The sequence below is a fragment of the Trachypithecus francoisi genome, unplaced genomic scaffold (genome assembly GCF_009764315.1).
Source record: "Trachypithecus francoisi isolate TF-2019V2 unplaced genomic scaffold, Tfra_2.0 Lachesis_group5, whole genome shotgun sequence".
NCBI lineage: Eukaryota > Metazoa > Chordata > Mammalia > Primates > Cercopithecidae > Trachypithecus > Trachypithecus francoisi.
Genome location: NW_022681470.1, coordinates 5,940,956 through 6,494,535, shown reverse-complemented (window position 1 = coordinate 6,494,535; position 553,580 = coordinate 5,940,956). Strand labels below are relative to the sequence as shown.

Genomic DNA, 553,580 nt, shown 5'->3' with positions numbered 1-553,580 from the left:
CCTAGCCTCAAGCAATCCTCCTGCCTCTGCCTCCCAAAGTGCTGGGATTACAGGCATGAGTCACCATGCCCAGCCTGCATCCTTCTCTTAATATCAAGTCACTTTTTCTTTGAGATGGAGTTTCGCTCTTGTCGCCCAGGCTGGAGTGCAATGGTGTGATCTTGGCTCACTGCAACCTCCACCCTACAGGGGTCAAGCAATTCTCCTGCCTCAGGCTCCCAAGTAGCTGGGATTACAGGTGTGCATCACCATGCCTGGCTAATTTTTGTATTTTTGGTAGAGATGAGTTTCACTATGTTGGCTAGGCTGGTCTCGAACTTCTGACCTCAAGTAATTGGCCCTCCTTGGCCTCTCAAAGTGCTGGGATAACAGGTGTGAGCCACTGGGCCCAGACTGAACTAGCTTCTTTTGTTTGTGAAAGAAAACAATAGACACTTAGAAATCTCCCATACAGGCAAGGTGTGGTGGGCTCACGCCTGTAATCTCAGCACTTTGGAAGGCAGAGTAGGAGGATTTCTTGAGGCCAGGAGTTCAAGACAAACCTGGGCAATATAGCAAGACCTTTTTTTCTTTTTTAATTCGCTGGGCATAGTTGCACACACTTGTAGTCCTAGCTATTCAGGAGGCTGAGGTGGGAGAATCACCTGAGCCCAGGAATCTGAGGTTGCAGTAAGCTATGATTGTGCCACTGCATTCCAGCCTGGATGACAAAGTGAGACCCTGTCTCTAAAAATAATAATAATAATAAACAAAAAATTTAAAAACTTGGCCAAGTGCAGTGGCTCATGCCTGTAATCCTAGCACTTTGGGAGCCTGAGGTGGGTGGATTGCCTGAGCTCAGGAGTTTAAGACTAGCCTGGCCAATATGGCGAAACCCTGTCTCCACTGAAAATACAAAAAATTAGCTGAGTGTGGTGGTGCGTGCCTGTAATCCCAGCTACTCAGAAGGCTGAGGCATGAGAATCACTTGAATCCAGGAAGCGGAGGTTGCAGCGGATGTTGCAGTGAGCTGAGATTGTGCCACTGCACTCCAACCTGGGCGACAGAGTGAAACTCTGGCTCTAAAAAAATTTTTTAATACAAAAAATAAAAAATAAAAACCCTCTCGCCAGGTGCAGTGGCTTATGCCTGTAATCCTGGCACTTTGGGAGGCCAAGGTGGGAGAAGCACTTGAGTCCAGGAGTTCAAGACCAGCCTGGGCACATGGCAAAACCTTGTCTCTACAAAAAAAAAAAAAGTTAGCTGGGCGTTGTGGCATGTACCTATGCACCTGCAGTCCCAGCAGAGAGCTGTGATGCCACCACTGTACTGCAGCCTGGGCGACAGTGTGAGTGAGACCCTGTCTCAAAAAAGAAAAAAAAAAAAGATTAAATACAATATAGCCAACATAACTGGCACATCAACTTATAAAAAACACCTACAGCCGGGTGCGGTGGCTCACGCCTGTAATCCGATAATCCCAGCACTTTAGGAGGCCGAGGCGGGTGGATCACGAGGTCCGGAGATCGAGACCATCCTGGCTAACACAGTGAAACCCCGTGTCTACTAAAAAATACAAAAAATTAGCTAGGTGTGGTGGCGGGCGCCTGTAGTCCCAGGTACTCAGGAGGCTGAGGCAGGAGAATGGCGTGAACCCAGGAGGCAGAGCTTGCAGTGAGCCAAGATCACACCACTGTACTCCAACCTGGGTGACAGAGTGAGACTCCATGTCAAACAAACAAACAAACAAAACACCTACATAAAATACCCTCCTGTATGTAGTTTAGCAGCAAAGGAAAGGTGAGGGGATATTGAAGATACTTGTGAGACTAAGAAGGCCTTCTGAGTTTTGAAGAACTCTGCCTGTATTAACTCCTCCAGGCAAGGGCTTGGCAGTACAGAAGTCAGCAGCAAGCCTAGTAGACTTGGCAGTGCCTTTCTTCTTATCTCATGAGGGACCAAAACAACAACAAAAAGACTCTTTCTTCCTTTCTTTCTTTCCTTCTTTTCTTTTCTTTTCTTTTCTCCTTTCCTTTCCTTTCTCTCTCTCTCTTTCTTTCTTTTTTTTTTTTGACAGAGTCTAGCTCTGTCGCCCAGGCTGGAGTGCAGTGGCACGATCTCAGCTCACTGTAGCCTCCACCTTCCAGGTTAAAGTGCTTCTACTGCCTCAGCTTCCAAGTAGCTGAGATTACAGGGATGTGCCACCATGCCCGGTTATTTTTTGTATTTTTAGTAGAGATGGGGTTTTGCCATGTTGGCCAGGCTAGTCTCGAACTCCTGACCTCAGGTGATCCACCTGCCTCGGCCTCCCAAAGTGCTGGGATTACAGGTATGAGCCACTGCTTCCAGCCCTAAAAGACCCTTTCTATTGTGATTTATTCCCCAGGATATCTTGATAGAACTATTACTGTAAACCTAGAACAGAGGTCAGCACACTTTTTCTGTAAAAGGTCAGGTAGTAAATATCTTAGGCTTTGCAGATTCTATGGTCTCTGTGGCAGCTACTCAACGCTGTCACTGTAGCACAAAAGCAGCCAGAGACAATAGTTACCCAGTGGGTCTGGCTACATTCCAGTAATACTTTACTTATAAAAATAGACCCCAAGGCAAATGGCCCATGGGCAGTAGTTTGCTGACCTCCAGTCTAGGCACTGAAGTGAATCTGGGGCCGGCTGTAGATCCCATGTTAGCAGTGACATAAGCAGCTCGTCCCCATTTATTTTAGGGGGTGGGGAGAGAGTGACTAATATATTGCAACAAGCCAACTGCCCGCAAAAAAAAAAATACTGGCTTCCCAGCTTGACCCAATGACTAAAAACAGCCACTCATACCACCAAAATTCAATATAAGTAGTTCTGTTTTTTCCCTCTGAAGTTGACACTGCAGGTGCTCTAATTTATCACAAAGTATTAATTAACTACGTAAGATGTACTTAGCATTTCTGGGAGCCATGAGGAATGAAAAAACATGTCACAGCCCATGTTCTTTAGCAGTTTCCTTGGTGTTACTATGGTGCTAAGACACAGACACACAATCACAGCACTTTCAAACACCCATGGAGAGATTATTCAGTAAATGTGCGTGAGAAATTGGTTAGGCATTTGGAAAAAGATGAAACCTGGTTGGGAGGCCGAGGCGGGTGGATCACGACATCAGGAGCTTCCAGCCTGGCCAACATGGCAAAACCCCGTCTCTACTAAAAATACAAAAATTAGCCAGGTGTGGTGGTGCATGCCTGTAATCCCAGCTACTCAGGAGACTGAGGCAGGAGAATTGCTTAAGCCCGGGAGGGAAAAGGCTGCAGTGAGCCGAAATGTGCCACTGCACTCCAGCCTGGGCGACAGAGCGAGACTCTGTCTCAAAAAAAAGTAAAATAAAATAAAAACAACTATGTGAGAAAATTTGTATAAACAAGATCAAAATAAATGGAGCAATTCTTTTTAATATATATGACACATAATGAGTTAATTACTCAACTACAACAATCAATAGAAAATTATGAAAAGCCTAAAGAAAAGTGATACTTCACAGAAGTACAAATCACTGATTAATTTTAAGTACCTGAGTAGATGCTTTAAAAAAAAAAAAAATCCAGACTAAAAACAATTGAAAAAATCAATCCCTTATGGACAGATGAGCATGTGTCTTGGTGTTTTGGGTCACGTGCTCTCTGGCCACTCCTTCCGAGCCTGCTCCCTCCTGGAACCCAGCCACCTGCAGAGTCACTCCAGTCTTCAATCCCAGCTGGCACCAGCCTTGAGTCATCCCAGCCCAGGGGCTGGACTTGCGAATGAAGAAGCCCTGGATGATGTCAGCTCCCAGCCATTTTGTTGTTGTTGTTGTTTGTTTGTTTGTTAGTTTTTGAGACGGAGTCTCGCTCTGTCGCCCAGGCTGGAGTGCAGTGGCCGAATCTCAGCTCACTGCAAGCTCCGCCTCCTGGGTTCACGCCATTCTCCTCCCTCAGCCTCCTGAGTAGCTGGGACTACAGGCGCCCGCCACCGCGCCCGGCTAATTTTTTTTATTTTTTTAGTAGAGACGGGGTTTCACTGTGTTAGCCAGGATGGTCTCGATCTCTTGACCTCGTGATCCGCCCCTCTCGGACTCCCAAAGTGCTGGGATTACAGGCGTGAGCCACCGCGCCCGGCCGCCATTTATTTATTTATTTATTGATTTTTTAAACATCTCGCTCTGTTGCCCAGGCTGGAGGTGATCTTGGCTTACCGCAACATCCACCTCCCGGGTTCAGGCAATTCTCCTGTCTCAGCCTCCCGAGTAGCTGAGAATACAGGCACATGCCACCACGCCAGGCTAATATTTTGTATTTTTAGTAGAGACGGGGTTTCACCGTGTTAGCCAGGATGGTCTTGATCTCCTGACCTCATGATCTGCCTGCCTTGGCCTCCCAAAGTGCTGGGATTACAGGCGTGAGCCACCACACCCAGCCTTTGCTACCAACTTCTAACCACAATAGTCACTCTGTGCTTGCCTAGTTCTGTGTATAAATGGAATGTTGTGGAGATGACCCCTCCCTGTGCCCCCTGGTTCCTCTCGCTTTTCCCCTGGTCACAGGCACTCATGGAAGCAGAACCAGTAATAAACCTACCATTTAAGTCCGGGCACGGTGGCTCACACCTGTAATCCCAGCACTTTGAGAGGCCGAGGCGGGCAGACCACAAGGTTAGGAGATCAAGACCATCCTGGCTATGGTGAAACCCCTTCTCTTTTAAAAAAAAAAAAAAATGCAAAAAATTAGCCAGGTGTGGTGGTAGGCGCCTATAGTCCCAGCTACTTGGGAGGCTGAAGCAGGAGAATGGCATGAACCCGGGAGGCAGAGCTTGCGATGAGTGGAGACTGTGCCGCTACACTCCAGCCTGGGTGACAGAGCAAGACTCTGTCTCAAAAAAAAAAAAAAAAAAAAAGCAAAAAAAGCAAAAAAAGCCGGCACAGTGGCTCATACCTGTAATCCCAGTACTTAGGGAGGCCGAGGTGGGCAGATCACCCGAGGTCAGGAGTTCGAGACCAGCCTGACCAACCTGGAGAAACTCTACTAAAAATACAAAATCTCTACTAAAAATACAAAATTAGCTGGGCATGGTGGTGCACACCTGTAATCCCAGCTACTCAGGAGGCTGAGGCAGAGGAATCTCTTGAACCCAGGAGGCAGAGGTTGCAGTGAGCTGAGATAGCACCACGGCACCCCAGCCTGGGTGACAGAGCAAGACTCTGTCTCAAAAAAAAAAAAAAAAAAAAAAAAAAAATAGAAAGGCTCATTAATAGTGAAAAACAATCCCCTCCTAGGAGAAGCTTATTCACAATTTTCTACACATGCGACCTATGTAGAAGCATGCCCGGCGACTGTGCCAGCACTCCGTGACTCTACCTCTGCACACAATGACTCAGCTAACCAGCACAATAAATGGCCTGCATTCACTTTTGTTCAGGGAGGCACTGCTTTGGGAACTATCCTCAGTGTCCTCCTTACTTGTTAGAATTAATAAAATCCCCTTTTAAATTCCTCCTTGGGAGTAGTCATTGGACCGTCACCCAGCAAGCTATCAAACCCACCCATTGTGTGGGTTAACTATAACAATAGTTAGCCATAGAGAGTTGTGATAAGAAGCCAAATAATAAAGCTCCTTTAAAATAAAGAATATTTATTTTAGAATACAGCTTGGCACATAGTAAACATGCACATGGTTTAAATGACTTTATATTGAGAAGTTACAGCTTTGTCATAAAAATGTATGGTATAGAAGGACAAAAAGAGAATGACAGAAAATAACCAAATAGAGTGAATGCTGGGGAAATCGAATAATTTCTCTAATGACACAGATAAGGGCACCTCCAGATGAGTTTACCATGGTTCACGCTGGCTTCACTGGGTTCCACAGAGACAGCCTACAGGCCAGAGGTTCTCTAGGACCAAGCCCTAGATGGGACACCTGCCTACAGGCAGGGAGTGAAACCTACTCCTCAATGGCCCTCCCACATATCCCACAGAAGACACTTAAAATATTATCTCCAGCTCATCACACAACACCATCACACAAGCCAACCATTTCTTATTTAGAATATGGTTATATAGCTGGATGCGGTGGCTCATGCCTGTAATCCCAGCACTTTGGGAGGCTGAGGTGGGTGGATCACCTGAGGTCAGGAGTTGGAGACCAGCCTGGCCAATATGGTAAAACCCCATCTCTGCTGAAAATACAAAAATTAGCCTGGTGTGGTGGTACACGCTTATAATACCAGCCACTTAGGGAGTGGAGGCAGAAGAATCACTTGAACCCGGGAGGCGGAGGTTGCAGTGAGCCAAGATCATGGCACTGCACTCCAGCCTGGGCAATAGAGCAAGACCCTGTCTCAAAAAAAAAAAAAAAAAAAGGTGATAATTACATAACTTTCAAGAGCAGCCCACATTTTTCTTAGAAGAACACAAGAGCATGGAGCACAAAAAGTAAACTAGGAAGAGCCACCACTCTGCTGACACTGGTTGGAGCTGATCACCCCAGGCATCCCTGCTTCTCAGACTCCTCCAGCGTACACACAGGAGAAAACCAATCCCTTCTGCCAGCGTCTGACGCGTCTGTCAGAGCACACATCCTTCCCGACGTGGGCTGGAGAGGACTGCAGGGTCTGTCCTCAAGGCTGCTCCCATCCCTGAGGGCTGCTGACTCCAGGCAGCCAAACGTTTCCTGGGAGGCGTAGGTCATGTACACGAAGCCATCCTCATCCTTGTAGTCTCTGTAGATCTCTGCCATGGTTACGCTCGTGCTGACCAGGCTCTTGTTGTTCACCAGTAAGTAAAAGGCTTCCGTGGCTCTCAGGACCATACGGCTCCTGGGATGTGCAGGAGGGTGGTGAGGGGCTGACCTGCGAGACAGCCCAGGGATCTGCAGCCTCGTGACACTCAAGAAGACTGAATTACTCCCTCCTTCTTCCCTGAGATTTAGGAATTACAAGGCTTCCCATTTGGGTCAAAAGGGTGAGGCCATTCCATGGATGAAATATGAGAACACACACAGGACAAGGAAACATGACAACACAAAAATGCTAAGCAAATAACTTCTGTTTGTTATGAAATTAAATCTATTGGGCTGGGTGCAGTGGCTCACGCCTATAATCCCAGCACTTTGGGAGGTCGAGGCGGGCAGATCACGAGGTCAAGAGATAGAGGCCATCCTGGCCAACATGATAAAATCCAGTCTGTACTAAAAATACAAAAATTAGGCGGGCATGGTGGTGTGCACCTGTAGTCTCAGCTACTAGGGAGGCTGAGGCAGGAGAACCAGGAGGCGGAGATTGCACTGAGCTGAGATTGCACCACTGCACTCCAGCCTGGTGACAGAACAAGGGTGCATCTCAAGAAAAAACAAAACAAAACAAAAAAGAATGAAAGAAATTAAAGCTATTTCCCTAGAGGTACAAAGGTGATGCACAGTCTCTCTGACATTTCGCTTTTTTTTTTTTTTTGATTCCCCTGCCTCAGCCTCCCAAGTAGCTGGGATTACAGGCACGCAACACCACACCTGGGTAATTTTTGTATTTTTAGTAGAGATGGGGTTTTGCCATGTTGGCCAGGCTGGTCTTGAACTCCTGACCTCAGGTAATCCACCTGCCTTGGCCTCCCAAATTGCTGGGATTACAGTGTGAGCCACTGTGCTCAGCCCTAATCCTAACTTTCATTCTCCCTTGGCCACCTTCCATTCACACTGAACTGACCTTAACATGTAAGCTTGCCTAGAGAGAGGAAATCAGAATGCTCTTAAACAACTCAACAAAATAAAAAGAGGCCTGGGCAACATGGTGAGACCCCCATCTCTACAAAACATATTTAAAATTAGCTGGGCACAGTGGTGCTTGCCTGTAGTCCCAGCTACTCAGGAGGCTGAGATGGGAGGATCACCTGAGCCCAGGAGGTCAAGGCTGCAGTAAACTAGGATCATGCCACTGCACTCCAGCCTGGGTGACAGAGCTAAATAAAGCAAAATAAAAAGACACTCATTCATCGTGTGTTCTCAAAGAAACAAGCTGCAACAGCAACGCAGTTTCCCAGCACTTTTCAACCCTGTTGAAAACTTACTCATCGGGTCTATTTACTTTACTCCCAAATCATTTTTTACTGAATCCATATGTCAAGTGACGTCCTTTAAGCTTCACGAATAGCTGCCTATTCTTTGCTGTACCTCTGGCTTAACCAAGGGAGGAGTGTGTTTGGGAGATGCTTTTCTGTGTTCTGAGCAGGGAACGTTTCTTTTGGGGAAAAGTCCCCACCCCCAGGCGCACATACACTTGGAAAAGGTACTGTTCTCTGCAAGGGACGCGCAGACTCTGTTTCAGACAGGATCTGAAACAAAGGATCTGCTGGACTAGCTTGAGAGCCAAGACTACTTTAGGAAATTCTTAGAAATGTTGGCAGCTCTTTTTTGTTGTTGTTGTCTGAGAGATTCTCCTTACCTATTTAAAATAGAGTAATTCTTTTTTTTTTTTTTTTTTGAGACAGAGTTTCACTCTTGTTGCCCAGGCCGGAGTGCAGTGGCAAGATCTCGGTTCACTGGAACCTCCGCCTCCCAGGTTCAAGCGATTCTCCTGCCTCAACCTCCCAAGTAGCTGGGATTACAGGCACCCGCCACCACCACGCCCGGCTAATTTTCGTATATTTAGTAGAGACGGGGGTTTCACCATGTTGCCCAGGCTGGTCTCGAACTCCTAACTTCAGGCAATCCACCTGTCTCAGCCTTCCTAAGTGCTGGGATTACAGGTGTGAGCCACTGCGCCCGGGTTTAAAATAGAGTAATTCTAAGAGCATCTTTTCAGGGTACTAGTGAATCTAAAAGATGACTTCAGAAAAATCCCTTTCCTCTGCACCCCCCTGACATACCCCTATCCCCAAAATAAAACCGTGAAAGGACGAAAGCCGAACAGCCCCGGCACACCCCGCGCACCTTCCTCCCCGGCATGCTCTGCGCCACCTACCGGATGATGCTGAGGAACTGGGTCATGGTCAGCTCCTGCGGGACCAGGAACTTAGTTTTGTCCAGCAGGGGCAGGAACGTCTCCCTGGGGTAGCGCTCCACTACCACCTGTCAAGAGTGTCAATCCTTAAGAATGTGACTCAGCGTGAGTCTTAGGAACTTGGAACAGAGAGAGGGAAGCTGTTGGCTGCTCTTGGTTTCTTCAAAGAACAGGCTGGGAACCCCACCCCCACGCCCCCCAGCGGAAGTCCAATGGTGTCTTACCGGGATCTTGTTGGGGAACTTTGCCCGGATTCCAGCAACTTCCTCTTGTCTGATTGCTGTGAATGTTTCAAGCACAAGGGAAGAAGCAAAGATCAAGAGAAGGCCAGCTCCTCTCCTCTCTTTCGAGTAACCCAGAAAACTACCCCAAGAAATTTACCCAAGCTCTTCCTCTGCTTGAAAGGTCTGACGCTTGGGATTTTCTGTGGAGGCGGCATTTCACTCAACAGCTGTGTCTGTTTTAAAAAGGAAAAAAAAAAAAAAATGTCCCACAACCAGGAACCTAACTCGTTCCTCCAGCTGCTTCCAAACTGCCTGCAGGAGCTTGAAGGAGGCCCTTATGTAGGGCTGAGTGACATCAGGCCTCTCCTTTCCCTCCCCTCTCCCCACTCCCCCTCCCTGGGCAGCAGGAGGTCAGTTCTGATGCAAATGGAATCGCCACCTGCTTGCTGGTCAGAGAAAGCCACTTTGTTCATGACCAGTTCAAGATGTTTCTTTGCAAAAGAAATTAGGGTTTGTAATAAAATCATTGGCTGGGCAGCGGACTGTAGAGAGGTAAAATTGCCTTGTGCTGGGACGTTTTTGTACTTCAGTAGCAAGGGGAGTCCAAGCTGGATCCACCTCAGCCTGAAGTGAGTTGTGTAATTCTCGCAATGGTCCATGCCCTTTTTCACAGAAGAAAACCTATACTAAGAAAGGTGAAGTGATTTGCCCAAGGGCACACAGCTAGAAGAGAGGGAGTGTGGATTAAAACCTAGAGTTGTATGCCGGGTGCAGTGGGCCACACCTGTAATCCCAGCACCTGGGAGGCTGAGGCAGGTGGATCACCTGGTCAACATGCTGAAATCCCATCTCTACTAAAAATACAAAAATTAGCCGGGTGTGGTGGCGGGCACCTGTAATCCCAGCTACTCAGGAGGCTGAGGCAGGAGAATCGCTTGAACCCAGGAGGCAGAGGTTGCAGTGAGCCAAAATCACACCATTGCACTCCAGCCTGGGCAACAAGAGCGAAACTTCATCTCAAACAAACCAACCAACCAACCCAGAGTTGTTACAAGGAGGTCCAAGTACTTCCAATGTACTCCGGTATACTCCAAGCCCAATATACCCCAGTATACTCCAAGTCCAATATACTCCAGTGTATTCTGTCACTTAGTTTTCTCTGGGATAAAAGAAGGAAGGAAGGACAATTGTCCCCAAGATCTCGCTTTTGGAGTTAAGAAACTGGGCCTCTGGTCATACATAGGGGAAACGAAACTCCATTTCTCCTATATTCTCACAACACAGATCACTTTTGACGCTAGATGTGTGTGGGGGGGGTTGGGGAGATTCCCTATACACCGAGTAACCAGTTCTGCAGTGGACACCAGCTGGGTGTCTTCCAATCCAGCTCTGACACTGGCTACCTGGAGACAGCGTCAGATCCCACGGACTGCGGGCTCTGTCCCACAAGACTGTCCCCCACTTGCAATGCCAGTTGCAAGCCCCAAGTTGTGTTTGTTGTTTGTTCGTTTTTTTGAAACAGTCTTGCTCTCTCTGCAATCTCTGCCTCCTGAGTTCAAGCGATTTTTCCCAAGTAGCTGGGATTACAGGCAAGTGACACCATGTGTGGCTAATTTTTGTATTTTTAGTAGAGAGGGGGTTTCACCATGTTGGCTAGGCTGGTCTCAAACTCCTGACCTTATGATCCTCCTGCCTTGGCCTCCCAAAGAGCTGGGATTACAGGCATGAGCCACCGTGCCCGGACCCTAGCTTGTTTTCCCTGTGCTTCTGTTCTATGGGATATAAGTCAGGCTTCCGATAGCCCCCGCCTTGGGTTTCATTAATTGGCTAGAATGACTCACAGAACTCAGGGAAACACATTTACCGGCTTCTTACAGAGGCTATCATGAAGGATACAGATGAAGAGATGCACAGGGCAAGGTGTGGGCGAAGGGCATGCCACCCTCCAGGAACCTCCACACGTTCAGCTACCAGAACCTAGGCCTTCTGGATTTTTATGAAGGCTTCATTATGTAGGCAAGATTGATTAAACCATTGGCCACTGGTAATCAATTTGACTTTCAACCCCTCTACCCTCCCCAGAGGCTGGAGGTGGGGCTAAAAATTCCGACCCTCTAATCTCACTTTCGTCTTTCTGGCGACCAGCCCACATCCAGAAGCCACCCAGGGGCTGCCAGCCATCAGTCCACTGATGAGCTAACAAGAGACACTTCCAGCACTTTGGGAGGCCGAGACGGGCGGATCACGAGGTCAGGAGATCGAGACCATCCTGGCTAACACGGTGAAACCCCCGTCTCTACTAAAAAATACAAAAATCTAGCCGGGGGAGGTGGCGGGCGCCTGTAGTCCCAGCTACTCCGGAGGCTGAGGCAGGAGAATGGCGTAAACCCGGGAGGCGGAGCTTGCAGTGAGCTGAGATCCGGCCACTGCACTCCAGCCTGGGCGACAGAGCGAGACTCCATCTCAAAAAAAAAAAAAAAAAAAAGAGACACTTACTGCTGGGAGCAGTGGCTCACGCCTGTAATCCCAGCACTTTGGGAGGCCAAGGTGGGTGGATCACTTGAGGTCAGGAGTTCGAGACCAGCTTGGCCAACATGGTGACCCTGTCTCTACTAAAATACAAGAAAATTAGCTGGGCATGGTGGTGGTTGCCTGTTATCCCAACTACTCAGGAGACTGAGGTAGGAGAATCACTTGCAGCCAGGAGGCGGAGCTTGCAGTGAGCTGAGATTGTGCCACTGCATTTCAGCCTGGGCAACGGAGCGAGACTCTGCCTCAGAAAAAAAATAGAAATTAAAAATTAAAAAAAGAGACACCTATCACTTTGAAAATTCCAAAGATTCCACCGGGCACAGTGGCTCACACCTGTAATCCCAGCACTTTAGGAGGCCGAGGTGGGCAGATCACCTGAGGTCAGGAGTTCGAGACCCACTTGGCCATCATAGTGAAACCCCTGTCTTCACTAAAAATACAAAAATTTGCCAGGCATGGTGGTGGGTGCCTGTAATCCCAGCTACTCAGGATCCTGAGGTAGGAGAATCACTTGAAGCCAGGAGGCAGAGGTTGAAGTGAGCCAAGATTATACCACTGCACTCCAACCTGGGCAACAGAGTGAGGCTTCGTCTCAGAAACAAAAAACAGAAACAAAAAAAGAAAATTCCAAGTGTTTTTAGAAATTGTATGCCAGGAAATTGAATGAAAACTAAACATGTATTTCTCAATATCACAGGGCCTGAGAAATTAATCCCTTGCCTGGGATCAAAGGGACTAGGAAGGGCAAGACACAGCTCTTCCAGTTCCCGGGGCCAGGGGTTGCTTTGCGATACTTACGCCCATTCAGGTAGCCTTTCAGACTCTGCACAGCCAGAAGGCTTGCGTTTCCTTTGTCAGCAGTGTATGCCAGGATTTTCTGTAGTCATTCAGCAGTGAAGAGTCTTAAAATGAACAAAATGTGACAAAGGAGAAGAAGATAGTACATTTGCTGGGTGAACTGAAGGGCCTGACTCTTGGGGCTTTAGGTCAATGATAAGAAATAGATGTCAAGAGATTAAATGATGGCATCATTGAAGAGATAAGTGGCCTCATCCTCTTTCTCTGTCTTAAAAAAGAAGGCATCCCATCAGGTGTGAATAGTAAGGAACAGGTGTGCAGTGCTCTGCGCTAAAGTACCTCTCAAATCTGCAATCTCAGGTAAACTTTCCCAGCTGCCTTGCAGGTGGGAGGGGCAGGCGGGATGCTCACACGGCTCAGGTCTAGATCATTCAGCCAGAATGCAAACAGAGCCGGGATCCAACCCAGACTGGCCAGTCTCCAGGGGCAGCCTAGACTCTAAGACCAGGCAAAGTTGGTTCCAAGCCAGGCCTTCTCACCTGTGCACCTTAATTTCTGATCTTGGATACATGGCCTCACTTTACTAAATATAGCTTTTAATGGTTATGGTCATCTGTAACTCAGAATAGTTATGTGAGGCTTAAATGAACTGGTTTCTGTAAAGCAGCTAGCATAGTGCCTGCCACTGCGCCTCAGTATATGCATCTTCCCGTCACTTCCCCAAGCCATGGTTCCCCCAAATCTTTATAATCCCAAGAAACTTTATGTGCATTCGGGTCTGAATGCTGAAGGCAGAGGTAGAAGGAAATAGTGCTCAGCTGGGGCCAGGAGAAGATAAATCCCAGCTGTGGTGTTTGGTCAACAATTATAAGGGCTTTGAGATGCTTCCTACCCTTGTGTTTGGCTTTCTGGGCTGAGGCCTGGGGATTGCTATCTAGTCCAAGCAGGCTTGCCTCTCAGATGGATGGGAGATGAAGGAGGTAATAGAATGAAGCACTGGGAAAAAACAAAATGCAGCAACACTTCCAGAATCCATCATCTTCCAGGCAGAGAAATGGGCTGGATCTTTTTTCTCTTTTATTTTTTTTTCTTTTTTTGGTGGGGGGAGGGGTGGTGGAGACGGAGTTTTGCTCTTGTTGCCCATGCTGGGGTGCAATGGCACGATCTCGGCTCACCGCAACCTCCGCCTTCCAGGTTCAAGTGATTCACCTGCCTAAGCCTCCCGAGTAGCTGGGATTACAGGCGTGCGCCACCACGCCCAGCTAATTTTGTATTTTTAGTAGAGATGGGGTTTCTCCATGTTGGTCAGGCTGGTCTCAAACTCCCGACCTAGGGTGATCCATCCGCCTTGGCCTCCCAAAGTGCTAGGATTACAGGTGTAAGCCGCGGTGCCTAGCCCGTTTTTGTCTTATTTTTTTGGGGGGGGAGAGTTGAAAGCCATATTTTGAGGAGAGCAGTGTCTGGTGTGTCGTCTGATGGCATCGTGCTCCTGGCTGGTGCTTCTCTGGCAGTGGAGTGAGACCTAGGTGGCTGGGAGGTAACCAAAGCCACATACTACGGATGCTACGTGGATCGTGAGGAAGGAAATAGGAACAGTCCTGTGGAGAACAGCTGAAGCAAGAGTGCCCTCGCTTGATTAGGAGGTCTGTCTATCAAGATTTTAATTTCATTTTTGTTTTGTTTTTTTGAGACAGGGTCTCACTCTGTTGCCCAGCCTGGAGTGCAGTGGGATGATCACAGGTCAGTGCAGCGTCAACCTTCTGGCTCAGGTGATCCTCTTGGCTCAGCCTCCCGAGTAGCTGAGACCATAGACTCACACCGCCATGCCTGGCTAATTTTTAAAAATTATTTGTAGAGATGGGGTCTCCCTATGTTGCCTCGGCTGGCCTCATACTCCTGGACTCAAACAGTCCTTCTGCCTCAGCCTCCCAAAGTGCTGGGATTACAGGCATGAGCCACCATGTCCAGTCTACTAATATTTTAGTAAACACAAACCTGTCCGGGTGCAGTGGCTCATGCCTGTAATCCCAGCATTTTGGGAGGGGGAACTGAGAAGATTGCTTCAAGACAGGAGTTTGAGACTGGTCTGGGCAACAAGAGCGAAATGTTGTCCAAAAAAAAAAAAAAAAAAAAGACTGGGAGTGATGGCTCACGCCTGTAATCCCAGCACACTTTGGGAGGCTGAGGCGGGTGGATCACGAGGTCAGGAGTTTGAGACCAGCCTGGCCAGCATGGTGAAACCCCTTCTCTACTGAAAATACAAAAAATTAGCTGGGCATGATGGCACCTGCCTGTAGTCCCAGCTACTTGGGAGGCTGAGGCAAGATAATCACTTGAACGCGGCAGGTGGAGGTTGCAGTGAGCCGAGATCCTGCCATTGCACTCCAGGCTGAGTGACAGAGCGAGACTCCGTCTCAATTAAAAAAAAAAAAAGTTCACAAAACTTGTCTGTATTCTTATCTGTAGTAGGCAATCTTGTGAATATGCAACAGACTTGTTATGCAAATGGAGATTTAAGATGAGGTTCTGAAAGGATCACCAGTCCTTGCCACCATCGCTGCAGCCAGCCCTTACTATGTAAAGATTTGAGAACCACGAGTGGCCTTTCCGACTCTTGATGTTGGCTTTGCCCTGGTTCCCCCACAATTCTCTCCTTGCTCTCTATGCTTTTCTGGGATGATTTTTAATCATTCCTGAGGAATTTCCTAAGGTGACTCAGCTTTTGCAATGTGATTAAAAATAAGATTGTCTCTTGGCAAGTGTGGATGTCTGGGGCTCAGGGAGTGACTGGGATAGATCAAGTTTGCTCCCTGTGGCTGCTGTCATTCATCCTTCTTGGCTACAAGCTCTGATATAGGGAGAAACAAGTTTGGGAACTCTAACAACATGGAAGTGAGATGTGTACACCTGAAATAAGAGGTTGGCTGGGCGTGGTGGCTCACGCCTATAGTCCCAGCACTTTGGGAAGCCAAGGCAGAAGGATTGCTTGAGCCCAGGAGTTCAAGACTAGCCTGGGCAACATAGCAAGACCCTGTGTCTACAAAAAAAATTTAAAATTAGCCAGGCGTGGGGGCTTGTGCCTGTGGTCCCAGCTACCTGGGAGGCTGAGGAGGGAGGATTGCTTGAGCCTGGTAGGTTAAGGTTGAAATGAGCCATGAACACACTGCTACACTCCAGCCTGGGTGACAGAGCAAGATCCTGTCTCAAAACTAAAATAATAAAAATAAAATAGACTGCTGCAGGTTAGAGAGATGTGTCCATTTTATAGAGGAGACAGATTATCAAACCTGCTTCAGAATGTTGCCTGACTCCTTGGTTAAACCTTCCCTGGGCTTTGTGGCTTCTCAAAGTAGGGGAGAGCTGAGATTCGGGACAGTGGGGGGATCCTACTGCTGCGGAGAGTTCCGAAACCTCCCAGTCTTGATCACATTCGCAGGATAGGAAGGCACTGCTCACAAGCTCCAGGTAGACAGCTGAAAATCAAACTTTATTTCATTCCATTTTATTTTTACTTTTATTGTCATGTGCCCCTTTAAGATGCTACTTACTGGCTGGGCTCAGTGGCTCACGCCTGTAATCCCAATACTTTGGGAGGCCAAGGCAGGTAGATTGCTTGAGGTCAGGAGTTCAAGACCAGTCTGACCAACATGGTGAAACCCCATCCCTATTAAAATATATATATACAAAAAGTAGCCAGGCGTGGTGGCGCACGCCTGTAATCCCAGCTACTCGGGAGGCTGAGGCAGGAGAATTGCTTGAAGCCAGGCAGTGGAGGTTAAAGTGAGCCGAGATCGCGCTATTGCACTCCAGCCTAGGTGACAGAGCAAGACTCTATCTTAGAAAACAAACCAACAAAGATGCTACTTACCCGTAATACTTATGTATCTGATCAACATGGGATAAAAACATTTTATTTAAGAGTCAGGCCATCCAGTGAAATAAATGATTCTGGTTCCCACTCACAAATGAGCCACAGAATCATGAAGTCACGTGAGCTCAAAATCTGCTTAGTTAACTTGTTAAATGGTTTTAGAACTGGCAATTTTGCTATCCTACCCCAAGGTGGGATTTTAAAAAGTCCATAATAGCTATTACATGACTGAAGACAAGCCTTCATCTGTGCATCCCCAGTAGCTAGCACAGAGCCTGGCACATTGTACATGCTTATAAAAGTTGAATAGATTTATCTGCATGCAAATTGCTAACAGGGAAAAGGGCCCAGCTACAGAGTGATGTTGCTTGTGAAGTCCAGCAAGCAGGAAAGGCAAACTCATATCCAGAATACATGTGGATTACATGCAAAATGAATTGCAACCCCTCATACTGGGTAGAATGAGGCCCAAGTTGTCTCCTTGCAACTGAGTTGTTTCCTCGAGGACTGTGCTATGTCATGGCCTCAGCACTGGTCTCTGTTGTTGAGTGATTGGACATTTGGCAACAGTGTAGCTACATCAGGCCCAGTGAATTGGGGTCCATACCGCTAAGCTCATGCATAACCTCTATCCCTGCCACCATGGATACTCCCTCTTTCATTTCTTGTTCCAGTCTTGGGAGAAGTAGGGGATGGTGGCCAAAGTCAACTGGTCAACTAGACAAACTGTAGTGCCTCCTCCATGTGGATGTTCTCCATGTGGGCATGAACGTGTGACACATAGATCTTTACGTTTCATGTCTACACCCACAGATCCATACTTATGCCCCTTCCCCAGACCTTTGTTTTTAAAATCTCTGATCTTCAAGTTTTTCTTCTTTAAGCCCCTGACCAACAATCAAGTCATCTGCCAGAGCCCATGAATCTGTATTTACCGAAGTAAAGCACTGGGTGTACTGTCCAAAGTTCTGCCCATCGGGAGGATTTCCCCTCAATGCTGTCTCTCAGGGCCACCCTTGGTGCAGGTGTAGCCCAGTTTTGGCTTGCACCACTAAGCTACTCATCTGTAAATTAAGTTTAGCCTTTTTCTTCCTCTGTCAGTTGATCACAAGTGACCGTCCCCTGCAATGGCCAGTAGTGAACAAAGGAAGGGATATGCGTGCAACAGTGGTAGATTTCCTGGGGCTCTGGGCCACCTGATCATGCAGTTTACTTATGCCCTTGGCTTTGCACATGTCTGATCCTACAAACACCACTTGCATTTTATGATGTGCTGCTGCCGCTAATGACTTCATGAGTCAGACAAAATATAGTTCATTATGGCCAGTTCTGGCCATGTTGTCTTTAAGTGGCTCATGGTCAAGTGATTTTTTTTTTTTTTTTTTTTTTTGAGGCGGAGTCTCGCTCTGTCACCCGGACTGGAGTGCAGTGGCCGGATTTCAGCTCACTGCAAGCTCCGCCTCCCGGGTTTACGCCATTCTCCTGCCTCAGCCTCCCGAGTAGCTGGGACTACAGGCGCCTGCCACCTCGCCCAGCTAGTTTTTGTATTTTTAGTAGAGACGGGGTTTCACCGTGTTAGCCAGGATGGTCTCGATCTCCTGACCTCGTGATCCGCCCGTCTCGGCCTCCCAAAGTGCTGGGATTACAGGCTTGAGCCACCGCGCCCGGCCGGTCAAGTGATTTTTGAAAGATAAATCATTCTCTGCTGCAAATGGCATAACTAGGTTTCTGAACCCTAGCGACTTACATTGCGAATCATAGATTGAAATTTACCATAGACCCACCCAGCGTCTTTTCCCACCATACCTACCTCTGTACCATACGGTCTGCCTGGTCATAGGGTACAAGTGGCAGGGGTGCTTTCAATAGAACTCTTCCTTACTCTGGCTCAACTTAAAGCTGGCAACTTTTGTGTCCTCTAGAATATGAGTTGAGGCAGAATTCTCAAATGTGGCTATCTTTAGAACCCAAAGAAGCCAATCAGGCATTGCCTTTTCTTCTTTGTGGTGAAAGATGTGGCTGGGCGCGGTGGTTCACACTTGTAATCCCAGCACTTTGGGAAGCCGAGGAGGGTGGATCACCTGAGGTCAGGAGTTTGAGACCATCCTGGCCAACATGGTAAAACCCCGTCTCTACTAAAAATACAAAAATTAGCCAGGCGTGATGGCATGTACCTGTAGTTTCAACTACTTGGGAGGCTGAGGCAAGGGAATTGCTTGAACCCGGGAGGTGGAGGTTGCAGTGAGCCGAGATTGTGACACTGCACTCCAGCCTGAGCAACAGAGCAAGATTCTCAAAAAAACAAATAAACAAACAAACAAACAAAAGAAAAAGAAAGAAAGAAAAGAGAAAGATGTGTAATGCAATAATTTTTTCATTACTTTGGAGAGGATATCCTGGCATGCACAGACCACTGAATCTCTGAAGCTTCACTGATTTTGCAGACCCCTGAGTCACGGAAAATTTATGTCCCACCTCTGGGGTGCATGTGTCTTATCAAGGCTTCCAATGTCCTTTTCACTCCTTGCTCATCTGATTAGATCAAATGATCATTGAAAGAGTGAACTAATGCCATGTTATTTGGGCTGTCCAGACAATCTATTTTTCTCTGGACTAAAATATGACAAAGGATGGGATAATTAACATGGTCTTGGAGCAAGTCCGTTAATTTATATAATTATCTGTCCTAAGTAAATGCAAACTGTTTTTAGTTGTTTTCGGTGGTGATGAAAAAGAATCCATTTGCAAGATAAAGAACCAGATGCCATGCATCTGAGCTCATGTTAATATTTGCCAGCAGATGTTCTACATCTGGCAGAAGCAGCTGCAATTGGTGCTGCTGCTTGGCTGAGATTCCAAGAACTACCCTCGCATAACAGCAGCATCTTCCAAATTCCTTGCCAGGATCTAAAGTCCATATAATGGGAAAACGCTTTTTTTTTTTTTCTTTTTCTTTTTTTGAGATGGAGTCTTGCTCTGTCACCCAGGCTGGAGTGCACTGGAGTGATCTTGGCTCACTGCAACCTCTGCCTCCCAGGTTCAAGCGATTCTCCTGTCTCAGCCTCCTGAGTAGCTGGGATTACAGGCACATGCTGCCATACCCGGCTATTTTTTTATATGTTTAGTAGAGATGGGGTTTCACCATGTTGCCCAGGCTCATCTCAAACTCCTGAGCTCAGGTGATCAACTCTCCTCGGCCTCCCAAATTGCTAGGAGCTTACAGGCGTGAGCTACCATGCTCAGCCAGGAAAATGCGCTTATATCAATAATTTCTCCCTTCACCTTACTTTATGTTCCATGCCTTCCCACCCCACTTTTGCCTCCCTTCCAGGGCATTCAGAATCCAGGTCCACATGTTCTCTTCTGGGTCCTGGGGGTACATAGTGGTTCCATCCAGCATCTCCTCTGAGAGGAAGACAGGCACCCCCTCTCCTGCTGGCCATTATGCTAATGACCAAATAGAGGTCACAGTTTATGCAGCCGAGTTATGTCATAACCTAAACCTAGTTATTAGCAAAATGGCCAGCAGAAGAGGTGAGGCTTATCCTCTGTTGTCTTGGAAGGCAAATGAGTCCACATAATCTTCAGGCAAGAGGGAAAATATCTTTTCCCGGCAAAAACAGGCCAGGTCTTTCAAGGGGTTCAAGATTTTCAAGTGCATTGACCCAGATTTATCCATCCCAAATTATAGGTTCCAATACTTCCCAACCAGTGCCCTGACCTTGGCATAGCAGACATGCCTAGACTGACAGTTCAGCCTTCTCTGGTGTTCTATTACTCCTGTAACTGTGCTTTGGCCCTAATCCTTTTTCTGTCCTGTAGATAATGGATACGAGTCTCAGCCAAGGAGGCCCTCAGGGTTTCATGTCCTACGTCCGGGGTGCATATGTCTTACCAAGGCTTCCAAAAGAAGTCTCACTCCTTGCTCACCTGATCAAATCAACATAATGTCATTGATTAGATCAATATGATGTCATCAATTAAAGAATTGATCAGGGCTGGGTGTGGTGGCTCACGCCTGTAATCCCAGCACTTTGGGAAGTCGAAGCAGGTGGATCACATGAGGCCAGGAGTTTGAGACCAGCCTGACCAACATGGTGAAACCTCGTCTCTACTAAAAATGCAAAAATTAGATGGGTGTGGTGGTGCATGTCTGTAATCTCACCTACTTGGGAGGCTGAGACAGGAGAATCACTTGAGCCCAGGAGGAGGAGGTTGCAGTGAGCCGATATCATGTCACTGCACTCCAGCCTGGATGACTGAGTGAGACTGTCTCAGAAAGAAGAATTGATGATTAATCATTTTCAGCCTTTCATTAACTTTCTGGAAAGCGTCAGTAGCCACCAGTAATAGCTATCTGACTCTATAGTCCTTATAATTACTTTTTCTTTAATTCTCAAGCCACCAATGACTTCCTTCCACCATTTACCACCCAGTTCACCAATACCCCCACAGCTGGGCAATCAGTGCTTCAGTTCCAGACAAGGGATCTGGGCACTCTAACTCTGCATCCACCACAGTCTTCACCATTGTTGTCATTATCTTCATTCGTTAAATTTTACCATGTACAGTCATTGTGCTAGGGGTGGAAACTAATCTTTATGGAGCACATACCCATGTTAAGCATTGAGATATGATTATTCTACCTTCTTATTTAATCTTTCTGGAAAAGAAAAAGACACCTGAAACTCAGTTGAGGTAATTTGCTCAAGATCACTCAGTTGGTGAGATTTGAGCCTACAACTTTATGCCGCTGAAACCCGTTACGACATAATGCTTTCCATTCTAGAATTTGTTTTTATTATTTATTTTATTTATTATTATTATTTCTTGAGATGTAGTCTTGCTTTATCATCCAGGGTGGAGTGCAGTGGTGCAATATTGGCTCACTGCAACTTCTGCTTCCTGGGTTCAAGCAATTCTCCTGCCTCAGCCTCCCGAGTAGCTGGGATTATAGGAGCCCACCACCACACCTGGCTAACTTTTGTATTTTTAGTAGAGACAGGGTTTCATCATGTTGGCCAGGCTGGTCCCGAACTACTGACCTCAGGCGATCCACCCGCCTTGGCCTCCCAAAGTGCTGGGATTACAGGCATGAGCCACTGCACCTGGCCTCTGTTCTAGAATTTTCAAAGTTGGCTTAAAATAGAACCATCACCATCATAAGGAAAGTGCTTCCTGAAACATTCCCCTAGCAGCTCCAGGGTTAGGGCCCTGCATGCACAAAACCTCTATCCTTTATGCTGGAGGGACCCCCAACATCTTATTAAAACAGACTCTACGCCTGAGATTCCCCCAAAGTACAAATAACCCAGCTCCCAACCCCTTTTCTCACAGGTACAACCATTGGAAATAAAGGCCAAGCGGCCCAGACTGTGGCCGGGCAGGCTGTTTCCAGATCCTTGCCTGCCAGAAGGAATGAGCTGTGGCCGTTTTCCCAGCTCCCGCCATCCACTGCCAGAAAGCCCAGCTTCTCCTGCTCTGTGACTCAGCCTTGCAGGTGTTTGCATCTCACCCCCACGCCACCACCCAGGATGAAGAATGATGCGCTCACATCAGGAGGCATTAATGGCTTAGTAATCCCTTAGACACAGGAAAGTAGCAAAGGGGGGAAAATCTAATGTGACGGGCAAGGGAGTCTGGAAGCTGGCTGGGGAAGGACTGCAGGCCTTCCTAGAGGTAGCCAGCTGTCAAATTCCTTTTTTCAAGAGCCAGAGGCATTTCTTGTTTTCAGCATCTGTTGTGCTCAGGATCTGCCTGGACCTGAAGGAAACTGGGCATTAGTCCTGTTGTCTACTAGGAAACCCACTTCTAGCACCTTTAGAGGTGGGAGGAGGTTGCAGCAGTGACCTCCCACCAGAGTCTGCTGCTCTGAAGTCCTGGGAATGTATCAGCTTTGACTCCAGCCTTAATGCAAGCTGAGTCAGACACGTCTCAGCACCCTGATTCTGGGAGTTTACTTCTTGCCAGTGAACTTCAGCTTTCTAACTGTAAAAATGAAGACAAGTTATTGTCCAGCCTGGGCAGCATAGCAAGATCTCATCTCTTAAAAAAATGGAGACAATTATTTTGGCTTCACAACAATATAATTTTTTTTTTTTTTTTTTTTTTTTTGAGACAGAGTCTTGCTCTGTCGTCCAGGCTGGATTGCAATGGCATGATCTCGGCTCACTGCAACCTCCACTGCCTGGGTTCAAGCGATTCTCCTGCTGCAGCCTCCCAAGTAGCTGGGATTACAGGTGTGTGCCACCACGTTCAGCTAATTTTTGTATTTTTAGTAGAGATGGGGCTTTGCCATGTTGGTCAGACTGGTCTCAAACTCCTGACCTCAGGTGATCCGCCTGCCTCGGCCTCCCAAGGATTACAGACTCGAGCCACCACGCCCGGCAACAATATTCATTCATTCTTAATTCCCCAAATATTTATAGTATCTAACACGTGATAAGTGTACTAGTATGTTATAGGGATACAACAGAAAAGTAAAAACTAGGCCAGGCCTGGTGGCTCATGCCTGTAATACCAGCACTTTGGGAGGCCGAGGCAGGTGGATCACCTGAGTTCGGGAGTTTGAGGCCAGCCTGGCCAACATGGTGAAACCCTCATCTCTACTAAAAAAATACAAAAATTAGCCGGGTATGGTGGCAGGCACCTGTAATTCTGACTACTCGGGAGGCAGAGGTGGGAGAATTGCTTGAACCCGGGAGGCAGAGGTTGCAGTGAGCCAAGATCACACCATTGCACTCCAGCCTGGGTGGCAAGAGCAAAACTCTGTTTAAAAAAAAATACCCACAGCATCTCTTGCGTCAAGCTACAGCTTAGTGGGGCAGCAGATGATGATCAAAGGAACTCAACTGTGCCACATGTGATGAAGAGGAGTCCATGGTGCAGGGAGAGAGTTTCTTAGGGGATCCGACTTGGTTGATGTAGAGGAAGGTCAAGGAAGTTTTCCTAAAGTGATATTTGAGCTCATGTGGTGTTAGCCAGGTAAAGCAAGGCAATGGAGTGAGGTGGGAAGAGGAGGTAGGGCAGTGTTTGAGGCAATGGTAATAGCTTTGGAAAGAGGGAATATGGTTTGTTTAAGAAAGTGCTAGAAGCCAGCATGCTGGCATGTGCCTACAGTCTCAACCACTGAGGAGGCCAAGGTAGGATGATTGCCTGAACCCAGGAGTTTAAAGCCAGCCTGGGCAACGTAGGCCCCATCTGTTAAAGAAAAAAAAAGAGAGAGAAGGGAAGAAAGTACTGGAGGCCACTGTGGCTGGGACCTCCAGGAGGAAAACCATGCGGAATGGGGCTGAGGTCTCAGGGGCCCTGCAGTGTGATTTTTATGATAAAGTCAACGCAGACCACTGAAACCATCTAAGTAGAGAATAATGGATTCAATTTTCAGTTTGAAAAAATTGTTCAGGGAGGACTGTGGGGAATAGACTGGAGGTGGGGCTACTGTCGTTGTTTAGTGGAGAAAAGTTGGAAGTTTGGCTTAAGAAGATCAATGGCACAGAATGAAATGTCTCTAAGTTTATGGCTTAAGCAACTGGAGTTCATGTTGGAGAGAGCTGAAGACATGGGTGTTGCTGAGCTGCCTGGGGAGAAAATATCTAGTAAGAAAAGAGGGGAGATAGGTCGGAGCCTATAGCAATTCTAATCATCAAAGACGGTAGAGAAGAGGCTGAGCCTGCCAATGAGACAGAAGTGAATTAATGAGATGAGGGTGAAACCAGAGGCTGTGTCTGATGGAAGCAAGGTGTATGTCTCAAAGGAGGGACTGTCCCTCAAATCTTGCTGAGGACTGAAAAAGAGGGAAAATGCTATTTTTTTCTGTCTTTCTTTCTTTCTTTCTTTCTTTTTTTTTTTCCAGACAGGGTCTTGCTCTGTTGCTCAGGCTGGACTGCAGTGGCATGATCACAGCTCACTGCAACTTCAACTTCCCAGGCTCCAGTGATCCTCCCGACTGAGACTCCTACGTAACTGGGACCACAGTTGCACACCATCATGCCTGGCCAACTTTTGTGTTTTTGGTAGAGACGGGGTTTTACCATGTTTCTCAGGCTGGTCTCGAATCCCTGAGCGCAAGCGATCCACCCACCTCGACCTCACAAAGTGTTAGGATTACAGCTGTAAGCCACTATGCCTGGCCACCCTTTTTTTTTTTTTTTTTTTTTTTTAACACATGCAGGTCATTTAAGTACTGAGAAGCAGTTGATGTGTTTGGGTGATATTTGCAGATTGAATGGAATAAGGCATGGTTTCTTAAACTTCAATCATTTGTATATCATGCTAAGGGCATCTATAATAGCCCTGTAATACTATTACTTAACAGTTTTTCCTGGCCGGGCGCAGTGGCTCACGCCTGTAATCCCAGCACTTTGGGAGGCCAAGGCGGGTGGATCACGAGATCAGGAGATCGAGACTATCCTGGCTAACACGGTAAAACCCCGTCTCTACTAAAAATACAAAAAAATTAGCTGGGCGAGGTGGCAGGCACCTGTAGTCCCAGCTACTCAGGAGGCTGAGGCAGGAGAATGGTGTGAACCCAGGAGGCGGAGCTTGCAGTGAGCTGAGGTCGGGCCAATGCGCTCCAGCCTGGGCAACACAGCGAGACTCTGTCTCAAAAAAAAAAAAAAAAAAAAAGTTTTGCCTTAAATTACTTAATTTCTTTTTAACATGGCACATTTATTTTGAAAGGAAAGTTTTGTTTTTTCTTTTTAGATGGAGTCTTGCTCTTTCTCCCAGGCTGGAGTGCAGTGGTGCGATCTCGGCTCACTGCAAGCTCCGCCTCCTGATTCCTGCCATTCTCCTGCCTCAGCCTCCCGAGTAGCTGGGACTACAGGTGCCCGCCACCACACCTGGCTAATTTTTTGTGTTTTTAGTAGAGACAGGGTTTCACAGTATTAGCCAGGATGGTCTCGATCTCCTGACCTCGTGATCCGCCCACCTCAGCCTCCCAAAGTGCTGGGATTACAGGCGTGAGCCACCGCGCCGGGCCAAATAAATGTTATTTTTAAATTAAAGCACCGCTGGTTACTTTAGATATCATATTGTCATCCCAGTTGACGAAGACCCCCATAATCTGGCCTCTGTCTAACTCTCTTCTGTTCCTGTGTACCCTTTTTAAAATAACAAGGAGGTTCTCAATCTGCAGACTATGATATGGGGAATGAAAGATAGCTTAGGAATGGAGAAAAAGGGGAAGGCAGGAGAGGTTGTGGAAAAGGTTTATTTATTTATTTTTTACATTTATTTTTGTAGAGACAGCATCTTGCTCTGTTGCCCAGGCTGGTCTTGAACTCCTAGGCTCAAGTGATTCTCTTAACTTGGCCTCCCATAGTGCTGGGATTATAGGTGTGAGCCACGGCACCTGAGTGGAAAAGGGCTTTTCTTCAGTCATTAACATCATCAGCATGTCCTGTTTGGCCTTGTCTTGTTCACTGGGAGCCTCCAAGTTTCTCTCTATGACAAGGAAAGGATTAGATGTAAAGAGGAGGGATTCAGAGATATATGTCCTATCTACTCAGACTGGGCCATCCCTATCTAAATCTTCCTGCTCATCACACATAGCCATCGACCCCTGGAACAGGAAATTGAGGGACGGAGAAATCTAAGGAAAAAACAGAACTCCTAAATATGCCTCCTCACACCTAAGGTCAAGTGCAAATCCCAGGCAGTACTCTTCATGGTCTGATCTCAAGCCCTCCAACCCTGTGTCTCATCCTGCACAGCACACCCTCCAGCCCAGCTCCTCCTTGCCCCACTAGCACCCATTCCAATTTCTTCCTCCAAGCCTTGAATTTTTATGCTTGCATCTTAGATGCTCTTGGTGTTTCCTTTCGATCTTGCACGGATCTTACTCCAGGGAATATCTTTTATCCTAAAATATCTCCTGTAGTTATGGCATTGACAGGTGCATTTATATTTAACTTTGAATGTGCTCATGGGCTCAGTGAATATGAATGGATTTGGCTTACTCTCATACAATAATTAGTGAGGATTGCGCGATAGGCAAAGATGTGCTTGATACAGCAGCTTTGCTCATTGGGGAGGTATGAGTGGATCATGTCTTTTCTGTTTATGTTCTCAATTGTGCATCGACTGGGTTATTTGTTTCCAGCCTCAGGAGCTCTGTTTAAGCCAAGAACACAGCTGGGAATGTTCCTCTCCTGGGTGGCAAGTGTTACAGAATGATTCAAATCATGGAAAAGCACGTACTTAAAACTATCCAAGGGCTGCCAGGCCACCTTTAAATCTCTCTCTTTAAAGTGTTAGCTTTTTGGTATATGGATTTTTGGTGTTTTGGTGAATAAAATTACTAACACAATCTACTTTGGAGATATACATACATATATATAAAATATATATTTAGACAGAGTCTTGCTCTGTTGCCCACTTGCTCTGTCTCCCAGGCTGGAGTGCAGTGGTGCAATCTTGATTCACTGCACCCTCCACCTCCCGGGTTCAAGCAATTCTCCTGTCTCAGCCTCCCAAGTAGCTGGGACTACAGGCATGTGCCACCACGCCTGGCTACTTTTTGTATTTTTAGTAGAGACAGGGTTTCACCATATTGGCCAGGCTGGTCTCGAACTCCTAACCTCAGGTGACTCACCCATCTGGGTCTCCCAAAGTGCTGGGATTATAAGCATGAGCCACTGTGCCCAGCCTGGACTGATATATTGGATTAAAAATTTGAATTATAGGCTGGTCATGGTGGCTCATGCCTGTAATCCCAGAACTTTGGGAGGCCAAGGCGGGCGGATCAGGATGAAGTCAGGAGATCGAGACCATCCTGGTTAACATAGTGAAACCCCATCTCTACTAAAAATACAAAAAATTAGCCAGATGTGGCATGCACCTATAGTCCCAGCTGCTTGGGAGGCTGAGGCAGGAGAATCACTTGAACCAAGGAGGCAGAGGTTGCAGTGAGCTGAGGTGGCACCACTGCACTCCAACTGGGTGACAGGGTGAGACTTTGTCTCATAAAGCAAACAAACAAGCAAAAAAACTGCCTAGCCGACAGAGTGAGACTTTATCTCAAAAACAAACAAACAAACAAAAACACTTAAAAAATAAAAATTTGAATTATCTTCAAATGTGATGGGGCTATGTGCTTACCAAAAATAAAATAAAATAATAAAATAAAATAAAATAAAATACTACCGAGGTACACGAAGACTAAACTGCCCCTTGGACATGTGCACAATGGGTAAAATGTGCCCCTCCCGCCCCTGCCCGGCTTCCTACCAAGGCCGTTGACTCTTTGTTGCCCTCTGCTGTTCCTCGTGTTGGCTACATCGAGTTACTGCAAATAGAAACAACTCTGCAAACTGACCTAGTGACAAATAATCACATTGAACAAATTTCCTGACTGGTTTTAACAGCATCGACATGAATGTTCCATTCTCAGTTACTGAAGATGAAATTCTAAACATTAACTAAAGTTAATACTTTCAAAAATTTCTCCCAAAATTGGTAAAAATTAGAATCAAAAATTCTGTTATGAAATAAAACACTTCTATTACATTTCTCAGCCTAAAATTTGGCATTTCATGTGATAGAATTAATTCTAGATAGTTCTTATTTCTTTTAAAATATTTGAAATATTATTTCTATTTTTTTCCAGAACACAAACTTTTTTTTTTTTTTTTTTTTGTCACCCATGCTGGAGTGCAGTGGCACAGTCTCAGCTCACTGCAACTTCCGCCTCCTGGGTTTAAGTGATTCTCCTGTCTCAGCCTCCCAAGTAGCTGAGATTACAGGCATGTGCCACCATGCCTGGCTAGTTTTTTTTTTTTTGTATTTTTAGTAGAAACAAGGTTTCACCATGTTGGCCAGGCTGGTCTCGAACTCCTGACCTCAGGTGATCTGCCCGACTAGGCCTCCCAAAGTGCTGAGATTACAGGCATGAGCCACTGCACCTGGCCTGAACTTACTATATATATATTTTGCTGCTCCACTCAACGAAAGGGACACTTTATTGAGGCTCCAGGGCCACGGGGCCTGGGCGGGAGGTTGCCCTTCAAGGAAAGAAGAGCCTTATTTGACCTTCTTCTTGGGGCGCAGGTTGTTGGTGTGGCCACACTTCTTCTTGCGGCAGTTAACAGCACGAGGGTGAAGGCGAGCATAGCACTTGCGGCAGATCATCTTGTTGCAGTTGTATTTCTGGGCAAGCTGGCGGAGGGAAGGCTCAATAATGCCACCTTGCAGGCACAACACCAGGTGCAGGGTGGACTCTTTCTGGATGTTGTAGTCTGAGAGAGTGCGGCCATTTTCCAGCTGTTTGCCGGCAAATATCAGATGCTACTGGTCAGGTGGGATACCCTCCTTGTGTTGAATTTTGGCTTTGTCATTCTCAATGGTGTCACTGGGCTCGACCTCAAGGGTGATGGTTTTGCCTGTGAGGGTCTTCACAAAGATCTGCATGTTTGCGTCTGCCGCACGACTGCCGCCGCCAACCAGCTCAGCCGCCTTGCTCCAAAATATATTAAAAATTCAAGAAATACTCAAAACTGACAAGAGTTTAAAAAGCCATTTTTGATATGCTGATACATTTGAATGAGATGATTTTCCTGTGTAGCCTCATTTTGGGTTATGATTTGATGTATTTAAGCATTTCCTTTTTGTGCAATAAGCCTCATGGCTGCTCACTTAATGCAGGCACTTAATGTGAGTTTAGTAGTTTATGGCTTAAAAATCTTTCTCCTTTTTTCTGAGTGCAGTGGTACAATCTTGGCTCACTGCAACCTACAATTCCAGGGTTCAAGTGATCCTCCCACCTCAGCCTCCTAATTAGCTGGGATTGCAGGCGTGTGTTACCACACCTGGCTAATTGTTTCGTGTTTTTAGTGGAGACAAGGTTTCGCCATATTGGTTAGGCTGGTCTTGAACTCCTGACTTCAAGTGATCTGCCCCCTTCAGCCTCCTAAATTGTTGGGATTACAGGCATGAGCCACCGTGCCTGGTCTCTTAAAAATGTTTTTGACACATTAGCTCAGTTTATCTGCACAGAATTTCTGAGAGATGGTGTTTTTGTTTTTCAACCAGTTAGGCAGGTACCTCTGAGAAGATGAGCAATTTCCCCAAAGGAACCCAATTCAGGCTATTAGAAACCCCCAAAATTTATATAATTCAGCTGTAATGCAATGTGTATTGGCTAGCATCAGTGATGTACCACTATTATTTTATCAAGTCCAGGCATTTCCATACAGTAGTACTTAGAACTCTCCCATGGGTCCTCCTCTTGCAATCACAGCATTTGACACTTTTGACTGGATGCTTTTTCATCATAGCAAATATTTATTGAGCAGCTGTTCTGTACCAGTCCCAGTGCTAAGCGTTCCTGTGTATCCTCCCCACTGAAGTCTCAACAGTAACCTGCTCACTAATGGATCTCAAATCTATGTCTCCAGCCCAGGGCTCCCTCATTCCCATTTGGTTGCCTAACACCTGCTAGAAGGTGGCGAAAGAGTCATAGCAAGTACTGCAATCATCTGCCCACTATTAGAATATCTAAATACAAGGCGGGGCGCAGTGGCTCACGCCTGTAATCCCAGCACTTTGAGAGGTGGAGGCAGGCGGATCATGAGGTCAGGAGATCAAGACCATCCTGGCTAACATGGTGAAACCCTGTCTCTACTAAAAATACAAAAAATTAGCTGGGCGTAGTGGCGGGCACCTGTAGTCCCAGTTACTCGGGAGGCTGAGGCAGGAGAATGGCGTGAACCCGGGAGGCGGAGCTTGCAGTGAGCTGAGATGGTGCCACTGCACTCCAGCTGGGCGACAGAGCAAGATTCCGTCTCAAAAAAAAAAAAAAAAAAAAAAAGAATATCTAAATACTTGTCTTTCTACCTTCTACTGAGCCTGCAAGCTCCAAGAGAATCAGAGGCAGCACATTTTTCATTTGGCTATCTCTACAGTCAATTTAACTTTTAACACAGTGGTTTCTCAATGTTTATTGGCCTCAAGGTACATTGTATCTAGTATGTTTAAATCAAACCAAGAAGGAAGAAATAAAATTGGTAACTTTGGCCACTAGATGTCACACCACACTTGATGGTCAACAGAAAATTCCTGGCCTATGTTATTCCAAATTTCACCTCAATTATAGTATGAAAGCGAATCTTGTGTTACTGTATTCATTAATCTCAACCATTTGGAACAAAGTGTCAATGAGACTTTTCTTGGTATTAGTGTCAACTTTTAATTACTCATTTTTATGGGAGGAGAGAATGTCTGGGGATAATGTGCAAATAATTTGTAGTTGACTTAGAAATTTATCATGTGACATTTTTCCAGTCTGTTTGCCTTTTTAATTGTCTATGGTTAATATTAATTTGCATTCTGAGTACTGTGTAAGATAAATTAGGTGTAGTGAGGTAGGGATTAATCTGAAATTAACAATTTTATTAAGCAAAATTTTGCTGATGCCATCCTTGAAATTGAGTCCTTCAGTGGATTCCCATTGCTTTTGTTTTTAAATTAAAATAATTTTTTTTTGAGATAAAGTCTTGCTATGTTGCCCAGACTGGTCTTGAATTCCTGGGCTCTCCTGCCTCACTCTCCTGAGTGACTGGGATTACAGGTGTGTGTCACCGTGCCCAGCTTCTGTTGCTTTTAGAAGGGCTGGCCAGGTGTGCTAGCTCATTCCTGTAATCACGGCACTTTGGGAGGCTGAGGCAGGAGGATCACTTGAGGCCAGGATTTCAAGATCAGTCTGGGCAACACAAGAAGACTCCATCTCTAGAAAAAAAAAAAAAAAAAGGAGGACCAATATACTGAATGTGGCCTACCTGGCCCTGCCTGCTTGGAAACCTACAGAGCTCCTCCACCTCTCTCCTAGGACATGCCTCCTCCAGCTGTGCCAACCTTACCTGCCGAATGCGTTGGACCCTTCCCTCCTATTCCATCAGATTTCAGTTCAAGAGCCACTGCCTGATGGAAGATTTCCACGACCTCCCACTGTGCTATTGTCCTATGTCTGCTATAACAAATCACCCCAAATTAGCAGCTGAAGACAACACACATTCTCTTATAGTTCTGGAGATCAGAAGTCTCAATGAACCCCACCAGGTTAAAATCAAGGTGTCAGCCTTTGGGAGGCTCTAGGGGAAAGTCTGTGTTCTTTTCTTTTTCTTTTTTTTCTTTTTTTTGAGATGGAGTCTCGCTCTGTAGCCCCCAGGCTGAAGTGCGGTGGCGCGATCTCAGCTCACTGCAAGCTCCGCCTCCCAGGTTCACGCCATTCTCCTGCCTCAGCCTCCCCAGTAGCTGGGACTACAGGCACCCATCACCATGCCCGGCTAATTTTTTGTATTTTCGGTAGAGACGGGGTTTCACTGTGTTAGCCAGGATGGTCTTGATCTCTTGACCTCATGATCCGCCCGCCTCCGCCTGCCGAAGTGCTGGGATTACAGGCATGAGCCACCGCGCCCAGCCCTTTTCTTTTTTTTGAGACAGAGTCTCTCTCTGTTGCCTAGGCTGGAGTGCAGTGGCACGATCTTGGCTCACTGCAACCTCTGCATCCCGGGTTCAAGCGATTCTCCTGCCTAAGCCTCCTGAGTAGCTGGGATTACAGGTGCGTACCAACACGCCCAGCTAATTTTTATATTTTTAGTATAGACGGGTTTTCACCATTTTGGTCAGGCTGGTCTCGAACTCCTGACCTCATGATCTGCCCACCTTGGCCTTCCAGAGTGCTGGGATTACAGGCGTGAGCCACCAGACCCAGCCATTTCTTTATCCATCTGCCATTGATGGACATTTACATTTGATTTGATGTCTTTGCTGTTGTGAACAGTGCTGCAGTGAACATTTGCATGCGTGTGTCTTTATGGTAGAATGACTTACATTGCTCTGCGTATATACCCAGTAATGGGATTGATGGGTTGATGGTAGTTCTGCTTTTAGCTCTTTGAGGAATAACACTTCATGAATTTGCGTGTCATCCTTGTGTGGGGCCATACTCATCTTCTCTGTATTGTTCCAATTTTAGTATATGTGCTGCCAAAGAAAGTATGTGATAACATTTTCTTTTCCTTTTTTTGAAACAGGATCTTGCCCTATTGCCCAGGCTGGAGTGCAGTGGTATAATCAGAGCTCACTGCAGCCTTAAACTTTTGGGCTCAAGCAATCTTCTGCCCCAGGTTCCTGAGTAGCGGGACTACAGACACTCACCACCACTGCTCAGCTAATTTTTCTTTTTTTGATACGGAGTTTCGCTCTTGTTGCCCAGTCTGCAGTGCAATGGCTCGATCTCAGCTCACCACAACCTCCGCCTCCCAGGTTCAAGCGATTCTCCTGCCTCAGCCTCCCAAGTAGCTGGGATTACAGGCATGCACCACCACCCCAGCTAATTTTGTATTTTTAGTAGAGACGGGGTTTCTCCATGTTGGTCAGGTTGGTCTTGAACTCCCGACCTCAGATGATCTGCCCACCTCGGCCTCCCCAAGTACTGGGATTACAGGCGTGAGTCACCACACCCAGCCACGCTCAGTTAATTTTTAAAAAGCTTTTCTTTTTAGGCTAGATGCAGTGGCTCACGCCTGTAATCCCAGCACTTTGGGAGACCTAGGCGGGCAGATCACAAGGTCAGGAGATCGAGACCATCCTGGCTAACACTGTGAAACCCTGTCTCTACTAAAAATACAAAAAATTAGCCGGGCGTGGTGGTGGGCACCTGTAGTCCCAGCTACTCAGGAGGCTGAGGCAGGAGAATGGCATGATCCCCTGGGAAGCGGAGCTTGCAGTGAGCCGAGATCACGCCACTGCACTCCAGACTGGGTGACAGAGTGAGACTCTGTCTCAAAAAAAATGAAAAACAATTTTTTTTCTTTTTGTAGAGATGGGGTCTCACTATGTTGACTGGCTGGTCTCGAACTCCTGGCCCCAAGTGATCCTCTCATCTTGGCCTCTCAAAGTGTTGGATTACAGGTGTGAGCCACTGCACCCGACTGTAATAAAAAATAAAATAGTAAATATATGTAGCTCATTTACTTTAACTCCCTTTCCCCTCATTTCTTAGTGTAGTGGACTCCCCAAAGCTCCTTCAAGTCTTGGGGAGCCCTGCCTTTGCAGTTCTCTGGCAGGCTGCCTTGCTGCCTCTCCCACGTCACACGCAGAAGTCAGATAAGCCTGACTATCAACATGACCTCCTCCACCTCTTACCTGCATAACCTTGAGTGGTAACTTCACCTTTGTCAGTCTCTATTTTTTTTTTTTTTTGAGACGGAGTCTTGCTCTGTCACCCAGGCTGGAGTGCAATGGCACAATCTTGGCTCACCACAACCTCTGCCTCCTGGGTTCAAGCGATTCTCCTGTCTCAGCCTCCCAAGTAGCTGGGATTACAGGTGTCCACCACCATGCCTGGCTAATTGTTTGTATTTTTAGTAGGACAAGGTTTCACCATGAGATGGGGTTTCTCCATGTTGGCCAGGCTGGTCTTGAACTCCTGACTTCAGGTCATCCTCCTGCCTTGGCCTCCCAAAGTGCTAGGATTACCACGCCCAGCCTATTATTCATCTTTTTATTCTCAGGCTCTAGAATGATAACTTATGGATAGGCTCTTGAAGGGCTGATTGGATTAAAGAAGTCTCCAAGATTAGCTTGGGGCATATCCAGGAATTTGAGAGTCAACTGTGAAAAGGAGAAGGAAGTTAACACCAGCTCCATGCATAAGGCTCTGGGACCCCAAAGAAATGGGTAACAGCATGTCACAAGGCACTGCGATGGGTTGGCTGCCCTGGGATGAGTGTGCATCACCTGTGTTGCCTCCGAAACACCCACACAATCTGTATTGATAGAGACCTTAAGTTTCTCTGCCTATGTCCATTTATTAAGGTTAGTGTTGTGGATGCTGTCAACTCCCGAAGTCTGGGCTTTCAGAGCCCATTAAGGGGAGATGCACAGGGTGCCTTTCATTTCAGACTACAGAAAGCACTTTTCCATTGTGGGGGCCAGGCAGGGTCACTACTGTGGTGGCTTTTGCCCGAAAGCACAGTCCCTTTCTGTCTGGCCCAGACATCCCCTAGGGAACACAGCATTTTCTACAGAGAACTAATAGATCAAAGCCCACACAATTCATTCTTCCACTCTGAAGCACAGGAACTCACCAGTATTTCATCAGACCTTCTGCCTAAGTGGTTTGAGTTCTTGCAGAACACCAAAGATTACTTTAATGGAGAAGACTAGACTAACGTCACATATCACTTAATGACTATTAAATAATTTTTCATTTCATTTTTGCAAAGACTTAAAAATAGATCCTGTGACTTTCTTCTTCACAAAAGCAATATACGTCTGTCATAAAAACCTTTCAGAAATAATATCCAGGTGGGTGCGGTGGCTCACGCCTGTAATCCCAGCACTTTGGGAGGCCGAGGCAGGCAGATCACAAGGTCAGGAGTTCTAGACCAGCCTGACCAACATGGTGAAACCCATCTCTACTAAAAATACAAAAATTAGCCAGGTGTGGTGGCAGGCGCCTGTAGCCCCAGCTACTTGGGAGGCTGAGGCAGGAGATTGCTTGAACCCAGGTGGAGGAGGTTGCACTGAGCTGAGATAGCATTACTGCACTCCTGCCTGGGCAACAGAGCAAGACCCCGTCTCAAAAAAAAAAAAAAAAAAAGAAGAAGTAATATCCAAATTACTGTTTAGAAGTAACCACCATTAGAGTTTTTTGTGTATAATCTTTTGTCTCTGCACAAAGATGTTTATTTTAATGTAACAAAACTAAGATGACAAGGCATATATTATATTTCATTTCCTTTTAGTTTCTGGTAAACAGTATGCTATGAATATTTTTCTTTTTTAAAATTCTATTTATTTTTTATTTTTATTTTTTTGAGACAAAGTCTTGCTCTGTCACCCTGGCTGGAGTGCAGAGGCAGGAGCAGAGATCACTGCAGCCTTGGCCTCCGGGGCTCAGGCAATCCTCTTGCCTCAGCCTCCCTGAGTAGTTGGGACTACTCGGCCATTGACACCATGCCTGGCTAACTTTTTGTAGAGACCACGTTTCAAACTCCTGGGCTCAAGCAATCCTCCTGCCTCAGCCTCCCGAAGTGTTGGGATTACAGGCTTGAGCCACCACGCCTGACTGATTTTTCTATGTTGATAATATTTTTTAAAACAATATCTGTTATACAGGTGGCTTAGAGATTCTACAGTTTATTTAATCACCACTCTATGATCAGAGTGGCTTTTCTATTCTCTTGATTAAAAACAACACTGTGATCAACATTTTGATGACTTTTTAGTAGCGATCCAAATAATTTCCATGAGCTAAATTCCTGGAACTGAATCATTAGGTCAAAATGTACTTGCACGTTAAACCCATTGATACAGCAGCTGCCAAGAAAGGTTCCCCCAACATGCACTTCCGCGATGTTTCTCCTGCAGCCTTACCCGTACTGATTTCAGTTGTATGTTGAAAGTTTCTGAGTTGGAAGGGATCATCTATTGTAAACCCTTCATGTTGGCGTGTACATCTGGCCCCAATGAGGGGAAGGGAATAGGAACTAACATTTTTTGAGCTTGATGCCTATCTATGTAGTCACTGTCATAAACATTATTTACCTTTATAGATACATGTTCTCGTTGTTTTTTTTGTCGACACGGGCTCTCACCATGTTGCCCATGCTGGTCTTGAACTCCTAGGCTCAAGTGATCATCCCACCTTGGCCTCCCAAAGTGCTGAGATTACAGACGTGAGCCACTTTGCCTCACCCATCATCTCATTTAATCTTCACATCACCACTCGGAGGAAAATTACGACTTCTGTCTTGTAAACAAATACACCAAAGCTCATAGAAATTAAGGGGCATGCACAAGTCTGCATGTCTCAATAGTGTGGAAGCCAGTATTAAATTTTGTTCACCTGAAAGGCCACTCAATATCATGTTATTAACCACAGTGGTTCTCTGTGTTTTAGGCTATTGCAGCAACAGAACACCAGGTCCTTTCAGATCTATAAAAATGACCCAGTGGCCTGTCTGAGGGTCTGAATAGGTAGGATTGGTAAAACATTTTTTACAAATAGGCAGATCTGCAAGATTGCCATAAATTACATTTCTTGACTGGGCATGGTGGCGCATTCCTATAATCCTAGTTACTCAGAGGCTGAGGGAGGAGAATCGCTTGAAACCGGGAGGCAGAGGTTGCAGTGAGCCAAAATAGAACCACTACATTCCAGCCTGGGTGACAGACCAAGACTATAATAATAATATAATAATAAATAAATAAATTGCATCTCTAGAGTAAGATTTTATTTTTAATTCTCCAAGCTTGAGAGTATCATCTCACTGTCAGCTTCAGAAATGGAAGTCTTATGGCCATTTATTTATTTATTTATTTATACTTTTAACATATAAAAATAGAGATGGGGTCTTGCTACATTGACCAGGCCGGTCTCGAACTCCTGGCCTCAAGTGATCTTCCCATCTCAGCCTCCCAATGTGCTAGGATTATAGGCATGAGCCACCATGCCTGGACTGTCTGTTTATTTACACTTGGCTATGTTTTCTAAAATATACTAACACAAAAACATATTACAGACAAATATAAAGCTTTTGGAGCAGTTAGCTTATGGATTACTGCCTATCAGGAGACCTCTGAGCTCACCATCCAGTATTAACATGATCCCTCCATATTTTCTGGTTTTTTTGTGTTGGTTTGTTTGATTGTTTGAGGCAGAGTTTTGCTCATCACCCAGCCTGGAGTGCAGTGGCACGATCTCAGCTCACTGTAACCTCCTCCCCGCAGGTTCAAGTGCTGGGATTGCAGGTGCCCACCACCATGTCCAGCTAACTTTTTGTATTTTTATTAGAGATGGGGTTTCACCATGTTGGCCAGGCTGTCTTGAACTCCTGACCTCAGGTGATCCACCCACCTCAGCCTCCCAAAGTGCTGAGAGTACAGGCTTGAGCCACTGGGCCCGGCTGAATAATTTCTTTTTCTAATTTAATAAATAGAGATGGGGTCTCACTTTGTTGCTCAGGCTAGTCTTGAACTCCTGGGCTTAAGCAATACTCCTGCCTCAGCCTCCCAAAGTGCTCCCAAAGTTCTGGTATTACAGGCGTGAACCATTGCGCTCAGCCAACATGAATAATTTCTAAGATCTTACGTAGAAGAAACAAAATAGAAAGCGGAGATAAACTACAAACTATGGAAAATTGCCACAAATATTAACAGCTTCACTATATAAAGATCCTGTACTGACTTAAAGAAAGATATTAAGACTCCATAAAACTGCCGAGCATATGAGAAGATAATTTACAGATGGAATAAAATGGTTAATAGGCAATAAAATATATGCAACTTCATTAATAATAAAACAAATGCAAGTTTTAAGACAATTTTTGCCAAACTAACAAAGATTTTTAAGAATTTTAGACATCAAGAAGTACTGAGTAAAGGCATTCAGGAGCTATAAGTGGACATCAAACATTTTCCCCAAACCATCCCATAATGTGGGTTGAATGGTGTAACCCCTAGAAGATATGTCCATCCCGAACTTCAGAATGTGATCTTATTTAGAATAAGGGTCTTTAATTTTTTATTTTATTTCTTTTTAAAAATTTTTTGTTTTTGAGAGAGTCTCACTCTCTTGCCCATGGTGGAGTGCAGTGGCACAATCATGGCAGCCTTGACCTCCCCAGGCTCAGATGATCCTCCCACCTCAGCCTCCATCAGCCTCCCGAGTAGCTGAGACTACACGTGTGTGCCACCATGCTCAGCTAATTTTTCTATTTTTTGTAGAGATGGGGTTTTGCCACGTCATCCAGGCTGGTCTTGAACTCCGGGGTTCAATCCTTCCACCCACCTTGGCCTCCCAAAGTGCTGGGATTATAGGCATGATTTACCACACCTGACCTTATTTTTAAAATGTTTTTTATTTTTTATATTTTTCCTAGGTTCAGTAACTTGTCTGGGAATAAAGATCTTCACAGATATCATAAGTAAGGATCCTGAGCTGAGGTCATCCTGGCTTAGGAAGGGCCGTAATTCAGTGGAGGGCATCCTTGTAAGAGAGTGGAGGCACAGAGAGATGGGGGAAAGCCAGTCTGAAGACAGAAGCAGAGAGGTAGGTGATGTGTCCACAAGCTGAGAAGACCAAGCATTGCCAATGCCCCAAAACTAGGAGAGGGACGTGGAGCTGAATCACCCTTTGAGGCTCTGGCAGGAACTTACCCTGCCAACACCTTGATTTTGAACTTCTGGCTTCCATAATTGTGAGAGAATCCATTTTTGTTGATTAAGCCACTCAATTTGTGGTACATGGTTACAGCAGCCACAGGACACCAAGACACTTAAAGTCTGTTTGCCTGACTGAGCAGGAAGGGATTGAATCAAGGGTGTCTCATGATCAGACCTGGTAGTGTTAGTCATAGGCCGACTGTGAACCTGGTAACGGAGATCCAAGAAGGAATAAGACACATTTGATGGGAAAAGAATGAAGTGGAGTAGGAAGAGACAGGAGAGGCTGCAGAAGCCAGATCTGGAATGGACCTGGAAGACATGTTAGGGTCTAATATTTATTCCTGGGCAGCTTAAGGGACCACTGAAGGTATTAAGTAAGGGAGTTGTTTTGAAAAGGTCATGATGGCTGTGGTATGGAGAATTAATTAATTTTTTTTTTTTTGAGACAGAGTCTTGCTCTGTCCCCCAGGCTGGAGTGCAGTGCCACAATCTCAGTTCACTGCAGGCTCTGCCCCCTGGGTTCACGCCATTCTCTTGCCTTAGCCTCCCAAGTAGCTGGGACTACAGGGGCCCGCCACCACGCCTGGCTAATTTTTTGTATTTTTAGTAGAGGCAGGGTTTCACCGTGTTCACCAGGATGGTCTTGATCTCCTGACCTTGTGATCTGCCCACCTCAACCTCCCAAAGTGCTGGGATTACAGATGTGAGCCACCGTGCCCAGCCCTGGAGAATTAATTTGAAGGTGTAAGGCCAGAGGCATGGGGCTAGTTAAGAAAGTATTGGAATAATCTGGGTGATGGATGATGGTGGAATTACACTATGGTTGTAGATGTAGTTAAGAAGAGAAGTGAGGAGATTGAGATAATTTGAGAAAGGAAGATCAATAGAACTTAATGATTGAAAGTTTGGGGGAGGAGGAGGAATGAGGGGTTGAGGAAGATATGCACATTTCTTTTCTCTCTCTCTCTCTCTCTCTCTTTTTTTTGTTTTCGTAGACAGAGTTTTGCTCTGTCGCCCAGGCTGGAGTGCAATGGTGAGATCTCGTCTCACTGCAAACTCCACCTCCAGGGCTCAAGCGATTCTCCTGCCTCAGCCTCCCAAATAGCTGGGATTACAGGCACCCACCACCACACCCGGCTGATTTTTGTATTTTTAGTAGAGATGAAGTTTCACCATGTTGGCCAGGCTGGTCGCGAACTCCTGACCTCAGGCGATCCGTCCGCCTTGGCCTCGCAAAGTGCTGGGATTACAGGCATGAGCCACCACACCCGGCTGATATGCACATTTCTAAGTCAACAATTAAGTAGGGATGGGGAAGGGAGCCAAGGAGAAGGAGCAGGATATGAGGGGTGGGGAGGGAAATTCACTTTTGGAGGTTTGAGGTGAATATGGAACATTCAAGTGGAAATGTTCAAAAGGAAGTGGAATATGAAGGTCTGGAAATATTGTTGAACCCAGGGGAGTGCAGTATGTCATATTGCCTAGAGAGAGTGGGCAAAGTGGTTAGGGAGTGGTGAGGGGAGGAGAGCGCCAAGAGGAGAACCCTGAGAAACATCAACATCTTGAGGAGAAAGGAAGTTCGGCTTGCAGGGAGCCTGAGACGAATTAACCACAGTGCCAGGAAGAAATCCAGGAACCTGTGTAGTGGATCGGGCGCAAGATAAATCAAGAGAACAGAGTGTTTCAAAGGAGACGGTAGTGGATTTTGTCAATGCCAACAATAATTTAAGTAAGATAAAGCCTTAAAAAGGGAGGTGTTTCGCGAAACCGGTGCCAGCAGTCTCAGTGGAGTGGCCAAGATTGGAAAGACACATTACAGTGGCTTGAGAAGCTAGGGGATGGTGAGGAAGTGTGTCTTTAGAAATTTGGCTGGAAAATGAAGAGACGCGCTAGGGTAATCAATAGACAGAAGATGGAGTTGAGAAATGAAGTGAATCTGTGTATGTTTAAATGCCAAAGGAGGAGTCAGTGGGGAGGAAGAGGATGAAGACAGAGGAGAGATGGGGCAAACATTTAAGATACACGAGGAGGATGGACAGAGTCCTGCACACTGATGGGTGTTGGCCTCGGTGTGAGTGAGATGAAGAGGTGGGCTTAGAATTTTAGGAGAACGGAAAAGGTTTGAAATGGTACCGTGGAGAACAGGTGCAGTCCAACTGCCAAGGATCATTAAGGATGCAGCACTGCTCCTAATCCAACCTTGTGAAGTATGTAGCGACTTTGTCCTAAACTCTTGTTTGGGGTTCACTGTTTTTCTGGGTCTATGTCTTAGTCAGTCTGGGCTGCTATAACAAAGATCTTAAACTGGGTGGTTTACACAATGGACATTGATTTCTCACAGTTCTAGAGGTTCGGGCCGGGCTCAGTGGCTCACACCTGTAATCCCAGCACTTTGGGAAGCCGAGGCAGGCAGATAACCTGAGGTCAGGAGTTCGAGACCAGCCTGGCCAACATGGTGAAATCTTGTCTCTACTAAAGATACAAAAATTAGCCAGGCATGGTAGTGGGTGCCTGTAATCCCAGCTACTCATGAGGCCGAGGCAAGAGAATTGCTTGAACCTGGGAGACGGCCGTTGCACTGAGCCAAGATCACACCACTGCACTCCAGCCTGGGTGACAGAGTGAAACTCCATCTCAAACAAAGAAAAAAGAAATGTACATATCCTCTGCAACTCCTCATTCCTCCTCCTCCTCCCCCAAGCAAAGCTTTCAATTAAAAAAAAAAATTAGAGGCTGGAAGACCAAGGTCAGGTTGCCAGCCTGGTTGGGTTCTGGCAAGAGTCCTCATTCTGGTTATGGCCCCCACATGGCCTTCCTTGGTGCATGCACACAGAGAAGGCATGCACTCTAATCTCTCCAAACCAAGGAGTGCTACTCTCATAACCTCATCTAACCCTAATTATCTTCCAAAGCCCCCACTTCCTAAAACCATCCATCAGGGTTAGGGTTTCAACATAGGAATTTGGGGGTACAAGAGCATGCAGTCCATAAAACACTTTGAATACATTTTCTTCATTTTGTTCAGTGCATTTCAAAGTCTCTCTATCATGACAGCAGGTTTTGACTTGAGCTGGAGAGAGGAGCCTGTGATAACTCAGGGGTCAGCTGGGGTCGCCTTATCTTGCCCAATTGCTGCAACCTCTTTCAAAGTACTCTCCAAGACTCCCTTCAATTCCCCAAGGGCTTATGTTCTCAAGGTCACCTCTGGCTTTAGGCTCTAGCTCACAGAATTGGATTGTCTCAGCACCTTCATTTATGAGTGTAGATGATTTACTGAAAACTGAAGGCTGCAGAGAGACTAATGTTACAGCAACAAAAACAACTGAAAATGCACTGTTAGCTATTTCTCTTTGGAAATCCTTCAGTCATTTCTGAAATCATGGCCCGTGCCAATTTCTGTGCGCTTCAGCCCTCGTCCCTCAGATCTCCTTCTCACTCACAAATTCCTGCTTATTTCCCACGTGTAGAAGTTTATTGCTCTCTTTTGTTGCCTCTACTTCTGCTGAACCATGTCATCAGGGTTCCACCTACCTCTGTGTTACTTATTAAGGTATTTTCCTGGCTGGGCACCATGGCTCACACCTGTAATCCCAGTGTTTTTGGAGGCTGAGGCCAGAGGATCCCTTGTGGCCAGGAGTTCAAGACCAGCCTGGGCAACATAGTGAGACTCTGTCTCTACGAAAATAAATAATTAATTTTTTTTAAAGGGGAAAAAAAGGTATTTTTCTAAACAAAAGTGGTTAGTTGCCCTGCAAGGGAAATTTCAGCTCCAACTGCTGATATAATACATTTGTCATTGGCCGGGTTCAGTGGCTCATGCCTGTAATCCCAGCATTTTGGGAGGCCAAGACGGGCAGATTACCTGAGGTCAGGAGTTCAAGACTAGCCTGGCCAAATGTGGTGAAAACGTGTCTCTACTGAAAATACAAAGAAATGAGCCGTGCATGATGGTGTGCACCTGTAATCCCAGCTACTTATGAGGCTGAGGCAGAAGAATCACTTGAACCTGGGAGGTGGAGGTTGCAGTGAGCCGAGATTGTGCCATTGCACTCCAGCCTAGGTGACAAGAGTGAAATTCCATCTCACAATAATAATAATAATAATAGGCCGGGCGCGGTGGCTCAAGCCTGTAATCCCAGCACTTTGGGAGGCCGAGACGGGCGGATCACGAGGTCAGGAGATCGAGACCATCCTGGCGAACACTGTGAAACCCCGTCTCTACTAAAAATACAAAAACTAGCGGGCGACGTGGCGGGCGCCTGTAGTCCCAGCTACTCGGGAGGCTGAGGCAGGAGAATGGCGTAAACCCGGGAGGCGGAGCTTGCAGTGAGCTGAGATCCGGCCACTGCACTCCAGCCTGGGCGACAGAGCGAGACTCCGCCTCAAAAAAAAAAAAAAAAAAAAATAATAATAATAATAATACATTTGTCATCTAGATGCACACTTTTGAGAAAGGCTAAATACTCTGGACTCTCCCGGCTGCTGACGCAGCATCAACATATACCTTAGCCCTAGTCACCTGAAGGCATGATCAAGGGCAAAATTCACATCCACCATCTGTACAGACAATGTGACTTTTCTACCCTCCTGGCCCTGTGCCTTTTTTCAGTTTATGATAAATAACATTTGTTTAGAATTTTCAAATGCATCGTCTCATTTGATTTTCACAAGATCTCAGTGCCGGGTAACCCAGGCTTTATTTCCGCCGTACAGTGAAGTAACTGGGGCTCATTGACTTGCCATTTGGCACTCAGCTGAAAACCAGCCAGGGGAGCTTCCAGCTGGAATGGTGATCCACGGTCCCTCCTCTTGCCACTGTGACAGAATGCCTGTTTCGTGTCAGAGTTCTGTTTCACAAACCCAAGTATTTTCAGTACTGATGCTTCATTTTTGATGATTTCATGGGATCCTTCCCTGTAGAACTACACTGTGATGCTTGCCTCCTTACCTGCAGTGGGGTAATGCTTCTTCTCATAAATGATTTGGGTTGACATTTTGGGTTTTCTAGATTTCCTGTCTGAAATTCACAAACACTGTGAAATAGCCACTGCTCTTTAGCTTGGGGAACATAGCGAGACCTTGTCTTTATATTTATTTATTTATCTTTTTATTTTATTTTATTTTTGAGATGGAGTCTCGCTCTGTTGCCCGAGCTGGAGTACAGTGACACCGTCTCAGCTCACTGCAACCTCAGCCTCCCAAGTTCAAGCAATTTTCATGCCTCAGTCTCCTGAGTAGCTGGGAGTACAGGCACCTGCCACCACAGCTGGTTAATTTTTGTACTTTCAGTAGAGATGCAGTTTCGCTATGTTGGCAGGGCTGGTCTCAAACTCCTGGCCTCAAGTGATCCACCCGCCTCAGCCTTTCAAAATGCTGGGATTTCAGGTGTGAACCACTATGCCTGTCTGATACCCTCTTTAAAAACAAAACAAAAACAAAATAACACGCCAAAACCAAACCATTACAAACAAACAACTACACAAATAAAGAAAATTCATAAATGCTCTTCAATCCTGCAGGTTCTACTTTCAGGTATTTTTTGGGGGTGGGGTGAAGTTGGGACAGCCTGGTAGGAGGGTCTTTCACTCACTTCCCATTTCTTAAATAATGGATTTTCAGAAACAGCACTGATCAACACTAGCAGAGTTCAGAATCTATTTTTCACCAAGCACAGGTTTCCTTTGCTGACTCACCCCCGGGATGTAGCACACAGATCCTAGTCTTCCCTACAGAGGGACGACTCCAAGTATAGAAGCCAAGTGCATTTCAACATTTGTCTGCCAGCCCTAACGTACTGGCCTTTGTGTCATCCATCTTTGTTAGTGATCAGGCAAGACATCATACATTATTTCTGTTCTAATATATTTTTTTCTTTAAATAACATAATGAATATTGATGTAGCCAAGAGTTCAGTGAGTAGGCAATGGATAGTTACTAGCGGTGAAAAAAAAAAATCAATGTAGTATAACCTCAAGATTCAATCTGAATTCCACTTTGGGAACCTGTTTTGTGGTTTGGAAAGAAATGAATTCAGTATCAGCTGTTTGTGACTTGACAAGATAAAGAGATCTGACAGTTCTGTTCAAAGGATGAAATTTCCGACATTGGAGGTGGAAAGAGTTCAGTCTCACTGAAACCTGGATGGGATGCAGCAGCATTTGGGACAGAGGTTTCCTCCTGCAATGCCAGATCCTTCTAGTGGTGAGAGGAGTCATGGTAGGAAGCTGTGTTTTAGGGGACAAAGCTTGGGCTTGGAAGTTAAAGCTGGATTTGAATCCAGCATTGCAAATTGTAACCATGGGTACTGCGTGGAACCATTCTGAACCTCACTTTTTTATCTCTAAAATGGGGAAAATGATGTCTGCTTTGCTGGTAAATATTAGCAATAATACGTATGCTGTCTGACATATGCATGTGCTTAGTTGAGAGTAGCAATTTGTTGCTGTTGTTGTTTATTAAGATGGGATCTTGCTATGTTGCTCAGGCTGGTCTCAAACTCCTGGCCTCAAGTGATCCACCCATCCTGGCCTCCCAAAGTGCTGGGATTATAGGCATGAGCCACCATGTCCAGCCAAGCAATTATTCTATACTTTATACCATGGGATTGTTTTGTAGTGAGACAAATTATAAGATCTTTTTTTATTGTTTCACACCTGAATATTTTTGAATATTATTTACTCAAGAGTGAATAGTGTTATAAAATTCCCACATTCTGCCTGTAATCCCAGCACTTTGGGAGGCTGAGGCAGGTGGATCGCTAGGTTAGGAGTTCGAGACCATCCTAGATAAGATGGTGAAACCCTGTCTCTACTTAAAGTACAAAAAATTAGCCAGGCATGGTGGCACGTGCCTGTAGTCCCAGCTGCTCGGGAGGCTGAGGCAGGAGAATCACTTGAACCAGGGAGGCGGAGGTTGCAGTGAGCCAAGATGGCACCACTGCACTCCAGCGTGGGTGACAGAGCGAGACTCTGTCTCAAAAAAAAAAAAAAAAAAATTCCACATTCTTCCTCTTAATTAACTTGGTCTTAATATGGAAAACAGTAAGGCTAATGCTAATAGTAATATCTGCCTGTAAATATACACTGTATATTGCTATGAGAACAAATGAGATGAACTATGTGAAAATACTTTGCAAGACATAAAATGTGTTGCAGCAGTATTTTTAGGCTTCTTTTCCCTAGTCTTGAATGTTAATATGCTTAGGAGACTCAACCTTCTGTAACACGTATAGCAAAGGAGATATGCCCTTTCTTACATGCATGCTGCATAGCAAACCCCAAACCAGTATAGGTGATGGACAGGAAAAGGCATTCCTTGTGGGAATTTGTCATATCTGACAATCAGGCTTTCTTTTCTCATTTGTCTTCTAGTCACTCTAAGTATACAGCTGTTGCACACCATTAAGCAGTGGAGATAAAAATCTTCCATGAGAATAGCTAATAATAATTTGGGTTGCTGATGATGGAGAATGTCATGCAAAAAGCCACAGGAGCAGAGTGGCCACTTCCTTCTCTTTAACCAGCATCGTACAGGTGTGGGGCTTTTATTTTTTAAGAAGTATGGAAGTGGTGGGGATGGATACCATATATACTTGTTATAATAAGCCAAATCATACAAAGGTGCATAGGAAAAATAAATATTCTTCCCTTCTCTGTCTTTTGTATTCCCAGCTTTCAGAGGTACACAATGTTGACAGTTTGATGTGGGTTCTTTCAAGTATGAATGCGTTTTTCAGCCATGAACGATATAGTGAAACCCATTAGTGGAACGACTTTGAAAGTCCATTTGAAAGTCCAATCAATATCTGTATCCTTGAGAGATAGAACCTCTTGCTATCAGGCTTTCCGGAGAATCATAAGCAGGTTATCTGGGAGATAAATAAATTCTTGGAAATTGTTTATTAAAATGCATTTTTTATGCTAATGGCAGAGTCCCACTGATACATGCAAATGGAAAATAATTTAGAATCTGATCTTGGAATGGCAGGAAAAATGAGTTGAAGATTCCCTACCCTTTCTTCTGATTTAATCCAAAACTCCTTTTCTAGTTTCTTTTCCATCCACACACAAAATCCTACGTTTGGGAATTTCAAAGAGCATTCTTTCACGGTGCTATTACTCCAACTGTAACATTTGTTACACCTGGGGATGTTTAAACATGGATTTTTTTTCTTTGTTTTGTTTTGTTTTTTGTTTTTGTTTTTTTTGGAGACACTGTCTCACTCTGTCGCCCAGGCTGGAGTGCAGTGGTGAGATCTCAGCTCACTGCAACCTCTGCCTCCCAGGTTCAAGTGATTATCCTGCCTCAGCCTCCTGAGTAGCTGGGACTACAGGTTCCTGCCAAGACACCCAGCTAATTTTTGTATTTTTAGTAGAGACGGGATTTCGACATGTTGGCCAGGCTGGTCTTGAACTCCTGACCTCAGGTGGTCTGTCCACCTCGGCCTCTCAAAGTTGAGCAGTTACTGTGTAAGTGCTGGGATTACAGGCGTGAGTCACCGCGCCCAGCCTAAATGCAGATTTCCGATTTAGTAGCCTGGGGTGAAGCCTGAGTTTCTTTATTTCTAACAAGTCCCCAGGTCTACACTCCACACACTGAATAACAAGGATCTCCTTCTAATGTTGTCTCTGTCAGTTCCCTGCCACATTTGTGTCCAGCCCATATCTGAAGATCTCTTAGCACAGTGCCTTTTACTTTGTAAAATATACTTTATTTTTTAGAACAAATTTAGAATCACAGCAATATTGAGCAGACGATACAGAGATTCCCTGTATATCTCCTGCCAACACATGCATTATCTCCCCCATTATCAAAGTGCCCCACCAGAGTAGTACATTTGCTACAACCCCTGAACCTACATGGACACATCGTCGTCATCTGAAGTCCATAGTTTACATTATGGTTCACTCTTGGTGGTATATGTTCCACGGATTTTAACAAATGTATAATGACATGTACCCATCACGATGGTATTATACAGAGTAGTTTCAATGCCCTAAAAATCCTCTGTGCTTGGCCTATTCATCCTTCTCTGCCCCCAATCCATGGCAACGACTGATTTTTTTTTTTTTTTTTTACTGTTTCCATAGTTTTGCTCTTTGCAGTACGTCTTATAGTTGGAATCATACAGTATACCGCATTGTCAGATTGGTTTATTTCACTTTGTAATGTAAGGTTAAGATTTCTCCGTGGAGGCTGGGTGTGGTGGCTCACGTTTGTAATCTCAGCACTTTGGGAGGCTGAGGGGGGTGAATCTTTTGAAGTCAGAAGTTTGAGACCAGCCTGGCCAACTTGGTGAAACCCCGTTTCTATTAAAAAAAAAAAAAAAAAAAAAAATTAGCTGGGTGTGGTGGCGGGCGCCTGTGATCCCAGCTACTCTGGAGGCTGAGGTGTAGGAATCACTTGAATCCAGGAGGTGGAGGTTGCAGTGAGCTGAAATGGTGCCAAGGCACTCCAGCCTGGGTGACACAGAGAGACTCCATCTCAAAAAAAAAAAAAAAAAGATTTCTCCACGGGTGAAAAGAGTGAAAGTGTATCTAAAAAAAAAAAGTCTTTCACGGTTGTATAACTCATTTATTTTTAGTACTGACTGTACCACTGCTTATTTTTTCATTCACTTACTGAAAAACATCTTTGTTGTTTCCAAGTTTTGGCAATTATAAACAAAGCTGCTCTAAACATCCGTGTGCTGGTTGTTGTGTGGACATAAGTTTTCAACTCCTTTGGGTAAACTCCAAAGGGTGCAATTGTTGGATCCTATGGTAAGAATATATTTAGTTTTCTAAGAAACAGTCAAACTGTCTTCCAAAGTAGCTGAACCATTTTGCATTCCCACTAACAATGAATGAGAGAGTTTTGCTGTTCCACATTCTGCTCAGTATTTGGTGTTGCCAGTGTTCCAGATTTTGGTCAATTTAACAGATGTGTAGTGGTAGTTCATTGCTGTTTTCAATTGCATTTCCCTGATGACACATGATATGGGGTATCTTTTCAGATGCTTTTTGCTCCCTGTATATCTTCTTTGGTGAGGTGTTCGTTAAGGTCTTCTGCATGTTTCTTTTTTCTGCAAAGTAACACCATTTCCGTTGGGTGGGCTGACTTCTTTTTTGAGACAGAGACAGTGTCACTCTGTTGCTCAGGCTGGTATGCAGTGGTGTGATCTAGGCTCACTGCAACCTCCACCTCCCGGGTTCAAGTAATTCTCGTGCTTCAGCCTCCTAAGTAGCTGGGATTTCAGGCACCTGCCACCACCTCTGGCTAATTTTTATATTTTTAGCAGAGACAGCGTTTCACCAATTTGACCAGGCTGGTCTCAAACTAGTGACCTTCAAGTGATCCACCTGCCTCAGCCTCTCAAAGTGGTGGGATTACAGGCATGAGCCATCATGTCCCGCCTGTCGGATTTCTTATTGTTGAGTTTTAAGAGTTTTTTGTATACTTTGAATGACATTCCTTTACCAGATGTATCTTTTGCAAATATTTTCTCTAGTCTATGACTTATCTTTTCATTCTCTTGACAGTGTCTGTCACAAAGCAAAAATTTTGATTTAATAAAGTATAGCTTATCAGTTCTCTCATGAATTGTGATTTTGGTATTTTGCCTAACAAGTCATTACCAAGGGCCAGGCATGATGGCTCACGCCTGTAATCGCAGGACTTTGGAAGTCCGAGGCAGACAGATCACAAAGTCAGGAGTTCGAGACCAGCCTGACCAACATGGCAAAACCTCGTCTCTACTAAAAATAGAAAAATTAGAGGGGCATGATGGCACGTGCCTGTAATCCCAGCTACTTGGGAAGCTGAGGCAGGAGAATCACTTGAACCCGGGAGGCAGAGGTTGCAGTGAACAGAGATCGCACCACTGCACTCCAGCCTGGGCAACAGAGCAAGACTCAATCTCAAAAAAAAAAAAAAAAAAGTCATTGCCAAACACCAAAACCATCTAGATTTTCTCCTATATTATCTTCTAGGATTTTTATGGTTTTACATTTTACAATTAGACCTATTATTCATTTTGAGTTAACTTTTATAAAGAATGTAGGTCTGTGTCTAGATATTTGCATGTGGGTATTCAGTTGTTCCAGCACCATTTGTTGAAAAGACAATCTGTTCTTCACTGCACTGCCTTTGCTTCTTTGTTAAAGATTAGTTAACTCTATTTATGTGGATCTATTTCTGAGCTCTCTATTCTGTTTCATTGATGTTTTTGTCTATTTCTTCACAAATACCACACTGTCTTGATTAAGGTGCCTTTTTTTAAAATTTAGGAAAAAGGGACTTTATTATTATTATTATTATTATTTTTGAGACGAAGTCTTGCTCTGTCTCCCAGGCTGGACTGCTGTGGCACCATATTGGTTCACTGCAACCTCTACCTCCTGGGTTCAAGCGATTCTCATGCCTCAACCTCCCGAGTAACTGGGATTACAGGCATGCCTCACCAAGCCCGGCTAATTTTGTATTTTTAGTGGAGATGAGGTTTCACCATGTTGGCCAGGCTGGTCTCAAACTTCTGACCTCATGATCCACCCACCTTGGTCTCCTAGAGTGTTGGGATTACAGACGTAAGCCACTGCACTCGGCTTTTTTTTTTTTTTCTTTTATCAATAGTAGGACATCTTGGTCGTGAATGTTCTCTTCTAGGATTGCTTGGCATCACTCAGCACCCTCTCTGAAGCAGCATGGATTCATTTATGATGGGTTTCAAAGCTTTAGACATGTTACCTTTGGCTTAGCTATTAGGCACGTAAGTTCGCACGCGGTGTAAGCAGGCCCACAGTTCAATGGAGAGGTCTGGTCAGAAGAGACATTGTAGGGAGTCAATAGCATATCGCCATAGAAGAGTGAACATAGAAAGGAAAAAGAAGAGAGCCAAGATCTGAGCTCTGGAGCTTTCTGAAATGAAGAGACTGGTGAAATGAGAAGGAACCAGTAAAGAAGTCTGAGAAGGAGAAAAACCAAATGATGGTAGTAACCCAAAAGCCCAAAGGTGACAGTGTTTTTAGAGGAGGGAGTAGTTGGCAGGGGGCACATGCTTCTGCAAGATCATGTGAGATGTGGCTGAGAATTGAACATGAACTCTAACAATGTGCAAGTCACTATGAGCTTCCAAAAGCTGTCTGGTTGGAGTGGTGAGGATAACAGACTGATTAGGGTCAGTTGAAGGGAGAATCGGAGGAGAAAAATTACAGATGAAATAGGAAAATATTTGGAAGAGTTTTGCAATCAAAGGAAACAGTGAAATGAGGGAGATGCCAGGCTGAGGGTGTGGGTGGGAGTGAGGGTCTTTCTGGTGTTATTCGTTTTCTTTTTTCCTATTCCTTTTACCTTTTTACAGTTTTTTTTCTTTGTCTAAACACTGCTGATAAAGTCTCTGTTTTCTTAAGAATGAATTATTACAGCATATATGTATATATATGTGTATATATATGTGTGTGTGTGTGTATATATATATATGTATGCTTTTTTCTCTTTTCTTTTCTTTTATTTTTTTGAGACAGAGTCTCACACTGTCACCTGGGCTGGAGTGTAACGGCGTGATCTCGGCTCACTGCAACCTCTGCCTCCTGGGTTCAAGTGATTCTCTTGCCTCAGCCTCCCGAGTAGCTGGGATTACAGGCACCTGCCACCACACCCAGCTAATTTTTTGTATCACACTGTCACCTGGGCTGGAGTGTAATGGCGTGATCTCGGCTCACTGCAACCTCTGCCTCCTGGGTTCAAGTGATTCTCTTGCCTCAGCCTCCCGAGTAGCTGGGATTACAGGCACCTGCCACCACGCCCAGCTAATTTTTTGTATTTTTAGTAGAGATGGGTTTCACATGTTAGCCAGGCTGGTCGCAAACTCCTGACCTTGTGATCCTCCTATCTCGACCTCCCAAAGTGCTAGGATTACAGGCGTGAGCCACTGTGCCTGGCCTATTACAGCATATTTTAATGCTAATGGGAGTGTTACAGTAAAGAGAGGGAAACTGATATGGAAAGTGGTGAGAACAAATCTTGGAGTGATGTTCTTGAGACAGAAGGAAGGAATTGGGATCTTGCTCACAAGTGGATATGTTTTTTTTTTTTATTAAAATAATTCTTTTTTGGCTGGGCATGGTGGCTCATGCCTGTAATCCCAGCACTTTGGGAGGCTGAAGCGGGTGGATCACCTGAAGTCAGGAGTTTGACACCAGCCTGGCCAACATGGTGAACCCTGTCTCTACTAAAAATACAAAAATTAGCCAGGTTGGTGGTGGGAGCCTGTAATCCCAGCTACTTGGGAGGCTGAGACAGGAAAATTGCTTGAACCCAGGATATGGAGGTTGCAGTGAGCCGAGATCATGCCATTGCACTACAGCCTAGGTGACAAGAGCAAAACTCCGCCTCAAAAAAAAAAAATTCTGTTTTTGAGATGGAGTTTCCTTGTGTTGCCCAGGCTTGTCTCAAATTCCTGGGCTCAATTGATTCTGCTGCCTCAGCCTCCCAAGTAGTTGGTTTTCAATAAGAACATAATTTACCCTTAGAAAAGGAGGGAATGCAGAACATATGAACACAATGCAAGTGGGTGCATGAGTCGATTTAGTGGTAAGAGTGTGTAAAATTTTTTTTGTTGTTTCTATTTTTCTCAGTGAAATAAAAAGCAGTTGTCTCGTAGTGAGCTGTTCCAACTGCAGTTCACAGAACAATAACACTAGCATCATGTGGGAGCTTGTTAAAAATGTAGAATCTTCAGAATGAATTGTCTTCCAGCAAAAAAAAATCGAATCTTAAAAAAAGAATAAAAAATGCAGAATCTCAGGCTAGACCTCTTCATCATATGCAGACACTATCACCTGATGTAAAGACTAAAATATCCTTTTCCAATCCCATATTGCCATGTTTGTTCAACAGACAGACCTCCTTTCTTTAAGGAATAGGAAAGACAGTTTGGTGAAGCGTGGAGGACGAGGGCAGAGAGCCTGGTGGGAGAGATGTGCAGGTCACGGGAGGAAATGCCTCAGGGCCTCATGCGCTGTGGCTGCTGTTGCCTGAGCAGAGCATTTCTTCCCAAATTTGTCATCAGTTTGAACAGTTCATCCTGTAAATTATAGTTAAATTTTAAATATCTTTCAATGAAAGAAATAGAGTCTACATTTCATAATTGGCAAACTAAATTTAAAATACCACACATTGTAACATGGTCCTATTGCCCATATCTGGGGCATAACTTGTACCACATGTGATTTACCTCTTGAGTTCTATGACATTCAGAGTGGTCTATGTTCTGTTCAGTAAGATGAGCTCTGTGAGCACATGCTCCAATATCACAGGAATATGGAATTTCCCTTCCTTCCTTCCTTCCTTCCTCCCTCCCTCCCTTCTTCTTTTCTTTTCTTTTTTCTTTTTCTTTCTTTCTTTCTTTTTCTTTCCTTCCTTCCTTCTTTCTTTCTTTTTCTTTCTTTTTCTTTCTTTCTTTTTCTTTCTTTCTTCTTCTTTTCTTTTCTTTCTTTCTTCTTTCTTCTTTCTTCCTTCCTTCCTTCCTTCCTTCCTTCCTTCCTTCCTTCCTTCCTTCCTTCCTTCCTTCCTTCTTCCTTCCTTCCTTCTCTCCTTCTCCTTCTCTCTCTTTCTCTCTCTCTCTCTCTCTCTTCTTTCTAATGGAGTCTTGCTCTGTCACCCAGGCTGGAATGCAGTGGCGTGATCTCAGCTGATTGCAACCTCCTCCTCTGGGGTTCAAGTGATTCTCCTGCCTCAGCCTCTCGAGTAGCTGGGATTATAGGTGCCTGCCACTACACCAGGCTAATTTTTGTGTTTTCAGTAGAGATGGAGTTTCAGTATGTTGGCTGAGCTGGTCTCAAACTCCTGACCTCAAGTAATCTGTCTGCCTCAGCCTCCCAAAGTGCTGGGATTACAGGTGTGAGTTTTGGAGCTCAGAAGACAGAAAAATGAGGTAAAGTTGAGATTTTCTTAGAGACTGGTTGAATAGCTGTGACCAAAATACTGATAGTGATCTGGAGAGTGAAGGCTGGGCTGAGGAGGTCTCAGATGAAAATTAGAAACTTATTGGGACTGAAGGTCATGCCTTTTATGTCTTATCAAAGTTGTTGGATGAATTGCTTTCATGCCCTAGGGATATATAAAAGTTTGAATTTGAAAGTGATGATTTAGGGTTTCTGATGGAAGAAATGTCTAAGCAGCAAAGCATTCGAGATGTGGCCTAACTGCTTCTAACAATCTATGCTCACATCTTGGAGCAAAAAAATAAGCTGTAACTTGTATTTACAAGGGAACCATAGTGTAAAAGCTTGAACACTTTGTAGCCTAGCCATGTGGCAGAAAAATAAAAAGCTTTTATAAGAGAAGAACTCAAACAGGCTGTGGAACAACCACTTGTTAGAGATATTTGCATAATTAAACAAAAGCAAGTGTTGATAGCCAAGACAATGGGAAAGAGGACTCTAAGGTATTTTAGAAATCTAGAGGGAGCCCCCCATCACAGGCCCTGAGGCCTAAAAGAAGAGAATAATTTCCAAGATCAGGGCCAGGACCCTACTGCATTGGGTAGCCTTGGGACATGGCTCCCTGCATCCCGGTCACTGCTCCAGCTCCAGATATAGGTCAAATTTGCCCAGTTACAACTCTAGTCACTGCTTCAGAGGGTGCAAGCCATAAGCCTTGATAGCTTCCATGTGGTGTTAGGCCTATGTGTGTACAAACTACAAGAGTTGAGACTTGGGAGCCTCCACCTTTATTCAAAGGATGTAGGCAAAAGCCTGGGTGTCCAGGCAGAAGCATGCTGCAGGGATGCTCTCATGGAGAACCTCTACTAAAACAATGCAGAGAAGAAATGTGGGGTTATAGCCCCCACACAGGCTTCCCAATGGGGCATGGCCTAGTAGATCTGTGAGGAGAGAATCATAGTCCTCTAGACCCCAGAATGGTAGATCTAGCTACAGCTTGCACCCTGCACCTAGAAAAACCAGAGGCACACAATACCAGCCCATGAGAGCAGCTGTGGGGGCTGAACCATGCACAGCCACAAGGTCAGACCTTCCCAAGGCATTAGTGTACCCTGGAAATGGGACATAGAGAAAAAAATAACTATTTTGGAGGCTTACAATTCAATAACTGCCCTTCTGGGTTTCAGACTTGCGTGGGTCCTGTGGCCTCTTTCTTTTGGCTGATTTCTTCCTTTTAGAATAGGAGTATTTACCCGATGTCTATACCCCCTTTATATCTTGGAAGCACCTAACTTGTTTTTCATTTTCCAGGCTTATAGGAGGAAGAAACTAGCTTTGTCTTAGATGAGACTTTCAACTTTTGAGTAAAGGCTGAAAGGAGTTAAGACTTTGGGGATTATTAGGAAGTCATGATTGTATTTTGAAAAATGAGAAGGATATGAGATTTGGAATGGCCAGGGGCAAAGTGATATAGTTTGGGTGTGTGTTCCCACCAAAATCTCATATTACAATGTAATCTTCAATGTTGGAGGTGGGTTACATGGGGAGGTGATTGAATCATGACGGCAGGATTTCCGCGAACTGTTTGGTATCATTTCCTTTGGTGACATCCTCACAATAGTAAGTTTTCATGAGAGCTGGTCATTTAAAAGTGTGTAGGACTCCCCACTTCTGGCCCTCTCACCATGTGATGTGCAAACACCAGATTTATCTTTCGCCTTGATTGTCAGCTGTCAGAGGTTTCCCCAGACGCAGAAGCCAGTGCTATGCTTTCTGTACAGTCTGTAGAACTATGAGCCAGCAAAACCTCTTTTCTTTATAAATTACCCAGTCTCAGATTATTTCTTTTTTTTTTTTTTTTGAGACGGAGTCTCGCTCTGTGGCCCGGGCTGGAGTGCTGTGGCCAGATCTCAGCTCACTGCAAGCTCCACCTCCCAGGTTTACTCCATTCTCCTGCCTCAGCCTCCGGAGTAGCTGGGACTACAGGTGCCCGCCACCTCGCCCGGCTAGTTTTTTGTATTTTTTAGTAGAGACGGGGTTTCACCGTGCTAGCCAGGATGGTCTCGATCTCCTGACCTCGTGATCTGCCCATCTCGGCCTCCCAAAGTGCTGGGATTACAGGCTTAAGCCACCGCGCCCGGCCTCAGATTATTTCTTTATAACAATGTGACGATGGCCTAATATATCTACCAAAAAACTGTTAGAACTAATAAATTGAGTAAACTTGCAGATTACAAAATCAACATATACAAATCAGTAGGATTTCTATTTGCCAACAGTCAACAAACTGAAAAAGAATTCAAAAAAGTAATCCTATTTGCAATAGCCACAAATAAAATGTGTGGGAATTAACCAAAGAAATGAAAGTTCTTGGCCGGGCGCGGTGGCTCAAGCCTGTAATCCCAGCACTTTGGGAGGCCGAGACGGGCGGATCACGAGGTCAGGAGATCGAGACCATCCTGGCTAATACGGTGAAACCCTGTCTCTACTTAAAAATACAAAAAACTAGCCGGGCGACGAGGCGGGCGCCTGTAGTCCCAGCTACTCGGGAGGCTGAGGCAGGAGAATGGCGGGAACCCGGGAGGCGGAGCTTGCAGTGAGCTGAGATCCCGCCACTGCACTCCAGCCCGGGTGGCAGAGCAAGACTCCGTCTCAAAAAAAAAAAAAAAAGAAATGAAAGTTCTCAACAATTAAAACTAAAAAACACTGATAAAGGAAATGAAAGAGGATACAAAAAATGAAAAGATATTTCCATGTTCACAGATTGGAAGAATCAGTATTTTAAAAATGTCCATACAATCCAAAGCAATCTATAGATTTCATGCCATCCCTATCAAAATAACAATGGCATTCCTCACAGAAATAGAAAAAAGAATTCTGAAATTTATAAGGAACCACAAAACATCATAATAGCCAAAGCTATGCTGAGTAAATAAAACAAAACTGGAGGAATCCCATTACCTGGCTTCAAATTATACTACTGAGCTATAGTAATTAAAATATCATGGCACTAGCATAAAAGCAGACATAAAGACAAATTCAATGGACTAGAGAACCCGGAAACAAACCCAAACACCTACAGTAAACTTTTCAACAAAAGTGCCAAGAACATACAATGAAAAATACGACAGTTTCTTCAATATAAATAGGGCTGGAAAAACTGGCAAGTCATAGGAAGAAGAATGAAACTAGAACCCTATTTTTTGCCACATTAAAAAAATGAAATTAAAATAGATTAAGGACTTAAACCTAACACCTCAAACTATCAAACTTTTACAAGAAAACATTGGGGAAACTCTCTAGGGCGCGGGTTTGGGCAAACATTTCTTAAATAATGGCCCATAAGCACAGACAACCAAAGCAAACATGGACAAATGGGATTACAGCAAGTCAGAAAACTTTTTTTTTTTTTTAACAGTGAAGCAAACAATCAACAAAGTGAAGAGAAAACCCACAAAATAGGAGAAAATATTTGTAAATTACCCATCTGAAAAGGGATTAATAGCTACACGATATGGTTAGGCTTTGTGTCCCCACTCAAATCTCATATTGACCCCTCTACCCCTCTGGCTGGCTGACCCCTTACTGGGGAGAGATTTATTGACTCAGGTGACCAAGCCATGGTGACCTTCACAGATCAAAAAGCAGAGTTCCTGACCCCTCAGGGGAAAAAAACAAGTTAAGAATGAGCTGTCACATTTACCACCTGAGGTGTTGTCTCAAGTAAATTCTGAGGTTTGGGCCACACCAGCTCTGGGAAATGCACTAACACCTCCCACATTCAAATCCAACTTCAGCCTAGTGCTCCTTGACATCAGAAGAGACAGTACACTTTAAGGCAAGAAGCATGAGGGGAAATTCAATCCGTTATTGCCAAATTCTTGCCATATGACTTATTAAGGCCATGAGAGTCTCCTTATAATACTCCCATGTTACCAGATTAAAAGCCTAATGGCAAGTACAGATTTGTCAGAAATCTTAGAGGATTAATAAATGCAGTTGTTGTCTCCATACACCTCATTGTCCCTAATCCTTACCCAAGTCCCAGGGAGGTGAAAACTGGTTTACATTCTTAGATCTGAAAGACGCATTTTTCTGCATCTCAATGCATCCAGATTCACAATATGTTTGCCTTTGAATGGACTGATCCAGATACTCATTCAGCCTCAAAACTCACCTGGACAGTCCTCTCTGAAGGGTTCTGGGATAGCCCCCACTTATTTGAAAATGCTGTAGCTAAGGACTTAGGAAATCTACACAGCAAAGGGGCACAATTATTCAGTATGTAGATGACTTGGTCATTGCCAGCCCAACTAAAGAAGACTTGGATAATAATCCTGTTAAACTGATCAATTTCCTGGGAACTAGCAGATATAAGGTATCGCATACAGGGCTCAGATTTTTACTCAAAGACTCAAATACTTGGAATCTGTCTTAACCTCTGGAACTGATCAACATCCCTAGAAGGAAAAAAAAACTCTTTTAGTCATCCAAGAGTCCCAGTCCAACAAATGACTGTGGACCTTTTTAGGGGATGACTGGGTACTGCTGCTTATGGGTGCCCAGATCGGGACATGTAGCCAAGCCTTTATATAATACACTAAAAGGGAAAGAGTTAGAGATTCTTGAATGTAATGAGAACTGCAAGCAAACCTTCAACACTCTCAAAGAGAAATTGGGCTCTGCTGCAGCCTTGGGAGTCCCCAAGTTGGATGAACCATTTTTTCTTTATGTGACCAAAAAGCAAGGCACAGGCCTTGGGTAATCTTGTCCCAAAACTGGGGAACATTCCAAGGCCAGCAGCCTCCTTTTCTAAGCAGATAGACCAGGTGGCCTCAGAGTGGCCCGGATGTCTTAGAGCTGTTGCTGCTACAACTTTCCTAGTAGGCAAAGCTAATAAACTAATATCAGGATAGCCCCTAAAGGTTTTTGACCCCACACCAAGGGAAGGTGGTCCTAGAAGCTAAAGGGCACCAGTGGATAATAGGGGAACATTTATTAAAGTGTCAGGCCTTATTGCTAGACACTCCAGACATAACCCTTAAAGTGTGCCAAACCATAAACCCAGCCACTTGTCTGCCAGAGTCCATAGGTGCTCCCAGCCTTTCTGGCACACAGGTTGTATTAGTCTGTTCTCATGCTGCTAATAAAGACATACCTGAGGCTGGGTAATTTATAAAGGAAAGAGGTTTAATTGACTCACAGTTTCACATGGCTGGGGAGGCCTCACAATCACAGCAGAAGGCAAATGGGGAACAAAGTCACATCTTTTAGATGGCAGCAGGCACAAGAGTTTGTGTAGGGAAACTCCCCTTACTGGGGCATATTATGAGGAGGAGGGAGTGGGGAGGGATTGCATTGGGAGTTATACCTGATGTAAATGACAAGTCGATGGGTGCTGACAAGTTGATGGGTGCAGCACACCAACATGGCACAAGTATATATGTGTAACAAACCTGTACGTTATGCACATGTACCCTAGAACTTAAAATATAATAATAAAAAAAAATAAAAAGGCAAAACTGCATTATCTCTACTTTAGAAATAAAAGTAAATTCTACAATAATAAAGAGACTTAAAGCAAAAATAAATAAATAAATAAATAAATAATAAATAAATAAATAAAATAAAATAAAATAAAACCATTAGCTGTAATCCCAGCACTCTGGGAGGCCGAGGAGGGTGGATCACCTGAAGTCAGGAGTCGAGACCAGCCTGGCCAACATGGTGAAACCCTGTCTCCACTAAAAATACAAAAATTAGCTAGGCATGGTGGTGGGCGCCTGTAATCCCAGCTACTTGGGGGGCTAAGACAGGAGAATTACTTGAACCCAGGAGACAGATTGCATTGAGCTGAGATGGCACCACTGCACTCCAGACTGGGCAACAGAGCAAGACTGTGTCTCAAAAAAGCAAAACAAACAAAACAAAACAAAAAAACCATCAGATGTCATGAGGCTTATTCACTGTCATGAGGCCAACATGGGAAAGACCCACCCCCTGATTCAATTACCTCCCACTGGGTCCCTCCCACAACACGTGGGGATAACGGGAGCTACAACTGAACATAAGATTTGACTGGGGACACGGCCAAACCATGTCACAGGTTATGAAACAAATTTATTCTAGCAGGCCAGACCGAAGAGAGATGAGCCCCTTGACCACCCCATCCCAAGGAAGAGTGGTTAACAGATGCAAGTTGTTTTATGCATCAGGGAAACAGGAGCGCTAGATATGCTATCATTAGTCAGCACAAGAGAATCAAGGCACAAACCTTGCTGGACTCTACATCAGCTCAAAAAGCTGAGTTAATTGAACTTACTAGAGTCCTGCAGTTGGAAAGGGATTTAGAAGTTAACATTTACACTGATTCCAAGTGTGATATTTTAGCGTTTCATGTGCTGCAACTGGAATGGGTAGGGACTCCTGACCACCGAGGGCTTTTCCAGACACTATCACTCAGGTTTTGAGTTTGTTAGAATGCTGTTTTGCTGTCCAAAAAAAAAAAGTGACTACAATTCACTGCAGATGACATCAAAAGAGAGACTGACCATGTAAAAGCAAATGCTCTTACAGATGCGACAGCCAAGGTCACTGCACTGAAAGGGGTAATGACGCTGATGGGCACGCTGGTCAGCACACGTAGAGCTGGGCCAGAATTCTCTGAAGAACTAAAATGGGCCAGGGATTGCAGTTGAGTCCAGGGCCCCTCTGGCTGGCTGATGGTAATAAATTACTAATGCCAAGTACCAATCATAGGAAAATAATTCACCACTTTCATGATTTTTTTCACCCTAGAAGGAGTCTTTGTTTCAGTGAATGTCTCATTCGTTTGTGGGGATACATCTTTTCAAGACACTGAAACAGATGACTCAGCCCTGTAAGGCCTGTGCCTGAAAAAACCCACGCAGCCAGCAATTTTCTACGCCTCCAGTGAAATCTGTCCACTACTGAGGAACTTATCCAGGTGAGGACTGGCAACTCCAATTTACTCACAACCCTTTCTGCAGGGGATTCAAATATTTGCTAATGCTCACTGATACCTTCGCTGGTTAGACCAAGGCATTCCCCACCCTATCTGAAAAGCGTTTACCGGAAGAAATAATTCCTCAGTTTGGGTCATCCAAAAGCCTGCAAAGTGACAGTGGCCCATCTTTCACAGCAGGCGTATCCCAACACCTATCCTCAGCTTGACGAATCCAGTATCACCTTCACTCTGCGTGGAGACCACAGCCCTCTGGACAGGTGAAAGGACTGGTCATACTGTAAAGAAGACTCTAGCTAAGACAGAGGCCTGACTATCCCTAACACCCATAGCTTACTGCGGGTTTGAACTGCTCCAAAGGAAAACTTATATAAGTCCTGTTGAGTCATACGGAAGGCCTTTCCTAACCACAGATCTCCTAATAGATGAAAGGATTCATCAATTACAAAATATGTCCTCAGTCTAGGACAGGTGCGAAGGCAATCTGTGAATAGGGAAACAAGAGGCTTCCCCTCCCACAGGGGAGGAAAATTCAGTTTCAGCTCAGCTAGGGATTTAGTCTTACTAAAGACGTGGGAGGAAGTTCTCCAGCTGACCAGCTTTCCCCAGCATGGAAAGGGCCACGGCAAGGTCACCTGAGCTCTCCAACAGACCTTAAACGCCAAGGGATTCACAGGTGTGTGGAAGTAAAGCTGTTGCTTATTCTGGGAGCTCAATCTGAGACTGGGGGAGGTGGGTGCGGGGCTCTTTCAGCGTTGGTGGAGCGCAGGCCCTGTCATTGCGCGTCTGTCTGCTCCTCCTCCTCGCGTTTCTCCTGCTACCCTAGTCCCGCCTTGGCCATGAGGGAGATGGTGCTCACGCAGGCCGGGCAGTGCGGGAAGCAAACGGGCGTCGAGGTTGGCGGGGGTGGGGGAGCCCTGAGGGCCCAGCGCGGGCCTGCTGGGTGGCCGGGGAAGATGCTGGCAGTGGTGGGGGCGGCGCCCCTGCATTGCCACCCCTGGGCTCCCTGCCCCGGGCCCGGTGGAGCTGGGAGGCTGGCCTGGCGGCCAGGGCGGATCCCCAGGGACCCGGTGTCCTGGGGAGGGGGTGGGAGAGGGACTGGGGAGCCTCAGCTCTCTGTCCTAACTCAGCCCTGGCCTGTCTGGCCCCTCGTGTCTCTTGCAGTTCTGGGAGGTGATCTCTGATGAACATGCCATGGACTCCCCTGGCACCTACCACGGGCACCTGCTGCTGTAGTGTACCAACGTGCGAGGCCAGCGGTGAGACCCCAGTCCTTCCCCCACTGCCCTCCTGGGCACAGTGGTCCTCCCCTCGCTGATGCCCTTCTGCCCCCTTCAGGTGGCAGGTAAGTGCCTGGCACGGTGCTAGTTGATCTGGAGCCCAGCACCCTGAACTCTCTGCGCTCCGGGCCTTTCAGGCGGATCTTCAGGCCGGACAACTTCATTTTCTGTGAGTTGTGGGTAGAGACTGGTGTGTGGCTCCTTAGCCAGGGCAGCTCAAAGTCAAGGAGTGCCCCAAGGTCATGGCTGTGGGAACTGTGGAGCCAGGGCCCCTCAACACCTTCCTATCCTCTGAGTCGCTCAATCTCCCTCTCCTCAACCGGCTTTGGGAGGCAGGCCCAGGTGTCTGCCGGAGGGGAGGAGCTGCTGATGTAATCTCCCTGCAGGGAGCTGAGTGGGGGCCTGGCTGCTGCTTTCCTTGGGAATGGGCAGGAGCCACCTGCAGCGAGGTCTGTTGTTAGGCTGTCTCAGGTTTGGCTCCTGACTTAATTTCTTTCCTCTGTTTTTTATTTTTTATTCAAGTTCTGGGATACATGTGCAGAATGTGCAGGTTTGTTACATTGGTATACATGTGCCATGGTGGTTTACTGTACTCATAAACCTGTCATCTACATTTGGTATTTCCCCTAATGCTGTCTCTTCCCCCTTCCCCTACTCCCTGACAGGCCCCTGTGCGTTATGTTCCCCTCCCTGTGTCCATGTGTTCTCATTGTTCAACTCCCACTTATGAGTGAGAAGATGCAGTGTTTGGTTTTCTGTTCTTGTGTTAGCTTGCTGAGCATGGTTTCCAGCTTCATGTCCCTGCAAAGGACATGAACTCATCGTTTTTTTATGGCTGCATAGTATTCCGTGGTGTCTATGTGCCACATTCTTTATCCAGTCTATCAATGATGGGCATTTGGGTTGGTTCTAAGTCTTTGCTATTGTGAACAGTGCCACAATAAACATACGTGTGCGTGTTTATATAGAATGGTTTATGATCTTTGGGTATATACCCAGTAATGGAATTGCTGGGTCAAATGGTATCTTCTGGTTCTAGATCCTTGAGAAATTGCCACACTGTCATTCACAATGGTTGAACTAATTTACACTCCCACCAACAGTGTAAGTGTTCCTATTTCTCCACATCCTCTCCAGCACCTGTTGTTTCCTGACTTTTTGATGATTGACATTCTAACCAGCGTGAGATGGTATCTCATTGTGGTTTTGATTTGCATCTCTCTGACCAGCGATGATCATTTTTTCATGTTTGTTGGCTGCATAAATGTCTTGAGAAGTATCTGTTCATATCCTTTACCCACTTTTTGATGGGTTTTTTTTTTTTTTTTTGTAAACTTAAGTTCTTTGTAGATTCTGGATATTAGCCCTTTGTCAGACAGATTGTAAAAAGGTTCTCCCATTCTGTAGGTTGTCTGCTCTGACAGTTTCTTCTGTGCAGCAGCTCTTTAGTTTAATCAGATCCCATTTGTCAGTTTTGGCTTTTGTTGCTCTTGCTTTTGGTGTTTTACTGGCTTAATTTCTAACAAGGGAGGCTGCTGTCCTGTAACTTTGGGGGAGGGGGTCCACCTGCTCCATGTGTAGGGTGAATGGTGCTTTCACCTCACACGTGACACTTGGTCTTTTTTGCATTGTGGCAGTGACCACTGATGACCGTATACCTGGCCATCGAGTGACTGGCTATACTGTCTTACAGGTCAGAGTGTGGCCGGGAACAATTGGGCCACGGGGTACTATCCAGAAAGTGAGCAGCTGATGGAGTCGGGGATGGACACCGAGGCGGGAAGCTGAGAGCTGTGACTGCCTGCAGGGTTTCCAGCTGGCCCACTCCCTGGGTGGGGGGATGGGTCTGGGATGGGTTCCTTTCTGCTCAGTAAGATGCAGGAAGAGTACCCAGATAGGATCATAAACACATTCAGCGTCCTGCCCTCGCCCAAGGTGTCGGACAGCGTGGTGGGGCCCTACAATGCCATCCTCTCAATCCACCAGCTCATAGAAAATGCACATGGAACCTTTTGTATTGATAACAAAGCACTGTACAATATTTGTTCCAGAACCCTACAACTACCCACACCCACTTATGGTGACTTGACTCACCTGGTATCTGCTACCATGAGTGGGGTCACCACATGCCTGTGCTTCCCAGGCCAGCTGAATGCTGACCTGCAGAAGCTGGCCAAGAACATGGTCCCATTTCCCCGGCTGCTCTTCTTCATGCCTAGCTTTGCTCCACTGACCAATTGGGGTAGCTGGCAGTACCAGGCCCTGACGGTGGTTGAACTTATCCAGCAGATGTTTGATGCTAAGAATGTGATGGCTGCCTGTGACCCCTGTCATGGCTGCTACCTAACGGTGGCTGCCATTTTCAGAGGTAGCATATCCATGAAGGAGGTAGATGAGCTGATGCTCAGCCTTCAAAAGAACAGCAGCCACTGTGCTCATCGGCTCCCTCACAATGTACAAACAGCCGCCTGTGACACCACACCCAAGGGGCTAGACATGTCAGCCACTGGTATCAGCAACAACACGGCCATCCGGAGCTGTTCAAGCGTATTATGGAGAAGTTCACAGTAATGTTTAGGTGTAAGGCCTTTCTCCACTAGTACACATACGAGGGCATGGATGAGACGGAATTGACCGAGACTGAGAACAATGTGAAAAATCTTATGGCAGAGTACCAGCAGTGCCAGGACTCCACGCCGAGGAGGAGTTCGAGGAGTCTGCTGAGGAGGTGGCCTTAGAAGCTTCTTTTCTGGATAAAGGGGGGAAGTGGTGTGGATTCTTTAGTGTGTTCTGATAGCCATGTGTCACTACGTGCTTTTTCTTTGTGGCTTTATATCTCCTCCTGTTGCACTTTAAAGCATTTTCATAGTATGTGATTTTACCTGATAAAGCATCCTTACAGCATCTGGTTTCACCTCCTACTTCTTTCTATTGGCCCTCTGGGTGCTGCTGCCAGATGGGCAGAGTGGTCCTGTAAGGCTGCAGCTCTCTTGGGCTTATCACATGCCTGGGAACAAGCATTCCAGTGGCTCCAGGAGGGGTCAGCATGGGCTGTGGACATGGCAGGAAGGCTTCACATGAACTTGAGGCTGCCCTGGGCTTTGGACAGCTATGTGGTAGGAAACCTGTTCCTGAAGGCATGCCTTGGCTTATTCCATGTACCCAACTTCCAGGGGACCAGTTGGCCCTCTGTTTCTGGAACTTTAAAAGTGGCCAGTGAGCCTAGTGGACAATGTCCTCAGTGTCCCACCTCAGGGTAGGAATGTGGCCAGACAGCTGGCCCTGAACCGGCAATGAAGGATGAGCAAATAGGGCCCCAGACACCCCTCACCATGATGGCCTGGGTGTGTCCGTGTGGCCTCATTCTCTTCATGAGGTGGGCATGGGGTATCTGGCAGGGACTAGAGGGCAGGAATCAAGCCCACTGTGTACTCACATGCGCTGAACCCCATGTAGAAGGGGATTAAGCCCTGGGGGCTGCAGATGCAGTTGCTGGGGCTCTGTGTTCGGGGCAGTCTCTCTCCAAAGGCACAGGTAGGGTTTCGGGCAGGACCTGAGGAGATGGGCAGGTGTTCACAAGTGCTGTTTCCCCCAAATGGCAACCAGTGAGGAGAAGAATGCCCAATGGAGGTCTGACCTGCCCCAGTCTGGAGGGCTGATGTTCTCTGGAAAGTTGGCTAATGCACACTGTCTCTTGTCTCCCTGTCCCCCGCTCCAAAATCTCAGGGCAAAAATAATCCAAGACTGTCAGGATGAGACTGGTGAGGGTGGCATCTTTGGGGATAGGCCCTTTAGCCCTGCAAAATCTCCTTCCCAAGCTTCTCAAGGAGCCTGGACTTCAAGGTCTGCTTTGGGGAAGCTGTCAAATAAGAGATGTGTGTGAGCTGGGTGCCGGGCACCATCAGGACAGTGCTCTTCTACCTGGCTCTTGTAGAACTCATCCATGGCCTGTGTGATGTTCTCTTGGTAATTCCCCCCACCCACATCACACAAAGATGAAGACAGCATAGCCTGTGGAGAACAGACATGGCTTCACTCTCCTTAAGTTTTACATAACGTTTGCTATTATTGGTCCTTCTCTGTGCTCTTTTTTTTTTCTTCTGTCCCTGATACCGCTTCTCTCTTCTTCCTCCTCTTAAATGGTACATATAATCCTGTTCTTTTATTTCTAAATTTTTAAATGCTTTTCAATGCCTGCAGGTCTTTACTGATACCTCTACAATCATTTAATTCCAATTCTATTTCAGTAGCTAAGCTGCCTATCTGGAATTTCCATTGGTTATTATACTTACCACAAAGTTGATAAATCTGAAATTCAGTGCTATAGATAATGTTCTTGTGGTAGTCTAAAAATATGTTCAAAATTATTCAAAACTTCAAAAAGCATGAGGGATCTTCAAAAAGTACATGGGAAATGCATATTTTTGCATAGATTTCAAAAATATTTTGCACTTGTACTAACTTGTTATAACATGTCTGAACAGGATCTAATTTGAGGAATTATAATAAAACTAAAACATCAATTTGAAAAGAGGTCCCATTAGAGGAAGATGAATTCTGCTAAAATTAAAGCTAGAATAAACATCAAATTTATGGCGATTTGGGGTGAAAGAATCGTAAAATCACTGATTCTTTGTGACAAATATATGAGGACAATGCCCCCAACATTTGCAAGTTTACAAATGAGTCACTCATTTGAAGAAGGGATAATAAGATATTGAAGATAAAGCCTGCAGTGGCAGACAATTCACATTAATTCACCAGAAAAAAAAATCCATCTTGTTCACGCCCTGCTTTAGGAATGACAACAGCATAAACAGCCAACACCATAGCCATCTCAATTGGTTAAATTTACACAATTTTGAAAAATTTTCCACCCAATAGATTTGAAAACTCTTGTTCCCAGATCAGTTGCAGACAAGAGCAGAGCTTTCAACTGAAATTTTACGTAAGTGGAATCAAGATACTGAAGCATCTCTGCAAATAATTGTAGAGGAGGTCAAACACAGCTGTTCCAGTGAAATCTTCAAGACAAAACACAGCCAGAGCGATGACTACCAAGAGGTGAAAGTGGTCTAGTCACAGCAAAAGGTGATGGGTTTAGAACAAAGCTCATAGCAACAGTGTCTTAGGATGCTCAAGGCATTTTGCTTGTTGACTTTCCAGAGGGCCCAAAACAAAAAACCCCAATAACAGGTGTTATTATGAGAGTATTTTGAGAAAGCCAAAGCTTTAGAAGAAAAAATTCTAGGAAACTTCACCAGAGAATTCTTCTCCACCACAACAATGTTCCTCCTCATTTCTCTCATTCAAAAACAAAGACAATTTTGCCAGGGTTTCAACGGGAAATTATTAGGCATCCACCTTTTAGCCCTGATTTGGCTGCCACTAACTTCTTTTTCTTTCCTGATTTTTAAAAAACTTGAAAGGACACCCATTTTTCTTCAGTTAATAATGTAAAAAAGGCTGTCTTGACATGGTGAAATTGCCAGGACCTTAGTTTTTGTAGGGTCGGTATTATTGCTTATTAAAGTGTCTTCAACTTGATGAAGCTTACGTTGAGAAATAAAGTCTCTATATTTTTGTGTTTTCATATTTCACAGACTTATTGAAGTCCTTTCATAGACCCTAATTCTCTTCTTGAAGGTATATCCAGCTTAATCATCCTTTCTGGTGAATAGAATATGTTGGAAATGACCATGTATGACTTCTGAGTCTCGATCATAAAAGATTTTGCCACTCACGCTTTGCTTTTTCCGAAGTCACTCATTCTGGAAGAAACCAGCAGCTATTTGGTGAGAACAGTCAACACAGGCATATTCATAGTGCACTACAACCTTCAAACCCTGGGCTCAAGTGACCCTCCAGCCTCAGCCTCCTGAGTAGCTGGGACGACAGGTGCATGCCACCATGTTTGGCTCTATGCTTCTTTTTTTTTTTTTTTTGAGGCGGAGTCTCGCTCTGTCGCCCAGACTGGAGTGCAGTGGCGCAATCTCGGCTCACTGCAAGCTCCGCCTCCCGGGTTCACGCCATTCTCCTGCCTCAGCCTCCCGAGTAGCTGGGACTACAGGCGCCCGCCACCTCGCCCGGCTAGTTTTTTGTGTTTTTAGTAGAGACGGGGTTTCACCATGCTAGCCAGGATGGTCTTGATCTCCTGACCTCGTGATCCGCCCGTCTCGGCCTCCCAAAGTGCTGGGATTACAGGCTTGAGCCACCGCGCCCGGCCGGCTCTATGCTTCTTAACTTAGACCCATCCTACCAGTGCTTCTAGTGTCCTAACATTTGCTGGATTCCACTTAAGTGGCCTATGAGGATTCGCATTCTTGGTTTTCCTGAGCCTTATTTGAGTTGGACAGAAGCGAGAGGGAAGGGGACAAAAGACAGCAAAAGGCCAGAGAGTCTCTTTCTCTCTGCACATGTCCCTAGTCCCCCTATACCCCACTTTCATAGGAAAGAAAAGGGAGCAGGGCATGAAAAGAGGAAAAAAAGACCAGGATGGGAAATAAGGCAGTGCTTATGGAGGCTGCTCTGTAGTGACCATCACCCTCCTGAGGGGAGGAGGACAGGAGCTCACATTTCAAGCACTTGGATCGTAGATTTCAGGTGACGGATGACACCAGGGATTCTGTCAGTGATATAGCACTGAAGGTTGGGAAAAGCCTGTCCACAGCCCTTGCTACAGGAGCTGAGGCTAACAATATGCCTTTATGTATGTTTGTGAAAATGATGTTCAAAACCCAATCTATCTCCCAGTGAAGATCATACTTTCAGTCAGTCAATTGGAGGCCAACGTGAAGTGAGGAGCAATTATTTGGAAATAAATTATCTGCTGGAAAAGAGTAGCAAAACTGATCACAGAATGTGTGACTATCCGTTTGTGGATGTCACCAAGACACTATGAATAATTGTAAAGGTCTTGGCAGGCGGAAGCAGGAAGATAACTTGAGGCCAGGAGTTTAGGACTGTGGTGAGCTGTGATTGCTTCACCACACTCCAGCCTAGGTGACAGAGTGAGACCCTATCTCAAAAAAAAAAAGTAAAGCATAATCATGAAGGGAATTTAAGACTATTGCCATGCCATCACGGTGACTCTAGTGTGTGGTCTCAGGGAGGCCTGGTTGCACCACACAAGTGACATTGTGTCCTAAGACCTTTCAGGTGCGTGACTGAAGATGGACAAAATTAAGCCTCTAATGAATCTCCTATGATGCCTTCGTTTCAGGTGAAGAAAGAGGTTCTGAGGGATTGACATACCCAAGGTCACACAGCTAATAAGAGGCAGAACTGATACTCAAATCTGTATTTCTCTAATACCATAGTTCTAGAATAGCTTTCACTATAATGGGCACACTTGTTTATTTATTTTCCAATATTTATTGAGCTTTGGGCAAGCAGGGATAAGACAGTGCTGCTTTCAAAGACCCCCCTCCCCCGCAGTCTGCTGGGGTCCTCAAGCACACCACTCATGTTGTAGTGAGCCAGGTGGTAAAGGCTAGGACTGGGGACTCCAGACCCAGCACGAAGAATGTGGAAGGAGGTCAAGGCAGAGGAGAGTATGCCTGGGACAAGTTCTAAAGACAAGTAGGCATCGGCCAGCAGCCACAGTGAAAGGGGGCTTCAGCTGAGGAAACAGCATGGAAATTTATGAAAGGGAGAAAGATTCAGGGAAGAACAAGTAGCTATGGAGGCCAGGGGTGTGTGCAGTATGGGAGGCCTCTGGAGAAGGCACAGGATGAGTGGGAGAGGAGCTGAGACTAGATCTGAACTCTTGATGTATCAGGCTAGGGAAATGAGAATTTATCCTGCCACAAATTGGGGCACCAGCAAAATCTATTTAGAGCGGTCAGTCTGTGGTCAAACAAGTATGTTGGGAAGAGCTCTCTTGAGTTGTCTTGGATGCAGGCAATATTGGAGGCAAGAAGATTGTTTCAGAAACCAGAAGAAAAGATGATAGGCATGAGAGGTGCTACACAAAAGCACTGGGGGCGTACAGGATGAATATATTTGGAAATAATTTAGAGAGAGCAGTAAAAATTGTTGCCTGTTGGGTGATGGGGAGACAATGGTAACTCACAGGTTTCTGGTGTGGGTGATTAGCGGGTTGGAAGGGTGGTCCCACCATTGTGAAAGTAGGTACAAGGCAGTGGATGGAAGAGGTAGTTAAGGGGGTTGAACTAATTTACACTCCCACCAACACTGCAAAAGCGTTCCTATTCTCCACATCCTCGCCAGCCTCTGTTGTCTCCTGTGTTTTATGATCGCCATTGTAACTGGAGTGAGATGGTATCCCACGGTGGTTTTGATTTGCATTTCTCTAATGACCCGGGATAGTCCTGGCACATTTTCAATCTTTTTTTTTTTCAATTTTTAAAAAGTTTTATTTTTAATTGACATATAGTGGTACACATTTACGGAGGTACAAAGGGATGTTTTGACACATATAGAGAGGGTTTTAAATTGTCAATACATGTTTGAGAAATATTTTCAGCTTGGGCCCAAAGGTAGAATATTTCCTGAGTCCTTACATATCTGATAATGATTATCTATTCATGAGTCGAACAAACAAGATTTCAGGGTAAAATTGAAAAATTCTTCGGTCATAACATTTCCACTCAAAACTCTATAGTCATTGATATGTCAATTTCATTTTTAATGTAATAATAAATATGAATCAGAGTTTTTAAATATCATTTTCTATTTTTCTGGTCAATATTTCTTTTTTATTATACTTTCAATTCTAGGGTACAGGTGCACAACGTGCAGGTTTGTTACATATGTATACGTATGCCATGTTGGTGTGCTGCACCCATTAACTCGTCGTTTACATTAGGTATATCTCCTAATGCTATCCCTCCCCCCTCCCCCCCACAATAGGCACTGGTGTGTGATGTTCCCCTTCCTGTGTCCAAGTGATCTCATTGTTCAATTCCCACCTATGAGTGAGAACATGCAGTGTTTGGTTTTCTGTTCTTGTGATAGTTTGCTGAGAATGATGGTTTCCAGCTGCATCCATGTCCCTACAAAGGACATGAACTCATCCTTTTCTATGGATGCATAGTATTCCGTGGTATATATATGCCACATTTTCTTAATCCAGTCTGTCACTGATGGACATTTGGGTTGATTCCAAGTCTTTGCTGTTGTGAATAGTGCCGCAATAAACATACGTGTGCATGTGTCTTTACAGCAGCATGATTTATAATCCTTTGGGTATATACCCAGTAATGGGATGGCTGGGTCAAATGGTATTTCTAGTTCTAGATCCTTGAGGGATCCCCACACTGTTTTCCACAATGGTTGAACTAGTTTACAGTCCCACCAACAGTGTAAAAGTGTTCCTATTTCTCCACATCCTCTCCAGCACCTGTTGTTTCCTGACTTTTTAATGATTGCCATTCTAACTAGTGTGACATGGTATCTCATTGTGGCTTTGATTTGCATTTCTCCGATGGTGAGTGATCATGTGTCTGTCGGCTGTATAAATGTCTTCTTTTGAGAAGTGTCTGTTCATATACTTTGCCCACTTTTTGATGGGGTTGTTTTTTTCTTGTAAATTTGTTTGAGTTCTTTGTAGGTTCTGGATATTAGCTCTTTGTCAGATGAGCAGATTGCAAAAATTTTCTCCCATTCTGTAGGTTGCCTGTTCACTCTGATGATAGTTTCTTTTGCTGTGCAGAAGCTCTTTAGTTTAATTAGATCCCATTTGTCAATTTTGGCTTTTGTTGCCATTGCTTTTGGTGTTTTAGACATGAAGTCCTTGCCCATGGCTATGTCCTGAATGGTATTACTTAGGTTTTCTTCTAGGGTTTTTATGGTTTTAGGTCTAACATTTAAGTCTCTAATCCATCTTGAATTAATTTTCGTATAAGGAGTAAGGAAAGGATCCAGTTTCAGCTTTCTACTTATGGCTAGCCAATTTTCCCAGCACCATTTATTAAACAGGGAATCCTTTCCCCATTTCTTGTTTCTCTCAGGTTTGTCAAAGATCAGATGGCTGTAGTTGTGTGGTATTATTTCTGAGGACTCTGTTCTATTCCATTGGTCTATAGCTCTGTTTTGGTACCAGTACCATGCTGTTTTGGTTACTGTAGCTTTGTAGTATAGTTTGAAGTCAGGTAGCGTGATGCCTCCAGCTTTGTCCTTTTGGCTTAGGATTGTCTTGGCAATGTGGGCTCTTTTTTGGTTCCATATGAACTTTAAGGCAGTTTTTTCCAATTCTGTGAAGAAAGTCATTGGTAGCTTAATGGGGATGACATTGAATCTATAAATAACCTTGGGCAGTATGGCCATTTTCACGATATCGATTCTTCCTATCCATGAGCATGGAATGTTCTTCCATTTGTTTGTGTCCTCTTTTATTTCGTTGAGCAGTGGTTTGTAGTTCTCCTTGAAGAGGTCCTTCACATCCCTTGTAAATTGGATTCCTAGGTATTTTATTCTCTTTGAAGCACTTGTGAATGGGAGTTCATTCATGATTTGTCTCTCTGTTTGTCTGTTATTGGTGTATAAGAATGCTTGTGATTTTTGCACATCGATTTTGTATCCTGAGACTTTGCTAAAGTTGCTTATCAGCTTAAGGAGATTTTGGGCTGAGATGATGGGGTTTTCTACATATACAATCATGTCATCTGCAAACAGGGACAATTTGACTTCTTCTTTTCCTAATCGAATACCCTTTATTTCTTTCTCTTGCCTGGTTGCTCTAGCCAGATCGTCCAACACTGTGTTGAATAGGAGGGTGAGAGAGGGCATCCCTGTCTTGTGCTAGTTTTCAAGGGGAATGCTTCCAGTTTTTGCCCATTCAGTATGATATTGGCTGTGGGTTTGTCATAAATAGCTCTTCTTATTTTGAGATACGTTCCATCAATACCAAATTTATTGAGAGTTTTTAGCATGAAGTGCTGCTGAATTTTGTCAAAGGCCTTTTCTGCATCTATTGAGATAATCATGTGGTTTTTGTCTTTGGTTCTGTTTATATGCTGGATTACGTTTATTGATTTGCATATGTTGATTTGCAACCCAGGGATGAAGCCCACTTGATCATGGTGGATAAGCTTTTTGATGTGCTGCTGGATTCAGTTTGCCAGTATTTTATTGAGGATTTTTGCATTGATGTTCATCAGAGATATTGGCCTAAAATTCTCTTTTTTTGTTGTGTCTCTGCCAGGCTTTGGTATCAGGATGATGTGGGCCTCATAAAATGAGTTAGGGAGGATTCCCTCTTTTTCTATTGATTGGAATAGTTTCAGAAGGAATGGTGCCAGTTCCTCCTTGTACCTCTGGTAGAATTTGGCTGTGAATCCATCTGGTCCTGGACTTTTTTTGGTGGGTAGGCTCTTAATTATTGCCTCAATTTCAGAGCCTGTTATTGGTCTATTCAGGGATTCAACTTCTTCCTGGTTTAGTCTTGGGAGAGTGTGTGTGTCCAGGAATTTATCCATATCTTCTAGGTTTTCTAGTTTATTTGCATAGAGGTGTTTATAGTATTCTCTGATGGTAGTTTGTATTTCTGTGGGGTCAGTGGTGATATCCCCTTTATCATTTTTTATTGTGTCTATTTGATTCTTCTCTCTTTTCTTCTTTATTAGTCTTGCTAGCTAGCGGTCTATCAATTTTGTTGATCTTTTCAAAAAACCAGCCCCGGGATTCATTGATTTTTTGGAGGGTTTTTTGTGTCTCTATCTCCTTCAGTTCTGCTCTGATCTTAGTTATTTCTTGCCTTCTGCTAGCTTTTGAATATGTTTGCTCTTGCTTCTCTAGTTCTTTTAATTGTGATGTTAGGGTGTCAATTTTAGATCTTTTCTGCTTTCTCTTATGGGCATTTAGTGCTGTAAATTTCCCTCTACACACTGCTTTAAATGTGTCCCAGAGATTCTGGTATGTTGTATCTTTGTTCTCATTGGTTTCAAAGAACATCTTTGTTTCTGCCTTCATTTTGTTATGTACCCAGTAGTCATTCAGGAGCAGGTTGTTCAGTTTCCATGTATTTCAATGGTTTTCATTGAGTTTCTTGGTCCTGAGTTCTAGTTTGATTGCACTGTGGTCTGAGAGACAGTTTGTTAAAATTTCTGTTCTTTTACATTTGCTGAGGAGTGCTTTACTTCCAACTATGTGGTCAATTTTGGAATAAGTACGATGTGGTGCTGAGAAGAATGTGTATTCTGTTGATTTGGGGTGGAGAGTTCTGTAGATGTCTATTAGGTCTGCTTGGTGCAGAGTTGAGTTCAATTCCTGGATATCCTTGTTAACTTTCTCTCTCACTGATCTGTCTAATGTTGACAGTGGAGTGTTAAAGTCTCCCATTATTATTGTATGGGAGTCTAAGTCTCTTTGTAGGTCTCTAAGGACTTGCTTTATGAATCTGGGTGCTCCTGTATTGGGTGCATATATATTTAGGATAGTTAGCTCTTCTTGTTGAATTGATCCCTTTATCATTATGTAATGGCCTTCTTTGTCTCTTTGATCTTAGTTGGTTTAAAGTCTGTTTTATCAGACACTAGGATTGCAACCCCACCCTTTTTTTGTTTTCCGTTTGCTTGGTAGATCTTCCTCCATCCCTTTATTTTGAGCCTATGTGTGTCTCTGCATGTGAGATGGGTCTCCTGAATACAGCAAACTTATGGGTCTTGACTCTTTATCCAATTTGCCAGTCTGTGTCTTTTAATTGGACCGTTTAGTCCATTTACATTTAAGGTTAATATTGTTATGTGTGAACTTGATCCTGTCATTATGATATTAGCTGGTTATTTTGCTCATTAGTTGATGCAGTTTCTTCCTAGCATCAATGGTCTTTACATTTTGGCATGTTTTTGCAATGGCTGCTACTGGTTGTTCCTTTCCACGTTTAGTGCTTCCTTCAGGATCTCTTGTAGGGCAGGCCTGGTGGTGACAAAATCTCTAAGCATTTGCTTGTCTGTAAAGGATTTTATTTTTCCTTCACTTATGAAACTTAGTTTGGCTGGATATGAAATTCTGGGTTGAAAAGTCTTTTCTTTAAGAATGTTGAATATTGGCCCCCACTCTCTTCCAGCTTGTAGAGTTTCTGCCAAGAGATCTGCTGTTAGTCTGATGGGCTTCCCTTTGTGGGTAATCCGACCTTTCTCTCTGGCTGCCCTTAACATTTTTTCCTTCATTTCAACTTTGGTGAATCTACAGTTATGTGTCTTGCAGTTGCTCTTTTCAAGGAGTATCTTTGTGGCGTTCTCTGTGTTTCCTGAATTTGAAAGTTGGCCTGCCTTACTAGGGGAAGTTCTCCTGGATAATATCCTGCAGAGTGTTTTCCAACTTGGTTCCATTCTCCCCATCACTTTCAGGCACACCTGAAAGATTTGGTCTTTTCACATAATCCCATATTTCTTGGAGGCTTTGTTCATTTCTTTTTACTCTTTTTTCTCTAAACTTCTCTTCTCGCTTCATTTCATTCATTTGATCTTCAATCACTGATACTCTTTCTTCTAGTTGATCGAGTTGGTTACTGAAGCTTGTGCATTTGTGTCATGGTTTTCATCTCTCTCAGTTCATTTATGGACTTCTCTGCATTGGTTATTCTAGTTATCCATTCTTCTATTCTTTTTTCAACGTTTTTAGTTTGTTTGCACTGGGTACATAGTTCCTCCTTTAACTCTGAGAAGTTTGATCGACTGAAGCCTCCTTCTCTCAACTCATCAAAGTCATTCTCCATCCAGCTTTGTTCCATTGCTGGTGATGAGCTGTGTTCCTTTGGAGGGGGAGATGTGCTCTGATTTTTTGAATTTCCAGCTTTTCTGCACTGCTTTTTCCCCATCTTTGTGGTTTTATCTGCCTTTGGTCTTTGATGATGGTGATGTACTGATGGGGTTTTATGTGAGTGTCCTTTCTGTTTGTTAGTTTTCCTTCTAACAGTCAGGACCCTTAGCTGCAGGTCTGTTGGAGTTTGCTTGAGGTCCACTCCAGACCCTGTTTGCCTGGGTATCAGCAGTGGAGGCTGCAGAAGACAGAATATTGCTGAACAGCAAGTATTGCTGTCTGATTCTTGCTCTGGAAGCTTTGTCTGAGAGGTGTACCCAGCCGTGTGAGGTGTGAGGTGTCAATCTGTACCTAGTGAGGGATGTCTCCCAGTTAGGCTACTCAGGGGTCAGGGACCCACTTTAGCAGGCAGTCTATCCATTCTCACATCTCAGCCTCCGTGCTGGGAGAACCACTGCTCTCTTCAAAGCTGTCAGACAGGGACATTTACCTCTGCCAAGGTTTCTGCTGCTTTTTGTTTAGCTATGTCCTGTCCCCAGAGGTGGAGTCTACAGAGGCAGGCAAGCCTCCTTGAGCTGCAGTGGGCTCCACCCAGTTCAGGCTTCCTGGCGGCTTTGTTTACCTACTTAAGCCTCAGCAATGGCGGGTGCCCCTCCCCCAGCCTCGCTTCTGCCTTGCAGTTAGATCTCATACTGCTGTGCTAGCAATGAGGGAGGCTGCATGAGAGTGGGACCCTCTGGGCCAGGCATGGGATATAATCTCCTGGTGTGCTGTTTGCTAAGACCCTTGGTAAAGAGCAGTGTTAGGGTGGGAGTTACCCAATTTTCCAGGTGTTGTGTGTCTCAGTTTCCCTTGGCTAGGAAAAGGAATTCCATTCCCCTTTGTGCTTCCCGGGTGAGGCTATGCCTCGCCCTGCTTCAGCTCTTGCTGGTTGGGCTGCACCCACTGACCAGCACTGACTGTCCAACATGCCCCAGTGAGATGAACCTGGTACCTCAGTTGAAAATGCAGAAGTCACCCGTCTTCTGTGTTGCTCATGCTGGGAGCTGGAGGTTGGAGCTGTTCCTATTCGGCCATCTTGCGTGCCCCCCCACCCTCCATTTTCAATCTTTATACTCAACCAAGACCTAGGGGTTTACACTACAGGATTTAGAGAGGGTATTATGGGAAAGAAGAAACAACATGTTCCATACTCACTTTTCAGAGGAGACCTTGCTTTAGGTCAACACTCTAAAGCAACATCCTTCTTTTATACTTTAGAAATGAAGTCTCACTATTGTTGCCTGGGCTGGAGGGCAGTGCCATCACAAGCATATTCACAGTGCACTACAACCTTCAGTTCCTGGGCTCAAGTGATCCTCCAGCCTCAGCCTCTTGAGTGGCTGGGATGACAGGTGCATGCCACCACATTTGCCTATATCCTTCTTAATTTAGGGATTACGATGAGGGGTGTGTGGAGGAGGAGGATTCTCTACACACCTTGATTTGAACTGCCTCAAGTTCAGAAAAATAGCCTTGCTCAACTCTGTAACCAAAGTCCTACCTGGAAAAAGGCAGTAGAAATAAAAGAGAAGCCCAATGAGTAAGACCTTGTAAGTATATTTATGCCACCATTCAAGAGTGGGAAACAGCTCCAGCCAGTCAGTAGGGTGCTTGGATTCCTTGGCAGGCAGGTTCCTATGTCCACATGACTCCCTTGACTTGGATTTCCAAACTTACCAAGCAAGCTTATGATTCTTCCAGACTTTCCAGGTAGCCTTCCCTATGAAGAGAGAATACGCACATCAGCTGATGTTGGAAGTCGAATTTCTCATTGTAAATGAGTTGGTAGTTTAGCTTATACATTAATCACTTGAGTATCGTTATTCTGGATGAATCTTCCTTAAGCCCAATCATTGCAAGGTGTCCCAAAAAATGGGATCCAAACCTTGGTGTCAACCCAGATATGGCAGCCAACTGGTCCTTCTAGTCCCTAAATTCAACTGATTTCAATGACATCCACTGAGGCCAAGCCATGAGAACCAAGAAACTCTGCAGGCATCACATGCTGGAGTAGAAACTGCCTGTGTCCCTTCAGGAGGTTTCCTCTGGAAGAGTGTGTGCAGTGGCACAGCTTTGTGGTTTCAAACCTCAGCTGATCAGGAATCTGTAAAATCCTGCAAGGATCAGTCCTAGTGCACATAAATGGGTTAGCCAAAACCACATCATGGTTGAAAGGGCAGCTTCATGTGTGGGCAATTCATATACAAAGGCATGTCCTTTCAATTTGCACATCAGAAAATGGCCGTGAGAGCAACACATTAGCAAAACCACCTCATTCATTCATTCATTCAACAACTGTTGATGATATACCTAGTATGAGCCTCCTATTGTGCTCAGTGCTGGGGACACAGCAATCTATGACTGTCTCTGTCTCTGTGGCACCTCTTGCCATGGTGAGTGAGGTCAGGGTTTCACCTGGCACCACCCCCTACTCAGGATGGAAGGGAGGACAAGGAGGGTGATGTTGTGAGATGGTTACTGATTCCTCTAAAGACTCTTAATCAGGATCTGTAGTTTTTTCCAGAAAGGGATTTTTCCACGTAAGTTATAGGAACCAAATGCTGACACTCAAGATTTACCTTCTGGAACCAAGAAACATCTCACTGCTCTGTATATTCGTTTTCAAAAATGTCAACTCAAGTTCATGTTTTCTAAGTGCAGTCATGTCCGTGTAAGTGCCACTGTGAAACTTCACAGCTCAGCTACTTTATCAGGCAGGAGAGGGGATACTTGCTGGGGTAAAAATAATATTCCAAACCTGCTGTCTAGATTGGAGGCTGATTTTTTGACTTAGGACTTTTTATCGTTGACTCTTACAAAAGAATAAAAAGAGTGGCCCAGGTATGGTCAGTGTTTTTATTTAAAAACAAGCATATTCCTATAGTCTATATAGCAAGAGAAGATAAATGAATAAATAAAAATAAGTATAGCTTGGTTGAAAGCTAGCTTATAACTAAATGAAGAACATGTGACCTGAGATTTGGCTCAGTCATCCCCACATCCATTTGTTTCACACCTTCTGCAGCTTGGATGGTCCTCACCCATTTTCTTTTCCAAAACACTCATATTTCATTTCTTGCGTCTTAGTCACCCATGTTTTCTTTACAATTTTGAGGTGTTAAAACTTTTTTTCAGGCCAAGCGCGGTGGCTCATGCCTATAATCCCAGCACTTTGGGAGGCCGAGGTTGGGGGGATCACTTGAGGTCAGGAGTTCAAAATCAACTTGGCCAACATGGTGAAACCCTGTCTCTACTTAAAATACAAAAATTAGCTGAGAGTGGTGGCGGGTATCTGTAATTCCAGCTACTCATCTATTGTTTCCTGACTTTTAATAATTGCTGTTCTGACTGGTGTGAGATGATATCTCATTGTGGTTTTGATTTGCATTTCTCTATGACCAGTGATGAGCATTTTTTCACATGCTTTTTGGCCACATGAATGTCTTCTTTTTTTTTTTATTTATTTTTTTTTTATTATACTTTAAGTTCTAGGGTACATGTGCATGACGTTTATATCATGTATAACTCCCCAATGCAATCCCTCCCTCCTCCTCCCTCCCCATGATAGGCCCCAGTGTGTGATGTTCCCCTTCCCGAGTCCAAGTGATCTCATTGTTCAGTTCCCACCTATGAGTGAGAACATGCGTGTTTGGTTTCTCTTCTTGTGATAGTTTGCTAAGAATGATGGTTTCCAGCTGCATCCATGTCCCTACAAAGGATGCAAACTCATCCTTTTTGATGGCTGCATAGTATTCCATGGTGTATATGTGCCACATTTTCTTTTTTTTTTTTTTTTTTTTTTTTTTTTTTTTTTTTTTTTTTTTTTGAGACGGAGTCTCGCTCTGTCACCCAGGCTGGAGTGCAGTGGCCGGATCTCAGCTCACTGCAAGCTCTGCCTCCCGGGTTCACGCCATTCTCCTGCCTCAGCCTCCCGAGTAGCTGGGACTACAGGCGCCCGCCACCTCGCCCGGCTAGTTTTTTGTATTTTTTAGTAGAGACGGGGTTTCACCGTGTTAGCCAGGATGGTCTCGATCTCCTGACCTCGTGATCCGCCCGTCTCGGCCTCCCAAAGTGCTGGGATTACAGGCTTGAGCCACCGCGCCCGGCCGCCACATTTTCTTAATCCAGTCTGTCACAGATGGACATTTGGGTTGATTCCAAGTCTTTGCTATTGTGAATAGTGCCGCAATAAACATACGTGTGCATGTGTCTTTGTAGTAGAGTAATTTATAATCCTTTGGGTATATACCCAGTAGTGGGATGGCTGGGTCATATGGTACATCTAGTTCTAGATCCTTGAGGAATCGCCATACTGTTTTCCATAATGGTTGAACTAGTTTACAATCCCACCAACAGTGTAAAAGTGTTCCTATTTCTCCACATCCTCTCCAACACCTGTTGTTTCCTGACTTCTTAATGATTGCCATTCTAACTGGTGTGAGATGGTATCTCATTGTGGTTTTGATTTGCATTTCTCTGATGGCCAGTGATGATGAGCATTTTTTCATGTGTCTGTTGGCTGTATGGATGTCTTCTTTTGAGAAATGTCTGTTCATATCCTTTGCCCACTTTTTGATGGGGTTGTTTGTTTTTTTCTTGTATATTTGTTTGAGTTCTTTGTAGATTCTGGATATTAGCCCTTTGTCAGATGAGTAGGTTGCAAAAATTTTTTCCCATTCTGTAGGTTGCCTGTTCACTCTGATGGTAGTTTCTTTAGCTGTGCAAAAGCTCTTTAGTTTAATTAGATCCCATGTGTCAATTTTTGCTTTTGCTGCCGTTGCTTTTGGTGTTTTAGACATGAAGTCCTTGCCCATGCCTATGTCCTGAATGGTACTACCTAGATTTTCTTCTAGGGTTTTTATGGTATTAGGTCTAACATTTAAGTCTCTAATCCATCTTGAATTAATTTTCGTATAAGAGGTAAGGAAAGGATCCAGTTTCAGCTTTCTACTTATGGCTAGCCAATTTTCCCAGCACCATTTATTAAATAGGGAATCCTTTCCCCATTTCTTGTTTCTCTCAGGTTTGTCAAAGATCAGATGGCTGTAGATGTGTGGTATTATTTCTGAGGACTCTGTTCTGTTCCATTGGTCTATATCTCTGTTGTGGTACCAGTACCATGCTGTTTTGGTTACTGTAGCCTTGTAGTATAGTTTGAAGTCAGGTAGCGTGACGCCTCCAGCTTTGTCCTTTTGACTTAGGATTGTCTTGGCAATGCGGCTCTTTTTTGGTTCCATATGAACTTTAAAGCCGTTTTTTCCAATTCTGTGAAGAAAGTCATTGGTAGCTTGATGGGGATGGCATTGAATCTATAAATCACCTTGGGCAGTATGGCCATTTTCACGATATTGATTCTTCCTATCCATGAGCATGGTATGTTCTTCCATTTGTTTGTGTCCTCTTTGATTTCACTGAGCAGTGGTTTGTAGTTCTCCTTGAAGAGGTCCTTGACATCCCTTGTAAGCTGGATTCCTAGGTATTTTATTCTCTTTGAAGCAATTGTGAATGGAAGTTCATTCCTGATTTGGCTCTCTGCTTCTCTGTTACTGGTGTATAAGAATGCTTGTGATTTTTGCACATTAATTTTGTATCCTGAGACTTTGCTGAAGTTGCTTATCAGCTTAAGGAGATTTTGGCTGAGATGATGGGGTTTTCTAAATATACAATCATGTCATCTGCAAACAGGGACAATTTGACTTCTTCTTTTCCTAACTGGATACCCTTGATTTCTTTCTCTTGCCTGATTGCCCTAGCCAGAACTTCCAACACTATGTTGAATAGGAGTGGTGAGAGAGGGCATCCCTGTCTTGTGCCAGTTTTCAAAGGGAATTTTTCCAGTTTTTGCCCATTCAGTATGATATTAGCTGTGGGTTTGTCATAAATAGCTCTTATTATTTTGAGGTACGTTCCATCAATACCAAATTTATTGAGCGTTTTTAGCATAAAGGGCTGTTGAATTTTGTCAAAAGCCTTTTCTGCATCTATTGAGATAATCATGTGGTTCTTGTCTTTGGTTCTGTTTATATGCTGGATTACGTTTATTGATTTGCGAATGTTGAACCAGCCTTGCATCCCAGGGATGAAGCCCACTTGATCATGGTGGATAAGCTTTTTGATGTGCTGCTGAATCCGGTTTGCCAGTATTTTATTGAGGATTTTTGCATCGATGTTCATCAGGGATATTGGTCTAAAATTCTCTTTTTTGTTGTGTCTCTGCCAGGCTTTGGTATCAGGATGATGTTGGCCTCATAAAATGAGTTAGGGAGGATTCCCTCTTTTTCTATTGATTGGAATAGTTTCAGAAGGAATGGTACCAGCTCCTCCTTGTACCTCTGGTAGAATTCAGCTGTGAATCCATCTGGTCCTGGACTTTTTTGGTGGGTAGGCTATTAATTGTTGCCTCAATTTCAGAGCCTGCTATTGGTCTATTCAGGGATTCAACTTCTTCCTGGTTTAGTCTTGGGAGAGTGTAAGTGTCCAGGAAATTATCCATTTCTTCTAGATTTTCTAGTTGATTTGCGTAGAGGCATTTATAGTATTCTCTGATGGTGTTTGTATTTCTGTGGGGTCGGTGGTGATATCCCCTTTATCATTTTTTATTGCGTCTATTTGATTCTTCTCTCTTTTCTTTTTATTAGTCTAGCTAGCGGTCTGTCAATTTTGTTGATCTTTTCAAAAAACCAACTCCTGGATTCATTGATTTTTTGGAGGGTTTTTTGTGTCTCTATCTCCTTCAGTTCTGCTCTGATCTTAGTTATTTCTTGCCTTCTGCTAGCTTTTGAATGTGTTTGCTCTTGCCTCTCTAGTTCTTTTAATTGTGATGTCAGAGTGTCAATTTTAGATCTCTCCTGCTTTCTCTTGTGGGCATTTAGTGCTATAAATTCCCTCTACACACTGCTTTAAATGTGTCCCAGAGATTCTGGTATGTTGTATCTTTGTTCTCATTGGTTTCAAAGAACATCTTTATTTCTGCTTTCATTTCGTTATGTACCCAGTAGTCATTCAGGAGCAGGTTGTTCAGTTTCCATGTAGTTGAGCGGTTTTGATTGAGTTTCTTAGTCCTGAGTTCTAGTTTGATTGCACTGTGGTCTGAGAGACAGTTTGTTATAATTTCAGTTCTTGTACATTTGCTGAGGAGTGCTTTACTTCCAATTATGTGGTCAATTTTGGAATAAGTGCGATGTGGTGCTGAGAAGAATGTATATTCTGTTGATTTGGGGTGGAGAGTTCTATAGATGTCTATTAGGTCCGCTTGGTGCAGAGATGAGTTCAATTCCTGGATATCCTTGTTAACTTTCTGTCTCGTTGATCTGTCTAATGTTGACAGTGGAGTGTTGAAGTCTCCCATTATTATTGTATGGGAGTCTAAGTCTCTTTGTAGGTCTCTAAGGACTTGCTTTATGAATCTGGGTGCTCCTGTATTGGGTGCATAGATATTTAGGAGAGTTAGCTCTTCCTGTTGAATTGATCCCTTTACCATGATGTAATGGCCTTCTTTGTCTCTTTTGATCTTTGATGGTTTAAAGTCTGTTTTATCAGAGACTAGGATTGCAACCCCTGCTTTTTTTGTTCTCCATTTGCTTGGTAGATCTTCCTCCATCCCTTTATTTTGAGCCTATGTATGTCTCTGCATGTGAGATGGGTCTCCTGAATACAGCAGACTGATGGGTCTTGACTCTTGATCCAGTTTGCCAGTCTGTGTCTTTTAATTGGAGCATTTAGTCCATTGCCATTTAAGGTTAATATTGTTATGTGTGAACTTGATCCTGTCATTATGATATTAACTGGTTATTTTGCTCGTTAGTTGATGCAGTTTCTTCCTAGCTTCGATGGTCTTTACATTTTGGCATGTTTTTGCAATGGCTGGTACCGGTTGTTCCTTTCCATGTTTAGGGCTTCCTTCAGGGTCTCTTGTAAGGCAGGCCTGGTGGTGACAAAATCTCTAAGCATTTGCTTATCTGTAAAGAATTTTATTTCTCCTTCACTGATGAAGCTTAGTTTGGCTGGATATGAAATTCTGGGTTGAAAATTCTTTTCTTTAAGAACGTTGAATATTGGCCCCCACTCTCTTCTGGCTTGTAGAGTTTCTGCCGAGAGGTCTGCTGTTATTCTGATGGGCTTCCCTTTGTGGGTAACCCGACCTTTCTCTCTGGCTGCCCTTAAGATTTTTTCTTTCATTTCAACTTTGGTGAATCTGGCAATTATGTGTCTTGGAGTTGCTCTTCTGGAGGAGTATCTTTGTGGCGTTCTCTGTATTTCCTGAATTTGAATGTTGGCCTGCCCTACTAGGTTGGGGAAGTTCTCCTGGATGATATCCTGAAGAGTGTTTTCCAACTTGGTTCCATTTTCCCCCTCACTTTCAGGCACCCCAATCAGACGTAGATTTGGTCTTTTTACATAATCCCATACTTCTTGCAGGCTTTGTTCATTTCTTTTTCTTCTTTTTTCTTTTGGTTTCTCTTCTCGCTTCATTTCATTCATTTGATCCTCAATCGCTGATACTCTTTCTTCCAGTTGATCGAGTCGGTTACTGAAGCTTGTGCATTTGTCACGTATTTCTCGTGTCATGGTTTTCATCTCTGTCATTTCGTTTATGATCTTCTCTGCATTAATTAGTCTAGCTGTCAATTCTTCCACTTTTTTTTCAAGATTTTTAGTTTCTTTGCGCTGGGTACGTAATTCCTCCTTTAGCTCTGAGAGGTTTGATGGACTGAAGCCTTCTTCTCTCATCTCGTCAAAGTCATTCTCTGACCAGCTTTGATCCGTTGCTGGCGATGGGCTGCGCTCCTTTGCAGGGGGAGATGTGCTCTTATTTTTTGAATTTCCAGCTTTTCTGCCCTGCTTCTTCCCCATCTTTGTGGTTTTATCTGTCTCTGGACTTTGATGATGGTGACGTACTGATGGGGTTTTGGTATAGGTGTCCTTCCTGTTTGATAGTTTTCCGTCTGACAGTCAGAAGGAGTGTCTGTTGGTCTGTTAGAGATTGCTTGAGGTCCACTCCAGACCCTGTTTGCCTGGGTATCAGCAGCAGAGGTTGCCGAAGATAGAATATTGCTGAACAGCGAGTGTACCTGTCTGATTCTTTCTTTGGAAGTTTCCTCTCAGGGGTGATGCCACCCTGTGAGGTGTGGGGTATCAGACTGCCCCTAGTGGGGGATGTCTCCCAGCTAGGCTACTCAGGGGTCAGGGACCCACCTGAGCAGGCAGTCTGTCCGTTCTCAGATCTCAACCTCCGCGTTTGGAGATCCACGGCTCTCCCCAAAGCTGTCAGACAGAGTCGTTCGGGTCTGCAGCGGCCCCGCTCTTTCCCCTAATGGACTGCAGCTGTGCGCTGTCCACAGAGGTAGAGTCTACAGAGACAGGCAGGCTTCCTTGAGCTGCCATGAATGTCTTCTTTTGAGAAGTGTTGGTTCATGTCCTTTGCCCACTTTTTAATGGTGGTGTTTTTTTTCTTGTAAATTTAAGTTCCTTAAAGATGCTAGATATTAGACCTTTGTTAGATGCATAGTTTGCAAAAATTTTCTTCCATTTTGTAGGTTGTATGTTCACTCTGATGATAGGTTCTTTTGCTGTGCAGATGTTCTTTAGCTTAATTAGATCCCATTTATCAATTTTGGCTTTTGTTGCAATTGTTTTTGGCATTTTTGTCATGAAATCCTTGCACATGCCTATGTCCTGAATGGTATTGCCTAGGTTTGTCTTCTAGGGTTTTTATAGTTGGGTTTTATAGTTTTATAGTTTTGGGTTTTATAGTTTTAGGTAAGTCTTCAATCCATCTTGAGTTAATTTTTGTATTAAATAGATTCTTTTCATTGAGTACCAAACAGTATATTCAAAAAATGTGGGGGATAATATGATCATTTGAATGTTATAGTCCCTCAGAAGATTTCTTTGCTTCTTGTAGATGGCTAAGCCCATGTCATCTTTTATTGTTTGTTTTGTCACCCAGGCTGGAGTGCAGTGGTGTGTTCATAGCTCACTGCAGCCTCAAAGTCTTGGGCTCAAGCGGCCCTCCTGCTCCAACCTCCCAAGTGCTCCAACCTCCCAAGTAGCTAGGACTACAGGTGTGTGCCACCACACCTACCCAGCCAATTTTTAAATTTTATTTTTGCAGAGATGGGGTCTCACTATGTTGACCAGGCTGGTCTCAAACTCCTGGCCTCAAGCAATCCTCCTGCCTTTGCCTCCCGAAGTGTGAGGATTACAAGCATGAGCTACTGCACCTACTGCACCTGGCCTTACCCCACATCATCTTAATTCAACAGGAGATACAGATGATTTGAAGCTTTCTGATAGGGCTTCTCTATTTCTTACTCATCTGTATTTCTCATATATTATCCATCAGAGTCCCAACCCAAAGCCTGGGGTCTTATAAGGACCCATCTCCCCTAGTAGTCTGATTTCCAGGATTGTATTTCCAACCCCTTGCATCTGTTGAAAGCTCTGCTTAGCATTTGTGCTTCTGAAATCAGTAGATAGCTCTGAGGAAAAGTGGCTGCATTTTTTTTTTTTTTTTCCTTGAGATGGAGTCTTGCTCTATCGCCCAGACTGGAGTGCAGTGGTATGATCTTAGCTCACTGCAACCTCTGCCTCCTGGGTTCAAGCAATTCTCCTGTCTCAGCCTCCCAAGTAGCTGGGATTACAGACATGTGCCACCATGCCTGGCTCAAATTTTTTGTATTTTTAGTAGAGACGGGGTTTCACCATGTTGGCCAGGCTCGTCTTGAACTCCTGACCCCGTGATCTGCCCACCTCAGCCTCCCAAAGTGTTGGGATTACAGGCGTGAGCCACCATGCCCGGCCCTTGGCTGCAAATTTTTGACTCACCTCTCAATGCGCATCTCTCTGATCTTGACCATGCAGTTTTCCTCCCTACCTCGGTGTATCTCTGATGCATTCAAACAAATGCAGGGTTAAAACGTTAATCCAGCTTTTCTAGCTGTTTTCAGCAAATGGGTTAATTGACATTACCTGCTTCATCATTGTAGGAAGGGAAATATTATTTAAATTTTTAACATAGCATCCCACTTTTTTGGTTTCCTTTTCCCCTAAACTCTGAGGTCCGTGAGAGGAGGCACTATCTTATTCATCTTGATGTGCCCAGGACTCAGCACAGAACTTGAAATACAATATATGATTATTAAATATTTGCTAAATCAGTGCATTCTTTTTCTTTTCTTTTCTTTTCTTTTTTTGAGGCAGACTCTCTCTGTCTCCCAGGCTAGAGTGCAATGGCATGATCTCGGCTCACTGCAACCTCCTCCTCCCCCTGGATTTAAGCAATTCTCTTGCCTCCGCCTCTCAGTAGCTGGGATTACAGGCACCCGCCACCATGCCTGGCTAATTTTTTTTTTTTTTGTATTTTTAATAGAGTCAGGGTTTTACCATGTTGGCCAGGCTGATCTCAAACTCCTGACCTCAGGTGATCCACCCTGCCTAGGCTTCCCAAAGTGTTGGGATTACAGGTATGAGCCAGTGCACCCAGGCTCTCCTTGGGATTTCTGGTAAATAATGTAATTTTTTTTTTACCCTTTCCAGAAACCGAAAACTATCACTTGTGCATCGTAGTATGCCAAGGGCAGGGCAATGAGAGCTGTCCTCTCTGGGTGTAGTCAATTGGTTAATACACACACCAACAAAAATTTTTTCCCTGAGGGATATTTTATCACTGACATTGTTTAGAATTGCTGGTATATGGTGATAGTAAGAAGTAGATGACTTTTAGTGATTTTACTGTTTTTAAAATTCTCACCATAAAATGTGCTCCTATTGCCTGCAGTCTAGGATGGACTGCTCCCACTCCCTAACCCTTGATATGCACAGCTCATGACAATGGAGGCAAGGTTTTGGGGGACAACCTAACTGGGTTCATAAAGAAGTGTGTGCCCCTGTAGTGAGCGGCCCAACTGGTTTTGACACATTGCATTATTCCTGACCATTCCATCCTCTCCTGGGTCTCTGGGGAAACATTTATCTGCACTAAATTGCTTTAAACCACACTTCTACTGATGAGATTGGTCAGGACACGGTGGCAGGCAAATGCTAGAATATTATTCACTCAAACTGCATAGTCATGTTCGGGTTTGCTTTTCATACTAGATGCCCCTTTCTCGTTCATTATTGTCTGTTCCAAAGCAACAACTCCAGGATTGCACAGAATTGGAGTTCAATCAATATTAGTCACATTGAATGGTTCTCCCCTGTATGTCATTTCACACATAAAACAAACACAATATTATTTGTTATGTGCTTGATTCTTTAAAACCAGCATGCATGAAAGATAAGTTTTTTGGAGAATATATGACATCTTGTTAAAAAGCCTTTCTGCTTCCAGGGATATAATTTTAAGATAAATTGGTAATGCACAAGTAAGAAACACATTATTTGTTAAAAGGGGGTGGGAAACACGGATTAAAGAAATAGGTTTGGCCGAGCGCGGTGGCTCACGCCTGTAACCCCAGCACTTTGGGAGGCCAAGGCAGGCAGATCACGAGGTCAGGAGATCGAGACCACCCTGGCTAACATGGTGAAACCCCGTCTCTACTAAAAATACAAAAAATTAGCCTGGTGTGGTGGCGGCGCCTGTAGTCCCAGCTACTTGGGAGGCTGAGGCAGGAGAATGGCATGAACCTGGGAGGTGGAGCTTGCAGTGAGCCGAGATCGTGCCACTGCACTTCAGCCTGGGCAACAGAGCAAGACTCTTTCTCAAAAAAAAAAAAAAGGAAAATTAAATAAATAAATAAAAAATAGGTTTTATATTATAAAGAAAATAAAGATTCATGACCAGGAAACCTACATAGTAAAGGGAAATACCATACATTAAAAGATGAGTTCATGAAAGTCAAAGGCAAACTGAGGTGCCTTGTGTAGAAAGACTTTCAATAAGCCTACAAAACTCAGTTGAGAATATTCCTCTTTGGTTATGCTCTTATTTATCTGTTATTTTAGAGGTTGATAGGCACTGAAGTTCACCTATCTAGATATCTGGAACCCAGGACCACCTTAAAGAAAGTTATCTGAACTTACATTCGTGACTATTTTTGTACTTGCTTAAGCATTAAGTCAACTGGTTGACATCTCAGTAAATTTTCAGAGCATGGCATTTATTTTTTTAATGCTACTAACAGCGAACGTTATGGAACTGTTACATTTATTCATTGCTCTTCAGTGAGTCGCTTTGATCTTAGAATTCTTTTGTTCCTAATCATTCTTAAACATGTCTTACTTTTTGTCCTCATGAATTTGTCTTTACTCTAAATGAGAAGCTCATTGATAAGTTTGTGTTTTTGAAATTAACTGTGTTAGTCATTAATACTATACACTAGTATAGTGTTGGTTTCTCCAACATTCCAGAAATGCTGGTGAGACTGTATTTCTTAACATTAGGCTAGGTAAAATGATGTGACTAGCTCTGGCCATTGTGTTGTAAACAGAAGTGACATGTGTTACTTCCTGGTCAGAGAATTTAATAGTTCATGTAAGACGCTCCAGCAATCTCTCTTCCCTCTGGCATGGTGACCAGCAACATTTGCTCTGTCAACCTGGATCTTTAAATGGCCAAGATGAGCTGAGCACCCCTGCTGACCCGTGATGAATATGTAGTGTGAACAACAACAACAACAAAAATCCTTTGTGGTTTTAAACCAGTAAGATTTTGGGATTATTTATTACTATTCGTATCAGAATTCTATCGTAGAAATAGAACCAGTATATACACATGCATACACAAACACACAGAAATTGATTTATTGAAAGGAATTTGCTTACATGATTGTGGGGGTTGCTAGGCAAGTCCAAAATCCATTGGCAGCTCACCAGGAAGGGTAAGCTGGAACTCAGGCAGAAGCTGATGCTGTAGTCTACAAGTATAATTTCTTCTTCAGAGAAGCCTCAGTTCTGCTCTTAAGACCTTTTAAGGCCCACTTAAGATTATCAAGGAAAATCTTTCTTAGTGAAGAAATCTGATTATAGACTTTAATGACATCCACAGAAAGCCTTCACAGCAACACCTGGCTTAGTTCATGTGTTATTGAGTAATGGGGGACAGTAGCCTAGTCAATTTGACACATGCAATTGACCATCACACTATGGCATAACATAAGTAGGCTCCCCAAATTGCATGATCATGGGAACAATTCAGCAATATATCACTGTCTGCAGACCTTAGACTCCTTAAATATTCTAGCTCTTGAATCCTTTTTATATAAATAACTACAAACTAACTGGCTGAGTGACAAACTCCAAAATACAGAATTTTGTTTTCAACCCATATGCTAAATGGTAGCTTATGACATTCTTTTTACTTTTGAATGAGTGTCCACCATAGGCTAAATGTGAAACAAAATATCTAACACACCACCACCAAAGTAAATAAATAATCTTAAAAATCGTCTAACTCTAGACCTTCTGATATTACTAATCTCTACTTCAATTGAGCTGGGAGCCATGCCAGATAAATGTGTCTTGATACTACCCCTACTTCCTCCATTTCCTCCTATGACACTTCAGTAGACCCACCTTCCTTCATCGGACCCCCAGGAGTGATTTTGCCTCTGTCTTCTACACATTTCTGTAAACTGCCTACTTACACCAAATATTCAGCATACTATTAGCAACTTTGGCATTTGTTAAGTCAATCATTAGACTGTATTTTAAAACATTATCTAAATGTATAACACATCTGTCTCTACTTAACTCTGTGTATTCTACGCCTCATTTTCCTCATATAGAAAAATAGTGGGTCTGGGCTTCTAGAGTTCTAATTCCGCTCTCCAGCTCTAACAATCTCTATGTCTATCATGTAGTCATTTCCTAACTTTTGCATTTCCATGCTCAACGTTTCAAACACACTTCGTGAGTCGAACACATTTGATTACTATTGATTTGATATTTAACCTTTATGGCATGGATCCACATGCTTCACCATGGAGATCTCTGACATGAGTCTCCGTCCGACCCAAAAGGTATACTACAGTGTTTCTTTTTCTTTCCTCTTTTCCTTCCAAGCTACTTAAAAACGAGGACGGCTTTCACTTTGTCGTGTTAGTTAGGCCCTTCCAGGTTTCAAAGAGCAGACACACAGTCAGGTTACTTCAGCTAATGTGAGTTTATTTATGTCAATACATAGGAAGAAAAAAAAGCAACCCAGGAACTACAAAGTCCAGACTCATTGTTCAGGAATCAAGTGTTTCTCCAGTAACCTAAGAGCAGAAATGGCGAATCAACAAGAACTCAAGTTGTCTTGACTGCAGAAGTAACTGCTGTCACTGCTCTCAGAGGCACCACTACGGTGACTGTGTCTATTTTGGCTGCGCTTCCTATTCATCATTTACTTTCTGGTATTCAAACTCCCCTAAAAGGGGGCTGTGACTGGTTGGGCCAGGTGCCATCACAAAAGAATACCACTGCTAGGTACACTTTCATTCCTTAGGCCACCCTCTGGCCTGTAAATGAGTCTCTTTGGGTCAGGTACCGAACCTTGGTACAATCAGCTATGGCCAGTGTAGAGAGCTCACATGGCAGAAAATATGGTTTTGCTCCTGCAGGAGCTGTGGAGGTAGAGTCTCTCCAAGACACCAGGAAAACTATCCATCCACCTATGAAATATGAATGACAGATAGCTTTCTCACTGGGGACAAACCTGCCTTTGTTTCTAAATGACATTTTCCTACAGAGGATTTTCAAAGTGCTTTATCAGTACTATGACTTTGCTGAAAATAAGGTGTTGCCTTCTTTTGACTACATTTTCTAGGATGTTGCCTTTAGTAACTCACCCCTTTTAAAGAAGCAGCTAGTCTTCGCTTTTAAGTAATAACAAGTGAAATTGTAGATTACGCTCTGATTTGAATGTTATTGGATATTTTCTGAGTTGTCTTTAAAGATCTTCATCCTCTGCTTACATTGGAAAGTAACATATAATTTCAATGTCTTTAATCCTGGGAATTGAGGTCATATTTCCAAGATTGGTTGTGCATTTGTGTGGGAGAACTCTAAATTAGAAACCATCTGTGTTTGTCTTGCAAGGGGCTCAGAATGTCTCATCTGTTTTTCAGAATTTTCTGCCCATGGGGAATAGGAAAGTCCATAAGGGAATTAATAATTTTTTAATGTCTGAGCCAAAAGGAATGGGTTTGAGAGCCAGATATCCACTTCATAAAAAGAGATATTTTCTCCTTACTAATTTGTCTCTCAAATAAAACTAAATCACAAATAATCTTCACCCTTACTATGATTTAATCGGACTCCTTGTACATGACTGTCATCAAACTGTTAGCCCAAGTAAAAAAAAAAAAAAAAACACAAAATTGTAGCATTCAGAAACTGCCGATAAAATCAGAATGCTATTGACTATTGCAGACTCCAAGTTCACTTCTAAGCCTTTGCTAACCTCTCAAATGATAGTTTTTTTTAAAAAAAATCTGCCTCTCATATTGATTCTCTTTATGAAAAGAGTACCCACCTTATTACATACTGTGCATATCCTTTCAGAGATGAGACTGCCTCAAATCCAAATTACTTTAGTAAATCAACACATTTTATCCTGTGTGGGTCTTGAGAAAGGAACCATATAAAGCACGTCAAGTTGTTTGGCTCAAGTAGATTGTCAGCTTCTCACCCTGAGTCTGGCGCCTCAGACCACTCGGCCATCCTGACACTCTAGGTTGTCAACTTCTAAGTGCCCAAATGGGAAGGGAATTTACACACTGGGGGAGCTGGCTGAGATGGCTGTTAAGGTGTGCACTACACCTGAGATTCAATGTGGGTTTGTTGAACAAACACTAGGTTCTCTAGTGCGGTCTCTATGATTGTTTCTTTTTTTTTTTCACTAAAAGATAATTTACTCAGAATGAACATGTATTGGATTTTTTTTTTTTTTTTAAGAGATAGGCATAGTGTTTCAAAGATGCCTCCTTGTGTGAACATACAAAACAGTGGGCCCATTGGACCAGTCGCATCTACCTTCTTCAGAATTCATCACAGTACAGTTTGGTTACTGATGAGAGACTGATTTGTTTCTGAGATCAGCTTGAGGAGAAAAAGAAATGCCTCATCTCCCAGTATGAAAAAGCCATCTAATATTTACTTCTGAAAAAACTGAGCATCTGGTTATACGAAAGGTTTGAGAATTTTAATGATTCCCCCAAATTCAACCCTTTATCGAACCAGTTTATTTAGGGATCTTAAGGTTAATAATATAGATATGTCCAGGTACAAGTTTATCCTATATACATAAACGAACATTAAAAAATTCGAGATACCTTTTGTAACAGAATTAGAAGTTTAGTAGTTGAACATAGCAAAAGAAAATGTGGAATAGTCTATTAAATATAACTTCTTTTTCCAAATTGCCAAAAGAGGCGTAAATGACCAGCAAAGTTCTAGAACTCTATAAGTACAAGACTGCTAATGGGTCAAAAATAAGAACATTTCATTTTTACGTCTTCGAGAAACTTCTGAGGAGTACCCACTGAGCCACTGTAAGAAGCGGCATCTTCATAATTCAGCCAACGATGGGAGTTCTCTCAAATGAGAAATAGAGGCTGCAAACTGGGGTTGACCTCAGGGCTATTCAAAAGCCTCCGTCGATTTAAGTCAATAAGGTGAAAATGGTAAGCAGCTATTTTGTTAACAACATAGAAAAGGAAAATGAAAGATGCTAATTCAAATCAAATTGGAAAATGTTGAAAATAGGTTAATTTATCTAATTTATTTACCTTGGAAATAAATGGAAGTGATATTAATTCCGCCTTTAAAAGGTGTAGAATAAAGCACACCAGATCATTGGGAATAAGTACAGAAAGATAAAAGAATGAAACATTTGTCCAGGATATGTGGGGCTGTTTGTAAGGACTAAGTTTGAATAAGCAATAAAAAAGTATCTTTCGTTATAGGAAGTGACTGTTCTATGCAAGTAATGGCAGCATTTTACATTCCTAAAGTTAAAAATAATGAAATGAATTTTGGGACACAAACACACACCAGTGGTCATTCGTATGGAGAGAAAAAAAAAAATGAATTGTAGGATAGAATTCCTGAGACAGATAGACCCTGGATCTGATCTTATCAAGAAATTCTTATGGTCTTTCCCCCCACCCCGCCCTGGAATTTAGTTCAATAAAAGTTCCTAAAAATCAACAGAATGAATCAGAGTCACTGAGTATAGCCACAGGCTGGTGGGAAGTGAGCTTCTATCAATCCCAGGTTCATCGAGGCACTTGTAACAAACCATTCACTGCATTTCAGAGAAAACCCCACATTTTTCAAAGGGTGAGATCAACCAAAAATGTGATCAGACCCCTCTCACTAAGAACTGCATCGGACATGAGACAAGCAGTCGCACAGAGAGAGCCCGAATGGGATAAGTGGTGCCCAGAGTTACACAGATGCAAAGTGTGTCCGCAGACCTTTGGTTTCTTTGTCTGCTTTGACTTGTTAAAGACACTAGTTTTCATTCTCTATGCCACAGGACCTAGGAAGTCTGAGCAGCATCTCTCGACAGGATTCTTTTAAGTCAGTGGGGACATTTTTGGCATTCCTTGTTTCTATCAGGTTCAGGTACCTAAAGCTTGTCGTTTACAGAGCATGGATGTCACCTCACTGTTCCACTTCCTCTCCGATAGTTGGATAAGCAGTGATTCAATCATTTGATAGGCTAGTGGCCAGTGGCAATGCAGTGGAGGCCCACAGTATTGATCTTTGATGGTGTGTGCGATGGTTTGATTTGGGGGGATACGGTGATGGGGCTTGGGAAGAGAACAGGCAGCATAAAAACTGTCAGTGCTCTAATGGAAGTTTTCAACTGGTAGGCCCATCGGAAGGTCATCTTGAACTCCACAGGAGAGAGAAGTGTTCTCATAGAATAAATGATTGTTTAAAATCAACACTTGAGGATACATAAGGCACTAAGTTAGTGTTAGTGGTACTGAAATCCAAAATATAGTCTCTAATTGTGTTTGTTTTCCTTTTTGCCTCTTGGGGAATAAATCCGGGAATGTTAACGGGGAGTAGTCACCCTGTTCCTAGTAATTTCTGGCATGGACATGGACATCCACCAGAAGGTGTCAAATTAACATGTTTTTTGTTTTGCATTCTTTTCCTCCTGAAAAGTAATTCTTGGGATATTTGGGGGGGTGGGAGGAATGGAGGTTGATAGTTTGTTTAGCACAGACACAAAGTCTAAAAGAAAGGAAAGCCATCTCTAGAGGGATGGATAAAGCATCCAAATGAAAGAGAAAGTTCTGCAGAATGAAATGTTCTCTTGGGAGACATGAACCCATTTCGGACACTATTGGTATGGGGGTCACTTTCCTGGCTGCCACAGTAGGACAGTGTGGCTCCATGGAGTCACCACCGCTGCCCAGACTCCCCTGATTAGGGGCTTGCTGCGTCTGGTAGGCATCTGCTGCTGCTGCTTGGCAGAAAAGCCTGGGATGCAGCTCCTGGTGGTGGCATTTTGCCAGGCCTCAAAAGGAAATGGCAATGCTGGTCATTCCATAAAGGATGACATTCTCTTCTCGTAGCACATACAGCAGATAAGTGACAGTGAAGAGGCCCCATGACACCAAGCCTATGAGTGTCCCATGGCTGCAGATGAATACTTCAGGGGACAACTTGAGAACTAACAAGTTTTGGTTCTTGTGGTTGTTTTCTTCTCCCTTTAGACATCCTTTTTAAAACCAACCCAGGTTGCTTTTGTTTGTCTGAGTGTGAACTTGGTAGGTCTGTCACCACTCCTACTCTGATTCCTTCTTTCCTTTATTTCTTTATTATTTTTTTTAGAGGCAGGGTCTTACTATGCTACCCAGGCTGGTCTCAAACTCCTGGCCTCAAGCAATCCTCCTGCCTTGGCCTCCCAAAGTGCTGGGATTACAGGCGTGAGCCACTGTACCCAGCCTGTTTTCTTTTGAAAATCATCACCAAAGCCACGTTTACTTTAGTGGGATAACTGGCAGAGTTATAACTCCCAACTCAAACATGGATTGTGTATATGGCAAATATTTAGAGTCTTATGGGCTGAATAATATTCCTATTATTGATGAGGAATTTCAGTGAGAATCTCCCAGTTAGTCATAAAAACATGCTACCCTTAAAAATACAGCTTCCTTCCAGTTCTCCTGATCAACTGGTTAAATATCTCGTGAAGCAATACTTGCAAATAACAAGAAGGGAAGTTATCATAGCCCTTCTATATTAAGTAAATCCATGGGGTAAGATTCATAGGCTCCTCGATCACTTTTTTGGCATTTAGAAATCAAGTCTCCAGAAATGAAAAAAGAATAATTGAGTGTTTCCTTGCTCTGAAAATATGTGTATATTACAGTCCTGCAGAACAAACTCTAGCACGATGTCTAGTTTTGTGTTGATGTTATTCCTGCCAAGGCGGCCCAACACCATGTTCCATTGAAATGTTGACAGTCCAGAGCTCTACCAGGGTTTCTGTGGTGCCGTGTTCTTTTCATCCACATTTGCAACTGCAAGCTGTGAATTTATTTTCCTTTGTGGATTCTTGGGGAGGACCTGGTGTTGATTCTATTAAGATATGACAAAGATTATTTCAAGAAAAAGATTATATATTGTAATGCTTAGCATTGATATAGGTTCTTTTGATTTCAAAACAAGTTATAAATATTTCCTACCATGACAACATCCTTGCGAGGTAGGTGAGTATTACCATCTACGTTACCAAGAGAAGCCCGAGGCCAAGCAGCGAGGAGCTCTGCTTTGAGTCACAGAGTCGGGAACAACATTGGAACTGGACATCCCGGCCACCTGCTGTGGGCTCTGAAGAGGCCATGCCTCTCCCTAATGTAGCAATGGTCTCCATTAATACAGGGGTACATATTGTATAGATATAAAACAACAACACACAATTACATTATAGAACAATAATTCAATATTTCTGTTTCTTAGTAAAATATGTTAAGCACAGTATTTAAATTGCATTTCTCTGAAAAGCATTTGGTATATTAAATAGCACAAGGTATATTAAATAGCTCTATAAATGTTTGCTGGCATACTCTTAACAGCATAATGATTCTAAAGAAATTAAAATCCACTGAAGCATAGAGATCTTTCCTTTATAATACCATAAACTGAACAAAAATGTGAAAAACTACTTTATTCCCAAAATGCAGACTTGATAGCTTGCTGGATATTAGCAGGTGGCCACATAATTTCATAATTTATCTGAGCTTGAGAGAAAGGACATATATTGCTGACTGTCTTTTTTTAAAATACCAATTTGGTAGGGGAAAAAAGGATTCAGTTGAAAGGTAAAAATGAAAGACTGCTATTTCCACTTAGTATCCACTCTGAGAAATTTGTAGGTTTTCAAAAGATGTTATAGTTAGAAGTAATGTTGAGGTTGAATACAGAAAATAATAGGAACATTTTGTGAGAAGAGAAAATGATACCAAATAAAACCTATGGTATAAGAAGAAAATGAGCAAGACAGAAAAGGATATTTTTCAAGGGTGTTGAAGGCTGGCATGAGATGTAAGCTGTTCACGCTTAGCTGACTGTGTAGGTCTTGGAGACGATTTACAAGGATAAACACTGGTTTTATCAGTCTCTTCTCCAAGGCAAAAATCCTCACCTTCCTCTCTAAATTAGCAGTTCTCAGAATGGTGTTGAAGAGCCCACCTCATGCTAAGCTTCCTAACAACTGACCGGGTAGGTCAGCAGAAAAAGTTCTAAAACTAGAAAGAAGCAGGAATGAAAGTCTTAAAAGTTGTATGCAAATGTAAAAACTAACTTCTACACCAGAATGACATTCTCTGTCAGAGGTAACAAATACAAAAGTCTTAATTTCAGTGTACACGACGCTAAGATATTGTTAGGTATTATGTGTTGTTCAGAGAATATTTTTTGTAAGTGTGCTTTTTCCCTAAAAAAAGAGACATATTAAAGTGTTTTTTTCTCTCCTCAAGTCCTTTATGTATAAATATGAAATACGGAACTGTCCTATCAGTTTGTTTATTCACGTTATACGTTCCAGGGATCCTTTCCGCCTGCATCGTCTGTGGCAGTTTTGTTGGAGGGCGGTTTGAGTTTGAACAGGCTTGAGCAGTTCGGCTGTTTGGTTGGCTGTAAGGTTTTGGCATACGGTGAATACCAGTCCCTTTCAAACACATCTTTAAGTTGCTTAATGATGCTTCTGTTGTTCCTCACATCTGCCTGGTTGATAACAAGGCCCGTTCCAGCATTCTGTGTGAAATCATTCCCTACCCAATCAAAATTTCCTGCAAACAAACAAAGAAATAATGCTGAGGAGTTAGATAGAGTCCACTGGGAACATACCCAATATAATGAAATTCAGAGTGGATTCTATTAAAAATCATCACCACCCAGAAATAACAACGGAGAGGCTGAATTGTGTTGACAGCTCCGAAAAAAAAAACCAAGAAGCCTTACATATGGCATATTAATATTTGCATATTATTTTGGCATTTTCTTCAGCTTTGCTCCGGTGGAAACTCAAAACAAGGAATCTGCTGTTCTTTCTTGTAAATGTTATTTCTTATTGACATTCACAAGCCACACTAAATACAGCAACATTTAAAATATATAGGGATTCATTTAAAAATCCTGTGAGTAATTACTACCTTCTCAAAGAGACAACATCTAATCCGTGTGAACAAATGAGGGATTCTAATTAAAAGTCCCTGAAGCTTTCACATCAAAGAAAACGCTCAAGCCAGAGAAGGAGACTCAGTTTCTAACAAACACCCGATTGGACTAGAAATCATTTCCCAGATCCAGGATCTGGCCTCTTGGCCCAGGAAGTGGGGCAGGTGCTATGAGAACAGCCTCTCAAATATGACTGCCTGTGTTACGTGGTGTATTCATGTTTCCAGGGCTGCCATAGCAAAGTTCCACAAATTGTGTGGATGAAACTATAGAAATGTATTGTCTCATGGTTCTGGAGACAAAATCCAGGTGTTGGGAGGGTTGATTCCTTCTGAGAACCATGAGCAGGGATCTGTTCCAGACCTTTTTCCGTGGCTTGTAGATGGGCATTTTCTATTTTCTTTCTATTTATTTATTTATTTTTTAAATTTTTAAATAGAGATGGGGTCTTGCTATGTTGCTCAGGCTGGTCTTGAACTCCTGGGTTCAAGTGATCATCCCACCTCAGCCTCCCAACATGTTGTCTGCCCTCTATGCATGTCTCTGTCCAAATTTCCCCTTTTGACAAGGACATCGTTCATATTAGATTAAGGCCACACTAATGATCTCATCTTAACTTGACAATTTCTCTAAAGATCTGTCTCTCAATAGAGTTACATTCTGAGGTACTGGGGGTTAGGACTTCAACATATGAATTTTGGAGGGACACGATTCAGCTCATACAAAGGAGTAAGTCTGGGATCTGCCCTAGAAGAGACTTATGTGTATGCCACTCCCATGTAGTCCATCTTCAAGGTGTGGAGGAAGCAGTAGCCCCAGAGAGCTAGAGTAATGGCATTTTCAGTTCAGCTCCATCTTGAGACTAACAAGGCATGTTCCTTGCCAGTCACAACCATGGTCATAGATGTTTACAGTTGAGAAAACAACCTAAAGATATCCCAAAGGATACAGTCCTACAGCAGTGGAAAGTCCAGATGTCCCAATACCCATAACAGTATGTGCTTTCAGGATAGCTATAGTTACGCTTTGATGTACTTATACACTAAATGTCATTACACATAAGAATGTTTTCTTTAAATCGGTAGAATAATAAATTTTGTCATGCTGTCAGCTTACTTACACATAGACGCAGCTTAGCTTAGCTTTTACACAGATAAGACTCCTATATAAGAAAAACACACCACATCCCTCCACTTGCTTTCTGTGGATGCCCTACTCTGTAGCTGAGTAGCTTTCTTCTTTTTCTTTTCTTTTCTTTCTTTTTTTTTTTTTTTGAGACAGTCTTGCTCTGTTGCCCAGGCTGGAGTGCAGTGGTACAATCTTGGCTCACTGCAACCTCTGGCTCACAGGTTCAGGCAATTCTCTGCCTCAACCTCCTGAGTAGCTGGGGTTACAGGAGCCCACCACAATGTCCCCATTAATTTTTTGTATTTTTATAGAGATAGGGTTTCACCATATTGGCCAGGCTGGTCTCGAACTCCTGACCTCAGGTGATCCATCCATCTTGGCCTCCTAAAGTGCTGGGATTACAGGCATGAGCCACTGTGCCGGGCCTGATTTTAGTTTTAGAGGCAGGATCTCTCTCTGTTGCCCAGGCTAGAGTGCAGGGGCCTGATCATAGTTCATGGTAGCCTTGAACTCTTGAGCTCAAGCAATCCTCCCACCTCAGCCTCCTAAGCAGCTGTGAGTACATGTGCAACCACCAGAACCAGCTGCTGCTTGGTATTTGTATATATTATTTGTATGGTTGGTGGGACTTACTTCCACTTTACAGCTGAGGAGTGGGGGGCTCAAAGGGGTGAATAAATTTGCCTAATCACATGGCTAATCAATGGTGCACCCAGGTCTGCCAGACTGTATGATAAACCAGGAATTATTCTCATTAAAAAATATCTAGCCATGTCAAGGTTGACAAAATTATCTTTGAAATTACCACCAGGCCAGGTCTGATCTAAGCTCCCAGTTTTGTTCTATTCTTTGGGTAAGAGCTGATTCCATAAAGGGAACTGACAGGTTTTAGGCGGAGATATTGGCCTTCTGTCCCCTCTGCAGCAACTCAGGTTCCGCTGCAGAAATCACTAAGATGCTGAGATCATCCGTCTCCCTGGGCACCCCTGGCCCAAGGGCCTGCAGTCATCTGTGGGAGAAGCTGCTGGAAGAAAGCACATCCATGGAGACAGCCAGTATCTCTTCCTTTGCAGCTTTTGTATTTTGGTCTCTGCTCTGCATTCTGGAGCCCTCAAACATACCAAGTCCCTTTTCCATTTGGTACCCCCAGGAACATCAGAAGGTGGTTTCTTGTCTCTCATTTTACTCCTAAAGTTTATTCCTCAGAGCCTACGAACACCAAGTCCCTAAACCAAATATCGGCAGAGAGAAGGACCTTCCCCCTTTTGCTTTATCCTTCTCCCCTCATCCCCACCCATCATCTGCCCCCTGGATCAACAGCACAATGGTACTATCAGTGGCTTCATGATAGACATAGCTTTGGATGAATTTTTTGATATAAATTAGTGAACTGTCCCCCAAGTGGTACAGAATACTGTGCTAGTGTCCCTGCACAGAGACCCCCGTGGCTAATGTGGCCTTCCTGGCCGTTCCTCTGAGACATGTGACTATGTGCAGAGGCCGCAGTTATGTGCAAATGCTCAGGGCCAGGTAAATTCAGGACTGGATCTCTAAACTGGGGATGAGTAGCTTCTGTGGCATGAGCATTGCTCAAGTGTCCCTTGCCAGGCAGTATCTTCTATTCATTCTGTAAGCAAAAGGCTCCTGTGGTCTTGCGTGTCCTTTAAGGACTCTTGGATATGAGACTAAAATCTCATCCCCACAGCCGTTGCCAGGCACTGTAACAAGGGCAGTGAATATATCATCTCATTACATTATTTCTTCAATTTTCACTGCTGTCCTCTGAGGTGGTAATACGAACTCCGTCATATTGATGAGGAAGTCAAGGCACGGAAAGGTTAAGTAATTTGTCCAAAGCGGGAAGAGAAAAATATCAGAGCTGAGGTTCAAAGCCAGGTCTGACTCCAGGGTCCACACTTTACTTGTACTCCATGTTGCCTCTGATCCTAAAGGCATCCTTTGTGCCAGAAATTGTGTGCTTCACCCTGGACTACGACGTCAACCTCCTGAGGTCAGGAGCACCACAGCCATGTTGAGAATTCTGCTCTGTGCATGTGCGGACGATACTCTCTGAAGGAAATATACATAGGAATATGCTTTAGGGGCAGCCTGGGGTAGGAGGAAAATGAGGGAGAGAGGTTACGAGATTTTGAAGGCTTATTCTATAAAATAAAGCTTTGTTTTCCTTTGAATTCAATGGATTGAGCCAAGATCCGGCATCTTTACTGATACTCAAAAGCTTTAATTAGGCTCACCTCAGGGATCATGGCTCTGGGAAGCTTTCACAGGCTGATAAAGGAATTCCTGTGCCCTTGTGATCGTGCTCTTCTACCTTTCACTTCCTGACAGTCTGGCTTGATTTCAAAATCACATATATGCTTCAGTATTTTTTTAATTGGGAGACAATTTCATCCAGCTTTTTTTGAGACTGCCACTGCAGCTTCCAAAAATGCATGCTGAGCCCCCAGTTGCCAGAACTGTAGTGTCACTCAGAGGGACATGATGATGCGGTTGCAAGAGAGCTCGCTGGGAAGGTTCCTGGGCCTTCGGGTGCCTTCCACCCACCCACCACCCCCTTGTCAGCCCTCCAATCCTTCAAACCATCTCCTAGACAAGTTTGCAGAGCTTAACTCAAATGTACCCCGGAGATTTCAGAATTAGAGAGATGACACTGGGTGGGGGTTCTTCTGTGAGTCTTGTGAAAACTTAATGGAGTGGTGATTCCGTGCGAGGTCCACTGTGGATTTTTCTCAACTCCGCGTTCTCAGCAAGTATCTCAGCGATGACTTAGGAGATCAGAACATGCTGATAATTATTTAAATTATTGATGGACTTTTTTCTCCTAAGGTTCTTTGAGTATTTTTATACTAGAACTATGCTTCAGTCTAGGGAATTAATGTTTTGATAAAATATTATGTGTAAAATTCACTCATTTAAAAATGTATTATAGAAGGAAGAAGAAAGGGAGAGCCAGGAATCCATATTTCCTAAAGATATGGACAGATCAGAGACAGTGTTAGGAGCTCTTCATGTACTATCTTGTTTAAGCCTCGAAGCACTACTGAAGGGCGGGTGCTATTATCCCCGCTTTACAGATGAGAAAATAGAGGCTTACAGAGATGACGTGACTTTCTACCATTTTTCAGCATGTAAGTGTCAATGCTGGAATTCAAATATAGGTTTGTCTCACTCTAAAATATTTATTATTTTTTAATATTTTATGGAGAAAGGAGTCTCGTTCTGTTGCCCAGGCTGGAGTGCAGTGGCACAATCTCGGGTCACAGCAACCTCCGCCTCCCAGGTTCTAGTGATCCTCCGGCCTCAGCCTCCTGAGTAGCTGGGACTACAGGTGCATGCCACCACACCTAGCTAATATTTTGTATTTTTAGTAGAGATGGGGTTTCACCGTGTTACCAGGATGGTCTCGATCTTCTGACCTTGTGATCCACCCACCTCAGCCTCCCAAAGTGCTGGAATTACAGGTGTGAGCCACTGTGTCCGGTCTATTTATTTATTTAGAGATGGAGTCTCACTCTGTCTTGCTCAGGCTGGGATGCAGTGGTGGGATCTCAGCTCACTGCAGCCTCTGTCTCCCGGGTTCAAGTGATTCTCCTGTCTCAGCCTCCCGAGTAGCTGGGAGGACAGGCATGTGCCACAATACCCTGCTAATTTTGTATTTTTAGTACAGACAAGGTCTCACCATGTTGGCCAGGCTGGTCTCCAACTCCTGACCTCAGGTGATCCACCTGCCTCAGTCTCTCAAAGTGCTGGGATTACAGGTGTGAGTCACTGTGCTCGGCCTAAAACACTTAATTCATCAAAAGTACATTTAAAAAAAATCCCTAGTTTCAGGTATTTATTTTTTTAATTTTAATTTTTAAGCCCTCCCCTCCTTTTAAAAAAAATTTCCCACAAAAGAACATTTAGATACACGTACAAGTCACTGCTGCATGGACATACAACATCTCACTTTGAGTAAATTCCACATGTAAAATATCCAGATTTGAGTCCCTCATCCTGTCGTGCCTAAAACCTGAACCATCCCTGGGTTCCCTGATGATTAAGCCGAAAGTTCCCATTTTTTATTAAATGAGTTTGAGGTTGTTTTTAATCACTTGCAGCTGATTTCGTATTACTCTCCATAAGTTGGTGCACATGAGAAAAATCAAAATAATCACATTTTAGGTCACTGAGAGTGACAACAGGAATGAAATAATATTCTCTTCTCTTTTTGTTTTTTTGAGACAGAGGAGTCTCGCTCTGTCGCCCAGGCTGGAGTGCAGTGTTGTGACCTCAGCTCACTGCAAGCTCCGCCTCCCGGGTTCACGCCATTCTCCTGCCTCAGCCTCCCAAGTAGCTGGGACTACAGATGTTCGCCACCACGCCGGGCTAATTTTTTGTATTTTTAGTAGAGATGGGGTTTCACCGTGTTAGCCAGGATGGTCTTGATCTCCTGACCTTGTGATCTGCCCACCTCGGTCTCCCAAAGTGCTGGGATTACAGGCGTGAGCCACCACACCTAGCCAATAGTCTCATATTCCAGCACCACCAAAAGGCCAGAAGGATCAATCTCTCTCTTTCTTTCTCTTTCTCTCTTGAGATGGAGTCTTGCCCTGCCACTCAGGCTGGAGTGCAATGGTGCAGTCTTGGCTCACTGCAACCTCTGCCTCCCGGGTTCAAGTGATTCTCCTGCCTCAGCCTCCCTAGTAGCTGGGATTACAGGCATGTGTCACCACACCCAGCTAATTTTTGTATTTTTAGTAGAGACGGGGTTTCACCATGTTGCCCAGGCTGGTCTTGAACTCCTGGCCTCAGGTGATTCACCTGCCTTGGCCTCCCAAAGTGGCTGGTATTACCGCGTGAGCCACCGCGCCCAGCCAGATATACGTCTTTAAACTATTCCAATACTCTCTTCTAATGTGATATTGAAAATGGAAAAAAAAAATATGTTCACACTGAGCCTGGGAGTTAGTGACTCCCCACATGGCCAGTGGCAGTGTCTGCCGTGGCCGGTGGCAGCAGGTGAGATGACTGGGGGCCCTGGATGCCAGACCCGGCTCCATCCCCCTAATATCTGTATTTCTGAGTCTTAGGGTCCAAGTTTCCTCATTTGTAAACTGAAGATGATAAAAGCTGCCCTCCCTATTGATGATGTTGCCAAGAGAAATGAATCAAGTGCTTTTACAAAGTTAAAAGGGTGTATTTTTTACTCACTGAATTTGAAAAAAAAATTGATACAGATTTTGTATTTCTATATTCCATGAATATGTTTTTTTCTGCTTTCAGACTGCCATTTCATCTGTACAATGCAATTACTGCACTGCTGTTTTTGGATTTATGTACCGTCTTATAGATCATTTTAACTGCCTGTGATGGTACTCGTTAAAAGGTTACCATGGACTCATATATATCATGGAAAATTAGAATAGATTTGATATATTAATAATTACACCATTATAGAATGATTTTAGCACCTGGGTCTCTTACCTTAATAATAATAGCTGGCATTAATTGCGTATTATTTATGTGCCAGGTACTTTGCTCATTTTATCTCTTCTACACTTCATCCAATGAAGTAGTTACTATTATTAGCCCCATCTTACAGATGAGAAAACTGAGGTTTGAAGAGCTCAAGTTAAATTGTACAGAGTGGGACATTTGGAAGATGGCAGGGATGGGATAATTGGCTGGGCATTGAGAGTTTCAGCACTGTCTGCCTCCGCATCACTCACGTCAGGCTGGCTTGTGGTGCTGTGGGCAAGGGGATGACATGGCTCGTTCCAGTACCAGGACACACCTTTGATGAGCCATTCTCATCCCTGCCTATACAATGAGGCAAAGGGACCAGAAAATTTCTGGAAAACATTTATGGAAAGGTGTCTTCTACGTCTTCTGGTATGTAAATCAGGCCATGAAAGAGGTGTTTGAGTGATGAGCTCCCTGTCTTCACCATCCTGTTTCCTGATCTCCATTTCCCCCCATTCACCAGCAGTGGTTCCCAAGGCCTTGCTTCCTCCCCAGGGCATACCGTGGAGCACAGCTGGACTACCACTGCCTGGGTGACCCCCACCCAAGGAACCTCACAGCCCTGACACCTACCAATATAAGCTGCTCCATCTGTCACCATGTACTTGTTGCGATTTAACCTAGGAAAGGTGTGATTCTTTTGTTCTTTTGTAGCACAAGCATTCTCTCTTTCCAGATCAAAAAATTTCTGTAAGACAAAAACAGGTAAATAAGAGGAATGTTTCTGGTCTTGTCCAAGAGCACAAAAGAATGTATTATCCAGATACTGACAATAGACCTCATGATGGGTTATTAAAGCCATAATCTTATTACCTCAGGTAGATGAAGCTATTTTTGTTCTCAAATCTAAATAGGCAACAAGAGAAAATTAGCATGCTCAACTAGGTATATAATTAACACTTTTAAGCTACTAAATGAACACAAAATTCCTTTTCTTTTTTCAGCAGGATAAGGGCCAGAAGGTTGTTTAATCCACATTGTCTTATTCATCAGGGTGTGCTGGCATTTGAAGCATGCCTCAGGGTGCTTTCTTTCAAGCATGGCAATGAACTGAATGAGTATTCTTACATGTTGCATATATTACGTCAATGACTAGCTGATTAAACTAGGGATTTGCAAAGGTCAAAAGAGACTTTGCCATAGGAACAAATACTTTTCCATCTGAACACCTAAGTCTAGGAGCTCTTTTGATAGGCAACTGAAAAAAAAAAAATCACAATTTCAAACCGTGAATTCTGAATTCTGAATTTCAACTTTTATTGACTCAAAAGGCAATGTTCCAGTTCACCCAAGACCAGGAATGGGGCAGCTAAAAGAAGGGGTATGACTGCGGGAACAACCAGGCTATGCCTTAGGGGTCTGCGGAATTTGCTAAATTCTCAGACAAGGCTTAAACTGTGGCTAAACTCATGGAACTCCATGACTCAGCTCACTGGAAGACACTAGTCAAAGGTGAAAATATCAGTTATCCCCTATATGGGAAAATGGTGAGTATTTTCAGAACTGCCCGGAACCTTTTGGAATGTCCACAGCTATAGAATCATGTGTATTTAAAGGAAAGAAGAGGCAGGGAGGAAAATGGCATGATACCTAGAAAAGGAGATGTCATTTGCAGTTTTAAAACCGTAAGTGTTCACATTTGGCTTGAGGAAATAATGAGAGTTGGATTCCCCTTCCCTAGCGTGGTAGAACGGTGACAAGCTCGATGATCACTAAGATCCCTTCTAGCCACAGAAGTTCTATTTTGATTTTTTGTAAAACCCTCGAGGCCCACGGTGCAGAGATCAGAATCTACCTAAAAACTATCTATTCCACAACACAGGTAAACATGTGATCTGTGTGGCTCTCAGGGCCATATCCCACGGTTATAGACAGTGATACCTGGTTCACCCAGTGTCCTCAGTTCCTGTCTTCTGCAAAATCTGCATTGGTCTCTGGACTCTTCAAAGTCACCTAATAACCTGTGAATGTTCTTAAGTCACAGTTTTATGTTCATGAGGTCACACGAATATTGAGAGCGTCACCACCAATAACAGCCAGAAGTTACCTCGCTCAGACATTCTATCACCACACGTGGCCACACGTGTGACTGTTTCCTTTTGGGAAAGATATTGTAGAATCAAGATGGATTTCAAAAAGAATAAAATATACATCTTGAGTTAAGTCAAGGATAGAGTCACAGCTTGAGGCTTCAGTAAAAATCCATTTGCTCTAGAAAGTCAAAGATGGCCCTTAAGAAGGGAAACAGTTTTCTCTGGAAGACTAAAATGACAGCAGAAATCAGGTTTTATTCACTGGTATTATTCGACACCTAATACCCTGTGGGTGACAGCAAAGACATTTCAAAATGGATTTATTCGTTTGTTAAAAAAACAAACTCTAAAAAAACAGCTGACTAGGGCAATTTCGTGCTTCACAGTCTTTTTCCATGAGCCCCTCATGGAGATCAATCCACGTCAGGGCTGGAGGCGGTTGGAGGTGGGGGTGCCCACTCCTTTAAGGACAGAGATTCCCTACCTAGTTCCCAGGCCATGTGCTTTATCAGCACTACCAGGCTTCTGAAGACACGCTCTATGCAAGATTCCAATCCTCACTTTTCTTGGAAGAGTTTATCACCCATCTGTGTTCTAGACATTAGGGCTATAAGCTTCTTGCCCATCTAGGCTTGTATTGATGCTTAGAAGTGTATGGACTCTGTTTTATAAAATGGCTATGTGTGAACTATTAATGTTTGGTTTATTCAAAAAGAGTGACCATCTGTGTTCAAAAACATCAAAAAGATGAAGCTGATTAAGTACTATAAAGGTTGCAATGATGGATTCTACTTTCCTTGTAATTTTTGGTAATTCTTAGAGCAGTTAACATTTCACACCCTGGAAGTTGCAACTGCAGGTGCCCTAGTGGCAGGTGTGCTGGGGGTGGGGGGGGGTCAAGAAACAGTGGGTGGGATGGACCCGTGACTTGGCCAGAGGAGAATTTGGAAAAGGAGATTGGAGCAAATGCACCATATGGTATACTGAAAGCTCCAGACTAGTCCTCTCTGCTCCTGCTAGACCTCGCAAATAACAGGGGCTCCTCTGAGTGCGGCTGTACTGACCTCCAGAGTACATGACTTCACTGGGCAGCCTCTTCACCCGTGGTCACCCTTCCCCAGCACACGCCTGCAGAAAATGGCTAACCACACCTTGGACTCAGGCACTGTCCTGGGTTCTGCCCTGTCCCCTCACTGTCTTGCAGAATCTTATCACTCTGCCTTTATTAGCTCCCTTCCTTTGACTTCATATGTCATGCATGCACTCAATCAACATGTATGTTTTGAAAACTCCACCAAGCGTCATGTGAGCCATTGGTGAACTAGACACCTGTTCTTTTTCTCACTTCCTTTTTCCTGGAGCTCCATATGCCACTGTAATTATCTGGAAAAAGCTGTTTCTGAGCTGAATCAATCCCAAGAGTTCTCTTGTCTGTGAAAAGGTATTGAATACAATTAGATTCCATTCTCCTGTGTCTCTGACTCCCTGGGACTGCACCTGCTTCTCCTCTGATCATGGGCACCTGATTTCAAACCCAGGTTGGTGCCCTGATCCAACTCCTGGTTATTTCATTTATTTGAAAATCTGGCCTGGAAAACAGATCTGTGGTAGTAATCACAGTCATGTTTTTATTTCTAATACTTATACTGATTTGTGACTACACAGATATGTGCATGATTTCCTCAGTTTACAAAACCCAGTTAAACAGAGATCAGAATTTCTATTATCCATCAAAGTTACCAGACTATTAGGGAGATTAAGATGCAAACACAGGTGAGAAGCATTATTTTTGGAAATTTACAGTAAATTCTACATTTTTATGAATTGAAGTTGTTAATAATTTCATGAAAAATAAAATTTATCTTACTGGCATGAATGAGTTACAAACATCTGACCTTTTCTTGATCCTTGGATATAATTTGGACGTGTAGCTTCTCATATCTTTGAGCAGATGCAGTATATGATGTTTTGTTTTTGCTTTGAGACAGTCTTGCTCTGTCCCCAGGCTGGAGTGCAGTGGCAATCATAGGTCACTGCAGCCTTGAACTCCTAAGCTAAAGTGATCCCTGGCCTCTACCTTCTGAGTCCTGAGTCCCTAGGACTACAGATGTGCACCATCACACCTGGCTAGTTTTTGCTTTTTTTTTTTTTTTTTTTTCCCTTTTTTTTTTGTAGAAATAGGGTGTTGCCATGTTGTCCAGGCTGGTCTTGAACTCTTGGCCTCAAGTGATCCACTTGTCTTGGCCTCCCAAAGTGTCGGGATTACAAGTCTGAGCCACTGCACCTTGGTGTATATGACGTTTCTGAATATAGATAAGAAAGATTAAAAAGGACTTTGTAACTGCAATGATCTCTTCTACATGCAGAGGCCGTGGAGACATGTTTAAGAGCTCAGGTTCTGGAGTTCAAAAGACTTAGATTTGAGTCTTGCCCCATTACTCACTAGTATCCTTCAGAGAGGTTAACTAATGTAAGATTCAGTTCCCATGTCTATAAAATAGGGAAAGTACCTGTTTCACAGGGTAATTGTAAATATTATTATCTCTTAAGTGTTTTTGTAGGGATGGGGGGGGGGTCTCCCTACGTTGCCCAGGCAGGTCTTGAACTTGTGGCCTCAGGTGAACCTCCTGCCTTGACTCCCAAAGCACTGGGATTACAGGCATAAGCCACATGTCTGCCTGTCTGGTTGTGGATATTACATAATCTATATAAGGCATTTAACTCAGTGCCTGGATAACTGTATATACTCATGAATATTCATGAATATAACACATTTATTCACTTATTTAAAAAGTATTAAGTACTTACTAAGTTCAGGCAATGTGAAGTGTGTGTTGCTATAACAGCAACACAACAAAAAATAAATGATGTAGCACTGGTTTACTCATTGGGCAGCGGGCAGCAAGTAAATTGGTATTGTAGGATGGAAAGATGAAATCTCATGTTATACAGTGACAAACTATTTGGTAAAAACATAACTGGCATTTATTTGGAAGGAATACAAAGTGCCACCAAACCTTTGGCTGTTAGGGCTTTGGCTGTAGGGACTGGGGAAATGAATTGTTTGTACTGTGTGTGGTTGTTATTTGTGCTTTTTTTTTTTTTTTTTTTTGAGACAGGATCTTGCTCTGTCACCCAGTCTGGAATGCAGTGGCGTAATCTCGGCTCACTGCAACCTCTGCCTCCCGGGTTCAGGTAATGCTTGTGCCTCAGCCTCCCAAGTAGCTGGGATTTCAGGCGTGCACCACCACGCCCAGCTAATTTTTGTATTTTTACTAGAGATGGGGTTTCACCATGTTGTCCAGGCTGGTCTTGAACTCCTGGCCTCAAGTGATCCACCTGCCTTGGCCTCCCAAAGCACTGGGATTACAGGTGTGAGCCACTGTGCCTGGCCTGTTAGTTGTGCTTTTAAAAAGCGTGTGAGAGGAGAGAAATAGGCTCAGGGAAGGAATGGCTAGTTTATAAGTGGAAATGATAGAGGGCAGATAGATCAGAAATTTGGTATTTCACAGGGTTAGAAAGCTGACTGTACCTAGAACTCAATAGAAAATATGTATGAAAAATCCTTTAAGTGGCCAGTTAAGAATGAGCCCTGTAGGAAAGATGAAATAATTGGTATAATTATAATAGGGGTAATCTTCCCACCTGTGTCTGATGGTCTTGAATGAACCCTATCATTAGAGAGAGAGAGAAGTCTATGAAGTAGAAAGCATAATTCATCAAGTTAGGGAATTATGTACAACAAGAAACTTTGGACATGGCTATGGATACATGGAAATAACTAGAAGCAAGTACATCAGAACGTACTACATTTCTGAGAAACTTGCATTGCCCAAGAAACCAACCAGCTCATGCTAGGACCCCAGACTCCTTTAACTGTTCATGCCTTAAAACAACCTTGGGTCCTCGGTCTGAACCAGCAGGAGTATGAGGACTTCACAATACCTTCCCAGAAGAGTTTTATAACTGCTGTGGACCAGGGACTGCCATGGGCCTCCGAACCTTCCCTTTCTAATGGCAGTTTTCCTTGTGCTTATCCTGTTTCTGTACTCAGGAAGGGAGATAGCCTTAACCTGATTTTGGGTATTTTTTGGTGAGTGGTGGGGAATTTTTTTTTTTTTTTTTTTTTTTTTTGAGACAGAGTCTTGCTCTGTCACCCAGGCTGGAGTGCAGTGGCCGGATCTCAGCTCACTGCGAGCTCCGCCTCCTGGGTTTACGCCATTCTCCTGCCTCAGCCTCCCGAGTAGCTGGGGCTACAGGCGCCCGCCACCTCGCCCAGCTAGTTTTTTGCATTTTTTAGTAGAGATGGGGTTTCACCATGATAGCCAGGATGGTCTCGATCTCCTGACCTCGTGATCTGCCCGTCTTGGCCTCCCAAAGTGCTGGGATTACAGGCTTGAGCCACCGCGCCCGGCCGAGTGGTGGGGAATTCTTACTGTTCTGTTTTAGTTTTTACATTGATAAACTATGATGTAGCGCTTTCAGGCTCGATATCACTGGAAGACTGTGCAGTGACTGTGTGGAACTTCGCGTTTTCTCCCTTGTGGGAGGTAGGAATGAGGGTTCTCTATGAGGGAAGATGAGTGCAATGGATCCTGTGTACCAGGAACTTCAGATCATGATAATTCACAAACCTGTTCCTTTGTCACCCTGGAAACACAGCTGACTTTCGGAACACGGTCATAAGCCTCTTTGGCTATTAGGCATGGCCATGTGAAAGCTATCCAGGCAGTGGAATGAAGGCTAAAGGGACGTTCCCTACCTCCAGGCCTAATCCAAAAGTGCCTCTCACACAGCCCTCCAGTTTTGCCCTTCTCCTGTCTGGCCTTGGGATATTCAGGGTCAGGGCGATCATGGAAGCCATGTGTCAAAGTTAATTGCAGAGCCCTTGATACCCTGGATCCCTAAATCAAGGGATACAGCTTGGTTACCTAGGAGAGAGCCTGCCACAGTCCAGATTCTCAGTGCATGTTTGTTGAGTGACTGCATGGGGGTTGAGGAAAACTGAGACCTAAAGGATTAGTGGTTATGAGGTGGGTCAACATGGAGAAGAAGAGTGTTGTAGGCAGAGGGAATAGCTCGCACCAAGTCTGGAGCGGAGGAAGAGGGCGATGAGGATTGGCGTAGAGTCAGACGAGCTAGAGAATTAACACATTTCAAATATATTCCCAATTCCCAATCTTACCTCCCTCAAGGTCTCCAGAGGTGGATTAGTTTGTGGCCCAAGGGACCTGCGGCAAGCATGGGGACCCAGACTTGGAGGCCTCTGGGCTGGGGGAGTCTGTGCTGGTGCATGGGCCAATGCTCTGTTGGTCACAGTCTTACAAATAAGAACAGTAGGTGAATGGGGTAGTTCAAGCAAAATAGAGAGGGCCAGGCGCGGTGGCTCATGTCGGTAGTCCCAGCACTTTGGAAGGCCAAGGTGGGCAGATTGCTTGAGCCCAGGAGTTCAAGACCAGCCTGGACAACATGTTGAAGCCCCATCTCTACAAAAAAATGCAAAATTAGCTAAGCCTGGGAGTTAAGGCTGCAGTGAGCCGGGATTGTGCTACTGCACTCCAGCCTGGGTGACGGAGCAAAACCCTGTCTCAAGAAAAAAAAAAAGAAAATGGAAAGGATGCAACAGAAAGTGAGAAGAGGGTTGGACAGAGAAGGTATCAGGAAACATGAACTCTACTCTCCTTTTTTTGTATGTGATTGTTTTGAAAAAATTAACGTGCTTTTTGAAGATTGTCATCCTGGTTCTCACTGGAAGTTTACACGTAGGTGTATGCTTGCAGCTTTCACATATATGCAGAGGGCCTTCACTTTTTATTTAATAACACAGTCAATATAATACTTACGACTTTCAAACTGCAGTTGGCTATTTCAGTGCAAATCGCTTTGAGAGATGAAATAAAGTTAAACGTAAGGGGATCAGTTTCCTTCCAGAAGCTTATAAGGAGTCGAACTCTAACGCTTCGTAAAACCAATGCTTCTCTTATTTTTGCATCCAAGTCTGGCCAGTAAGTCCTGCAGAAATCATATCCAAAGAGTAAAAGAAATTGTTAGTTTGGGGAAAGAAGTTTACTAGACAGCACAGAACATTGATATTACTCTGATCATTACTTTATCCTGTAATATATAAACAACCTCATTGAAGAGGTTGGAAAACATACAAGCCTCTTAGCTTAGGCACCAAGAAATGATGATTTGCTGGGACCTGCCCCTGCCTAAAAGGAGGTTTCCTACCACCAGGTCCTTGGGCTGTGTGGGCTGGGGTGAGGACAGGCTGACTGCCACCACAGGCCACCTTTACTACATCTCTCCTGCTACCTGGGCCTCAGTCCACTAAGAACCGATGATCCAATAGAATTCCAGTTAGGAACCCTGAGCACCCCCTCAGTCCCCAAATGCCACTAAAACCTCTCTTTGGTGACTGTCCCCGAAATGAACTTCTGCTCTGGTCATCTGAGCTTCCCCACACTTTCAGTTCCCGACTGTCCTTGCTGTGGTCTCTCCTGACCAAGACTCCCACTACTCCCCTGCCTTCCACGTTTTCTGTAGGGCTTTTGGAACCTTCCAACAGGCAAAGTTTCCCCAGCAGGCTCGGCCTTTTCTCTGAATCCTTAAGCCTTTGCCTTAACTCAGTCCTGATTCTTCCCCTGAGGCCGCAGCTCCTCCTGAAATCCTGCGTGCATCTTCTACCATGACCTGGCCGCTTGGTTTATGATGTTGGGCAGCCTCCTACTCTGCCTCTGCCGGCCCCCAACACACGCTGTCACTTCCAGAACTGTCATTTAATTCTTATGTTAAAACAAAAAGCTTTCCTGTCTTAAGGACCAAGCCTTAAATCACTCTCCCTTGCCTCGGCCCTGACATTTGTAGACCTTTTGTTTACTCATCAAACTCTTACCCTAATTCTGGGCCAATTCAGTATTTGAACTAATGATATATTATTTGAAACTGTAGCCTGCCAGTGTCGTGATCATTGCACCTCTAAAGGCCTCCTGTCCTGATTCCCCACTCTCTTAATCACTCTTTCCTCACATGCAGGCTGCAGATTCATGATGCCTTCAATCTGCCCGGTCCATCAGCCTCTCCTGTCTCCCTTGCCTGCCCAGCCTCATCTCAGTTCTGATCACTTGAATAATACTTGCCTCTCTACCTTCCTCTTGCTCTCGGCAAAAATCTAGATCCTGGATCCACACTACAGTTCTCTTTGTCTGGTTTTATACCCATGAGGCTGAGGACTACAGGAAAGACCATCTCAGCCTTGTGCTCGAACTTGGTTTCTCTGCCTCAGTCAGGTACTTCCTCGAACAACTCCACCACAGTGATCTAAAGGAGACCTAGTGAGGCTACTTCTTGAATTAAAACAGTGGGGCCAGTGCAGTGGCTCACACCTGTCATCCCAGCGCTTTGGGAGGCCAAGGTGCGTGGATCACTTGAGGTGAGTTTGAGACCAGCATGGCCAACATGGTGAAACTCCATCTCTAATAAAAATACAAAAATTAGCCCGACATGGTGGTGTGTGCCTGTAGTTCCAGACTCGGGAAGCTGAGGCAGGAGAATCACTTGAACCCAGGAGGTGGATGTTGCAGTGAGCTGAGATCGTGCCACTGCGCTCCAGCCTGGGTGACAGAGTAAGACTCCATCTCAAACAAAAACAAAACAAAACAAAACCCACCCCTCCACAAAAATCCATAAAGTGGAACCGCCACAAAGTCACAAGACTGCCTCAGTGGTTGGGATCTCTGGTTTCTGGCCCTTGCCCCCTCTACAATTAGATCTCTCACCACTTTACCTTAAGCTCTTTTTTTCTCCATCTGAAACTTGGCTCATGCTGTCCCTTCCACTGGGAAAATTTTTTCACCCTTTTCTGACAAATTCCTGATTTTTAAAAGTTTTTTTCAAGACATTTTTGCGGAGAAACTGAATGTTTTGAATTGTAAGTCCGTGAGCATCTCCTCCAATGGGCTGCTTCTAACCCTGAAGCTGTGCCGCGGGGGCTCTTTTACCTAGCGCCTGTAATATTCTCTATACACATTCACTGTACCAGTCACACCTCTGTTCTAATAGTCTCTTTCCTGTCCTGTTAGATGGAGGTTGAGATCATATGTTCTTCATGCTTTAATCACTAGTCATAGTGCTCAATCAATATTTGTTGAATGAGGCCGGGCGCGGTGGCTCACACCTGTAATCCTAGCATTTGGGAAGCCGAGGCTGGTGGATCACCTGAGGTCAGGAGATAGAGACCAGCCTGGCCAACATGGTGAAACCCCGTCTCTACTAAAAATACTAAAATTAGCCCAGTGTGGTGGCATGTGCCTGTAATCCCAGCTACTCGGGAGGCTGAGGCAGGAGAATCACCTGAACCTGGGAGGTTGGGAGGCAGAGGATGCAGTGAGCCGAGATCTTGCCATTGCACTCAGCCTGGGTGACAAGAGTAAAACTCTGTCTCACAAAGAAAAAAAAAAAAAAAAAAAAGAAATTGTTGAATGAATACATAAAAAGCATTAATACTTGAAAGACTAATCAGGCTACATTTTTATTGTTCCTTTACACACTTACTGATTTCCTTGTGAAAGATGTATTTTATGTGACTGAAGAAATAAATAATGAACAACTCCAAACTGAGACCTAAATAATTAAGTGACTCGCTTAAGAAAAAGAGCTTGATTGCTAAATCAGGAAGAAGTGAAATAGGGCTTCTGAATTTTTTTTTTTTTTTCTTTTTAAACGGAGTTTCACTCTTGTTGCCCAGACTGGAGTGCAGTGGCGTGATTTCGGCTCACTGCAACCTTGGCTTCCCAGGTAAGTGATTCTCCTGCCTCAGCCTCCCAAGTAGCTGGGATTACAGGTGCCTGCCACCATGCCCAGCTAATTTTTGTACTTTTAGTAAAGATGGGGTTTCACCATGTTGGTTGGGCTGGTCTGTAACTCCTGACCTCAGGTGATCCTCCCACCTCGGCCTCCCAGAGTGGTGGGATTATAGGCGTGAGCCACTGTGCCTGGCTGGCTTCTGAATTTTTACTGTAGGATTTATTTAGTCACAGAACATTGCTCCATTCCCTTCCTACTATCTTGAAAAGTAGAAGTTATTTCTAACACTCTGGCTAAATAACAGTGTGTGTTTTTTATACATGCTGTTAATCATTTCTGATTTGAGAGTGTATGATTTTTTTCTCTTTCATTTGGATGTTTGGCAATATACAGACTAAAAGTTAAGTCTGAAAGATTAATTCCATTAACATACTGACATTTGATAGTATTTACCTATTTATTAAAGTTGAATTCACTCCTGAAAAGCTTTTCCGGGACTAGATAAAGACGAGTAACCAGTCTGATTTGATACAAATAATTAATTTATCTGATTGAGAAGAATTTAATTATAATCTTGATGCTTGGACAACTACTTATGTCTCTTTGATGATCTTTCAATTTAGAAAGTTAAAAGCATTTACAGGTTTAAAAATTTAAAAATACAATAAAATAAGTTTCATTTAATAGCTGAAATGGGAGATTCATAACCAAAATGCAAAATTTCAAGTGAGCCTCTGATTCTTTAACATTCTTTTCATTTTCTCTGGATTTCTAAAATATTTTAGATCCTCCATGCTAATTATTTACCCCTTCACCATAAAGGATCTCAATTTTGTTCATAGAACTTCATGGAACAAAGGTTTTGTCAATCCTGAGAAATCATTATGCCATCCTAACATGTAACGCCCTGAACTTGACTTTATTCTTCTTCTCAATAACAGGAAAATCAGGTAAAACCCCTATTATGTTTTGAAATGTTCCCAAAGTGGAGGTAAAATCCAAAACTAAATCTAAAACCAAGTGAACAACAAAGGGAGGAAAAATAAAAAGGAGGGATAGAAAAGGTGTGGAAGTGGGTTGGGAAGAAAATCCATGAATGTCCAAAGGATGCTCTGTGTGTGTGTGTGTGTATATGTGTGTGTGTATATGTGTACTGAGATGGAGTCTCACTCTGTTGCCCAGGCTGGAGTACAGTGACGTGATCTTGGCTCACTGCAACCTCTACCTCCTGGGTTCAAGTGATTCTCCTGCCTCAGCCACCTGAGTAGCTGAGATTACAGGCATGCGCCACCACACCCAGCTAATTTTTGTAAAGATGCACAATATTTTAAAATGAAAGTGTTTAAATAAATGCATCTTGCAGCTAAAAGTGCTTTTCTACTAACTCTTATAAGAAACAATCATTTTCTTGGAGAAAGACTCTTTCTGTAATCTTATGGTTATTTGCACAAAGAAGCTACATATTATGCATTATGTAGGATTGGTGATGTAAAAATTATTCAAGCAATATAGGGCATACTTAATCATTTAGCCTCAGTAAATGGTTATTTTGAAACCGTAATATTCCAAATTAAAAAGGCCTTCGGTCACACTCCCAAAAATGTGCACGTTGAAAACATTTCCTGGATCAAACTAATTATTCAAGCACCTCTGCATTCCCAGCAAGAAAGCAAAAGTGGAAATACCTAAGCATGGCCATGCATTTATACATGCAATGATTTTTCAAAGTGTTTGTCATAAATTCTATCCCTGAATTTATTCCATGTTTGCATGCTCGAACAATGATGAATTATTGAAAAGCACTGCATTTTTAAACTGTTCTCTTTTCACAGAGAAGGATGGATTGACTGAGAACATATATAAGTTTCTCTTTTTTTTTTTTTGAGATGGAGTCTCTGTCTGTCGCCCAGGCTGGAGTGCAGTGGCGCAATCTCGACTCACTGCAAACTCCACCTCCCTGGTTCACGCCATTCTCCCACCTCAGCCTCCCAAGTAGCTGGTACTACAGGCACCCGCTACCATGCCCGGCTAATTTTGTTTTTGTATTTCTAGTAGAGACAGGGTTTCACCCTGTTAGCCAGGATGGTCTCGATTTCCTGACCTCGTGATCCGCCCGCCTCGGCCTCCCAAAGTGCTGTGATTACAGGCATGAGCCACTGCACCTGGCCTCTTTCTCCTTTACATTGAGAAGATATTATGAGAATTTGGCATTAAATGAAGACTGCTGTGAATATAAAACAACAATGCTTCCTTTAAGGAAAGTCTGGCAAGACTACTCAGTTTCAATACACCCTTTTCAGGTATATCCTTGTTAATAATTTTCAAATGATAATTTTTTTCATATAATATTTTATCTTTTATCCTTTCAAATAATTTTCAAGCTGAGAGCAACCTAATTGTCTTTCAAAAGTTACTCTCATTTCCATAATGTAAAGTACTGAGGTACTTCTGTAGGGTGAGACCCTAAGCCTTTAAAATGGACACACTTCAGGAAGAGGTCCATAATGAGTAAATTGCCAATGTACACTAAAGAGCACTGATGGTGTACTCTTCCTAAGGCAACCCAATGGCATCTCCATTTCCAGGCTGGCTTCTCCTGTGGTGCCCAGTTTAGTGCCTGGTCTTAGGGACTGGGTTCTAACCAGAGGCTGGGTATTCACTGACCTTTTGGTGCTTGTGCTGGAGATAGGCAGGTAGTCCATGACAGCGATGTACACATACTGCTTGGCATCATCTATCACACTGTAGATGGCATCTATGTCAAAACTTCTGTTTTTAGGGCAAAAGAGTTTTGGAGAATTCTGTGAAGACACAAAAGCCAAACTTTTAGTGTACTACTTTTTGGCAGCCGGGGATTTCTTCATTTCCTTTGTTCCCATGGACCTTGACTTGTAACTATATTTTTGCCAACCTAATTTCTGCTTCATCAAATTAGACAAAGATATTTTTAATCTTATCAAAGTTGAATAAAGATCAAAGTGTGATGGGATGGGTTTCAAGTCTGTTTTGGAGAGAATTCTTTCATTATCTGACACATTTTGATTTTCAATTTTTATGTATTAAAAAATTTAATGGATACATAATTGTATATATTTATGGGGTACATAGTGACATGATTCATATAATGTATAGTGATGAGATGGTAATTAGCATATCTGTCATCTCAAACTTTATCATTTATTTGTACTGGAAACATTCAATATCTTCTAACTATCTGAAACTAATATATCATTGTTAACTATAGTCATAGTTAACTACGGTCCTATAGAACAAGGGTCTCCATTCCCCAGGCCAGGGACCAGTGCTGGGCCGCAGAGCAGGTGAAAGACAGGCAAGCAAAGCTTTGTCTGTATTTACAGCCACTCCCTTGCTCGCATCACTGCCTGAGCTCCACCTCCTGTCAGACCAGTGGGGGCGTTAGATTCTCGTAGGAGCGTGAGCCCTACTGTGAACTGCACATGTGAGGGATCTAGGTTGTGCGATCTCCTCATGAGATGCTAATGCCTGATGATCTGTCACTGCCTGCCATCACCCCCAGAGAGGACCATCTAGTTGCACAAAAACGACTCAGGGCTCTCACTAATTCAACAATGTAGTGAGTTGTATAATTATTTCATTATATATTACACTGTAATAGTAATAGAAATAAAGTGCACAGCCAGGGGTGGTAGCTCAAACCTGTAATCCCAGCACTTTGGGAGCCCAAGGTAGCCGGATCACTTGAGGTCAGGAGTTCAAGACCAGCCTGGCCAACATGGTGAAACCCTGTCCCTACTAAAAATACAAAAAATTAGCTGGGCATGTTGGTGGACACCTGTAGTCCCAGCTACTCGGGAGGCTGAGGCAGGAGAATCGCTTGAACCCGGGAGGCAGAGGTTGCAGTGAGCCGAGATCGCACCACTGCACTCCAGCCTGGGCAACAGAGCAAGATGCTGTCTCAAAAAAAGAAAGAAAAAAAGGAAGTGCACAATAAATGTAATGCCCTTCGATCATCCCAAAAGCATCCCTGCTGACTCTGGTCCATGGAAAATCCGTCTTCCATGAAACCAGTCCATGGTGCCAAAAAGGTTGAGGACCACTGCGATAGAACGATGGAACTTATTCTTCCCATCTTGCTGTTATTTCTATATCCATTAACAAATCTTTCCCCATCCCCTCTTTTCCCAGTCTGTAGTATCCTCTGTTTTACTTTTTACTTAGGAGAGAATTCTTGCTTTCTGTGCACACACTTCTTTTTGGAGGAGCACTCCACCTCCAACCTTACACAATTCTGTCATAAATAGCTATAATTTTCTCAGGTGCTACTATACACGCATGCACACTGCACATAGCAAGCCATTTACCCCGGCATTTTCATTTCACCTGAAATGTGATGATGTGGGCATGACAATGTTTCAAACTCAAAATCTAAACAAAAACAAACTGAAACATCTTGGAGTTTTTTTCTTTTTTCCAAAATCTTTCAGTGAGTTAGGAGAAGTGTTGATAGTTGAGAAAAGGTCATCGATAACAGTGCAGGAAAATCTGAGGGAGCTACTAAGATGCCCAAATTCAGCAGGAGAGCCAGAGAAGAAGGATGTTCGGAGAGATTTAAGCAAAATGAAAAAAGAGGCAAATTCTGCTTGAGGCATTTCTCTCATGTTGCTTGAGGGGGTTTTCATTTTACAAAGAATACAGTGTTTGTAGATGCAGTTGCTGTAGAAAAGGAAAGATGTGCTTGGTTTTCTCATTTTTCCACTGGACAGGACTAAAAATAATGTTTCTCATAGTTCCTGTTTTCCTTTGACAAGCAATACACTGTGACAAGTATCACATAAATAATGCCAGGGGCATTATAATGGGGCACAAATAATGCCAGGATGTTTAATACCAAAAGGCTGAATAAACAGATTTTTGGAACTGCCTGGAATGAATGGTAGTATTGGGCGGTCAGAGTTCCTCCTCACCCATTACGTCTGGAACAACTCCCCACACTGCACAGTAGGAGTCCCCACCCCAGCTTAGAGGTTTGTGAGATGGAGCTGTTGGACTAGATGCCCACCTTAGGAGGGGCATGGGGTAAGGAAGGCGCATGCTGAGGATCACACACCTTCCAGGTTTCCTCACACAGAAAGCCCTCTTGGCAGGTGATCATGAGCAGGATGGGTTGGTTTTTTAAAAAACAATTTCAACTTTTAGTTTAGATTCAGGGGGTACAGGTGAAGGTTTGTTACATGGATATATACTGCATGATGCTGAGGTCTGAGGCACAACTGATCCCATCACCCAGGTAGTGAGAATAGTACTCAACAGTTTTTCATCCGTGTCCCCTTCATTCCCCCCGTGCTAGTGGTCCTCAGTGTTTAGTGCTGCCATCTCTTTGTCCATGAGTACCCAATGTTAACTCCCACTTATAAGTGAGAACATGGTGTTTGGTTTTCTGTTCCTGCATTGATTTGCTTAGAATAATGGCCCCTAGCTGCACCCATGTTGCTGCAAAAGACATGATTTTATTCTTGTTTATGGTTGCGTAGTATTCCATGGTGTATATGTACCATCTTTTCTTTACAGGTTGAGTTTTTGATCATTTATTTTTTTCTTTTGGAATGAGGATGAACTTCAATTCTGTTTTTTAAAGGTAGTCCTACACTCCTCTGTCATCAGCACACAGATACACAGATACTCCATCTGTCACCAAGACAGAAAGTGTGTGCCTCTGCAGGGTTTCCTGGGTCTGTCCCTCCTCTTACTCTTGATCACTCACTAAGTTTCCCTCACTCGGCCACTAGTGCTGCTTGCAGGGATGTTCTAACATCTTTCTAACTAACTGGCTTATCTCTGGGATGTTTAAAAACAAATATACATCACTCCCAGGATGAACTGACTCCTGGTTTCTCAGAATCCAGCTTCTACTCAGTGGGAGGGGTATATCCATGGTCCTGTGTCTCTGTCTCCTTCATTTGCCAACTCCCCTCCTGTCTGTGACCCCAAATGCAAGTAATTACCAGTCCACAGCTGTGCCCTCATCATGTCTGACTCCGGGCATCTCTGCTCATGCCGGCTTCTCTGGCTGATGTGTCTTTATTTTTGTCTATCAAAGTCCTACACTAATTCTGTTCTCTAAATTCCAGCTCAAATGTGATCTCCTCCATTAATTTTTTTTTTTTTAATGGAGTCTTGCTCTGTTGGAGCAAGGCTGGACTGCAGTGGCACGATCTCAGCTCACTGCAACCTCCACCTCCTGGGTTCAAGCAATTCTATTGCCTCAGCCTCCCTAGTAGCTGGGATTATAGGCGCCCGCCACTACACCTGGTTAATTTTCACATTTTAGTAGAGATGGGGTTTCACCATCTTGGCCATGCTGGTCTTGACTACCTGACCTCATGATCCACCTGCCTGAGCCTCCCACAAGTGCTGGGATTACAGGCATGAGCCACCACACCCAACAATGAAGTTGTTTTTAAATCTCCAAAGGTTGCTTTTCCTAACCCTGTACTCCCATATTATTTATTTCTTTTGCTTTTTCTTTTTTACCATTTTTAAGTGTACAGTTCAGTGGATTTTAGGGATTGTATGTTACACATTTTCCTGTGCCATTAAAAATATTCAAATTATTTAATTCCCTTAGCCTGTTGGCTCTGCTTTAAATGTTCTTTGGTTAATGTGGAGAAGCTGAAGGTCTTTGCTCCAGATGGGCGCTTAGGCTAACTCTGAAATGTGTCCAAACGCTCACATTTGTGTTTCAGTTAGGAACTCCCTGAATTTCACTGCTTATTCCAAAACCAGATTTTGGTTTTGGGGAGGAAGAAATGTAGGCAGAGTTGTTTGTGGTCTTTTTACACTTGCTATTATCTTACAAGTGTGGACACTGTGGCCATAATTTAGAGGAAAGAGCATGGGCTTTGGTGATACGGGCCAGACTCCAGCACTTAGAACCTGGGGCATCTTGGTGTGTCCCTTACACTTTTTGAGCCTCTGTTTCCTAATGGGGTTAATGACAATAACACACATTTCATACTGGTTTGCCTTGCAACTCAAATAGATGAATGGCCTGTTCGCTGGCTGGGTTCCATGCCTCTCTTCTGTGCGAGCTTTCATCCAATCAGCAAATATTCCCAGGCTCTGGTCTAGGAAAGGGACATATATCAGTGACCAAGATAAGATCCCTGCTTTGTGGAGCTTCATTCTAGTGCATGTGACATGGAATTGCATTCATCTGTCTATGTGTCTAGCCACTTGCTGTGAGCTGCCTGGTTGTGTATCTCTGGCATCTTGTGCCATGCACGTATTACATGCTCAATACATACTTGTGGAACAAATGTGAAAGTGCTTCATAAATGCATAAACGTTGGAGGTTTGTCTGTGGGAGTCTGTTGCTTCAATCTGGGTATTTCCAAACCTGCGTCAACAGATCTTTATAAGCACTTACCTGCCCTATGGCTTCCTGTGTTCCCACTGCCTGACACAATGGCAGGTGCTCCAGCTCCATGTGTTTGTGAAGGAAATGCATGATTATTTGTATCAGTCGCCATGCACCTGCGGGCTGTGTGGTACTCGGCTATGTGTTCTAGAGTCTTCTACCTTTAACAATAGTACCTGGATAGACTAGTGGCTTTAAAATGTTTGCCCAGAATAGAAATGAATAAACAATAACACAAAAGAATGAGCTGGCAGAGGAAGTTAACTAGTTCCAACTGTTTCATTAAAGAGAGGGCTAAGTTTCCCTCTCGTCACTCCTGAATTAATTTTCTGAGCCTTGTGCTGTGCACTTTTTTGTTCTATAGTAAAGTAGAAGGAGAGGGAAAATACAGATCCTCTTCAATATTCCAGCTCTGTGGCAATCTTTTACCAGTCAAGAGCTCTTGAGGGACCTGACTTCTAGTTTAATCTGGGTTTGTCTCTTAGATCAACAGGTGCCATATGAATATAACTTATTTTGCATACTCATTATATAATCACCTTGTACAGACCTTGGCAGGTTTTTAATTGTTTTATTAACAGCTTCATGGTTTTGAAAAAGTATATACTCTATTTGTAGAATATATATGTTCAAATATAATTAAATATGAAAAGACAACCCATGGAATGAAAGAAATAAAATATTGGCAAATCGTATATTTAAACCAGATACCTGAATCCAGGAATTTTAGGCCAACCCCAATAACATAGTGAGACCTTCTCTCTATAAAAAATCATATTTCTGCTTAAGGGACTTGTATACAGACTGTATAAAGAACTCTGATAACACAAATTTTTAAATAACCTAATTTAAATGGGCAAAATATTTCATATTTGATAGATATTTGTATCTCTTCTCCAAAGAAGAGATACAAATGGCCAATAAGCATGTTAAAAGATTTAAATCAAAACAAAAATAAGATTACATTTTATACCCTCTAGCAGAGCTAAAATAAGACAGAAAATAACAAGTGTTGCCAAGGATGTAGAGAAATCAAAACTCTCATATGTTGCTGGTGGGATTATAAAATGGTGCCACCAATTTGGCAAACAGTTTGGTAGTTTCTCAAAATGTTCAACACAGAGTTACCACATTATCCAGTAAATCCACTCCTATATACAAACTCGAATTACAAACAGCTATTCACATAAAAACCTGTACATGAATATTTATAGCAGCACTATTTACAAAAGCCAAGAAATAGTAGTAATGCAAATGCCCATCAGTTGATAGGTGGGTAAACAAAGTGTGGCACATCCATACAATAGAATTATTTAGCCATAAAAAGGAATAAAGGCAGTATTGGTCCATGCTACAATATGGATAAACCTTGAAAGCATTATGTTAGGTGAAAGAAGCAGTCACAAAAAAACTATACAGTGTATGATTCTATTTATATAAAACATCCAGAAGAATGGCAGATCCATAAAGAAAAAGTAGATTGGTGGGTGCCAGGGACTGACAGAAGGGAAAATAGTGACTGCTAATCAGTATGGGGTTTTTTCTTTGTGGTGAAAAAAAGTTCTAAAATTAGATTGTAGAAATGGTTGCAAAACTGTGACTATACTCAACTCCACTAAATTGTATACTTCATTTTTTAATTTTAATTATTTTTATTTTTAAATTTTTATTACTTTTATTTTTTTATTTTTTTGTATGTTTAGTAGAGATGGGGTTTCACCATGTTAGCAAGGTTGGTCTTGAGGTCAGCAGCTCAAGTGATCAGCCAGCCTTGGCCTCTCAAAGTGCAGGGATTACAGGTGTGAGCCACCATGCCCGGCCTGAATTGTATACTTTAAAAGGGTAAATTTTATGGTGTGTAAATTACATCTCTGTAATGCTGTTAAATCAATTAACAATATACACAGAAGGTTCTAAAGAGGAATGTGAGGTGGTATTTTTCCATAACAGCATCAAGTTCTATTTAATGCCAGCCCTCACTCACTAAATATATCTCAGTACACATGACTGATAGGTGAATTAACTGAACAGTAAACAAGAAGTGAAATCTGTCTAACATCTAGGTCAATAAAAACAGACGTGGAACAAATCTTTTATCTTGGAAAGCAATTGCTTAAGCTTAAAGACTCCAAAAAGAAGTCTACGAGACAGAAACAGCCAACTATTGTTCTCATCCTCCAATTTCAATGGGAAATGCAAGAAAATTAGAATTATCTGGCTCAAGTTACTAGAAATCACACAGTTAAATCTAAGTGCCTATTTGTGTTCTGGGAAAAAATTGGAAATAATCTATATTTACATCATAAGTTAAAATTTATATCTAATTATGCTAAGTTATCAATTATCTAAAATCTAACTTTGAGAATGGTTACAAAGGTCTTCAAATACTGTTTAAGTATGTGTTCAATTTAGTCTTGAGACAATCAGCTTATAAACATATACTATTTTAAGATACAACAAATATATTGAATTAAATTTGTCTTGGCATTTGTCTGGCATAGATTACTGAGAAAACTGTATGCATTCTGGAGCTTTCTATTAATATTACTACTAATAAAACCTACCCAACATTTATTGCTGCTTTTAGCCAGCACCAAGTGAAGTGCTGGGAATGCCAGTGATGAAGAGAATATATTAATAGGAGATGATCTTCAGAGTCTAATAAAATGGTGGGAAAGATGATTATAAATCAACAGTTCTAAGAATGTGATAAATGTTATAATAGAAGGGAGTTCCAGGAACTCTATCTGAATGATACCAATTCCAATTGCAGGGTTTTCTGACTGTTTTTATACCTGTAAGATCTTATACCTCTCCAGAAATGGTGTTCAGTCAATATCTGTTGAATTGAAACTCAAAGGCAGGCTTGATATTATTAAAAAATAGAAAATAAAACAGGAAATTAAAAATAGAAAGTAAACTAGAAATACCATTTGACCCAGCCATCCCATTACTGGGGATATACCCAAAGGGTTATAAATCATGCTGCTATAAAGACACATGCACACGTATGTTTATTGCGGCACTGTTCACAATAGCAAAGACTTGGAACCAACCCAAATGCCCATCAATGACAGACTGGATTAAGAAAATTGTGGCACATATACACCACGGAATACTATGCAGCCACGAAAAAGGAGGAGTTCATGTCCTTTGTAGGGACATGGATGAAGCTGGAAACTATCATTCTGAGCAAACTATCGCAAGGACAGAAAACCAAACACCGCATGTTCTCACTCATAGGTGGGAATTGAACAATGAGAACACTTGGACACAGGAAGGGGAACATCACTCACCCACACACCAGGGCCTGTCATGGGGTGGGGAGATGGGGGAGGGATAGCATTAGGAGATATACCTAATGTAAATGATGAGTTAATGGGTGCAGCGCACCAGCATGGCACATGTATACATATGTAACAAACCTGCATGTTGTGCACATGTACCCTAGAACTTAAAGTATAATAATAAAAAAAAGAAAAGCTATTATATAGTTTTAAAAACTACCCAAAGAAATGTCTCACAACTCATTTTGTGGTGAACTCTTTAAGAAAAAGCCACTTACGAATTAGCCCTAGAAAATAACAAAAGTATCGAATTGTAGTATATTTTACTAAAGGCCCGAAACCACTCTCTCTGGGAAATACGTTAACTTCAGAATCAACAAAAACTGACTCTCCTTGTTTAAGGGTTAGTCTGTAAATGTATGCAACAACCATATTCACTTATCTCCAAGGTTGAAACTGTAAATTCAAAATCCAGTGATTATTCAAAATTTGTTCATTAATTCATCTGTTTTTTGCCATTTCCAATTTGTTTTTCTGCTGGACCTGATCAAGTGATCCATGCTTGGCATGTAATGTCACTCTGCGACCCTCTGGATTAAAGGTTCCTTGACAAATTTTCTGTTGCACATTGGGAATTCTTCTTGGCCTCCTGGTATTATAGGGTCATCTTGAGATGAATTGAAAATGTCTATATAATTTATATTTTGTTAGTAAAATGCCCTATAATATGCTACTTGCCACTCCATTCTTGACCTCCTCCACACAAAAAAGTTATTTTAGCTCTAGCTGATCAACATCCTTCATAGTCTATTTTCTGCTCTTCACATTTATGCGAATTTGTTATTTAAGACAACTTGAACTTTGTCTTTTCTTTCTATTGTTACACTTCTAAATTTTCTGCTGGGGCTTTCATTTGAACAGGCAAAAAGGATAAAATTCACTTTAATTTATCTTCAATAAAATGCTGTTTAGTGACATACAAGTTGTTGGCCTAACAGCACTGATATCAACCAAGGTCGAAATAGCCATATTAAATTGGGAGCATTACTTAGAGAAGTTGATGTGAACATCAGGAGAATTTCAGAAGCTTGCTTCAAATAAAAATTCTAAGATCTCATCTCAGATCCCAGTGGATAAGATCCTGGGTGGGGACAAGGGACACTGTAAATCTGTACTGTAAACAGGCTTCCTAGACAATTTTTTTTTTTTTTTTGAGACGGAGTCTCCCTCTGTCGCCTAGGCTGGAGTGCAGCGGTGCGATCTCGGCTCACTGCAAGCTCTGCCTCTTGGGTTCATGCCATTCTCCTGCCTCAGCCTCCCAGGTAGCTGGGACTACAGGCGCCCACCACCACGCCCGGCTAATTCTTTTTTGTATTTTTAGTAGAGTCGGGGTTTCACCATGTTCGCCAGGATGGTCTCGATCTCCTGACCTTGTAATCCACCCACCTTGGCCTCCCAAAGTGCTGGGATTACAGGCGTGAGCCACCGTGCCCAGCCCCTAGCCAATTTTTAAGTACAGTAAGTCCTCAATTAATGACGTCAACAGGTTCTTGAATACTAAGACTTTAAGTGAATTGATGTATGATGAAAACAATTTGACCATAGGCTAATTGATATAAATGAGAGTTAAGTTGCTATGGCTGATTTCTGGTCACAAAAACAGCATCAAAATTCTAAAGACCAAAACACTTTGAATATTAAACATTGAAACAAATGTGAGCTATACATACATTTAAGAAAGACTAATAAAAACAAGTAAAATAATTATTTACCCTCTTACTCCAGTTCAGGGTCATGGGTGGCCAGAGCCCCTCGCAGCCGGGAGCCCCATGGACAGGATGACATCCCACCCCAGGGCACTCACACTCGCTCACACTGGGACCACACAGATCTGCCAGTTCGTTTCACTTGCACAGTTTGGAGATGTGGGAGGAAACAGGAGTACCCGGCAAAAACCAACACAGACAGGTGGAGAATGTGCAAACTCCACACACCCAGTGGCCCCAGCCAGAAATCAATTGTTTTTTTTTCCTTATCAACATGATAATGAATGGGCATTGAACAAAACAATATTATTGAAGGATCTACTGTACTACAGTTTGAGGACTAGGACTGTAGGCCCAGATATTTATGTTGCCCCTTTCCAGTAACATCTCTGGATAGCTGTGGCATGTGCCCAGCTGGGTGGTGGACTGGGAAGGTGAGGGTGGGTAGAGGGTGGGTAGAGGGTGTGGCTAATGGTTCTTAGCAGAGTCAGAGGCCCGAAGCTGTTCAGGGAGCACTGTCCTGTTGTGTGGGCCTCTTGCCCGCTTGCCCTAACCAGGTACAGCATCTCTGCTTTTGTCTGATCTATACACTGAGATTCCCTCAGATTTGTCTCATCAAAGGGTTCTGCTAAAAACAAGTCTGAAAAATCAATGTAGGGCATTGAAAATAGGCTAATAGGCTCTGGTATCGGAAGAGCTGGGTACTGGCACCTCTCTTGGCATGTCCCATCTGAGGGTTTTTTTGCTAGTAGGTACGGTCAATACCTTCATTTACAAAATGGTCACAACCCCATACCTAGCTTACAGGGCGATTGAAGGAATCAAATCAGATAACTCAAGGTATCTGACACAAGGAATGATTATCAAGATTTATTATGTTTGAGGGTACGATTGTGCATAAGGGTAGACACATTTTAACTCTTCACGTTATGGGACAGAACCACTGTAATTCATTTTTGCCCAATACAAGATCACACTTAAACATTCCAACTTAATAAAGAGCCTTCGGAGGAAGAAGGAGAAGGGGAAGAGAAAGGTAAAACAACTCACCGATACAAATGCTTGAGATTTGGTTTCATTCAACTGAAGTTGCAATTTCTTTTCATTGTCATAGACTCCATAGAGTCTTTTGGACCAGGTTTGAGGCACTCTGTTTTTGAATTTTAACGAACTATATAGAGCAAATATCCTTTGTAAGTCTAGGACCAGGCAGCTGCAGTTGTAGAAGATGACACCAAGTTCTTTCATCTGTGAAATTAAAATTGAAAGCATCAATGCCACATGTGTCTTACGCTGTTATTTTCAGAAAAAAATGAATGCATAAGAATGAGGTAGTTGTGACATCTCTTTTCTTGCATTTGGAGTAAGTAGATATAGTTACATTATGGTACATAGAGGTGATATGTTATAAAAATGCTAAATATTTAAGTAAAATTTTGCTGGTTTTTTTGTATTAGGTCTCTTGCAGATAATTTTCTTATATTCATCTATACTTTTCATATCAGCTCTTCAGATTTGTTTCCTTAACACTATTTTGTTTTGTATGAATCATTAAATCAGGTGGCAAGAAAAAGGTCAATTTTAATTGCAACATAACAGAATGGCTGGAATCATGGATTCTGGAGTCAGACTGCCTGGATTTAGGTTCTGTTAATAGCTCCACAACTTTCTAGCTGTGCGACTTTGAATAACATACTTAATTTCTGGGCCTCAGCTTCTTCTTCCATAAAATAGAGATAATAGTATTTATTTCATATGTTGTTATGAGAATTAAAGTGGTTAATACATATAAGAAGCTAAGAACAGTGTCTATCACATGGTAATCACTAGCAGTATGTTAGTAATTATTATTCTTATTAACATTCCAAAGCCTTAAGAGTAATAGACCAATAGAATCTTAAAAGACTACAGAGATCATTTTGTCCACCTCTCTCAAGGGATGGATGAGGAAAGTAAAGCTCACACAAATAAATAAAAATATTAGCCCCAAGTTAGAGATTTAGTCAGTGGTAAATTAAGAATTGAGTGGTAAGTTAAGAATTGAATGCAGGTTTTCTGACCCCTAATCAAATACACTCAGGAACACAGCTATACTGGCTTCAGTTGAGTCCAGTATCCCTTTGCAAAAATTACAGATGATTTTTAATTTAGTCAATGAAACTATACAATGTGAAATTTTGGTCATTAAAGAACAGCACACAAAAATACATGCTTTCTATGACTTGATCACCCAGTGAGGGGTTATTAGGGAAACCTTGGCTCTCTCAAGTCCTGGGGTCCACTGATAGTAAACTCCCTTTTTATCCCTTCCTTAAGCCCCTCGCCAAGACTCTTTACTCAGGATGATAGGAGAGGTCATCTACCATGTATGAACCTGTCTCTCTCTGCTCTGAGGACTCCCCAGTACAACATGCCCTGGAAATCTTTCCATGTTCCTCTGTACAGATCTGTCATCCTTTTCCAGCTCCCCGGTAACCACAGGATAGATGGACACAAGTTGTTTAACCCACTGATGGACTTAATTCCTATACTTTCCCTAATGCAAAAAATAAAACAATGAGCATCCTCATATACCTTTGTGCGCCTTTAATATAGACTCCTAGAATGAAATGTACAGACACATTAAGGACTATTCACGGTTAAGTGAAAGGAGGTAGAGCAGGTAGGACATATCAGGCATGTGCAAAGGCACCGAGGCTAACCAAGGAGGTGAAAGACCTCTACAAAACACTGCTGAAAGAATAGATGACACAAACAAATGGAAACACATCCCATGCTCATGGATGGATAGAATCAATATCGTGAAAATGACCATACTGCCAAAAGTAATCTACAGATTCAATGCAATTCCCATCAAAATACCACCATCCTTCTTCACAGAACTAGGAAAAACAATTATAAAATTCATATGGAACCAAAAACAGCCTGCATAGCCAAAGCAAGACTAAGCAAAAAGAACAAATCTGGAGGCATCACATTATCTGATTTCAAACTATACTATAAGGCCATAGTCACCAAAACAGCATGTTACTGGTATAAAAATAGGCACATAGACCAATGGAATAGAATAGAGAACCCAGAAATAAGCCCAAATATCTACAGCCAACTGATCTTTGACAAAGCAAACAAAAACATAAAGTGGGGAAAGGACACCCTATTCAACAAATGGTGCTGGGATAATTGGCAAGACTCTCTAGGAAAATGAAACTGGATCCTCATCTCTCACCTTGTACAAAAATCAACTGAAGGTGGATCAAGGACTTAAATCTAAGACCTGAAACCATAAAGATTCTAGAACATAACATTGGAAAACCCCTTCCAGACATTGACTTAGGCAAGGATTTCATGACCAAGAACCCAAAAGCAAATGCAATAAAAACAAAAATAAATAGCTGGGAGTTAATTAAACTAAAGAGCCTTTGCACGGCAAAAGGAACAGTCACAAGAATAAACAGACAACTCACAGAGTCGGGGAAAATCTTCACAATCTATACATCCGACAATGGACTAATATCAAGAATCTACAATGAACTCAAATTAGCAAGAAGAAAACAACCCCATAAAAAAGTAGGCTAAGAACATGGATAGACAATTCTCAAAAGAAGGTATGTATGCAAATGGCCAACAAACATATGAAGGAATGCTCAACATCACTAATGATCAGGGAAATGCAAACCAAAACCACAATGTGATACTACCTTACTCCTGCAAGAATGGCCATAATCAAAAAATCAAAAAATAATAGATGTTGGTGTGGATGTGGTGAACAGGGAACCCTTCTACACTGCTGGTGGGAATGTAAACTAGTACAACTACTACGGAAAACTGGAGATTCCTTAAAGAACTGAAGTAGAACTACCACTGGATTCAGCAATCCCTCTACTGGTATCTACCCAGAGGAAAAGAAATCATTATACGAAAAAGATTCTTGCACATGCATGTTTATAGCAACACTGTTTGCAACTGCAAAAATGTGGAGTCAACCCAAATGCCCATCAATCAATGAGTGGATAAAGAAACTGTGGTATATATGCATATGTTGGAATACTACTCAGCCATAAAAAGGAATGAACTAATGGCATTCGCAGCAACCTGGATGGGATTGGGGCCTATTATTCTAATGGAAGCAACTCAGAAGTGGAAAACCAAACATCATATGTTCTCACTCATAAGTGGGAGCCAAACTATGAGGATGCAAAGGCATAAGAATGATACAACAGATTTTGGGGACTAGCGAGAAATGGGGGAAGGGAAGGGGGTGAGGGACCAAAGGTTACAAATTGGGTTCAGTGTACACTGCGTGGGTGATGAGTGCACCAAAATCTCACAAATCACCACTAAAGAACTTGTGTAATCAAATACCACCAGTGTTGCTCAAAGACTTATGGAATATAAATAAATTAATTAAATAAATAAATAAATAATAAATATAACTAAATCAATGCTATTCAAGCCTAGTAGAGCCAGAGATAGGCCCCCATCAAAGTAGATATCAAGGGAATCATTTGACTTTTGAGTCCAAAAGGCAAATTCAGTGGCCATAATTCACTTTTACTATGTTCAGATCTCTTTGATTTCCTTTGGTGTCTCCACATCAGACCTGCGGTGTTTTCAGGTCATTTGCTTGCACATGGCAAACATTAATGCTTGGAAAACTGTTCAAAGCTTGGATGAGAATATGCTGTTTAAAGTCGGACATGGGAGGATTGTTTGTTCAAAAACAGTCTGGGCAACAGAGCGAGAGCCTATCTCTACAAAAAAAAAAAAAAAAAAAAAAGCTTGATGTGGAGGCACAAAACTGTAATCCCAGCTGCTTGGGAGACCGAGGTGGGAGGATCTCTTGAGCCCAGGAGTTCAAGGCTGCAGTGAACAGTGATTGCCCTACTGCACTCTAGCCTGGACAACAGAGCAAGAGCCTGTCAGAAAGGAAAGAAAGAAAGAAAGAGAAAGAAAGAGAAGCATGCTATTTCCCTATCCACCTTGTTTCTCAGGAGTATTTGTCTGCTAATCTTCATGTGGACGTTTGCCCTCTCTACTGAGGCTGAGGCAAATGAAAGCCAAAGGCAGTGGCTGTGGATCAAAGCAGCTGCCCCTGCCATGCTCCCTGCTGACTTTCTCCTGATGCGTAGAATGATATTAAATGAAGTAGTCACAGCACGTTCAGGCTGCTATTGAAGACGAAAATCAAGCAAACAAAAACAACTATTGCAGCCTCCACCGATCTGAAGAAAGACACCTGCTCTTCAATATGATAGGACATGATTATTCTGGATAACTTTTATTTTGAAAATTGACACCCAGAAGGGGGTACCAGGATGCCAGCTCTGATAGCTCCTTCCTGCCCAGGGGGCACAGGAACTAGAGAGAAACCAATATGGCCTAATGAGGACACAGTCTCCATCACCTATGCAGCAGGCTCTGGAGACAGACTAGCTCTACCACGGGCAAGGCACTTCAGCTCTTCACCTTCTCCATCCAAAGATTGGTGTATTTCATAAGATTGCAGTGAAGAATAAATGAAAAGGTGCAGGCAAATATTAGCTCAGTGCCTGGCTCAAACCACATTAGCTAATGGAAAATTGGGAAAAGTAACATAAAAATGCTCTGTAATGGCACCATAATTCTGAGTGCTGTTTGACCCTTTAGGTAGGATCAGATGGAGGGAAGAATATGAACATTCTCACCATGTGTCTACCCCAAGACTCTCCTTATAAACCATTGATCACTATCAAGATGCAAGTGGGCACCGTCTCCCTGGGCACTGTCTAGATTTTCTCTGGTTTTTAATAACTTTATTCTAAACAAAGATTTAGTGTTTCATTTCCCCTGTCGCATAAACTGAGCTGCTGACTTGCTGTGAGGTTTTATTTGCACCCCCTGACATCCTTCCATTCTGTGGCTACATTACAGCTTTAGGATCTGGAGGAAGGGAGGAAGCCAACCATTGCCCTCTAGAGATGTAAAGAGAATTACATTTCCTCTGAATATCTTCCTCTCTACCCTAGAATGACTCAAGCCCATTTCTAGTTTTACATATTAGTTCAGGCTGCTGTTGACGATGGAAAACAAACAAACAAAACAGAATAAAACTGCCTTTTGTTTTGCTGCTTTTTCACCCAGAGCAAGAAATTCAGGACAGATTTATGACAAATTTTAAAATGCTGGCAATGGGAAAAATAATATAGAGTTCTGGGCTTCTGATGAATTTCTATGTCTAGATTATCAAAGGGAAAAGAAGCTGAAGGTCTGATTGATTTGCTGACAAATTCTTAATTTTTAAAAATAAATGTAAGGGGTATGAGGCAGTTTCGTCATGTGGATATTTTGTTCGGTGGTGAAGTGGAGACTTATTGTATCCATCATCACCTGGATAGTATACATTGTGCTCATTAAGTAATTTCTCATCCTTCATTCCCGCTCCATGCTCTCACTCTTCTGAATCTCCAGTGTCGATTATTCCACTCTCTATGTCCATGTGTACACACTATTTAGCTTCCACTTATAAGCAATAACGTGTGGTGCTTGATTTTGCATTTCTAAGTTGTTTCACTTAAGATAATGGCCTCCCGTTCCATCCATGTTGCTACAAAAGACATGATTTCATTGTTTTTCGTGGCTAAAGAGTATTCCATTGTGTATATATACCACATTTTCTTTATTCAGTCATCTGTTGATGAACATCCTTTTTTGGTTTTTTTTTTTTTTTTTTTTTTTTTTTTTTTGAGATGGAGTCTCAACTTTGTCACCCAGGCTGAAGTGCAATGGAGTGATCTTGACCTGCTGCAAGATCTGCCTCCCAGGTTCAAGTGATTCTCCTGCCTCGGCCTCCTGAGTAGCTGTGACTACAGGCTCCCGCCACCACATGTAGCTGACCCTTGTATTTTCAGTAGAGAGACGAGGTTTCACCACGTTGGCCAGGCTGGTCTCAAACTCCTGACCTCAGGTGATCCACCCGCCTTGGCCTCCCAAAGTGCTGGGATTACAGGCATAAGCCACTGCACCAGGCCTGTTGATGAACACTTTGATTCCACATCCTTGCTACTGTGAATTGTGCTGTGAAAAACATACAAAGGCACCTGTCTTTTTGATATAACGACTTCTTTTGCTTTGCATAGATACACAGTAGTGGGATTGCTGCATCGAATGGTAATTCTATTTTTAGCTCTTTGAGAAATCTCCACACTGTTTTCATAGAGGTCGTATTAACTTAAATTCCCACCAACAGTGTATAAGGATTCCCTTTTCTCCATACCCTCACAAACATCTATTATTTTTTGAATTTTAAATAGTTATCTGAGGACTTGCCAGGGATCAGCCCTCTGCCTGGTGATAGGTTGCTCAGCCCTGTCCTGCCTCCGTGGCTGATCACACGCCACAGAGCATCCTGATGGGCTGCTCTGACTTCCTAGTTCAATCACACAGTTGATTTATGCAGTCAAAAATAAGTTAAATGATTGACTGAATAAACTGTTTGAATAAAATCATCCCGAAAAAGCTGGATATTTATAGCTAATTATTCTTTGGAAGAGATCGATTTCTTTTTTTACAAAGTGGGCATATTGTTAGTGATGAACCCATGGAGCAGAGACAGGCTTAATTAAGGTCTCAACAACTGTAGTCCACTGCCAAGAAGCTGTTATCAGTGTATTTTATTGAAAACTCAAGTTATGGCCGGGCGCGGTGGCTCACACCTGTAATCCCAGCACTTTGGGAGGCCAAGGTGGGCAGATCCCTAGATCAAGAGATGGAGACCATCCTGGCCAACATGGTGAAATCTCATCTCTACTAAAAATACAAAAAAATTAGCTGGGTATGGTGGCGCATGCCTGTATTCCCAGGTACTCAGGAGGCTGAGGCAGGAGAATCGCTTGAACCCAGGAGGCAGAAGTTGCAGTGAACTGAGATTGTGCCACTGCACTCCAGCCTGGCAACAGAGTGAGACTCCGCCTCAAAAACAATAACAACAAAAGAAACTCAAGTTATTTCAGTGGTTCCATTCTCTCTCTTGCACTATGACATTTTGAAGTACGGGGGACTTTGGTGGGAGTGTTTGGGTTTCATACAATCCAAAGAGATGTTATCAATCTACCGCATACGGAGAACTAACAAGAGAAGCAATGCTAATTAATTATAGTGCTTGATGTGTGCACCAGGTACTGTTCTCAAGGCTTCATATGTCTACATGCATTTAAACCTCACAAGAATCCATTTCACAATAAGAAAACCGAGGTACAAAGAGATGAAGGGTCTTCAAGAAAGCTGAAAGAATACTCAAAAACTAGTTTAATGTTTTATCTTCAGGAAGGATTATTTGCCAGGTGAAGCACTGGCAAGTCTAGGCACTCCCTGTGGGTGGGGGCCAGGTCCTACTTGCCATGTGGTTGTCCTCCTCTTTCTGCCCAGGTGTTTTGGGTTTCAAAATAAAAATAGGAATTAGGAGAAACATGTAATTACACCAGAAAAATATTCTTCTTTTTCCTTTCTTTTTTTGTTTTGAGATGAAGTCTTACTCTGTCACCCAGGCTGGAGTGCAGTGGCACAATCTCGACTCACTGCAACCTTTGCCTCCTGGGTTCAAGCAATTCTCCTGCCTCAGCCTCCCGAGTAGCTGGGATTACAGGAGCCCGCCACCACGCCTGGCTGATTTTTTATTTTTAGTAGAGATGGGGGTTCACCATCTTGGCCAGGATGGTCTCGAACTCCTGACCTCAGGTGATCTGCCCACCTCAGCCTCCCAAAGTGCTGTGATTACAGGCGTGAGCCACCACACCCAGACTTTTATTTCTTATCTTGTCAAAATTAGCGAAAGGTGGTCATCAAAGAGAATGCAGTAAGTGGGGGTAAAAGCAATCATTTTTAGCTAGGTCATGAGAGGCAGCACAAACGGAGACAGAGTTGGTTTGGTGGGTTTTACTGGTAATGCAGAAACCAGCGTGGGTGTCTGATGGATGCTGTTGTCATAAGAATGGAGAGAGGAGAGGTATTAGCACCGTTCTTTGCTGTAATTCAGAATGATTAATACAAGTTAGCTCAAGCACAGCTCCATTTATCATTTACAGATGCCCAGTTTGTTGTTTCCATGATTTTATAGAAATGTGAACAAGTATTTCTTTAATTTTCTCAACAAAGACCAAAAAATTTGCAACTGGGAGCAACTCACATGCATCCAGTTAGCTGCTGATTTATATTCTGAGTTACTGCAGGAAATTTAATTACTAGGAGCTCTAAATTGATTTTGTTTCTGCCCTTGAGGTGAAATTTTTGTTACGGGGGATAGAAAATCAAGAATCGAATCTTGGGAGCTGAAAGCAGCCTCCTGCTCAGAAATGTGCTTACTCTCCCGCCCCTTCATTCCCACAGTGGGTGGTTTATACCACTTAACTTCTTAATGTCTTATTTTCTATGTCTACCACATGGGAATTATAATGCCTGCCAGAAGGAACATGACTAATTGAAGAGACAGGGGAGGATGTTAGAATCTTAGAGAACAGTTAGTTCAACCTTATTTCAAAATTCGGGATACTGATGAGGCAGCAGAATAGGGTCAGGAGGAAGGGAACCTAAGGCTGATTTGAATCAAAAGGAAAACTCCACCTCTCCACACCCCAGTAACAAAAGGATCAGAGGCTATTCCCTTTGCAACTGCCTTTCCTTCCCACCCCCCTTTCTTCCCAAACCCCCTTCTTCCCAACCCCCCACACCTTTTCTCTGTATCACACAAGAGAAGTGGAAAGTACCTCTGACTGGCCCCCTCCCACAACCAATCACACTGGTCAGCAGCCTAGTCTTCATTTGAATAGGGGTCTAACTTTGTGACTTCAGCCTCTGATTGGTCACCTTCCCCAACTAATCAGACATTTGCGTAGGGTGTAACTTTGTAACTTCCCTTTAGCTGCTGATTGGTTGCGGGCCACTACTTCATTTATGTAGAGTGTAAACATATAACCAATGGGAAACCTCGAGAGGGTATTTGAACCCCAGAAAATTCTGTAACCAGCACTCTTGAGCTGCTTGCTTGAGCCCTCTCCCACTTTGTGGAGTATACTTTTGTTTCAATAAATCTGTGGTTTTCCTTTCATTGCTTTGTTTGTGCATTTTGTCCAATTCTTTGTTCAAAACACCAAGAACCTGGACACCCTCCACTGGTAACATTGAGACAACGAAAGGGGAAGCGACTAGCAAGATGACAGAATAATGTCCCTTCATTCTTCCTTTCCTTGTTTCTTTCTTCCTTCCTTCCCTCCTTTCCTTTCTTCCTCCCTTTCACTTTAATCAATGCTTCATCTTTTATAAGGATCTAAAAACTTTCTAAAGGACAATTATTCACTTGGCATCTTTGAATTCTAGCTAGAAGGCATTCACACAACAATTCTTGGCTTTATCTAGGCAAAGGAAAATCAATAGATAAAACCTTGAGTAGAGTAACTGGAGAAGATTAATGGGAGGCCTCTTAAAGGAATGGGGCCTGAGAGTGAAATGAGATGAAACAAATTGGAAACGCATATTGGTTATTTCTTGCAGTACTTTAATTTCATCATACTTTTTAAAGACAGTTGACAATTATGCCAAAATGCCATCAAGGCTCCTCCTGACCTTCCTGCCCTCTGTCTTCTGAGCTTCTTCATGAGCAGTGAGGAAGTTGAGGTCATTCCAGTTTCAGTGGGTTGCATTTGATTCCCTTTTCAAATCCCTCGAAGAATCCATTCTTTTGACAAAATACTGGGCAACCCTTTCAGGTTTGTAAAATAAACGCCCCATCCCACTTGTGCACAGGATATTAACAGAAATGTGCATATTACCCATTAAGCTTGTTTTTATTTAGGACAAGATGAAATAATGGGTAGAACAAATATTTCCTAATGGAAAATTTGCCTACAGCCGTACTATGCTGAACATGCCTGATCTCTGAAGCTAAGCAGGGTCGGGCCTGGTTAGCCCTTGGATGGGAAGCTGACTGGGGAAGTCTGGGTGATGCAGGCTTCATTTTTTTTGTTTTTTTTTTTTTAATAATTAGAAAAAGAAAATTTTAAAAAGTATAAATCTCAGGCTACTTTCCGTTACAGCCAAGTCATCAAATAATGGGAGGCATGGACAGGTGGATGGAATTTAGTGGGTTTCCATTTGTAGATTATAATTCATAAAACACATTTAGTCTTCAGAGTCGAGGAGAGACCTTGAAGTGGAGAAACGCTGTAAAAATATTCAGAAAAGAGGGATCTCCCTCTTGCCCCAGAGAAATGTTTTTACTTCTGTGTGTTGCTTCTGATTCATTCCTCTGTGATTCAGAGCATTGCTCACTGGACTTCTCCTCCTCGACAATGCCCTCCCCAGCAGCACTGCTTTTCCCACACTTACGCCACAGCAGTGGGAGCAACAAGGGCAGGTCTAGCCTTTTGAAAGGAAACCTGACATCTAGATTCCCAGCACCATTCGTTCTCATAGCTTCCCTGTCCGCGAAGTTTCAGAAACATTGCAGAATGATGAAAGAAGACAGTGCTTCTCCTCTGGTCGGGATGAGCACTGAGCTAGCCTGCAACCCTGAGTGCAATTGCTGTCCATCCAGAAAGTTTTATCTGTCTTAGTGGCTAGAGCAAGGACTCAGGATTGAATTCCAGATCTCCAGCCTTCTTGACTTTAGACAAGTCCCTTAATCTTTTCTGTTTGTAACTGACAAATTCCTTAGCATTTCTGTAAAGTGGGGTAGTAATAAAATTCATAGGGTTGTTGGGATGATTAAACAATTTATTGTGTGTGTGTGTATACAGACATATGTATATATACACATAGGTACATATATAGACGTTTATATCTGCACATAAATATATATGTATATATGTATAATCTGCTTAGGACAATATCTGCAAATGTAACAGCATTTGTAATTATTAACAGCAGCAATATTATTATAACCAACCAGACATCAGGAGTTACGCTGAGGCACAAGAGCTGGAGTGCACACTTTTGCCATACCTACTGCCGCACCTACACTCTCCAGGAAAAGAGTCATGGACATGCAGTAACCTGCTGCACCCTGCATATGAAAATTACAAATGCACTTGCCATTCTCTGCTGCTGCCTGACTCAAACAGATTTCCCTTCCTTCTCTTTCTTATTTCAAGCAGGAAACTTGCCCATCTACCTGTTTTCCATTTTTCAGCATTGGATGCTAGGAAAACAAATGCAGAGAGGCTTTATAGGATTATTGATGAAAAGATACCAGATGTGTAAAGTTATCTTCACTTGTAATGAAACTAGTTAATAAGGCTGTCCCAAATACAATCCAGGGTCATGACTGAGTCGCAATTCACATTGTAACTTGGTCTTCCTTGTCTCCATCATGACTTTGAGATCCACCCTCTCCCTCTCCCGGGGTTTCTACTTTGCCCAGGGCTTTGGCCCAAAGATTAAGTACTTCTACGGTGTTGGAAGCATTAAAAAGCATAACTTGCTCCTTCTTTCTACTTCTCACTGACTTACTCCTCCTGTGGCAGGAAGATTAGAAGATTAACCTCCCTGGCGAGACTAAGGAATGAATTTAGCATGCAGAGCATTGGCTCTCCTTCTTTAGAGCAGCCTGTTTCCCTGAACGTGTTCCTCGGGGGTGGGAGGGAGGGTGGGGGAAGAAAGAGCAGCGGGTCTTCAATTGTTTTGTCCTTGCCCTCTGTGGGGATATGCACAACCTGCAGATCTGCAGCTGTGACTCCTTCCACTTTGGCAAGTTCAATTCTGGAAATAGGAGGCACAACTTTGACCACACATCTAAACTGCATTTTCCATTCTGGCTTCATGAGTAAGTAACTGACAGTTTGTTCACCGTCATGCTCAACCTCATTCTCTGATGGCTGTCCCCATGAATTTGAATCAGGTGTGAACACTCCAAGGCACTTCCATTCTGACTTCCATAAGCAAAACATTCAGTTAGAATTTTATAAAGGTGACATTGACCTTTGTGCTGTATCATAATGTACTCTTGATTGACACCTGTTGCTTGTAGACTGGTCGTATTTTTCTTTTTCGTATTTACCATACCCTCCCCATAGTGCTTTGCGAGGAGCAGCTGCTCCAGGTGTTCCAACATCGTTTGAGAAATTGATATTCTAACCTCACAGTATGGGCCTGAGTCTAGAAATACAACTGAGATGAACTGAATCCTTGTCTAATCCTTTTGTTAATTTCTAGAGCTAAACTCCCACAAAACACCCAAAGTACTACTCTGTTGAGCCTATGGTACCATGTTTGTGTTTCTGTGGTGCATCTGACTCCTTTCAATACATATCCAACCAACATCTCTTTCAAACTTGGCATGGGAATGCTTTAGAAAGTGTCAATATCTGGCCAGGCGCGGTGGCTCACGCCTGTAATTCCAGCACTTTGGGAGACCGAGGTGGGCAGATCACGAGGTCAGGAGATCGAGACCATCCTGGCTAACACGGTGAAACCCTGTCTCTACTGAAAATACAAAAAATTAGCCGGGCATGGTGGTGGGCGCCTGTAGTCCCAGCTACTCGGGAGGCTGAGACAGGAGAATGGCATGAACCCGCGAGGCGGAGTTTGCAGCGAGGCGAGATCGTGCCACTGCACTCCAGCCTGGGAGATAGAGCGAGACTCCGTCTCAAAAAAAAAAAAAAAAAAGTGTCAGTATTCAAAAACAGGGTAAGATTTGAAATCTGGGAACCTTATGCAACAATTTCCCATTAAAGGGATCAATGTACTTGCAAAGTGATTGTCTCAAATCAATGTTTCAGTTAATGGAAGGAAGTCATCTTATGTATCCAGAATGGGAGACAGTCCAATAGCTGCTTGGCAACTGGTTGGTCAAAGGCTACAAAATACAGAACATTTCATTGGGCTTGAACAGGGATAGGTGTGTGGGGCTGAGAAAACTCACACAAACAGTTTACTGTTTCCCCATGAATATAACCTGTGGAGTCCTAATGAGGAAAAAGAAGTCAGGCTGGCAGCAGCAGGGGAAAACAGAAAGAAAAAGGAGATAAGCTACAAATTTGCCTTTCTTCATGGCCCAGGACACATGGCATTCCTGGGCAAATAACTCACAATCTTCCTGTACCCAGCTATCATCAGACACTCAGCTGATCGGGAAATGCAAGTTAGCTCACAGTAACTTTGGCATTATCATTGCTGTATGAAGCCCTCTCCAGCACACAGCACAAGTACCATCCTATAAAATCCCCAGTAACCCTTCCTCTCATTATGGTCAGCTCCTCTCTTGCTGGCCTGCCTCCTGCTTCTCGCAACATACTTTCCTACTTTCTCTAATAAATCTGCCTTTCTTTACCTACAACGGTCTTGGTACATTCTTATTCCCTCCCATGCTACCAGCCCCAGATAGTCACTACCTGTGACACAACCAATATTGTCTTAAAAAACAGCCACAATAATAACACGTTTTAGGGATATCCTATTGGGAACCAGACTGACAATCTGATGGGGTAGAAATGTTCCCAGCAATCTTATAGGAGGAAATATCTTGAAGATTTTCCATCAGCCAGCCCAGTGTGGTTTGAACTTGCAAGATTCTTTGGGGAGAACCATCCTATAAAGTGCAGCCAAGTGTACCATGAGCAGCAGGGCAATAGGATCCCATTGATCATAAACCTGGGCTGAGGGCATCTTCAAAATGCATCAAAGCCACAGAGACACTAAATACCAATGGCAGAGAAAGCTGCTCCTTAAGTATCACCTGATGGAAAAAATGAAAGTAATGCCACTGAATGTGGGGGGAAAAAGAAGAAAAGGCCAGATGCTTTGTTTGCCCATTTGAAAATTCTCATTTGGACTGAAAATGAAAGTTTTAATTATTCAGTTCTTTCCACATGCTTATGGGTTACTAAGATATGGCTGTCATCAATAATTGAAATGAATTAGCTGTCTGAGGGTAGTTATAGCACAGAAAGCAGTCTGGCAACCAAACATTACCAGAACAATGTGTGCATCCCACGTCTAATTATAAAATGATAATTTTGCCAATCTTACAAGCAATGCACTTTTTATATAAAGGTGACAACTGCTTAGTTCATAGACTGGTATCCCGGATTTATAAATAATTCAATTTAATCCAATAATTAAATACTGAGCATCTCTCACATACAAGGCACTGTATTAAGAAGCAGGATAAACAATGAGCATGTCCTGATCCCTGAAATATATGGGTGTGCATGGGTGGTTGGGGGATGCAAGAGGGATGGCAGCTGGGAAAGGAGATTAAAAAAAAAGCATAAAATGAGCTATAAAACAAAGCAGAATCTGATAAGCAGCTTAGGGAAAATAGCACCAACATTCTGTAGGATTCAAGTAAGGGAAATACTGTATTAGATTAGAAGGGTTTTTTTTTTTTTTTTTTTTCCGAGTCACATTCTTTATTAGAAATTCCCTTGAAGAACACTGGAAGAAAATATATGATACAAAACAGTTTCACAGGTAGAATACTATCCATCACTGACTACAGTAATTGCAAGAGATTTTATGAAGGTCCAATGCAGAAATAAAGCACACGTTTTTATGTAAATATATCAGCAATAGTCAACAAATATGATCCAGCATGCAAATTATAAAATGAAACTTCTCTCAACTCGTGGTCTGGAGAAAGGCTAATCTGCTCACATGGGGCTACATTCCATATGCTCCAACAATTACTCCATTGCTGGAATGACCATCTTTTTCTTGGGGATGGTGCTGTGTGAGCATCTCTGGGGAGTCTTTACGCACACTGAAGGACCACACACCTGTGCCTCTTACTCCTACCTGCCAGTATTAAACCTCTCAGGAGCCACAACTGTGTAAGAACTAAATGGTTTGATACTATGAGCAAAGTTTGGTTTCTCTATCTCAAATTTCATACGTTTTTTATTTTTCATGCTAATAAATTTAGGGTAGGCAGTTTTAGGAACTACTGTCAAATTTGACTCAAGTATGCTGGTCACTTTTTGCACACCTGAATGCTGGAGAGGGACACTGAAAATCTCATTGTTTGATTCATATGACAACACTGCAAGAGTTTTCAGGTTTTCATGCTTATTGTGGACATTTTCAAAACGTGTCAGCAACCCCAGGTCCACCTGCAAATACTTCTGTGTTATTTCGCAAAGCAGATTTTTCTAAGGTGAAAATATGGTCTCAATTTCTGCTTTTGTTTCAGTTAGTTTTTTTTTTTTAATTTTTCTTTTCAATTAGTAGCCTGCCATGAATTGCGACTTGTTTCATTCTTGAGAAATGCTTATATTGTTCCAATTCAGAAAATAAGTTTCTCCTCTGCTTTTCCTCCTTCCTGGTCACCGCAAAAGATTCTGAGATGTGCATTTCACACCCCATGGCAGCATCTTCAACTTGCTTTTCCAAGGGTTCAAAGTAGCGTTTTTTTTTTGTTTTTTGTTTTTTTTTTTTCAGACAGTCTTGCTCTGTCACCCAGGCTGGAGTGCCGTGGCACCATCTCAGCTCACTGCAATCTCCGCCTCCTGGGTTCACGCCATTCTCCTACCTCAGCCTCCCAAGTAGCTGGGACTACAGGCGCCCACCACTACGCCCGGCTAATTTTTTGTATTTTTAGTAGAGATGGGTTTCACCGTGTTAGCCAGGGTGGTCTCGATCTCCTGACCTTGTGATCCGCCCGCCTCGGCCTCCCAAAGTGCTGGGATTACAGGCTTGAGCCACCACGCCCAGCCTCAATGTAGCTCTTGAGCTGCTTCCTGTGCTTAGCTGCAGCTTGTTCAATGGGCATCAGGGGATGATCTCAGTGGTTGGGGAATACCCTGCACTGGGGACACAGTAGTTCAGGATCCTTCTCACAGAACAGGGACACGTCTGACGGCGCTTCGTGCACACGGACTCCTCTCACTGCAGTTTCCTTTTGCGCCTTGCAGTGGTGAGAAGCTGCTGAGCAATATCGGGCATGTGGCATGACGGGAAGTTCGTCCTGAGGTTCTTGTCAGGACAGTGGTGGAGGCAGACAGGACAGGGAGAGGTGTTCTGTAGACCTTACTAGCACTGCTGGATGCAGGCGCCTCAGATGTAGTGCCTGCAATCAGTGGTCATTGGGTCTCTCAGGTAGTCCAGACAGACGGAGCATCTGGCCTCTGCTTGCTGCCGCTTGTCCAGGGATGCTGCAGAGGCCACTGGGGCAGGGAGGATTCTGTCCGAGGAGACTCTTCTGTAGGTGTGATTCTCCTGCAGCGTAGGGTCTTAGGGTCTCTTGCAACTACGAAAAGTGGAAGCTGATGACTCCTTGGTCTTTTCTTGCCCTGCTGGCAAGCAGTACCTAGGAAGGTACAGCCCCTATGTGTGCTTCTGCATCGTAGGAAAACAACCTATTCCATGGCCAGTGTGATGCCGTCTTGAAGCGAAACCACCGTGAGGACCAATGTTTGACTCCTGCATACCAGCGTGTTCGGCACAAGGTCTTTTGCAGCAAGATCTTGAAACATGCCCATATCATAGATAATCCCCCATAGATAACCTCTCATAAAGATGCATATCTAACCTCCACAGTGGTTACAAGTTTTTGCAAGACAGTCTAAGAGTTCTTGCAGCTTTCAACTGAACATATTATATCCCAAAACCGTGCTACATCAGGGATACTTTCTGAGGCTGGGGGTGGTGGCTCATGCCTGTAATCCCAATACTTGGGGAGGCTGAGGCAGGTGGGTCACTTGAGCCCAGGAGTTCAAGACCAGCCTAGGTTTGGTAGCCTTCTCTACTAAAAATACAAAAATTAGCCAGGCATGGTGGCATGTACTTGTAGTCCCAGCTACTCAGGTGGCTGAAATGGGAGGATTGCTTGAGCCCAGGGGGTTGAGGTTGCAGTGGGCCAGGATCACACCACTGCACTCCAGCCTGAGTAACAGAGCAAGACCCTGTCTCCAAAAATAAATAAATCAATCAATAAAGGATATTTTCTGGAAGGTGGTGCAAGGACCCGCCACCTTGGGGCCAACTGATACATTATTTCTGTTTCTACATCCCTATTATTACTTTTTTTTTTTTTTTTTTCTGAGAAACTGCGTTTTTCAGCCTTTTTCTTTAGCCTCTCAGCCCCCTTGGCCTTAGAGGATAGGCTGCATTGACCTGATCACTGGGGAACATGCTTCCTTCCTGTTAGCTCCAGAGGGAGCCTCCAAGAGGAGTCACAGCTCACAGGTGATGGCAGGCTTTCCTGTCATCTTCTTTTCCTATATGTAATGATCCACCAGAATTGAAGGTCAGCAGTGGAGCCCTTGTGGTCAGGAAAGAAGCACAATTCCAAGTCCCTCTGTGGTGTTTGTGAACACTCTGCTAAGGCCTTGGCTCTGTGCTGGATGAGGAGCTGCCCTGTGTCTTTGAGGCTTGGCTCGTGCTATCAGCACTGCCCACCCTGAACTGCTGGCTCCTTCCTTTCTCACAGAGATGACTTGTCTTCGTAGATCCAGATCTGAAGACACAACACAGCCTAAGTTCTCCATTCCCTGCTATGGTCAGAACCTGCTTGGTTTGGAATTGTAATCCTGCAGGGAGGTTCCTTTCAAGGTCCCATTGGACAGACTCCAAATGCAATCACCTGTTGTAAAATGACAGGCTCCCGATGACATTTTCCATCTTCCTCTCTGATAGCATCTTCTGTAAGGGACATTCAAGATTTGACTCCTTGTCCCTGATTCCCAACTCCTCCTACTTTTCCATTGAAACTCCTCTATCATTGTTCTGATTTCTGACGCCATTGAATACTTTGAAAAGTCCGCATCTTGTCTTTCTTAAGCAGGTAGATGTATGCTTTGGGGACTGGTCTTGACCTCCTCCTTCTCAGGCAGTTTTAATTCCTTCTATTCCCTAAAGAGGATATTTTCGGAATGTGTTTTTACTTCTGTTTTGTGAGTTTACAAACCTTATCCTGTAGTTGTCACCCTCCACAAGCTCACATGAAGCAAGCAAGCTCCCAGTAGCAACATCTCTCCTTCCTCTGACCTCATTCTGGAAGTGGGGCCTCTGCAGAAATTTGGGAGAAGGGAAGGGGAAAGCTATGACTGAGCAATGCCAAGGCAGGTACCAGAGTAGCCTCCCCTAGAATGAATCAGAATTCTGCTTTTAAGGAGGACTAGACATGTAGTTTACATAAATCCATCTGCTGCCTCTGACATTTTGTGAGTTCCTCAATAATCTTGCATCTCCACTTCCAGATTTGATCTTTCTTAGGATCTTTATATTTATACATATAACATCTATTTCACTTCCCATTCATTGACAACTCATCCACTCATATATTCAATCAACAAAGTCACTGAGTGCTCACTGTCCATCAAGTCTAACCAGAAGCCTGGATCACAAGGATAGCAGCACAGTCCTCACCAACTGGGAGCTATGGCACAGAAGGGAGAGAGAGGAGCAACAGAAAGGTTTTGGCCTCCTCTTCATGGAGACTTTATCTCCTCAGAGGACAGCTTGAGGCTTTTTCTTTTGTCAAGAGTATAAATGCCACCTGTACTCCAGAATTATCTGCTGTAAAAGGTTTTGAAAAGTGAAATGAGATGCACTCTGTAAGAAAGAAAAGCCTTCTGTGGTAGGAAGGTTATGAGGTGACTTCTCTGTTTGCCTTTCTAAAGAAACATTTTCTTTTTTTTTTTTTTTACTTTGTAACAAAACTTTTATTTCTGAGTTTTAGTCATGATTAAATCTCAGCAAATGGTTCTAAACATAAAAACACATGCTTAACTTTAAATATAGCTGCAATTCTTTGTACAATATTTTTCTGTAACAGTTATCAATACTATTCATGGTTATATGTACATTTTATATTAAGAAACATTTTCTTTTTCTTTTTCTTCCTCTTTTTTTTTTTTTTGAGACTCAGTCTTGCTCTGTCGCCAGGCTGGAGTGCAGTGGCGTGATCTTGGCTCATTGCAATCTCCACCTCCTGGGTTTAAGCAATTCCCCTGCCTCAGACTCCCAAGTAGCTGGGACTCAGGTGTGTAACACCACACCAGGCTAATTTTTTGTATTTTAGTAGAGATGGGTTTTCACCATGTTGGCCACGATGGTCTGAAACTCCTGACCTCATGATCCACCCACCTCGGCTTCCCAGAGTCCCAGGATTACAGGCATGAGCCACCGTGCCTAGGCCAATAAATTCTTCTTAATGGCTTTTCGATGAACCTTCTCAAATAGTCTACATAAGAGCAGACATTTATCTGACTTATATGTGGACCTGTACAAAACATTCTCCTTAGTATTTCCAAATGGGAGTAACTTACATATTCTACAACTGCCTATTTTTCCACTTAATTTTGTCCTATATCAGCACACATACTTTATATATTCTAAAGATGTATTGTCAGTGCTAAGATAAAGACTGAGTGGGAAATCGTTAAATAGGATGGATGTTTTCTAAGAACCTATAGCTATCCACTTCTTGACACTAATGTTTCCCTAGAAAGGATTTTTAACCTCTGGACCGTGCATGGAATATAAAGGGTATACTGTAGAGCTGCGTGTTTCTTTTTTCTTTTCTTTTCTTTTCGTTTCTTTTCTTTTGAGACAGAGTCTCGCTCTGTCACCCAGGTTGGAGTGCAATGGCATGATCTCAGCTCACTGCAACCTCCGCCTCTCAGGTTCAAGTGATTCTCCTGCCTCAGCCTCCCAAGTAGCTGGAATTACAGGCACCCACCACCACGTCTGGCTAATTTTTTGTATTTTTTAGTAGAGATGGGGTTTCACCATATTGGCCAGGCTGCTCTTGAACTCCTGACCTCAAGTGATCTGCCCACCTCAGCCTCCCAAAGTGCTGGGATTACAGGTGTGAGCTACCGCGCCTCTCTCTTTTTTTTTTCTTTTCGAGGTAGAGTCTCCCCTGGTCAACCAGGCTGGAGTGTGGTGGCGTGTTCTTGGCTCACTGCAACCTCCCCTCCTGGGTTCAAGCAATTCTCATCCCTCAGCCTCCTGAGTAGCTGGGATTATAGGTGTGTGCGACCACACCCAGCTAATTTTTGTATATTTAGTAGACACGGGGTTTCACCATGTTGGCCAGGCTGGTCTTGAACTCCTGGCCTTAAGGGATCTGCTCCCCTTGGCTTCCCAAAATGCTGGGATTACAGGCATGAGCCACCGCACACAACCTTAATTGTTTTTAAAAATATTGTTAAACAAATCGCAACTTGTGTAGGCTGGGTTGACCCTCATACCATGTCAGCTTGGGGTATTAAGTGAAATAACATTACTCAATTTCTCTGAGGCTGAATTAGAAACGAGAGAAACTAGAAGCAGAGCATGGGAGATACAATGAAGTCCTGAACCACAGAGACACGAGGTAATTGTGGTAGCACCTGGGGAATGATGGCTATGTGGAGACAGAGAATGGAAAGAAGTTGGGTGCATGGCTCACGCCTGTGATCCCAGCACCTTGGGAGCCCGCGGTGGGAGGATCACTTGAGGTCAGAAGTTGGAGACTAGCCTGGCCAACAAGGTGAAACCCCATCTCTTCTAAAAATACAAACATTAGCTGGGTGTGGGGGCGCACGCCTGTGGTCCCAGCTATTCAGGAGGCTGAGGCAAGAGGATCACTTGAACCTGGGAGGCAGAGGTTGAAGTGAGCCGAGATTGCGCCACCGTACTCCAGGTTAGAGATGGAAAGTGGGGAGTCCCAGATGAATTCATCCAGCCTGGGTGACACAGTGAAACCCTGTCTCAAAAATAAATAAGTAAATAAACAAACAAATATAAATAAAGAGAATGGAAAGAGACCAAGCTGACTCCTGGGTTTCCCAAGTCGGTGGCCTGAGTGAACAATGGACATAGCGAATCTGATGCAGACACGGTGAGTTGCAGTACGTTTGGGATATCCAAATAGTGATATGAATATTAATGATAGTAAAAAGAGTTAATGAGAATTTGGGCTCTTACTGTTTTATAAATTTTCTATGTATTAACTCACTTAGCCCTCAGAACAACCATGTTAAGTAGATACTAAAACTATTAACCCACACCTAACACATGGTGCAACTGTGGCCCAGAGCAGTTAACACCAAATGCTTAGTAAAGGATGGTACTAGGCTGTGAATACAGACAGAGCAGCTCCAGGATCCACATCCTCAACCACGATGCTCTGTATCCCCCCTGGGTGGGTTGGTGACTCTGAATCTAGGAGTTCGAGGGAGGGGTCAGAGGTGGTGACATAAACATGAGAACCATCTCACAGAAATAAAGGCTGTCACCTCAAGAGTAGACAGTTCCCTCAGGAAGGACAGGTAGGCTCTTCAGGATGTTATTAGCACATTTGTTTATTAATAGATGTCCCTCATAGAGGACAGTGACCTTGTTTGTCTTGCCGACTGCCATATTTCCAGTACCTAGTATGTCGTGGATGTTTGACAAATATATGTTGAATTAAGGGAATGAAATCCCAGGAACACAATTATCTGAGGGAAGAACTCAGTACTTAAGAACCCACAACAGGAGACAAAGAAGAACTATTGAAAATGATAGGAGATGAATCCAAAGATTCAGTGTCATAGTTGATAAGAACTTTTTATTAATTTTTAAAAATGGAGGACGATTTCAAGAAGAGAGCAACATGGGCCATCCGACAGGAAGTCTCATAAGATGAGAGTTGAAGAGTCCACTTTTCTGCCTCACCCTGTCACCCAGGTTGGAGTACAGTGGCACGATCTCACGTCACTGCAACCTCCGCCTCCTGGGTTCAAGTGATTCTCCTGCCTCAGCTTCCCAAGTAGCTGGGATTATAGGCACACACCAGCACCACACCCAGCTAATTTTTACATTTTTAGTAGAGACAGGGTTTTGCCACATTGGCCAGGCTGGTCTCGAACTCCTGGGCTCAAGTGATCTGCTCGCCTTGGCCTCCCAAAGTTTTGGGATTATAGGCGCGAGCCACCACACCCTGCCATTTGCCAATTTACTTAAAAGTATGTAGGAAAGTTTTCCGTGTTTCTAAGAGGCTGTTCTTAAAGTGGGGCAGGGGTTAGAGATGGAAAGTGGGGAGTCCCAGATGAATTCATCAGTCAAGCCGATTGATCATGATGTCATGATTATCAGTGTTGCTTACCAAGCTCAAGAGGGAAGGTGGAGCCAAGGGAAAGTGAATTTTTAAAGACTTCTTATTTGTGTGTTGTTACCCTTTGCTCACAGTTCACTTTCTTTTCTTCTTCCTGACATTAAACATTTGTCTTCACTCAGTTTTTAGCAATTCAATCGATTTCATTTCCTGATTCCAAATTATCTTTTTTATTTGTAAATTAATAAAAAGATAATACAACCAGTAAGTAGCCTATGCCTGAACATTTAGATGAAAAGGCAGTGTAATTTTTCTATTGTTGATACATTATATTAGTACAAATACAGATAATATAATAGGGAATACATCAAAGTCTATTTACCTAAAAAAAACCCTACCTTAATTTTTATAGGAGAGATGGCTTCAATTTCTCCTTCTCAAATAATTTTAGTTTTTTTTTCACAGCATGCAATACACTTGAAGAAATTTTTATAGAATGCCACAATTTTATAAGCACTAATAGGAACACTTCAGATGCATTTTTCTAGAGTTATTTTTATGACTCAGAAAAACAAAGATTCTATATATTAAAAAGCTCTTAGGTTAAAATGACAGCAAGAGCTGTGTCAGAAACATGGAGTAATTTATAAGAGCAGCTCATCAATGTTCACTGAGGTTACTCAAGCTTATGCAAGAGAATGTTGAAAACTAGCCACTTTTTGTCCTGTTACTGGTTTCATTTTCTCCATGGGAATCATGGACTCACAGGAAGCCTTTTCTAAAATTCTGTGCTGGATAATTCAGAACCAACAGAGGCTTTGCCTTACTAAACAGTTAATGTGTTCAAAACTAATGTTTAAGTGAGTGACAGTTTTTAAATCCAATACCATTAGAAAACCACAGGTTTTAAGAAACTTTTATTTTCCATTTATATTGAGGTACAATCGACATATAGTAAAATTCACCCTTTTAAGCACACAGTTCTTAGAATTTTGAAATACAGTCATGTAACCACCATCACAGTCAAGATACACAACAGTGCCATCAGCCCCCAAGATTCCCCCATGCCTCTTTTGGAACCCTTCCCTCTTCAAACCGCAGCCCTTGGCAACAACTGATCTGTAGTTTGGCTCTTGTAAGAATGTCATATAAACTGAGTCATGGAGTATGTAGCCCTTGGTATCCTGCTTCTTTCAGCTAGCATAATTCATGGGAGACCCATCCATGCGGTTGCACGAAACAGTAGTTTGTTTCTTTTTATTGTTGAGTAAGTATTTTATTGTATGGAATGTACCAGTTTTTTATCCATTCTCCAGTTGAGAAACATCTGCATAGTTTTTAGTTCCTGGTGATGACAGATAAAGCTGCTGCAAACATTCATGTGCATGTTTTTGTGAGGATGTAGTTTTCATTTCACAGCGAGGTTGCTGGGTCATATAGTAAGTACATGTTTAACTTCATAAGAATTTGTCAAACTGTTTTCCAGGATGTCTGCACCATTTCCATTTCCACCAGCAGGTATATGTGAGTTTAAGTTGCTTGGTATACTTGCTGGAACTTGTTCTTTTAATTTTTTTATGTTTTGAATATTTTAGTTATTCTAACAGCTGTGCATTGGTGCCACATTGTGGGTTTAATTTGCATTTCTTTAATGACTAATTTTGTGGAAGGTATTTATACACTGACTTGCTGTCTATGGGATGTGTCTGTTCACATATTTGGCACAGTTCTATTGGATTGTCTCTTTTCCTGTTAAATTTTGAGGGTTTCATTGAGTTTGAGAATCTTACATATTCTGGATACAAACCCTTGACTAGAGATGTGACTTACAAATATTGCTGCTCAACTTTTGGCTTTTATTTTCATTTTCTTAGCAATTTATTCCAACACACAGTTCTTAATTTTGATAAAATTCAATTTATCCATCCTTCCCCTTATAGATCATGTTTTGAAAATTTTAGCTAAGGAATCTTTGCGTAAGCCATGATCACAAATATTTTTCTCTTTGTTTTCTTCTGGAAATTATATAGTTTTAGTACTTGTATTTAAGTCTATGGTTCATTTTGAATTGATTTTTGCATAAAGTGTGAATCTAGATCATATTCTTGCATATGTATATTCAATCATTCTAGTACCACTTGTTGAAAATCAGCTGGCTTTGCACCTTTGTTAAAAATCAATTGGCCATGTATGTGTGGGTCTATTTCTGGACTCTATTCGCTTTCGTTGGTCCATATGCCTATTCTTTCTATAGTATGACACTGTCTAAACTTAGTATAGTATGTCAGAAAATCATGTAGTATGAGTCTCTGCCTTTCTTCTTCTATTTCAAAATTGTTGTAGCTGTTCTAATTCTTTGGTCTTTCTAAATAAATATTAGAATCCATTTGTCAATTTCTATGAAAGTCCTGAAGGGATTTCAGTTGGAATTGCATTGAACCCATCGATCAGTTTGAGGGTAAGTAACATTATAACAATATAGTATTTTCTAAATGACAAATATAATATCTCCATTTTAAAGTCTTTTAAAAATTAATTTGATGAGTGCTTTGTGGTTCTTTAACATACTTTGTAAGATTCATACCTAAATATTTCATAGTTTTGATATTATTATAAATAATATTGTCTTTTAAATTTCTAATTGTTCATGCTGTTGGATAGGAATATTGAGTTTTGTCTGTAGAAACACTGTATACAGAAAACATTTCCACATATAGAAACATTACTTTTTGTATACTGATCTTATATCATAAAACTGTTCTAAACATACTTAGTTTTAGTAACTTTTTAATAGATTCTTTGGGAATTTTTACACAATCATGTCATCTACAAATAGAGAGTTTTATTTCATCCTTTCCAAGTCTATGCCTTCTATTTCCTTTTCTTGCCTTACTGCACTAGCTATGACTTCCAGTACAATGTGCAATAGGATTAGTGAGAATATTGTTGCTGACCCTAAGCGGAAACCATTTAGTCTTTTCCTATTAAATATAATGCTAACTGTACGCTTTCTGCAGACGCTCTTTATCAGGTTAACAAAGATTCCTTTTAACCCTAGTTTTCTGAGAATACCAGAAATGAATGTTGAATTTTGCCAGAGTCTTTATTTGAACTCAATGTGATAATTTTTCGGTTTTGCTTCTTTAGTCTTTTGATACAGTATTTTACATTGATTGATTGTTCAATACTGAACTAGCCTTTCATTCCTGAGATAAACTCTATTTGATCTTTTTTTAATACATTGTTGCATTTAATTTGCTAGCATGTTATTGAGAACTTCCCATCTATGTTTATGACAGATACTCATCTTTCTTTCTTATAATGTGTTTGTCCCATTTTGGTATTTGGGAAACGCTGGCATAAGATGAGTTGGAAAGTGTTTTACTTTTTTTTTTTAATATTCTGGAAGAGTTTGTGGAGAATTGTTACTGTTTCTTTCTTAAATATTTAGAATTCACCAGTGAAACCATCGGAACCTGGAGTATTTATTAATAGGAAGTATTTACTACATATTCAGTTCCTTCAGAAGACTTAAGTTTTACACACACACACACACATACACACACACAGATTTAGTAGTTGATGTCTGAAACAATTTATCTGTTTCATCTAAATCATCAAAGTTATGGCCATAGTGTTATTCATGGTTTCTCCTCTTATTTTTACAATGTCCTTAGGGTCTGTAGTGATGTCCCTTCTTGTATTCCTGATGTTTGTGATGTGTGTCTTCTCTCTTTTTCTTTGGCCAGTCTGGCTATATGTTTGTAACAGTGTTAATCTGTTCAAGAACTAGATTTTTATTTTATTATTGGGACCTTCTTCCTAACAAAAGCATCTTGTGTTATAAACTTCTTTCAAGGCACTGGTTTAGTTGCAACCAAAATTTTTGATATGCTCTATTTTTATTTTCACTCAAATCAAAATATTCAATTTCCCTAATATCTCCTCTTCACACAATCTATATGGGATATTTTTCCAGATTTTTTTATTGGTTTCTAGTTTATTCATAAATTCATAGATTATATTCATAAGCACTTTTTATAATTTCAGTTTTTGAAATGTGTAACATTTTATGACCAACAATATTGGCTCTCTTGAGACATGTTCCATATGCACTTAAATATAATATCTGTTGTACTGTTTTGGGATACAGTGTTCTATAAACATTGGTTAGGTCAAGTTGTTGACAGTGTTTTCAAGTTTTCTATATCCTTACTGATTTTCTCTCTACTTGCTATCAATTACTATAAACTGAATGGTGAAGTCTTCAGTTATAATTGTGGGTTTCTTTCTCCCTATACTATTATTAGTTTTTGCTTTATATATTTTAAAGCTCTCCTGTTAGATGCATATACATTTAGGATTATTATGGATTCCGGGAGAAATGACCCTTTTATCATCACGCAATGTTGCTCTTTATTCCTGGTAATAGTCACTTTTCTGATGTCTATTTTGATACTGTTACAGCTATTCCAACTTTCTTTCAACGAGGGGTAGCATGATAAATTTTTAGAATCTTTTCATTTTTAGCCTATTTGCATATTTATATTTAAAGTGGCTTTTTTGTGGACCATGCATAGTTGGGCCTCGCTTTTTTATCCAATCTGTTAATCTTTTTATGTTATGTGGTATGTTTACACCAGTTATGTTTAATGTATTAATGACATGATTAGATTAAAACGTACCATCTTGAGGACTCTCTTCTCTTTTTCCTCACCTATTTGTTGTTGCTTTTTAAGGTTTTTCTCCCTTCATTTAGATTTAGTATATTATTCATTATTCCATTTCTATCTCTATCCTCAGCTCATTCTTTATGCATTATGTAAAATTTTTAGTGGTGTGAGTTGTTGCCCTAGACTTTACAATATAGATTTTTAAATAATGAGAGTTCCTTCAAATAACACATACCACTTTATATATAATATAATATACTTTCGATTCTTCCCTCCCATCCTTGGTATTATTGTCATATTTTACTTTTATGTATGCTAAAACATACAGTATACTCTTATGTTTTCCTATAGACATCAGTTATCTTTTATGACAATTAAAATAAAAATATTTACTTTCATTTATTCTGTTTCCAGTGCTCTTCATTTTAACATTCAAGCTTCTTTCTGTGATCATATTCTTTATGCCTAAGGAACTTCCTTTAACATCTTATATAGTGCAGTTCTGTTGGTAATACATTGTCTCAATTTTTCTTAGAGAAAATTTTTGTTTCTCCCTCATAACTTTTTTTCTAATTTTGGAAGAGATTTTCACCAATGATAAAATTTGGGGTGGACAGGGAGTTTTCCCCCAGCACTCTAAAGATGTTACTTCATTGTTTTCTGGTTTGCAGAGTGTCCCAGACGTAGGCTCCTCTAACTCTTGTCAATGTTCCTATGTTAATATATTTTTTTCATTTTTCCTCAATGTCTTTGGATCTTTGGTTTTCAACAGTTTGAATATGCCTAGTATTTGTTTGCTTACTTGTTTGCTTTTATGTATTCTAATGCTTGATGGTTTCTGAGCTTCTTGGATCTATGGTTTGGTGTCCATCATTAAGTTTTTGGAACATTCTTGGCTATTCAGACATTTCTTCTCAGTAACATAAATTACTCAAATATATCAATTTTAATATTTTTTACATTGTCTTTCAGCTTTGAATTCTGTTCTATTTTTTCTTTTTCTTTTCAAGTTAAATATTTTGAGATAATTTTAGACTCACAGGAAGCTGTAAGAAACAGCACAGAGAGATACCTTGTACTTTTTACCCAGTTTCTCCCAGTGGTAACAACTTGAAAATCTATAGTATAAAATCCACACCTGGAATATTGATGTTCACACATTCAATATGTAGAACCTTTTTTTTTTTCAGTGCTGCAAGGGTACAAAAATGTATTATCATGCAGTTCGTGGTTCAAAAGTTCGAGACTCATCTCCCTGGGATAAAGTCAAGGTGTCAGCAGAATGGAATTCATTTCTGGAGGCTCTAGGAGATAATCCATTTTCTTGCCATTTCTGACTTCTAGAGGCTGCTCATCTTCCTTGTCTCATGGCCTCTTCCTCCATCTTCAAAGTCAGCAGTAATGGCTTCAGTTCTCATGCTGCCATTTCTCTGGTCCTTTTTATCTAATTCCCTCTCCCAGTTTTAAGAACCCTTGTGATTCCATTGGACCCATCTGGATAATTAGGATAATGTCCCTATTTTTTTTTCTCATTATACTTTAACTTCTGGGGTACATGTAGAGAATGTGCAGTATCATTACATAGGTATACATGTGCCATGGTGGTTTGCTGCACCCATCAATCTGACACCCATATTAGGTATTTCTCCTAATGCTATCCCTCCCCTAGCCCCCCACCCCTTGACAGGCCCCAGTGTGTGATGTTCCCCTCCCAGTGTCCATATGTTCTCATTGTTCAACTCCCAGTTATGAGTGAGAACATGCGGTGTTTGGTTTTCTGTTCTTGTGTTAGTTTGCTGAGAATGGTGGTTTCTAGCCTCATCCATGTCCCTGCAAATGACATGAACTCATCCCTTTTTTGTGTCTGCATAGAATTCCGTGGTGTATATGTGCCACATTTTCTTTATTCAGTCTGTCATTGATGGACACTTGGGTTGGTTCCAAGTCTTTGCTATTGTGAATAGTGCCACAATAAACATGCATATGCATGTGTCTTTATAGTAGAATGATTTATAATCCTTTGGGTATATACCCAGTAATGGAATTGCTGGGTCAAATGGTATTTCTGGTTCTGGATCCTTGAGGAATTGCCACACTGTTGTCCACAATGGTTGAACTAATTTACACTCCCACCAACAGTGTAAAAGTGTTCCTATTTCTCCACATCCTCTCCAGCATCTGTTGTTTCTTGACTTTTTAATGATCGCTATTCTAACTGGAATGAGATGATATCTCATTGTGGTTTTGATTTCTCTAATGACCAGAGATGATGAGCATTTATTCATGCAGTTGTTGGCTGCATAATGTCTTCTTTTGAGAAGTGTCTGTTCACATCCTTTGTCTACTTTTTGATGGTTTTTTTTTCTTGTAAATTTGTTTAAGTTCTTTGTAGATTCTGGATATTAGCCCTTCATCAGGTGGATAGATTGCAAAATTTTCTCCTACTCTGTAGGTTGCCTGTTCACTCTGATGATAGTTTCTTTTGCTGTGCAGGAGCTCTTCAGTTTAATTAGATCCCACTTGTCAATTTTGGCTTTTGTTTCCATTGCTTTTGGTATTTTAGACATAAAGTCTTTGCCCATGCCTATGTCCTGAATGGTATTTCCTAGGTTTTCTTCTAGGGTTGTTATGGTTTTAGGTCTGATGTTTAACTCTTTAATCCATCTGGAGTTAATTTCTGTATAAGGTGTAAGGAAGGGGTCCAGTTTCAGTTTTCTGCATATATGGCTAGCCAGTTTTCCCAACATCATTTATTAAATAGGGAATCCTTTCCCCATTGCTTCTTTGGGTCAGGTTTGTCAAAGATCAGATGGTTGTAGATGTGTGGTGTTATTTCTGAGGGCTCTGTTCAGTCCCATTGTTCTATATCTCTGTTTTTGTACCAGTACCATGCTGTTTTAGTTACTGTAGCCTTGTAGTGTAGTTTGAAGCAGGTAGCATGATGCCTCCAGCTTTATTCTTTTTGCTTAGGGTTGTCTTAGCTATGCGGGCTCTTTTTTGGTTCCATATGAATTTTAAAGTAGTTCTTTCCAATTTTGCAAAGAAAGTCAAGATTGATGGGGATAGCATTGAATCTATACATTACTTTGGGCAGTATGGCCATTTTCATGATATTGATTCTTCCTATCCATGAGCATGGAATGTTTTTCCATTTGTGTATATCCTCTCTTATTTCCTTGAGCAGTGATTTGTAGTTCTCCTTGAAGAGGTCCTTCACATCCCTTGTAAGTTGGATTCCCAGGTATTTAATTCTCTTTGTAGCAATTGTGAATGGGAGTTCACTCATGATTTGGCTGTTTGTCTGTTACTGGTATATAGGAATGCTTGTGATTTTTGCACATTGATTTTGTATCCTGAGACTTTGCAGTAGTTATCAGCTTAAGGAGATTTGGGGCTGAGAAGATGGGGTTTTCCAAAGATACAATCATGTCATCTGTAAATAGAGACTATTTGACTTCCTCTCTTCCTATTTGAATACCCTTATTTCTTTTCTTACCTGATTGCCCTGGCCAGGACTTCCAATACTGTGTTGAATAGGAGTGGTGAGTGAGGGCATTCTTGTATTGTGCCAGTTTTCAAAGGGAATACTTCTAGTTTTTACCCATTCAGAATGATATTGGCTGTGGGTTTGTCATAAATAGCTCTTCTTATTTTGAGATACTTTCCATCAATACCTAGTTTATTTAGAGTCTGTTAGCATGAAGCAGTGTTAAATTTTGTCGAAGGCCTTTTCTGCATCTATTGAGATAATCATGTGGTTTCTGTCATTCTGTTTATGTGGTGGATTACATTTATTGATTCGTGTATGTTGAACCAGACTTGCATCTCAGGGATGAAGCTGACTTGATCATGGTGGATACGCTTTTTGATGTGCTGCTGGATTCAGTTTGCCAGTATTCTATTGAGGATTTTCACCTTGATGTTCATCAGGGATATTGGCCTGAAATTTTCCTTTTTTTGTTTTGTCCCTGCCAGGTTTTCGTACAAGGATGATGCTGGCCTCATAAAATGAGCTAGGGAGGATTCCCTCTTTTTCTACTGTTTGGAATAGTTTCAGAAGGAATGGTACCAGTTCCTCTTTGTACATCTGGTAGAATTTGGCTGTGAATCCATCTGGTCATGGACATTTTTTGGTTGGTAGACTATTAATTATTGCCTCAATTTCAGGGATTTGACTTCTTCCTAGTTTAGCCTTGGGAGGGTGTATGTGTCCAGAAATTTATCTATTTCTTCTAGATTTTCTACTTTATTTGTGTAGAGGTATTTATAGTATTCTCTGATGGTAACTTGTATTTGTGAGATCTGTGGTGATATCCCCTGTATCATTTTTGTGTGTGTCTATTTGACTCTTCCCTTTCTTCTTTATTAGTCTGGCTAGTGGTCTATTTTGTTGGTCTTTTCAAACCAGCTCCTGGATTCACTGATTTTTTGAAGAGTTTTTCATGTCTCTATCTCCTTCAGTTCTGCTCTGATCATAGTTATTTATTGTCTTCTGCTAGCTTTTGAGTTTGTTTGCTCTTGCTTCTCTAGTTCTTTTAATTGTGACATTAGGGTGTCGATTTTAGATATTTCCTGCTTTTTCCTGTGGGCATTTAGTGCTATAAATTTCTCTCTCCATGCTGCTTTCAATGTGTCCCAGAGATTCTGGTACATTGTGTCTTTGTTCTCATTGGTTTCCAAGACCATCTTTATTTCTGCCTTCATTTTGTTATTTACCCAGTAGTCATTCAGGAGCAGGTTGTTCAGTTTCTATCTAGTTGTGTGGTTTTGAGTGAGTTTCTTAATCCTGAGTTCTAGTTTGATTGTACTGTGGTCTGAGAGACTGTTATGATTTCCGTTCTTTTTCATTTGCTGAGGAGTGTTTTCCTTCCATTTATGTGGTCAATTTTAGAATAAGTGAGATGAGGTGCTGAGAAGAATGTATATTCTGTTGATTTGGGGTGGAGAGTTCTGTAGATGTCTAATTAAGTCTGCTTGGTCCAGAACTGAGTTCAAGTCCTGAATATCCTTGTTAATTTTCTGTCTCGTCGATCTAATTTTGACAGTAGGATGTTAAAGTCTCCACTATTATTGTGTGGGAGTCTAAGTCTCTCTGTAGGTCTCTAAGAACTTGCTTTATGAATCTGGGTCCTCTTGTATTGGTTGCATATATATTTAGGGTAGTTAGCTCTTCTTGTTGCATTGATCCCTTTACCATTATGTAATGCCCTTTGTCTTTTTTGATCTTTGTTGGTTTAAAGTCTGTTTTACTAGAGATTAGGATTGCAATTCCTGCTTTTTTTTTTTTTTTTTTTTTTTTTTGCTTTCCGTTTGCTTGATAAATATTCCTCCATCCTTTTATTTTGAGCCTATGTGTGTCTTTTCACATGAGATGGGTCTCCTGAATACACCACACTGATGGGTCTTGACTCTTTATCCAATTTGCCAGTCTGTGTCTTTTAATTAGGCATTTAGCCCATTTACATTTAAGGTTAATATTGTTATGTGTCAGTTTGATCCTGTCATTATGATGCTAGCTGGTTAGTTTGTTCATTAGTTGATGCAATGTCTTCATAGTGTTGATGGTCTTTACAATTTGGTATGTTTTTGCAGTGACTGGTACTGGGTGTTCCTTTCCTTGTTTAGTGCTTCTTGCAGGAGCTCCTGTAAGGCAGGCCTGGTGGTGACAAAATCTCTCAGTATTTGCTTGTCTGTAAAGGATTTTATTTTTCCTTTGCTTCTGAAGCTTAGTTTGGCTGGATATGAAATTCTGGGTTGAAAATTATTTTCTTTAAGAATGTTGAATATTAGCCCCTACTCTCTTCAGGTTTGTAGGGTTTCTGCAGAGAGATCTACTGTTAGTTTATGGGCTTCCCTTTGTGGGTAACCCAACCTTTCTCTCTGGCTGCCCTTAACATTTTTTCCTTCATTTCAACTTTGGTTGAATGTGATAATTACGTGTCTTGTGGTTGCTCTGCTTGAGGAGTATCTTTGTGGTGTTCTCTGTATTTCCTGAATTTGAATGTTGGCCTGTCTTGCTAGGTTGGGGAAGTTTTCCTGGATGATATCCTGAAGAGTGTTTTCCAACTTAGTTCCATTCTCCCCATCACTTTCAGGCACACCAATGAAACGTCGATTTGGTCTTCTCACATAGTTCCATATTTCTTGCAGGCTTTGTTCAATCCTTTTCATTCTTTTTTCTCTAATATTTATTTCATTAAGCTGATCTTCAATCTCTGATATCCTTTCTTCCACTTGATCGATTTGGCTATTGATACTGTGTATGCTTCACAAAGTTCTCGTGCTATGTTTTTCAGCTCCATCAGGTAATTTATGTTCTCGAAACTGGATATTCTAGTTAGCAATTCGTCTAACCTTTTTTCAAGGTTCTTAACTTCATTAGAACATGCTCCTGTAGCTCAGAGGAGTTTGTTATTACCCACCTTCCGAAGCCTACTTATGTCAATTCATCAAGCTCATTCTCTGTCCAGTTTTGCTCCTTTGCTGTTGAGGAATTATGATCCTTTGGAGGAGAAGAGGCATTCTGGTTTTTGGAATTCTCAGCCTTTTTGGACTGATTTCTTCCCAACTTGGTGGATTTATCTAACTTTGGTCTTTGATGTTGGTGACCTTTTGGATGGGCTCTCTGAGTGGATGTGCTATTCCTTTCTGTTTTTTAGTTTTCCTTCTAACAGGCCCCCCTGCTGCAGGTCTGCTGGAGTTTGCCTGGGTATCACTAGCAGAGGCTGCAGAACAGTGAAGATTGCTGCCTGTTCTTTCCTCTGGAAGCTTCATCCCTAAAGGCTACCTGCCAGCCAGAGCTCTCCTGGATGAGGTGTCTGTCGGCCCCTCCTGGGAGGTGTCTCCCAGTCAGGATACATGGGGTCAGGGACCTACTTGAGGAGGCAGTCTGACCCTTAGCAGAGCTCCAACGCTGTGCTGGGGGATCCGCTGCTGTCTTCAGAGCTGTCAGGCAGGGAGGTTTAAGTCTGCTGAAGCCGCGCCTGCAGCTGCCCCTTCCCCCAGGTACCCTGTCCCAGGGAGATGGGGGTTTTATCTATAAGTTCCTGACTGGGGCTGCTGCCTTTTTTTCAGAGATGCCCTTCCCAGAGGAGAAATCTGGCAGTCTGGCCACAGCGGCCTTCCTGAGCTCTGGTGGGCTCCGCCCGATTGGAACTTCCAGACAGGATAGCTTTGTTTGTTTACACTGTGAGGGTAAAACCACCTACTCAAGCCTCAGCAATGGGGACGCCCCTTCCCCCTCCAATCTCAAGCATCCCAGGTGGATCTCAGCCTCCTGGTGTGCCGGAAGTGAGAATTTCAAGGCATTGGATCTTAGTTTACTTGGTTTTGTTGGTGTGGGACCTGCTGAGCCAGACCACTTGGCTCCCTGGCTTCAGCCCCCTTTCCAGGGGAGTGAACGGTTCTGTCTCGCTGGCCTTCCAGGTGCCACTGGGGTATGGAAAAAAAGTCTCCTGCAGCTAGTTCAGTGTCTGCTGGAATGGCTGCCCAGTTTTCTGCTTGAAACCCAGGGCCCTGGTGCGGTAGGCACCAGAGGGAATCTCCTGGTCTGCGGGCTGCAAAGACCATGGGAAAAGCACAGTATCTGGGCCAGAGTGCATGGTTCCTCAGGCTCAGTCCCCCACAGCTTCCCTTGGGTAGGGGAGAAAATCCCCCAATCTCTTGCACTTCCCGGGTGAGGCAATGCCCCACCCTGCTTCCGCTCGCTCTCTGTGGGCCGCACCCACTGTCCAAGCAGTCCCAGTGAGATGAACTGGGTACCTCAGCTGGAAATGCAGAAATCACCTGCTTTCTGTGTCAATCTCACTGGGAGCTGCAGACCAGAGCAGTTCCTATTCAACTGTCTTGCCAGCAAGCTCCTATTTTCGCTTTGTCCTTTCAGTTTGAGTCATTTCTATTGACCTACCTTCAAGTTTTTTGATTCTTCCCTCAGCTGTGCCCACTCTACTGATAAACCTATTGAGAAAAAATCTTTTCTTTTTCATTTGTTGCATTTCCATTTAATCCTTTCTCATATGTTCTACATCTCTACTAAAATTAAGCATCAGTTTTAGCATGTTATCCACCTCAGCTATTAAAATCTTTAATATATTATAGTTTAACTTTCTTGGATGCTAGCTTCAATATCTGTTTCATATTTGAATCTAGATGTGCTAACTGCTTTGTGTTTTTCTTAATATATTGATATGCCCCATAACTTTTTAAAGGAAAGATGGATATCTTTTTTAAGACAGTATAGACGAAGGTAAATTGTTTTTATGCTTGATAATAAGGATTTATTTCTTTCTTCTAGGTGTTGGATATGGAAAGGTAAAGGTCATCTAGTTAAGATTTCAGTTGGGTTTGGATTTGTTGCTGCTATGCTTACTGTTAGTAAACCAAGGATTTTAAATTACCCTAGTGTTGACTTTGTGTTTAGGATGAGACATGGTTTGCAAGGTGGATGTTGTCAGTGTCTGCTCCACCCTCAGGTTAGGTCTCCCCTTTGCACTGCACCTCAATGGTGGTCTAGTAACGTGTTTGCTCCTTTTCTGGCAAGAAAATGCTATGCATTTGTTATAGAAAAATCTTTGTTTTTCTGATTAAGCTTTGATGTTAGGCAGCCACTGTGTTTATGGTTCTCCGAGGTGGGGCTTTCTCCGTGATCCTGCCCCAGACCTCCACCTGTAATATAGGTCTGTAATCACTGGGTATATCTGTCCCTACCCTCCGGGGTTGGAGGGCTTTCCGTGTCCTGCCCCAAGCTTCAATGGGTTTCTACCAGCAGCTTAATGTCAACAGACTTTGTTGTTCTTTCTCTAGTAGTTTACAGTGAAGAAAAGTCCAGGTAGGATTTCATGCCTTTTCTGCAGCAGCTGCTATTCTTCAACCCCAAGTTTATGCAATGGAGATGGCTTTTATAGAAATCTTACCAATTATTTTTGTGACAACTTGGTGAGGTCCATAGAGAAAACTCTAAGATTGGGTGCTATTTCTCCTTATGTCTATATTCCAGAGAGGCTGCAGATTCTCTTGGCAGACAACACTTGCTTTTAGCAATTCATTAAAAATATGAGCTGAATTTTTTTTTTTTTTTTGAGACAGGGTCTTGCTTTGTCACCCAGGCAGTGATACAATCATGGTTCACTGCAGCCTCAACCTCCTGGGCTCAAGCAATACTCTTGCCTCAGCCTCCCAAGTAGCCAGGACCACAGGCATGTGCCACCACATCTGGCTAATTTTTGTCTATTTTTTTTAGAGAGAGGGGACTCATTATGTTGCCTAGGCTGGTCTCAAACTCCTGGGCTCAAATGATTGTCCCACCTCGGCCTCTCAAAGCATTGGGATTATAGGCATAAGCCACTGTTCTCAACCTGAATTCTTTTCACCTATGTGTGGCAGTGTCTTCCTCAGATGAGTAAATGCTTATGTCCTGTCTCTTTATCCTTAGGTTTTGGATTAGTTTGTTACTCGGCAACATCAACTCTATGGTGTGTTCAAGAAAAGTTGTGAATTTGTAGATGGTTGGAATTTTTCTTCTTTCTAGCTTTCTCCATCCTATACAGATGACCCACAGGCTTTTAAAATCAGAAGTTAGTATTTAGAAATAACTATTTGAAATCTCTCATGTTAAAGAAGCTGAGACCTAGAGAGATCACACCCCTAACTCAACTATCACTGAGTTGTTCAACATAACAGGTGCATGTTAGAAGGGCAGAAAATTGGAAACAACCTAAATCACCCCTAGGATGTGGTTAAATAAATGACAATATGTCCATGTAAGTGAATATGTTATTGAGCCTTTCATGATTTTATAGATAACTTTATTGACACTGGAAAATGTGTATTTTGGCCGGGTGTGGTGGCTCTCGCCTGTTTATCCCAGCACTTTGGGAGCCCGAGGCAGGTGGATCACAAGGTCAGGAGTTTGAGACCAGCCTGGCCAACATGGCGAAACATCATCTCTACTAAAAATACAAAAGCTAGCCAGGTGTGGTGGCACGTGCCTGTAGTCCCAGCTACTCTGAAGGCTGAGGCAGGAGAGTCACTTGAATCCGGGAGATGGAGGTTGCCATGAGCTGAGATCGAACCACTGCACTCCAGACTGGGCAACAGAGTGAGAATCCATCTCAAAAAATAATAAGTAAAAAAATGTTTATTTCATGACTAAAGTGTAAACAGGAGATTATAAGATACTAGATACAATATGATTGCTTTTTATTGTAAGAAAAAAGTAATGGCAGCATATGGGGACTTATGGTATCTTGTTTTTATCAGTACAATAATATTTACTGCATTGTAAATCATAATAGATAATTTTATGCATTGTAGGTATAATCTATTGTATTAGTCTGTTCTCACGCTGCTAATAATTATAGACATACCTAAGACTGGGTAATTTATAAAGAAAAAGGCATTTAATGGACTCATAGTTCCACATGGCTGGGGAGTCCACATAATCATGGCGCAAGGCAGAGGAGGAGAAAGGCGTGTCTTACACGGCAGCAGGCAAGAGCGTGTGCAGGGGAACTCCCTTTTATAAAACCATCAGATCTCGTGAGACTTATTCACTATCATGAGAACAGCATGGGAAAGACCCGCCCTCCCACGAATGATGGGAGCTACAATATGAGATTTGGGTGGGGACACAGACAAACCATATCATCTATTTACAGCTATATAGAAGTATATGTACCTCTGGGAACAGAAAAAAAAAAGTATTAAAGTGGTTGAATTTGCAATGTATGTTTAAGTTTCCTATATTATAAAAATGAACATAATGTTTTGAGGAAAATATTCATTGTGAATATTTAAGTTTTGTCCAGAGGTCCTGAGTTGGATATGTGAGGTAAGATGCTCATGAACACCGCAGATAAATTGATGCACACACAGTCACAGCAGTTGATTCTGACTTAGGAACATTTCATTCTCCTTTCCTTGGTTCATTTTGGTGGGTAAGATCTCTTCCAGAAGTAACATACATCAAGAAAGAAGAGATTATACATGTCTAGCACGGACTGTCAGAAATATATTTGGTGCCCTTGATAATTTCTCAGAGCACCGGAGCTGATATGGCAAAGGGGAAGGAGAGATTCCTACTCCTGTTGATGACACTGGAACCTTGCAAGTTGGACATCTTGGAACAATAGACACAGCTGTTCGACCTCAAAGGTGGAGCAAACACTGTCATCTTCTGCATGTTGCAAAGACTAGTTATTGCCTATTTGGTAGGCAAAAAAATTAAATATTTGGCATAAGTTTTTTTAAAGTATAAAATGAATTGAGTCAAGAATTTGACATTTATTCAATTAACAAGTTGGGGTTGGAAGCTAAATTTAAATCTTACACAAAATGAAACTTCCAATTAAAATGTCAAAAGATTGACATCACAGAATGAAAGAACCAGGAACACTGGAAGCAGGGACCTTTGTTATTTTTATTCAATAGGAAGGAACATTTCTTTCTCCTCCGTATAAACTGGATGCTCTTTGTTGAGCACTGTCACTGTTAAAGTGCTTTTTCATTGTTACACTGCATCAATCGTTTCCCTGTGGCAGGGTACTAATTTATCAGTTGAAAAGTCACTAGGCAATGACTACAAACATTACAGGAAGCAGGTCAATATGATTATCGTCAGTCACTCTGTAACCAAGAAACCTAAAATGCAAAGAAAATGATGTAGCCTCAAGTCCCCAGGAAGCCAGTGTCTGCATTTATTGCCTAGATTTAGCTATTTTATTTTCTCAGTCCTTCAGACAACCTTAACGTATTAAAAAAATTGCCTAGGGATGAGATCTTAGTGATTGTCTACACAGAATGTATGTGTGTGTGTGGTTGAGTATTTCCAACAAACGTTGAGTTCTAGTTTCTCTTTCACAATCAAGGCCGTGATGCTAAAAAACTGCAAGAAGTTTTTCCCTGGTTCAGTTATACTTTTACAAATTTTGCAAAATGGTTCTCTGCTAAATTAGAATAGACAGCTCAAGCCATGCCAGAATCATAAAGCATGTGCATTATTATTCTTAGGTTAGACATATTTGGGGTGGAGGGTAGATGGTAGCATGGCAGCAAAATATTCTCTAACTCACCAAGATGGCGAATGTAAAAAAGAATGTCAGCAATAATCAATACCATTCTTCACAAAAATAGTAGGCAGAGATCCCGCAGCTTTCATACCCAGTTCATACTAATATCTACAGGTGTGTATTACTTTGTTCTGGTTCTGAATGTCATAAACATCTCAGGACTAGGAATTCATGGAAATATATGTGAAGAAAAAGAGAGAAAATACTTCCCTCAAGTCTTAATTGCTGAGAAGAGAGAAATCCTGTGTGGATTTTATTTTAATTGAATTAGAATTCAAAGAACAAGGGAGGGAAGAGGTGGAAAAGATGCTTAATCATCATGTCAGAAAAGAAACTCTTTCTAATAAATGTGAAATAGGACAATGATGTCATTGCTGTCCATTCATTCTATCTCCCAGCATTTTCCCTGTCTTTTTGGGTCTCAAGAATTTGGGCTGGGTTGACTAGGAATTCTCCACCATTCAGCAAAGTGGGGAGAGGAAGAAAAAGGTGAACAGAGATGGAAAAAGAAAAGAGAAAGGAAAAAAGTAGAAGAGAAGATGATCAAAGAGTAAGATTGAGCTGGGCAAAAGAGTCAGTCTCTTCACTGGAGAAAGGAAATAGTATCCTTTATTTCTTTTGTGTCTCCTAAAGAGAGAGATATGTGTTGTGTGTGTATTTATATATATTCCAGCAGATGTGAATAAGCCTCCAGCTGTCTATAAGTAATTTCATCCTTCAATTCCTTAATTCTGGCAAAGTTTGAGGCTTTTTAGGGAGTCAATTTTGAAGACCATGTATGTGCAAAGGATAAGTGACTGTCTGTGAAAGTCATTATCTTTATTTTTAAAGAGGCGTTTGGGTAAAGGAAGTCAAACTCCTAATACCCAGCCATTGGTCATGCATCTGAAAGCAGAAAAAAAAAAAAAAGAAAGAAATTCATGCAGTTGTATGCAATTATGGAAAGTGCAGAAAAACCATCTGTTCTTGGAAATAAAATCTTCCTCAATCCCCTGGATGTCAGAAGCCCAAGTGAATGTGGGGGAAGTGACTGTTAAAACTAATTTTGTATGTGAAAAGTATATATGCTTTATCCAAACGGAACTGCACACCCCTGGAAGGTTCTATTAAATTTTTTCCAGTGAATTGACAAATGTTTTTTACAAAACTATCTCCAGTATTGTTCTTGAAGCATGACTAGTCTCCAGATTCACTGATGGGCCATGTCAATCATCAGTACATGCACATGTATTTGCAAATGGAATTCAGGTCAAGAGCAAGACACTGTAAGCTTAAAAGGAAAGTTTTTGAAATGCAATGTTATTTATCTGTTTTAACATGTAAAAAGTAGATCAAGCATCCAGTGAGTTAGCAAATCTGACAGATGCAATGGGTTGATGATGGGTGTGGACAGAAAGGCTCCTCCCACCTCTACATTACCCCAGGAGTCTTCACTTTCACAACCTTCATTACACTACTTTTGGGAAGCACTGCCTAAGTTAGCTCATTTGAGCCTCCAGTTATTTCTCCAACTTAGTACACAGTTGCTTAGCACTTCTATACTTGATTTATATGTGATTAATTTCAAAGTATTTATATGTTACTTGTAAATCTTTGAGGGTGCTTTTCTGAGTTTCCTGCTGCTCTGCCTAAAATGCAAATTGTTTATAACCTTCCACGTGACTGTTTTCCCACCTGCCAGTATCGACCTAGCTTTATTTATTAGAACATTTATTATCTTACAAAAGCTTTTCCCTAAGGTGGAATAAAAACTCCACAGGGGATGATATAGTGGGGGTGAGAGGTCTCTCTCAGATGAAACAGCTTCCCACCTCTCCGCTTTTCATTCTCCTTTTTACTTACATTCCTTTCACAGAAGAAACTGTCCTTTTTTGAGAGGGAGCAAGAACAGGGCTTGATATTTTACTTAAGAAAAAAACTCAAATGATCAAGGTTTGAACTGTGATTATCATTATGCAGCCATATTTCTAGAACAAGCTGCTTTTACCATCTTGAGATTTCAATGACCTTTTGCAAGAAAGCATCTTCTCCAGTACAAGTTGTAACTTTTATTTATGGGAAATTTAAAAAAGATTGTCACATCCTTAGTCTGATAAATAGGTTGTGTGTGGCTTTAAAGGAAATAAGAAAAAGCCTGCCAGCAACCAGTGGGATGTAAAATATAGACTGTGAAAAAAAGCATGTCTCAAACCTTCACAATGGTAAACACTTGGAAACCAATGAACAACCCTTAGATTCTATTCTGACTGACAGGTGTGATTAAGGAAAAGATGAAAGCTGATGCTATTCTAAAATACAGTTGTAGTAAATTCTTATAAGTTTATGTTGTCTTGGCATCCCTTTTAAATTTAGGTTTAACTTTCTCATACCAAAAGCAGGGCTCAGTCATCCTTGATGCAATTTCCGTTGCTATACCACACCCAAATGGCTCAAGCTGGTGGCCAGAGATAAGAACTCAGAAGCACCTCTGTCACCTGCCTGACTAGATTCTTCGTTTTCCCAGTGTGCCCTTTCAGTGGGCCATTCAGGCATTTACCTGGGAATTTAAAGTGACACACACCCTATTCGCTTGTACAAACTACCAGCTGCCATGCATTCTCCAACTCTGCCTGACTTCTCAATCCTTCCTTGCATAACCCCGGGATGAAGCACTTCTCCACATCGCACCCTGACTCTTTCTGCTGTCCTTGCCCAGGATCTGTAAGTAAAAGTCTTTGAACTTGCTTCCTGTTGTGGTGGTGTATTGAATTTGCACCATCTGAAGAACCAGGGGCTGTCCCAGGCTGGATTTTCCCTGGGAAACTGGGGAAAACACAAGGTTGGGCTCCCAGTGCCAGAACTATGGTCAGGGAGGCGTAAACTGGACATGGGTCAGACAAGAGCCACAAGGGCATCTGCCAGCATAAACAAGCTCCCTGTGTGAGAGACCCTCCTGGTCACAGGTGGGACAACTGGGCATTAGGCTGTCCTCCAGTCAAAAGAAGCATCCCACAAAAGGCACACAGCAAACATCGACGTTCAGCTCCCCTTCATTTCCTGTTAGGACAGGGTGGCTGCCACTCTGGTGCTGAAACCCCAAGTTAGCTGGGCCCTCTGAAAACAACACTTGCCTCTATTTACCCATGTTCATGCACATGTGTGCGTGTACACACACACAGCCTGACGGGAGCCACTGCATACCACTAGGCTTTTCTCTTTGGCACAGATGCATCATTCAACTCCCAAGCCGGAAACAAATCCCAAGATTATTAAAAGTGAATATGTCAGGGAATACACTGATTTTATTCAGCAAGTGACTTTCCACCTCTTTAGTTACTGACTCATTATGCTCTCCTTGCATATCACTAATAGTTATGGAACTTTTTTTCTAACTAATTCACATATGTGACATCTCCTACATTTTACTTGAAGTTATTGACCAAATAGATGCTGACTGATAACATAGTTTTTCAGGAAGAAAGTTAACTTGGGGAAAATGGAGAAATTAATCCTTCTTTAAAATTCACAGACTAGTGATATATTTTATGAGCCACTGTAGTTAGTGGTATGATATGCTTGAATGTCCATTGAGTTGAGTTGTACATGTAATTCTGTTACTGATAAAATGAAAGGTCCAAAGAATGAAGCCTAATTTGCCTTTATAAATTAGATTTACCATTATTCCTACTATAAAGTCATAGTCACTTGCTTTCTGGTAGCCTTTTGAGAGTGAGAGACATAATAATGATAATGATAGTAATAATAACAATGATAAATAGCAGCCATGTTGGCTATAACAGGGTCCTGGGTAGACACAGTGACTGATAGCAGCATTCACAGTGACAACTATAATAACTATAATTGTTCTCATGCTGCTAATAAAGACATATCTGAAACTGGGTAATTGATAAAGAAAAAGAGGTTTAATGGACTCACAGTTCCACATGGCTGGGAAGGCCTCACAATCATGGCAGAAGGCAAAGGAGGAGCAAGGGCACATCTTACATGGCAGCAGGCAAGAGAAAGCATGTGTGGGGGAACTGCCCTTTATGAAAGCATCAGATCTCGTGAAACTTATTCATTATCATGAGAACAGCATGGGAAAAACCCATTTCCATGATTTAATTACCTCCCACCAAGTCCCTTCCATTACACGTGGGGATTATGGGAGCTACAATTCAAGATGAGATTTGGGTGGGGACACAATCAAACCATATCACTAACATTTATGGAACCTTTAATAACTGCCTGATAAAGTTCCAAGTATTTCACATATGTGATATTGTTAAGATATGTGATATTGTTAAGTCCTCACAAAAACACTGAGTATCAGGCTTTCATCTCCATTTTACAAAAGAGGCAACCAAGGCACAGAGAGGTACAGAAACTTACCCAAATTCACACATCCAGTAAATATATCCATAGATGTGGATTGCCTATGTGAAAACAGTGTGTGTCGTGCATCATGGTAGATGTAAAAACAAAATAATTTGGCATATATTACATACCCTTTTGCGCAGAGATTTAGGTGGGCAATTTGCTCATTCACATGTGTTTACATTGCTGCATATAAATGAATGTTTGCTTGAGGAGGAAGTGGTTCCTCACCAGGTTGCACAACAAAATATACTGAGCAAGTATTTTCAAAATGCACATGCTGAGGTGCCACTGCAAATCAATGGAACCAGAATCTCCAGCATTTACAAAAACAAACACTCAGTGAGAATGATGCAGCTTGATTAAGAACAGCTGGTCTTTTAGTAATCTCATAGATGTTTGTTTCTCCATGTCATCATAATGGTTAACAATCGCCTTTAAAGTCTTTGATTGAACACAAATAATACATTAATTGGACTAACAAATCAAACATGCATGTCTTTATACTACCAGGGTAATATGAACATGTCACCAGTGAAATTTTTTGTTTTCATTTAATGAATACTTCTTTGATTATTTAGTCTGGTAACTATCAGCATATCAAAGAAGATGTGAAAAGAAGCACTTTGAAGCTACAAGAACTCCACTGCAGCCTAGGCAGAGGTGAGATGACAAAAATGTTTGGCCAAAATAGTTTTGGCAACGAGAGCTTTTCTTAAGTCCAAGTTTATAGTAATAAGTAAGAATATATATAATAATTCCTTATTAAACAACACAAATTTAAGATTACAGTAATTTGGGGTTACAGAATACATTTCCACTATTTATAAAGTGAGAGCCTCTTAAAAGTTTTGGAGCATTCATCTTTAACTCAGTGAAAGGTACCAATATATTTTGAGTACCACTGATGATATGCAAACCAAGCTTGTTAGGAATGAGTTATTGGCTCATTAAAACAACAGTCAGCTGCTAAACATCTGTTTGACAATTGGATCTGAGGCTGCTTTGATGTGGTATATGAAGTACGCATTTTAAAACAGTAAAATAGCACTTCTTTAAAGGTATTCTATATGTCAGACTTCACTCATTCACACAGCTTATCCATAAGTTTTTAATGAATGAAGTTTTTTTTTTGTACCATCCCCCATGATTCCATTATTGAATGTTCAGAATGAACTTCTGGACCTCTGCTACTTACAAAGACAAAGAAAAGGGAGAAGAGAGAAGGCCCTAATGAATTTATGCCCATAACATAAGTAATTAAGAATTTCAAATGACTCCATGGGGCTGGGAGTGCTTTAATTCCCCCATAAACAATGTATATTAATACTGAAAGGCCTTTCTTAATACACATGAAGGCTACCTTTCTTGGGCAACCATTAGTATCCCCCAAAACATGGAAAAACGGTATGGCTGGAAAGATGGCTAAATAGGAGGAGCTCCGGTCTGCAGCTCCCAGCAAGATTGACACAGAAGGCAGGTGATTTCTTCATTTCCAACTGAGGTATCAGGTTCATCTCAATGGGAATGGCTTGACAGTGGGTGCAGCCCATGGAGAGTGAGCCAAACCAGGGTGGGGTGTCACCTCACCTGGGAAGTGCAAGGGGTCAGGGAATTTTCTCCCCTACCCAAGGGAAGCCGTGAGGCACTAAGCCTGAGGAACCCTGCACCTCAGCCCTGATACTGCACTTTTCCCACAGTCTTCAAAACCCATAGACCAGGAGGTACCCTCCAGTGCCTACCCCACTAGGGCCCTGGGTTTCAAGCACAAAACTGGGTTACCATTCGGGCAGACACTGAACTAGCTGCAGGAGATTTTTTCCATACCCCAGTGGTGCCTGGAACGCCAGCGAGACAGAACTGTTCACCCCCCCTGGAAAGGAGGCTGAAGCCACGGAGCCAAGTGGTCTGGTTCAGTGGGTCCCAACCCCATGGAGCCCAGCAAGCTAAGATCCACTGGCTTGAAATTGTCACTGCCAGCACAGCAGCAGTCTGAGATCAACCTGGGATGCTCGAGCTTGGTTGGGGGAGGGGAGTCCACCATTGCTGAGGCTTGAGTAGGTAGTTTTACCCTCACAGTGTAAACAAAACCACCAGGAAGTTCGAACTGGGTGGAGCCCACCGCAGCTCAGCTAGGCTGCTATGGCCAAACTGCCTCTCTAGATTTCTCCTGTCTGGGAAGGGCCTCTCTGAAAAAAAGACAGCAGCCCCAGTCAGGGACTTATAGATAAAACCCTCATCTCCCTGGGACAGAGCACCTGGGGGAAGGCGCAGCTGTGGGCACAGCTTCAGCAGACTTAAACGCCCCTGCCCAACAGCTCTGAAGAGAGCAGCAGACCTCTCAGCATAGCCGTTTGAGCTTTGCTAAGGGTCAGACTGCCTCTTCAAGTTAGTCCCTGACTCTCATGTGTCCTGACTGGAAGACAACTCCCAGGTGGAGCCAACAGATATCTCATGCAGGAGAGCTCCAACTGGCTTCTGGCACGTGCTCCTCAGATGAAGATTCAAGAAAAAAGAACAGGCAGCAATCTTTGCTGTTCTGCAGCCTCTGCTAGTGATACCCAGGCAAACAGGGTACAGAGTGGACCTCTAACAAACTCCAGCAGACCCACAGCAGAGGGACCTGTTAGAAGGAAAACTAACAAACAAAAAGGAATAGCACATCCACTCAGAAACCCCATGGGAAGATCACCAACAACAAAGACCAAAGGCAGATACATCCATGAAGATGGGGAGAAACCAGTGCAAAAAGGCTGAGTATTCCAAAACCCAGAACACCTCTTCTCCAAAGGATCACATGTCCTCAACAGCAAGAGAACAAAACTGGATGGAGAATGAGTTTGATGAATTGACCATAAGTAGGCTTCAGAAGGTGGGTGATAACAAACTCCCCTGAGCTAAAGGAGCATGTTCTAACCCAATGCAAGGAAGCTAAGAACCTTGAAAAAAGGTTAGACAAATTGCTAACTAGAATATCCAGTTTAGAGAAGAACATAAATGACCTGACGGAGCTGAAAAACACAGCACGAGAACTTCGTGAAGCATACACAAGTATCAATAACCAAATCGATCAAGCGGAAGAAAGGATATCAGAGAGTGAAGATCAACTTAATGAAATAAAGCTAGAAGACAAGATTAGAGAAAAAAGAATGAAAAGGAATGAATAAAACCTGCAAGAAATCCAGGACTATGTGAAAAGACCAAATCTACACTTGATTGGCGTACCTGAAAGTGACAGAGAAAATGGAACCAAGCTGGAAAACACTCTTTAGGATATTATCCAGGAGAACTTCCCAACCTAGCAAGACAGGCCAACATTCGAATTCAGGAAATACAGAGACCATCACAAAGATACTCCTTGAGCAGAGCAACCCCGAGACACATAATCGTCAGATTCAACAGCGTTGAAACGAGGTAAAAAATGTTAAGGCCAGCCAGAGAGAAAGGTCGAGTTACCCACAAAGGGAAGCCCATCAGACTAACAGCAGATCTCTCTGCAGAAACCCTACAAGCCAGAAGAGAGTGGGGCCAATATTCAACATTCTTAAAAGAATTTTCAACTCAGAATTTCATATCCAGCCAAACTGAGCTTCGTAATTGAAGGAGAAATAAAATCCTTTACAGACAAGCAAATGCTGAGAGATTTTGTCACAACTAGGCCTGCCTTACAGGAGCTCTTGAAGGAAGCATTAAACGTGGAAAGGAACACCCAGTACCAGTCGGGTGTTTTGCAAAAATATACCAAATTGTAAAGATCATCGACACTAGGAAGAAACTGCATCTACTAATGGGCAAAATTATCAGTTAGCATCATAATGATGGGATCAAATTCACACATAACAATATTAACCTTAAATGTAAACGGGCTAAATGTCCCAATTAAAAGATACAGACTGGAAAATTGGACGAGAGTCAAGACCCATCAGTGTGCTGTATTCAGGAGACCCATCTCACATGGAAAAAAAACACATAGGCTCTAAATAAAGAGATGGAGGAATATTTGCCAAGCAAGTGGAAAGCAAAAAACGAGCAGGAGTTGCAATCCTAATCTCTAATAAAACAGACTTTAAACCAAAGATCAAAAAAGACAAAGAAGGGCATTACATAGTGGTAAAGGGATCAATGCAACAAGAAGAGCCAACCATCATAAATATATATGCACCCAATACAGGAGCACCCAGATTCATAAAGCAAGTTCTTAGAGACCTACAAAGAGACCTAGACTCCCACACAATAATAGTGGGAGACTTTAACACCCCACTATCAATATTAGACCAATGAGACAGAAAATTAACAAGGATATTCAGGACTTGAACTCAGCTCTGGACCAAGCAGACCTAATAGACATCTAAGAACTCTCCACTCCAAATCAACAGAATATACGTGCTTCGCAGCACCTCAATGCACTTATTCTAAAATTGACCACATAAATGGAAGGAAAACACTCCTCAGCAAATGAAAAAGAACAGAAATCATAACAGTCTCTCACACTACAGTACAATCAAATTAGAACTCAGGATTAAGAAATTCACTCAGAACTGCACAACTACATGGAAACTGAACAACCTGCTCCTGAATGACTACTGGGTAAATAACAAAATGAAGGCAGAAATAAAGATGTTCTTTGAAACCAATGAGAACAAAGATACAATGTACCAGAATCTCTGGGACACACTGAAAGCAGTGTGGAAAGGGAAACTGATAGCACTAAATGCTCACAAGAGAAAGCAGGAAAGATCTAAAATCGACACCATAACATCACAAAAGAACTAGAGAAGCAAGAGCAAACAAATTCAAAAGCTAGCAGAAGACAAGAAATAACTAAGATGGGAGCAGAAGTGAAGGTGATAGACACACAAAAAACCCCTTCAAAAAAATCAATGAATCCAGGAGCTGGATTTTTGAAAAGATCAACACAATAGATAGACTGCTAGCCAGATTAATAAAGAAGAAAAGAGAGAAGAATCAACTAGACACAAGAAAAATGATAAAGGAGATATTACCGCAGATCCCAGAGAAATACAAACTACCATCAGAGAATACAATACCCACCTCTACACATATAACCAGAAAATCTAGAAGAAATGGATAAATTCCTGGACACATACACCCTCCCAAGTCTAAACCAGGAAGAAGTCAAATCCCTGAATAGACCTATAACAAGTTCTGAAATTGAGGCACTAATTAATAGCCTACTAACCAAAAAAAAAAAAAAAAAAAAAAAAAAGTCCGGGACCAGATGGATTCACAACCAAATTCTACCAGAGGTACAAAGAGGAGATGGTACCATTCCTTCTGAAACTATTCCAAACAATAGAAAAAGAGGGGATCCTCCCTAACTCATTTTATGAGGCCAGCATCATCCTGATACCAAAACCTGGCAGAGACACAGCAGAAAGAGAAAATTTCAGGCCAATATCCCTGATGAACATGGATGCAAAAATCCTCAATAAAATACTGGCAAACTAAATCTGGCAGCATATCAAAAAGCTTATCCACCACGATCAAGTCGGCTTTGTCCCTGGGATGCATGGCTGGTTCAATATATGCAAATCAATAAATGTAATACATCAGATAAACAGAACCAATGACAAAAACCACATGATTATCTCAATAGATGCAGAAAAGGCCTTCGACAAAATTCAACACCCCTTCATACTAAAAACTCTCAATAGACTAGGTATCAGTGGAACATATCTCAAAATAATAAGACCTATTTATGATAAACCCACAGCCAATATCATCCTGAATGGGCAAAAACTGGAAGCATTCCCTTAAAACCAGCACAAGACAAGGATGCCCTCTCTCACTACTCCTATTCAGTCTAGTATTGGAAGTTTTGGCCAGGGCAATCAGGCAAGAGAAAGAAATAAAGTGTATTCAAATAGGAAGAGAGGAAGTCAAATTGTCTCTGTTTGCAGAAGACATGATTGTGTATTTAGAAAACACCACTGTCTCAGTGCAAAATCTCCTTAAGCTGATAAGCAACTTCAGCAAAGTCTCAGAATACAAAATCAATGTGCAAATATCACAGGTATTTCTATACACCAATAATAGACAAACAGCCAAATCATGAGTGAACTCCCATCTGCAATTGCTACTAATAGAATAAAATACCTAGGAATAGAACTTACAAGGGATGTGAAGGACCTCTTCAAGGAGAACAACAAACCACTGCTCAAGGAAATAAGAGAGGACACAAACAAAAAACATCCCATACTCATGGATAGGAAGAATCAATATCATGAAAATGGCCATACTGGCCAAAGTAATTTATAGATTCAATGCTATCCCCATCAAGCTACCATTGACTTTCTTCATAGAACTGGAAAAAACTACTTTAAACTTCATATGGAACCAAAAAAGAGCCCGCATAGCCAAGACAATCCTAAGCAAAAAGAATAAAGCTGAAGGTATCATGCTACCTGACTTCAAACTATACTACAAGGCTACAGTAACCAAAACAGCATGGTACTGGTACAAAAACAGAGATATAGAACAATGGAACAGAACAGAGCCCTCAGAAATAACACCACACATCTACAACCATCTGATCTTTGACAAACCTGACCCAAAGAAGCAATGGGGAAAGGATTCCCTATTTAATAAATGGTGTTGGGAAAACTGGCTAGCCATATGCAGAAAACTGACACTGTACTCCTGCCTTACAGTTTATACAAAAATTAACTTAAGATGGATTAACGACTCAAACATAAGATGGAAAACCACAAAAATCCTAAAAGAAAACCTAGGCAATACCATTCAGGACATAGGCATGGGCAAAGACTTCATGTCTAAAACACCAAAAGCAATGGTAACAAAAGCCAAAATTGACAAATGGGATCTAATTAAACTAAAGAGCTTCTGCACAGTAAAAGAAACTATCATCACGTGAGCAGGCAACCTACAGAATGAGAGAAAATTTTTGCAATCTAACCCTTTGACAAAGGGCTAATATCCAGAATCTACAAAAAACTTAAACAAATTTACAAGAAAAAAAAAACATCAAAAAGTGTCCAAAGGATATGAATAGACACTTCTCAAAATAAGACATTTCTGCAGCCAACAAACGTATGAAAAAAAGCTCATCATCACTGGTCATCAGAGAAATGCAAATCAAAACCACGATGAGATACCATCTCATGCCAGTTAGTATAGGGATCATTAAAAAGCCAGGAAACAACAGATGCTGGAGAGGATGTGGAGAAATAGGAAAGCTTGTACACTGTTGGTGGGAGTGTAAATTAGTTTAACCATTGTGGAAGACAGTGTGATGATTCGTCAAGGATCTAGAACCAGAAATACCATTTGACCCAGCAATTCCATTACTGGGTATATACCCAAAGGATTATAAATCATTCTACTATAAAGACACATGCACATGTATGTTTATTGCGGCACTGTTCACAATAGCAGTCCAAATGTACATCAATGATAGACTGGATAAAGAAAATGTGGCACATATATAGCATGGAATACTATGGAGCTATAAAAAAAGAGTTCATGTCCTTTGCAGGGACATAGATGAAGCTGGAAACCATCATTCTAATCAAACTAACACAAGAACAGAAAATCAAACACCGCATGTTCTCACAAGTGGGAGTTGAACAATGAGAACAGATGGACACAGGGAGGGTAACATCACATACTGGGGCCTGTTGGGTGGTGGGGGGCTATGGGAGGGATAGCATTAAGAGAAATACCCAATGTAGGTGATGGGTGCAGCAAAACTCCATGGCACATGTATATCTATGCAACAAACCTGCGCGTTTTGTACATGTACCCTAGAACTTATAAAAATAAAAAAAAGTTTGCACTGAAGAGCAAACAAAAACCACAACAATTCCAGATAAATGTTTTTAAATTAGAGTAGGTCAACCTAATTAATTGTTTTCTGCTTTTCAGACTGGCAAGTTTTGAGAATATCATAATTTTCCATAAAATCTATAAATAAATATTCCTCTTTCAAAAGGAGTGCAGGGCCCCCTTTGCTGGGATCCAGGAACAAAGCTAACAAGGCCTTCAGACAGGGGATTTCCACTGATCCTTTGTCACTACCGAGCCCAAAAGTGCATGGGCAGCAAGTTACCAAATCGCCTTCCGTAAGGTCTACAAACCCATCTGGGACACAGGCAAGTCTGGTGCAAACAAAGATTCAGGCTCTGACATTGGGGGCCTAGGCTGGATGCGAATTGCCAGTCTTTTACCATTGGGCTGGTGCCCACTTCTTGAAATAGGTGCTAATCAACGGTCTGCATTTAGATAAAATGGGTTAATTGATAACAAATGTATGCATTCCCTGAGCTATCTTTGGTACTGAACAATGATTTCTTTCTATTTTTTTTTTTATTATACTTTAAGTTCTAGGGTACATGTGCACAACGTGCAGGTTTGTTACATATGTATACATGTGCCATGTTGGTGTGCTGCACCCATTGACTCGTCATTTACATTAGGTACATCTCGGATTTCTAACAACCCTCCAGGTTAAAGCTTATCCAGCATCTAGAACTATATAATATCTTCACCCAGTCTCTATGTGCTGAAATGCTATTGTGATTGCCCATATATACACTTGCCATTTATATGTTCATTATAAACCTTTAGCTATTCCATCTTTCTGTACGTATTATTGGTGCTCTAACCTATCTTGTGTTCCAGCTTCCAGACTTCCCATGTTCCAACTCCACTTCTGCTGGAGGCAGAATAGAAACCCCGTCAGTTATCATAACTCAGTAAGTCCCAGCACAATGCACTTGCATTGCTCTTCTCTGTGAGGTCCCTCACTGTGTCCTGGAGAGAAAAGAAGCTTTTAACATGAGAATTTTTCTTCACAAATCCATCATAAGGCTATCTTTTTCTTCCTAGATGCTTTCCAATGACTACTCTGGTGCTGACTTTCCCAGGCTATTTTCAAAGCATAGGTTTTCAGGAAGACAAGATGGTGGTGTTGCAATGATTCTGTTCAGAGAAAAGGATGTTCATATTCTGCCAGCTACAAATGCATTAATTAACACTCAAATCACAATGAAGTCTCCACAGAATCACAAGCTGCTGCCATGTTGCAGAATCTGTTATGATAGAGTGAAACAAAAATGATGATTGACTTTAGAAAATAAGTACTACATTCCACCCTATCAAGAAGCCACTGATCCCTCCATATGTCTAGAAAGGACATAAACATGTTCTAATTCAGAAAAATGGCTGACTTTGTGTCTTTACATTCTACTCCAGTGCAAAGATACTTTGCTGTGGGATGGAAAACAGTTCGAGGCTGATTATCAGAGTCCTCTTCAACACTGCAGTACCTCCAGAAATTCCCCAGGGAACACGCAGACACTTGCCAACGGGGAGCTGAATATTCAGGGAACCCTGAAGAGAATATTTGAATTGTTATATCCAGTTGTTCATCTACTTGTTTTATACAATTGCATGAGCAATCACTTGCAGGTGAGCCACTCATGCAGCACAATGTGGGAGGCCACAGAGTGGCGTGAGTGGGGCAATTACCTTCTCTCCTGGAGACTTTTATGGTGTAGATTTCTTGTGCCCCCAATCAGAACATTGCAAACCCTAGGGAAGCATCGGGGACAGACCCTTAGCAAGATGTCCCGTTATTTTCAGCAAGGCAGTGAACTAATGGGGACAAGGGGAGCAGAGGGAGCATTCTGTTCCAGGGCAATCAAAGGAGGCTTTGTCTGCAGGGAATTTAAAAATAAATTCCAAAAGCTCAGTTGGTTTATCTGGTACCAGCAATTCTAAACAATGTCAGTGATTAAAGACTCTTTTGACAGGCAGAGGACTCGATTTCTTCCCACCCCTATTCTCTCAGTCCCTCACTGTCAGCCACTGCTGCGCTGCTGTGAAGATACTCAATGCTGTGTTACCCTTGTGTTCTTTGGATTTGCCTGAGCCTGTGCTGCCCTGGGCTGTGGTTTCTAACCAGAAATCACTGTAGGTAGCATAGGTAGAATTGAGTGTGTATAGGCCAGGCACGGTGGGTCACGTCTGTAATCCCAGCACTTTGGGAGGCCGAGGTGGGCAGATCACTTGAGGTCAAAAGTTTGAGACCATCCTGGCCAGCAAGGTGAAACCCCATCTCTACTAAAAATACAAAAATTAGCCGGGCATGGTGGTGCATGGTCGTGGTCCCAGCTACTCGGGAGGCTGAGGTAGGAGAATTGCTTGAAGCCAGGAGGCAGAGATTGCAGTGAGCTGAGATTTTGCCACTGCACTCCAGCCTGGGCGACAGAGCGAGACTCTGTCTCAAAACAAAACCAGAATTGTGTGTGTGTGTGTGTGTGTGTAGGGAGGACAGTTCATGGTTAACCTGTGAGCTACTTTCAGTGTTTCAAATATCATCACACTTCCATTGCACACTCACTAAAATCTCAAGTGCTTTTGCTTTTAGTTTAATTATTTAAACACAGCAGGGTAATGCTTTTGCAGGGTGGTGAGTGGTACACACAGGCGTTGGGATCAGGCTGACCTAGGTGGGGTCCTGGCTCTGTCACTGACCAGATGTAAGCCTTGGGAAACTAGGGCACTCATTGTGAGATGCAGATATTCCTATATTTCAGCCTACCTTACAAAGAGCTAGAAGAGGGCTAGAGGAAATAAGTGTAAAATATCCTATATAGGGCTGAAGACACAGGAAATACTCAGTAAATTGTAGCTTTTATTACATACTGACCAGAAGCTGTTATTGACACTTATTTCAATAGTTGTGTATATATGCATATATCAATATATATTTTGACACTTATTTCAATAGTTGTGTATATATGCAATATATCAATATATATTAATGAGACAATAGAATATCCTAGGTTTCCATTCCCCTCCCTGCAATATCAATGAAGAGATGTGTGTTGAGTAATGATAGTGCCAAACTATATTAGTTCCTTAAAAAAAGGAATTAGAAAAAAAATATCAAAATATAAGGTCTATAGGGAAGATAACAATATTTTTGCCAGAGAAAAATGTTCTAAAATAGTGGTTCTCAAACTTGAATGTGCATAGGAATCACCTGGATGGCTTATTAGAATTAAATTTCTGGCTCCAGAGTTTCTATTTAATAGGTCTGTGTTGGAACTCAAGGATTTGCCAGGTGGGGTGGGCGTGGTGGCTCATGCCTGTAATCCCAGTACTTTGGGAGGAGGATCGCTTGAGCTCAGGAGTCTGAGATCAGCCTGGGTAACATAGGGAGACCCTGTCTTTATAAATAATTTTGAAAAATTAACCAGGTGTTACGGTGCGTATCTATGTTCCAGATACTTGGGAAGCTGAGGCAGGAGGGTCACCTGAGCCCAGGAGGTCAAGGCTGCAGTGAGCTGAGATCATGCCACTGCACTCCAGCCTGGGCGACAGAGCGAGACTCTGTCTCAAAACAAAACCAGAATTGTGTGTGTGTGTGTGTGTGTGTAGGGAGGACAGTTCATGGTTAACCTGTGAGCTACTTTCAGTGTTTCAAATATCATCACACTTCCATTGCACACTCACTAAAATCTCAAGTGCTTTTGCTTTTAGTTTAAATTATTTAAACACAGCAGGGTAATGCTTTTGCAGGGTGGTGAGTGGTACACACAGGCGTTGGGATCAGGCTGACCTAGGTGGGGTCCTGGCTCTGTCACTGACCAGATGTAAGCCTTGGGAAACTAGGGCACTCATTGTGAGATGCAGATATTCCTATATTTCAGCCTACCTTACAAAGAGCTAGAAGAGGGCTAGAGGAAATAAGTGTAAAATATCCTATATAGGGCTGAAGACACAGGAAATACTCAGTAAATTGTAGCTTTTATTACATACTGACCAGAAGCTGTTATTGACACTTATTTCAATAGTTGTGTATATATGCATATATATCAATATATATTTTGACACTTATTTCAATAGTTGTGTATATATGCATATATATCAATATATATTTAATGAGACAATAGAATATCCTAGGTTTCCATTCCCCTCCCTGCAATATCAATGAAGAGATGTGTGTTGAGTAATGATAGTGCCAAACTATATTAGTTCCTTAAAAAAAGGAATTAGAAAAAAAATATCAAAATATAAGGTCCATAGGGAAGATAACAATATTTTTGCCAGAGAAAAATGTTCTAAAATAGTGGTTCTCAAACTTGAATGTGCATAGGAATCACCTGGATGGCTTATTAGAATTAAATTTCTGGCTCCAGAGTTTCTATTTAATAGGTCTGTGTTGGAACTCAAGGATTTGCCAGGTGGGGTGGGCGTGGTGGCTCATGCCTGTAATCCCAGTACTTTGGGAGGAGGATCGCTTGAGCTCAGGAGTCTGAGATCAGCCTGGGTAACATAGGGAGACCCTGTCTTTATAAATAATTTTGAAAAATTAACCAGGTGTTACGGTGCGTATCTATGTTTCCAGATACTTGGGAAGCTGAGGCAGGAGGGTCACCTGAGCCCAGGAGGTCAAGGCTGCAGTGAGCTGAGATCATGCCACTGCACTCCAGCCTGGGTGACAGAGGGAGACTAGGTCTCAAAAAAAAAAAAAAATTCCCAGGTGGTAAGGCAGCTGCTGCTCCTGGTCTAAGGATGGTGCTGAGAACCACTGTGCTAGAAGTCAGTACTTCTAGACTTCAACATGCACACAAATCACCTGGGGTGATTTGAACTTATTAAAATTTAGACTCTCATTCAATAGGTCGGAGGAAGGGCATGAGAATTCTGCATTTCTAACAAGCTCTCAGATGATGCCAATACTGCTGGTCTGCAGATCACACTTGGAGTAGCAAGGCAGTAGGGCTGCTATGTCTGATACAGTAGTGAAAAGCCACATGTAGCTATTGAACCCTTAAAATGTGACTAGACCCAGTGGACAAATGTTCATATGTGTAAAATACACACTGGATTTAGGAGACTTAGTATCAATAATGTAAAATATATCGATAATTTTTAATATTGATGTGTTGGGTTAAATATTTTTTGGCTTAAAATTTTTTTTAACATGCAGAAGATTTAGCATAACATACATGGTCTCATTATATTTCTATTGGATAGCACTGCTGTAGAGAGCATTAAGCAGCCTCTGCCTCCTGAGCCCAACACTATTCTTGAAGCAGCTCCAATGTGCCACTGACTGCTTTGTAAAAATGTCTCTTCAATGTCTTTATTTTTTTTTTTTTTTTTAGACAGAGTCTCACTCTGTCACCAGGCTGGACTGCAGTGGCAAGATCTCCGTTCACTGCAACCTCTGCCTCCCAGGTTCAAGCGATTCTTTTGCCACAGCCTCCTAAGTAGCTGGGACTACAGGTGCACACCACCATGTCTAGCTAATTTTTGTATTTTTAGTAGAGACGGGTTTCACCACGTTGGCCTGGATGGTCTCGATCTCTTGACCTCATGATCCGCCTGCCTCGACCTCCCGAAGTGCTGGGAAAATACTTCTTTCAAAGTCAAAAATCTTCAATGGTTCTCCACTGTAGAAAAGATAAACCTTAAACTTTTAAATTTAGCATCCCAGGCCATCCACAGTCTACACAATCTTCTTTGCCAATGTACGTATCCCTAAAGACAGAGCTCAAAAGTATTTGCTGTTTGATTGATTAATGATGATTCTGATCCATATTTTAAAGGGAGAAGTCAATTGGCCTTGCCTGACATCTGCCTCTCCTCTCATGAAGTTGTTCCCCGCACATCTGGAAGCCTTGCAGGTCTGGGAGCTAATGAATCCTCTCCCAGTGGCAAATAACTCACAATTGCTCTGTCACTCAGGTTAAACGCAACAAGTGAAACTTTCTGATACTTGGCCATCGGTATCCCTAAGAAACCAAATACATTTTTTTTTGTTTGTTTCTCCAGAGGCATTCTCCAAATTGGTGTGAGTTTTAAGTGTTTTTGAAAAACTGTTGACTTTTAAAACTATTCTGAGATTATTTATACGTAACCTGTATCTCTCTATCTGTGTCATCTCCAGGGCTTATTCCCGACCTTTCCTTGCACCCCTTGATTACATGTCATCTTCACTTTGTGATGGTCTTTGTTCCCAAATTCTCAAATACAATCAAGGGCAAATAGAAAGCCAACTATAGCACTGGCAGGGCGCAGTGGCTCACGCTTGTAATCCCAGCACTGTGGGAGGCTGAGGCAGGTGGATCACTTGACATCAGGAGTTCAAGATCAGCCTGGCCAACATGGTGAAACCCCATCGCTACTAAAAATACAAAAATTAGCCAGGTGTGGTGGTGGGCACCTGAAATCCCAGCTACTTGGGAGGCTGAGGCACAGGAATCACTTGAACTCACGCCACTGCACTCCAGCCTGGGCGACAGAGCAAGACTCTGTCTCTAAAAAATAAAAAATAATAAAAAAATTTAAAAGCCAATCATAGTACCATCTAAAGAAAAGGAATGGTGGAGGTCTGAGTTCATGTTACAGTAACTTAAACAACAGCAAAAGGAAAGTGGAATATTCATGTAATTTCCACTAACTCCATCCCTAACTCAGGTATTCATTTCAAAACATAATTTGTAATCTTCCCTTAACAAAGCTCTTACTCAAAATTATGAACCTGTTAACATGTTATGTGTGTGTTTGGTTTATCTTAATCTTGCTTTATTTTGAAGTATGATTTCTCCCACAGGCTTCTGAGGATGAGTTCAGACCCACCAGTTCTAGAACAAATACATATATTTTAAAATTGTAGTAAGTATGGCTGGTGATAAATGGTAGTATGCTTTGCTTTACTATAGTTTGAGTATCTCATTAAGACATCATTCCTTGTTAAATATTTGTAATGTTATCAAATGACTGTCAAATATTATCAAATGGGTTGTCTCTCAACTGGCCCTGTATAATCAAATCATCCCAGCCCCACATGGCTACCATAATGTATAATGCTTTATTTGTCAAATGCAATGAGAACCCACCACAGGTCACAGTGCTTCCAAAAAGAGGAAATAAAGAGAGTAAGGGGAAAAGCAATTATCAGTACATCAAACTAGCTGGACTAGCTGAACTCTAAGGCAGAGGTTCTCACATTTTCTTGGATCACAGCACCCTTAGTGTCTCAATTATTGTTTCATGGACTCCCTAAGCCAAAAGAAACACCTAAGAGTTTGATATTTTTATGTAGTTAGGTCCAAATGACTTCATATTTATTTATATCCTAACAATTTTGTAGCTGTTTGAAAAAAGTTGTACACATAAAATATATTTTTCATTCCCAAATACCCAAAATTACTCACTAATGGGATGTGTAGACCTGTTTAGCACCGCACAACTTTTCAAACCTTGGAATCAGATTGGAAATTGCTTCATTTCTTGTTCTACGAAGAGTTTTGCCTAACCCCTGTTTTCTATTACAGCAAACACCAAAATCCTAGTTTCGCCATGAACACTGAAATTATTAACTGCTTCAAAATAATAGCTTCTGTGGTGACCAGAGCAACAAATTTTACTAGGTTTGCCTTGAAAATTTGAAATATCCACAGCACCTACGTGAATTTGCTGTGGTGCCCCAGGCTCTACCTCACTGCAGTTGGAAACCATAACTCTCAGGTGTCCTCTTTTTTTACAATTATTTTTATTTTTTGAGATGGAGTCTCACTCTGTCACCCAGGCTGGAGTGCAGTGGTGTGATCTCGGCTCACTGCAATCTCCGCCTCCTAGATTCAAGCAATTCTTGTGCCTCAGCCTTCTGAGTAGCTGGGGTTACAGGCGCCCACCACAATGCCTGGTAAATTTTTGTATTTTTAGTAGAGACTGGGTTTCACCCTGTTGGCCAGGCTGGTCTCGAACTCCTGTCCTCAAGTGATCCACCTGCCTCAGCCTCCCAAAGTGCTGGGATTACAGTGTGAGCTACCGTGCCCAACCTCAGTTGTCTTCTGACTCTGAGAAGTTAAGATTCAACTGACTTTTAAACTTGAAGCTTGCAATTCCTTCCTCTCCACTTTTGGGACCCACTACACTATGAGAGAAAAACAAGAGCATCAGAAATCCAGGGGACTGTGGATGGAAGGGCAGTAAGCATTTGAAGTATTTTGCTGTTTTTCCTGTAGGGGAGGACAAATGGATTCCTGAGGTGCAGGGCAATCAACAGATGAGATCCAAGAGTCAGAACCCTGGAATGGACCACCTGAACTTTCCCATGAAGCCCCAGGACTTCTTCCCCCTATTCCTGCTGTTTCTCCTCCTCCCTGTAGCAGGCTTCTTAAAGCAGGTAGTTTGACCTGCTCAGCATTATACTGCATAAAACAATGCCGGAAGACTTGAGCAGTGGTGACTTACCAAGACAGCTGGCTGCCTATGTTTATGGCATTTGGAATCCACCGGGAACACATATATTTGTCACAGTGTGTTCCTGAAATAAATGAGGCCATCTCCCAACTGGCTCCATATAATCAACGCAGCCCAGCCCCAGATGGCTACTCCGATGGATAATGCTCTGTTTGCCAAATGCAATGGGAACCTACCACAGGCCAGGGTGCTTCCAACAACAACAACAAATGATGAGAAACTAAAGACAGTAAGGGAGAAAGAGGCTGGGTATAAGCACTTATCAATACATCAGACTGCAAACTCCTAAAATGGAATTATTAGGTGCATACATTATTTGGGAGCATTATGACCAGGAATATCAATAAAACTGTGAATAGTATGTATTCATAATTTTGATTTGGGGAAGAGGGCAAAAAAATAACTAGCTAGTTTTAGATGTCCATAAACAAAATTCTCTATGAATTTCAGATAAGACAAGAGCAATGACAACACAGCACCACAAGCCATGCCTGGGGTAGGGAGAGATTGTAGAAGGGAAACTGTTTATTTGTTAGAGAGTCATACTCAGAATCCCCTTAAGAGTCTTTTAATTCCCCTCATTAGAACTTTCATGGGTCTTCCCTTTTCGTTTTCTAACATCTTACAGTGAAATAGAATGAAAAGAATAAACCTCTCTGCTCATTTTTTTTTAAGGTTGGCATTTTAAATTTGACATGAGACTCTTTTACTATATATTTTTTTCTTGGACAGGATGAAAAAGCCTCACAGCTTGTGGTGTTGACAGCATTCTAGAAGACCCTACACCCCTGTGGCTTCTTGATGACTATTGTGGAACCAGCATCTGTCAGCACAAACTCAGAGTGATCATCCAGAAATAGGCGCTTGGCAACAATCCCAATTCATTACCCAAGTCCTAGCCCAGAGTGTGGAGGAAAAGGGAGACCATCAATTTCTTGGCAGTTATCCCATGATGGATCATTCAAATATTTTTAATAAAATATCAATTCAATTTTAATATATTGGTTGCTTGTATACTATGGGCTATAGACACTATTCTGAATTCTGTAAGGAATATATATATATATATATATATATATATTATATATATATATATTTTTTTTTTTTTTTGAGACGGAGTCTCAGTCTGTCACCCAGGCTGGAGTGCAGTGGTACGATCTCAGCTCACTGCAACCTCCACCTCCCGGGTTCAAGCAATTCTCCTGCCTCGGCCTCCCGAGTAGCGGGATTACAAGTGTCTGCCACCACGCCTGGCTAATTTTTGTGTTTTTAGTAGAGACAGGGTTTCACCACGTTGGCCAGGCTGGTCTTGAACTCCTGACCTTAAGTGATCCACCCACCTTGGCTTCCCAAAGTGCTGGGATTACAGGCATGAGCCACCACGCCTGACCTGGCCTGTAAGGAGTATCTTTTAAAAAAAGATTCTATAAAAAAAGATAGTCATGGCCTTCCCAAAAAATGTTGAGGAATGAAAAACTATGCAATTAAAGAGCAAAATAGAGGTAAATGAGAAAGATACTGTATTTTAAGAATTTTCAAGAGAAAAAAACTAGTGATTGACAAGCTGTTAGCCTCTTCTATATTTTCACATTCAATTTAATGTAACCTTCACAATAGCCCCATAAGATAGTATAGTATAATCAACAGTTTGCAGATGAAGAAACTGAGGTTTTCAGAGAATGCAGTTTAGTCATGGACACAAAGGAATTTGAACTCATGGTTTTCTAACTCTAAGATCTATCCTATTTCCACACATACCTGAGGTAAATAAGCAAACAAATATCCACTTATTAAAATGATGGCTTTAAGGAGGAGGTAACATTCGTCGTGAGATAGGTAGCTTCTTAAATTTTCAATTTTTCACTGATAAAAAACTAATATATGCATATTATCCTAGCATCAAAGGAGATTAAAATCAAATCTGAAATTAATCTTACAGGCATATCCACTATGGCAAACTCTGTCTATTGGTTGATCCAGCATCTGGCCACAACCCCTTCTCTCAAGCCAGAGATGGCCAGGTGGCAGCCAGTGAGATGCAAGAGAAGTGCCTAGAGGACCCTTCCATTCCTAAATAGAGACAAAGTCTTAGCAGGAAAAATTGCTGCATCCTCTCCCTTTGTACTATTGTCCTTCTCACCGCTTGCTACCTGGAACACAGATAAGAGACCTATAGGTTTTCAGCCACCTTTTGACCATGAGGCAACCAACACGAGGATAAAGGCAGAAAGACTCAGGGTCCTTGGTCGTTTCCTTGAGTCATCATAGCAGCCCTGAGCTGTTTACCCACGGACTTCCTGTTGCATAAAACAAGCAAACTGATATATTTAAGCCAGTGTTCATTTTTGTTGTGGGCACCTGTGCATATTCATAACTGATATATGCACTATGAATATGCATATGTTAATGTACAAATATATAAATAAAAATCTATATGCAGATAGAATTTTGCAACTTGCTTATTTCATTAAATATTTCTGGAAGGCATATTTAATGCCTGCATCACGTTTCATGAAGTACACATAGAATAATTTTACCGTTCTATTGTTAGATTCATAGGCTGTTCCCTTTTCTTTCCTTTTTAGCCATTATAAATAAATCTCCAGACATACGCCACTGTTTAAATCTCTGAGCATGTAATGGGTAGAAATGTCACCAGGCTGTATGAGAGGGGAAAGCATTCCATGTATGTGAGTATGTGCAAAGACGTGAGAGGTGAAATATGAATCTTGCCCAGAAAATAGGTAGAAATGTTTTTTTGCTGGTGTATGGGACCATAAAAGTTACAGTTAGAAATACAGATAGGAGTGAAACTGAAGAGAGCTTTGAATGTAAGGCTGAAGAGAGTCACTAGAGGTTTCTGAGTGCTAGAGGGGTATAAGAAATTGAGGAACATGAATCTTTTTGTGGAGTTCATGATTAATGACAACAAGGAGGGACTAGAAGCAGACAGACATCATTAGGGGTGAATCAGTCCCAGGGTAGAGCACTGGAGGCACTCCCTAGGACACATATAAGTGGAAGGAGGATTAAATTATGGGATGCAAAGTGAGAACTAAATACTCATCAGTTAGAAATCAACTGGATCACAGAATGGCAAGAGGGAGGGAGAGAGAAGTTAAAGATGGCTACACTTTTGAGATGAAGTGGCTGAAGAACAAAGAGTCAACTAACATCAATAGTTAATTAGGGAAGAAGCTATGAGGATAGGGGAAAGGGAGAAATTGCAGCCATGTTATTTTTAAGACAGAGATAAGGCTTCCCCATGGTGTGTGAGGAAGGTAGAAGTTTGTGTTTGCAAATCAAATATCGAGTTGGGAAAAAATTTGGGCACAGAGACACTTAATATATATGACATCACTGGCACAGAGATAAGATTTGCAGTGGAGGCATTGGTGTGATGGTTCAGGTAAAATCGAAAAGAAAGAGAAGACTGAAACAGAACCTAGAAAGCAGCTGCAGTTAGGAGGACTCCTGTACACTGTTGGCCACAGCTGGGTGGTCCCAGAGGATGACGACCGATGGAAACTTGCAGAATGCAATCGCTTAAAGGCAAATATGGTTCACAGTGTAAATAGTATTTCACTATTTTGAGAACTTGTTTGGAGTTTCTAGTAGGGGAGTGCAGCTACTCATACACCCTTGAATGAAGAATAGTCCTTCTCTATTGCAGAAGGTCGTCCTCTTCAATCGAGTGTGCATTAGCTATCTTGATATGCTGTTGTAGAAGTACGTCATAATTCATACAGATTGAAGGTACCAATTTCGATTATGAAAAGTTGCAAACTAACTACTCTTTTGCAACTCTCAAGCACATGGAAAGTGGTTGTAGAGTATTTCCAAATGGACATCTTGGCTAGGGAACTAGAATTACAAGTTTGAAACAAACAACAAAAAAGAGATACTGGTTAGATTGTCAAATGAAAGAGAAGTGTCCTTTAAAATCAAAAGCATTAATTTGCAACAGTGAAAAGAGAAGGGAGCATCACTGGTTTGACATAGTCTGAGGTAAGCAGGTAGCAAAGAGCAAAGGGCAAAGGACAGAGCATGTGGCTTTAGAATTTTAGGGCTCCGGGCCAGGCAGGGTGGCTCATGCCTGTAATCCCAGCACTTTGGGAGGCCAAGGCAGGTGAATCACAGGGTCAGGAGTTCCAGACCAGCTTGGCCAACATGGTGAAACCTCATCTCTACTAAAACTACAAAAAATTAGCTGGACATAGTGGTGGGCACCTGTAATCCCAGTTACTCGGGAGGCTGAGGCAGGAGAATTGCTTGAACCCAGTAGGTGGAGGTTGCAGTGAGATGAGATCACGCCACTGCACTCCAGCCTGGGTGACAGAGTGAGACTCCGTCTCAAAAAAAAAAAAATAAAATAAAAGAAATAAAAGGGATTTTAGAGCTCTGTCCAGGGTGGGCTGGGGTGTTCATCTGTCAGTCAGCAAGTATTTATTGAAAATCTTCCATGCATCACTGTTCTAGATACATGGGGCTATACTATTGAACAAGAAAGAGAAAGTGTCTTCAAGGAATTTTCTGGAAGAGAAAGACAAGCGATAGACAACTGCACCAGCTAACCTCAGGCACAGACACACACTGAGAGGATAAAATTAGGTAATGTGGCAGAGAGTGACCGGGTGGACAAGCTGGGGGGAGGTCAGTGCAGACTTCTCTGAGGGGGTGGCACTGAGCACAGGCTAAATGATGGAACATATGGCAGAAGATCTATGCCAGCAGGAGGAATGGCCAATGCCAGGCCCCAAAAAGGGGGACAAGCTTGGCATGTTCAAGGACCAGAAAGAAGGTCAGTGCCTCAGGAACACAGTGAATGAGGGGGAATGTGGAGGAGGCTGAGGTCAAAGAGACAGCTCGAGAACAGAGCTGCAGGAATGGAGTATATTGTGAAGATTCAACTCAAACTCAGATGTCACCCCCCTGCAGAGCTCTCTGTGATCTCCCCAGGCAGCCTTGGCATCTCCTCCTTCACTCCCTCGGACCTTATCTATATTTTCATGACAGGACTCTTTTTTTTTTTTTGAGACAGAGTCTTGCTCTGTCACCCAGGCTAGAGTACAGTGGCGATCTAGGCTCACTGCAAGCTCCGCCTCCCAGGTTCATGCCATTCTCCTGCCTCAGCCTCCCGAGTAGCTGGGACTGCAGGCACCCACCACCATGCCCAGCTAATTTTTTTCTATTTTTAGTAGAGAAGGGGTTTCACCGTGTTAGCCAGGATGGTCTCCATCTCCTGACCTCATGATCTTCCCGCCTCGGCCTCCCAAAGTGCTGGGATTACAGGCATGAGCCACTGCACCCAGCCCATTACAGGACTCTTTATGGACGAGGCACTCTTCAAGGATGTGACCATGATGTATTGTTTGTGCTAGTAGGAAGCAGAGTCCTCCACATCCCAAACACTCATTCAACATACAGACACTCAATGGAAACTGCCAGTTATTTATTTAAACAATTAAGGACTGGTGCAGTGGCTCACAGCTGTAATCCCAGCACTTTCAGTGGCTGAGGTAGGAGGATCGCTTGAGCCCAGGAGTTGGAGATCAGGCTGGGCAACATGGTGAAACCCTGTCTCTTAAAAAAAAAAAAAAAAAAAAAAAAAAAAACCAGAAAAACACCCACGCAAGATGGCTATCTATGTCTATTGTTACAGAATCCAGAGGAAGCTTTAGTCCAAGGAAGTTAAATATCAATTGTGTTAGTAGCTTAGAAACAAAATCATGCACTGTGTTCTTCGTTGGATTTTCAGGGGTTAATCAGAGGCAGCTCTGAGAAATGCTTTGGATCTGGTTTCGCTTGTAATCTGTGATCTGCCAGAGGAGATGAAAAGGGGACAAGTGACATAACCAATGAGGAAATACAGGGACAACATGTTGGTATAGAATGTACAAGCAATAATGAAATTAACACCCAAAATGCAAGAGGAGGCACCTTCTGAAAGGCTTTAATCAGTCATGGATCCCTGGAAAATCCCCAAGCCCAAATAAACTATGGAATTTTAGTTTGTTTTTTTTTTTTCTTTGAGGATCTGTAAACATTCAACCTACCTGCTTTTTCCAGTTAGGAGTAGTAAAATAAAATGTAGTTTTAGAAACTATATTATGTTATTTAGAAACTATAGTTTTGAGAAAATTGAGAGTGTATCTAGAAGAAGGTATTTAAAAGAAGGAAAGAGGGCCAGGCACAGCAGCTCACACCTGTAATCCCAGCATTTTGGAAGGCAGAGGTGGCGGATCACTTGAGGTCAGGAGTTTGAGACCGGCCTGGCCAACATGGTGAAACCCCATCTCTATTATAAATACAAAAATTAGCCAGGTGTGTCGGTGCATGCCTGTAATCCCAGCTACCCAGGAGGCTGAGGCAGGAGAATCGCTTGAACCCAGGAGGTGGAGGTTGCAGTGAGCCAACATTGCGCCACTGCACTCCAGCCTGGGTGATGGAGTGAGATGCTGTCTCAAAAAAAAAAAAAAAAAAAAAAAAAAAGGAAAGAAAAGAAAAGAAAGAAAAAAAAGGAAAGAGGAAAAACATCTGCAGAAAAATGAACATACCCAGTTATGAGTAGAAGGAAAAGAAGAGAGAAAAGGTGGAGGGCAGATTAGGACAGAAAGAATGCTAGACATAAGAATGTAACCCAAATCAACAGACAGGAGAAAATGCAGACAGGATTTCAAAAAAGAAGAGGGAGAAAGAGTAACTGAGAGGGAAACAGAGGTACAGAGTGAGTGAGGAGGGAAGGAGGGGGTACAGACTGGGGCAAAATAGGAGGAGGGTGGTTGTGGGGTCTTGGGTGATAGAGCCAGTGGTGAAAGAAAGCAGAAAGAGTGAGAGAGAAAAGAAAGACTCATTCTCTCCAGCACCTTCCCAGAAACAACTGACTGGCTTGGGTACTGCCAGGCAGGCAGACAGCAGGTGCATAACCAGCATGGCTGTGCCCAGTCAGGCAGTTGTCTACCTCCGTGAATGAGCCTCAGCTTTATAAGCTAACACAGGTCTCACCTCTGAGCTTCAAGCCTGTACATTTAACCACCTAGTTGACGTTGCCTCTTAAATTTCTTGTAGGTATCCTTCTAATTAAAATATCTGACCCTGTCCCCATCAGCCACTTTCCTCATTTGGGACATCATCAACCATCCTGCAATGCTGCCCATGTTTCTGTTTCTCCAGCCCAAGAATGGAGTTTCAGTAGGTCCTTCTGATGCTGCCTCAAAGGTAGGTTGCAAACCCCTCCTCTTTCCTCATGTCCACTTCTCACCATGCTGGCGAGAGTCTCCTCTCTGGTCACGCCTCATTCCCATTCTTGTCCCCTTCTCCATGTAGAGGCCAGAGTGATCTTACCTGTGCTTAGATATTTCTTAACTCTAATTTAAACCCTTCATTGCACTTCCAATAAAAGCTCCAAGAAGGATGGCTTCAGGGAGAAAAATAAAACAAATCCCTGCTGCGTCTTATCACAGCATGTTTGGGGGAAAAAAACATTTGCCTCCAAAACACTTTGCCTCAAAAAAGTAGGAAAAGATTCCTAAGACACTAGGCAAATGAGAAAGGATGGTAGTTTTAACTCTAGACCATGTAACACAGACAGGACAGCTGGTGGAAGAGAAAACGTGATTAGGTGGGTTTCCGCAAGTACTGAAGATGTTGAAGTTCTAGAGCAGGAAGAAGGGGATAAGATGCAGGCCACACGATTGCAAGGAGGTAAAATAATTTAGAAGAGGGAATGCTTGGCGTCTCTTCCTGCCCCTTTGGCCTACTGTATCGGTCCTAGTAACATTGGTCTTTTCTGAGGTAAGCCAAGCTGGAAAAGTTCTCTGGGCCTTCTGCAAGCCACTTATTCTTCTTGGAATTCTCTCTCTGCCCCCGCCCCCCAGTGCCCCTCCTCTCTCATAACTGAGCCTTTCCATCTTCTGGGTCTTAGTACCATGTCCTCAGAGAGATCTCCAACCACTGAAGTTGAAATTGACCCCAACCTCCTTTATCATGACACTCTGTTTATTCTATTCTATGCAGTCCATCTATCACTGGACTTATTTTATTTCCTTATTTTTCTTGTAGTCTGACTCTCCCTTCAATCTGTATGCTCACTGAAGGCAGGAGCTATATTTTATTATTGTTCTAGTTTGATCTCCAATGTCTGGCATGATATAGATGAAATGAGTGAGTAAGTCACTGAAGATAACAGAGAGAAAAGTAAAAATAATTTTTCACTGCTTCTCTTTTCTGGAAATTCTCATAAAAATATCACATTATTTAGGGAGAGACTTCTTTTTGGCTAGGTGCTTAGCATGATGAGAGAAAAGGTGAAGATTTAGAGTGGTTTCAGAGAGTGCAATGAAGTCCCGTGGAGGAGGGTGGCCATGCACAGAGCAGCCTCTCCGTGGAGGGGTTCCCCTTGCCAAGGGCACACAGCGGGGGGCTGCTACTTCACAGTTTAACTACTTCTGGCATTGAGACAAAAGGAGGCATTTGTCTTGTTCATTCCTTGTAGACCATGTTTGATCATCAGAACAAGAGGTCATTACTCTCAGGGCCATTCATTAGGGTGTGTGAGGAATATTAGGTTCATTCTCCATAGACTGGAGCAGTTGCCTTGGTTTAGCCACATCTTAGCACATGTCCTTGGGCTGGCCATTCAGTGTTGCTGGATCTCAGCCTCAAATCTGTGACCCCAGGAATCATCATGGCCCCTGTTTCCTTCAAGGGCTATGGGAGGATCAGATAAATTGATGCAAAAGTAAATGTTTTATAAACTAAGTGGAGAAAATTGACAGGCATAATTACCCTTCCAAAGTCTTCATTGTCAGGATACATGCTGTAAAACTATTTCACCTACATTTTATCTTCCAACCGGCTAACAAGCTGTGGAGTTACTTAGAAAAAACAAAACACATCTCTTGAATATTTAACCAAAAAAAGCTCCTTGACCCATCTGTGGTGAGTTCTGGCCTTGGGGATATAAGGCCACTGTCCCCATGGGCAATCTAGGTATGGCAGAAGCAGGGGGAAATGCAAGCTCCCCTACCTGCCTGGTGTCACCAACCCAAGGGGTTGCCCTGGGAATGCCTCGTCCCAGACATTAGGGTTCTCACATTTCTGTTTTCTGATGTGATGGGCATCGGATACTCCCAAGTTTTTAGGTATATATTGTCATTATTTTGCTAGGGTGTATAAGTATGTGTGTTCTAGGGAATACTTCTACTCTGCTGGTGGGAATGTAAACTGGTACAACCACTATGGAAAACAGTGTGGAGATTCCTTAAAGAACTAAAATTAGAACCACCATTGGATCCAGCAATCCCACTACCGGGTATCTACCCAGGGGAAAAGAAGTCATTATACGAAAAAGATGCTTGCACATGCATGTTTATAGCAGCACTGTTCATAATTGCAAAATCGTGGAACCAACCCAAATGCCCATCAATCAATGAGAGGATAAAGAAACTGTGAGATATCTATCTATCTATCTATCTATCTATCTATCTATCTATCTATCTATCTTCTATCTATCTATGATGGCATACTACTCAGCCACAAAACTGAATGAATTAACGGCATTCACAGCAACCTGGATGAGATTGGAGATTATTATTCTAAGTGAAGTAACTCAGGAATGGAAAACCAAACATCATGTATTCTCACTCATAAGTGGGAGCTAAACTATGAGGAGGCAAAGGCATAAGAATGACACAATAGACTTTGGGGACTCAGGAGGAAAGGGTGGGAAGGGGGCGAGGGACAAAAGACTACAAGTTGGGTTCAGTGTATACTCCTCGGGTGATGGGTGCACCAAAATCTCACAAATCACCATTAAAGAATTTACTCGTGTAACCAAACACCCCCTGTTCCCCAAAGACCTATGGAAATTAAAAAATAAAAATAAAAAACAGAGATAATAAGGGAAAAAAGTATCTGTGTTCTAGAACTTGGATCAACAATGGAAGGATTGGAGGCAGATTTGGGACCGATGTTGAGAAAGACTTTTCTAATAAAAAGAGAAACTCAGCAAAAAACTACTTAGGCAGAAGTGAGCCACCATCACCTAAATGTCCTGCAGGGGCTGGCCATGGTACAAGACACTTTCTGGAGAGTTCCGCATCGGGAGCACTATTGTTTCTGTCCTTTACCACCTCTGAGAATTCTATGTGGGGTTTCTGGTCTCAGAGCGTAAAGAGAGCAGAGCTCCCCAAAATGCATTTCTTTCCCTCAGAAAATGTCCCAAGGCCTTACCTACCTGTTCTTTTGTTTCTTCTGCTTTGATGCTTATATTTTGACTGACGAAACATTCTTCTCTTTAACAATCTTGCTTTTTTTTCTTAGGTCTAGATGTAAATGCCAGGTGACACAGACAGCCTGACAATACTGACTAAAAATAACTTGAAAATAAAAACACTTAAGGCTGCCTTAAACATGGCATTTTCCATCTATTTTAGATGCAGTGTCCAAGGCTGTCTGGCAGGCAATTTCAGAGTGAGAGAAGGATCAAAGGCCAACTCCTCAGCCACTGCCATGGTGGCGTGTCTCTACATTTCAGGAAGGCTTCCATCTGAGGACCTCTACCCCACAGGGGAGTAACAGGAATTCAGAAAAATCTGCCTTCATCTCTCTCTCCAAGAAAAATGCCTCTGAGATCACTGAATGTGAAATAAAGGGAAGACTCATCATCTTGTAAATCCTACCCTTTGTTCAAGGATTTAAGTTTAGAAATTGATAAATAAGGATTCAAAGGTAAGAGTTAACTCATATCAACTCAAAGATGATTGAAACCCAAGTGGCCAAGGCGAGAGGCTAAAGAGAAGAGGGCTCGTGAACGTCTGTCTTACGTGAGGGGGATGGACAGAAATAAATTCAGTGAGAACCAGGCAGGCTTTGAGGTGGAGAATAAGATGCTATAGGTTGTGAAAATGGTCTGAGCTATTTTTGTTGTTGTTATTGGTTTGGTTTGGGGTGAGGATTGGCAAAAGGCAAAAACGTTATCTAGACAGATGCAAGAGGATTAAAGTGAATTTGACTTTCATATTTAAAAAACAACAGCTAGAAGGAAAATAAAACCCTTGAATTTTCATTAACAAACCTGAAAATGTGGTGTCTGTGTTTATACGTGGTGAAGGTACTGCAGGAATTCCCAGGGAATCTTACCCTCACGCTCTGTCAGTGCATCATAGCGGGTTGGGAGTAGTGACCTGTGGGGAAGGTGGAATCATCCCAATTCCATTTTACAAATGATGCACTGCAGGTGCAGGCTCGGATCAGCATTACTGTGGCACTTATTATTTAGGGGCTCAAGACATCAGAAAGGTATTTCATGATGGGCCCTCTATGTACAGGATCAGGCCCTAAATATTTCTCATTACAAGTATAGTTCTATCATGGTGTCTAACACACACACAATGTATATACACATATATATAAATGCATACACATGTACATATAAATGTACGCACACATATACTAAGTGCTTATTATGCTACACACAATATATTGAATTACAGTTAAGTGACTCTTCAAATATAGCTATATTTAAATGTATGTGTTCACTGTACACTTACAAAGAAGTACATTTAAGCAATGTGATGTCTCTAGAGTAGAAATAGGAAGTCCTCCTTTGCCCTAACTCTGCTCCCTCTTCCAGAGGTAATCACTGTGAACAGTTTGGTGCGTATCTTTCCAGACTCTTTTCTGCCCACATCTGTATACATGCACATCTGTGTGCTCCTACATATTTGGGGGCTTTGTTTGCAGAAATGGGATGATGTATACCTCTCCAAGTATTATTATTTTTTACACAGGGACTCACTACTTTTCCCAGGCTGGACTCAAACTCCTGGGCTCAAGTGACCCTCCCACCTCAGTCTCCTGAGTAAGTGCCCCCTCTCAAGTAGGAGGCATGTGGGCTGATGCTAACCCCTTGATTCAGTCTTCGGCTTCTTTCAGAGGACATGACACAAGGAACCCAGGCCGAGGCCAGGTAATGAGCCAGCCTGGAGCAGCTCAGCCAGCCCAGGAGGGCCCTGCCTTCCTCCCCTTCCTTACTGCCACTGGACTTACTTCAAGAACGCACCCTCACCCCAACCTATTTCTGCAGGACTTCCTAAATGGTTGCCTTATTCCCGTCTCAGCCTTTTTCAATCCATTTCCTGACAGCTGTCTCTTTTCTGACTAAAACCTTTCAAAGGTTTTCCATGAACTTCAAGGCTAAGTCCATGCTTCTCTGCATGACACCCAAGCCCCACAATGTCTCTGTCTTCTCTCTCCACTCTCCATTGGCCTTGTATGTTGCAGCCACACAGGTGACTGACTGCCTTTTCTCTGAACCACAAACCACTTCACCTCTGTGCAAAGGAAAACCTCTCTCCAACCAGCTCCTCTCCATGAACCCTTCCAGAATCACCTCCTGTAAAAAACCACCCATGACTTTCCTCTGATCTGAATGAATTACACACTTTTTTTTTTTTTTTTTTTTGAGACAGAGTCTTGCCCTGTCCCCCATGCTGGAGTGCAATGACGCAATCTCGGTTCACTGCAACCTCCACCTCTCAGGTTCAAGCAATTATCCCACCTCAGCCTCCCAAGTAGCTGGGATTACAGGTACCTGCCATTATGCGCGGCTAATTTTTGTATTTTTGCAGAGACAGAGTTTCGCCATGTTGGCCAGGCTGGTCTCGAACTCCTGACCTCATGTGATCTGCCCGCCTCGGTCTCCCTAAGTCCCGGGATTATAGGTAATTACATACTTATTAAATTGTATTATATATATCTATTTTTACCTGCTTATGTTCTTAGTAATGTGCGCTCTTGAAGGAAAACACCCTCGACCTCACTGTACCCCTACTGCTGTCAGTGGAGCTTGGCACAAAGCAGAGACTAAACAAATCCTTGCTGAATGAATGAATGAATGAATGAACCAATGGAAATAATAGGGAAATGATACTTGTAGCAGGGAAACGACACTAGTTTGCAGCAGGCCAAGTGTGTTTTAGAGATGTTCCCTGCTGAAATCTCTTGGCAAATTGGCAAATAAAGATTGTAAATGTTTGACTTCTGAGAATAACATCAGGATCATTTTATAAGAAGGCAGAGTCTAGTCTATAAATTTGGAAGTAAAAATAAGCAATTTATATCAGTAGTGTGCGTTAAATGGCATGAAATGCTTTTGCAGCTTTCAAAGTCCTGAAACTCACAGAACCAGAGACAACGTGACTTCTGCAGTAGAAGTAACTCCCCAGTGACCAGTCCTTCCAACTGAAATTGGCTTATTTGCTATAAAAATTGCTAATCGGAGCAAAAACTGTAGCTCTTTGGATTTGTGTATTAAATTAGAACAAAACAAAAAAATATTCTGCTTTCTAATTAGAGAGAGGGACTCACCCCAGACCTGTGCTAAAAAGATTGCCACTAGTCACAGGTCACTATTGAGTCCTTGAAATGTGGCATGTCTGAACTGAGATGTGCTATGAGTATCAGGTAACCACTGGATTCCGAAACGTCCTTAGCAAAAAAGAAAAAAAAAAAGGTAAAATATCTCATTATTGTTATTATTTTGAGATGGAGTTTCTCTCATTGCCCAGGCTGAAGTGCAATGGCGCAATCTCAACTCACCGCAACCTCCACCTCCCGAGTTCAAGCGATTCTCCTGCCTCAGCCTCCCGAGTAGCTGGGATTACAGGTACATGCCACCACGCCCAGCTGATTTTGTAATTTTAGTACAGACGGGGCTTCTCCATGTTGGTCAGGCTGGTCTCAGACTCCTGATCTCAGGTGATCCGCCTGCCTCGGCCTCCCAAAGTGCTGGGATTACAGGCATGAGCCACCATACTCGGCCTCATTGTCATTTTGTATTGATGATATGTTAAAATGGTATTCAGGATATACTGAATTACATAAAATATTGTGAAAATTAATTTTTCCTGTTTCTTTTTGTATGTGGCAGTGAGGAAATTTTAGATTATATATGTGGCTCACATTCATGGCCTAGGCTTATGTCTATTGGACAGCACTGCCTTTTTTTTTTAATGTTATTATTTTTAAAATTTGTATATATTTATGGGGTTTTTGAGACTGAGTCTCGCTCTGTCACCCAGGCTGGAGTGCAGTGGCTCAATCTTGGCTCACTGCAACCTCTGCCTCCCAGGTTCAAGTGATTCTTCTGCCTCAGCCTCTTGAGTGGCTAGGATTACGGGCGCCCACCACCACGCCCAGCTAATTTTTGTATTTTTAGAAGAGATGGTGTTTTACCATGTTGGCCAGGCTGGTCTTGAACACCTGGCCCTAATCTGATCTGCCTGCCTCGGCCTCCCAAAGGTTTGGGATTACATGTGTGAGCCATGATGTCCAGCCAGTACAAGTACAATTTTGCCACACTGATTTATTGCACTGTGGTGAAATCACAGCCTTCAGTGTATCCACTGAAGGAACATGCAATGTACCCACCAAGCAACCACCTACCATTCACCTCCCATCCCTCCAAGTCCCCACTGTCCATCATTCCGCACTCCATCTCCATGTGGACACATTATTTGCCTCCCACTTATGAGTGAGAACATGCAGTGTTTGCCTATCTGTGTCTGAGTTGTTTCACTTAAGATAATGGCCTCTGGCTCCATCCATGTTGCTGCAAAAGACATGATTTCATTCTTTTTTTTTTTTCCACAGATGAATATTATTTCATCTTGTATAAATACACCACATTTTCTTTATCCAGTCCTTCACTGATGGACACTTAAGCAGATTCCATATCTTGGCTATTATGAATACTGCTGGAGTGCTGCCTGAGAGATGCAAATTGCCCAGAGCTAAGAGTTTACTGCTCTGCAGACGAAACCTTTAGGCTGTTTTGATTAACCACTCTCTAAAACGTTTAAGCACATTTCTTTTGTCCTGAACTGGAAGTAATGAGTAAATGAACTTTTCCTTTTTCCTAAAGGGAAAGTCATAGTCATGCTGAAGGCGGGGGTCACTGGAGCTTGCTGCGAGGCATGAGGGGCTGGCTCATGCTTGTTGGTACGGGAATACCTGAATTACAGAGTTCCTGTGTTGATTTCAATGGACAGTGTGTTTATTCCTGCTTTGTGGACAGCTCTCACTTGTCTGCGCATGTTTTTTTTTCTCTGACTTGTGACTTCTTAACAGCCATGAGCTTGGAAATTAATTCAACCTGTGGTGAGTCTAAGACTAAAAAGATCTTGAATAAGGCCCTAGGAGTCTGTTCCAGTAAGTAAAAGACAGTAGCTTTGAGACATCTTGGCTGTGCATACTTTTTGGTTTTTGGTTGAATTCCAGTTAAAGAAGGCTCTCAGCTATGGAAGCTCTACATTTCTGGGGTACTGCTGTATATGTGGGATGTTATGTATCTGTATCACTGATTCAGCCAATTATTAACTAAGAGAAACAGTGTGGCACAGGCAAAAAAAAAAAAAAAAAAAAAAAAGTGTTGCATAAACCAGAAGTTTGAGTGCAAGTCCTAACTGTGGTGTTAACTGATGGAATAATTCAGGACATTCTTCAGTTGGCCCCTTGGAGACAGTCTCCTGATCTGTGAAATGAGGCTTCTGAAGCCTGCCCTCATCTCACACAGGGCTGCAGTGAAGATTCAATGAATCAGGGTTCATGGAAAATTTCTAAAAAGCACAAAGCTCTTACTAAAAAGTATGAGTTTATTACCATGTTATATGTGTGTTTGGTTTATCTTAATCTTGCTTTATTATGAAATACAATTTCTCCCACAGGCTACTGAGGATGAATTCAGAGCCACCAGTTCTAGAACAAATATATCTAACACCTCAGGCAATTCAGAAGTGGATGACTATTTTCAGGCAGTTCTTGCAGTCCAAACACGGTACACTTAACTTTGACTAAACAACATAGAAATAATTTAGCAGTTGGTGAGTGGGGGTTAAGAAGGCCATGTTAAAACGGGGCAAGCAATGAGGCTAAATTTCGATACATAGTTTGCTGAGGGAATTAAAGCTCCAGAAGAGGTTTTTAAAAATATAACAGAATTGGTGTTGGTGAATTCCACAATAAAGGACTGAAGTGACAGCTAATTACAATAATAGATGCTTGAGCTGTAACACTTGACGTATGCAGAATGATTTATGGGCGTAAGAGTAATATTCTTGCAAGTCATTGTAAGACAAACATTCCAATTTTTTCCAATTAAAATATGAAAGCCAAGAAGTAACAAAAATAAGGCAATAAAATCACCTAAGTGAATCTTTGTTAATATAGTTGTTAAAATAAATGCATTTCCTAGGTCTGATGGAGACTCAAGGAAATCTAGTGAAACATTTTATTTATTGTGTATCATTATTTATTATTTATTTATTTACAGAGGGGGTCTCACTCTGTCACCCAGGCTAGAGTGCCACGGTGCCCTCAAAACTCACTGCAGCCTCAAACTTCTGGGTTCAAGTGCTCCTCTTATCTCAGCCTCCTGAATAGCAGTGAAACGATTTTAATAAACTTTTCTTAAAGAAAACAAAATCTGTATTTGTATTCAATAAGTTTTGCCAATCAGAATTTCACCTCAATATTATTTTGAAAACTTCCATGGCTTAAAGTGGTATTTTGTCATATTATTTTCCTAATAAGTAGTATATTCTCTACCATTTTCAGGGCAATGTCAGAAATGGTACCAAACTGATGGGGACCAGGTTTTGTGGGAGTTCACTGGTCATTACACTCAACATAAAAAGTGGGTGTGTGGCCAGGCACAGTGACTCATGCCTGTAATCCCAGCACTTTGGGAGGCCAAGGCAGGTGGATCACTTGAGGTCAGGAGTTCAAGACCAGCCTGGCCAACATGGTGAAACCCCATCTCTAGGAAAAATACAAAAACTAGCCAGGCATGGTAGCACACACCTATAATCCTAGCTACTCAGGAGGCTGAGGCAGGAGAATCACTTGAACCCAGGAGGTGGAGGTTGCAGTGAGCTGAGATTGTGCCATTGTACCCCAGCCTGGGTGAAAGAGTCTGTATCAAAAAAAAAAAAAAAAAAAAAGTGTGTGGTGTGTGGTCAGGTCCTTGGGTGTGTGGTCCCTAAGTAAAGTGGGGAAGTAGAGGGCTCCTCATTCCTCCCTGACATGTGCTGAGGATTATTAATAATAATCATGGTGATGATGATGTTAGCTCACGTTTACTGAGCTTATAATGTGTAAGTTTTGATGAAGAAACCACAGCTACTTTAAGTCTTGCCATCTTTCCTGCCCTTAAACATACAGCCTTGTCATGCCACACCACTTTCAGCCCTAGAACAGTTCCTCCACTGAATCCCCAGGAGGGGACCATCCAGCCCCTGCCTGTGACCGGGAGCCGACTCGAGTGAGGCTGGATGGCTGTCCATCACTGGATGGCTTTAGGGTCCAAAAATTCTTGCTTCTACTGATGTAAATCCTTTCTCCTGGAATTTCCATTATTTGATTCCAGTTTTATGATATGGCTTTCAGATTTATATGGCTACCAAACACACTCTACTTTGTGCATTCATGCATTCATTTAATAAATTTTTTAAAGCATCTACTAAATGTGAGGCACTAAATTAGGTGTGAGGATTTCATGTAATTAATCCATAGTCAGGTGACACCTCATCCTGGCTCTTAACACAGGCCTCCGACACCAAGCTGAGATTCCAAAACCAGCCCGTGGGGATGCAGGTGGGGCTGCCAGGTGTGAGAGGTTCTTTGTGTACCCCTGAGAGACTGAATATACACATGGAAAATTAGCTGGATCATACATAAAAGTAGAACTTTGACCCACAACCTGCAGCAACTAGCTCAGAAAGCCAACCGACTATCTGCAGCAATGACTCCAGAAAGCCAAACAACCACCCTCACAGCAACTGGCCCCAAACGAGCAGGACTTGATTAATAACTGCCAACTTGCTTCATTTTTGCCCACCCGCCCCTGCCATCCATGACCTGCTTCCAATTGAGGACCAATTAGAGAAGCCAAATATGCTCCCATCACCAATCACGTCGGATTCCTCACTTCTGGTTAGCCCGCCTACAGCTGCCCCAGCCCACAGCCTCCAGTGAGGGTGCACCTGAAACCTTCACTCCCCTTTTTCCAGTATGAAGCTTTTCCATTACTCTGCCTGCCTTCGAATCTCTGCCAAACTCAAGCAATGGCAGCTGACTGCCTTGGTAGAGCAAGCTCCGAATATATAGCTGATATAATTTGGATGTCTGTTCCCTCCAGATCTCATGTTGAAACGCAATCCCCATTGTTGAGGGAGGGGTCTCGTGGGAGGTGTTTGGGTCATGGAGGGGGATCCCTCATGAGTGGCTTAGTGCCATCCCCTGATTGTTTAAAAGACTGCAGCACTTCCTCCACCTTGCTCCCCCTCTTGCCATTGATGTGCCTGCTTCCCCTTCACCTTCTGCCAGGACCTTAAGCTCCCTGAGGCCCTCACCAGAAGCAGACGCCAGTACCACACTTGCTACACAGCCTGCCAAAATGTGAGCCCATTAAACCTCTTTTCTTTATAAATTACCCAGTCTTGGATCCTTTAAAGCAACGCACAAATTGACTAGCACAATCGCCTTTACTTATTCTCTCCTGTAAGTGGTCTTGTTTATTTTCACACTTCCATTCAATTTCTTTTTGCAATCATAGGTCTATTTAACTCATGAAATCTCTTTAAGTCTTGTTGCTAAAATACAAAGTTTTAGGCCGGGTGTGGTGGCTCATGCCTGTAATCCCAGCACTTTGGGAGGGCAAGGCGGGCAGATCACGAGGGCAGGAGATCGAGACCATCCTGGACAATATGGTGAAACCCCGTCTCTACTAAAAATACAAATAAATAAATAAGTAAATAAATAAGCAAGCAAGCAAGCCGGGCGTGGTGGCGGGCACCTGCAGTCCCAGCTACTCAGGAGGCTGAGGCAGGAGAATGGCGTGAACCCCGGAGGCAGAGCTTGCAGTGAGCTGAGATGGTACCACTGCACTCCAGCCTGGGCGGCAGAGTGAGACTCTGTCTCAAAAAAAAGAAAAAAAAGTTTTAGGCACTATCTTCCAGATTTATTCCATTGACACATGTAGTCAACTGCCTTCCAGGTATTACCATTGATAATAACTTTGAGCAGCAAGGTTTAGGTGTAGAATAAAGCTCTTTGGTATTAAAGACCTCCCTTCAAAGGATACAGCCACTAGTCCATGCCCCTTGACCAGGACACTGGACCAACGCACTGCTGTCCACCTTACTGTACTGCTGACCAGGTCATATGTTTGTGGACAAACTTAGGGAGATTTATGAAATCTTTGCCAATGACAGTAAATAAGCAGTAGTGTCTCTGGCATTCCCCTGATCTGGTGACTTAAACAACTTATTAAGAAAGGAAAAGGTTTCTTAGTCATCAACTCAAACGGCTATAATTTACTGCACAGTAACCATGCTGCAGTTACGGTTCTAGGTCTGTTTTAATATCCCATTTGGTCCCCCTAACAATTGCAGGAGGTCAGTATTATTAGCTCAGTTGTAAAGATGAGCGAATGGAATTTAGGCATGTGAAATAACTTGCCCTGGGTCATATAACTATTAAGGAGTAGGAAAAAAATCGATTTCAGTTCTATCTGACTGCAACCACTATGTTATATTGCCAAACAAAGAACTTCGTAACAGCCAAAAAAAAAAAAAAAAGAGGCTGGCAAAACAGCAAATCTAGATTTAGCTTCTGTTTTCAGATGTATAGTGCGTATGTTACTAAAAGCTGAAGTCCACCATGGGCAGGCTGCTTGTTAAGTATCATATTTGAATTTGGGGGATTTTAAGAGGAACTTTAACAGAATGGACTATATGAAAAAAGATGTGACCAGGATAGAGATTTTGAGACATGTCACATAAGTAAGTCTCAGACGATCATGCCATTTAGAACATATTCAGGAAGCAGGGTTTGGAGGGACAAATACGGGAAAACTTTAGAAGCAAGGAAGTTTCACTTGGGAATGACCTCCTAATGAAAACCTCACGTTAGGAAACATAAACAGGAGAGGTTAAGTAATGTTTTATTTCTTCAAGTAATTATATAATTTGAAACTGAGACAGACAATAAAATGGTTTTGGGAGAGTAAAAAAGAGGATTTTCTATTTATGCTTCTTTTGAATAATACTTGCCAAATTGTCCCTTTAAACATTGTAGAAAATATGCCTGACTTTGTTATTTAAAATGCAGTCTGCTAATCCATGTATTGTGTAAAAAATAGAGACTTCCACCCCCTTCTTTGTTTTAAGATGCACATGCAAACAAAAATGACCTTTCTAAACAGCCCAGGTAATCTTCTATATCAACACAGAGATAATTAATCATTTGTTTTCCCTCATTTCATGTCTCCTAAGGAATATTAATTATTCTCTGTTGTATTTGAAGTTGAATTGCTTTTTGCTTTGCTTCATTTTCATTTTGGTTCTGATATCCAGTTACCTGCATTACCAAAGAAATACTTTCCTAGGAGGTAAAACATGTCTTTCAAAACTCATAAATCCTGAGAAAAATATCAGCTCAGTACCAGCACTGAGCAGGGATGGCAGATGGGCTATACAACACTGACCTCCTCCTGCCCACTGGCACATACACTGGGTCTTCGAAACTACCTCAGTCCTTTGTTCTTTTAATTGAAAGAAACAAGGACAAGAAGAGAAAATCAAAGGTGCTTTAAGCAGTAGTGCCCTCTCTCCTTGTTAATGTCAGGCTATGACCTCAGCTGCAGGAAGACTTGAAAGGAATGACTGGGCTTGGAAAGGCAGAGGGACTGGAACCCTCATCTGTGTCCCATGAAATAGTTATTGTCAGAAATAGCAGCTATGATGAAATCAGTCACTTTAGGTTCAGCAAAGAACTATCACTACTCAAGTGCTCGAGCTGTTAGATTAAAAGTATCCATATCAGTCTATCTCTTTGCTGTTTCTCCAGCTGTCTGCTGAACCTCAGAACTACCCCTTCTTCCTGACATCCTTTGTTTCTGTTGACAATATAACTCTTCTCTCAGTTGGCCCAGCTCCAGATGCTGAAAATGCTGCTGCCTACTCCCTCTGGCTGAGTTCTTACGATGATGCAGCTCTGCCAGGTCTTTTCCATGTCATGTTACTTCCAGATCTCACAGTCATCATCTGTATTAGTCAGGGTTCTCCAGAGAAGCAGAACCAACAGGACATGAATATATATGTACAGTGGATCCTTGAACGATGTGAGGGTTAGAGGCACTGATCCTGATACGTTCAAAAATCTGTGTATAGCTTTGGGCTCCCCAGAAACTTAACTACCAACAGCCTACTGTTGACCAGAATAAATAGTCAATTAACACATATTTTGCATGTACTGTGTATTAAATATTTCTCTAGCTTACAATAAAGTAAGCTAGAGAAAAGAGAATGCCGTTAAGAAAAACATAAGAAAAGGAAAATATATTTACTATTTACTAAGTGGCAGTGGATCATGATAAAGATCTTCCTGCTCATTGTCTTCACATTGAATGAGCTCAGGAGGAAAGAGGATGGGTTGGTGGTGTTGTCTCAGGAATGGCAGAGGTAGAAGAGGTGGAGGAAGGAGAGGCAGGCATATTCGGTGTAATTTTTATTGAAAAATAAGTGCATATAAGCAGATTCATGCAGAGAAAGAGAGATCTATGAGATTTATCTTAAGGAATTGGCACGTGTGATTGTGGGGGCTGCACGTTCAAAATCTGCAGGGCAGAGCAGGCAGGGTGGAAACTCAGGCGGGATTTCTATGTTGCAGTCTTGAGGAGAATTCCTTCTTCTTTGGGAAACCCCACTCTTGTTTGGGAAACTGCTTCCATTGATTGAATGAAGCATACACACACTATGGAGGAGAATCTGCTTTACTCAAAACCTACTGATTTCAATGTGAATCACATCTAGAAAATACCTCCCCAACGACATCTAGACTCATGATTGATCAAACAACTGGGAACCAGAGCCCAGCCAAGTTGACTCATTAAATTAACCTTCAAACCTTCATAATTCAGCCCTGCCACTCCCTCCTTAATCACGGCCATCAGCCCTCTCCCCGCTTTCCCCACTGCTCACCTGGGCACTTTCTCTAGCTTTGTTCCAGTGCTGTCAGGTCCTGGCTCTGATTACAGGTCTTTGGCAGTTCCGCCTTGGCCTGTAGGACTGACTCCACATCCTACCCTGGGCATCTGCATCATTCCCAAGCTTATTCTTGTCTTTTCCAGCTCTGTGTTCCAATGCTTTACAACTGGGACTCTGCTCCTGCAAGAAATTGCTCATAGATCTTCCAACACTCCATGCTTGTTTCCGACTCTGTGTCTTTGTTCACCGTGTTCCTTCTACTTGGAATACCTTTATTTTTTTTCCACTCTATTCAACATAATTTATTTGAGATTCATCCATCAACACCTTGTCTTTTTTCACTGGTAAGTAGTTTGCAATTGTATGGACGTGCTACAATTTCCTCATCCATCTTTCATGGATATTGATGTTTTAAATACATATATGTATTATATATATATTATATATGTATTTTATATTATATATGTATTATATATTATACATATGTATTTATATGTATGTATATGTTTGTTTATATATATATATATTTCAGACAGAGTCTTGCTCCATCATCAGGCTGGTGTTCAGTGGTATAATCATGGCTCCCTGAAGCCTCGATCTTCTGGGCTCAAAAGATCTTCCTGCCTCAACTTCTCAAGTAGCTAAGATTATAGGCACACACCACCACACCCAACTAATAAGCAGGATATCTTTCTTTCTTCAGCATGCTTGCACAAGTGAGCTCACCCAGCTCACTCATCATTTAAGGTGCAGCTCAAATTCCATCTTCTCTCTGTGACTCTCACTCTTTAGTCTGCAGAGATTTTCCTCCTTCCAAGTCCCAGAATACTTACAGCTGACGCCACTCATTTAGCACCAGGGCTGGCTTCACGGGCCTGTGACCCGTGTGGGAGCTGGGGGTTCCATGCTCAGAAGGACCCTGGGCTTGTCTTTACACTCTACCATCCCATCTTGACATTCTTGTAAGTTTTTAAGCAAGTGATCCCATGTTTTCCATTTTGACTGGGTCCTCCAAATTATGTCACTGATCCTGCTGGGCACCTTTCTTGCACGGTCATGTTCACTTTAAAGAGTGCTTGAAGACTTTGTTTTTCAAATTCTATTGTAAACTTTTTGTGGGCTTTTGTCATTTTTTCAACTCCACTATAATCAGTGCAGTCCTCTAACTATAGTAAATGTCCAATAAATATATGTTTATTAACTTTACCACATGAGATCAAGCCCTGGCTTACCAATTGTCTAGTTGTGTTGTTGCTAAGGAGGCAGAACCCTAAAATTACCAGCTTTGGAATCATATACTTTTCTTAAGGCAGCATGTTGTCATGAAAAGAGCACTAACCTGAGAGTTCTGGAACCCGACAGTCCTGATGCTGACATAAAGAGACGGGTGCAGGTAAGCGACCTCGCAGTCCCTGCTCCCACTCCTGCTCCCCATCCCTACCTCAGTGTTACCATCTGTGAACAGGGAGGGGTTGGCTCAGATCAGCATTTGTGAAAATATGTAGGCTTCAAGGAATGCTTGATGCATAAAATTCATTATGAGGCTGGGTGCAGTGACTCACACCTGTAATCCCAGCACTTTGGGAGGTGGAGGTGGGTGGATCACCAGATCAAGAGATCAAGGCCATCCTGGCCAATGTGGTGAAACCCAGTCTGTACTAAAAATTCAAAATAAATAAATAAATAAATTAGCCGGGCGTGGTGGCACATGCCTGTAGTCCCAGCTACTCGGGAGGCTAAGGCAGGAGAATCACCTGAACCCTGGAGGCAGAGGCTGCAGTGAGTCAAGATCATGCCACACACTCCAGCCTGGGTGACAGAGTGAGACTCTGTCCCAAAATAATAATAGTATTTCATGGTCAACCAGGTTTGATGAATGCTGCATACTCTCCACCCTCGTAGAGAGTCACAAAGCACATTCGCATACACAGGCTCTGAGAAATCCCATAATGAAGAAACCCATTTAAATTAAAGCCATAGGGTCTCAGTCTTAGGCAACATAGCCTCCCTTTCTCAGGTAGTGACCATAATGATCTCACTGAGACAGCCTTTCATAACACACACCTTGGAAAATACTACGCTGGTTATTCTCTGATATAATTTCTAGTTCCAAGATTAGATGCATCAGTGATTCCAGATAACAAGCAGATCCTGGGCTGGCTGGTCAGTTTGTTCTCTCTGCCCAAGTTACAGGAGAAGATCTGGGGAGGCTGCTAAGCTACAGGGTCACTATCTGATTTGATCACCAGTATCATACCACCCTTGTGCTCCTGTACCCCAAGAGATGGTCCGTTTCCCTCTAAACCTATCAACCTGTACCCCAAGAGATGGTCTGTTCATCTAAACCCATCAACCTATACCCCAAGAGATGGTCTGTTTCCCTCTAAACCTATCAACCTGTACCCCAAGAGATGGTCTGTTCATCTAAACCCATCAACCTGTACCCCAGGAGATGGCCTGTTTTCATCTAAGTCTATCAACCTGGACCCCAAGAGATAGCCTATTTTCATCTAAACCTATCAACCTGTACCCCAAGAGATGGTCCATTTCCATCTAAACCTATAAACCTGTACCCCAGAGATGGTTTTCATCTAAACCTATGAACCTGTACCCCAAGAGATGGCCTGTTTTCATATAAACCCATAAACTTGTACCCAAGAGATGGCCTGCTTTCATCTAAACCTATCAACCTGTACCCCAAGAGATGTTTCATATAAACTGTTTTCATATAAACCTATCAACCTGTACCCCAAGGGATGGCCTGTTTTCATATAAACCTTTTAGTTCTTTCACAATAAAGATAGACCAAGATTAAAATACACACTGATGAAGTTTAAATAGGGCTATTCCTGTTTGTTCTAATTATGCTAAAATGCACAATTTGAAAATCAGTCCTCCCTAGAGATGCCAGATTCTCGTGACCAATAAAACTATGGAACCCCACATTCAACTTCAGGCTCACAGTTCATTTAAGAGGATTTCTTTGAAAAGCATAAATGTGACTTTTTCTAAAAACAGGATTTTCACATTTTCCTTCCTGGCTTCTCCTATTTCAGCCTCCCGCCTCCAGAGCCCTGTGGGTTGAAGACCACGGTGCCCTTTTCTTTCGGCTTCCCATGCTGGCTAGTCTTTTGTTTGCTTTGTTCGCGGGGTACTTTTCATTTCCTTCGTGGGGTTTTGAGGAGCTCCTGAATTTCACACACAAATCCAGACCCCTGTGTGGAAAGCCTGCGGTGGTGTTCTCTTTCTTCCCACAGGACTCCCTGCAGCCAGGAATTCTAGTGGAGCACCTGACGGAAGGTGAGGAATATACAGGCATACCTTGTGTTCGTGCACTGTGCCTTACAACACTTTTTACAGATTGAAGGTCTGTGGCAACTCTGCCTCGAACAAGTCTGTTGGCTCCATTAGTCCAACAGCATGTGTTCACTTCATGTTTCTATGCCACATTTTGGTAATTCTCACAATATTTCAAACATTTTCATTAGTACCGCATCTGTTATGGTGATCTGTGGTCAGTTATCTTTGATGTTACTATGGCAATTGTTCTGGGACAGCACAAACTGCACCCATCTAAGTTGGAGAACTTAATCCATAAATGTTGCATGTGTTCTGACTGCTCCACAGACCAGCTGTTCCCCTGTCTCTCTCTCTCTCTCTCCTTGGGCCGCGTACTCCCTGAGGCAACAATACTGAAATCAGGCCAATTGATGAACCTACAATTGTCCTCTAAGTTTGAAGTGAAAGGAAGAGTGGTACATCTCTCAGTTTTGTGGGTTGTCTGTTGTTTGTTTTTGAGGTGGAGTCTCACTCCGTCACCCAGGCTGGACTGCAGTGGTGTAATCTTGGCTCACTGCAACCCCTGCCTCCCAGGTTCAAGCAAGTCTCCTGCCTCAACCTCCTGAGTAGCTGGGATTACCGGCACCCAACACCATGTCCAGCTAATTTTTGTATTTTTAGTAGAGATGGGGTTTCAACATGTTGGACAGGCTGGTCTCGAACTCGTGACCTCTGCTGATCTGTCCGCCTCATCCTCCCAAAGTGCTGGGATTACTGGCATAAGCTACCGTGCCCCACTGTATCTCTCAGTTTAAATCAAAAGCTCTTAATGATGAACCTCAGTGAGAAAGGCATGTAAAAAGCCAAGATAAGCAGTTTGTCAAGTTGTGAATACAAAGGAAAAATTCTTGAAGAAAATTAAAAGTGCTACTCCAGTGAATACACAAATGTTAAGAAAGCAAAACAGCCTTTTTGCTGACATGAGAAAGTTTGAGTGGTCTAGATAGATCAAACTGCAATATTCCTTTCAGCCAAAGTCTAACTCAGAGTGAGGCCCTTACCCTCTTATATTCCGTGAAGGCCAAGAGAGGTAAAAAAAAAAAAAGCTGCAAAAGAAAAGTTGGAAGCTAGCTGAGGTTGGTTCATGAGGTTTAAGGTACGAAACTGTTTTGTAACATAGAAGTGCGAGGTAAAGCAGCAAGTGATGATGGAGAAGCTGCAGTAAGTTATCCAGGAGACCTAGCTGAGATCATTGATGAAGCTGGATACACTAAACAACAGATTTTCAATGTAGACAAAACAACCTTTCATTAGAAGAAGATGCCATCTAGGACTTTTGTGGGAGTTCAGTCAGGTTTGTAGGAAAATTTTTAAGATGAAGTTATAGGATATACACACAAGCCTTCTTGGAAGGTCGGAAGGTTTTGCAAAAGTTTCGGGATAGGGTTATGGCTAAAAACAGCCTAATCCTTACCTTGAGTTAATAGGTTGGGGCACAGATACAAAGGAATGTAAAGTATTTTATCTAAATAGCTTGTTTACTCACTGGTCCTAAGATCAACTTTTGGTCATTCCTGGGCAAGATAACCCTCTCCAGGGTGGGGGCAGCCAGGTTAATTACCCACAGGGGTTGACTCAAAGCCTTTGTCAATTAAATCTCTACTAACTAAATGCAGGCATTGCCAGCTTGGAGGGGCTGCAAAACTCTCTTCGGCTCCTAGTGCCAGCTGCCCCCTGGCCCACTCTTTCACTGAATATCAGTGTCTGAGTATGTGTCTCATCCGTCTTGCAGCTGAGGTCTGTAGGACAGACCCCCACAAGTGGTGCCCTGCATGAGGAACACTACAAAAGGATCATGATGGAGCCCCCGAAAATGAAGGTGAAAAAGGAACTGCACAGTCAGCAAGTCATTGGTACCTGCTCAGGATTTCCAAGTTCGGGTGGGATTGTTCAGGTTAGGGTTTCATCATGGGACAACAGTTATCGGCTCAACAGAAACAGTATATACAAGTATTGAAACAGCTGCTTAAAGCTAGTGAAGTCTCAGTTTGGCAGCTCAATTAAGGGACGTAACACAAACTGCTGTATCCCAAAACCCATGGTTCCCTGAAGAAGGCACACTAGATGTAAAGCTCTGGGAACAAGTGGGGAGAAATCTTAAACAACATCATGTGCAAGGGCAAGGTCCCAGCATCATCTTTAACGCTATGGGCCTTAGTTAGGGCAGCCCTGGCTCCATCATACACAGAAGATACTAAAAAGAGGAAGGAGAAAGAACCATCACCTGCTTTACCACCTCCTCTTCCCTCAGCCCCGATATCACCAGGCCAAAATAAAAAAGAGAAAACGGAGGTTTTGCCTAAGCCCCCTGCTCCAATAGATAGGAAAAAGGACTGGGGATATGCTACAGTTATGAGACCCTGTCTTAAACAAGCAGTATTAAAAGGGGAGCTCTTCGCCTGCCCAGTAATGCAAGATCAACAAGGCAATCAGATGCATAAGCCCATTTCTTTTAATGCTTATAAAAAAAATAAGAAAAAACATTAAAGGCCAGAGCTGCGCGACCAAGCGAGCAGTGGGCAGAAGGAAAGGCTCAGCAGCAGGGATGCTTGCAGACCCGGAGCCAACAAATGCTCCCAGGAACTCGACCTGCACAGCAGTGACACAACGAGGAGCTAGGCCCCGTGTGCAGAAGCTAGCCTGCTGGGGATGGGCAGGAAGCATGTGTGGGAAGGTCTGCCCAGCAGGCAGCAGCCACATGCTGGCAGTGGGAGGGAGCAGGACAGAAGAAGAGACACAGGCAAAAAGCGATAGCTCCTAAGCAAGTACAAAGTGGCCACTGCCCTGGGGCCTTCCTGCTCAGGTCTCCAGCTCTCTGGCCCATGGCAAAATTTCGTGTGCTCCTTATATACAAGTGACATCTCAGATTGTAATTCTATGCTAAGATTTGAGTAAAATTTAAAAATTTAAAAAAACCTCTTTCTGATAATGGCCACCGTTATCTCTCTCCTACCTCTGATGTGGCTCTCTCAAGATCTGATTTGGGTAGAACAGTGGCCTCTGGAGGGAAAGAAATTACAGAAGGTCCATTAATTGGATAAAGGGCAATTAAAAGCTGGACATGTAGAACCACCAAATAGTCCTTGGAATTCACCCATTTTCGTCATTCTCAAAAAGTCTGGCAAATGGAGAGTTTTGCATGACTTACATGCTATTAATGCCAATTTGCAACCTATGAGACCCCTTCAGCAGGGGCTCCCTTCCCCCATGCAATTCCTTATAACTGGTTTATAATTGTTATTGACTTAAAAGACTGTTTTTATATGATTCCCCTAGCAGAAAAGACAGAAAAAATTTGTGTTTACAATACCAGCTATCAATAATGAAAGGCCAGCTTGTCAATTTCATTGGAAAGTGCTTCCTCAAGGAATGCTAAACAGTCCTACCATGTGTCAGTATCATGTAAATCACACTTTGCTCCCCAGCAGAAAAGAATTTCTTGATTGCAAGGTTATTCATATCATGGATGATATTTTACTAGCAGCCCCAAAGGAAATAACATTTTTACATTTACATACCTCTGTCGTAAAGAATACAGCTAAAATATTTAATTATTGCACCTGAAAAAGTACAAGTGTCCTTTCCTTGGAAATATCTTAGGTACATACTAACTTCCCAGTCAGTAAGACCTCAAAAGGTTAAATACTAGCAACTTACACACCTTAAATGATTATTAGAAATTACTAGGCAATACCAACTGGCTCTGCCCCACTTTAGGCATCCTACTTAGAAGCTGCAAAACCTGTTTTCTATCTTAAAGGGCAATACAGTCCTGGATTCTCCCAGTTTTTTTTTTTTTTTTTTTTTTTGAGGCGGAGTCTTGCTCTGTCGCCTGGACTGGAGTGCAGTGGCCGGATCTCAGCTCACTGCAAGCTCCGCCTCCCGGGTTTACGCCATTCTCCTGCCTCAGCCTCCCGAGTAGCTGGGACTACAGGCGCCCGCCACCTCGCCTGGCTAGTTTTTGTATTTTTAGTAGAGACGGGGTTTCACCGTGTTAGCCAGGATGGTCTCGATCTCCTGACCTCGTGATCCGCCCGTCTCGGCCTCCCAAAGTGCTGGGATTACAGGCTTGAGCCACCGTGCCCGGCCAATTCTCCCAGATATTTAACTCCTGCAGCAAAAAGGGAAATCGAGGAAATAGAATAAGCCATCTCTCAGAGGCAACTAGATTGCATAGACACCCATTATTCCATCCAGTTATTTATTTTTCCCACCAAACACTCCCCTGGAGGGTTAATAGGACAGATGACCCCCCAGCACTGCACTTTCTAGAATGTGTTTTTTACTCACATACCAGGACTAAAACACTCTCTCCCTATATCCGGTTACTTAGTAAAGTCATCCATTTCAGGTTGCAGACAATGTTATCAGTTGCTAGGTTATGATCCTGATATTATCAGGATTCCTTTAAGTAAAAAGCAATTCAAAGCAGTATTGCCAGTATCTACTGATATGCAAATAGCTCTCTCTGATTATACAGGACAAACAGAGCATGTCCTTCCTGCTGACAAACTCCTTCATTTCTTATCTTGTACTCCTGTGATCTTGCCTACAAAGATAGTTCAACCTCTCATACCTGTTGCTTTAACACTGTTTACTGATGGTTCAGGTAAACACGGAAAAGCAGCAGTTTGGTGGTGACCACATAATTCCGTCATGCTATCTGGGTTTACTAGCACTCAGAGAACTGAGATTGAGGCTCTGATATTGGCTCTGGAGAATTTTCCCGCTCAGCCCATCAATATGGTGATTCTGCTTACTTGGTTTATTTATTTCAGAACCTTGAGACAGCCCTAATTAAGTCCACTCTGGAGCCTGCCCTGTGTGCTCTTTTTCTTCAACTTCAGCAATTGCTAGATCAACATACACATCCTATTTTTATTACACACATTCAAGCCCACAGCTCACTGCCTGGCCCATTGGCTTATGGCAATAATCAAGCAGACCTTCAGGTTATGACATCACTGCTTGACTAAGCCACACAATCACATCAATGTTTTCACCAATGCTGGAGAAACTTATCTAAACAATTTCAACTTACCCAGAGACTGGCTAAACAAATTACCCTATAATGTCCATATTGCCAGTTCACAGGTACGTCCCCTCCTTCAACACATGCTAACACTAGAGGATTAGAACCTAATCAGTTATGGCAAACACATGTTACATCCCTGAATTTGGAAAACTAAGATAGGTACATTTATCCATTGATACCAACACTCATCTAATTAGTGCACATAAGCTCTTCCTTGAGAGTCCACTCGATATGTCATCAAACACCTTTTTTTTTTTTTTCTTTTTTGAGATGGAGTCTCGCTCTGTCACCCAGGCTGGAGTGCAGTGGTGCGATCTTGGCTCACTGCAAGCTCTGCCTCCCAGGTTCACACCATTCTCCTGCCTCAGCCTCCCGAGTAGCTGGGACTACATGTGCCCGCCACTACGCCCGGTCAATTTTTTTTTTTTGGTATTTTTACTAGAGACAGGGTTTCACCATGTTAGCCAGAGTGGTCTCTCTCTCCTGACCTCGTGATCTGCCAACCTCAGCTTGCCAAAGTGCTGGGATTACAGGTGTGAGCCACCACACCCAGCCTAAACATCTTCTTTTAACTTTTGCATTTATGGGACGGTCCACAAACATTAAAACTGATAATGGTCCAGCTTCTGGCAGCTCATAATTCCAACAATTTTGTCACATGTGGAATATCCAACATTCCACAGGCATCCGTATAACCCCCAAGGACAAGTCATAGTAAAAAATGCTCATTCCACTCTTAAAAATATGTTCAAAAAACAAAAAGGGGAGAGGATGGGTAAAGACCCTGCAACACTATTGGCACAAGCCTTATTTACCCTTAATTTTTAAAATTTAGATGACACATTTCAATCAGTTGTAGAAATGCACTTTGCTAAAACCTCTCAAGACATAAAACCTGCAGTTTTATGGAAAGATGTGAACAGTAATGTATGGTGTGGTCCAAATGAAATATTAACATGGGGAAGAGGGTATGCTTGTCTCCACACCCCCTCAGGTCCTCTTTAGATTCCAGCACGATGCATCAAACCATAGCATGGCATGGTTAGGCCCCAGCCCCATACCAGAAATGAAGAAAATAACCCTATAGGACCCACAGCCCTGGACAACGCACCTTCCTTGGACAGAATGCTGAAGAAGACAAGTCAGAAGACTGAGTGAATCCTGTTCCGGACGCAGACACCATTCACTCCAGATAATTGTTCCTTACTCTGCTTTATTAATCTTTTTAAATTCTCTCACTTTACCTGCCACCTGTACCTGCTACACTCTATTAAGCTTATCTTCTAACTCTGCCTTTTTTCAGCCCTGTTATCTGGGCAGACACTCCCTTCCCAGCTTCTAACAACAGGACTGCTTGGCTGGAAGGGGTTAACATATCCCCAGCGGGGCTCCTTAGTAACAGTACACACCAAACTGAAGTGCCAAGAAATGCTGCAGGTCACTCCTTGATTGGAAAAGAATGATGCTAATTATACTCATGATCGTCTTATGTTATTTGCTAATTCTAGGATGCAAAGCCAGAATAAGAGCAATGACCGTCTTGCCCGACAGACCTGTTGCTGTACACAGCTGTATGCTTCAGTCAACAGAACCCAATGCAAAAAACAGAAAAGGGGGAGATGTGGGAGTTCAGTCAGGCTGGTGGGAAAAATTTTAAGATGAAGTTATAGGATATAGACATAAACCTTGGAAGGCTGGAAGGTTTCGCAAAAGTTTCAGGATAGGGTTGTGGCTAAAAGCAGCCTAATCCTTACCTTGAGTTAACAGCCTGGGACACAGATACAAAGGAATGTAGAGTATTTTATCTAAATAGCTTGTTGACTCATGTGGTCCTAAGCCCAACCTTTGGTCAACCAGGGTGCATAATTGCTTTCTACTGGGGAAATCAGCAATGTCAGTTACTCTCTAGTGGTGTTTACTCAAGACCTTTGTCATTTAATCTATACTGAATAAATGTGAGCTTCACTGGCTGATTGGTGGCTGCAACTCTTTATAGCACCTTCCTTGGTGTCTGTGAGTGGCCTGGACCATCAGCCGGACTGACAGGCAAAATATCTATGTCAATGTGCATCTCTCATCCGTTGCTGGGTCAGGATCTGTGGGTCAGACCCCTGTACACTTTCATGGCTAGAAAGGAGAGAATTCAATGCTTAGCTTCAAAGTTTCATAGGACACGCTGACTGTGTTAGGTGCTGATGCAGCTGGTGAGTTTAAGTGAAGCCAGTGCACATCTACCATTATAAAAATTGTAGGACTCTTAGGAATTATGCTAAATCAACTCTGCCTGTGCTCTAGAAATGGCCCAAAGCTGGGCTGATAGGACTGCTGAATACAGCATGACTTACTGAATATTTTAAGCCTGCTATTGAGACCTACTGCTCAGAAAGAAAGATTCCTTTCAAAATATTACTGCTCATTGAAAATGCACCTGGTCACCCAATAGCTCTGATGAACATGGGCAAGGAAATGAATGTTGTCTACATGCCTGACAACACAACACTCATTCTGCAGCCCAGGGATCAACGAGTAATTTCTACTTTCAAGTCTTTCGGAAGGCTATATAGCTACTGTAGATAGTTATTCCTCTGATAGATCTGGGCAAATTAAATTGAAAATCCTCTGGAAAGGATTCACCATTCCAGGTACCATTAAGAACATCTGTCGGCAGGGCGTGGTGGCTCACGCTTGTAATCCCAACACTTTGGGAGGCCGAGGTGGGTGGATCACATAAAGTCAGGAGTTCGAGACGAGCCTGGCCAACATGGTGAAACCCTGTCTCTACTAAAAATACAAAAATTAGCTGGGCATGGTGGTGCATGCCTGTAATCCCAGCTACTCGGGAGGCTGAAGCAGGAGAATCACTTGAACCTGGGAGTTGGAGGTTGCAGTGAGCTGCCACTGCACTCTAGCCTGGGTGACAAGAGCAGAACTCCAAAACTCCACCTCGAAAAAAGAACATTTGGGATTCACGGGAGAAGGTCAACATACCAACATTAATGGGAGTTTGGAAGGAGTAGATTCTAACCCTCATGGATGACTCTGAGGGGTTTAAGACTTCAGTGCAGGAAGTCACTGCAGATATGATAGAAATAACAAGAAAACTAGAATTAGAAGTGGAACCTAAACATGTGGCTGCATTTCTGCCACCTCAGTATAAAACCTGAACGTATGAGGAGTTGCTTCTTATGAACAAGCAAAGAAAGTGGTTGAGACGAAATCTATTCCTAGTGAATATGCTATGAACATTGTTGAAATAAAAAGGATTTAGAATATTACATAAACATAGTTGATAAAGCAGTAGAAGGGATTGAGAGGATTGACTCCAATTTTGAAAGAAGTTTTCTGGTGGATAAAATGCTTTCAAACAGTATCATATGCTACAGAGAAATCTTTCATGAAAGGAAGTCAATTGATGTGGCCAACTCCATTGTTGTCTTATTTTAAGAGATTGTCATAGCCACCCTAGCCTTTAGCAATCACCACCCTGATCAGTCAGCAGCCATCAACATTGAGGCAAAATCCTCTGCCAGCAAAAATCTTACATCTATATCTGAAGGCTCAGATGATTGTTATTTTCTAGCAATAAAGTATTCTTAAATTAAGATATGCATATATATATGTGTGTGTGTATATATATATTACACAGTGCTGTTGCACACTTAGACTACAGTATAGTGTAAAGGTAAATTTTATACGCACTGAGAATCCAAAAAAATGTGTGTGACTTGCTTTATTGAAGTGGTCTGGAACTAAACCTGAAATATCTTTGATGTATGTCTATAGAAACAAATACATACTGACTTCCTAGTTTTTGAAGTTCAACCCAGAGATTAGCAAGTTTGCAGAGCTCAAGTATTGAGCAAGAGTAGTTGTCATTCTATGACCACCATATCATTATGGATTTGCAATTGGAAAGATTCCAGTGAGTAAAAAGTTTCTTGATGAATTGTGTTAGATTTTCTTGCAGAAAAGGGTGAGAGAGAAAATCTGTAACTTAGCACCCCAGCAAGATCATGAAAGAAAATGATTTTTTCCTAAATGTATTCATTTTAGAAGATTAGTGAAGTAAGAGTGAGGGGTTTAGAGCTATATGGCTTGGGTTTGAGTTTCAGCTTTGCCACTTCCTGAAAGGTGCCCTGGGGTAAGTTACTTACCTGTGTCTCAGCTTCTTCCTTTGCAAGATAAAGTTATAAGGGTAGTATTTCCAAGAAAGAGTTACTATGAAAATGGAATGAGGTTATACTTGTTATATGCTTAGAAAAATGCACAGCAGAAAGCCTCAATTCATTGAAACAATTATTTCTTCTACTTACCATAGATACAAGGTAGTAATTGATAGCAATAATCATTGAATTCACTGAAAAACTTCACAAAGTATAAAGCTGATAACATACATTTAAGTCTTGGAAAATGTATTATAATTCTTCATGTAATGGTTAGCCTCAACTTTGGTAAATTAAAATCTGTTCTAATGCGTGGGTCCTGCTAAGCAATGCTTTATGTCACACTGAAGTAGACCAAGAAAAATTCCACATAGTTAAGCACAAGAGAAAGGAACACTAATTTAAGACAGATGATTAAGTATAATAGCATGATCCCAAATTTTGAGAGCTGTGGAGAAATAGAGGGCTGGAGAGGAGACAATATCTGTGTGTAGGTGTGGGGAGGAAGAGAGAGTGTTGATTTAAAAAGATGTTCTGAGAAGGTTGGCTAGTCTTCCTAAGTATCTATCCAATGACCAGGAACCTCCTGCCACTGGATAACTAACGGAAAGATGGTGATTTTGTAATCCTCTGTGGATTGCCTCTGACACAAATAAATGCATAAAAATCCTCAGTGTGTGAAAATGTATTTTCAAGATATTTGAAGTTAATCATTTGTTAAGAGAAAGATAACTTTAATCTTCATCTTGAGATTAAAGAAATAACTCAAATGATTACTATCTGAAGACATATTACTCTATACTGAATTTGTGTTTCCCTCTGTCTCATAGACGATGCAATATCATCCTGAAAATATAGGTCTGGGTGATGTAAATTACATAGCAACCTGCTCTCAGGAATCTAGGAGCAACCTATGAATTACAAAAGCATTGAAGCAATAGCAGTTTTCACTTTTTTTTTGCAAGATGATCCTGATGAGGAAAGGTTTATCCTTTCACATAAGAGGGAGATGAGCCTCTTTAAAATACATAATTAAGAATAATCAATGCCATAGGTTTTAGTATGCTTATCTACCGTAGCGTGCTTTATGAAGGTGGTAGTTTTGAGGGTGACAGAACTTTCAGTTTATACAACATAGAAAGATTACCTGTCCCAGGGATTGCCATTCCAAACCGGCACTGCCGATATATACGTGCTGTTTGTCCACGATCCAGAAGGAGGACTGCAGCCGGCCCTTGTTGTAAGCGGTCATGTTCATGTATGTCACCTCGGCTCCTAGGAGTTCAAGGAGAATCTGGTCAGCCTCTGCATCAAGCCCTGCCTGGGCTATCAGTCACCTACCAGCGGCAATACTCATGGTTCACCATTTGTCCCAACTGACAGTTAGGAAAGCTAAATATTTATGTTAGTTTGGTGGAGAGAAGGGTCCCAAAGTATTATTTTGTTCCCTAAAACAAAGAACACTTAAAAAAAAAAAAAAGAAAGAAAAGCCAGGGGAAATGCCTTTTCCTGTGCATATGGCAGAGGAGGTTTTGTATATAGTGACAAGATCATGGCTTCTCAACTCAGATCTGTACTGAAATCCTAGCTCCACTTACCATCTGGACGGTGAGATAGGTACACCACATGCAGTTTTCTTTTCTGAGTAATTTTAATACAGTTTGCCATCAGTATAAGGATCCGTCTTTTTTTTTTTTTTTTTTTTTTTTTTTTTTTTTTTTTTTGAGACGGAGTCTCACTCTGTCGCCGGGCTGGAGTGCAGTGGCCGGATCTCAGCTCACTGCAAGCTCCGCCTCCCGGGTTCACGCCATTCTCCTGCCTCAGCCTCCCGAGTAGCTGGGACTACAGGCGCCCGCCACCTCGCCCGGCTAGTTTTTTGTATTTTTTAGTACAGACGGGGTTTCACAGTGTTAGCCAGGATGGTCTCGATCTCCTGACCTCGTGATCCGCCCGTCTCGGCCTCCCAAAGTGCTGGGATTACAGGCTTGAGCCACCGCGCCCGGCCTAAGGATCCGTCTTGTTCAGTGTCACAGCTTCTCCTCAATACGATGCTGGTCTTATTATGCTTTCTATCCATTTTTCATCCTGTGACCCTTTCACTCACGTTTACTTCTTCATTCCTTCCCTTTATTATTTAATCTGGGTTTGGTCTCTTCTTTGTCTTTATCTGACAGCTTTTTATTTATTTATATTTTATTTTATTTTTGAGACAGAGTCTCATTCTGTTGCCCAGGCTAGAGTACAGTGGCGCAATCTCGGCTCACAGCAACCTCTACCTCCCAGGTTTAAGCGATTCCCTTTCCTCAGCCTCCTGAGTAGCTGGGATTACAGGCGTGTACTACCACGCCCAGCTAATTTTTGTACTTTTAGTAGAGAGGAGGTTTTACCATGTTAGCCAGGCTGGTCTTGAACTCCTGACCTCAGGTGAACCACTTGCCTCCGACCTTGTGCTGGGATTACAGGTACCTGACAGTTCTTAATTTAAGCAATGATTATTCAAGCTTTACTGAAATGCAACCTTGAATGGTTAACTAAATAACTCAGACTATTGCTAACGCCAAAAATATATTTGAAGAGCTAAATGTGACCAATTGCTTTTGGCTTCATGTGGTAGGATCCAGTGTCAAGCCTTTACGTATTACTGCCTCAAATGCATTTACAAACCTCTCAAAAGGAGCATGCAGTCCATTTAATGCAAGGGTATTTAAATAAATTTCTGCTAAAGGTCTATTCCCATTAAAAGAACAGACCTATATGCATATATTTAATGAACTTAAGCTATTCTGTCTTCAGGTATTCATTATTAATGAAGACGCTATATTCCAGGGGCACACTTCATTGTCAGAGGCTTCATTACCAGAGGCACACGTAAGACTGTATGCAGAAGGATACATTTTAGCCTATCAGAAAGGAAGGAGAGTAATGTACACTATGAACCTAATGTTAACTCTTAGGAAAATGTAAAAATGCTTCCTTGTGGCAGGAGGATGAAAAGAGATGTTAAGAGGCTAGGAGAGAATCTCTGAGGGGAAGCCAGCACCCAGGCAGATTTTCTCTGAGGGTAGAGCAGTTTCTTTGTCTTACAAGTAGTGGGCACATGTTTCTCTGCCTCCAGCCATCCTGGAATAGTAACATCCAAAAAAGAGCTGCAGATCCCAGAGGAGGAACTTGGGTATGGCAGAATCTGAATGTCCAAAATGGGTAGTTACCCTGGCAGGTATGGAGAGACCCAAATCTGCATGGAGGTGTGGCCGGCCCCACAGACACAGCCGCCAGTGTTCCTCAGTAGATCAACAGGAAAGACAGTAAGTGGCTTCACAGTCTGCCCAGGGCCAGGGATCCCTGTACGAAAGCCAGCAGAGCTGTGTGTAGAGATCAAGCAATATGTAATGCTAGTAATTCCCATTTATTGAATACCTGTGCGTCCAGTGCCAAGATAGCTACGTTACAACAGTCTTATATGGCATGCTTCATTCTCCCTGTTTTAGGACACAATACATTCCTGTATGTGGTGTAAGAAAATCCACTGAAAATATTTATGATACATCTGAAAAAATACATATTTTTGCCTATGGTTCATGGACGATCACTTCCCCATTACAAATTATCTATTTTTCTATCTAAATATTGATGCTCCATCTATCTCTGAAGACATATGCTTTTATCTTTATTAATATCTGGATATATATATTTAGTTATGTCTAACATGTCCCTCAGTTTATTCAATATTTTACTTAAGAGAATTTATATTTTCAGGCACTTTTAGAATATATTTGTTCATTGGTTATAGAAATAATCTTCATCCTATTGGGTCTTTATGTAATATGTATTAGGAAGCGATGGTTAAAATACAATGCTGTCTGTCTGACTACAAAACATATTTAATGATTAAAACGTATATAATATGCCACTTACTGCATTTATATGCACAACCTAAATTTGAGTTTATTTTATATTGTTGTGTTAGAATTGCAATTAGCAAAGACATGCAATACAGGCCTGAACATTTAGATAAAAGGGCAGAGTAATATTTCTGTTTTTCATGCATTATATCTATGCAAATACAGACAATATAATAAATAAATCAAATTCTTTCTGTTTACATTAAAAATTTGACATATTTTTATAGGAGCGATAACTTTAACTTCTACTTCTAAAATAATTTTAGGCTTTTTCTTACAACGTCGCATATTTTAAAAAATGTATAGAATGCCATAGTTTTATAAGCACTATCAGAAACACTTCAGATTTTTTTCTATAGTTATTTTTATGACCCAGAAAACAGGGATCCTACATATTAAAGAGTTATTATGTTAAAATGACAGCAAGAGCTATGCATAAAAAACATGGAGTAATTTATGAGAGCTGCTCATCAATATTCACGGTGGTTATTCAAGCTTCATATCCACACGCAAGAGAATGCTGAAAACCAGCGCATTTGTCCTTTACTGTTTTCATTTTCTCCATGGGAATCATCAACTCACAAGAAACCTTTTCTAAAATTCTGTGCTAGATTATTCAGAGCCAACAAAAGCTTTGCATTACCAAATAGTTAATGTGTTCAAAACTAATAAGTAGGTGACAGTTTTAAAATCCAGTACCATTAGAAAACCACAAGTTTTAAGAAAATTATTTTCTGTTTATATTAAGGCACAATTTACTTGTAGTAAAATTCACCCTTTTGAGCATATAAGGGTTTTGAAAGACAGTCGTGTGACCGTCGCCACAATCAGAATGAAGAACAGTGCCATCCTCCCTAGGCTTCTTTTGCAGTGACTTCCTCTTCAAACCCCAGCCCTTGGCAAACACTCATCTGTTTTTTTTTTCTTTGTGTGTGTGTGTGCCTATGGTTTTGCTTTTGTAAGAATGTCATACAAATCGAATCACAGAGTATGCAGCCCTCTGAATCCTGCCTCTCACTTAGCATAACACATGTGAGATCCATTCATGCTGTTGTGTGGGACAGTGGTTTCTCTTTGCTATTGAGTGATATTTCATTGTATGGAATGCACCACACACAATGCACGTGAGACCCATTGATCCTGTTGTGTGGAACAGTGGTTTCTCTTTGCTGTGGAGTGATATTTCATGGTACAGAATGCACCACACACAATGAGCGTTAGACCCATTCATGCTGTTGTGTGGAACAGTGGTTTCTCTTTGCTATTGAGTGATATTTCATTGTATGGAATGCACCACACACAACACATGTGAGACCCATTCATGCTGTCGTGCGGAACAGCAGTTTGTTTTTCTTTGCTATTGAGTGACATTTCATTATATGGAATGCACCACACATAGCACATGTGAGACCCACTCATGCTGTTGTGTGGAACAGTGGTTTATTTCTCTTTGCTGTGGAGTGATATTTCATGGTACGGAACGCACCACACACAACGCACGTTAGACCCATTCACGCTGTCGTGTGGAACAGTGGTTTGTTTCCCGTTGCTGTTGAGTGATATTTCATTGTATGGAATGCACCACAGTTTGCTTATCCATTCTCCAGTTGAGAAACATTTGGGTAGTTTCCGCTTACTGGTGATGACAAATAAAGCTGCTGCAAACACTCATACATACATTTGTGTGAGAATGTAGTTTTCATTTCACTTGGGTAAATACCTAGGAGTGAGATTGCTGAGTCATATGGTAAATATATGTTTAACTTTATAAGAAACTGCCAAACTGTTTACCCGAAGCGTCTGTACCAGTTTGCATTCCCACCAGCAATATCTGTTAGTCTAAGTCATTCTGTATCTTTGCCAGAACCTGGTACTACATTTATATAAAGTTTTTCCTTTAAATATTATACACTTCTGAGATCAGAAAATATCTTTAAATCTGGCTTGATTTAATTAAATATTTTTTTAAGACAGCTTTGAAAGTATATAAAGTATGATTAACCATTTTTTGCTTTTATAGATTTCTAACAGGAAAAAAATATGTGTCGGTTTCTCTGTGTGCAGCCCCTGATTCATTGCCCAGAGACCTCCGGATGTCAACCGAGAGATGCGTACATCACAACGTGATGCGTCAGGACCATGGCCTAATGGCTGTGCACAGCTGCTGGTGATGGCTCCAGATCTCTGCAGATTCTCCTGCTTTCAGCTCCACACTCTACTTGTTTAACTGATGATTAATAGGCATTATTAGTAACTCAAAATAATGTTTTTTGATGCCAAAACCAAAAGTGGTGAGAGTATATACTTCTTTTGATTGTTGCTTTATAAAATACTTTCATGCTATCCATGCCATCCTAATTAAATCTTAAACAACAAACAAGGCTAAGGTTCAGAACTAGAAATGTTAAGCTACAAATATGCTAACTGATGATGTGAAAAGTCTGGTCCCAGTTGGTCATACTAATCAAGATAAAGTGATGTGGCTAACCTCCAGGTTTCACACGCTTCTTGGGAAGTCAAATGTTAAAAATCAGGAAACTCCAAATTACTCATTCCAACTCCTTTGAGCTTTAACAGAGATGCTTCATTGAAATTTAATAGAGAATGTTCCTGGTTTTGGAGGGCTTCTGTTTCTTTACTAAATTATTCTTATGGTATTAACCAAAATATCATACTTTATTTTGTGCGTACATATTTCAATGGAAATAATTCTGTGTTAAAATTTAAGAGAGAAAATGAAAATATTAACTAAAAAGTGATTAATTTTTTTTTTTTTTTTTTTTTTTTGAGACGGAGTCTCGCTCTGTCACCCAGGCTGGAGTGCAGTGGCTGGATCTCAGCTCACTGCAAGCTCCGCCTCCCGGGTTTACATCATTCTCCTGCCTCAGCCTCCTGAGTAGCTGGGACTACAGGCACCCGCCACCTCGCTCGGCTAGTTTTTTTTTTTTTGTATTTTTTAGTAGAGACGGGGTTTCACTGTATTAGCCAGGATGGTCTCGATCTCCTGACCTCGTGATCCGCCCGTCTCGGCCTCCCACAGTGCTAGGATTACAGGCTTGAGCCACTGCGCCTGGCCTGATTAAAATTTTTTTAAAGAAAAAAGTATAATGCTATGATGAATTGAAAATTAATGTTACTATTTTGAAGAATCAAGTTGACTGTAGGTACACACATTTTAAAAGGAGTATGTTCTTGAGAGCCTTCCTCTAGCAAGACTTTCTAGCATTAAACTTGTTTATCACAGATCTGTTCCAAATCCCATGTGGTAGAGTAACTATCTCATCTATAGATTATTCTTTTTCAGGACACTAATATTTGCCTTATAGTCAGATTTCAGAATCCCTCACTGTTTAATTTTTTTAAGAGATGGATCTCAGTATGTTGCTCAGGCTGGCCTTGAACTCCTGGGCTCAAGTGATCCCCCAGCCATAGCCTCATAAGTAGCTGGGACTATAGACATAAGCCACCACACCTGGACTCAACACTGTTCTTTTTGTTTTGTTTTGTTTTGGAGACAGAGTCTCGCTGTGTCACCCAGGCTGGAGTGCAGTGGTGTGATCTTGGTTCACTGCAACCTCTGCCTCATGGATTCAAGCAATTCTCATGCCTCAGCCTCCCAAGTAGCTGGGACTACAGGCACACACTGCCACATCCTGCTAATTTTTGTATTTTAGTAGAGACGAAGTTTCACTGTGTTGCTCAGGCTGGTCTTGAACTCCTGAGCTCAGGCAATCTGCCTGCCTCAGCCTCCCAAAGTGCTGGGATTACAGGCATGAGCCACTATGCCTGGCCGTCTTCACTGTTCTTTATGTGTGGATGGTATTACACGGGTAGGGATAAATGTCACCGCCAATTTCCTACACTACAGATCTATGGGGACCATCCTTTGATGTATGTCTGTTACATGCTTTTAAGGACGTGACTGTGTTTGGAATTCTACTCCTTTATGATCAACTTAAAAATTCCCAGACTCATATTTTGATTAGAAACAATTCACAGATAATATCAGATAGCTGTTGAGTGGGAGTAGTTAATGCATCATCCCAGGATAACCATTCCCATCTAAAATTGCTAAAGAATTATTTATTATCACTTCCATTCCGAATCTTCTCCAGAAGCTTGTTGTTTTCTCTAGGTTAAACACTAGTTTCTAGGTTAAAACTAGTTTCATAACGAGTGTTATCAAAATGGAATATTAGATTCTGAAGAGGTTTAACACTGGCGTGTTCACATTTACACATGACACTTATGAGGAAGATGGGAGGAAACGAGCAACTTTAAGGAGACAACTAGTTGAAGAATTTAATTCCAGTGAAGACAAGGAAAGTTTAATTCTACCTACTCTTGAATTGATACAAACTAGATCTATCTTCCATATATCTAACAGTTCTCTGTCCTTCTGTCTCCCTCATAAAGAGGAAGCAAAATCTTCCCAGGGCGTTTGTGAGTTGATGTTATGTGTAGTGTATACGTGCATCATTTCTTCCCTGCCAACACCTTCTTTTAATAGTACCCAATGCACCTGCAGAACACAGAATGGGAAAGCCTAGGTCCCATGTGAAAACAAGTAGTCTCTATTTGGTCACACCTGATTGGACCAAATGTAGGCACTGACCTAAGCTGAACCATCCAAATTTCTTCTTTTGGGAATTCAAAATTGAGCCACAAAGTAAGTTACTTAAAAGAAGCTGTGTTGGGGAGTCATATACATATAGAGGTTGACATGACTGTCCAAGTCTACATAAAAGAAAGATAAGAGAAGCCAAGCTTCAGAGAATGAGGGAGGGAGGGGGGAGAAGGAGAGAGAGGAAGGTAGGGATGGAGGAAAGAAAGGAGAGAGAGAGAGAGAGGAAGAGGAGAGGAGAGGAGAGGACCAAGGAGAGAGCAAACCAGAGTGAAAGACATTGTCCTCATAACAGAGAGAAATGGTGAAGAAGAAGAAGGTGGGGGGGGGAGTCCATCACTGTCCCACTCCCTCAAACCAGTTTCAAGACTTTCTGTGAGTTCCTCTAAATCTTTAGCATAAATTGTCATTTAAGCACGTTTCAGAAGGATTTTCTTTCTTTCCTAAGCTATTCTTATGGTATTAACCAGATAATGTTGTACTTTAGTTTGTGCATATACAGTTTTTGAAGTCCCTCAAGCTTTATATGTGTGCTTTTAATATTAGACTAAAACTGTTTAGTTGTGGCCTAAAAACTCAAGCAATTTTTAGCAAAGAGCCTGTTGCACAGGTTACATGAGTAAATGATTCAAACACTGAAGATTTAAAATAAACATCCTGTCAAAATACTCATCAAAATGGCACAAAAGAAAACATGCTAGTACACTGTGGTTAAAAAGTGGAAAATAAAGTTCCCCATTCCTCATGAATCCCCATGATGAAATCAAACGGAATTTATCTCCAGTAAGCCCCGTTTTAAAAGCATATTAGCAGCAGCTTTAATATGTTTGATGACATAACATGTCTACCTTCAAGAGAATGTGTGTAACTTACAAGTAGATTATAAAGCATAATAAAATGGATACTTGTGAATCTTCCACCCTACAAAAACTAGAACCTCACTAAAATATACTATTAAAGCTGTGTTTCTCCATACAGATACATATACGTATATCCTGTTGAAATTGAGTTGGATCTATAGATCAATTTGGGAAGAATTGACATATGTATGTGGCATATATATTCATTTGTTGATCTTCTCTCAGCGTTTTGTTATTGTTTGTATGATTTCTGACACTATCATAAATGGAATAGCTTTTTTATTTTCATTTTCATTTGTTGCAAGTGATTAGAAATATAACTGACTTTGGCTTAGGAGTCTCATACACTAACTTTCCTAAGCCGGCTATTACTTCTTGTATTTGCTTTCTAGATTCATTGGGATTCTTTTTTCCCTAGAATATCATTGCCTCTATAAATTGAAGCAATTGTTTTTTTTTTTTTTTTTTTTTTGAGACGGAGTCTTGCTCTGTAGCCCAGGCTGGAGTGCGGTGGCACCATCTCAGCTCACTGCAAGCTCCGCCTCCCGGGTTCACACCATTCTCCCGCCTCAGCCTCCTGAGTAGCTGGGACTACAGGCGCCGCCACCATGCCAGGTTAATTTTTTGGTATTTTTGGTAGAGACGGGGTTTCCCCGTGTTAGCCAGGATGGTCTCGATCTCCTGACCTAGTGATCCACCCGCCTCAGCCTCCCAAAGTGCTGGGATTACAGGCTTGAGCTACCACGCCTGGCCATATTGAAGCAATTTTATTGCTTCTATTCCAAAATGTACTTTTCCTTGCCCTATGTCACTGCTAAGACCTCTAATAAAATATTGATAAAAATGAAAAAAAAAAAAGGCTATGTTTCTCAGTTAGGGTCCATTCAGTTCCCCAACTCACCCACTGCCCCATCCCCAGGGGATGTGCAGCAATGTCTGGAGACATTTCTGGTTGTCGCAGCTGTCAGGGGGATGCTATGAGTATTTAGTGGGTAGAGGCCAGAGAGGCTCCTAAACATCCTACATCGCCCAGGATAGCCCCCAAATAGCAAAGAATTATTCAGCTCAAAATGTTGACAGCTTCAAGGGTGAGAAGCCCTGCATTAAAGCTGTGTGTTTACGCCTAATCCCATATCTCTACCACTTTCCTGTAATGTAACCACTATTTTAATTCAGTATTTAACATTATCTTATTTCTAAGATACAATGTATCCCATATGTATGCATCCCTAATAGCATTATAAAATTAATCACTAGCTTTTGAAAAGAATGCTAATGAGCCTCAAGCATATATCAAAGGGAAACATAACACTATGAATAATTATAGATTTCTGGAAAGATTTTCACCTATTTCCTGAAAGCAAGATTTGCAGCAGAAATTTATCTTATCCATCCATCTCTTCTTCTGAATATATTAATTTGTGTGATCAATGAAAAAAATCATAGTTTGCCTGTTCTTGGGGGCTTTAATTCTTATTAACCAGGACAGTTCAATCAATTTAATTACCAACATTTTAGAATTCATTGGCTAGAAGGCTAAAGGGGAAACACCAAAGGGTGAAAATCATCTGTCATGACACATCGTTGCTTTCAAATAATTCAGTAAATGAGAGTAAGGAAACTTTTAAGATAATCAATTATGTATTCTAGCTGTAAAAATAACAAGAATCTTAAGAGCACAGTGCATTTTTAATTTTAACATATCTATTCAAATATTGTGAAAATCATGGTGTAGAATCTCTCACAGGTTGCTTTGATGCTTTGTTTTTAGTCTACAGGTTTGGACCCACAAGGGTAGTTTCTAGGAGTTGTCTCTTCTCTGTCATATATTTGTCTTATGACTAGGATATTCTGCTTCTTAGGAAATACTGTGCTTTGATTATATATCATCTTCTAGTCCAATAGTTAAGCTATCTATAGGAATGTTTGCTTTCAGAAACAAGTAGGCTTAAAAACAAAGACTGTGCTCAAAAATAATAACCTACTTAAAAATAACATTTACTTAATAGTGCCTCAATGATGCATAAAATTTAAAAATTCTGCACTTAAAACGGACCAGCAAGAACACTGTCTACAGTGGCTCATTAGTTCTATTAAAAAATAATAAGGTTAGGAGGTTGGTAGCTGCTACTGCTTCCTCCCTCTTCCTGCTCCCTGTTGAGGTCACACAGCTATCTCTATGGCCATGAAGGAGGACAGTGGGGAATGGCGAGTACTCCAGAGGCATCTGTACTGGTGCCAGTGCTCATGGAGAGAAGACAGCCTCTTAGAGTCCAGCACAGTTGCAGTGCCAGGGAGGATGGGGATCCAGTAGCTTTGGAGGAGCTTTGCTTTTTTGGAAAAGCCAACATTGTTCTCTTTACCTTACCATTTGCTGTCCAATAATGCCAGAAGATTCCACAACTCAATCTGCCATGATTCTGAGATGACAACCCTACTTATATTGTTACATGACACCTCATCTAATACATCAACAGCTTAGAGGAGGCTCACCAACCAGAGAAAACATATGGCTACCACTGAGTTAGAGAAAATGGAAGAGACAAGAATTCTTCAGGACATTTACAGAGATGTTTCGAGAGAATAATCTAAGGATAAGGCAATGGACATAGACATTTGTAAAAGTCCAAAACAATAATTCAATAGAGGAAATCTAATATAGGGTTGGCAGCACTGAATGCTGAAATAATAACCTGGATGTTTAAAAGGAGTAATTTACTTATAAGACACAGTAAACATAAAGAAATTGAAATGACTAAAAAACTAATGCAAGAAGGATATATCCAGGGGCACTAATATCTCAAAGTCTCAGAGGGAGTAAAAGGAATCTCTTTAAAAATAAGGAAAAAGAAAAAGAAAAAAAGATAACAAATGTAGGCAAAAAAGACGAGAGAGCTTGGCTAAGATACTCAAACTCTAATTGCAGTAGTTCTAGAAAGAATCAAAATCAGAGGAGAAGAAATTATAAATAATAGTAAAATTCCCAAGGACTGAAAGACTTAGGTTTTAAATTTTTAAAGCCTACCAATCCCTGGCAAAAGTTTAAAAAGGCCCACACACATATCATAATACAATTTCAGAACACTGGAAATGAAAAGAGATTTTAAACACTTTCAGGGAGGAAATGAACAAATAAAAATAACATACAAAGATTAACTTGAATTACAACAGATATTTTAATAGTAACAGAAAACTGGAAAACAGTCTGAAGAAAAAAATTTGCATATCTAGCAAATACTGAAGATAAAAGTATTTGTTTTCTCATTGAAAGTACAAACTCTTCCAGAAAAAGGTTAAATTTTTAAATAATATTCACAAATGGGGGAGTATATACTTACGTAATTTGGGGGGGTATATGTCTTATTTAGTAAAGTATTAATTTAGAATATAAAATATGTGTTGCTTTTTTTTTTCTATTTGAATATATATAATAGAAGGAAAAATAATCATCAAGTCTTAGTACTTTAAAAGGCTTATTCATAAGCCAGGTGTGTTGGCTCACATCTGTAATCCCAGCACTTTGGGAGGCTCAGGTGGGCAGATCACTTGAGGTCAGGAGTTCAAGACTAGCCTGGCCAACATGATGAAACCCCATCTCTACTCGAAATGCAAAAATGAGACGGGCGAGGTGGCGGGCGCCTGTAATCCCAGCTATCCAGGACGCTGAGGTAGGAGAATCACTTGAACCCAAGAGGAGGAGGCTACAGTGAGCTAAGATCATGCCACTGTGCTCCAGCCTGCGTGACAGAGTAAGACTCCATCTAAAATAAAATAAACTAAGAGGTAAAATGCTTGGCTGGACACGGTGGCTCACAGTTGTAATCCCAGCACTTTGAGAGGCCCAGACAGGTGGATCATCTGAGGTCAGGAGTTCGAGACCAGCCTGGTCAACATGGCAAAACCCTGCCTCTACTAATAATACAAAAATTAGTCAGGCGTGGTGGTGGGAGCCTGTAATCCCACCTACTCAGGAGGCTGAGGCAGAAGAATCGCTTGAACCCGGGAGGCCGAAGGTTGCAGTGAGCCAAGATTGTGCCACCACACTCCAGTCTGGGTGATAGAGCAAGACTCTGACTCAAATGAATGAATTAATGAAATAAAAGTCTTATTCATGTTAATTTGAGCTTGGTTACTCAAAGAAAATTAGGTCATTCTTTGGTTAGGTGTCTGTGACAGGTAGAAGGGACTGAGTCTCAGGGGAACAGAATGACTTGCCTGTTGCCCACAGCTGCCACGTAAGCTGAGACCCAAGGTTTTAAGTTCAAATTCAGGACTCTCCTTGCTTCCCACTCAGAATCACACAATAATCTGAATGACACTGATGCCCTATACAGATGTTCCTCTTCCAAGTGGGAAAGCTTAAAATAAATCACTATTAGAAAAGACTGATTTCTAATGAGGCCCCTATTCAATATTGTTCCTTAAGAAAGGCTAAAGGAAGAGAGAGAGAGAAGTTGGGGGTAGTGAAGGCAGCAGGGAGGGAGGGAGGCGAGGGAGGGAGGCAGGGCAGGCTGGCAGCAGGCAGCCAGGCAGAAAGGCAGGAAGCAAGGAAGCACGCAAGCTAAGTGGTCCTTCAGAGGTTTGGCTTTGTTCATTATCTCCAGCAAGTAGCACAGTGCTGGCCATGTTTCTGGGTCCAATAAACATGAAAAATAAGACTAAGTGAATGAGTGAATCAAAGTTTGCAAACACCCCCATTCTATCTCTGCGTGTCCCTCTCTGTCTCCTCCCACACTCTCTGTCTCTGAATAACTGACTGAAAGAAATCAGTCGTGGCCTCCAACAAAGTCAGACTAAATGTACTGGGGCAGAAAAGCAGCCAGCATTGTGAAGGAAATACGCTAGAAGAACAATCCTTTCTACGTGGGAGGTGTGGTTAAATTAAACTTTAAAGATGGTTCCATTCCAAGCCAAATTCATAACAAAAGGAAAAATTAGGCAGCAAGACAGGACTAACATGACTTAAACAAAACTCCCAAATGTTAATGCATTTGTTCCTTCCTTTGAAAACCAATAGTTTCAATATTGTTCTTCTTCCAGAAAAAAAAAAAAATATATATATATATATATATATAGTGTCTTCCATTCCAAATGAGATAGGAATTCATTTCTTTACTTCTCAAGTTATCACAGAACTCAGAGGAGGGGAAGGAGGGAGGTTATTTTTGTTTTTTGTTTGTCTGTTTGTTTGTTTTTGAGACAGGGTCTCTCTCTGTCGCCCAGGCTGGAGTGCAGTGGTGCAATCTCAGCTCACTGCAAGCTCCACCTCCCAGGTTCACACCATTCTCCTGCCTCAGCCTCCCGAGTAGCTGGGACTACAGGCGCCCACCACCATGCCTGGCTAATTTTTTGTATTTTTAGTAGAGACAGGGTTTCACTGTGTTAGCCAGGATGGTCTCGATCTCCTGACCTCGTGATCTGCCTTCCTCGGCCTCCCAAAGTGCTGGGATTACAGGCGTGAGCCAGTGTGCCTGGCTGGGAGGGCTTCTTTGTAATATTCATTCCAGCCAACCGTGCATTCAATACCTCTAAGACTTTTAAGTTCTCCTTAGCACGGCTTCAGTCTTAAGGAGTCCCACATCTTATGAACTCAATCAATGGCCATCAGATCTCAACACTCTTGCCAAACCCCTGCTGCAGGACAAAGACAGTGGCATTGAACTTTTTTTTCAGAAAAAGGAATGGGTAACAGTTAAACCATATATGAGACCAACACAAGGTGAAGAGGCAATTCCAGGTGTCAGCAGGAATCACAGAACTGGTGGAACAGTAGAGTGAACTCCAGGAACTGGGGAGGCAGACAATGGAGCAGAAAACGGGGACACAGGGAGAGGGTTTGGGTGGTCCAACTTAACACCTGGAGACGCCACCTGCTGGGAATTCATTGGCCCAACTCAGTTTTCTTGCTTCTTGGTGGTACAAGAGTGGTACATGCTCACCTCCCCAGACATGCGGGCACCTGACATGCTCTAATCTTTCCTCTGGTTTCTTCCTTTCTCAGCCCGATTCTGCCAATAAACCTAACTGGGGATGGGAAGGGAGAATGCAGTAGGAGGGAGGGAGGTGAGAGAAAGGCTCCAAAGAAAAATCCTATGGATGGCATCTCTAGTTAGTTCCTGTGTAGACTCGAGGGCCCTGACATCAGACTTCCTGGTTCGAATGCTGCTTCTGCCACTCAGTAGTTAAATGTCCCTGTACAACCCTGTGCCTTGGTTTTCTCCTCTCTAAAATGGGGATGAAATAAGAGAGGAAGTATGTTATAGAGTTGTCGTTAGCTCTAAATGAGTTAATAGATTGAAGCACCTGTGTGAGGAAAGTGCTCTGAAATGTGAATCTCTGTGCAGTTCCCTTCTGGAACCACCCATCCCAAGAGTCATTTCTTGTTTAGCATTTGTCTTCCTTGCTGGGTTATAAGCCTCACGAGGGTAACAACACGGTTCTGATTTGGCCACACCCAGAGGCATTCAATAGATATCTGCTGAATGAATGAATGAACCACCTTTAGATCACCTTTAGTATCCCCTTCATAAGTCACCAAGAAATAACACAACTCATTTAATAAGCCTGTGGCCATTCAATTAGGTGATAGAACTAGGGACGAATGTTCAACTTGTAAAATCAAATCCTTCCTGATTAACGTTGGTTCACTGTACTCAGCAGAAAGCTCAGTGTATAACCTAGAAAGGTCCCTAAGTCTTCGTTTAGTGTGAGAAACTCAGAAATTCCAAATGGGAAATGCTCCTGGGCCATGGAAAGGAAGGGAATGGTAAGAAGAATATGAGAGTATCAGGATTTGGGGGAGAAGGAGGGAAAGCATGTGTCTGCATGTTATAAAGGAAAGTGGAGACACTTTAAAAGAAGCAGGTTCTCTAATTAACAAAAGAAGAAGCTTCAGGCAAGGATCACACAGCAAGCTGGAGTAGGAGCCTGCTGTGTTCCTTGCCGTTCTTGAAGCTGTTGGTGTCCAAATTCCTTTCAAGGAAGGGCTGTGCTGGCCCAGAGATCCTCATCACACCTCACAGAGAGGCACATTGTTAACAGAATGCTTTGCAGGGAACATTATTTTAGTGTCGTTCTCGTGTCTCCCAGTGCAGAGAGTGGGGAAAAGTCCTTCAGAAAAACCCTCTTGCATCCCTGTTAATTCGTTTGCCTGGAAGAAAGTATTAAATCAAGCTTCGATTTTCTATAATCATGACTTTCAGTGGCACATTTCTCAAGCACATGCACAAGTGACTGTGATATTAGGTGCCACGGTCTGAATGTGTGATTCGTGAAGGGGGCAGAGTCTTCAAGGATAGGATTAGCACTCTTACAGAAGAGGCCCCAGAGAGACCCCCAACTCCTTCCATCACACAAGGACACAGTGAGAAGATGTCTGTCTATGAACAAGGAAGTGGGTCTTCACCAGACATGGAATCTGCCAGCACCTTGGCCCTGGACTTTCCAGCCTCCTGAACAGTGAGATATGTATTTCTATTGCTTATAAGCTACCCAGTCTATGGTATTTTACTGTTGCAGCCCGAACAGACTGACAGTGGGTTAAAAGAAATGCTTCCAAGGGCTCTCAATCTAATCCAAGAACTCCCAGAAACTATGACCTATCCTGAAAAATGGACAGAATTTTATATATATTTTCACATTTTCACAAGTTTCTCATTTAGCCTAAAGTTTTACATAGCTTTTTTTATATCAAGCTCTGTCTAGTATCTAGTGAGTCGAGAATGTAAGCAGTTTCTCCCATCTCCAGAAGGAATTATTTTGCTTTTGAAAAAAAATAACAAAAACAACAAAAAATAACTTCACAAGCATCATAATTAGAGGCCAATAACATTTAAATACTATTAAGAGATTTAAAGGGAGGTTTGCACCATGGGAAATCTTTTGTTCCACAACAAACAGAATTTCTGAATAGTGTTTTCATAAACTATTCTATCACAAAGATACAATACTCTGGGGGAAAAATCACCTGCTTCTAAAAATATGGGTTTACCATTGGTAGGGAGAGGAAGAGAGTCTGGCTAAGCTAACCTATACATATGTTCCAGTAGCCATTCCTTTTTCAACTTCAGAATTCCTCCGTTTCTAAACCTTTCCTTAGAAAAACATACTGTTTGAATTAGCTTCCAGGTTGAAGCCTGCCAAGGAAGAATTGGGCTCACAATTGATTGAAATTAGAAGTTGACAGCTTCAATACCCCAATTAAAAATAAAAAAGAATCCAGGATGCTGAAAAATGGTTCTTTTCACACAGACAAGCAATGTGTCAGTGACTGTCTTCCCATCCTTAACCATGGAACAGAAAGCATGTGTGATTGTGTTTTATGAGACTGTAGCTCAGGGGAATTCTCTTAAATTTCTTTCTCCCTTTTTTTCTTTAGAAATCACCAAAGGAAAAAGAAAAACATATTGGGTAGAGAAGTTACCAAATTCTATGATTCTATACAAATATCAGAGCTGGTATCATGTGTCATTTACTCTGCAGAGATTGTGTAAGATTAATACGAGTTAATATTTTACATGAAAGGAAGATGACCTTGTAAAATAACACTTTGTGCAGTTGGTAGAGGAAAGAATAAGGCTTCAGGTGCCAGTTCTCAACGTATTGCATCTCAGCTCCCAAACTGTCCTTCAATACCTGCTCTGTGATAATGGAGGAGTTTCCTTTCAGCTTTTCTCCTGCACAGACAGCATGAGGTTGAGCTTTCTTGGTAGAGGTGCTGGAGGGACACTGCAGGAGCAAAGGGGCTCTCCTGCCATTTTCAGCTGGTGCGTGGTGGGCCACTGGTGTGGGTGTGAAGAGATCTGGTGATGCCCAGTGACAGCCACATGCCTAAAAGACATAGTCCCTCAGTGCCCTTGCAGCCCTGGCCTGGGTGGGTGGTAACATTCTTATGGCCCTCTCCACACGGGTGCCATGTAGGCCAGTTGCCCTATTCCCTCTGCTTTCTTGCATGCCTGGCCACCTGCTATGGCTCACCTGTACCTTACTTGCATCTGAGAGGCAGGACTGTCAGACTTATTAAAACAAGACTCCCAGTTAAATTTGAATTTCAGATAAATAGCCATAATTCCTTAATATAAGTATACCCTATACAACATTTGGGCCACACTTAGACTACAGGCAGACCAGCCAACTTCGGTATCCAGAGGGCTGCAATCACACATTCTCCAACGTGTCTGAACCCTAGCTTTGCATACACCCCTCATCCCTCCTGTAACATACAGACTTTTCTTACAGTTTTGAACCAGAGATAAGTAATTCTTTACATTACATTTCCCTTAGTTTAAGTTGCTATGTGGTTTCTGTCTCCTGATTGGACACAGACTTATATACTTCATATTCAGAAAGAAACAGAAATGAGGGTGGTGAAGACCTCTGTGAGGTAATTTGCAAGTGAGAAAACACTAAGCATGTCCAGGTATGCTTAGAAAAGAAATTCTGATCAAGACAATGCAGAATCCTGAAAACAATAAAACACCTAATGCCAGAAGCCATCTGAATTTAGGGTTTCGGGATCTGTGGTGAGAAACACTTGCTGCCCGCTTCCTGCACTTCATGGAGACTCTGCATCCATTGCCCTATCAGCCCAGCTGCCCTACTGTTGGCTGAAGGAGCATCTTGAAGATGGACTGGAGGTTGATGATCCCCCTTGCTAGCAGGAGGTCTGGCGGTCCTCCTTAGAGAGTGACAAATACACCTATAAGGTGCAATGGAGAGGCATTCAAGCATTCAAGACATGCTACTATTGAGCAGAGGAGTTTCCACGATCCAAGTAAAAGAATGGGAAGTTTTGAAAAAAGAGATGGATTTTGCACAGAAACTTAATTATTGGAAGCATTTTACGTGTGAGAAACTTAACATCTGAGGAATTCTCTTTGAGGGTTCTCTGGGGGAAATCAAACTTTGTGAAGTCATAGAATCCTTATATTAAAAAAATCAATTTCTGAGACATTAGCAAGGGTAGAAGGTGAATGATATGGCTATTTGAGGTTATGGGGCCATCTGAGTGAGCAGAGCCTTTGGATGACTGTGGGGCCAAGCAGGGACCTCAGGGAGAGTGGTGGGAGCCATAGCAGGCTTTTGTTAAAGCTCACAGAAGGACATTGTGAAGGTTCTGCCCTGGTATCCTCTGTCTGGGTACTTAACTCACTGGGAGGCTTGCAGCTCATCCCAGTTCAAGTGGGATACCTGGAGCTGCCTCAGGCTGGAAATCTGTCTGCCTAATCTGTCTGGGTTCTATATTATGTCATGAAATAAAAGGTGATCATTCAAAATTTATAACAGTTTGAGGAACAACAATCTCATCCTTCTTTGTACTGTAGTCACTCAGGGGTCTTGCTTTTCTCCCATTGGGTTATCAGCTAGAAAACTGGAACGTGTATTTTATTCATTTGAAATCCCCCATTGTCTGGCACATGCTGTAGGATCTCTGTGCTCCTCAGAGGAACAACAGGAGTGGGCACAGTATCACATCTTTGTCCCATAGTCTCTGTGTGGGCTCCGGAAGAAACACAGTCCTTGTTGAATGAATGATTAGAAGCCTATAATTCTAAAAAGAGAAAGCTTATGTTGTATTGACTTATACTTGGTTCACTTTTTGTGTTACCTCGCATAATTCAATTGTTTTAAAGCCTGTTAAGAGTAAGTGCTTTATTTTATAACCATCAAAATTATCAAAGACAGCTGAGGTGGTCTTTAAAGATCTTTCCTTTATGTGTATGGCTGGGGAAATGGGTTGTATTTACTTATGTGTACTCTGATTAACATGATTACATAAGACCAAATACAAATGTGTAAAGAAGTCCTTCTTCCTGTCTCTCCTAGAATCTAGATCTACCAACAAGCAGCGGGAGGTGCCTGACTGCACAGCAGGTTCTGATGAAATGGAGGGTTTTTAAAACCAGACAGTCTGCACATCCACCGCTTACTAACTTGTCCCCTCAGGCAAGTCATTTAATCTCTCAGAGTCCCATGTGAAAAAAGGAAACAATAATAGAAGAGTTTTCTTAAAGCTGCTGAGAAAATTAAAAGAGGTAATCATGGGCATCTAATACTCAATAAATATTTGTTATGACTATTATTACTATTTGTGTCAGAGTTGGGGAATTGAAAACTGTATTTGGACAAATCTGTTTAATGAAGGGCTGCCAAAAGTTAGCCGCATGCAGCTTCTCCTGGTGTTTTGTTCGTGGCTACAGAAAGGGATGCAGATAAGAAAATTTTTTTCTGAGTGGCCCTTAGATTTTCCACCAGGAACAAACATCGACTTCACTGTTCTTAACTGTCAACCTCTTCAAGACCTCCCTAGTTGGCTGTCAAGACTTTATTTTACACTGCACATGGCAAGTGGCCAGCACTCTTACATCTATAGAAATGTTTCCTTCCTAACTCACAGATCATTCCATGGCCTTCACTGGCTTGGCAGCTCCATTTACTCCCCAGACATGCATTACCTTGGAATATCGATCTTCCCTTGGCACAGAGTTAGCCTCCAAATCCCATTACTTCATCCTGCTCAGCATCTCCACTATTTGATTTAATTATCCATCTCCACTGCTCTCCCCCAACATTTTTCTCCTTTAATATGCTTAATGATTTATAGTATTTAGTTCCTTCAACAGCTGTGCTTGAAAGACACAGCCTGGGCAGTTAATGACCTGTGAATTATTTAATAGCGAATGTAATGACCTCAGAATTGAACTGATGCTTTATAAGTAATTCTGATGGTCTTCTTTCTAGGTTTGGTGAAGTGGGCCTGTGGGAGTTTTTTCCCTTTGAAGATACGTGGCTCTGCAAAAAGTGAAGGTAAATATATAAGAAAGGTCAGGGAGTTTTAGGCCAAAGGCAGAGAAAATGAAAATTCTCAGGCTTAAGGATGGAGGGAAAATATAATGCAAAAAAAACCAAAAACTATTTTTAAGGTGAGGGTGGAGGCAGCAGGACGTACAGAGCTGGTTGATGGAGAGAAGGATGTGGCGAATTCAGGGATGAAAAATAGTCATACGTGACAAAGGAAGAAAATCAGTTAATATGGCTCTACCCTCTTTCTTCATCCTGTATGTTGACACTTTCTTCCTGGAGCACCTCATGGGCGCTATCAAGTTCTAGCTCAGCTTAATAAAAGAACATGAATCAGTCTGAGAAAAGAACTGGGTGGCCGTAAAGGGTGTAATTACAAGGTAAATGCTGGGCAGACACAAATTTAGAGAAAGATGATTGGTAGAGATATTATTTTAATAATTAATTTGCAGTTGGTCTCATTAAAAAAGAAAACAGCGTTTGAGGAACACTACGTTAGACCGAGCCAAGAATCAGAGAGGAGACTCACAAAATGCAAAATGGTACTAAACCGTTCTACACAAAGGTCTGGATTTTCTTCTGAAGTTGTCGGTCAGACCCACCAGCACCGCCTGGAGCACTGATGTGCTGTCAGGAAGTCTCCCCATGGAAACATAACCCCCTAGACAAAGGCTCTGTAGGGTAGAAAACCCTGAGGTTACATAAGTTTTTAACACATTGGAAAAGCCCTGATTGTCTTTTCATGGTCCCAGAAGTTATGAGATCTTAAAAAGCCCCCTAATTTCTATTCAATTCAAATACCTAAAAATTAAGGAGCCCTAGCAAAACATCTGAACACTATGTTCTTTTCTTATACCAACTGTCATTTCCAATTGACAATCCTTTCCAAATCTCATTAAAGGGAAGCTTATTAGCTAACTTCCTAGACTCGACAGCATGGTTAGTGGTGCTGGGTAGTGCTGAAAAATGACAAATAAGGTGATATGCTAACATCTGCCACTGTGTTGACTGTGGTAAGCCAACTGTCCAGAATCAAGCTTTCTGAGAAAAATAATTCAAAGGCCTGAAAATTTCTACAGGCCAATTGGTTATAAACGTGCTTGGGTTGGTTAGGTACAGGCTTCTCCACCTGTACTGTGCAGAAGCTAGCCCACTAATTTATTCATACGTATATTTCTACAGGCCACAAAGTTTACTTATTTCTTACTCTTTGCCTCTAGGACCTCTACAATTACTAAAAATATTGAAGAAGGCTTTGAAGAAGAATGAACTTGCTTTACTCTCTATGTATCTATGTATGTATGTATATATGTATGTATGTATCTCTCTCTCTCTCTCTCCACTTTCTATTTTATAAATGAGGAAAACAAAAGCCCAGAGAGGATGAGTAAATTGTCCAAAACCAAGTAAGTTCAAATCTGACAGGTTAAAAAAATGCATTTGCTTATTTGTATTTCTTTAAAGATGAATGCCACTGAGAATCTTGTTTTATATGGTTTTTATCTTGATACATTTTTTTCTATAAATTTTCTCTTCATATTCTGGTCCCATTTTAAAAGTTTTGGTTGTTCACATTTTTTATAATTGACTGGAAAACGCCTTTGTATATTAAGGATGTTAATCTTTTATATATTTCATACTTTTTAAACTTAAGGAAAAGAGGGCCTTTGAAACATCACAAGAATATTTTTTAGCCATAAATGAGGGTAGCTATGTATTAACTTTTCAAAATATTATAGGAATAAATTGACAGGTCTTCATATTCGAACTGTAACATAAATGTAGTACTTATCTTTCCTTTATACTCAGGTCACTCATTACAAGACGTCAGCTGACATATATTTTTTTTTGAGAGAGAGTCTCGCTCTGTCGCCCAGGCTGGAGTGCAGTGGCGCCATCTCGGCTCACTGCAAGCTCCGCCTCCTGGTTTCGAGCTGGGATTACAGGTACCCGCCACCGTACCCGGCTAATTTCTGTACTTGCAGTAGAGACGGGGTTTCACCATGTTGACCAGGCTTGTCTCAAACTCCTGACCTCAAGTGATCCGCCTGCCTCGGCCTCCTGAAGTGCTGGGATTATAGGCGTGAGCCACTGCACCCAGTCTATTCATATAAGTTTCAAAAACAGGAAAAACTAAGTAAAGAATAGAAATTAAAGAATGACAAGAAAAATCCCAAATTCACACTAGCTTTTAATCTCGAGGGTAAGATGCAATAAGGGAGAAGGAAGAAGAACATTTCTAATTGGGTCTGGTTATAAGGGGTTTTATTATTTAAAAAAATACAAGTTCCTTTATAAACTCTTTGTTCCTGTGACATAGTATATCAAAATTAAACATTTTTAAAACGCCAGCATAATTTTTAACATGGTTAGGAATATTTTATTTTTTTAAATTTTTATTTATTTATTTATTTATTTATTTTTGAGATGGAGTCTCGCTCTGTTGCCCAGGCTGGAGTGCAGTGGCGCGATCTCTGCTCACTGCAAGTTCTGCCTCCCGGGTTCACGCCATTCTCCTGCCTCAGTCTCCCGAGTAGCTGGGACTACAGGTGCCCACGACCATGCCCGGCTAAGTTTTTGTATTTTTAGTAGAGACGAAGTTTCACCATGTAGGCCAGGACGGTGATGTCTCAATCTCTTGACCTCGTGATCCACCTGCCTCGGCCTCCCAAAGTGCTGGGATTACAGGCGTGAGCCACAGTGCCCGGCCCTTCACATATGTTTTCAGGTCAGGTGACTTTCTTAATGAACAGGGAACATGGCAACTGTCCCGATGAAACTGTTTCTCACCATGGGCACTAATCTACCATCTCCTCTTCCCCAGATCTAATCTGTGCCTGCAGGGTCTGCTTTAGCCTATACATTCCACATGGCTGCTTCTGCTCTCTTGAAACTCACAAAACTCACAAAAAGGTGCCAGTGGCCCATGAATCTACACTATTGATCATTGCTTCAGAGATTCCTCAACTCTGTTCCTACCACATATAAGGATCCCATTAGTAACAGTCATTTATTAAGAGCTAAAAATCTGCCAGTCTCAGTGCTAAATGCTTTAGATACACTACCATCTAATTCCTATAGCTATTCCATGAGGGTACTCTTATTTTCTCTTGCTTTCTGTGTCAGTTTGTTAAGAAGTTTCCAAGATATTTGTCCATTTCATTTAAATTTTCAAATTTATTGGCAAAAATTTGTTCATGACATCCTCCTATTTTTAATGTCTCTAATATCTGCATATGCTCGTTTTTCCACTCATTGATACTGGTAAGTTTTGCTTTCTCCTTTATTCTCTTGTCTCCCCAGGGGGTCATGAAATTATGAATCTTTTCAAACATCAACTTTTGGCTTCATTGAAGTTCTCTATGATCTATTTTTAAAATATCATTAATTTTTGATCTTGTGTTTAACAGTCTGTCCTTTCTGCTTTCTTGGGGTTAAAATTTTCTTGAGATGAATGCATAGGTGATTTTTCAGCTTTTCTTCTTTTCTATCATATGAAGACTATGATTTTCCCTTTAATCGCTACTTTAGCTGCATTACACAAATTTGATATATTACAAAAGAGTTTTAAAGTTTATTTCCATTGTTATTTCTTTGTTAACCTAGCATTACTTAGAAAAAGTAATGGAATGCTTCATTTCCAACCATTGGGAGGTTTTCCAGTGTCTTTTTGTTATTCAGTTTCTAGCTTAATTTTCCTATAGATATGAAACATACGCTGTATGATTTAAATCCTCTAAAATGTGTTGAGATTTACTTTATGGCCTAGCATATAGTCTACTCACACAAAAATTTCATCCCACTTGAAAAGAATGTGCACTCTGCATTTGTTGGTTGCAGTGTTCTATATGTGTTACTCAGGACCCATATGTTAATTGTTCAAATCTCCCCATATTATCATAACTGCTTCCTTGAATTACTAGAGATCATCTTATACTTCTGTAACATCTGAATGCAACTGAGATAGTTGCATTTAAATCTCTAATCTATGATTATAAATTTATCTCCTTTTAGTTCTGCCAGTTTTGGTTTTTATAGTTGGGGACTACTTTTAGGTCCACCTTAAAGTTAGGATAGTTATATCTATTATATTGACTTTCTAATAATTATGAAATGGCTATCTCTGGTAATTCTTCTTGCATGAAAGTCTGCTTTCTTATATAGTTTGTTGTTTGTTGGTATAGCCATATCAATTTTCTTTTGGAAATGTCATATGTAAGATATTTTTCATTCTGTTTACTATCAAATCTTCAGTATCCTAATATATAAAATGGGTATTTTAATATTTATATATATATACACACACACATATATATGCACACACTTATATGTATATGTATATACATTCCACTGTGATAATTTTTGTCTTTTAATTGGAGAATTTAGGGCATTTATATTTAATATAATTACTAATATGTTTGGATTTAAAACATCATTTATCCAATCTGCTCTTTTAACAGTTACTGTGGATATCCTAACTACTTCCTTGAATTTCTAGAGACTACTTTGTACTTCTGTAACATCCTGGACAATGCAAAGACCTTAGACATTTCAACTCCATGTACTCAGTCTTGCTTTTGGTACTATTTTTGTCATTTATTTTTGAATCTACATGTATTTTAAGTCTCGGAAAATATTATTTACCATGGTTTTATATGATCAATATTCATTTATACCTACCCATATATTTACTTTTCTTATATAAGTCACACCTACATTAATCTCTCTACTTACATATTTAATAAACACAAAACAGAACACCCTTCATCCTTTTTTTCCCCCTAAATACCTAGTCTATTTCTCCTATTACCTTTCTTATCTCAGTAAATAACACCTTCTAATCATTTGCTCAGACCAAAACCCTGGGGAGTCATCCTTGATTTGTCTCTTTCCCTTAGCCCCATCCCCACAGATAATAGACCTGCCAGGTCTATCCCCAAAACATATTTTGAATATATTTACTTCTTTTTACCTTCGTTAGTCCAAGCCACATTTATCTCTTGCCTGGTATACCCAAACAGACCACTAACTGGATTCCCTGTTTCAGTGTCCCTCTAATCCAAACTCCACATGCAGATAAAATGATCATTAAAAAACCCAAATCAGATCAAGTCATTTCTGTCAGTACCTCATCAGCGTCTGGCACATTGTAAGAATGCAATAAACATTTGTTAAAAGAGTGAATGAGTTAATTGATGAATGATTAACTTGTGCGAGGTCCTAGAGCTAGAATTGTAATCTGAGTCTGTCTCATTTTATCACGATACACACCTGCACATGCAATCCAGGAGCAGTCTCCTATTCTCCAGCCTGTCTTACTGAGAACAAACAGTCATGCTTCACCGAATTTCAAAATATGTATTATAAAATGGCTTCACTGCACACATAGTAGAGCCATAAATAGATTTCTTAGGCTGGTTTTTTTTTTTTTTTTTTTGAGACGGAGTCTCACTCTGTCGCCCAGGCTGGAGGGCAGTGGCATGATCTCGGCTCACTGCAAGCTCCACCTCCTGGGTTCACACCATTCTCCTGCCTCAGCATCCCGAATAGCTGGGACTACAGGCGCCCACCACCATGCCCGGCTAATTTTTTGTATTTTCAGTAGAGATGGGGTTTCACCGTGTTAGCCAGGATGGTCTCCATCTCCTGACCTCATGATCTGCCCGCCTCGGCCTTCCAAAGTGCTGGGATTACAGGCATAAGCCACTGCGCCCAGCCCTTAGGCATTTTTAAATGTAATTTGAAAGTTGTTAAGCACAAGAGGGTGGATGTTTTTGTCATTTTCTAAGGTTTTTGCTAAATATCCAATAATATTGGCTAAAATCACATGCATGGGGCACTCTGTCAAGAATTAACACAACAAGTATCTTTTACCACCCATTAACCATGGATCATAGACACATAATTCCACTTTTCTGTGTCTCAGTTTTCTGATCTGTGAAGTGAAAATAACAGCATCTTCCTTTCTGGGATGCCTGAGGTTTAAATAAGAATACAGGTAAAGCACATAGAAAAAACCTATTAGTTGGAACTATCATTAATTATAATCATATTGCAAATATACCAAAGATTTGTGAGGTTTTTTTGGTGAGTGTTTCAGAAAGCAAAAAAACTTTTGGTAAATCATATTATGAGCCTCTAATTTGGAAATGTTGCAGCAAGTTGACAGTTGAATGTGTATTCCACCTCTTGGTGATTACAGGCAGGTTTTTACGACTAGAGTCTGTGCCTCACCTCTCTCTCCTTAGCCTCTGAAAAGCTCATTCCCGGTATCTTTCCTTCCAGTAAGGAATTGACATAAATGTGACAAAATGGCTTCTCAGGCAATTTCATCTGAGGAACTAAACAGAGTTCTAAAACAGCAAAAATGAGGAAAGGAGGCGTCTGGGGCTGCCAAACAGACAGCTTGCTGTGCCACAAATGGGGGATTGGCACGCACTTAACACATATGCCAGGGCCTGCTGTGTCTTATGCGAGCGCAAAGGCTGAGCTGAGGAGGGGAGGAGGGGGAGGCTTGAGTGGAAAAAGGCAGTTTAAAGAGACTCTGGCCAAACTGGTTTCTCAAGAAGCGACCTAGAGTGTGTACAACTCCTTCTTAGAACCCAGAGGTGAATATGACATTCTCAGTTTCTTCCGAAGAGCAAATTAAATGGGGAGGGTTATAACCGCAGCTTTGGAGGCATAAGGTATATCCTGGGGAGAGCTTAGAACGGAACCAGAGGGCAAAGAAAGATCTGTACATAATTCAGGAAGAGACATTTACTACCAGAGGAGCCCATTCTCAGCTTAGGAGAGATGAAATCCCACCCTGTCTGGAAACTCAAGCCGGGAAATGTTTATTGAGCACTGGTAGCTCTACGTACATGGCAGGAATTCATTTCAGTCAACACAGTGCCTTCTAGTTTAGGGCCCTTTGCAAGGGACAATAGAAGAGGAACAAGGAGTTTGGGAAACCCTTCCTAGGCCAGATCCTGTCCAACATGGCTCTACTATGGACAGAAGCATCTCTGCTGCCCATGAACTCAAAAGTGAAAGCTCTCGGGGCTCCTCTCTCTGTGTGAGGCATCTCTAGCTTGCAGAGTGATTTAGCACTATTCTGCTGAAAATTCAACAGAGCTTCTGCTTTTTAATTGGAAACATTGTAATGTCAGGTCTTTTCACATTCCATGTACTTCTTAGATTGTAAAACTAATATATAAGTTCCTCAAAAACACGGTGGTTTTGAATAGCAGCTGGTATTCCCATTTCCGGATCAAAATGATTTAGAAGGCCTAAGAGCAATTTTTCTCTGTTCCTTAGAGCTCCCAAATTGTCTGGACCTTTTTCAAGTCTCATAACAAATTCAGAATAAATATGCCTTCCATTTAATGAAATATATGCATGTATTACCTGATAGAGTGTGTTGGCCCATGGTTGGGCAGGGAATATCTTGGGATACAGAAAATGTTCACAAAAGTCACTCTTTGTGATAGCATGGGAAATTAGGGGATTCGTTTCATTTGCCTCCACCTAACCTGCAGTTAAATACGATGATGTATTCTTGCAGAGGAGCCTCACCAGCAGACACGTAAGCTGCTCCAAAGTACTCATCATGTGGGAGAGGTGATCCAGGAAGACTTGGTCCCTGTTCACGGGACAAATAGGAGATACACATGGGGACAAACAGGAGACAAAACAAAGCAGCATCCAATTGAGTAATAGAATACCTAAGGCCGAGTAGATACTGAAAGGAATTTATCCTTGGGAAAACCTCACCAGGTACTTGAGCTGAGGAAAACAGATTCACATTCACCTGGCCGAGTACTGGCTTTAAATGAGTGTGGATACAAATATGTCTCCTGCAGAGGCATGGGTTTAGAGACAATGGAGAGGAGGCATATGTGTGAGCAGGGTGTGATTTCCAACAGCTACTAGGAAGTAAGTTTTTGGAAGAGAGTGTTGCTTCCTTATGGAGAATGCACTGCAAAAAATTCATCATAGGTCATCATTGTTCCGAGATTTCAGGGGTGAAGACCTCAACTTCTCATGATGCCTTCGTAGGTGGTCAACAACCATCTGTTGAATGTGTATAAACTTCTGAATCATGAGCAGCCCTGGACAAAGATATCTTTTCTAAGCATAGACTCAGTAACAACCAATCAGAAAATAAAGTTCTACCTAAGTTTCCAAATTAGAATAAGATGGATACCAAACTCTGAAATTCAAATAGAACTCAGAGACTTAATTAGCTGCTTATTACTTCCAAAATGTTACTGAGTTATTTTACAATCTTCAACTAAATCATATAAAATCCACTCAGCTTATGAGTAAGTTTTGTCAATACTGATTATGCTGGGAGCCTCAAGCATGTGCCAAGTACATTACCATGCTGTTGTTTTTCCAGTATTATATAAAACCTTCATGTTTTTCAAACTTGAACCACTATAATACTGACTTCTGTGGGTTAGGAAAAGAAAAAAAAAGGAGTCTTTTAGTGAAGGTTAATTTAAAAGATAAGCATAATTTGCATGTAAGGAAACATCAAACCAGAGTAAAGGTGCTACTCTTTCAATAATGCCTTTCCAAGCTGAAGCATGAACAATCTTCACTGAGGCATAATTATAGGAAATTTGCTTAAGGGAACACAGAAGCATAGACTTCATTTTCAAAAGCTGGCATTTGCCTTCTCATCAGCTTTGCTTTGTGAATAATTAGATTCATTCATCAGCCTCCTTGTTCACTGTAACAGCCTCAAATCAAGCGTTTGCCTGTTCTGCACAGCATGTGGGGATGCAGTGGCGTAGGCTCCTTGGAGAAAGCAGAAGTTTGGCTTCAGGAGGAAGCACAGACCCACTCTCAAGCCAGTCAGAATGAGTTAGATCCTATCTCTGCACACCTCCTCCTCAAAACTACATGAAAGATTTAGTATCCATTGGTAGTTTTAACTCATTCTCATTCAACATTTATAACTGAGAAGCCCTTTAGGATATAAATGAGGAAATTTCCCTGGAAGAATTGGGAGTGGGAACGGGAATTTGTTCTTTAGACTTCATATCCTGAGCACAGACGTGCTGAGCAAGGAAGTCTGTTCTGGTGCAAGTGGGGTCCAGTACTGTGGCTTCTCACCAGGTACACCCACCACGGTTTGCATCTTAAGGCAGCATTTACAAAGTGAACTCACCGCCTGCCTCCTTCCTTCCTTCACAGCATTTCCCCGCCTCATACCACATGCTCAAGTTTCTTTGAAAAATGTTTTAAAGTACCTATCATGTGCCAGGTACTATGTTAAATACTTTATTATCTCATTAATCTTCAGAATAACCCTAGGCAGTAGCTACTATTATTAGTCCATTTAGAAATCAGGAGACTGAAGTTTCAACAGGTTAAATAACTCACAGAAATATAATCCCAGTGCTTTGGGGGACTGAGTCAGGAGGATCACTTGGGACCAGGAGTTCAAGACCAGCCTGACAACATAGCGAGACCCCCATCTCTACAAAAAAAAAATACTTAGCCAGGCATGATGGCACATGCCTGTAGTCCCAGCTACTCAGGAGGCTAAGGCAGGAGGATCTGTTGAACCCAGGAATTCACAGCTGCAGTGGGCTAGGACTGTATAATGGCACTGCAGCCTGGGCAACAGAGTCAGATCCTGTCTCCAATAAATAAATAAATAACTCACAGAGGTCACACAAGTGACAAAGCCAAGTACATATTCCCACTCCAGAATCTGAACTTTTGGCCCCCACCCTATACTTGCATAGAAAAGACACCACACACACACACACACACACACACGCACACAGAAAAGCAAAATCAGCTATCATCTCATCACTCAAAGGTAACCCTTAATAGTACCGTACAGAAGTTTTCACATATGTAAAACTAGATTATCTTTGAATAAAAATGAAATAACACAATAGCTTCTGTTTTGTAGACTCCTGCATTTCACTTAGCAACATAATCTAAACATTTTTCCCTTGTCAGTGGTGTTCGCAGGAAAAAATCAAACTCTGTAAAGTATTTTACAGAGGTTTATTCTGAGCCAATCTGAGTGACCATAGCTTGGGGAACAGAGTCTCAAGAGGTCCTGAGAAAGTGTGCCCGCAGCATTCGGGTTACGCTTTGGTTTTATACATTTTAGGGAGACAGGAATTGTAGGTGGAAATCACAGATCAATACATGGAAGGTATACATTGGTTCAGTCTGAAAAAGTGAGATGCTTGAAGTGGAGGCTTACGAGTCATAGGTGGGTTTTAGGGATTCTTTAGCTGACAATTGGTTGAAGGAGTTAAGCTTTGTCTGAAACCTTGAAGTCAGTAGAAAGAAATGCTTAAGAGAAGGGAGTCTGCTGTCATGTGAGGCTGTACCAGAGTCTGGTTGGAAAGTAAGTCACATTATACTGGGTTAAAACAAAAACCCATTTAATGAGATTTTATGGTTCACAGGGTGTGACTTAACCCTTGCCTTGCATAGCCTTAGGTCTTGTTTATAATGTTGTATCTCATGGTCACAAAGAGTCTGTTTTGTCAGTCTTATGATCTCTATTTTAACCTTAATGCTGTCACTTGTGCCTAACTTCTAGGAGTTGTGTCTGACCTGCCTTCTTGTCACAGCCAAGATCTCAGTTTTTCAGGTTTTTGGGGGATCTCCTTGGTTAAGAGGGGCTCCATTCAGCAGGCTGGGGGGCTTGGGATTTTACTTCTACTTTACAGTGGCTATTCTCCTTCAACGTGATTTTTGGTAACTGGTATTCCAATATGTGAATGATCCATTGTTTACTCTCATTCTAAAAACCATGCTGCAGTGTACGTCTTTGTACATAATCTTTGTGAACCTAATTCTGAGCAGCTGCTGTGGTCACCTGAAGGCAATAAGCCTGGAGAATAAAGGACTGGCTGAAGCAGAATCTCATCCCCACTGAGTCTTGTCTCCACTGAGGCCATGATTATCCAACGGCACAAATCACACCATGACTCGTAGCACCTCTGGTCTTGCTGCTTTTTATCAAGTTGGTGTACTTATGATTAAAGCTTTTTTTTGAACTACTGTTATTTTTTGTTCCACATAGTTATATGGTTATTATGCAGTTATTTTATATTTACTAGTTATTTTACATTTTGTTATATAGTTACTTTGCACTGAAGAAAGCAAAGTTCTTTTATCTGAGGAAGGCAAGTCCTTTCAAATTATCAGACTGGGGCAGGGCATGAAAATGAGACAGCAATCATGTTGTAACTCCCCACTTTGAGCTATGTGTTCATCTCTTGATGAGTGGCTTACTATTGCCATAAATAGCTGTACATTAACCTAATAATGCCACACTGGACACTATAACCCACATCCTATAGCATAAAAACATATAGCTAATCATGTGTATATCTATGTAACAAACCTGCACATTCTGCACATGTATCCCAGAATTTAAAGTATATTTTTTAAAAAAAGAAAATGACCACACCAAAATATACACCACACCAAATTTAAAATACCACACCAGAAAGAATATATATAGCCAATCACTGATCAATATTATTTCTGTATACCAATGAGAATTCCTGACAAACAACTTTGTATCAGCCCACTCTGTCACCCTTTTTGCCTTTAAAAGCCTGTTTGTAACAAAGGCTGAAGGGAACACACATCCAGGGTTAGTTAAGTGTAAGTCTTCTGGGCAGCTGCCCCCACTTTGGCTCAAGTAAACTCTTGAAATTATATTTTGTGCCTCACCCTCTTTCTTTTAGGTTGGTAGCATGTACTCTTTCCTCAAGAGGAACCACCATTTATCAGTTTCCTTAATAAGTCTACAAAACTGTGTATCTCCACACTCTCTCTGCTAGGATTTGAAGACGTTCCCTCCAAAATTCAGGTGTTAAAACTCAATGACCAGCTGGGTGTGGTGGGTCATGACTGTAATCCCAGTTCTCTGGGAAGCCAAGGCAGGTGGATCACCTGAGGTCAGGAGTTCGAGATCAGCTTGGCCAACATGGTGAAACCTCACCTCTAATAAAAATACAAAAATTAGCCACGTGTGGTGGCACAGACCTGTAATCCCAGCTACTTGGGCGGCAGAGGTTGCAATGAGCTGAGATCGTGCCACTGCACCCCAGCTTTGGCCACAGAGTGAGACTGTCTCAAAACAAAACAATGTGATAGTATTAACAGGTGGGGCCTTTAAGAGGTATTTAAACCATTGGGCTCCTCCCTTTTGAATGATATTAAATGGCCTTATAAAGGGACTTGACAGACAGGATTGGTCTTCTTTTGCCCTTCCACCTTCTGCCATGAAATGGTATAGCAAGAAGGTCCTCACCAGATGCCAGCACCTTGATCTTGTACATCCTAGCCTTCAGAATTGTGAGAAATAAATTTCTGTTCTTTATAAATTATCTAGTCTCAGATAAGTTTCTGTTCTTTATAAATTACCCAGTCTCAGATATTCTGTTGTAGCAACACAAAATGGACTTAAACACCTTCAAATCATCTTTCAAAGAAAGTTAAAAGGGAGGGAGCAAAAAACAACCAGAGGGGTAGTGAAACATTAATACCCTTGACTTTTTCTTGAGAAGGAAATCACTTAATACCTCTGCATAAGTTTGGGTTAATTAGCCCTATGGTTGAGGGCTAATTATGGAAGAATTTAGAACATCTCAGCAAACTGCACACGTTCTCCGAAGTATGATCCATACCCCCATCATCTAACTGGGCAAATGGCCAGGAAAAGTAATGTAGACAAAAAATTCAAAATATTCTTATTTCTGATCTCCATAGGAGTTTATTAAAGGAACAGAAACATAAACCAAACTAGTTTGAATTATATCAACTCCTCAAACGCCATTTTCAATGTCACTCTCAAGGGCTATTTTCTACTAGGAGACAGATACTATGTAAATTTCCATGAAAATTAGCATTGATATAGCATTCTATACTTTTAAAATGCTCGTGCCGGCCGGGCGCGGTGGCTCAAGCCTGTAATCCCAGCACTTTGGGAGGCCGAGACGGGCGGATCACGAGGTCAGGAGATCGAGACCATCCTGGCTAACACAGTGAAACCCCGTCTCTACTAAAAATACAAAAAAAACTAGCCGGGCGAGATGGCGGGCGCCTGTAGTCCCAGCTACTTGGGAGGCTGAGGCAGGAGAATGGCGTGAACCCGGGAGGCGGAGCTTGCAGTGAGCTGAGATCCGGTCACTGCACTCCAGCCCGGGCGACAGAGCGAGACTCCGCCTCAAAAAAAAAAAATAAAATAAAATAAAATAAAATGCTCGTGCCATCAATTACTAATTAGCATAACATTTGAGAGCCATCCTAAGCTTTAATTATAAAGAAATTCCTTTCTAGTAAGGTTCTCTTCATATAGAGAAAGTTATTCCTTCACCACCCTCTAGGTCCCAACCATGTCAGAACAAACTTGTTCAACCCTTCTAAATCTCCCAATTTTAAATTTAGTCACTTGCCACATTGTTTAGTCTCTCCAAGAGAAAAATAGTATACTCGGTATTATAAAAATGAAGACTTAATCTGAAATATGGGAAGTTTGAAGTGTACTCTATGGAGTGCTTTACATGCCCAAAGCTTGCACTGTTTATTCAACTAACATTTATTTGTTGCCTACACACGTCAGGCCTCAAGTCTCCATCTTTCCCTCATTGGGGTTAAAGCCTAAAAGTAGAAACATGCATTACAGTGTGGTGATGCTCAGAGACAGGGAAGCCCTGGAGGGTGAAAGGGAATGGGGAGGAGCAGACGGCTCAGCTTGGAGGGAGGTGGGAGAGGCCTCCTGGGGAAACTTTGATGAGAACTTTGGAATGTCTCTTCTCTGCTGCCATTTGAGTTCCATATTATTATTTTTTTAACCGATCCTATTTCTAGACCAGTACTATTAATTTCTTAATTATACTTAAATCAAATTTAAATTGATACATTCTTAGCTTTGCCCCAAGTATTACTAATCATAAAATGTGTTTGATGTACTAGTTACTTTATCCTAATACATAATAAAATAATACATTCAAATAAAAAATTCAGCAAGTTGCCAAAAAAGGGTAAAGCAAGGAAGGGACGGGAAGAATTTGTTGACTTTTAGGAGCATCATTCAGTGTGGAGAATAGAACATAGTTAACGCTGGAGTCAGGAAAAACTGTTAGGATGTCCATTTGCAATCATTCAAGAGAAATGATAAAGGCCTAAGTTAGAGGAGTAGAGGTAGGGAGGGAAAAGGAGAACCATTTCCAGAAATGTTAAGACACACATGTAGAAGTGCAGACCGATTTGATTTTGAAGGTTGAAGGAGGAGAAGGAAGTCAAAGTTAGCTTTAGGTTTCTTTGGGGAGCAAACATAGGATAGTCAGATCATTTGCTGAGATAAAACTTAATGGAAGAAGAACATGGAGGGCCAGGTGGGGGTGGGACATCCATTTCATTTTGGACACATTGATTTTGAGGTATTCCATGAATATCCAAGAGGAAATGTGAAGTTTGCTGTTGAATATTTGCGCCTGGAACTCAGGAAAAACAATGCGTGGTCCATCTGCATATCGGTGATGAATGCAGCCGCAGAAGCAGAAGCAATCAATGCAGCAAGAGGGAAGAAAGTGAAAACAAGGGAAGAGGAAGAGAAAGAAGAGAAGAAGCCAATGTTTAAGGGAAAGATAGCGTATTCAAAATCAGCAAAAGAGACTGAGAAAGTGTGGCCAGAGACAGAAGGGAAATACAGAGTGAAATCAAGGGACTAGACAGTTCCAAGGAGAAGAAAAAAGCAGCACACAGTGTTCAAAGCTGAAGAAAGGTCATGTGATGCAGGTCTAAGATATTCCCACCGAGTTCCATACCTGGAAGTCCTCCGGGACTTCGACAAGGTCGTTTCAGTGGAGTCAGGGCAGAGCCAGGCTGCTGCGGTTGGAGGACTGCACGGAGGTAGGAACAGTGGTGCATAAACCTGAACATGGAGAAAAGGGCAGGCATTGGGTGGGGGGCACCTGCCAGAGGGCATCTAGGATGGATAGTGCCAAGTTCTTTTTCCTTTCCCCTCATTGACTTGAGTGTATTTACACGTTGAGGGGAGAGAGCCATTTAAAAGGCAAAGGGTAAATGTAAAGGTAAGAGAGAAAAAAACTTGAATGAAATTCCTGAGAACGTGGGACCAGGTGTCTCAGGGGGAAGAGAGCCTTGGAAGAGAATCAGAGACACCCTCCTTCTGAGGCTGAAGGAAAGGAGGTGGAGATGCATGGAGATATGGAAACTGTACTGGGATGGAGCACTGTGATGGGAGAGTCCCAGACTGATAACCTCTAGTTTTGTTTGTTATGTTCAGTAAGTAAGAGACATGATCTTATGAAGAGAAAAGATGCTGGTTAGGAGACATAGAGTGTGAGTACAGCTGTGAGTATTTGGAATACATTTTCCTGTGTGTGACAGAGGAGGAAGTTAGTAGAATGACCAAGCATGAGAAAGGGATAGAAGAACATGGGCTAAAAAAATATAGATAAAATATAGTGTGGGAAGAAGGTGGGCACAGAAATAATAGGTCATGGCCAAGGTTCATGCTGAACAGCCTGCTGGAAACAACAGAAATAGAACTTTGCATCTTAACTCACACCAGTTCTCATGACATTGATTTAAAAAGCAGGTGCAATTGAGATGTCCACTTTTAAAACAGACACGGAGTCACAGAAGTAAGGGAACTTACTCACTAATAAGGATAATGAATATACTGTGTCTGGCTACTCCAGGCAAGGCAGGAACCGCTCTGTCAGAAGACAACACATCTCTAGCCGGTCATGGTGGCCCACATCTGTAATCCCAGCACTTGGGGAGGCCAAGGTGGGAGGATGGCTTGAGCTCAAGAGTTCGAGACCAGCCTGGGCAACATAACAAGACTATCTCTACAACAAAGAAAAAAAAAGTCCTAGTACCCTTCAGAACATACATGTGGATTTGTGAACATAGATGTGGAGACGAGGGCTTCTGAAAGCCCTTATGATTCTGGGGATCCCATGATCAGTATTTTTAGCAACTAGCTTTTCTGTTTGGAACTGAAAAAAATAGAAAAGCCACTGGCTAAAAATGCTGACCATGGGATCCCTCGGAATTATAAGGGCTTTCTGAAAGATTACTATTTATTCTTTTATTTATATCTTTATTCCTCTTCAGTGTCTTTTTTTTTTCTTTTCTTTTTTTTTTTTTGAGACGGAGTCTCACTCTGTCGCTCAGGCTGGAGTGCAGTGATGTGATCTCCACTCACTGCAACCTCCGCCTCCTGGGTTCAAACAATTCTCCTTCCTCAGCCTCCCGAGTAGCTGGGATTACAGGCTTGTGCCACGAAGCCCGGCTAATTTTTATATTTTTAGTAGAGATGGGGTTTTACCATGCTGCTCAGGCTAGTCTTGAACTCTTGGCCTTGTGATCCGCTTACCTTAGCCTCCCAAAGTGCTGGGATTAGAGGCATGAACCACCATGTATGTCTTTTTTTTTTTTTTTTTTTTTGAGGCGGGGTCTCACTCTACCGCCTGGCTGGAGTGCAGTGGTGGATCATAGCTCACTGATCACAGCTCACTGCAGCGTGGAACTCCTGGGCTCCAATGATCCTCCCACCTCAGCCTCCCAAAGTGCTGAGATTACAAGTGTGAATCACCACACCCAGCCTCTCTTCACCTCTTAAAGAACATCCTCCCCAAATTCTAGCATTCCTAGAATAGAAATACATAAAGCCACAACTAGATGAAATAGATAAAATTCTACTTCTCTCCTGTCACAAGGTTGGATATGCATAGAATTTCCTTGAAAATGCTAATCCTGCCAAGGTTATGTATCAGGGATAAAAATAAAACCTGTAGCATAAGATTCTACGTTTCAGAGCAAATGTTTAGATTTTATGTGTTTAGACGGGCACAACTATATTATATGTATCAGATGAACCCTTGTGAAAGTTTAAACACATTGAATTGCAGACCTAACTTGGGTAGCTCTTAGAACAGAGATGGAAAACACAGATGGGGAATCATTGGTGTCACCAGCTGAACAATTCCAATACAAACTGGAGCCAGCAAGAGTTAGCGCACAACCATACAAACGAACCAGCTGCATTCCCAAAGACAATCTGTAATGTATGATTAAAACTTTTCTTTCATCAGAAAATCACAGACCTACGTTTGTAATTTAGAAGTAAAAATAAATCCAGTCTGGACTAGTGGCACTGACAGGTCAAACACAAATAGTGCGCACTGGGGTAAACTAAGGCAACAGTTCTAGTGGATGTCATTTACTAACAGTTTATTATGAGGTGGGCACCTGCACCAGACACTTTTAATATATTATCTAAGTGAATTCTCACAGCTCTCAGGGAGGTTATTATTATCCTCATTTAACTGAAAAAAAAAAAAAAAAAGATAAGATAAAAAGAAAAGGCTGGGCACAGTGGCTCATGCCTATTATCCCAGCACTTTGGGAGGCCAAGGCAGGCGGATCACCTGAGGTCAGGAGTTCAACACCAGCCTGGCCAACATGGTGAAATCCCATCTCTACCAAATATACAAAAATTAGCCGGGCATGGTGGTGGGCACCCATAATCCCAGCTACTCGGGAGGCTGAGGCAGGAGAATCTCTTGAAACCGGGAGCTGGAGGTTGTAGTGAGCCAATATCGCACCATTGCATGCCAGCCTGGGCAACAAGAGTGAAACTCCGTCTCAAAAAACAACAACAAAAACCACTGAGGCTCAGAGAAAGTGCCGGCCTATGGTTATACCATACAGTAATGACAAGTTTAGAATTTTAGCACAAGGTCTGGGCCACAAAAGTACCTGTTCCTAGTTATTATGCTAATTACTCTGCAAATTATCACTAAAAAGCATAATGTGGTCAAACAAACACAGGATGAAAAGTTCCTGACTTGCTGCCAAATATTTTAGTGTGCTGTAAAGAAAGGTGGAGGAAAGAATCCCTTGCAATATGGCAGCGTATAGGACAAAGGCAGCAGCCCTCAGGCAATCAAGCATGAGCCCAAGTGGCATTCACTTTGAGAAGGTGTGAAATGAAAGCACATATTGGAAAAGCATGCCTGGGTGACTGTCAGGGCACCCTGACTTCCATCTGAGCCATTACCAGAGCGAAGCCAATACAAAGCAGCTTCGTAAGTCCCCTGTCCAGAGGATTCCACATTCATAACCATGAGGACCGTCCTTCACTTGAACAACAAAATGCCCTCTGAAATGTTCAGCTTCCTTAACGATGACAACATTTTAGACAGTGGAAATGAAAGCCAGAATAATAGAAAGTTTACTCGAGGGAAACTATCAAATTATACTTATTAAGGCTTACATTAAATTAGCACATACAGGCATACGTACTTGTAGAGTTAGGTTTTGAAACAATTACAAAGCAGTAAAACCTAGGTAAAAACCAAAAACAAAACCTCAATAGGCTATCCCCCACTGATTTGGAATAAGCTGTTCAAAAATCACCTTGTAAAATGCGGAAGTTGGAAACTAGGGCAGCCTGCATTAACTTAAAAAATTACACACTCTCTTGTGCTCAGATTTAGGAATATATTTTCCCTTTCAAGGATTTTGTTAAGCCTAATCCATGAATGTGAAAATAAAAATATGGGTCATCAATGATGAATGAGTGCAGCTTTCTTGAATCTAAATAAGCAATGGCAACGATCACATTTAGAATTCAACAGAAAGAATTCAGCAGCTCCCTGTCCTTTTTAATATAATGTAGCTAAAGGAACACCAGAACTCAACAATTTAAAAATACAGTGTTATTAACAAGAGTGAAAGTGTTTTAGTCTTATTTCAATTAAGATTTTGACTTTAATGCATAAAATTTAGTCACAAGTAAGACCAATTAAAAGTCTAGCATTTGTTTGATGCTTTGTAGGATCATAACCCAAATGACCTAAAGATGCCCAGCCAGGGCTCATTAAGTCCCTGTGGCTCTTGGTTATTCACTAATATGGGTAAGGCTCTGTCTAATTGGCTTACTTACTTGCCATATAGTGCTAATGAGGGAAAGTTGGGGTCACTTTTAAACTGGGTGTCTGAGACAGTCATCCAGCAAATGTATGACTGTAGTCACAAAGGGAGCAGATGAGTGGATGTAGAGGGCTGAGCACTGTCACTGGGACCAAGAGTCCACTCCAGGAGCATGCTTTGTATTGCCTTTACAGACAAAAAGGAACAGAAAGGAAACAATGTGGATACAAAGATACGGAAATCGAGAAATTTAATTTTAAAATCTCATGGGGAGAAAATCTGAAGATCTATTTCTCTATATGATTTGAATGTCCCTCAAGATTCATCTGTTTAAACTTAATCCCCACTGTGGCAGTATTAAGAGGTGGGGTCTTTGGGAAGTGACTGAGTCACTAATGTATTGGTGTCTTGTAGCGGGGGCTGAAAGGAACCAGCTTAGACTCTTCTTTGCCCTTCTGTCTTATCCGCCACGTGAGGACACAGTGTTTGTTTCCTCTGGGGGACGCAGTAATCAGGCGCCATCTTGGAAGCAGAGAGCAGCTCTCAGCAGACACTGAACCTGCTGGTGCCTTGATCTTAAACTTCCAGACCCCAGAACTGTGAGAGAGTAAGTGTCTGTTCTTTATAAATTGCCCAGCCTCAGTTATTTTATTATAGCAGCACAAATAAACTATCATCTATCTATTAATATCTATCTTTCTGTGTATCTGTCATCTATCTCTTTCTTTCCGTGTATCTGTCATCTACCTACCTATCTTCTTTCTTTCTTTTCTCTTTCTTTCCATCTATTTATCTGTCTCTATCCACCTATTATCTATCTTTCTTTCTTTCTTTTATCCATATCTACCTACCTACCTACCTATCATCTATCTATATCTATCTACCTGCCATCTATCTACCTGCCATCTATCTATCTATCTATCTTTCTATCATTTATCAATATCTTTCTATGTATCTGTCATCTAACTATCTACCTACCTGTCTGCCTACCTACTATCTATCTGAAGAATCCAAAAAGGAAAGAAAATTCTTGATACATTAATGCTCTGGCAAAACGAAACAAAACCTCATAAAAAAGTTTTGTTATCAGCTCCTTAAAGTTATCACAAAACATTTATAGGTGGCACAGACTAAGCTCTATGTTTAATCACTTGTAGGTTTGTGTGCAGCAGAGAAGGGAGGGGGAGGAAAATGCATGTTTGATTCGAACACACTGAAAACTTGCAACACCAGCTGAGCAGGACTGTGTTAACACCCCAAGCCCACGGTGTGCTGGACCATCAGGAGAAAGAGACACAGCATGGAGGTCCCCAAGCTCTAGGATTAATTTCTTTCTCTGGTTGTATAACTGGACTGATGACTGGCAATAAGGAGTGATCTATCACACAACATGGTGATAATAGTTAATAACAATGTACGAGATTGTATTCTTGAAAATTGCTAAGGAAGTAGATTTCAAGTGCTCTCACCACAAAAAATAAGCATATGAAATAATGTGTATGTTAATTAGCTCAATGTAGCTAATGTATACAGATTTCAAAATATGTTGCACATGATCAATATATGTAACTTTTACTTTTCAGATAAAATCAATTTAAAAGATTAAATTTTTTTTTTAAAGACCAAACAGCACCGAGTGACAGAGTTTAGCCTATAAGTGAAATCGTCATTTGTATGGTCACTCTCTCTTAGCAGATAATGTCAGTAGGAGCAATTGCCTGAGCCTTTTCATGCCTGTCACATTTACCACTGAATGTTTGCTATCCCTCTTCTTTTTAGAACCAAGCTCTCGCGACTAGCCCCTCTTTTTTCATTTGGGTTGCAATTCATCACGCTGCATAGCTAGGAATGTGATTTCTGTTATCTTTCTTGTCTACCCCAGGAGACTGTCTCTTCTCCAGTGTATTTCAGGTTTCTGGTTTCATTGTATTGTTTTCCTATAGAAATTGCATATAAGAACTGATTTGAGTAACTTCCTTCCTGTTTCAGGTCATAGAGCAGTTTTTGCTTATTTCTATTTTCGGGTGGGCACACTTCCTATTGCTGAATGCTCTAGCCATCAAGGGGCTCTGTAAAGACCCCACATTTCTTAAAAACCAGCACAGTCTGAATTCTCCGAATTTCCATCCACTGAGTGTGGTCACTGCACTACAAAGAAGGTCTGTTACAAGAGGTTTGATTGAGAATCTACCTCTCTCAGTGTGGGATGAGGAATGGTCATTTTAATTTAATTAATGTATTAAAGTTTAAAGTTTCTAAGTTGAATTTTTTAGTTTATTACTAAATATTTTAAAATAACACTTATTACTGTAAGTCATTGATTCTAAAACATTTAGCCTTCACTTTTTAACATCCCTGACATTGCAATGCATCTTATGATTGCTACAGACCAGGTGGCAAGTAGTGACAAAGTTGTCACTGAATTGTTCCTGGTGGCATGACAGAGCTCTTGAAGTTTCCCAATATTTGGTCAACAAACCATTTAAGGACCCTTTGAGGAAGGAATACAAGATCTGGTTATTGTCCGAATATCTTGCTTTGACATATTCTGGTATGCTTCAAAAACAAGCAGGATGGAATTCTGATTAGAAACAAAGAGACAACAGTAATGCATTCTGTTTCTTAAAGCTACATAGCACCATGGACATTCCTGGTGGTACAGAGACAACACTGAGTGGAAAGCATGGGCAACAACCGCTGTTGCAAAAAGTGATTCAGAAACATTGGACTCTGTGTGTCGATGTTTTAGGAATTTCTTGATCACTTTGGTCTTCTCTACCAAACTCTGAACTCTTTGAAGTTAGGGGAAGGCTCATGTCTTAGTCAACTTCCTCTCTTTAAAGCCCAACTTGTTGGCACATGACAGATAGTCAAGGAATAATTGTTGGATTAAACATTAATGAACAATGGAGAAAAAGTAGATGGTAAGACCAACCAGGGTAAAGAGATGAAGGTAAAAGGGAAAATACTATGTGTAAGGCTTAAAAATGGACTTGGTCAGGCATGGTGGCACATGCCTGTAGTCCCAGCTACTGGGGAGGCTGAGATAGAAGCATCACTGGAGCCCAGGAGTTCAAAGGTGCAGTGAGCTACTACAGTGCCATTGTACTACAGTCTGGGCAACAGAGCAAGACATCATCTCTCTCTCTCTCTCTCAACAACAACAACAACAACAAAATTTAAAAAAAGGATGAAAAAGAACTTGTAAATTGTCAAGGGAAATACATAAGGGTATTTCAGGCACAGGGAAAAGCATATTTTGAGAAACACGGCCCTGAAAAAGTAGGTTGTGTTTGGGAATCACAAATAGCTTTCAGATACTTGAAAAGTCAATTACAGTAAATAGTAAGAATGAGACTGAAACAAGAGATTTCAGACCTTGAGGTTTCAAATGCCTTTAAAAAAAAAACATCGACTTAACTTCTAGGTCACTGATTCTAAATCTTTTATGACATTTATTTCACTCATCATTTTATCATCCAACCATGAATAAATAAAAGCCTACTTTTTTTTCCAAAAGGAAATTTATGTTTTCTGACTTTATTTTAATTGTTGCTAGGCTACAGAGGCATTAAATATTGTAGTCATATTATAGACAGCACAATGAATTGTTATGGTTTTGGTAGACAAACAAATAATTCTTAATTTTCACTTTAATTGCAACAGTAACTATAACATACAAGAATGAAAAGTACAGTGGTATCCTTGAGGGATAATATTTTGCTTAGGACTAAAATATACAACCAGAAATAACAATTGTGTTAGTAATATAAAAATTCAATAATATGACTGTGCTATTACTAGGACCAGCTTTGGTGAGAAGTAGGATATCAAAGGCATTTGCTGGGACGCATGAGTAGAGAAAACGGGACTTAAGAGAATTGCTGGCCAGGCGGAGTGGCTCACGCCTGTAATCCCAACACTTTGGGAGGCCAAGGTGGGCAGATCATGAGGTCAGGAGTTTGAGACTCGCCTGGTCAATATGGTGAAACCCCATCTCTACTAAAGATACAAAAATTAGCCAGGGGTAGTGGCATGTACCAATAATCCCAGCTACTTGGGAGGCTGAGGCAGAAGAATCACTTGAACCCGGGAGGCGGAGCTTGCAGTGAGCTGAGATCACACCACTGCACTCCAGCCTGGGTGATGGAGCGAGATTCTGTCTCAAAAAAAAAAAAAAAAGAATTGTCACGATTACTCCTAGTAAGCCAAGTGGTGGCAGTAAGTGGCACATCCCGCAGGAACATGGATTTGAAGAAAGCAGAGGATTTCGATGACAATCTCACATCTCATTTAGCTTGTTTCTGAAGTCTACCAATTAAGATCATGTATCAGACAATGAGAAGCCATTTCACTTATACTCCACTTTCAGCTTTTAGACTCAGTCTGGTCAAGACTTATAAAATGCAAAAACAAAAATGAAAGCTGTATGAAAGCAATAGAAAGCCTTGATATTTATAAAACAAATTTATTTAAATAAATTTTTATAAAGTAACTTTCTAAAAATACCAAATGACTGAAATCATACCAAGTATATTCTATGAATATACATAATGAAAATAACAAAGGACAAATAGAACAATCTCCAAATGTTTGAAAATTAAGATTTACATTTCTAAATAGGCCACAGTACAAAGTAGACTATAGTAGAAATCAGAAAACCTTTTGGACAGAAAAATGATTTAGACATTTATGTCATATTAAAAATAGAGAGATGCAGCTAAAGCAGTAGTAAGAGGAAATATTGTAGCTTTGTTATAGGCATGAAGTAAAAGATTCAATATTGTCAATGCCAATTTTCAACAAGTTTGTCTACAGAGTCAGTGTAATTCTAATACGATTTCAGTAGTTTTATAAGATGGTTCCAAAATTTATTTCAAAACCTGAAGGTCCAAGAATAAGGCAGTTCTAAAAGTGAAGAACAAAGATGAAAGTTACACCATCTGTAACACATATTACAAAGGCAAGATAAACAGTATGGCATTTGTCCTGGAATAAATAAGTAGACTAAGAAAATACAGTAAAGTGGGCCGGGCGCGGTGGCTCAAGCCTGTAATCCCAGCACTTTGGGAGGCCGAGACGGGCGGATCACGAGGTCAGGAGATCGAGACCATCCTGGCTAACATGGTGAAACCCCGTCTCTACTAAAAAATACAAAAAAACTAGCCAGGCGAGCTGGCGGGCGCCTGTAGTCCCAGCTACTCGGGAGGCTGAGGCAGGAGAATGGCATAAACCTGGGAGGCGGAGCTTGCAGTGAGCTGAGATCCGGCCACTGCACTCCAGCCTGGTGACAGAGCAAGACTCCGTCTCAAAAAAAAAAAAAAAAAAAAAAAGAAAATACAGTAAAGAATTCAAAGACAGAACTAAAACATAGTCACCTAATTTTTAACAACGATGCCTTGAACATGCTGTGAAGAGGTTTTTTTTAAACAAATGACCCCCCATTTGTATAAAAATTAACCTTTACTGCTACTTCATACCATAAGCAAAAATAAAGTCCAAACTTAACACAGACTTAAGCCTGAACAGCAAAATAATATAGTATCTAGAACAGAACAAACAAGAACATCTCCATGACCTTGTAATGATAAATAGTTTTTACACAGGATGCAGTAAGCATCAACAATAAAGGAGTAATTAACAAATCCGATTTCATTAAAACTCAATAAGAATGGACCAATAAAACCAAGCAACAATAACACTGGGCAAAATACTTGCAGAGGCACCTTCTCCAAGAGAATATGGAAATGGTCAATAAGCATATGAGAAGATGCTCAATATAATTAGCCATCAGAGAAATGAAAATTAAAGATACAACATGATACCTATCCACCAGAATGGCTAAAATAAAAAGAACAAGGTGCCACATTTTGCAAGGATGTGGAGCAAACAGAACATTAACATAGCGTTTGTGAGAGTGTAAATTGTTACAATCATTTAGAAAACTGACTGACCAATATCTATTGAAATTGAACATATATATAGCCTATTACATCAGCAATCCCAATCCTAAGTATATACTCAACAGAAATGTATATGTGTAGACATCTGAAAGACATGTACAAGAATGCTCATAGCAGCGCTATATATAATAACCCAAACTAGGAAAAACCCAAACATCTACTATCAGTAGAACAGATCCATTGTATTATATTCATACAATGGAATACTATACAATAATGTAAAATAAACCACTGTTATATCCAACATGTATTGGTCTTATAAACATAAAACTGAGCCAAGGAATCCAGACACAGAATTCTGTGATTCTATTTATATAAAGCTCAAAGAAAGATAAAGATAATCTATGCTAGAGGTCAAAATAGGGGTTCCCTCTGCGGAGGGCATTGACTGCAAGGGGGATTGAGAAGGCTTTCTGAGATGTCTGCAATGTTCTACATCTTGATCTGTGAAGGTGTTATGTGGATGTGTTTACTTTGTGAAATTCATTGAGCTATATATTTAATACTTGTGCCTTTTATTGCATGCATGATATTCCTTAGGCATCTGCACATCTGCATGCAATTTGGGAGAACGTGTAAGTTGATAATAACCATGTGGTCGAAGATCTCTTTGGCAGCTGTGTGGAAGATCAGATGGTGAAAGAGGAAAGGTGACAAAGGCTTGAGCAAAGTATTAACAGACCTGAAATAAGGCAGGTGGGTGAGGAGGAAATGTGGTATCTAGAAGAAAGACAGAGTGGGTAGAGTCTATAGACCGTGGCTCCTTAGATGTGGCTTATGAGAGCGTGGAGTTGAGTTTCTAACGTGAGTGACTAAGCAGATGGACATTTAGGTATAGGGACAGATGCTGTGTTGGTGCAGGGAGGGAAAGAAAGCACGTGAGCTGAGTCAACACGTTGCATTTGAGATGTTTATATGAGGGATACAGGCGGAGATGGTTAGGAAGTGAAATTAAGAAAACTGATTAGTAAAACCCATTTTGAATTTACAGAGACTCTGGTGTAAAATTAAATCCCTCCCTGGGTGCAAGGACTTCATGAGGGCTAGGTTTCAAAAGCACCTCACCTCCAAGCCACAGTGTGAGACCTTGAAGAGATGGTTTCTGACTTCCGAGTCAAGGAGAGAGGCAAAGCGTGGGGAGCAAAAGGAACAGGAATGACCCGCACGCCACCCATCGGGAGGCCTTGGCCAGCTGTCTCACTTCTCCAGCCTGCCTGGCCTTTTCTGGGCCTACTGACACCTGCACTAAATCTTTACCATTTATTGGGAAGCCATGCTTTTATTCTTTTTCACAACATATTTGATTAGTTTCTACATTCAGTACCTCTTGCAGCTGAAATTGCTCATGGCTCATTTTATATTTACCTATTTTTTTGTGTGTGTGGGATATTTCTGGAAAAAACTTTCTAGAATTTTGCTAAAAGACTAGAATCCCTCCCCGCAAAAAAAGATAACCCTTAAGCAAAATATTCATTCACAGATTTAAAATAGTCTCATAAAATTATTTCTAAAATGTACTGTTATTTAATATATATCTACCAAAGGACAAGAGTAGAGAAATACAATAACTGTATTTTAAAGTTTTATACATGTTCTACATACAGCATACACATCATGTGCATTACTAAGAGCCAGAGAGGCCTACTATCGCTACCTAGAAAATAGCTATGAGAAAATAGGGTCCTGCTTATTGCTTTACTCCTATGAAGGAAAATAATTTGTTTTCGTATTTTGATAAGAAGTCTTATTATATATCAACAGAACCTAAGTTGTTGTAGTATCTACATATGCTTGGAAATTCAAACACTTCTTTTTCTGTGAGATGCAATTACTATAATGAAATTTTAATGTATAGTTCACAATAGAAACATAAACCAGGCCTTTATTTGTACATTTGTCAATTACTATTTACAGTAGTAAATATTCAGCAACTCCTAAGAAAATCTGTTAGCCTTCCTAATATCCCCCAGTTTTAACTTTGGGTTGAGTTTACAAGATTTAGCACGGGCTATGGCAAGAAAGAGAGCTGTGGATGTCTCGGGCTCCCTCCTTCTCTTCCTAACACATTGGCTTTTTATCCTGTTGGGATAATCAAATGCAAAGAGATGCTAGTAAACTCCATATGGAAAATCATCTGCAAATACAGGACCCTTGGTTAACCAAAAGTAATCATTTTCTCAGAAAAAAAAAAACTGTTGTCTAACAAATTATCAGATCGTGAGAATCCAATTTTACATTTTTAAAAAATAGGAAAAGTAAGAATACGTTTCTAAGCCACATTGATTGTTATCTGTCAATCCACTGAACTAGGCACTTACAAGTTTTTCAAACACATTCTGCTGTACCCAGGTAGCACAGCACAGCTTTTCAAACATACGACTATCTCATGTTTTATTTTCCTGTGCATAGAAAACTTGTGCATGGTGATAGGTACATGTGCGTAGCCAAGCTTATGTCTTCTATATGTCTATGACTTTCAATATGCTTTATCACTTCCAATTTTTCTTCTCCAGGAGGAAGGGCCACTGGGGCTCACTTATTTGATTCCTGTTCTGTTCCATTTTTAGAAGGAATTGCCACTTAAAAATGTGGGGAAGATGACAAGCAAAAAATGCACAATATGTTTAAATAGCACAAACATGAGCTGTAACGCCATCAGGCAGAACATGAATGACTCACTGGGGTCAGTGCCCTGTCCTCTTCTAGGGACACCCGGCAGCTTGAACATTTTCACTGGCTCAAACATGCCTTTCAGAGGCTTACACTTGGGATAATAAATTCCATGTAACAATTTTTACAAAACAGTAAAAACTATTTGGACATGAGAGCTCAATTCGGTTGAGATTACAGCAAAATAAAGTTATTTTGGAATTATTTTCGGTCTTCATGAGATTGTGAGAAAAATTGCAAAATGGCTATATAAATGGTGTTCTCCCGTGGAATTGTCTTAAAACTCATGAATCAGGCAATGTTTCATAGACTCCAGGATCTGACTATATTATTTTTAAAAATATAGCATGAAAAGAATTTTCATTTGGCAGGCAAGAGAAAAGTAGAGATCCAGTGTGTATTCTGATGAGAAGTGGTTCTTCTCTGTAATCACACCGTTGAAATGTTCAGAAAGGGAAAGATTCTTCTTTCTAGTTTATCATCATTTATTGGGCAGTAGATTATTTTGCTTACACTAATATGCAACAGTTTTTTAAAATCCCAATATATTAATTAGTTCCTCCACTTAAAAACTTTAATCGAGCTGTTTTTCAAAGGAGATGCAAATGTACTATGTACTAAGTGAAATGTACTAATTATAAAAATATTATATATTATTTTAAGGGAAATTAAAAGTATCTTAACAGAAAACCCAGCGATAGAGTAGCATATCAACCTTGGTCTTACCCTTTAATTTCAAGGCTTCTAATACCTTTGAATCAGCTGTTACATCACTCACTAGCTTGATTTCAATATTTTGTGAAGTCAGTTGGAGCAACTTTTCAAAAAGACGTTGACCCTGGAAAAAATATTCAGAGACAAAGAAAGTCAGAAAACCTAAATATTTACCAATTTAGACAGATAAAAATAAACTCATAGAAATTAATCTACTCATTCAAATGTTAAAAAGGCAAGCATTTCAACAATTGGTATTCAGATTTATGAAATTCTTTCAAAAGAGTTTCTGTCAATAGAGTAGTAGCATGAACACAGGTTGCAGTTTTTGGGGGGTATTGTGCAATTAAACAATTATTGCAATAATAATTCCATTGCTATAATGCAAATCTACCCTTTTCTGCTTTTTGGATCTGTAGTTATCTACACACAAAGAAGCAGCAAAGATTAAGCAGTTGTGTTTTGGCCCAAAGAGACCTAGATTCCAGCTGGTTTTCCAATTTACAAGCTGTTTCTTAATCTCACTAATCTCCAGTTTCTTCCTTTGCAAAATGCAGATAATATTAATATTTACTTCAAAAGGTTTTTGTGAGATTAAAGAATAGTAAGTAAGCATTCTTTAAGTATTAGCTGTTAAGAGGGAAATTATGGTTACTAATCAGTGATTTACCTGAATTCATGTTGTTTAAATGTATTTTAATGAATCAACTAATGTTCTACCTAAAAATAACTGAAATAAAAAACAAAATCAAAACTAAAAGTTTTTCAGCCAGGCATGGTGGTTGATGTCTCTAATCCCAGGACTTTGGGAGGCGAGGCAGCTGGATCACTCGAGGCCAAGAGTCTTAAGACCAGTCCAGCCTGGCCAACCTGGTGAAACCCTGTCTCCACTAAAAATACAAAAATTAGCTGGGCATGGTGGTGTGCGCTTATAGTCCTAGCTACTTGGGAGGCTGAGGCAGGAGAATTGCTTGAACCTGGGAGGCAGAGTTTACAGTGAGCCAAGGTTGCACCAGAGCACTCCAGCCTGGGCGACAGAGTGAGACTACATCTCAACAAACAAACAAATAAACAAAAGTTTTCCTTATAAGATTTTCTTTTCTTTTTTTTTTTTTTTTGAGACAGAGTCTCGCCCTGTCGCCCAGGCTGGAGTGCAGTGGCCGGATCTCAGCTCACTGCAAGCTCCGCCTCCCGGGTTTAAGCCATTCTCCTGCCTCAGTGTCCCGAGTAGCTGGGGCTACAGGCGCCCGCCACCTCGCCCGGCTAGTTTTTTGTATTTTTTAGTAGAGACGGGGTTTCACCGTGTTAGCCAGGATGGTCTCGATCTCCTGACCTCGTGATCTGCCCGTCTCGGCCTCCCAAAGTGCTGGGATTACAGGCTTGAGCCACCGCGCCCGGCCACCCTTATAAGATTTTCAAAAGCATATAATTTTGAGAGTAAGTTTTAATCTCAGGCAGACTGAATAACAGTAGGTCCACAGTCGTTGCATTATCTCAGGTCACTGGATCGCACCATTATCCTATTTATCATCCTTTGTATGTTTTAATAGACTCCCGTCTGTCTCCTTATCATAAAAGGAAAATGGTCTTCTTGTATTGATTTTTTAGATTTTTGCTGTTTGATCACAAACTCAAATGCCTTCAGGAGCTAAACAGAGAATAAGGCTTTGGTCTTAATGGCCCCACAGCGGCAAGGTCTTACCTTATTCTGGTAAGAAGGGACTGTGGATAATGATATGGAATGGCTTTGGTGACTGGGAAGAGAGAATGATAGAAATGTGGAGGCAGAGTGGTGATTCCTGCAATTCGGCCTTAGAAAAGAGAGAAGCCACCCGGGCACGGAGGCTCACGCCTGGAATCCCAGCACTTCGGGAGGCAAAGGCGGGTAGAACACCTGAGGTCAGGAGTTTGAGACCAGCCTGGTCAACATGGGGAAACCCAGTCTCTACTAAAAATACAAAAATTAGCTGGGCATGGTGGCGGGCGCCTGTAACCCCAGCTACTCTGGAGGCTGAGGCAGGAGAATTGCTGGAACCTGGGAGGTAGAGGTTACAGTGAGCTGAGATTGTGCCACTGCACTCCAGCCTGGGTGACAGAGTGAGACTCCATCAAAACAAAAAAACAAGAAAAAAAAACAGGGAAAAGAGGAAGGGAAGGGGAGGGGAAGGGGAGGGGAAGGGGAGGGGAAGGGGAGGGGAAGGGGAAGGGGAGGGGAAGGGGAGGGGGGAGGGAAGGGGAGGGGAAGGGGAGGGGGAGGGGGGAGGGGGAGGGGAAAGGGAAGAGGAGGGGGAGGGGAAAGGGAAGAGGAGGGGAAGGGGAAAGGGAAGAGGAGGGGAAGGGGAGGGGAAGGGGAAGGGGAAGGGGAAGGGGAAGGGGAAGGGGAAGGGGAAGGGAAGAAGAGGCTGAAGATCAAGACCCTGAAGCTTGGGGTGTTAGGAGGAAGAAGCTGGTGTTCTTGTGCTGCGGTGACAGCTGACAGCAGGCAGGAGTATCTGGCATATCCAGCTGTGCTCTAGCCTGGAGTTGGCTGGCATAGCCATTGTTCCATAACCCCTGGGTGTTGGAGGACAGAGTGGAAGTTGCACTGTTGCACTAAACACATTTAGTTTAAGTAAGTGTAGGAATAAAAGTTGCTCAAAGTGGAGCTCATCAAAAGCCATTAAATTTCTCTGTACTCCAAAAGCCTGGAGGAAGCCTCACCAAAACCAGGTATTCTGGGTGGTATGTTGAGTGCATCAGACGGTTATTAACTTCTTATTTAAAAAAGAGGCAGAGGCTGAGCTTATCCTTGTAATCCCAGTGCTTTGGGAGGCCAAGGTGGAAGACTCACTTGAGCCCAGGAGTTCGAGACCAGCCTGGGAAATATCGGGAGACCTTGTCTCTACAAAAAGTTAAAAGAAAATAGCCAGGCATGATGGTGCACGTCTGTAGTCCCTGCTACTGAGGAGGATGAGGTTGTGCTTGAGCCTGGGAGTTTGAGGATGCAGTGAGCCATGATTGTGCCACTGCACTCCAGCCTGGGCAACACAGCTAGACCCCATCTCCAAAAAAAAAAGAGACAAGAGGGGAGAGGGAGGGTGAGAGAGAGAGAGACAGAAACAACTGGACAGACAGAGAAGGACAGGAAAGAAAAACAAGCCGGTGCTGATTTGCTGATTTCAGTGTCTATGTAAATTTTAAATTTACTGTGTAGAGGTAGGGGCCTGGATGGTGAGAGGCTCAGGCACAGGATGTGAGGGAGAATCCACATCAAAGCGCTTTGTGGTTCTTGGATAGAGTTGACACCAACAATACTTCCTTGTCAGTTTTGGCACTCCTCCAAGGAGTCCATTCTACCCTTACTCCATTGAAGGTTTGGTGATGTGTGCATGGCCCAGATTTCCAGAACCGAGACTCGTGTCATCACGTGTTCATGTAAGTCGTTTGCATTTTTTCCTTTCATACAAATAAACACTCTGTGTGTTCCGTAAGGCCCCATGGTCAGTGGGCTCGTAGTTTTTGGCCAATTTATTTATTTTTCCTGTTAGTTAACGGAATATATTTGGCACGGCTGAAACATTCAAGAGACCATCTAACTTATCTGTATTTCTGGCTGTGCCTTCAATTGATTTCCACTGTGTTATTTTTGTGGGACTTAAAGACAACCAGAACTCTCACACATGAATGAAAATAGAAATTCCAAAATCTACAGATACTGGCAGACTGTCATTGAATAAAGCTTATTTTTACTTTTGTATGTGCTGATTACTTACACCAAGGAATCCTACAATTTTTAATTATAGTACTCACTGTAATGATCCTGGGCTTGGGGAGAGTTTCTATAGTTAGGGTTGAGGTAGAATTTCTATTAAATCTCTCATCTTCCGCGTGTTATCTTCCCATACAATTATTTTTGTTAAGACATTCAAAATGTAATCATTTCCAAAGGTATTAAACCCTACTCTATGCAGAGATCTGCAGTAAGGCCTCCTAATGCTTTCTGAGTGACATTCACTCATCTTTTTTAAAATTTAAATTTAAATTTTAATGTTTGAGACAGAGTCTCACTCTGTTGCCCAGGCTGGGGTACAGTGATGTGATCTCGGCTCACTGCAACCTCCGCCTCCTGGGTTCAAGTGATTCTCCTGCCTCAGTCTCCCATGTAGCTGGGACTAAAGGCACCTGCCACCACGCCTGACTAATTTTTGTACTTTTAATAGAAATAGGGCTTCACTATGTTGGCCAGGCTAGTCTTGAACTCCTGACTTCAGGTGATCTGCCTCCCCTTGGCCTCCCAAAGTTCTGGGATTACAGGCGTGAGCCACTGTGCCCGGCCTCACTCATCTGTTTTTTTTTTTTTAAATAAGAAATAACAAAAGTGCCTTAGCTGTTAAACATCAGCAATATAAAACCTTGCCCTTTCTAGTAAAGAACATTAGCCAACATTTCAGACTTAGATAAATCATCTCAAAGACCATCAGTGTCTCAGGGACGCTGAGCAGCTTTAGACCAATTTGTAAATGAAGTCGTAAAAGCCTTATGATGGGGAGGCTGAGGCAGGAGAATGGCGGGAACCGGGAGGCGGAGCTTGCAGTGAGCTGAGATCCGGCCACTGCACTCCAGCCCTGGCGACAGAGTGAGACTCCGTCTCAAAAAAAAAAAAAAAAAAAAAGCCTTATAATGTACAGTAGAGTCATATGCAGGAAGCTGTACCTGCAAAACAGAGACCCAGCTCAGCCCCTTTGTGACTTTAAGAGGATGCTTCATGTAGGAGACCCTTTCCATCCTGTAGGGGAGGAAATAAACCTGTTTATCTACCCTCCTAGGTTCAATGGCCGGGCCCAGGAATCAAACTGATGAAAAACTATCAAGAGAGAACCAACATTTTAATTATGTACACACCAAGTTTTAATTACATGCATACAAGGGAATCCTGCAAAGAAACGAGACTCAAGGAGGTGGCCAGATGATTGAGGCTTATACACTGTCTTAGGCTAAGCAAAGGAAAGTGACTTTGGGGCTTCCAGGTGGGGAAGGCAAGTTATAAGAAGGTGAGGAGAGGTATGGTAAATAAGGTTTGTTCTGCCATACAGGTAAGAGCCTCTCAGGTGATGACAGCTATCTCCAGCAGTCCCTCTCTTCCTTGTACATAGCCATCATTTTTACGCAGTTAGAGGAAGGTAAGAAACACTCTTCCTGCACTGCTGGTTCTCAGTTCCCTACAGCTCAATATAATCCATACGCTAAAGGGGTCTATTTTGGGATGGCATCTTCTGGTCCCCTTCAATCCTGAAAGGCTGGTGGGTCATAAATACTGCTTGCTTCTGTTGACCCAAAACAACTGGTAGAGAGGATGAAATGCCCAAATACAATGTGAAGGGAATAAGCAAAAACACCAAAGAGAAACCCAAAGTTATGTTAGAGAAACTTAATTCTGAGGCTTATGTAGACTCTACTGCTGGCTTTCAAGCTTGTTTTAGCAGTCGAACTCTTAGTGCAAATAAAAAGGGAAGCGAAACATCTCCAATCCCTTCCTTCCCTCCGGGACAGAATCCGCAGGGCTCCACAGAACACAGATGGAAAAACTACTGAATTTTACTCCACATCATAATGAGAACCTTCAGGATACTGAGATTTCCTACAAACGGAGAAGGCTGTAGCTGGAAGACCACTTAGATCAATAATCGGCCAATCTCTTCATCTTACAAATGAGGACACAGAGGTACAAGAAAATTGAGTGACGTGCTGATGGCCACATGGCTTGCTAGTGGCATAGTCAGGCCTAGAACATATATCTCTCCTTCCTGATGCAGCACAGTCCTCCCTGAATGATCATTTTGTTATGTTAAAGTTGGAAAAGGAAGGGGTATTCCGAAAGAAAGTTACTCCTCAGTCTCTCCCACTCTTTCCATTCCCAGCTACGGTCGAATAGAGTCTCCCAAGCCAAGCAGTGCTGGGGCTGAGGGACACTCAATGACCAGCAGACTCAGGTTCTGGGGAGTCCAGAGGCCTGCAGAACAATTCTTAGCCCTATATGAGTGTTCCAGAGTTGCCTGTTCTCCAACAGGCGGTGCAGGAGCCAAGGCCACCTCCCTAAACCCGAGGCTGGGTATATGAGGAGAGAGGCCTTCTTTGGTTGCCCCAGTGGGGAACTAGTAAACCATTCAATGCTGTATCTCCAGTCTTTACCTTCCTTCACCTGAAGGATGGAAGCCGCTAATAACCTGATAAAGTTAAATATCAACACATTTAAAGAGAACCAATAACAAGAAGGAAGATGCTTAACACAATGAGCACCTGGTGATCCAGGCTCCTGGAGAAGATGGAAGTTAGAACTGAAATACAGTATGTGCACTCAAGGATGGTCAAGTGTGTCTGGTACTAATACTCAACGAGTGCAGAACTAACTTACAGGAGTAATTAAAGAACCATATGGCCATTGTTGTAACCTGAATTAGTGGCCTGAAGATCAAATGCAAGAAATATTTCAAAGTATATGTGCATGTAATACATACACACACACACACACGTAAACATAAGGAGAATTGGGAAAAGGCTGATATATAAATAAAGGAGATATAACACGTGTCTCATAGGCATACTAGAAGAGGAAAAGAAGCAAAAAGATTAGGTTTGCAAATAATACAAAAAACAATCCAAGTTGAGGAGAGAACTAAATCTACAAGCTGAAAAGGTACCTGAAGGTGAAGGCAAATTTGATGTAGAAAGAAACATAGAGCCATATTCCATAAAATTAACATCGAGGAGAAAGACCAAATTTTCGCCAAAAAAGAGTTACCCATCAAGGAAAATGGATCAGATAGACTGGCACAGATCGACCCAGCTGTAAGTACGTGGTCGTACAGCCTACTGAAGACAAAGGCTGAGGCCCAAGAATCCTTTGCACACTCAAGAATGTTACCTGCCAGGGTGAAATAAATATTTGCATATATATACAGACTTAGAGACTATCTTGCTTACTTAACCCATATGGGGAACACATCCATATTTAAAGAAAAACTGTGACCAAACAGTAAATAACACTGAACACCATAAAAGAAGATGAGGGGAGAATAAGTGAGGAACAGTATGATATGTATATGTGTTTCGAGCACTAAATGTGGGTTTTTGAAACGGAAGTCACACATTACAGGGGAAGGTCTACTGAGAATCAATTACATGCATTCTCAATGGGAGGGATATTGCCCCGAAGGGACTGAAATAGTGTTACTCTTTTGATGACTAACACACAGATATACATAGAACACTTATACAATATATTTGTGATATTAAATACCATGGGAGGCAGTATTAAGAAAAAATGCATTAGAAGGCTCCTCAGGATGATAATAATAAAAAACAGGTTGAGAAATGCTGATCTGTAATCAACAGGATAAATAACCTCAGTAAAAGACTAAAAATGCAGGTGGACTTTAAGGTATTAGATGGGAAAAAGTGGATCATTTTTATGAAATGACACAATTTATGGTGCTTTGACAGCTGTAAACTGAGATGTACCAAAAAGCATGGCAACTAAATATATAAAGCAAAAGTTAATAGAAATGCAATTAATACACTATCACAATGTAATACTTCAAAATATATTTCTCAAAATTGGGCAGATCTAATAGAAAACAAACGAGAACATATAAAAAGTATGTATGATCAATAAACTTGATTATATGTGTACTTTTATATACTTCTCACTGTATATATCAAATTCCCTCAAAACAATTTTTGTTTGTGGAACATTTACAAAAATCTGTCTTGTAACTGCCACTAAGAAGCCTGAACAAAAGCTATAATGGAATATTCTATAGGCTTCATTCTCTGCTCACAATCTAAGAAAATTAGTAACAAATTACATGTTTTGTGAGTATAAAACAAATCTTACCTATTTGGAAATTCAAAACTCACTCTTAGATTATCCTTATACCAAAGAAGAAAAGTAAATGTATGCCTTCTCTAGAAAGCTATGAATAGGTGGGTACCTCATAGCAAAACCATGAAAGGAGGCAGTATCTGGTGTGGAAGAGAAATGTATTAACCATAAATACCTTCAGTATTATTTTTAAAATAACATAAAACCATATTCATCATATTAACATGGTAGAGGCATAAGAATGTATAAATATAAAAGGGAAATTAATAGATAATCCAGGAATGGTATGCACAAGAATTTTTGTTTCTAAGTTCTGGGATACATGTGCAGAACGTGCAGGTTTGTTACATAGATATACATGTGCCATGGTGGTTTGCTGCACCTATCAACCCACCATCTAGGTTTTAAGGCCCACATGCACTAGGTGTTTGTCCTAATGCTCTCCTTCCCCTTGCCCCATCCCCTGACAGGCCCTGGTGTGTGATGTTCCCCTCTCTGTCTCTCTGTGTCTAAGTGTTCTCATTGTTCCACTCCCACTTATGAATGAGAACATGCGGTGTTTGGTTTTCTGTTCTTGTGATAGTTTGCTAAGAGTGATGGCTTCTAGCTTCATCCATGTCCCTGCAAAGGACATGAACTCATTCTTTTTTATGGCTGCATAGTATTCCATGGTGTATATGTACCATATTTTCTTTATCTAGTCTATCATTGATGGGCATGTGGGTTAGTTCCAAGTCTTTGCTACTATAAATAGAGGCACAAGATTTTTAGCAATAAAAAGATACTATTTTAGTTCAGTTTGAAAAAGTTAAAAAGGTTTAATCTGGCACATATGAAGGGACCTCTATATTACAAATAAAAATGTGTTCCCAGTGAGAATTACTACACACTAATATACTTTCGAAAAATCTAGGCAATTACATGTACTGTCTTGGAATGGGGGAACCTTAATCAGGCTTTTAGCAGGCTAAATAATGGCTCCCCAAAGATAGTGCTTCTGAATCTCTGGAACCTGTCAATGTTACCCTATTTGGAAATACAGTCTTTGCAGATATTATCAACTTAAGGATCTTATGATGGGGGATTATCCGGGATTATTCTGGATTATCTGGGGATAATCCTAAATACAATCACAAGTGTACTTGTAAGAGATGGGCAAAAGGGGATTTGACACAACTAGAGGAGAAGGCACTGTGAAGATGGAGCAGGAAGATATTGGAAGATGCTGGCCTTGAAGGCTGGAAGGTGTAGCACTAAGCCAAGGAATGCCAGAAGCCACCAGAAGCTGGGAGAGACAAGGAATGCTGGCAGGCCCTGGAGCCGCTGGAGGGAGCATCACCCTCTGACGCCTTGGTTTTCATCCGGGGAAACTGATTTCAGACTTCCTACCTCCAGAACTGTAAAAAAATAAATTTCTGTTTCTTAAACCAAAAAATCTATGGTAATTTGTTACAGTAGCCACAGAAAATGAATATTCAAGCTAGCTATATAGAAGTAATAAAAGAAAATACAGACATATAGAATTATAACATATTTAAATAAATTATACTGCAAAATATACTACAAAGTTTAAAAATCTGGAGTAAATATTTGCTATGCAAATGAGAGATGAAGGGATAATAGCTGTATTCTACAAAAATGTGTTAAAAATTGCCTGGGTGCAGTGCTCACACATGTAATCCCAGTGCTTTGGAAGGCCATGTGAGAGGATCACTTGAGGCCAGGAGTTTGAGACCAGCCTGGGCAACATAGTGAGACTCTGTTTCTATCAAACAAAAATAATAAAAGGCCTAAAGCCCAATAAAATGCAGGCAAAGTGTGAGAACAATCAATGACTAAGAAAAGCAAGCCTCTAAGGCCAACAGACATAGGGAGATGCTTTATGTAATCAAGGAAGCTCAAAGCAGCGCAATAAAGAGACCTCTCTTTGTACTCAAAGAGACCGAAAAGCATTTAAGAGTGTCCGCATTTCCTCTTGTCAGAGATTTGGGGAAATGATACTCTGACATATTAGCTTTCTTCCATCCAGGAATCCTACACCTAGAAATCTATCCCAGAGAAACATAAGCACCAAATTGCAGAAGAGTATATCTTGGATATACCATTATCCTACATACATATACATATATATACGTGTGTGTATGTGCACATAAAGTTTAAATCAAAATTAAAAAGGCAATATAACTGAACATATTAAACATTTGGTGCTACAGTCATAAGAAAATAAGATTTAGGATTTAAGTCAAAGTGTTCTTTTGAAGCAATATACTAGCCTTGATTCTTTTTAAATTTATGCCCTAAGAGGAAAGACCATATGATAAAGGATATTCATAGATATATATGAATCTCTTTTGGGCTTAATTCATTAGTTTATTTAATCAATTAAATTTGCTATAAGATTGATATTTATTTACTTACATTACTTATATTTATTTACTTACATCTTACTGAATGTTTACTCTGTAGGATATACAAAGTTTGCCACACATATAAGCATGAATATTATTTCCTTGTATATTTGTCAGTGTCAACCTTTATTCTCAAATGCTTCCAGGATAGAGAGAAGTGACTTTTAAGCCAATTCACTCAACGCATCTATTTACTGGTTGCTTCCTATGTGTCAGCGACCTGAAAGCACTGGCGATATTCAAGGAGAACATGTAGATGACAGATAAGCAAACACAGCCCAATATTCCAAATTCCAGGATGGAGGAAAACAGAGCAAGGGAAAAGCATAGCAGGGTGTCAATAACCCAGCATAAGGCCTTAGGGAAAGTTCCCCGAAGAAAGGGAGGGAAGAAAGAATGTTCCAGGTACAGCCTATGGCAGAGGCCAGAAAGCAGGCAGGAGAGGAGGCTGGAGAGATAAACGGAGGCACATGATGAAGGGCCTTGCAAGCTGCATTGAAGAGTTTGGATCTCATCTGGAAAACAATGTGGACCCTCTGAAGCATTTAACCCAGTGAAGGACACAGTCACATTCTTGTTCTAAATAAAGAACTCGGACTGCAAACTGGAGAATGATAGTTACAGGGGAAAACTGGAGACTGAAAGAGCAATGAGGTGGGTGAAATAGGGAAATGTCAATTGCGATGAAAAAAACTGGGAAGAGCTGGCTGTGCTGGCTCATGCCTGTAACCACAACCACCGGGTCAGTCCAGGCAGGAGGATCACTTGAGGCTAGGAGCTGGAGACCAGCCTGAGCAATATAACCAGACACATTTCTAAAAATATTTAAAACCGTCAGCTGGGCATGGTGGCACAGACCTATAGTTCCAGCTGTTTGAGAGGCTGAGGCAGGATTGCTTGAACCCAGGAGGTTGAAGTTGAAGGTGAGCTTATGACTGTGCCACTGCTCTCCACCCTGGGCAAGAAAGCAAGACCTTGCCTCAAATTTTATATATATATACACACACACACACACGTATATATATGTATATATATGAATATTTAAATATATATTAACATTTAAAATTATATATAAATTATATATACATATTGTATATATTTGTACATATACATATTGCATGTATTTGTACATACTGAATTTTTAGTTTGTAGGACAAAGTTTGCCACAAAGTTTGTATATATATACAAATTATATATATGAGTATATATATGAATATCTACAAATTGGAAGGAATCCAGGTAGTGTTTATGAGATAACACAGTGATGAACCTGCTGATGAGGCTTGGAGCTTACGAGAGAGAGGGGAATTGGAGTGGTGGCCAGAGTATGCAAATAGCTCTAAGGATGTGCCAGGAGAAATATGGAATTCCTTATCTCAAACCCAGAAGACAGTGGCTGCTTCATCTCTTCACAGATGTCCCAATGGATCAATCAGAGCTTTAGGAGTTCAGTGCCACAAACCCAGCACCCTGATTGACAGTACTCATTTTTTGGCAATGAGCCATAACGAATATGCTTGAAACCAGCTGAGAGTATCTGGCATGGAGCATGCACGCTGCCCGTCCATTCACCATAACAGGCTCCATCTCATTAGAGGAATTAATGAGTCTGAACAGTTCATCATCAAGGCCTTGCTTAATGATGGTTATCTCAATTATGCACCTTGTGGGCATAAACATAGCCATCCCTGTCAGGGACAGATGAAGGAAGATGAATATGCTCATCATGCCACTCATGGGCCAGGAAATAGCAAGAGATTAATATCAGAAGTAGGAGGTTGGTAACCAGGCCCTCGGCAGCTGGAATCCTACAGTAGCTGAAAATTACCTGTGGGGTTGCTGGAGCATCCACTCTGGCTGCAGAGGGGACAGACAACATTATCTTTGTACTGCCATTCAGCAGTGTCTAGAAGAGCACAATATCCACAGCCTGGCATCATTCCTTTGCTCCAGAGGAAAGAGGGGAGACCAAGGCAAGAAAGGAGCATCAGGATGTGCCAAACATCCCCAACGCCTCCACAATCACTTATTCCAAGTGGGAAGAGGACCCCACGCAGAATGGACAGAGAATTCCTTCAAAAGCTCCCTGCAGAGTGATTCCAGCATCCCCAGGGAGAAGCCATGAGACCTTGCCACATGCTCCCTGGATATTCCATGGTCTTAACAAGGCAGCTCAGATACCCTATTCCTACATTTTGAGAACTAATCTTGAGCAAATGGACAATAAGAAAAAAAATGCACAGATATTTACTGCAGAAGCTCATTCAGAAAAAGGGGGAAAAGGTCAATGCTTAAATGTCCAATAGAGGAAAATAGTTATATTAACTTAACCTGGTAAATCTAGTACATTGTATGTTATGCAGCCAATTAAAATATGTTACCAGTGTTTCTAATAAAATGGAAAAGTGCTTATGTTGTCATGTTAACTTGAAAATTAAGATACAATTCTTTAGGCTGGGGGCAGTGGCTCACACCTGTAATCCCAGCACTTTGGGAGGCTGATGTGGAAGGATCACTTAAGGCAGGAGATTGAGACCAGTGTGGCCAACACGGTGAAACCTCATCTCTACCGCAAATACAAATTAGCCAGGCGTGGTGGTGCACACCTGTAATCTCAGCTACTTGGCAGGCTGAAGCAGGAGAATTGCTTGCACCTGGGAGATGGAGGTTGCAGTGGGCTGAGATCATGCCACTGCACTCCAGCCTGGGTGACAGAGTGAGGCCCTGTCTCAAAAACAAACAAAGATATAATTCCTTTTATATAATATGAGCCTATGTATACAAATTATGCATGAAATATCAAACTGGCAAAAACTTTTGTTGGTGGCCATTTGGAGGATTTGGTTTCTAATTTCTCCATAGTTTCCAAATTTTTGATCGTGAGAGGTTATTACTAATGATAAAGGAAAAAATCTGACCTATTCGAGTGAAAGTACCAAAAAATTAGTCATAGAAAAATAGGAAAAGCACAAATGAAGATACAGAGAAAAAATAAGCATACAAGCAAACAAACTCCGACAAGACAATCTTAAAGAAAGTAATTGATACAATTAGAAGGAATATCTTAGGTTCATGATTTACTCATGGCCATATGATTGGATTTAAAAGGAATCACAGAGGTTAAACTCTTGCTATTGCTTATGAGTTTATATTAGAATAATGATTTCCCATAGAAATGTGTTGGAAAGCAAGCAAGAACATAATCAGGATTACTCAACAGATGGGGAAATGGCAGCATGAAGCAGCAGCAGGAACATACCAAGAAAAAATAGGACTGAAATCCACCAGAGCCTGTGAGCTCTGCTGCACAGTTCAAAGCAGAGGTAATCCAACACGAGCCAATGTACTGACAGCATCCCTCATTGTTGTTCTACTATTCCGTATTGTTATAAATGGTTTATCGTTTGTCTGTCTCCCTCACCACACTTTGAGCTCTATGGAGGTAGGGACCCTTACTTATTTTATTTTCCATCCCCAGCAAATGGCACAGCACCTTGATAAATGTCTGCTCAATAAAGACACATTTAACATCACTCTGTTGTCACATTTAAAACGGGAGAATGCTAATTAACAAATAAGCATTTGCGGAGTGTTGATTTTGTGGAGCAGGGAAAAGATGATACTTTGAAATAAAGGGACACTCTTTCCATGAGGTTATGCTGTCTTTATGCTGACACTGTGCCAGGAGTTCTACTGATATCATATGCAGCCTGGAGATGGGAAGGCTGAAGGTAATCTACTGTTTCAAACCAAAAAGCAATCACTGAGTTCCATTGTTACTGGTGGTGTGCTGGATAACAACACCAGCAGGATAAATACCACATGGGTCCTAGAGCCCAGGACTATGCGGAATATTTAAGTACAAGCTGCTACTCATTTACATCACTATGGAGGGGACAATTGCAAATTTGGAACAGGCAAAATTAGGTTGACAAACTGGGGTAAGGACCAACCTGGCCCAATCTTGGAACTTACGAAAGTTGAACAATGTTTATTGGACCGGGATGGTTTAAAACAGTGATTCTCAATCCTGGTGTCCCGTAAAATCCCCTCATTATTTTTAAAAGCATTGAAGCCTGGGGCCCCTCTCCAAATATTCTGACCTAACTGGTCTAGGATGGGCTTGGGCATAAGCATACTTTAAAATCTCCCCAGGTGACTCTGACCAGCAGCCACGGTTGAAAACCGTTATATTGGGAGAGAAAAGTGGGAATCTACCTGAAAAATGTGTGTATTTTTCTGTCTCTCTCTCTTTTTTTTTTTTTTGAGAGCGAGTCTTGCTCTGTCTCCAGGCTGTAGTGCAGTGGCGCAATCTCCACTCACTGCAACCTCTGCCTCTCGGGTTCCAGTGATTCCCCTGCCTCAGCCTCCCAAGTACCTGGGACTACAGGCACGTGCCACCACACCCAGCTAATTTTTTGTTTTAATAGAAATGGGGTTTCACCATGTTGGCCAGGATGATCTTGATCTCCTGACCTCGTGATCTACCCCGCTCGGCCTCCCAAAGTGCTGGGATTACAGGCGTGAGCCACTGTGCCTGGCCTCTCCTTTCTTCACCTAAACCCTAGAGAGCAATTTGCATTTGTATTCTGTGTAGAATTTTCTATCTTAACTTCTTTTCACATAAGTTGAAATCTTGACAGACAGCTGAATAGTATTCTTGTTGAAAGATTACATAATCAAGTGTCCACTAAATTTGAAAGTAAATGTCCTGCATCAGAACAACAAAAATGAAAACTACAACTATGTTTTATAAGCTGCATTCTTTACTGTTTTACAAATATTATCTAATTGAATTCACCAAGCAATCAAATGAGATAGGCGTTATTATTACACCCATTTTATAGAGGGGTATAAATTTATAAATCAGAATTAATTTTAATTAACAGATAACACTGAAGATCAGATGAGTTGTGACATTTGCTCAACGTGACCACAACTACTAAACTATTAGTCAATCTAATGTATTAATGACAAAGCCTATGATCTTTCCCCTATAGTACATGGATCCAGAATAACACTGCGAGTTTGCCTTTTCTATAAAACCAAGCGCTGAGAACTAAATATAAACAAAATAAGCAATTCTGAACAGAGCCAAATAACAACAGAGAATTTGTATGTATCCTGATTATGCTTTCATTAATTTATATATGTTTCATTTTTCCCTATGTCCCCATTAAAAATAGACCAACTAGACTGTAGAAAGTTTGCATAATATAGTAGAAATGTAGTGTAAGCCCTCAGGATCCACATCGAAACAAAAATGAAATGTGTGTTTTCACATTGCAGCAGAATATCCTGCTTTCCCTGACTCCTTTACCCAACCTGCCACTTACCATAGGCTCAAAGAATTTCAGTTATTTAAAGGATCCAGTCTCCACCAACTACGCCAATCATTTTCCAGGCAAAATGAAAACTAGGAAATGCTATGATGTTATTTTCCCGGGTTAAAAACATCGTTAAGAAATTTTAATTAAATATTTCATGTTCAGGCTACACGAGTATTAGATAGTTTTATCAGGCTTTTACATGGGAGTGACATTGTCAAAAACAGGATTCTTCTGGGTTTCAGGCATAGCCCTGTGTTACAAAGTAGATGTTGACTGTTTGCATGATGAGTGAATAAAGAGTCTCCTTCAGAAGACTTGAAGAGGGAATGGAGACTTGCCTAGGACTGTAGGGAAGGGCGAGAAAGGACATGTGGGTTTAGAGAGCCAAGGAAGATGGAGAATGGAAAAGATGGCGGAGACTGGGAGCAAGAGGTGCTGGAGGCACCGGGCCATAGAGGACTCCACCAGGCTGTGGGCTTCCTTAGGACAGGTAAGAGGCATTATGGGACAAAATGTGCAGTGGTAATAATGGAAAATGTTAATAATATCATTTACAAATGAATCATAAGGATGGCTATGAAACAAACGACAAGGAAACATTTTATAAGTTTGATGAAACAAAAGCCCTTGTCCATTGGTTAAACGGCATTGATCAGATCAGCTAGGAAGAATCCTGCAGAAAAGGAATGAGTGGGCTACCAGGTAGCACCTGGAGACCTGAGTCACACATGGATACAGCTGCCTGAATCACAATGGCAGGGTCATCTGCATGCTGCCAGGTCATACAGGTCTTCAATATAGAACAAAACATCAATCAACAAAAATTAGGAGGGACTGTAAGTTCAAGACCACACAATTTACTGTGTTTTCAAAATTCAAGATGTTACTTGTCCAGAGGGAGATACACACACACATATGTATGTACCTTATATAAATATACATATATATAATCAGCAAATATAGACTGCGGTTGTATTTTCTATTAAATGATAGTGTTCTAAGATCAAATACTTCACAATCTTACCATATAACTTCGCTAGATAGTGTTTGGTTATAAATTTCAGGACAAATGGAGAGGTTAAAAAAAAGGTATTCTTAAGCTTGCAGAATTCTTGGCAATGGGACTTTTATGGCTGGTGAGGGGGTGATCAGTTCTTCCAGATCTTTTCCAAACCTGAAGTGCCCCCTGCTTCTCCAAAGACAGAGTAGCTGCTCCTCAATGGGTGTGTCAACAAGAACTGCATGAGTAGATGAGTGAGAGTAAGACCATGTGCGTGTGTGTGTGCACACACACACTCACACTTGAAGATTTATAATTAATAAATCAAATGAAAGTAAGAATTCCACATACAATGACAATTTACCTAATCCTTCGTATCTACCCAGAGTCTCACATTTGCAGAAATTATAATCCCCTTCTAATTTTACATAGTAACCATCCCAATTTCTAGCACAGTGTAAGAGCCATAATAAGAACTTGCTAACAGAATAAACTTGAACCAGAGTTGCAGTGTGTACACAAATACATGAATGTGAATAACAACATTCACAATCATAACAAACCCTTATATAGGCACTAAAATGGTCGAACACTATTCTATACTCTTTACAGATATTAACTGATTTAATCTGCACAACAACCTATGAGGCAGGTCCTGTTATCACCCTGATTTTGCTGTTGAGGAAACTGAGGCATAGAGAGTTCATCCTCTTGCCCGAGGTTGCACAGCTAATAAGTAGGTCAAAAAAACAAAACAAAACAAAAACCGTAAGCTCCACTCCTGGCTCATTTCTGCAGTCTTGCTAAGATCTGCTAACGACTGTGTAGAGGTAGGATCCAGGCTTGTACTTTCCAGAAAGAACCTCCTGGATCAGTGAGCTCTTATCATAAATCATGTTTATGATTTATTTAAAAATCATAAACAGTTTGATTTTTAAAAATCATAATGTCTCAAAATAAAACAATTGTAATGTATCATCAGTTGGCAATCACAGCTCACTGGCAGACCAGTATCTGATTTCACATAAACACATCTCTTTAAGATTCCATTGTTGCAGACCATTAATTATTTTACAGGTTCCTCACAGTGAATTCAGAGTGTGAGTTTATTGTTTTATTTTATTTTTTTTTACCCAATGGATTAGGTAGCTCTACTAATGAGCCTTTGTCAGTTATATTTCTTGGCTGTTTCTGAACATGTTTGATTTCATAAATTCCCATCATTTTGTCTCATAAATGAGCAATCAAGATGTCTCAGGAATTTCAACATTTTAGGGTGGCAACTCATCATCCAGACAGAAACAAAAACCTTTTACCTGACCATGTATTTTCCTAAAATTCTAAAATATAGTTATCATGAAACTCTAAACCTCAGCAGCCCTTAGCAGCTGTGATACGGAGTAAGGGCACTGTCCAGTTTCCTTTAGCACAGAAGGAAACAAACACAAACAGATTAACTCCAGGTATGAGACAAGAAAAGCAAAGTGGGTTTTTCAGGGTAGAAATCCAAACAACAAGCTTTTGGAGGTACAGATAAAAACATATTTTAAATAAACGTGTGTTTCCATGCGAATGAAAAATAAAAAAGCCCATATTCATCATTCCTGTTAGTAACAGCCATCACCCTCGCTCTTACAAAATTGCTACTCATCCAGAGACCAGACCGATAAAACGTGCGTGTTTGCTGCTGAGCTGCTCTGCCTGCCATTGGCTCCGTGGTTTCTTGGTGCATTTTCCTATTGCTACATGATAAAAAAGAGCTGGGCTGCTTTTTTTGGTTATAGTTCCTGTTTATGTATGTGCTATCTATGATTCCATTTAGGACTTTTCTGGCTCTGTTGGTTTAAAATTAAATGTCACATTTGACTATTGTCCCCCAAATAAAAAATATTATCTTTAAAAAATTAATGAAAATGAAGCTGTGAACCTGACACAATTTTTTTTTTATCACACATATTTGTGAAGGATAGTGTTTGGCACCAGAATATTTTAAAGAAAATTTAAATTTGGCTCACTTGAGTAATCAGGGTGTGAACTATTTTTTTTCTAGCATGTTCTTGCATGCAATAAACCAATGAGAGACTATCTCCTGATGTTTATAGGGTCTTGGTGAAAATAAAAGGGTATACACAAGTCTAAAGACTGGTTGCCCGAAGTTTGAAACGTTGGGTAGTCTTGAATTTCCTTTTCCATTTGAAAGATAAAATCAGGTAAAAATTTAAATTAAAGTAGCTTTCAGTTAGTGCCTTCTTTTTTTAGGCACTGAAGTTTTAGGGTAAAACTTGGTGATTTTATCTGAAAAGAATAGGATATAGGGGTCCTTGAACTGCACCCAAAGAGAAGGAGTTGGCAGCGAGTACCTGTTTCCTTTCTCCATTTTTCATCACTTCACAATTTTTCCCCTACCTGCCTAGTGAGAGGGGGAAAGGAGGGGAATAGACTCTAAAAATAATCTTTTCCTTTTTTTTTTTTTTTTTTTTTGAGATGGAGTCTCGCTCTGTCACCCAAGCTGGAGTGCAGTGGCCAGATCTCAGCTCACTGCAAGCTCCGCCTCCCGGGTTCACGCCATTCTCCTGCCTCAGCCTCCCGAGTAGCTGGGACTACAGGCGCCCGCCACCTCGCCCGGCTAGTTTTTTGTATTTTTAGTAGAGACGGGGTTTCACCGTGTTAGCCAGGATGGTCTCGATCTCCTGACCTTGTGATCTGCCCGCCTCGGCCTCCCAAAGTGCTGGGATTACAGGCTTGAGCCACCGCGCCTGGCCACCTTTTTTTTTTTTTTGACACAGAGTCTCACTCTGTCCCCCAAGCTGGAGTGCAGTGGCTCGATCTCAGCTCACTGCAGCCTCCGCTTTCCGGGTTCCGGCAATTCTCTTGCCTCAGCCTCCTGGGTAGCTGGGATTACAGGCGTGTGCCACCACACCCAGCTAATTTTTGTATTTTTAGTAGAGACAGGGTTTTACCATGTTTGCCAGGCTGGTCTCAAACTCCTGACCTCAGGTGATCTGCCCGCCTCGGCCTCCCAAAGTGCCGGCATTACAGGCCACCATGCCTGGCTCTCTAAAACTAATCTTTAAGTACCCAAGAAATGTGGTCTTCAGATAAGTTCCCCCAGACCTTTTAATGCTAACCTGCTGTGCATACCGCTCTAGGGGTTGAGAGAGGTGAATAGGGGCAAGGTGAAAGGCAGTCAGTCAGGCAGGCAACAAAACACCCTAAATTCTGCATGCTTGCTCTTTAACACCATGGTCCATGCCTGGCTCTTGGCCAGTGGAGACCAAAGGTATGGGATTCTGCAGAAACAGTCACTTGGCCACCAACAAACTAGAGGAAGAGGAGAAATTCCACTACCGCATTGAAGTGAGAACCCTCTAAACATTATTGCTTCCCCACAGGACATGGCCAGGGACAGGCAGGTGTAGGGAGAACTGCAAGATCAGTCTCAGAACACCTTTAATCCATTCAATTCCCAAAGCAGATAAAGCCCCTCTACCCTTCATGTTTGCAAAGGCAGATCTCCCCTTTGTAAAGAGGCAAAGCAAAATCAGGATCAAAACTACAGAAAACCAACTGGTTTTACATTGTACAGAAGTCTAGTGCTATTAGGGAGACGAAAGGCAGCTAAGAGGTCTCTCTTTGGCAGGAGCAGTATGACCCTACCAGAAGACATTCTAAACTAGGTCTCTTCCTAGAAGCTTGCCTGTGAGTTCAACGATAGTTAGGTCATAGGCAGTAAGTTGAAAACTTCCATTTGTTGGCAGCAGGCCAGTTGTTAGAGAGTGACTTGAACTAAGCTTCTAAGTGTTATCATCTTTCTACATCAATAACATCTAACATCTACCTTTCTACATCAATAACATTCTACCTAAAGTCATATGACAGACTGTGGTGGGTGCATCACTTGAGGTCAGTTCAAGACCAGCCTGGTCAACATGGTGAAACCCCATCTCTACCAAAAATACAAAAATTAGCTTGGTGTGGTGGCAGGTGCCTACAATCCCAGCTACTCAGGAGGCTGTGGCAGGAGAATCGCTTGAACTCAGGAGGTAGAGGTTACGGTGAGCCAAGATCACACTACTGCACTTTAGCCTCGGCAACAGAGTGGAACTCCATCTCAAAAAAATATTAATAAGTAAATAAGTAAAGCCATGTGGGATTGGGTCATGGTGGAGGCTGGCCTCTACTTCTATCATTCAAGGCTGGAAGAACAGTAAGGAAATTTCCTTTGAAGCCTAGAGAAAGGGCCATCTGCATTATGTAATGACAGAGTGCTTGCAATAGTACCACCTGCTATAAAAGAGAACATGGAAAATACAACTAATAAACTTGTGAAGCCAGATGAAATTCTTCAGGCAGATTACAAGTTTTTGCAGTATATAATAAGGGTTACAAAGAACGAGATAAACTGGAGAAGGAATTGCTGCGTTTTCATGCAGAATTTAGATAAAATGTAGAGAATCCAAGGTTGGTCTCTCCACTCACAACATTCTTCAAGTAAGAAATGGCTTCAGGTTGTGGGTCTTTATGAATCTACTTAGCCAAACAAAAGGGCTCTGTACTGCATATAATTTTCTGAATTTTCTGTATATCACGACATTTTGACATTTTGAAAAGGCTTTCTGGGCTGGGAAGTGTTGGAAGTGGATGAAAAGATGTTAACAGACACAAATATACAGTTTCGTAGGAGAAATAAGACCTAGCATTAGATAGATCAGTTGGGTGACTATAATTTACAATAATCTATTCTCCATTTCAAAATAAGTAGAAGGGGGCCAGGTGCAGTGGCTGTATAATCCTATCCAGTGCCTATAATCCCAACTCTTTGGAAGGCCAAGGTGGGTGGATCACTTGAGGTCAGGAATTCGAGACCAGCCTGGCCAGCATGGTGAAATCTCTTTTCTACTAAAAATATGAAAACTTGGCTGAGCAGGGTGGCACAAACCTGTAATCCTAGCTACTTGGGAGGCTGAGACAGGAGAATTGCTTGAACCCAGGAAGTGGAGGTTGCAGAGAGCTAAGATCACACTACTACACTCCAACCTGGGCAACACAGCGAGTCCCTGTCTCCAAAAATAACATAACATAACATAACATAACATATAAAAATATAAGTAGAAGGGAAGAATTTGAAAGGTTCTAGCCTAAAGAAAAGACAAATGTTTAAGGTGACAGATTCCCCAAGTACACTGATTGGATCTTTACAAATTATAATAATGTATTAAATTATTACATGTACTCCAAAACTATGTACATTTATTATGCATCAATTAAAAATGCACGCACGCTCACACACAGACGCACACATGGACACATACATGAGCGCGTGCACGCGCACACACACACCCCTTTCTGGCTGGGAAGAGACTGCCCCCACAAGGGTTAGCCAATGCCTAGGGATAAAAATGGCTCAGCCAGGCTTTCATACGCAAGCTAGCCAGTCTGGAGCCTTATCTCCCCTGGTTCATACACTCCAGGGGGCAGTCTTCTACTCTCCATTTACCCCTTTTGAAACAAAGTATCTCTAGGTATCTTACCCCATCTTAACATTTTATGTTTGGCATGTGTGTTAGGGGGCATGTTTCCAATCAAGAGAAGCCCACATGAGGAGCCTCACTCAGATCCAGACCCGATGCAAATAAACATACTCTGGATTTTGAACTGAAGGAGTGAAGGATGTGCCATCTCAAAATATGTCAGGTTGGTATAGTGATGCTTATTTCAAGTGGAAAACACTGGGAAAATTGCAGTTAAGTAAGGGATAGCTGACCTGTCTCTTTCTGTATGCAGCGAACCATGAAGATTCTTCTGAGAAGCCCACCCTACCTGTACCAGGGTGAGAAAATAGCCCTTATCACCAGAGACTGGAAACTGGGGGCTGCCATGGACCTGAATAAACACACTTAATGAAGTAACCCTATCTCCCACTAGTTTTATACCCCTTCCATATCTCCTAGTGACGCCCCTAGAAATTCACTGCCCCCACACAGATCCCCTTTGTCCTGTCATGTCTTCTCAGATTTATTGTTCTTTGTCTAAAAAGTATAAAACCATCTTACTTTGGCCACTTCTTTGGACTTCACTCTCTTGTGAAGATCCACATGTATGAGTAAAACTAATAAAATTTGTAGACTTTTCTCCTGCTAAGCTGCCTGGTGTCAATTTGGTTTCTAGATCTAGCCAAAAAGTCCGAAAAGAGTGAAAGGGGTATTGGAGGTGACCTCTGGCTTCGCTCCAGAGCCCTTGATGTAGTAGAATTCTCACTCTGAGGAATGAGGTGAATGTGTTTTGCATGTAAAAGACAGATATGAATTGCTACGGCCAGAGAGTGGGCTGTGGCATGTTATTTCCAAAGATGGCCGCCAATAATCCTCGTTCCTGTACTTGGATGTTGCTCCCCCGTCCTGGACTTGAGACATACTTCTGCCAATGGAATAGATTGGGAGCAACATGCTAGGATTCCAGAGCTGTTTGCCTTCTGAGGATCCAACCACCACGTAAAGAGCTCGGGACTGTTTACCGAATGATGACAGGACACGCAGAGAGACTCAGCCATCCCAGACGTTCCAGTCACCCCAGCTGAGATACCAGATATGTGAGGAAAGCCACCCAGGATTCTCCATCTCCAGGCAGCCCACCCCAGCCAACACCATATGGATCAGAGGTAAGTCTTCACTGCCAAACCCTGCCCAGAATCATGAACAAATAGATACTATTTCTTTAAACCACTACATTTTAGGAGACATTATGGAGTAATAAATCCTGAAACATTTACTTAAACTTTAGTAGAGATGGAAAAGTGTAGAACACAGTTAGTAAACTCATTCCATTCTTCTTTAAGTTATGGCCTTTGTGTTTTTTGTTTTTATTTTCCAGTAACTTTTGACTTTAAAATGGTGTAACTGAATAGATTCAACAGCTTTCAAAGCACCAGTGAGATCATGATTATAAGCTTAATGCCAACACATTTTGCATAAAAGGAAACAAAACTTATTTTACCCTTGACTTACATATGACATTTAAGTGTAGGCCAATGGCTACATATTTAGATAGGGTTGCTTAATATAAACTATCGTGGTTGTATCAATATAAAGAAAAACACACTAAAATCACCAGCACCATTTTCTTACACTCAGAGCATTTTATTCAGAAATCGTTTAGACAATTAAGTCAGTTTTCTAAAGGTAGTTCTCCGAAGCCTTATTTTTTTTAAAAGAAATAAGCATATTTCTTTTTCCCATTCATCCAAATATGACAGTCTAGAGAAAACAACTATCCTGGGAAATTTCACTCTACTATTAAAAAAAAGTGGCTGTGGGTGAATAAGAACTCGAAAGGTGGATTGTAACACAAATTAACCAAATAAATGCCTCAGCAAGCAGCTGCAGAATTAGACCTGTAAACATGCAGGTTGTGCAAAGTAGAATTCTGGACCATGCCATTGACAGAGATTATCACGTAAATAGCACGCCCTAAAGTTGTGCAACACAGCAATTCTGTATAAAGAGCCGATTGTGGGCAAAGATGAAACACGATTTTGTCCTTGCAAACCTGGCATTCTAGTAGGAGCTGAGTGACATATGATTAACAACGGCACATCTACATAAATGTAATAATGTACGTGTACTCTGGGTGCGGGTAGACTAAAAGAAATGAGCTGGAGTTTGAGGAGTGGAGGAGCAGAATACTAAGGAGTGGAAAATGCACATAAGTAAAATCATCACACACACAGAGGATGTAGCTTACCTGACATGCTGATGGATGAGTGTGGTTGAGATCCCAATGGGAAGACACTATGTCAACAGACTTTTTGGCCATGTTGAGTAAATTCATCCAGCCTTGGAAAAGTGATAAGTGAAATGGTGCATTTTCTGAATAGTTAAGGCCTTCAGGAATATTTTCCACCAGGGCAATTCTTAGAAAAGATTTTGAAAAACAAAAACAAAATCTAGTCAAATTTGAAGCCACAGATCTTTATACAGGCATACAGCAAACATCTAAAAAAATACTCTTTACTCATTCTGAATGCATTCTCTCCTCATCATTTACATTTTTTCCCCCACAAAAGTCTTCTTACATTTAACCTCTACTAATCTGTGTTCTGAGAGTTTATGGAATTTTTTCCATAGTTAGCACTCACATTTCAGAAAATCACGGAGTATGTCTCTAATGTTCAGTTTCAGTCTAGCCTGGAAAAAAAATTGTGAGCTTCCTAGACAAGCATCTTCTTCTAGTAATATATTCCTTTATTTTTTCCTGGAAGCAATTTGATTCCTATATGAGATACTACTTTGCAAGCTATTTGAGACTATAAATTGAATTTTGCCTATCTCCAGTTTCTAAAGCAATGTGCGGCATATATTGGAACTCAATAAACGCATTTCTTATTGCTGAGCATCTATTGATGCTTCCTAGCCTGTGGTGTAAAGTGACACTGAGAAGAAAATTATAAAACCTGCTTGTTTCAGGGCTTTATTAATATTACAGCTAAGAAAACGATAAAATTATAGTAATAGTCAAGCCCTAAATAAACTACGATCAGCAATATTCTAATAAGTTTGTTTTCTCTTTTTATACTTTTTATTGTATTGACACTATATCCATTGTATTGTCAGACCTTTCCTTGGCTGCATTTTTTTTCACTTCTGGGTTAGGTGAAAGACAACTTCTGACCAAAGGAATGAACTATTTTTTTCAGCTTTATTAAGCTTTATTTATTAATGTATATTCTCCTGCAATTCTTTCTTTGAAATGGAGTCTCGCTCTGTTGCCCAGGCTGGAGTGCACGGGTGCGATCTTGGTTCACCACAACCTCCGCTTCCCAGGTTCAAGCAGTTCTCCTGCCTCAGCCTCCCAAGTTGCTGAGATTACCGGCACCTGCCATCATGCCTGGCTAACGTTTTTTCTATTTTTCATAGAGATGGGGTTTCACCATGTTGGACAGGCTGGTCTTGAACTCCTGACCTCTCATGATCCCTGTGCCTTGGCCTCCCAAAGTGCTAGGATTACAGACGTGAGCCACTGCACCCAGCCTCCTGCAATTCTTGATGGAAAAACCCCAAGTCCTTATGAAAATACCAGTTAAGTGCTTCCAGGACACAGATTTGCATAGTTGTATGCCCAAAGCCAGAGACATAATTAGGGCTCATGAAATACTTACAGAATAAATTTCAGCTTTCAACAAAGAATTCAGCACTTCTCAATAAAATACTGAATTGTTACTCTTACTGAGACCTGTTGCATTTAGCCAGCTTTTGAAACAAAAACAGTACTGCTAGTAAAATGTTCCTGTGCATTTGATCAACCTAGAATATTACAACCAGAATGGGTTCTGGGTATGTGACTCAGATAAATGTGCAATTCTGGGGTCCGATCAGCCTACCACCACCCAAAAACTTACTTAACATTTGTTGAGCCTTTATAAGCACAGGGCAGGCAAATCACTATGTGCAACACAGAAATGACTACCACAAATCTCCCTAGCCCTCAGAAACTTATAATTTAGTGGAAAAGCCTCTCTCTCATACATACTGACTCAAATAGGAGCTAGACCCTAATAAATGGTGAGGCAAGGGTAAGAAGCTTAATTAGAGGGAAATCACATCACTTAAATAATCACTGGAACATGGACAGAAAGGAAAAATTCTGATTGGGGACATCTAGGAGGAAACTGGGCTTGAAATCTGGAGGAAGCTGGGCTTGAAATTAGTCTTCAAAGATGAAATTTTTTAATGAGTGCATTGGAAGAGAAGACAGTCTAGGAGGGAGGGAGGAGTCTGTAAAACAGAGCATGTCTGGATATTTGTGAGTTAGTGAGCCAAGGGGAACGTGAAGTCGGAAAGTTACAGTAGGAGCTTGTGATGGTGGAGAAAGCTGGCAGCATATGTAGAGACCACACTGCAGAGGTTGTGAACAAGGGAGAAGAATTTGGACTTAATTTTGATGCATTTGGGAGCAACCAAGTGTGTTTTAGGGGACTAAGTCTGACAGTGCACCTGTACGCCACTGGCATAGAGAAAGAGGAAATAGAAGATAAGTCAGTAGAGAGTAAAGCTGCTGCAATAGTCCAGGGGAAAAAAAGAAGCTTGAACTTGGTCAGTGAGAATGAATAGCAGCATGCATTTTCAAGGTCAAATCTTAAAGGTTTGAGGGGGCAGGTAAAGCAGAAACAATGAAGACTCACATTTTCTTGCAAACCAACATACTGTCTCTTAACTGGGCTCCATAACCACCTCCAATGGTCTCCTCACACGGGTTCCTGCCCTTCTCCAAACCATTTTCCCTACTAGAGTTGGGTTAATCTTTCAAAACTGTGAATTTGGACACCTGCTTACTGCCTAATGAAACTTCCCGACTGTCTTTAGGATGATGACCTTGACCCGCCCCCACAGGATTGACAAGTGTTTACCAGCCTGGTCTGCCTCTCTGCGACTTCACTGGATTCAAATGCCCTTTGTGGATTCCATACCACAGCCATATTTGACATCTTTTCTTCCTTCCCCACTATTCTTTCTAGACTTTTGCATTTCACACGCATCGTCCTAATCCCAATTCCTACACTGGTTATTGAGTCATCTCCCAGTTAACCTTTAAAGTTCCAATCGAGGCTTTACTTCTTCTGATTGGCTTCCTTATAGCCCCAAACTAGGCTAGATCCCCTTATTATCAACTTCTGCAGTGACCTGCTTCTCCTCTTTCATCCTACACCTCACTCTTGACATTACTTGATTAAGGCCTTCCTTGATGGATTATAGGGTGTGTGAGGGCAGAAATCAGTTCCGTTGGTCCAGAACTGTATGCCCAGTGCCTAACATAACTATATACTATAGTATAATTGTGCACAGTGAGTGTCCAAAGAATGCATGTTGGGTGTCATTAAAATCTCAACTGGGAGGTGGGGAGCTCGGATCCATTAAAACTGACAAGTGGCTGGGTGCAATGGCTCACGCCTGTAATTCCAGCACTTTGGGAGGCTGAGGTGGGCCGATTACAAGGTCAGGAGATCGAGACCATCCTGGCTAACATGATGAAACCCCATCTCTACTAAAAATACAAAAAATCAGCCGTGCGTGGCAGCGGGCGCCTGTAGTCCCAGTTACTTGGGAGGCTGAGGCAGGAGAATGGCGTGAACCCGGGAGGTGGAGCTTGCAGTGAACCAAAATCATGCCACTGCACTCCAGCCTGGGAGACAGAGCAAGATTCCATCTCAAAAAAAAAAAAAAAAGTGACAAGGAACATGGGAAAGAATGTGAATTGGGGATTGAGAGAGAGTATCAAAGAAGAAAAGATAGTGAGAAAACCAGTCCAAAGCCTAACGTAGAGGAAATGCCTACAGTTTTCTGGTGGTTGAGTGTGAAACTGATGAGAGGATTCAGAAGAGACCATTAGAGAAGTGGGAAGATGAGAGGGGTCCAGGAGAAGCAGCCTTCAGGAAGCCAAGGGGAGAGAGAGTTACAAGATGGAAAGGGGATTATTTGATCTACACCTCGAGGCCTTCAAAGGCAATAGACAGAGGCTGAAGTTGGATATCTTAATTCTATCCACATTTAAAGGCCAATTATCTATGTTAATAGATGCTAGACATAGCATGGATAAATAATCCCAGATAATCAGTAGTTTCTGCCTCCCCTACAACTGATGGATATATTTAAAAAATAACCCAACAAACAAACAAAAACGTCCTTCCAACAAAACAATGCCAAAACACAACAGCTGCCACCAAATAAAGAACTAGCTAGTTTTAATTTTACTTTGATATGATATAAAGGGTATATGGAGAAAGACGAGGAGACACAGGGAGCCCAGATAAACCAAACATATGAAGGGAGGAATATAGTATAAATGTACAATTACAGATGGCTCCATAACATCCCCTTCTTTGTACTGTCCCCATGGCTTCTCTTAGGCTACAAGTAAGTCACGATTCCCAATCTTTTTTGGAAATCTTTAGACCAGGTGTTCTTAAAGTTGGATCTATGGGTAGAATTCATGGGGATCTATGCACTTGAATTCTACGTCTTTATTTTCCCTAGTCACTAACTAAAATGTAAAATTCCCTTCAGTTATGAACACAGGCAACAAACCATAAGAATATTAATGACTTCTGCAATTTTGTCTCCATGAACAGTTTTCATCTTGTGGTACAGTTATAGACAACATTTCCAAGTCTTTCTCACTACTTTGAAATTGTGGTAGTGACCGGATCTTGTTATTTCGTGAAGATGACTGTAAGATACACATGAGCATATCATACATGTATTTGTAAAAATATTCTGGTCACTTTAACATTTTTGGTTTCCTTTGCAATCCTCTGTATTTTAATATATTAATTTAAAAACATGATTCAGGGAATGATGCATAGGTCTCATCAGACTGTCAAAGGAGTCTATGGCTAAAAAGGGGTAAGAAGCCCTCATCAGATGGATAATGTAACATCTCTTCCCTTTTCTTCGATTACACACACATTCTTATAAGATTTTATTTTCCTTAGTGATTGATGCTTTAGAGGTGAGTAAGATGATCAAGAGAGATTTCTTTAAAAAAGAGGACACAGTCAAAGCCAAATATGGAAAACATCTAATCACTTCTGGTTGGTAGAGCAAGTGAAGCAAGAGAAGACAACGGAGAAGAAAGCATTGGAGATATTGGAGGAGGAGGAGAGTGAAAATTCCCTGGGAGCCAAGGAAGACCGACTTTATTACAGTAGTCTTCCTTACCCTTGGTTTCACTTTCTACAGTTTCAGTTACAGTCCACCAAGGTCTGAAAATATTACATTGAATACATTATTTTGGAGGAAGAGATCACATTCACATAACTTTGATTATGGTATGCTGTTATAAGCATTGTTTTGTTGTTGTTAGTTTCTTACCATACCTATTTTATATATTAAACTTTATCACAGGTAGATATGAACGGGAAAAATTGAGTACATGTAGAGTTCTGTAGTATCCAATGCTTCACACCCCCACTGGGTGTCTTGGAACATATCCTCTGATTATAAGTAGGGACTACTGTATTACCATTATTTGGTTTTTTACTAAACATCAAGATAAACTATGAATTTATAGTAAAAATAAAAATAGAGGCAGCACTCAAGGTCTGAAGACTACACTTTGTGCGGGTAATGAATTCCAGGGAAAAGCTTGGAAATAATGACCCTATTTACCTACTCACTCTCCTCCTCTGTCTTTACCCAGACATGTTGATGGCTCCTTCTGGGACATATGGCTGTTTCTTATGCTAGAAAAGGTCTCTAAAAACCAGCTTTCAAATGACTTATTTCTGTGACCTATAGTTTTATTTCCTTTAAAAACCAACAGCTGGCTACTCTCCAGAGGCCTGATCTAATTAGCATAGGAGCAGAACTCATTTACATGCCATCACAGCCCTGAGTATACTCACACTTCTCAAGGTAAGAAAGAAGTAGGCAGATCTCATTAAAATTCACCTTTGGGCAAATCCCTGGAACACCTATTTGCCATCTGCTGGAGAACTCTACCTAGAGGCTGTATGGCACTATTTCTGACACCTAATAACGAGGGGAAAACTGGATATATAGGAATGCAATACAAGAAAAATCTTTTTATACTTCTTTTCTTGATAGTTTAAGGTAAACTGTGAGTCCAGGGAGCTTAGGTGGAAGAAATACAAGAAAAAGCTTTTTACATTGTTAATAGAATTGTAAATAGAATTCGAACTGTTCTTATTAACAGCATGTATTTATTCTCCAAACTTAATGTGATCATCCACATTTCACTTTGCATTCAGGAACAATATTGTACCTTCTCAAAGAACTATTTGTAGTTTCCCTTTAATAAGCTCCTGGAAACTGAAGTCCATGCATTTGACAGTTTTAAAAAGTGCTCTGGGTGTCTGTGTTTTGGTAAATAGAAGAATCTTTGTAAAATATGATACTCTCATACTTGATTTTGGCATTATTGCAGAGAACAGCTTAAAAGGGTTTGTAATAACATAGACAAAACACAGCTCTGCCAGTTATGAGCTGTGTGACCTTCAACAGATTACTAACCTCTTTCAATCTGTTCCCACTTCTGAGCAGAACAAAGGTTATTACAAAGATTAGAGGAGGGAATCTCAGTGACATGCTGTGCTGAATGCCTGCTTCCTCGTAAATGCTAAATGAAAGACATTTTTTAAAGTAACTTAGTCTGAAGACTTATAATTGAAAAAAATGTCTCCAAGGTTTCAAACTCATAAAGCACAGTTACTAAAATGCTTCTACATACACCAGCTAAAAGGAGTCACAGAAACTGGCGCCTACATGACATTTTCAAAGTGACTGTAGCTTTCTTTTGTTGTCTAATGCACTGGATCAGTTATCATGACTTGACCTTAAAAAGGTGCATGGCAGTCAATGCATTGACATTCATTCTTTAGATCTTGATTTTCTGGTCGCATTAATGAAGCTGAACAGACAATCTCGGCTCATCAATACAGTTAGGTTCGCACTCAGAAGAAAGTGATCATGTTTTTATGCTCACTGTGGTCATATGGCTATAATTTTAATTATAGACTCAGGGGTACACACACAGGTTTGTTGCACGGGTATACCTCATAATGCTGGGGTTTGGGCTTCTAGTGATCTCATCACCCAAACAGCGAACATAGTACCCAACAGGCAGTTTATCAATCCTTCCCCCTCTTCTTCTCTCCTCCCTTTTGGGGTCTTCAGTGTCTATTATTTCCATCTATATGTCCTTGCCTTGGATACCCAATGTTTAGCTCTCACATGTAAGTGAGAACATGCAGTATTCAATTTTCTGCTTCTGAGTTATTTCACCTAGGATAATGGCCTCCAGCTGTATCCACATTGCTCCAAAGGACATTATTTCATTCTTTTTTATGGCTGTGTAGTATTGTATGGTGTATGTATATACCACATTTTCTTTAATCCAGTGCACCACTGATAGACACTTAGGTTGATTCCTTGACTTCGCTGATTTGAATAGGGCTGAGATAAACACACAAGTGCAAGTGTCTGTTTGATAAAATAACTTCTTCCCTTTGGGTAGATACCCAGTGATGGAATTGCTGGGTCAAATAGTAATTCTATTTTTAGTACGAGAAATTTCCATGCTGTTTTCCGTAGGGGTTGAACTACTCTACATTCCCACCAACAGTGTGTAAGAATTTCCTTTTCTCTACATCCATGCCAACATCTGCTATTTTTTGACTTTTGAATAATAGCCATTCTGACTGGTATGAAATGGTATCTCATTGTGGTTTTAGTTTGCATTTCTCTGATAATTAGAAATGTATATTTTTATAAAATATACTTACATACTTGATTTTGGCATTATATAGAGAACAATTCAAAAAGAAAGGGTTTGAACTAACGTAGACAAAACACAGCTCTGCCAGTTATGAGCCGTGTGACCTTCAACAGATTACTAACCTCTTTCAATCTGCTCCCACTTCTGAGCAGAACAAAGGTTATTACAAAGATTAGAGGAGGGAATCTCAGTGACACGCTGTTCTCAATGCCTGCTTCATAGTAAACCCATGTTTACTATGATTTGGGGCATTTTTCATATGTTGGTCACTGGTATGTCTTCTTTTGAAAAGCGTCTGTTCGTGTACTTTTCCCACATTTTTCCTGTTGGTTTAGGTTCCTTATAAATTCTGGATATTAGTCCTTTATCAAGGCATAATTTGCAAATATTTTCTCCCATTCTGTAGATTGCCTGTTTATGCTATTGGTTCTTTTGCTGGGCAAAAGCTCTTTAATTTAATTAAGTGCCGTTAGTCTATTTTTGGCTTTGTTGCATTTGCTTTTGAGATCATATGGCTACAATTAAAAGCATAGGATTGACAAGACAAAGATTAACCTTCCCAAAGAGATACTGGAATTTCTGACTTAGAAGGTGACTCGCTACCTATGTGGCAGATTCACTGACCACCTCCAGACATGGAAATAGTTGATACAGACCTAGAGACCTTGCTTTATTTCAGCTGAGATGTATATTTCACTTTTTCCCAAGACTTTGGATCAGAGTGAATTTACTTGTGAAAAATAGCAGAAAGAATACTTGCAAGAGCTGGCTGGCTAACAGTATCCTAATTTTTTTTTTTTTTTTTTTTTAGAGATGGGGTCTTGCTATGTTGCTCAGGCTGAAGTGCAGTGGCTATTCACAGGCATGATCATAGCACACTGCAGCCTCAAACTTCTTGGCTCAAGTGATCTTCCTGCCTTACAGCCTCCTGAGTAGCTGGGACTATAGGTGCATGCCACTATGCCCAGCTATTTATTTACTTACTTACTTATTTATTTTATTTATTTATTTATTTTTGTAGAGATGAAGTCTCACTATGTTGCCCAGGCTAGTCTTGAATACCTGGCATCAAGCCATCCTCCCAAAGTGCTGGGATTACAGGCACACACTACTCTGCTCCGACCATTCTATTATTTGTTAGTTGGCATTCTTCCACAGAGAAAAGCTTCCCCCCGGCTGGGCACGGTGGCTCATGCCTGTAATCCCAGCACTTTGGGAGGTCAAGGCAAGTAGATCATGAGGTCAAGAGATCGAGACCATCCTGGCCAACATGGTGAAACCCTGTCTCTACTAAAAATACAAAAATTATCTGGGCATGGTGGCGTGCGCCTGTAGTCCCAGCTATTCAGGAGGCTGAGGCAGGAAAACTGCTTGAATCCAGAAGGCTGAGGTTGCAGTAAGCCAAGATCAAGCCACTGCACTCCAGCCTGGGCAACAGAGCAAGACTCCTTCTCAAAAAATAAATAAATAAATAAAAAGAAGAAGAAGAAGAAAAAGAAGAAAAGCCTCTCTGCTTTTCCTATCACCCTTCAAGACTTTTTTTTTCTTTTTTGAGGCAGGGTCTTGCTCTGTTATCCAGGCTAGAATACAGAGTGATCAGTGGCTCACTGCAGTCTTGAATTCCTGGGTTCAAGTGATCCTTCTGCCTTAGTACTCCCAAGTAGCTGGGAGTACAGGCATGCACCACCACACCCAGCTAGTCATCACTTTTACATTAAAAAATGTTTAATTAGTATTGATTCATGTTTCTTCAAAGTTTTATAACCTATTACTGTTATCATTCATTATTCAAATTGTTGCATATATTACCAGTGGGAGCCCCTATAACTTGTATTCTGTGTCCTTTTGATATATTTCCTTCCATTTTTACTACTTTCTTATTTTTTGTCACCAGATGTTTTCTTTTAAATTGATTGTCAAAGACAATAGCTGCAGAGGACACGATAGTGAGTGTGAGTTGGTGGTAGTAGATTGCTGTTTCTGTAATTCTATATGATTCAGGCAGATGAAAGCCTCATTATTTCCAGGTCTATAATTGTATATGTGAAGAACAACTACGTTTGTTTTTGGGGAGAGACAGTATGGCAGTAGAGGAAGTATAATTGTAGCTATTATTTGTTGCTTACAGCTTAAAAGTTCTTCTGCAGATATTATTACATAGTATCATCAACAACAACCCTGCAAGACAGGGAGGATCTTAGTTTGAGAGATGAAGAGAGCAGGGCTCCCAGCGGCCAGGGGTCATCTAGCTAGAGAGAACGCCACAGAGCTGGGATTTTAACTCAGGTTTTTGTCTGAGCTCGTGTGTTTGACAATGCTAGATATGGCCCTTGTCTTATCCTACAGGATATGCTACAAGCACACTTTGGGTTGACAGAGGAACTAAGTCGAGAGATTTTTGAAAGCAGAGGCTACTGTCTTAGAGGGGAAGATGAGCTTGGACTGAGATGCTCATCCTGTGTGGAGGAGAGGGGAAGGTGCAAGTGGCAGCTCCCCTACCTTTTTCTAGTAAGGAGCACCCTCCTTATTCTACAAACCACTCTGCCATTCTTACTGACCAGGAGAACTGTCCTGACAGGAGGGCACACTTTCAACTGGCTTAATATTTCTAACTACTGATCCAGAAAGGAAGGAACAATCAGAAAGAAACCTGAGGAAGATGAAGACAAAAGAGGAAAAAGGTGGAACGTAATGCACCCACCTGTTGATATTTCACTAATATAAGATGTGGCAAAGGGGCAGGGATTTCATCAATAGAAAGATCTTGACACTGTCCTCAAAGAGCTAATGCAGTGGAAAGGCAGATGATTGAAAAAAATTGGTTATAATTTATAAGACAGTTACTACCCTTCAACATCTAGCAAAATGGTAATTATACTATTACCTCTATCACTTTTTAAATTTTAAAAAATATTTTGACTTTTTAAATATTTGTGGGTACATAGGACGTATTGAGACAGGCATGCAATGTGAAATGAGCACATCACAGAGAACGGGGTATCCATGCCCTCAAGCATTTATCCTTTAAGTTACAAATAATGTAGTTACACTCTTTAAGTAATTTTAAAATATACAGTTAAGTTATTAACTATAGTCACCCTGTTGCACTATCAAAGAGTAGATATTATTCTTACTATTTTTTGAGCCCATTATACTCCTATTACTTTTAATGAGCATTTATTGAGTTCTTGTTTTGTGTCAGGCACCACGTTAAGTAGATTTACTGACTATATTAATGTTCACAATAATTATCAGAAGTAGTTACTGTTATTATCCATGTTTTTATGGATAAGGAACTGAGACACAAGGAACTTAAGTAACTTGCCCAGGGGCACACAGCTAGTGAGTGATGAAGCCCAGATTTAAGCCCAGCAATATAACTGCAGAGTGTATCATCTTTATCACAACACTCCATTGTCTCTTCCAATTTTCAAAACAAAATACCCAGGCAGAGGTACAAAATTCTGGGTATTTTTTCCCCAAGTCATGAATTTCCTGGGGCATGATGTCCAGGACAGTGAATTCTAGATTCACAAGCAGAGTTGCTTTCTGTTAGGATGTATTCTCTCGCTGTCAGGTTATGTTTGTTTGGTTTTGTTTGTTTTTACAAAAGACATAATCACTACTTCAACTATATTCCCTGAATTAAAATTCAGGACATAATCTGTCTGATGATTTTGGGGTCATCTATTCACACCCTGTACATTGATATTTATGGAATGCCAAATCCATGATGAGCTCTCCAAGTGCTGAAAGGCACCCAGGCAAAACCCTTGTTTTCGTGGGGCTTACATTTTCTGGGGAAGGACACAGTGAATATATAAGTAAACAGACAGATAAAAAGATGGAAGGGGTGAGAGAAGTAAGTAGGATGAAATGACATATATTAAGGAAAAGGTTTCTTCTTTAGAATGCCAGCCAGGAAAAGGCTTGCTAAAGCTGTAACATTGAGATGAGATGCAAAGAATTTGTGAGCAGTGTTCAGAACAGAAAGGAACATCAGTCAAGAAGGAATTTGCCGGGCACAGTGGCCCATGCCTGTAATCCCAGCACTTTGGGAGGCTGAGGCGGGTAGATCACCTGAGGTCAGGAGTTTGAGACCAGCCTGGCCAACATGGTGAAACCCCATCTCTACTAAAAGTACAAAAATTTAGCCGGGTGTGGTTGCATGCACCAGCAATCCCATATACACGGGAGGCTGAGGCAGAAGAATCATTTGAACCTGGGAGGCAGAGCTTGCACTGAGCAGAGATCACACCATTGCACTCCAGCCGGGATAACAAGAGCGAAACTCCATCTCAAAAACAAAAGAAGAAGAAGAAAGAATCAAGGCAGAAATGAGGTTGGAGTGTTGGAAGAACATCAGGAAGGGCAATGCGGTGAAATCTAGGGAGTGACATGGGTCAGAGTCAGGGAGAAGTCAAAGGGGTTGGTGAAGAGTTAAATTACACAGGGCTGGTGAACATGGTGTGAGGTGGTGATTTATACTGTGTCATGAGAAGACACAGTGGATTGGACAGGGGTGGAACATGATCTGGTTTACTCTCCACAAGGATGACCCCTGACGTTTGTCAGAAATGGGTTGCAGGTGGACAAGGGTCGCAGCAGGAAAACAATTAGAAGATCACTGCAATAGCATGGGGCCTAGACGAAGGATGGTGGCAGCTTGAACCACCGTGTGAATCCTGGGGATGAGGAGAAGTGGAGGTAACGCAGATAGAAATATGGGCACCATTGAGGGAAATTCATCTGCCCCATTCCTAATGCCATCTTCCAGGCTCAAGGATGCTTGTGTGATGGGACGCAAGCTTGCCTTTCATCTTTCTCCAAACCTTTACCCACACTGCCCTAGGAGGAGGAATGAATGAGCTGACTGTGAGATTGAGGAAGAGTTATTAGCTTGGTCCCTTGCTTCTTCTTGGGAGGCCTATCCCACCCTCAACACCCAAGCCTCAAGTCTTGCCTAGACAAGCCCCTTCATGTCCAGATGTGCCCTAGTCTAGCACTGGCTGTGCCTGGGTGATAAGCCTGCCTAGTTCTGGGGTTCAGTGAGGAAGATGTTTGGATCTCACATTAAGTTACATCTTCCAATTTAGCCTTTGTTATTAAGGTGATCATTTGGCCTCCATCTGCTACTCCTTGTCAGAATTGTCAATTTGTTCAGGAAGAAGGATGCTTTTGAAGGATAGCAGAATATACCACCTGAAAATATGCCACTCAAAACAAAAGGATTATTTTGAGCTGAAGGCAATAGAGAAGAAAACACAGGGAAATATCTCTGTCTCCCCCCATTGGCCTAAAAGCAGGACATGAGTTTACAAAAGTGTCCTCCTCTCCTCTCTACCAGGAAGGACAATGTTCAACACTGGAGACAACTTTAGACCCTTATCAGCCTGGAGACCAACTCCAGAGGAATCTACATAACAAATTAACTAGCATTTATCTGCCATTAGTTTCTCATATAGTCATGCATTTTGGTTAACAGATCACATACACAATAGTGGTCCCATAAGACTGTAACAATTGTAACACCGTTTTTACAGAACATTCCCTAGGTTTTAAAATAATAATAATAATAATAGTAATAATAATTATTATTATTATATTAGAGACAGAGTCTCGGCTCTTGCCGCCCAGGCTGGACTGCAATGGCAAAATCTTGACTCACTGCAACCTCCACCTCCCATGTTCAAGTGATTCTCCTGCTTCAGCCTCCTGAGTAGCTGAGACTACTGGTACCTGCCACCATATCTGGCTAATTATTTTGTATTTCTAGTACAGACAGGGTTTCACCATGCTGGCCAGGCTGGTCTCAAACTTTTTACCTCCCAAAGTGCTGGGATTACAGGCATAAGCCACTGCGCCCAGTCAACAGTACCTTCCCTAGGTTTAGATACATTTGGATACACAAACACTTACCATTGTGTTAAAATTGCCTGCAGTATTCAGGACAGTAACGTGCTGTACAGGTTTGTAGCCTGGGGCAATAGGCTCTATCATATAGCCTAGGTGTGTAGTAGGCTATACTAACAATGCATTTCTCAGAACAGATACCCATTATTAAGCAATGTATGACTGCATTTGCGTTCCCATGATTTGTTGCCTCTAAAGACTCTAGGTCTTTTCCCTTTGTCTTGTCACTTCTCCAAAAATGTATTGTTCTTTACTGAAGATGCTACATAAGCCAGAGTTAGAAGTCACCTTTTTGAGAATTGCTCATTCTCAACTGGGCATGGTGGCTCACACCTGTAATCCAAGCATTTTGGGAGGCTGAGGCAAGAGGACTGCTTGAGGCCAAGTGAATAAGACCAAACTGGTCAACACAGCAAGACCCTGACTCTATGAAAAACTTTAAACATTAGCCAAGTATGGTAGCATGTGCCTGTAGTCCTAGCTACTCAGGAGACTGAGGCAGGAGGATTGTTTGAGCCCAGGAATTTGAGGTTACAGTGAACTATGATCGTGCCACTGCACTCTAGCCTGGGTGACAGAGCAAGACTCTGCCCCTAAAAATTTTTTAGTTACATTTTAAAAATGAGAGAGATTTGCCCATTCTCTGGGTATCTCCCAGATACATATGAAATGCTCATGTAAACTTCGGCTTGTTTTTTTCTTTTTTCTTGTTAATCTGTCTTTTGGAGCAGGTGATCTCCTACACTATTTATTAAGCCATCTCAGAGACTCCAAAAGTAGAGTCTGGACATGGGTTGAGATTCTTATATATTAAATCCTCCTGGATGTTTTGATGGAGTAGGGGAGCAAATGTCAGAATCTATGATGAACAATTGCAATGGACAAAATAAGCTGCAGAAAATGATCGTGAGGGAGGAGGCATTGTTTATTAGCTCAAGAATTCCAGTTCTCTTCCTGAGTTGATAGAAAAGCTATGACCAGAATGACAATACATGCTGCCTCTCCTCACCCACATGCCCAATGCGGGCAATGATAGTCAATCACGCTGTTCTCTCCTGAGCCTGCCCTTGGCCTCACCGCCTCTCTCAGCCTATTGCTTCAGGCAGCTACTAACAACTGAGACTGCACACAAGATGAATTGAAGTTACAACTTGGAGGCAAACTAGGAAATGGTGCTCATTTCATTTTCTAACTAAGCCAGAGTTATCTAGAAAATCATTTTTATTTCAATCCACATTAAGAGTATTTCAAAAATGTATAAATGCTATTTTCTACAATTGAAATTATGACATCCGAGTTTGCCTTAGAGCCTCCGAACTGTACTTAGTAGAAGACACAGGAGGTTGGTCCATCTGTAGGTTCAGGATTTATCCTTGGATTTATTTATTTTAAAATAAATTCTTGACTCAGGCATATTTTTGGATTCAAGTTGCCTCTTCAAATTAAAGCATAGTGAAATTCTTAGGAACTGAGGACTTACCATCAATTATTGCTAGTATTTGTTTCCAAAGGAGGAACCAGAAAGAAGATAGCAGAGCAGAGTCAAGTCCTTGACACCAGATCTTACCCAGTAACTACAAAGCAATTAAGCTCTGCTCTATCATTGTTCAAGGCTGATGGCAAGCGCTTTTCCACAAGAGGGAGATTATATGTGATTTTTTCCCTTTCCTCTAGTGTCTTGAATCTCAGTAATTTTCAGAATTTGAGGCTGCATTAATAAATCCTATCATTTGCAAATTCTTTTTTGCCCACCATGGGCTCTGTCAAATAGACATGTACCCCACTGACACCAGCTAAATGAGAAGCTGACTGATGGCCACTGTCAAGCCGACGCCTTATCTGGGGTAAATTTTCTGTGCCTCAGTAAGACTCCTCAAAACCTTGCAAGAAACCAGATCTGGGAAAGATTCCTCAAAGGAACAGCAGGACTTCTTGCTTAGAAAAGTTGTATACAGCTGCCATAACCCCCAGAACCAAAACATGATTTTCAAAAGCATAAGTGTCAACTACGTGGCCCAGCTGGGTGCCAGGACTGTAAGTCACAGGTTTCTCATGAGTGCGTATAACGGGCCCTCTTCACTGCAGATTGGCCACACGGCACAGAAGACAATTTTGGCTGCTATATTTCGAGTCCACCAAGGGCGATCAGCATCATCTGGCCAAATATGTGCTGTTTCCAGAGGTTTAAAATAGTTTTTCTAAATGTATCTTTTCACAGTCTGAATATGGCTTAAGTTTCTTCCAAGCTGACACATTGAAGGGGATGAGACAATTCTGTAATGAGTGAATCTTGCTAGATAATCAAATAAGTTCTGCAAGTTGATTCACTCGCAGACCCCCAAAAGTAGCACGTAAGCCTATGCAGGAATATTTCCCTAACGCAATAAATTAGTTTCTATAAGAAATATTCTATATATATAAATATACAAATATTTATTTATAATATTTATGATTATTATTTTCCTGATATAAAACTTCAGGAAAAACTTCAAATGGTTTTGGCAGAACAGATTTCTTCATTGAATGCTTCTATAAAACAAATAACTTTTTTGGTAATGAAAATAATTGTGAGCTGGAATGGCGGCTCATACCTGTTATCTCACCACTGTGGGAGGCAGAAGTGGGCAGATCACTTGTGCCCAGCAGTTCAAGACCAGCCTGGGCAACATGGGGAAACCCTGTCTCTACGAAAAACACAAAAACGTTATCTGGGCATGGTGGAGTATACCTGTAGTCCCAGCTACCCCGGAGGCAGAGGTAGGAGGATCATTTGAACTCAGGAGGCAGAGGTTGCAGTGAGCTGGGATCACATGACTGCACCCCAGCCTGGGCAACAGAGGGAGACCCTTTCTCAAAAAATAAAATAAAATAATGGTGACTTAAATCTATTCATGCACTTCTAAGATTCCAGCAAACTTCTCCATATTTTTCGAAATCATTCCATGCATAGGTTAAGAAACTTCAAATAGTACAGATGGTCCCCAGTGTGAAGTAATCCCACTCCTGATTGTTGTGTGTTCCTGTCCTGCCCCAGGGTCACCAACTGGTACCAGTTGCTATTTTCAGCAACTGTAGTTATTGTTATTTCCTGTACACACATTCCTTTGTAGCTAATCTATTTTCTATTTAAATACTTCCTGTACACACATTCCTTAACTTTCTATGTTTGAATCTCTCAAAGCATACAGGATAATTTATTAAGATACATATTTCCTTCATTCCTTCATCTGAAAGAAGGCAGGACCTCAAGAGAGTTTTCATCCAGGGCTAAAAGCAAAGACTGTCCACAAGTTACTTCCATTTCTTTTTTTTTTTTTTCCTTTTTGAGACAGAGTCTCACTCTGTCACCCAGGCTGGAGTGCAGTGCTTACGGCTCACTGCAACCTCCATCTCCAGGATTCAAGCAATTCTCCTGACTCAGCCTCCTGAGTAGCTGGGACTACAGGGGCGTGCCACCACGCCCAGCTAATATTTGTGTTTTTAGTAGAGAGAGGGTTTCACCATGTTGGCCAGGATGGTCTCGATCTCTTGACCTCGTGATCTGTCCGCCTCAGCCTCCCAAAGGCACTTCAATTTCTATATAAAATTTTGTCTTCCCAAATCCTGAGCTGTTAAAGAGATGACACAGGGTGTCTGGAGAGGAATGCCTTTGAGATGCACCGAGGTAGAGAGGAGAGGGTCTTCACAACTGGAAAGGGGGAGAAGTCCATGGGTCTTGCAAGGACCAAAGGACCCACCACCTGGCCCCAGGCCTGCCTGGGAAGATGGCAGACTCTCAGAGGTCAAAGGTTGTGTGTTGTACCCACAAAGGCTGGACTCTACGCCCTGAGGCTCCAGCTTTGCCACTCCCCAACACTGAAGGGACATGAGGCTGTGCTGATGGGTTCTACTGACAACTAGCTGGGACAAACACATATAACCAGAGGGGTCCCCAGCTGCTGGGAAAGACTCTAGATCTTGTACAACCTTGGTCAGTCAGGGCTGAGACTGAATTCCTGCCAGTCATCAGCTTGGCAGGTAAGTACAGATTTGGAACGAAATATCTTTTAAATCGGAGTTGCTGGGCTGAGATTCACACCTACCACACACACATGGTACTTGATCTTCTTAGGATGGGTCATATGGTTACTGTGATCCTGAACCTCCCCGTCTATCCTCCAGCCACTAAGCTTATGATCAAGGAATTCCCTATGGATTACATGGATATCCCTTGACTGAAAATGGCTCATGCTGGCAGGGTTGAGAGATCAAGTTGTGAAACTGTTCTGGATGCAAGGAATGGTGGTCTCTAACCAGTGATATATATATTTTTAACATAATCCAAACTTGTCCGCCTGCACAAAGAAGCATTTGCTCCTAAGATAAAAAGGAAAGAACATACAAAATTAAAATTTGCCATTTATCCAGAAATGAACCAACTCGCCCACCATGTAACAAACAGAAAACTCTACTCATATTACCAAGGAATGCTACACTGAGAGAGAGAATAAGAATTTGTTAAAACACACACCCCACACATTTACGCAAATGAACTCTTGTAGGTACAGGCGCTAAAAACAGAAAACCCATATAAAGCTTAATCCATCCCATGAAACACATATGATATCACATACTTATCAATTTTTGATAGAGAAATTAATACTAAGCTTCCTGGAGAATGAATGAAGTAGTTAGTAAAGAGATGTGTGTTAGGCTAAGCCGCCATTTGCTCTTGTCTCATTATCAATTTGTAGGGCAAAGTTTTTTTCAATGGCCTATTCCTTGCTCGTGAGAGATTTGAAAAGTCAGTGGAGAGGAAACCTGTCTGCTAACTGTGCTTGTGGTCTGGACACAGAATATTAAGTTGGATTATCCTGTATTTTAATAGCATGCAGTGCCATGAGGAGCTGAACAACGTCCAGATTATATACCTGTCAAAAGGATGCTTCTGTTCAACTCAGAAAAAGGTGAAATCAAGGAATAGGGAAAATTATGAACACTAGAAACTATTCCTAGAAAAATGCACATACATACTCAGTCATGCATTTCCAAATAGCAAAACAATGATGATGATGATGACAGTAATCGCTGCCACTTATTTAGAGGCCCATAAGCCAAGTACTTTGCAGACATCATGACACCACCTTGAGACACAAATCTTAGCATTCTTGTTTTTCAGATGAAGACAATGAGGTTTGGGCAATAGTGTCATGTATTAGGCCCAAAGTCACAAGTTAGTAGCAGATCCAGTTTTCAAATCTTTTATTATTATTATACTTTTAAGTTCTAGGGTACATGTGCACAATGTGCAGGTTTGTTACATATGTATACATGTGCCAGTTTTCAAATCTTGTCTGTCTGTCACCAAAGTCTGGGGTGCTCAAACATTCCCCCTTGGAAGCTTCTCTCATGCTGTGTGTATGTGACTGTATCAGGACAACAGTTCAAAACCAGCCCTGGTATGGAATGGGAGGTAAGGATGACTGTGAATGCTAATGGAAATAGACATTGGCGAGTTGGGCTTCTCCTTTGTTCTCCTTTTGCTACATAATAAAACATATTGATTATCACCACCAATAATTGTCTACATTCCATTAATACATGGATGGATTTTTATCCCTGAAAGGACCATATTAATTCACCAAATCTAGCTTCAATTTTCACCAGGAGCTGCTATCAATCCTTCAAAAGAGTGCTCAAGGCTCCAAGGGATATAATTTCTCTACTTGATGTGTCAATGGATTTTGATATATTTTAAAACTTATGAATTCTATTACACAATATAACAGTTGCTAGGTATTATAGACACAAGAAAAATGAACATCCAAGTGTTTTCTATGAAGTTTCTTATAAATATGTAAATATTTTAAATAATGAGCAATAAACTTTTCATTCATATTCACATTATAATTAACTTTTTAATTTAAGTAGCATCCTAGAAGCTATAAATTCAGGCTTCTGACTCACTTCCAATCACCTTCTAATTTATATTTGCTCTCATTATAACTAGTCTATGAAAAACTTCAATCTTGCAATTCTCTAAGTTTAAAAATTCATAAGATATAATTAGAATCTGTGTGGGAGACATTAGGGTTTAGTAAAAGAAAAATGATGAACTAGGGGTCTCAGGAACTTGATTTCAGGCCGAAGTCTGTCTGCTACTCAAATTATTTCTTTGAAAATAACTTAACTCGTCTGTAAAATGATGAGCGTGCAAGAGATACTTTTAAAGGTACTTTCCAGAGTTAAGATGATGAATCATGTTTTAAAATTCATAAAATTATTTAAACATATTAAAATTATTATAAATCAAGTTGTATATACAGAAGTGAGTGTGCATATGCATAATGCATATATACAGGTACTATATATATATATATATATATATATATATCAGAATAATTTACTCATAGAATGAAACCACAGTTAAATGTGAATGATACGATTTCAGTTTAAAATATACGAAATGAAAAAAATTAAATTCTAAACTTCCAAACATTTTCAGACTATTACTACTGGGAGTCACAAAATTAGTCCTTTTTAAGCATTTAACAACTTTTTAACACTCTTTAATCTTTATCCTAAAGGGAAATAGTAAAAGCCTAATCACTCAAGTTTGGGAAAAATAAAAGAATCATTCTCATTTTCGCTTGCTCAACCCTGACCACCACTCTCAAGCTTGAACATGCCATGTATTCTCTTCTGCACTTGTTATTTTGGGATTTGGAGGAGCGTGTGGGAGGGGAGGATGAAGGAGGAGTGGGGACGTAAGGGGAAGAAAGTGGAGAGGGAAAAAAATGAGAAGATGGCCTAAGGCAAGAGTAACAGAGTAAGAAACTTATGAGAAATCAAGGGAATAGTGGCCCTTCCATGAGAGGGGAAGATCATATTTAACAAGCGGAACCTTGAATGGAGGGAAAGAATACATTCAGGAAGAAGAGGCCACAGAAAGCACGTAGAGCAGGGGTGCGCAAGGGAGAGGATACAGTCATGGCTTCTTAGTTTCTGTGTCTGGTCTGGTTGGGCCAGTAAAGCCCCTTCCTCATCCCGCTTTTCTGCTTACTACTAGAGGCAGACATTAAAAACCATGGCTTCAGGCTGATACAAGCCCAACAAAACAGACCAACAACAACAAAATAAGGAAGGCTGGACTATCTTGATGTAGACTATTTTTCTTTTCTTTTTTTCTTTTTTTTTTTTTTTTTTTGAGATGGAGTCTCACTCTGTTGTCCAGGCTGGAGTACAATGGCGCTCAACCTCCGCCTCCTGGGTTCAAGCAATTCTCCCATCTCAGCCTCCTGAGTAGCTGGGATTACAGGTGCATGCCATCATGCCCAGCTAATTTTTGTATTTTTAGTAGAGATGCGGTTTCACCATGTTGGCCAGGCTGGTCTCTAGCTTCTGACCTCAGGTGATCCGCCCACCTTGGCCTCCCAAAGTGCTGGGATTACAGGCACGAGCCACCACACTTGGCCTATTTTTTTATAATTCAAACTTTGTTATAGGAAATACTTCTCCTTCTAATTCTCTCCTGTCCATGATTCCCTAATTAGAGTTCAATCAGTCATTTCTAAGGATGAAGATGGAAATTTCCAAGGCTTTTATAATTGCTGAATACAGATATTTTGAGCAAGCGCCTGCCTGACGGGAATAAATCATTAATTGAGTTTTTTTATTCTTAGAGTATGGAAAAATATTTTACCTGGAAAAGGTCAAAAAGAACACCTTGTCACAAGAAAAGGCAAAATGTACCGTGTAAAGTTTAAATCAGGACAATAGCTCACTCAACAGTGGGTTCTTTCAGTCTTCACACCGAAATGCCAAAGCTTACTCGGTTACAGGATCAACAGGATCAAATTTTGTTTTTGTTTTTTTTTTCCCAGCAAAACTCATCCTCACCAGGGGCTCCACACCAAAAACATCCTTGCACAGCTGGGGCATAAGTCAGCAGCAGCAATTGTACAAGATGTTGTCAAGACTTAGAGGGTGCATTGCAGGTAGTGTCGAGTCTGGTCTCATGTTCCCTAAACACACATGCTGAGAGCAGATAGTCTATCACCTTGGGTCCTATCTCACTCCTTTTCTACCGGCTGTGGACAGACAGCCGGTGACTCCTATCTCTTGGATAGGAGACTCCTGGATATCTTCCCAGAAAGACCAGTGGGATTCTTTAATTTCTCTTCTAGCATATTTAATAAAACCAAGTCTCTCTGAACTTGGCGGGTGGTAACAGTGCCTTAAAAAAATTGTCACTCCTGTTCTTAGGCTCCCCTATAACAGAAATAATCATGACTGAGTTTGGGGGAGGTCTTTTTAAAAATATTTGTTAATACACGTGGTCACACCACTTAGTTTTCTTGCACCAAGATAAGGAGAGGAAGACTTTCCGGAAAGCATCTTATAGGTTGGTGCAAAAATAATTGTGGGTTTTGCCATTAAAAGTAATAACAAAAATCGCAATTACTTTTGCTCCAACCTGATAATATCAAATGAAGAGTAACCTGCAGAGAAAATAATAAATTAAGGAAATAACTAAAAATGCGTGCTCCAAGTATGTCCAGGTATATCCAGGTATATCTCAAGTGGATGCGGCTGGAGGAATTTATGAGATTAATTACTTCAATCCCTAGTTAAATAGGGAAGAAACCAAGGCAAAGAGAGAGCTCATTGCTTTTCAAGATAGCAAGGTAGCAGAGTCTGGTTTTAACTCAGGCTTCCAGAATCACAGCCCAGTAACCTTTATTTACTGAACTGATCCAAAATCTTTTATGTGAGACTCATAGGGCCCCATGTGTTTATTTTTTAATTTTTACTTTTTCCAGTGGTCAGCTACAGAGCATATTTATTTATAATGCACATACTATAAACAAAAAACCCTCAACGGCCTCTGAGACAACACATTGTCATTAAACACAATCATACCCTTACAATGAAGCATATGAATATTCACACTAAGCAGGATAAACAAAAACCCTAAGTAACCAATTGTTAGTTTGGGTAAGAATTTTGCCACTACAAGTGACTTTAAAAAGTGTTTTTGGTGTTCAGAGTTTTCCAAATTTTCAGAATTGCAGATAATGGATTGTGGTCTTATATGGCTATAATTCTATGAGAAGAAAAAAAGAAAAAATCCTCAAGCATTTTAAAGCAGCGCATCCACTGTATAATGGTTAAGAGCATTCAAACATCTGCAGACCTTATTAAAAGACAGTTTGCTGCAACCCCACAGTTTCTGACTCAGGAGGTCAAGGTGAAGCCTGAGAATTTTTACTTCTAACCAGTTCCCAGGCGATGCTGATTCTGTAGGCCCAGGGACTACACTTTGAGAACCACTGGTTAAGAGAATAAGCTTTGCACTAATGGGCCTGGGTTCAAGTCCACCTTTTCTTAGTTGTTTGGTTTCAGGCAAATTACACAATTCCTGCTGGGAAATACATGATAATGTTATTGAGGATCCTTTGTATGTGGTAAGCTACTTTACTGCTTTCAAGATTCTCTCTTTGTCATTGGCGTTTGACAGTCTAACTTGGTATGAGTCTTTGAGGTTTATTTCGGATTTCTTTGAGCTTCTTGTATTTGTACATTTATGTCTTTCTTCAAATCGGGAGTATTTTCTGCCATTGTTTCTTCAAATAATCTCTCTGGACTCTTTCTCTCTTCTTCTTCTGGGACTCTCATAATGCGTATGTAGGTCCACTTGATGGGATCCTGCAAGTTCCTTAGGCTTTGTTCACTTTTTGTTATTCTTATTTCTTTTTATTCCTCAGACTCAATGATTTTAAATGAACTTTTTCAAATTCACAGATTCTTTCTTCTGTCTATTCAAGACTGCTGTTGGACACCTCTGGTGAGTTTTTTAAGTCACTTACTGTATTTTTCTGTCCAGAATTTCTATTTGACCCCTTTTATAATTTTTACTTTTTTTTTATATTCTCATTTTGTTCATACATTATTTTCTTGATTTCCTTTACCTCTTTAAGTGTATTTAAGAAAATGGTTTTAAAGTTTTTGTCTAGTAAGTCTGATGGTTATGTTTCTTCAAATTTTTGAAGATTTATTTTGTTCCTTTAAATAGGCCAGATTTTCTCTTTTTTAAAATTTTAATGTCTCATGATCTTTTGTTGAAAATTTGGCATTTGAAAAAAATAGCCATGTCTCCCAGTCTTTAAAGACCGGCTCTCAGCAGAGGAAGACCTTCACAAATAGGCCTTCTGTGAAGGGCTTTTCTGACCATGTATCTCCCTTGGACCTGTGTGCATGCTTTATTCTGATTCCCTCATACACACAGCTGGTTAATGTCTCAATTTCTCTAACAGTCTCACCCCTGCTGCTTCTTGGGGTCTCACCTGTTCTACTGTATTGCTCAAAGATCTCTTGCCCCAGGCATCTGTGAGTCTATAAAACCCTTATGATTTTCATAAGCCATGCCTGCTTCTTCTTCTATCTTCCTGTAGCCTGAAATCCAAACTGTGACACTTTTAGCTGTCTGAGCTCCTAGTTAAGCAACACAGAGGTCAGTCTCCCAGGCTTCTGTCATACAGGGTGGAACATTGCAAATATGGTCCAAATCTCTCCAATTTGGAGAAGGAAATTGGGCACCAGGCCATCACATCCCCCAGACTACCATGCTGTCTTGGGGAGGAGGTGGAGCAAGGGTGAGTAAAAATGCAATAAAATTTCCTGCTATGTTTAATGTGGATTTTTCTTAGTTGGGTATTCACTTGGTTGTTATAAATTTTTGACTGATTCCCAGAGCTTCTATAAAATTATTTAATCAGTCTCTTGTTTATTTAACATTTCCTTGGGAAAACAAGGGCCTAAAACTTCCTAGTCTGCCATCTTCCTGATGTCCTCATCACGTATCTTCTTAAGCTTCTGTTCCTTATCGTACCCACTTCAGAGTTTTCCAGATGATTAAATGAGACAATGTACATAAAGGATTTAGCATAAACTTTGCATATAGGAAAATCTCAATAAACTTTGGCCACTATCATAAAAATAGTACAATTGCAGAGCACACATTTAGTTCCTTATCTTCCTTATCTCCATCACTGAGAGTCTTCAATGCATGTGGCACAATGCTGACTTAATTGTGCTTGAATCACAAACTTTTCCTTCCCCAACACACCCACAAATATCAGTTGCCTAATCCATGCTATGCCCATCTTCCTCTGTAGTGCTATTGTGTATCTCTCATCCATAAAGGGTATATGTTACTTAGCATACGAGATAGATCTTTTGCTCTCATGTTTTGTTTTCCTAAGTCATGCTTGTTCACAACTTTTAAGAGCAGTTTCTGTTCTCATTACCTATCTAAGGTCTAATGAAGTTTTTATTCTAGTGGCATTGTGAGAAAGTTACACATTAGACTTAAGTCTTACCTTTAATATAGGCCTGGCCAGGCTTAATGTGAATATACTCATGCTTGATAAAATAATAGAGGAGTACAGGCACCTTTTTCTCTCTTTGAAGCTACCTCCTACTTCTCAAATAACCCATGTCCATTGTATGCCTCCTTCATTTCCCCCATTTTGGTCAAATGCTGATTCTAGTTCTACCTTTTCCAACAAAAATCTTCCTTTACTTTTTGCCTGTCTTCCATTTTGATGAACAAATACAATGCCTTTTTTGTTTGTTTGTTTCTGATGCTTTTATAGAGAATGTGCTTCATTGGTCTTGCACTAGGGAACACACTGCTAAGGCAATGAGCTGCAGTGCTGGGTGCAACAGCATCAGCCATTGCAGGGTTTTCAAGGTGATTATCACCTTGAGATAACAGAACTTTGGGGCAGGAGATGACGGTGAAGGTCATAACTTACGGCAGTCATCTGAGCCAGGCATCAAAGGCATTTTTTCCTAGACTTAGTGGTCACTTTAGTGGTCACCTGAGAAGCAACTAGCTAGAGAATCCAGGAACATTAGTCCTGTGGTCAAGGCTGTTGGTACTGCTGAAAGAAATTTCCCAACCTAGAGGAGGTTGGCTGATCATCCAACCAGATTCTTACCAGTGGCTAAGCCTTGGTGAATCAGTCACCTCAAGGTCAAGTTTTCAGACGTGATGATGGCTCAGAAACCTGATTTGATCAGCACGCTGAAATTGGGATGTGAAACTGCCTTAGTCAAGCTTAAAGAGATACAAGCCAGATGGTTTTGCTTTAATCTACCATAGCCAAGAATGAACAAGTAGGTCTGGCCAGCATCTATCCTGTTGACAGCTGCTTGAAACCTCAATGATCCAACGTCTTGTGTAAGATGTTCTTTTCCTTCCAAATAAGATATAATTTCCCGTTTCAAATTCTAATCATGGAATAGCTCTGCTTTGCTGAAAACATACCCATATCACCTTGACTGGAGTTTTGGGTGCCTCTAAAGTATTCAGGTATATATTTAAAGACAGATCTCCTGACTCTCTCACACAGATGGCTCCTGATTTTGTTACTAATTTAACTCTGATCACAAGCTTTTTTTTTTCTAAGTTGTAGGGGTGGCTTTGCTAGCCCCTATTGTATGCCAACTGATAGAAAGCTGCATTTTTACATAGAATCATTTAAAAAATCTAAACACTGAATTGTCACTGCAGCCTAAAATGCTTCCTAATTTCTGTAAATGAAATATAACACTGAGAAGAGCTGTACATTTTCCTTACTGTGTTCCCGCATCGTTTGGCCAAGCAGCTACCCACTTGCGGATTTCCATATTCTACCACACAGCCAGACTTGCCCCACTGCTGTGGATGACTGAAAACTCCTGGGAGGAACGGTGTTTTTCTCTGGCTTTGTCAGACGTTTAGCCTCTGCAGTGGGGAGTTTATGCTGCCATGGCTTTTTACAGAGAAAACAAACACCATAAGGTAGAGTATGGATGCTATTTGTCCAATAATAATGAAGGGATGGTTTACTGGTTGTCCTCTGATTCACGTAAGGGTCACCAGGATTATGATTAGGAGTCAGGCCGGGCGCGGTGGCTCAAGCCTGTAATCCCAGCACTTTGGGAGGCCGAGACGGGCGGATCACGAGGTCAGGAGATCGAGACCATCCTGGCTAACACGGTGAAACCCCGTCTCTACTAAAAAAATACAAAAATCTAGCCGGGCGAGGTGGCGGCGCCTGTAGTCCCAGCTACTCGGGAGGCTGAGGCAGGAGAATGGCGGGAACCCGGGAGGCGGAGCTTGCAGTGAGCTGAGATCCGGCCACTGCACTCCAGCCTGGGCGGCAGAGCGAGACTCCGCCTCAAAAAAAAAAAAAAGGAGTCAGTATAGGAATTGGCTAAGTGGGCGGAATGTTATGCTTTGTTGTTTGGATATATGAAGTATGGAGATGAGTGCAAAGATAAGGATTGATAGTAGGAGTGCTAATACGCTATAAGGTAGGCACCAAAACTTAACTAATTAATCAACACCAGATGATTCAAATGAAAATAAAAACCTACTGGAAGGAAAGACACTTTAAATTCCTTCTGGAAATAGATGGAGTCTAAATCAATACATAATACTGGAAGGGACTTTTGCCTAAATTTACAAGAAATTATAAATTTCTTGGTAGATATATGTAGTGTGTCAACAAACATTTATTGAGTACCTACAATGATTTAAAAACTATGCTAGACGTTGGGGAAATACAGAAGAAAAATACACTTCCACCCATCAGGCTTACTCACTTATCTCGCCTGGGGAAGAGTTTTCAACATCCTTGGCAACTCTAGGATTAATATTTATATTATTGAAATAATAATGCAGTTCCAGTGGGCATTGAGATCCTCAAGTCTTCAACTGCAGCTGTCTTGACAACTTATTGGAGGATAACTTTTTTTTTTTTTTTTTTTTTTTTAAGAAAAGGGATCTTGCTACATTGTCTAGACTGCATTTGGACTCCTGAGCTCAAGCGGTCCTCCCACCTCAGCCTCCCAAGTAGCTGGGACTACAGGCATATGCCACCATGCCTCACTCTAATTTTTTGATGTTCTCTGCTGCATTCTGGTTATGATGGCATAAAGCACAAGCTTTGAATCAGAGATCTGCTTTAAGACTCCACTTACCTTGGGAAAATTACTTTGATAATAGAGTCTCAGTTCTTTGTAAATAGGAATTCAACATATACTTAATAGGGTTGAAGTGAAAAGCACAACCAATGGCTAAGAGCTTGGTTCCTGAAGTCAAATGGGCCTGGGCTTGAATCCTGGGTCAGTCATTTTCTACCATAGTGACCTTGCGTAAGTTACTTAAGTCCTCTATATCTGTTTCCTTGTGGGGAAAAAGGAGGGGGAAATTGTATTCCGCAGAATTTATGTAAGGAGTAAATGCCATAATAAATGTAAAATGCTTAACACAGTGCCTAGCACATGGTTATTATGTAATAAATGCCAGTTGTCATTAGTATTTGAGCATTAAATGATTTACTGTATTTTAAGCATGAAGCATGCTTAAAATGAGTGCCCATTTTGGGGGCAGCAAATTTCGAAGATGCCATTTTGTGCCCCATATAGCTTATAACAGAGACCTCCAACAGTGGAGAGGGCTCCTTCGGGGAACAGTGTGCTGTTGCTGGAGCACTTTCTTTCCTGGCAGAGCCCCCTCCACTATTGCAGGCACCTTCTTGACTGTCCGTTGAGGCTGGAAGAACAGGTCTCCTGAACTGGGGAGAAGGTTATCCGAGATGTTTTTGAAACCTCTATTCAACTTTAATCTTTCTCATTTTATGCCATGTAATCATCTCTGGTTAGAGGAATAATTAGATAATAATTCTATATTAACACTGAGGTAATATATAAACTTTATTAATTATTGAATAATTTTAAATTATTTAACATTTAATAATTTTAAGTTCAGGGTTACAAGTGCAGGTTTGCTACACAGGTAAACTTGTGTCATGGGGGTTTGTTGTGCAGATTATTTCATCACCCAGGTATTAAGCCTACTACCCACTAGTTATTTTTTCTGATCCTCTCCCTCCTCCCACCCTCCACTCTCAAGTAGGCCCCAGTGTCTGCTGCTCCCCTCTTCGTGTCCATGTGTTCTCATCGTTTAGCTCCCACTTATAAGTGAGAACATGCGGTATTTTGTTTTCTCTTCCTGTGTTAGTTTGCTAAGCATAATGGCCTCCAGCTCCACCTATGACCCTGCCAAAGACATGATCTCATTCTTTTTTATGGCTGTATAGTATTAAATGGTGTATATGCACCAATTTTCTTTATCCAGTCTACTATTTTTTTTTTCTTGAGACAGAGTCTTGTTCTTTCACCCAGGCTGGAGTGCAATGGTGCAATCTTGGCTCACTGAAACCTCTGCCTCCCAGATTCAAGCAATTCTCCTGCCTCAGCCTCCCAAGTAGCTGGGATTACAGGTGCCCACCACCACGTAGAGATGGGGTTTCTCCATGTTGTCCAGGCTGGTCTCAAACTCCTGACATCAGGTGATCCACCTGCCTCAGCTTCCCAAAGTGCTGGGCTTAGAGGCATGAGCCACTACACCTGGCCTCCAATAGTGATAAACATTTAGGTTGATTCTATGTCTTTGCTATTGCAAATGAACATACATGTGCATAACATCTAATAATTTCAAATTATTTAACATATATACTTCAAGTTATTTTTATAAAAAAACCTGTAATTGGGAAATATTCAAGAATTTGTAAACACTTTTTCTCTAGAAAAATGTAAGTCTTTTCCCTTTCCTACATCCCTAACAATTATAAAGAGAATTTCAAATTGAGGCAAGTTATCTCATCTCAAAATGAATGGTGATTTTCTTTTAAAACTCTATGTCCTATTACTTGTTCAATATCTTTAAGCAAGAATTATGTTCTTTGTTAGTTCTGCTTCTGGTGGTAATATTATGAACTAGGTCAGAAGGTAGTTAAAAAAGAAATAGGTCCATAGCTAAGAATCTCATTTCAAAGGAAAAAAAAAAATACACCACCAACCTGGCCATGTTCCATGTTCAAAATAAACTCTATTCTCTATTCCAGGGCATTCATGAGACTTCTGAGAAAAATGCCAAAGAAATGTTCCACAGAGAGGAAGAAGGGTTGAGAGCCTGTCAACCTAACCGGGATGTCATCCCTTTCAATGGGGGATCAGTGACAAGTCACTTTCCCTTTGCTCCTCAGTGCCTCTGAATGCTACAGCTCACGGGAACGCAGTACTGGGAACACAGTACCGGGTACCCAGTCAAGGAGGCATAAAAAACTTTGCTTATATTGGTACCTTTACCTGCAGCTTTGAAAGGGGAGAAGAGGTTTGGAATAGGAACACTGGAATATTTTTTTAAAGTGGCTCACATAAGAAAAACAAAAAGGGAGTCATAATGGCATTGTGTAGACAAAATGGCATGCCCTGGGTCTGTGAAGAAGAGTGTGAGTGTAGAATAAAGGGCAGTGCTCAGACAGGCTGGGATTAAAACACTTCTTTGCCCAGGATAAAAAGAGGACCAGAGGTGAGACGGCCTGCAGAGGGCATGTTCTTCTACAAAGCCAACACCCTGAGTCCCACCGTGTTCCTCCTGGGGGAGCAGAGGCCAGATTTGCTATTTTTCAGACTACTCTGCTGTCACACCTGCCAAATGCTGCCAGTGTGCATTACCAGAACCTGGACACTCTTGGGCCAGCTGCCAAAGAAGTGTGCCGACAGGAGAAAGAAGGAGAGCTCTGCGACCGGCAAGCCCTGACACTTTGTTAGGCCAACTCGTTTCTCAGTTTGCATCTTGTTTCCTGGAACCATCTTGTACCTTGTGAATCCCTACGTGGGAGGTACAGTGCCTACCAAAGGGAAATGTCAAGTGCGCTGGTCAAGATAAAGGATTTTATAACTTTTTGGGCTTTTAATATATATATTTTTAAAGATGGGGTCTCTCACTATGTTACCCAGGCCGGTCCTGAACTCCTAGGCTCAAGTGATCCTCCTGCCTTGACATCCCAATGTGCTGGAATTACAGGCGTGAGCCACCTCATCTAGCCTATAACTTTTTAAAACTGTGGGAATGTTAGTTTTACTTCAAAAAGGGGGAACAAGAAGAGAAAAGGGAAGAAAGGGATAGAGAAAAGTAATACTTTTTTTTTTTTTTTTTTTTTAGCACAGAGGTAGGAGAGATTAAATCATGAAATTACACTTAGTGTTGGGATGTCTTGGGGAAAGGGGTGGAGATGAGTGACTCTGCCTTGCTGATTTCTCTCTGCCCTGATGTCACTGAGGAAATCGGACTATGAGCAGAGGTGAGGCAGGAGGGGCTCCCGAGATGCCCTCCTCGAACATGGGAGTTTCCAGCCCAACTTGCAGTTCCCAGGGTTGTTTGTGGTTGTTTTTAAATATCATGGACCAGCAAAATTAACGAAAAATTACCTCAAGACAATGCTGAATCACCCACTTTTTATTTTGCCAGGGAAAAGATCCCAGAGCTTCAATTAAAACACCATCAACACAGTATCATTTTAACCTCTCTCACCTCCATTAAAAAAACACACAACTGCATGATAAAAAGAGTCTAAGAAAGTTCGGCTGACCTCCAGACTGATTATTTGGAAAGATTATATATAGTCACTAGAAATAAATACTGATACTTACAAATACACATCCATAAATGTGTATGTGTGCATATACTGTGAAACGAAAATAAATCTTGGGACTAAGATTATTTGACTTAGTGACTAAACTCACTAAGCCAAAGGGGAAAGTTAAGCTGGAAACTGGGTCATGCAAACCTGCCCCCCACATTTTGTTCCTAAGATAGCTACAGAGATAAAAGGGTATATAACTCCCTCACAATTTTCCCACAAGGAAATTCCTAGTGGGTCCCAAGATCTTTACCCTAAAGCAGTTCTGTTGAGTTTCACCCTGACCGTGTAAACTGATCCCTGATCTTCACAGGTGTGGGACAAAGGACAGAACTCAAAAGTCATCCCTCCACTCACCTGAAACAAACGCCTATCTTACTGCCTCCTCTACCCTCTGTTTATTTTATGTTATGTAATAATGCAGATTCACTGAGCACAAGTTGAATGCATGAGTGACTATTCCTTACCCTCTCTCACATGTAAAATGTAGACTCAGAAAATGCTGATCCAAGACTAAAAAGGATGCAGCCTCTTGCCACTTTTATCTACCCTCCTTTAAAAAGATTTTTCTTCTTCCTCTCTCTCCCATTACCTGCTTTTTTCTCTTTAAATATTGAGGTCCCCAGATTCTCTTTGGAAACAAAAGCACAGACCATGATTTTGTGTTCTTTTGTCCCAGGCATGTCCTTAACCTTGGCAAATAAACCTCTTAATTGCGACTTGCCTTGGTCATCTTTGATTTACAACACACGCACACTGAGATGTATGAATAGGTTTAAAATGTAAATACAAAAAAATTAACATCCATTTATCAATGGTATTATATTGCAGGTGATTTTTTAGATGTGGGTCAATCAGGGGGCTCATGTTGAACAGTGCAACATGAACTATAGCTCAAATATCTACTTGTAGACACTTTTCTGACCGCATTTTAAATACAAGCTTATGCATAAGCCTCCTGATGAAAATGGAAGCATTATGGTTAGCTGATGCCATGAAGTGGCGGAGGCAGCTGGGCAGAGCTGGCTACAACTTTAGGAAAGGGGGTGCTGAAGGACACCCTCCGCTTTCAGAGCCCTGCGGGGCTGCATCTGAAGAGTGGTTGCCCAGAACAAGCATCTGAGAAGGCCGCTGCACACAGCAAAGCTTGGTCATGAGCCAGCTCTGCTTCTGGACCTGGAGTTTATGAACCAGTCACCAATAGAGCTGGAATGAGAAGATTGAGAAGTGTTGCAGAGAGTTCCAAGGTCTTCTGAGCCTTTGAGACATGATAACATGAAGAGGCAGAAGCCAACGTATCATAAGAAAAAAATAAATATACTTAGCATCAACCTCGGTGACCACTGGGAGTTCTCGTCCCTGGCATCCATTAGAAGCACCTGGGAGCTTAAAATCTAATAGCAAGTCCCACTTCCAGAGGTTGGGATTTCACTGATTTGGGGTGGGGCCTGGGTAGCAATATTTTCTTTAAAGCTCTCCAGGTGATTCTAACATGCAGCTAAGCTGAAACCACTACTCCAAAGACTGAGAAAAGGATGCAGGAAACATTCCCTCTCACCAGAGGTTCTGAAACTGATTCCCAAATTCTCAAAATTCCCTCTCATCAGAGATCTGCTATTTGCAGTAGGACAAAACATTCTATTGCCAACCGAAAGAAATGAGACTATTTTACCCCAAAATGTATTTCTTTGACATATTTTGAGACTGCTTGCTCAGAGACCCAACAAACAGAAGTAATTCTGCAAAGCTGTCTTTTGTGGGGGACGTTGACACCTACAGAAAATCTAAATTGATGCAGCCAGGCCTCCCCTTGCCCCGCTCTAAAAAAAAAAGTAATGGAGAGTTTGACACCTTTAAAGGTCTAAGAAAAACAAAACAAAACAAAAAAGTTTACCATCTATTCTTTCTCTCTCTTTTTTTTTTTTTTTAAACAGAGTTTCACTCTTGTTGCCCAGGGTAGAATGGCATGATCTCGGCTCACTGCGACCTCTGCCTCCCAGGTTCAAGGGGTTCTCCTGCCTCGGTCTCCCAAGTAGCTGGGATTACAGGTGCCTGCAACCACGCCCAGTTAAATTTTGTATATTTTAGTAGAGATGGGGTTTCACCATGTTGGCCAGGCTGGTCCTGAACTCCTGACCTCAGGTGACCCACCCGCCTTGGCCTTCCAAAGTGCTGGGATTACAGGTGTAAGCCACCGCGCCCAGCCCCATCTATTCTTTTACAGGGCTGCTACCTTTGCTAGCCAGGCCTCCTCTTCTCTCCCTCCAATAACCTGTTTTGCCATGATTACCTGTTTTTGAACCCCCATTTTTTCTGTACATCAAGATGATAAATAAGCTTCTACACCCCATTGGTGGTTGGGGTAATCACTCTGTGATTCTCCCTTGTGTGCACGTTTATAAATGTTTACACCTTTTCTCCAATTAATCAACCTTTTGTGACTTGATTTTCAAACAATTCTTTAGAGGGTGAAGGGAAAGTTCTCTCTTTACCCCTACACAATCATGTAGGGACTCTCTTTTTTCACTGTAAAACCTTACTGTAGTTAACAGGCAAAAAGACGCCCTGCTCACCAAAACACCAGTGAGATGGTACAATGGAAAGTAGCATGATGAAAGCCACAGGCATTACCACAACACATGTCAACATTACAAAAATTCCACAGACCACCTAGAAGCCACCAGCCCTTGGTTACCTTAGAAGTGTCTGCATGTGTGATGGGTGGGGTTGGGGTGAAAGCTGGCTGAAGGCAGAGCCAGGGCTTCACAGCTTTGGAGCGTTGACTCTGCGCCAGGCACTAGGCATGCCACACATTCTTGGTATAAATGATCTCATTTAATGAATGTTTGTTCACTCTGCCTTGGCTGCACAGTCCTGTTACTCGTCAAATATGCCAGCCATGTCACCACCCTTCTTCCACCTGGAACCCTCTTTCCCAGGTACCTACCTTTTTCAAGTCTTTGTCCCAAATCCAAAGACTCTGTCAGGGCTGTCTGAATACCCCATTTAAAGACGCCCACAGCTGCTCTCTCTTCCTATTGATTTCTCTGTGCTACACTTTCTTCTTTTCACAGCTTTTATCACTTTCTAACATATGTCTATTTATCAGCTATATATCTATGTGATATGGTTTGCTTCTGCGTCCCCACCCAACTCTCACTTGTCAGAGGTGGGGCCTGGTGGGAGATGACTGGATCATGAGGGTGGATTTCCCCTTGCTGTCCCCATGATAGCGAACAAGTTCTCACAAGATCTGATAGTTCAAAAGTGTGGCACTTCCTCCTTCATTCTCTCTCTCCTGCCGCCATGTAAGACATGCCTTTTGCCATGAGTATAAGTTTCCTGAGGCCTCCCCACCCATGCAGAATTATGAGTCAATTAAACTTCTTTTCTTTGTAAACTTTCTTTACATCAGCGGACTAATACATATGTATATATGTATGTATGTGTGTATGTCTGTATTACTATTTATTATCTGTCTTCCCCACTAGACTGTAAGCTCCACAAGGGCAGGCATTCTCTCTCTCTCTCTCCCACTAGATAATGTCTAACCATGCCTGGCATTTAGTCAATAAGTATTTGTTGAATGAACAAAAATATGTACTAAGACTACAGAAAATTATTATTGTTATAATTATTTAACATAAATCTTTGCTAAAAAAAGAAATGCTTTATTCTTTAATAAAGAGAAAACAAAACAGATGAAGGAAGAAACTGAAAATAGAGAAGAAAAAAAAATAACTCCAGGTGGCCATTGCTGATATTTGTACCATAAAATTATGAGCTTTGTGATTAATGGAAATATCAAGGTCACATGTGTGGCTCATAAAACTGAGGCTGGGTGATTTATACCCTCAGTTATTTTCATTACTCTCCCTTTAGGTAACTGTTTTTTTTTTTTGGTAGTTTCCAAAAGTGACACCCGATAGTCACTTTCCTCAATTTATCAATAGGAATCTGATATCCCAAAGGCTAATGTCTTGATTTTAAAACAGAAATCCCTTATAAGAATTGTCCCCAAAATACATGCAGGTTGTTCCACTGCCTTGAAAAGTAAATATGCCTCTCTAATATTTATCAGGAGTTATTCTGAAAATAAAGGGAATACAACAAATCACTCCAGTCCCTTTTGCTGGCAATGCCTGCAGCCTCTCTCAAATTCCCTAGGTGCATAGGAACTGCTGTCCCCATTCAGAATTCTGCACGCGAGCCTGTCATCTCTAAAATTCTTACTCAGCAGGAAAGCATATTTAAACATTTTATTCTTGCTCCCAGTGTAACAACAGAAACAAAATTTTACATTTTTACAAGATTTTCACTCTTCTAATACTAAAATGTTTAAATGGACTCTACATAGAGGATCAGAGGTTTCCCAGATGGTCAGAAGATGATTATGGCAGGCAAGGAAGAAGCAGAAAAGTCATACGTGACTTGATGAAACAAGAAATAAAGTCAACAAATGTAATGTGTTCAAGGCAGGAGGCTGTGAAATCATTATATTTTCAAAAAAGAGAGTAAGTACATCCCTGCAGAGTCAGATCTTTGCAGTCAAGCATCAAAATCTTTATCTTCACCAGATGCATGAAATGGAAAATACAATTTTGACACAGAGAGAAGAAAACATGACCAATTTCAGTTTTACCCTCCCCTTCACAACAAAGCAATATGTTGTAAATGCATTTAAAGAGGCACCCTTCACCACTACTTTGAGGCAAATGACAGCCAGTTAAAATGTAAAAAGAGCTTTCAGTCCAAATCCAAAATAAGGAATCAATCCAGATAACGTCAACTCAGGTGAGTAAAAAGCAAGATGATTTCATTAGAATGATCAAAGCCAGTACTGAATTTCCATTAAAAAATGAGTTTGCGTGCTAAGTAAAAGTGATTTCAATTACTTTTTGCTAAAAGCAAAGTTTGTAAAGTGCATACTTTGTGCGAAATCACCTTTGCAAAAATTGTGACAGTGGAAGAAATATGACCTAACCGACTCTATCTTGCTTCTAATCTCCAAGCTGCCCTGTTCTTTTCTACGTGTAGGTTGAACTAATTTTGGAAGAAATTTAGTTTATAGTTTAACTTTGAAGTAAACATGATAATAGCCCCTCCCTAAAACAAACCTTCTCTTTGCTTGAGGACCACACTGCCTTTGTAAAACTAACAAATCGTCCACAAGATTAAGAATTATGGCTCAGGAGTCAGGCAGCCAGAGGCCAAAAGATTCCTAATATGTCCAGTTCCTTCCATAGAAAACACTACTACTATAAAACCTAAAACTGATGTTTGAGTATTTTTCAGACTCTGCATTCTGATGGACCAGCTGGCCCTACCCAGATCAGTTAACTAACTGATCAGGTCTTGTGGCCACCACCCAGGAACTGAATCAGCCCAAGAGGACAGCTTCAACTCCCTGTTATTTCATCCCTGACCCAAACCAATCATTATTCCCCATTCGTGAGGCTCCTGCCTGCCTAAATAGCTTTAAACAACCCTAGTTTCTGAATTTCAGAGAGGCTGATTTGAGTAATAGTAAAACTCTGGTCTCCTGTTTAGCCAACTCTATGCGTATTAAACTCTTTCTCTATTGCAATTCCTATGTCTTGATAAATTGGCTCTATCTGGGTAGCAGGCAAGAAGAACCCATGGGGTGGTTACAAGAGCTATGAAATGTGTATCGAGCATGAGGCTAGAAAACATCCTCCACCTCCAGTAAGTGGTCCTATGTCATCCATAAAAGTAAACACAAACTCTAGTTTATTATTTTCCAGTCTTACTACATTCTAAAATAACTTTTTATACACCAATGTGCTGTAACTGTAAAGCAGGGGTCTAAATGATGGTGAGTGGGCTGACTCCATAGGTAAGAGTGTTAAGCCTGCATGGTGAGATAGATAGATAGATAGATAGATAGATAGATAGATAGATATACGGTGAGAGAGGGAGATGGGGGTGGAGGGAGTGAAGGAGGGAGAGAGGAGGTGAGGGGAGGAGGAGAGAGAGAGAGAGAGTCAGAGAGAAAGAGAGAGAGAGTCAGAGTGAGAGAGAGAGAGAGAGAGAGAGAGAGAGAGAGAGTGAGTCAGAGTCAGAGAGAGAGAGAGTCAGAGTCAGAGAAAGAAAGAGTAAGTCTTGCTCTGTCACCAGGCTGGAGTGCAGTGGTGCGATCTCGGCTCACTTCAACCTCTGCCTGCTGGGTTCAAGTTTTTGTTCTTTTTTTAATTGAATTTGAACCCTTTCATGCTGGCAAACATGGACTCTGGTCCTCTACAAATTCTAGCCCTTGCCACAGCTTACACATTTCCGAATGCCTGGACCTCGACGGCTTTTGTAATCTGGAGTAATGAGAATAGGCAGAAGACATCCAGAGACCTACACCTTCCCTGCCATCCCAACGTTCTCAGAACTTATGGGAAGCTCTTCTTAAATTACTTCAAAAGCCAGTTATAAGTCAGAAATTCTTATTTTATTATAGTCACATAGCATTTATTTTTCTTTTTATTATTCTTAGAGCTGGGGTCTCACTCTGTCACCCAGGCTGCAGTGCTGTGGTGCCATAATACCTCACTGTAACCTCGAACTCCTGGGCATAAGTGATCTACCCATCTCAGCCTCCCAAGTAGTTGGGACTACAGGCATGTGTCACCACATCCAGCTAATTTTTAGAGACAGGGTCTCATTATGTTGTCCAGGTTGATCTTGAATTCCTGGCCTCAAATGATCCTCCCCCCTCAGTCTCCCAAAGTGCTGTGATTACAGGTATGAGCCCACGTGCCTGGCCTCACATTGTTCTGATCAGAAATAAAATTACTCAGGTTGTTCATGCCCTGCTTTTTCAAAAGCATTTGCTGGGAAGGACTTTGATTGGTTTCTGAAAGTCCAAAGTATCTGCTAAGTATATGCATACTAAAGATAAAGGTACTGTGGCTCAAAGTTGTTCTTCCTTTAGGTGAAAACACAGGGTCATGCTAGAGTCATAAGAGTCAGGGACTGGATTCCTGGTCCTTGTTTGTATGTGGATAAGTTAACTGACTTCTTTTAGTCTAATCAAAATGAGAAAAGATATCATTTATTTAAAGATCCTAACATATACTCCTGTCAGATAAGCCTTAAATCCTCCCCCATCCCTCCTACAACTAAAAACTACAGCCCATTCTCTGCTTCAAACTTTGCACTGCTGAAAAAAGATCTTGATATTTGCTTATATTCTCTTTTGGTTATTAGTTATTTCTTTCCATCTTTTATATAAGTTTTTTGTTGTTGTTGTTGTGGTTTGTTTTTGAAACAGGGTCTCAGTCTGTCATCCAGGCTAGAGTGCAGTGGCATGATCACAGCTCACTGCAGCCTTGACCTCTCCACTTCCCAAGTAGCTAGAACTACAAGTGTGTGTTACCACATCTGACTTCTTTTTTTTTTTTTTTTTTTTTTGAGACAGAGTCTCAGTCTGTTGCCCAGGCTGGAGTGCAGTGGCGCAATCTTGGCTCACTGCAACCTCTGCCTCCTGGGTTCAAGCGATTCTCCTGCCTCAGCCTCCTGAGTAGCTGGGACTACAGGTGCCCGCCACCACACCTGGCTAATTTTTTGTATTTTTAGTAGAGATGGGGTTTCACCGTGTTAGCCAGGTCTCGATCTCCTGACCTCGTGATCCACCTATCTCGGCCTCCCAAAGTGCTGGGATTACAAGCGTGAGCCACCATGCCCGGTGCTAATTTTTTTTTTAACTGTTTGTAGAAACAGGGTCTCACTATGTTGCCCAGGCTGGTCTTGAACAGCTAGGCTCAAGGGAGCCTCTCACCTTGGCTTCCCAAAGTGCTGGGATTGCAGGCATGAGCCACTGCACCAGCCTCCATCTTTTATATGAGTTTTTTTTTTTTTTTTTAACATATATAACTGCATAGCTCATTTGATGTATTTCTTCAGTAAATGAGTAAATAGAATAATATTTTGACAATATAGAGTTCTTTACTGACTGCTATTCCAAACTTAAAGTATAGTGAGCTGCAATTCCTTGTATTAGCCCTAGAACAAAACCACGTGCTGAACAGCCCCTCATTATTTTTAACAGTTTTAAATGAAGCTAATTCCAAATAATAAAACTCAAGACAGAGAATTTCAAGTATGCTGACTCCTTGAAAATGTTACAACAGAGCTGCACATTTCAAATTTACTAGGAGGCAAAAAGGCCATGCTTAAAACACACTGATGAGTTGTAGTTTGTGGTCTAATTGTCATCATCTGCCATATGAAGTTCAGTGCACTTGGAATTTTAACTTTCAAAACGTAAATTATTTTATCCTGAAATGTTCTTACTCCAGAGAAGAATAACCATCTTGATATTAAAAATTCTATCAAGAGCCAGGCACAGTGGCTCATGTCTGTAATCCCATCCCTTTGGGAGGCTTAAGCAGAGGATTGTTTCAGCCCAGGAGTTCAAGACCAGCCTGGGCAACATAGCAAGACCTTGCCTCTCTAGGTAGAAGAAAAAAAATTAGCTGGGTGTGTTGGCATGCATCGGCTGAGGTGGGAAGACTGCTTAAGCCCAGGAGGTCAAGGCTGCAGGGAGTCATGATTGCACCACCGCATTCCAGCCTGGGTGACAGAGGAGACCCTGTTGCTAAAAACAAAAGCAAAAAAAAAAATTTATCAAGGAATAAACTAAATAGTCAATCATTAACAACTAGAAAGAAAACTATTAGGAATGGGTGTTGGTTTTTGTACTAAGAACCATCCTTGTGATTCTCCAGAGGACACAACCTTTTCTAGATTACCAAGATGAACATGTGTATACATATATATGTTCTACATATATGTGTTCTACATATATATGCGTATTCTACACAAATATGTTCTACATATATGTGTTTTACATGTATGTGTTCTACATGTGAGTTCTACATGTGAGTTCTACATGTTTGTGTTCTACATGTGTTCTACATATTTATGTGTTCCACATATTTATGTGTTCTACATATATATAAAACAGTTATATAGTTATATGCATATGGCCATCCTTAAAACACAGTGATGAGTTGTAGTTTGCATAGTACATTTGATATGTATATATAAAAAACAGTTCTCGAGAACCAGAGATGCTTGGAAGTATTCTTCTCATTCAAAGAGTAGTAAAGAACTACTTTCTGCCTCCGAGGTTTTATTAGGCATTTCAGGTAAGAATACAAAGCCAAAGATACCAATATTTCTCCAGAATCAACCTGCCACCCAACCAGCTACCACGGCCAAAGAGCCCATCATTGGCAAGACAGAATTTCTGCTTCAGAGGAACTTTCAGTCTCACTTGATTTTACTGTGGCGTTTGAGAGTCCCTTTTCAGGGTGTTTCTCAAATAAAGCCCTCTCCTCGTTTTCTTCCTATTCCTATTTCTTTTCAATTTTCTTCAATAATTTTTTTCCTGAAAATTTTTTGTTTTATTTACTTAGTTATTTTTTGAGACAGAGTCTCACTCTGTCGCCCAGGCTGGAGTGCAGTGGTGTGATCTTGGCTCACTGCAACCTCTGCCTCCCAAGTTCAAGTGATTCTCTCCTGCCTCAGCCTTCCAAATAGCTGGGATTACAGGCGGCTGCCATCACACCTGGCTAATTTTTGTATTTTTAATAGAGACGAGTTTCATCATGTTGCCCAGGCTGCTCTTGAACTCCCGACGTCAGGTGATCCACCCGCCTCAGCCTCCCAAAGTGCTGGGATTACAGGCATGAGCCACTGTGGCCAGCCTTTTTCCTAAAACAATTTTTAAATTTGGTGTTTATGTGAAGGTGAGTCCTGAAGCCTCCTCTTATCCTCCACCTCATCCATTCCTGGGGGGCTATGTCCTTTTCAGCTACCACTTGCCAACCCACTCTGTATCAACACCTCGGGCTTTTTTCTGAGGTCCTTGTCCACCATGCAGCACCAGCTTCTGGTCATCTCCACTCAGGTGATCCATGGGACATTACCATGTTCAAAATAGAACTGCATTCTCCATCTACACTTTGATATAACCAGACATCTGAATTAAAACCTTAAGAATCATTTAGTTCATTAGATGTCCCCTTTTGTATATCTTGACTGTCTGCCTTAGGAGAAGGGGAGTTAACTCTTACTGGTTCCTAATCCATATCATCTGGGGAGTTCCTTGAGTCCTCTACACCTTATGCAGAGTTTGAATAAGTTCTCTAGGTGATTGTGATGTGCTCCCAAACTTGGTACGTTAGAGCTTTACGTATGCTATCTCGACTAATCCCTACTGAAACCCTATGAAGCAGGTATTCTTAAACCCATTTACCGAAGGGAAAACCCAGCTTCACAGGCGTTGAGTAACTTGGCTAAGATCAACCGGCTACTAAGGGACTCACAGAGATTCAATGCTTATGAGTTTCCTGCCACCAACTCTCCATTCTCTTACCTAGTGGTTCCCACAGTTTAAACTGCATACGTTGTAAGACGGTTTATTTTAATGTGGATTTCTGAGGCAAACCCATTGAAATTACAATCCTCTTGAATTAGACTGAAACCTAAGCACATGCACTATAATAAGCACCCAGGGGACTCTCCAACAGGCATCCAGGTATACTCTTATGAGAAAAAAATGGTTCATCAGCCATATTATTATTAACTTTTTCCATGAAGTACAAATAGAATTGTGTCCATATTCTTGTTGTTTAATGGCTCCCAGTTAGTTTCAAAATAATTCCCAAGCCTGGTGTGTGTGACTTTCACATGGTGGTCACAGTGTTATTTGTGTCTCCTATCCCTCCTTCCCTTCCATTCTGTGAAAATATTGAGCCTTTTCACATCAGCAAATCTTAGCACATGCTGTGGCCCTTACTTGGAAGCCTAGAATTGTTTGAATCCAGTTACCTGCTCTGTCATCCCCTAGAGTCAGCGGCTCCTTCCTGTGACTCCCTAGCACAAGGAACATCCCTCATTGTAGCATTTTTATGCTGAAGAGCAGTTGTTTTTTAACTCACTGATCTCTCACGTATTCTTGAGGGTAGAAACTGGTCATCACTCCTCTTTGTATCTCTAGCATTAGCACATTCCTTACACAAAGTAGACCCTTATTAAAAATTGACAGATTAAAAAATAGAAATCCATCCATTGAACATTGACAGATGTTAAAAAAAAAAAAAGTTAAAGACTTAAACATTCTGTGGCTATATATGAGCATTTTTCATACATGTTAATAAAATACATCATCACCTATCTCAATCTTTTGGCATTTCATAGACATATTTTTAGAGGAAAAAGGGATTTTGGAGGTCATCTTAGATGACCTCATAATTTTACAGATGGGAAGATATAAACAAGGAAAAATTAGGTGGTTTTCCCAATTTTCCTCAGCAAATCTAGTAGAGATTTGAAAGCTTCCCTTTCCCTGGTCCAGTTTCCCCTTCTTACCCCAAACCACTTCCTTCTTCTTTTTCATCCTTTATCCTGGTTTAATATTTTTTTGAGCACTCACTCTGTATGGGGTACTACTGGGTCAGATATGCTATTTCAGCACTGCATTTATTCAATACTACTGACTCAGCACTTGAGTACATGACACACGCTGGCACTGTGCCAGCTGCCAGAAATGCAAATATGAATAAGACAGAGTTCCCGACCCAAACAAACCTGCGTTCTAGAAGAGAACAGAGTTTAGCGTGCAGAGATTAAGACATGGTGTCTCAAGTTTTGCATTACCAGCCTAACCAAACGGACACCCCTGGACAGCAGCAAAAGACCTTGCCCTCCATGACATCTTTAGGATTCAACATGGAATAAAAACTTGACAGTAATGTATACAAAGGACAAATGTCACTGCTGCCTTCTTCACCAAAGTTGTAATAGGGAGGAAAGGGTCAATGAAAAAAAGAATAACAAAGCACACATCTGAGAAGGCTTGTCTTAACTCGTCTCTCATGGAAATGCCAAAAAATAATTGCCCTCTGGAAGGAACCTTCTAACATCGCTTGATTCCCAAGACAGAATGAAAACTGAGGCCTCTGAAAACAGAATTGCTAATGCCTGAGCCTGGAAAGAGACACAGCAGATACAAAGCAACATAATCAATGTTTAATATTACATTTCCGGGCTAGATTGATTCACACATAAATTGAGTGTGTCTTACATTGTTCAAAATACCCCCCGGTTCAACTTTCATTAATCTCGGACCAAAGTTCAAACTCAATACTCATTCATCTAGAAATATTTGGACAGATCCATGACATTTGATGTTAATACTTCTAGAGTCCTAGAGTGCTCTGTGCATAATATTCCTAACAGGTTAAAACTAGCGGGGCAAAGTCCCTCACTTGGCAATGCCTTTTATTATACTTTATGTCCTGGGATACATGTGCAGAACGTGCAGGTCTGTTACATAGGTATACACATGCCATGGTGGTTTGCTGCACCCATCAACCCATCATCTATATTAGGTATTTATCCTAATGTTATCCCTCCCCTAGCCCCCCATACCCCAACAGGCCCCAGTGTGTGATGTTCCCCTCCCTGTGTCCATGTGTTCTCAATGTTCAACTCCCACTTATGAGTGAGAACATGCAGTGTTTGGTTTTCTGTTCTTGTGTTAGTTTGCTGAGAATGATGACTTCCAGCTTCACCCATGTCCCTGCAAACGACATGAACTTATCCTTTTTATGGCTGCATAGTATTCCACAGTGTATATGGGCCACATTTTCTTTATCCAGTCTATCATTGATGGGCATGTGGGTTGGTTCCAAGTCTTTACTATTGTGAACAGTGCTGCAATAAACATACATGTGCATGTATCTTTATAGTAGAATGATTTATAATCCTTTGGGCATATACCCAGTAATGGGATTGCTGGGTCAAATGGTATTTCTGGCTCTAGATCCTTAAGGAATTGCCACACTGTCTTCCACAATGGTTAAACTAATTTACACTCCCACCAACATTGTAAAAGCATTCTTATTTCTCCGCATCCTCTCCAGCATCTGTTGTTTCCTGACTTTTGAATGCTCGCCATTCTAACTGGCGTGAGATAGTATCGCATTGTGGTTTTCATTTGCTTTTCTCTAATGACTAGTGCAATGCCTTTTAAAAATAACAGTATAAAAGGAAAGACAACCAAACCCCCAAGGAACTTTTACGTCAAGTGGCTCAGCTCAATATTATGCACTGAGCTAAAGGTTGAAGTGTTTCTAGTCCACATTTCCAATGGGAATTTTCAATGACTCCGTGATACTAATTTTGTAAAATAAGCCTGCTACGAAGACTGATTACATTACTGGAAAAACTAATACTTGATGTTCACTCGTAGATACCAAGTGATATAACAGAGGTCAACTCTGGGCAGTGTGGTAGCACCCAGGACAGTAACCTCACAGGGAACAAGGTGAATGGAGCACGTCTCCTGCAGGAGGGGTTGCCTCAGGTGAAACCCAAGAGATAGAGACAAAGAGGAAGGCTGTGACCAGCAGAGAAAGCAATAGCCAGGGAGGCACTGAGGCTGAGAGAGTTTGGTGCTTTTAGGGCCCAGGAAAACATTTGGAATGACCACAGCAGAGGGTGGAAGTTGCTAAAAGAGGGGTTGTCAAAAGATGGAGCTGTTCAGGCAGCAGGGGACTTGACTGTCAGGAGTAGCAGAACTTTGTACATAACAAAGCATAGGATCCTGCAGGATCTCAAAGTTAACCCCTATTTAATGTACAAAAACAATCTCCCGACCCAAGCCTTCAGATGAATTTGGGCTATAAGAAAATGCAGTGCAAAGATTTATATCTTAAAGGCTTACAAAATTCAGAAATATATTTTTTTCATTTTTTGAGTAGTGAAACCAATGGAAAAGTTTCAACAGTCAGCAACGCATTCACTGGGAAGGTCTCTGTCCGCTGGGCAATGCCTCTGGTGGGTCCTTAGGGAAACACTTGGAGATGTCAGCACCATGGTCTCCCAGAGGACGAGGGCAGGAGTGTACCAGGGACTGGTTAGGGGAGTTTCTTTTCCTAAAAACAACCTTTTGAAATTTACCATTTTTACCATTTTTAAGTGTAAGGTTCAATGGTAATAAATCCATTTATATTCTTTTTCCCACTTTGTCCCCTCTCTCCTTCCTGGCCCCTAGTAACCACCAATCTACTCCATATCATCATGAAATCCACATTTTCAGTTCCCACATATGAGTGAGAACATATGATATTTGTCTCTCTGTGGCTGGCTTATTTCATTTAACATGATGGCCTCCAGTTCCACCCATGTTGCTACAAATTACAGGATTTCATCCTTTTTATGACTGAATAATATTGTATTGCACACACACACACACACACATACCCCATTTACTTTATTCATCCACTGATGGGCACTCAGGTTGATTCCATATCTTGGCTACTGTGAATAGTGCTGCAATACATGTGGGCATGGAGATAACTCTTTGATACATTGTATTCCCTTTCTTTTAGATATAAACCAGTAGTGGAATTGCTGAATCATATGGTAAATAACAATATGTTTTTAGCTTTTGAGGAACTTCTATACTGTTCTCCATAGTCGCTATACTAATCTACATTCTCACCAACAGTATATGAGGAAAAAGTTTCAAGGTGGGGAGATCTAGAGAGAAGCCCAGTGTTACGACCTGGGATACAGTACTGTATGGGCAAGCTTTGTGAGGGGCTATAGTGATTCAGAATCAACATGTCTTCCTGGAGCTCATTTCTGGATATAAGATACTTCATCTACTCTCATAAAACCTGAATCTACACCTACTATACATTTCCATCCCATCCCAGAAGGTTCAGGAAATTCAGGGGGGTATGCATCAACAACTGAAGTCTAACGATTGAAGATGCTCATGTTATTGGAAAAATAAAATAAAAACACTGAGGCAGAGACTGACAGCAAGATGTGTGCTACAGGAAACCCCATGAAATGAGCTTCCCTGGGCCGTGGAGGCATGCAGTGTGTTGGACAACGTAGCAGACACCGTGGCATCACTCTGCCCTTTGGTAGGCAGCTCTCATCGCAGCAGCCCTGACTTGACCCTGGGAGCATAAAAATCAGATCAGCCAGTTAAAGCTGGATTTAAACGGAAAGGAATCAGAATATGCCATCCCAAAATACGCCACTTTGGCATACAGACTATTTTGAGATGAAAGAACCCTTCCTGAAACCTCCCTTATCTGACTAAGAGCAGAAACTTCTGAGAAATGAGGACTGCTATGAATCCTTTTTCCCAGGGGACTTTCATGGCCATGAACAGTAAAGAAAGTTGGCAGAAAGATGGGGCTGTAGAAACAAACTTTACTAAATTACCCTTATCTTCCAGTAGCTTCTCACATACATTTATTTTTCCACAATTTACTTCCTCTAGAAGCTCAAAACTCTTTTTCTTTGTCTTGTTATTTCTCCACAAATTTGCATCCATACTTCTCCTATGTATGCAAAGGATAAGAATTGCCCTTTTGTAAAATTAGTATCCAAGTGTTTGAGTCTGACCACCTCTCTACAGTTTTTATTTTATTTCTGTGAGACCCCATCTATATTCATATGAAATAAACCTTTTTCTCCTGTTATCCTATATTTTGTCAGTTCAATATTCAGGGCTGCTGCCACTGAAACCAAGAGGTCAAGGGAAGAGTTTTTCCTCCCTAATGGAACCCAGCTTGACCCCTTAACTAGGGTAGATTATTTAATAATGTTTAAACTTATTTCATCTGTAAAATTAGTATCACCATATCTGCCTTAGTATAAGAATCGATGAGATAGCGCTGGATCCTTTTAGTGGCTGGTATATTATAGATACACAATAAGTGATAGCTGTCATAACACCAAATAATATCCAAAAACTGGTCATTTGTCATGAACCACAGTCCACACCATTTGCAGATGTAGTTGTAGATTCTTTTGTAGTCAGAATGGATTACCCAGATCTGCCTGGAGACGAACGAATGTGAAAATGAAGTCAAAGCATGATAGTTGACTCTAACTGCAGTTACTAGTAAATAGCATCACTGAGAATTGCGTGGTAAGAATAAGAAAGCATCTGCATAGAAGCTACAGCTAGCCAAATGATTGACTATCCCAGACTGCAATATTTCTAAAAGAGTGCTCAGAATAAAGTACATCATTTACAATAAGGGACAGTCCTGATTCATCTTATAGAGTAAATGTTACAATTATTGAAGCAAAAAGCTCACAGTGCAAGTTCACCTTATATATGTACAAATAATCAATTTTCAATGTTCTGTGAAAGTAAAACATGAATAACTGCCTATGAAAATCTCCTACATATCAATATTTCTAGTATGATGAAAAAGAAAGGCTCCAAAATCTAATGATATCTCTCTGATAAATTAGCTGTGTTCTGTGAGTGAAGTTATTTTGTTACTAATACAATAATTATTTTGATTACTGTATTGGTCTAATTTGTTGATATTTTACTGAATCCTCTATCAAACCATATTTCTCCTATGTATGCAACAGACATGAATAGGCAAGCCACAGGTAAAGAAGTAAACATGTCTCATAAGCATGTGAGATTTTCAACACTCTTCATAATTTTTAAAAATATAATTTTTTGTTTTATCAGATTAGCAAAGATAAAGAATTTGACAATATGTGATGTTGACAATCATGGGGAAAACAAGTAATCATAACATTCATGATACAGACCCTTGGGAATCCAGCTTGTACTATCTGTCCATCCACAATTAAACCACGTCTACCTGTACACCTAGCAAGTCCATTTTTAGGAATTTAAAGATATTCTACTACCTAGGCTAAACGTGTTCCAGGATCAATAAAGATCTACATCGTGGCACTGATTGTTACGCTAACAACAAAATCCCCAAGGAACCTAAATGTCTTTCAAATCAATAAAGGACTAGTTGAATTATTTATATGATATTCATACAATGAGTGCCATGCAACCATGGATCTATATGTCTTAATACGTAAAGGCGTGGAAAAAGAATTGTTCATGGTACATCATGTCTATATGCTCCCATCTGTGAAAAAAACGGGACTGATACATAGACATGCACAATACAATATCCACATATAAAATCATATTTCTGGGAAGATATATAAGGAAGTATGGGCAGTGTTTGCCTCTGGGCAAGGGGACACAGGGCCTGCAATAAGAGGGGGACTGTTTCATTGTAAAACTGAATTGTTGACATTATTATCATCTGTATATATTAGTTTTTCAATTGCCTACAGAGTTACTTGTTTTAAAAGGCAAGGATGTAATGAAACAACTTGGAAATACGGATGCAATAAAACAAGCAAAGTTAAATGAGATAAATCTAAGATGATGAGTTTTGTAGTTTAACCTTGAAGGAAGGGATCTCTAATCTATACGCTTCTCTGTTTTGGTCAAACAAGTTATACACCGTCATTTATTTTGTTTTTTTATAAAACTCTGTAGAATATGTACTAGTATGGTCACCATCATTCTACACTCACATCAAGGCTGCTTAAATGACCAAGTTTGCACAGCAGGTAGATGAGCTGAGAGGCACAAACAGGTCTCCTGGATGCAGAGCCTGAGTGAGCTCTTGGGAATGTCTCACCCACTTCACCTTGACCTCTGCTGCCCAGTGAGGGCCAGACCATTGAAGCCTCTCAACGGCTTGTGATGGCTCTGAGAATTGCAAGGTAAATATAAGAAAGCATCTGCATAATACTTTCTATTTTCTCTTCTATTTTCATAAAAGTATAGACCTCATGACGCAGTAGATTATATTTTTAAAATGACATTTCTCACATTGGATGCTATTGACCTTTGAGACTGTGGCTCAAAAAAACAGGTGAATTGGCAAGGCATGATGGCTCACACCTGTAATCCCAGCACTTTGGGAGGCCAAGGCAGGTGGATCATCTGAGGTCAAGAGTTTGAGACCAGCCTGGCCAACGTGGTGAAACCCTGTCTCTACTAAAAATACATAAAATAGCCGGGCGCGGTGGCTCAAGCCTGTAATCCCAGCACTTTGGGAGGCCGAGGCGGGTGGATCACGAGGTCAGGAGATCGAGACCATCCTGGCTAACACGGTGAAACCCCGTCTCTACTAAAAATACAAAAAATTAGCCGGGCGTGGTGGCGGGCGCCTGTAGTCCCAGCTACTCGGGAGGCTGAGGCAAGAGAATGGCGTGAACCTGAAAGGCGGAGCTTGCAGTGAGCTGAGATCCGGCCACTGCACTCCAGCCTGGGCAACACAGCGAGACTCCGTCTCAAAAAAAAAAAAAGACCAAAAATTAGTCGGGCATGGTGGTGGGTGCCTGTAATCCCAGTTACTCAGTAGGTTGAGGCCGAAAAATCGCTTGAACCTGGGAGGCAGAGGTTGCAGTGAGCCGAGATCACGCCATTGCACCCCAGCCTGGGCAACACGAGCAAAACGCAGTCTCAAATAAATAAATAAATAAATACGCGAATCATATAATATCTTACTTTGTAAAGCACTTTGCAATCTTCTACACATGCGTTATCTTATTTCTGTCTCACTACAGCATGGAAGAAAACTTCTCAGTAATTTCTAAACAGGAGTACGGAGGCTGAGTTGAGATGACTTCCTCAGCCTGAAGGGATAACAGGAAGCCTATCCTAGGTCGTCTAAACCTAAGTTTCACGTTGCAAACATATCCCTGCATCCTGGGTGAGCCACATCTGAAAACTAGCTTTGGATTTGTAGTTCAGGTTTGTTTGCAGAATCTTTTATTGCTTGCTGCCATGGCTTTTAGACTCACAGTTCAAAGATCCCCTCGGAAGCATAAACCCATTCTGAAATGCTGCATTCCAACCTTGCAACCTTCTAAATGTCTGAATTCTATGGTTTTGGAAGCTGAGTTCCTATGAGTTCTTTAACAGATTTTTCTGTTGAAAACTTTTTCTCAATATAGTCTTTGTGACCATGGCAATTACTTTAACTGGAAGTTCTGATTAGAAAAATTTCTAATTACAGGTCTATAACCAAAATATAAGAACACCCATTAGGCACATCAACTCCAGTTTTCTCTTTATTTTTCTTCCCACTCCACTCCCTCCATCAATGTTCCTATTGCCTCAGGTTCAGATTGGGCTCTTAGCTGTTACTACGAGAATGATTACACATAGGGTCCCTTCCTGACAAGACAGCTGAAACAGGCTGTCTGTGGAAAACACAGCTATACTTTCTGTTTTCAACACTATTCATGATTATCAGGTATGATTGTGCCTATAAGGGTTTGGTGAACTTTTTGAAAAATATATATCACATTCAAATTATCTTTTTGGAGAACAAACCTGGTGATAGGAAATGTCAACATCATTAATTGTATATTAAGTTTCATTAAAATCAAAACTTTGAAATAATTAGCTTCTGCCGCTTCTCAGAGTGATAATTATAGACCATCACGGAGTGTCACACTCTCTCGGATTTCCTCCTTTAAATATTAAATGCTAAAGATGAAACATTATTTTTAACACAGTCTTTTAAATTTTAGCTGTGGAATGTAAACAATACTTTCGGGTATTGGGCTAATCAAATCTCATAGTTCAGGAAATCTGAATCTTACTGGATTCAATGGTGAAATGAAAATATTAACACATGCCATCTCATGGGAGAGCAGAGTTCAGAAGCATAAAAATATCTGTATTTCAATGTGTTTGGAGACTTCTCTTTTCCTTCACTTAAAATCAAGCTGTTTCCCATTTCCAGTCATTATTAACAGTTATTTATTCAATGATAGTTAGAATAAAAGTATAGCATCGGACTATTCTACTTCATTTTAACAACTCCTCTGCAAGTTTCTTTTTCTAACTCATTTCTACATGATAGTCTTTACATAAATAATCCATAAACTATTGTATCTTCTCTCATAATTCTCAGTTCGATCTAAGGCAAATTATTCTATGGAGGAATAATAAAGTAATGTAATAATACATATTATCTCAATGAACACTATTCTTTCTGTAATTTATACTTGTATTTTCATGGAAACTACTGCCCACTTAAAAAAAAGGTAGCTGCTCAGCCCGGTATGAGAGACTGCATGGGGCACAAAGAGAGACAGATAGTTGGGTTCCTTGTTCTCAGGGAGTTTTGATCTATTCGGGGAAACAAACAAACGAACAGAAATGCTGGTAACTCCAATAAAAGGCCAGAGTTCCCATTACAGAAATGGACTTTCATTTGGAGAAAGGGGGCAAAAAAGTGAAGAATCAAAATGGGATGAAGTTCTTTCAGCTCAGGACTCTGGGAGAATGCAGATGACCTTCGAAGGCACAGAGGCTCAAAAGGGAAAGTGACATGTAGTATTCATTTCTCCTCATAAAGCTTTCCCACTCTGCCAGCCCTTGAGTCTCTGCCAAAATGCTAGTGATGGTGGCTGAGCCTCTTGTTATAGAAGCTCAGAATAAATAACCTTTGCTTTTCTCATGGGGTTGGCCTTCATTTATTTCCACAGGATCCAGTGTGTTGACAGAGGGGCTAGTTTTAGAAAAGGAAAGGAACATCTCCTCCTCTGAGATAAAAACGGAAGGAGGGAAGGATGAATGAAGTCACTTGGGGGATTCTGAGCTGGAAAGAAAGCTGAAGGAGTTACATCAGGTGGACGCCATCTTCTCAACCAAAGCCATCTCTAAACAGAGACCCACAGAAGGGAAGGGGAGGGAAGTGGAAGGGATTTACAACTGGAGAAGACAGGGAGCCAATAAGAAATGGATCAATTGACTCACTTATGTTTAACATCGTGAATTAAACATAAATGCTTATCTCTCCCCTTAGATCTTAGAAAATCCCGGAAGAAATAGATACTGGCACTGATAAAAGGGAAAACACTTCAGAATATTATATAGGCGATAGGCTCACTGTCAGCTCAAATGAAGAAACTAGGAGAGGACATAAAACAAAAGGCTCTAAGATAGTTTTTGTCTTTATTCTACTTTCCATCGCTATTTTTCATTTAGTGCACTAGAAATCCATTTGTAGTATCAAGGGCTCTAGGCTTTTACATTCTTTGGAGTTCCTCTGGGGTAGGAAGAATAAGTTAGACTATCTCCTTTTTCTTTTTTAGGCAGTCAGAAGAGTGCTCAGATATCAAATAAGGAGCCAAAACCAAATGGGATCTTCTAAATTTGGGAGCAACACTGTAATTTAAAAACATAGTCTCACACCTGTAATCCCAGCACTTTGGGAGGCCGAGGCGGGCGGATCACAGGGTCAGGAGATCGAGACCACAGTGAAACCCCGTCTCTACTAAAAATACAAAAAATTGGCGGGCGCGGTGGCGGGCGCCTGTAGTCTCAGCTACTTGGGAGGCTGAGGCAGGAGAATGGCATAAACCCGGGAGGCGGAGCTTGCAGTGAGCTGAGATCCGGCCACTGCACTCCAGCCTGGGCGACAGAGCGAGACTCTGTCTCAAAAAAAAAAACATAGTTGGGTTTGTCAATACAAAGCAGAATAGATCAAAGTTAATGTAGATAAAGGGAAAAATTCATAGTTTAAGAAAAGGATGTAAAATGATAATAAGGTCTTCCCCATTTTGGAGCAAAGTAAGATGAAAGTCAAAAAAAAAAAAACCAAAAACAAACAAACAAACAAAAAAAAACACCTGCAAACACCCACAATAAATTTCTGTCCCTTAGTAAGAATAATAATAGTGGATATTTATCGAACATTTATATGACAGATGCTATTGTATCAAAGGTACTCACATTAACACATTTAGTCTTTACAGAAGCCTTTCACACAAGACCCAATACTTGTCTGCAATATACAGATGAAAATAAAATGAGGCACAGTAAAGTCAAGAAACTTCCCCAAGATTGCAAAGCTCCTAAGTGGTATAGCCAGATTCGAACCCAGGTAATCTGGCCCTATAGTCTACGTGCTTATGTCTGGAATATGAAGAAATGAAGGGAGAAGAAGAGTGAATTGAAGGAGGGAGGCAGAAGTACTGTTCAGTCAGTGCTGAACAATTCTTTAGTACCATACAATTGTTCATTACTGCAGTTTAAGAATGTTTCCTGTGGTATCACTGTGTCCATCACCAATACCTTTGGATGACAATATAAGGACACCCATAGAACTTAGATTCTGGTCTTTAATAGAAGTCTTCCTGAAAAGGAACCAGGGCTCACTTGAAAGTAGACAATACCATGTCTCAAAGCAAGCTAATCTAAAATAGCACTAGAAAAGCTAGCTGTTGCCCAAAAGCAAGGCTGCTCTCAGAGATACCTGGAATAGTGTCAAAAAGTACAAAAGGTGGCTCTCACTGGCCAAGTAGGGACAATTTGGGCATTAAAAGGGAAAACGATGATTAAAGTCCACCAGAGCAAGTTGACTCTGTTAAGACCACTCTAAGGTCATGATACTAAACAGAAAAGTGACAAAATACTAGGAGGTAGTTGTCAACACATAAAGTGGTCTCTCAATACTGTCTTCTAGGAATGTCACATATTGGCGAACCAAATTATGTGTGTACTATGCTGAAGCTGCCGCTGTTATTGATATAAATCTAGATGTCTGTAGATATTTTTTGAGTAAGAAATGATAGAGGAAGAAAGATTCAGCAAATAAAGTATGTGAAAAACAAAGTAGATAAGTCAGCTTTTTAATAGAGAAATGTGAAAATTTAGAAAGGATGCATAAAAAGTCTGTGTGTGAAAGGGTGGTATATAACAAAGTGAATCTGGCCCTTGCTGCACTTTCTGTGACCAGACTTTGGTGGTCTAAGACACTCCTTATTGGAGAACTGCTGTGGAAACTTATACACTGGTTACCCAACCTATAAGATTACATGGAACATCTTTTGTACAGACCCAAATCTATTCAATTTAGGATGAAAGAAAATTTCTGGATTCCGGAATAATGGGGATTAGATAGGTTAGAGACAGAGGCTGAGATATACAGATACAGATAGACAGACTGAGTTGTTCCATGTCCTTCATACTTCAGACTAACTGAGCAAGCTAAAACCGATGTGAAGATATATGGGCAAGAGTGAGCCAGCCTAGACCGGTAGCCACTCAGGCATGGGGACTGATCTAGGAAGATGAGAGGCAAGTGTGAGGAGGTCCGGAACAGGGGCTGCCATAACTGCCTAGATAAAACAGGCGACCCATGCTCATCGATATGATTATACGGCAATGTTAGCCCACCCAAGACAGTATGTTTAGTCAGCTTGCTTAATCTTACTTTGCAGAAATTAATTTCCATATTGTCATGAGGATTGGGCCTGAAGTCAGGGAGAAGGATGCTGACTGGTTCTGTATGTATTTATCAGGGAGGAATAGCAACAAAAGCCCCTCTTCTAGTGAGTGTCTAACAGTGTCTCTCATAAGTGGGGGAGTAGCAACTGAAAATGACTGATGTAGGATAGCTCTGTGGGGGGAGTAGGGAAGATGGAAGTAGCTATATACACAAAATGAAGACTTCTCCTCTGAAGGGGTGGGTGTTCGTGTGAGAGCAGGTGCTCTGTGATTGAGCAGCACCTGGAGCTCAGCTCCAATGTCTCTGCTGCTCCCTGAGGACATGAGGCATGGGAGGCTTCACCGTGTGTGGTTACTCCTCACAGGAATGAGGCATGAGGATGATTAGGGGCACGAGCGAATTGCAAAATAACCAAGTCACAGGATGCATGCAACCTCAACTAGCAGTTTGAACTTTCCTTACTTATCAGTGATGTCCCAGGCCTACTGACATGTAGGTTACTAGTAGAAACTAGAAAATGTGTCTTTCACTCCCTCAGGTAATCAAAGTGACACGGAGATTTAAAGTTATAAGGACCAAATCAATCATTTAAAACATATTGGGAAATGGTGGAAGTGCCCAGAAATCCAATACAAAGAGACAAAGGTCATTTACTGAGGCCAAAGATCTTATTTTTGGGGCAATACAACTGAGACTCATTAAAAGACATTTGGAAAATAAGTTTAGAGCCTTTGATATTTTGTGATATTTTGTAGATTTGTGAGGGAAATTATGATAAAATTATCCACTATTAGTACAGTAATCTAGCAGCAAAATAATACAAAGGGGGGAAGAAGTAAAACAAGACAAAAAAATAAGAATTTTTTAATAGGGAGACAGATATGTTTTTTAGAGAGGCATATGAAAGTTGGAAAAACATTGAGTGGGTAGAATGAATCGGAATGGGAATCTTATTAGAAGATAGAAAGGCTAGTTAGCAGAAATAACATGAATTAAAGTATTATATTTAAGAAAGAGTACACCAGATGACGAGGTCTTGGGGAGAGACTGTCAAAACTGTGATGAGATGCTGACAGACTGTAAATGTTGATATTCTTTCAACTTTCAGAAGTGAGGAGCGCTACACACACAGAGGGAGTTTAACGATAAAGTAATAAGATCTCAGCAAAGGTTTAACTGAGCAAGCAGCACTTTATGATAGTGACAACACATGGAGAAAAGCAGAAAGAGAACACAGTGGACTTCGGTACAAAGTAATTGGAAACTGAGCATCATGGGGTAGAGTTAGCACCTCCTTCAGGTAAAGTCTGGGAAGGAGTCCAGGAAGGTTAGCTTCAGGAAAGGGATGAGGTCATGAGAGGAAGAACTGGAATTTTCTAGAGAAAGGTTTAAGCTGAGACTGGCATGCTCAAGAACTTCTGTAGACCAGCGAATTTTCATACAGGTCTGTGTCAGTGCCAGTATATTCAATGGTGCATCTCCAAAAAGCCCTCACCTCTTTTAACAGGGGTGTGACTGCCTGGAGGAATCTAGAACTGAACAACAGAACCTACTCTCCCTGCAGACTTATGAGGGCCGGGACCAATGGCTGAGGCTGCCCTGAGGACAAGGATGGGTAAAACCAGGAGTCAACCAGTTTAAGAATTGGCTGTCAGATTGAGGCCAAAAAAAAAAAAAAAAAAAAAAAATCCAAGTGAGACTTCAGGATGCTGCAGGAAGCATGGCGGTATGCTAATCATGATCTGGCAAATGGATGGGAAGAAAATTAAGACAGAAGGGGTTGACAGAGGAGGAGGTTTAGGGAAGTAAGAGACTGAATAAACAAATGGACAATGACCAAATCATATATGAAGGCTGCACAATCTGTAGGCTCCTGCCCAGGAAACTAACCCCTTATCTGCAATAACCAGTCCAGGAAGCCAGTCTGCTGTAAGTGAGACTTGCAGGAAGTCAGATTGCTATCTCTAGTAACAATCCAGGAAGCTAAATAATAATTTCCATAACAACTGGCCCCAAATGGCCAGGACTTGACCAATGACCAACATCTTCCTTAATTTTTGTTCCTACTTCCAATTCAGGATCAACTAGAGAAAGTCAAGTATGACCCTCTAACCAATTACATAGGATGTCACTTCTAGTTATCCCACCTACAGCCTACCCAAGCTGATAGCCTCTAATCAGAGCACACCTAGAACCTTCTTTCTTCTACTACGAAGTTTTCCCATTTCTCTGCCTGCCTCTGAGTCTCTGCAAAACACAATTGATGGTGGGTGACTCCCTTGCTGCAGCAAGCTCTAACTACATAGCCTCTGCTCTTGTGTGATTTGTCTTTGTATATTTCCATAGAACCAAAGACTAAAATCAGGATAGATTCAGGATAAGTGAAGAAGTGAGAGGAAAACAAAGTAGGCTGTGAATAGAGAAGAGGAATTTCTAGACTCTCTGGAGGAACAAGGAGATAATTAACATTTGCATATTATTTTTAATGAGTTTCCTGATGCTTTGCCATGGGTTTATACAATTTACTGAATCCTCATAAACTTTGTGAGACAGAATTTTTAATCTAACATTTTTAAGGAAAATGAAATTAAAAGAGCTTTCATAACCCATTAAGGGTGAAGAGACGTCCCACGCCGAATTTATTCTTTTCACTATGTCAGGTCACTCTCCCAGACCCTCTCTGACATCCCCATTTTATTAGTCCGTTTTCACACTGCTGACAAAGACATACCTGAAACTGGGAACAAAAAAGGGTTTAATTGGACTTACAGTTCCACTGGGCTGAGGAGGCCTCAGAACCATGGCAGGAGGTGAAAAGTTGCAGTGGCAAGAGAAAATGAGAGAGAAGCAAAAGCAGAAACCCTGATAAATCCATCAGATCTCGTGAGACTTATTCCCTATCAGGAGAATAGCATGGGAAACATGGCCCCCATGATTCAATGACCTCCTTCTGGGTCCTTCCCACAATATGTGGGGATTCTGGGAGATACAACACAAGTTGAGGTCTGAATGGCACACAGCCAAACCATATCACCCATTGTAGTTGTGACCACTGTAAATTGCCGCAACAGTCTCACGACTCTACTGCAACTCCTTGTGCAGTCTCTTGGTGCTCTGCTGATAGGGGATGAATGAAATAATTCAATTCATATCTTCCTCAAGCTTACAGCTAGTAAGTAGTAGAAGCAAGATTTGAATTCAGATCTTCCTAATTTCAAAGTCCATGGTTGTTAACTGTGTTAGGCTAGCTTGGAAGTGGAGTTGCTTGCTGGCAGGTAGGTGTGAGGGTGAAGTGGACATTAAATTTGAATTGCTTAAAAAAATGGCAAGGCTAGAGTCTTGGGAAGTAAATTCTTAAGTTGCTAAAAACATTGGCAAGGGATGAGATGGATGGGTGGAGGTCTGTTAGCCAGGCACAAAAGGCTCACTCCCCAGGAAATGATTGAGGAACTCCAGAAACGTTGCATCCACCTGGAGTACCCTCCGTTGGCAGAATATGACTTCCAGAAGGATTCTGTCAACCCTGATGTCAACACTGACCTAAAGCCCACAGCTGTCCTCAGACCCTATCAGGAGAAGAGCTTGTGGAAGACTGAATCAAATTCAAATGAGAATAATCCAGAAAAGGTGGTGAAACAACAGGTTGGAAACTGGATTTGGGGTATAAGGAGATGCAGTAACCCTACCTCCTCATCCTGTGCATTGGAGAGAGGAGCCAAGGCAGAAACTTCCTGGGGATGAAGTTAGGGGAAGCAAGACACCAGTTCTAGGGCAGACATACAAGAAGCGCATGTTGTAATGTCTGAGAATGCAGAACAGAAACCCAGGGCACAGGGCAAGAAGCTGCAGAGGAAAGACCTAGAGGGGACATATGTTTTGGAAAAGATCTCTCTCTCTCTCTCTATATATATATATATACACACACACACACGCGCGCGCGTGCACGCACACACACACATATACATATATAAACACATATATATGCATATATATACATATATACAATCATTTATCATATACAATATCGCATATATATATGACATATGTTATCTAGTAACCAGGGTAGTGAGTCCAACCACCCACAGGAAAAGAGAATGCGTAGTAGCTAGAATAATATTTTCTAGATGGTGGGAGAAGTAGTATTAAGTCATTAGAATTTAGTTACTGATTGGAAGAAGAAATAGCCAGACCCCAATTCCAGTTACATGAGTTAAAAATAAAAATTAAAGCAAATTTTAGCTTCCTCCAAGTTAAAAAAAAATGACTGCTGTTGAAAATTACCAATACCTGGTAATGTGCAATGAAATGATCAGGCATTTTGTTTTAAGGAAGCTGCTATGGTTTGATCTCCATGAAATTGCTTTCTAGGTGTTCGAGTTTGCATTTAAAATACATAGCACTCTTCACTTTAAGGTGAGGAGAGAGAGAAGCAGTGTGTTCTCACTCAATAAATATGAGTCATGGTCCCCTTGTCTATGTATATTTGACATGCAACAGCATTAGCAAAAGATGACAGTAATCTACTGTTCTTCTGTTGCTTTCATTACAGTAATCACGAAACAATTTTTCACCTAAATCCAGTCTGGAAAGTAAATATATTTACAAAATACCTTTTTTTTTACTTCCAGCTTTTAAGTTCAGGGGTACACGTGCAGGATGTGCAGGTTTGTTACATAAGGAAATGTGGGTGATGTTTTGCTGCACAGATCATCCCATCACCCAGATATTAAGCCCAGCATCCATTAACTATTCTTCCTGACACTCTCCTTCCTACCCCCACTCCGACCCTCCAACAGGCTCTGGGGCACGTTGTTCCCCACCATGTGTCCATGTGTTCTCATCATTTAGCTCCCACTTATAAGTCAGAACATGTAGTATTTGGTTTTCTCTTCCTGCATTAGCTTGCTAAGGATAATGGCTTCCAAAGTCATGCATGTCCCTACAAAGGACGTGATCTTGTTCCTTTTATGGCTACATAATATTATGGAATACCTTTCTAACATGAAGGAAGAAAATCTAAAATGTGTATTGATTCCTTTCTTGTATGCTCTGTTCTGTATATAATGCCTGTTGCCTAGTAACTAGACTATAAGGTACTATAGGTTTAAAAAAAAAAAATGCCAATTGTCTTTTCAGAACATTTCCTGCGCCAGAATATTCAACCTCAAAGCGAAATATCCAGGATAAAACTCACATACAGATTATATGGTTGTTGTTTACTTTACGTTAGGAAATGGCGGGGGGTCTTAGGCTAATGCTTTCCATTGGGGAAATATAACAATTTAAATTTATTATAAGCTCTAATTCATAATTACTGTTGTAATTTAGTGGCCTCACTTCAGCTTTGCAGCAATATGTATATAAAAATAGACCTCTTATTTATCTGCCTGTTTTTGGCACTTTTCTTCACCCTCCCTGAACCTGAAAAAACAGTAGCAGCTCAGCGAAGAGTTTGATGAGGAGATTTCTGGGATTGAGACTACGCTGTGATGTCTCTGCTGGTCAGCAATGGCCCCCAGGAAATGCTACTTAATGTAACTGAAGAGACATAATGCATACATAAAAGAGTAAAGCTATTGTCGTTTCTAGATTAAAAACAAACTATGTGCTAAATTGGAACAGGTTGAGGAGCCCTGTGTCTTCTAATAGACACACTTACTTCTTCAATCCCTAACTTTAAGTTAGAATTTTCCCTGAGACATGTATTTTTTAACTGGCATTTGATGGAACAACTAGCACAGCGTTCTTTGTCCACTGGGTCACTCCTTTTTACAGGCTCATCATAGAACACCCAAAACAAACCTCATATACAGTGGTCTCTAGAAATGCAGACTGTTACAAAAATTTTTTGTTGCCCACCAGCCTGTAGAGAATATGACCAGACTGTAAAGTGAATTCAATGATTACTCATTACTTGCCCTAAAAGTAAGAGCACCAGTGGACAGACTCACGCCTCAGTTTAAGCCAAGTGGAGCCTGGATGACTAACATGTGTTTATGTATTTTCTTCTCCATTATTCAAGGCCCTCTTTGGATTTCTTGCCCACCCCCTAAAAGAGAATTTTTGTTTGTTACCTCTTACCGACATTTATTTTGGCAATTTTTTTCTGAGAGTCCATCCTCATCCTCTCCCATGATGTCCACAGCTGAAAAGATCAGTGCAACGAGAATGGCAAAGCAGCACACCAGGGCAAAGATCACGATGCACTTCTGCTGGGACTGAAAGAGGAAACAAAGACAAAGAGAAGTAAGTGGTGCTGCTTTCTCTTGGGAAACTCAAGATGTGCCAACTTCTCAACATTCCATGAAAAATGGGTGGGGATATGATTGTCACTGACAGAGAAGGGAAAGCTGTTCTCTAGTGAACATGCCCAAGATCTTTGTGCTTATTCCTCAACACAGCCTTCAAACCCCACTTCAAGTAACAGACCCTGTTAAATAACTCAAGTGTAGTATCCAGGCTTCTGAATGAGTTTGCTCTTCTTCTTCCTACTCAAAAGCAGTCCAGAAAGGATCACTATGATATCTACTGTTTCAAATTAAAAATGAAACACATATGCTGGCATCATGCTGTCGATAAAAACAGTCAAACTCTGTAAAATATTTGAAGATATTTATTCTGAGTCAAATGTGAGTGACCGATGGCCCATGACAGAACCTTCAGGAGATCCTGAGACCGTGTACCCAAGGTGGTGGGCCATAACTTAGTTTTATACATTTTAGGGAGACATAAGACATCAATCAATACATGTAAAATGTATATTGGCTCAGTCCGGAAAGGCACGACAGCTGAAAGTCGGGGGTTCCAGGTCATGGGCGGAGTCAAAGATTTTCTGATTGGCAATTGGTTGAAAGAGTTACTATCAATAGCAAGGAATGTCTGAGTAACTATAAGGGGTTGTAGAGACCAAGGATTTATCATGCAGATGAAGCTTCCAGGTAGCAGGCTTCAGAGAGAATAGACTATAAATGTTTCTTAACAGACTTAGAGTCTGTTCTATCAGCAATTCCAAAAGGGAGGAGAGCACAAATGAGGCATGTCCAGCTCCCACTTCTCATCATGGCCTGAACTCGTTTTTCTGGTTAACTTTGGAATGCGCTTGGCTGAGAAGAGGGTTCCATTCAGATGGATGGGGAAGTTTGAATTTTATTTTTGGTTTACAATGTGTTATTTAACTGACATTGTTTACTTTAAAACTCTGAATGCAGACATAACTCTTGATATGATTTTCACTTAGAAATACAAGCTGAATGTCCAGGTGGTTAAAGTCACTCACATACATATCATTAGGCCCAAGTATTATAATTTGAGTTATTTCTCTCTCTACGGGCTCATGGCTAAAAGTGGCCGAAGACATGGCCATGAAAACTGGGCAGGAGCTGTGACCACTGCAACAAATTATTTTGCCTGCTTTCCCTCTGCTCAGTCTGAATATTTGTGCACACCCAAAATTCCTATGTTGAAACTTGAACCTCCAAGGTGATATTAGGAGATGGGGATTTGGGGGAGGAGATTAGGTCATGAAGGCGGAGTTCTGCCCTCATGAATGAGTCTCAGAGATGGGAATGGTGGCATGCACCTACAGTCCCAGCTAGTAAGGAGGCTGGGGTGGGAGGATTGCTTGATTCCAGGGTTTTGAGGCTGCAGTGCACGATGACCATGCCTGTGAACAGCCACCACACTCCAGTGTGGGCATAATAGTGAGAATTTGTCTCTAAAAGGAAAAAAAAAGTCCTTAAAGAGCTCCCTTGCCCCTTCTCTCATGTGGGGATACAGCAAGATGGCACCATAGATGAAAAAGGGTACAGGCCCTCATCACATGCCAAATCTACCAGCATCTTGATCTTGGATTTCCCAGCCTCCAAAACTGTGAGAAACAAATTTCTGTTGTGTATAAGCTACCCAGTTTATGATATTTTGTTATAGCAGCCCAAAAAGACCAAGATACATTTGATAAATTCTGGACGGAGAAAGGAGGAAAAGCAATTTTAAAAGTCTATGCACAGCTTTTAAGGGTTATTTACAGAGGTGAAAGCGTCATCTTTTGTCAGCCAGCCAGGCATACATCACTCTGTTAGTGATAAATATTTGTGTACACACATACACACACACACAGTTCAGAGCCTTTCTGAAACCAGCTGACTTTGCATCCTCTTACCACCCTGCTTCACTTTATCACTAAAGCCACATGATTTCCTAAGAATCCAAGAAACCTCCCAACCTCAGAGTCCAGGTCACCTAGAGCTATCCTTAAATGACAGATTGTAGTTAGAAATAGATGTAGTTAAGTCAAAGGAATTAATGGTGTTTCTGTTTCTGTGACCAGGCACTATCAGCTCACATGAGTGCTTCATTTTTGTTTCAAATCCTCCTTCAGGCCTCATCTCCTATTGCAACCTCAATCCAAGTCCATTCCTGCCTGTCACTATGTTTTCTTACCCCTCACTCAAACATGAAGTGATGAAAGCCAAAGAAAGATACAGTGATTATTCTTTTACCCTAGACCCTGCTTATCTGTAAGACATGGATTCTGTTTTATTTTTTATTTTTATTTTTTGCCTTTTGAGATGGAGTTTCACTATTGTTGCCCAGGCTGGAGTGCAATGGCACGATCTCGGCTCACCGCAACCTCCACCTCCCAGGCTCAAGCGATCTCCTGCCTCAGCCTCCCGAGTAGCTGGGATTACAGGCATGCACCACTACGTGCAGCTAATTTTGTATTTTTAGTAGAGATGGGGTTTCTCCATGCTGGTAGGCTGGTCTCGAACTCCCAACTTCAGGTGATCAGCCCACTTCAGTCTCCCAAAGTGCTGGGATTACAGGCATGAGCCACTGTGCCCAGCACTGTTTTATTCTTTCTATCCTCAAGCCAACAGCACAACCCTAACAAATAGAAGATGTTCAAGAAATAATTATTGTATAAATAGTGAATGAACGAAATGAAAATTACAATGGCATATAATATGGTTTGACTGTGTCCACACCCAAATCTCATCTTTAATTGTAGTTCCCATAATCCCCATGTGTCATGGGAGGGACCAGGCAGGAGGTGACTGAATCTGGGGGCAGGTTTTTCCCATGCAGTTCTTGTGACAGTGAATAATCTCACGAGATCTGATGGTTTTATGAAGGGCAGTCCTCCTGCACACGCTCTCTTGCCTGTCCCATGTAAGAGGTGCCTTTGCTCCTCCTTCACTTTCCACCTTGAATATGAGGTCTCCTCAGTCATGTGGAAATGTGAGTTCATTAAACCTCTTTCCTTTATAAATTACCCAGCCTCGGGTTTGTCTTTATTAGCAGCATGAGAATGGACTAATACAGCATACTTCTGAGAATGCAGAGACACAAAAAATGGTTCTCTCAAAACTCATTTGAGATCTTTTTGAAAACTGGCTTGAGTCCATATTTTGGTGATTATAAATTTTGTATTTCATCCTTTTTTACTTCCTGCTGGTGCTACAGGCAAATTCATGGGCCACATTTAGCAACTATATAAAACTTGCAGAAGAGATGTGTATTCATCTTGCCATTTTATTTTTCATCCATCCCTTATTCCTCATCGATTTTGTTTCAAGTTTATATTTTGACAAATTATAGTTTTATAAGGTACAAAGTGATTTTTTAAAAATATAGGTAGAATCATAAATTAAGCTATAAAACTGTCCATCACCTTAAATATTTGACATTTTCGTGATGAGAACATTGGAGATATACTCTCTTAATGATATAATGTACAGTACTCAAGTATTATCTATATTCACCATGCTATGCAACAGATCTCAAAAAGAAACAGACTTATTCCTCCAATCTTAGGCTTTGTACCCCTTTGCTTATCTCCTCATCCCCTCTACCCGCCAGCCTCTGGTAACCACCATTCTACTCTCTACTTCTATAACTTCAATTGTTTTATATTCCGTGTATAAGTGAGAACATGTGGTATCTGCCTTTTTATGTTTGGCTTATCACATAGCATGTGTTCTCCAATTCTATCCGTGTTGGCACAAATTATAAACTTTCTTTTTTCAGGTTGAATACTATTTCGTTGTAAATACATTCCACATTTTCAAAACACCATTCATCTGTTGATGGGCACTTAGGTTAATTCCACAGCTTGGCGATTATGAATAGTGTTGCAATAAACATGGGAGTGCAGACATCTCCTCAACATACTGATTTAAAATCTTTGGGTAAATACCCAAAGGTAGGATTGCTAGATCATATGGCAAATCTAGTTTTAGTTTTTTGAGGAATCTCCATACAGTTTTCTATAATGGATACACTAATTTACATTTCTTCCAATAGTGCGTAAGTTCCCTTTTCTCCAGTCCTTGCCAATGCTAGTCTTTTGTGCTTTTCATGATAGCCATTCTAACACATGAAAGGTAAAGTCTCATTGTGGTTTTAATTGGCATCTCCCTAATGATTAGTGATACCGAACTTTTTAAATGTATCTGTTACCCATTTGTATGTCTTATTAAAAGAAATATCTATGAAAGTCTTTTACTTCTTTCTTACTCAGATTACTTGTTTTTCTTCCTATAGAGTTGAGTTTCTTATATAGTTTATTAGTTTTCTATCAGATGTATGGCTTGCAAATATTTTCTCCTAATCCCTAGGTTGTGTCTTCACTCTGTTAATTCCTTTGTTTTAAAGAAGCTTTTTATTTGAATGTAATCCCATTTGTTTATTTTTGCCTTTGTTGCCTGTGCTTTCGAGGTGAAATCTAAAAAAGTTATCATCCAGGCCAATGTCGTGTAGCTCTTCCCCTGTTTTAGTAGTTTCACACTTTCAGGTTTTATGTTTCTTTCATCCATTTTGAGTTGATTTTGTATATAGTGTGAGATAAGGTCCAGTTTCTTTCTTTTGCATATGAATATCCATTTTTCCCAATACCATTTATTAAAGACAGTGCTCCTTTTCCATTGTGTATTCTTAGTACCTTTGTCAAAAATAAATTGACCACAGATGTGTGGTCAATTTGAGCATTTTTTTAAATCATGAAAGGATGTTAAATTTTGTGAAGTGTTTTTTCTGCATGTAATGTGATGATCATGACTTCTTATTTTTTGTCAATGTGGCTTATCACATTTAATAATTTCTCAATGGGGATATATCCTTGTATACCAGGGATAGATACTATTTGATCATGGTAAATGATCCTTTTCATGTGTTGTTGAATTTTGTATTTTTTTTGAGAATATTTGCATCTATATTTATCAAGGATATTGGCCTGTAGTTTTCTTTACTTGTGATGTTCTCGTCTGGCTTTGGTATAGGGATAACGCTGACTTTGTAAAAAGACTGTGTAAGTATTCTTTCCTCTTTGATTTTTTAGAAAAGTCAGTGGGGAATTGGTAATAGTTCTTTAAACGCTGGGCAGCATTCAGCAGTGAAGCCATCAGGCATTGGGCTTTTCTTGACGAGAGACTTTTTTTATTACTGGTTCAATCTCCCCACTTGTTCTTGATCTGCTCAGATTTTGTATTTCTTTGTCATTCAGTCTTGATAGGTTATATGTGTCTAGAAATTTATTTCTATTTCTTCTAGGGCATCCAATTTGTTGGCATATAATAGTTCATAATAGTTTCTTATGATTGTGTTTCTGTGGTATCCGTTGTAATGTCTCCACTCTTATTTTTGAATGTATTTATTTGAGTCTTTTCTCTTTTTTTTCTCTTTTTTCTTAGTCCAGCTTAAGGTCTGTCAAATTTGTTTAACTTTTCAAATAACGACTCTTAGTTTTATAGTTTTATTGATCTTTCTAGTTTCTAGTTTCTATTTCATTTATTTCTGTGATAATTCTTATTATTTATTTTCTTTTGCTAACATTGGGCTTAGTTTGTTCTTTTTATGTTTCCTTAAGGGGTAACATTATTTGAAATATTTTTTTCTTTTTGATATAGGCATTTATTGCTACAGACTCACCTCTTAGAACTTCTTTTGCTGCATTTCTAACTTTTGGTATGTTGTGTTTCCATTTTCATTTGTCTCAAGATATTTATTAATTTCCCTTTTATTTTGTTCATTGATTGATTGGATATTCAGGAGCATGTTGTTTAATATCAGCGAGTTTTCTGAAATTCTTACTGTTAACTGATTTTTAGTCTTAACCCATTGTGATCAGAAAAATACTAGATATGATTTCAATCTTCTTAAATTTGCTTAGACTTGCCTTGTGACCTAATATATGGTTTATTCTGGAAAATGTTCTGTGTGCTCTTGACAAGAATGTGTATTTGGCTGTTGTTGGTTTGGAATGTTTTGTACATGTCTGCTAGGTCCATTTAGCCTGAAATGTTGCTCAAGTCCAATGTATTCTTATTGATTTTATGTCTATCCAATACTGAAAGTGGTGTATTAAAATCCTCTACTTTTATTGTATTGAAATATGCCTTTCCCTTCAGATACTTTAATATTTCCTTTATAGATTCAGCTGTTACACTTTTAGGTGCATATATACTTATAATTGTTACATCCTATTGATAAATTGACCACTTTATCATTATATAATGCCCTTCTTTTGTCTTTTTTTAAATAGTTTTTGACTTAAAGTCTATTTTGTCTAGTGTAGCTATCACTACCCTTGTTCTCATTTGGTTTCCTTCTATGTGTAATATCTTTTTCCATCCTTTAATGTTCGATCAATGTGTTCCTTGAAAAGTGAAGTGTGTAGCTAAAGTTAAGTGGATTGTGATGAATGGACTAAATGCTATGCTCAGTATATTATATTCGATTGTGGCAAAACTAATACCTGCTTATTGTCAAAATTTGCTGCAGTTATTGTTTTTCTCGCTATGTGGGGTCTAGGGGATAGGCTTTGGGGCTGTGTGAAACATTAAGCTTCAGTTTATGGCAGATCTAGTGTCTACCTGTTGCGGAAATTCACTGCCAGTGGGTGGGGAAAGGGTTTTCTCATTCCCTGAGCAGCTCCTAGGGGTAGGGTCAAAGGCTGGACATGGAGCCTGGCTATCCACGGATTCAAGCCTAGTAGTCCTTCCCACCTCTTCTGGGAGTGACCGGCTTGACTTTGCAGGTGATCTATGCTATTACCTGATACCTCTGATCAAGCACTGCTGGCAGGTACACTGAGCTTTCATCAAGATCTACCCACTGGTCTCCGTGGGTTCTGCTTTCTTGCTTTGTTTCAGCCTGACCCCAGGTGATCTGGCTTTGCCATACCCTCCTGTTTCCTGTTCCCTGTGAGGTGTGAGTGGAGTAGGCTTCCTGGGAAGTGTCAGAGAAGTTAGATGTCTACCTCCTCACATCTCTTTTCTGACTATAGAAAGCATGAGTACTGAGGAATCCTGTGTGGTGCTGTGCCAACTTGGGGAAGAGGGAAGGATGGCATGGTCAAAGCAAGACTGTTTCTTTTAGCTTTCAATGGGGAAATTTAGTTCCATGGAAATGAAGAAAAGCATTGACTGAGGTTTATTCCTACATTGTGGAGTTTCACCACCATATTTTTGTCTGTGGATAGTTACTAGTTGATCTTTCTGTTGGAGGGAATGAAGACGGGGGCCAACTTGCCATTGTCACTTCACTAATTTTACTTTCAAGAAACGCACAGTGAACTGTTTGAGGGTTCAGGCTGCAAAATAAGATTGCTTGAATTCTGCCATTTATTGGATGTATGCTCTGAGCAAGTTATTTAGCCATATGCTTCAGGTTTCTTGTCTGTAAAATGGGGATATTAATAACAGCTTCATAGAGTTATTATTAATAAAGTTAAATGAGATGCTATACGTAAAAGTACTTAAAACAATACATAGAAGATAGATAGTAAATGAGTCTTTGCTATTGTTAGTATATTGTTGCATTTTTAACACTTGTATTTACGTGCCTCAAATATTTTTGGAGAAACAAGGCAAATATATAAACATTCAACAAAACTGTAACAGAGAGGCAGAGAGACAGAAATAGGAAGAAATAAGACAAAGAGAGAAGGCAAATGTTAGATGGAAATTTCCTAGAATAAAATTTGAGGAATTGTTCTAGCTTAGTCTCATAACTCAAAACCCTAAAGCAATGTTTCCCAAATTTAAGCATGGATCAAAATCACTTGTAAAAACATACATTGCTACGTCCCAAGGATGTACTTGTAACAAGTTTTCAAGACATGTTCCTGCTGCTGATCTCTGGGCCACACTTTTGAACCTGGGCCCTAAAGTATCATCTAAAATAAATCCTGCTTAGTACATGTTCATCCTTCAAATTTACCTGCCTTTAGTAGTTCATTTTCAAACATTAAAAGGATCATGATAATCTAATGAAAAACATATAAATTTTGTAATTTATTTTCTTTGTGGTGGCTTTAAAAATAATTTTAAGTAATATTTTTAAATTTTGAAAATGTTTTCTCCTTGCTGTCAGTTTTTTTTTTTTTTTTTTTTTTTTTTTTGAGGCGGAGTCTCGCTCTGTCGCCCGGACTGGAGTGCAGTGGCCGGATCTCAGCTCACTGCAAGCTCCGCCTCCCGGGTTTACGCCATTCTCCTGCCTCAGCCTCCCGGGTAGCTGGGACTACAGGCGCCCGCCACCTCGCCTGGCTAGTTTTTGTATTTTTAGTAGAGACGGGGTTTCACCGTGCTAGCCAGGATGGTCTCGATCTCCTGACCTCGTGATCCGCCCGTCTCGGCCTCCCAAAGTGCTGGGATTACAGGCTTGAGCCACCGCGACCGGCCTGGCTGTCAGTTTTTATTTTAACGATATTATTTCTAAAATCGGAAAATGTTTGCTTTTAACTATGTTGAAAAAAACCCTCAAAATGTAAAAAGAAAATCACTCATAATCCTGCTGAGACCTAACTGCCATTTATATTTCGTTCTTGTTCTTTCCTATATTCCATCTGCCTATCTAATAATCTGATAAAATCATATCATGCTGTAATTAAGGTTTATATTCTGGTTTTTGCACTCGATGATATGCTAGTGTCCTTAAATGTTCTTTCATAGCATAGTTCTAAATTTTTGCATAATATTCTAATACGTGGACATATCATCGTCTCCTTTACCCTAAAAAACTTTCAAGAAGCCACTCATTTTACAATAGAAAAAAGTGATTAAACTTTTTTTCATTTTATCCAGTTTCCCTAGATATTATAAATGGAAACCATCAAAAAGAAGCTTTTAGCAAGGTTTAAAGTAATGTAATAATATTCACATTAATCTAGTCCAGAAGATACTCTAACCCAGGAAAATATAGTTAGTTATCTCAATAACAATTCTGAAGAGAGCAGCTTGAAAATACCATACCAGGTAAATAGTGAGCATTCAATGAATGAATCCTAACAAATACAATATCATTGACTTGTTTCTCTTTATTCTGAATGCTATAATAAATAGCAATAGATAAGTAAGAACTCTAGCTACTTTGTATGCTCTTGGAAGTACTTTGATAACTCTCACACATTTATTTTAACTTCTATTAGTTTAATTTTATATTAAATTCCATTAAAATAAATTTATTTTAACTTCTATTAGTTTAATTTTATATTACTAAATTCCATAAATTTAATTTATTTTAACTTCTCACAAATTTATTTTAACTTCTATTAGTTTAATTTTATATTATTAAATTCCATTAAAAGAAGCAGTTTAGCTAGTTATTTCCATTTTCATTTGCCAAAGAAGACAAATTCAGACTCTGATATTCATTTTTAAATATCTCCTCAGAATAATGTACTATAACAATATAAGGTCATGTCACTACTTTCCTTAGTCTCATTTAATTTTCACCTCATCAAAAGTGAAAGCTTATGTTCAAATGATAGAATAAGAGCCGCATAAATGATATCAAACTCCAGGGAACCAAGAGACATTAATTTTCAATCCTTAACAGGCAATTCCAGAAATCAATTTGAACTACCCTTTTCTGTTTTTATTGAATTTAATCAAGGGAAGCAAGTTTTAAGGAGAATCCATAAACATGTTTATAACCTAAACTTCACAAGACAAAATTTAAAATGTTATTATATAGCATCAGCCAATCTGTACTTTCACAGCAGTTTACATGCATATGAAAAGAATTGCTTTCTTGGTCAAGAAGTAAATATTAAAAAATGCTAACATTCAAAATATTTGAATGTCATATCCTTAACAAATATGTTTTAACTCAAATACAGAAATAGAGCTATATTATCTCTAACTAGAGAAAGTGTTAAACTTGAAATTTTCAAGCTGGGCTTTTAAATCATTGAACAAGCTCTTAAAAGGAATTTGCACCTAGGCCGGGTGCAGTGGCTCATGCCTGTAGTCCTAGCACTTTGGGAGGCCAAGGTGGGAGAATTGCTTGAGTCCAAGAGTTCAAGGCTACTCTGGTCAACATACTGAGACCTCATCTCAATTTTATTTTTTATAAAAACATTTTAAACAGGAAAAAGAAGGAATTTACCTTTAGGAACTTATGACCCTAGAGGTAAAAAATGTAAATGTGCAACAATTATCTAAAAATTAAAATTATTCACATTATTTTTCATGTATTTACCATGACAATTTTCTAAAACAAAGTCATGGTCAAGTCTTAAAAATAATACTTTTTATGTGTACAGTTCTTAAAATCTACAAAGCTGAAAGTTCTAGTAGAATTATTCCCTACATGAAAAATATGCAAACTGGGACTCAAAGACATTTGGCTATTAAGCTGTCCAAGGTGAACCAAACAGTAGGAGACAGTCTGGGTATTTAATTTAGGTCTAGAAATCTAAAATCTCTATGTCTGTTTTATAGATGCAGACTTTTCCCTTTTTCATTTCTTTTTGATTTCTTCATTTTCTAACTTAATTTTCACTATAGTTATTGTTATTATTATCAGTTTTTGTTAACTTTCCATGGTGGTCCATTAGTGTAGAAACTAAGGCTGAACACTGCCTTCATCTGTGGAGATGTGGTATTCCTGGCCCTGTAGGCCTTTCCTATGATTCTAGATGTGCTGTTATCTTGAGCCCCTAGTGATGTTCCCAAAGGAAGCAGGTCACCCAGTAGATCCAGAGTAATCTCATCTGGTGACTTATCAAATTTCTGGATAATGACTACACTCTGGAATCATATCAGAAGGTCTAGACTACAAATGGCTTAGGGGCATGTCTCTAAAATCCTTATAACAGAGTTAGCACTTCACTTCCTACATATATTTCCATGTTCCTTAGGGCTCTGTCTTAGGATTTTCTCTTCTCATTCTGTACCCCTTTCCTGAGGGACTTTAATTTACTCCAAAGGCATCCCTCGCTGTACATACCAGTAACCTGCAAATGTACATCACCAGCCCACAGCATCCTGCTGAGGGCCAGACCCACATTGAGTGAGCTTCCTTGCCATGGCACAGAGAAGCAGGACCTCGAAAGAGTCCATCAAAATCCCTAAGTTGAGGAGAAAGAGTTGGGATTTTAGAAAGACTAGAGTTGACAGAGCAGAATACCAGAGAGAGAAAAATCCTCACAGAAAAGCGGTGAAGATCTTCAGGTCTCCTTGAGTCTTTAGCTGAGTGCTGATCGGCACACAGCTGTGAGGAGCTACCTGTCACCTGCGACATACCTGCCTGGAAGGAGCAGGTGGAATAATCGCCAGCCCACACACAAGGCCAGCAAGAGTTGGCGTTCCACTCAGAGTGGACACGTATCTTGTAATACATTAGAAGTAGAGTAATTAGAAAGGTACTGACTGGAAAATAAAACAGAAAACAATGAGCCCTAGACTCATGGCTGCTTTGGTCTCTCCTTAAGGAAAAAAAAAAAAAATTATAAAAAGCAAGCCTCAAATTTGGGCATGGCGGCCTGCGAACAACCACTGCACTCCAGCCTGGGAAACATGGTGAGGCCCTGTCTCTTTAAAAAAAAAAAAAGCCTCAAAAAACCCAAATTGTTCACCAGTGAGTAGTAACTATACCTCATAACAAAACTAAAGAATATTTTTTAAAATATGATAATATCCAGCACAGAATAAAATCAAATTCACAGCCTCTGGCATCTAGTAATTTCTACCAGACATGCCAAGAAACAGGAAACTATGATCCACAGTGAGAAAAATAATTAAGCAATTGAAGTCAAGTCAGAAATGACAAAGATTAGTAGACACAGATATTAAAGCAAATACGGTAACTATACTGTAACTATATTCTATATGTTTGAGAAGCTAAGTATGCTACAGAGAGACTTTAAAGGTTATAAAAAAGACACACATTTAAATTCTAGAAATGATAAATACACTGAATGGGATTAATAGCAGATTAGACACAACATGTGAAAAGATTAATGAGCTCCACGAAAAGACAAATAAAAAACAGTAGATTGAACAGAATATCAGTGACAACACAAAAAATCTAATATATATGTCCTTGCAGCCTCCGAAAGAGAGGAAGAGACAGAAAAAATATTTGAAAAATATGATGGCCAAAAGTATCAAAATTTGAGAAAGATATAATAAAGTAATTTTACAATGGAAGAGGGGTAAATTCACCAAAAGGACAGAACAGAACTAAACTTTTATGCACCTAATAAGAGAGCTTCAAAATACATAAAGCAAAAGCTAACAGAACTTGAAGAGAAATTTAAAAGTCTTCAATTATTTAGTGACTTTGAAACCCCTTTCTCATTAGTGGATAGAACTAGTAAACAACATTTCAATATGTACATAGAAGAAATAAAAAATACTATCAACCAGCTTCACTGAACTGACATTTATGGAGCACTCCACTGAGTAAATAGTAGAATTCCTTTATTTAAGAGCACATAGAACATTTACCAAAATGGATCTTATTATAGGCTGTAAAACAAGTCTCAATCAAGTCAAAACAATTTTAGAAAGCCAGGAGCAGCAGTGGCTCACATCTGTAATCCCAGCACTTTGGGAGGCCTAGGTGGGCAGATCACTTGAGGCCAGGAGTTTGAGAACAGCCTGGCCAACATGGTTAAGCCCCATCTCTACTAAAAATACAAAATTAGCTGAGCATGGTGCCATGCACCTGTAATCCCAACCACTTGGGAGGTTGAGGCATGAGAATCGCTTACATCCAGGAGGCGGAGGTTGCAGTGAGCCAAGATCATGTCACTGCACTCCAGCCTGGTTGACAGAGCAAGACTCTTTCTCAAAAAAGAAAAGAAAGAAAAAAGAAGAGAGAAGAGAAAGGCTTTAAATGATAAATGTATATTTTAAAAACGTAAAAAGGAAAAAGAACAAATTAAACTCAAGTAGACAAGGGAATAGAAATAATAAAGAGCAGAATTCAATAAAAGGGAAAACAGAAAACAAAACTATGCACACAAACATCAGTGAATCTGAAGTCTGATTCTTTGAAGCTGTCGATAAAATGGATCAACTTTTAGCAATACAGATAAGAGGGAAAAAAAGAGAAGATACAAATTCCAAATATCTCTATGAGAAACAGGACATCAAAGCAGATCCTACACAAAATAAAAAATAAGAGGATGCTAAGAACAAATTCACGATAAGAAATTTATCAGTGTAGATAAAATGAACAACTTTTTGTAAGATAAAAGTGACTACAGTTCCTTTTCCAATTATCATAACATGAGAAGCCATGAGCAGTAAAGTCTCTCAGGACACCCTGTATGAGGTGGTGCAGAAGGCCCTGCATGGGGGCCAGTGCAAGTGCCCCAAGTTTTTGGAGACTGGGGTTGCAGATAAGTTTGATGAACTATGACCCCCAGAAGGACAAATGCTTCTTGGGCATCATCAGGCTTAAGTCCACGCCCCGCTCCAAGTTCTCTGTGTGTGTCCTGGGGAAACAGCAGCACTGTAACGAGGCCAAGGCTGTGGATATCCCACATGTGGATATCGAGGTGCTGAAAAAACTCAACCAGAATAAGAAACGGGTCAAGAAGCTGGCCAAGAAGTAGGATGCCCTTTTGACATCAGAGTCTCTGATCAAGCAGATCCGGTAAATCCTAGGCCCAGGCCTACATAAGGCTGACACGTTCCCTTCCCTGCTGATACACAGTGAAAATGAAGTGGATGAGGTGAAGTCCACAATCAAGTTCCAGATGATGAAGATGCTGTGTCTGGCTGTGGCTGCTGGCCATGTAAATGTTACAGACAATAAGCGTGTGTGTAACATTCACCTGACTGTCAACTTCCTGGTATCATTACTCAAGAAAAATTGGCAGAATGTTTAGGTTTTATATATCAAGCACACTATGGGCAAGCCCCCAGTGCCCATAATTAAGACACATTCGAATAAATTCTACTGCCACCAGTCAAAAAAGAAAAATTATGAAAGCTCACTCAAAAAAGATAGATAACCCAATTACCCTTATATCAATTAAAGTAAATGAATTTTTAGTTAAAAACCTTCCTGCAGTAAACAACTCCAGATTTAGGTGGCATCACTAGTGAGTTCTGTCAAACATTTGAGAAATAAATAATGCCAATTCTATTCAAGATATCCCACAAAATAAAAATGAAAAAAGCTTCCCAATTCATTCTATGAGGTCAGCATTATATTGATACAAGAAGCAGACAAAGACTTAAATATGTTTCTTGTCCTACTGTTTTATGATACACTATTGAAGAAACCATGCCTCTACTATTCATTTATTTAGCAGATGTGCATTTAATGTCTTCTCTGTGGAAAGAGGAATATGAGGATCTGCAAAGATCATGACCTCAGTAGGGAAGAGAAATTTTCCATTTCCTCTTCAAATTATTTATAAAAATTGCAAAAGGTCTCTGTCTACCTCAGCTTGCCTTTAATTGAAAGATCAATCATCAGTTACACAGTTTTCTTATTTTCCCATGCCTAACTAAAGTGATCTCAATGGCACTAAAGGATGTTTTTGTTTTAGGAAATTCTCGTTATTTTTACTGGACCAGTAATGAAAATGATTTCTGCAGTGAACTAGATGATTTAATCTTTTTCAAGGAGTTGTATTTACACTGGTGCAAAAGTGATTGCAGGTTTTGCCATTAAAAATAGTGGTAACAAATTACCATTACCATTTACTATTAATAAATTACCATTTGTAATTGGTAATTTATTGCCATTACTTTTAGTGGCAAAACCCACACTTGCTTTTCTGGTAATAAATTCAGCATTGGGTATGCACTAGTTGATTTTCTACCTTTAGTCTCTTTCACTAAATTGAGCTCCTTGAGTTCTAGGATCTTGCCTAGATTCATAATGCCTGGCAGACATGTTCAATAAATATTTGTCGAATGATGAATAAGTGAATAAATTAAAAAAACAGCAGAGGCTAATAAATCAATACTTTTTGTGTTTTACCACTCTGGTTATTATTTTTTTTACTACTTATAAACTTCCATTGATTCCCATAACAGAAACATATTGATTTGCAAAATTACACGTGCAAAATGTAAAACACTCTGAGCCCATATTAGCAAACAAAAGAAAATAATACGTGGCACGGAGGGCATCTTTTTTAAAATAGCAGGACCCAGAATGGAAATTAAATTTGAATGAAGATGTTAACTGAGCACAGAGGCCTACTCTACTCCCCATCTTATAAAAAATTCTTATAAATGAAGAACAGATGCAGTATTATAACACTAATTTTATAATGAATGTTGACAACTAGAAGGAGTTCCACCTATGGACAAGAAATTTTAAAGATTTAGTGGAAATTGGATTGACCAAGGAGATGAGAGTCCTCAGACACACATAGGAAAATTCAAACTGCTATAATGTAAGCAGAGCTCTAAGTCTAGAGGCAACAGAGAGTCAGAAATGGAAAGAGCCCCGGAATGACTGGCGCAGTGATGAACTGGGAAACTGTATACAGAGCTGATGGGCCAGTCATCCCTCTCCTCCTACCCCCTCCTTCTGCCCTCTCTGTTGAGCAGCACAAAACAGACGTGTTTTAACTCACAAATTCAAATGAATAGGGGCAATTCACAGCTATGAATAGGGCACTTTCCTCAGAGAGTGAGAACTCCCAGAAGGGCACTACTAGCATGTGAATGTCTCACATCTCAGCAGCATACTCAGTCTCTCGTATGAAACCTGGAGACAAACTCCTGGGCTCAACCCTCATCCAGAGACATGCAAATAGGAATACACAAACATAGGGGTGGGCAGGTAACTAAAAATCTCCAAAAATGTGAGAAAAGCCAAAATCATGAAAGAGATACTGAACCCAGCAGTAAAAGCAAACTCTGGAGAAAATAAAGCCAACAGAGGTCACAGGTGAACCCCTGAAAATAAGAGTCAAGTTCTCAGGAGAATGAGAGAAGTTGCCTCGGTGAAACATCAGAAGAGATTATTATGAAAAGATGACCAGTCAGAGATCTTAGGGATTATAAACCTCAGTAGATGGGCTGAATATCACATGGATACAACTTGAAAGTAAATTTATGTTCTTGATTGAATCAAAGGAATTCTTCCAGAATGCAAGGCAAAAAGGACAAAGTCCTGTTAAAATAATTAATTGGAAGTCCATTAGACTGAGGCAATTCCACTGCCTACATCAGCAAACTGAAACTCAACTCATTGTAAACAGTTAAACAAACAAACAAACAAACTTGAGCTTATCCAGTCAGAAATGGCCAACTAACCTCTAAGGAGGGATTTTGCCGGAATGATTCAACTAAGCCTACTGCTCCACTGCAACCAACCAAATATTTTCTTTCCCTTGCTCCCGTATTCACCCTATAAAAGTCTTCTCCTTCATTCCCCTTCATCAGAGCCCTGAACCACCTGCATTCTGGAACTGCCCAATTCATGAACCAATAAAGCTGCCTCAATGTCTGGGGTGACATTTGAGGTTCACTGTCTCACAGTCATAGAGATCAAGGATGTGGACACACAAAGAGTAAGGTCAGGAGTGAAAATTTAATAGGCAAAAGAAATAAAATAGCTCTCTGTTACAGAAAGGGGTCCTGGAAAAATGAGTTGCCAATCTGCAGTGAAATGCAGGGTTTTTATAGATGAGCTAGTGAAGACGTGGTGTCTGATCTCCATAGGGCATGAAAAACCAGTTAGGACCAGGCGTGCCATCTGCATCAGGCATGAATCTCTGACAGCTCCCACGCCAATCTTTTATTATGCAGCAGGGTTCTCTGCCTGAGCTTCTCCATGTTTTCCATTTCTTTCTTACTGTACATCTGCTGACAACAAAGGGAAGGTGGAGCCCCATGGTGAACATGCCTGGCCCCAAGTAGCCCTTTTCCATTGGCGTAGCTGCAGGCTTCCTCCCGTGCAAGCTTCCAGCTTCCTTATTTGTGTTTGCAGCTCCATCTTTCAGGATGCTCTTTGTTAGAAGAGAATTTCTTGGGTTTTTTGTTAGAAAGGAAGCTCTGCCGAGGACTCTTTTGCCCTCACTATCTACCTAAAATAATTTCTTTCTATCTCCTGTGTCACCACTGTTTGCTCAAATAAACTCTTTCATATTTAATGTGCCTCAGTTTCTCTTTCAGTAGTCCCAACATGTATGGGTGTAAAGGATAAAACTCACGAGAACCAGAGAATCAATCCAGAAAAGCCAGCATCCATCAGATCAAAGTTCCTCAATGAAAGAATACTGAGAATGTAGGACTGGCAATATTCAAAGAAATAGAGAAAGGAAAACTTTAATAGTGAAAAATGTATGTCTTCCAAGTAAGCACATCTTTTTTGCATGTGAGTTTGGAAACAATTCAAAATATTGAGAACTGTAATGGGTGGAGGTTGGGGAAACAGGCATTGGGTTAAAAATGCAAACTGGCAGAGCTTGCTTAGATGGCAATTTGGCAGTTTTTATCATAATTTTAAATGTACATATTTTGACTCAGAAATTCCACTTCCAATACTTAATTTTACAGAAGTGTTTACACATGTGCATAAAGATAACAAGGATGGTCACTGCAGCATTATTTGTGAAAAAAATGGGAAAATTAATCTATCAACAGAGGATTCCTACAATACAGTCATTTTATGAAATATTGTGAAGCCACTAAAATGTGCATCTGTTTATAAATAAAGATTCAATGGAATCACATAAAACTATTGACAGTAGTTATCTATCAGGAAGAGAGAGGTTTTGTGAGGTCAGAGGAGTTGCCATGTTAAAGATGTTGGTGATTTGCTCTGCATTTTTCGGTATTATTTGGATATTTTACATTAGCCCTGAATCTCAACCATCTCTTATGGCAGTGAGAAAGACAGCTGTGTATTCTTGGACTATTCCACCTCAAGGCAAGTTATTTATCCATAGTTCAATTTTCCTAAGACACAACTGAGCACTAACCAGCAGACCCGGGGGGTCTGCATTTACTTAAAGTTCTTCCAATTATGAAGCAGAGGTAGATACTATCCCAAGTTTCACAAATTACAGGGGACAACTGGAGAATGGCAGAATGGTAGAACACAGAGAACACCCAGAGATGATCGACTTCAAGCCTCCCATTTTATGTTTTTCTGGATAAGAAAACTTCTGGGAGTAGAACACTGGTGACTCAGTTGTGTATTATTTTCTTCGCCAATGCTTAACTCACACACCAACAAACAAAAAGAGCCATCAAGTTTGCAAAAGACAAATGGCACCGAAGAGGCACTCTCAGTCTGCAGTGATAGTCTGTGACTTGAAGTCAAGCACACCCAGGGCTAGGGTGGAAGAGACCCTTGGAAAGTAAATGAACTTACTTAGTTCCTTGCTTTCTACCTGCAGCCACTGATGGCATTAGGCAAGTGAAGAAAAACGCGTTTCATCCCATCTAAAATACTTTGTGGGCATCTAACACTTGTTATGATGCACTGTGCTAATACTGACAATTCAGAAATGTGGCCTCATTCTTAAGAGAGTCTCTGCCCTTAAGGACCTTATGAGTGAGGGGTGAGGGGTGAGGAGTGAGAGGGTGAGAGAGAGAGAGACAGGCAGAGAAAATAGACGTGCCATTCTAACAGTACAGAGGGCTGAGTCAGGGGCCAGGGGTGGGGGCATTAATGGCTGTGTTTGTGACCCATTTCACAGAAGAGTTCCACTTGAGTAGGCCAGTTCTGGTGTCTCCCACCCTTCCTTCCACGCACTCCTCATTCCTGCAATAGAGAATTACGGATTCCCTCTGTATTCACTATAACGCGAAATAAGCTATTTTGAATGTTAGTGAATGCACAAGAACACCCTGTCAATGTCAATAGGAAGAGCCACTACTTAGATAAAAATTACACTTTCATGTTCTCTGTCTCCCTCTCCTATATTAAAGATAAAAGTGAACCAAAAAATGACAAGATGTCAACTGGTTTTTGATAAGCTGAGGGCTATTTTGGCAACCTGTATCCTGCACTCTTTTTAACAAGCTGAAAAGGCTTTGAATCTTGCGATATATCAAAATAAGTCCAAGTTCTTTCAACTTTCTGTAATAGGAGATTTATTCTGATGTCCATCAATTATGATTGTTTTATGTTTCTTTTCTAAATTACCTGTTTTCTGGTCACTGAAAGGTTGGTATTTCATCCAGTTAAGGGACAAAAACACTGCTGACAAAACCCAACAATCTTTATTTTGAACTCATTAAAAAGCAAAGACAAAGTTAAGATTGACCTCGGGTGTAACTGGCAAGTAATGAAGATGCAAACTTTATCTTCAGTAGCTCTAGTGTTCAGTTTCTACTTATTTTAGAAGGAACACACACATGCACACACTTTTATAAGAGTGCATTGAGAGGGGCTTAGAGTCAGGGTGAGAGGGAACTTTTAAACCATCTAATCTAACTTTGCTGTCAGTAGAGAGACCTGGTCTTCTGCACTCCTGACTGATGAGATCTTCCTTCTCTGCTTGGATGCTATGAGCTACCAAAAGCTCACTACTTAACAAGACAGCACTGATTTTTAGAAAGTTCCTACTGACATGGGAAGACATGTGATGAACAGAAGTGTACTGAATCATCAAGAGTAAACACCTTTCCCTATCACCTCTGCCCTAACTCCTTTCTCCATCCCTTGTCCCCCTCCATCTTTCAATCTCTCTCTCTCTCTGGACCTCCTTTTTTTCATCCCTTCACCACTTTCCAAACCCACCACTGCTCTTGTTCTCTTTCAAATCTCCCAGTGCTCCCTGACACCAGAACCTCTTCTTGATTCAATGCCCAGTCCAGGGCAGAGCTTGCATGGGGCTTTCCCTGCAGAAGAAACGATCCCTTTGCCCTGATTACAAGGAGCCCATAGAAATATACAAATGATGCCATCCTGAGGCAATAAATAATGAAATGCAATCTTATAATATAGAGTGGCCTCACTGGTAGAAGGAAAAAAGGAAGAAGTTAAACATTTTAGTTTTTTGCCTGCCTTTTTTTTTAAAAAAGTTTTTTTTTTTTTTTTATTATACTTTAAGTTCTGGGGTACGTATGTAGAGCATGAAGGTTGGTTACATAGGTATACATGTGCCGTGGTGGTTTGCTGCACCCATCAACCCATCATCTACATTAGGTATTTCTCCTAATGCTATCCCTCCCCCCATCCCCCATTCCCCGACAGGCCCTGGTGTGTGATGTTCCCCTCTCTGTGTCCATGTGCTCTCACTTTAGATGTAGAGGACCTCACGTCACTGAAGGAATAAAAATGTAGCCTGTGGCTCCTGTATATTCCTAAATTTCCCTTCTCTTCATCATTATTATTTTTTAAATGTATCTGTTTTTTCAAAGACTCAGGTAAAAGCCCATCATAAGCCATGTCCACAGCACAGCTATTTCCACACACCGGCAGGATGATCTCTAAAAGTCCAGCTTTGTGGAGCCAGGTAGAGTATAAGGATGTCTGAACAAAGCACCACATTGAGCCACAAAGTTTTCTCCAGTCGCTGTTCATACAGCAGTCACTATCGACAAGGAGAGTGCAGGTTTACTATGGTCACAAAATGAAAGAAAGGTCTGCGGAGTTGCTGTCAGGCTATTCATACATCCTCCTCTATTTTAGTCATTGATGGCAATTGCTCATCAATTCTTTGTGCTCCTGTACCACAACATATTTATTATGCCCTCAAAAGCAACACAAACCACCTAAACTCCTAAAACACAAAATAAATTATCAGAAGATCACAGAACCAGGAAAATGAAAAGGATAGGCATGGTTTACATATGCGTTCTTCCTCTTTCCTGGGAAAAAATGTTTTTTCAGTTCCTCCATTAATCAGAGAGGCTAACATTATCCTTCATCACCAAGGTTTTTGTGCGGCTTAGAAAACAATACCCCTAAATGAAGCCCTTAGAAGCAAACATTTTTCTTTAACCTTCACCTGCCCGCCTACCTCTCAATACCATTCTCTCACGGAGCTAGTCATAGAAACCAGAACGCTAAAGAAATCAGAACCTAAAGCCAGCCGTAAAACCTAAAAATATTACTATAACCTTCCCCTTTGCTTCTGTGTAAAAACTGGCCATAAAGAAATTATGTGGGTCTTAAGACCCCTTTCCAGAGGCAGCCCTGCCCCACACCCAGAATCAAGAAATGTTGCACAGAGAAGCCAAGAAGAATCTAGACAGACAAGCCTTGCTGGGTTTCCTCACACCATCTGTTATCATTAGATCATACCCATTTTGTCTAATTATATATATATATATTTTTTTTTTGAGGCGGAGTCTCGCTCTGTCACCCAGGCTGGAGTGCAGTGGTGCAATCTCGGTTCACTGCAACCTCCGCCTTCCAGGTTCATGCCATTCTACTGCCTCAGCCTCCCAAGTAGCTGGGACTACAGGCGCCTGCCACCATGCCCAGCTAATTTTTTGTATTTTTAGTAGAGATGGGGTTTCCCCGTGTTAGCCAGGATGGTCTCGATCTCCTGACCTCGTGATCTGCCCGCCTCGGCCTCCCAAAGTGCTGGGATTACAGGCATGAGCCACTGTGCCCGGCCTAATTATATTTCTACACACTGTTCATACTTTGTTAAACTTAAGCATAAAAATGGACAATTTACAGCATACCCTTGGGTCTTCATTCTGAGGGCTCCCATGTTGACACAATAAATTTGTATGTCTTTAATTAATCTGCCTTTTGCAAGTTGATTTTTTTCAGCAAAGCTTCAGGGGTCAAGGGCCTTGGCCCCTACGGTTTTACACACAGGGACAGCAATCACCAGCACCCATTTCCCTGTGGCTTTACAGTATACAAAGCCATTTTGCACACCTGGCTGTCATTCCCTGATCTCATCTATCCTAACCCTTTCTCTTTGGTCAATATTGCTGAGCTGCCTAACCATCCAGCCCGTCCCTACCAAGCACATCCTAGCCTTTCCCTCAGAGTCTACAGGTAGTGGAAATGGGTTAGAAGTTTGTTTAGGGCTGTATCTGGGCAGAGAATGGTGCTATTCTGGCAGCTATACCTTGGATGCTACTGTGTAGTCAGTCAACCATGCTGTCTCATTCTAAAGGTGCCTCATTCTTCTCAGACGCGCCCAAAGAGCTGTGCTATCCAGTTTTCTTTAGAAAGGTCTGAGCAGCACTGCTGGCTCTGCAAGGGCATCACATTGGGATTTCGTAACTGCTTGCCTCCCAGAGGAGAGTTTAATTCTTTAATAGCAAACACAGCTTCTTCCAACAGAAGCCTCTGAGGATGGATGCCAGGCCACGCAGTCTAAGCAATACGATTTCATATTCCAGATAGAGACATGACCCTGGTCCCAGTACAACCTCACGTAGGAAGGCTGATAACCCAGACATGTACAGTTCATGGGGGGAAAAGCAGATAAGTAAATAAAACAAACTTAACAACAAAAAAGACAAATTAAAAATGAGCAAAGGAGTTCAATGGACATTTCTCCAAAGAAAATATACAAATGATTAATAAGCACATGAAAAGATGTTCAACATCACTATAGAAAAACGCAAATCAAAACCACAATGAGATCCTTCACACACTCATTAGGGCAGCCAGTATCCAAAAAACAGAAAATAACAAACACTAGCAAGAAGGTGGAGAAATTGCAACCCTATACACTGTTGGTGGGAATGTAAAATCTTGCAACCACTGTGAAAGATAGTGTGGTGCTTTCTCAAAAAAATTAAGATAAGATCACCTTATATTCCAGGAATTCCACTTCTAGGTATACATCAAAAAGAATGGAAAGCAGAGACTCAAACAGGGAAATGTACAACAATGTTCATAGCAGCATTATTTGCAACAGCCAAAATGTAGAAACAACTCAAATTAGGAGAGGAATGAATCAACAAAAAGTGATAAGCACATAGGACAAAAAATTATTCTGCTTTAGAAGGAAATTTTAACACATACCACAACAGTAAGTGAACCTTGAAAACATTACACTAAGTGAAATAATCCTGACACAAAAGGACAAATGTATGATTTCCACTTACATGAGGTACTTAGTATAGCCAAATTCAAAGAGACAAAAGCAGAACAGTGATTATCAGGGGCTGGGGATAAAGGGGGAATGGGGGGAGCAATTGCTTAATGGGTATAGAATTTCAGGTCTGCAAGATGAAAAGAGTTCTGTGGACGGATGGTGGCAATGACAGCACAACAATGTGAATGTACTTAATACTACTGAACCGTACACTTAAAATGGTTAAAATGGTAAATTTTATGTTATACATATGTTACCACAATAAAAAACAAACAAACACAAAAAACCAGCCAGGCATGGTGGCTTGCACCTGTAATCTCAGCACTTTGGTAGGCTGAGGCAGGTTGATCACTTGAGGTTAGGTGTTCAAGACCAGCCTGGCCAACATGGCAAAAGCCTGTCTCTACAAAAAATAAAAAAATTAGCTGGGTGTGTTGGTGCATGCCTGTAATCCCAGCTACTCAGGAGACTGAGACATGAGAATCGCTTAAACCTGGGAAGTGGAGGTTGCAGTGAGCAGAGATCACACCACTGCACTCCAATCTGGGTGAGAGAGCAAAACTCTCTCAAAAATAAAAATAAAAAAGTTTTAAAAAATTAAAAAGAGAGAGAAGAAAAGAAAAAACAATCAACAGCTGGAAGGTTTGGACGTTATCAGCTTTTCCTTCTTACTTAGGTCTCTCCCTAAATAATCCAAAGCCTTTCTCTGAGCCCCTGGTTCCCTCTTCTCTCATTCTTAGGTCTTTCACACTTCAGAACTTTTCCTCCACATTCCAATAAGCAAAACTTACCAATTTCAGATGGTACTTCTGCTTCTCCTGCTTAGGAAGCAACTAGCTAAATACATCTGTCCAGCAGTGGGAGACAGGGAGTAACGAGGCTTCCACTCGACTTAAATATAACAGGGACTTTGCCATTCTGCGTATGGTGTTCACTGAGGTCACCCACATTCAGAGACTTGCATTCCCAGGTAAAATCTGTGTTCTTACCTATAATCTACTCAGCTATCCTTCAGATGGCTCCCACGCTAGAGCACACCAGGGCCTTGGCTGCCTACTCCTTACCCTCTTGGCCTATTCTTCTCTGCATGTACCTGGTTTCATCCCGCCTAATCTCAAAGGTTTATGCAAATAAAGCCATGTGTATAAGTTTGGGAATGGGGGCACCACCTGCCATTCTAACATATCACATGCCAAGGAAGAGGGGGAAAACTGTGTTTCAAGAAACATAACAATGTGTAAATCTTCACATGAACCTTGAACACAATAGCATCCAGGAAAAGTTTTATGGGCATACAATCAACAGTAGTTATAGCAGAGCTCTCTTCATTGCTTTGTTCTTGTTTACTACTTTTACAAAAAACAAAATAAAACAAAACAAAAAACCTTGAGTTTTACACTGTCTTAGATCAAACAGAAACACATGCAGTTTCACATTTTTTGCAGTGGCTATTTCTTTTTCTGACAGGTTGACCTCTTTCATCAGTTATGTTACTTCCCCTAAGTTCGGGGACAGTATATGTCCCAATCCACTTTTTACTGTTCTCCCAATATATTTATGCAAAAAGTTAGGTTCAAAGGCTGAGACACTTTACTTATTGCCCCAAGCATCTGCTCTTATTCTACGGCCCAATTTACCTTTTGTAGCCCCAGCTTTTCATCAATTTTCAACAAAACCCACACAAATGGATCCACACTAACATATTAATGGATATTAATAAACTTATACAACATACTTCACTTATTTTCTGTGGCTACGGCTTCTTGGCCTTTAGCCTAAGAACAAGTGTATTATCTGTGGCTTTCATGAGGACACTTTAGAATACCAGGGCATTTGGGGGTTCTATGGCAAACCAATGGGATGACATTTCTAGGCAAAATACAAAAGAGAGTTAACACTTAAGGAAATTCTTCACTTTTCAAAATATGTTGAGAGTGAAATTATAATATGAAGGTTAGATAACACATGAGACAACTACAGAATTTCTCACTTACAATGGGAAGCTCCTGGGAGTATCAACGTGCTCTTTTCTGCCTTTGGTGTATTTCAGTGGAAAGATTATTCCTTTCAACAGCACTGCATAGCTATCATCTTACTTTATGGCACAACAAGGTGTTCCAGGCACATCTCATGCTATCACTGCTGCAACTCTAGAAACAGGTCTTCCCTCTAAAGATTCCTGTGTTTTCTTTAATGGAAAATATTATTTAGAAACCAAGATCGAAGTACTAAGAAAGTTCAGCGTTATTTGGGGTGTCGCTTCTCCCAGACCCTCTCAAAGCACAAAGCTAGGAAATAAATGCACACACACATGCATTTATTTTGACGTTTATCTATATATCTATATATGTTAATAACCATGAGTTCCAGACAACCTACAGAATGGAAGAAAATTTTTGTAATCTATCCATCTGACAAAGGGCTAATATCGAGTCTACAGGAAACTTAAACAAATTTGTAAGAAATAAAAGGAAAAAAACCAACTCCATTAAAAAGTGGGCAAAGGACATGAACAGACACTTCTCAAAAGAAGACATTCATGTGGCCAAACAAACACGAAAATAAGCTCAACATCACTAATCATTAGAGAAATGCAAATCAAAACTACAATGAGATATCATCTCATGTTAGTCAGAATGGTGATTATTAAAAAGTCAAGAAACAACAGATGCTGGCGAGGTTGCATGGAAAAAGGAACACTTTCACACTGTTGGTGGGAATATAAATTAGTTCAACCATTGTGGAAGAGAGTGTAACAATTCCTCAAAGATCTAGAACCAGAAATACCATTTGATCCAGCAATCCCATTACTGGGTATATACTCAAAGGAATATCAATCATTCTATTATAAAGATACATGCATGCGTATGTTCACTGCAGCACTATTCACAATAGCAAAGACATGGAATCAACCCAAATGCCCATCAATGATAGATGGATAAAGAAAATGTAGTACATATACCCCATGGAATACTATGCAGCCATAAAAAGGAACAAGATCATGTCCTCTGGAGGGACATGAATGGAGCTGGAGGCCGTTATCCTTGGCAAACTAACTCAGGAAAAGAAAACCAAACACTGCATGTTCTCACTTATAAGTGGGAGCTGAATGATGAGAACACATGGACACAGGGAGGGAAACAACACACACTAGAGCCTGTAGGTGGTGAGGGGTCGGGGGAGGGAAAAGGAGACAGGAATAGCTAAAGGATACTGAGTTTAATACCTAGGTGATGGTTGATCTATGCAGCAAACCATCACGGCACACATTTACCTATGTAACAAACCTGCACATCCTGGACATGTACCCTGGAACTTAAAAGTTGAAGAACTTAAAAACCATGGGTTCCCACTGTGTCAAATTCCAATTCACATCCAAAGTTCACTTTTCACTTCCCCTTTTCATTTTTGTAAAAATTCTCTTCACTCATAGTAAGAAACCTGGCTCCCAGTATATTTATTATTTCTATGTATTTGTTCAATTCCCCGATATATAATCAATCTGCCAATGCTGCTAGACCATTGCCTCCCTCAAACAGCTTCCCCACTAAGCTCCAAACCACCAATGCCTCCAACAAGTATTAGGTGAGGAAAGCAGGAAGGGTGCTTCAACTTTTCAGATCTATTGCTCTGGCTGCTGGCAGAGAATAGACTTGAAGAGGATGAGAGTAGAATCCGGAAGAACAGTTAGGAGTCCACCTATTCACCAGTTCAGACAAGAGACAAATGACTTAAGAGATAAAAATAAGTGACAGAATCCAAAATTTGTCTTGGAGTTAGAACTGGAGAGGTAGCTGATGAGTCGGCTGTTTGGGGTGGGTGTGAAGGAAAGGAGGAACGGTGGGTGATTCCCAGGGTTTGACTCAGGCAACTGACGGTGGAGCTTTGACAGAAAAAAAAAAAAAAAAAAAAAATTGAAGATAGAAGAGGTTTGGAATGAGGTGAAAGTTATCAAGGGTTGTATTTTGGAATTTTGATGTAAGATTCCTGTTAATATCCAACAGGCCATGCCAAGTAAATAGGTGAAGATTGATATCATCGGCTTCAGTAAACATGGCATTTAATATTGTGGGACTAAAAGAGATCAGGGAAAGAATGGAGATAAAAAAAAAAGTTAGCCCGAGGCCAAGCCCTACAGCACTGTGTCAGCAAGAGGTAGGTCAGAGGAGAATGAGCCAAGAACAGAAAGACAGGAGAGGCTGTGAGGTGGGAATGTAATGGTGGCCAGGACAGTGGTGGCCTGGAAGCTAAGAAAAGACAGTGTTTCAAGCAGGAGGGAACATCTAACTCTGCCCCAAGCTGCTAAGCTGTCAAGTCAAGAAAGAGAAGTGCCTAATAAACTTGGCTTCAAGGAGATTGTAGAAAGAGCTTGATAAAAGCATTTTTCTGGTGTGATAAGGATGGTTGGAGAAACACTGAACAATGAATGGAAAATGTCTTTCTGGCAATATGGGGGAACTAGTTATCAAGAGAAACTTTCCTGATTGAAAACATATAAAACAGTTAAGACATTTATTATGTTAGTATTTTATATTAAAAATAGGTATAAAGCACCCTCAGGAAAATGAGAGCTTTAATTATACATGTTTCATCAAAATAAATATTGATGGTTATTAATTATATTCAAAAAGGTTTTACATCTATTCTGTTAAATGTCTTCAAGGACTGATATGTTTTTAGCAAAATATTTGCAGGTGTAAATATCATTTCTCTTAGATTTAAAGTGATAGCTTTCAGGACAGAATTAGCTTCTTCATTGAATTTTGATTTGTGGTAGAAACAAATGTCAGCTGTCTACCAAATGTGGATCTAGCACATCATTCTCCTGCACTTTCCTTTTCTCTCACGCTTAGCAGCTGCTGAAATGGAATCAGCGATTCTATCTCAGTTCTGAGAGTCCCACAGTTTTTATCTTGAATTTTTTTCATCTCTCATTTGTAAGCGCTTCTCATTTTTTTTACATTTATTTTTGCTTTTAAAATTATTTTTAATTGACACAATCAATGTACATATTTATGGGATACAGTGTGATATTTTGATACATGTATACAAAGTGTAACGATGACATCTCAAATTTCCTTTATTCAATTTATTTTTAACTTTCTAGACTTTGGTATATTTAAGAAGTTTCTTATGTCCTCATTTTTATATCAAAACCCCTTTTCTCTTTTTCCTTGTTTTTTGTTTACTTTTTTCCCCTTCTTTTCCTTTTTCGGGAGGGAGTGGGGGCTTCTGCTTGGACCATGCTTTAATTTTATAAATATCTTTCTCCCTCATTTTCTGTTAAATTTTTTCTTTTCTTTGCAGTAGCAGAAGCTTCTGCCTAAGCTTTTGTCTAATTTTATCTTTAAATGAAAGCTGGCTGTGTCAATTTTTATAAATACAAAATCTGCAGACTACTTTCCCCTTAGTCCTAGCATCTTGGGCATCCTTAGAAGGGCAAAATCTTGCCAAGACTAGAAAAATCAAGATTCTTTAATTTGAACACAAGTTTGCATTCAGGCTTTGCATAATCTTAGGCATATGACACAAAAATCTTGCGCCTTTCAAACACAGCTCTGCCTGCCAGAGCCATGGACTGGCAGGACTTTGGAAAAGACCCACTGCATTTTCCTGAGGTTTCTTCCATGTACTGTTTTTGTTTGCTTGTTAAAACACAAGGAAATTGTTGTAGGTACTTCCTGGAAAGTAAAAATCCAAGCAGTTGGCGTCCACCGTCACATCAAGCTGTCTGGCCACAGCCCAACGCAAAAGCACTTGCATTGCTAGTAGAACCCACTGCAAAACCCAGCTGACTTCGGCAACGGCTATTTCCTGGGCCACTGCATTGGTGGACTTTAAGATTCCACTTCGCAATTTGCAGAATTTGGGTTTGTGTTTCTTGTCATCTTTATAATCTTCTCAGGGTCTTTCCACAATATTCCAACCAGTTCCAGTGACTGATTGATAACCAGATGATTTTCCTGGCTCTGAGTTTGAAGAAAATGCACCATTAAATTACATTCTCTTCTCCTGTACATACTGGGAAATAAAGGAGAAAGAAACTACAGGTGGCTGGGAGTTTCCATGTGTTGCTGGCTACAGCCACTTCCCCTCACAGGGATCCAGACTGGATCCCAGCTTTTCCACTTCCTGAGTTCTGAGTGGCTGGCAAAAGATGTATTCTCTCTGCTTTGGCAAAAATTTTAGAATGATATTTACATTCACATCAGATTTCATGTCCAAAAATTTCTGCTTCATCCAACACCAGAACATTAAAGAATTGTATCCACTGGCTAAATCCAATTCCTTGGTCTTCTCTTTGGGATATGCCCTCCAAGTGAATTAACATTGCCACAATGATGCTTCGTCCTATTCATGTACACTTCAGCATGGTCTCCAGGATTTCTGCCTCAGATACAAATAATCTAAGCAAACTGTGGCAAGCGTTTTGTGAAATGTGATACGATCTCATTTGTTTGGATAGCCACTTCGCTTGGTGTGATGATTTGGCTACCACCTATTTCTCCTTAACATCTTTTTTCTTCTTAAAGGAATTTCCAGGATGAAAATAAAAAATGAATTACCTTCTGATGAAGCAGTACTCTCTCTCTCTGGAAATCTACCTTGAAGATACACCCTCACTAAAGAAACAACACATGCAAAAAATTGTTCACATGGGATTCTTGCTAGTAGTAAAATATTGGGAAATAAATATTCATCAGCAGGACAAATGGCTAATTCTGAGTCGGAGGAAGGAAAAGTACCAGGTGAGCCTTAGATATTCTTTTGTACCAAAAAGCAAGGAAGCTATCAACAACCACTGGAATGTGTCTAAAGGATCTAAGAATCAGTTTAAAGAATCGGTTTAAAATCACTGACCAAATTTGGGACACTTTGAGTAGCAAAAGCAATATTTAATGACTGTAAGTCACTATAAAACAGTGAATAAACTAAAAATATGTAAGTCCAGTGATAATCAAAAAACAAAAGGACGAAAAGAAAAATGAAAATTTTTCATTACTATGCATCATTATTACACCAATTCCTTATTCTAAAATGTTGGGGAAAAGCTGAGTGTTGGGAGGGAAACTGAGTCAGGGCTTGCATAATGTCCTCTGGAATATGTCTAGACTTGCTGGCTCCTTGCTTCTAGCCCTCCTAGCCTCCCAGATCAATTGTATTCCCATTATCTCAAGTAGCAGAACATGTTCCTCATAAATGCTAAACTCACAGCTGTAGATCATGCACCTTTCCTTTCAACCTCCACGTGCTCACCACCTGTTTCTTTGCTGAATTACCAATAAATAGTGTGGGCTCCCAGAGCTCAGGGCCTTCAGAGCCTCCATGATCATGATGGCCCCCTGGTCCCACTTCTCTCTCTCAAACTGTCTTTTTCTCAATCCTTTGACTGCACCAGATTTTGTCACCCCTATGACCTGGTGTTCGGTCTGATCACCCCAACACTAAAAATCAAAAATTAAAGGGAAAGAAGTAAGCATTTACCCTAACTTTTCAGGAGAAATTGTGCCTTATTCCCAGATGATGCGGGAAAGCTTTTTAAAATAAATGTAGAAGAAATGCTAGAATCAGAAAATGATGGTCAACGAGGTATTTGCATGGTGCCAAATATTACTGTATTAGCTTGCTAAAGCTGCTGTAGTGAAATGCCATACACTGAATGGCTGAAGTAACAGAAATGTAGTGTCTCCGGGTTCTGGAGTGCAGAGGTTCAGGGACCAAGGCATTGACCAGGCTGTTTCCTCCTGATTGCTGAGGGAGGGATCCATTCCAGGAGAGGCTTGTAGGAAGGCATCTTCTCCCTGTGTCTCTTCACATCATCTTCCCCCTAGATGTGTCTGTCTCTGTATCCAAGTTTCCCTATCTCATAAGAACACCAGTCATATTGGATTAGGGCTCACCCTAACCACTTTATTTAACTTTATCTCTGCAAAGATCCTATTTCTAAATAAGGTCTCATTCTGAGGTACTTGGGGGTAGAACTTCAACATATCTTTTTGACAGGCAACACAATTCAACCCAAAATTACCTTAGAAGTGACTTGCTCATGTTAAAGGAAAACAGGATATGTTTGCAATATAAATATTTGGTGATCACAAGCTTTATTAAGTGATCCATGTGAGCATCAGTAACAGTGGGACAACCTGACCTCGCGTACCTCCCGATGTGACACACTAGGAAGTATACAGCATCACCTGCACAGTCTGCTGGCCACACACAGCAAACCTGAACACAGTCCAGTCTGCAGGCCTTCCTTCAGTTTACAGGAAGGAGAATCAAGGCAAATGCATCCCAAGCATCGCAAAGTCGTATTCAGACAAATTCAGAACACAAAGCACTCTACAACGCATCTGAGCTGCAGACGTCAACGCCATAAAAATAAATGTATCAGAACTTCTCTAGAACAGGCTTTAAAAAAATCAGATCAATAAGTAACAATATATGGCTCTTGACTGTACTCTGGTTAGGGAAAACGGGGGCTTTATAATAGAATTTTGAGACAATTGAGATTTGAATAGAGACTGAATATTAGGGAAGTAGTGGGACTATGTGCTTCCTGATGTACAGGTATTGTACAATGTTTTATAGACTGTCCCTATTTTTAGGGGAAGTAGAGGAAGTGTCATGTTGCCTGCAAAATATTTTCAAATGGGTTTTGTTACATCAATTTGTCATCACTGGAAGAGATTGTCACACCAACCCTTTACTCTGAAAATTCATGATCAAAGGGAAAAGGGGGAAATTATACCCACAGCAGATTCGGCAAATCTTAACAACTGTTGAATATAAATGGGAGAATATACGAGTAATCATTTTACTTCTTTTGAAGAATTTCACAATAAAAAGTTGGAAGAAAAAGATCTAATTAAATAGATACTCCTGTTCATGGATAAAAGAACTTAATTTCATTCTCACCAAAGTGTCTCATCTATTAGATGCACGTACACTCAAAATCCCAGCAGGGTTGTGTGTGTCACTTGATAAGCTAATTCTAAATTGTACATGTATTTCAAAAGGGCCAGAAAATAGTCAAGATCCTCCTGAAGGAGATTCATAATGTGAGATTTTCCCTGCCATATATCAAGACTCCTAACAAGGCTAAAGTGATTCCGACAATGTGGTATTACTGCAGGGACAGAAAAATATACCAGTGGAACAGAACTGAGAATCTGGAAGCATAGAAGCACAGAATTTAGGATAGTGATGACATCCAGGGCAGAGGGTAGGGTGGAAGAGGGATAAGATTGCAGAGACACCTACAAGGATTTCAATGTTCTAGAAATGTTCTATTTCTTAGGCTGGTGATGTGTGTAAAAGGGTTCAGTTTATTATTCTTTAAATAATACATATTATGTATTTTTATATATTTTATACAAAAGTATATATGATAGATATAAAAACAAAAATGGAATGAAGTGGCAAAATCTGTTTATAGGAATTAAAAGGTAGCAATAAAAAGTATGGAAAACTCTTTAAAGAAACTTTAAAGAATGAAAGAAAGAAACTTTCATTGTGAAGGAAAACTAAGCATTAAGACTGCAGTTGACAGAGGCTGAAAAGGTAGGGTTTGGTCTTGTTTGCTAGGTTGTTTTCTTACTGCCACAAAAGATCCCACAGAGAGGGAAATGTTGATAATGCAGGAGAAAAAGGCAATGGTTGTAAATGCCACAGCAGAGCCACAGGGGTCGCCTTGGATTAGATCAGAGACATCTTCAGAGGGACAACAGAAACTATTGTCACAGGGGTAGAAAGCATTGCAGATTTAAGGTTGGAAAGAAAAAATGCTCTGGGTTGTCGGCCTCTCCTTCCTCAATGAAGTACTAGACAAAACCATTCATCTAGAAGATAGTGTGATTGCAGAAGGGGATTGAGGTTTAAGAGAAGAAGAAGTGAAAAGGCCTTTTGCAGGGAGTAGGAAAGTCAACGCTTCAGGAAAATGTAGGAGGATGGCTGTGCTGTGATGAGCACCTATGTGAAATGTGTGGTCCTGAATTTACAGTGAAATGGGTCATTTCTGACATTTTCCCTAGCTACTTTTACTTCAGAAGATGTTTCGGTGGTTTCCATTAGGTAACCATCTAAGGATTCAGTCAAGGACGCAAACATAAGCACAGACCATGGAAGGCAGGTGGCGCAAGGTAGGAACAGAAGACTGAAGGGAGTTACGGATATTTTTTTAAAGTAGTGGATGGAATTCCACATGTGGGCTAAGAATTACTGAGGTGGCACAGTAGAGGAAATATACATAGAATGTTCGGTACACAGGTGATGCTATTCTTGCTAAAAATACAACCTCAGATGTAACCATGCGAATGGCTGACTGAGATGGTAAGGAAGAAATTACTACCAAAAAATCATTGAGATTAGGAAGCTGAGGCTGGTGGATCACGAGGTCAGAAGTTCAAGACTGGCCTAGCCAGGATGGTGAAACCCCATCTCTACTAAAAAATACAAAAATTAGCCGGGCGTGGTGGTGGGCGCCTGTAATCCCAGCTACTCAGGAGGCTGAGGCAGAGAATTGTTTGCACTCGGGAGGAAGAGGTTGCAGTGAGCTGAGATTGTGCCACTGCACTCCAGGCTGGTGATAGAGTGAGACTCTGTCTCAAAAAATAAAATAAAAGTTAAATCAAATTACATAGCCGAGATCGTGCCACTGCACTCCAGGCTGGCGACGGAGTGAGACTCTATCTCAAAAAAAAAAAAAAAAAAAAAAAAAAAATCGAGAAACTAGGGTATTAAATGAAGACTGAAAATTGACGTCGACGTCACTAGGAATAATGACATGAATCTGGAAATAAGAAATTCTGTGAAACTGCAAGCCACTTTTCAACTGTGATTTGTAACCAATGTCCTAACTTTTTAAGTACTTTTTCTAAGTGTAAAACTATATTTGTACATCTTAAATGCCAGCCCCCTGGTATACATGTTACCTTGTGACTGATTTTCTAACTAATAAAGAGAGCATTCGTAATTTAATACACATCTTAGAATTACCCATACTCTAAAAAGGGTTTCATTATCCAGAACAACAGTTTGCATAAGTTGGGCCATCAATGTAGTATCTCTCTCTTCCAAAGGACTCTGTTTAAATAATATTTATTAAGCTAACATGTTAACACATGGTGTCTAATAAAATCCCAAGAGTGATGAATACGCCTCACTGTGCTGGGGAAAAAAATAAAACTCTCAAATACCCTGAGGGGGGGAAAGAAAATCTGTTTAAGGTTTTCAGAGCTGTATTCAAGCAGCAGATGGAGAAATAAATATGCCACTTAGAATTCCTATACCCTTCCTCGGGCAATATGAAATGATATAAGAAAGGCCAAACTGGCTTGAAAAATCATCATCCACTCCAGCAGCCTCTCTACAATGACCAGAGTTAGGATTCATGAGGGATTAATAAACAGTGGGCCCCTAATGTATTTAAACATTCTCTTAATAGCCACAAGGGGTTGGCAAACACGGATTTAAGTAGAACCCACAAAACCTAAATGTAGGCTACCATTCTACCATTCTTTTTTATGAGTTAAAGAGGCCATATAATCTCACCGGTAATACAAGTTTGGTGTTCTGCAGGAAATTCTTAGACTCCACTGTATACTATTGCTAGAGCGTACAAAATGTGTCATATACTCTGCTAGGAATAATGATAAAAATAATAATAATTATTATTATTATTGAGATGGAACCTCACTTTGTCTCCCATGCTGGGGTGCAGTGGCGCCATCTCAGCTCACTGCAGCCTCTGCCTCTTGGGTTCAAGAGATTTTCCTGCCTCCACCTCCTGAGTAGCTGGGATTGCAAGTGTCCCACCACCACACCTGGCTAATTTTTGTATTTTTAGTAGAGACAGGGTTTCACCTTGTTGGCCAGGCTGGTCTCCAAGATACAAATTGTTAAAGCTCCTCCTTAGGGTCACCTGTCCAGATAAGGAGAGATTCTGGTCAACTTAAGCAGAGAGAAACAAGGAGAAATACTAAAAACACATTGGTTCCCTTGGTCTATGCTTGACTTTCTTTTTTAACTCCACAGAGTTCTTAGATTCAACCTTTACATCTTTATTCTGGTGGCAAATAAAAGGATATAATTTTAAAACATTCCACGAGCAAAACCCTGAGAAGTACCATTTCCTCGATGCCGAGGTCAAAGTGACCTTGGTGTAATTGTTTATTCCAATGACAGAAAGGTTGAAAATAATAGAGATGATGGTGCACAGCTGAGGGCTAAAGCAACAGAATAAAACTATCTGATTCCATGTTAGTACTGTCACAGTAAAAACATAAAGTTCTTGTATTTTAATATGTGGTTTGGCATGAAATCAGTCCCCGATCAGAACCACTAACAGTATGCCTGACTTAGCCTGCAGGAAGGTTATGTTCTTCCTAACAAGAGGCAATCTCAATTCTTCAGGTTAAGGACCCCGAGAAATGACAGAAGGAACATGATGAGACCTAATATGACAAGCAAAGGATGAAATTCAACTTTCTATGGTAGTCAAAAGTTGTAGCTCTGGTTGTGGTATTTCCGTCTGTAGTATCTGTGTCGAGAGCTATAGAGGAGGGCCTGGGGCAATGGATTTTTCTGCAGTTTAGTGTGGGAGTTCATTACAATAAAGTGATCATTAGTTCAGTATCACTATAATGTGGCAAAGTAATAAAAATAGGAAAAAAAGAAGTGGGAAATTTTTTTCCTAAAAACCCCAATTTTAAAAAATAAGGACATTTTAAACATATAAAAGTTGAGAGAATGACAAAAGGAAAGTATTGTTCAGACCGAGAATTTCGTTTAGTTTATAGGAGGGGAGGGAGACATCAAGAAGTTAATTGTAAAAAGGTTTGTATTGTTTTCATTGCAGAAGTGAAGGTATAGTCAATATCAAAAACCAATTTGACCAAAGAAAAGTTTCCACAGGGTTTTCTAGTACCCATTCTGTATTTGATTGTCCTAGAAATAGAATATCCACCTTATGGAAAGGAAAATGTAATGCAAAGGAAGCAAACAGTAATCAGTTGCCAGGGCACACATGATATACTCAGCTCTGTCTTGGGCAATGTTTTGGGGAGCAGTTAGGGAGGAACATGTCTGCCTGTCAAACAGCAATGCCATGCACAGGAACACTAAAACATACAAAAGGCAAAGATTTCTCAAAGAACTTAAAACAGAACCACCATTTGACTCAGCAATCCAATGACTGGTTATATACACATAAGAAATAAATTGTTCTGCCAAAAAAGATACATACACTCATGTTCATTGCAGCACCATTCACAATAGCAAAGGCATGGAATCAATATAGGTGCCCATCAACAGTGGATTGGATAAAGAAAATACTGTACGTATAGAACATGGAATACTATGCAGCCATGAAAAAGAACAAAGTCATGTCCTTTGCAGAAACATGGATGCAGCTGGAAGTCATTATCCTAAGTGAATTAGCACAGGAACAAACAACCAAATGCTGTATGTTCTCACCTACAAGTGAGAGCTAAGAACTGGGTATATATGGATATAAAAATGGCAACAACAGACACTGGAGACTACTAGAAAGGGGAGGGAGAGGGGGCAAGGGTTGAAAAACTACTTATGGAGTACTACGTTCACTACCTCGGGGACGGGATCATTCATCCCATAAACCTCGGTGTTACTTTATATGCCCTGGTCACCAACCTGCACATGTACACCCTGAATCTAAAATAAAAGTTAAAATTACGGGGCAAAAAGGCAAATATAAGCCTTCAAGTGTGTGACAGCTTCCTGACGGTGCCGACTGTGGCTTCTCCTGCTGACCTGGGTTAGAAGCAGCATTGAGCCAAAGCTCTGTCTGCAGTGAGAATCCGGTTTCCCATCTTGTCCATGGCAGCACTGCTCCTCAGAGGAAAAACCTGTCTGCGTGGGACAAGGCTGATGGGCTGGCCTCTCTCTCAGTGCCTCAGGGGCTCAGAGCACTCAGAGGAGCCTGCTACTTCAATGGCTCTCTTGACCTGCCCATCGCCTCACAGGGCCGGAAACCTTCAGTGGGTGGGAGGGTAGGAAGGCAGGGATGAAATAAGATTACCAAAACCTTGGGAGTTTTGGTAATCAGGAATTCTGTGAAGAAAGTTTGAAAACATGAGCATTTGGTACATTTTGCTTCCATTATCTCCACTCAATTTGAGGATTACAATGAAGAAATTAAACATGTGTACAAAGTAAGCAATAAAAGTATTTTTAGGCAGGGCCACAGTTGGTCATGCCTGTATTCCCAGCACTTTGGGAGGCTGAAGTGGTTGGATCACCTGAGGTCAGGAGTTTGAGACCAGCCTGGCCAACATGGTGAAATCCAATCTCTACTAAAAATACAAAAATTAGCCAGGCATGGTGGTGCATGCCTGTAATCCCCACTACTCAAGGCTGAGGCAGGAGGTGCGTGCCTGTAATCCCAGCTACTCAAGCCTTGAACCTGGAAGGTGGAGGTTGCAGTGAGTTGAGATCATGCCACTGCACCCCAGCCCGGATAAGACAACAACTCCGTCTCAAAAAATATATATATATATTTAAATAGAGCTATTCCTAAAATTTTTAAAAATCTACTAAAATGTGTGTTTACATTTATAGAAATCAAAATTCATTTTTAAAGTTTGACTTCATAGGCAGCAAGTAGTTTTCATGATGTTCAACTTGGCACTTAGGTACTATGCCTTCCGTATTCCCTTCCCCTGTGAGCAACTTGTTTTCTGCCTGTCCTTTCCTGCTTGAAAAACGGATCCCATTGCTTCTTGCCTGAGTACCTGCTAACTACAGTTTGGCTGTAGACAACAGGGAGATTTATATTGAACTTCGTCATAATGAGTAGCTACTTTCTATTTTTCTAGGGAATCATTAGAGAAGAAATAAGATGAAGGAGATAAGCCCAAGAATCAATAAAGATAGGCACAAATAGAAATTTGACCACAAGTAAATCATATGTACTAACTATTGGAGATACTGCAAGGTTTAGAGGGCTTGGAAAGAAAGGGAGAGGCAGTATTCAAACTCCAGAGTGAGAGATAAGAGAGATGGCCATGGCTAATGGAAACATAGAACATAAAGAGATGCAACCTGGAACTGCAGATAAAGGAGATTAAATATATTCACCCAGTAAGCAAGGGGGACTGACCAAGTGAAGAAGGGGCTATTGGCCAGGCGTGGTGGCTCATGCTTGTAATCCCAGCAATCTGGGAGGCCAAGGCAGGTGAATCATGAGGTCAGGAGTTCAAGACCAGCTTGGCCAAGATGGTGAAGCCCCGTCTCCACTGAAAATACAAAAATTAGCCAAGCATGGTGGCAGGTGCCTGTAATCCCACCTACTTGGGAGGCTGGGGCAGGAGAACTGCTTGAACCCCATAGGCAGAGGTTGCAATGAGGCAAGATTGCACCATTGCACTCCAGCCTGGGCAATAAGAGTGAGACTCTGTCTCAAAAAAAAAAAAAAAGGATCAAATATTGGCAGTTTCATATGGTGCAACCTAACAGTTCCTTATGACTGGAGAAAAAGGGGTCTGGGATGAAACAGCAGAGAGTGAGTTGAGAGTGATGGACAGGACCAGATGTGGAAGAGCCACTTCTGCACCATTCACATTTTGAGCCAAATAATCTTTGTTCTGGGGGGCCATCCTGTGCATTGTAGGAAGCTGAGCAGCATCCCTGGCTAGAAAGACCTGTTAAAATAACTAGATAGCCAACTATTTTTAATGGATGAGAAAAAAACAGTCAGACACTGGATGGTCTGTAACGAAAATGTCTACAAAGAATAATGTTTATAAAATAAATGCCCTCCTGACCCCACTTTGCCCTCCAGCTACCATCTCATTTCTTTCCTTTCCTTCACAGTAACTATTTCAAAACATTTTTCTGCATTCCCTGTTTCCAGTTCCCACTACTCCGTGGAAGGACTGTCAAGGGTGTCAAGGTTATCAGCAACCTCTGTGTGCTGCTAACTCAGCTCTCAGTCCTCGCCTTACTTGACCTAACAATAGGATCATGTCTCACACTTTGAAAATTTGTCTTTAGTTAGCTTGGAAGCCAGAAAGCTCTGTTTTTTTGTTTTTGTGTTTTTTTGTTTTTTTTTTTTTTGAGACAGAGTCTCACTCTGTTACCAGGCTGGAGTGCAGTGGCACAATCTTGGCTCACTGCAACCTCCGCCTTCGCCTCCCAGGTTCAAGCGATTCTCCTGCCTCAGCCTCCCCTAGTTGCTGGGACTACAGGCATGCACCACTACACCCAACTAATTTTTGTATTTTTAGTAGAGACGGAGTTTCACCATGTTGGCCAGGATGATCTCGATATCTTGACCTCGTGATCCATCCGCCTCGGCCTCCCAAAGTGCTAGGATTACAGGCGTGAGCTACCACACTCGGCTCTATTATCTTTCTTACTCACTGGCCCCTCTTCTTCAGTCTCCTTTGTTAGTTTCTATTCTCATTTATATAGCTACATGTTGGAGTGCCCCAAGAATCAGCCTTTGGACCTCTTCTTTTCCTTAGGTGTACCAGTTGTCTCACCTAATGTCATTACTTTAAACACCACTGAACCCTGACAATTTTGACATTTTTATCTCCACATGGACCTAGTTGGACCCTTCCTCCGAAACTCTAGACTCACACAGTCAAATGGATATCTACTACACACCTCGAACTTTACATGACTGTTCCTCCCATAGACTTCTTGGTTGATGGCAACTCCATCCTTCCACTGCTTGACTTCTGGTTTTTGTTTCTGTTTTTTTTCCCCCTCATATTTTCTGGTCAAGTCCCAACTGCTCTAACTTCAAAACATACTCAATATTTAACCACTTTTTATTATCTCCACTGCTATTAACCTAGTACCAATCACCATTATTAGAGCAAAAATGCGCAGCAGCAAGCTGTAGAACCTGTTGATAGATTAAAAAACTAAGAACAGCAATATCCATAAGGCTCAATGCGTGCAAACCATCCATGATATGTTCTCTGTTTCAATAGGGATAAAAGAAAAACAGATCATACTAACAGGTAGGACCAAGGCTTAGGAGGTATAATGTCTTTCCACAGCAATGTACTCCCTTATTCCCTACCTAGTTCCTTTACGACTATTCTATATCTCAATTCTATTCTAATATCACGTCCTGTGGGAATTCTTCCTGGACCTTCTTAGCATGTCCTTCCTTCCTTTCTTCCTCCCTCCCTTCCTTCCTTCCTCAACATCTCTCAGAGTTCCTAGAACAGAGCAGGAATGTATACAAATATTTACTCTAAAAAGGAAGAAACATATTGGAAAGTATGACTTAGCTAGCGCTTCTGATACTCACTTCAAATCACTCTAGAGGCTCGACAATGGCTTGAAAAGTTACATTAGAAGCATGAAAGAAAAAAGTCCCAATTCTATACACAGTTAAACTTGAGCACCTTTCTTGAGAAAGCCTTTGGAAATGTATTTTCCAAATTAGGGCTTTCCTATTAATTGCAGAAAGCAAAGATATATTAAAAGGAAATAGCAACAAAGCCACATAAAGAAAGTCCAAATAAGATTTGAGGGGAGGAGGTCTGAAAGAGCAGCTGAGAACTTACTATGTATTTATATCCCAACGTATTGAGGTCCCAGCAACACAGCACTTGTGTGTACAACCTAGACATACAGATTATCATATGCAGGCCAAGGGAAGAACATTAACATTCTGTTCCACAGACTCAGTACAGCTCACATTTACCCAACTCGTGAGGGCTGTGTTTTTCCAGGGAAGTGTCTCGTTGTTCAATCAAAAACCTTGAAGTGTTTCATAACAGAAGCAAGCTTTATCTGCTGAAAACACAGGCTATCTTATTGAAAACAATTCCATTATGACCACTCAGTCTATGACAAGAAAAAAAATGTGCTTCATCCACTTCCACAAAACTTTCATAACCACCTCCAGTATAGGCCGACATCTTTCTCCACCATTCTCTTTACATAATTTGGCTATCGTTTGTGCAAAACTCTTGTATTGTAATTATAGATACCATGGTTTAGTGGGAAAAAACATAGACTTGGGAGTTTTGACTTTAAGGTTTAAATTCTTGTTATATTAGCTCTGCGACCTTGAACTTAGTCACTTAACTCTAAGATCTATTGTTCTTACCAGCACAATGAGGAGAGTAATACCTAACTCTCAAAATTGCTAACAGAAGAAAATATGCAAAAGCCTTTTGCAAACTTCCAGCATTGCACAAATGCTAGTTATTAAAACATCAGACCTGAGAGATCTCCAAATTTTTGTAGACATGGCATGTCACAGAAAGATCAGGTGAAAGGCACTGAAATCTCTATACAGTCGTAGGATATAATTTTAAGGATTGAAGTTGTCCAAAACTCTAACGGGAGAACTAGGGATGTAGTGAGCCCCCTCTCTAACAGGGATCAACCAAGGAAGATGACACCATTGGGGGAAGCTGTTAAAAAGGGCCACATGGGTTAAACAAGAAGTGAAGTGATTGCACCCTAAGGCTCCTTCCAGGTTTACGTTTCTGTGGGCATTTTCTTTTCTCACGTAGCTAATCCTTCGCTCGATGATGAACTGTGCACGCTATTTATTTGCATTCCTCACATGCTCAGTGCTGTATTCTACACATAGTAGGGGCTCAATACACATTGGTTGATTGATTGGGAAAAGCTATAATAAGTGTCACGATACCAGAGGTTTTCTCAGCATGAGTAGAGAGAATTTATATAAAAACAAATAACGAAATCTCATGCATTCAACATAAACATGATCAAATCCAATTTATGCTTGAAAAAGATGTTGGCACTCACTTTTCTATGTCTCGGGAATGCTTCCAAGTAAATGCATTCTGGACAAAAGCACATGACATAATTAAGAAAATGCCGGATCTGTAAAATTAAGCAAGTCTATTCATTCTTTCCTAGGAGTAGCTTCAGTGCTTCTAGAGAATAAAGTCATATTTTGTCTCAAAACACATTTTGATCCTCATAAAACAGAAAGAATTCTTCTGGATTAGTTTTAACAGTTGCCTCTGGGCCTTGGGAGGGAGAGAAACAGAAGTTAAACACTAAAAAAAAAAAAAAAATTATATCAGGGGTCCCTGACCCCCAGGCTGCAGACTTGTATGGTACCAGTGGCCTATTAGGACCTGAGCCCCACAGCAGAAGGTGAGTGGCAGCCAGCCAGCATCACCGCCTGAGCTCTGCCTCCTGTCAGAGCAGCAGCATTAGATTCCCACAGGAACACAAACCCTACTGTGAACTGTGAATGCGAGGGATCTAGGCTGCATGTTCCTTATGAGATTCTAGGCCCGGTGTAGTGCTCATGCCTGTAATCCTAGCACGTTGGGAGGCTGAGGATGGTGGATGTGTTTTGAGACAAAATATGACTTTATTCTCTAGAAGCACTGAAGCTACTACTAGGAAAGAATGAATAGGCTTGCTTAATTTTACATATCCAGCATTTTCTTAATTATGTCATGTGCTTTTGTCCAGAGTGCATTCACTTGAGGTCAGGAGTTCAAGACCAGCCTGACCAACATGGAGAAACCCCATCTCTACTAAAATACAAAATTAGCCGGGCTTGGTGGCAGGTCTGTAATCCCAGCTACTTAGGAGCATGAGGCAGGAGAATCGCTTGAACCCAGGAGGCAGAGGTTGCAGTGAGGAGTTACTGAGCTGGCGCCACGGTACTCCAGCCTGGGCGACAACAGCAAAACTCTCTCTCTCAAAAGAAAAACAAAACAAATAAAAAAAGAATCTAATTGATCTGAAGTAGAACAGTTTCATCCCAAAACCATCCCCTTTTCACCCACCGCCCCCCCCGCCCCCCCACCCCAGTTCTGTGGAAAGATTGTTTTCCACGAAACAAGTCCCTGGTGCAAAAAAGGTTGGGAATCGCTGGATTACGTGGTTTGTTTAATACATAGTGAATACCCCACTATTCAGGCCTAAGGAAGAACAAAAATGAAGAAACTCATGGTACCTCCTCTGATGAAAAGCAAGCTTTTCAAAAGGCCTGAATTACGGAAAGAGTAAATGCACAGTCCCTGATCTCAGAGGCCCCGTGCTCTAGATAAGGAGATTAAAATTCCGTTATTGATCAAGTACCTACTATATACCAAGTCTGTTTTGCATTTATACACAAAAGTCTCTTGTCATCCCATACATTGAAAGCTATTATCACCACTATTTTCCAGATAAGGAGCTTGAAGCTTAGGGAGGGAGTGGCCCAGCACGGACCTAAATCTGAGGTTCTCTGATTCCGAGTCCCAGGATCTTTTCCCACCACCAGCCTGCTCTTCCAGTCCCCGAGAATCTCCTGCCAATTATATGGCCATGTGCATAAGCTTTACCTGCACATGGGACAAATTGAACATAGTCAAAGCATGAGCCTTGAGAGAACACACATTATGGAACAGGAAGAATTCTTGGAGTTAGTAAAAGCCACAGAGTACGAGTAGAATGAAAGAACCAGTCCTGTAGCTTTAAGTATCACTCACATGCCAATAATGGCTAAATTTTTATTTCTGGCCCTGGCCCCTCCTCTGATCCCTAGACTGTTCTGTTTAACTGCCCACTGAACATCACCACCCCAGCGCTGGCCCTGGCCCCTCCTCTGAGCCCTAGACTGTTCTGTTTAACTGCCCACTGAACATCACCACCCCAGCGCTGGCCCTGGCCCCTCCTCTGAGCCCTAGACTGTTCTGTTTAACTGCCCACTGAACATCACCACCCCAGCGCTGGCCCTGGCCCCTCCTCTGAGCCCTAGACTGTTCTGTTTAACTGCCCACTGAACATCACCACCCCAGCGCTGGCCCTGGCCCCTCCTCTGAGCCCTAGACTGTTCTGTTTAACTGCCCACTGAACATCACCACTCCAGCGTCTAATAAGCATCTCAAACCCATGGGCAAAGCACCATCCTTGAGACTTCCCCAAATTCTATTTCTCCTCCCATGGTCCCCATCCCAGTTAAAGGTGCCAGCATTCCTCCTGCCGGAGCCCCAAACCTAAGTGTGATCTTTGATTCTTCTCTGTCTCTTCTACTCACATCAATTTCATTATTGGTTCCCATCAGCAGGACCTCCAAAATGTATTCCAAAAGTGCTCCACACCTCTCTACTCCTTGCACCGGCATGCTTAGCCAAGCCCACCCCCCTATTCTTGATCAGACAGCTGCAACAGCCTTCTGTGTCCACGCATGCCGCCTGCAGCCTATTACCCACCCAGAAGCCAGAGTGGTCTTCTGTGACCAGAAACAGAATCACGAGGACCCCTCCCCTTCCGTCACAGACTTCCCATCACACTTGGATTAAACACAGAATCCTTCCTGTGGCCTGTGAGGGCTGCCGGGCCCCCACCTCTGCTGACTCTCCAAGCCCACATCCTGTAATGTTTTCCCATCTCAGGATTCTCCAGCCAAACGGGAGATGTGATGTGATGTGACCCCACCTAGACATTAGGTGATGTGCTCAGGCCCCACACGTTTCTTCTGTCTGCAGTTCTGTCCTTTCAGACCCTTACACTTCATTGTTCTGATCTCTACTCAAATGTCACCTCCTCGGAGAAGCTACCCTTGACAGTCCTGTCTAAAATGAAGATGTCCCTGCACTCTCTGTCCCTGGTCTGTTCCATAGCTGTTATTGGTTTCAATGCTTGCATTGTCCTATCCACTCCATCCTCCTGCTGGTAGAGGCCTCGAGGGCAGGGACCCTGCTTGTCCTATTCATCTGTGCATTTCCAGTAACTAGAGTGCTTTCTGGAACACAGGGCTATTTGGAAAACATTTGTTGAATGAATGAATGAATGAGTGAGGTTGGAGTCATGTTCTAAGGTCAAAGCAAAGGAACATATTTGTTTCCCACGTAGAATATTCTCCCACCCCAGCTTCCACCTGTGCTATGCTTCTGTTCTTCCAAGGCCTTAGCACTCTCCCCTGCCATCAATGTTGCTGAGAAAATGACTAAGAGATTTCAAATCCATTCATGCCGAGAGAATGATATGGAATACATTTCAGACACAAGGTTAGTCAATTATGTTTGTGACAGGATAACTGTAAGATGTAATTTATATAAACTGGAGAATGGAACAAATAAGATTATTCACAGTTTTATCACTTCCACTGGAAAAAATAGAACATTACAAATAAGACACTTTTTTTTTTTGCATGAATCTTTACCACATTGACCTTCACTGCATTAATGAGAAGTTTTCCAAAGAGGTATTTTTATGATTTCTTGTGCATTATAAAAACATGGAAAAATAAAGAGTTATAAGAAAAATGATTATAGATGTCAAGGTAGCTCTATCTCTATAACACTAAAGGAAATAATTTAAAATAAGGATAATTAAATAAATTATATGGTTGCCTAACTTATACAACATTTACTAATTTATCAGAAGCTTAATAGGGTTAGCTTATTATTTAGCTGGCTATATAATAAGAAATGCATATAGGTTTTTGTTGGTACTATTCTATAAAACGAATTTAACATGTCTATGAAAGCTACACCTTCATTTGCTATGCTCACATAATTTTTCTCTACAAACCAGTATTTTATGTCCAAATGCATTTTTCCTTCTAATATGACGGTGTTCAAAAGGAAGTTTATCTTAAAAGTGAAAAATAGCACTGCATATGGTAAGCAGTGAATAGGAGAAAGACTGGAAAATGTGAAAGCGAATATAATTCCTATGTATAAACTAATAAAGCTTATAATAATTAGCAAATAGATATAGAATCCTTTAAGAACCAAAAGCAGTGCTAGAAGCTAGAAGTAATTTACTGCAGCAATAAATCACACAGCAATAACTAAAAACAACTGGAGAAAAAATTAAAGGCTCGATTTTCCCAGCATTTCTATTGCAGAATCTTGGAAACCTCCTTCCATCTTACCTACTCAATCAAACTTTTCAGTACCAGCCGGAGAAACAGAAAACATGTAGAGGTTAGTTTTCTTTCTGAAAGATGCTTAATCATTCCTTTTAGTGAGGCTGTGCCTTTGGCATGGTTCAGGGCCGGACATTCCCAGGTCAGATGGCCACTTGCCAGGGGTGCAGCAGGTCCTTCGCTGCACGCTTTAGGGCTGTTTCTCCTGCTCTCCAGCTCTGGTTTTGGCTGTAGTTATTGAGGCCAGGTCTGCATGAACTTTGACTTCCTTTCTGTTGACAGCATCTCCTCAGGTGTCTTTTGCTTTCTGCCCAGAGACCCTTCCCTGCAAGCGCACAGGAGCAAGCCAGAATTGAGGGGTCATCAGTGCCTCCAGGGGCAGCTCTCCACCTGAGGAGACAGGCAGCTCCTCCCCATCCGTTCTTGGATAGGCACTTTTTTTTTTTTTAAACATATCTCACTCCAATATCCAGGCTGGAGTGCAATGGCACGGACTTGGCTCACTGCAACCTCCACCTCCCAGGTTCAAACAATTCTCCTGCCTCAGCCTCCCCAGAAGCTGGGATTATAGGCATCTGTCACCACACCTGGCTAATTTTTTTTTTCTTTTTTTTTTTTAGAGATGGAGTTTCACCATGTTGGCAAGGCTGGTCTTGAACTCCTGACCTCAAGTGATCACCCACCTCGGCCTGGATAGGTTATTTTGAAAGGCATCCTACGTGTCTGGAAGCTGCTGGGTGTGAATGAGCCCCATGTGGCCACAATGGGGCCCTCAGTAACATTCAATGGAAGGGCTTTTCCTCCTTTTCTGCCTCTTCTCAGTCCCTTCCTTAGTGTGAGTTTGAACTAGATGAACTCTGAGGTTCCTTCCAATTCTATGTATTATAAAAATGATACACAAACCACATTCCAGAGGTGGAATCTAGCATCCCCCACCTCACTTGGCTTCTGAAAAAATTCCAGAAGTGGAGTAGTTGGTCAATCCTATTTCTGAACTGCCTGTAAACAGCAGGCCTTATGCCAGTGCGGGAGATCGAGCTGTGGGCAAGAGAAACAGGTCCCTGCCCACATGGAGCTCACCGTCTAGAGAGGAGACGGACAGGAAAGCGATGTTTATAAAGAGGTCAAAACTTATCACCTGCCAAGTACCTCATGAAGCAGCAGATGCTATGAAAGAATCAAATAGGGGGACCTAAACTATTTCTGGGGTGTGGAGAGAAGTCATAGAAGGTTTTCCTGATGAAGCTATTTTTAAGACCTTAAGAAAAAAGGGCAGATTAAGAAAGATGGGACGCGCTTACCAGGTGGGATGATTAATCCACGAGATAACCTGAGATGAGATAGAGCATGGCACATCCAAGGCACTAGGAACATCCGTCATTTTCAGTTCTCATCAAATACACAGAATCTGTCAGACATTAACTATGAGCGTTTCTAGCTGGCTTCTATGTAGTGGCAGTTGTTCATACTATGCCAGACAGGAGGTAGGGAGGGGTGGGGGATCAAGTTGGCATTTCTGATCATCCTCATCAACTCTTCCAAAGGGACTTCTCCATCCTCATAGACAGTTTCCTTAGATGCTCAGGGCACTGCGCTATCCACATTTGTGCTAATTCTTGCCAGCCCTCACTCTAGTTACTCTCACACACACTTCGTTTTAACACATCATTTTGGAATCTTTCCTTTTACTCACCTAACTCCACATACACTCACACACACACTCTCCCATAATTCAGTCTCCAAACCCCTAGTATCTACGTCTCCCACACTTCTTCCATCAGACCTTTGTCTGATTATTGCAACTGCTCTATGTGGGTCCATGCCTCTTATCTGTTCCCTGCTAATCTTTTGAGATAGAGTCTCACTCTGTCAACCAGGCTAGAGTACAGTGGCATGATCTTGGCTCACTGCAAACTCCACCTCCCGGGTTCAAGCAATTCTCCTGCCTCAGCCTCCCGAGTAACTGGGATTACAGGTGTGCACCACCACGCCTGGCTAAATTTTTGTATTTTAAGTCGAGACGGGGTTTCACCAAGTTGACCAGTCTGGTCTTGAACTCCTGACCTCCAGTGATTCACCTACCTCGGCCTCCCAAAGTGAACGAGTCACCTTGCCTGGACCCCTGCTAATCCATTTGCTACCACAGCAAATCTGATATTCTCCCATGAATGGTTTCCACGCTTTCCCGTGGTTTTCAAGGTTGTATTAAAATCCGTTATGTTAGTGATTCCCAACTAGGGCAATTTTCCCACCCCCAGTCCCACCCCTCCCTCCAGGGACATTTGGCAATGTCTGAGGCATTTTTGGTCATTAACAGCTGTTGGAGGTAGCGGCTAGTATTCAGTGGATAGAGGCCAGGGATGCTGCTCAGCTTCCTACAATGCACAGGATGGTCCCCAGAACAAAGATTATTTGGCTCAAAATGTGAATGGTGCAGAAGTGGCTTTTCCACATCTGATCCTGCCCATCACTCTCAGCTCACTCTCTGCTATTTCATCCCAGACATCTTTTTCTCCAGTCATAAGGAACTGTTACATTGCACCATATGACACTGCCATATTTGATGCTTTTTTTTTTTTTTTTTTTTTTGAGATGGAATTTCACTCTTATTGCCCCGGCTAGAGTGCAATGGCACAATCTCACCTCACTGCAACCTCTGCCTATGGGGTTCAAGCAATTCTCCTGCTTTGGCTTCCCAAGTAGCTGGGATTACAGACACTCACTACCACACCTTGCTGATTTTTGTATTTTTAGTAGAGACAGGGTTACCCCATGTTGGTCAGGCTGGTCTCGAACTCCTGACCTCAGGTGATCTGCCCACCTCAGCCTCCCAAAGTGCTGGGATTACAGGTGTGAGCCACTGCACCTGGCCCTATATGATACTTTTGACCTAAAAAAATCTAGCAATTTTACAGTTTCACATGATTGAGCAAAATGGCTGTAGTTTCTAGACTGCAATTGTGTTTCTCTGTCCAAAATGTACTCCTCTCTCACTGCTTTCTTTTATTCATCTCCCAAAACCCAGATCAAGCCTCACATGCCCAACAGCCCTACCATGAATTGCAAGAATGACATACAAACCTGTCCTCTCTGCTCCCACAGCATCCTTTCCCTGTGCAGCACAACCTCCCAAGGACAGCTGCTCTCAGGTCTGAACCGTTGAGTCACTTACTGTTCAGACATGCCAGGTGTCATGTCTCCATTTTCTCTGTCTACCCAGGGCTCATCACAGAGCCTGGCCGCTGGAGGCTGCTGCATAAATTACTATGCAAGGAATGAGTAAATGAACAAACTCCCCTGTTTCAATCCTCGGTTGCTTCTGTCTCCACTAAGAGAGCTGACAGCAGTGAGGTACTTAGCGAGGCACTTAGAAATGTCTACCAATGTAATTATACTCAAGAAAACAATCAACACTTCTCAAAGGGTAATGAAAAATTTACTTCCTATATACAGCCAGCAATTCTGTGGATCCCTAAAGGTTGATCCATCACTAGGCATGTGTTAAATAGAATAAACCAACCATCTGTGGACCAGGTTTCTGACTGACTACCAAGGAAGCTTTTGATAAACAAGCTAGGAAAACCTGGAAAAGGTGCAAAGAAACCAGCTCTGACTGCAGAGAAACCTGCTCAGTTTCATCAAGAGTTTGGACAAACACTAACTTCTTCCAGAATAGTGTGTAAAACTATTTCTGAAATGAGAATTTGATGCAATTTAAAATTAAGATGTATTTTATAATATTTAACCATGAATACTGAACTAGGATTAGAAAAAGACTCAGAAGGTCCTCCTGGTTAGCTATCAAATATAAGAGCCTTCAATTAGCCATTAGTGAACTATAAGAGGACTTTCAAATTGGAACAGGCATTTAACAGAGGTATGAACTGTTGCTAGGTTTTTGGTTCTGTGGGGAGAAGAGGAGAAGAAGTTGCCTGCTTTTTGTTTCTGCAATGACTTTAAAGTTTCTCAAGGAATATATTGATATGGTTTGGCTGTGTCCCCATCCAAATCTCATCTTGTTGTATGTAGCTTTTACAATTCCCATGTTTTGTGGGAAGGACCTGGTAGGAGGTAATTGAACCCTGGGGGCGGGTCTTTCTCATGATAGTGAGTAAGTCTTATGAGATCTGATGGTTTTATAATGGGGAGTTTCCCTGCACAAGCTTTTTTTTGCTTGCCACCATGTAAGATGTGACTTTGCTCCTCCATTTTCTGTCACGATTGTGAGGCCTCCCCTTAGTTCACCAGGTGGAACTGTGAGTCCATTAAACCTCTTTCCTTTATAAATTAGCCAGTCTTGGGTATGTCTTTATTAGCAGTCTAAGAATGGACTAATACACATATCAATACATCTTTATTTTTAAACACAGCACTGAAGTATAATCTATTATAGTCTATACAAAAATTCCTCCTATCCCTGTGACTATGTTCCAGAGATAATCATGGCTAACAGTTTGCCATACTTCTATAAAGATCTCCATGCATTTTTATACCCATATATACAAATAAAGTTCTTTTGTTGTTGGTTTTTTTGTTTTTTGTTTTTTTTGAGATGGAGTCTTGCTGTTACCCAGACTAGAGCACAGTGGGGCAATCTCAGCTCACTGCAACCTCTGCCTATGGGGTTCAAGTGATTCTCCTGCCTTAGCCTCCTGAGTAGCTGGAATTACAGGCACGCACCACCATGCCTGGCTAATTTTTGCATTTTTAGTAGAGATGGGATTTTACCATGTTGGCCAGGCTGGTCTCAAACTCCTGACCTCGTGATCTGCCCACATCAGCCTCCCAAAGTGCTGGGATTATAGGTGTGAGCCACTGAGCCCAGCCAAATGTATACTTTTTAAAGACAAAAGGGAATCAAAGAATACGTATTGTTGCTGCTTGCTTTCTCACTTATTAAGTCTTTGAGATTCTTCTACATCAGTGGACATAGCTATTAATATTTTTAATTTTTTTAATAACTGAAAGCTACTTCAAAGTAAACGGGTCTTCATAATTTCTTTTCATGATCAAAACACTTAAAAATAAACATTCTCAAATGACTAACTTATCCTATGAATTTATTTAAAAGCATACATTGTTTTTAATTAGAGAAGGAATAATGTGCCTTGATGAAGGATTTTTTAGTAGACTTGTCCTTGGACAGGTTCCAGAGAAAGTGGAATGAAAGACAGAGTAAGTTCTGCAGTCAACAAGATTTTGCTGACAGAGAAAGATGATTAATAATTATGGAGACTAGTTAGAAAAACAGTGGTGTTCCTGTTAACATGGTTTGGAGGTTTGTCCCCTCCAAATCTCAGGTTGAAATGTGATTCCTGATGGTGGAAGTGGGGCCTGGTGGGAGATGTTTGCATCATGGAACTGATCTCTCATGAATGGTTTAGCACCATCCTGTTTGTGATGAGTGAGTTCTTTTTTTTTTTTTTTTTTTTTTTTTTTTTTTTTTTTTTTTTTTTTGAGACGGAGTCTCGCTCTGTCTCCCGGGCTAGAGTGCAGTGGCCGGATCTCAGCTCACTGCAAGCTCCGCCTCCCGGGTTTACGCCATTCTGTGATGAGTGAGTTCTATGAGTTCGTGCAACATCTGTTTTTTGAAAGTGTGTGGCACCTCCCCTCATTGCTCTCTTGTTCCTGCTCTCGCCATGTGACACGCCTGCTCTTTCTTCATATTCCTCCACGACTGTAAGCTTCCTGAGGCCTCCCCAGAAGTCAAGCAGATATTGGTGCCATGCTTCAGGTACAGCTTGCAGAACTGTGAGCCAAATAAACCTCTTTTCTTTATAGATTATCCAGTCTCAGGTATTCCTTTATAGCAACACAAAAACGGCATAACACACCAGTGCTTTGAAAATTTTAGAAAAAGCGGCCAGGCACAGCGGCTCACGCCTGTAATCCCAGCACTTTGGGAGGCTGAGGTGGGCAGATCACAAGGTCAGGAGTTCGAGACCAGCCTGGTCAACATGGTGAAACCCTGTCTCTACTAAAAATACAAAAATTAGCTGGGCATGGTGGCAGGTGCCACTAATCCCAGCTACTCGGGAGGCTGAGGCAGGATAATCACTTGAACCCCAGAGGCGAAGGTGGCAGTGAGCCAAGATCATGCCACTGTATTCCAGTTTGGGTGAAAGAACAAGACTTCTCTCAAAAAAAAGAAAAAGCAACTTTCAGTCTAAGCTTATATGGAGGGAAATTCCATTCATGAGCTCCAGACCCAACTTCGTCATGACTACCTAATAGGCATTGGGTCAGACACAACCTTCCTATTTCTTCATCTTTTAAAATTTATCTTAGCAGTTCTCTGCATAGCAAGTACAATAAATACTTTGAAGGAATATGAATCCTCATAAAAATATACATTTGAGTGTCAGGAAATTTAACTAGATGATTCTTGAAGCCCATTTAGGATGATGGCAAACTCCAACAGTAAGTATGGAGGAAGAAACTTCTTTCTCACATTCTCATTTATCACATAAGTGAAAAATTGTCCATGTTGCCTTATTGGTGCAAACAGAAGCTGAAAGCATCCAGCAGACAGGCAAGGCTGAAATACTAAGGCACTTTCAAACCACATGGCTAAGTACTGAACTGAGGTACTCTGTGTGTGTGGTTTTAAGGAGCGGAGAGTTTAATGGGCAAGAAAGAAGGAAGAAGCGCCCCCGTACAAAGAGAGAGGGACTGGGGGCTCCAAACCCCAGAGAGGAAACCAGCTGGTTATATGAGGAGGCTGGAGAAGGCGGTGCCTGATTTGCATAGGGCTCAGGGGATTGGTTTGACCAGGCATGTCATTTATGTAGCCCATGAAAAATTTGCCCCTCCCAAGCTAGCATTTTAACATGTAAATGAAGGCCGCCATGATGTTCTACACACATGGGGATATGTGGGGTGGCCATATTGCCAGGCACATGTGAAGACAAAGGCAAGAAGAAGACAGGGGAATGGCCATGTTTGGGAATCCCAGTTTCTAATGGCCTGCACTTGCGTATCAAAGGTTGCTGGCAGGCTAGAGCTAGGGCTTTCCTGCTAGACAAGAAACGTTTCTGGAGCCTCTTTAAAACAAATGAAAACTTCCCAAGGACCTCTTTTCCTATCTATCTGCCTAAAATAATGACTTAATAACTCCTATAATATTCCCACCTGTGGAGAGGTCACCCTAACTGCTGTTAGGGGGTTTTGGGCGACGACTCTTTCTGGCTACTTCCTCCTGAAAAGGGGCATCAAACGGGGAACAGCAGCTAGGGCTCCTCCTGGGGTCAATTTAAGGATCCTCGGAAGAATGGCACGTCCATGCATGTGAACCGAGGTACTTAAATGGAGGAATAAGCAGCTAAGCACATCCAAGATACTATGAGAACTGTATCAAACTCAGCACTCAAAGGAAAGTGGGGCTACCTACACAGTTATACTTGGACAGACAGGTATTTTTACCTGTAAAAAACCCATTGACTTTCCACAGTATATTTTCTGTAATATGTCATTTTTTCCCCCATCTCTAGAGATACTGCTTTGAGCTTCACTCCTTCATATTTAAAAGGAGAGAAAACAATTAGTTGACATGCTAGAAGAAAAGGCATTAAGATAACTACTGTTGAGAGGGTTTTAAACATTATTAATTCAAAATGCTATTTTCTACTTTTTTTTTTTTTTTTTCACCCAGGAACTAAAGAGAGTCCAATAAATCCCACTAAACATTCATCAGTAAATCATAAAAACCTGATCCAGATGCATGTGATGCTGGAGGTATTTGGCTTAGGTATTTTGCATTTCATTATTGGAACACTGAGCATGTGGGAGTTATTTATATCCTACGGCTCCAGGTCATCACCAGGCAGGTGACCTCATGACATAAATTTCAATCTCAGGCATAAATGGGTTAAGGTCCCCTTTGATGATCAGGTTCTGTGATCCTGCAGTGTAGGTCTTAGGTAGTCAAGCACTACCCACAGGCAGAGAATGGAAGTCAACTGATCAGAATTAGAGTGTTGGACAGAGTTTCATTCTGTGCCCACTGCTGATTTTACCAATAATTGAAAAAAAAAAAAAAGTATTTTTAAAAGACCATTTGGGGATACAAATTTCTCCAAGATGGAAATTAGGCCAGCATTCTGGAAGACAAAATGATGATCTAAGATGACTTTGATAAGATAAATAAATCACAATGAACAGAAAGAATAATACAATTATAGGTTCTTCAGGTAGAAGGGCCCCGTGAGGGTCACACCTTCCAACTCTAGTTGATGTATGAGCTCGCTCTCTCTCTCTCTACAAATCCCTGAGAAGGACTGCTCAACCTGTGTTTTTGTTGTTGTTGTTTTGTTTTGTTTTTTAACTTTCTGCACTGTGCTTTAATGAGAGTCTGAGTTTTAGCCCCTAATGTGGAGCACAAATTCTGTATAATACATTTTAGGAATTTTATAGGATGATTTTGACCATTTGCAATGTTTGAAATAATTGAAATTTTTATTGAGATAACTGTATTCACATGCAGTTGTAAGAAATAAGAGACGTTTCCCTATACACTCTGCCAAGTTTCTTCCATTGGCAATGTCTTGCAAAATTATAGTATTGACAACCAAAATGAATGACTGAGGCAAGTGCCCCAATCAATTAAAGTTTATTGAGCCAACTTGAGGGTGTGCCCAAGAAAAATGCAAGTCACAGATGCACCTGTGGGTGTTTTTACCAAAGAGGTTCTCAGGAGGTTTAGTACTTAAAATTTTCCTTTAAAAAAGAAAAAAAGGAGAGAGGGAGCTGTGAGACCAATGGGTACATACTGTGAGACTTTAGATGCCCAGTAAATCTACATTTTACCCACAGTCAGGTGAGCATTTGAAGAAAAAGGGAATAGAGGAAGCAGATGTCTCAGGGAAGGGTGAAGGAATGACTCATCTCATCCTGTCTTTATTCTGCACCTGGGAATATAAGCTACTAATGCTAATTTACAATAAAAAAACAAACAACCCCATCAAAAAGTGGGCAATGGATATGAACAGACATTTCTCAAAAGAAGACATTCATACAGCCAACAGACACATGAAAAAATGCTCATCATCACTGGCCATCAGAGAAATGCAAATCAAAACCACAATGAGATACCATCCCACACCAGTTAGAATGGCAATCATTAAAAAAATCAGGAAACAACAGGTGCTGGAGAGGGTGCGGAGAAATAGGAACACTTTTACACTGTTGGTGGGATTGTAAACTAGTTCAACCATTATGGAAAACAGTATGGCGATTCCTCAAGGATCTAGAACTAGAAGTACCATATGACCCAGCCATCCCATTACTGGGGATATACCCAGAGGATTATAAATCATGCTGCTATAAAGACACATGCACACGTATGTTTATTGCGGCACTATTCACAACAGCAAAGACTTGGAATCAACCCAAATGCCCATCAGTGACAGACTGGATTAAGAAAATGTGGCACATATACACCATGGAACACTATGCAGCCATAAAAAAGGATGAGTTTGAGTCCTTTGTAGGGACATGAATGCAGCTGGAAACCATCCTTCTCAGCAAACTGTCGCAAGAACAGAAAACCAAACACCGTATGTTCTCACTCATAGGTGGGAACGGAACAATGAGATCACTTGGACTCAGGAAGGGGAACATCACACACTGGGGCCTATCATGGGGTCGGGGGGAGGGGGGAGGAATTGCATTGGGAGTTATACATGATATAAATGACGAGTTGATGGGTGCTGACGAGTTGATGGGTGCAGCACACCAACATGGCACAAGTATACATATGTAACAAACCTGCACCTTATGCACATGTACCCTAGAACTTAAAGTATAATAATAATAATAAAAAAAGAAAGATCTGACTCCTGTTTAACCCCTAGGGAGGAAAGCCTCGTGGTGGTTAGTGAGGGAGGGGGTATAATGAGGTGTGTCCCACCTCCCATCCCATCATGGCCACGAACTCAGCTTCCAGGGTTTCTTTGGGGTCCCCTTGGTCAAGAAGGTGTCCATTCAGTTGGGGGCTTATACTTTTATTTTTATTTCTCAGTATAATGTTACAACCAGGATACTGACATGGATACAATCCATCAGTCATATTCAGATTTTCCTGGTGTAAGAAAAAGCAGCACAGGGACAAGCAGTCCTGGGGTGTGTGTTTATTATAATTTTATCACCTTGGCTGATTCATGTATTCACCACGACAGTCAAGAAACTGGACAGTTCTTAATTTTGTCATTTCAAACCTATGTATATGAAATCGTGTCGTTTGTAACCTTTGGGAATTCGCTTTTCTCTCTCAGCATAATTCCCTCATATTTTGGTGGTTTGTTATTTATATCAAGGGTGTTTCTCTTTTTGCAGAGTAGGATGACTCCATAGGATGGATGTGCCACAATTTCTGTAGCCATTCACCTGTTCTGAGCTGATTCCAGTTTTTGGCTATTGTAAATTAAAAAGGTGCTATTATCATTTGTGTACAGATTTTCACGTGAATACAAGTCTTAATTTCTCAGGGAGGAGTGCCTAAGCATGTAATTGTTGAGTCATGTGGCAATCTTGTGTCTAGTTTTATAAGAAATTACGAAACCACTTTCTAGAGGGGCTGCACTGTCTTACATTCCCACCACCAGTGCATGGGGGGTTTGGTTTCTCTGCCTTCTCTCCAGCACTTGGTGTTCTAGTTTTTATTTTGGCCATTCTGGTGGGTGTGTAGTGATTTCTCACTGGGGTTTCTGAACTGTCGTTTTGGAAACCTCCAGTGATATGAGCCTCACAAGATCCCTAGGGCGCCTTCCGCTTACTCTGTAGGAAGTTGCTATCTGTCCCTTTGTGATGTTTCTGCTCTGCCTCCAGTTCTGCTTTCTGAATCCCCATGCTGACACTCTCACCAGCCTTTTCCTCTCTATCTTGAAAATGTTCTTTTTTCTGAGGTTGGCATTCTCAGTTATTTCAATTATTTCTCCAAAATCATGTTTTTCAAATCCTTTGTCATCATGATTTTTTTTTTTTTAAACCCAGCAAGTTGTATTTCTTGACTATCCTAGGCTTAGGGATATGTGGACAAATGAAATTAAGTTCCATCTCACAAGATGTTCACAGACTAGCAGGGGGACAAACAAACTGCTCTCTATACTGTACAATATAGTAAATACTATATATATATAGATATATACCAAGAACAATGACTATTATGGCTATTGCTCATTGAAACCAACATTGTCATTCACAAAGATTTGTTCCCACTCACAAAATTTCCAGTCAAGTGAAGGATAAATGCATCAACATATAAGTTTAACACAATGTGAGTGCATGGGACAGGGCTGGAGTTGTGGAGTTGATGTGCAGGGTAGGAAAAGCTTCATGGAAGAAGTGATGCCTTTGGATGGAAAGGTAGCAAGACACAGGTATCCCAGGCTGAGTGACTAGCTGAGCACACCAGCAGAGGGTTGAAGCAATCTGAAGCAGTTTGGAGCCTTGGATGATCTATAAGTGGTGCAGGATTGCTGAAGGCTAATTTATGAGGGACAAAGGGCACAGAATGAGGTAGGAGAGGGAGCAGGGAGACTTCCTCCAACTTGTTAAGGAACCGAGATTTTTGCCCTGCAGATAACAGGGGATTAAACACAAGACAGGTCAGCTTACTATTTTAAATAGATCCCTTTGGCAGCTGTGAAGTAGGCAAATCTGAGAGAGGCAAGATTGCAAGCAGAAGTGAAACGCTATTAAAATGGTCTAGCTGAGATGTGCTTAAGGTGGAGACTTAAGAACTGGAAATAAAAGGGAAAGTATGAGAAGGCTTTGAGAAGTAATTAGGAGAAAAATTGGGATTATGTGCTGATTAAGTATGAGAAATAAAGGGAGTTAAGACTGACAATAAGATCTGTGAAACATAAAAGGATTGAGTGGTTAATTGTTTACGGTCTGCAGAGATAGAAAGAAATATTTAGAGGGAAAATTAAAATTTGAAATATTAAATCTCAAAGGCAATTTGACCTTTACTCCTATGAAAAAGTGTCTGATTAAGGATTCCTCCACTTTGCCCAGAGGAAACGGCTCATATGGAAACATAAATAATACATGTCAAATACATGAATAATTTTCAAGTCAGTAAGCATTAGAAAGGACAACTCAATTACAAATGCAAATTTAAGAAACAATAAAGGCTGTATCTCAGATCAGTTGGGGCAGGGGAAAGATTAGACTAAGTAGCACTAGGATAGCCGGAAAGCCACATGGGAAAAAATAGTCATTTTCTTTAGTGAATACATCAGGATAAATTTCAAACACATCAAAGACTCAGATGTAAATAAATTAATCATACAAAAACTAAAAAAACATGTGTGTGAATCACTTATAACGTGGGAGTGGGAATTTTCTCACTGTGACTCAAAATCCAGAAGAAATGAAAAAAGATAGATGAATTTAATTACATAGAAATAAGACTAAAAAGCTATTGTTGACAAAAGGCATCCTAAGCAAGGAAAAAAGAGAAATGACAAATTGAGGAAAATCTTTGCTACTTGTATCACAGATGAAGGGGTTAGTAAAATAGAAAAGGAAAAAGACCAATCACGCTATAGAAAAATGTGCCGAAGAAAATGCAGTTTACAAGCAAATAAATGCAAATCTCTTAACCATATGAAAACAGGATTCAGTTTCATTCCTACTAAGAGAAAAATCAAAGTAGAAATACATTGAGGTACAGTTTTTTTCACCCATAACACTTACAAAAATCCAAAAGTTTAGCGACACGCTGTTGCTGAGGCTAAGGGAAATAGTCATTGCAATGTAGACTGGAGGTAGGAACCCAAAATAGCACAATTCCTGCAGAGGAGAATTTGGTAGCATCTAACAAATCTATATATGCATTTAGCCTCTCACTCAGTAACCCCTCTTCTATAAAAATGGACGCCCAAGAGTCACTGGTTAGAAAGATATATCTGAAAAGAATGCACTGCAGGACTCTGTGAAACAGTAAAAGCCTAGAAACAATCCATCAGCAGAGAGTAGACTCAGTTATGGAACATTCAAAGAGAGGATGTACCTACCCCTCAATCAAAACCATTCACCCTGCATTCATTGGCCTCCCCATCCCATCAAACATCATTCAACAATTTCAAAAAGTTAACGAAAAACAACAGAAGAATAAGCCACAAAGATTTTCTTTAAGTGGTTACCTAAGGAAAGTTCTAGAATGAAATGGTCAATGGAAGCTAGACTTCTGTGAAAGTTTAGTGGATTTGACTTATTTTACATAATTATAAAGCAAAATTATTTTTTAAAAAGCAACACCTAAAAATTTAACATAAACCAAAACAAATTAACCTAAATGTCTATGTACTTTTATAGCTACACTCAGAAGAACTGATATTAAAATACTGTATTTCGTCTGAGCACTCCTAGAGAAATATATCCTAAGGATAAGATGTGTTGAAGCTCTTAAACTTTCAGTAACTGTATTGTTGGTGGCAGTATTGGCTATTGTTTTCTAAGACCAGTTCAGGTGTCTTGGTGGGGTTGAGCAAAAAAAAAATTATGTAATATTCTAATTATGCAGTTTTCATTGTTGTTGAGGACTAGGATTCTCAGTATGGGAAAAAGAAAACAGAAGATACTCAGAAAAGCTATAAAGGAAATTAGGTTAGCCATGTATTGACAAATTTAGAAGCTGCATTATGGATTTATGAAGGTTTTATTATACTCTTCTACATACTTTTGTGTTTGAAATTTTCTATGTCAAATGTTAAAAAAGAAAAGAAAAGGATTGCCACTAGTGGAGGAAGTATAATTTCCTACAGATGTCTTAAGAGGAGGATTCAGGTATGTTGTATGACACGGAATACGCAAAAATGACCCTTCCAAAAGAAGCCTAGGATCTCTTAGTTTTATGAATCTATAATTCGCTTTGGAGCTGCAAGAATTCAACAAATTCAGTTAGTAACATGAAATTTAAAGAATGGCAAAATAAATATAATTACCCTATTTGGAGTAATTACCCCACCTTCTGCTAAAAAGAGCAACTTCTTGACTTCCTGGTCATTGGTTGACAGCCCTGGAAACATTTTCAGCTAAATTAAATTCACTAAAAAACAAAACAAATAACATCTTGTTTCTCTGGATGAAAGCAAAAATTCCTATTTGTGAACAAAGGTATTGATTCAATAGATTCCCCTGGTGACTTCCTTGGTGAAGTTTGCTCTTGATGCCAAAAAGTCAGCCTCATGAACATGTGCCAACTCTGATGTCAATGCAGCATTCATATGTATTCTTTCAGCCATTCAGTGAACATTTGTTGGATCCCCTGTTGTACATACAGAATGTTTATACAGCAGTGATCACAACAAATATTTCTGCACCCATCTTGTGAAAGATGGAAAAGGTAGTAAAAAAACAAAAGTCTATAAAATATACAACATTTCAGATGGCTGTAAGTGTAGCCCGAAAGAGTTATAATTTTAAAAGAGAGCCAGGGAAAGTTCACCAAGAGGTAGCCCATGTGTAAAGACCTGAAAGTAATGACCTGAAGCAGGTGAGGGAGTTAGCTATGGGGTTAATCTGGGGGAAGAATATTCCAGGCAGAGGGAAGAACAAGCTATGAAGAGGTAGGAGGTGGAACTAAACTCAGGGGGCAAGACTCAATGGCAGAGGCAGGCCTTGGACACTGGACCAAATTGAGGACTAGCTAAAACAGGGATAGGGTGGAAGCAGCTTTCCATAAAACACCCACCAGTGTGCCATGTCAGTTTACTATTGCCATGGCAACAATCTCACAACCCAGAAATTACCACCCTTTTTCTAGAAATTTCTGCATAATCTCCCCTTTAGTTTGCATGTAATTAAAAGTGGGTGTAAATATGGCTGCAGAACTGCCTCTGAGCTGCTACTCTGAGCACACTGCATGTAGGGTAGCCCTACTCCACAAAGAGTAGTACCTATGCTGTTGCTGTTCACCGGTGCTTCAGTGAAAGTTGCTCTCTAACATTACCAGCATGCCCTTGAATTCACTCCTGGGTGAGGCCAAGAACCCTCCAGGGCAAAGCCCCCATTGTGGGGCTTGCTTCCCTGCATCAACAGGTCCTGCTGTGAAAATGCTCTTGGCATTTTTGTGGAAGAAAGAGGCCAGTATGGGGGATGGTGGTATGGGATAGAGCAAGGAGGGAAGTGATATGGGATAGAGCAAGGGAGTAGCAGGGAAGGATCATTAAGGTAGTAAGAGGCTCCTGCAGGACCTTGTAGGCCATTGCAAGGACTTTAGCTTTACCCCAAGTGAATTGGAAAACCAAATGCTAAAGGAAGGACCACTGGCTAAGAGTGAGTGAGGTCATGTAGTTATCGTTCTAAAGGACACTTAGGCTGCTGTGTTGAGAATAACCTGGAAAGATAAGGGCAGAACCAGAAAGCTTTTGCCACAATCCAGGGGAGAAACAGAATGCAATTTAAACTAGGGTGTCACGTTAGAAGGGATGAAAAATGGTCAGATTCTGAATGTATTTTGGAAATAGATCCTATAGTGTTTATTTACAGACTTGGATCTGAAATCTGAGAGGACAGAACAGAGTCAAGAAAAACCCTAAAGTTTTTAGCCTGAGCAACTGGAAAGATAGACATCCCATTAATGAGAAGAGAATTATCACAGGAGAACCTGATTTTAGAGGGGAAGATCAGGAGTTTTGATCTGGTTGTGTTAGGCTTGAGATGCCCATTGGACATACAAAGCGAGCATCAAATGAATAGACAATTGGATGTGTGTCTGAAGCTCAGGGGCAAGGTCTAAGCTAAAGGTAATAAATGTTGGAGTTGTCAGTATGTACACGGTATTTACAGGGAGGTGTTTGGGTGGGATCATCAAAAGAAGTGTGCTGGGTCACTTCAGCAGTCAGACATCAGCACTACGAGGTAAAATCAGCAAAGGAGACCACAGCAAAGTCAGGAGAACGGGGAGTCTTAGAAACTCAGCAAAAATAAGTGCTTCTGGGAAGAGGGGCTAATCTAGTGTATCAGTTCAAATGCTGCTGGTAGATTAAGTGAAGTGGCAACTGAGAATGTGTGGGCTTTCTTGCACTCAATTTCTTCACACAATTTCATCACCAAATTGAGCATGATACTATCTTAACCACACCACATCATACCCTGTAGTGTGCTCCTTCCAGCAACACTCTGCTGTTTCTGAAACTATGGACACATGTTCTTGACTAAGGGTCCAGAGAATAGGTTTTCTTCATCCTAAAGTCATGTGGCAATGCCAGCACCAAATGGAATAGTAATCTCCAAATAAAAAAGATTCACTGTGATCTATGTATTATCTAAGAACCAATATTTTAGTTCCCTGGGTGGAGTTAGGAGCAGTTCCTTGTTCTTCTAAATAAGTGGGACTTTACACAGAGACATTGTGTCAAGGAGCATGAATAATGCTCAGAAAAGCTTTAATGCTACCTCCTGTGATCCTCCTAAGACACAGGGAGGGAAAAAAAAGGATGATCTGTAACCAAAGAGGGTGGTTAGACCCTCACACCTCCAGGTAAGTGTGGCTCATGCTCAGTGTAGAGATGGGTGGCGGGGTGGTGTGTGTGTTCTTACAGCCTGTGCAACGTTTCTCACGCCAACAGAGAAGACAGACACTTCCCTCAGTGGGTGGCAGAGGACACAAAAGTCATGGCAAAGACTCGTCGTATGACTTGTAGTTTCAAGCTGTTCCATGAATAGAGCCATCTTACAGTGCAAGCTGAGGGTAGTCCTGAATTTTTTTTTTTTTTTTTTTTGGAGACAGAGTCTCGCACTGTCGCCCAGGCTGGAGTGCAATGGTGCGATCTCAGCTCATGGCAACCTCCGCCTCCTGGGTTCATGCAATTCTCCTGCCTCAGCCTCCTGAGTAGCTGGGATTACAGGCACACACCACTACACCAGCATATTTATTTATTTATTTATGTGTAGAAACAGGGTTTCACTATGTTGATCAGATTTGTCTCGAACTCCTGATCTTGTGATCCGCCCGCCTCGGCCTCCCAAAATGCTGGGATTACAGGCATGAGCCACCGCGCCCAGCCATCCTGAATTTTATTGCCAGCAACGACAAGTAAAGGTCTAGGGCTACCCAAGAACGAAGTAGTTCACCAGCCTTTTAAAAACAGATTGAAAAGTCAACCACATTCTTACGTTTCAAACACAGCTTTGGTGCCACAACTCATGCCACTGTGTGAGGCTTGACGTCTATCAGCCAGCTTTTAATCCAAGGCTGCTAGGTTTCAACTACTTTAAGGGATGTTCTGATGATAAAAGTCAGTCCCAGTAAAAAGGGATATTTGATTAGGGAGCTTGAGACCCAGACATAAGACTATACGAGGAACTCTCACAAAATTCTTCACTAAACTTGTTACCTCTAGGGCTCCTGATTCTTGCTATAGACGGATCTTCTAGCACTTCTATCTCAGTTGCAAATAATACCATCTCCTATGGATCACTTACAATGAGCCAGGCACCATTCCAAATGGTTTATGTACATGATCTTATTAATACTCAGCTTTTATGAGGTGGATACAGCACATGCATAAGAGATTTAACTGAGATTTAAAGAGATTAAGTTACTCACCCAAGCTCTCACAATGACTAAGCCCAGAATGAAGGTCAGAACCTAGGCACTAGAACTCTAGAACCCTCACCCTCAATCAACATGTTCCATCTCCTGCTGGGAATGGTTTCTGGTAGGGAAAGTCAGCAGTTCATTCTTACAGTCCCAAACTCTGCTACCAGGGTCAATAATTCTGTTACACAGTTTCCTACTCCTATGTTATTCCTTAATTCTTTCTTTAGATACTAAAAACATCCTTAAGCATCCATATCTTAATAGTAGTTAAGTTTACTTCTGAACCCACTTCTTATGATGCAGCTGAATGGCAACTTTAATGCCTTTTATCATTTCCTCTCTTACATGGATATAACTATTTAAGGATTGCAAGGATATATACACTTGAATGCCTCCATCTTCCCTGTCTTTCTACTTCTGCTTTTCTGGGTCCACGGATTACCCCAAACTTAAATTACATTTACACCTGCCAGTCAATGCCATCAAAACTTTCCTACCAGCATGAATGCAGTGGTATGTACCTCAAAGTTTCGAGAAACTCCTTTTACATGGACCATCAGAACTCTGAAAGTTCTTAGCATTCTAGTACTTTATCTTCAAAAAATGCATATCCATGTTGCAATTTACTCATAGCTATTTTAGTATTTTAAAAAGTGGCTGGCTGGGCGAGGTGGCTCACGCCTGTAATACTCTTTGGAATTTTGGAGGCCGAGGCAGGAGGATCACGAGGTCAAGAGATTGAGTCCATCCTGACCAACACGGTGAAACCCGTCTCTACTGAAAATACAAAAATTAGCCGGGCATGGTGGCATGCACCTGTAGTCCCACCCACTCAGGAGGCTGAGGCAGGAGACTCACTTGAACCCTGGAGGTGAAGGTTGCAATGAGCCGAAATCATGCCACTGCACTCCAGCCTGAGGACAGAGTGAGACTCCGTCTCCAAAAAAAAAAAAAAAAAAGATGGTTTCAGTTATTTAATTTTAAGAGGAATGAGAATAAAGACCTCATCTTTTTGTTCTTCGCTGTATCATTCATGCCTAAGCATTTTCTAAAGATTTATTAAATAAATCATTGACACTCCAAGCTGTAGGTTGGCTTCGGGTCTGTTACCAGCATCATACTGTTCTAGGACCAAGGCTGAAACAGCAGCTTCTGTCAGGATACAGCCTTCTCATGGTAGAAAGCACTGGAGCAGAGGTCAATCGGAACCTTGTCATCACAACGAACACTTCTGTTCAGAAGTTGGATACAGCACATACCACTGAAGTTCCATTTCCCAAAGCAAATCGTATGACCAAGCCTGACCAGGAGATACAGGATTTCACAGGATAGGGATTGAAGAAATGTGAACAGTCATGCACTCCCGGGAATCCTATATAAATGAAAGTTGGGAGGTCTTCACGAAGCGTCCAGAGAAAGTTTTTAGATGGCAGTGGTCTGGAGGAGAGTTTCAGACATTAAGTCCTAGTTACTACAAATTTAGTGCTACACAATTGCAGGTTTCCTTAAAGATTATGTGTATGTACTTCTGTTGTGGATGATGTTGTTTTCAGTAAATTTAAATATGTTTAAATACATTAAAGGAGCTCAGCTTTAAAGAAAAATCTGATGAAATGGAGAATCCTTGTGAATTGCAAATATTTTCCTCTGAAATGAGTGTTTAACAGTATGTGTCCAGAGGATACCACGTTTTCCTAAAGCAGGGCATGTGACATCTTAATTTTAAAAGCAAAATAAAATACAAATGAAGAAAAGAGAAGGAACGTGACTGATTAAGAAATTATCAGACATATTCTAATTTAGGTTGATTCTAGAAGATCTTCATTTTTTCAATCTGCTTCCTAAGTATTTTTATGAGTAAGCCTGTCCCTTTTTCCTAGAGACACTTAGTTTTCATTCAAGCACTGGTTTCATCCCAAATAAATGAAAAGCAGTAAATATATATGTACTGCTCCTGACATATTTACCATGAGGAGGGAGGGCAGGGGGAGAAGGGCATGCATAGAAAGAGAACATTGGGTCCAAAGCAAACTGCCAGATTCACGGCAAGGAGTGTTTGGCTGGTGCACCCCATTGATCAGAAAGCTGCCTCCTGTACCAGGTCAGCATTCCATTTCACCTTCTTGGGATGGGGAGAGAAAATGTAGCTCAGGACTTTACACAGATAACTTGAAAAATGTTTTTATAAAAAGTGGATAATGCCTAGCCAACTATAATAAGTTTCCTAGTTCTAGATCCTTGAGGAATCGCCATACCGTTTTCCATAATGGTTGAACTAGTTTACAATAGCAAAGACTTGGAATCAACCCAAATGTCCATCTGTGACAGACTGGATTAAGAAAATGTGGCACATATACACCATGGAATACTATGCAGCCATAAAAAAGGATGAGTTTGCGTCCTTTGTAGGGACATGGATGCAGCTGGAAACCATCATTCTTAGCAAACTATCACAAGAAGAGAAAACCAAACACCGCATGTTCTCACTCATAGGTGGGAACTGAACAATGAGATCACTTGGACTCGGGAAGGGGAACATCACACACTGGGGCCTATCAGGGGGAGGGGGGAGGAGGGAGGGATTGCATTGGGGAGTTATACATGATATAAACGTTATGCACATGTACCCTAGAACTTAAAGTATAATAAAAAAAAAAAAAAGTTTCCTAGTAATGGCAAGATTTTCAAAGTGTTCTTCAAATACATGTAACTTATGTGTCCTATGTACTAGCTTCTAGATTGCAACTCTAGTACTTTACTAGGTAATCACGGAATTGATTTAGGAAAAATGGAGTTGAATTTTTCCAGAAGTTACCTTAAACTCTTGGAAATGATTTTGCAAGGACAGATGACAATAGAATCTGGACACCCGGCGTCCACAAGACAGGATTGAGAACACAGTCTTTGGGGCACAATGTTAGCTACAGAAAATCTAAACGTGAAAAATGACCTGTTTCTGCCTTCCTGTACTAAGCATTATGAGCAAAAAGAAGCAAAAGCTGAAGTTCCTGCCCACATTGAGGTAACAATCTAGGCAGGCAGATAAACCATATTTTTCTTTTTCTTTTCTTTTCTTCTTTTTTTTTTTTTTTGAGATAAGGTCTCACTCTGTTCCCCAGGCTTGGGTGCAGTGGCACACTCACGGCCCACTGCAGTGTCCACCTCCTGGGCTCAAGTGATCGTCCCACCTCAGCCTCCCTAGTAGCTAGGATCATAGGCGCATACCACCACACTTGGTTTTTTTTTATGTTTATTTTTAGTAGAGACAAGATCTATGTTGCCCAGGCTGGTCTTGAACTCCTGGGCTCAAGCAATCCTCCTGCCTCGACCTCCCAAAGTGCTGGGATAACAGGTGAGAGCCACTGTATCCAGCTTTAAAGCATATTTCAGAACAAGTAGTAACCAAGGGTATCTGTGAAAGGCTAAAATTTGTAGCCACAACAAATCAAAACTAAGAAAGTACAAAAATATAGAATGCCCCTGTGCACAGCAGACAATAAATGTAAATGCATCAGGAAAATGGGAGATAAAAGAGGTGTTCTAGAGAGAAAAGCCTTGTACTGAGCTTGAAGCTGAGATGGGGTACATGGATAAAAGTCGGGTGCAGTGGAAGAGCAGGAAGTGTCATATCTGAAAGGACAGAATACTGTGGCAAAATACCTGAGCTATCAGAAGCATGCTCTGTCACTTATACTCAGACACTCATGACCTGGTGACCCTGCGCAAATCATCTACACTATTTGGTCTTCAGTTTCTTCATTTATAAAATGGGAATAGCCAGGCACAGTGAAGTGCTGAGGTGGGAGGATCACTCAAGCCCAGGAACTCAAGACCAGCCTAGGTAACATATTGAGACCCCGTCTTTATTTTTAAAAAAAATGAGAATAAACAAACCCATCAGGCATCTCACCAGAAGATGCTATCAATAGCACCCTGTATGGAAATCCTCTTATCAGAATTGACATTCACACTATTTCTGGGAATGCTAGGTTCCATGAGAAGGACATGGTCATATTCACTGCTCCACCTCCACTGCCTATCAGAATGCCCAGCATATAGCAAGGGTTCAATGAATATGGGTTAAATGAAGCCAGAAAAAGGCACTCTAACACACAAGGGCAACGGTTTATCATTGTCTGATACAATCTTACCCATGCAAGTATAGTTTACCTATTCCTTCCTCAGATGAAATTGATGCCAACAAACTCCTCACAACATGTTTCTTCATATGTAAAAGGCAGAGAAGGAATAATCAATAATAACAGTGATAACACTGCGGAGCACCCGTGGCTGGACTCTGCTCAGTGTTTGCATTATTGCTGCTCATGAGATTAAAAGTAAGTGTTTGTAGTCCCTTCTCTACAGCTAATCCCTTCCCTTAACTCCCTCTTATTTTCCATTTATTTTACAATCCCTCTCAATCTGGCTCCTGCCCCACCCCACTACGCTCTACTGATAATGTTACTATGTCTCTTCTAAACACTAAATCTAAAGGCTCTTATTAGCCATCAGTTTGCCTGAGGTCCCATAACACAGTTCTCCTCTCACTTTTTTTTCTGACTCAACTGAGTTGATGCCATGACTTCTAAGACCTGACTGATATTCAGATGATCCAAATCCTTTATCTACCCGTATTACAGAGGAAATTTCAAAATACACCCAGATTTTTTCTCTGGCCACCTCAAATTTCATATGTGTAAAGCTGAGTTTATAATCCCACCTTCTCTTTTTCCCAAACTTATTCCAAATTTCCTTGCTCCCTCATGGGAAAAAAAAAAAAAAAAATCACTGTGATTTTGTCATCCTAAAGCTTCAAAAATCCACTGAAATATCAAGTTTTATTCGTATCACCTGAGGAGTTTCTCCCAAATTGGGCTCCCTCTCTCAGGTCCACTGTCATGGCCTTTGTTTAGAAACTAATTGCTCACTGCTTTTCAAAAGCTGGAGAATAAGCTTGTTGCTTCAGAATGTTTGTACAGCAGCTCACAGACAACTCCTTTCTGTTCCCACCTCTAGGAATAAAAACCTCACAGAGCGAAATGTTTCCCAGTATTTTGAAAATACAATCGTGTGTTGTTAACTGGGCACACTGGCTCATGCCTGTAATCCCAGCACTTTGGGAGGTCCAGACAGGTGGATCACCTGAGGTCGGGAGCTCAAGACCAGCCTGGCCAACATGGCGAAACCCCATCTGTACTAAAAATACAAAAATTAGCTGGGTGTGGTGGTGCATGCCTGCAATCCTAGCTACTAGGGAGGCTGAGGCAGGAGAATTGCTTGAACCCGGGAGGCAGAGGTTGCAGTGAGCTGAGATCATGCCATTGCACTCCCGCCTGGGAGGCAGAGCAAGACTCCGTCTCCAAAAAAAGTACAATCATGTGTTGCTTAATGATGGAGACACGTTCTGTGAAATGTGTCCCTAGGTGAATTTGTCCTTACATGAACATCACAGAGTGTGCTAGCGCAAACCTAGATGGTACCGCCTACTGAACTCCTAGGATATATGGTAGAGCCTATCTCTCTTAGGTCACAGGCCTGTGTAGCATGTAACTGTCCTGAATACTGCAGGTAGTTATAACACAATGGTAAGTATTTGTGTATCTAAGCAAAGAAAGAGTACAGCTAAAAATACAGTGTAAACAATTAAAATGGTACACCTGTATAGGGCGCATACAATAAATGCAGCTTGCAGGACCAGAAGTTACTCTGGGTGGGTGAGTGAGTGCGGGCGAGTGAATGTGAAGGCCTAGGATATTACTGTATACTGTATACTACTATAGATTTTATAAACACTACATGCTTAGGCTACACTACATTTGTATTTAAATATTTTTCTTTCTTCAGTAATAAATTAACCTTAGCTTACTGTAACTTTTTTTTTTTTCAGGCAGAGTCTCACTCTGTTGCCCAGGCTGGAGTGCAGTGGCGCGATCTCAACTCACTGTAAGGTCTGTCTCCCGGGTTCACGCCATTCTCCTGCCTCAGCTTCCCCAGTAGCTGGGACTACAGGCACCCGCCACCACGCCCGGCTAATTTTTTGTATTTTTAGTAGAGACGGGGTTTCATCCTGTTAGCCAGGATGGTTTCCATCTCCTGACATTGTGATCTGCCCACTTCAGCCTCCCAAAGTGCTGGGATTACAGGCGTGAGCCACCATGCCCAGCCAGCTTACTGTAATTTTTTTGTCTATAAATTTCCGAATTTTTTGACTCTTGTATTAAGACAAAATACAAACACACTGTACAGTTGTACAAAAATATTTTCCTTCTTTGTATCCTATTCTATTATTTTGTATTTTAAATTTTTAACATTTTAAATGTTTTTGTTAAAAACTGAAATACAAACACAAACATTGGCCTAGGCCCACACAGGGTCAGGATCATCAGTGTCACTGTCTTCCACCTCCACATCTTATCCCACTGGAAGGTAGTCAGGAACAATAACCCGCACAGAACTGTCAGCTGACACGATAACAATGCCTTCTTCTGAAAGAGCTCCTGGAGGACCTGAGACTATTTTACAGTTAACCTTTTTTTTTTCTTTTTCTTTTTTTTTTTAAACAAATAGGTGTACACCCTAACATAGCAATAAAAAGTATATAGTAAATACATAAAGCAGCAACATAGTCATTTCTTGTCATTATCAAGTATTAGCAAGTATTATGCCCTGCATATCAGGGTATGGGCTATGCTTTTGTAAGACTGGTAGTACAGTAGGTTTGTTGACGCCTGTACCACCACAAACACATGAGTAATGCATTGCACTACCACATTACAACTATAATATCACTAGTCGATCAGAGGTTTCCAGGCCACTACGATCTTACAGGACTGATATCATACATGTGCTCCGTCATTGACCCAGACATTGTTATGTGGGGTATGACTGTAAGTATATATGTGAGGCAAATCTCAGCTTAAAACAGGAAATACAATATAAGCAATAACAAAAAAGCACATTTGTATAGCTTACACAAATCTATTCTTAGATTATTGGGATAGAGACTAATGGTTAACCAAACCTATTTCTTTTCCTTGGGAACACTGTTAGGCTGCATTTCCCAGTCTTCTGGGTAGCTATATGCCTGAGTTTCAGCCAGTGGCATGTGAGCATAAGCGACGTGCACCACCACCAGGCCTAGCCAGTAAGAACTTTTCCATGCCCAACTCACCATGCTTTTTACCCATCCACAGCTTGGCTTACGGAAGGTAAGCACCTCGGAAGCAACACACTGAAGGACACCGAGCCAAAGATGGAAGGAGCCCAAGTTCCTGAATCACCACTTAGAGAAAAGCCACTTCCCAATCAGGAAAACTCATCTCAAACTTTATCTGAGCAAGAAATAAACGTCTATTGTACAAACTCATGGATATTTTGAGTTTTATATGTCACAACAGTTAGAATTACCTTGATCAACAACACATAATTACGAATTAGAATTGTTATTATCAGTATATTATGTCATTCATTTGGGGGATCAAAAGTCTCAAGGATACTGTAGAAAGTTTCTAGAGTTTAACTCCAGAGGATATCAACAGTAATAATATTTTACTAATAACAAAATTATTAATATAACCAAATAATATTGTCACTTTGGTGCATTTCTTTACATTTTCATCAGGAGATGCATCATGTCTTCCAAAGTATCTACACTATTGTGTATCATCTATATTAACAAGCATCAAGTCTCATAAAGGTTTGTTCTACCACGATTAAATTCAACATCATGTTAACTCTAGAAACAGTGAAAAGCACAATGGTGGCAGATGGGAACATGAAAAGCTTTCTAGTTCATCTTAATACTTTTGAATCAGCAGGTCTTCAACTCTTGGAAATTTTACAAAGCAGAAACTCCACCATCCCATATGGAAAGCTAATTGCTTTCCTTTTTAACGTATTTATTCTTAGACCAGTCTGTGCATCATCTGGAGCAGACTGATGATTAGCTGACAAAATTGTTTTATCTTGCCTACTGGCACCAACAGACAGCACAGAGCCTTTGAAAGTTGACTTTAACTGCCACTGCACACCAGAAATGGATGTGTGCTTGCAAAGACAGCTGTTTTTTTCCCCATTCTTTTCCCCTATTTTAATGATCAGATCTGATTAACCATTTCTTCAATGTTCTTGATAAATAGTGTTTATCTGGTCTATATAGCAAAAATATGAGCTGTAGAGATGGTAGGACCAGGGAGGTGAAAAAAATTGTAACCAGACTGGAACAGAGCTGATTTCCACATGAACTTCTTCAGAGCTAAAATGGTGGAAGTTTCACCCTAGAGAATTTCCAGAAACTTCCAAATACACTCCTGTGATATTTTTCTATCCACTTACTGTCTTCATTTTAAGCAAGCACACTGACTTCTAACAGACTGTTAGGGAAAAGTAGGTACACTGAAACCTCCTCCAAGAAACAACTATTTTAGACTCTTTGATACAGTAAGCATTTAAAATAAATGAAAATACACTTCGCTGAAATCTGGTGGATGAGAGGAACAAAAGCCAAAATCACTTCCTATTTTGCCTTCAACTGCCTTGGCTTATAATCCAATTGTAGAGTCTCACAGTTTTGTTCTATATGAGGAAATATTTATTCTCTGGCTAGAAAAAGAGCTCAACTACCCTTCCAATATTTATTCTAGAACAGAAATTGTTTTACTAGGTACAGAGTTACCAGTGAACAGTGGTTGGAAAAAAGGATGAGAGCTTCAGGCCTGCTGTAGAAACTCCTTAAACTGGCTAACCAGGCGAGTCTCCTGTCTTTGCAAAATGTCAGGTTTTCTTTCAAATTCACGAGCATAACGCATGACCTCAATTAGCTCAGCGCTCAGCTGCAGGTTACCTATTCATCAAACATCACAGTTAACCTAAGCAGCTTTGCTTCCATAACCCAAAGCTCCCTACCCTATATGTTTTTCAGTACTTTGTAATCTCATATTGTAATTCTATACCAAAGAAGAAAAAACAAAACAAAACAAAAAAACCTTGTAGAACAAACCCTTAATTGTAATGATTTTATGATTAGAAGAATCAGGACAGGAGATAAAGGAACAAGAAGGAAAGAAGTCACGATGACAAAAATTTACTCTAGTGAAACAAATGGAAAAATACTTAAGCATGACAAAGAAATCACAAAATTGTTCCTTTAGTTAGGGTCAGCAGTCGTTCCCCTTGGTGATGAATGTCGAGGCTTCCAGGCAAAGGTTCTCAGCTCTGTCTCAGGCATAAACAGTCCATCTCCTCTGAAGATGGATGTGGCCCTGCCAGGCTGGATGACATTTCACAGTCCCTTCAAGCCTCATGATGCCATGGTTCTGTGAACAGCAAGCTACAGTTCAAAGGTGAATGACCACAATTTCTCATCTGATGAGAAATCAGAATGCCACAAATAATATTGAAATGAAAAGGAAAGCTTGATCTTAAAAAAGTTCAAATATCCCTCAAAGCCAAACAGAATTTCCCTGGATGTTGATCCAACTTTAACATCTGCCAAAAAGCAGTTTAACTTCAGTTTGGCAAAACACTTGTGCATTTAACTCAGGGGCAAGAATGCAACCTCACTGGGAATAATTTAGCCCACAAGAAAGCAAATTAGCAGCCTAAGTTTAATTGTGGGGACTGTAATTAACAATAGAAATAATCTTTTTTAAAACTGTTTTAATTTTTAATTTTTTTTTTTGAGACAAGGTCCTGCCATGTTGCACAGGCTGGTCTCGAACTCCAGGCCTTAAGTGATTCTCGTGCCTCAGCCTCCCAAAGTGCTGGGATAACAGGCATGAGCCACAATGCCCAGGCTTGGAAATGTTCCTTACACATTTATCAACATGGCTGCAGCTACCCATAATAACCCAGGAGAAGTGCATGAAATATTTTAATTGGCTTTCCGACTGATTACCATTTTTACTTCTTATCATGAGTACATTCCTAGTGGCATCTAAATCATTGTTTCCTTTCTGTCTTCAAGACTAATCACTCCTCCTGTGTGTTTAAATCACCATGAGATTCTGGCAACAAAGTAAAAGTAGAAATCTGAATTTATGGATTATAATGTTCACTGACTTTACTCCTTCTTCATGCAAATAAAATTTATAGATGCAATAAGAAATGAAAATATCTGATATGAATGTAATTTTCTTCCTAGGGAAAACTCAGAATTCATTTTTAGGTCATTTGTTGTATAGCCAACTCATGCCCCCGCCCCCCAAACATGCAGATATACAAAATTATTCTACTGTCCTTTCCATGATCAAGCATTAGCCATGCATTATGCACAGACATTTTTTTAGTGGCCTCTTTTTCACCTTAGGCTCCACCAGTCTTAAAAGGGCCAGGAATCCCAAAACACCACTAGAATTCCATGTCGTTTCCTCAAGTTCCTGCATGGATGTCAGGCCTAGCACATAGCATCCCAGTGTCTCAGTCTGTTTGGGACGTCATAATAAAGTACTATAGACTGACAGGCTTAAACAACAGAAATTTATTTCTCACAGTTCTGGAGGCTGGGAAGTTGAAGATCAGGGAGCTGACTGGTTTGTTTCCTCATTGAGGGCCCACTTCCGGGTTTGCAAAGGGTCACCTTCTCAGTGAATCCTCAGTGAATCCACAGCAGAGAGAAAAAGAGCTCTGGTCTCTCTTCCTCCTCTTGTAAGAGCACTAATCCCATCGTGGGGGCCCCACCCTGATGACATCATCTAAAGCTAATTACCTCTCAAAGGACACACCTCCAAAGAGCATCACACAAGGCTTAGATTTCCAGTATATATATTCTTGGTGGACACACACTTTCCGTCCATAACACCCAGAAATGAGCATGAATAACCCATGTGCTTGCCATCCACCCCTTACTCCTACTCCTAGTGGTGGGCTGGTTTCTCTGTGTTGGCTATCTGTCCTTTCCAACAATGAAGTCCCTGTCCTAAACTGCCCAGGACCCAAAGCCCTCCCTTCTACCTGTTGGTCCTCCTCCTCTGACTGCAGCCTGACCCTCAGTTGGGAGCGGACCTCACTCACAGGCACTCGTCTAACTTGCTAGCTCACAGCTTTGAGTTCAATGGTGGGCTCCTCATCACTGGGCTCTAGGCAAGCGTCAGGGCTAGATGAAGTCTGAACATGTCTGGATGCACAAGCACCATGCCCCTTGCCTGTCCCGCAACAGCTCCTGAGTGAGCATCTCGAGTTTTGTCAATGCTTAGTTTTCATCACCTGTCTGCTTTGGGAGGCAGGAAGTGTTCCTGCACCCAGCATCTCCTCTGGCTTGTCTTCCCTGAAGCTGACCACATGCCTCATGTCCAAGCCTCAGGTAAAAAATCATGGTGAAATACACATAACATAAAATATACCATCTTAACTATTTCTAAATGTACAATTTAGTGGCATTAAGAACATTCACAGCTGGGCGTGGTGACTCACACCTGTAATTCCAGCACTTTGGGAGGCCCAGGCGGGCGGATCACAAGGTCAGGAAATGGAGACCATCCTGGCTAACACGGTGAAACCTCGTCTCTACTAAAAACACAAAAAATTAGCCAGGCATGGTGGCGGGTGCCTGTAGTCCCAGCTACTTGGGAGGCTAAGGCAGGAGAATGGAGGCAGAGCTTGCAGCGAGCCGAGATCGCGCCACTACGCTCCAGCCTGGGCCACAGAGTAAGACTCTGTCTCAAAAAAAAAAAGAACATTCACATTGTTGTGTGCATCACTCCCATCCAGAACTCATTTTGTCACGCAAAACTGGAACTCTGTATGCATTGAACAATAATTCTCCATTTTCCCCTTTCTTCAAAGAAACAGTTCTGATGTAAAAGTCGCTGCATAAAACAAGCCTGGGTCAACCCAGAGGCTTTAAATAACACAGATATTTATTAAGGCGCTTGGTCAACATGATCTCTTTTAAAGGATAAAAGAGGCCACCATGGATAACCTTTTTAGGGACTGAGGATAAGAGATGAGTCGGTTCCACATGATAGATTTAATTACTATCATCCACATCATTCCGCCAAAGCTCTTCCTATTTCACTCTGGCTTGGCTCTCAAACGATAAAATATGTGGTGCGTGTGACGCTTGCTCTTAGTACACCATGATCCTGCTGTACTTCTCATCCACGGCTTATTTACACATCTTCTTTTAACTACTTGAAGGGGAAACAAACACAACAGGAAGAGGAATAACATTTTTCAACTGTCACCTGCCAGACAGATGTAATTGTGTAAACAAGATAATAGAAATTTAAGTCACATATGTGCGAATAGTCAAGCATCTGGTTATTTTGAAGAGAACCACTGTCCCTTCATCTGTGTTAACTCTGACTCCAATAGCTCTAGAAAACCAGATGTCCTAAGTATTTTTACTCCATGTCACAGAAAATTAGGCCACTAAGTCATAACTGTGTAAGAAGATTATAAAGTTAGGGAAGGTCTCTGCACTGTTGCTCACTTAAGTATCCTAATCTTACCATAAGAGGTAAGTCAATGACAGTCACAGGAATCCTACAAAGGAATCTGAGAAGCCACCTGTTCTGCTCACCCATAAGCTAAAGTGACATCATCCAGCATCACCAGCCACAGGAAATGGGGTGTAACGATAGTGGAAGTCGGGGGGCAGTGGTTCATGGAATGATGAAAGTGATAAAACTGCATGTTCTAATTAGTGCGGCATTGTGACTGATAAACTTTTACCCCATTTACTGTATATAATGAACTAGGGGCCATTATGGTAGTTATTTTACAGCATAATATTTTTGTTTTGTTTTACACTTTTCACCAAGACTCCAGAAACTACTGGGTAGGACAGGAAGAAGGACATGGAATAGCATCAAGAGGAAATTCGGACACTACCAAGGATAAAATATTAGAAGGAAGCTATTCATTCCTACTGGAAATCAAAGGAGAAAACAAGCTTAGACAAGGCTATAGCGGAGGCTGCCAACATAGGGGACACTCCTTGTGAAGTCTAATGGACCACACCGTAATATGGAAGGGGCCTTCCTTCACACCTCTGTGTAGTCTCTGTCCCTGCTCAGTGCTCATAAATGGAAGGTGTGTCTTCAGAAATCTGTCGTCTAAAGCTAGGGCTTAAAGCCACCGATGGATTTCTGAGACCTTTATCCACGAGACACACAGGTTTAAGTACAACCACCCAGGAGCAAACGACATTCTCCTCTTTATCCAAGACAAGCCCTGGAAGACTCGCCTGGTGTGAAGCCTAGGAGGCTGTTGAGTGTTAGAGGTCACATGGGTAGGCACCATCTCCACCCTCTTGGGCATTTTTGTCCATTTTTCCCAATTAGATTTGTGATGTGGGAAGGCCAAATGGAAAACCACAGGGGAAAAGCTACAGGAAGAAAAAAAGAGAAAAGCCAAAGAGGCAAAAGGCAGACTTTCACAGGAAAATGTGGCCATTTAAAATGAAACCAAGAGATACAGAGATGGGATTTTTTAGATTTAAAAATCACACTCGGAATCCTGCCGACTGGACATGGTGCCTCTCTCATTCCCATGTCAAAGTTTCCGTGGCAGATGGCAAGGAGCACAATGACCCAAAAATGTCAACCCTTTTTCTTTTTTTTTTTTTTTTTTTTTTTGAGACGGAGTCTCGCTCTGTCGCCCAGGCTGGAGTGCAGTGGCCGGATCTCAGCTCACTGCAAGCTCCGCCTCCCGGGTTTACGCCATTCTCCTGTCTCAGCCTCCCGAGTAGCTGGGACTACAGGCGCCCGCCACCTCGCCCGGCTAGCTTTTTGTATTTTTTTAGTAGAGACGGGGTTTCACCATGTTAGCCAGGATGGTCTCGATCTCCTGACCTCGTGATCCGCCCGTCTCGGCCTCCCAAAGTGCTGGGATTACAGGCTTGAGCCACCGCGCCCGGCCCCTTTTTTCTTATAATAAAGAGAAGCTATCAAAAATACACAAAACAATGGAGGGGAAAAAACGCAAAAAGGAACTGACTGAGAGCCCTTATTCTGCAGGAATGGGGCAATACATTCTGGTCCCCTAAAGTTCTGATTCTTTCATAAAACATAGCTTATGCTCAACAATGATGGTGACTTTATGTATCTCACCTTTGAAAGAATTCCCCTCTCAGGACAGCCATTCTTGCCAGGCTTTTGTGCACTCCTCGGAACTCATATTTAATCTTAGGATAGAGAAATAGACATGTTTGTGCTGGCTCCTTCTTTATGCAAATACAGCAATCTAAACATACTGTTCCGCAACTTATTTTTTTCCATTTAATATATTGAGGATATTGTTCTGTAGTTATTCATCTATTTATTCATTCAATAAATATTTATCAAATACCCACTAGGAGCAATGCATTGACCCAGACATTTGGCACAGCAGTGAACAAACTAATGTCTGCTCTGGAGAAGCTAATGCTTAGTAGAGGGGATCACAGGACACATCAGGGTCCAATAAATATGTACTGTATCCGATAGTAATACGTATTATTCTAAAAACTTAAAGCAGGGTATGGGGAGGGGGAAGCTTGCTTTATGTGAGGATATTTCGGTAGTGGCCTCAAGACAAGATCAAGCAGCTATCAGAGGAAAGTCGCCCAGACAGAAAGAAGAGCACATGCAGAGGTCCTGAGACCAGCGTGTGATTATCCACACTGAGGAGCAGCGGGAGGTCACCATGACTGCCATGGAGTAAGTAAGGGAGAGTGATAGAAAATGAGGTCAGAGAATGAGGAGGAAGGCAGATTACATAGGCTCCTGTAGCCTCTGGTCAAACATTTGGCTTTTACTCTGAGTAAGATGGAAAGCTGCTAGTAAGTCGAGAGTGGAGGAGGGACCTACAAGATGTACCTTTCAGAAGACTGATCATTCTGACTGCTATGCTAAGAAGCTGCAGGTAGCAAGGCTGGAAACAAGGAGACCCATTAGGACACAGTTACCATAGTGTAGGCAGAAGGTGATGCTGGCATGGACCAGCGTCGGTAGAAATGGTGGATGGTGGTCAGTTTCTGGATACCTCATGAATGTTGGGCTGCCAAGAATTGCTGATGGACTGCAAGTCAGCAGTGGAAGAGAAAAGAGCCAAGGAGACTTTAAGGAGACTTTGCTTTCTAGCCTGAGCTACTGAAAAGAGAGAGTTGTTATTTACTGAAAGGGGAAAAGCAAGCCTGGGACAGGAGAGGTGATCAAGACATTGTTTTAGACATGGTGGGTTTGATATGCCTAGCAGAGTTCCAAGTTGAAATGCCAAGGAGGCTATAGATATATGAGTCGGAAAGCAATGAAGAGGCTGGGGAGGGGGATACCTATGTAGGAGCTGTCATCATATAGATGGTGTTCTGAGACATGAATTCATTGTCATATGTTACCTATGGTCTATTCAGACTTCCCTTGTTTTTTGTTTTATTTATTTTTATTATTTTTTTTTTTTGAGATGGAGTCTCACTCTGTCGCCCAGGCTGGAGTGCAGTGGTGCAATCTCGGCTCACTGCAGCCTCTGCCTCCCGTGTTCATGTAATTCTCCTGCTACAGCTTCCTGAGTAGCTGGGACTACAGGAGCCCGCCACCATGCTCGGCTAATTTTTTGTATTTTTAGTACAGACAGGGTTTCACCATTTTAGCCAGAATGGTTTTGATCTCCTGACTTTGTGATCCACCCACCTCGGCCTCCCAATGTAATTTTATCTTATTAAAGTTTGGGGTACATGTGAAGGATGTGCAGGTTTGTTGCATAAATATTTGCCACGGTGGTCTGCTGCACCTATCAACCCATCACCTAAGTTTTAAGCCCGTATGCATTAGTTATTTTTCCTGATGCTGTCCCTCCCCACTTCCCAGCCCCTTTTTAAACAGCTGCACAATAAGATGTTTATATTAAATTGAAATGAAGATAACTGCTTTGACAAAAAGTCGGAACACACAGTAGTTAGTCAATCCGAATTATTCATGGATTTCCTATTTGCAAATTCACCTACTTGCTAAAATTTTTTGTAACCCTAAAATCGATACTCACAGGGCTTTGATGGTCATTTGCAGTCATGTGCAGAGTGGTGAAAAATCCGAGTCCCTAGTGCATGCACTCCCAGCTGACGTCAAACAAGGTGACACTCTGCTCTCTCCTTTCAGCTCAGCTGCTACAATCTTTTTGTGATCTATTAGAACGCTAAAACCACAAGGTCTTAGCATCTGTGTGCTTTTTGTTGGTGATTAGGCTGTTTAAAATGTCCCCCAGGTGTAGCATTGAAGTGCTGTATAATGTTCCTAAATGCCAGGAGGCTGTGATGTGCCTTATGGAGAAAACATGTGTTTTACATAAGCTTTGTTCAGGCATAAGTTATAGCACTGTTGGCTGTGAGTTCAGTGTTAATGAACCAACGATATATATCAAATAAGGTGTCTTTAAACAGAAACACACATAAAACAAGGTTATGTACTGACCAGCTGAAAAAAATGTGACCAGAGGCTTGGAGTAGCCTAGCCTTGTATTTCCTATAAAAGCAATTGGTCAGCATCCACTAATTCAGTGTTTATGGTGACTTGACATTTATGTGTGTATGTAACTGCTAGAAGTAATGAGAATGTACTTACTTTTAGTTCTTTTCTACCTTTGACATGGGAAGCATAAGATTAGAGTTACTTTAGAGAAATCATTACGACTACTCTATGCCTTAAAGTAGAATCTCATAGAAACCAACCCAGAAAGGTAAGGCTCTGACTTACTTATAAAAAGCAGTAGAGAAAAAAAAACTCTATTCCCAAGTACAATGATCTGCACACAGTGGATCCTCAAAAATGTTGTCTGACAATTTTCAAAATCCATTAGAGTATCTAATAGCCTTCCCTATCAGAAAAGTGTTCTTGTGTCTTACCCAAATCCCCAGTGCAATTAAAACCCCACCCCCTCTTTCTGTTCACGGTAGTAATGGAAACTCGATGGTCACCAGCTTCTGCTACAACAATCCTTCAGGCACTCAAATGCATATTAAATCCCTCTATGCTTCTCCATTTCCAAAGTAAAATAATCCCATTTACTTTAACATTTCTTTCATAGATCTTATTTTTCGTCCTCTAATCATCTAAATGGCATTCATTCCACTTGGAAACACAATCACATCATTCTTTTTGCCCCGTCAAAAAATCCATTCAGAATTGCATTTTCATCTCCTTGCCTCCAGAGTCCACACGCCTGTCATAAATGTTTAAGTGGTAGGGTCATTTTATATCAAGATCTCCATGAGCAACTGTTTTAATATGTCATTGTTCTTAGAATTCACCTTTTTTTAAAAAAAAAAAATATCTTTACAACAAAACTAAGTTAATTATTAAAGACAATAGCTCAAATCCACAGACCCAAAAAGCCTTTTATCCAAAGGACGCAGACAAAAAAAAGTATGACTGAAGACAACCAGCTAATTTTAAAGAGATTTGACGTTTACTGAGCTAAGTTTTTAGAATATGCTCACCTTAAAGGGTTAAGGATTTGGATACAAGCTCATGTGCCACCTGCTTTAAGTTCTTTTTTTTTTTTTTTTTTTTTTTTGAGGTGGAGTCTCGCTCTGTCGCCCAGACTGGAGTGCAGTGGCACAATCTCGGCTCACTGCAAGCTCCGCCTCCCGGGTTCACGCCATTCTCCTGCCTCAGCCTCCGGAGTAGCTGGGACTACAGGCGCCCGCCACCTCGCCCAGCTAGTTTTTTGTATTTTTTTTTAGTAGAGACGGGGTTTCACCATGTTAGCCAGGATGGTCTCGATCTCCTGACCTCGTGATCCGCCCGCCTCGGCCTCCCAAAGTGCTGGGATTACAGGCTTGAGCCACCGCGCCCGGCCACCTGCTTTAAGTTCTAACTGGCAATGTGTCTTGTCACTGCCTTCGTGTTCAACTTTTGGAAAACAAAAATCTTACAGTTTAGACCATCAGGAGGTTGCACCATGTTCTACCCACTACCACGGAAGCAAATATTTCTATTACACTTAATATTTATTCTAAGACATTTTCTAAAAGTTAGCCAGAAATTTCAAAGAACAAAAAGAACCCTCTTGGAATTATGGATTTGGATTATGAAGCTAAACCATTAGACAACGTATGGTTAGACCCAGCAAGGGAGAATGGGGTTATCGGGGTGCCAAACCGGGGAGTCCTGAACGTTGAACCCCTTTGTCAGAGGTTTATATGTGATCTCGGTATGACACTTCACTTTCTGGGACCTACGTATCCTCAAGAAGGGGAGGTACAAGATGATCTGTAAGATCTCTACTGTTTCAAAATTCTGTGCTTAAAGAGACCACAATTAGTTGGGACTGGAGGGAGACCAGTGATGATGGCACAGATCACACACATTTAAAGCGAAAGTAACTGGGGTGGATCGGTATTTTATTGGCATGTCCCACACACACCTCTCTTTAGGGCCTAGTAAGTGACCAGCAGATTCTATGACCATGGCACCCACCTCCTGCCAAAGAAGTGATGCCCTGCGGTTCACTCATCCTCATCCTTTACCCTCCTATCTCTGCTCTGTAAGAATTTAGTTTACAGGTCGGGCATGGTGGCTCATGCCTGTAATCCCAGCATTTTGGGAAGCCAAGATAGGTGGATCACCTGAGGTCAGGAGTTCGAGACCAGCCTGGCCAACATGGAAAAACCCTGTCTCTACTAAAAATACAAAAATTAGCCGGGTGTGGTGGTATGCACCTGTAATCCCAGCTACTAAGGTGGCTGGGGTAGGAGAATCGCTTGAACCTGGGAGGCAAAGTTGCAGTGAGCCAAGATTCAGCCACTGCACTCCAGCCTGGGCAACAGAGCAAGTTTGCATCTCCAAAAAAAAAAAAAGAATTTAAAAGAATTTAGTTTACAAACATCTAAGTAAGTACTTACTATGTGTCACCTTCATCAATATCCTAAGTGTTTCATAAATATTAACTCATCTAATTCTCATGTCACCCTTTGAACTAGCTATGATTATAAACAAACTGAGGCACAGAGAAATTACGAAATGGGCCCAAGATCACATCATACCAAGTGCTTGGCAGAGCTGAGTGCATGCTCTCACCGCTGTGCTACTAAGCTCCAGACTCATTAAGCAACAAATGGTGCTATCATAGAGGAGCATTACCTCTTCCTTTCGTTTTAAAAATCTGCACTTTTCTCTACCCTTCCCATTGTTTACCTTTATGGGAGTCTAAGTTATCATTTATTCCATTGGTTGCAAAATAGTGAAGAAGGTTACAAGAGTCTTGGGGCGTTCATAGGCATCCTGGATTATGGTGCCTGATACTAACAAGTAACTTTTTAAAAGTCCACAAACTCTTCTCTGGATGCACAAGGTATATGAGGTCCACTTGGGGGTAATCCCTAGTCAGGGATGGCATGACAGCATGTATGGTTGTTTGCACATTAGAATTTAAAAATATATATAACATATATATATATATATAATTTTTTTTTCTTTTTTTTCAGATGGAGTCTGTTGCCCAGGCTGGAGTGCAATGGCACAGTCTTGGCTCACTGCAACCTCTGCCTCCGGGGTTCAAGCAATTCTCCTGCCTCAGACTCCTAAATAGCCAGGACTATAGGCCTGAGCTGCCACGCCTGGCAAATTTTTTTATTCTCAGATGGAGTTTCATTCTTGTCACCCAGGTTGGAATGTAATGGTGTGATCTGGCTCACTGCAACCTCCGCCTCCCGGGTTCAAGCGACTCTTTTGCCTCAGTCTCCTGAGTACCTGGAATACCAGCACATGTCACCACACCCAGCTAATTTTTGCATTTTTAGTAGAGATGGAGTTTCTCCACGTTGGCCAGAGTGGTCTTGAACTCCTGACCCCTTCCCTCCCAAAGTGCTGGGATTACAGGCATGAGCCACCACACCTGGCCTTTTGGAATTTTTAACCATTTGCAGAAGTAGTATTTTGGAATAGGTTAAAAGGGGAGTCAGGTGCTGTCCTAGGTTTCTGCAATTTTCCTGTATCCTCCTTTGATTGATAATTAGTTTCCTACTTTCAGAATTTAACCAACAATCCCTATTTAGGAGTCAAAACTTATGCTTCATTCAAAGTCTAGTTTACAGCCAGCTGCCCCTTCCCCAGCTTGTCACTCTTATCACCCTGTTAATTTCCTTCATTGCACTTATCTGAACATGTATATTTCTGTTTTGTTTATATGATTATTGTTTAGTTCGCTGTTTGTTTACATGTTTATTTTGGTTGCCACTGTATCCCCACCACCTGGCATAGCACCTAAGACCTACCAGGGACTTGATAAAATTAAGGTACCTCACTCACTGCTTAACAAATAGATTAAAATGTAGAATGGCTCAAAGACAAGCAAAGTTTATTTCTTGCTCACATAGAGTGAAGTCAATTGCATGTGGGGAAGGAGTAGGGGAAGGGGGCTTTGTTCAACAGGGTCATTCAGAGACCGAGGCTGATGGTTATCTTCACCATGTTCAACTCATGGCTTCCAAGTAACCTTGGCCACTCAGGGTTTCCCATTCAACCGGCAGAATGGGAAAAGAGCGCAGAGGCACGTTCACGGGCAGGCCTGGAATGAGCCCACATCACTTCTGCCTACATGTAGTTGGCCTGATCTCAGGCACTAGTGGGAAAATGAAGATTAGCCGCATGTCCAGGAAAAAGAGAAGAGCATAGAATCTGGTGAGGAGCTAGCAGTCCATAAATACCTGCTGGTGAATAAACACGAGGGAAGCCAGAGAGGAAGAAAGAAAGGCATTTACCATCAAGTTGAGAGATTATGTCTTTCTGCAGAAATGGCTGTTCTATCTGGCCATCCAGTTTTCTGGGAAGCACACGATGGGCTGCAGGTATAAACGAATGCATTTGTCTTGTCTTCCCCTGGATTAAAACTCCATGAAATCGGAAACTTTTTGTTAAACTCCACTTTCCCAGAATAAGGGTCACGCCTGCAATAAGTGCTAAATAAATGTGTGAGAACGAAACGAAACGAAACAAAATCCTCCTGCTCCACAAGTATTAAGAGAAAGAGAAACAGGGACAGTGTAAGCCGCAAGCAGGGGAAAGCTCTCCACTGGCCAAGGCTCAGTTTGGGAAACTCCAAATTACAGTTAGGTACTAAATACCTACTGGGTGCTAAGTCCACTGTTGGGTGTTTTTGTATATATTTTAATCCTTTAAATATCACTGTACATAATAATTGGAAACACTTAACACATAGAATAGGGGATAAATGGAGCTCCTGCCCAAGATATTGGCAAGCAGAAGGAGTTACAGGATATAGTTCAATCTGAGATAAACTAGACAATTACTTGAAACATTCCTTAATAAAAGGAATTTTAGGATTTTTTCAGATAGATATTTCTATTCATCCCTTTTTAGGCAGTAGCATGATTTTGAGTCACCTTGGTGGAAGGGAGTAAGGTTTCACCAAGTATATGGGAGCTTGAAAGTTGGTTGCTGGTCACGGGAATTCATTGGGACCAGCTGACAATGCTGTTCTGCATTGTGGGGTTGGAATGACCCCTTAGAATGCTGGGTGGGGCAGGCTATACCCCACCTAAGTGTAGTTCCTAAATCATCAGTGCTTGATGTGGAATAAAGACTGAGCATCAGGCTGACTGTATTGTAAACTGATCAGGTATAGACTATAATCCATTTATCATCATCTAATGCAGTTAACCAATTATGAGGGTCAAGTGGACCATATGAAGAGCAAAATTGTAAAGACCGTCCTTGCCCTGCAAAGGGTCCAGCCCCAGAATCACAGAGATTTTAGCTAAAAGGGATCTGAGATACAAGACACCTGCTACCTTGAGAGACTCATCCACAGACTTCTCTTCCTCCTCTTCCAGCCTTCTTAACTCACAACTAAACACAATCCACATGCTGAGCATAGAACACCAGGTTTTTTCTGAAAACACTCATCTCTCCCCCTCCCTCACTCTGCCTCCTCCTACTGCTCTGTCCATGACTTTCCTTCACACTTTTAAAATCAGGTCACTCACCCTCTTGATACTGTATGAGTGAAATACAAAGAGAACTGGATTGGGCGATTGCTTAAATTTGTATGTACAAACATGCCCATTGAGCATTATTATAAATAGTAACTTGGAAGGAAAATTGGAAAAGCATCCATGTCCATTAAAATGATAAGTTACATTTGTGTGAGTTGTATTTATTGGTATGGAATAGCTATTATAAGTTGAAAAAATCAGGACTAAGCAGAAGGTATAATATTCACTGTTTGTTTCAACAAATACGACATGTACCATGCAGGGTGCTAGCCATCAACAGTACAATAGGATAATAGTATAAATAGTAACAATTTAAAATAGTAATAAGTGCTATGAAGCAAAATGCAGGATACTGTGAGTATATAATTGATGAAAGATTTAACCTACTGCCATTAGTAAAAATGTTGTGTGTGGTATGTGTTTAGTATGTGTGTTATGTGGTGTGTGTGTGTGTATGAAAAAGGCTAGATTATATATCTGTCTACATAAAACCAACAGTTGTTAGCCCTAAATGATTTTTCTTTTCACCATGTTATGAATCTTCCGAAATTACCATGTGTTTCTTTAGAAGTCAGAAAAAAACTAAAAAAAATTAATTTAGCTTGCTAAGCTTGTCTTAGTTTCCTCGGTTATAAGTCAGATTTAGAGTAATCAGCCCTTTTTCATCTTCCCTTAAGATTAAATAAGAATTTATATTTCCTGACTTTAGAGTGCATAAGGATATATATCACTTTGATACATTTTAAAGTAACAGTAATAGAAAGCTTTGGAAAAAAAGGAGTCAGACACCGGTTTTCCTGAGGAACATGGTGGGCCATCCTAAGCAGGGGAGCCACCGAGCCCACCTTCTGCCAGAACCCAGGAGGTCTCACCACGGTGCTTGGCAACTCTTTAAAATGGATCCTCTGCCAAAATTGAAGTATCAGTGATATCTCAATGTGAAAGACCTAGACAGGCTATTACATTATTTCTGATTAAACTTATTCCACACAAAGATAAATAGAAAGTTAACTTGTGACATATCTGTAATCTTTGCTATTTATAATTTAACTCTGCTATTTGCAACTGTTTCCAGTACATTTAGTAGCTCAGCTGTAAGCTTCTGTATAAAGCCAAGAGTGAAGCATTCTCTGCCACCTCTTGCTGACAACTTAGAGCACCTCTCATGGGAGCACAGAACTCTTCCCCACTAAGGGCACAAAGTGTCTAGGGCATGGACTTGGTTGCCAAGTGATTTATAAAATACCCTGGCCAATGCCCATCATAAGACATTCCAAAGGCGTGTCCAAAGACATTCTAAAGCACCAGAGTTCCTTAAAAAATGCTTTCTTTTTTTTTTTTGTAAACTTCACATACTCATTGTCATGAAAAACTCTATTTAAATAAGAATAAAAAGAACTAAGAAATTCTAAAACATCTCTCAAATTCCACCAATGCTAGTGTGGTGAGCATGTGCCTCAAAATTTCCATCTACGTGTAGCATCCAGGTATTACATCCATTACATCCATGGAGGTACTGTTACATAAATGGGATTATTTGCTTCTTTTTTTAAAACAAAAAATAAAGAAGGGCATTGAAAGCTTAAAAATAAGCAGATCTTGATTAGGAATTCTAAATCAGGATCATGAGGTGTCACATGATGGCTTGGGGAACCAGTGATGTTCTATTCTTTGAGCTGGGTGCTAATTACAAGATTGTGTTCATTTTGCAAAAATGTGAGCTGTACATTTATGATTTGTGCACTTTTTCAGTTTTTATGTCTTTATCTTAAAGTCTTTTAACTTAAAAACCCTTGATTATGTAAATCAACACTCCATACAAAGAAGAGAGGCAGGGAAAGGAAACACTTATGATCCTAAACCAGTAAAATCAATTTGTATACAGTATTTTTCAGAATCTTAAGAAATTAATCCATTATTTGTTCATGCACTTTCACGCAAATTTGACATGCAGTTCTTCTAAGTCCTAGATTGGATAAACAGGTATTCCTTATTCTCCAATCTAAACTTAAGTTGTAAACACAGTTTTGCAAGGAATCTCCATGCCGAATAAACAAAAATTGGGGAAGTCCTAGGTATAGCAACATTGCAATATGGCCTGCCCTTGCTATGACAGAACACGTAAGCTAACAAGCCATACTTTCTATGAACTTATTAAATCAGCCAAACTGTCCATCAGAAATATTAATTCCTATGGAAAAGGCGGAAGTTAGTTAAAAAGTGAGATTTAAGTATATACGGATGTGATTCCCCCCTTTTCCCTATCAGGTATTTTATCTATCTCTTAAGACATTTAAATTATATATTATAAAATATTATATATTATAATAATAATTATATATTATAAAAGATATATTTTAATTATATATTAAATATATTTTATATTTTGTTTTTACTATTGAAAACAAAATAAGCACAGTGGTAAAATAAAAGAGGAAATTAATCAAGCACTTTTGCAACACAAGCTATAAACCCAAACATGGCAAATTTCAGAATGCAAACAACAAATTTCTCCAAATAGATATGCTCTCCTTACATCTATGTGTAATAGAGCGGGGGCCACATCAAGGACGGTGAATTGGTTGGTGGGTCTTAGGGAGTCTGGATACTTCATAGAGCCAATAAGCAGATGCCCAGAGCTGAGTCCTTAGGGATCCAAGATGTGAACTGGGAAGATCATCCACCTCCTGGATGGCTAAATCCAAGGAGTAAGATGGGAAGTTAGAGATGAAGGACAAAGGCAAAAAGTAACGAATGAGGAATGTCAAAACAAGAAAATGGAAAGGAGGAGTGAACATAAACCGTATCGTAGCTTAACCTGAAGTACCTAAGAAAGTTTTGATCTTACTCTTGAGTCCGCATTTACAGGAAGGCATTTAAAGTTGCAGTCAAGGCTATCAACATGAACCACACCACTTCTTTTGTAATCCTATGAGCATCTCTCCAGAGACTTCCTCCAATCTTGAACCTATTTAATTTCTAGGCTATGCAGCTAATTAGATTATTTATCCTAGGTCTTCCATCTATTGCATTGATCTTACCATCAACATCAGACTTAATCGGCTACCACATCAATGGCATTTTCTCTAGCAGTCTCTGTATAGTGGCTTTTGTGTCTTCTCACCTAATGGGACCTGTGCAGCATCCATTATGAATCATCAGTATCCATGAGGCTGAACAATAGGATAAAAATTTGAACAGAACTCATATTTGCTTATTTTAAGCTTTGCACTTCCTGTAGCCCATCAAGAGTAATTCCTTCCTATAAGACCACAGCAAAATGAATGAGATTCCTCATCTTCATTATATTGTTGGTATGTGTCATTCATAATTTCTAATGCTCTTGACACCATCTTCAAGGAGAAGCTCAAAGCCAACCAACACATTCACTTTCCCAAAACTTGTCACCACAATACTTCTTTTTCCAACCAATAGCATCTTAGATCCACCCTATTAATAAAATCACTCATACCTTTATTCTATGTGCTTTAGTTTTCAAGGACTGGGGAAGAGGGAGGTATTTTGTATGCACTCATTCTCCTCCACATCTTTCTATTCATTTGATCAGTGTGGTTACAGGTTATCAATGATCAAGAAAATGGCATTGTAGCCATTAGTAATTTCTAACTATATCTAATTTGTCCTCACTCATTACCTTCAAACTTCTGAAACCTGTGGACATAGGAATATAGGTGCATGTAACCTTCTCTGATCCTCTAGATCCATCTTCTTTTCCTCAGGAACATAATCAAAGGCCTACTTTATACAATAATTATATATATTTCTCCTAGGATACACTACATTGTCACTCACTTCTAAATATCTCATTGGACTTTGGGAACAGGCCATAGGACTCATCTCTTATACAGTTATTGATATGTGATATATATTAAAGACATGAAACCTATAGCCTGCTACTCAAAGTCCAATAGATAATATAAATCATATACAGCTATGTGTTATATATATATTCTACTATATAGACTCTCAGACTTTTTCTTAACTTATGCTTTATTCATTCAACACCATATAAAACCTACGATGTGAAAGGTTTATGTGAATATTTATTTCCCCCACCTCCCAGACTCATTTGTTGAACCCTAATCCCCAGTGTGCTAGTATTAGAAGGCAGGGCATATGGAAGGTGATGAGGTCTTGAAGGCTCTGCCCTCACTAATCAGATTAGTGCCCTTATAAAAGAGACACCAGAGAGCTATCGAGCTCATTCTACTGTGTGAACACACAGCGAGAAGACATCATCTATTAAGCAGAGAGTTGGCCCTCACCAGACACCAAATCTGCTAAAACCCTGATCTTGGATTTCCCAGTCTCTATAAGGAATTAATTGCTGTTATTTTGTTTGCTTTTTGAGACAGAGTCTTGCTCCATCCTCCAGGCTGGAGTGCAGTGGTATAATCTCAGTTCACTGCAACCGCTGCCTCCCGGGTTCAAGTGATTCTCCTGCCTCAGCCTTCCGAGTAGCTGTAATTACAGGTGCCCACCATCACACTGAGCTAATTTTTGTATATTTAGTAGAGATGGGGTTTCACCTTGTTGGCCAGGCTGGTCTCAAACTCCTGACCTCAGGCGATCCACCTGCCTCGGCATCCCAAAGTGCTGAGATTACAGGCATGAGCCACCGCGCCTGGCAAATTTCTGTTATGTTATCCAGTCTGATGTGTTTTGCTGGAGCAGCCTGAACAGACTAAGACAGGTGGCATGCCAGGTAATGTAAGAAATACAATGAGGGGGTTTTTATTCACTTTTTTTTTAAAGCTGCTTGCTTCAAATACCAGGGTCATTGGTTTCCTCTTTCACATTTCACCTCCAACCAGTGGCCAGGGCAGGTGGATTTTCTTTGACGTCATCTCCTACTTTATTTTTCATTTTCTCTCTACCATTCTAATTTAAATCCATATCATCTTTTAACTAATTTTTAAAGCGTCCTTCTATTTTTTCTCCTTGTCATTGTCTCCTAATTAAACATTCTATTTTACGCAAACATATTAATGTAATCTTCACAATGACCCAATGGAGGTAAGAATCATTATTCCCATTTTCCAGGTAAGAAAGCTAAGAATTAAAACGTTTTAAAATTACCATCCAAAATCACACAAGAGTGTAACATAGAAATTTAACTCCCTCCCTGACTTCACCACTATGCAATCTATGCATATAACAAAATTATACTTATACCTCGTAAATTTATACCAATAAAAAATTAAAATTCAGAAAAATAAAGAACACTGGGTGTGGTGGTGATGCACGCCTGTAATCCCAGCACTTTGGGAGGCTGAGGCAGGTGGATGACTTGAGGCCAGGAGTTCGAGGCCAATCTGACCAACATGGTAAAACCCTGTCTCTACTGAAAAATACAAAAATTAGCCAGGTGTGGTGGTGAACGCCTGTAGTCCCGGCTACTCAGGAGGCTGAGACATGAGAATCACTTGAACCTCAGAAGTGGAGGTTGCAGTGAGCTGAGATCGCGACACCACACTTCAGCCTAGGTGGCCTGGGTGACAGAATGAGATTCTATCTAAAAAGGAAAACAAAAAAGAAATTTAACCCTCTGTCTGAGCAACTTTATATCCTCTTTCCCTACATTAGACTGTCTCCCAGTTAGACAGAGCTGTGTAAGGGACATTGGTCGGAGTGGGAACATAAGGTGTTCATGAGCAAATGACAAAGCAACTAAGACAGGTGACACTGGGAAGGAAGAACTAAGGTGACATTGGGAAGGAAGAACTAAGGTGACATTGGGAAGGAAGAACTAAGACAGGTGACATTGGGAAGGAAGAACTAAGACAGGTGACACTAGGAAGGAAGAACTAAGACAGGTGACATTGGGAAGGAAGAACTAAGACAGGTGACATCAGGAAGGAAGAACTAAGACAGGTGACACTGGGAAGGAAGAACTAAGACAGGTGACACTAGGAAGGAAGAACTAAGACAGGTGACATGGGCAGGAAGAACTAAGACAGGTGACACTGGGAAGGAAGAACTAAGACAGGTGACATCAGGAAGGAAGAACTAAGGTGACACTTGGAAGGAAGAACTAAGGTGACCCTGGGAAGGAAGAACTAAGACAGGTGACATCGGGAAGGAAGAACTAAGGTGACATCGGGAAGGAAGAACTAAGACAGGTGACATTGGGAAGGAAGAACTAAGACAGGTGACACTAGGAAGGAAGAACTAAGACAGGTGACACTAGGAAGGAAGAACTAAGGTGACATCGGGAAGGAAGAACTAAGACAGGTGACACTAGGAAGGAAGAACTAAGACAGGTGACATTGGGAAGGAAGAACTAAGACAGGTGACATTGGGAAGGAAGAACTAAGACAGGTGACACTGGGAAGGAAGAACTAAGACAGGTGACATGGGCAGGAAGAACTAAGGTGACACTGGGAAGGAAGAACTAAGACAGGTGACATCGGGAAGGAAGAACTAAGGTGACACTGGGAAGGAAGAACTAAGGTGACACTGGGAAGGAAGAACTAAGGTGACACTGGGAAGGAAGAACTAAGGCAGGTGACATTGGGAAGGAAGAACTAAGGTGACATTGGGAAGGAAGAACTAAGGTGACATTGGGAAGGAAGAACTAAGGTGACATTGGGAAGGAAGAACTAAGGTGACATTGGGAAGGAAGAACTAAGACAGGTGACATTGGGAAGGAAGAACTAAGGTGACATTGGGAAGGAAGAACTAAGACAGGTGACACTGGGAAGGAAGAACTAAGGTGACATTGGGAAGGAAGAACTAAGGTGACATTGGGAAGGAAGAACTAAGACAGGTGACACTGGGAAGGAAGAACTAAGACAGGTGACACTAGGAAGGAAGAACTAAGACAGGTGACACTAGGAAGGAAGAACTAAGACAGGTGACATTGGGAAGGAAGAACTAAGACAGGTGACATTGGGAAGGAAGAACTAAGACAGGTGACACTGGGAAGGAAGAACTAAGGTGACATCGGGAAGGAAGAACTAAGACAGGTGACATCAGGAAGGAAGAACTAAGGTGACACTGGGAAGGAAGAACTAAGGTGACACTGGGAAGGAAGAACTAAGACAGGTGACATCGGGAAGGAAGAACTAAGACAGGTGACATTGGGAAGGAAGAACTAAGACGGTGACACTAGGAAGAACTAAGACAGGTGACATCGGGAAGGAAGAACTAAGACAGGTGACATCGGGAAGGAAGAACAGGAAGACAGAAATGTCAAAGGTGAGTTGAAATGTCGAGGCTGGGGCACTGAAAGTTTCTGTGACTTGCTGTCAGGCACCCGTCTAGCTCCTGCGCTCTTCCTCTCTACTTTGAAAGGCCGTATGAGGAGGTGGTTTCAGGAGTGAGGGCCCCAGAGCCAGCAGCCATTTATTCCCACCCTGGCATTACCCCTCACTAGCCGTGTGCCCTTCGGAAAGCGTAGAACTCTGTGTGCCTTACCTCAATGCAACAGGGGTAGTAATTTTAACATATGTACTTAAAAGCAAGAATGGGGATTCCTAAAGGGTTTAAATACTCAGCACATAGCACATTATGTCCTCGCTATTTGTAAAATATTGAGAACTTCCACACATTTCCCTTGCTTTGAAATAACTTAAAGTCATCTGCAATTATGTAATATGGATTTACTTATTTGCATTTCCTTTAAATTTGTAAATAAAAATTTTAAAAGTAATCAGAGGCCACAGCCCAAGCTGGGCTGGCTTATTTGGTATAAAACCCAGCAAGTTCTGACATGCTCCTGATTCTAATGAGGTCAAGGAGAGTGTTTTAAACACAGTGAGTGTCTTTTCTCCTGGGTAAGATAACTGATCATATCTGCGTGATGAGAAACATCATTGGTTTCCTTTTCATCATGGAAAGGACTTCATGAAAATCCAATCTATAGATTCACTCCTCTTCCAGTCAGTGATCTCTTACTAAAATGAAAGGTGAAATATGTTTGCCTAGGCAAAAGCCAGGTGGCCAGAATGCCTTCCCTGTTAAATCATTGCCATTTTAGTGTCTGTCATTAAGAAGAGCTCACTTAGACCAAAGCTTTTATTGTAATGTAAAATTGGGTACTTTTTTCCCAACCTTTTAAACAGTAATTAATGAAAATAACCAGAGGATGGCCTGAATGTAAACAGCTCACTGTTAGTCACTGTTAGTTCCCACCGCACTCTCCCACAACCCCAAAGAGAAGTTCACTCTCTTTGGAGGTCTATACACTTTCATCAGATAGTACTTCAATGATCTCAGCCCCTGACCTGCTCCTCATTTCTCCCTGAATACTGGAAAAGAATATCACTATGCATATATTTATGCCCACGCTCAAAGTGTGCTGGCGGGAGAGGGACTCTGCATCTCAGCCCGGTCCTTTGTAATCCTTAAAGGAATGTTCTCAGGCTAATGAAGGGAAGAAAGGAATGATTCTGCCTCAAGCATTCAGGCAAAACATTTCAAAGCACTCAGAGTCCCATTTAATCCTCATGCTCCATATGTGGATTATTTATTTTCACCCAGCCTGCTGATTGAGAAACAGGTGAGTTTATTTTGACTTCTCAACAGCTAAGAACTGCTCAAATGGATGAGATAAGAGGTACCAGGTGTCAACTAAAGCGGGAAAAATCTGACCTTTGTCTTGGCAGTGATTTCTCTGGTCTGTGTCCCTCGGAATGATCTAGGGGTGGTGCGTGAAGGCAGGGAATGAGATGAATGATTCTCATAGATCTGGTTTCCAATTTCCCCCTTTCTGAGTTGTTGGAAAGGCACTTCTAAAAATTCCCACCCTCCCTTCATCACCAGTCTCTTCATTCATCTGGATTATAAACAGAAAAATCATTTCCCACACATCAGCTGTGCAGTCAAATAAGTATATTTCAGGCATTCTCTCTCAACAGTAATAGGCTTTATTTTCTTCTCAACGTTATGTAATCTTATTTATTATCAACAGCCTTCGTCCATTAATCCTTTCGAGAAAATGTTTAGTGGCCCCACTGTTGCACGCCAGTTCTTCCTCCCATCTCCCGTGTTTTCCTCCTCGTATCATGGGTGATTGGGAGGAGACACTCGGAAAAGACACGCAGAGAGCAGGGACCAGGAGATAGGCACATTGTCACTACTACGGTGAATTCTAAAGCCTCATCCAAAGACCTCATGTTTACATTAAGGATCACCTCACCCTGGCAACGTTTGCTTTACTGGATTTGAATCAAACAAACTTCCTCCAAAGTCAGATCATTCTTTCTTTGAAAACTTGGGTTCCTGTTGTTGCTGCCTATGATAGTTTCAAAAGAAAAAAAAAATCACGTGGAAGTTTGCTCTAGTAATTCTTAATGCCTCCAGTAAACAGTGAAGCTCACAGCAACGGCGACGATTCAAAGCAAGCTGCTTAAGCATGAACGGATTTGTGCCCCTGCACGAACATATCGAGAACCCAGACAACTATTTCTTTGAAGAATCTCATGGAAATTACAATTACTTTCAGAGGAAAGAGCACACTTCAGAGACTACATGAATCGGGGTTTACCTCTGAGGTCACCATAGGACTGTCCTTCCCTGGCAAAGCCCAGCAAACAGTCCTTATTAATTACAAGGCACCATTACCTCTGACATGAAAGGAATCATTTTTCAAAAAAAAATCAGTGCTCTGGTGAAAAGAGTGTTCCTGCCCTTCTAATAAAAAATGGACAGTGCCTCAGAGCTCAGGTGACTGTTCAGTCTCATGCTACCAACAGCCATTTTCACCAGCAGAGCCTACGTACTCTTTCCCAGGTAACAAACTAGGTCTGTAGAAAACTCCAGAGTTTCTTACCATTGCGACCAGTCTTCCTTCCCTCCCTGCGGAGTCCAGCAGCCAGGAGCTCTCGCTGATGTGCTGCTTCCCACAGCCTCTAGAGCCTTTGGAGGCAGAGAATGTTTCATGTGGCACCAACGTATCACCACCGATTACATTTCAGTCCCTCAATTGCTGGCCTCAGTGCTTTGGAAATCAGCCAAACTGAGCACGAAGAGAGAAAGAGCTGCAGCTTGCAATTGCAGAATTTCCCCTAGAATGTGCTCTTAAAAACATAGGCCCCTCATTGAGCATTTAAGCAAGTACTGGGGACTGCTATGTTCAATTATGTTTCACCCTCTTTTCCTTTTAAACTGAGAGGAGTTGTGTTGCTTGTGGAATGAAATAATAGCAAGAGCTCAAGCTGACCCAGGGGAGGCAGGCACCATGCCGGCGTCCACACACCTCCAACCTGAGCAGAAACGGCTGCAATTCCAATCAGAGTAAAGGAGAATCCTGCCTAGACAAAGACGAGCGAAGAGGGGCAATGCTGACGAGCACTCCATGGTTACAGCAGCTCGGTCATCGGTGGGTGTTTGCTAAGTCCAGACTAAATCATGTGGCGTAGCGCTGTCAAATCTGAACAGGTGGAAAGAAAAGTTCTTTACTCATCAAGGCAGTGTGAGGTGCACAGCTTTAGCTTGAAGAGTATAATCAAAGTTCTTCAAATGCAGGGAACCCTGTCTTCTCAGATGCTTTAAATCTAGCCTGTGCTGCTCAATTATATTAAACCACGGGGCTCTTTGCGTTTCCTGCACTTTGGTCACGTTTTATCGTTTAAAAATTTATCTCAGAAGAATTCAGTCACACAGCTAGCACACAGCAGCAGCTGAACCTCATCCAAAGCTCAGACCAGGACTCTTTAGAAAAATAGTACACATAAGCAAAAACATCTGTTGATTGCCAAATTGTTTACTGGCCTTTCCTTCACCATCTGTAAATTTCAGGAGGGCAGGTATCATGCTTCTTTTGTTCACATCTGTATCCCCAAGGCAGCACCTATTCCATTGTAGAATATTTACTAGCTGAGTTAATACACTGATTTCCCATTACTGTTGGAAATGTTGGCAAAGTCCCACAAATTGGTAAAATTCCTTTTGCTTGGAGACTGATTTGTTCCAGGCTAAGGGTTGGGTTCCTTTTGTTACGGCTTTTCCTCTTATCAAAAAGGAAAAATTCACATCTCCTTGTATGGTTAGGCCTAGAAAGGGCAGGAATAACTTCCAGCAAAGCTAAATACTTGTTCTAGAGCAAATTCATCCCGAGGAATACGATTCGTGCTGATGGGCAAGGGTTCTGATTTCTTAGAAGGGTCCATGGCATTTATCAGGCTTGATGGCATCAAGGAGTAGCTGTGAATCAACAGAGTCCCAGAAAAACAAACAAATTTCCACACCCTCTGGGGAAAGATCTTTCAGGATAGAGAAGCCATTATGGCAAGCAAATTAGGTGTCCACGTGAGAGACATCTGGCCAAGATATAGCTCAATGCTTGCATTGAGTAGGTTCTAGATACCCCTTTAAGGGGTTAAATGAATTCAGTAAGTGAATACTCTGAAACCCTGGAGTGTTTAACACTTGTCCCGAAGCTGGAATAAGCCAACATTGCCTAACGTGGATTCTCAGTTCATCGTCCCATCCTGAGGTCCTTTCTCTAGAAACACTCATCCGCATCGTTTCCACTGTTCCTTGGGCCATGCCCACTTATACTTCCCCTCTCATGGGAAGATGTGGCAACATCTACTGCAATGTGACCAGGAAAAAAAAGCATTGTCTGCTTTTTTCCATTAGCCTTTATCTTTGTGCACAACAGAAATCCCCTACCACAGCATCAATGAAGCATCTCCTTTCTTCTATCTGTTCTTCAAGGTGTAGCGTTATTCTTTCCTCCTTCAGAAAGAGTTCCCTGATAGCCTCAACTTACAGCAATTTATCTTCTCCATGACTGTCACTCAACACTGTCCTAACCATTTAACATTGAATCATACATTGTCTTCAGACACTTCTTGGATGCCATTGGTTATTTTATTGTTTATGTTTAGGTATCTTACCATCTAACCAGATTGTAAGCATGTTATTCCTGTATCAAATTCTTTCTTTCCTTTTCTGTTTTTTTTCTTTTTTTTCTTTTTTCTTTTTTTTTTTTTTTGAGAGGAGTGTTGCTTTGTTGCCCAGGTTGGAGTGCAATGGCACGATCTTGGCTCACTGCAACTTCCACCACCCAGGTTCAAGAGATTCTCCTGTCTCAGCCTCCTGAGCAGCTGGGATTATAGGTGTATGCTGCCATGCCCAGCTAATTTTTTGTATTTGGGTAGAGACAGGGCATCATTGTGTTGCCCAGGCTGGTCTCGAACTCCTGAGCTCAGGTGATCCACCCGCCTCAGCCTCCCAACGGGCTAGGATTACAGGCTTGAGCCACTGCGCCCAGTCTAAAATTCTTGAATGGCAACCTACTGGCTGTAAGGTAAAACTGAGACTACTCTCCATGGCATTTAAGGTCCTTCATGAAAGACCTCCTTAAAGTTTCCTTTCCCACCATGCTCCTGCTAGTACCTTATGCTTTAGTCACAAAGAACTCCTTGCAGTATCCTCAAATCACCGTGCTCACCAATACTTCCAGGACTTTGCACACAGGACACTCCATTCCAGGAATGGTTTTTATTGCTGTCCCCACAGGGGCTGGGGCTCAGTCCTCAACATCTGTGCCATCTCCCTTGATCCTCCCAACAGGACTGAATGGCAAGCTGAAGACCGGAAGTACATGAATCATGGGGTTGCACCATCCTTCTGTCTGTGTCAGGGCCCTGCACAAACCTAAGCAGATGCAGAATCAGTGCTTTTTCTGCAATGAGAAATGCTCATATAGTGTACTGGCATGTTGGACTTTTTTTTTTTTTTCAAATAAGTTAACCTAGTAGAAACAACAAGGGACTAGGAGGAAGGATTTCTGAATCATCATCTGCCTGTTGAGTCAACCAGGATTCTATTGATATGAAGAATTGTTTGGTACTTTTATTATCAAAATCGTTACACTTCTCAGCTTGATCTTGTCAGAACACACTGAATTACAACCACCTCATTGATACCTGGCCTCACAAACCATCAGCAAGGAAGTTAGGAAGTTCTGGAGAGTGAGGAGCAGAAAAAAACGTGGACTTTTCTATAACATAGTAGTTTGTATACCTTCATTAAAAAATGTGGATTCCAGGCTGGGCACGATGACTCATGCCTATAATCCTAGCACTTTGGGAAGCTGAGGCGGGTGGATCGCTTGAGCCCAGGAGTTCCAGACCAGCCTGGATAACATGGTGAAACTCCATCTCTACAAAACATACAAAAATTAGCTTGGTGTAATGGCATGCGTCTGCAGTCCCAGCTACTTGGGAGGCTGAGATGGGCAGATGGCTTGAGTCCGGGAGGTGGAGTTTGCACTGAGCTGAGATTGCACCATTGCACTCCAGCCTGGGCGACAGAGCCAGATCCTGCCCCCTACCCCTCATGAGGACATTCGGAAAGCCAGTCCTTTCCTCTGCATCCCCTCGGTGCTGTCTTCCCATACACCCCTAACAACTAGAAATCCAGGTACAGCAATGAAAAGTCTGAGACCAAGCAGACAAAATGCTCAGTAGAAAGCTATTCCCACTCTTCTGAACGTGGAAAGGTGAAAGGAAAAATTTTAAATCCTTTTACAAATTTCACAATTGTGGGAATGTTTGTGGCGCCCTCCACATTCATATGTTGAAACCTAATCCCCAACTTGATGGTGTTAGGAGGTGGGGTTTTTAGAAGGTGACAAGATCAAGAGGGAGCAGCCTTTGTGAACAGGATTAGTACCCTTATAAAAGACGACCAAGGGAGATGGCTTGCCCTTCCCCCAAGTGAGGACACCAGGAGAAGACACCATCTCGGAACCAAGAAGCAGGTCCTCCAGGCATCAAATCTGCCATTGACTTGATCTGGGACTTTCCAGCCTCCAGAATCATGAGAAATAAGTTTCTCTGTTTGTAAGCTACCTAGTTTATGGTCATTTTGTTATAGCAGCCTAAATAAGCTAAGACAAAATGCATGTAAGTAATACCTATTTCATTTAGTGTTTTCTTATGAGCAAATCTATTTTATCTTTTTAACGAAATTTTTATTGTACCTTTAGAAGACCTTTGACATGTCTCTGAGAAGCACAACAAGACACCATGACCTCCCTCCACGGAGTATTCATTATTCACCTATTCAGTATTTTCAAATGCTGGTCCTGCATTAATGAAAAGTGAACCTGCCATTCCAAAAAGGTAGTCCCTAGAGACTGGAAGCTCCCTGTGGCCACTGGGACACCCATTCCCTACTATCACAATTTAGGGCTCCACTTTAGGATAGAATTAGGAGAAAATGAAGACGCATGGGCTCCCACTTACCCCATAGCTGCAGAAATGACACCTGCCCACCCCTCTTTCATAAAAGAACCGAGGAAAGTGTTATGAATGGCTTATCTTTCTTTGTTTCTCCCATCACCAGTTTTAACCCCTAGTCCTATCTTCCCGTACTGCCTATGCATTTTGCCTGGCCATTGGATATGTTTAGCCTCACCCACGCCTTCTCAGCCTCACAGTTGCAGCTAATTCAGGCAGCAGGGCTAGGAGAGCTCAACATGCACTGGTGATTAGAGAACCTTTGAAAGAGTCACACGGACAAGATGATACTTTCAAATTTAACCTCAGGCCGGCCACGGTGGCTCATGCCTGTAATCCCAGCACTTTGGGAGGCCAAGGCGGGCAGATCACTTGAGGTCAGGAGTTTGAGACCAGCCTGGTCAGCATGATGAGACCCCCCCCGTCTCTACTAAAAGTACAAAATATTAGCCAGGTGTGGCGGGCGCCTGTAATCCCAGCTACTCGAGAAGCTGAGGCAGAAGAATTGCTTGAACCTGGGAGGTAGAGGCTGCAGTGAGCGGAGATCACACCATTGCACTCTAGCCTGGGCAACAGCAAAATTCTGTGTCAAAAAAAAAAAAAAAGAAAAAGCAAATTTAATCTCAAGAGAACCCACTCAGTCTAAGAATCATAAAGCATGTAGGGATGCCTTTCAGCTTCTAATAATGTTTCAAAGGTTTCTGTTTCAATAGACTTAAATTGATGTTGGCAGAGAAAAAAATTAGGTCAAAGCACCGAGAAAGAGAAACCGTCACTTTCTAAAACCACCCAAGATTGCTAAGCATTTGCATATGTGAAAAGAGACACAGGGGAAAACATATTTCATCAGTAAAATATTTACATTAATTTCTATTAAGGTATTATGAACTATGAAATCATAAAAGAGTTTCTAACACTGAAAAGTGGTTGTAATAGAAAGGAAAGTAAGGAGAGCGGGAAGATGTGAGTGCCCTTAAGTAGGGTAGCAGCCATTGTAGATCAGAGTGTGTTCCAGGGTCTAAACTCTCTAACGGAAAGCGTAAGTTTGTTTCCCAGACAATCCTGAATTACAGAGAGAGCTGCCCAGATGCCCTGAATCTTTGCGGATCATCACAGTTTACCCTTTCCGGATCTATCCCAGGGACCAGCTATTTCTTTCCTTCAGCTGTCAGGAATTATGTATATGCCTGTTCTTCTTTTGTACCACAGGAGGGAGCCCGAGCACAATCAGGGTATAGTTCTCCAGCTTTTTCTCCAAGTGGTAACAAAATGACTTTTTAATCACCTGTTAAAAATATGGGCGTAAACGCCTCCACGCAGAAACGAATGTGATCAATCAAGTATTCCAAATAAGCTTCGAAAGCTGCCCTCCAACTCAAACTGCTCGTTTTTCACATACATCTATGTGTGCATAGAGTGTGACTGTTACGTTTAATCTCTTTTACCTATTTTAATGCCAGCATTTGCAAATCATTTGAAAGGTTTTATTCAGATGAAGATAATCCAGATGCACGTTCTAAGCATTAAGATACTTGATTTTTTAACTAATGACTTTCATCACATGGAGCTCACTGGATTGATTTATACCTGAATTAAAAGCAACCTGTAATTTATCTTCCAAGTCCCAATTTTTTTGACACAAAGGACTGCCCCAAGTAAGAAGTCTTCTGAGGCAGATTGCTGAAGAGATTTAGTGATGGTGAAACAAGCAGCTTAATGAAGTGAACTCTCCTTATTAACCTTTGACCAAAGTCACACCTGTACCCGTTCCTTGTTTCACACTTTAAAGGCAGCAGCCAGGTTCAGTTCTAATTTGCCTCCGAAGAATTCAGCGCAAGCTCGTTTAGAAAAGTGATTATCCTTCAATTTGTAGGCAATGAGGTAGGCGCTTACATGGGCTCCCAGAAGGCATCACCCAGATCATAGCACTTGTCCCAGAGGGGAGCTTCTGGACCAAATCAACACAGGAGCTCACTTTATATGGCATTTCTACAAGGCTGTGTACGGTGTCTTAAAGTCAAATGCAGCTACAGCCATGAGGGAGAAGACAGATCTGATCAACAGAAGTGTCCCAAAGATGGTCTTCAAACTGCAGTTACGTAAAGTTCCACTCTGTCCAGGCAGGTGTGCTACACCAGTTGTGATGTGGGATACAGCTGGGGTGGGGACAGAAGGGCCAGCACCCCCATGCCACTGTGCTCCAAGGCAGAGCCCTAGGAGTCCAGGAATTCTAAATTTGAACCTGTCCTTCCAGGACATTACAAAGAAATACTTCACAGGTAGGAGGATGGGAACATATTTTATTTAAGAGCGTGTCAGCTTGATTTATAAGCTTCATATATTTAGGTACATGGAATTGTCTTCTGACCCCAACCAAGGTTAGAGTGGATCTGTTCCCTTCCCTCTTTACTCTGCCTTGCAGTCAAAGTAATGCATTAGTTTGGTTCCATTCAGTGACTTTGGGCTGGGTTTCTGAGCGGATGAGAATGGTACAGAGACCTTCAGATAAGGCTTGCTAGCCACTGGCTACAGGTGACTATTTACATTTAAGTTTTAACTAATTCAGATTAAATAAAATTTAAGATCCAGTTCCTTAGTCACACTAGCCACATATCAAAGGCTCAAGAGTCCCATGTGGCTGGTGGCGACTGGACTGAAAGGCACGCATTTAGAACATGTCCATCACTGCACAAGTTTCTACTGGACAATGCTGCCCTAAAGAACTCTAAAAAGAAAATAGTATCTGTTTAGATTTAAAGTGGGGAAGACTGAAACATCTGCAGGATGAGTGCACAAATCAGCAAGTGAGTTTCCATATTCAGAATTACTGTGTGAACTATCCATGATTGGTATTAGGCATTATAAATGGTACCACGTGTTTGCTGGTGATCTGTATCCGAGACTGCAAACTGGCCACCTGCGGGATGAATATTTTATTTGGCTTCTGCTGCATTGTGAACATGGTAGAATTAGCTCCCAACATTAAAAAGAAAAAAAAGTGGGGGAAACTTCATTAAAATCTAGTTTTCTTATTTCTTTTGAAACATCAGAAGATCTGACCCCTGTGGGCTTGCATTTCCACACTGGAACACAGAACTGGAGTCCAGAAGCTACTATCCCTTCAGGAGTGAGTGCTCTTCAGGTTACCAAAATCTCTGCCCATCACTGCGTCCACAACACGGTTTCCTAATTCCTTCCATATGCACAGTTGAATGGGAAAACAAGAAAGTCTCTGGCTTTGCAAAAAGGAAAATCTCTATAATAAAACACCATAAAAGCTGCCGAGAACACTCTCACTAATTCTGTTTCTCTAAATAAATTCCACCATCCACTTACCCAAATGGTACTCTTTGATCTATAGAAATAGGACTAGTGAATTACAAAATCAGTAATTACAAAATTACAAAATCAGAAGAATCAAACTTCATAATTTCTTATAATTCCACGCTCAACACTTGAGGCTTTCAAACTTGACTTGAGAATGAGAGGAGGAAGGAAGAAGATAATAAAAGCATCATACTCCTCTCTATCTACTGCCTTCTGCTCCTCCCTATGCAAACATATAAACAACACCAACATACATACACACACACACATACACACACATCCTCAAGTGTAATGGGGCTGTGAAAAGGTCTAGTTATACATAAGAATGAGCACACTTCTGAATAAGATTTTCAGTAATATTGCCAACATATCCCAATCATGCACAAGTCTCTTCATTTAAAAATCTAGTCTTATATCCATGAATTATACTCATTTAAATTTAAGCTCCATTTAAAAAAAGCAGAGGCCAGACACGGTGGCTCATGCTTGTAATCCCAGAACTTTGTGAGGCCAAGGTGTGTGGATCACCTGAGGTCAGGAGTTCCAGACCAGCCTGGGCAAGGTGGTGAAACCCCATCTCTACTAAAAATACAAAAATTAGCCGGACATGGTGACATGCACCTGTAGTCCCAGGTACTCAAGAGGCTGAGGCAGGAGAATCACTTGAACCCTGGAGGCAGAGGTTGCAGTGAGCCAAAATCGTGCTGGCACACTCCAGCCTGGGCGACAGAGGGAGACTGTCTCAAGAAAGTGCAGGGACTTTATCTGTCCTGTTCAATATCAGCACATAGCAGGTACTCAGTTCTCAATAAATAGCTTATTGAATAGAATAGAACCCTGACAGGGAACATCCCATTTTCTTAGAAATTCTGAGTCTCTGCCATATCCCCCTTGATCTCAACCTGGCATAATGATGTATTATATTAATTGATTCAACACACAGATAAAGGCCTTTTATGTGCTGGGACTCTGTTGGAGGTGTATTATAGTATGCCGTAGTTGGTTCTCTAAGTCACAGGTCATATGTTCAGGAAGGGATTGCGATCGTGTTAATAATTTGATTTCAAATACCACATTGCCTTTTATTTTTAAAAAGTCACATGCATACAATAAATATTTGTCCATTAATATCTATTCCTCAACCTGTCCTACTCCTCTTTGTTCTAATGGAAAATTAATAGAATGATTTATTTTCCTTCGCGTATATACCCACTAATGGGATTGCTGGGTCGAATGGTAGCTCTATTTTAAGTTATTTGAGAAATCTCCAGGCTGCTTTCCACAGTGGCTGAACTAATTTACATTCCAACCAACAGTGTATAAGCATTCCCTTTCTCCCCAGCCTTGCCAGCATCTGTTGTTTTTTGTCTTTTTAGTAATAGGCATTCTGACTGGTGTCAGATGGTATCTCGTTGTGGTTTTGATTTGCATTTCTCTGATGACTAGAGATGCTAAGCATTTTTCCATATGTTTGTCTTTTGAGAAGTGTCTGTTCATGTCCTTTGCCCATTTTTAGTGGGTTTACTTGTTTTTTGCTTGTTGATTTAAATTCTCTACAGATTCTGGATATTGGGCCTTTGTTAAATGCATAGTTTACAAATATCTTCTCCTATCGGTAGGTTGTATATTTGCTCTGTTGACAGTTTCTTTTACTGTGCAGAAATTCTTTCATTTAATTAGGTCCCAATGTCTATTTTTGTTTTTGTTGCAATTGCTTTTGAGGGCTTTGCCAAAAACTCTTTGCCAAGACTCATGCATGTGTTGACCAAAAAGACACATGCGCTCATATGTTTATCACAGCACTATTCACAATGGCAAAGACATGAAATCAACTAAATGCCCATCAGTGGTAGACTGGATACAGAAAATGTGGTACATATACACTATGAAATACTATGCAACCATAAAAAGGAACAAATTCATGTCCTTTGCAGGGACATGGATGCAATTAGAGGCCATAATCTTAGATGAATTAACACAGGAACAGAAAACCACTTGTAAGTGGGAGCTAAACACTGAGCACACCTGAACATAAAACATGGGAACAAGAGCCATGGAGGACTACTAGAGCCAGGAGGGACGAATGGGCGTGGGTTGAAAAACTACTTATGTTCACCGGGTGACGGGATCCACACTCCAAACCTCAGCATCCCATGTAAAAAATCTGCACATGGACCCCCCCTATATCTAAACTAAAAGTTGAAATTAAACAAACAAAAAAAAGACAAAAGGAAGAAAACTGACTCTCCCCGGAGCCATTGCCTGGACTGTAACCCTCTCTAGGGGAGGCTGTGTTTTCTCCCTTAGACTTTGTGCCACCACATGAGGTCTGCATAGATATCCTCACTGCTCCTCACTGCCACTTTGAGACCATTCATTCTCCCTTTCTTCTCCCAAAAGAAGCTCCTACTGTCATCAGACTAGATCATCCAATACTCCTCAGTGGCACCATTATCCATTGATTCCTGGTCAATTCCTTTTTTCTCACTGTCACTGTCTCCAACATTACTTGTGTCTTAATTCTAAAAATGTCACCATATATGTAGATGATCTTTCCAACACACTGGTGCTTCATTTCCTTGAACCATCGCTTTCAATACCCTTCTCCTCCATGCTGCCTCCACTACTCGCTTCAGTGTCATTATCATTAACTGCAAACGCTCCATAACGTCAATCTCATGCCTCCCACTCTTCCCACAAGCTCATGTCTTTTCCTTGCGCTCTCTGTGGTACTGTGATTTCAACCATTTTTTGGCCCCATTAGGATTGGCAATCCATTGATCACAGTGCCATGTCACTACAGCACATGATATTGTCTCTTTCCTCTTTATCCAGCTTAAAGTCAAACCCAGTCAGTAGACACACTTGCTTGTCCATGCTCTCTATGCCCATCCCCTTCTCCTGCTTTGTTGCACTTGTTTGTCGTCCAACCTTCAATACCTCCAACTCTGTACTCCTGAATTGGTGCAGCCCGGCAAGCCTAGGGAAAAACAAACTCCAAATTCATGCTGCATCACAAGTGAACTCCTAATGCTCCCAAGCAATCAGGCTTCTTATCTCTACTCCATTCAGTCATCCAGTCTCCCAAAGGGTTATTTCACACTCCTTGACCTCTCCCCAAACTTCTGACGCCTTCTCTCTCATTCTTACTCTCAGCTTAAGGTCTTTCTCTTACTTCACATCCACAGACCACACTGCCTTCTCTTCCCACTTTCCAGCATCTGAGTAAGTATCTAGAACCTGCTTTCCCATCTATGACCAAGAATGAACTGGCCACACTCCCATCTCAAGGCAGTTCCTCTACTTGTATGCGTATCCCATCCTCATGTCCACTCAGGACATCTCTTTGGCAGTTACACCCCCTTCTATGAAAAAAAAATCAATTTTCTTACTCTACACTAGATCACACTCATTAGCATATAGAATACTATTATTTTTCCCATATTGAAAAAAAAGGAAACAAAAAAGGCCTTCCATTCTTCCCATATTCTCCACTAGCCATTGTCCCATTTCTTCCCTTCTCTGTGTGGCGGTATCTGGAAAGCATTATCATTCAGTTATACCGAGTACCTCCATTCCCCACCTCTCCACTGACGTTGCTGACATTAAGGTTGCCCATGGCCTCCACACTGCCAAGTCCAAACCCCAATTCTCAGTTTTAATCGCACTTAATCTTTTGGCACATTTCACATAGTCACTCATTCCTCCTCCTTGACACACTTTTCTCACTTGCCCTTTCAGTACATCAAACTCTCTTGTTTTTCTGTCCACTTCACATGTCCCTTCCTTTTGACCCAACCTCTTAATTTTGGAGTACCTTTGAGCCCTTTATGTTACCTTAGTTCCATGGATTTCAATGGCAACTAAGTGCCAGTGGCTCCCATATTATATTTCAGCCCAAATCTGTTCATCTTTCCAGTGTCTACTCAACAGTGCTACCTGTATGTTTAGGAGGCATCTCAACCTGCCCAAACTCAACGCTGATCATCCCATTCTTCCCTATTTAGCGCATAGCTTTCCTTACCTCAGTTATGGCAATTCTATTTTTGTAGGCCAAAAGCTTTGTAATCAAACTCACAAGGGTGGCTCTAATAAAAATTTAAAAGCATAATGGAAAATAACAAAACTTGGTGAGGAAACCCTCGTTCTGTCATTCTGGTGAGACTGTAAAATAGTACAGCCACTGTGGAAACAGTTTGGCAGGTCTTCAAAAGGTTAAACACAGAAATACCAAGTGATCCAGCAATTCCAATTCTAGGTATATCCCCCAAAGAATTGAAAACAAGGATTGAAACAAACATACATTTTCATCACCATACCATCACCATGGTCAACAGTGGAAACAGCCCAAATGTCCATCGATGAATGAATAGAGAAGCACAACGTGGTGTCTATCCACACAGGGAAATGGCACTCCACCATAAAGATGAGTGAAGTGCTGGCACATGCTACAATATGATAGACTTTGAAGACATTATGCTAAGTGAAAGAAGCCAGACACCAAAGGTCACATCTTGTGTGATTCCCTTTACATGCAATACCTGGAATACGTAAATCCACAGAAGTAGAAATTATATTTGTGATTGTTTCCAGCTCCATCCATGTCCCTACAAAGGACATGAACTCATCCATTTTTAGGGCTGCATAGTGTTCCCAATCATTCTGAGCAAACTATCGCAAGGACAGAAAACCAAACACCACAGGTTCTCACTCACAGGTGGGAATTGAACAATGAGAACACTTGGACACAGGGCAGGGAACATCATACACTGGGGCCCGTCGTGGGGTAGGGGGAGTGGGGAGGGATAGCATCAGGAGATATACCTAATGTAAACAACGAGTTAATGGGTGCAGCACACCAATGTGGCACATGTATACATATGTAACAAACCTGCACGTTTTGCACATGTACCCTATAACTTAAATTAAAAAAAAAAAAAGAAAGAAATTATATTTGTGGTTGCCAGAGGTTTGGAAAAGGAAAAAATGGCAGGTGACTCTTTCAGGATATGAGGTTTCCTTATGGGGTGATGAAAATATTTTAGAACTAAATAGAAGCGATCACCACACATTATCGTGAACATACCAAATGCCACTGAATTGTACATTGAAATGGCTCATTTTAGGTTATGTGAATTTCACCTCAATTAAGAAAATGGAATCTTCCTTGACTTTTTTCTTTCACTGATAGTCCAAATTTAATCTCTCAGGAAATCACTCGGACTCTACATTCAAAATACATAAATAAATCCAGAAGCAGAACCTTTCTCACCTGTACCCTCTCACCAGTCTGATCCAGCCCGACATGACCTTTCTTTTGGATTATCACATAGACTCCTAATTGGTCTCCTTTATTATACTCTTATCACCTTATAATTTATCATAGATTCTCAAACACAATGTGCAATCAGATCATGTCACTTGTCTACTAGAAACCCTGCAATGGCTTCCCATTTATTTCAGGGCAAGAGCTAAAGTTTTAACAATGGCCCAGGAGGCTCTGCATGATCTTGTTTCCTGGGCTCTGCCACTAATCTCTCCCCTCTTCCATTTATTCTGCTTTGATTCACACACTTGTTCTGTCCAGGGCAGCCACACTGGCCTCTCTGCTGTTCTTCACAAATGCCAGGCACGGCTGGTCACGGTGGCTCATGCTTGTAATTCCAGCACTTTGGGAGGCTGAGGTGGGTGGATCACGAGGTCAGGAGTTCAAGACCAGCCTGGCTAAGATGGTGAAACCCCGTCTCTACTAAAAATACAAAAAAAAAAAAAAAAAAAAAAAGCCAGGTGTGGTGGTAGGCAACTGTAATACCAGTTACTTGGGAAGCTGAAGCAGAGAACTGCTTAAACCCGGGAGGTGGAGGTTGCAGTGAGCCAAGATTGTGCCACTGCACTCCAGCCTGGGCAACAGAGCGAGACTCCATCTCAAAAAAAAAGAAAAAAATGGAACCCATAGAAATAGAATAGAGTGGTGGTTACCAGGGGCTGGGTGGGGAGGGTTGGGAAATGGGAAGATGAGTTCAAAGGCTACCAAGTTTCAGTTAAGAGGAATAATTTTTAAAGATCTATTGTACACCATAGTGACTGTAGTTAACAATAATGTATTTCAAAATTGTGAGAATAATCGATTTTAAATGTCCTCACCATAAAAAAGTATGTGAAGTGACAGGTATGTTAAGTAGCTTAATGTAATCATCCCACAATGTAAATACATGTCAAAATATCACATTGTAACAATTCTCACTTGCTAATTATAATAAAATTTAATAAATACATAAATTATTTTTACTAGAAGAAACTTTCTTTGCAATGTTTTGTTTATTTTTAGTTAAAAATGGCAATGTATATTCAGTGTTACCAAATGTTAACACTTGTCAATTCTGGATATCTTGTAGGGTAGTGGTTATAGTAGTCTGTGAACTTTTGTACTGCTTAAATTTCTCAACATCTTAAATACAAGCAAGAAAAAAAAAGCTTTATGGTTTTTACAGCAAAGAGTTCCTTTGGTCTTCCAAAAAGAGTAAAAGTAGTCTTCTTAGAATTCCTATAGCAATCTCAATTCTTGACCAAATATAGCAATTTGACAATTACCTCATCCCATCCCTTATCACTAAAGAATGGAACTAGCAGAGTTATGAATACAGAAATACGATCTTCTTCATTAACTTGACCTCTCAGCACTGTGCAATGACGGGAAAATTCAAATGACAACAGAACCGGCGTTCCTAACACACAGTCACTGAAGTTACCGTGAGGGCCCACCAGGTGGTGTGTGTGCATGGGAGTCGTTCCTACGGAACCAGGGTTCCCAAGCATCCCTGAGAAGCACCCTCCCCAAATGGCCTTTGTTAGAGAGCTGATACGCTGTTTCAATCTATCTGTGACTTAGGTCCTCATGCGTGAGTTCAGAGCTCTGAAGAAAGCCCCTTCCACTGTGCCCCCAGTAGAACTGCGCCCCCAAAGCAATATCTCTATGTCACAGAGCCCTACCATCTCTTGGCAGAATTAAAATTGTATTTATTTTGGAAAATAAAACTGTGTGTACACTCATTTCCTTCTCAAACATTTCACAGCAAAACAAAAGTTGGAGTGCCAAGAGTTATAAAATTAGAGAGGAAATGAAAATCTGTTATTTTCATAACAAGGTCTTTTAACAGAGCCAAAGTATTTTGAGTTCCAAAACAACTCATGTCCCCAAATGGTAGTTTTCATAGTGATTTATTGATTTTAAGCCTTTGTGATGGGCTCTAACCTAATTTTGAACAGAGCCATTTTTAAGTTATGCTGGAAGCTACTGGATAATCTTTCCAATATGATGGTTAGATCAACACCTAATATACAAACTGTATGTAACAGCCTCATAATATGCCAGCCAGATAGGTAAATTATCCTTATTTTTTTTTCATTGCAAAAGTGAGATGAGCTTGTAGCAAATAAATTCAAGTAATTTGGGGGCAAAATAAAATAGAATAGCCTTTCCTTACTTTTCACTGCCATTTCACTCCTCAAATTAATTAAATAACTTACTCTTAAATTACTGTGGACAGTTTTGTGCCTATATTTGCAAACCTTTACAAACATTATTTTAATTTTTATATACTAAATGAGATTTTACCATACACATTGTTCTGAAACATTCTACTTTTTACTTAACAGTTTTTATGATGGACTATTCTGGGTCAATATCAGCATATGTAAATATATACATACATATATATATACACACAAACACACACACACATATACTTTTTCCCACCAATTTCTGTGATGACAATGGTATTTCACAAAATAATAATAACAATAACAACCACAGCAAACACTTCCATAATGCTTACTATGCATCAGGTTCCACGCGGCTTACACATTTTAACTCAACCATGACTCACAACAACCTTATAAGAGAGGTACTATTTCTTATCCCCTTTACTGATAAAAAAACTGAGACATGAGAAGAAAAATAACTTCCTCAAGAGCATACAGCTAGTGAGAGGTGAAGTCGTGATTCAGACTCAGGCAGTCTGGTTCCAAAGTCCGCAATCTTAACTGCCACACTAGACTGATTAGCTGTGAACTGCTTACGAGTCCTCCTGGAAATGGACGTCTGGATTGCCTCTTTACTATTTTAAACAATGCCACATAAATATCCTAAAAATAGATGCATCAGTGTATCTTGAAAGTGCATTTCTAGAAGTGGGATTGTATGTATAGATGTTTAAAGATTTAGTAGGTATGCCAAATTGATCTCCAGAGAAGCTATACCTGCATTCTCCCAAAAGGGGATGCTTTCCTGCCCTTCACTGACCCTCGATGATACCAATCAGTTTTCTTTTTTTGATAAGCTGATAGACATAAAACAGAATCGTGATGTTTCTCTAATCTGTATGGCCATAATAATGTGTGAGTTCAGCAATCTTTCAAGCATTTATTGTCCACTTGTATTTATTGGTCTCTGGATTCTGAATTTCACCTGCTCACATTTTGGTCCATTATTCTATTGAGTTGTCTTTTCTCATGCATTTGTAAAAAGCTTTGTTTTAGATAGGGTCTTGCTCTGGGGCTCAGGCTGGGGTGCAGTGGTGTGGTCATAACTCACTGTAACCTTGAACTCCTAGACTCAAGTTATCCTCCCTCCTCGGCCTCCTGAGTAGCTGGGACTGCAGACACAAGCCACCATGCCCAGCTAATTAAAAAAAATTTTTTAGACATAGGGTCTTGCTATGTTGCCCAGGTGTAGAAGCTCTTTGCTCCACACGTCTTGCCATCCAGGGAACATGCACAAACCCCTGCCAGCATCCCCATCCAGCACTTAGAACTATGGCTGCACAATCAGAACAGACTCCTGGGTAGGTCCAGAGAAAAAGAGCTGAAAACAGGACTCATAAAGTCACAGCTGCTTCCCCAAAACAAAATCACCAGCAAGTAGACAGATAACAAAGCTTATTTGAGGCTACAGCCCACAATCTGCCCATGTAAAATCATTTCCCTTCATGATAAATATTTTATTGATCCAACTCGATGCACCAGGAAAAGCAAACCAGATCGCGGCCAAGAAAATCAGGAGGGGCTGCCAGGCCCGGTGGCTCACGCCTGTAATCCCAGCACTCTGGGAGGCTGAGGCGGGCGGATCACAAGGTCAGGAGATCAGGAGCATCCTGGCTAACAGTTAAACCCCATCTCTACTAAACTAAGCTGGGCATGGTGGCGGGCACCTGTAGTCCCAGCTACCTGGGAGGCTGAGGCAGGAGAATGGCATGAAACCGGGAGGTAGAGCTTGCAGTGAGCCGAGATCACGCCACTTCACTCCAGCCTGGGCAACACAGCGAGACTCGGTCTCAAAGAAAAAAAAAAAATAGAAAATTGGGAGGGGCTGTAGAATCCTACTGGCCTGGGTTTGGATTATGGAGCCATCACTTATTTAACCAGGGGGATTTAAGCAAGATAGTTCATTTTTCCCACCTCCAAGCCTTCGTAGAACAAGAATCATAAAACTGACCATGCAATGTTACAAGAATTAAGAAAAATGTAACCGTCTATTAGAGTCTAGCCACATAATAGGTGTTCAATTATTAACACTGAATAATACTTCCTATTATTGCTATTAACACTACAAATATCAATACTGGTGGTGATGAAGGGGAGGTAAATGTAATTGATATACTGGCTCTGCAACTTTGGTATGGATAAAACTAGATGGCATTCTTCTACTTTTCAAATTAAAACTCACATCTACCTTCATTTACCCAGCAAGTAAAAAGTTTATCTTCCTTTCCTGCCCCTGTCTTCTTTTTCTGTGTCTAGGAATCTCAGCCGTGCTCAGAAGCCCAGCCCTGCTTGCTTGTATCCTGCAGCACTGGTGCCAGACTCAGGCACTCCCCTTTGAGGTTAGCAGGCTCCTCAAACACCAGTCCTTGTCCAAGACAATGTGGTCAGGCCTCTGGCACGAAAAACACTATAGATCTCCTTCCAGGCCACAGTGGTTCTTTGAGCAGTGAGAGAGTCCAAGCACCAACATGACATAGCACTAAACTTATCAAGGGCTTCCTGGTGGAGCTGGCCTGGGCTGTCTGCTTTTCATTTCCTTAGACTCCTTCCCAGGGAGGCTGTGTCAGAGCATCTGCCACCTCCCTGTTCCAGCTGCACCTACCCTTTACACCTCTCGGTTCCTGTCCCAAACCTGCAAATTCCTCCATCTCTGCCCCAGCCCCAAACCTTGATCTGTTGGAGACTGCAAGAAATAATTTTGGAAAAAAATCAGTGCTGGTTACTCTAGGATGTCCTTTTCTCTTTTCATGTTACAAGAGACCTTCCTCAGATTTAGGCTACTTCTGAGGAGCCAATCCCATTGCAGCTGCCTAAGAGGCAGCAGGAAGTGAAGGTCTTGGAAGCCCACAGCTGACTCATTTTCTTGCTTAGGAAGTTAATTCCTGAGTGAAATGGGTATAAAATATATCACCCACCTTGCTAGACCCTTCAGGTTTAGTTGTTCTTCTATATCTAGTACTGTAAATACTAAACATCCATGTTTTGTTTTATTTTCTTAATCTCCAAATACTATGACATTTTATGAGAAAAGAGAAAAAAAGCACATATAAAAAGAGAAAAGGGACAGAAGAGAATTTAAAGAAGTACCGTAAATACTAGATATCCATACACAATTCAAAATGACAACACTGGCTGGATTCCTAAACAGAGTTTTAGATAAACTATGACTATTTTGGTGAAAGTATTTCCTACAATAAAATGTGTTCTGAACTTTGAAGCCAATCAAGTTTGTTACATAACGAGCTGGAGAAGAACCAAGATTATGATTTTTCTTCATGTTCCTACTGTTAGCTATCCCAGTTTATGGAGTATTTGAAAGTAATTTGCTTTAATTAAGTCAGTGAAGTGATAGAAACTTGCTGAAAACATTGACTGAGCTGCTTTCACAGACCATCCTTTTTGAAATTAAGGGACTCTGGGAGACCACCCTGTTTGATTTCAATAACCCACAAGATTATGTATTTTACTTGGTGTTGCAAAAATATCTAAGCACATTGAACTTAAAACTGCGGAAAAATAAAGGAAAGCACTGCTGATTTGTTCATGGAAGGGCAGGTGTTTGCATTTAAATTGGACGTGTTCACAGAGCAGAAAATAGAGTCTGCACTCATTCCCACCACCGAGCTACTTGGGGCTCAGTGGAATCATGGATTTTGATACACTGAAGATGCATGGGCTTGATAACCTCATAATTTCTAAAGATATTCTCAGATGGTTGATGAGTAAGGAGCACACTTAGTTTGCTTGGATGCCTTTGAACGTGTCTGAATGACCAGGCATCTGATTCAATGTCAAGGTGTGCCGACAGAGCAGAAGGCAAACCCTGCTGATGATCCCTGTGCGTTTGGAGATGAATCCTAGAACTATCCTACAATGTCTGTCTCTGCAACCAAATTCTGGGCAACGACTGCTTACATATTGCTGTGTTAAAAGTATATCCTTGTTCACAAGGCTGTTGGAATTAAAATACGGTACTGCTTTCAGCTGTGTAAACCTGGAGTCAAAGTATAATGTTCTCTACTTAATATTCTCAATTCCAAACTGGTTTAGTCTGTTAAATGCAGCAGTCTCTTTGGCTTGAACGGAATTTATCAGTAATTTTACTTGATCAAATGACTAAAGTTATAACTATTTTTGACAAAAAATAAAGTTAAATAGACTCTACATGTTTAAAATCGAAAATATTTTCTTTTTCTTGGTTAACAGTCTCTACTGTATCAAATCCATGTGTTCCATGTATGAATTTCAGATTATGGAGTCCATCAAATGAACAATGTACATGTATCCAAGGTCTGACCACTTCTTCAATGGCAAAATCATTTGAGTCTTAAAGATTATTTTTAAGAAGAAATTAGGAGTAAAAAGAGAATGTTTTATTTTCTTAATCTCCAAATACCTTAAGATTTCATGAGAAAAGAGAAAAAAAGGACACATTAAAAACAGAAAAGAGACAGAAGAAAATATAAAGAAGAATGTTCAAGTATGAGCTGAAATGTAAGTCTAAAATAGCACATTAACATTCAGCAGTACAATGATGCTTAATCAGAGCCCCCAAAGGATAATTCAATTAGCAATACATCCCGGTGCTGTTGGAGTTCCCAAGCCTAGATTTAAAGAGTAAGATATACTTCTTGTGGATTAAAAATAACCAAACATGGTGGAGGAATTTGAAACAAGTAGATAGAAACAGAATTGGGAAGACAAAAGAAACTGTAGTCTGGACTCTGTTTCAATATAAATTTGAAGTATGTCCTTGAGTAAATTGTGAGTGCTCCATTTTGGTTCAATTTCCAAATGGAAAAGACACTTACTCCCTCGTACGGGGCCAGCGTGAAGATTAATGAGACAATACCCAGTAAGTAGAAAGAATATAAAAGTAGATCGATGTTACATAGGCTAGTTGTAATCTAATGCTATTAGAAAAAAAAATGATTTGTATCTCCAGTATTACTAAATATGAGTATAGGTATGCTCTATAACATGGCATGGGGCCTTGAAAAAGATCAAGGTAAAAATCATATAAAAGTTTTTCTCCCCAAAGGCAAAATAATCTTGCAGAGTGTATACATGAAGGACTGTTACTAAAAGCCATAGATTAGCTGTAGTAATTAGTAGGATACCAGCACGAATGTCTGTCGTCTTCCTGGGAACATCCAGGGAAGAAAATAGAAGGTTGCTTGTGTGCATCAAAAGAATTTACTGGGCTGATACAAGCTAGCATTGTATCAAAGTGGGTACTCAGAAACACCCCCAGGAAATAGTAAGAACTTAAAAAAAAACAACAATAGACACTAACGAGTACCATTGAGTGTTTTAAAAAATGAGTTTCAACTATTCAATGGGAACATTCCATTACCCGAGACAATAGTTTTGTGGAGTGTAATTGCCTGTAAATCTGTTGAGTTTCAAATACAAATAAGCCCAGCACCAAATGGACTGTTAACCCACGTGATAATAGCTTTATTATACAGGCATTACAAAATTAATTCCAAGGAAACACTTTTTCCAGAATTAGCATCTCCAAGAAGGTAAGTCTGAGCTGAGAAATCAATGAGAGACATTAGGTTGGTGCAAAAGCAACTGCGATGTTTGCCATTACTTTCGATGGCAAAACCTCAATTACTTTAACACCAACCTAATACAAGCCTCAATCTCTCCTTCAAGTGCCACTGCCATCTTACGGGGATTCCCACAGACCCATAACGTCAACATGTGTAACAGAATTCAGCATCACCCCTAAAGCTGCTCCTCTTCTGTTTTCTATGTTCAGCTGGTGGTACCAGGACCTAAGACAGAAACTGGGATTACTTCCCCTCACTATCCCATATTCAATCAGCTGCCAAGTCCCTTCAGAATTATGTCCGAAATATTATTCAATTATGTCCCTTTCTTCTCAATTCCAACTGCCAGGGTTTTAACTGAGCTGCTCATTATCCCTTATCTAAGATGTTGCAATGGAGCCTAAACCGGTCTCCCTGTCCTTTTCCTACATCCATCTCCATGTGGTCACAAAAGCTGTCTTCCAAATACAGAACTGGTTAGGTTATTCCTTTGCTTAAAATCCTTTAGCAAAAGCGTGGCCTACATCCTGACCTGGCTCCTCTCTTTCTCTGCAGTTTCATCACTTCTGCTATCCCTCATCTTTCATTTATATCCATAAATACTGTCATTCTCAAAATACATCACATAGGTGCCCCTGCATCCATCAGACACGTTCCTAATTGTCTTTCAACACCCACACCTGAAATCACCTTCTCTGCAAACTCTTCTCTGCCTGCTCCGTATTGATTGCTACTTTCTCTGTGTTACCCCTGTAGCTGGCTCACAGTTCTGTTGCTGCACTTAACAACACATTATAAATATGTATTTAACATGTATATTGTCCATAATTTATGAGCTTAGAGGGCAGAGCTGTTTCTTAGTTATTCATGTGTCTCTTATGTCTAGCATAGTGCCTGGCAAAACCGGTAGTCAAGAAATAAATGCTGCATTGAAAGGCTTGAGCCTCTAAGCAAGCAAAGGCCAGCTATCTATCTCCCCCGGGTGTCAAATAAGACACCGACCCATCTTTAAGCCCAAGTAACATAGAGATGCATGTGCGTGTAGGCACACACACACACACACACACAAAGAGGGGGAAGGGAAGAGCAAGAAAACAATAAAAGAAAGGCTCCACCTTGCGGGGAATGAAGTCTCTAACAACTTTTCACATAAAAGCTGTGACTGAACTTGCCTATCCTTCTTGTCTAAGATATCCCGCCCAAAACAGTTCACTGGAGCATCTTTAGCAGAGAAAAAAACAGAACAGTGAGGAGACTCTAAACACACCGTCATGTGCCCTGGGCTCAACTGTGCTCCCGCAGACCCCCGCCAAACCCATGTGTTGACATCCCAACCCCAGTATCTCAGAATGCTGCTGCATTTATAGGTGAGGTCTTTAAAGAGATGAATAAGTTAAAATGAGGACATTAGGGTGGTGCCCTAATCCCATATGACAGGTATCCTTATGAGAAGAGGAAGAGAGTCCAGAAGAGTGTGTGCTCAGAGGCACCCCCATGTGAAGAGGCACGGGGAGGGTGGCCACCTGCAAGCCATGGAGACAAGCCTGGAGCAGACCCTTCTCCCTCAGCCCTCAGAGGAAATCAATCCTGCTGCCACCTCTATCTTGGACTCCCAGTCTCCAGAACTGTAGGAAACTAAATTTCTTTTGTTTAAGCCACCCAGTTAGTGGTATTTTGCTATGCTCTAGCAAACTAATGCACATAAAACACCCCCATATGGGCCAGGCAAGGTGGCTCATGCCTGTAATTCCAGCACTTTGGGAGGCTGAGGCGGGCAGATCACCTGAGGTCAGGAGTTCAAGACCAGCCTGACCAACATGGTGAAACCCCCGTCTCTACTAAAAATACAAAAATTAGCCAGGCGTGGTGGTGGGTGCCTGTAATCCCAGCTACTCAGGAGACTGAGACAGGAGAATCACTTGAACCTGGGAGGCAGAGGTTGCAGTGAGCCGAGATTACACCATTGCATTCCAGCCTGGGCCATGAGAGTGAAACTCCGTCTCAAAAAAATAAAAGAAAAAGAAAATGCCCCCAAATGGAGGGTTTAGTAAGTAAAAGAAAACACCTGGGGCTGCCAGGTGGAAAAGAAATCACAGACGTTTTTCTAGGATTATTGAATTCCAGTTCAGAATAAGTAAAAACTAGTATCAGGATTAATTAACCTTAAAGATACCTTCTAGTCCTGATATGTTATGATCATTACAAGGGACATTCCTCTTAAAAGGATGTTTAATTACAGACAGGACTAAGATCTGCCTTTAAGAGCTCAAAACACTTCCATAAATGGGCTAGTATTTTAGGTGACATTTCATTTAAAATTCAGAGGATGGTATAGATCAAGGCCAGACCAAAACTGGAATTCAGATACTTCTGTTACCCTTTCTGGTCTTCTCCCACCCCAGATTTATTTTTTTCATTGATTGATATGCACATTGAAGGACTTGCTAGGTAAGTAATTCACACACGTCCACCACTGCAGTTCACACATACACAGGGAGGTATGGAGACTCGGCGTGGTGTGTGTGGGAAGAGCCACAGACAAGTGAACAACACCTGAGAAAGACATTCTACTAAAAGTAAGGGCCAGCCAGGCATGGTGGCTCACGCCTGTAATCCCAATACTTTGGGAGGCCGAGGCGGGTGGATCACTTGAGGTCAGGAGTTCAAGACCAGCCTTGCCAGAATGGTGAAACAGCATCTCTACTAAAAATACAAAAATTAGCCAGGCGTGGTGGTGTGTACCTGTAATCCCAGCTACTTGGGAGGCTGAGGCAGGGGAATTGCTTGAACCCGGGAGGTGGAGGTTGTGGTGAGCCGAGATTATGCCATTGCACTCCAGGCTGGGTGACAAGAGCAAAAAAAAAAATGGTAAGGGCCAAAGAGTGAAGGGAAACGCTGCCCTGGATACTGCATGGTGTTGTTAGCTGAGTTTTAGGAACACGATACTCCTCACTGATCACATTCATGTCAAAGAAACAGCAGGATAGGTGCAAGATCAGTAAAGCTGTCTTTCTATAGTCTGCACAATGTTTGGGCCTAGCAACATGTTTTGAACCACTCTACAGCACAGGAATAATTTCCCGATAACTTTGGGGAAGCACATTATGTGCCAATGGTGGTAGTGCACTGACCTATACCCACAGTTGAGGCGCAGGGGAGAGAATGGCATCCTGAAGGGGAACAGTAGCAGCTCAAATGCAAGGGGCTTGGCAGTGGAGGCAGAGATCAGGCAGCAGAGTGTTAAGGACAGTGCAGACTGAGCAACAGTGTGAACCAAGCATTAACTGGTGGTGCAGAGGATGGCAGGTGGACGGGTGAACCAAGGATCAGGGCATCAGGTTCAGTACAAGCAAAGAGTGGTGCTGGAGCAAGCGGTGTCCCAGGTGGAACACTAAGATTAGCCTGGAGCAAAGAAATGGTGGCAGTCTGAATTCAACCTTGGAACAATCTGGTCCATGAGCATGTGAGCTGGACCCTGAGTGCAGAGTTCTGTTAAAAGATGTGACAAATTTTGAAATGTGGTCTGAGCTCCCTCTGTTACACGGGTGGACGGTATCAACCTCTGGATACTGAGCTTTAAATGTAAAGGTGTCCTTATTGGTCTCTACAGAGGTGAAGTGCAGGAACACTGACAATGCAAAAGCTCTCCTTCAGAACATGTTCTTTAAAGCACATTTCAAAGCACATACTTACAAAATAGACCTTGTAGAATGCCATTAAATCTGGGCACACTGCCAAATGGAACATGTCAGGAAATAGTGGGTCTGGAGATATTCAAGGGTAGCCGGAGTGTTTCCACTAATACCATCAATGGGCTCTCGAAAAGGCTCTGACTGACCCCTAAAGCCAGGTTCCCAGAGGAAAGCTATGTCCTAGGAAGGCCTTTGGAAGCTCACTGTGTTCTGCTGTTATTTGGAGAGCAGCATGCAGCGCTGGAGCCCAGATATTCCAAAGACCTCTGGGTGGTTGTCTTGGTTCAGAGAACCCAGAGGAGTGAGTAGAAAAGGCACAGGAATAGGAGGGAGGCGATTGAGACCCTGGTCCTGTCTGCGAGGGACTAGCTGCTTGGCCTTACTTCCTACCTGTCTGTATCTGTTTCTTCTGTCTTACAGCAGAACTGATATACAACTTTCTGTCCTCCCAGGAATGTGAAGATCATAAGTGTTTCTTGAAAAGAGTCGAGCTTACAGACATAAAAAGCATGGTATATGTAGTTCAATCACTTCGCAAGGAGCACCAAGTCCCATGTGTTCATGGGAAATTTACTGAGTGTCTTTGATATTCCCTGGACTGCTAGGCATCGGGCAGATGTAAAGAGTTGTAATTCATTGTTCTCCTCCTCGAGAAACCCACAAAAAAAACCTATAATACAATGAGAGAATTACTATACCAAAAGTAAGTAAAAAGTATCAGAAATACAAACAGAGTACATAGAAGGTTTGCTACAGCAATATTCAAACTCATGAAAACAACCTAAGAGTCTGATCATAGAGAACTGAATACATTGCAAAATATTCATATGATAGAATACTAGTTATTAAATGGAAGTTTTTATGAAGTTTTTTGATGATATGAAGAAATTTTAATGACATTGTTTAATGGAAATGCAGTATACAAAATAGGATTTGGTGGAATAAGATAAACTGTGCTAAAATTAATCTCACAAAATTCTATCTTCTGGCTCTGATGAATTACTGTACCAGATTTGCCCTCCTGTTGTAAACAGTTGGGAATCTGGACAAATTATCTAAAATTTATTTTCAGACGTTGAACCATTGGCAGCACAGGAAATGAAGTAAGGAATGCAATAGGCACAAAACTGACTAGGCATAGACAGGTAAACTGTCCTGATGTGCAGATAACATGATAGACTCTGAAGAAAACTCTAAGGAATCTATTTTAAAAAAACAGCTACTATTCAGTAAATTTAGTAAGGTCATGAAATATAAGATCAATATACAAAAATGAATTGTATTTCCATATACAAGCAATGACAAATTGGCAAATGCAATTAAAAATAGAACTTACAGGACCATTGAAACATACATGATTTAGGATAAATCTAACAAGACCTAGTCTCTATAAATTGAAAAACTGCTGATGAAAGAAATTTTAAGATATCTAAATAAGCAGAGAAACACAGTATGTCCATAAATTGGAGAGCAGATATTGTTAAGATTTTAATTCTCCTAATATTGATGTATAGATTTAATGTTATCCTAATAAAAATCCCAAGAGACTTTTGGTAGAAATTCACATGCTGATGCTAAAATATATATAAAATGAAAATGACCTAGAATAGCCAAAATAACTTTGAGGATGAGGACCATAGATAGAAAGCTTACATAATCTGGGCCAGGCATGGTGGCTCATGCCTGCAATCCCAGCACTTTGGGAGGCTGAGGTGGGCGGATCATGAAGTCAGGAAATCAAGACTAACCTGACCAACATGGTGAAACCCCGTCTCTACTAAAAATACAAAAAAAAAAAAAAAATCAGCCAGGCGTGGTGGCGGGCACCTGAAGTCCCAGCTACTCGGGAGACTGAGGCATGGGAATCGCTTGAACTCGGAAGGGGGAGATTGCAGTGAGCCGAGATCGTGCCACTGCACTCCAGCCTGGTGACACAGCAAGACTCTGTCTCAAAAAAAAAGGGAAAAAAAGAAAGCTTACATAATAATTTGACTTCAAGACTTACTTTCAAACTGCAGTAATTAAGATGGTGTGGTACTGGCATAAGGATGGCATATAGATTAATTGGACAGAATAGAGAATCCAGGAATAGATCAATACAACTATGGCCAATTGATTTTTTATAATAATGCCAAGAAAATCCAGTTGGGGTAAGGATAGACCTTTCAAAATATGGTGCTAGAATAAATGGATAGCAATATGGAGAAAATAAATAAACTGTAAACCCCATCTCACATCATATACAAGAATTAAAATGAATTATGGACTTCAACTGAAGAGCTAAAGTTCTGAAACCTCTAGAAGAAAACATTGAAGAAGCAACTTTGGGGTAGGCAAAAGTTTATTAAAGAGGATATAAACAACAATAACCATTAAGAAAAGAAATGATAAATCAGACGTCATCAAAAGGGAAAACTTGTGCTCTGCAAAAGATACCATTAAAAATAAATATGCAAACTACACAGCTGGAGAAAATATTTGCAATATATATAGCTGACAAAAGAGATTTATATCTAAATATAGAAAGATCTCTTAGTATTAAGACCAAGTAACCCATTAAAATTCATGCAAAAGATCTGAACAGACACTTCACAAAAGTAAATATATGAATGATCAATAACCATATAAAAAGATGCTCAACTTCATTAGTCATTAGGCAAATGCAAATTAAAAACCACAATGAGCTGCAACTACACACATACTAAAATGTCCAAAATGAATGAAGGCTCTACATAGCATGGGTTGGCAAGGATGTGCAGAAAATAGAACTCTTCTACATTAATACTGAGGAGTGTAAAATGGTACAACCACTTAAAAAAATAGTCTGGTAGGGTTTTCTTAATTTTAATAAATAAAAGTATGCTTAGTACCTTTTTTAGAATGGCTTAGTACTCAGTAATTCTAATCCTAGATTTTTAACCTATGAGAAGTTAAAACATATGGCCATATAAAGACTTCCACGTGAATATCCACAGCGGCTTTATTCACAACAGCCAAAACCAACAGGGAGGTCTATCAATAGGTGAGTGATATGAGAATATGAATACCAGAATACATTATTTGGTAGTAATTCTCAGCAATAAAAAGTAATAAACTCCACATGCAAATAAAACAACCAAAAAACAAATATAAAGGAGGAATCTCAACATAGATCTTACACCTTTCACAAAAGTTAACTCAAAGTGGATCGTAGATACAGAAACAAAACACAGAACTATAAAACTCCTAGAAAATAATAGAGGAGCAAATCTAGGTGACCTTGGGTTTGGTGATGACTTTTTAGATACAATATCAAAGGCATGATCCACAAAAGAAGTAATCAATAACTTAGACTTTACTAAAGTTAAACACCTCTGTTTTGTGAAAGATACTATCAAGAGAATGAAAAGACACACCACCAACTGGGAAAATAATCTTTGCAAAATACACAACTGATGGACTAGTATCCAAAATACACTAAGAACTCCTAAAACTCAATAATAAGAGAACAAACAACCAAATTTAAAAATGAGCAAAAGATCTGAACAGATACCTCACTAAAGAAGATATACAGATGCCATAAAAGCACATGAGAAGATTTTCAACATTGTATTTCTTTAGAGAATTAATTTATTATTCTCTATGTATTTATGTATATTGTATATATATCATTTTGTAGGTAGTTTGCATGTGTATCATTTAGTATATGTATATTGTATGTATCATTCTGTAGGTAGTTTGCATGTGTATCATTTAGTATGTATACATTGCGTGTATATGTATGTATATCATTTTTGCACATTGATCTTATATTTCATGACCTTGTTAAATTTACTTAATAGTAGCTGTTTCTTAAAACATGTATGTATGAGGTATGCAGTGAGATACCACTACATACCTATGAGAAAGGCTAAGATCCAAAAAACTGACAATATCAATGCTCACAAAGATGTGGAGCAACAGGAAAGTTCGTTAATTGCTAGTGGGATTGCAAAATGGTACAGCCACTTGGAAAAACAGTTTGGCAGTTTCTTATGAAAGTGAACATTCTGTTAACATATCATCTAGCAATTGCACCCCTAGGTCTTTACCCAAATGAGCTGAAAACTTACATCCACACAAAAATGTGCATAATGATATCAACAGGAGCTTTATCTATAATTGCCCAAACCTGGAAGCAATCAAGATGTCCTTCAAGGGATTAATGGATAAATAAACCGGTATAGGTATACAATGGAATATTATTCAGCACGAAAAGGAAATAAGCTATCATGCTCATGGAGACACGAGCTATCATGACATGGAGACACCTTAAATGCATATTGCTAAGTGAAAGAAGCTAATCTGAAAAGGGTAGCCTTTTAAATACTGAATGATTCCAATGACTTTCTGGAAAAGGCAAAACTACGGAGATAGCAAAAGTACTGATCATTAGTCACTAAGGGCTCAGGGGAGGAAGGGATGAACAGGTGAAACACAGAGATGTTTATGGCAGTGAAACTACTGTGTAGGATATTATGACGGTGGACATATGCCATTATATATTTGCCAAAACCCATGAAATGTACAACACAATCAGTGAACCTTAATGTAAACTATGGACTTTAGTTAACAATACTGTATCAATATTGGCTCATCAATTATAACAAATGTAACACACTAATGTCAGATATTAATGATATGGAAACTGTCAGGGAATGGATGAGGGAGTATTTGGGAACTTTCTGTACATTCTGTTCAAGTTTTTTGTAAACATAAAACTCGTCTAAAAGTAAAGACCCTTATTTTTTTAAATGATAGTATTGACGATTAAAATTTGAAAATGAATTCCAGTAATAGTAGCAACAAGAATGTGAAATCAAGCAAATATCTGAGGAAGTAAACCTCTGTAAGAAACCAAAGGAATGAACTATTGACATCTGCAACACTATGAATCTATTTCAAAAATATTATGCTGAGTGAAAGAAGTCAGTCACAACTGAATACACGCTCTTTGATCCCATCTATTCAAAGTCCCAGTACAGGCAAAAAACTCATCTCCAGTGACAGAAACCAGATCAGTGGTTACCTGTGGCAGGGAGCTGGGAAAGGGTTTTTTTCAGAGGAGCATGAGTGAGTCCATCATCCATCCCTTTTTGGGGTGATGGAGGTATTATATATCTTGATTGAGATGTTGGTAATACAAATTATGACATTTGTCAAAATTCATCTGTGCATTTTATTGAACGTAAGTCATACCTTGATATATTTGATTAAAAAAAAAAAAAACAGAGAAAAAACAGAGAAGCTCCAACCAGAGAGAGAGAAGAAGGGAAGGAGATAGAGGAAGGAGAAGAAGGAGGGAGGAAAGGAGAGAGAAGAGGCAGAGGCAGAGAAAGAGGATGAGGTATATTGTAATAAAACATTGGCAAAAATAATTACTTCAGGAAATGGAAGTGCAGGTGATTTTTATTTTCTTCTGAAGACTTTTCTACATTTGCATTTTAACACTGAATGTGTATTCCTTTTGTAAAAAACATGTTATATTAAAAAAAAAAAAAAGCATACCATTGTAAAAAGAAAGGAAGGGAAAGGGAGGGACATGGATGAGGAATGCTTGTTCATTGTGGCCGTTTAGCCAGAAAGTGTTCAGGGGAGTTGGTATTTGCGTTGGCTCTTACAGAATCAACAGAATTACAGAGGATTTCACCAAGCCTAGACAGAAGGAACGACTTCTGCAGAGGTGCATGTGGAGGATGTACTGGTAATATGTAGAAATGAGTTTTCTCAAGATAGGAGATTGAAGTTGTAAGACCGAAGGGGTGAAGCTTCTTTGTCACTAGATTCTTGACTGAAGCAGAGAGAAAGGTTCCATTCACATGAGACACTGCAGTGAATCAGTAACAGAGGAGCCATTCGAACTTTTAAGAGATCCACCGAAACGGGAATGGCAATCCCGTCTGTGCAAGAGCACCATCTGAAGCTTTCTCTCCACACAGGAACTGATATCCATGGGTTCTGATGCCTCAATGCCCATCATCGAAGAATGATGCTAATAACCCTTAGTGAGAACCATGGCTCCAGAAGCAGGCTCTGTTAAGTCCAGGGTCTTACTGGTGATTTTCCACCATCTGATTCATTTCTTACCGCATGGCTTTTATGTATTCATTTGTAATAAACCCAGAAATTCAAAAATCAGCAAGCTGTTTCAAGGCTCTTTAGAGACTGCTGTTTTGTGAAAGTGTTCTAAAATAAACCAAATACCATTTTTTTTTATTGTATTGCAATTATGTGTGCACATACAATTTTCTTTCCGTTTTTCTCTTAAATATAAACTTTCAGAACTATACCTCGAACACAGGATTACTGATCTTTGGCACTCTTCGGTTTTGTTCAGTTACACATTTTCTTCATAACATATATTTTTAATTCTCTTAACTGATTGTCTAGGTTCCTCATTTGCTGCATCAAAAAATTCATTTATTATATAAACTTTATTTCTAAAACACTCAGTATTGGGGTTACGTGGCAATGCCTCAGTTCTCAGCAACCTTTGTGTAGAACCCACATGTGCATTATAGAATTCTTCAATGTTCATCTCTTGTTTAATCTTGAGGATTTTAGTATCTCTTTAATACTTTGTACAGAAAACCTACCGCTACTTAGTACCCTAATGCTTCTCAAACTGTGATGTGCCCTGAAGCCTTGGCAACAGTAGACCCGGGGGTTTGGTAAATTTGGAGAGGGTGTCTTAAGTTTTGCATTCCTAATAAAATCCGTGGTGATGCTCCTTCCTGCTGCCTCTTTGTAAAGCACGTTTTGAATAACAAAGCTTATCAGGAGCTTCTTGCACACCAGGCTTTGATTTCTCCCCCCACATATACCTTTGGGACATGGCAGTCTCCTCCTTTCAGACACATTTTATTCCCTTGATCTTCACTAAGTTATTCTTCAGGCTCAACTGATCTAAATTATATTTCTAATTCCCACTGCTAATCTTGTATTCTTAGAATTTCTTGGCATCTTCTCCAGCTTTAATATCCATTCATTTGCATATTCTGAGTTCAGCAGGCTTACCTACAGCACCTTCGTTTTCTGTCTTAGACCTTTCGAGTCCACATTCACTAATCTCTTTCAAGTTGAGTATTTTCCTGAGTTCTTGATCATAATTCTAGAAGAGAACATTGAAAAAACTTCCTCTTTTCCATATTACTTATATATAGATAGACATTGAGATATAGAGATATGAATAATAGATACATGAAGAAACGTGTGCATGTGCACGTGAACACACACAAACACACAATTACATAGATGCCTTGGAAAACACCACTGTCAATCCTTTACAAGGCAAACACGTTGGATATAGTCCAGCTACATTGAACTCAAAATTCAATTCCATAAGACAGTAGAAAAACAAAAAATAGTAAACATGTATATTATCTAAATACTTTAGATATTTAAATCATATCATGAATTGGGTTCCGCTCCACAAAGAAAATTTTCCAGATAGCCCATTGTTTTCTTGTGCTCTCAACCTTCTCTAGTCTCATTTGTCAGTTTTTTTTTTTTTTTTTTTTTTTTTTTTGTTGAGACGGAGTCTCGCTCTGTCGCCCAGGCTGGAGTGCAGTGGCCGGATCTCAGCTCACTGCAAGCTCCGCCTCCCGGGTTTACGCCATTCTCCTGCCTCAGCCTCCCGAGAAGCTGGGACTACAGGCGCCCGCCACCTCGCCCGGCTAGTTTTTTTTGTATTTTTAGTAGAGACGGGGTTTCACTGTGTTCGCCAGGATGGTCTCGATCTCCTGACCTCGTGATCCGCCCGTCTCGGCCTCCCAAAGTGCTGGGATTACAGGCTTGAGCCACCGCGCCCGGCCATTTGTCAGTTTTTTGTTGCCTCATTCTTTCTCCAGAAACTCAGCCTTCGGATTTTCTATGTCCTCATTCTGTGGCACTGTGTTCTCCATTTCGATAATTTACTTCAGGCCATCCTTTCTCTAATGCTTCCCTTGATATTAATAGGACTTTGTCTCCATGAAACTATTGGAGTAACTTTCCACACATATTCTTAACATTTGGCTCATTTATCCCTTCCTTCTTCACCTCAATTCTTATAATGCTGCAATTATCAAAATTTTATAGACCTTGGAGCTCAAGAACGCTAGACATTTATCACAGGTTTGAAATTCGCAATCCATCTCTTTGGCTAGTCACAATCATTTTAATCTGTATGAATGACATATGAAGTGCAACACATCTATTTATTTCTTATTTTCCTCACAGTCTACTAATTTTTTAGTATAGTAAACAGTCTCTTATGAGGGTGTCTACTGTCAATGAACACAGCCAAGAGTTCTATGAATGCTCCTCTGCTCCTCTGCTGTTCACCTCTCCTCCCCAGCCACCAATGTGAAAGCACAGATAAAAATAGTATACATGGTGGCTTGGCACGGTGGCTCACACCTGTAATCCCAGCACCTTGGGAGGCTGAGGCATGTGGATCACCTGAGGTCAGGAGTTCGAGACCTGCCTGGCCAACATGGCGAAACCCCGTCTCTACTAAAAAAAAAATTACGAAAAACTAGATGGGCGTGGTGGGTGCCTGTAATCCCAGCTACTTAGGAGACTGAGGTAGGAGAATCGCTTGAACCCGGGAGGCAGAGATTTTGGTGAGCTGAGATCACACCATTGCACTCCAGCCTGGACAACAAGAGCAAAACTCCGTCTCAAAAAAAAAAAAAAAAGAAAAGAAATAGAATACAACATCATATACTATTACTATGGCATTGCATACTATAATAATGCCATGTATCTGATAAATTTGCAAAGCAATCTACATGATTTACTACGTGTGTTAGTCCAGGCTGCGATAACAGACTACCTTAGACTCAGTGGCTTAAGCAGAACATATTTATGTCTCACAGTTCTGGAGGCTGGGAAGTCCAAGAACAAGGCACCAGTAGATCCAGTGCCTGGGGAAGGCACACATGCTGATTTGCAGACATCTGTTTTCTCCGTGTATTCTCATGCAGCTGAGAGAGAAAATCACCCCTCTCATGTTTCTTTTTATAAGAGCATTAACCCTATTCATGAGAGTGCCACTTTCATGACCTAATCACCTCCCAATACTTCCTAACACCATCACATGGGAGGTAGGATTTCAATATATGCATTTGGGAGGAGGAGGCACAAACATTCAGTCCATAACACTATGTTTTGAATACACAACAAAAGAAAAAAGCAAGAAACCAACCTGAATTATATCCATTTCTAGCTAAGGCTCATTAGAAAAGAAAGAAGTATTTTAATTCTTACTATAATAGTTTAGAATATCTCACAAAACCTTAAAAGTTAGCAATTTTCATATATTCTATTCAGAATGTCTTATTTGGCAATTACCCTTCCTGTCGTACACATGGGGATCTTGGTCACACACCACGATCTTCCCAACAGGAGAGGAAAGGGCAACCTGTGGACTTGACTATCAAAAAGAAACAACTGGGAAACCCCACGAGATGAAGGGGCGGGCCCAAAGGCTGGGAGGCCATGCAGTGAATCACAGTTTGGCTGAAGCCTCGACATGCAGGGGTCAGAGCAGAAGGAGGAGAGAGGCGAGCACCGGGTTACGCTTCTGGACAGCGTCCATTCAAAGGATCAGAGGGAAATTTTCCTGTTGTGGGAGAGGACGGCCAGAACAAATGAGACGCTTTTGGCAGGGAGGACTGGTAGAAGCCAGGTGCAAGCAGTCAGGTTCGCCAGCCGCCTGCCCCTGCCCGCCACCTCCAGAGCTGGAGGCTGCCACATGGCTACCGAGGAAAGCTGGAGAGAGGAGGGGCTTGTCTACAAAAGCAGCCCCAGGGAGCTGCCAGGATGGGCCCTGTGGAACTCACAGCTCACTACTCTCACCCACACACATGCCCTCTGGGGCCTCCAACAGAGGATAGTTACAGACCTTCCAAGTTCAGCATCCCCTGGTGCCAGGAAAACTCCATGGGGTCAGTCCCCGGAGCAGTGCTCCAGCAGACAGGAACCCATAACATGAAGGACTGGAGATAATATGCACTACTGCTTTCTTTTTAGTATTCCTGACTGCAAAAGTCCCTTCTCATAGCTAAGCTCTGTCAAAAAGGAATTAAGCAATGAGTTCTAACTTAAAGTATTGTTCTTAAAAGTTAACTCAGGTAGCTCAGAAAACTTCCTTTTTATCTTTCACCATCTCTAATAATTGCATTTATTTGCCTTTGCATTGGTATGCCTCATGTTTCCTCCTCTCCTCTCCTCTCCTCTCCTTCTAAGTTTCGGCGTCCTTCCTGACTTTTCTTCCTTCCTAACTCTAACTCGGGCCAAATGGCACTCACATCCCCTTTTCCCAGGCTATGCAAGATGCTGTCCTACCACAGGCCCTATAATATGCCTGTTCTGTACACTAGGCACACTTAGGCATCTGACAGCCCCCATTTAAATGCTCCACAGAGCTACGTGAACTGCCTGCCACATGCAGGTCTGCAGCAGCCTCCCTCTGCTTTTGGATAAAGGCTTTAAGCTGATGGTTTATCCCAGTTTCTGCAGACATGGTTTTCCCATCACTTTTGCCATCCCATCCCCAATTCCGGCTCTAAGTCTGTCCCTACAGCCTGGATCACTGACTCTCACTGTGTACCTCCCAGAGCACACATCTCCCCGTCTCTAGCCAACAGATCCACCTCTGCACCAGGCTTTACAGAGCAGAACTGGCTGGTGTTGGCAGTTGCTTACTGGATACTACCTCAAACCCCAGCCAAGGTTTATTTTATGTTCCAAAATGACCACATACTGTCCCAAACTCACCTCCGACTTTCTCATCCACAGAATCTCAATAACTGAAAAAGAACTTTACCCTATTATCAGCAAATCTTTACGAGGGCTCTTCCATAATAATCTTGATATAACTCATGGTCTGTATTTTTCTTTCTGCAAAACTGTAGTGGGCTATTTGAAAATCAGCTAACACAACCCCCAATTTCTTTTCTTTTCTTTTTTTTTTTTTTTTTTTTTTTTTTTTTTTTTTTGCTGTTTTGTCCTGTGTCAGTTTTCTCTCTCTTACTAATGTCCTGCAGCTGGGCCTTGAAAGTGGGAGCCTGTATGGTTATCTAAGCGACCACATTCCTGAGAAGCAGCAGGAAATAGTGCTGTTACTCTATCTCATGTATAAAATGACTATGCTCACAAGCACATCACTTAACCAAGTCAAGCAGACAGTTCTGCCTCAACTGAAACCCATACGTAGCAGAAGATGACATCAACTAGATTTTGCTTCTTGCCTCCAGAAGCACAAACCAAATGCCTTCATTGTCTAATTAACAAAGTCCTCTCCAATCTCCCCCATCCAGTCCCTGGCTGGGAACCTTGTGGATGTTCAACAAATGCTTGTTCACCAGTCTCCAGCACCCATGGACTCCATGGGAAGGCCTTAGCTAGATGGACACCACTTCTTCCAGCAGGAGGTCTATTGATTTTTGTTTGTTTGTTTTCCAAACAGAGAATAAGAAAAGTTTTAGAAGAACTGGATTCCAAACAAGTTCATGAATGGAAAAGCAGTGAAGACACGAGCTGTAAGCAGTACCCCAGGGAGAAACACAAGCAAAGACGTAGCAACCCTTCTAAAATTAGCAAGGAAATAATATGTTCAATGTTACTGAGATGTTATTTCTATTTTAGAACGTCTTTAACATAATTTTCTTACAGATGTATTAGTGTTCAAGGAAAATTGGTGAACGAATAAGTAGGTGAAGAATAAAAATGGAAAAAAAATTAGAATGTTAACAAGAAGAGAAGAGATCTAGGGAATAGGATGTGATTAGTTTGATTTCTAATCTCTAACAATCACTGGTTAAAAATCAATACCACTTCCATCCTGGCTAACCCGGTGAAACCCCGTCTCTACTAAAAAATACAAAAAACTAGCCGGGCGACGTGGCAGGCGCCTGTAGTCCCAGCTACTCGGTAGGCTGAGGCAGGAGAATGGCGGGAACCCGGGAGGCGGAGCTTGCAGTGAGCTGAGATCCAGCCACTGCACTCCAGCCTGGGCGGCAGAGAGAGACTCCGTCTCAAAAAAAAAAAAAAAAAAAAAAAAAAAAAAAATCAATACCACTTCATCTGGGGTTAGGCTGCTTGTGGTGCAGAGAACACTGATTTAAAGTAATATGTTTGCATTCTTCATTCAGATGTTAGAGACTACCAAGGTGCCAAATACATCATCTATCATCAGACCCCCTAGGGAAACATCATATGTTATGATAAAATGCAGATAAAATAATAACAAGAGGTCCTAACCTTCCACATGTTGTCATGTTTCATGTTTAGTTATATAACCATAATGCCCCCATTACTTTTGGCATCAAATTGGTGTAATGGAAGTAAGAAATTATTACCAGAACGTATATTCAAATGTTCCCTTTTGTTTTAGCAATTATCATTGGCAAGAAAAGTATGTTTGTTCTTTAGTGCCTCTGTTGTACAACCAGGGACACTTCTTAGACCAAAATAATATCTGAGAACACTGGATTACATTCCAACGAGAAAACGTTTGCAATGGGGGAAAAATCAGAGAACTAAAATAAGCTTAATTCTCTTTTAAACTGCATAAGGGAGGTAAAGCCAAGAAGAAAGGGAAAAAAACTTGTCTTGCTTGAATTTTTGCTCTCCTAAGATGGAAGGCAGCTTGGAAGAAAATAATACTCCACACAATTACTCCCGAAAAAGTCAGTTTCAACTTCAGTAGGTACAGATTGACATCCCTTTCAATAATTTTATAAAATGGAGGGTTTTGCTATTTAATGTCATATAAGGTAAGGATTTAATAGCTTCTACCACAGCCTTATCAAACATCACTTGATTATGTTCCCACTGGCAGTTTTTTTAAAAGCATTTCTGGATAGATGCACTTTCTTTGCACTTCATTAGACTTTGCAAGATTGTTTCTATCAGAGGACTAAGTGAAACTACAGTTTAAAAGTTACTCATATTGTCATTTATAATTCTTTCATTTTTTTTTTCCATATACACAACACACACATCAGAATCATGTATACAATTGGTGTCTTCAGGGATATCTAAAGAATCTCAGAACTCTAGAACAGTCCTTAAAGGATTGTGGCATAGATTTCTAAGTGTCCCCTAATATCTGCCCTCATGAAACACCCCTGAATGTTAGCTCATCCCTTGGCTTTCCAGAATCACGATTATATGTATCAGCCTCCCTTGCAGCTAGCTGCAGCATGTGACTAAGTTTTAGCCAGCAGCATGGACGGGAATGTGATAGTGCAACTTCTAGGATATGTTCTAAAGGGGAGGGCAGGTGTTCCTTCTTGCCCTTCCTCCATCCTCTGGCTGAGAAAGTGGGCTGGACTCTGTGGAAGAGAAACACATACTCCAGAAGCCCAGGGAGACAGCTGAAAGGGGTCCCAGGAGACTGGAGACCTCATACAAGTCCAGAAGCTGCCTACGTCTTAACTTTCATATAAGGGAGATACGAGGTTCTATCTTCATAAGCCATTGCTTTGGGAGCTCTGTTACATGCAGCCAAAACTACATCTACTGCACAAAGATGTCACAGATGAAGAGCCTGAGCTGAGACTAAAACCCAGACCTACTAATACCACAAATTCAGAGTTCTTTCAATGACACTAGATAACCTTACCAAATGTTGTTGCCATATTTTTAAAAACTGTTAATGATGTCTTACTATTTTACTATGGTCCAATTAGACCTCATACTTTCTTACTTACATTTGTGTTAATAAAGGAGAAAATGACCTCTCAGATGCAATGCACCTGCCCCAAAAGACCTTTCTCTTCCTCTAAATTTTCTATATGTATGGGCCACATCCTTTGTGTGTGTGTGTGTGTATGTGTGTGTGTGTGTGTGTGTGTGTGTGTGTGTGTGGAGGGGATTGGGGACAGAAGGATGCTAGAGGCAATAAAATGGGGACTGAGTCATCCATTGGAACAGACCTGGGTTTGAATACCAGGTTTCCACATATGGCTGTTTAACTTCACTAGCTCTGTGTTTTCTAAGCATGAAAAAGAGAGCTTCATCCCTCCCTCACGCTGTTGCTGCAGAAACTAAATGAGATAACATATTTGGAGAACCTAGTGTTATACCTGGAACATAAAAACTGCTCGACAAATACAGCTCTGCTTTCTGTTGGGTCTTTATGTATCTCTTCATTCAAGAATCATTTATGATGTCCTCACATATTATGAGCCAAGCACTGGGGAAGGAAGGAAGGAAGTCAACAGGGTGGCTGCCCTCATGGGGCTTTGCCATAGATGGCAAAGGAATAATGCAGGAGCAGAGGGAAGGTAGTTTGAAAGAATCACGTTTTCTTTTTATTTCTTCAAATGTATTTATTTATTTATTTATTTAATTTTTTTGAGATGGAGTCTCGCTCTGTCACCCAGGCTGGAGTGCAATGATGCAATCTCGGCTCACTGCAACCTCCACCTCCCAGGTTTAAGCGATTCTCCTGCCTCAGCCTCCCAAGTAGCTAGGATTACAGTCATGTGCCACCATGCCAGGCTAATTTTTGTATTTTTAGTAGAGACAGGGTTTCACCATGTTGATCAGGCTAGCCTTGAACTCCCGACCTCATGATCTGCCCGCCTTGGTCTCCCAAAGTGCTGGGATTACAGGCATGAGCCACCGCACCTGGCCTCTTCAATTTATTTTTATGAGACCTTGCATGCTGATTGTAGAACTTTTTAGAAAATACAGATAAGCAAAAGTAGGAAATAAAAATTATTCCTCATCCCATTACTCAGGACCAACCAGTATTAATATTTTGGAGTATCTCCTTCTTCTTATTCTCTCCCTGTGAGATGTAGTCCTCTATTATAAACATACAGGTTATAGAAAATATACAAAATATATTATACATTTTTTAACTTCTTTTCTTACTTGAAATTTATGAAAAAAACATTGTATGTTGTTACTATTTCAACTGCTATGTTTATTCCCTTGCCTGGATGTGCTAGAATTCATTCAACAGTCTCTATGTTTGAAAATTTATGTTTTCTATTAAAACTAACACTGCTGTAACGATACCCTCTAACAGAGGCTTTTCCTAATGTCCCTAACTAAAATGGCTCCCACTCCCCACAATTGTTCACTGCTTCATTTGTCTTCATAGAACTTACCATTTTAAAGTCTACCACATGTGGATCAGTTTAGTGCCTACTCATCTCCAAGGCCAAGAACTCCACCTAGCCTGGAAGAGATGTTAGTAAATATTTGTCGAATAAATAAGTTAAAGAATAGATGTTGGAATGAACATTCTCAAAGAAAATTTTTATGCATATGTAACCATTTTCTTAAAACAAATTCATTACAGAAAATATTTCTGGGTTGAAGGGTATTAATAGTGTTAGTATTAACCATGTTAATGTTTTGATGCACGTTATCAAATTAGTAGACAAAAACATTTTTAAAATTTACTCTCCCCAAAAGAGAAAGGATTCATTTCTTTGCATCCTCACCAGTATTTGATAGTATTATTTTTAAAAGGATAAAAGTTTTACTATTCCTTTAATTTTCATCTATTTGATTGTTAATAAAATGAGCCATTTTCACATATTGATTGCTCATTAATATCTTAGAGAAGATGGTTAAGGGGAAAGTTTGGACATAGCTACCTCTTTTCTCGGCTTTATATGTGGCAAGTAGGTTCCATGGAGAAATAAAAATTGGCAGAAAGAATAATAATCGCAGCCAAGAATTTAGCTAAGTAGATTTAGTGTTATAAAGAATTTGGAAGTAAAATCTACTAATAATAGTTATGCTGATAATGTATCTTAGCCTTTATTTATCTATATCTTCATATTTATCTACATCTATCTATCATATATCTGTATCTACATCTCTATTGATATGATTATGTCCTTGGACTTTGCTTTCTGCCACTTTACTCCCCTTTTTCTTTTAAGATGTCCCTTTCTTACTTCGTATTTTGTCTTTGTTCACTTGTTGTTTGTTTGTTTTAGTGTAAGGGTAATTGGCAATACGATGGGCTACACAGGGGATGAACTATGAAGACTTATGATCTCTTTTTAAGGGAGTGTTCCAGTTACCTATAGCTGTCAAACCACCCCAAAACTTGGTGGCATAAAGCAAACTATTTTGTTGTGCTCATGGATTGTGCAGGGCAGGAATTTGGGCAGGGCCCAGGAGGGATGGCTTATATTTGCTTAAGTATGTCTATTTCCTCCATTTGGGAAGACTTAAGTTGCTGGGAGTGACTGGAATGGCTAACTACAGGATTCATCTACCGGCCTTTTCACTCACATATCCAGAACCTTGGCTGGAATGACCAAAACGGGCGCTCAGCTGGGAGGGTTGGCTACAGTGCTTACTTGTGGCCTCTCGACATAGCTTGGACTTCCTTACAGCATGGTGGACACAGGGTCATCATACTTATAGTGTGGCTCAGAACACCAAGAATAATGTTTCAGATGCTGCATGGTCTTTTATGATCAAGCCTTGAATGTCACATAGTGTAACTTTTGTCACAGTATATTGGTCAAAGCAGTCATAAGGCCAGCCAGTTTCAAGGGATGGGGATAAAGAATCTGTGGCCATGTTTAAAAACCACTGTGTTAAAAAGCAAACTCATGCATTTTGCGACACTTCTAGGTGCAGACCAGCTTTTGGAAAATACAGTTTATTTGGTTAAACATTTGGTTATTACAGTTTATTTAGAAAACATAGTTTATTTGGTTAAACTGCTTAAACATGTATTTCTGATCATCAATTGTCCAACACTGTTCTACGCACGGTATTCACAGACAAGAATAAATGACTATCCCTGCTAGCAAGACATTTGCTAGGATACGGAAAATAATTTGCTAAGATACAGAGAAGTACCTGAAACAATGGGAGAGCAATTAAGTGCTGAACTGTGATAACTGATCAAAGAAGCAACAGAAATTCATAAAAGCAAGAAAGTTGTGACGGTTGGTACAGATGCATTCGGTAACTAAGGCACTACAGGGCTTTGTCGTGTGGGTGGGACTGAGAATCAAACTCCTACAGTGAGCAGTTTGGGGAAGGAAAGAAGAGAAGAAGGAGCAAAGGTACCGAGCCCAGGAGCCTGAAACATCCAAAATTGAGGGAGAGAGGATGTAGTCAGTAATAAGGTAGATTCTATAGAAAATAACCTATGAAGAGAAAGGATGGTCTGCTAGCAAGACTCCATTCAGAAAAAAGTCATTGTAGAACGTTGATCAGGGAAGCTATGTTTAGGATAACTAAATGTCAGGGCTTTGCAGATGAAATAGAGGGAAGATGAAAGGTTAGGGACAGCAACTAGAAGCCATATCCACATACCACCTAGAGTAGTATCATTTAATGTTTTTCTTTAAGTCAGCTCATTTTTTTAACCTAAGTACATTTACATAAAAAGGAAAATAAATTTTGTGTCAGTCTTCTACATGGAACATTACTATGAGTAGGTATGTCACCCACCTCTCTGTCTGTCTCTCTGTTATGAGTAGGTATGTCCCCCACCTTTCTCTCTGTCTGTCTCTCTGAAGTTAATGGTAGACAGTAGACAGTCGTTAAAGACTCACTAGCACTGAACTGAGCTTTTCCCTTCATTAAATAGGCAGGATTACTAGAGAACTGAAGAAGGAATCCCTTCCTCATTAAAGGATCCAAAATTATTCCATAGCATGTCTGCACCTCCTAAATTCTCTCTCACCACCAGTGCTTTAAGTAATCCCAGACCAACACATCTGAGCAGAAAGTAAAGCAGCTGGACTGGAGCATGTCTGAGTACAGGACACACTTCTCCTCTGTAATAATAAAAATTACTCTACAGAAATATAATAAATCAAAATCATTCATATTATTAATCCACTAACTTTCATATGACCTTCACCCTCCTCCTTCCTTAGCTTTGCCAGATTTGTAGTTCTGCCCACTTTGGGGCAGGCATCTGCCTGTTTCATTGACACGAGCACTGTAAATTCTCAATGATCAATGCTCATAAAGAAACGGAATGAAAACTAAACCTATTTACATTTGTTTTGGAACCAAGCACCTCTCATTGGAATTCATACACATGAAAGACTCAGGAATAAACCATGGATGAATCCAAAGAGAATGTTTTGTAAGCTTTACAATGCATTCTATGGCTGGGAAAAAATAGATTTAAAAGATTTACTTTCCTAATTCTTATTTGTTCAATCTAAAATTAAGATATATTAACATTCCATTATATATATATATATATATATATATATATATATATATACACACTATTACATCATACTGTACCTTAAATATAAACAATAACATTTATTTTTTGGTGATATATTAACTTGGCATATGTTCTGTCCCTATCTTTGTATATTTTCATATAAGTTAATATATGTTAATTGGCTGAACAAATGAGTTCACTTGGTAACATATATTGACTTGTATGAAAATATCATTCAAGGAGAGGGAAAGAATAGCAACCTGAGAATGGCTGGAGATGCTAAGGCACAGTTTACTTGTTAATCTTATCTACTCTTATGACTTCAGCTACCACCTATATACTGATTCCCAAGTCTATTTCTGCAATCCAACCCAGCTGTCCTCCTGAATTTCAGACACACATCTAACTCTGTTAGACATCTCCATTGCAATGTCTCTCAAGAACTTCAAACTTAACACATTTAAAACATAAGTCATCGCCTTTCCCCTCAAACCCTGTTCTTGCCCCTAGATTTACAATGTTGATGGTCACCGTCTAGGAGCTTACCCAAGAGGAAACTGAGTGATCCAGCATTAGTCCTCTTGATCACTTCCCATATCTAATTAGTAGCCAAGCATGCATACTGCCCTTTAAAGGAATTCATGTAACACTTATTTTTAGTAGACTCTTGTTTATGCAGAATAGTAATGGGAGAGAATTATATAATCACATACCTATTCTGATTAACAGTTACCAAGAGTGCTAATTTTCACATAATTACAGTATAACAAAACACGCAACACTGTTAAATGAAAGATAACTTTTCTTGTATTTTTCAAATCATTTAACAAAAGTCTCAGAGAAATTACAACTAATGAATTACATAATACTTAACTACATGTTTGTGGGTGCTTACACAAGTGCACGTGCATGTATGTGTGTGTGCACGTATGTGTGCATGCATATGTGTGTGTATGTCCTGACTTCTGCAAATAAATTTAAGATGGAGAAGATAAAAAGAAGTTGTAAAACAGAGTCCTGTGGGGCCGGATGCAGTGGCTCATGCCTACAATCCAAGCACTTTGGGAGGCCGAGGTGAGTGGATTATCTGAGGTCAGAAGTTCGAGACCAGCCTGGCCAACATGACGAAACCCTGTCTCTACTAAAAATACAAAAATTAGCCTGGCATGGTGGCACACACCTCTGATCTCATATACTTGGGAGGCTAAGGCAGGAGAATCACTTAAACCCAGGAGGCGGAGGTTGCAGTGAGCCAAGATCGCGCCACTACATCCCAGTCTGGTGACAGAGCAAGACTCCGTCACAAAAAACAAAACAAAACAAAATATAAACAAAACAGAGTCCTGTGGAGGTCTGATTCCCCACCCAATAACCATGCCATAGCTAATATGGTTTGGATCTGTATCTCGACTAAATCTCATAGAAATGTCATCCCGTGTTGGAGGTGGGGCCTGGTGGGAGGTGTCGGGATCACGGGCACAGATCCTTCATGAATGGCTCAGTGCCATGCCACTGGTGATGAGTGAGTTCACGCGAGATCTGGTTGTTTAACAGGATGTGGCACCTCCCACTCGCTCTAGCTCCTGCTCTGGCCAGGTGTCATCCTGCTTCTGCTTTGCCTTCCACCATGAGTAAAAGCTCCCTGAGGCCTCCTCAGAAGCCAAGCAGATGCCAGTGCCATGTTTGTACAGTTTGCAGAACCAGGAGCCAATTACAACTCTTATCTTTGTAAATGACCAAATCTCATTTATTTCTTTCTAGCAATGCAAGAATGACCTAATGACACCCCTCCACTTCCTTGAAGCACAGGGCTTCCAATTTTGATAAGTTATAAGCAGACCTGTGCTTCAAGGAAGTCCAGGTGCCCTCCACCTCACGATGGGAAGTTTTCGGTTTCCTGTGTCAGCAACTGGTTTAGGAATAGCCACACGGAACTCTCTCGCCAATGACGGTGAGTGCAATGGGAAAGAGCTCTCAAGAAGCATTTCACTGCTCTTAAAAAGGGACTTAAGGTCAAGTGCTCTCTTTTAGCCTTTGAATTTTTTTTTTTTTTAATGAGGATATGACGTCTGGAGCTGTTGATGGCATTTTAACACCTGAAACAGACTCTAGAGCCTGCTGATGCGGAGCAGAAAGGTGGAAAGAATCCTGACAATGCTGTTAAGCTGCTGAATTAACAACGCTTCACATGTTTTATGTGGGATAAAAGATTGCTTTACTATTTAAGACATTCTGCCTTGGGCATTCTCTTAGTTAATGCTGAACTTATCACAAGTGACACAGACTAACTAAATATGGGTGTCTTCTAGTTTGTATTTTGCTTTGTTGTTATATTACAAAACACATGCCTGTCATTTCTTCTCTCATTAAAAAAAAATGTACCTAGCAGAAAAAAATTTATCTATTTTAGCTCTTTGGGATATAGAATAAACAGAAGTTAGATGCACCAATGAAGGGAAGAGAGGAAGGTCCAACTGACCAAAAGAAAAAGTTCAAAGGAACCGAAAATGTGTTGTTTTCATCATTCTGGTCCTTAGAGTTTTGTCAAAAGCAGCCAGCTAATATGTCTTCAACTGATTTAGTCCTGGGGCTTTCTTAAGTAAAAAATAGACAAATATGAGCATCAACTCCTATCATTCAAGGTCCTATTAGACTACAACACGCATGACATTTCAACCTCTAGGGCTCTGCAATCCACAGGGCCCACTTAGGAGTCATCATCCTTGAATAAAGCCAAGAAGGTTACTCAATTCATTTTCATACTAAACAAATTGAATCTTTAATCACAGGGCAATTATCAACAAGCTGTTCTTTTGCAATTACTGCCTCCATCCATTAAAGCATTTTTTTAGCTGTGATATCTAAAAATAAATTATAAAGTCTCCCCCCAAACAAACTTATAGCCCACATTGACTTTGTAGCGTATATTTTATTTGTCTGCATTTCAGCAGCTTGTTTCTCTAAAAAAAATCCATTTTGAATATTTAGGGAAAAGGCGTTTTCTGCTTTGGTGAAACATGATTTTCCCAAAGATTTTTTTTTTTTAAAACTAATTTTTCTTAGTATTTTGAATTTCCAAAATTGTCTCGCATATCATAACTCTGCTGAAATGCTGAGTAATTTATATGATTCAGAACTAGGGGCTGAGGGCAGTGGCTCACACCTGCAATTCCAGCACTTTGGGAGGCCAGGGCAGGAGGATTGCTTGAGCCCAGGAATTTGAGACCAGCCTGGACAACACAGTGAGACTCCATCTCTAAAAAAATTAACATAAATTAGCCAGGCATAAGGGCATGTGCCTGTAGTCCCAGCTACTCAGGAGGCTGAGGTGGGAGGATCTCTTGAGCCCAGGACGTGCAGGCTGCACTGAGCAGTGATCACGCCACTCCACTCCAGCCTCAGTGACAAAGTGATACACTGTCTCAAAAAATTTTTACAAAATAAAATATGGAACATTAACAATAATATGAAATTATACTAGTGGTTTGAAGCTGTTCCCTCTAAAAAACTATCAAGTGAATCACCACTTTTTATTCTGTTTTAAAGAGGACACAGCAATGGAGAAATGGGTTTATTTGTAACAGGAAGGCTTAACTAGACCCCAAGAGTAGATTTCGAAAGAGGGATGAATTTCCCTTTACTTATTAAATATTGACAAATTGTAATTGTACATATTTATGGAGTGCACCCCCATGTTTATTGCAACATTATTCACAATAGCCAAGTTCTGGAATCGACCTAAGTGTCCATCAACTGATGAAGAGATGAAGAAAATAAGGATGCATTTCTCAGGGAGGCTGTGATGGGCACATTTTCTTCATGTGATTATGATTTTATTGTATTCCACAGACATCACGGCAAGGTTCTGCAACGTCATCTCACGGGAGTCTAAGGTTCCATGTGATGGACCAGAGAACGGGAGTCCTACCCTCTGAGCTGTGCATTAAAAATAGCATCTTCGGACCTCAGGATGAAAGACAAAGGCAGATGTCAAGTTGCCCAAGGAGCTCAGAGGTGAGGGGCACGGATATTCTCACTGCGTGACACTGTAGTCACGTCCACATCCACAGAACAACCAGCCCTCCGGGGAATCATTACCTCCTTCACCCCCTGCCACCTGCACCTCTAAGCAGAATTATGGTGTCATAAAAGCAGTGCAAGCACAAGAGTAGGAGTTGAAAATGAAAAGTATTAAAGAGGCTGGAATAAAAACCAGTAAGTGAAAAACAAATATATAGCACTTGCTGGAGACAGTATAAAAGCTCCCATTTTTGTCTCAAAAACTTAAGAGAAATGGTGTTACCCGTCATATAAAAGTACTAAGAGTTCTGGTACATGTTAGACTCATTTGCTAAACAACCAGTAAGTGACAGGTATCTACGTAGACAATTTTAACACTGGGAGGAACCTCGAGGGGTTCAACACTTTCTTTGGCAAGTTAGTAATGATGGTTACTCCTCGTTGCATGGATGATAAACCAATTGAAAATAAGAGGGAACTTATATACATCTTAGTGATCTATATCTAGGAAATTAAGCCTAAGTTACATATTATCTAGTCTCTAGTTGGAGACGTCTGGGTGTAAGGACAATTGGGCCGTGACACTCTCACTTTACTAAGCCATCCACATTTGCTATTTAGTTCAAGGAAGAAAATGAACTTCCTAGACAGAGATATGAGAGGCTCAGGATTGAGCCCAGGCCGACTCTGTTGAACTTATGCATACTAGAGAAGGGCTAAGGACCGCAGCATGAGGAATAATGAGCTTCCTAGGAAAAAAAAAATACATTCATGCATTCTAAATGGAAGAATAGGAAATCAGGATGTGCCCCAGGCACTGGTGGAGAGGAGCAATAGTGAGAAAGACACATTTCTTCTCTCTCAATTCCACCGTAAAGCTTTGCCTCCATAAAGGAATAGGGCCCTAGGAAAAGAAAAGGGGCCCAGGAACAGTAAAGCTCGTTGCCATAGAAAAATCTCAAGGCGCTGGAAACATAAGCAGTGCTATTTGAAACCAAGAGGTCAGTGTGGAGCGAAATATTGGATGGGAAAAGATTCTTCCCAGTCCAGTAAAGTGGCATAGTGCATTGGCATGGTTCAGTTTCCAAGCAGATGTGCAGGAACTCAGGCAATGCCAGCCTCTGCACCAGTCCCAGATTCAGCATCTGCAAGTGACTCTAAGAGCAATAGGACAGCAACGCAGTACGAACGGTGATCACAGCAGAGGCCACCACCGCCATCCTCAGTAGCAGCACGTGCCATGCCAAGGGTGAGAGGTGGTCCAGGTGGTAGGAAGTGGTATCCTTGCTAAGAGTACCATTTCCCAGTTATATAAGGGTCTATCTCTGGACTTTATCCAGACAGGTAAGCTACTTAAAAGAGTAATCTTTAGCAAAACTAATGCCTAGAAATTCTTTTGATCCCTGATCACCACAAATTTTAAAACACACACACAAAAAAAATGTTTCTGATTAAGAAAAGCTGTAAAAACAGCAGGCCTTTGGCATTTGGGGATTTAATGTATTTGGTCTAAATGCTTTACCAGCAAACCTGAAATTCAATCTCATATGGTACTTCATAAACTTTTGAGACACCAATCTGAACCGTGGATGTTGTGCAGAAGTGACTGAGGCCAGCAGGTCATTCAAGCCTCTACAGTTCAATAGAGCTTTGTGGAAACCCCCAATTCTTCTTAGGAAGGTGCTGCACTGGAAAGAACCTTCCTTGTTATAATGATGGTCTTTTTACTATAGCAATAGTGACAGTGAATAAAATGTTAAATTATCCATGTGGTTAACCATACCTTATTGATGACTGCCCTGAGCTATAGAATTAAATGTTAATGAATGGATAAATCAATCTACCTAATATCCTACTCAAACTGGACAGCTAATCTGGAGATTACAGCTGGCAAAGATTATATTAACTTTATTTCTTCTTCGAACAGATCCATTGGCTAAAACACCCCAATTCCAAACGCAACTAGAAATCTGCTCTGCTCATATCAGGAAGGAAACGTTTTCCTAGATAAGTAGCCCAAATAACAGCTCAACAATTTATCCGAAAGCCCATTTATCTTGTTGTGTTTTAGTGTGGAAATAAGCAAGCCTGAGATTCAGAATAGGTGCAAGGTGAGATACCGGCATAGTGGTAATTACATTTAATAAATGGTGGTAGGACTTATTATTCTCTCTCCACGAATGATTTTAAGTTTGGCTTTTAAGTCATTTTCTCAGTAAAGACTTTTTTAACCTGGTTTTTTTTTTTTTTTTTTTTGTCTTTTTTTTTTTTTTCCTCAATGCCGACCAGCAATTCTATTCAAATAACTTTTCACCAGTAGCAGGTATCTAAGCTAAAGAAACGTGTATTTGGCCAGGCACAGTGGCTCATGCCTGTAATCCCAGCACTTTGGGAGGCCGAGGTGGGCCGATCACCTGAGGTCAGGAGTTCAAGATCAGCCTGGCCAACATGGTGAAACCCTGTCACTACTTAAAAAAAAAAAAAAAAAAAAAATTCTCTGGGCATGGTGGTGGGTGCCTGTAATCCCAGCTAGTTGGGAGGCTGAGGCAGGAGAATGGCTTGAACTCGGGAGGCAGAGGTTGCAGTGAGCTAAGATCATGCCATTGCACTCCAGCCTGGGCAACAAGGGCGAAACCCTGTCTCAAAAAAAAAAAAAAAAAAATTTGTTAGGTGACCAAATGGAAATGACCAACTATATCATCTCCAACTCCTAACCAGAAGCCCAAAGACTCTTTCAGAGTTACTATATTGAGGAGCTCTTCACCATGCTCTGTTCTTTCAAGAAGCACATCCTCTCATTCTTAAAAACAGGAAAGAAATAAAAGACTACACTAAGGTAAGTACATTCAGCATGCCCAGTAGCTCATCTCTGTCTGCAAATCTTTTTGCCTGAATATGTTCTCCTCAACACTCACATTTTGCCTGGGCATATCAACTTCCTTTCCTTCATCTCGATACCAACTCTGTGATAGTTATTCTAAACCCAATACAAAAGTCAAGTAAAGTGAGATATCCAAATAGAAAAACAAATAGCCTAATAAAATAATAAAGACAACTATCTGAAAGCCATAGAGGGCATGGTGGCTCACGTCTGTAATCCCAGCACTTTGGTAGGCCAAGGCAGGCGGAACACTTCAAGTCAGGAGCTCAAAGTCAGCCTGGCCAACATGGGAAAACCCAATCTCTACTAAAAATATAAAAATTAGCCAGGCATGGTGGTGTATGCCTGTAATCTTAGCTACTCAGGAGACTGAGGCAGGAGAATCACTTGAACCCAGGAGGTGGAGGTTGCAGTCAGTCAAGAACGTCACCGCACTCCAGCCTGGGTGACAAAGCAAGACTCCATCTCAAAATAAATAAATAGGCTTAGAGTGGTGGCTCACTTCTGTAATCCTAGCACTTTGGGAGGCCAAGGCAGGCAGATTGCCTGAGCTTGGGAGTTTGAGACCAGCCTGGACAACAAGGTGAAACCCCGTCTCTACTAAAATACAAAAGAAATTAGCCAGGCGTGATGGCATGCACCTGTAGTCCCAGCTACTCGGGAGGCCGAGGCAGGAGAATTGCTTGAACCCGGGAGGTGGAGGTTTCAGTGAGCTGAGATCGCGCCACTGCACTCCAGTCTGGGTAACAGAGCAAGAGTCCATAACAAACAAACAAATAAATAAATGCCATAGAGGGTAAATACCTGCCTCTTTTGAACTCCTTCTTGTACACTGCTCATTATTGATGTTTTGTCAATATAAATGCTAGTTATCAGCGGGGATATTCCACCTGTTCCATGCAGCCCCTGCCTTTCTTTCTTCCTCCTTTACACTTAGAGGACATGAAGGCTTCTAATTCATCTTGTTCTATTGTTAAAGAAAATGGGCAGAGAGATAGTAAAGCACTCCTTTTCATAAACCACCTTCAACAAAGCTCTGAGGATTGTTGCCTTGTCATTACCTTGTTTTTGTAACATTCCCTAGAGTGAAAAAAAGCCACAACCATGATGATAATTAATGTTCAGTTTTTGGCTTATAGGATACCCTTATGAATAAGCCCCCAATAGGCCTGCACTCTTGGTGTGACCAGGAAGTCAGGAGGATGAGAAGGCAGGAATTACTCGGTGGCTTATTGGGAGCAGCACCGTGAGCAGGCTGATCAGTGTGGAGAAAAAGCATTTGAAATGAGAGCTAGGGACTCCAGAGATAAATGTACATTCTTTACACTTTCACACTCCTGAAACGCCCCACCAAAAGTTAGCATCAGCCTTGGAGCGCTGGAGTTTTGAAGCATTTCAATGCCTATCTCTCCATACTTTCTTCTCTTCTTATCCATCTTTTCTTGGTTCTCATGGGAGATGTTTTATTAGTATGAACGAATGGGCTGCTGTTGGAAAGTCCCCAAGTCAGTTTTTAAAGGAGATATGAAATCTCAGGTAATAGTGTCTTGGCTCATGATGGCTGACTATGGAAGACCCCTTTCCCACACACAGGCCAAATATTCTAGGCGTGCGTGCACACACACACACACACACACACACACACACACACACAAAGGTTGGAAAATAATGCCAAATGGGGAACCATGGAATACGAATGGAATTATGACTGCCAAGTGCAGAACATGATTCTCCAACAACAGACCACTCATGCTGGAAAGAAAAGAATAACAATATCTGTATGTACAAAGAGAGTATCTGTACACACATGCATGCACACACATATGCACACACTATAGTAGAATACTACATAAAGTCACTGTACCACTTAGCATGCCTTGTCATTTGCTTAGTAGAAGACTTCTCTCCATCATCTGAATGAGAGTTTACAGGCCAGGGCTATAATTAAGGATATTTCAGGAGTTTTATAAAAAGTTCACATGAAGATGTTTCATCTTCACCAAAACATCCGTTTTGAGATTTTACTAGATATATTCAATGACTATCTATTTCTCTTATTAGAGCCTTTTAAGAGTGGACCTGGTTGGGGCTGAAAATATAATATCATTTTGAATATACTTATGAGAAAATATCTTCAAGATGTTAGGAAGGGGCAGAAAATGAGATGAGCCTGGAGTATTCTGTAGGACCACAGCATAAGGAAGTTCCCCCAAATGAAAGGATGTGGGCATGTCCAACAGACACAGGAACTCACCTAAAAGAGCTTCTCATGACCAAAGCAGGAACAACTTAAAGAACAATAAAAGTAACATCGAACTGGATTTTACCTACAACATAGGATAAATACCCCAGGGTTCTACTGATATAAATAAAGGATTGGATAAATAGATATTGAGGGAAAATAGATGACACTTCCTTACAAAAAATTACAAAGAATAAATGCAGCTACTCCCTAGCCCAGGAGTTGCTGAATGTGAGGATGTGGGACTTCGTGTCCAGCTTCAAAAAATTAGAGTGTAGAAAGGGACAAGTAATAACTTTACAGTGAGAAACCTGGCAAACACTAGTTTCACCAAACAATAAAGATTAGCATCATGAATGTCATATAAATAGCATGTATGCTGTGATATGATGTAACAAGAAGTGCACTTTACCTCTGTGGTACTCCATCCTAAAGCCCATAATCCCAGTCTAATCATGAAAAAATAATTCAACATACTGAAAGTGAAAGACATTCTATAAAAGACCTGACCTGTATGCCTTTAAACTGTCAAGGTGGTGAAAAGTAAGGAAAGCTTGAGAACTGTCATGGACAAGAGTTGACTAAGGACACACGACAACTAAATGCAATGTGGTATCTTGGATGAGATCCCAGAACAGAAAAGGGACGTTAATTCAAAAACTAGTGAAATTCAAATAAAGTGTGGAGTTGAGATGTTAACACATTATGGGAAACGAAAATCAGAAAAAAAGGTGTATAGGAGATGCTTGTACTATCTTTGCAAATTTTCTGTAGCTCTAAAGGTATTCCAAATGAAATTTTTTTTAATAGAAAGATACATTGGGAATCTCATAGGTAGACTCTTAGCAATGTGTGCACATGTCATGGACATATCATGGATTAAAGCAAGAGGATTTCAGGGAATGGAAAAGTTTGGAATCAGTTGAGTCAGAAGTTATAGTAGACGATTCTTAATAATCAAGGCTGGCCAGCCTTTAAGAGTACTTTGGTGGGTTTGACCAGGTGCGGTGGCTCACGCCTGTAATCCCAGCACTTTGGGAGGCCAAGGCGGGTGGATCACGAGGTCAGGAGATTGAGCCCATCCTGGCTAACACGGTGAAACCCCATCTCTACCAAAAATACAAAAATATAGCTGGGCATGGTGGCGAGCGCCTGTAGTCCCAGCTACTCGGGAAGCTGAGGAAGGAGAATGGTGTGAACCCAAGAGGCAGAGCTTGCAGTGAGCCAAGATCATGCCACTGCACTCCAGCCCAGGTGACAGAGCAAGACTCCGTCTCAAAAAAAAAAAAAAAAAATAGTATTTTGGTGGGTTTGACACATTCCCTGCTGCAGAGTGTCTTACAGTCTCTGATCAAGTGCACTCAGCCAGTGCAGGGCAGGAGCTAAGTAATGAGCCAGCAGATTCAGGCAAGGCAACAAGCTAGAACAGTGTACTCAGAAAAAATTTAAAAAGTTAATGTTCTCCTCTAGACTAATGAAAATGGAGCTATATGGAAGTTTAAACTCCCAAAACAGTCCACCGTAAACAGTAACATTGGATATTGAAATAGATCACTAAAGTGACTCCATTTCCCAAGTCTCAGGAGAAAATCAATGAAATCTCAGCCTGTGGGATGGTTTAGATGCAGCCTTGTATATTACCTTCTTCATCTGACAATTTTAACTGTGTGAATGCCTATTGGGTAGCTTCTCATGCAAACCTGAGGTTTCATTCCACTGAATTCTTTTTTCTTTCTTTTTATTTATTTATTTTTTTGGAGACAGGGTCTCACTGTTGCCCAGGCTGGAGTGTGGTGGCACAATCATGGCTAATTGCAGTCTCATCCTCCTGGGCTCAAGTAATCCTCCCACCTTAGCCTCCTGAGTAGCTGGGACTACAGGCATACAGACACATGCTACCACACCTGGCTAATTTTTTAATCTTCTGTAGAGACAGGTCTCACTATGTTGTCCAGGCTGGTCTCAAACTCCTAAGCTCAAGCGATCCTCCCAGCTCAGCCTCCCAAAGTGCTGGGATTACAGGCCTGAGTCACCTGTACTCAGCCTCCAGTGAATTTTTGTTGCATATAACATCTGTAGCATTTGTCTAGCAGGTAGCATATGCCGTCTTATTCTTTCACTCCAGTGTCTAAGTCCTGTCTTACTCAACACACTTTCATTCATTCATTTACTTGCTGTTTCAATAATCAAGTTAATCAATATTAGGCATCTACCAGGCACTGCACTTGGCATTAACAGTACATTCTTATGAGACACCATTGCTGCCCTCAAAAACTTTCCATTGAGGGCAAAAGATAGACAATCAGTCAATTAAAAAAAAACAGTATTGTTAAGAGTTATAATATGCTGTCCATGATGTTATGGGACCACATAGGAGGGACACCCAACCAGGCTTTAGGTTTAGAAATGATGACATGTAAGTTGAATCTTGAAAGACAACCAGATCATAAGTAACCTGAAGCCAAAGGCCCACTCATATATACTGAATCTCCCAAAGTCTGAAGCTCAACTCCCTGTAGGCGGTAGGTATTGGAATGTTTGTTAATTATAATTATACTAAGATGGATAATATGAATCAAGACCATAACAATGGCTTGGGTCCAAGATACAAAGAGCAGAATTCGAACTCTCAAGTGGTCTTTGGAATTCTCCCTGTTCATTCTTGTGTCCATCATGCCAGTCACAATTTCTGGCACATCCCCGGCACTCAATAAATGTTTCCTGAATGAATGAGCTTGCTCAGACTCACCAGATCCAATTCAACAGCAAGTCTTATGAGTTCTTATTTTACAATACTTCTGGCATTGGTGCCTCATTAGTTTTCTACTTCCATCACCTCTTTTTACTTCCCTTTTCACAATACCTATATGGACCACTAAAAGAGATGTTACACCACTCTCCGCAATTCTAGAATCTCATTCCTCAACACTGCATGCCACCAGATTTTCTGAAACTTGAGCTTTCCAAATAAAGTATCTATTCAAATATCTCCCTTTGCTTACAGAATAAAGCCCAGTATCTTCCAAGTCCTCAAGCCCATTAATCTACCACCGTGGGTGTTTTTATACCCAAGTCTTCCTTAAACAAATTCTGTCCCCAGATATACTTGTTAAGTCACTGCTCTCCCAGACAAGTTTTTGGCTGTCCAAATTCTGCTCAAAAGTCTTGATTCAGACCAGTCGTACAACCAGCAGCTCTTCCTCCAGGTCCTTAAGCCAGTACAAACCATCACCAAGAGTGAGGCCTTCCTTGATAACCGTCTCTGGACAAGGAATGATTTAAGGTCTCTGAATCAAGAAGGTCACAATTCACTAAACAATTGCTCCTGGAAGGAACTCCAGAAAAGATAACTACTGGTACCAGGCTTAATACCTGGTGATGAAATAATATGATACAACCAATTCCGTGACATGTGTTTACCTATGTAACAAACCTTCACATGTACCCCCACCGCCAAGACCTAAAATAAAAGTTGAAAAAAAGTCAAAAAGAAAAGGAAAAAAAAGTTTTATCTGTTTTATCTTCCCTCCTGTTGAATAAAATAACAGATGTTCTACTAAAAAAGAGAATCTATTAAAGAGTGAGTAGTTTAGCGGGAAAGGCAAATGAAGATCCAACTAGATACACTGCCTTATGTGCAATGGGGTAACAGGGAAGGTTGTCTAAAGCCAATGGGGAGGTGAGGAGAGGGAAGGACCCAGGAAGCCATACAGGGGAGATGACAAGCAGCAGTCACCCTCATGAAGACAACAGTGACTGAGAACATCAAGGCCAAAGACCTCCACGGGTTAGAGAAAGTAGGACAGGAGAAGCATAAAGTCTGAGGAAGTATAGCTGGAGAGAAGCAGTAAGCAAGGCTAAGGGCACTGTAGGCATTTTATTTATTTTTTTGTAAACTATCATGGAAATATACATAAAGATGCAAATCTTCTGTGTATAGCTCTGTAAACTTTTACTTTGTAACCAACACCTAAAAATAGAGATAGAACAATATTAGCTCCCCGGAAGCCTACTTCATGCCCATTTTACCCTCAAAAGTAATCACTAAATCTGAGTCCTCCCTAGCTTCCAGCTTTAGCTTTGCCTTGTGTGTGTGTGTGTGTGTGTGGGTGTGGGTGTGTGTGAGAGAGATAATGAGAGAGAGAGAGAGAATGAGAGAGAGAGAGAGAGAGAGAGAGAGAGAGAGAGAGTGTTTCACTACTGTTGCCCAGGCTGGAGTGCAATGGCGCGATCTCGGCTCACTGTAACCTCAGCCTCCTACGTACAAGCAATTCTCCTGTCTCAGCCTCCCAACTAGCTTTGATTACAGGCATGTGCCACCACACCCAGCTAATTTTTTTGTATTTAGTAGAGACGAGGTTTCACCATGTTGGTCAGGCTGGTCTCAAATTGCTGACCTCAGGTGATCCACCTACCTCGGCCTCCCAAAGTGCTGGGATCACAGGCGTGTGCCACCACACCTGGCCAGCTTTGCCTGTTTTTTGACATAAATGGAATCATACTATCTATGTCTGTCTTCTTTCATTCATTACTATGCCTGAAAGAGTCATCCACATTATTGCATGCAGATGCAATAGATATATAATCTCTTTTCAATGCTCAGTGTATTACACTGTATGGATAAGCTACAATATATCGTCCATTCAACTATAGTTGGATATTAGGGATGCATCCTACTGTGAACAACTAAAATAATGCTTCAGTAAGCATTTGTGTATATGTCTTCCATTAACCTGAGCACACATTTATTTGATATATACATAGAATTTAAATTTTATAGGTCAAAATATTAAAAGATGTGTTTAATGTAGTAGATACTGCAAACAGTTTTCCAAAGCAGCTATGAATGAAGTCCTACGAGAAGTTATGAGAGCTACAGATGCTCCCCATTTTCATCAATACGTTGGTCACTGTCAATTATTTATTTTAATTTTAGCCATTCTTGTGTTTGAATAATGGTGTATAACTTTGTGTGAATTTTTACTTCTTTGATAACTAATGACATCAAGCCCCTTTTCATGCATTTACTGCCCATCTGGATATCCCCTTTTGTGAAGTTCCTGTTCAAGTGTCTTCCTCACTTTCCTGTTGGGCTGTCTATGTTTTTCTTATTGATTTGTAGGTGCTCTTTACATATCCTGAATTAAAACTCTTTGTCAGAGTGTGTGTTAAAAATATATTCTTCTAAAGTAAATTATATATATATGTATATATATATTCTTCTACTTTGTGACTTGTCTTTCTTGCTGTTAATCAAATATTTTATGGACAAGAGCACTTCTAATACAGTCCAGTTTACTAATCTAAGAAATTAGGATTATTGAAATGGTTTCAAAAATTTTCCTTAGTCAAGTTGATGAAGAAATTTTTTATTATTATATTTGTTCTAGAAGCCTCATTGTTTTACTTTCCAATTTAGGTTTACAACTCATATTAAACTGATTCATATTAAAACATAAATGAACATGTATTTTTAATGTGGATATACAACTGACCCAGCACCCTTTTCTGAAAAGATTATCTCTGTCCCACTGCATTACAGAGTCACTTTTATCATAAATCAAGTATCTATATCTGCACAGGTCTGTTTCTGCACTGTCTAGTTTGTCAATTGATCTATTTCTTTATCCTTGCACAAATACCACACTGCCTTAATTAATCTAGCTTTAGAATAAGTTTTGATACTTGGAAGCAGGCTTTGTTCTTCTTTTAAAAGATTGTCTTGGGTTGTTGGCACTTTGCGTTTCCATATGAATTTTAGAATCATTTTTCAATACACACACACACACACACACACACACAAACTTGTTGACATTTCAATTGGAAATGGATCACTCTATAGGTCAATTTAGGGGAGAATTAAAAAGAGGTCTTACCAGATTTTATTAAATTTATTCCTAAGTATTTGATATTTTTATGCTAATGTAAACGGTAATTTTTTAAGTTTTAGATTGGAATTTCTAATAACTAAATTTTGCATATTGGCTTTGAATCCAGTGGTCCTGATAAATCCAGTGACAGTATGAATTCATTAAGTATATCTGCAGGGTTTTTTTGTATTTTCAAACGTACACAATCATATTGTCTGCTAACAGTGACAATGTCATTACACATTTTCAATTCTTATATTTTTATTTGCTTTCCTTGCCTTACTGTATTGTCTATTACTTCTGTACAACGCTAACAGGAAGCGATGACCATGGACATCTCTGTCTCACTCACAATCTGCACAGGTAATTTTTCAATAGTTCACCATTAACTGTGATTCTTTTTAAAGAAATTGTTTATCAGAATAGTAAAGATTGCTTTTATTTCTTGTCAGTTGAGAATTGTATCATGCATGGGTACACAATTTCATCAAATCCTTTTGCTTCCTCTATTGAGATAATTGTATGGTCTTACTCTTTTATTTTATTAATATGATAAAATATAGTAATTGATTTTCAAATTTCATATCAACTTTGCATTACTGGAATAAAATGAATTTTGTTATGATACATTATCATTATGTATGACAGAATCCATTGCTTATTTTTTTAAACTATACTTTATCATCTAAACAACCAGTCCCTTGAAGGCAGTATTCTTATACTATTAATAGTTTGCATTTTTCTATTTAATCATAACACTGCAATTATATGGTAAGTCTGTTTATACAACTTTAAACATCTTCAGGGAAGGGACCCTGCACTGGTCTTTGTATTTAATAACATTGTTAATAACACAGTATATGTCAAATAAGTGCTTGTTGAATTAAAGACCTCACAGCTTCCTAACACAGTATCTTTCACGTGAAAGCCACTCAGTAAATATCTGGTGACAGGTGAGTTTACCAGTTGGTACTTTTTTTATGTCAATGAGTCCCATCTTCTCAACTTAACTCCTCATGTTATTGCTGGATCAGACCTAACAACATACTAGCAGGAGCACAGTAATAGCTCAAGTCAGTGAAACACAAGACTCATTGCCTACTCGGGAGGATAAGGAAATATATTTATCACCCAATGGTCATGACATCCAGTCCCATGATGCCCAGGCAGGTAGTTCAACTTGGGCTGACTTCCACTGTCAGGCACAGTAAGATTTTCCAATGCAGATAAGGCTACCTGGGAAAGTTTGCCTCATTCTTCACTTAACTCCTCTCTTTCATAAGGACTAGGTTTGTGATTTTAGAAATTGGGCTCATTTTTCTCTCTTTCTGAGGACAATTTAAATGTGCTTTTTTGGTTAAAAGGGCTATCTCTTAACAGCCACGGTTTGACCTTTCAACTGCACCTCAACATTTACGTTGTACCCTAAACTTTTAGCACATAGTCTGTGCAGGTATGAATCTTAGGCAATTGGGTAATTTTAATGTCCTCAATATATACAGTTTAAGCAACACTTCTGGTGTGAGATCTTGCCACAGACTCCACACATGTCTAACTACGCCATCTATCAGTCAATTCAGTATGAGAACGTAACTTATTACGACTACTGCCATGTCCCAGAAGTTCAAAGGACTCATCAGATTTATTTGGAGAAGAACTAAAAACTGTTACTTAAGTTTAAACCTGAGATAGTTATGGAAGTCTATAGAAAGAAGTAAAAACTTTTAGAGAAACTAGCCAGAAATTGGCATGTAGCTATTATATGGAAGAAGAGATGAAAAAGAAACCTTAAATGCAATCATCCAGTGCTTCTTAAATTAAATATATTAAATATGATATGTCCTTATCATTATGTTAAAATAAGTCAAGCCACACCCAAGAGAGTTCAAAGAAACCAAAGATTCTTCAAAAGACACTGCAATGCCAACCTGCAGTGAGAGAAGTCCCTTAGTGGGTGGATATATGTTGACTGTAGTGATGACCAGGACAGTGATGGATATGCCCTGAGATCCACTGGAAGACACTCATGAGACATCTAAACTTTCATGTCTTGACTGATGAGTTGGAGGCAGAGAATTCTGCCTGTACCTATAGCTTGCCTATGTTGTTTATCTAAAACCGCAGGAAATGATCCCAGTAAATGTTAATGTTCTTAAGCATTTGCCAGACTGTTTGTTTGTTGGATTTTTAATGGAACATTTTAAAGATTCATTCCCTTAGGCTGTCTTCTGGCACTTTACAGATCCACTCTGTGGGGTACAGTATTTTCATGGATCTGCTCCGTGGGACAAAAATGGAATTACACAATATGAGCCTAGACCACTGTGACCAAGTGTGCTCCAATCCATTTATCCTTTGCTCCTCATGTAAATAATTGATTCCAGGAGGCAAATGTGCACTTGGCATTTATTTACTATTCACTGGTAACATAAACTCTATTTAAGCAGGTGCAAATTCACACTTAGAGGAGACAATCATTTTTTAAAGTGTGAGGCACTTACTAAATAAACCAAGATACTACGGCCCACTACAAGTGTGAACATTAAGGATTCTGCTTTTATGCTTTACCAAATCTGTCTTCTGCTTTCTCTTTCAATTTTAAATGGGCTTTCTGAGACATCTTGCAGATAAATCAAATGTTGCTTAACTTAATTCCACCAGCACAAGTTGGGAAGAGAAGCAGAGGTTGGAGACAGGACAAGGAGTTGGTCTCTGCTAGCGGGACCAGCTAAGAGAGTGAGAAACAGAAAAGTCAGCCTCAGAATGGCCAGCCAGGGAGCAAGCAAGGGCTCCACTAGCCAGGAAGAGTCAGGTCCCCAGAGGATGGATGGGAAGCCAGGCAAAGAGACAGCACAACAGGCCCAGGACAGTGAGCCAGCCTTGCCGACCAAAGGACCTACTCACTTAACGTCCAGGATCATCATGCAGGCTGATCTCAAATTTGAAATCTGGAAGCTCTTTGGGTGGAGTGGGAGGACGCAGCCCAAGAGCCAGGCAGCACCTGAGAAGTCATTACACCTACAGTTATTGTGTGTTGAGCATTCAACCCAGGCCAAACACTGCACTAAGTGCTTTGTATGCTGCAGCAGTCTTGTGAGAGTTGGTCACAGATGTTCTCTTCCTTCTGGGTCTTAGTTGGATCCCCTTGTGCTACTCTTGAAGCGAGCCTTGACCATGAACCTTTCTTTGGCCAATACACATGAGTCATATGAATGGATGATTTCTGAGTGGAAGCATTGAGAGCCTAAATCATTACATGATTTTCCAACTGCTCTTTAGCTGCTGTGGCAGCCATAAAAAATATCAGAATGGCGCTTCCATCGGACAAGACAACCAAGATGAGGATGGTCCCCAGCCAATAGGCACAGGTGAGATATGTGAGGTGGAAAGTATACTTTTGTGGTGTCCAAGTCTCTGACATTTGGAGAATGTTCGTTCCTGCAGTACAGACATGGACTGTCTTGTTTCATTACGGCAAACCAGCGACTTCTCTCAGGGGGAACACAGTTGTGCATCTTGGTAACTGTGAGCCCTTTGCCCACAGAATTGACAAGAAATGAAATCAAAGTCTAAACCCAGGTCCCTCTCACCAGAGCCCCTACGCTTAACCACACTTTGACAGGAGCTAATTGAATAAGCAGGAGAGAACATAAGGCATCTCCATCTTCATAAATAGCACCAGGAAACCTCTGTACAGTGTAGCTGGCATAAAATCAGGCAACAAAGTAGAGTGGGCTTTGCATCTCTCCCCCTTTAAAAAAGAAAAATGTTCAAAAAAGCATATAGCACCAAAGGATGCCAGCCTAATGCCATATTATCCTCTGGGATAGTCATATCTTATTAAATGGTTACCTCCAAAGCAAGCCAGTCCTAGGGAGGCTGCAAGAGCAGGGGTGGATTAGAGGGTATAGAAGTGGTCCCTTGCTCCTCTTGCTTTGCTGGACCAGAATCCTTCACTTTTACATTAGACCTAAAGTAAATACAGGATCCTACAGAGAACAGAACTTCCACTGTTTCCCAAGGCTAATGCCTTCCAGAGTTCTAGACATTATGAAGCAGAACGGGAAACAAAAGATTTTAACAACCAAGAACATTATTTGTAACTAGTAACACAACATTCTGTGTATAGCCAGAAATTTTACTTTTTCCTGAAATTTCCAAGTGGAATTCAAAGTCCAGCATTCTTGTTACAAAACATGACTTCCTCACAGCTTCTAATTCATTATTTTAGTATGAAATGATTCCCTGTATACATTTATTTCTTAGTAAGTATTCATCTTAAGTGTCGACCAACCAGTGATAGGAACCATATTTAAAGATTGATTCCAATCCTCAACTAATTCGGGTCATTTTTTTCTTGTCCAAGCTAAGAATTGGTCCAGTAGCCTTTAAATCAGAAAAGAAGAAATAAATTATTCTCACTTTTAGCAAAGTGGGTGGAAATCCATTCTTTAGTTGCCTGCTTTACATCACATTCTTGACTTCCAGTTTAATCTGTCCCTCTGAATTCTGGACAGAGCCCACACACTGCCACATTTCATTTCAGGAAATTCTGTTATTATGATGACCAAATATGTGTGTCATTTGAAGTCATAACTTATTTATTTCCTTAATACTTAGATTGGCTTTTAAAGCACCAGCAAAATAACTGAGTAGGCTGTTTTCAGGCATATGATCTCCATCATAATTATTAATTTATTTTTTCAACATAATAGAAAAAGTGGCCATCCATTTGATTAGACAGACCAGAAGGGTGTTTTTAAACTGCCATATATCTCCTTTGAATTTCACATGACACACTCATCCTAATCCCTGCAACATATGAATCAGAAGGTGCCACATATGTTCAGAATGTTGTTTACAATGAAGTCAACAATACATTTTCGTGCTTTCTGTAACAATGATACCAGGTTACATTTGTTACAGGTTTTTGACATCTCAAACATTAATTTCTATTAGCAATTACCATCAAACTACCTGAAATATCATAGTGCATTCAACATGACATATATTATAAATACCTAGCTCTTGAATTCAAATAAAATTTACATTTGTATACTAATTTAAATTTTCATAGCACTTTTATTAATATTAATTCATTTAAAATGTTTGTGGATATTTCAAAGGAGCAAGAGGATATCACCAAGAAATTTATTTAAAGTCCCCTTTCTAGTTGAAAGGGGGTGTAGAGAAAAACATCAGAATAGATATAGGCATCTCTCATTAAATGTAGTTGAAAAAGTAAAACAAATGCTACACTGATTTAAATATCAAATGAGGAGAGTGATTTTTAAAAAATGAATGCAATGCTCTCTTTTGGAGTATCTGAGTGAAGAAGAAAGCATAGACGCTCACAGGCTTTCAAACAACCACATCTTCCTTTCCCTCGTCTCCAATCCTCAGAGGAGGTTGAGTATCCCATACTCACGCAGAAAGGTGAGGCCGCCATGGCTCACATGGTATGACTTGATACTTTCAATGAAAATCTAAAAATGAAAAAGCATTTAAGTATAATGCGTGCACCGCTCATGACTCAAGACATAGTCATAGAAGGCTGCACTACTGATTTTCAGTAAGAGAATAAAGGAAATAGACCAGCTAAAAGCACAAACTGCAAAAGAACACACATTCAGAGTGAAACTAAAAAGAAGATAAGTTCTAGCACCCTCCCAAGGCTAGACTGTTAACCATGATACTAAAATCAACCACATCATTGGTGGATTACGTGCTTTTTGCATGTAATACATAAAGATGCTGTTTGCCCCCTTTAAACTAATTTACACCACCAGCCCCTTCACTAATTCTGGAGCGGGCATGTTTAATGGATACTGTAGCCTTTCAAACAGCTTGCCATCCTATAAATCTTCAGTGACTTCCATGGTCTTAAGGACATGAGGCATCCTTTTGACATTAGCAAATGGCTCTCCACACACAAAACAGTGCTGTTACCCAACTGAAAGCTTCATTTTAGAGCTTTCAGTGACTTCATCAGGCCCTCAGAAAGCAGGCACAGACGTTCCTTTCAGATTATTATAATAGAGAAATGCCCCTTCTTCGCGTGTTTCCTCCTGGGAAGAAGCCTGTTGGTGCTGCAGAACCCAGGAGGAACGCTCTGGGGGGCAGATAGGATGCAGGTCGGTGCAGCAGTTGGAAATGCGTGACTTCCAGGAGTTCTTGGTCTTATCTTTTTTATCATTGTTGGCGTCCTGACCCAAATACAAGGAAACCTCCACATTTCATTAGCAGACTCAATTTGGATTCTGCAGCTCTGCAGGGAGAAATAGCATCTTCTCCTTAGCTAGTTGTGCTGCACTCTTGAGATAATTCTCTTAGTTTAATTTTAACATTTGGTTTAAGAATATGCTGATGGATCAGATTTGAAACTGTGGATCCACTAAACGCCTTTTTAGAAGGTTTTTTCTTTCTTTCTTTCTTTCAAAATGGCAAGCCTTAGGAGCTCAACTCCAGAGCCAATTCACTTCGCGTGAAGTAGGCACTCCTTGGGAACAGAGGTCCCCTCTCACCGGCTCCCACCCTCCAGAGCGGAGGATTTCCGGGGAGCCCGAGGATCCATTCGTTTTTAGCCTTTCTCCTTGCAACGCGCAAATCTCTCCCTAGTTGGGCTCAAGTAGAGAGTATCGCCAACTGCTCATCCCAGCGGACACTCTGCAGGAAACTCTAATGGCTTGTGCGCGGGTCCACGCTGGTCGCTAGCGGCGCCAACTTTACCCATTTGTTAATTTGTTAGTTTCTGGACTGAGTAAAACAGCCCCCAAAGACGCGGGCAAACGCCGCTCTAAAGCCCACTACCATGCAACGCCGGGTTGCTCAGAGCCACGCTGGTGGGGCTTCCCCTTCTTGCTCATCCTGCACAGGCACCCCAAGAACCCCGTGCAAATGAACCCTACCGGGAGACGCAGGTGGGCAGATCGGGTCAGCAGGGGACCAAGAGCCTGAAATGGAACCTGTCCTCCCCTCCCCGCAGCCCGGTCATTAAGGCAAGAAATTGCAGGCAGAGAAGCCCCCGAATCCGACCTAGGACGTGGGCGCCTGCCAGGATCCCCTCGCCTGGCCCCCGCGCCCCGCGCCCCGCGCGCACTCATGCCACCACCACGGGGAGGGTGCATGCGGCAGGTGCCTGGCTGAGGCCCCCGGGAGCGAGTCGCCCTTACGTGCTCCAGCTTGTCTTTCCTCCGGAGCCAGACGCTGGCGCTGTAGTCCTGCTGCTTGACGCTGCTGTAGAAGTTCGCGCCCACTCGGGTCAGGCTTGGGGAGGGTTCCTTGGGGCGGCTTTTGAGCCTCATCTGCTCGAAGCCTTCATGGGGGGAGGCCGAGAGCCACTCGTGCTGCCGGATCTCCATCCTGACATGACCGGGCGGCCGCCGGCGAGCAGCGGACTTGGGACGGGCGCACGGGGAGCCGGGCGCGGAGGGCGAGCGGGAGGCCGAGCGGGAACCGGAGGTGGAGCTGGAGACGGAGCTGGAGGAGCGAGCGGGCGCGGGGAGCGCCGGGTGCTGAGCGCCAGCGGGGAGCGCGGCCGGGCGGGAGGGGGCGATCGCGGGAGGCGCGGGGTGGAAGGAGGGAGGGCGAGGTGCGGGCAGGGGCGGGGGCGGAGGGGGACGGACGGGGAGAAGGGGAACGAGAGGGGACAGGGAGGGAGGGGAGCCTGCTCCCAGGAGACAGAAGTGCCCGGTGCAGCGGCGACGTCGCCCGGCTGCTGCGGTCCCGAGCGGACGCTCCGCTCACCGGCTCCTTGCGGCACCGACTGGGACCCGGGCCGGCTCCCGGGGCGGCGGCGGCGGCGGCGGGGGTGGGGTGCGGTGGGAGGGGCCGCGGCTGGCCCAGCCAGCCCGCGCCCGCAGGTTGGTGCAGTGAGGAGCCGCCGCCGCCCGCCGCCCGCCGCGGGGCCGAGGGCTGCGAGCCTGGCCGCCGCCCCTCCCGCCGCGCCCAGGCCCGGGCGGCCGCGCTCCCGCTCCGCACCCGCCTTTCCCGAGCCGGCTACACCTCTCCCGGTCGCAGCTTTACTGGAAAGCCAGGAGGCGAGGGGAGAAGTGAGCGCCGTCTTCGCGCCTCCTCCCTCCTACTGTCTGAGCGCGGGGATGGCTCCCGAGGGAGACACTCAGGAAACCACCTCCGCCCTTCCCCCATCTCTATCCAGCGGCGCCCCCTCACCCTGCCCCCGGCTCGCTTCGGCTGCGCCTTCCCCCATTCTGAAAGTTCACTAACTTCCCACCATTCCCCCCAGAAAATAGCCGAGAGACGTATGTTTTCTGGAGCCTTGCACGCTCCTTTCATCCGAGGAGGTGGCGATGCAAATGCGCCCGGGGCAGTAGCCCCTTGGGCCGGCATACGGGACCGGTTGCACCCCAGCCCTCGGTGACCACCTAGAACCAGGTTCCCGGGGCCGCACCCAGCCTGATCCTGGGAGGGTGATCCATGGCTGATCCTGGGAGGGTGATCCATGGCTCCTCTGCAACGCTCCGCTTGTGCAGTGACTGTTCCTTAGGTGGACGTGGCCCAACTGCTGTGCATTTGTTTGTTTCCTCTGTTTCTAGGCCCCTAGGGTCCGGGCTTTTCCTTCGGGGCTCAGCCAAGCGTGATGATTATTAGGAAGAAGGTGGCATGTTCGTGATTAGATCTTAAATCTCTTTATCTTTTGCTATCTTTGGAGTCAACCTCTCGAAACATTTTTTGGTTTTATCTAAATGCTAAACAGCTGGTGTTCAGGGTGTCTCGTGTCTGGTTAAAAGCTTGGGAAGTGTATGGAAGCTGGAGAGGTATAAGGGAATTTTAGAGGGTGTTGCCAAGGGTAAACTGAAGGCTCTCTAGCCCTTAGCAGAACTGCCCTGCTTGGATGACGATTTCAAAGACATTCCGGCTGGGATGTCACAAACTTTTAGGAGGACAGGGATTGTGTTTCATATCTTTTCAAAGTCTCCATTTAAAAAAGTGGTATAGTAAAAATAGTAGTTGAAATAAAATCCTGTGCACAATCAATATGGGGATGAAACAACTAAACACAAATACACACGTTTTGGTTGTGCTAGGTTAGTTTTCTTAGGAGCTGAACTATGTTGTGTAATAGATGCCCCGACCTGTGGGCTACCTCTAAGTTTCACATTATCCTGCAAGACAAATGTTATTAACCCTCCTTTCCAGTGAAGCAACTGAAGCAGAAGCAGAAATTACACTTCAAAACTAGGATATGGACCAAATTGAAAAGCTGTGAAGGCGGAGTGACTCAGGTTTGTAATCTCAACCCCTCGGGAGGAGGAGGCAGGAGAATCACTTGATCCCAGGAGTTCCAGGCCAGCCTGGCCCTCACACTAAAAATAAAATAAGTTAGCCAGGCGTGGTGGTGCACATTTGTGGTTTCAGCTACCCAGGAGGCTGAGGCGGGAGGATGGCTGAAGCCTGGGAAGAGGAGGCAGCAGTTAGCCAAGATTGCACTGCAGCCTGGATGACAGAGCAAGACCCTGTCAAAAGGGAAAGGAAGGGGAGGGTAGGGGAGGGGAGAGGAGAGGAGGCTGTAAAAACTATACATTCCATTGTATAGTATCTCTGATTTTTTTTTTTTTGAAATGGAATCTCGCTCTGTCACCAGGCTGGAGTGCACTGGCGCCATCTCAACTTGCTGCAACCTCTGCCTCCCGGGTTCAAGCAATTCTCCTGCCTCAGCAGGAGAGTAGCTGGGACCACAGGGGCGCGCCACCACGCCCAGCTAATTTTTGTACTACTAGTAGAGACGCGGTTTCACCACGTTGGCCAGACTGGTCTTGAACTCCTGACCTCAAGTGATCGGCCCACCTCAGCGGTCCAACGTGTTGGGATTACAGGCACGATCTGATTTTTTTTATTATTACAATTTGCCCTACTATTCACGGTCCCCAGGTTTTTACTATTAAAGTTTAGCCTTCATAGCTTATGCTTTCTTTAAAGTATAACCACACAATTTAAATGACGACAAACAATTATGTAGTGTTTTATAATATTGTTAATAGAAATATCTTATTGCCCCCTTCTGCAAAGAATACCTCTGCCTTTTGCTCTATGAGATTAGGTATTTGATATATCCAAACCTTGACAAGTGATGGATATCCAATTCAGGGTAGTAATGAACTGTGCTACCGTACAAGAATTTAAACAAATGGGTTCCATATTGTGCCAGGTTCTCAAACTGAATAGATTTTGTTTAAACTGTACCTTTATAGGAGTATACATAGTGACTGCAGTAGGTGCTACTTTTGTTTTTTGAGACGGAGTCTTGCTCTGTCACCCAGGCTGGAGTGCAGTGGCACCATCTCGGCTCACTGTAATCCCTACCTCCCAGGTCCAAGCAATTCTCATGCCTCAGCCTCCCAAGTTGCTGGAATTACAGGCATGCACTATCACACCCGGCTAATTTTTGTTTTGTTTTTTTTTTAGTAAAGGCTGGGTTTCACCATGTAGCTCAGGCTGGTCTCAAACTCCTGACCTCAAATGATCTACCCACCTCAGCCTCCTAAAGTGCTGGGATTACAGGCGTGAGCCACTGCACGCAGCCAATCTCCATTTTTTGAAGAGAGTACACTGGTGGCATATATATGACAGCACACTACTAAATTGTGCATTATAATTAATTCATAGATCATATTATGATCAAAAATACTAGTCAAAGTATACATTTTTACAGTTTCATACTTATTTCATATTTAATTTACTTGGTATACAGTGCCAGACTAAATGAACCCAACAAGTTCAAATAAATCTGGGTGCAGACTTATTCATAATTATTTTCTATCTAGGATTCTTGTCCAAGTTCATGATTTATGACAGTAATATGGAACTCACTTGTTGACCTTCAAGAGAATATTTCATATAAAATTGAACCCAACTGAAACTGTTGTAGGGAAGAAAAATAGTATTTCTGAAGATGGCCACGTATAATATGAGAATGTTGCACCAAAAATATTACTGAAATGTATAAGTACTACTGAATGTCTACATTAACTCCCGCAGCACTTTTTCCGGTGTATTTTCATAGCCATTACATTTTCTGAATGCAACGTAGGTGTTATGAACCATCTGTCCTACTAGCCCAGTGGCTTTTTGGGAGCTGGGACCACTCCTGATTCTTTACCTTGCTGTTAGTGCCTTACATATAATAAGCTTCCAATAAACTATGGTGAATAATGACTGAATGGGTGCTAACACTTGCCAACATGTTTTTGCTTCTTTATTTTGAAAAACACTGGATTTGACATTAAAATATTTAGATTTTAGTACTAGATCCTTTAATTACTAAATTGTGACTTTCATGGTTTTCATTGTATTTCCATAGCCTTCAAGTTCATCCAGTAAGTGGGGAATAATCATTGCTACCTCAAGTGATTGCTGCAGGGATGAATTGGTATAACACATGAGAAACTTGTGTATAAACCATAGAGTCCTGTGTTACTGTTCTTAGAACTTTCAGGCACAGAAATATTCTTTATGTCATTCTAATAAGTTATTTTCATTAGCAGCTATATCAATTAATCTTCATTGCTTATAATTAATTACAGAAACTGCACTCAGCTACAAATTTGCATCTCACTAATGTTTATATTTATTCTAAAGACTTTACCTAAGTGGCCACTGGTATGTTATACAATACCTTCAGACAATATAGAATACTCAAGTAAAACACATATGAGCCATCAATATGTATTGAATTCAAACCTAAACTTAACAGATGTCATTGACCAGGAATTGTTAATATTATCTGAATTAGACACTTTGCATTGTCATAAAACTTAAGACCAAAAGTATCAAGAAGTAAGTGGGAGTATTTTATTAAACCTTTCATAGTAATGATAATACCTTACATTTCCACAATAGTTACATCTGTAGCACGTATCACATTTACTCCATGGAAAAATATCTGAAAGTAGTCTTGGTACTCGCTATCAGTTCCATCTTTTGAAAGGAGGAAACCAAAGCTCATGGAGGTTAAGTGACCTGCCCAAAGCCATATAAGTCACCGAGTCTGGTCAAAAAGCCAGGTTCATTGGCTCTCAATGAAGGATTTCTTTTTTCACCATGTCTGAGCAAAAAATCTCAAATATATACTTCTTAGCAATTATAAGTTGTATTTTTCATAGGTGTACTGTTGCCAAGTATTACTACATTTTGCCAAAGGTTTACTACTGAAGAATAAAACATGTTAATACTTAGACCTTCCCTAACAGCATGCTTTATGTCTTCTTCAATTACCCTTATACTATGCAAGACCACATAAAATCATTGACCCAAGAATGGCTCTATTCTTTGTTGTCAAGAAATAGATTCAGCAGCTAAAACCAGCATGACTTTCCTAACCACATATGTTAATTACAGGATTATTTCTGTAGAAAAATTGAATAATTTAACACCAGTAGAACAAAATTAAAGTAGTCCCAGATTGAAAATGTTTTCTGAAGAATATATAAGCATTAATATGAGAAGGGTCTTTTATGTTACAGTATTTTCTTTAGCCAAGTAGTTATTATTGGTTAGTTATAAAATGGCAGTGAAGGTTTTTTAAATGTTATGTTACATTTTTAATAAAGTTAACTTATCTATATACAAACTTACTTTAGACTAAAGATTCTCATTGTTTGATCACTTACTCCAGTCACTGTGTGGGCTGGTCCTCAAAGGCATTATGTCATTTTTTTTCTCACAAAATCCTGCCAAGTAAACAGAGCTGTCCCTATGTTACAGATGAGGAAACAAGCACCCGGAAAGATTGACCTGCCCAAGAGACACAAGGACCAAGGGGTAACACTATGGCTGAAACTAAGGGTGGCTCGACTCTAAATGCCTTTACACAACACCAAACTGCATGGTCTTGCTTGGGTACATCTCTGCTGGGCTAAGAGTCCCCGCAGTGACCTGGAGAGAACTGGGGAGGGGAGGGAGAGGTCAACTAGCCCTCAGAGTGAGATCCTGGTAGAGTGGGTTTATACTGTGAGGCCGAGGGTCCTATTTTACTTACACAAGGAGAACCAAATCAGATGGCACCAGGATCTTTCCTTCCTTCCTTCCTTCCTTCCTTCCTTCCTTCCTTCCTTCCTTCCTCCTTCCTTCCTTCCTTCCTCTCTCTCTCTCTTTCTCTCTCTCTGGCTCTCTTTCTCTCTCTCTCTCTTTCTCTTTCGTTCTTTCTTTTTGAGACAGAGTTTCGCTCTTGTTACCCAGGTTGGAGTGCAATGGCACAAACTCAACTCACTGCAGCCTCCACCTCCTGGGTTCAAGCGATTCTCCTGCCTCAGCCTCCTGAGTAGCTGAGATTACAGGTGCCCACCACCACACCCAGCTATTTTTTGTATTTTTAGTAGCGATGGGGTTTCACCATATTGGCTGGGCTGGTCTCGAACTCCTGACCTCAGGCGATCCACCTGCCTTGGCCTCCCAAAGTGCTGGGATTATAGGCGTGAGTCACCATGCCTGGCCTGCACTGGGATGGATATTTCTAAGAGTTAGAAACTCTGGTTCTAGTGTTGGCTCAGTTGACAACCAACCGTGGGGACTCAACCAAGTTGTTTTACCTAATTGAATCTGTCAAGTTGCTATGGTTTGGTCACAAGGTTTGGCCTTGCAGTGGAGCCTCGGAGAGATCCATCACATCAACACAGAGAATTAGAAAATGGCTATCCTAAGAATACATAAGTAAAAAATGGACAGTTGAAATGGTCTAGCGCAACTAAAAGCTTCTGGTAGGCAACAAAAGAATCTGAATTCTCCTGACTCAGTGTAGATGGATTAGATGAATCAGACAGTTGCCTAAGTTGGCACTATATTTGACCTTTTTGCTCACAGCCATGGAATTGAGAACACTTCAAAATCACCCTGAATTCTAAATTCCACTTCGATTATCTGAGGTGATATTTTATGTATCAATCATGGTACCCAGCATAAAGTATGTGCAACTCAACAGTAAAAAAGGAAATATCTAAAGATAAGATAAGCCACACTGTAATTCTTACTCATGCCTACATTTTTGAAACTGAAACCTAACCTTAAGTCAAGTGATATGAGAATGATGTGTATTTACTGCATTTGGACATCCAGGTAAAACAGACTTTGACTGTAACAGTGGTCATGCTTTTCTTTTACTTTCTTTTTAAAGAATCCAGGTTGTTATTTTTGTACAGTACATGCCATAAAACTATGTAACACCTCTGACATCACCATTTGTTCACTTATACTAAAGAGGAATGCAGTGACTCCTTAGATCTTCAACATACCTGACAATGGGAGTCATTTTTCTACAGCAAATCACTTAAATCTAAGCCAGTGTGCACCATCTCAACCTTTGTTCAGGCTACTGATAGCTTCTGTACACTATACAGTATCTTTTGAAGACAGAATGTGACATATTCATTTCCTAGCAATGAAATTCAGAAAGCTCAGAGTTCATTTTTATACTTGGTTGCTAGAACTTTCTTTGGTTTTAGGTTTTGTAGGCCAGTGATCCCCTCCTCCTTCCTGATTCAGTGGTTCTAGTTCTTGTCTTCATCTTAATGATGTTATATTTCTGGTCTTTGTTTTTACTTTAAGCCACTCCAATGGCTGATTTTTCAATGTAGGCAGAGCATAAATAATAGATGAAGAATTAGTTAACCTGTCATGAACCAAGATTGCCTGACAACATGTCAACCTGATAGATTGGTTTCAAGTTATAAAAACTATTAAATTGATACACAGAGTTGGAAGAGGCACACTAAATATCTTTCATTTTCCTCTTTTAACATTTCTCCTCCAGTTATGCTCAGACCACTCCTATTTTTTCCAAAATAATTCGTCTTGGCAGTTGATGAGTGCTAGGCCATGGAGACACAAGATAAATAAAACAAAACAAGATTAAAAATTATTTCAACTTGATCTTTTTGGAGAAGCTTACAAGTATAGTTGTAACATAGCTACAAGCACAGGGGATCCTGGGGTGAAGGGTCAGCTGGGGAGAAGATACTGGAAAAAATTACCCAAATGGGAATAAGCTTCTAAAAAGAAAATACGGCTACACATTTCGATGATCTTAGCAAAAAGACAAAGTTTGGTTTTGCTAAATGGAAACTCAAAATTTCAACTTGACAAATATTGAGTTTCTGGTGTATATTTAAGATTTTATAAGCTCTGTGAGGATTCAAAATTCTGCGAAATCATAAATGCTGAGAAAGAGGAATTTGCAGTTCTATAAATAGACAAACTCTAATGAGACCAGGAGTAGCATAAGATGATGATCAAATGTTAAGATTAATGGTGCAGAAAAGAATGCTATATCAATAGTTCCCTATCGAAACAGTATTTTATGCTGTTGAAAAACACACATTCCCAGAATTTAAGATATGCAAGCTGGTTTGGGAAGGCAGGTCAAAGTGGTTGGGAAAAGTCACTAAGCAGGAAGTTGGCTCTCAGAGTTGCTTAACAGAATTAAACATAAAATACAAAGACTTTCTTTAAAAAAGAGATGCCAATTTACTTGATGCGACTAAGGTATCACTGTGGAGCAAGATACATACTCAGGGCGTCTTTCCGAAACTGACCAGCTGGGACTGATATTCACTTAGATGTAGGGTTATAATTTAGTAATATTCCCAGCTTCGGAATGATACATTGAACTCCGTAGGCTTTAATCTCTTTATAATGAAGGGGCATGTGTGGAATACGCTACATTTAACACCATAGTGAAAGGGGCATGCCATTTCTCTCCCTTTTAATTCTGTTAGTCAATTGGCCAATTATTTATTTGACTACTATAGATACATAAGTAAAATTCTAATATAATAAATCGTAAGTGTACTTAGGATTATTCCCAAAGATTGTGCAACTTGAATTTTATTGACACAAAGAAATTGAATTATACTAAACTAGTTGCTAGATCTATGGTTAGCTGAACATGTGTACCTCCTACAATTTTGACACAAGAGTGTCAAAGTCAATGTATGTACCATGTGAGAAAGGCAACTAAAAGTTTTAGGCTTTCCAAGAAGAAAGCTCTTTGACTTAGCACTCGTCAGATATCATTGAGTTCACCCCAAGTCATGGATAGGAGAGACTACAAATTCCAGCAGAGAAATCAGAAAAACGAGGGCAGGAGAAGCCAATGGAGGAGGAACAAGTGACAATCAGCAAACCTGGCCAAGGGGTCCTTTAGCACGTGGGAGAGACAGGAAGACTCACATATCGCTAAACCAGTAACTCAGCTAGGAAAGAAAGGGAGGATAGAACACAAATCAGCAAAATTTTCAGACCCCACCTGGTCAGGTATCAGCAGCCAAGTAAGAATCTGCTAAGCAATTGCAAGAGAAAAGCTGGATTTGCTGATAAGTGGGTCCAGTAAATTGAATACAAGTTGCCATAAAACGGTTTTTAAAAAGATATGATTGCAACAAGCCAATTGAAATTGTGAAGAATCACTGCTCCTATTTACAATTTTATCATGAGAAATAAAATGGTATGAGATTTATATAAGCTCTCTTTATGATTTACTCTCTTACACTCATCCATGAGAAGAGACAGAGCCTGACCTGAGGTATCACTGTCTGCACATTTCCTGTTCCAGGAGAGCCATGCATAGGCAGAAACCATAGAAGCTACTCAAGAGGAGACCAAGTCTGAATGTTTACTCCACGCCAGATGCTGTGCTCGAAGCTTTTCATACCATCTCATTTAATCCTCACAGCAATCTACTACCATCTCCATTTCATAGTTTAGAAATTGTGGCTTCAAGAGGTGAAGTGAACTGCCGAGGTCACATAAGGGTAAGTGACAGAATTTGGACTCAAACCTAGGACGGATGTCAAAACCCAGATTCTTATAATGTATGCTACTGTAATCAGTTCATTAAATGAATTAATGGAAAGCAGTTGTGCACATGCTCCCCATTAAACTCACATTGTGGACCTTTTCTTTCCTGCTCATGAAAGATCTGACCTGTCTCGTAGTTCATTTTGGTAAGCCTTTAATTTTAAATGGTCCAGTCTAAGAATCACATGCAGTTGAAAGATTCTTCCTCCCCCTGGGAGGTCTGCTTTCAACTTAGGAACCTGCAGTGGGAGAGGGAGGTGCTCTGTCTCCTCCACCATCTACTGACTGCAGCTTGTGGCCCCTGCAGACCAGGTGCAGGGTGAGGAGTGCTGCAGGTTGCAGTGTTGTAGGAAGCAGACACTGAGATGGAGATAGATGTGCAAGGAGTGCTTTGGGGACCAACATGTGGGGAAGGGATGGGACTAAGGGAGAATCTGAGCAATCTGCCAGAAGCTTCATTCAGATGACTCCACAGAGAGCTCTGGAGCTAGGGTGGGCCTTCAGAGTTGTCCTGCATGAGGGACTGGGAATTCATTTGTCCTCTATGTGAATCAGTCATTGAATGGGCTGCTCGCTTCAGCCGTGACACTGGGCAAAGCAATTTTCTTCAGCTGAGGCAATCCCCCATAGAAAGTTAAAGGCTGAGGGCCATCTTCCTGCAGCACTCCTAAAACCTGGGGGGAATAAGTCTTTCTTTCCCGAAAAGAAGTATCTGTTGTATATCACAGCATTCGCCATGGGGAGTAAGGGTAAGAGAGAAGAAAAATCTTCCTTGACAGGATGGTAGTCTGGCCCCAGTGCTCTTTGAGTATAGCAGATAACAAAGGCTAATTTTTTCCTCCCATGGGGTACTTTGGAGGTTCTGCAGAGATCTCTCCAGCACTAAGGGTCTCTCTCCTGTTGTTCTGCTCATGTTGATGATGTCCACTCAGGCTGACTGCTTGTCACTTCCTCTCAGCACCCGTCCTCAGATCCATCCCTCTAATGGGTCACTCCACCCTCCAACCAGGATCCTTAGGGAAGCTCCCTCCAAGATGATCAATACCAGAAACCCTCTAGTTGGAGCACTTGTAGCCCGTAAGATCAGATACCTTTGTCCCCCAGACTCTGGATGTGCAGACCTTTCTAGTATAGCTCTGATATTTTGTTCTTCAAGAGGAAGACACCATCTTTCCAACTCTAGACTTCCCCAGAAATACATTAGCTCCCAGATTCTCTGCCCTCCCCCAGACTTCCAGGATCAGCAGTCATGTTACCAAGCTGGTTTTCTTAAAGACCCCTCAAGGGTGTGAAATAATTGAAGAAAACAACCCTTCCCCTGATAACTCCTCACCACCTGGTCTCCCTAAACTCTCAGTGAATTCTCTGCCTTTTCTGATCTAGTTTAGAAGCACGTTATGGGCTAATACTGGAAGAAGAAGAACTGATTTTGAAATAGGTTGTTGTGAGGGTGATTTAGCACCTCAGGCATACTCAGCATCTGTGGAATTACCCTCTAACAATGTCTTTGTTGGCTCTCTGAGGCTTTACAGCAGGATTTAACATGCAGGTTTTTTGTTGTTGTTGTTGTTGTTGTTGTTTTCAGACAGAGTCTCACTCTGTTACCCAGGCTGGAGTGCAGTGGCACAATCTTGGTTCACTGCAACCTCTGCCTCCCACGTTCAAGCAATTCTCCTGCCTCAGTCGCCCCTGGTAGCTGGGATTACAGTAGGCTTGTGCCACCACGCCTGGCTAATTTTTGTATTTTTAGTAGAGATGGGGTTTCACCATGTTGGCCAGGCTGGTCTCAAACTCCTGACCTCAAGTGATCCACCCACCTCGGCCTCCCAAAGTGCTGGGATCACAGGTGTGAGCCACCGCACCTGGTCAAACATTCAGTCTTATTAAACTTCCTCTCCAACATATTTGCCCACACTGGTCTGAAAACCCTGTGCGGTTCTAATAGCAGGTTCCTCTCCACTTTAGAGATTTATCAAAGTGAGGAAAGAAAAAAAGAAAATAAGGGACAGAGAGAGGAAGGGAGGAAAAGAAGGAAGAAAGAAGGGGAGGGAGGGAAGAAGACATATTAAGCAGGGAAAAATTTATTTCCAACATGTAAAATTTCTTCCAAGCGCTATTCCTGCCAAGTCAAATGTTACATGCCATGACCAAGAGGATATCGCCAAAATAGTGACTGATAGGACATGACCCAAATGCCCCAGGCTAAAAATATTCCCTCTCTACCATGATATCACTTATTTGATTTAGATGGACCCCAGCTATCAAAGACTGTCCCAAATTGCTTGCTTGTTGAAATCACAGGTTTGACAGAAGTTTCTGCAAACATCACACTTTAGCTAACAACTGGCCTTGAGTATTGACCTTGGGGAAGAATGCCTATCTAATCTTTATTTTATTTAATTTATCCCAAATGGTTTCATATTTTTGCAACTCAGTAACTCAATGCAGGGAAAAAAAGTGTCAGTGTCTATTTTTCTAACAAACCATATCCAAATGTTCTAATAGTGATTTTTTTTCAGCTTGACAAAATGAGGAGCTCAGCCTTTGAAGAGTATAAACATGTGTTGTCATGCATGCTTTTTGCATAAGTCCAGCTCTGTTCTCCTCCAGTATATCCTCTTGGTCATGTTCTCATTTTTCATTTGAATCCACTAAGGAATGGTTTTGTTTTCTGGCCAGGAATTGCTGGAAGATGGCAGCCACAGCCATACAAGCATTTCTCATGGTGCAGCGGAAACAGTCCGTGTCATGTACTCTGTCATAAAGTGAGCAGGGTTTGCATAGGACAAATGCCACATAATCCCAAGTGTTAACTATATCTACCTTCTCATCTCTTAAAAATACAGATATCACATATACGTGAGTGTGTTTTCATCCCCATGTTATATTTTAAAGACGAAAGCATAAACAATCTCCCTGGACAAAGATATTTGTGTGTTCTTTTCATCTGATGATTTGTCTCCAATCGTTTGGGCCCTGCCTTCACTTACACATTTTGGGAACAGCGGAGATCTGTCCTGTGCTTTTCTTGGCTGAGATAGCCAATTTTCACAAGGTTACACAGTCCATACAAGGGCAGTATAATCAACACCATAACCCTGTACAGAGACATAAATCTTAAAATACACTAGCAAGAGTGTCAATCCAACTGGCAAGGGTGAGAATGGCTTTGAATACCAAGTGCCTATTACTATCACCAAGGAGGATCTATGTTTTTGTAGTCTCCACTCAATGCTAACGCTTTCTCTGGGACTTAGCAGAGAATCAGTTCAATTCTCACTGTGAATCAGTGTGTCAGGAACACCTAAGACATCACCCTCAGCCTTCAGCCATAAGCAGGTGTAAAGTCAACAAGAATATCTGGCAACATCTTTTCTATGTTAGAAAAGAAAAGCCCTTACCTGAAGTACAGGGCATATTATATTATAATTATCATCAGAAATAGTATGGATAATGACGTTCATGGAAATAGTACTTTATATATATATATATATATATATATAATATATATATATATATACATATATATGTGTGTATATATATATTTTATACATATTTTTCAAAAAAAAAATATATATATATATATATTTTTTTTGGAGACGGAGTCTCACTCTGTTGCCCAGGCTGGAGTGCAGTGGTGCGATCTCAGTTCGCTGCAAGCTCCATATCCCGGATTCACGCCATTCTCCTGCCTCAGCCTCCCGAGTAGCTGGGACTACAGGCGCCCGCCGCCACGCCTGGCTAATTTTGTTTTGTATTTTTTAGTAGAGACGGGGTTTCACAGTGTTAGCCAGGATGGCCTCCATCTCCTGACCTCGTGATCCACCCGCCGCCTCGGCCTAGTACTTTATATTTTAACATGGCTTTTACCTATTAGTCTACCATGCACAATTGGATAGCTCCATCAGATATGCTAGAAACTCCCCCTCCTCTAAAATAGTAGTTACTGGGCAAAGTATGTAAGGGCAACTGGCTTCTCCATATGCTCCTGAACAAAATGTCTCGACTGTCCACTGATCCCACCCAACTGAGAGCTTGGAATAATCCAAGCCTAAACTGGGAAAGCCAGTCTCAGTCCTATTGTGACTTTTCCCTCATTGGTCAAGAGGAAGTATTCATTCCCTTGACTGAAAGCTTCCTTTTTGTTACATCAGCCTTGGTTACAAAAGCACAGATATTTGTATTGATCCATTCATTTCCTTGGCACATCAGGAAACAACAAATGACAAGGTAACATGCACAACCAGCCTGGGCTAGCACCTTGGTAGAGCTGAGAACAGTCAGGTGGTTTGCAATAGCCAAATACCTCCAGTTCTCAAGAAATACAGCCAAAGAGCAAATATAGACAAAAGTACTAATCACACTCAAGTAATAACCCCCATCAAGAAGTCACGAAAAAGCAGAGCCTATCTCCCCCTGCTCCTCCAGCAGCAAGGAGACCCAGAGGAAATCTCTCTCTGTGATAGAACAAAGAGAGGTACAGGTAGTAAAGCTGACACGCCTTACTTTTGGGGCATCCTTTTATTAATTTACTCAGGAAGCCCTTTTTTTTGTTTTCACCAAGCAGCTACTCTGCAAAGTCCTAAGAATTGCATCATGCTTTAAGTCACTGGAAATTATTGTCAAATAAAGTTGGGGAATTCTCTCTCCTGGTTCTATTTTTTTTTTTTTTTTTTTTTTTTTTGTAGTAGAGATGGGGTTCACCATGTTGGCCAGGCTGGTCTTGAATTCCTGACCTCAGGTGATCCGCTTGCCTCAGCCTCCCAAAGTGCTGGGATTACAGGCATGAGCCACTGCACCCAGCCTCCCCTGGCTTTATCTTAAATACTCCCCCTCCTATTACATTTATCTAAAGTATGAACTGACTAGGAAGAGAAAGAAAAGTGAGTATCACCTTTTGTGCTTTTTGAATAGAAAAAACACACAAGAAGAGCACACAAAAAAAAAAAAAAAAAAGGAAAAGAAAACAACACCCATGGGCTGCAATAAAACGATGGAAACCAAGAGTGTACTCTAGAATAAGATGGGAACGTGGCAATTACATGTCTGTGCTTACAGGAGCAGGAGATGCGGGATTACAAACTTTGCTGCCAGAGTGTGACCACGAATTAAAGAACATAAAGACATCACTATCTTACAAAGACACTGAGTTGCTTACAAAGTTCTACCACCGCCTTGTTGTCCTGCCAGACACCTTATTCCTCTGTCTGTGCCATCTCATTTCTCTCAGGAGATGGAAGGGTACTGGCAGAACGTTAGCCTTCTTTACCTCTCCTGCTGCACTTCTTGTGCCCTTAGCGCTAAGAAAGGAGAGAAAACAGTCATCATGGTGAGAGCTGATATCCTGCAACAGAAAGGAAGTGAAAGTTCCCAGCCAGTAAGGATGGAAAAGAGTGCAGTATGTCTATTTCAAATAGCTGCATACACCATGACTCAGTGTGGAGATAAGTTGCTGTTGTATATCCTATTCTCTATAGAACATAAAACATGCAGGGGGAGGAGGAAGAGAGAAAAAGGTGAGAAGAGCAGTCGCAATTTCATGATTGATATCAGATGATGTTTTACATTATGTTAGGTTGACTGAAGGGAGTGATAGACTCTGCTTCAACTTCGTAGAAATAACTCAAGGGATGAAGACGGTTGTCTAAAAGAAAAAGGCAACAAAGATAAGACTATATGCCTGGAACCAGCTTATCACTTAAAGATATTCAGTCTCTCAGAGTAGCTCTTTCTTAGATGTATATGTCTCTCTCTCTTTCTTTCTCTCTCTCCCTCACTCCCAGTCCTGTCTCTCTCTCTCTCTCTCTCTCTCTCTCTCTCTTTCTCTCTCCTTTTTGATATTATTAGAACTAATATAGGAATCTGAGGATTTTAAACCTCAAGACTTTCACTGTCTCCTTCAAGTCCCAAAGCTTAGAAAACTTTTTGAAGATCTTTCTTTTCACTGATAAATCATTTCTTTTTATTTGCCTCTGCCTGTCTTCTTGTTCCTATTTGCAGACCTTCAGGTTAGCAATTTGAACTCCATGGGCAGGCTATCCAGAGAAAAGGAGATGAAATTATTTTAAGAGACTCAACAAAAATCCTTTGGTAAAAATATTTCAAAAGGGATTCCCTGCTAGATTATATTGCTTCTATCTTAGCGGCCCCATGGGGATACAAATGACACCTAAGAAATTACAATCATTTACCAAAAGAGCTACACAAACATCTAATTTCATAACTTATCAGGAAAGCACAGAATAATGTGTGAATATAGACAGTGTGAGGTCAGCTTTAAGTGGTAGCACTTCACTTATTTTTAGAGGTAATCATAGCATTATGGTCCACTTGGACAGGACATACATATCAAAAATTTAATACTCACTATGGTCATATCATAGTGAGTAATTCATTTATCTTAGTTTGAATGTAATAGTTTGCCAAGTCAGGACTCAATCATGAGGAAATTAGAGTTCAATTCTAGAGATGTTTTCCTCATAGAATCTTTTTTTTTTTTTGAGACAGAGTTTTCCTCTTGTCACCCAGGCTGGAGTGCAATGGCATGATCTCGGCTCACTGTGACCTCCACCTCCTGGGTTTAAGCGATTTCTCCTGCCTCAGCCTCCCGAGTTGCTGGGACTACAGGCAAGTGCCACCACACCTGGCTAATTTTTGTATTTTTAGTAGAAACAGGGTTTCACCACATTGGCCAGGCTGGTCTCGAACTCCTAACCTCAGGTGATCCGCCTGCCTGGACCTTCCAAAGTACTGGGATTACAGGCCTGAGCCACCACACCTGGCCTTCCTTGTAGAATCTTATTCACTTAGTTTGGTAAACCATGTAGGCAGTGTTGTGCTGGAGCCAGCTGTGCACATGTCTTCCCAATGCCACATTCAGTGACTTCAGGTTGGAAACTTGAAATCAGCAACGATGAGATTATTTACACCATGGAAATCAGCAAACACTACAAATCAGGGCTTCTCTCCATCACTCTCAGAGTTGGTTGTTAATGATACACCAGTCACTACTACATATGGGAGAAGAAAGAAGAGATAAATGTGGCTCATTTTCCTACTTCATTACAATGCAACAATCCTATTTCATCAAAACATTAGTTCATGTTTTGCATAGATGTGGGTAGAAACCAGCATGTTGTTTATCTGGCTAAAAGATTTGTTCCTTATGAAAATGAACAAGAGAACAGATACTCTCTGGGCTATTATGCTGTTGATAAGAATATTAAATAGCCATAGCATCCACCTTGCCTGTCACTATGCAGGGGAATCAGTAAAAGAGAGGAGACAATGTAACTATTGCAAGCAGTGCCACCTTGACTTCCTGAGAGCCAACACTCGGTACCACATGCTCGGGCTCCCATTGCTGTGTGCAGGAGATGCCATTTCTCAAGACCCGGTATCACCGCATTGCACATTAACGCCACACTATTTGCACCTTGGTTTTTATCTCTTCCATTTTCTTTGAAAATAAACTCAGAGACTCCTAGATGCCACCTCTCTCCTATTAGCATACATCACATCAACAATCTCTGGCAATGCTCCAATCTCTTAGCTTTTTTACGTGAAAACACGTAGGCATTTGGAAACAAGAGAGACAAAAGATCAGCGTCTTGGAATGGGCAAAATAGACAAAGCAGAATTCACCAGTACTTTTAAGAGTGATCTGTAAACAGAAGAAACTACAACTGTATTTAGCTTCTAAGAGATGGAAAAAATAGCCCGTGAAGGGAGAGACTAGAAAGGTTGAGGGCAGGTGATGGTTTGGAGGCCACAGGGAGATGAGCAATTATGATTTATTTGACCCGGACACAGCTATGAGCAAGGGAAAACCTGATACCACACATGCACTTTGTCTGCAACTCAACAAACCGGGCACTCTCCTCCCTAGAAATCCCACTGGAAACAACTACAAGCAGTATGTCTTCACAGATGGCTCCCAAAGCACGCCTCTGGCTCAGTTATTGTTAGTTGTTTTAGTGAGTAGTTTGGGATTTGCTTTATGTGCATGAACAAAAGAGTTTTTTTTAAAACTTTTTTCAATTTTGCAAAAGCTAAACCTTGAAATTCAAGGACAGCAAAATAGCTCTCATCTATTCTCCTTCTTTATATAAAACCCGCATCCTTCCATTTCTAGTCATGTGTGGATCCTCAGCATATGCCATCTTGTGTAGATTCAAATATACATCTTGTCTTGTGTGTGTGTATGTGTGTGTGTGTGTGTGTGTGTGTGTGTGAGATGGGGTATGCCGTGTCATATTCATCTTATATTTGATGGCATAGGGTCTCACTAGCATAGGATCTTGTTGCCTGCTCATAAGCAGTGCTAATTTAATCTTATTTTTACTTTTTTGTGAAACTTTTGTTCCATCTATTATTAATTAGATAAATATATTAGGCAGCATGTGGAATTAGGGTGAGGCCTACATATGCATTCATTTATTTTATGAATTCAATAAAGTTATTATCCTACAGGTCCTATGCTGGGGAACTTGTAGGGATTTTTTGTTTGTTTGTTGTGCCTTTTTTTTTTTTTTTGAGATGAAGATTTTTTTAAGATGAAGACTATATGCCTGGAACAAGCTTATCACTTAAAGATTTTCAGTCTCTTGGAGTAGGCTGGAATGCAATGGTGGAATGTCGCCTGGGCTGGAATGCAATGGTGCGATCTTGTCTCGCCGCAACCTTCACCTCCCAGGTTCAAGCAATTCTCTTGCCTCAGCCTCCCGAGTAGCTGGGATTACAGGCATGCACCACCATGCCTGGCTAATTTTGTATTTTTAGTAGAGATAGGGTTTCACCGTGTTGGTCAGGCTGGTCTCGAACTCCCGACCTCAGGTGATCCACCCACCTCGGCCTCCCAAAGTGCTGGGATTACAGGCATAAGCCACCACACCTGGCCTGGAACTTGTAGTTTTTAAAGAAGGTCTTATTATTTCTTATAGCCATTATATGGCTTATTATTATCATAAGCTCCTGACACTCTGCTTGGCATATAGTTGATTCTCAGTAAATGTTCATCTCTTTTCATTCCTCTGATGGCCTCAGGTTGTATAGTTAAATTTGTTCTCTCATTTCCAATGTCCTCTATTGCATGTGTCCACGGACAGGGTAGGCAGGAGATATTGTACACACATGTGCCCCCTGCCCCCACACACCACCCTTTCCCCACCTCTTGTTCATGGCCATGGAGAGCTCCAGCACAGGGGCAGTAGAGTATAAAGGTTGGATTATGGGCTCTGGAGTTAAACAGATCTTGTTTGAATCCTGGCTCTCTTGCTAATTTGTCTTACTTTCAACAAGTTATCTGTCTGAGCCTCAGTCCCCTCACTGGTAAAATGAGGATGATTAAAGAGGGTGGTGGCAAGGATGAACATAACCAGGCACGGTGGCACATGCCTGTAATCCCAACCACTCAGGAGGTTAAGGCAGGAGGATCTCTTAAACCCAGATGTTTTGGGCTGTAGTGAGCTATGATGGTGCCATCACACTATAGACTGGGCAACAGAGATCCCCATCTTTAAAAAAAAGTTTTAAAAATGTATTTAAAAAAAAAAAAAGTTTCCATACATGATGCAGGTAAAAGTCTTGGCACTTCATTACAAATGGTCATTGTTATTCGAATTATTTTTAGAAGTTTTCCTGTGTAGCCAGCTCACTGAGGATGGCCCATTTCGCTGTCCCCTCACCTTGGTACTCCAGAGAGAAATAGAGAATGAGTTGGACAATGAGGTTAGGGGTCAAGTAAAAAATCTAGGGCATTCTAAATTTGAACTCAAAATCTTTTTTGTCCATCCTGGCTAACACGGTGAAACCCCGTCTCTACTAAAAAATACAAAAAACTGGCCGGGCGAGGTGGCGGGCGCCTCTAGTCCCAGCTACTTGGGAGGCTGAGGCAGGAGAATGGCATAAACTCGGGAGGCAGAGCTTGCAGTGAGATGAGATCCGGCCACTGCACTCCAGCCTGGGCGACAGAGCGAGACTCCGTCTCAAAAAAAAAAAAAAAAAAAAAAAAATCTTTTTTGTGTTCATGTTCCATGCCCCTTTCCTGGTTCCCAGAGGCCCCTCTGCCTTGAAATTTATTTTCTCCTCTGTTATTCAATTAACTCCCCTCGCAATCCCTGATACACATACCTCAGGTTACCCCACCCCCACCCAGTTCTGTTTTATCTCCACCCTTCTATGGGATTTGAAAAACCTCTGCTATCTTTGTAAAAAACTCTATTTTTATCTACCTCTGACAACCCTCAAATCTGTATCTGTCATACAACCTTCTCAGCTAAGATCAGGTATCTAAAAGCTCCTGGGTCACCCTGGGGGACAGATGGTTCTGGAGAGATAAACTATAGGCCTCCACTTCTTGCAAACTTTAATGGGCAACTATAACTCATTAGCTGTCTCCCTTAGAAATTCTATCAATGAGTAGGAGGTGCAGGGAGACAGTCCTCAGCTCAGTATAAGAAATTTCTGGCGGAGCAAGATGGCCGAATAGGAACAGCTCCAGTCTCCAACTCCCAGCGCGAGCGACACAGAAGACTGGTGATTTCTGCATTTTCAACTGAGGTACTGGGGTCATCTCACTAGGGAGTGCCGGACAATCGGTGCTGGTCAGCTGCTGCAGCCCGACCAGCGAGAGCTGAAGCAGGGCGAGGCATCGCCTCACTTGGGAAGCGCAAGGGGAAAGGGAATCCCTTTTCCTAGCCAGGGGAACTGAGACACACAACACCTGGAAAATCCGGTAACTCCCACCCCAATACTGTGCTTTAAGCAAACGGGCACACCAGGAGATTATATCCCACACCTGGCTGGGAGGGTCCCACGCCCACGGAGCCTCTCTCATTGCTAACACAGCAGTCTACGATCTAACCGCAAGGCAGCAGTGAGGCTGGGGGAGGGGCGCCCACCATTGCTGAGGCTTAAGTAGGTAAACAAAGCCGCTGGGAAGCTTGAACTGGGTGGAGCTCACAGCAGCTCAAGGAAACCTGCCTGTCTCTGTAGACTCCACCTCTGGAGACAGGGCACAGTTAACAACAACAACAAAAAAGCAGCAGAACCTCTGCAGACACAAACGACTCTGTCTGACAGCTTTGAAGAGAGCAGTGGATCTCCCAACATGGAGGTTGAGATCTGAGAACGGACAGACTGCCTGCTCAAGTGGGACCCTGACCCCTGAGTAGCCTAACTAGGAGACATCCCCCACTAGGGGCAGTCTGACACCCCACACCTCACACGGTGGAGTACACCCCTGAGAGAAAGCTTCAAAAGTAAGAATCAGACAGGTACACTCACTGTTCAGTAATATTCTATCTTCCGCAACCTCTGCTGCTGATACCCAGGCAAACAGGGTCTGGAGTGGACCTCAAGCAATCTCCAACAGACCTACAGCTGAGGGTCCTGACTGTCAGAAGGAAAACTATCAAACAGGAAGGACACCTATACCAAAACCCCATCAGTATGTCACCATAATCAAAGACCAGAGACAGATAAAACCACAAAGATGGGGAAAAAGCAGGGTAGAAAAGCTGGAAATTCAAAAAATAAGAGCGCATCTCCCCCTGCAAAGGAGCACAGCCCATCGCCAGCAACGGATCAAAGCTGGTCAGAGAATGACTTTGACGAGATGAGAGAAGAAGGATTCAGTCCATCAAACTTCTCAGAGCTAAAGGAGGAATTACGTACCCAGTGCAAAGAAACTAAAAATCTTGAAAAAAGAGTGGAAGAATTGACAGCTAGACTAATTAATGCAGAGAAGGTCATAAACGAAATGACAGACATGAAAACCATGACATGAGAAATACGTGACAAATGCACAAGCTTCAGTAACCGACTCGATCAACTGGAAGAAAGAGTATCAGCGATTGAGGATCAAATGAATGAAATGAAGCGAGAAGAGAAACCAAAAGAAAAAAGAAGAAAAAGAAATGAACAAAGCCTGCAAGAAGTATGGGATTATGTAAAAAGACCAAATCTACGTCTGATTGGGGTGCCTGAAAGTGAGGGGGAAAATGGAACCAAGTTGGAAAACACTCTTCAGGATATCATCCAGGAGAACTTCCCCAACCTAGTAGGACAGGCCAACATTCAAATTCAGGAAATACAGAGAACGCTACAAAGATACTCCTCCAGAAGAGCAACTCCAAGACACATAATTGCCAGATTCACCAAAGTTGAAATGAAGGAAAAAATCTTAAGGGCAGCCAGAGAGAAAGGTCGGGTTACCCACAAAGGGAAGCCCATCAGACTAACAGCAGATCTCTCGGCAGAAACTCTACAAGCCAGAAGAGAGTGGGGGCCAATATTCAACGTTCTTAAAGAAAAGAATTTTAAACCCAGAATTTCATATCCAGCCAAACTAAGTTTCATCAGTGAAGGAGAAATAAAATCCTTTACAGATAAGCAAATGCTTAGAGATTTTGTCACCACCAGGCCTGCCTTACAAGAGACCCTGAAGGAAGCCCTAAACATGGAAAGGAACAACCGGTACCAGCCATTGCAAAAACATGCCAAAATGTAAAGACCATCGAGGCTAGGAAGAAACTGCATCAACTAACGAGCAAAATAACCAGTTAATATCATAATGGCAGGATCAAGTTCACACATAACAATATTAACCTTAAATGTCAATGGACTAAATGCTCCAATTAAAAGACACAGACTGGCAAACTGGATAAAGAGTCAAGACCCATCAGTCTGCTGTATTCAGGAGACCCATCTCACATGCAGAGACATACATAGGCTCAAAATAAAGGGATGGAGGAAGATCTACCAAGCAAATGGAGAACAAAAAAAAGCAGGGGTTGCAATCCTAGTCTCTGATAAAACAGACTTTAAACCATCAAAGATCAAAAGAGACAAAGAAGGCCATTACATAATGGTAAAGGGATCAATTCAACAGGAAGAGCTAACTCTCCTAAATATATATGCACCCAATACAGGAGCACCCAGATTCATAAAGCAAGTCCTTAGAGACTTACAAAGAGACTTAGACTCCCACACAATAATAATGGGAGACTTCAACACTCCACTGTCAACATTAGACAGATCAACGAGACAGAAAGTTAACAAGGATATCCAGGAATTGAACTCATCTCTGCACCAAGCGGACCTAATAGACATCTATAGAACTCTCCACCCCAAATCAACAGAATATACATTCTTCTCAGCACCACATCGCACTTATTCCAAAATTGACCACATAATTGGAAGTAAAGCACTCCTCAGCAAATGTAAAAGAACAGAAATTATAACAAACTGTCTCTCAGACCACAGTGCAATCAAACTAGAACTCAGGACTAAGAAACTCAATCAAAACCGCTCAACTACATGGAAACTGAACAACCTGCTCCTGAATGACTACTGGGTACATAACGAAATGAAAGCAGAAATCAAGATGTTCTTTGAAACCAATGAGAACAAAGATACAACATACCAGAATCTCTGGGACACATTTAAAGCAGTGTGTAGAGGGAAATTTATAGCACTAAATGCCCACAAGAGAAAGCAGGAAAGATCTAAAATTGACACTCTAACATCACAATTAAAAGAACTAGAGAGGCAAGAGCAAACACATTCAAAAGCTAGCAGAAGGCAAGAAATAACTAAGATCAGTGCAGAACTGAAGGAGATAGAGACACAAAAACCCTCCAAAAAATCAATGAATCCAGGAGTTGGTTTTTTGAAAAGATCAACAAAATTGACAGACCGCTAGCAAGACTAATAAAGAAGAAAAGAGAGAGGAATCAAATAGACGCAATAAAAAATGATAAAGGGGATATCACCACCGACCCCACAGAAATACAAACTACCATCAGAGAATACTATAAACACCTCTACACAAATCAACTAGAAAATCTAGAAGAAATGGATAATTTCCTGGACACTTGCACTCTCCCAAGACTAAACCAGGAAGAAGTTGAATCCCTGAATAGACCAATAGCAGGCTCTGAAATTGAGGCAATAATTAATAGCCTACCAACCAAAAAAAGTCCAGGACCAGATGGATTCACAGCTGAATTCTACCAGAGGTACAAGGAGGAGCTGGTACCATTCCTTCTAAAACTATTACAATCAATTGAAAAAGAGGGAATCCTCCCTAACTCTTTTTATGAGGCCAACATCATCCTGATACCAAAGCCTGGCAGAGACACAACAAAAAAAGAGAATTTTAGACCAATATCCCTGATGAACATCGATGCAAAAATCCTCAATAAAATACTGGCAAACCGGATTCAGCAGCACATCAAAAAGCTTATCCACCATGATCAAGCGGGCTTCATCCCTGGGATGCAAGGCTGGTTCAACATTCGCAAATCAATAAACGTAATCCAGCATATAAACAGAACCAAAGACAAGAACCACATGATTATCTCAATAGATGCAGAAAAGGCTTTTGACAAAATTCAACAGCCCTTCATGCTAAAAATGCTCAATAAATTCGGTATTTATGGAACGTACCTCAAAATAATAAGAGCTATTTATGACAAACCCACAGCTAATATCATACTGAATGGGCAAAAACTGGAAAAATTCCCTTTGAAAACTGGCACAAGACAGGGATGCCCTCTCTCACCACTCCTATTCAACATAGTGTTGGAAGTTCTGGCTAGGGCAATCAGGCAAGAGAAAGAAATCAAGGGTATCCAGTTAGGAAAAGAAGAAGTCAAATTGTCCCTGTTTGCAGATGACATGATTGTATATTTAGAAAACCCCATCGTCTCAGCCCAAAATCTCCTTAAGCTGATAAGCAACTTCAGCAAAGTCTCAGGATATAAAATTAATGTGCAAAAATCACAAGCATTCTTATACACCAGTAACACACAAACAGAGAGCCAAATCAGGAATGAACTTCCATTCACAATTGCTTCAAAGAGAATAAAATACCTAGGAATGCAACTTACAAAGGACCTCTTCAAAGAGAACTACAAACCACTGCTCAGTGAAATCAAAGAGGACACAAACAAATGGAAGAACATACAATGCTCATGGATAGGAAGAATCAATATCGTGAAAATGGCCATACTGCCCAAGGTGATTTATAGATTCAATGCCATCCCCATCAAGCTACCAATGACTTTCTTCACAGAATTGGAAAAAAACTGCTTTAAAGTTCATATGGAACCAAAAAAGAGCCCGCATTGCCAAGACAATCCTAGGTCAAAAGGACAAAGCTGGAGGCGTCACGCTACCTGACTTCAAACTATACTACAAGGCTACAGTAACTAAAACAGCATGGTACTGGTACCAAAACAGAGATATAGACCAATGGAACAGAACAGAGTCCTCAGAAACAATACCATACGTCTACAGCCATCTGATCTTTGACAAACCTGAGAGAAACAAGAAATGGGGAAAAGATTCCCTATTTAATAAATGGTGCTGGGAAAATTGGCTAGCCATAAGTAGAAAGCTGAAACTGGATCCTTTCCTTACTCCTTATACAAAGATTAATTCAAGATGGATTAGAGACTTAAATGTTAGACCTAATACCATAAAAACCCTAGAAGAAAATCTAGGTAGTACCATTCAGGACATAGGCATGGGCAAGGACTTCATGTCTAAAACACCAAAAGCAATGGCAGCAAAAGCAAAAATTGACAAATGGGATCTAATTAAACTAAAGAGCTTCTGCACAGCAAAAGAAACTACCATCAGAGTGAACAGGCAACCTATAGAATGGGAGAAAATTTTTGCAATCTACTCATCCGACAAAGGGCTAATATCCAGAATCTACAAAGAACTCAAACAAATATACAAGAAAAAAACAAACAACCCATCAAAAAGTGGGCAATAGATATGAACAGACATTTCTCAAAAGAAGACATTCATACAGCCAACAGACACATGAAAAAATGCTCATCATCACTGGCCATCAGAGAAATGCAAATCAAAACCACAATGAGGTACCATCTCACACCAGTTAGAACGGCAATCATTAAGAAGTCAGGAAACAACAGGTGTTGGAGAGGATGTGGAGAAATAGGAACACTTTTACACTGTTGGTGGGATTGTAAACTAGTTCAATCATTATGGAAAACAGTATGGCAATTCCTCAAGGATCTAGAACTAGATGTACCGTATGACCCAGCCATCCCACTACTGGGTATATACCCAAAGGATTATAAATTATTCTACTACAAAGACACATGCACACGTATATTTATTGCGGCACTATTCACAATAGCAAAGACTTGGAATCAACCCAAATGTCCATCTGTGACAGACTGGATTAAGAAAATGTGGCACATATACACCATGGAATACTATGCAGCCATAAAAAAGGATGAGTTTGCATCCTTTGTAGGGACATGGATGCAGCTGGAAACCATCATCTTAGCAAACTGTCACAAGAACTGAAAACCAAACACCGCATGTTCTCACTCATAGGTGGGAACTGAACAATGAGATCACTTGGACTCGGGAAGGGGAACATCACACACTGGGGCCTATCATGGTGGGGGGAGGGATTGCATTGGGAGTTATACCTGATATAAATGATGAATTGATGGGTGCTGACGAGTTGATGGGTGCAGCACACCAACATGGCACAAGTATACATATGTAACAAACCTGCACGTTATGCACATGTACCCTAGAACTTAAAGTATAATAAAAAAATAAATAAAACTAAAAAAAAAGAAATTTCTACATTTATAGATTGATTTGGGGGTGGGGATGGTAAGTTCCCTAACACTGAAAACATTCAAGCGCAGGCTAAGAGACCACTGCTGTACAGATTTGCATATTGGGAAGAAGAATCAGTGAGATGACAAACAGAAGTATAATGATTCTATTGACATTTCATGTGATTTTGACATTATGATTATTGCAATATTTTCAAATTCAAAATTTTAGACAGGGTCTGGTGCAGTGGCTCACACCTGTAATCCCACCACTGCCTCGGGAGGCTGAGGCAGATGGATCACTTGAGGCCAGGAGTTCGAGACCAGCCTGGCCAACATGGTGAAACCCCATCTCTACTAAAAATACAAAAATGACCCAGGTGTGGTGGCAGGTGCCTGTAATCGCTTGAACCTGGGAGGAGAGGTTGCAGTGAGCCGAGATCGTGCCACTGCACTCCAGCTTGAGTGACAGAGTGAGACTTCATCTCAAAAAGGAAAAATTTTTATAAGAAAGTGAGATTGTCTGTCTGACACACAACACACACCATCCAGACTTGGCATTCCTTTTGCAGTTTGAATAAGGGTGCAATGGCAAAACTTTCAGTTGCATCAAGGCCTTCCAATTTTATTTTCAAAAAGAGCACTCCAGAACAATCAGGGCAAACTCAGAGATTAACTGCAGTTCTTCATTTAGTTAATCCTCTTTATCATGAGAAAGCAGTTCTGCCACTTCTCTTGGAGACTGAACAGGGACATTTGTTAATAAAAATCTACTTTGCATGTTCCTGTTGCATAAATCCATTACTGACGGCCAACTTGATTTGAATGACAGGAATCTGCCCACGTTGTGAATGGATTCAATAAATTGGAACGCTCTTACCTTGGAGAAAATAGAAATCCCAATGTTGAGTGCGTATTTGGAATCAGTCTAGTCTCCTGGGAATAGCATACTTTATTACTATGTCTTCAATTTGAAACTCATCATTCATTTGACACTCGAATCTTTATTCCCAGGATTTCTTGAGTCTTCTACAATTTCTATGCAAAATATGATTCAGCAGAACTCATTGAATACTTGCTAGATACAAGTCACTGTAGTAGGCCTTATGGGGGAAAGAGAAAAATCAGAAATAGAAAGTTGAACAAGATGTGGTTCCTGCCTTAAGGAATTTAAAATCCACTGGAGGAGGAAGTAATGGCTAATACTAGCAGTTATATTATTATTTTCTGGATTTAACATACCTTACCCAAGAGTTGTAAATATATATATATAAAATCTTAAGAAAGGAGCCTGGAAGAAATGATTGTAAATGTCAGTGGTCATTGCGTTATGGCACTCCGATTCATAGAGATTCATTTTTTTTTTTTTTTACATTTTCTTCAATTAGATTATAATTCTTTAATAATAAATAAAAATACATATCAAGTTTAAAATTATTCTAGAGTACTTTTTCTCCCCCCTAAAATTGCTGTTGTGTCTTTAGGAATTTGCCTTAAAGAACAAGGAAATATAAAATTAAAATCAACATCAATATGAATAGAATTTACAAAAATAATAGGCTTCCATATGGTGGTGTAGGTATATACATACAAACATGCAGACATATATACATCAGTGTATACATGGATGCATACAAAACATATATAGATTTCACACACATATGTATTCGCACATGCATACATATGTACATACACATACTCTTTGCCCACTCTAGACTGTTCACAAAATGATCATAGGTGTTTTGGTTTTCTGTTCTTTGGGCCTTTTACTATTCTAATGTTTGGAAAGACAGAAAGTGACCAGCTGTCCCAACCCATGTTTAATAATACTGGCAGCTGTGGTGGAGAGTAAAGAACACTTGACTGGTGAGCCCCAGCTCTGGGTTCAGATCTCGACTCCACCATTCGTTACTTCTCCCTCTCCATGGGTGTATGGAAGCTTCTCAGTGCCTTGCCTGAATATTCTCTGGGGGAATGGAGGCGTCTGTTGCTGATATCAGTCAAGGCCAGTCAGTTGCCTAGGTTAAGGATGAAAAAGGGCTGGGCGAGGTGGCTCATGCCTGTATTCCTAGCACTTTGGGAAGCCGAGGCAGGTGGATTGCCTGAGCTCAGGAGTTCAAGACCAGTCTGGACAACATGGTGAAACCCTGTCTCTACTAAAAAAAAAAATTAAAAAATAATACAAAAAATTATTAGCCGTGCATGGCAGCATGCGCCTGTAGTCCCAGTTACTTGGGAGACTGAGGCAGAATTGCTTGAACCCGGGAGGCAGAGGTTGCAGTGAACTGAGATCACGCCACTGCACTCCAGCCTGGGCAACACAGCAAGACTCTGTCTCAAAAAAAAAAAAAAAAAAAAGATGAAAAGGAAAAAATTGAGAAGAAGCACTTTGGCCTCTCTTAACCTCAGAGAAAGTGTTTGAAAATCTAGCCCATTCCCCCAGCCCCTCGTAGATAACACCCCGGGACCCACATATTACAACTTCAAACACTGCGTTTGTTCCCATCATCTGAACCTCCATTGCCCACCAAGGAAGGGTGTTTCCATGGCACAGTTACACCACAGATTGGGTGCGGACAAATAATAGACGCTAAAAATAGCGATTTTTCAAGGATCCATTATGGGTGTAGTCCTTACCGTCATCATTTTATTTACTACTGATGAGAATCCTTCCAGTTATCTATTGTTTTCTTTATTTTGCAGATGTAGAAACTGAGGTTCAGACAGCTAGTTAAATAGTGCAATAATCAGTGTATCAATCTGGCATCGTGCTGCATACCAGAAGAACCACGGGTAGACTGCCCCATGGATAAAAATTGTGGCCGGTATTGGTTCGTTTTAGGGCTCTCAAGGAGGGCTCTGCTGAAGTTTGATCTGATTTTTCCTTTGCCAAAACACCTTTACATCAAAGCAAGGAGATTAACTCTATTCTTGCAGCCGCTCTAGGCACAATGAATTGGTACAGAGGAGGAAGAGAGGCTGAGAGGAAGCAAACACTCTTGCAAGCTTTTAGCCTTTTAACCAGAACTGAAACTTCAGTCACTGGATACAGATCTTTGCGTACATTTAGTAAAGTTCATTCTGTGAGCCATATCCAACCACATCCTTATTTGCTCTAGTGATCCCAAACCCAAGTCTTCTGGCTTCAGTACACCCGAATCCTTCTCTTCCAAGTGCATGAGAACCTACTGCGACCAAGGTTGCTTTGAATGTCGTAACATCGGCTGGTATAAAATCACTTTGAAAATTTAAGATAGAAGAGGGCATAGGATAATAAAATTTCAGGAATTAAAAAAAATACGGGGAGGACCATGTCATTCTTGGATTATGAAGTGGTAGGTCTTGTCATCTGTCCCCTAAGAGTTAAGCAAGTCTGCAATAAGTACAGAGACAAAAGCTGCATGGGAAGCTCCGTGGGAAGCCACGGAAACCTTGCAGTGAACCAACCCTAACTTCTCCCAAACCCCAAACACTCCACCACCAACACCAACACCATGCCAAGGTGGTGAGTGAAGGCTGCATCACCAAGCGCTGACTCATCATAAGATAATGGGTTGGACTTCTGTGCCTAATCCCCTTCGTTCTCATTCCGTGAACATTTAGTCCCCAAAAGTGCAATGGTCACCTATTCCAGATGATTTCATTACCATTTAAGTCATACTATAGTGTGTTCAGCGTCCCTGTTCCTACTGACCAAATCTTTAAAGTACTCAAGCTGACTCAGCACCTGCAGTGAATAAAATTTCTGGAATATGATGCATTGGAGATGTAAGGAACTGAGAATGAAAACCACATCCCAGAACTACAGCGATGGTGGACAGCTTACATTATATGGAATATCTCTGGCTTTGTTTCTGTTAAAATGAATGTGTTAGCCTGTAAATTAAAATGACCAAAGGAGAAGACTTTTTTCTCCTCTTTTCACCCCGTCTTGAGTGTACTGGTGGGAATAATAAGATTAGTCAGGTCCTAAACGTCATGGTGAAAGATTTGCGACCTTATCCAACACTCTGATTATTCTCTTTATCCCACAAACTGAAGAGAGCCTGTGCCTCGTTATCTATCCAGTGGATGACAAGAAGACATAAATAAACTTTTCATTTCCATTCTTGTCAATGTAATATTGGTAAATGCAAGTTTCACCCTGAACCAGGGAGTTAATAGTCAATACCTATGTTGTAATTTGTAGAGGTAATCATAGTGGAAAAGGGTATGAAAATGCTTATCTTTGAAATTTAATGTTTAGTAAGAAGTGAACTATTTTTTAGCTCAAAAGTTATATGTGGGCTACAATTCTTTTTTTAACTTGAAAAGTGTGTGATACATACAGGACTATACTTTTTAAAAGTTGGCCAGGCGTGGTGGCTCACACCTGTAATCCCAGCACTTTGGGAGGCCGAGGTGTTTGGATTCCTTGAGGCCAGGAGTTGGAGAGCAGCCTGGCCAACGTAGTGAAACCCCATCTCTATTAAAAATACAAACTATAAGGCCAGGTGTGGTGGCTCACGCCTGTAGTCCTAGCACTTTGGGAGGCTGAGGCAGGCAGATCACTTGAGCCCAGGAGTTCGAGACCAGCCTGGGCCTCATGGGGAAACCCCATCTCAACGCACAAAAAAATACAAAAGTGAGTCGGGCATGGTGGCGCATGCCTGTAGTCCCAGCTATTTGCGGGGCTGAGGCAGGAGAATTGCTTGAACTTGGGAGGTGGAGGCTGCAGTGAGGCAAGATCACACCACTGCACTGCAGCTTGGGTGACACAGTGAGACTCTGTCTCATAAATAAATAAATAAATAAATACACAAAAACTTAGCCGGGCATGGTGGCACGCACCTGTAGTCCCAACTGCCCAACTGCTTGGGAGCCTGAAGCACACGAATCACTTGAACCTGGGAGGCGGAGGTTGCAGTGAGCTGAGATCGCACCACTTTACTCCAGCCTCGACGACAAAGTGAGACCCTGTGTTAAAAAAAAAAAAAAAATCAAGTATACAGAGACAGAATAAAACAGCGGTTATCAGGGATGGGCAAGTGGGCAAGGAAATGGAGAGATGTGGGTCAGAGGATACATATTAGCAGATATGTAAAATGAACAAATCTAGAGATTTAATACACAACATAAGAACTATGGGCAACAAAATGGTATTGTATTTGGTATCCGTGCTCAGGGAATAGATTTTACCTGCTCTCGCAACAAAAACACAAAAAAATAGATAACTGAGATGACAGATATGCTAATTTGCTTCACTATAGTAACCATTTTACTATCTATATGTGTCTTATAACCTAATGTATACCTTAAATATATACAATAACATTTTTAAATGCATATGTATATTTAAAAAATAAGGCAAATACCCATGTAACCACCACCCTGTGACAAACTAACACTGCCCACTTGTATTCCCCAGCCAGACTGTATCAGCTTCCTTCCCCACCCAAAGCAATCATTCCCTGCTTTACTATATAGTTTTGTCTCCTATCTATGTATCCTTACAAATATTGCTTAGTCTTACTGATGTATGAGCTTCGTATAAATGGAATCATGCTGTATTTTCCTGTAACTTGCTTCTTTCTCCATTGTTTGTGAAATTCATCCACTCTCACGTGCCTTGCTGCAGTCTCTTCATTTTCATGGTAATAATATTTTGTTGTATATTTCAACATTTTACTCAACCCACTGTGTTAGACTTTTGCTTCTTTCCAGTTTGTAGCTACTTAATATAGCAAAAGAAAGCACGGAAAGATAAAATCAGAAAGTAGTGAATTTGGTTCCCCAAGTGCTAAGTGGGAAGTGGCTGCAGATGAAAGAAAAAAATTCTGTGCACACATGTTTAAACATATGTTTTGCTTTTGAACCATGTTAATATGTTACATATTCAAAAAATAAAAAAATTAACAGGAAATAAAAATAATTTTTAAAAACTAAAATTTTGTGTCAATAGAAACAAATGAACCTATCAATTTGTAATACTCAGAAGAACACAATTCTCAAATCACGGTTAAACCAGTATTCTGACTATACATCCACCATGGTATACAGTCATGCATCACTTAACAATGAGGATACGCTGTGAGACATGCATCGTTACTCTAGTCCATCATTGTGCAAACATCACGGAGTGAACTTACACAAACCTAGATGGTTTAGCCCTACTGCACACCTAGGCTATACGGTATAGCCTGTTACTCCACGGCTACAAAGTTGTGCAGCATGTGACTGTACTGAATGCTGTAGGCAGTTGTAACACAGTGGTATTTGTGTACCTCAGCATATCTAAACATGGAAAATGTACAGTAAAGATACACTTTTTTTTTTTTTTGGAGATTCAGTCTCGCTGTGTTGCCCAGGTTGGAGTGCAGTGGCTCAATCTCAGCTCACTGCAATCTCCACCTCCCAGGTTCAAGCAATTCTCCTGCCTCAGCCTCCCAAGTAGCTGGGACTATAGGCACACACTGCCAAGCCCAGGTAATTTTTTGTATGTTAGTAGAGATGAGGTTTCACCATGTTGCCCAGACTGGTCTCGAACTCCTGAGTGCAGGCAATCTGCCCGCCTCAGCCTCCCAAAGTGCTAGGATTACAGGCGTGAGCCTCCACGCCTGGCCACACTATTATAAGCTTATGGAACTACTGTGGCAGATGCAGTCCATCCTGGACCAAAATGTCCTTATGCAGCCCATGATTGCAATTCAAGTACAAAAAAAAAAAAAAACTGCAATGAAATATTGATTGGTGTTTGGCTGAGTGACATTGCACTGAATTTATAATTGAGTGGATTTAACTTCAAAATATTGTCTTCCTACATAAAACCACAGAGTGTTTATTTATGACGTTCAATGAAGTGTTATAGTTTTATCTTTATGAGAAGCACATATTTTGTTAAATTTATCCATGGCTATTTCACACTTTTGATGTTACTGTAAATGGTATCTTTTCTCTCTCATTTTCTATTTATTCCTGGCATATAGAAATGTAATACATTTTTGTATATTGATTATGCACCAACAAAGTTGCTAATCTTTCTTATCACTTTAAATAATTTATTTGCAGATTATTTAGGATTCCCTGTTCATAATCATATCATTTCTTTTCTTTTTCCTCAACTGCACTGACTTTTCTTTTCCTCAACTGCACTGACTAGAATCCCCAGTATAGCGTTGAATGCGAGTAAATGATAGCGGGCATTCTTGTCTGGTTCCTGGTCTCTATGGGAATGCAACCAGTGTTTCACCATTAGGTATAATGCTTTCCATTACATTGTGTATTTGTTTTAGGTTCCTTTTATCACATTAAAAAATTCCTTTTTTTTTTTTTTTTTTTTTGAGATGGTTTCTCACTCTTGTCACCCAGGCTGGAGTGCAGTGGTGCGATCTTGGCTCACTGCAACCTCTGCCTCTCAGGTTCAAGTGATTCTCCTGCCTCAGCCTCCCGAGTAGCTGGGATTACAGGTGCCTACCACCATGCCCGGCTAATTTTTGTATTTTTAGTAGAGACGGGGTTTCACCATGTTGGTGAACTCCTGACCTCAGGTGATCTGCCCATCTCAGCCTCCCAAAGTGTTGGGATAACAGGTGTGAGCCACTGCACCCAGCCTCCCTCTGTTTATAATTTTTAAGAGCATTTGAAATCATGGATATTGAATATTCTCTAGCAATCATTCTGCCATTTATTGATGCTCATTTCTTTTTAGGTAATGTGCTAGATTGTTTACTATGGTTAATAAACCTTACATTTCTGTAAGTCAAATGTTACTGCATTATATGTCTTCAGTGCTTTTTGTATGTTGCTGGATTTGGTGTACTAATTTGTTAGAGTGATTTATTTCATCTCTCTTCATAGTAAGATTGGTCTTTAATTTCCATTTCCCATATTTTTTCAAGTTTGGTTTTGGAATTGAGATGAGATCAACCTTGTTAAATGGTATGAGGAATGTTTTTCTCTTTTTCTATTTTCTGGAAGAGATTTTGCACAGTTGGAATTATTACCTTTTAAAATGTAGACCTCACTGGGAAAAGCATGTGGTGGCAGACATTTTTTAATGGGAATATTTTTCACTGTTGTTTTGTTTTGGAGACTGAGTTTTGCCCTGTTGCCCAGGCTAGAGTGCAGTGGTATGATCATAGCTCACCGCATAGCTAACAGTAGTGTTGAATTCCTGGGTTCAAGCTGTGCTCTTGCTCCAGCCTCCCAAGTAGCCGGGATTATAGGTATAGGCCACCATGCCCAGCTAACTTTTTTATTTTTTGTAGAGATGGGGTCTTGCTGAGATGCCCAGGCTTGTCCTGAACTCCTAGCCTTAAGCGATCATCCTGCCTTGGCATCCCAAAGTGCTGAGATTGCCAGCATGAGCCACTGTGCCTGGCCTGGAAGATTTTTTTTTTTTTAACTATTAATTCAATGTCACTAAAGGTTACAAAACCATTTTATTTATTTTTATGTCACTTTTAGTCAGGTATTTTTCTAAGATCTATACATTTCATTTAAATATGTTGGCATATACTCCTTTTATATATCCTTTATATAAATCATAATATCCTTTTCCATATTTTTAATGACTGCAATATTATAATTATGCACTCCCTTTCACATCTAATACTGTATGTATAGTTGTGAATTCTCTCTTTTATTCTTGACTAGAGTTATCACGGGCTGGTTCAAAGACTCACTTTTTAGCTTTGTTGTATTCATCAATTTTAAATTTAATTTTATCTTATTACTTTCTGGATTTATGTTTATTATTTTGTTCTTTATATTTTATTTTGCTGCTCTAAGTCCTAATGGATGTTTATCACATTACTTTTCATTCTTTCGTTCGTATTATGAGTGTTCAAGGTCATACATTTTGTCATCCTGCTTTAGCTGCATCCTATGCAAATTTACAACAGCATTTTCATTGCTTACTTTTAAATACAGTCTGATTTGTATTCATATTTATTTTACCAAAGTATTATTTATGGGTGTGCTTTTAAATTGTCAAAATATGAGGATTTTCTTTTGCAAATGATTATTGATTTGTTTTCATTGCAATAAGATATTGGGAGGGACTTAACTGATTTCAGTCCTTTGAAATTTGTTAAGACATTAAATTTAAGGTCCAATATATGGCTGATTTTTGTAAATGTTCTATGTGTGTTTAAAAAGAATATATATTCAGCAATGTGGGGTACAATAGGTATACATGGATTAGTTCCAGCTTCTTAACATGTTATTTAAATATTCTATATGCGTGCTGACTTTTGGTCTGCTTGTTTTATAAATTAATGATAGTAATGTGTTAAAAATTCTCCACCCTGATAGTGGGTTTTCATATTTCTTCTTGTAGTTTTATTTATATTCTGCTATATATATTTTCAGGTCATATTATCAGTAAATACAATTTAAAATTATTATTTTACCCTGGCTATCTTTACTCAAAATGATCCTTTTCTGCCTTCAGATTTTTTTTTTTTTCCCTTGAAGTCCTATTTTATCTTTTATCAAAATGTTAAGACTTGGGGATACAGATGTGGATCCTTGTGGAATTTATAGTCTGTCACATAAGGTGCCAAATATTAGGGCACTCAATCCTCTTTGCAGTAAATATAGAAATCTTCCTCCTCAAAGAATATAAAGAACTGAACAAAAATTAGCTACTCACATACCAATTTTTTACAACTATCTTTTTTTTTTTTCTTTACTGTCTTATGTCTGAGGTCCACAGGGAATTTCTCTACATTCCTAATGTTCAAATAGACTTGTACTGAACACGTTTTATTTTTTATTTAGTCTGCCAAACAACCTCTTCCTCTAAGAACTGCTCCTGCTTACATTAATGTGGCCACTGCAGCTGCTGCTGCTTTTCTTCCAAATGATTCTGCCATATGGAAGAAGTGTTTTGATCACTCATGGTCATTGGACCTTGGCATGTTCAATCAATCAGGGTCTTTTACCTGGAACAGAAAGAAAAAAGCCAGTTTTCATAGAGTACCTGGGTTATAAGATGTAAAACTAGAATCTGATGGTGGCCATCTGCCCCATGGGTTCCTGAGAATTAGA

The 553,580-nt window shown here is 41.3% G+C and overlaps 2 protein-coding genes, 2 long non-coding RNA genes, 1 other non-coding gene and 3 pseudogenes across 6 annotated transcripts; 4 read left to right on the top strand and 4 right to left on the bottom strand.

The window, feature by feature from the left end:
- Nucleotides 1–5,858: 5,858 nt before the first annotated feature.
- Nucleotides 5,859–9,497, bottom strand: MAP1LC3C (microtubule associated protein 1 light chain 3 gamma). The gene is made up of 4 exons (XM_033196921.1): nt 9,376–9,497; nt 9,219–9,274; nt 8,956–9,062; nt 5,859–6,819 (listed from the first exon to the last, which is right to left on the bottom strand). The coding sequence occupies exons 1-4, from the start codon at nt 9,431–9,433 to the stop codon at nt 6,483–6,485; spliced, it is 558 nt and encodes a 185-aa protein (XP_033052812.1). The 5' UTR covers nt 9,434–9,497; the 3' UTR covers nt 5,859–6,482.
- An 18,853-nt stretch (nt 9,498–28,350) lies between these two features.
- On the bottom strand, nt 28,351–28,902 carry LOC117075197 (annotated as a pseudogene). The gene has a single exon (XR_004433876.1). The product of XR_004433876.1 is annotated as a ubiquitin-60S ribosomal protein L40-like (transcript).
- A 3,411-nt stretch (nt 28,903–32,313) lies between these two features.
- LOC117076985 lies at nt 32,314–32,419 on the bottom strand. The gene has a single exon (XR_004434588.1). It is a non-coding gene; the product is annotated as a U6 spliceosomal RNA (small nuclear RNA).
- Nucleotides 32,420–61,340: 28,921 nt separating this feature from the next.
- LOC117076264 lies at nt 61,341–64,575 on the top strand (annotated as a pseudogene).
- A 31,848-nt stretch (nt 64,576–96,423) lies between these two features.
- PLD5 (phospholipase D family member 5) lies at nt 96,424–452,648 on the bottom strand. Its single transcript, XM_033197381.1, has 10 exons — nt 452,376–452,648; nt 357,088–357,224; nt 296,883–297,051; nt 272,556–272,667; nt 224,205–224,332; nt 129,172–129,369; nt 118,334–118,470; nt 112,708–112,876; nt 105,405–105,519; nt 96,424–97,789 (listed from the first exon to the last, which is right to left on the bottom strand). The coding sequence occupies exons 1-10, from the start codon at nt 452,376–452,378 to the stop codon at nt 97,533–97,535; spliced, it is 1,425 nt and encodes a 474-aa protein (XP_033053272.1). The 5' UTR covers nt 452,379–452,648; the 3' UTR covers nt 96,424–97,532.
- LOC117075226 lies at nt 170,341–173,507 on the top strand. The gene is made up of 3 exons (XR_004433884.1): nt 170,341–170,549; nt 172,787–172,868; nt 173,376–173,507. It is a non-coding gene; the product is annotated as an uncharacterized LOC117075226 (long non-coding RNA).
- On the top strand, nt 288,967–295,056 carry LOC117075225. Its single transcript, XR_004433883.1, has 3 exons — nt 288,967–289,059; nt 294,710–294,836; nt 294,927–295,056. It is a non-coding gene; the product is annotated as an uncharacterized LOC117075225 (long non-coding RNA).
- LOC117075943 lies at nt 370,534–421,983 on the top strand (annotated as a pseudogene).
- Nucleotides 452,649–553,580: the final 100,932 nt, after the last annotated feature.

Coding starts and splice junctions, on each gene's coding strand:
- MAP1LC3C (XM_033196921.1), bottom strand. CDS start 9,433: ATGCCGCCTCCACAGAAAATCCCAAGCGTCAGACCTTTCAAGCAGAGG. Junction 9,275..9,375: donor CAAGCAGAGGAAGAGCTTGG/GTAAATTTCTTG, acceptor AAACATTCACAG/CAATCAGACAAGAGGAAGTT. Junction 9,063..9,218: donor AGTTCCCCAACAAGATCCCG/GTAAGACACCAT, acceptor CACTCTTGACAG/GTGGTAGTGGAGCGCTACCC.
- PLD5 (XM_033197381.1), bottom strand. Junction 297,052..357,087: donor AATTGCCAAAATAAATGTCG/GTAAGAGGTAAC, acceptor ATCTTTTCTAAG/AATTGCCCTGGTGGAAAATA. Junction 105,520..112,707: donor CCAACTGCAGTTTGAAAGTC/GTAAGTATTATA, acceptor TTTGTCTTACAG/AAATTTTTTGATCTGGAAAG.